The sequence below is a fragment of the Anabrus simplex genome, chromosome 7 (genome assembly GCF_040414725.1).
Source record: "Anabrus simplex isolate iqAnaSimp1 chromosome 7, ASM4041472v1, whole genome shotgun sequence".
Taxonomy (NCBI): domain Eukaryota; kingdom Metazoa; phylum Arthropoda; class Insecta; order Orthoptera; family Tettigoniidae; genus Anabrus; species Anabrus simplex.
Window position 1 is genome coordinate 214,435,052 of NC_090271.1, and position 534,150 is coordinate 214,969,201.

Sequence of the window (534,150 nt, forward strand, 5' to 3'; positions counted from 1 at the left end):
TACAATCTGCACAACTCTTACCTTTCCTCTGTCTTATTGGCCTTCTCAGATTATTCCCTGGCTCTTGTATTGCTAGGCTCAACTTCTAGTTGTTCCTCTCCGGTCGTTGACTCAACAGCCAATGTTTCCTATCCGTCCTCCTCTAACTCAGTCCATAATTTTGTCTCTGGATCTTTAGTGCACAGTATGTAAAAGTATATTTCACTACCCTCTGCCTTTGGTACATTTATCTTTTCTGTGATATCAGTTCCAGGACTTTTCACGTTATAGGGAAATACATGCAACTCAAATAACACACTTCTCCTCACTGTTACTTTTTCCTTTCAAGACTTCATAATAATATATCCATATTTAGTACCTGCCTCGTACCCTATCATAACGCATGACTATGCTCTGGGATCTAACATCCTGCTGTCTGCTCTCACAGCCCACGCTTGACATCTAAATACTTTCAATCTACCTATTTCTTCCTCATCTAAATTCTTAATGAAACGCAGTTCATGCGGTATCTGGAAATTTACTGCTGAGGATGGGCACCTATATCTTAAATACACTGCAGTCATTACCGCTTCTCCCCAACATTCTTTTAGTAACCCATACTGGATGAATAGACATCTAACAGAATCAAACATCGTTCTATTCTGCCTCCCTGCTAGTCCATTTTGGTGTGGAGTGTACGGTATAGATCTCCTATGAATAATACCACATTTTTGCAATTGTGCTTGAAACCTACTATATATATACTCTGTACCATTGCCAGATTGCACTACCTTATTTTCTTCACCATGTAACTTTTCTGCCTTTGCCTAATACCTATTAAACACCTCCAACACTTCATCCTTGTTTTCCACATACACAGCCACATTATATCTGGAGTATTCATCCATCATAGTTACAACATATTGAGCTTTCATATGTGATGGTGGACTAATTTTTCCTATTACACCAGTGTGCACAACATCAAGTGGTTTTTCTCCCTTGCGCTCACAAGACTTAGGCACTCCCTTGTTACTTAGTTCCCCTGAATGCATATAGAACCAGTATTAATATCATTTCCTATTTTCAACTCTAACAAAGGCAAATTAAACAAAGCTTCAGAATGTACATGTCCATATCTCTCATGCCACAACATAACCTGCCCAACACATTTAAATGCTACATTGTTATTACATTCTTGATCTATTATTTGGTCACAATCACTCACAGCTACCAGGGCCGGATTAAAGGAGGGAGGGGGGCTAAAGGGGCTGCAGCCCCGGGCCCGCGTGCCAAGTGGCCCCGGCCCTTTGCCGAACCTAACATTGTATAAAAAGGCCTGCTGCTCCACCTACGTGCATGTATATGAATATTTACTCTCGCTAAATATCGAACACGCGCTCTTCTTTCCTTCTTATCAGCTGTCCGCGTTAGTATTTCATCACTGCTAGAATCAATTACCGTCCGGAGATACGAATCCTCGCTACTTACGCACTGTAATTATTGTAAAGGTTATTGTTGACGAAAATTTAAATCTGGCTTCTTGCGAGTAAGGGCAGAGGGGAAAGGGGGAAGAGGTCTAGGAAGTGAGCGGGAGGGGACAGGGGAAGCACTAGTCTATTTTAAATTTATCGGAAAATCAGAAAATGACCTGGGTTCCTTTAGACGTCATTGCGAACTGTACAATCATTCATTTCATTTCAATACCTGCCACAAGCGAAGATTCATGCGCCACTGACGCCAACGGCAGTATTGTTAACTACGTTAGAGTAAAACGTAGGTAATCTTTGGATGAAAAGAGTTACATTTGGCTATATTTTAACGATATTTCTATATTTTTGGATGCGAGGCTGCTGACGTGGGAAGGAGAAAATATTACCTTGTCACAGCACTTGCGGATATACATAATGCAGATATTTGAATTTGCTGACTGGGACATTTTCTGTTAACCGATATTTCTATTGATCGACATTCGTATAATCGATACTTTACCGCAGGCAGGAATGAGTTTGCCAATGCTATACCAAAGGAAATTGTATTATTATGACTTGTAAAGAAATAATACAAGTCATAATATTACAATGTCCTTCGTTATCTCATAATATCACTTATGCTAGCTTTTTACATGTTGATTTAGTTTTAAATTTTAGATTTTAAATTCATGTAATGCCATTAAGATAATGGGAATGAGATCGCAGTAAGTTCTGTTTTGTATGTCGATTTGATACCGGTAGTGATGATGAGACAAATGTAAAATATGTTTTGGCATTATGAAGTATTAACATGAAAAATAGAGAAAAATTGTAGTCTATTTCAACACTTCCCTATTCATCAATTTAAGTGGAAGTAGTTCTATAACGACCTCAGCATGCTAGTCTTACGCGATGTTACGAAAGGGGCCCCACATTTTTAAATAGCCCAGGGCCTCCAAACACCTAAATCCGGCACTGACAGCTACAATATAATTTCTTCCCTCTATCTGTACTACATACATATCATTCCTCCTGGTTGCAATAAAGAATATCTCATTTCCATTCTTATCCACAACCGCTGCTTTCTCACATGCATATCCTACTTTGAAACCTTTGCTGGTTAGCTTACCAACTGATATTAAATTCGCACCCGAGTTTGGTACATACAACACATCTGTAAATGTAACTGTCCATCCTGTTGACATTTTTACTTTCACCTTACCTATACCTCTAATATCCACCTTACTGTTATCTCCTATTTCTACATTCCCAATTACATTTGTTGACATGTCTATAAACATCTCCTCTGTTGGACACATATGATGGGATGCACCTGAATCGAATAGCCAATCTCTAATTTTCTCAGTTCCTACAGAAACTATCATGCTTATTGCTTTCCCTACTACATGCATAATATCTGAGCTTACCACTTTTCCACTCGCATTCACTGAATTACTCTCCTGTGATGATTCGTCACTCTTCATTGTTGGACATAATTTAGAATAATGTCCTGTCTTACCACAAATGAAGCACTTTTGGGTACTGCGACAATACATAGATACATATTCCTGTTTACCGCAATTGTAGCAACTACACTGTTTTCCTCGTCCCACGTATTCTTACTTGATATTTCACTTCTGTTGAACAACCATGGCTTGAGCTTCATCCTCTTCACGTTTTCCAGAGTCGTAAGCCTTTTCTCCATGTTTTGCTAAAGTTTCCTTCTGCTTTCCTCAGTGAATAATCTCGCCTTCACCATCGAAATGGTCTGTTTCGCCAAATCAGCCACCAAGGAAGGTATACAACCTGCATATTCCTCTGTAAGTTTTTCAATGATCATTCCTGCAACGTGTTGATCTGTGAAATCGTATCCGGCTTTACTCGTTCTCCTCCACAGTTGATTTATTTTTGCGAAGTATTATTGAACACTCATGTCCTTGGGCTTCACAAAATGAGTTAATTGTTTCACTCATTAGCCCTCCGTCATTGCACAACTCGTCCAGTTTTTCCATGCCTTTTTCACTGATTCAATATCTGCAATGTCACTGTCAAAATTTTCTCCGACATATTTGAAAATAACCGCTAACTCGATCACATTGTTTTGCGCTCGTCGTCTTGTTTCTGCCTGAGGCAATTGACAACCTGGCGTATCCCCATACCCTAGTACTGATTCCCATACATCTTTCAACAACAGCTCTTGTTTCGCCTTCAATGACCACGAAAAATATTTCTCCAATGTAAGCTTGGCTACATTCCTATTCTGCGTTTCTTCACCTGTCCATGAGGTCGCCATTTTCCCCGTCAATAATGTCACAAATTGCTTCGTCCGTTAATTCTCGTTGCTCCACTTCAACTTTATTGTCCGGAATGTACCGTACTGCGGCGTTTTGGCGCTCTGGAGCTCTGAGCCCATAACCTATGGATATACCTTCATTTCTACTCACTATACCGGTTTAGGTAATCAAATTATTCCACAGAAGCACCAGCTTCACCACACACACATCCTTTTATTACGAGCTCTTGACCACAACTAACATCACACACACCAAGCAGTTTAAACGTTCAAAGAACGAAGCAAACCAAGATAAACGACTCGACTCAATTATCTGAGTTACCAGCACATAACCTTAATGTTGCTTTCTTATAACTAATACAAGATATAACATGTGACATTTTATTTTTTATTTTTATGAGAAAACCACAACATTCCAACACAATGAAACTCCTCTTTTTGTGATGAAGAAAGTAATCTTTTACGGATGGTAGGATGGTGTCCAAAGGCTACTAACAACTGGATGATTAATGAGGAGAAAACTTTTACAGGTATGTTATCATTGAAACATATTGTCGACTTCCCAGAAGACTTAAGACGTATTAAAATGAACGCAAAACAAGAGCTAATTCTGATTCGTGATCGAAGTGATTAAAATTCTCTTAAAGCAGCAGAAACACCAAAACACCCGAAAATTACACTTCATTGTATTTTGTGGAAGATTTCACATGTGCCCTGTAATATTATCTGATCGAGAAAACTCCAATTGCTGAAGATTGTAGAACATGATACACCATCTATACGTTTTCGAAGTTGGGAGCTGCATGAATATCCTGTCTTACCACCTACAAACAAGCATAGCTGGGCTGTTGAAACGTCACGTTTTAATGAAGATATCCTAATATCACAGACTCCAAAGAAAACAATGTGAAGGCCTACAATACAGAAAGCTCATAACATTGATCAACAAGAACGTGACATTGACCATTGTTTGCTGTGATGTGTTTTGTGTCTCTGTTGCCACTCATTTATTTATTTATTTATTTATTTATTTATTTATTTATTTATTTATTTATTATGTCTTTGTAAGTGGTGAAGTTAGGACTCTTGGTCCTCTCTTACACTTAACCACTGTAGTAATACATCATTGGGAGCAAAGTTTGAGTAGTACATAATATTATATGGTAAATAATAACCTACACAAGAATACATTACACTTTTCTAACTCACATGCATTCGATCTTCCAGTCATACAGGTTATTCAGCTGCATTCAGCAGGTAGTCTCGGCAAGCAGTCTTAAATTTAAAGGAGAACACAACACAAAAATCAAGTTGCCTCAGAATCAAAGAGTGTATCGGACAGTGTTCAACTATATATTTGCTTTTGCTGTGTGCCGCACCGTAGGCCGGTGAACTAAGGAAACACGAGTAGCTGTGACGTCACTGCGCTGTAAGCGCCGTGCGAGCCATTCAGTTGATTATTGCAGTACGCGCTCAGCCGCTCTTCCGTTTACTTGAAGTGTTGTTTATTATAATCGTTGCTTACGCTAGTATACAAAGCTGGGAAATACAAGGCCTCGCTGGTCGTGAAACTGGTTCCCGCTCGGGCTTGCGAAACACATCGTTTTGCCGCTAGGTGCGCGCTTCTTAGACATAAAATCGCGCGGGTGAGGTACTCATTCAAACATTCACGAGCGCGTCAAGACGTATTTTTGTATTTTATGAGCTTTCTTGTGCTAGTGCAGGTGATTATAATTGAGTGATTGAAATTAATGACCGTACCGTATTTACGTAATGTGAACATCGGATAAACTTTAAAAACGTGGTGTAGTGTAGTGTTCCTTATTGCAAATCAAAGATCTCAAAAGGATGTGGTATTTCATTTCATAGGTTTCCGAAAGACGTGGAACTTAAATCTAAATGGTGTTTGGCAATTTCTCGTCAGTGAAATAGGTTGGGATCTCTGTGGAAACCTAGTGTACATTCCACTGTTTGCAGTACGCATTTTAAGGACTCAGATTACAGTGCGAGCACAGCACTAAAAATCCTACTTCCGAACGTCATTCTATCCGTATTTCAAGACTTTCACGGACACAAACAAACACAATCACATACAGAAAAACCACTTAAGAAGAAGGCTTTAGAAGTAGGAAATTAAGCTAAACCCTACAAGAAAATTGAACTTCATGTGGAACCAAGCACATCTACAGCTAGTAAAGAGAATGGCCCTCCAACTCTATATATCAGTGAACCCTTATATACTGTAAAACCACAACCACACAGTGTTCTATTAAACATAAACTATACCGCAATAAATTAGGTTTGAAACTGAAAAGAATAGCCAGGAAATGTGGGAAACAAAGAGCACTTACAGCAAAGCAGAAACATATTATTACAACTTTAAAAGAAAGGGTGCATCAACTCAAAAATGAAAAAAATAAACATGGACTTGACAGTCAACTAAATAAAATTACAGGACTAGCTGAACTAGGTGATTTGAAAGCAAATTTCTTGATTGAGCAGATTCAGGCCTTTTGTAAACAAAAGTGTAAATTCAGAGAGAACACTATAAAGGTCTGCATATTACTGTCCAACAGGTCATCTGCAAGCTAATTTAACAAACATTTTTAAAAGTGCTTACAAATGATTTGATCCTTAACTCAGCAGTGATAATTACTTTTCTCTGTTTTCAGAATCTGTAGTTACTCTGTCATCAATTTCACTGGCAGTGATAGCTGGATATTTGATACATGTAGCAGAAAAATAAACTAGCTGTGACAGTTGTCTACAGATAATATCCTTATCTGCAACTGATAGCCCTGCAGAATGCTTAATCCGTTTTCAAGACAGGGGAGGGTTAGGGTACCCTAACGCTTTCTTCAGGGCTTTGATACAAATGTGTTACGATTTTGTTATTGAAGCAGTACACTATCTCCCAAGAAAACACTATCTACCGATCTATACCCACTACCTGAAAGACATGTTTTTAAGGGAACTCATGTGCAGGACCTGCAATAACGAAACATTGCCACTATTGTTGCTTCAGAAATTACTTAAGCCTTTGTTGGACAATATTGAAAGGAATATTTCATCAAAGTACGAAAATATTCCAAATCTGGACCTAAAACCTTTGAACAAGGAAAGTGTTAAAGCTAAGTTAGGCTAGGCAGTGATGTAAGATTCAAATGGTGACTGTGAACTGGAGACCCATTACAAATACTACATTTTAAGTAATAGTTTTACGTGAGTATAAACTGACTATATATTTCCCAAACACTTTAAAACACCTCTGTAAGTATGTATAAATTCGTGTTGACTATGGGTCCATAATACGGCGACTCATAACTTCAAGATACTGATGTAAATAAGTTTCCAACAGGACACGTTAATATAATATTGACGGGATTATTTGCACTACGACAAAAATGGATCACGAGCAACATTCAGAACACGTGGTTTCTCCGTAAGGATCATAATTGGCTATACATTAGCGAATTTCCACAAGCACTTGTCACAATATCCATGCTGAACATAGGAAGACATTCAAAACTTGTGTCTAAGAAACGCGATCCTAGCGGGAGAACTGAAAACTAAATTCGGTGACCCCTCTTCTCATGGCTCATTTCCCAGCCTTGTATAATAGCGTAAGCAACGATTATAATAGTGCGGTGACTGTTTGTCGAAATGCCTTCCTGTAGTGTGCATGGCTGTAACAACACAACGAGTAGAAACCGAAAGTGTAGAGAGAAAGAAATACATTTCCATAGGATTCCAAATCGAAGTAAGTCGCCTCGAAGGTTTAGCAGTTGGGTACAATTTTGTAAGAGGAAACACTTTTCTCCAGGTAAGGGAGCTACTGTGTGCTCAGTGCATTTCAAAAATACAGACTATGATGAAACGCAACTTTTGAAAATGAAGGTGATGCCTACGCAAAGGCTACAAGGTCCGAAATTGAAGCCAGGGTCTGTTCCTTCAATAAGATGTCTGGCGTCGACAGATGGAGATACTTCTCAGGCAGGAATGCTAATTCATACGGAAGCCGCTTCACAAAATACACTGTGGGAGAACTCGTCAGAAACTAAAAAGAGCAGGACGGAAAGGTATGAGGCTAAAAGACGAAGGGAGTTTGTTGACACAGTATTAAACGGAAGTGATAACGATAATGATGCATACGACGTTCAGAATGATATGAGAGAAAATATTTCACCAGACAGACACGAATGTATTGTAGAAATACAGCGTGAGTTAGGAAGTGAAATAGCTAGAAAATACTTCGACGTTGCAACTTCCGGCACAGCCTTGAACAGTGACGTAATGGGAGAACAGTTGAATGACAGTTCCTATGAACCAGATGAAAGTGACAGTAAAAGTTATATCAGTGATACTGATAACGAACATACTCAGGATGATGTACATATTACAGGTTCATATATCTTTGTAGCGGGGACAAGTTTACTCACACTCTATGAAATTTGTTACATTTGTAAAAGTAAAATGAAAAACATTTCACATTACATTAAAGGGCCGTTGTGCGTAAAATCACTTTGCGATTGTGGTAATAAAGTCCGTTGGTATTCTCAACCTATGGAGGGAAAGAAACCGGATGCAAATGTCCTAATATCATCAGCATTATTGTTGTCAGGCATTCTGTTTGAACCATTTCGGTCATTCTGCAAGTCCATGAACTTACATATGATGTCACGAACTGTATATGATAGAATTGAAGGGCTTAGTGGAAAAAGGGGGTATCCCTCCAAAGTATACTTTTGAAATATTTAGCATTTTATTAGATTGCCTGTAACTTTATCAAAACAATAAGAATCAGAAAATATTTTAAGGATTGAGTGATGTAGGTACTATATTAACTTCCTGCAAATGTGGGGCAGAATACGTTGATTTTCATTGTAAAAAAGGTTCACTTGACTACTGACATGTAGATGATATTGTAAATAAAACACAGATTTTCAAATACAACAGAGAAAAAAAACCGTAATTAACCTCATGAACATTAAACACAATAAATAACATCAAGCTCATTGGTTTCTTCTATTTCATTTCCATTGTCTGATTTCAAAGTCTGATAATAGCTATGGTGTACGGGAGGCACAAACTTCAACATGGACATTATATCACGCAGTTTAGTGGCATTGATGGGCCTATCATTAGGATACTTTGGTTCCAGAAGAGTGTAATTTATTTTCTTTGCCCTTCCCGTACCCTTCTGCAAACTTATGGTAGTATATTGGCCTATATCACTGTATGTGAACCGTACATGCACTTTATGCCCTCCCTGGAACCTCATAACAGATGCCTCTCGGAAGTCCACGCTTATGCCAGAAGGAGTTTTGTTTCTTTTTGTTAGCTTCCTTGTTAATAGAGTTAAACTAACAAAATCCTCTCTCTGCATTTCCGCTACAGTGAACGGTTTCTTTTTCCTTGCATTTCGGATCAGGTTCGCCCATTCTTGAGGGGTGTAAACGTATTGGGTACGTCGCTTTAACTTTTTAATGATGCCAAAATCTGCATCCCAAGGCAAATATGTATGGCCACGCACCAAAAATCAATGTTCTATGCTCTAAAACCAGTCCATTTCAATCATGTAGATCCACACACACACATACTGGGAAAGTTCTTATTTTGTCCCACGCAAGAATCACTATAAACAATGAGGTGTTTCATGTTTCCTCTAATTTTGGGGATAATTTGAAGCAAAACTAATTATTTCATCCGCTCCACGTCCTGCCATACATTCCGGCCAAACACCCAAAAAGATAGGCATTTTGGATATTTCGATCTCCTAATTTATAAAAAGCATTAAAACGTTCTTTCTTCCTGTCTTCTGCAATATCCTTGTAGCCACACCATTCTGTTTTACAGCACTGGATACTGGTACACACTTTAGCAGCTATAACCTCCCCTCCGCGTGCAATATATTCGTCTCCACTGTTACGTGCCTTCTTCCTGCTATTATCTTCCCAATTTTCTGGATTTCTCTTCTTCTTTTTTGCTTTGAATTTCTATATTTTCTTCATTTATAAACAAACCACTACTTTCTGCATCAGCCATATTCATTATAAGTCCAGGTTTGCAACCTGCTCTCCCATTGGTTGGTTAGGTAATCATTTAGCCAGTCGGAACCCAGGCATCAGAGAGATTTGGGCGTTGCCTACGCTATAACACAAGGCCTTGAAATGCACTCATGTAAACGGGTGGCATCCTAGTTCACCATTCAGCCGCTAGAATCGTGTCCTTGCCCCTTGTATTCGCATTGCCGTATATGTCAATAAGTAAATTATATCCTAAATAAACTGAATGTTTTTGCAAGTATTGACTGTACCTTATTTATAGAGCGGTGCTGCATTGTGCTGGATATGTCATTGAAGTTTCAAAACTTTCTTTTTGAGGGGCTTCTTATCAAGTTTCAAAACTTTCTCTCTTCTACTTGTGTGGCTCGAAGCAATGTTGTCACATAGAGGTCTCAGAAATTTTCAGAGTAGAAAAAGAGGTGGTTTGTCGTCTTTACACTTTCTGCACTTAATTTCACTGTTGAACCTGTCTTTCGAAAAAAAAAAAGTATACACATTTTAGTAACTCTCTTCGGGGCAAGTAATGCGTAGCGGAGGTGACAAATTCCGTCGTTCACTGCAGAAGTGCCACAGACTATGATTTTCGGTATCTGAGGGCTCCTCTATCTTGAAAACGAGTAAGTCGCAACGTTGGACTTTGAGCAGCTGGAGAAGAGATATGTTCTAAACATCCTTTACAGTCTGTTTGTTCTTTTGCCAATGAACCATACTGTCATTGTATTCCGCTTGGCATCTTCGGTAGCTGAAGAAGGGCTCGATGTCATCGCTTGTTAGGTTCCTCGTCAATGCATAATGCAAATGTATACATATGAGGTATTTTACGCAGGCCACAGTGGATCGGGTAGTCAAGATCTATGCCTGATACATTTCCCTCATGAATCTTTTTTTACTTTCTCTGAATGCATTTGACTTTTCTTAATATATGACAGGAAATCATTAATTAACTAACTGAGGCGTTCATCTTCAGTACTAAAAGATGCTCTTTTGCTCTCATTCCTGGAATATGTCCCATGTGAGGTGTTGCAGACGTCATGCGCATCGAACAATTTCATAAAATGCTCCATAAAACAAATGGTTTATTTTGAACTGTATTTAGTGCTCTCGGGACAAACCACCTCCACACTTTTCAAACCAGAGATTGTTTCAGGGGAAAATACAATATTTTTAGCTCTTGCTACATTCATTTACTCCAAATTTGTTGGTTGGTTTCCTAATTTAAGATTTCTGTGTTAGATGAAGCCTCTCAAATGATCGCCGGTCACGGTAACATTGTTTACAAAAAGTCCAGTGACAAATTTTGGGATCGCCCGATTTTTATGACGTAATTTGGTTCAAAACTTAGGAACAGGGGCCTAATTTAATCAGCTTGAAGTCGTATATCATGCGTAATACTTCCTCTGCATAATGTTTCGAACATGGAACATTCACTGGAAACTTGTGAAACGAAATACTACTACCTTTAATTCCTCGTGAATAAGCCATGACTGGAACTGCGAATGCTTAACATCAGACGAATACATAACACATTCACAACCAACTCAGTTAATACTCTTTTGAGGCGCGAACCTGGTAGACAGGGGGCAATAAAGCGATCCTAGCAGCCCGGCATTGAACTTCAGTGTGACCACTTCGATAGCGTTTTACGGGCTCTATTTCCAGGCCTTGTATTATAACGTAGGCAACGGATTTGGGATACCTCATTATTCCACTCAGAAGTGTGAGACTGCTCTGTAAGGCCTGTTATATTATCATCTTTAGTACTGACATGGAGCAATCCTGCACTCTGATAGTTCATTAAACAGATGCCAGATGGACCCAGCTCACATAATATGCACTTAGCTCAATTTTCACCAAGCCCTTCAATTCTGGGAGCGTGACCAGACCTGTGTACATAGACCTCGCTAGGGCAAGTCTAAAGCCTGCCACCTAGTGAGAAATGGACGGAACAGCTGTGCCCGTTTCACCGCCGTCTCGATCCTCCTATACTGCCTGCTCTATGCGAGCCTTTTTGTGACTACGCTGCGACAAAATTTCTCCGCTAGATGGCAGACATAGGCGCACAATGTTCTAAACTTATTCTAATGACGACAGCCTACAAAACACCATGCAGTATGGTCATATTTTCACTGAAGCTGGTAAATTACATCAGTAATATTAAATATAGGCAACATTACCTGTATGAAGTCACAGTAGGCCTCTTCATGCACAATTTAAAGATTTTTCTGGACTAAGGCTTGGAGTGGTACCGTACTTTTTGTGTTCTTGCCAACGCAATATCAAATACCGTAATAGAGGTCTTACGAGCTTGGTTAGGATAATATAACTAACAGTTTGCTGATGTTCTTTGATCTCACACTATAACAAAACACATTCGGAAAGGTTTTTTGCTATTTGTTTTATGTCGCGCCGACACAGACAGGTCTTATGGCGACGATGGGATAGGAAAGGCCTAGGAATGGGAAGGAAGCGGCCGTGGCCTTAATTAAGGTACAGCCCCAGCATTTGCCTGGTGTGAAAATGAGAAACCACGAAAAACCATCTTCAGGGCTGCCGACAGTGGGATTCGAACCCACTACCTCCCGGATGCAAGCTCACAGCTGCACGCTCCTAACCGCACGGCCAACTCACCAGGTATTCTGAAAGGGAAGACGTCGCAAGTCCTCGCATTACGCTCGTACGTTCGAAGGACTTCGACAATAGAGCACAGCAGCTTAAACGAACTCCTGCAGATGCTTCACCAGAGCAACAAAACAAGGTTTTGGTTATCAAACTCCTCCCGTGTCCTGATGCATAATCAGTTCCATTTAGCGGTGTCTAGGCAGTGAGATGTTGCTGACACAAATGTCACACTCCATCCTCTCTTCAACAACACGAACCTAGTACCCGCAAATTAGGATCTGATTTCCTGTTTCTAGTTTGATTGGAATATTATCGTTTGGATATCCGAGGTTGTCCAAAATGTGATTGTCCGTCACAATACTTATCACAAGGAATCCACTATCCTCCACGGCTTTAATCACCTTCTGGGAAAAAATCCTCAGCCTGTTTCCAGTCATTCGACCGGGTCAGGAATGGAATGAATAAAGCCCCCATCTAGCAGCGAGGATAGGAATTGTGCCGGCTGCCGAAGCCTGTCGGACTTCTCCGAGGCAATGATTAATGAATGACAGATGAAATGATATTCGAGAGTGTTGCTGGAATAAAATATGACAGGGAAAACCGGAGTACCGGTATTCGAAGAAAAACTTGTCCCCCCCTCCGCTTTGTCCAGCACAAATCTCAATGGAGTGACCGGGATTTGAACCACAGAACCCAGCGGTGAGAGGCCGGCGCGCTGCCGCCTGAGCCATGGAGGCTCCATCACCTTCTGAAATAAGGTGAAAAGGCACAGATGCGGGAGTAATCTGAGGATATCCAATTACTTCCTTTATTAGGTCCTTGACTAGATAAAGCCGACAGCCGCTTTTCTCTTAATTCCCTTCTAGACGGTATTTCGTGGAGTCGTATCTTTTCTGGCTGCGAACCACCTTGCCGAGATTGACAAAATGGTACACAACAGTTGAATATTTCGGGGAAAGAATCTGAAGTTTCAGTTCTACGAATTCTATACAAAATATCTCTCGTACGAACGGAAGTGACCAGACACGTTTACTCAGGTTTTCACACACATTCATGCACCAGTAACACAGTGCTACACCCACACTGACAGCGAAGATTGTGCGTCTACTGCTGCACTCTTACGGCGACTTGGAGAAATATTGGTTGTCGCAACTTCCTGTGTTAAACTAGTGGCACAGAGCAGGCAGTATAAGAGGATCGAGACGGCGGTGGCCTGTTTTCCTTTTTGGCTTGAAAAGGCTTGTATTTCACGGCCTTGTGAGTGTATAACGTAGCCAGTTACTGGAGCCTTTGACCGCTATTGCTGCAATGGTAAGCACGAGGAAGTGCACTCACTCATTCTCATACTCGCTACGGTTCTCGTGTCCGGCTATAAATAACCGCGCTCAGTGCAATATACTATTCCTATAAGGTTTCTTCCAGCATGCCGTACTACTATGAGAAGACCATCGTCCATAATGTAAGTAATCAAGCTCTCATGTCATTGATTTTAGATTTCTTTGTCATTGCTGTGGTTATGATTGAGATATTGGTCATGTTTCAAGTTCGCATGGGGAGTTAGTGCATTAAGTGAAACCTTCCGATTACGTTTCCGATTTCTGTTGTGACATAACACATATACAGTAATACTTTTCACCAAATGCATTTATTTAAGAGGAAAAATAATGAGTGGTTATCAAATAAATTAAAACATAATGTTTCAAGGAATGTAAACAATTTAGTCCTTGAGTAAATGTTATGGACGATTTTAGATTTTGTATAGGTCGTATTCCGCGTGTAGATTCATTCATAGCTTGTTTATTCAGGACATTTAATACTAGTGATATTAATACTGATGTACGTACAGGCTATTTGGTCATATAGTGTAAACTAGTTAGTACAGGAAGGTGCCATTTCAGCACGTGGGCATTGTTTGCTATGATGTCACTGCTCTTTGTGAGAGGAACCTGAACACGTGTCTTTAAGAATGAAAGATAAATATACTATAGCTAGCATGTGCCCGCGGCTTTGCCCGCGTTTAGTAATTCAACCATTAGATGTTTCTAAACTCTTTATTTAAAAGCAAATTAAAGCATTATATTTATTAACTCACATTTTTTGACGTAAATTGCATGAAATTCATTATTTTATTTTTATTATATTGTTACTTTCAATGCTTAAGATACCGGGTTGATGGATGGTAGGTACAGGTAATATTAAAACCATGTAAAACACCATGTTATATAATACAACATATATTGTTTCCTTAGAGCTTCGGAATAAAATATAATAATGTCCTTCCATTTGGAGGTAAGATGTATACTGTATTGTGTTTGCCTTTCGAACTCTTGAACAATCCACGTACAGTTGACAATGGCTAAAGCACCGTTTTCGAAGATGGAGTCCTACAACTTTAAGCGATTGTCCTATGTCAAAATTTCAGATCTCTGTGTGTCGTAGATTTGACTGGGCTTCGCATACATACACACAAACACTTCCGAATATTACGAGCTGATGGCTCCTCGTGTCGCGGGCCGAAAATCGCTTCCTACTCAATTGACTTACAGTCCGAGGAATACTACTTCGCCCGCGGCATGCCCAGTCATGATGGTAGCTTCAATAATATTCGTCATCAGTTTCAGAGCCGTGTTCATTGCAGAGGGAAGGATTCATATTCCTGAGAAGGATAATCGGTGCCACAATCGTCCACCCCAAGATGTTCGAGGGTACTTCAGGTGATTCCAAATTGTTCAAAATGTCTGTCGTGTGGTTGACAGCATCATCTGTATAACATGTCGTGTCGATAGACTTTTCAATTTATAGGAAACCGGATAATTCTTGAGCTTCATGTCTTGGAGCAAGAATTGCTTTCAGACACAGCCATGTATCTTAGGTGAAAACCTGTGCTCACCTATGACAAACATTTTAGATCTTGTTTGTCGTGGATTTGGCTGGGCATCGCACACGTGAACACAGACAGACAGACAGACAGACAGACAGACAGACAGACAGACAGACAGACAGACATCATGGATTGAAGGAAAATGACTTCCTATTCCACGAACTTACAATGGCGTCCTGACTTATTTATGTATTATTCCTTGTTTATTATTATCGTCTATCTTGTGTCATGTATGTTTCCTCTAAATGTATAAGTGTCCAACCCTTGTCCCCTTTCTCTACGGGGTTTGGGTATGAAGTGAGATGAATCTTCGTAGCGAATTTTTACGACCGGATTACTTTCATGACGTCAACCTAATCAGATGAGTTAATGAGATGAAATTAATGACATTATATATGATAGTAAGAAAGAAGAGGATGAGACCCGGCGACGGCACATAGCCCACTCCTCTCGAATAGCTCAAGACTTTACGTCCCGATCCGACGGACGAATCACTATCAACAGCGTCATATGCCCTCACACCATATAAGACCAACAACGGCTTCCTACGACCTGGACTTAAAATGGCTCCTTGAATATTGTGTTCTCTACCTATCTTATGTACGTTGCCTAGCGACAGCGACTCTATGCATTTAATCTTGGTGACAGCACGTTGGATTGTCATATCCCAATGCACGTTTTCCGATGGGTTTTCGTTCACAACTCACCAATGAAAGCGAAAATGAAAATTCCGGCTTTGAGGTGCATTCGGACCCCTTTCCATCTACCTATGTTCAAAATTTCAGATCTCTGCGTGCTGTAGATTTTGCTGGCCATCGCGCACAGACACACAGACACACAGAAAAACAAACACTTCCTTTTATAATTATAGATTGAAATTAACAGCAGTGCCGCATAATGACGTAAGCAGTGGCTACAGATTACGAATGGAAGTCCGTGTGCATGTCTAAAAATGTTCACAAAAAGAAGAAAAGTACCGTGTGTGATGTTTTGGTTCACAATGTCTTACTATGAGGAACATAATTATAAACAACTAGTAGTTCATAAGTAAATTAAGAAATTATCAATTATTAACAACTGAAACTCTTCAGTAACTTTGACTGTATGGTCATATGGTTGTAAAAGGCGATGGGGTATCTTCACGGCACTCATTTAGAACGTACCAGAGCCCAGAATCCTCGATCGATAAAGGATAATAATAAGAAAAATTGCCGTTCTTCTTTCACAAACTAGATATAAATACGCTTACTCGCGTTAATATTCGGCCACTTGTTATATTTTGATACTGTACTTTCATTTATTAATAATATCATCATCATCATCATCATCATCATCATCATCTGTTTACCCTCCAGGTTCGGTTTTTCCCTCGGACTGAGCGAGGGATCCCACCTCTACCGCCTCAAGGGCAGTGTCCTGGAGCTTCAGACTCTTGGTCGGGGGATACAACTGGGGAGTATGACCAGTAACTCGCCCAGGCGGCCTCACCTGCTATGCTGAACAGGGGCCTTGTGGAGGGATGGGAAGATTGGAAGGGATAGGCAAGGAAGAGGGAAGGAAGCGGCCGTGGCCTTAAGTTAGGTACCATTCCGGCATTCGCCTGGAGGAGAAGTGGGAAACCACGGAAAACCACTTCGAGGATGGCTGAGGTGGGAATCGAACCCACCTCTACTCAGTTGACCTCCCGAGGCTGAGTGGACCCCGTTCCAGCCCTCGTACCACTTTTCAAATTTCGTGGCAGAGCCGGGAATCGAACCCGGGCCTCCGGGGGTGGCAGCTAATCACACTAACCACTACACCACAGAGGCGGACTTATTAATAATATAATTTAAAAAAATAATAATTTATGCGAATGGACGAATATAATGTTTTCAACACACAATATTACAAATACAATTTCACTTTTGAAATATTGAATGAAAAATACTTTATGAGAATACTAAATATGACAGTCACTTTAATATTCGGCCACCCATATGTCACCTTTTTGAATAATACATTACATTGCAAGTGATAAAAATCATTGTTATCCGTATTGAAGATACTGAATGTAGGATGTTAAAAGGTTTGTTTTTTTCACCTATTCAATACATATAAATTTTATAAATTAGGAATTTATTGTAGATTCCACTTGAGACATGTTTCGCCCTTCATTGAGGGCATCATCAGTCAAAATATCACCTCAAGGTAAAAAATCAGGTAACTGGTTAGTAGTAGACATGTACAAATTAATACATATTATTAACAACATATAAAAATTAAGTATGGGAAAAAATTTGCACAAAAGTGATGGTTGAACATGTAGGTTTAGATGAAAAGTCAGCACCAATGCCTAAAAATAACAAAGTAGAGTTCTGCAGTGGTGCTCTGGAGAAACAGTTGACGCAATCATATGAAAATAAAAAGTTTAAAAAATATTTACAATAAAACAATTAAGGGAGAAAAGGTGTAGTGTTTGGCATCAATGTTAGTAACCAAAAATTGATGTCAAAGGTTGGTAACTATACAGTATTTACATAGTTCAATTGAACAGTTGAGATAAAGTTTTTTAAAATATTTACATTTAACATTCAGCGTAAATGTTTGTAATAAAAACTACTGTTAATGATTGGTAACCGTATAGTAATTACATTATCTAATTGAAAGTTGAGAATTTACAATTATATACATATTTACACAAGAGTAGCTGGTGCGCAAGGATAAAAAATTTTAGTACCAAGTGCGTCCTGATGTTTTAATGTTTCAATCAACCAGTTACCTGATTTTTTACCTTGAGGTGATATTTTGACTGATGATGCCCTCAATGAAGGGCGAAACATGTCTCAAGTGGAATCTACAATAAATTCCTAATTTATAAAATTTATATGTATTGAATAGGTGAAAAAAACAAACCTTTTAACATCCTAATACATTACAGTCAACTAATTTGAATTTTTTTGTAGCACTTACCTTTCTGCGGATGACCTCTCGTAAACAATGTCGCATGTTGGAAATCAGTCTTTTGGTATCGCCAGCCTGGTTGCTTCGCCATTATTCTTCAAATCTTCTTTGAAGTTCATTCTTAGAACAAACAGGGCTTCTGCGAACCCTGTGTTTGAGTTCTGCCCAAACATTTTCGATTGGGTTGAGATCTTGGCTTTGGGGCGGTGTTTCTATCAATTTGGGACAGTTGTACGTACAAGAGGCAACTTTTCACAATAAACGCTTCGCTTTGGATCATTGTCCTGATAACATTTAAAACTACCGCTGATGCCCAGTTTATTAGCACTCTTATGGAGATTTTCGTTCACGATGAGGAGATAATCTTCCTTCTTCATGGTGCCATCAACCCTAGTCATTTCACCGACTCTATCTGAAGACATACAGTCCCAGATCATGATGATTCCTCCACTTTGTTTGACAGTGGGCCGTATATTTCTGCTTTATAGTTCTGTGCTTGGCTGGACACACATATCAGGCTTTCGCCGTGCAGCTCATCTTAATTTTTTTCTCGGCCGGGTGGCTCACCATCTTTAACACTGCTACCTCGCCGATTTCAATCAAGCAAGTGGCTGACACCGAGTTGGAAGTCAGCCTCCCCAACACAATGTATACCTGTATCAATAGCGGTGTTGATCCCGTCCTATCTCAAGACGACATCTACAGCCAACTCCTCTCCGCCGGCGTCCCAGTTCACAATGCCTGCTGGTTGTTAGACGGCTCCAATTCATTACCATCATCTCAGGTTCTTCTATATCTACCCAAGGTAGCAGACATGGAGCGCCTCCTAGACAGCGGAGTGACTATTCACCAACGGTACTACTTAGTGGAGCCAACTCCTCAGTCCGTACTAGCTCAGCTCATCGCAGACTCATCTACCCTGCTCGTCGCAACCGCGTCATCACCCAGGACATCGCAACAGCCGTCATCGTCCTCCTTTTTCACTCATCCCACAACTAACACTACCACCTCCACGACCACTATGACATCCGCCCATTCCCCTTCCTATGTTCCTTTCACTACTGTTACGACATGCCATCCTTCGCCCATAATGATGGCATCTCTCCCTCTTTCCTCGACTCCCGCACAACCTCGTCCCCAACAACTCCCTGACAACACTTTGGACTCGACCACAGCAGCGCCGCCATCGCCACCACCATCTTCACAAGAAAACGCCGCAGCAGCTACCGCACCATCCTCATCGCCACCACAGCCACCACCATCTTTCCACGCTATGTCTAGCTGTGTCATCCGCGGCATAGAACCTACCATCTCCGGGACATCGTCCAGGAACTTCAAGCAGCAGAACGCCTCCGGCCCTACGTATATGGTTCCATTACATCTTCCAACCGCAGATGACGTACGACACCGTATTAGCACCGGCGCCAATATCTACCCCATCGCTACAAAGTTGAGCCCTCTCGTTCCCCACCCAAGCCTATTCGCCATCCCTCCAACAGTACATATCGTTGCCCCCGCCCAGCCCCTCCTCCTTTTCAACCTCGTCAACCCGCCTGTCCACCCCTCTCCCACCTAGTTTCTTCCCACTACCACCCCCGGCGCTCGATATCATCAGACTCCTCACCACTTCCCTCTGCAACATCACTGCATCTCTGCGACTCCTAACCCTTCATTTCCATCCTGGTACTCTCATCTAGCTTTCCCTCCTCGCACATATCTCCTATCATTGTCCACTTCGTTTACCCACCTTCCTTCTCCATTACATCTCCTTGACCCGTCCGCATCTCTTGGCCAGAGAGAGGGCGTAACCCTCTAGGAACGAAAACTTTGGACAGAAGAGAAAGTGCTTGGCTTCCGCCACACATATACTTTACCTTGCCATCCGATTGAAAGTCATTGAATTTGCTGTCGTCGGCAAAAAATGACATCGTTCCACCAAGAATCATCTTTCTTGACGTAGTCTTTTGCACACTGCAATCCCTTCTTTCGGTTTGCTTCGCTAATAAAGGGCTTCTTCCTCGCAGCTCTACTGGTATCCTTGATTTCTCATGATTCGGCGTAATAATAATAATAATAATAATAATAATAATAATAATAATAATAATAATAATAATAATGTTATTTGCCATACGTCCCACTAATTACTTTTACGGTTTTCGAAGACGCAAGGTGCCGGAATTTAGTGCCGCATGAGTTCTTTTACGTGCCAGTAAATCTACCGACACGAGGCTGACGTATTTGAGCACCTTCAAATACCACCGGACTGAGCCAGGATAGAACCTGCTAAGTTGGGGTCAGAAGGCCAGCACCTCAACCGTCTGAACCACTCAGCCTGGCGCGTACTGTTTCAGGATGGACTTTCTTACCGCACTCCTGGAACAGTTCCGCTGCTAATTTAGGAGCGCTAAGCCCGGGTTGTTTCAATATTTCTAATCAATATCCGTTCTTCTCGCTCAGTGAGTTTCTGTCCGGCTCCATGGCCGAATGGTTACCGTGCGGACCTTTGGTCACAGGGGTCGCGGGTTCGATTCCCAGCAGGGTCGGAAATTTTAACCATAATTGGTTAATTTCGCTGGCATGGAGGCTGGGTGTATGTGTCGTCTTCATCATCATTTCATCCTCATCATGACGCGCAGGTCGCCTATGGGAGTGAAATCAAAAGGAAAAGGCCTCCATCTGGCGAGCCGAACTTGGCCTCAGACACTCCCGGCACTAAAAGCCATACGCCATTTCAATTTTAGTGAGTTTCTTAGGCTGGCCTTGCTGAGGGAAATGATTCGAGCTTGCTTTCCTTATCAAATCTTCTTCTTATATCTCTTATTGTGCCCCACGGTATGTTTAAAAGCTTGCTTCTTTGTTTCTGAGACATCCCTCCAGCATGATGGAATACAGTAAGTTGACGTTGCTCATACGTGGTATTCTTTCCTTTCCGACCCATTTTACTGACGTTCTGCAGCAGCATTTCGATACAGTGATTACGAAGAACTGCGCATAAGTAAACAGCCGTGTTTACAGAGGTGATCCAGGGAGGGGCTAAGGGGGACTTTTGCCCTCCCCCCACTTGTCCTTGTTTAATTTGGAAGTTTACAAAGTTTTTATACTGAAATTATAGCTAACAGTTTTGTTCCTGCTGTGTCACTAATATTCGCTAGGGTTGGATAATAGTATAGTGACTATAGGATAGTAAGTATCGAACTCATCCTAGCAGTGGCCGGAGGACTGGCAAGAAAAGCCAGTATGTTGGCAGCGACCGCCGAATCTAGGGCTTCACAAGTTACGATGAGCTTATGGATGCGGCGCATTGGCTTTCGTAGAGAATATGCTCCTTCCTTCACAAGTAATACTTGAAATATTAGCTAAAGGTATGGTAATTTCTATGCAATGAATACTAAACGTAAATTTTCTAATGTTTCAATTTTATCGTTTTTTGAAGAGCTAAGAAAGAAAGAAGCAGAAAATAAAACCTATCAACATTTTATGCCTTTGCTGGCAAGACCTAGTGTTTACAGTGCACTACGTCTTCTGGTATGGGCAGGAGCAATTCTGTTACTTTCATTGATCTGTCTCTGTCTTATCCTTGGCTTTGACAAAATGAAAGTGTCTGAGGTATGAGCGATGCTAGTAATGCCATTCCTTCTGCAGCCAGTCCCTGCTATGAATGGTGTGAAAATGTTGCTCATATGGTCGATTGGTGCGTGCATTTCAGTGGGCTTGACAGACTGATATGTGATAGCAACTTCTGGCTCGGTGAGGAAAGCAATGGAAATCTACCTCATTCCACATTTCCCTAGTACGCCTTTCCAGTGATGCCTAGGCCATCTATGACAGCTGTTGAGGATCCAACCAGACTGAACATACATACATCATTTTGTCGATAAAAGCTTCTACTAGTGGAGGTCCCTAAAGGGACTTATTCCCAGGGGCTAATTTCCCAGTCATTTTTCTAAGTTTTCAGTAGACGAAATTATTAAAAAAGCAGAGATGTATGATGCAGATTACACTCCAATAAGTGCTGAATTAAGAGCGAAACTATCACTATGGAGAGATAATTGGAGAACGTCTCATCCAGAAAAGATAGAAGGCCACAAATTTGCATAACTTAGCTCTATATAAAGGAGATTTCTTTCCCAATCTTCACCCAATTATTACCAACATGCCAGTCACACAGCCTCTACAGAGAGAAGTTTCTTGGCTCTAAGTAAGCGCAAAAATCATACAAGTACAATGGGAAGGAACCTGCTTAATGGTCTTGCATATTTATAACTGATCAAACAATTATTGATGTGAACTCCTAATACGTAACTACTTGATAAAGTTGATAGCCCGCCTGGTGGCCGTGATCGTTAAGGCAATGACACCGAGGTTAGCGGGTTTGAGTCCCGTTGGTCGAAAAAATTTGGCCGGCAGGGCAGACTGCGTGCCAAAAGCCTGGATTAAATTCCAAACCTCTCCGCAGTGCTCATATGGAGTGAGGGCATATGACGCTGTTGATGGTGATTCGTCCGTCGGATGGAGACGTTAAGCCTTGAGCAGACCCCTTGGTGCTATTCGACAGGAGTAGGCTATGTGCCGGAACCTGGTTTCACCCTCTGCCTACTATCATATATCATGTCATTCATTTCATCTCATTAACTCCTCTGATGAGGTTGACGTCAGGAAGGGCATCCGGTCATAAAAACCCGCCACGACAGATTTGTCTCACTTCATATCCGACCCCGTAGGGAAACGGGACAAGGGTTGGACAAACACATGATAAAGTTGATGTACCGGTAATACTTTAAACACGACGTAATGGAATTTTGTGGTGAAATACGTATCAAATTACCTTAAGCGGCGTTTTCTATACTATAACAACTTCCTTAAAATAAACTTGGAATATTAAAAAACTACGGAAGGAAAACGTCCCAAGTACTCGTTGTTTTTGTTCTGTGGCACTTTTTTTAACTTACAGAAGCTCCTCCCTTTATGAAATCCTGGATCCGCCTTTGCGTGGTAGTGGTCAACACATGGGGTGGCCGAATATTAAAGTGGCGCACTCCGGTGACACTTTCAACATACACCCACTGTCGGCAGCCCTGAAAATGGTTTTCCGTGGTTTCCCATTTTCACACCAGGCAAATGCTGGGGCTGTACCTTAATTAAGGCCACGGCCGCTTCCTTCCCACTCCCAGCCCTTTCCTGTTCCATTGTCGCCGTAAGACCTATCTGTGTCGGTGCGACGTAAAACCACTAGCAAAAAAAGCTTTCAACATACATGGTATTATATTATTAATTTATTAATTTTGAAACTATAGAAGACTACACATTAGTTTCTAATACATACATGTGCGGTTAGGAGCGCGCAGCTGTGAGCTCGCATCCGGGAGATAGTGGGTTCGAACCCCACTGTCGGCAGCCCTGAAGATGGTTTTCCGTGGTTTCCCATTTTCATACTAGGCAAATGCTGGGACTGTACCTTAATTAAGGCCACGGCCGCTTCCTTCCCATTCTTAGGCCTTTCCTGTCCCATCGTCACCATAAGACGTGTCTGTGTCGATGCGACGTAAAGCAACTAGCGAGTTCTTATAGTTCTTTTCATTGTATAATACAGGCGGTATTAATAAGCAAGTCGCCCTGGCCGAATATTAATGCGAATAGGTGTATGTGATCGACGATGCCGGTTAAAGAACCGCACATTTATTGGCTAGTTAATGGTTTTTGTATGTACAGGGTTATTCACGCAAATAACTTCTAAACCATTAAAGATATCGGCATTCTGTTTTCATATTCGTAAATGGTACCCAGGTTCTTGTAAAATAACGTGCTACTTAGTCTCATGGGGGGATTAATAACCGAGATATTGATACTAACTCCATATTTTTAAATAGAACGGCACAAATTCATACAGGTGGCCTAAAAGTTCAACTGCGTAAAAGATCAAATATGTATTTTCAAAATCGGACAACTACTTTTTGAGATATAAATAAGAACAGCATGCGCGATTTTGCATGCCGCATCAGACGGCGTGAAGTCGGGCAAGGACATGTTGAGGCGCAAGCTGCTTCCTGGCCTTGATTCCAGCCACAGAAAGGATACCAGGCATGTACTGTAAACATAATGTAATGTACAGTACCGGAACATACCCTGGGTGTGCAACGTTATTGTATGACTGGCGAACACACAACGGGGAAGGGAGATTTAAGTTTTATTGTTTTGTTTTGACATGTAATAGGTTGCGCTCAGTTTAGCGATTTTTTTCACGGATGGCAATGGGAAAGATTTGGAAAGGAAGTCGGCCGTGGCCTATCACAAAGGTACCTATCCGGTATTTGCCTGGTGTTGAACACGGGACACCATGAAAATCGCTTTCAGGTTGGGCGAGGCAGGACTCGAACCTACGCTCTCCCGAATGCACGCTACTACAGTCGCGCTGGAGCTCTGTGGAGATTAATGCGTGTAAAATAAAACATAAATAATAGTGTTGCTGCCATCCCACCACGGTCAGCTCTGAACATTTCCTTTTCTAGAAGGAGCTCTTCCGGTGTTTTGTGTTATGTTTATTTCTCAACTCATAGAGTAGTATGAACAGTACACTAAAACCAGTGACAATTATAACTTTCGTTATGTTCCTTTCAAGGCAAAGTACTTATTTTATTCCTTTTAAACACCATCCCTTTCTGTTCTGTAATGAGTTCGCCTGTCATACACACTTTGCAAACCCATCACATGTGTACGAGGTGCTTATATGCCTGGTATCCATTCTGTGGCTGAACTCACTCCCAGGAAACTGCTTGCTCCTCAATATGTCCTTGCCCGACTTCACGCCGTCTGATGCGGCATGCAAAACAGCGCATGCTGTTCTTACTTATATCTCAAAAAGTAATTGTCCGATTTTGAAAATACTTACATATTTGAACTTGTACGCAGATGAACTTTTAAATCAGCTGTATGAATGTGTGCCGTTCTATTAAAAAATATGGAGTTAGTATCAATACAGTATGTACCTATTTTATTCGTACGGGCTGTTTGCTTTAGTACCTCAAAGCACTGCCAGAAAATAATAAACTGAAAATGATTTTATTCACTGAACATATATTCAAAAAAACCTTCAGAAAACATATATCTACTATTTCTGTTTGCAACCATGTTAACAGAACATACAGCTTCTAATAAAGAAAAGCGTGCACATAATCATGTATCTTTCCTATTCGAACAAACAAACTGAACACTTGAAATAAACAAAAAATAAAGGGTTCCTTAAATTTGTTAAGTATCTAGTGGAATGTCTCCTAGCATTTCTTAACTTCCTGACATCGTCGCCGCATAAATACACTAATTTCTTGCACATGTCAGAGCTGATTTTCATCCATTCCTGAATAATCAGGTTTTTAAGTTCCTCCTTCATACGCACACGTTCCCTACGGATATTCCTCTTTAACGTAGCCCAAAGATCTTCGATGGGATTTTAATCCGGGGACTTGGGAGGTGTTCTTAGCTGCTTAGAAATATTCCAGATCAACCATGTCTTATTAATGTCAGCAGTGTGTTTTGGATCATTATCATGCTGGAACATATAAACAGGTGGAAACCCCATTTTTTTCGGTACTCTGCTTAACGTTTGCCCTAGGATTGCATTATAGCCCTCCTTGTTCATTATTCCATCAATGAAATATATGTTACGCACACCTCTGGCTAACATACAGCCCCAAAACATTATAGACCCACCACCGTATTTTACAGTTGGGAGTGTATTTGCCAAATAATTGTCCGTACCAATTTTTCTCCATATTCTGTGGATGCCATCTGACCCAAATAGGTTCATTTTTGTCTCACCATACCAAATGACGTCATTCCAGAATGATTTCTCTTTATACACATGCTCCTTAGCGAATGTCAGTCTAAGCCGTCTGTTTTTTCAACTTACGAATGGCCTTTTTCCATGGAATTCTTCCCTAGTACCCATGCCGATACAGGATCCGACGGATGGTGGAGTTGCTGATCTTCTTTCCAGGTCGTTCCTCCGTGAGTTGCATCAGTGCTGGTATACTTAATTTGGAATCTGACTTTAGCAGCCGAACAGAAGATGTTCTTTCCTTTCAGTTAAACACTTTCTCCTGGGCTTCCTTGGAGTGTTCTTAATACTGTAGTGTCTATTTACAATTATCAACCACATATTGCACCGTCGAATGTATTCTATTGACCAGCTCTCCAATTTTCGTAATAAAAATCCTTGAAGTGGCAATTGATATACATAGTGTTCTTAAGTTCCGTACTTTGTACTCCTACCCATGTCCACCACAGATACATTAGGAAGGAGACTAACACACTTGACTAGTCGTATGCCGTCACTGAGACTTTTCCGTGCATCGCAAGTAAACTGTGCGCTTCATCCTGTCCATGCGTACGAATACAACTGGTACACCCGATTGTCGATGCCGGCATATTCATATAAAATATTCGTACCTGTATGTAGATAAGTATGATTTTGACTAACGAATTATCATTGACACATCATGTTTTTACCCTTAATGTACGATTTATTTCAGTTTTTCAATCGTTACTGTGAATATACGAGACTTGATAAGAAATTGAAGCCTGTACGAATAACAGAGACACATACTGTATCTCGGTTATTAATCACCCCATGAGATAAGTAGCGCGTTATTTTACAAGACCCTGCGTACCATTTACGAATATGAAAACAGAATGCTGATATCTTTAATGGTTTAGAAGTTATTTCCGTGTAACATGTTAGGTGAATAACCCTGTACATTAAATCCTTGGATTCAAACGGCTGAATTCTTTCCTATTTAGACTACTAATAGTGCTCGTTTGAAAACTTCAAAAATGAATATTAAGTTTACATGCAGATTTTTAAATCAAATTGTTAACTTATTCCAGATTGCTTCTCTTCTTTTAATGTTTTCATAAAAGTAAGAATGATACAGAACTATTTAAATTCGTCATTATGTCACACAAAATACATTGTTTTGTAAATGAAGAGTCAATTTAAAATATCCGATAGAGTTAGTAATTGTAGACTGGAGCCAAACAGTTTGTTTCTTATTACAAAGTCTTTGACAGTGGCTGAATGCGTCTTGAAAAATTCGCTGGGCTGCCGATTGAAGCGAGAAATGTGTTTACCTCGCGCGACGTGAGTGGGTAACTCGTTGAATTAGGCTATGTGACGTTCCATTTGATTTTATACATTTCTCGGCGCACATTTCACATTACACATTTATCGGTGTAGTGTGCAATGGGCCTAAACTGGAGGGTTAAATAAATTTACTCTGATAACCTTTTCTCTATACAGTATTATTCTGAAATACAGTACATTCCTCGTATACGTGAATCATCTTGCGAACTCTATGACATAAAGGGATCCGGAACGGCACTCTGGGGAAGGCGAACCAACTTATTGACCTGAGCCATTGTCTAGTATTGTGCTCCCTTGTAGTATCGAGATGTAGGCTTCTGTATTGAACAATTCTCCCAAGTTGAAGGGCATAAAAAGGTCATCTTCTGGGCGGGGGTGGTAGAATACACCCATGGCATACCCTGCCTGTCAGAAGAGGTAACTGAAAGAGGAATTTTTTTTGCTAGGGGCTTTACGTCGCACCGACACAGATAGGTCTTACGGCGACGATGGGATAGGAAAGGCCTAGGAGTTGGAAGGAAGCGGCCGTGGCCTTAATTAAGGTACAGCCCCAGCATTTGCCTGGTGTGAAAATGGGAAACCACGGAAAACCATCTTCAGGGCTGCCGATAGTGGGATTCGAACCTACTATCTCCCGGATGCAAGCTCACAGCCGCGCGCCTCTACGCGCACGGCCAACTTGCCCGGTGAAAGAGGAATTACCAGGGGCCATCATCCTGAGAGCGTGAATAATGAAGACGTGTCCCGTAGCTGACTGTAGCAGCGTTGTTCCCACTTTAGTGGTACCAGGCTCCTCGCTCTCCTATCTGACCTCCTATGGTCAACTATTGTTCTCTTCCGACCCCAACGGCAACAGGTTTCCTAACATAGGGAACCTTTCATTTTCACACCCTTCCTTTTGCCGATCTTTTATTCTTTGAACTATCGCACTCCTTCCTGTTTTCCTTCTGATTAGTATTAAGGGACGATAGTTGACCGGTTGTACCTCCTCTTAAAACAATAATCGCCACCACAAACACCAGTAGTCTGGAGATATAATCAAAATTTCCTAAATTTGAAGGACTTAAACAGAGCATGGGTGGCTTTTGGGCGGGGGCATGGGAGGCCGGGCCTCCTTACTTGTATTGCAGGAACATTCAGACTTTCATGTGAAGCAACTGAGGGCATAATTTATCTCCTATCAGAAGTTTATGGGACAAATTTCTACTCTTTTGTTTGGAATCCTCCTTCGTATCTAATAATTAATATTTTCATACAGGATGTACATTGCGAGACGTACGGCAATGATTCGTATGGGAATGATTATTTGCTTGCTGATGCTTGTTGTATAAAGGGGCCTTAATATCTAGGTCATCGGCTCAATGTAGGCTGGTACGTACGCTGGTTGACGGTGTAAAACCTTAAAAAAAAAAAAAAAAAAAAAAAAAAGTGAGAGTAAATTGACGGTGTAGTCAGGTGGCCAGGCACTGACAGGCCACTCGAGACGATGCGCATGACGACATCGTCATGGTGACCATTAATCCTCCTATGCTATCGCTGGGGCTACGAGAGATGGAGTCTGACGTTTAGCACCACCGGCGTGAAAAATTTGACTAACGCTGCTCGAAAATGGTCTGTTGCTATGGCAACGATAACAGAGATGCCACATAGGAACTATTGCCACGTGGGTTGGCTTACTCTCAGTCGCATTTGTGATATTAATCGGAGTGTTACTGTGTTAGCTGTGTTAATTGTTGCCGGTTTATATAGTTATTTACCTATTTGTTTCCTAAATATTATTTTCATTGTTAGTTTTTCTGTAAGTTAATCAGTGGCTAGTTGTGTAGATCTATTCTCTGTTTAATATGTGCATTTGTTGAGGTTATTGTCAGTTTAGTGATTGTGAAATCTCATATTTATCGGCAACTAGCAGTTTCTCGCTGGCTCCGCCCGCAATGTACTGCACAAAGTATCGTGTTGTTCGTTACTATCCTCACGGATGTATTTGCAAAGTTTCGAATTAATTAAATAAAGCACATGATCTGCTGTGGTAATAGAATTTGATATTATGTCAACAAAACACTTGAAAATACATCACACAAAGAAATTTAATTAAACGTTCCTTGGAACTGGAACTGTTAAAAAAAAAAGTCCTTCAAAGATCTTCGTCATGGAGACAAATGTACTCATAACGTTTTTCATAATCTACCAATTTAAGTAGTTATTGCCTCAAAAGAAAGCGCTCGATCCACTGGGTGTTTTTGGACCAGAACGAACTGCGTACCTCAATTAGAACGAAAGATATGATTGCTTCAATGAGAAATAATGTTGAAGAAATGAGACGTCAAATTGAATGTGCACCCATAACTTTCCTCAGAATCAACCGATTTCAATAGTTAAGAGCTGAAATGAAAGAGCTTGATCCACTGAGTGTTCTTAGGCCAAAACGAATCCCGTACCTTAATTATAACCAAATATATGATTGATTCAAAGAGACAAAAATTGAAAAATCAAATGATTTGAGGAAGGCGGAAGTTAAGTGATTTATAGTACCTGATGACAAATCTGTGCATGAATACCTTTCAGTTAAAAAAGAATGAAGGAAATCGACCGGATAGAATGGCCATACTGACTGACTTTACTTTTCACAAAAAAAAAAATAATATATAGATGGCGTGTTCTGTCTAAATACTGGAATTATTAGCACGAGCTTAGGAACGGGTCAACGTTTATTGAATTGCATTAGGCCTACATATTTGATTAAATCAGACTGTATAAAATGGTGATATACCGCAGATGGAGGTAGCTGTGACAACGCAGCTTACTTCGTAGTTACTGCTTTCGCCGCTCAAATGTCATGCTGCAACTCTCGCGGGCCCAACTATAGCAGTCAAATTCAGCAGAGGCCACTCTCATTCTGGCCTTCTGGCCTCACAGGCCATGTGATGCACGTGTGTCGAGAGCTGCTTGTATGGCTTGTCGTATCCGAAGGATAGGGCAGGCTGGGGACTTGGGAGCGTATAATCAGATTAGCAAAGATTGAATTTCACTTAGACCCTTGATTATACATACATATATTACAGATATCGTCTAGCTGGGGTCTTCTCTCTTCTTTTCGTTTTTCTTGTGCGCTGGGGTCTTTGGAACCTGTTACTTCGACGGTGAGGCAAAACTTCCCGAATAAGAATAATAACTGGTTTATATTAATTAAGTCCCAACACCTAATTGACTATTGGTGTGGAAACCCTGTGATCGTTCACCAACGAATCACACTTCGTCTGAAAGCCTAATATTACCCGAAATTGCTAACACTTTTAGCTAACACATTTGCGGCTCTACTCAAAGTCTACCAGCTCCATTAACAGTTCTCCTTGGCCGTCTAACTATCAGTTCGCGCAGCGACAGGGCCTTCGGCCAACACAGTCAAAAAGCCTTGTTGTTTACGAGATATCAGTTTATATACCTTCTCCAATTCCTTTGAGAACATTCCACTGAACAACGCATCGCCACCATTAGTCACTCGTACACGTCGTAGTCTCACTGTTCTTTGATTGGTTCCTTAGCATGGGAATTCCCTGTCACGACGTTTGCGAACATTTTGGAAGCTTTCCGTATGTCCCTTACGCGCGACATCCACTAGAAATACGCAGTTCGCTTGCACAAGTATCTTTCGTAATATTGAGTCACCACTATGGCTTACCAGTTTCAACGCAACATATAATGTTCTGATTCTTTCTTTGAAATATTCTTTCTATCACTCCCATTATTATTATTAATTATGAATTATGAATAATACAGACTCTCCTGTAATTTCCCTTCATACTTACATGTGCTCATATACCTGTTACTCCTCATATCACAGGCTTTATACCCTCGTTCGAATCCGTTCGCTCACCCCTTGATACGCGAGAGGCGCGTCGCGAACCCCGTTCACAACAGGCTCCTTCAAAGCGTAAGCGCGGAAGTTTGTGCGATAAACAGTGCCTTTATTATTTGTTAGCATGCACTTAAACTCTAATTTGGTACAACTAATACATGTTCATTTATTTTTATTATACCTGCTTCCCCATCACGAGTCGCTACTGAAACATAAGTTGACTCGGTCGTCGTGAAGGCAGGTGAGGAGTTATCTGTTATGAGTTGGGTTCGGAAGTTTATGACCTAAAGAAGTACAAAATTTGCAAGCAAATATGCCCTGAAAACTAGCAAAATATGACAAGCATTTTAGGAATAGACAGCAAGTATTAGGCCCCTTTCACACGATCCACTGCTTTCAACGCCACGCCACGTCACGCCACTCCACTCCACTTCTCAAACACTCTGTTTTTCCTTGCTGTCCTCTTCCGGCAATTTACTGGCAACTTCTAGTCGCCACCATATCTTTTGCGTCTCAATTTGACTTTGGACCATGGACGCGAACGTTATCCTGGATATTTATATTCTTACGAAAAGAAGCTTGAGGAGAAAGAAGAGTACTAGGATTCAGTGGGTCCATCCATTGAATTCATATGGCCTAGAACGAAGAGCTCATCGTTTTCTTCTAGATCAGGGCCTGTCAGGGTGCATGCGCCTGGTGCATGCACTGCGCACGGTGCAAAAGACGACTTCGCTTGGTTGCCCAGAGTGCAGACCCCACTCCTCGATTTGGAGCAATAGCGCTGTCTCTCTCTTTCGCCACGCCCGTCTCGCTCGCTCCCCCTGTCTCCCTCTTCCTCACTTGCTCCGTAGCGCTCCAAATCCGAGCCGAGCTTAGCCGAGTAGCCCAGAGACGAAGCGTTGGTCCGAACCGAGCCGAGTGAAACCGATGCACAGTGCACGGAGCTCTTCCACCTCGATTTGCACGCGTGAGATTTTGGGCGTTTGAGAGGCCCTGTTCTAGATGAACCTACCAGTGATCCAAAATAGTTGTTTATTTACTTTCGTATGAATGGGAATTCGTTTGACGAATTGTTGTCAATCCTTGAAGCAAATTTACACGTCAGGACACCAACATGAGAAAATGTATTTCACCGATATTTTGAGAAAAAAGCTTCGAACTTGTGACGCACATAATGTTGACCGTCTCAACGACTCGTTTAGTGATCTACCAGTACGACCTTGCTACCTATACCTAATTTCTGTAGATAAAACACTGGTAGTTCTCACGAATAAGAAAATGTTATTATGTACTTTAATTGGAAACAATTCTTTTGAAATAATGACTGCTAGAAACCTTGATTAATTATGTTTTCAATGGCCTATATTATTGTAATATTGAATAGTTAACATATGTGTACCGGTTGGTACACCTATACGCCGCACATTTGAATTTTCCGCCTTAAAGTACTCCTCTACAGCTGAAACTCTGTTTAAAACTGAATTAATTCAACCATTTATCAGAAGATGTCGCTGTGTTAATTTTGAATAGGGAACATGCATGATCCGGGGTTTTAATTAAAAATATGCTAATCTGATTCAAAAGTTCATGCAGAATTCAAAAATGTTATCAGAATGTACGAATAATAACTCTAAACATGATAAAAATCTAAAAGTACGAAAATGTCACGTCACGCAAGTACGCGATCTCATTGGTATGACGTCATCGTACAGGTTGACTGAATTAGCAGACGAAATAATACAGTGTGCTGTGAGAAACAGGTTTCACTTCGCGTATTTCTACTTTATGTTAGTGTCTGGTATAGTTAAATTCAAGGTCTATACATTGGATAATAATCTGAGTGATATATTTTAGACTTAAAATGAATCCTGCGCAGACAGTGAGGCAGAAAACTTATAAATGGTGTATAGTTCCGATGTGCAATAGCACATCGCATACCGTCCCAAACAAATTGTTTATAAAAGTTCCGAAGACGCTAAAAATAGGGAGAAAAGTATTTTGGGTAGCCGGAGAAATGCTGGTGATATATCGGAAAAGTCTACAGTTTATTTTTTTTAAGATCATTTTATAAGTTGAATTTGTTTGAATTTTCAATCACTTTTCCAGCTGTTCTAGTGGTAAAACTGTAAATTTTAATGTATGATGCTTTAATTAAATGCTTCAATTACATCTTGAAATATGAAAGTAATAAACAGTGCATTAATTAATGCTGATTATTAAAGTATTCTCCAAACCTAACCTATGTTTTGGGTGATCCTTGTCAAGGTAATAAATCAAAGGGGCTATGAACCACATTGGCAGCTCTAATTATACCAATTTATCTTGGCATGCGACAGTTATTTATGTCTTTATTGAAGAGCTTACATTTGTAAAGAAATTTAGGTTATAGCTAAATACTCTATAATATAACAAAAATAGGCGTGTACATTATAAAAGAAAACAACGTGAATGTAACAAATGTATATCTCTACACAAAACCAATGCTTGTCTGTTGGGGTCTTATAAGTTAACAATGCTCAATTATAATAGTAATTATCATAATATCAATGAAATAAGTAACATAATTGCACACAGGTGAAAATAGTGATGCTGGTGTTTAAAATATTATCCAACTTAGTCTAAGTTTGAGGTTATACAAGCCAAGTCAATAAACCGAAGGGTAAAAATACCGGACGAGTTGGCCGTGCGGTTAGGAGCGCGCAGCTGTGAGTTCGCATCCGAGAGATAGTGGGTTCGAACCCCACTGTCGGCAGCCCTGAAGATGGTTTTCCGTGGTTTCCCATTTTCACACCAGACAAATGCTGGGGCTGTACCTTAAATAAGGCCACGGCCGCTTCCTTCTCATTCCTAGGCCTTTCCTGTCCCATCGTCGCCATAAAACCTATCTGTGACGGTGCGACGTAAAACAAAGGCAACATACATACATACATTATAATTATAGACTGTTTAGCAAAAAAAAAAAAAAAAAAAAAAGTAAAAGTCACGGCACCCAAAGACATTCCTGTATTGAACGACTAAAATGTCACCAAGACACTTTTCTTAAGTGATATGCTCAGCTTGTTAAAAGCCAAATGTAATTAATGTTATTGGCTTTACGCCCCGCTAACTACTTCTATGGTTTTCGGAGACGCCGATGTGCATGAATTTAGTCCTGCAGGAGTTCTTTTGCGTGCCAGTAAATCTACCGACACGAGGGTGACGTATTTGAGCATCTTCAACTACCACCGGACTGAACCAGGATCGAACCTGCCAAGTTGGGGTCAGAAGGTCAACACATCAACCGTCTGAACCACTCAGCCCGACTAGTGAAAAGTAGATGAAGTCATATTTATCTTTATCATGTTTAACTTTTCCCTCCACCAAGATATTTAATGTTTCTCTTTCATGGGCCTTGGAAGTGGTAGGCCAGTTGCCCCAACCTTAAATATACCACGGAAAACCATTTTCAGGGCTGCCGATAGTGGGATTCGAACCTACTATCTCCCGGATGCAAGCTCACAGCCGCGCGCCTCTTTCATCCGTCAGCAGCTCTTCATCAAGGTAATAGCCGTTTAACATCTTTCTTTTTTCCTTGCCAGCTCAGCAGTTTAACCCGCGGGGCAGGTTCGAAACCTTTAATATGTAACCTCTAACTTAAAACATGTAAATTTTTTCCATCTTTGTAAGACTCCATATATCTTTAAATGTAAATCGGGGATAGAGAGTTCTTTACCCTCTCGAGCTCCCCTTCATTTTGATTTGAGGTGACTACGTTTTCATAACCGATTTTCTTCTCTCCCCTAATGTATTAAAATTTTCTTATACGAGTCACCTCCCTAGTGTGGGAATAGCCCCTGTGGAATCGGCCTAGCGCCACTTAGGTTTTAACAAGCTTTCATGTAGGAGTGCAAGTACTCGCCTCCATTCAGCTTTGTATTTTGGGCCATTAACTTATCCCGTTTTTGTTTTCCTTCCTGCGAAGGCCCAGTAGATTGGGTACGATATACCCCTGTTCCATTATAAGTTGTGCCTTGATCGCAGTTAAGTGTAAAGTCTGGTATTGCCTTTAATAGGCTTGAAAGATTGAGAGCAGGTCAGCTTTTCCTGGTGTTTTGAAAGGTGCCTCTAGGAGGTTTCACATTACTAGGTGGGAGCATGTGCTCCATGGAATTAGGGGCTTTCTGCCCTTTGGAAATTTGTGGTTGTGAGCTGAGAGCTCAGAAATTGTAAAAGGTGGGGCTCGAAGCCCAGATCATTCATTTCTCTCTAAATCCTTGCTTTTCTGGTCTTGTACCTGATAATTGGATTGCTGTTGACTTGTTGTACTCGTTAAGTTTTCAAATCCTATGTAAAATTTTGTTAATTTTTGTTGTCTATTGAAAATATAACCTTTATTTAAATTTTTAATTCATCTTTCGGACTTGTAGTTAGACCCATTCCAGCCCGCACCTTCTTTCACCTCTGCTGATCCACCAAAACACGGTAACAAGTGGTAGCAGAGCGTGGTTGAATGGGTCTCAATTTAGCCCCTTTTGACGGCTAAACTTGCTTTTGTTTTGATCTCTAACAATTTTCTCCGTCGCTGGAATTTTCTTTCTTATTTTCTAAATTTGTCTATCTTTGTCATAATGTCCAGCCCTCGCGATGTCCTCCATCCCGGCTATTTGCGCAAGGAGGAATTAATTTATGAATTAACTATTAGAAATGTTCAATCTGGAGGCACGGTTGCGACCGATACCACTAAACTTAAAGAATCTCTGGATTTGCCGATTAGTATCCCCATCTTGAGGGAAAAAGATATTGATGACGCTCTCTCCACGATCACGGATAATGCTACTGAAAGTTAGTTTTTTTTTGAAGGGGGTGATCCAGCACCTAATCAACTTAAACGTGTAAAAGCTAGATTGTTCCATTTTTACAATAGGGTTACTGATCTATTGTCTCTTAAGTTAAATGACATTCAAGGGAAAGAGGCTAGTGCTCTTCTCGAAAACATTTCTAAATTGTCCAGTAAAGTTAGCCTATTGTTAACTGGGGCAGTACCCCCCAAAACCGACCAACCCGCTATGGTAAACATAGTTAGCGAGGAGGATTCTCCCACGGGGGAAGAAAGTAGGATATCTGTAGGAGTCCAACAAACATCTGTCCCACTAGAAACTGAGTCCGGTTGTCGTACATCCATTCCACCCTTCGAATTGAATAATGCACCCTCTAAAACAGCTTCTCCACCCCTTAGGCAGTTACCTACTATGTCACCCGGGTTCAGTAGTTTGCCTCATCCATTAGCAATGTTGCTCAGGGGTATTTCTAAGTTTTCTGTTAACTCCACCCCAGTGATGTTATTTCATTCCTAAGGTTTTTAGTTGAGTTCCAAGATCACGCTCTTGTATTTTCTCTTTCTCCGTGTCAAATTTTGCAGATTATTTATCCCTATTCCATTGGTGTTCTCTCTGACAAAATAGTAAGAGCCAGTGCTGAACAATCATCTGTTGAAGACTTTCATGCCCACCTGCTAGCTAACTTCATCCCGGCTCGAGCTAGGTCATCACTAATACAGAAGTACTATTATAGAGTACAGCGACTGGATGAAAATCTGGACGACTTCATCCAAGACATTAAATTTTACACTAGGGTATTTGGTCTACATTTCCCTGAGAATCAAATTGTACAGGCCATTGTGGAAGGAATTTCACCATCTTACAGGTCATACTTGTGTTTTGCGTCGCGTCCGCAATCTTTTGCCGAATTAGAAGCTATGGCTGTCTCCGCCGAGGGAGTTAGATATGCGGACACATTACGTGTCGCGAAAGAGCCCCCTCCGTTTTCAGGTAATGTTCGACCTCCACCTCGCCGAACCCTCACACCCCGCAAATGTTATGCTTGTGGGTTGCCTGACCATCTCCGGAACAAGTGCCCTTTGATCAGATCCAACGGGACAAAGAATGGAGCAGGGTCATCTCGAGGCTGTTTTAAATGCGGCGCTTTTTCCCATACTGCCAATAATTGCCCGAATTCTAATAGCACTCCCTCCTGCTCAACTTCGGGTGCAACTTCCACCAATAATCAAAAGTGACTAGTGGCATCGACTGAGTCGGCGTGCCCAACTTCTTCAGGCTCAGCCCCGGTTAAAACCGACCAAATCTCACGGAAAACTCAGTCTTCTAATTTATCTTTTGAAGGCCCCAACGAATGTTTTAGGATTGCGGCGGATACCCCCGCACCTGTACCATTTCTCAAAATTGAATTGAATAATGAACCGGTGACAGCTCTATTAGATTCTGGCAGTGTGCGTTCCATTATTTAGGCTGATTGGTATTCCAAATTAAAATATGTTTGTAAATTTTCTGATTTTTGTTCTTCTTTGGTTCAATGCATTTCGGCTAACACTTCTCCATTAGAAATTTTAGGTTTTCTGTATGCCAAAATTAGAATTGCTAAATTTACTTGGAAAGTTAAACTTTTTGTGGCGAAGCATTTGTCTTGCCCCATTATATTAGGAGCGGATTTCATGTCGCACACCGGTCTAGTGCTCGACATTCAGAGCAAGTCTTGCACTTTCAAATTTGCTAGTAATTTCAAAATCCCCTTACTTAAATGTAGTTCTGTGTCATGTTCATCTGTTTCGCCTATCCAGGATGAGATGTTGTTAGACCTTAGACATCTACCTGAGGAGCAGGCCGATAGTATTCGTAAGTTGTGTCAGTCGTTTCCAGAAGTTTTCTCCAATACTCTTGGTGTTACTGACCTTATCGAATACAAGAATGAGGTTACTGATGCGATCTCTGTTAGATTTGCACCTTATAGGTCATCTCCACCTAAAATGAAGGCTCTGAAAAAAATCATAGATCAGATGTTGAAAGATGGTATAATTCGGCCCTCTAAGTCGGCGTATTTATCGCCGATTTTTCTAGTTCCGAAACCCCAAGGTGGCTTCAGGCCTGTGATTGACTATAGGGCTTTAAATCGGAAGGTGGTGTTGCAATCTGTGCCCCTTCCCGACCTTCACTCTTGTTTTTCATGGTTTCGAAAAGCTAAGTTCTTCACCATCTTACACCTCAATCAGGCGTATAATCAGATCCCTCTAGCTGAAGAATCCAAACATCTGGCAGCTTTTGCCACGGATTGGAACTTGTATGAATACAACCTCGTGCCTTTCGGGCTCCCCACGGGAGCAGCTGTGCTTACGAGACTGCTAGACAGGGTCTTCTCCGACATGAAATTTGAGTATCTATACCATTATCTTGATGATGTCGTCGTATTTTCTGAGACCTTTGAAGAACATCTAGATCATCTGAAAGAGGTCCTGAGTCGCCTTCGTAAGGCAGGGTTAACGGTGAAGTTGTCCAAGGTTGCTTTCGCTAAACCTTCCATGTCATTTCTAGGGCATATTGTGTCGCCCGATGGTGTCGCTGTAGATCATTCTAGAACACAGGCCATCCGTGATTTCAAATTCCTAAGGACATCAAAGGAATTGCCAGATTCATTGGTATGGTGAATTTCTTCAGGAAATTTATTCCTAACCTCGCTAATAGAACGGCGCCCTTGAACTTACTTCGTAGGAAAGGCGTCAAATTCGAGTGGGGTCCTTCTCAAAAAGCCGCTTTCGAAGATCTTAAATTAGCTCTGTGTAATGCCCCTGTTCTTGCCATGCCTGATTTCTCGAAGAAATTCATCGTCCAGACCGACGCGTCGTCGTCGGCGGTGGCTGCAGTTCTTCTTCAAGAGACTGAACTAGGGAGGCGACTCATCGCCTATGCGTCTAGAACTTTATCGGCTCAAGAAGCCAAGTATTCAATTTATGAACTTGAAGGTTTGGCAGTCTTATTTGCTCTAGAAAAGTTCCGCCTCTATCTAGAACATGTCAAGTTCGACTTGGAGACAGATAACCAAGCCCTAACTTGGGTCTTAGGTAGGCCGCGTCGCACTGGTCGCATAGCCCGCTGGGCCATCAGAATTTCTGCCTTCCAATTTGATGTTAGGCATATAAGAGGAACTGAAAATGTTGTTGCTGACGGACTAAGCCGTATGTTTTCTAATGATGTCGAGCCCTGTGAACAAGAAGACACTTCTTCACTTCCCGAGTCCATACATCCTGGTGTAAATGCCATTCTAACGGATGCTCCCATGTTGTTTAGGGATCTTGAAAAATATCAACGTGAAGACCCGACGCTGGCCCCGATCATGGAAACCCTTTCTTCTGGGGAACATGTAGTCCCTTATGTACTGAGGAATGGTGTTTTATGTTGCCCGTCGTGGCATGATCAGAAAATGAAAGTTGTGGTTCCAGCTGTTCTTGTACCTATGATCTTCAAATACTACCATGAGACCCCATTAGGGGGGCGTTTAGGCATCTTCAAAACTCGAGAAAAGATCCGAGAAATGTTCATTTGGAAAGGTATGGACGGTGAAATTCGTGAATTGGTCAAAGCTTGTAAAACTTGTTGGCTGAGTAAACCTGCCATGTCCACTAAGCGTCGTGCCACATGGAACGTCTTTACATCGACTACGTAGGACCCTTCCCCCAATCTAAGGGGAACGCCAACAAATTCATCCTTGTGTGTGTAGATGGTTTCACAAGATTTTCCTGGTTATTTCCGACTAAGCTGGCTACCGCTCAGTCCACCATTTCGTGTTTAAATTCCATATTCGCTTCTTTTGGTCCATGTCAATATATTGTTTCTGACAATGCTAAAGCTTTCACCTCCAATCTCTTCCGTAAATTCTGTTTTGATCTGTCCATCTCTCATGTGACTACTTCTGCATACTATCCTCAACCATCTCTAGCTGAACGGGTCAATCGTAATCTTAGGTCGGCTCTAATTGCCTATCATCATGATGATCATTCTAGGTGGGACACGTCCTTGCATTGGTTAGCTTTCGCTTTGAATTCGGCGGTTCATGAATCTCATAAGTTTACTCCAGCTTCCTTGATGTTTAAGTTTGTACCCAACACGCCGCTCTCTAACCTTTGGTCTCTTAGTGATATTCTACCTGAGACAATAGATCCAGATAATATTAGAGATCTTTGGAAGAAGGCTTAGGCCAACCTTAAAATTTCTCACGAAAAGGTTAGGGAAAGATATGATCGTGGACGGAGGCCCACCAATTTAAAGGTAGGAGACCAAGTTATGGTCAAAAACTTTGTTCCTGCGGGCAAACTTGTATTGTTTGAAGACCACTTTGTATTTAAAATCAAAGACAGAATTTTATGTTTATAGAGGGCAGCTCCGATTTCTGATAAAAATCGAGATGAAACCTCAATTGTTATTTAGGCCTAGTATATATATTAATCTTGTGGAGTTTGATTAGTAATTTGAGAGATTTAAATCGTAAAAAAATAGACATTCAATGTGCGCAAGAATACGTAGGTACCATAAGCGGTATACAGTCCCAAAAATTTCCCTTCATTCATGTACTAAGTTTAAGATTATTTGAGTTAAACCCCTGAGTTTTACTAATAAATTTCTTCGGCAATAAAGAGGATAAGTCGGAAATTCGGTCGATTACCTTGGCTGTTGTGAAGACTTAGTTTTAGAACTTCAACAACTACTACATATTCTCAATCCTTATATAGCTAACGTGAAATATTATGAATTACATCATATTTGACGCCTACTACATCTGAAGTTCTTCTAAAATTACAAATTTATACGTCAAACGGTTTGGACGAATAAATAATTTTGTCATAAGTCTACACACCCAATTAAAATCCCCTAAGGGTGTATTATTAAGACCTGTTATTATTTAAAATCTAAAATATATGGGAGCAACCATCATGTGCAGTTTTAACGTCGCGTGTCAAACGGTTTCAGAGAAATGAATAATTATGTTATCAGAACTCTCACCCCGTTAAAACCCATTAAGAGTGTGTTATTTTAAGACCACTCCTTAGTCAAAATGTAAGGCATACAAGAGCAATCATCATGTGAAGTTTCAACTTCGAACGTCAAACGGTTTCAGAGAAATTCATATTTTTGCAATCAGGGCTCAAAACCCCTTAGTAGGTCTATATGATTTTTCAAGACCACTTCCTATTTAATATCTAAGAACAGGAGCAACAATCATGTCAATTTTCAACGTCGTATGTCAAATGGTTGAGAAATAATTGTCTGTCATCGGGCATCAACCCCCCCCCCCCCGAGTGAAATGGATATTTTTGTTTTCGGGCCCCACATCCACTTCCAGTCAAAATCCCTTGGGGTGTATTGTTTAATAGAGGATGGTTGTCTAGTTGTACATCCTCTTAAAACAATAATGTTGTCAGGCTTCATAGTTCAAAAAAACATTTTTTTTTGTACGTCGGCCTCCATAATCTTGGAGATTATTTTGCATTTCATGCGAGGGGAGTAGGTTCATTGTAGCTGTATTCCGTATGCAATCATGGTGACTGTAATATTTGCTATATTTATCCCAAACGAAGATGGGACAGATTATCCGCTAAACGACCGGTTTTAATTGGTCTTCCAGTTAACGAGTTTGCATACCTCTGGAAGTCGTCCAACGATGAAACATTTTCGTACCTTTGCTGCTATAGAAATCATCATCATCAGTGGCAGCAGCAGCATTATTATCGTTATCATCTTCATCATCATCATTTTCTTCTTCCCCTTCCCTTCTTTAACTGCTTTTCCTAGTTGTGAATTGTGTATTACATGTGGACTTCGCCCTGTTAACGACCGGATACCATTTCTGACGGCAGCCGTATGTGGTGGGGTGTATTTACTTTTATTAATATAATTTATTAAACATATTGTGTACAAGGTATTCATTGATAAAGTGAAATTAGCATCGTTTGCATAATGCGATAATGTCAATATTCTTCTTTTGCACCAAATATATGTATTGCATGGTCCTCCACATATGGTGCTCTGATATCAGTCGGTGGGGTTGTGATATCCCTTGTTTAAACATATTCGGTGATGTAGTCCGTGGGCTGCCACTTTCGTATACAAATGGCACAACTGGTAGTTGGCCTCCTTCCATTCGTTGCTTGTCATCGCTGGGTTGATGAGGAATTCGGGATTAATGCCCTCGATTTATGTCGCCTGTCTACCAGGAATCTGGTGCTTTGTGGTTTTGGTGCCAGATTATGATCTTCAATCAGGTCTTCTATAAAGAAGGTTGTGTCTGTTTTGCGATTATTTTGAGACGCAGAGCGTTCTTGCCAGGTAGGTCGTTTTGACTCCCTCTAGCCGTTTGAGACGAGAATGTGAGGTGGTTCCATAACGTATTTCTGTTGTGGCTGGTTATGTTGGGTAATGCGTATATGGGAAGAGGTGTGTGGTGAGAAAACCCCGAGCTAGACAAGGCTAAAATCTCCAGCCCAGTTGGGAATCAAACCTGTCAACAGAAGGCTGTGACTTTGACCATTCAATCAAGATTCTGGGCTAATAGAACAATAAAAGCGTGTGCTTCTAAATAATGATCCAGTATTATACGTCTGGACATGAGATTTAGTACAAACCGAATGTAAATTCGTCGGTGTCAAACTTAAATTACCGTCTCTGACAGGAGAATCTGTCTAGTGAGGAAATATGCACGCATCAGGTTGTTTCTTCCTTTCTTCTAACGTAAGGAGGGTATGCATTTTTTCCTGAATTTAAAATTAATTGTAAAATACTCTCCTGTCCGTTTACTTATGAAGTTATCCATTTTATGTTTTCTAGTTTGGTGAACGGGGTTCGGGAATTTCACCGAAAGGATCGGTCCAGGACTTCTACAGACTTCGAGATAGCTGTTTGGAAAACAACACCTTGTTCGAGGATGAAAATTTTCCGGCGGACCGTCCGTCGATCTACTACAGTCAATATAAAGTTTCGCCGCACAAATGGAAGAGGCCGAATGTAAGTAATTTTATAAGTACTGGATTAAAATAAGTTGTTTCTGAAATCTTTAGACTGGAGGCTGAGTGGATTCTCAAAGTACCATCTTAGGTTAAACTATGTGTAGCGGATGGTGACCATTGTTTTAAGGGACCAAACATCTTGTTTATCAGCTCCCGATCCTATGAATTAGGCCTATCATCTAAAGGCACTGTTCGTAACTTGTTTGCTAAACCTCAGTACTATTTCCACCTCAGAAGATTCCATATTACAGCAGCCATCAATGAAAGTGTGATATACTTACTTTCTCTGCTCCTGCGGATGTTCCCGTGGACAGTGACGACGATGAGACAGATGTTTCCCAAATGCCACTACCTCTGAAAAAATTAAGCATAAGGAAGGCTGCACCGATATTGATACTATTTTAAACTATTTGAATAGCGAAAAGGTGATGGAACAGAAGAAGGACCATGATCGTACTGTTTACCTATTTTGAGCTTTGCGGAGATGTTAAAAGATGTTCATCTCGAAAAAAAGTGGAGATAGCCCAAATGTTTGGCCAAACTGAACTACGCGATGCCTCTGGCGAAACTCCAACCCCATTATCTCTGTTTAACACAAGCAGTTAATTTCCCCCAAACTCCGATGAATTGAATTATATAGAATTTTATGCAAATTACACAAACGGCTTACCAGTTTGGATTCCGTGAACCCTTGACAGATGCAACAGAAGTTTTACGAAACTTTCACCGGAGAAACGTAACTGAATTCTGAGTATATTTCTACTTATTTACGAAATTAGTCCTTATATCTTAAATGTAGGATTATGTAAAAATGATTAAATACAAGATAAACATTTTTGTACTTACGTCAAGCAGATTGCTAGCTTTTCCTTCGTCCCAATGGGTTTCCTTCAGATAGTGATCTGTTTCCATATTTTAGGTTGTAGGAGTGTATGTAAATTCCTCTTTAGAAATGCGTAAATATGTGAAAAACCGGTCTACAAATCAACTCAGTTCACAGCACAATTTTTGAAACTCCCCGAAAGTCTCTTTTCACCTTTTATTTTGAGCACCAATATCCTTTTTCGTTTTGTTTCTCTCAAAGCGAACAGAAGTAATTCTTCGTCGGAGGAAATGCTGCACATTTTATTAAAAATAAAACACGAAAGCAAGAGTTCAAAAAATGTAATGAAGTCGGTACCCAGTTGGTTGTGACGGCTTTCAATCTGGTTCGTCCTGTGGTCATTTTGTCCGCCCTTCCTGTTTGATTGAGCCTTTAGTGAGAATGAATGTAAGGTTGAGAGAATATAGAGAGAATTCGGTGAGAAAGGCATAGGGCATGAAGGTGATGGCCTTTCGTCTTAACTATGCAAACTCGTCGTAAGCCGAGGTTGCATGATCATAGCAATGAAGTTCGATTATGTAGCGTATACAAGCGCTTTGAGCACTTTGTAACTTACCAGCATGAGTCGCAGTCAGGCTATTGGCCACTGTAAAGTACATAATATTTTTCATAATAGTTAAAATGAGGTTAACACTAACGTAGAGGAAACCCACTCTTTAAACTTCAGAGAAAAAATATTCTGGAATCTGTTATTCGAGGATTACTCCTAGTTTTTTGACCGATTCAAGGTATTCAGCACAGTAGATGAGTCACGCAGTTATAATTTTCGAAGAGTCACATGATTATTGATTTTGGACTTAATTTCTGGGTGCGAAATTAAGATTTCGTGAGATTTTGCGTCGTTTAGTCTAAGTCTATCCAGGTCTATCCAGTAACAAATTTCTATTAAATGTTTATTGAAAATGTCTACCGAACGGAGTGGCAACGTTTGCTAACGCGCTACGGTTACGGCTCCAGGCTTTTCATTCGGGATACAAGTCGGCTCGAACTCCACCGTCGGCTGTCCTGAAAATAGTTATCTGTGGTATCCCATTTTTAATTCCAGGCAAATGCCAGGGCAGTTCCAATCCACAGGCCACAGCCGATTCCTTCCACCTCCTTACACAATGTCATTCATCATAATTCATTTAATCTTCATTAACTCTTCATCTCAGGTTGGCGTCGGATAGGGCATCCGTCCGTAAAATATGCAATATTAATTCTCGCCTCATTCCCGAACGCGTATCAAGAAACGGGACTAAGAATGTGGACAGGCAAGACTTTGTTGAAAGTCTTTATTGCTTCAGGTGGTCCTTCCGTTTCATAGTGCAAGTATAATTATTGAACATCTACCGCGTAAGGTGGCGTCTGCAGTTGCGAAGTGCTGAAGTGATATTGTTGATATGAAATGAGAAGAGAACAGGTCTTAAAATTGACCCCTGTGTTATCCCAGCCTCTGTGGTTTGGGAGGATGAAAATTCGTGTAATAATAATAATAATAATAATAATAATAATAATAATAATAATAATAATAATAATAATAACAATAATAATAATAATAATAATAATAATAATAATGTTATTTGCTTTACGTCCCCTTAACTACTTTTTCGGTTTTCGGAGACGCTGATGAGCCAGAATTTAGTCCCGCAGGAGTTCTTTTACGTGCCAGTAAATCTACCGACACGAGGCTGACGTATTTGAGCACCTTCAAATACCACCGGACTGAGCCAGGATCGAACCTGCCACGTTGGGGTCAGAAGGCCAGCGCCTAACCGTCTGAGTCACTCAGCCCGGCATGAAAATTCGTTAGTATTGGTGTCAGCAGAGTCAAAAGCTTTACTAAAATCAACTTGTTACTTGCCTTCTGTCCCTAGCCTTCGGTACTTCATCTGTAACTTTATTTAGTGCTATGATTCTGGCGAAAGTCAATCTGGTATTCATCAAGGATATTATTCTTTCGGAAACAGTTGGAAACTTGCTGATGAACGACGTCTAGTAATGCTTTTGAAAGAGCTGATGCTATGCTTACAGTGCGGTATAATAATGTTATTGAGAAAGAGTCAAAGTTTCCAGTATTATTACCGTTTTCTCCCTGTTGAAGTAAAATGTGCTAATTAGTTCCTCGGCTTCCGACCGTCGTTTGTTTCTCACCGAGGGCAACGCAGTTGGTGACTGTAATCTTCGTGCTCAGATGGCTTAGCGACTCGCTTAGAGACTGGAGTGTCCAACAGCGGTTGGACGATTGCTCAACATGAATCTTGTAGCACTTTCAGGGCATAGAAAACTGCTGTAATATGGTTAAACCACGTTTCAGAAGGATTGGGACTTTACTAGTTGCAACTATTTACTTACAGCACATAAAAAAAGATAAACATGTTACCAAGTTTTACTGTCCTTCAAAGTAGTCGAAAACATTGTGTACAACCCGTTGCCAGCGATTTGGAAGCCTTAGGACACATTTAGCAGCGTCTGTTGTGTTGATAGTTCCTATGGAGCGGCCTGCTGTCTGACGAATCTCTGGAACAGTGCTAAAGCGAATCCCACGAAGTGGTTCCTTCACCTCAGGAATCAAGTCAAAGCACGAGGGCTTAAGTCAGGGAAGTATAATGGATTGTGCAGCGATTCCCAGCCCCATCGATCGAACAAATCAGTCACAGCTTTCGCTGTATGCGGCCGAACGTTGTCGTGCAAAATATTGGGTGGGTTCTGCAGAAAGTGTCGCAGCTTCTTTCTAAAAGCTGGTCGCAGGCTGTGTTCCAAAATTGGACAGTAATACTTGTTACGTGCTCCCTAAATCACAGCTACTATGTTCAGCTTTCATTTTACCTTCTGCCTACTTCGCTCCCGTGCTGCCGTAAACATTCCAACTGGACTTACTGTGCTCTGTCTGCTCACTCGCCTCACCAGGGACTGCTTGCTGTTTCGCCTTCCTGGTCTGCACAAGATTACGTCACCAGTTTCTCGTATGTTCTCGGCTACGCTTCGCTCCGGTATAAAAGTCGCCGCTGCCTTCCTATCATCGGTCAGGCATTCTCTGTGTATATAAGCGGTGGGAACAGGAACCCCTTCGCACGGCTGCCCGTAGCGATTTTAAATAATTTTCGTTCTACGTGACATCATTTCATCTCAGTGCAGGGTGAGCAGACTTGTAATTTTGTTATTGTGATACTTTGGATTTTCTTCACTGCTTGGCCCCTCCGGTCTTAACTTACATATTTTTCGAACTCTGGCCCATCTGGGCACGTCATACTGTTTGTTTAAAGAACTTCAAATCATTTAGATTTGGTCATATGTTGTGGAAAGGACTTGTGCTTGGGCGAACTTTTCTCTCTGATATGGACCTTTTTGTGTACGTCCTGTGTGCGTGTGTTTTCAAAATCATTGAAATAGATGCAGCAGCTTGATTTTCAGCCTCTCTCACCGTCGCCATTCCCGTCAACACTGTTTCCGCATTCCTTGTCCCTACGTATTTTTTCTGTTCCTCTGACCTCCTTCCTATTTCATAAATTTTAAGTGGTTCTAAATTGTAATAGTGGCCTTTACACATTGTTAACTATTTTGCATATGGTGTGTAATTATGGTGCTTTTTCTCTTTTAACGTGTCAAGATTACTGTTAGATCTCTTCTCAATTGTCGATAAGATATTCTATCTCCAGTCGAATACACTTATTACACCATAAAGTGTTTCCCCAGGTGTATATGTTATTTTCAGTTATAGCGTTATACCTAGGTCTATTCACGGTCTAATTATCGTCCCTTTAAATTTTTATTTGTATTGCCATAGCAATCTTGAAAATTCGAGTCACGATCTCAAATCAACTTTTCCCTTGATGAGTCCCATGTAACTTTTCAAATTTTAGCTTATGCTTAAAAAATGGAGCAATCACTGTAATTTGATAATTATCAGAATTTCTTGATTATAAAAATGTTTCCCTTTGGTGGTTTTGTTAATACATCTTGTGACTTGAACCTTGTTGTTTGAGCTGTTGTGTTATTTCCCTTTTCTTATGTACTTACCACGATATACCTCCTGGGCAAAAGTCCTGAAATCCCTGCGCTAATTCTGCTGAAGTCTTGAATGTTATCCTCATTATATGCTTCGCTTTATTTCCCTATGTCGTCTGGCACTTGAGCATGCGAATAGTATAAGTGCGCCACGAAAGACTTGGCTGGTGTTTTCTATTGCGCGTGACCTTGGGCTCAGTGCTTTGGTTACTAGGCACATATTGATTTATAACTTGGCTTCGCACACGTATTTTCTCATCGTTGACTTTTTGCACTCAATGTACCCCCCCCCCCCCATTATCAACAGATATTGGTTTTTTTCCAACACAGTCCCTGTACCAGTACATGGTCTCCTTGCGCATGCGTAATACGAAAAATCCTTTCCAACACAGTCAAAATAGCGTTCATGTATTCGTCCGTGTACTGCAGTCAGGCGTTCCAACTAACTCTTCGCATCGATCCCTGGCGGTCGGAACTAGTCTGCAGTCTAAATCATGTAATGAGCCGTACATTTCTGTGACATGCGCAGAAACACTGTATCGTTGCCTCCTGCTGTACGCTGAGTTCCTTAATCAGCTGTTTTATGCACATTGCGCGCTCTTCTCCCATAAATAAATTAATCAGCTGTTTGTTACTGAGGTTAGGATGGTTAGTGACGACGATTTTTTACACTCTTCATCCAGTGAAGAAGAGGACATACTACTTTTCGCAGAAAGAAAAAGAGATTAAAATGATTTAGGTGAGGGTAATTAAACATCTTTCTTTAGTTATTTATGTATTGTGTTACGTTAGGCCTATAGTTTATGAAGGCACAAAAGCTACCAGGTGAAACAAAATATAATTGAAATACGATGTATTTTTCAGAAGAAACTGTTCCTCAGTATAATTAAAATGAGTTTTTCGAGCATTTCCGCATTAGCCGAGGAGTTGCTCAAGATACTACAAATCGATATGACAGAAGTGAGCATCATAAAATACATTACGGGCAATATGGGAAAATATCGGCATTACACCCGGTTAGTACAGTAATTGCGTTACTCCTATTCCTTGGAGTTCATGGACGAGAATCCATTCCAACACAACCCAATCGTGTATCAATCCCGGAACCGAAACGAAGTCAGCGCATGCGTATAGAGCGGTATATGGATGCGTCCATGTACTGACAGCAAACTGCGTGTTGGAAAGAACCTGTTATCAATTTACGTAACGTAATGCAAATAGTACCTAACATATTGCATGTTGATGGTCTGTTGTGGAGAAACGTAACGCGTTAAAATAACACCATCACAGTCGTACCCGAGAATAACCATAACTTTCATACTGCTGGGGTTCTGGCGAATTTTCGATCTTCGTGGTGGCCCATAATGACACCATTCGTTCAATTCGCGTTTCAGTTGTGGCTCTTACTATTTGGTCGATATCTCATCCAGCGTAATGATCCGGCGAAAGAAAGTCCCCATTCGCGCTCATAGCGCTCCAAGTGGTTACCAGCAGCGTCGTATCGTAACCATTTCTGCATTTCCGTTCAATCACGCGGAACCCTTCGTGATGCAATTTTTATCATGCCGAGGTGCTTTTTCAAAATGCAAAGCACAGTCGTTGCGCTAATTCGGTGTCTCTGGCCAGCTCACGAATCGTATGGCGTCGATCAATGTCGAGTAACGCGGCAAAAGATTGCAATTCTAAATTCACTGACACTAGGACGACCAGGCCAACGCATGTCTGCCACATTTTGGCATCCCTCGTTGAAGGCTTTTACCCACCGTGCCACTGTTCTGTAAGGCAATGCAGATTCCCCGCAAGACTCTTGAAGACCTTGATGACACTGTCGTGCTGTACGACCTCTGACACATTAAACCTTTATCCAACTCCGTTTTCTAAAATATCGTGACAACACTACCTTAGACCGCCAGTTACCACGGGGCTCTGTTCCTCTCGCCAGTTCGCATGTCCGTGATGTGGGAAGGGAGAGTCCATGTGTTCTGAGGTAAGATATGTATGTAGCTAACGTGTACTATCAAAGACATTATTAGGTTCCGTTTCATGGCGTCTTATCAACAGTGTTGCCACTATTAAAATTCCAACATTAGTATTTTAACTTAAATGTTATTAACCAAGAGGATTCTATAGGATACCATCCCAGAGTTCTCCTAAATAAAGTGCACGAAAGGTATTGTATCAGATTATACTTTTCGTGCTTATGAAGAACTCTTCCGGAATATGTGATGCGATTACATGAAAATTATTAATGTATTATGGCTTCTAAGGAGAATTTCCACTATGTGAAGAATTTTAAACAATTCCGAAATCCTTTTCTATTTGAAATTAAATGAGATTGGCTTCTTGAAAATGATTTTAAAATGTCGGCGTACCAGTGTGTGGAAATGCAATATTCATCAATCAAGTTTGGAGACTCTAAATTACCTGAAAGCAATAAAACGTTTAGGCACGTGATTTTGCGCATATATATTAAATGTATAATTTTGTGCGATGTTAAATAATTTTGAATTAATCTGTAATTACGTAAATTAATTATAACAACCATACTGTGAATTTCTGGTGCTCTACTGTCATGCTAGGATGTCTTTTCAGTGTAAGTCGTGTCTTGTATTTACTAAGTGAACCACTATTAACTTATTCTATTTTTACTGCTTGCAGTTATGAAACCATGAGTTGTGTCTGTTTTGGATTACTTACATTCCCGTTTATTTAGGAACAACCTCCTGTATTTACAGGCTGATACTAGATACAAGGTAAAACGTATCAAACAGATCTATTAATTGAAGAAAACTCCAAATTATAAAGGAAGGGTATAATTAGTGCGATATTTCAGAGCTGTAGATGTAGAGGTGGTGTCTCAGGACCTTTATGGAGCCTCGAAGGACATGAGTCGCAATTTCGGGGATGAGCTTCTTTTGGGAGTTGGAAGCTCTTCCATGTGGCGACGAAGTGACGAGGTACGCTACCGCGAGCCCCAACCATTATCCTTATTATTTCGATTCCCTGAAGGTGGTATTTAGGTTTGTAGTAAGGGATAGTGGGTTTGTATTTGTTAATCTTTTCTAGATTAACCTCCTCTGGCTGACCTCTATGGTGCTCGAACCTGACAGTCGGATCTAAGATGAATCCTTGATAGCTGTTGTCTTTAAAGGCTAAGGTATCAATTCTCTGCGAACTACCGTTTATGGCCAGTCCGTGTACCTCCTCATGTATATTGAATCCCTTCTTCCTCAGTTCTTCTGCAATTAAAGGTCTGATCTGGTGGTGTCGCGTGTTTTTAGGAGCTTCCCGCGTGTGCAGAATCATAGGGCATGACCAAGAGTTTCTTTCTCTCCGTGGTAATGCCAACAGACGTTGTTGTTCAGGGATCTGCCTGGCACTGAGCGCACTGCAGGAACATTAGCGGTCATCTTTATAGCCTCTTTCCACTCGCTACAAGACAGTCAGGTATGATCTCGCACCCAAGAGTTTGCAGGCGTGTACTCTTTGTAAAGTTGTACTTCAAGTCCTTTTTAGCGGTAGTGAACACCAGGAGGTGAATTCACATTCTCGTAGCTCTTGACGGATCTTCTTAGTATCGTACTGTGACCGTTCACGGTACTATAGATACCATATCGTGACATCCCTTATCAATAATATGCCGTTTTCCGCGTCATTCTACGACGTTTAGCCGCAAATCTAGCAGACCACAGCGCTACACGGAATACGAACGATGCGCTGCTACCTCAGAGGACAAGAGGCTCTGTGCGCATAATGACAAGGGCGAGTCATACGCTAGCCAGCAATTAGGATGTTTCTCTCTCCTGTGCGAGTGAGTTGGAAGGAGTAAAAAGTCATGTGACAGCCCGCGAGCCATACTTAATAAGTTGGGTTAACTTAGGGAGAAGTAATTCCCTAAATATTTGTTGGTGATTTTAATGATACCAACCAAAACCTTCATTTGTTTTAGAATTTTCAGTATTAATAACAATAATAATAATCATGTGATTATTGACTTACGCACCTTATATTCATGAACAAGAGCTTGTCATAATCAGGGAATTATTTAGTTAAAGATGACAACGAAACATCTTCCAGTTATTCAACTTATCATTGATTACGTGATCTGAATCGGTGCAGAGAATTACAGAACGTCGTCACAGGTCTGGCGAGGCGAGCCTACCCTGGAGTTTGGCAAGACGCAAGTCAATCATTGCACAAGCGGTAAATGACGCGTTGGCGATTATAATCAAACCGCCGATCCTAATAGAATAAGATTCGATCAGTAAAATATGGAAGGTCAGAGCTATCTTTTGATATGCAGATCAACGCCGACAAACGGCTTTTTACAGAGCGACTACCGACATGAAGACGTAGTTAACTCCCACTCTTGATTTTTACCCTCTGTCTTACAAAAGAAATCGGACAGGAGACCATTTAACTACTATCTACTGTGTCTCCGTACTGTCCAGACGTGTCGCTATTTTGCACGACCTGTGAAATGGTGCAATACTTTCATTAAGTGATGAAGTACCGCAATTGTGATTTAACTAGCAAAAGTACTGTATAAATCATTATTTAAGCGGAGTGATTATTGACGTGCACATATTGTGAAAATTTCGTGTATTTATAACATTTTGTATCATGGTGTAATCACCGAAGATAGTGAACGAGGAATAACCCACCTGTTATGAGCTGCGTAGCATTCTAGCTACAGTTTATATGTTCGATGGACTCGTGTGTGGCTAGATATTCACTACTAGTCGAATACAGTGAAGTGTTGTGGAAGCACAGTTGGAATTACAATTAGAACGTTGAAAAAGTGAATTTGTTCAGGAAATAGTGATTCACATATGTGTTTGAGTCATCAGTCCATAGACTGGTTTGATGCAACTCTCCATGCCACCCTATCCTGTGCTAACCTTTTCATTTCTACGTAACTATTGCATCCTACATCTGCTCTAATCTGCTTGTCATATTCATACCTTGGTCTACCCCTACAGTTCTTACCACCTACACTTCCTTCAAAAACAAAATGAACAAGTCCTGGGTGTCTTAAGATGTGTCCTATCATTCTATCTCTTCTTCTCGTCAAATTTAGTCAAATCGATCTCCTCTAACCAATTCGATTCAGTATCTCTTCATTCGTGATTCGATCTATCCATTTCACCTTCAGCATTCTTCTGTAACACCACATTTCAAAAGCTTCTATTCTCTTTTTTCTGAGCTAGTTATCGTCCATGTTTCACTTCCATACAATGCCACGCTCCACACGAAAGTCTTCAAAAACATTTTTCTAATTCCGATATCAATGTTTGAAGTGAGCAAATTTCTTTTCTTAAGAAAGCTCTTCCTTGCTTGTGCTAGTCTGCATTTTATGTCCTCCTTACTTCTGCCATCGTTAGTTATTTTACTACCCAAGTAACGATATTCATCTACTTCCTTTAAGACTTCATTTCCTAATCTAATATTTCCTACATCACCGGCCTTCGTTCGACTGCACTCCATTACATTTTTTTGGACTTATTTATTATCATCTTGTACTCCTTACCCAAGACTTCATCCATACCATTCAGCAACTTCTCGAGATCTTCTGCAGTCTCTGATAAAATAACAATATCATCGGCAAATCTCAAGGTTTTGATTTCCTCTCCTTGGACTGTGATTCCCTTTCCAAATTTCTCTCTGATTTCCTTTACTGCCTGTTCTATGTAAACATGGAAAAGGAGAGAGGACAAACTGCAGCCTTGCCTCACTCCTTTCTGGATTGCTGCTTCTTTTTCAGAGCCCTCGATTCTTATCACTGCAGACTGATTTTTATACAGATTGTAGATAATTCTTCGTTCTCGGTATCTCATCCCTATCATCTTCAGAATCATAAATAGCTTGGTCCAATCAACATTATCGAATGCCTTTTCTAGATCTACGAATGCCATGTACGTGGGCTTGTCCTTCTTGATTCGATCCTCTAAGATCAAACGTAAAGTCAGGATTGCTTCACGTGTTCCTACATTTCTTCTGAAGCCAAACTGATCTTCTCCCAACTCAGCTTCAACTTGTTTTTCCATTCTTCTGTAAATAATACGTGTTAAAATTTTGCAGGCATGAGATACTAAACTAATAGTGCGGTAGTTTTCACACCTGTCAACACCGGCTTTCTTGGGAATAGGTATAACAATATTCTTCCGAAAATCGGAGGGGACTTCTCCTGTCTCATACATCTTGCACACTAAATGAAATAACCTTGCCATGCTGGTTTCTCCTAAGGCAGTCAGTAATTCAGAGGGAATGTCATCAATTCCAGGTGCCTTGTTCCTATTGAGGTCACTCACAGCTCTGTCAAACTCTAACCTCAAAATTGGGTCTCCCATTTCATCAGCATCAACAGCATCTTCATGTTCCAGAACCAAATTATCTACATCTTTACCTTGATACAACTGTTGGATATGCTCCTGCCATCTTTCTGCTTTGTCTTCTTTCCCTAGAAGTGGCTTTCCATCTGAGCTCTTAATATTCATACACCTAGATTTCCTTCCTTCAAAGGTTTCCTTGATTTTCCTGTATGCAGCATCTACCTTTCCCAGGACCATACAACCTTCGACATCCTTGCACTTCTCCTTCAGCCATTCTTCCTTAGCTACCTTGCACTTTCTATCCACTTGATTCTTTAATCACCTGTATTCTTTTCTGCCCTCTTCATTTCTAGCATTCTTGTATTTTCGTCGTTCATCAATCAGGTCTAGTATCTCCTGAGTTATCCACTGATTCTTACTTGATCTTTTCTTCCTTCCTAACATTTCTTCAGCAGCCCTACTGACTTCATTTTTCATGACTCTCCACTCATCCTCTATAGTGTTTCCTTCAGCCTTTTCATTTAGTCCTTGTGCAACATGTTCCTTGAAACAATCCCTCACACTCTTTTATTTCAACTTTTCTAGATCCCATCTTTTTGCATTCTTTCCTTTCTTCAATTTCTTCAACTTCAGATGGCATTTCATGACCAACAAGTTATGGTCAGAGTCCACGTCTGCTCCTGGGAAAGTTTTGCAATCCAACACCTGGTTTCTGAATCTCTGCCTAATCATAATGAAGTCTATTTGATACCTTCCAGTGTCTCCAGGTCTCGTCCACGTATACAGCCGTCGTTTGTGGTGTTTGAACCGAGTATTGGCAAGGACTAAATTATGATCAGTGCAGAATTCAACCAGCTAACTTCCTCTTTCGTTCCTTTGTCCCAATCCAAATTCTCCTACTGTACTACCTTCTCTTCCTTGACATACCACTGCATTCCATTCTCCCATCACAATTAGATTCTCGTCACCTTTTACATATTGTATTAAATCTCCTATCTACTCATATATTCTTTCGATTTCTTCATCATCCGCTGAACTAGTAGACATATAGACCTGCACTATTGTGGTGGGCATTGGTTTGGTGTCTATCTTGACGACAATAATTCTTTCACTATGCTGGTCGTAGTAGCTTACCCGCTGCCCTATTTTCTTATTCATGATTAAACCAACTCCTGCATTTCCCCTGTATGATTTTGTGTTGATAATTCGGTAGTCGCCTGACCAAAAATCTTTTTCTTCCTGTCAACGTACTTCACTTATACCAACTACATCTAACTTTAGCCTATCCAATTCCCTTTTCAGATTCTCTAACCTACCACAACGATTCAAACTTCTAACATTCCACGCTCCGACTCACAGAATGTCAGTATCCATCTTCCTGATGATCGCCCCCTCTCGTGTAGTCCCCACCCGGACTAGTTTACCTCCGGAATATTTTACCCTGGAGGAAGCCATCATCAGTACATCATTCATACAGAGAGAGCTGCATGTCCTCGGGAGTTAGTTACGGCTGTAGTTTCCCGTTGCTTTCAGCCGTGTAGCAGTATCAACACAGCTAAGCCATGTTGAGTATTAATACAAGGCCGTATCAGTCAATCATCTAGACTGCCGCCTTTGCAACTACCGAAAGGCTGCTACCCCCCTTTCGATGAACCATTCGTTAGTCTGGTCTCTCAACAGATACCCATCCGATATGGTTGCACCTGCGGCTCGGCTATCTGCATCATTGGGACACGCATGCCTCCCCACCGCGGCAAGGTCACATGGTTAATAATAATAATAATAATAATAATAATAATAATAATAATAATAATAATAATAATTGGGCAGCGTCTGCTGAAAGTACAAACGTGGATGTGAGTTGCCTTACATTGTGAGGGGATGTGAAATAAGCAAATTAGTGACCCTTAACGTTGGATTACAGTGCATGTGAATACGTGATAGTTCAGCAATATTGGGATAAATTTAACCATGCTTGAGTGTAGTGCGTATTACAAGTTGACCCAATTATAAGCATAGTGTTTTCCCCTTTGCATATTGGAACGCGTGGCCGCTGATCTGGGAAGATAATATACGAGTCAATTACCTACCCAGCATCTCATTGTGTTAGATACCTCCAGGATTATTATGCCCGGTGAAGTCTACAAGATGAAGAATCTCATCCCGGAAACGAATCAAGGACCTCACGACATCAAAGGCAGCAAGATGATGGCTTAAGCCGTTATGAGTGTGCTTCCTCGGACAAGAATGATCACTCTAGATAAGTACACTTCAAGTTACTATGTTTGAAAGTCATTTCCCTCCTGTACATAGTTAGAATTAGCATGTCAAGTAGATTAAAAATGTGAATGATGATCGCCGGTTGTTTCGAAGGAATTAAAGCTTTTAGTTTGTGTAGTAGGAAGTTTGTTACTGGCATGATGACCAGCAGTTAATTTAAACCCCTTGGAAAGTAATGCATGTTAATTATAAGGTTCCATTAATGATTTTTTTGTCTTCAAGAAGTGTTATGATGGATGGAAGTGGTATCCATCTAGGTAATCTCAAATGTTATGATAAAATGAGATGTTCTACCTCTTCAGAGAATACGAGGATGACTTGTATATCATGCATAAGACAGAGCATTTGAGGAGTTAAAATGATGTTTTTAGATGCGAGTATAATTTCTAGATCGTGAACTTAATATGTAAATTTTTTTAGAATGTCTTGAATAATATCCTTTATGTAAATATATGCGAGTGTTTGTGGTATTGAGCCGGAAGTGATGGTCGGTGAATATTTGTCGATTGATAGTCAAAGCGATATAGATATATGCCAGAGATAATTTATGCAAAGCGTGAAGAATCGTACCACGCTAGTTATAATGGAATTAGGTTGAATAGAACCATGTGAGTATTAACATGTTAGCGTTGAGCTTGAAGGAGCCGTGTTGGCCCGAATTTGATATCGAGGCAGCTTATTGAAGAGAGATATCTTCCCCTGACTGTATGAAAGGGAGGCGGACGAAAGTACCATTACGCTAGAGAAAGTGCCAGCTGGATAAAAGGGCTGAGGAAGCTGTAGGCATGCTACAAGCCTTGACTGTGGAGTACTGAATGACCATTCACTTTCTAACAATATCCAGCGGACATTTACGCACAGAGTAGTTAATTGTCACCGCAATTGATTAATATATTAGGAACAATAGACTTACTCCCAATTTTATTTTTATTTATTCCATGCGATCTAGAAATTCAAAACATGCATCCTGCAGTAAGAAGACCATGAGTTCGACCCCATCTAGGGCAACGTGTATCATTGCTATTATTTTTTGTAATGGAAAGACCATTCCCTCCATATAATCTTGTATATATGATAAAGGGTCATACTATATGTTTAGTAGTAGTTGAGTGTATTATTACATGTAAAATATCGTGTTATTGTCCACGCGTCATCCATAAGCCCAGTATTATTTTATATTCAATGATTAAATGGTATTATTTTTAATCCCGGCGAAATATGCCTATGCGATTAGTTACACATTTGTAAATAATAATGAAGCAAGTTATTAGGGATAAATATGACTTTCAGATATTTTGGAATGTGCTTGTCATAATTAACATATTGTCTTAATCCTTGATTGCGTAATGATACGATCATATCATTTCAAGACTCCAGTTCATGAATAGAAAGCTGAAATGATATCCCAACAGGTGATCATTATAGTGCCTATTAATATATATAATTAACTGATTAATTAATTAATTAATTAATTAATTAATTAATGCTTAACAATGTTGTGAATAATAGAGGTAGTAACAAATGAAAGGCCTCTAAATATCGGGATTATTGGTGTGGAATATTAATTCCACAAGACAATTAAATAATAATTTCATTAATTTAAATCCGGCATTTTTTTTGTAATTAAGATTATTTATGGCACATTTTATTTTAGTTGTAGATGTTCTTTCTCAGTCGATAATAAATTTGATATTCATAAAACCTTAAAACATCATTCTTCTGATTTACTAGTGATGTTGTATTCCTCTTATATATTGAGATCCCTACTTATAAATGATTTAGTTAATGCCCATTAGTCCGAACGCGCCACAGACCTGCAATGCTCTAAAAATTTTGCCGTGGTTATTCTAAAGTAGGGATGATGAGAATTCGATTCTAGGGTCGTTCGTCGAAGATCTCATCACGTATTTTCCATTCAGCCGATGCACTTACGAATTATTATTATTATCATTGTGCACTGAAGCCCCGGACAGGCAGAGTACATGCAGTTTTCAGCGGTTATTTTCCGGATTTCAGCGTTTGTTAATTTTAGACGTTCTATACATTCCCGACTCTCCGCGTGAGAATCCTTCGAAGCGATGCCGAGTGGATTTTTAGTCTTAAGTAAGATGTTGCAGGCATTAATGCATTGCAGGTACACTACCCACGAGGTTTTAAAAAGAGCGAGTCCTTTGTATTTCTTTCCGATGTACAGCATGCCATTTGGAATATCCGTCGGCAACTGGAATATCTCCTTTGTTGCACTTTTAATCATTTTATCGCTATTGGATAAAAATTTCTGTGCGTTTTTCTTGAAACTGCATGTAAGGAAAGGATATATCAGGGTTGGGCAGATTGAAGAGTTCAGTACTATGATCTTTTGTTCTTCCTTAATCAGTGGCGACGATGTTAGAAGTTGGAGCGTATTGTGAAGGTCTTTCATTACAGTAGTCTCGTCGAACACTAGAGTGTCCCATGAAGGTAGTTCCAAGGTAACGAATTTGTTCGCCGTCTCCAATTAAGTCAATCCTGCAGTCTTCCTCCACGGACAGAGACCCTTGTTTCAACTCGCCTCGGATTACACATATCCCTGTACCCTTCTGAGGATTGATATCAAGACGAATTTCTTCAAATATCCTGCGGGCTAGTCGAGTAAGATCTAAGGTGGCGTCTTTTTTCTTCCCGACGATGACGGTGTCGTCGGCAAAGCCCATTACGGTTATAGGTGGTAATTCGGGTGACAGAGATGGCCCGTAATGCCCTGAGAGACTATCTTCGCTTAGCTCGTCTAAGATATGATCTACGGCTAGGTTATAGAGGGCTGGTGATAGTGGATATCCCTGCATCACACCTCTCTTTGTGAGTATAGGTTTTGTTCTACACTTCTACGTTTCGATATGTGTGACGTTCCCAGTCTGAAGGTTGGAAATTACGTCCCCGAGTTTTGAAGGTATTCCTTCGGACTGTAGCGTTTTTAAAAGGTGGCTGTGACCGATATTGTCAAATGCCTTTCGAATGTCCAAAAAAATTATTATTATGTCTTCTTTCCTCTGTTTAGCATATTTTAACAATGCGCCGAGAATGGAAGTATTTAAAACGGTGCCCGGAGTTGAACAGGATCCTCGGTGGTGTTCATTATAGTGGATGTACTCACGTAGGCGACTGTCGAATACTCATTCTATTACTCTTCTAATGTCTGATCAGATGTTGATGGGTCGCCAGTTCGACACAAAATTTGGAACACTGGTAAAATATACTTTGTCATTCGTTGCAAGTGTATGTCCTTTTCGAGAGTGGGATATAATGTGCAATTCTGAGAAGAAACCGTTTTGTTTGGTTTTCCTTAGTGTTCAAACGTTCTAAAAAAAGAAAACAGAGATAGAAAAGAAGAAAGAAAATACACTGACTGACAGAGCAAATGCAACACCAAGAAGGAGTGGTCAGAACTTTATGCCAATTGCAGGGTAGACTGACGTCACTGAGGTATGCTCATGATGTGAAATGCGCCGCTGTGCTGCGCACGTAGCGAACGATAAATGGGACACGGCGTTGGCGAATGGCCCACTTCGTACCGTGATTTCTCAGCCGACAGTCATTGTAGAACGTGTTGTCGTGTGCCACAGGACACGTGTATAGCTAAGAATGCCAGGCCGCCGTCAACGGAGGCATTTCCAGCAGACAGACGACTTTACGAGGGGTATGGTGATCGGGCTGAGAAGGGCAGGTTGGTCGCTTCGTCAAATCGCAGCCGATACCCATAGGGATGTGTCCACGGTGCAGCGCCTGTGGCGAAGATGGTTGGCGCAGGGACATGTGGCACGTGCGAGGGGTCCAGGCGCAGCCCGAGTGACGTCAGCACGCGAGGATCGGCGCATCCGCCGCCAAGCGGTGGCAGCCCCGCACGCCACGTCAACCGCCATTCTTCAGCATGTGCAAGACACCCTGGCTGTTCCATTATCGACCAGAACAATTTCCCGTCGATTGGTTGAAGGAGGCCTGCACTCCCGGCGTCCGCTCAGAAGACTACCATTGACTCCACAGCATAGACGTGCACGCCTGACATTGTGCCGGGCTAGAGCGACTTGGATGAGGGAATGGCGGAACGTCGTGTTCTCCGATGAGTCACGCTTCTGTTCTGTCAGTGATAGTCACCGCAGACGAGTGTGGCGTCGGCGTGGAGAAAGGTCAAATCCGGCAGTAACTGTGGAGCGCCCTACCGCTAGACAACGCGGCATCATGGTTTGAGGCGCTATTGCGTATGATTCCACGTCACCTCTAGTGCGTATTCAAGGCACGTTAAATGCCCACCGCTACGTGCAGCATGTGCTGCGGCCGGTGGCACTCCCGTACCTTCAGGGGCTGCCCAATGCTCTGTTTCAGCAGGATAATGCCCGCCCACACACTGCTCGCATCTCCCAACAGGCTCTACGAGGTGTACAGATGCTTCCGTGGCCAGCGTACTCTCCGGATCTCTCACCAATCGAACACGTGTGGGATCTCATTGGACGCCGTTTGTAAACTCTGCCCCAGCCTCGTATGGACGACCAACTGTGGCAAATGGTTGACAGAGAATGGAGAACCATCCCTCAGGACACCATCCGCACTCTTATTGACTCTGTACCTCGACGTGTTTCTGCGTGCATCGCCGTTCGCGGTGGTCCTACATCCTACTGAGACAATGCCGTGCGCATTGTGTAACCTGCATATCGGTTTGAAATAAACATCGATTATTCGTCCGTGCCGTCTCTGTTTTTTCCCCAACTTTCATCCCTTTCGAACCACTCCTCCTTGGTGTTGCATTGTCACTGTCAGTCAGTGTAGAACGATAAATAATTAGGGAGTAGACACAGTTTTACAATATTAATTTCCACATTAAAACTATCGTATTGCTCCACTTTATAAGGAACTATTTAAAAGCACTCCGAATGACGAATTTTCTCACTTCACATATATAGCAAACCCGTTATCACGAATTCATTGCTCTGCACTTCAATTCATCGCACACTAGCACTGCCGGCATTGCCGATGCGCAGTACCGAAGTAATAATCATCCTCCGCTGGACTTACAGTCATAAAGTTTACTGTTGAGATATGCGATATGCAGCGGGCCTTGTTTTGACTTCACTTGTGGGGTTCTAGCTCATCTCGATTTAACGACAGCAATTTTGCTAGTTATTTATTTCGCATGATTAAACTTCATTCAATTTACATCAAGTCTGTGACCGTCAGTTTCACCGCAGTAGATATGTCTAATACACAGAGCTTACCGAAACAAGTCACTTATTCATCGAACCAACACACTCAGGTCGAGCACTTCACGAGGCCATACAACAAGCTGCAAAACAAGCCGAAGACACGCTCAAAAACCCTTTTGTAGCAATACGAAAAAAACGAAAAGAACTGTGGGGGGCGGGAGGAATTCCTATGTCAAATGGGGGGAATCACTTCAACAAAATCTTAAACAAAACTCCGGAAAAAGCGTACCCAGAGAGAGAGAGAGAGAGAGAGAGAGAGAGAGAGAGAGATCATAGTCACAAAACCTGATCCAATAACGAAAAGCGAAGTGATAAATGTCATTTTAACAACGAAGAACAACAAAGCAGCCGGTCCCGACGAAGTGTTTAATGGAAACCTGAAAGACACTGTGGAATCTCCCGCTCCTATATGGACAATGTTTTTCAATAAATGTCTCGAAACTAGTAACATCCTAGTATCCTGGAGGAATTCGGAGATAACTCTGCTACGCAAAGGCAAAGGTGACATTGAAGATTTAAATTCGTATCGAGGATAACTCTAGAGAACATCTACAAAATTTACCTACTCCAAAACCTTAACAACGAGACTCTCCACTTTTGCAGAAGAAATTTTAGCCGAAACACAATTTGGTTTTAGAAAAGGAAGAGGAACATCACATGCAGTCCGCCTTTTACTGAAAAATATACATGACACTATAAGATTCCCATCTCAAAAATTCTATGCACTTTTCATTTATTTTATAAAGGTCTTTGATTTACTAGATAGGTCAATCGTAATGTCAAAGTTGGAAAACATGACAGGAAATGAGAACCCAATAACAGCCTCAATAAGAAACCTTCTTGAAAACAATTATCGACCGATCGGTTCATCATTCCGAATCCACATAAGAGAAAGAGCGGCTGCAGCCATCAGAGGGATATATGATATCAAGGATCTGACTAAGATAGCCGTTCAAACTGCCATGACACTTTTCTATACGAAGATATTGCCAGTGCTGACGTATGGCATTTTTATAACTTATCTGGGAAAAACGAACAGTGTCCGATCTTTCCACTAGTGAAACTGTTAAAGCCAGATTTCTCAAAAGGGCCTTGGATGTCTCAAAGACAATTCTATCAAGGCTAACTTACGAGCTGCCAAACAAATGTTTCCTTATAGAAGATCTGAGACTAAGACTATGGGAACGTTACCATTTTTAGCGTGTGCACTAGGAGAACAAATTCATTAATAGAACACAGTGAAGAACAGTAGTAGGCCTATAATTCATATTATGTTACATATCTATATATACGTTTGTGCGCATTTCATATTAATAAAAAAAAGAAAATGTATTGCCTTATGGCATCTTGACAACACTATTTACGTCTGAAATGCTGATTTTATCTATAAAATCACTTTTTGTCAGAGCAACACAGTCGCAGTATCCTTAGGCGGCCACCATGTTCAACATGTTGGTTTATCTGGGCGTTGCAGGGAGTAAAGAATACAGGGAGATGCCTTGGAGCTCTGAGAGCGAAGTCCAATGACAGTGGTCTACATAGGGGGCGTGGTCGTAAATAGGCGCGAGAACGCATGCTATTTTTTGATAGTCAAATCTGTCACAGCTCATTGAAGTACATACGGTCAACGCAAATTGTAATTGTGGGAATTTTCAGATGCAAACACTGTACGACACGCTAAAACATAAAAGAGATACTAATATTTAGTTGATGTTATAGTTCTTACAATGTCGTGTGGTGCATGCGGTTGCACAAATCGGAAATCCAAAAATTATCCTGTAATAACATTTCATAAGTAAGATTCTTAAGTATGGTTTGTATATTACCTCCATTGTCATTGTGCTAGTACTTCGGAGTCTCAGAAGCACCGTGCACTTTTCGTAAGAATTTTTAGGTTAGACTTGTTGTTTATCGTCAATTTTTCCTGAGGTTTCCTGTTCATGATGAAAGAAGAGCAGAGTTGATTAAGGTCATTAGAAGGGAAAATTGGATACCTTCTCCTTACAGCAGAATATGTTCAGCACATTTCAAACCGGAATTGTTTGATCGGTCCATGAAGACATTTGTTTCGAAGGTGACTGCAGTACCTACTATTTTTGAAGCATTCCCTTCTTACCTACAGAATTGGAGCACTCGAGGCCTAGGGCATTTTTCATTTTTACGCCCTTGTTGGCCCTTGTCTTCCGTTGGCCGATACCTTCATTTTTCGAAGTGTTGGATCTCTTCAATTTTTCCTCCTAATTAGTGTTAATAAAGGATGGTTGCCGAGTTGTACTTCCTCTTAAAACAATAATCACTACCACCACCTCTACAATATGTATCCCCTATGGGTGAGGACGGTAGAATTAAGGCTCACGGTATCCCCTGCCTGTCATAAAAGTCCGTGTGGAGGTGGGGGTAGTAGAACAACACCCAAGGTATCCCCTGCTTTTCGTAAGAGGCGACTGAAAGGGGCTCCACCAGATCTCAATTTGGGAGCATGGGTTGGCAACTACGGGGACCTTAGCTGAGTCCTGTCATTGCTTCCACTTACTTGTGCCAGACTAATTTTAATCTCATGTCCGACCTCCGATGGTCAGCCATTGTTCTTCTCCGACTCCGAGGCTATAACCGGATTCGAGGGCTAGGGAGTCTTTCACTTTCTCGCCCTGCATGGCCCTTGTCTTTCTTTGGCCGATATCTCCATATATCTCTGATTAGTGTTAATAGAGGATGGTTGCCTAGTTGTACTCCCTCTTAAAGCAATAATCACCACCACGTGTTGTAAAAGGCAATTAAGGGGGCCTAAGGGGCTCTTACCTTCGGAGTGTGGTTTGGCGTCCAGGTGGCCTAAGGGACTCTTAATTTCGGAGTGTGAACTGGCCTCCAAGGGGCCCTTAGCTGAGTCCTGCGTTGTTTCCACTTGTGTCAGAGGTTGGATTACTTGATGGTTCTACGTCCTATTAAAACAATAATCACCACCATCACGACTCAAACATATCTAGTAAGCAATGTTGCTGTGCCCAGTTTGGTGATTTAGTGTGCATTCCCTTAAAGCATTCAGATCGCGGTATGCCCTTATTAATAGCCTACTCACCGGACTACTTGGCCGTGCGGTTATGAGCGTGCAGCGGTGAGCTCGCATCCGGGAGATAGTGGGTTCGAATCCGACTGTCGGCAGCCCTGAAGATGGTTTTCCGTTGTTTCCCATTTTCACACCAGGCAAATGCTGGGGCTGTACCTTAATTAAAGCCACGGCCACTTCCTTCCCATTCCTGTCCCATCGTCGCCATAAGACCTATCTGTGTCGGTGCGATGTAAAGCAACTAGCAAAAATATAGCCTTATCTTTGCTGATTTCTGGTGAAGATTTACATCTCCAGTTCTTAAGTTACTCGGTTTATAGCACAGAGAGTCAACTAATGAGAGAGTAGATTTAAGGCTGCGGGTCATGAGGAACGCTTCCTTAGAGCTCAGTAAAAAGCATTAATAGGTCTGTTTGCCAGATAATTTGGTTACAGTTAATCGCCGCGTGTACTTAATTGAGCGATTCAAAGTTTCCCTACTCCCGAGAATATGACTTAGTTTGTACTGTATATATCCACAACGTAAGAATTGCCATGTTTTGCTAACCATGGGGGGCGTGGCTTCAAGCGATAGCCACAGAGAGTAGTGCAGCGGGCAGCTCCCTGTATTATTTACTCCCTGGGGGTTGGGTTACCGTTTTCTTTCCGATGATATTAAATTGCAGACGCAATGCTATTTTGAGGAAAGAAATCTTGAAATTAATAAATATCAACATCACTGAGAGAGATGAAATAAGTTTTTAAAATTTATTCTATAAATTTCCGTATTTGCGATCTATTGCGCACTCTTTTCCTTTGTCCAGTGGTGAGCCCGCAGAAGAGTGAAGCCTGTGACGTCATGGGTGGGGCTGTGCCGGTAGTTAACCACGACGCAACTTGGGAGAAGTTATCCCCACCTCACGTTCAAGAAAAGGGGAGAGGCAAGCTTTTTCGAAGCAAAATATGAGAGCCAACTTAAAATCAGCTTAGCCAACTTGATAGTCTATGCTGTGAAAATAATAAAATATAAATTCTAGCGTCGCTTTTCGATCCAGAAAAGATAGTTATAATCGGGGCATTTATTTAAAGTGTGTAATTTCCTTTTTGCTGATAACTTACGGATGGAGAAATAATACTTCGTTATATAAGCATGGAAAAGTACCAGGAGCCAACTGGTTTGTGCTAAGACACCTCATTGACGCTGGGATTCACCCCAGAGTAGTGGGGGAACGAGAAAAACCTTTAATTAATACAAAGAGATCCTACGAAAAATAATCGCACGGATGTGCCTCATTTACATCAGGTGGATACTGGTCACCTAATGGTCGCACTATTTGACCTCTGGTGGGTCGTGGACAGGTCATATGCATATTTAGGTGGGGGTAGCCTCCTCCTTGTAAAAAGCACTGCCAAGGGCGCAGCGTCTCAGTCGGAACTTTCAGCTCACGGAGGGCGGAGCTATGTTTGTCGAGCTCTTCGTAATTCTTTGTTTAGTGATTTGAAACCTAAAACTCAAAGGCAGGAGAGTAATTCGTGTGAATAGTACATAGTATTGACATACGTGACGCTAGTAACTAAATATTTAAACTGTGGCGAATCGCGAACACTTAGTTCAACTTGTATTATTATTATTATTATTATTATTATTATTATTATTATTATTATTACGCCAAGATCGTGACGTGTAGTAATAAATGAACAGTGGCTGAGAGTTATAGGGTAACTTGATATTGAATCGCGGACTATAAGGTACGCCCGTAACGTAATACCCAGTACCAGTACTTTTTGATCGAGACTAATTTAATCAAAGATCGCGGCCGGACGTGCGCGCGGGACGCAGTCGAACGTATTGTAGAAATAAACTTGTGACATGTTCTGTGCCCAGGTAACTGCAAATGACATCATCGATCGAGGACCTTGTATTTCCGTCTTGGTGGTGAAATGGAGTTATCAGCGATCACCTTGGTGCTGATGGAGCAGTACTAAAACCCGATATGGACCGCCCAAGCTGACTGAGGTGTAATCAAAGGATGGAGGCTGAGTACTTTCTAATTAAATGGCATGACTAGAGGGGACGGGAATTATTTGTCATAAAACTATAGCTATAATGTTAAGGATTTAAATCTTATTTGTATGTAGAAGTGCCAAAGATGAGCAGGTAGTTTTCTTTTTCTTGATAACAAGTCTGAGTGACTTTAATTGCAAATACAGGAGAATTTAATCATGGGAAATTTATTTCAAATCAAATCAAAGTCTCTTTATTTGCAAATGAGGTGTTTACCTCGGTGGCAAATGGTACACTAAAATACATTATTGTCAAGCACTAAATATTAAATTAACAAGAGAATAAAATTTTCCTATAATACAATATTATATAATTTACGCTAACATTTTTTTCTATTAAACACACAGCTCATCCTTAATAAATTTACATTGTTTACAAAATTCTACTTATAATATCTCCTGTACTATTTACAAATATAGTCATCTGATATACAGTATGTGGAATTACTTCAAATGATACTGTACAACTGGTATAAGATTAAAATTTACATTGCATTTATTTACTTTTTCTTTTCTTTACCCATTCTGGAACCTAAGTAGCATAACGACCTGCTGCGTCTTAACCAGAGCCCCTTTTGCCACCACTTTTCAGAGTTCCTGAAGGGCCTTCACAGCTACCGTAGCGGTCCCAGGGCCCTCGAAGTCCCCACTGTACTGCACCCCTACAGGCAGTCCTCTACTTTGGCTGTCCAAACTCCTTAGATCAGGGGATGGAATTAATTTATTCACACATATTCCTTATTTACATTAACCTGCACTGGTCGAATGTCCTCTAACATTTCATTTATTTTCTCTGTTGCTGTTTATTCTCTTTTTGAATATCTGTACAGATTTTGGAAAAGGATCAAATACTACCCCTGGCAAACTGTTCCACTCCTTCACACCCTTCCCAATGAATGAAAATTTACCCCAATCGCTTCTGCTAAAATTCCTTCTAATTTTATATTTGTGGTCAGTCCTGCCGATATAATTATTTTCCAACTGAAGCCTCTCACGGATATCTCCCCATGGTGCTTCTCCTGTATAGGATCTATATAAACCTATAAGTCTAGTTTTCTCCCTTCTCTTACTTAAAGTTTCCCACGGAAGTCCAAGGTCCACCCTAGTTTCTTTAACATTTCTGATACACTACTCTTTCTCCTGAAATCCCCTGTTACAAATCTTGCTGCTTTCTTCTGCACACTATCTATTTCTTTTATTAGGTATTCTTGGTGAGGATCCCAAACACCGTTTGCATATTCCAATAATGGACGAACCATACTTAAGTAACTTTTCTCTTTCAATTCTTTGTTGTATCCTTTAAGTAGCCTCAATGCGGGAGAATATTCATTTATTTATATGATTTGGGAAATTCATAGTTACTTAATGCTTTATAAGACCAGTAGTTTAATAGATTCAAGGATTGATAATTTAAGATAGGTTGGAGTTAATCCAGTCCTGGTAGTTGTATGTGTAGTGATAGTACTGTAAGTTGAGCTACGTGAGAAGTAACAGGACTCCAAGAGATGCTCACTGGACGGATACTCCAACTCCTCCCCTGAAGTATTTAGCTAAGGATTGTTTCAATTTAAGTTGGGTTGCTTTGATCAATTTAATTATGATTTAATTATGAGTTAATTGCCGTGTGACAATTTAATTATGGTTTAATTATGAGTTGATTACCGTGCGACAATTTAATTAAGAGTTAATTATGGCTTAATTATGAGTGAATCACCGTGTTACAATTTAATTATGATCTAATTATGAGTTAATTACCGCGTGACAATTTAATTATGATTTAATTGCCGTGTGATGCTGTAAGCCAACGGCCGTAGCCGTGTTGAAACACCGGATCCCGTGAGATCTCCGAAGTTAAGCAACATTGGGCGTGGTCAGGAGTTGGATGGGTTGGCACGCGCTGTTGGTGGGGGTAAGGGAATGGAGGAGCGGAAAGGAACTGGCCACCCCACCGCACGTAAACTCTGGCTCTGCGGAGGTTCGGACCTGCCTTCGGGCAGAATAACCCTTACCTTATCTGATGATATAATATGATTTAATTACCAGGGATGATTTAGTTTCGATCGGATTACCGGGTGTGTGGCATAAATATTGTGTGTGTGTGTGTGTGTGTGTGTGTGTGTGTGTGTGAGGTAGATCACGTGAGGAAGTCGGAGGATAGTTGAAACCAATACTACTACTACTACTAATAATAATAATAGTGATAATGATGATAATAAGAATTATACGAATATTAGTATTATAAACCGGTGTCGTGATGTTTGGAGAAAGATGCGGCATTAGAAGTCATAGGTTCGACAGTGTGCAGAATACGTGTGGAAGTGAGGTTTTTTTATTTTGAAGTCAGGACGGTTTGAGGTTTGAACTCACGGTGTAAGGTGTTGTAATCACACACGTAGAAGATCATGAATGAGAAATTGACCTCAGTATTATGGAGTGTGTACTGCGGTAATATGTATCATTAAAGGGACGGCTTGTTATGTCCGTAAGAGGCGAGGCTATTTACCGCCCACAGCAGGGGTGAGAGTCGGCCTTGAACCAGATATATTTTTTTGTGTGTATCCGTCTCGAGTGAAAAGAACTTTTGGCCAAGAGAAGCAGTGCCTGACTGTATATAATTGCTACTGCGAACCATGTGGCTGGAATTATTCAACACGGCTGATTAGTGTATTTTGCTAATAAGCGATACGATAACTGGTACTTAATATTTTGTTCTATTATTATTATTATTATTATTTATTTGAGTATAAATTAGCTAGGGTTTTCAGTGACACCTGCATCATTGGGGCCATCAGATCAGTCCTGAGCGTGGGCACAGTTATTCCACAGTGGTGGGATGAAGGATGTGTATCTCATCCGATTCTTGTATATAAAATGTGTGACTATTTTATGATGCTCTGTGTAACATGTAGTGATTGTAATTAGAGTCGGCGACTTATGTATTCAAGTGAGGGTTCGGTTCAAAACTCGGGTGTTTGATCCTTGTCTGTAAAATTTATCTTCAGGTATTCCGTTGGGAAATAATTTGTGTGTTCTAGAATAGGCGTCACTCAGACTTGTCGCATGAGTGTAGACTTCATTTGTCCAGTAGCATGGAATAGCTTCAGTGATTATGATAAATGTTTCCGTTCACGTTACGTCATGGCATCTCGCATCGCGATAGATAGTACTCGGACCTATCACACAAGACCAGAGGTTAATAAGCAACTCACAATGAAATGTAGAATCAATTATGTACCTCATTTATATATATATATGTGTGTGTTTCATTTCCATAATCATCACGATTCAATAAACCGATCGAATTATTTAAAACTTTATAGGAATGTGTTCTCACTCTAGTTAGGTATGCTCCGTTTTTTCCTACCCTGTATGCTGCTAAGTTTATTTTAGATATGCGCCTATTTGTTTTAACCCGTTAACGACCCTGTAGATTTTTGTCGGAGCCTTTTAGGGTAGGGGGCGGGTATAATATATATATTTCTTGGGCTTATGGCATTAGTTTTTTGAATTTGTGATTTGATTATTGCGTATGTTCTGTGTACATTCTATTTATTTTCCATTCTTAAGTGGTTCTGTGCTATTTTTAATTTTTTAATAGATGCTCCTGAATTATTTACGGGTAACAATCACAGAGAATCGTCATTCTAGTAAGAAGGTCAGGAAGTGTTAGAATAAATTTTCTGCGTTAATCTTTTGTTGAGTAATCTCCACGGATATCATGAAATTCGATTACCAATTATTTGAAATTCTTTGTAAGAACTTTTATGTAAGTGAAGGCCGAAGTTATTTCATTTTATTTCTGTATCAATTTTGGGCTTATTTAAATTCGTCCTTTAATATATTTGGGGTTTAATTATTTTCTTGGAATTTTCTTCTCTTAGGTTCCCTTTTGTTTTCACTATTATTGTTGTTGAAGGACTACGCCCACCTTTTACTAAAATGGTGATGACGATCTTGTTTACGGATTGGGATTGTTTGCTCATTTGTTCTGTTTTTGGGAGTTAATCTTATGGTTTCCTCATTAAGATAATTTATTATTGAACTAATTTTCTCCTCTAAGAGCTCATTCAATTAATCATTAATTATTTTAATTATTTTCACCGTATTTGCTTGTTCAAATATTAAGAAAGCGGAAATTTTACTTTCTGGTTTCACAAATATCGTGTTTTCAAGTTCATTAAAAGGGATGTTCATAAATATTCAATCACTTGCATTTTAACTGCTATCTTTATTTTTCTCTTTTCATTGAAATAGATATTTAATCATTACTGTAATTGGTTATCTGTAACTATGTGGAAAAATCGCAAACGGAAACCGAGTAATTCAATATTACATTCTTGAAATAATAATTTCCTTTAATCATTAAATTTATTTTCAATTTTATGAATGACTTGTTTATTATCATTCGATAAGATCGGCGAAGTTCCTTGGGGTTTTTATTGCAACTATTTTAATTTAAATATCCCTCCCTATTTTCTAAGATTCTTTCTGCGCGTTTGAGCCACTTCCACTACGCTCTTGACACACTTCTAGTGTCTGAAATACTGTAGCACGGTAAGTAATATATTTATTGCTTGTGTTGGTGTTAGTGTTAGAAATTTGTTAATTTTGGGGTAGTTTGGCTGCAATGCGTACATCCTCTTTTGAGCTACTGTACATAAGTAAGTTCCTTTACGTACGCCAGACATCGCTGTCGTTGACATTCGAGTCAATAAATTGGCAGAAATTATACAGAATGTGTCATTTAATTCCAGGTACGTTTGCAGGGCAGGTCTGGACTAAGATGTGACCATCAAGGATGTTACTTATCTATACTAATATTATAAAGAGAAAAAATTTGTGTATTTGTTTGTAACAGTTAGACTCAAAAACTACTGAACCGATTTAAAAAATTACTTCACCTATACAAAGCTACATTGCCAATGAGTAACATGGGCTGTACTTTATTTCCAAAACAATTCGAGGGAGGGCGATTGGGGGAGATATAAAAATATAAGAATAGGCTAATATAGGCGAAATCGAATTTGTCGTACAAGGACGAGACAAAGCTCATTTTAAGCCCCTTGACGCAAAGAACAAAACTAGGTAAGCCTTATGGGCCCGAAAACCATCTTTTAAGGCCCTAAAACCAACCGTTACGGAGATATTGGCACCACACTACCCCTGCTCTAGGAATTGGATAAAGAAATGAACTGCCGTAATCATGGCAACGTCAGCTCGAATATTCTACAGCAGCGATATTATCTACTATATATCACAAAAACCTAACATGATACCATGATACAAACATTAAAACTGGTATCTAGAATCTACTTTAAAATAAAAAGAACACAAATTTTTGTTTTCAGAAAATCCACTTAAGGGTTGATGGGAGGGGGGCGGGTGTTGAAAAGAAGTGAGGAAAGATTTCGAATTATTTATATGAGGATACATATATCTCAGAAACTGAAGATGTTACAGACGTTAAGATTGGTACTTGGAATCTCCTTTAAAAATACACACTTTTTTGGAAAATCCACTAACTGGGTGAAATAATAAAAGAAAAGCGGATGAATTTTTAAAATGAGTATCTTCTTCTTCTACCGCTTTTTCCACACCTGTGGGGTTGCGGTTGCGAACTGTGTCGCAAATGTGGATTTGACCCTGTTTTAGGCTGGATGCCCTTCCTTGCGCCAACCCTATGTCTAGGGATGTAATTTCTATTGCGTGTTCCTGTTGTGGTTGGTAAAGTGGTGTGTTGGGTGAATATGAAGAGGAGAGTGTTGGGACAAGCACAAAAAACTTGTCTCCGAGAGAGAAGAATTAATCACACGCGATTTAATTCCCCGACTCAGCCCGAAATCGAACTCGGAATCCTGTGAACCGAAGCCCTTAACGCTGAGCACTCAGCCAAGGGGTTGGGCATTTTTTAAAATGAGTATATCTACAGTATATCTCAAAAACTTAACATGTTACGGACGCGAAAAGTGGTAATATTATAATGAGGAAAACTTTTTATATTTGTTTGTAACGGATAGACTCAAAAACTACTGAACCGATTTTGAAAATTACTTCACCGATGGAAAGCTATATTGCCAGTGAGTAGCATGGGCTGTATTTTATTTTCAAAACAATTCGATGGGGGTGACGGGGGGAGATATAAAAATATAAAATAATAGGCTAATATAGGCGAAATCGAATTTGTCGTACAAGGACGAGACAACGCTCATTTTTAGCCCCTTGACGCATATAACAAAACCCGGTAAGCCCAACGGGCTCTAAAACCATGTTTTAAGGCCCTAAAACCAACCGTTATGGAGATATTGAAACCACACTACCCCTGCTCTAGGAATCGGTTGAAGAAACCAACGGGCGTAACCATGGCAACGTCAGCTGCACGATTCTACAGCTGCGAGATTATGCATGTACGTTTGGGCATAGGTGCCAACCAAAATTGATACACATATGACTTACTATCTGGAAAACATAAACTGTCATGTAAGATGCTCATAGCACTCCTTTGGGCGGTAATGGAAAGGGAGAGAAGTATAAAAATAACAGCCCCGGAGATCTCCGTAGTACTGCGACCAGAGGTTCCCGACGGGCCTCCGTTTTTACGTACTGGCTTAGGTTTCAGCAGTTTGCGGAGTCTGTTACCTATAGTTTGAACTATTTGCTATAAAATCATGGATCAGTAGGATCACTGATTTTATTAGTGCCGATATTTTGGTACACTTTTACGATCATTGTAACCATGAAAACAACCTATATACACAGTTGTCAAGATGGCGCGCCCATGACTTGACAAAATATTTCAACATTTATACTCAGATTCATTATATATGATATGCGACATGAGTGACAAGCCCTGAGAATTATAATTCTCGATAATTATAGTAGTTTATTTTATGCATTGCGTATTTCCTTGATCGTTGGTAATAGTTAAGAAATGTCGGATCAAGCAGATGCATTCAATAACATTTATATTTGTGGTACTATCTAGCGGCAGTATACTTAAACTATAATTTCAAACATGACAACTAATTGCTACGTACTTAAGTAAATACACCAGTGATATAAATATCTAATGAAGTCAGTCACACCGATAGTATGAGCAACTAAAGCCAGTTTCTGATAACCCGTATGAAGAACGGGTACTTCTGCTAATATTAACTATAATGCTAACATATATGAGCGTAAATTAAAAAAGGAATGTTATAATGCAGTTTACTTTTCACCAGCGAGGCATTGTTATGGATATTTTTCTGTTCCTAGGAAATTGTGGCCAATCCACTACTCGTCGTTGACGGTCCCTCAAGGTTTGACGTTGTGCAGGGAGGACTAGGTCAGTACCCTATTCATCATTTACGTATGAAAATGAACAATTTCTTCACATCTTTTTGAATGAAGTTCGTTATTGGGTTTGCGTCCCACTAATTACTTTTACCGAATGAAGTTCAAACTGCAATACAAAGAAAATCTTGATATCTGCTTAAGGATATATAAAGTCAATTCTACACATAGCCGTTAGCATACTCAGTTCTCGCTCGGTTTACCCAGGTTCAGTACGTGACAGTGCCTGGGGGATATAATACTACTATGCTATAAATAATATGCAAATTGCAACAGAGTGTACTCAGACTATCGAGTACTATGAGAAGAGAAATTGGTTTGAAACCTACTCATCACCCTTCTATAAGTATTATTCCGTGAATTCCCTATTCGGTTTGAAGCGGAGTCTTGGATGGTAGCCGAAGTAGCTTTGGGCACTGATGCAGTTCAGAAATGCGCTTCACGCAAACACTTGTATCCTTATCTCCGATAAAAGTGTCAAATAGTACGTTTTGGTCTCATTGTGACTGTTAATGACAATATTTAAGCAGTTACTTAGATATTTCGGGAGTATACCGTCATACTGGGACACTTGGGAAAGTTTTTCTTCTTAACATCTTATAGTTGCTCCTGCATTTGTCATATCAGTCAGTGTTTTATCTGTTCCAGTGAGGGTGAATAATAGTGATAACTGTTGAAATAGGCTACTTAATTGTATCAATAAAAGAGAAACATATTTTTTGTCATGTGCTAAGTTACCTTCAGATATGTGATACGGACATCCTTTCCCTCCAGAAGTTTAACTAGGCCGAGATAAGAAAATTTAGAGGTGAACCTGCTATAAAATCCGACCATCCCAAGAAAACTTCTTACACCACGGACATTCTTAAGTCTTGGGAAACTGAAGATACACTTTATTCTGTGGGGGAGGGAGTGCAAAGAAATTTTGTCGGGATTGTCAGTGTTCCCTCATACGCCCAGGAACTTCGCGCAGATGATAATCAAAGTTACGAGAATGTACCACAAGGTCATCTAAATACTGTGTGTAAAAACGTATGAGAAGATTAAATCACCAAAAAGAGAGTCAAGTATGCGACTAAGTGCTTGCCCATCGATGGAAGTGTCCATGAAAACGTTATTAAATTCGAAGAGTCAAAGGGAACGGTGAAGGCGGTATAATGACGGCACTAAGTGTCTAATGTATCTGATAGCATGTTGAATGGAGGTCAAAACCGCGAAAAACATTGCTTTACCAAAATGTTGGAAGGTGCAATCGATCGTGCGCAGAGGGAAACTATCGAAACCACTTTGGAATTTAACCCACGGGAATCAACTACCTAGTACCAAACGGAACTGACAGTTGTTTTGGATACCAAGAAGTCCGGTCAGCTGTACGACGGCTTCGATGGACTGACCGCTCCTTTGGCCAGGAGATCGTTTACGTAGTTTCTCATAGCAACCAATTTGGGAGAACAACCAAAAGGAGGTGGTCTAGCCGGGATGTCATCTTTGGGTTTAAGTGATAAGACTTTCTTAACGCTCCCTGATTCTGAAGTTAATACGTCAGTAATTTTCTCTAACAGATTGTTAATAACGGAATATTGGCTTTCCGAAATGTCGCTCAGAGGAGACGGCGTGATGGGCGTAGACAAATTCGGAACCACGTTAAACGTGCAATCCCGAAACAAGCTGTGCAATTTAATATGGCATTTAACTTGAACTACGTGGGAGACATGATAACCATCAGCAGAAATGTAAACCGGTAAATTATCACAGCAAGGAATATATTTGAACTTCAGATCTTTCAAAAAATACTGTTGTATGAAATAAGACGTAGAACCCGTATCCAACAGTGCGTGCAGAGTACAGGAACAACAAATAACAATACAGGACTCACTAAAAGAGAATATACATAGAAACTAAGGCACGGATCCGGGAGAAGAGAAAATAAATTCATGAATGAGAAACCACTCTTAAAACAATATTTTTCTCATCCACACTCAAGTCCTAAAACGAGATCTCAATAACACAAAAGCAGTGCCTTATATGGACACGTCGCATAATGCGTAATATTCAAATTTTTCTCCACGAAAATGAGATGAAACGGCTTAGCACAAAATAGGTGTCGATAATCAATTTCTAACATCACGATGCTACCGTAATCGCATCTGACCTTCTCGTACTCGAAGAAAACGTAACCTTGCCTCAAGCATAGCTTCAACAAAGGTGGTCCAAGCGTGTTACAGAGGCAAATATCGGAGAACTGGGCTAAAAACCGGTATCATTAAACATTCCTGACGCTGCTAATAAAGTCCTTGCCCAAGGCACACATTTTTATCAACACATCAGCACACAGGGCAAATAAATAGTATTCATACCAGTTAGGCCTACTACGAAAAGAGGTGAAATAAAAAGAGAAACACCCCTTATATTGTCACATAAAGAAACTAAAGCATACAAAGGCAGTAATATTAGACTAGAGCCTTATGTGAATGTGGGCCAATAAATACAACCAACGTCCCTCTGACAACCTGGCTAAGGCAAGCAAAACAGTAATAATTCATCTGGAAGGAAGAAAAGATATGAATTTATTTACTTCGTCAAAACAATAACATTATTACGAATCTCATTGTAATACAGGGATCTGACACACGTTATGTCTTAAAATGAGTAAAACCAGTTTATTATACCAAAAGGTGATTCTGTGGGGAATCGTCTTAATTTTCTTCGACTTAGCTCAAATTGTGTGCAAAATCTAGGAGAAATAAGGGGATAGACATGTCAGAGAAGATTTCATTACGAGCTGGAAAATCAAAGCCAAACTAAATTGGAACTAAGACTGAGAACAGTTAGGAAATAAAGGACGTGATTGAATATGAGTTTAACACGTTGACTGCCAGGACACGTAGCAAGAAATTTTCTGGTGGTCAAAGCAATTTTTTCTTTTATGCATGTAGTAAATAAGCAGTAATGCAAAATTCGAAGTGATATTTCACTTAAGTGTTCAATGTACGTACGAAATACAATACAAATTCCCAGCACCCCGAGGTACCGCCGTGGCCCCACAGGAAAGTTCACTGCATGGTTTTGCCTAGACGGCCGGAGCGGTACAGTCTAGCGGTACTGGAAGCTTGCATTGCTTGTTAGTGCACATTGTAGATAACAGAGCGTGACACGATTTGTTTACTAGCGCTTAGGACTACAATCGCAAGGCACTCATTGTTTTACAGTAGGGTGTGCGTGAAATACTTGCGAGACATTTGTAAGTTATTTTACCAGTGAACGGAGAGGTTAGTTATAAAAATGAAACCGTTTTCTTCTCGAACTCGGAAGATAATGAGGCTAGTCCTTCAGTATGAGAATTCTGGTAAGTAGTGTCCATGTCATAATGATCTATTATGTTTTGCAACACAAAACACTCTTCACAAAATTAAATTTGAAATATATTCATTTCCTATTTACTCCTTGACAAAAGCTCAATGGTAATCTAAAATGTTGCTACGTTGTCAATGAATATTGTCAATTTATAAAATGCAAATACGCTCATGCTTACGCTATATTTATTGCGATAAGCGTAGAAATCAGCTCATGTATGGGTGCAAAAATTTGGAAAGAATCAATGTGGCCATTGGTTAGGTAGGCATAAGCTTGGGGTGAAAATGGGAAATCACAGAAAACCATAACCAGGTTTCCCGACAGTAGGATTCAAACCCAATCTTGCCAATTAGCTAACACGGCACACCTAAGCGCGTGGCTAAACTGATTGGACAAATACTCACATATTGCCAATGAAAGGAGGTTGGATTAATAAAAAATAAAGACTATATTTTGGAAACCAAGCACGCCAGGATTTGCTCCGAGGCCATAGCGGTACGCTAGCATAGCGAATTCAACTGCTCAGCGGTCCGTCGGCGCGGCAGGGAAAGTCATATAGCAACACCTGTCATGAGACACTCACTCAGCGGTACAATGTACCGCTTTGGAAGCCAACGTGTTAAATCAACTCGGGTCAGTTATGGACTAGGCTTAGGCAATGGTACAGAGACAACAGGTTTTTCTCCGCTATTACGAGGCTTTGTATTGCACCTTATAGTAGCATATGTGAGAAGGCACATTTTATCATAATTTCCTGTCCTTTTCTGTACTCTTGATACCTGGCTAGATTGGTGGCAAAGCCTGCGGAACGTTCGATGAATCGATCTCAAAATAATTAAATCTAAAAGATGTAAGTAGGACAGGAACGGCATTTGCGTGATTGAATGAAGAGAAATTACATTATAAAAACAAAAATTCAATGAACATAAAATTCGGGTTAAGGAAAATTAATCCCCAAGATTCTGTACAAACATATTACAATTAATCCCTCAAAAGCCTAGAAATGGCGACAAGTCTAGTCATATTTACTGCGGAGACCGCGGGAATGTTTACCAACATTACGCATAACATTTTCGATACGCTCGAACATATTCGACCATGTAGTCGTAATTAAACCTTCATCATCATGAGATTAGGAACAGAGCACTTCGCACATTAAAAACTATAATTACAAAGATCGTCTAATCCTGGGATACAACATCGAATAATGCTTATTGGACCTTTCCTTACCCTCAAAATTACACTGAAGTTACTGTGAGCCCCTGCTCACCCACATATGAGTATCAAACTCGCGACCCCTAGGATGCATACATGCTACACCTCTAACGATTGACAAACTCAATGACATACACAAAAACAAGAAAAACACATGGAAAATCACTGAGCAAACAAATAATGGAAACACTATCTGGACCTGAAATAAACATGCAAAGATAATATATACTTGTCTTACGGGCTTGGTGAAAGGTGTGCCTCTCTATTTGGCTGTCTCACAGGGTGAAGGCACTGACCTACCCTAGTTAAAAGGAATAGCAAGGTCGACACTCCCTCGTTGTTGAAAACAAACATTACATAACGGCACGGTCGAGTCTCTGACATCTGGTAACAATCACATGGCACTGGGCTGCTATTCACTGCCTTACAAGGCTGCCCTCAGCTGATCGAGCTGTACAATAGGTATCTCTATCATACGAGAATCTTTTTCTCCAACATCATAGCGAGGCCTAAAGAGTGGACCTTACCTCAGGGCATATAATCAAGCATGGTTATATCTCATCGTTATCCATAACAGCATACAATGCAAATTTACCATCAGGCTTAAATACTGTGCCTTTCATCAGGATATCCAAATCATCCTGGTCAGCTTTCAACATCATCATTATTTCATACAAGAGACCCTTGTTCATGTCACTTGCAAAGCTATTTGAGACTCACCGGTGTGAGTTAAATGACCCTGTCTAACGCAACGTTGAGGATACGAGACCCTCTGCTTCTCCTTCACACCTGTTAAATTCATGCATATGTGTATATCATGCTGTTCCTGTTCTTAGGTCGGCTAGCAATCCCCATGAAAAGTTACCCACACAACAATTATACGGCAACATAGCCCTTGTGATTTCATTGATCTTGACTCCGCAAAACTAATATATGACAATACCCAGAGGACTAATCTGATATAGCATGACAATACATCGAATCTGCATTGAACTACACACCCTCATTACCATAATAAATGGCCAAAGCTAAAACACTAACTTAGCATGGGTAAGTCCTCTGCATAATTGCTCTTGGTAAACTGTCAGAGTGTAGTAAATAAACAATTAAAATTCGGTACATTGATGGAATCTTATGAGACTGATGTGGTGATAGGAGTGGAATCGTGGTTGAGAGAAGGGGTGGGTAATAGAGAAGTATTTCCAGAAGGGTACACAGTCTATCGTAGAGACCGAGAAGATAAAAAGGGACGGGGGTGTTTATTCTGGTGGAGGAAACTTCACATGAATGGTTTACCGATGAAAGGGATGAAATATTAAGGATAAAATTAGTTTGTGATAATATGAAGGAGGTGGGAATTATAGGAACATACAGGCCTGGAAGAGAGGAAAGAGACATGGAAATATTTGAGAAAATAATAGATTATACTCATAAAAACAATAATAATGATATGGTAATAAATGGGGGAGATCTAAACTTGCCTGAATTTGAATGGGATGGAGCTGCAAGTGAAGCACATGAACAGAAACTGGCAAATAAGTTAATTCGGGAGGGAGGATTTACACAAGTAGTACAAGAACTGACTCGTCTCAATAACTTACTAGATGTATTCTTGGTTAAACCATGGGAAACTCTTGATAAAACTGAAGTAATTGAAGGAATAGGTGACCATAAGGCTGTAATAATGGATGTAGGACTGGTACCAAAAAGGCTTAATAAGAGGGTCACACAAGACAAGAAATTGTACAGAAAAACTAAAGTTGATGAATTTGGGACTTACCTTAATACAATTCAGTTGTTGGATAAGTAAAGGGAGTAATGTGGATACACTTTGGGCTAAATTTAAAGGAATCATTCGGGAAGGAGAGAAGAGATTACTTGAATGGAATGGAGCTGCAAGTGAAGCCCATGAACAGAAACTGGCAAATAAGTTAATTCGGGAGGGAGGATTTACACAAGTAGTACAAGAACCGACTCGTCTCAATAACTTAATGGCCACTGTATTCATATATCAGGAATCAAAAAGGAAAAGGAATCCAAATTCCTACAATGGTGGGAGAAGGGGCTGAACACTATTTAACAGATACTGAGAAAGCAAATCTGTTAAGAAGGGTAAAATGACCTCAGACCCTGTTTATTTTACAAGGGAAATAAGAAAATTAAAAAGAAAATGTAGGATAGTAAACAGGAAAATCAAAGAGGGGAGGGAGAGTAGAGAAACTAGAAAACAGCTAATGAGGGAACTGAATAGAATGAAAAAGGAAACAAAAGAGAATTATATGAATGACATACTTCAAGAGGGTAATGACGACAAAGGGAAATGGTAAAAACTGTATTCTTATATCAGGAATCAAAAAGGAAAAGGAATCCAAATTCCTACAATGGTGGGAGAAGGGGGTGAACACTATTTAACAGATACTTAGAAAGCAAACCTATTTAGTAGGGAATTCAGAGATTCAATAGATGATTGTCAGGAGTTGGAAACCGAAACACAAGATAGAAAGGGAGAGACACAGAGGGAAACAAGAAGCTTCTCATTCACAAATGAAGATATTTTCAGGGAAATCCAACTGCTACAGCAAGGAAAAGCAGCAGGAAGTGATCAAATTACTGGGGAGGTGTTAAAGACAATGGGGTGGTACATAGTGCCATATTTAAAATTTCTCTTTGATTATGTCATAAATAATAGTGTAATACCAAAGGAATGGAAGGAATTTTATAAATAAAGTTGTAGGGGGTCCGCTGTCTGTAATTCCTTTTGTTTTTCCAAATTTTCAAATATCTATCCGTTTTAGGTCAACTCAAGACCGAATCGGGGGTTTTTACTTTTCGTGTCTGTTTGTTTGTCTGTTCCACCATCACGTCGAAACTTCATATTTAGAGTATACTCATGCCGGGGAAGGTTTCGATATGCATATCATTTTAAAATCTTTGAAAAGACGGGAGTTTTATAGGAAAACCACAACGGTTTTCCTCCATTTTCTCTTATACTATTGATTTTCTGTAAACTCTGTGGACCGTATGTGAAAGGTCTCTTCATTATAAACAACTTTTGTTTTGTTCATAATTTACCTTACTCTTCAAATGACGTAGAAATTTACTATTTCCTGCCGATACCATGCACTGCATTGAGTGACCGACAGACCGACAACGAATACATGGGTTACCATGGCAACGTCTCTGACTGCTTGCCAGCAGGGAAGTAACGTATTGCCATTTTCCTCATCATTCCTTTAAATTCGTAGTTGTTCCTTGGGTAGAAAGCAAGAGAGTCGTCAATCGGCCATTCCGCGGGATATTGGCGGAATATCATTGGAGGTTCTAACCGTCCTCGAATAGCTTAATAATAACACAAATATTCATCTTCTTATCTGATTACCTAAGAATCTCTGCGCCTGAATTTCTCTCCGATTACCGCTTTCTTATATCCATAACTCACACCGGCATAATTTATTGAGGAGCATTTGATTTTTCCAATACATTCACTTGGTATTTACATATTTGTCGTCATCCGGATGTCCTCATTTATAATCCATTTTCTATTAATTTCAACTTACAAAACTGTATTAATTTCTTTCTTAATTACCACGTATGTATGCGATTGCTAATCCCGAATGCTGGACACTCTTTTCTTTGAGGAAATATTCTAAGCTATGCAAATGTATAACATTTGGCCCTGTTCGTTTCGGGGTAATTGGTGGCTAATCAGTAAGTCGTATCACAAGTCAGAAAGCAGATGGCGTTTCATTTTGAAGAGATCTACAACTTTTGTTCTATGACTTTTCGTCGTATTTCTATCCCTAATACGTTAAATACAGCTGTATTTCTCGATTTCAAGTTGATTTTGTACTTTTACACGTATATGTTATCATTTGGCACACTTATAGGAAAGGTAGAATCATGTCATTCGGCACGCACATTGACATGACCGTTGGCCATGTTATAAGCAAATTTTATTGTTCTAGCTGTCACATGAGTATCAAAAATATAAAATAGTATGTGAAAACTGTACAAAATTTCACCCCATTCAATGACTCTACCTCAATCTAACCCATAAATATAGGAGATACGAGAAGATGTCATAGGACCAACCATGTAGAGCACTGAAAGGGGGGTCTGAAGGTGAAGTCTGTTTGTAGATACGTCGTACAGTTTCAAAGCAGTAACTATCGAAATAAATGTCTGCACTTCTAGAGTGTGTCTGTACATTGACAATTTTGGCGAAATTTCCGGACAGTTATCCGTTTCAGGAGTAGTAATGACCATCTGCATATAATCAGTTTTGGTGTCTGTCTGTTTGTTTGTTTGTCTGTTTGTCTATAACTTAGAAACTACTGGATATATTTCCACCAAAATTGATATTTAGAATCCACCTGTCCTTTGGTAGGTTTTAGGGTAAGTATTGTTTCTAAATCCCTGAATTCACTGGGGGATTATACGAAACCGAAACCGTGATTTTGCATTCCCACAAAATATACACAACCAAACTAAATGTAAATTTACCTGCCTTAATGGAAATTAACTTCTAAGCCTTTTTCCTCATGTGCATCATTTCAATACGAGGATTAATAAGGGAGATATCATTAACGGACCGTTTTCCGGTACAAGTCCCACCGGATTTAACTCAAGAGCGGGTGCGTGTAAAGCGTACTTTTTACAACTTGAAAACTGCTGAAGATATTTGAGTCAAACTTTACATTAACATCCACCTGTCCAACGGTAGGTGTTAATCGTCAATAACATTTCATGTTCCCGGAATGGACTAGCGGTTTATAGGGAACCGAAATGGTGATTTTACTCTTACACAACATATACAGTACAAGACCAACCTAACTGGAAATCGACCAAACGTGATGGAATTCCATCTCTAAAACTTTACTGTGGAAGTTATTTCAGTGAATTAGTTGAATTTTCTTTGCTTTCAGTTCCTAAACTCAGTTCATTGTATGTTGTGTACTTCAAGCATGTATCTTATGTGGCTCGATTAATTTAATAGTTCAGCATAACGCATTGTTTTGTGCCCGGCTGTAAGTCGAGATATGGTACAGTAGTTGATTTGCGATTTTTTTTATACATCGACAACATATTTCCTTTATTTGCATCTACTTCAATGCACCCAAGTCCCTATAAAGCATGCTTTAAATTTTGGAGAAAATTGTGAAATTAAGCGGGAGCTGATCTGGACCTCGTATGTTAGTCAGATGCGTATGCTAATCCGGAAGGTGGAAATGCATAACAAGACAGTGAAACAACCAGAGGAAACTTCCATCAAGCAAATAATTGTGGTGCAAGGTGCAGTAAATATCGAAGACTGGGAGAGTTCTGTACCTGAATTTGATAGCGCAGTTCGAAACTCTTCGATTGAGAAGTGTTTAATGTACCATTCGGATGGGTACGTTGTTAATCACTCTTCTGAATCTATTAAGTGTTCGCCCTGTGCCGATTCTCTACGTGAAAATAATCAAAGTAAATTTTCATCTCTTACCGAAATAAAAGACTATGGTTCCAGCAACAATGAAGTGTTTATAACACTTCCTTCGAAAAGTGTATGTGACATTCTTTCCCAGGCCGAGAAAGTAATTAATGGGAAACTGAACTCAAAATAATCGATATGGGGCGAAATATCTTTTGACTGTACCGATTCCATAGAAAAGTTTTAGTTGATCTTCAGGAGCTGGGTGTTGTCTCCAACATGTTATGGATATAATTCCCAGACTTGTTTATCATTCTCTCAAGTGCCAATTTTTCTTCAGAACGAAGGAAATCCGGCGAGATTTACAATCTCGAACATCCGCAAAACGTTCATGCAAGCTTTAAAGTCCAGTAACCGACAAATTGAGTTAAGAAATAGAGCGTTTACCTTTAAATAGTTCATGGGTGTTCGTTTTAATATGTTGGGAGTTATGTGCTATTTATCTGTATATGTACACTCAAATAACCTGTGCTTTCCGAAAAATGTGATGAAGACCGTAGCTCTTATTTCCATGTACGATTTTTTCCATTGTACTTTGCCTAAGTATTTTAATTGTAATCTCTCATTGTTTTCTAAAATACAGTGTATATACTTATCAATTATGGAGAAGTACGTTCCCTCTGGCATCATTCCTAAGACCAGCTGATCGGTACTGTGGAACTTGCCCATTCTAGCGCTTCCTGACGGGGCGCGCTTGAACCTGACGAGCCCTCACACTTGTTTTTATATTAGTCATGTTGCAACCTTACTTTAGATGTAGTGTTGGTGAGTGTTCCTTTGATCACAGTTATGGTCTTGTGATCAATACTGAATTCCTATAGTATGTTGAACAGTGTTTGTCTATCGACTGAGCCATTCGCCTTCTGAAAAGCCACAAATGCCATGATTACTAGTTTACTTCAGTTTTTTCTAATCTTTATAATGGATCTGAGGATGTAAATTTGTTCAACACATGATCTTCCCTTTCTATACCCTACTTGGTATTCATCAATTTGGTCTGCTGTCTGTTCTTCCACTCTGTTTAACAGAATTTTTGATAGGATCTTATACACGATAGATAGTAGAGAAGTTCCTCTAGAGTTGTTCACATCTTAAGGGTCTTCTTTCTTATGAATAGGACTATAATTGCCGTCTTTCAATTACTGGGTATCCTTTCCTTTTCCCAAATCTCTTTACATAATATTAATCAAGTTTGCTAGCATATTTACACCTCCCCACTTTATAATTTCAGCAGATATCTGGCCTTCTCCTGTGGCTTTGTCATTCTTCAGCTCCATGATTGCTCTTTCTAATTTTCCTCACCTGATGCCGTTTGGTTGTTTATACTCCTGAGGTATCATTGTTGTTAATTTATCCTTTGCTGTTTCACAATTTAGAAGCTCCTTGAAATATTCAGCTAGAATAATACAGTTTTCTTTGTAGTTTACTGCCACACTGCTTTGTTGATAACAGAAAGTTAATCCCCTCATTCGGTACTCTTGTAATCTGTTTTTGAATACCCCGCAAAAGTCTCTTGTGTTGTTATTACTAAAAAATGTTCTTCTAGTTGGTCAAGTTCAGCTTTATCCACTTGTCTTTCAAACTTTGGGATTACTCCTGCTGTTCGTTTCCTAGTTTCTGTGAAATTATTCACGTTATGTTCTGTCTTATTGCTGCTTCACTTCTTCCAAGCGTCTTGTCTATTTTGAAACTCTGTTTCACTCTCGGAGTTCCACCATCAATGCTTTCTACTTCCGTTTCTATGTCCCTTTTCCTGAGCCGCTTGTTTCATGATTTGTCGTATGTTTCCCACATTGGGCCGATAACCTCGATGTTAGGCCCCTTTAAACAACAGGCAAGCAGTTTTCCCACATGCTATGCCTCTCTATCTCTTCCTGGTATTGTATCAAGTTGGGTTTTTAACTGGGTCTTATCTATTCATTTTTGTATGTTTCCTCTTGTTGTATGCATATTTCTGTTGGGTTAGAACCCTTTAACTTTTATCTCAGAAAAAAGCGATCTGCTTCTATATCACTGTCTTTTCTGACTTTTACGTTGAGTATCTCCTTCATAATACTTTTACTGATAGCAACATGATCCAATTGGTCTTTTCCTAATGCATTGTTTGGGTATACCCATGGTGTCTTCTTTTGTGGTAGTCATTTGAAATGTGTAGACATTAGGTTCAGTTGAAATCGTCGACAACATTTTGTAAGCCTTTCTCCGTTCTTGTTGTTGCACCTATGTGCTGGAAAATCACCTATTGTTTTTCTATGTTTGTCTGTGCATTGAAATCTCCTACAATAATTTTGACCAGATTTTGTGGTATCTTGGACCAAAAATATTCAGCCTCCTATTGTTTTTCCACGTTTGTGTTCTATGCCAATCTGTGTATTGAAATCTCCTACGAGAATTTTGACCAGATGTTGTGGTATCTTGGACCAAAAATATTAAACCTCCTCCGGATTCATCTTGTTTTTTTACAATTGTAGGTACATGACCATTTAATATTGTGTATGCTTTATTACCCGATCAAAATGTTAAGGATGATATACTTTCGGAAGCCGAGTTAATGCAGATTATTGAGTCTAGATATCTCTTGTTCAATATGAATCCGGATGCTAACACTTTCGTGCCATTTCTCTTCTTTATGGCTCGTTTTGCTACATATGCTCTATAACCTTCTGATTCAAGATGTTGGTCCTTCATCTGTGAATCTTTTTTCTTGCAGTGCTAATATGCTAATGATATGTTTGTCCATTTTACTGGTGACTTGTTTCAGTTTTCCAACTTTAGTTAGCGTATTCACATTCAATGTGCCCATAAAGTGTTTCTTCTTTGATGGCATTTTAGAGATTTTGGGAAGTTCTGACTCTTCCCTGCATGGTGTTTCAGGCTCCCCAGAATCTGAATGCCTGAATGTGCCGATGGCGTTGACGAAGGATTGATTAACTCCTGGGGTAGTTTCACGAGTAGTTTGCATCACGCATAAGCTGAAATAGGCTTTAAGAAGATGTTATAAGACAATCTTCGTTCTTACATCTGAGGCTGTTAGTCCCAGAGCTGTAATAACAATAATAAATTATGCAATTTCTGTGACCTAGGCAACGCCGAGAAGAAGATACATAGTGCCTGTCTTCTTCATGGTTTTCATGACAGTCACGACAAATCGATCAATATGGCTGATACTTAGGGCAAAGATTATAAACTTGATATCAAGTGCCTTTCTTAGGAGTGTTGTCCATGGATCAAGTTTAGGCTAAAATAAAATGGTTGCCATTTATGACACAAAAGTGATAGAATATTTGTGTCTAAAATCGCTATTAAACAATCATATACTCACAAAATAACATTAAAACACGTTCAGTACACATTATTTGTATATTGTCATAAATACTGTTTGGAAACCATAAATGAAGTATTGTTCTTTCTTACAGACGTAAATAATGTGCACCCAAATTACACACGAGCGGCTGCGGCCTTGATTAAGGTTCATCCCCAGCATTTGCCTAGTGTGAAAATGGCAAACCACGGAAAATCATCTTCAGGCCTGCCGGCGGTGGGATACGAGCCCTCTTCCCTGATTAAATTGGGCATCCATGCCGCATTAGGTTTTTCTCCGACGTAATTGTTTGGAATCTCCTGTGATGTTATATCACTAACCTTTTGCTAATTTTGGCCTTTTCATGAAATTATTATTCATCCAGTAATATAGTATAAGCCTATCTCTTGCGTTTGAGGGAATAAATCCAATTAGGATTTAATTCCAGAACTATTTTGCTGTTCCGTGGTTGGAGTAACCGATTTCTAAACATTTGAAACTCCTTTGCAGTATGTGAATATATCAGTCTGGAATATTTAATACATAATGTGGGGCCTGAAAGCCCACCTTATCAACCCTCACTTTCTTGGGTGAAATTTTGTAAACTCTCTTGACAGTGTAAGTTCCCATTTTGCATGAGACTAGTTCTCTAAAATTCTTAAATGTTGTTAATAGTTACCAAGTTTATTGTTCTTTAACTTTTGTGAACTCACTTTAGTTTATCTAAATATTTAATTGTTATATATATCCGACTCCATGGCTAAATGGTTAACGTGCTGGCCTTGGTCCAGGGGGTTCCGGGTTCGATTCTCGGCCGGGTCGGTGGTTTTAACCTTCATTGGTTAATTCCAAAGGCTCGCGGGCTGCGTGTGTGTGCCGTATTCAGCATAGACTTCATCACAGGTAGGGCCCCATTCTCATAGACGCGCAGGTTGCCTATACGACGTCAACTCGAAAGACCTGCACTCGGCCTCTTCGGAGGCCACACGCCTTTTTTATTGTTATATATTTGTTAATTATTTTGAGAAAGAAAGAGAAAAAGTCGTTAAGCACATGGAAAAAACTGGAATTGTTTCTCCTTTACACTACTAACTAGTCCAGTCGTAAGGTCTTGCTGTTCCTTTAAATCAACCATCTGCAGTAACAATAAGCATTGTTCTGTTTATCTTTCCTTCCAGATGATAGCTGGGTGCTAGCCTCAATGGCAAATCTCAGTCTTCACAAAAATTTATTCCATCGAGTTGTTCCTGACGACCAGGGCTTCGGAGACAAATATGCTGGCATTTTTCACTTCAGGTATCATTAAACTAAAATAATACATTTTTGTTCAACATCCATCTGGACCTGACCTTCTGTAGTATATTTTCTGGCAACACTATCATAGGTCTTTAGTGTTTTCAGAACTAATAAATTTTATCATTGTATTCTTCCCATACTCCCAATGCTTTCCCATGTAGCCTAAAATAGAAATCTCACAACGAATAAGTGATCGTTTTATTGTAAAACTCTACTTGCAGTTACATCTCAAGCAGAGAGTCTGAATATTAGCGTAGTGATGTGATTAGTTCAATGGTCTTGCCACCAGAGGCCATGAAAGTGTCGTGACCTATGACCTATGTGTAGGCTCACAGCGGCTATATCTATGTAGTCTAGTGGTACTTCCAGTTGTGGAAAGCGGACTGACCACTCAAAATGCCTCTATGTTGCAATCAAAGGGATTTTGTCCAGTTATGAGAGTTTGAGAGAAATCGAATTAGTCGAATGCACGGGACTGGATAGATGTATTGAAAAACCACATGCCATCTATGCCATTTTGATCCTACCATCATCTCAGCTGCCTGATGACCTATTGAAGGAAGGTCTGCATGATTTAGGTTACCAGGGACATATCTCCACATTTCTTTCACATGATTGTTTATTAAAACAGCCCATGTTTCTTCTTGTCCTATCCAAGCTAACACTGTAGTAGAATCAGTCCAGAAGTGTAAAGTAATATTCTAGTACTCCAGTCCTTTTAGCACAGAATTACAGAATCAGGTCCCAACCATTGCAGTAATTAATTCCAAACATTGCAGTAATTAATTTCAACCAAGGAATTGTTTCTGCTTTCAGCAGGGCTACCCTTAATTTTGCTGTTAGAAGGTAAGCTCTTGTCTCATGATTGAACTCCAGTCTTATGAATACAACTGTGGCATAAGCTTGTGCATTTTCATTGCAAAAGGTATGGCGGCTTATACTCCTAGCACCTGTATTGTAAAGGAACCAATGTGGAACTTTCATCTCTTTCTAGTTACTACATTATCAACATAGAAACTTCTTGAGCTTAAGCATCAACTCTTTCTCATACTGTGAGCTAACCATAGCCTGATTTAAATGATGATCAAGAAACTGCTCCTATTTAAAGCCAAATACCACACTTCGATTGCAAAACATTCATGCAATCTTTAAAGTCCAGTAACCGACAAAATGAGTTAAGATGTAGTGTGTTTGGCTGCAATAACTATGAAGTGCAGAAGGATTTGCGATCTTCACAGGTAGAAAAAGCAGTCAGATCAATTCGAACTAAAGCTAAAGGTCCAGGTAATATTCCAATATCCATGATTTCTAACTGCATTTTCATAATTCTTCCTGCCCTTGTGCATTTATTTAACTTCTCTTTACAGAATGGAGTGTATCCCTCAAAATGGAAGCGTTCCAATGGACGTCCTGTGCTCAAAAGGAAAATCCCAGCAGTCTGTAGTGATTTTAGGCAACTCCAGACTGCTGGGATTTTCCTTTTGGGCACAGGACGTACATTGGAACGCTTCCATTTTGAGGGATACACTCCATTCTGTAAAGAGAAGTTAAATAAATGCACAAGGGCAGGAAGAAATATGAAAATGCAGTTAGAAATCATGGGTATTGGAATATTACCTGGACCTTTAGCTTTAGTTCGAATTGATCTGACTGCTTTTTCTACCTGTGAAGATCGCAAATCCTTCTGCACTTAATAGTTATTGCAGCCAAACACACTACATCTTAACTCATTTTGTCGGTTACTGGACTTTAAAGATTGCATGAATGTTTTGCGGATGTTCGAGATTCGACACTTGCTGTTTTGTTTTGTAAGAAATATGACAGAAGTTCAGATCATTAGGTTTACTGTAAACCCACCCATACCAATGGATATCTTCATGCGTCATCTCCCTACAATCCTTGTCAGAGGTGTGCTGTTCTTAACACCCTTATTAGTTGAGCAAGGGAGGTTTGTGAGATGGATAATTGAAACTATGAGCTTGAGTTCCTAAAGTATCATTAATCGTATGGTACACATTTTCTTATAGAAAAAAAGAAAACAAACAAAGTTGATCACAATAAAAAATCTAAGTTCAAAATATAGTCTGCTCATGCAGGAGTCACAGAGGTGAAATGGCTATTCAGTGAAACAGATTAACGAGGTGCTACATCATAATTTGAAAGACAGATTATCCGTGTTTCTCTCTTCCTGTGAGTTTGGCCTTCTTGATATGCGTGCAGTCTATCATGGATAGGATTATCGATATTCTAGAAAGGCACAATATCAAGACCATGTTTAAGCTCAATATCATCGTAGGCAGTTCGTTTGAGATCTGTTAAAGGTCTTATTGGTCTAAACTGTGCTGGAATACGTGTGTGATTCCTTGTTTCTTTGGATCTGTATTACGTTCGCCATATATGTAGGAAGATAATGATGAGGGTTAAGACATACCGCAGTCACTTATGTTTTTGCCAACCTGAGAAGTCTGCTGTGGCAGAGCATGCTGTACATAATGATCATCTAATCATTTTTCATGAAACATCTTCCTTTTGTAGGAAGAAAATATCTTACACCCAATGTCATTTGTGAGGTGAAAATGTTTTTAAACAGATCCCTCACCCAGCAACCACCGGTCAATAATCTTACGCAATAACAAAATCAAAACAAGGCAGAGACAGCGAACATAGTAGTAGGAACCGGAGTACTAGTGTAGGCGGACGGATTTCAGTCAGAGCAGCATAAGATACAGTCCGAATTTGAACTCAGGGCATGTCAAGCTACTAAATGAGAGAGGATATACCAGAAACATATACTGGTAGTTTATTAAAACTAAAAATTAGATCCCACACACTCATTTCACACCAACCCGTGTAGCGGACCGCTGAAAGAAGAAGCCTCTGCTAACAATCCAGAAGTAACGGAGTCCCAAAAATCGATTCTAATGCAAAAGAAGGAGGAGGTATAACGTAAAAAGGCCCAAACTTGGAGAGAAAAATGTGACCTTGCGCAGATCAAAACATAATATGAAGGCTACATACTATAAATGACGGTAAATGAACAGAGCCAGAGGTAACCACCAAATATAATGATAACATGAGGAGAAAACAAGAAAAGGAAAAAAATAGAATCAAAGCAAACAATCCACCCCTGAGTGCAAGAAGTCCATATGATTCTCCACCCACAAAAATTCTCTCCCAACTAGGAGCCACCACATCACAAAGAAACCATACCGATAGGTGACCCATATAAGGAGTCAAACTTTTTCTCACAGATCCAAGGGTTACAAATATTGCGTAAGACTTCCAACTCATCATAACCAATGTTTCGCCTAAAAACATAGTCATAATCCAAAGGTTAGCATGATAGTTTCACCTAATGTGTGAAACATCATAAAATCATCTGCTAATGGCCTCGAAAAGTGCCTGAATGGATTCGATCAAGGCACACGACTATGAGATTTATTAGAATGAGCCATAAACCGTCTACACGGAAAAACCCCTAGTGTAGGGAACCAAAATGAGACCAAAACATACGCTCCAACATACATATCACCACATGCCCACACATGTAAAAATGTATACAATATGCCGGGCACCACGGGGAGAAAATTCAAGCTATGGAAAAACACGTCAAGTAAATGTAGAAAACATTTATAGCTTGAAGCAAAAATGTGAATTAAATAACTGAAATGGAGTTAAGTTACTCTAAAAGCTCCAATCAAAATATTCCCAACGCCTGATAACTACAACATAAATAAAAACAGAGATGGAGAAAAATATTAGAAAATTAAAATCTAGCCTTACTTTTGAAATCAAGAACATAAGAAGAAGGAGTACAGGCCATCATAAGTGAGCCATTACATCAACCATAAGAGCCTGATAGTAAAAAATTGCTGCTTGAGTCTAGGCCCCCATTTTTCTCTTTCAATCTAGGACAGAATCCCAAGAGAAATCATAGGCAGGGACAGAGAAAGGAATAAAGCCATATCCTTCTGCGTGATTGGAGTCTTTCTTCCCACTGCTGGCAGTGAGGCAACATACGTAAAGAACAATGTGAATACAGAATAAAAGAGGTAACTTAGTTATGACATAAACAATGCAGCTTTCGAAATCCAGGCCAGAGACAGAGACTGGCTCAAATTGCTAAGCAGCCAAATAATTTTAACGAAGGTGATGACTCTATACTTGAGTAGATCATGGTTGCCCTCTTCAACATCTTTCTCCTTGACTCTAGATACCCTTGAATGAACTGTACTTCTGTCAGGGTCTCTTTCTTGAGTCTAGTTGCTGGGGGTGACAATTTTTGTAGTGAAGAATTTCATTGTTCTGGCTCAGAAGACGATCTTGGTTGTTTAAAGATATCAGCTTATGTACCATGTGCTGCAAAACAAATGATACTGGGATGTTATTTAATTGCATTGGTGCAGTATATGTTTAAAATGTATACCATTACGTGTCATATATTTTTCAAAACATTTCTGAAGATTATTGAATCTGTTAATGAACAAAGGTGGCTGCAAGGACACAAAAGCTAAAGTCATCTTCTAGCATAATTTGGGAATATTTGCAGATGGGTCGTCCGTCTTGAAAACTGATTTTTTTCAACATGCCTCATATGTAGGCATCTAGGGCCATCAAATCTTGGGTGCAGGAAGGGTGCATGAATGGAGGTCCTCGAGATATTAGGTGATCTCCAAAGTACTATTGCCGAAGGGTAAGTACTTCCCAATGGTGTGAGTTTTAGCTCCATCTTGCTGCATCCATTGTTGTTGGAGGGGTAAGTTTCTGGTGCAAGAAAACCAGCACAAATGCCACATGAATGGGAATGACTTATTTGTAGACTATCTGGTCCACTGTTTTTGGATTCTGTGCAGCATCCTTGGCAAAATAAGGGCCCAATATTGCATGAACGGCCACGGCGCACCTAATCATAACCCACGTGGTTTCTATATTTTAAAAATCAGGCCATTCAGGCCATGAAAAGCAAGTTTATCACCATCAAGGTGAATGTGGCGTTAATTTGGTTCCTCATACATCATCGACAAAATTTGGCTGCAATGTGTAATCTGGCTCAATCAGTCCTTTCTGTTAAATGCTGAGCAGCGTGAATTTAATGCAGAAATCCCCCCAGCTATTTTTAAACATCCACCGAGCAGACCTATTATTCAAACTGAATTTTAGCTATGTTCATTGTAGACTAAGCTTTGGGGGCTGTAACACGTGTTGAAAAGTCGTCCATGATTCTTGATTGTGTGATGGTTCTTGGGTGCCCTTTTGTTGACATAAGACTGATCCCGTATGGCGGAACTTGTTAACGGCATCTAACATGTTATTTGATGTCTCCTTATCAATTCATTCCTCATATTGCTTTTCAAACGTGAAGCAAACTTGGCCCATTCTGACGCCCCATGCAATATTACCGCTACCAGAAATAATACTCTTCAACAAACATCTTCTTTTCTGTTTTGAGAACCATAATTGCTGAAAATAATATATGGACAGTAGATGCGGAATAATGTCAGTGCTGTTTGTTTTGCTGCATACCGTATAGTTATACCTAATATCCTCAATATACAATTTTGTTATTTAGTTGTCATGAAAATATAAGTGTTAAGATTATTAACCATATTGCTAATTTATTTTCAGGATTTGGCAGTTTGGGCGTTGGATAGATGTTGTAATAGATGACAGAATTCCAACAGTTGAGGGAAAGCCTGCGTTCGCGCATTCTACACAGGATAATGAGTTCTGGAGTGCCCTTCTAGAGAAGGCGTATGCCAAGTAAGTAGAACACAGGATACCTATGTATCACACCATTTTGACTATGAATTGTATTATTTGAGTAATGAATTATTTCTTGATGAGATATGCCATAACATACCTGAATAGGCAAACCTTCATGCTCAACAGAAAATCATATTTGACCCAGCTTAATAAGGTGAAAAAAATCGAGAACAAGACTGGGACCAAATAAATGAGGATGAAGGAATGCTTCTTATGGGCGAACTGCTGCTGCAGAGGATTGTACAAAAAACTAAATTAGTGCACTATTTTTCTCATAATTACTTGTTGGCCATGACTATTTTCTATCAGCTGATGACTGTGAAGAGGTTTTTCCTCCTCTACTTTTTTTCATTTCCCTGACAATGAGGTATATATTGGACAAATTCTTTCCAAAATTTGCAAGTCAAGCTAGTATTTTAGCACCTGATACCAACATTTTCAGAAGCTTATACTCGTGATGGCAAAGTGTCAGATGATGAGAACCTCTTGTTGTCGAAAGGGTGGCTAGGGCGGAAAGTTTTTAAAAAGGGAGCGTTTTGGAATGGAACCAAACAAATTATGCAGAGGACACGTTATGAATATAACATGATCTGGTATAGCATAAAGAGCATGGAGCTTCTCCCTGAGGTTCTCAGAGTAGTTATTTTGAATATTTCAATGCCTTCTAGGATTGTGTTTATGTTGGCTGAAAACGTTTTGATTTAGGGATATCTTATCAGCATGGGCAATTATTATAGCAGTCCAGAGCTCTTCGACCTTCTAAACATATACAACGCAGATGCTATTGGTACTGTAGGAAGTAATTAAAAGGAACTGGGAAAGAAATTATGAAATGGAATCTCAGAAGAGGAGAATTTTCAGTTTTGTACAGGAAAAAGTTGATGGCTCTCAAGCGAAAGGATAAGAGGGAAGTTTGTATGCTGAGTAGCATTCACGATGGCGAAATGAAGAGAGTCTAAGGTAGAAAAATCCTTCCCCCCACCATGTATGCTTTGATTATAATGGTAATGTGGGGATGTCAGTCTGTCGAATCAGTATATTTTTACATATGCTACTACAAGGTAGGGGCTGAATAAATATTACCAGAAATTATTTAACCACTTACTGGATTTCACAGTGTTCAGTTCTTTCATAATTCACAGGAAAAATGGAGGAAAGTACACTAATCTGCAGTTCAGAATTCACCATGTCAAAGAGATTCAGGACGATATACAGGATCAACAACTCAGGTGACTCTACCTGTACGAATCATGTGCATACATTCTCCAGATCCGGCTGCAAAATTCACCGATAGACATTTCCTTCAAATTTCTAATATTTTGGAAGATGAATGGCGACTTGCATTCCACGGTAGAATAACACCCAACATCCTCTGCCTGTTGGTGGGGGCGCTACTACCACTTTTACGTTGTATCAACTTTTAAATAATTTTCTTGAAAGAAAAACACTTGACTACATTAGATTCTTGCCTTTCGTGAGAAGTAGGAGGGGGCGGGCATGGGCGCCTTTGATAAGAGCTGATTGCCACTTCTTAGGAATAGTTTCTGATTTCCATACACCACGAAAGAGTTCCTCCAGTTTGCAACAAATCTGGGACCAGCCAATTTCAGAGGTTTGGCAAGTATGGAATGCTTGCCTAATATCTTGTTCTTGGGGAGATATGCAGTGATTTGGCTGGTTTCTTCTTGATCATGAGGTAGAGAATCAGTTTGAAATGAAGAATGGACCAGAAATTTTAATGTTTGATCCTAAAGGAGGGCCGTTGATTAAGGAGTCTAAATGTTGAGCTAATCAATCACAATTGTCTTGATTATTCAGAATAAGATTGCCATTCTCATCCTAGAAACTTACCGAAGGGGCTTGGTAGCCGTTAGGTTCAGCTTTGAAAGCATGGTAAAAATCATGACTGTTGTTCCTCTTGAAAGTTTCTTCAGTGGTCACAAGCTAAGAAATAAGCACGTTTTGCTTTATGGATCACTTTAGTAGTCAGTTTATGTTGGAAGAGAAATTCTTCAGTTTTTCCTGTTTCATTACAGTGATTCCAGATTTGAGACCGTTTATTGAGAGATTCATCTCACAGTTAAGGCCTCCATTGGTGCTCCTTTTTCCCCTGATAAATTGATCATTAGAGTAACAGCATCCTGAACCTTCTTGGAAATGTCTCTCCACTTCTGTGATTCTAGAGATTTTGTGAACTGCTACGGGAAATTCGTACAAAGCAAACTCTAATATTCGTTATATAATTTTTCCGAATACTACATACCCCAGGACTAGCTCCTCCCCGCCCCGCTTACAAACCTCACATGGATCTTATACACCTTGATTTTTAAAAGAGGCAATAAAGCAGTTGTTAACTACAGAATCATATCTCTGAATTCATTTGGGTATGTCTTTCACAGCTATTGAAAATGATACACACAGAAGCAGAGAGCAGGACACAGGGCATTTTGCAATCCAGACACATAAAGATTGGGTCTCACCTTTCCTTTTGGAAAGCACACATCTCTTGCTTTCGTACTTATTTTTCTATCCATGATAGACTGCACGTATATCAAGAAGGCCAAACTCACAGGAAGAGAGAAACACGGATAATCTGTCTTTCAAATTATGATGTAGCACCTCTAAGCACTTTCACATTCCATATTGTGCCCTACTGGACTCTAAAGTTCCGGCCAGGCGAAAGCCGGTCTCGAACCCAGAGTACAGTAGTGAAAGAACTCTCACAAACGTGAGCTGGTGCACATAGTCTTACCTGAACACACATCCACTCTCAGCCGGATACAAGCGCTCTTCTCAGGGATAACATGGGGATCAATGTGCAACATAAAGATAACACTGGGATATGTGACTAATCAGGTAAGAGTCGGCTAAATTAAAATATAAAAAAATCTAACAGAAACATCGCTGCATTCAAAGTTTAACAAACAGGGATTTATTACATAAAATGAATTTATTTACAAATGAAAGAGCTTTTCAAAATGCTTGGGTCAAGATAATGTTGAGCCGATGACAACCAGTTCACTGCCTTCACGAAAACAGCTGTGCTGTAACAAGCATGTTACAATTGTGTAAGTAACGAATTCTAGAAAAACGAATATCTGCTGAAATACACATCTAACAGTAATTCCCATAAAATTTACTATGCCTCGTACCATCGAACCCCGGTGCAAACAAATATCACCACAAAATGTACAATGTCCTGACTCGGTCACGAACCCTAGTCCCATGAAGAGTAAGGCGAATAAGATTCATAAACAAATAATATAAAAGAACACAACCAACATATCCAAGGGTGTCAATATCAAACGGGTCAGTGTAAAATTGATGTAGAGCAAATAGAACATTAAAAAATCTCTCTCAGCTTTCAAAACATCAAGGTCGTCTCTTTCCCTTAACACACTCGACAAGCTGCAGGCGGCAATATCACCTAGTTTCAAGACTGACGTCAGGCACAACACCCTCACCCTCCGACCACTTCACCAGCGACAGTCCACATAATTTGCGAGCTCAGCTGGGCTGCAAGCTAAGAAATCTCGCCTTTCAAAAACACCGTACGTAATCTGGCTGCTAAAGCACTCTTTTACATACACCTGGGCTATCCACCCTTATCTCAATATCGCCAGCTCTATAATATATCTTACTTCCGCCTCCCATGGGCTCAACCTTGATAATACAAAAACACAAATCAGTAAATGATTGTCACATAGCCATACTAAGGCATCTCCAATACATCAAATACACTCTCTAACTGTGCTGGGCTTTCTCATATCAATACATACAGTCAGCTGTCTGCATAATGCTCGTATCTCTCAAATATTCGGACTCGCTCGCCCTGTCAGTGAAGCTAGGTGGATTACGAGTTATATCCTGGTCACAACTATACAGTCTACGTCTGCAGAAACAAATGCCTAAATGCGATACAATAAAAAGTGCCTGCCTGTTAGACTAACCTACCATGACCAAGGGAGTTCGACCTGACCCATAAAGACAACACGTACGCTAATATAATACAATCAAAGGAAATATAAACACACCCCCAACGAATCTACAAACAATCATCTACCCTAATGTACGGGGTTCGAGCTTGAGGCCTAGCTCTATATTACTAAGAATTTGCCTACCATAACTAATCTGTTGACTGACGGCCCCCTTATTCCTATCTAAATTTAAATGACATGCTTGAAACAGAATTGGAAAGCTCTGACCTTATGTTATTGATGACATGACGGAGCGGCCCTCCCTGTGGACCACTGAATTTACCACATCATGACAGACTGCGACGCTTGCAGCAGATACTGTTGACCACTTGGAGACATTCTTTCTTGCGTGGCTTCTTCGTACAGCTCCCTAGTTGGTTGGAAGATGTCCCCTTCGACGTCGCGCTGATCAGGTGCTCCCAACGTTCCTGGATCGATGCCCGTTGTCGTGTTGGCTTCAGCTCCGGTTGTGGCTTCCTCGCAATGATGATGTCAAAACTCGTTCTGACTTGATGCTGGGTTTACTGAAAACAAATTCATTCATTACAGACTGGCCAAACTCGATGCCTGTTTCCACTACTATCGTGTCTCACACGTTACATTGACCAAGTCTTGTTCAGAATTTTAAACCTGGTACACAATAGTTTCTTCACTACTCTTAGTCACTGCTATTTCATCCCTTCACTCGGACAACATGTAGTACTTGAATTACCCTGAGCCTATATTTATTTTAGCATTTCGTACTGTTACAACTTGACCTCACAGAAATATGAAGCTACTAGTTCATCAGTCTCTTACAGGCAGTACCTCATCTCCCCATAGCATATCCTCACAGGTAAAATCAAGAATTCAGCTGAATATTCAAGTTGATTACTTACTTCCTCGCAGATACAGTAGTACTAGTAGTATGTGCAGCTCGAAGACAAAGCGTTGTTCTCAGTACCAACACGCAGTATGACGACTCGTTCAAGCAGCCTTCCGGTCAAAGAATGAGACTGATATGCCAGGCGGCCTCACTTTTATAATCAGTTAGCGTAACCACGCCACTTGATCGCGTGCAGGATACGCGCGCCCGCGACTCGCAGTTCTCCCGCGCAACTCCCGCCAAGTACTCTATTTAATGAGTGCATTTATGATTGCAGCCCTAATGCATATCAAAATTAAGCAGAAATTATGCAGGTTGCATTTCTTGTCTCAAATCCAAAGCAACTCTTCCGTAACCAAAGATATTAATTTAATTCTTTCTTCCCTCCTACTGAAAGTTTTGCCGGGATCCGGGAAGCGTCCCCAATCTTCATTAAGAGGCTTGGCTTGGGACATAACTCCCTTTAATGAGGTTCTGGAGATTTCTCATAATGACGCTCCAGCTCTCTTCACACAGGAACGCGTCTTCTGGACTCTTTTATGAAATATACTATAAGACAATGACTTCGTGGGTGGTCTCATGTAATCCCAATATCCAATACTAAAATCTATACTATTGGCTCATGAACAGTATGGTTCAATATCTCACGGAAATTGCAGTTTGGTGTGGCAATGTGGTCTATCTGATGTTCACCAATAGTTCATTAGGCAAGTGCGAGGTCATACTGATAAGGATTCTTTATGTAGTGGCAGGTCATAATTGTAATGAATGATGCTGAGTGAAATTGGATAAGGAGGTGGAGGAAATTGGCTCTGGTCTGTGAATAGGAACGGTCCCGGCATTTGCTTTGAAGTGAAAATCCGAAATCCTTTCTCAGGACCCAACGGTGGGGTTCAAACCTATCCCCGCGACCACCCCTATCGGTCCATATTTATATTTGAGTATTTAAAAAAATAGGTAATCATTTCCTCTCCTCTAATTTCTCACTGTTAGAGTAACAAAATCTATCAACATAACGTACAGTCTGGCATTCCATTCAATCAATCAATCAATCAATCAATCAATCAATCAATCAATCAATCAATCAATCAATCAATCAATCAATCAATCAATCAATCAATCAATCAATCAATCAATCAATCAATCAATCAATCAATCAATCAATCAATCAATCAATCAATCAATCAATCAATCAATCAATCAATCAATCAATCAATCAATCAATCAATCAATCAATCAATCAATCAATCAATCAATCAATCAATCAATCAATCAATCAATCAATCAATCAATCAATCAATCAATCAATCAATCAATCAATCAATCAATCAATCAATCAATCAATCAATCAATCAATCAATCAATCAATCAATCAATCATTGATCTGTATTTAAGGGGAGTATGAATGGCCTATCCGCTAATGTTAAATTTGCTAATTTCATGACCCATTTTCTCAAGAACTACTTAATGAAACATAATGAAACTTTAGCACATTATTTACACATGCTTTATATACGTACTCCTCTACTTTCATTGAAGTACATATTCTGGGAGTTGGAGCAGAATTTTTTTTCTCTGTTTTTTACACCTTTTTTGGTCATATGTTTGTGAATTTTTCTTCAAATATACAAGCTATCTCTACCATTCTAGAGGTGTGGTATTACAAGGGTATTATACATGAATAGTGAAAAATCAAGAGTTTATCTTCCATAGATCCGGAGATAATGGGTCATTTGTCTGAAAAAGAAAGTTTTTCAGAAATTGCAAGTAAAAATTAATTCAGAGTGTAAGTCACTTGTCAATGGAAAGAAGAGTAAAAGATCGCCGGCAGTGTAGTCTTCATTATTTCCTATATGTCCGAGTATATCCTCTTCTTCTTTCTCAAAGATCTTGCCTCCTTGGACAATTTTTGGGCCTGTAGCTCTGCCTTGTCCAGTTCCTTCAGTATGGCTCGTGTATTCCAACCGGTCTTCACACCCAGCTCTTCCAAGACTTTCAGTCTACCAGTATTGCCATCATTACAACAAATGTGATGACAGAATCATACATACTAAGCTTCAATGTATTGTACACCACAAATACATTTTTGATACTCTTGTCCACACTACACTGTTGAATGTCTCTGCATTTTGCGTTTTCCCTGTCAGACATTTCTTCAGTAGATCTGGATTTTCCAAATCTCTATATTAGGAGTTACAGCCAACATAACAGCCTCAGGTATAGAGTTCTTTTGGGTAAACTTATCTAAAGTTCCAGCTGCTTCACCATGTTTGTATTTACACCACTCGCCAGAACAGTGGTTGTGGATTGGCTTGTCATCTGTTGATATTTTATGGAAAAAGTTACCAACACAGCCTTTGTCATTTCATCCATGTTATTTTCATTGCTTCTGATCAATTGACAATAATATTCTGATAGCTAATTGATGGCGTTGTCTAGCAGACGACATTTTTTGCTCTTGTCATGATCAAATGTATTCAAGATCAATAACACACCAGCACAACAGCACAAAGAATGAAAAAAATTTAATATTATACAAAGAGTATCGTACGCATTATTATTATTATTATTATTATTATTATTATTATTATTATTATTATTATTATTATTATTATTATTATTATTATTATTATTATTATTATTATTATTCTCGTGTCATATACATAAAAAAGAAAACAGTTACAATAATTTCAAGTAACATTTAAATAATCTTGGACCAATACAACGCTACTTCGAGTCCTCTCTTCGTAGCTCGTTGCATGTCATCTTGCGTGCACAAAGATGGACACAGCGGACACTGCGGAGAAGATCAAACCATCCAGCATATGCTTCACACTTGGTGTTGTCGCCGTTGATGAAGGCCCATCTTGCCAAATTAACTTTGGACCTTCCCACTCCTGATCTCATCCTATTGAGAGATTTCCAGATTGTCCAGCTCTCATTGCAACCGGGTGGAAAACGTTCCTCAACCGCCATCTGCTCAGAGCCTTGGGGGATCTTCGTCTTCCATGGCTGTATCCTTGCCTTCTCAGCTGATACTATAAGTTCCTGAGATGTTCGTACGAAGCTCTTTCTAGATTTCAGTCTCTGTACTGGAGCTCATGTCCATGCAGTAGATGAGTACTTTCGTGCTTAACCTTGTACGCATAATGTTATGCCTGTTCCACCAACTTATGCATCAAGGTTTCCACTAGAATTTAAAGCAAACGACAGCCTTCTAGGCCTTATGGTTCTTGAAATATTATGTGTTTACTGAAAAATGGTTTATGAAATCCTGACAATGCCCTGTGCAACTAATTGAATTAAAAGTACTTCTAATCAAGCAAGTGTGATACATCATACACCAAATTAATCCGCAAATTACAAATAATATTTTGGCATAAAAATATAAAAATACGATTTGTTCAACAAAATGTTCACTTAAACTCTCCTTAAGGCTGTTTCCCAGGTGGCAGATTCCCTTTCAATTGTTTACCTAGCATTTTCTTAAACATTTTCAAAGAACTTGGAAATTTATTTAACACTAGCAGAAGTACCCGTTCTTCGTACGGGTTATCAGAAACTGGCTTTAGTTACTCATACTATCGGTGTGAGTGACTTCTTTAGATATTTATATCACTGGTGTATTTACTTAAGTACGTAGAAATTATTTGTCATGTTTGGAATTATCTTTTTCTTCTCTTCTTCATGGGGGCTCTAAATATTAGTTCTTAATTAGCGTCGACCTCTAAGATCTTTTGCTACCATGAGATTCCTTCATTCCCACCTAGATATACATGCTCCCTTTACAAAGCTGCAGCTTTAGTGTAAGTATACTTCTGCTAGATACCGGTAGTACCACAAATATAAATATTATTGAATGTATTTGTTTGATCCGACATTTCGTAACTATTACAAATTATCAAGGAAATACGCGATGCATAAACAGTACTATAATTATCGAGAATTATAATTCTCAGGGCTTGTCACTCATGTCGCACATCATATAATGAAACTGAGTATAAATGTTGAGAAATTTATTCAAGTCAAGGGCGCACCACTTTAACAATTGTGTACAGTATATAGGTTGTTTTAATGGTTACAATGATCGTAAAAGTGGACCAAAATATCGGCACTAATAACATCAGTTATACTACTACTCCATGATTTGATAGAAAATAGTTTAAACTATAGGTAACAGACTCCGCAAAATGCTGAAAACTAAGCCAGTACGTAAAAACGGAGGCCCGTCGGCAACCGCTGGTCGCCGTACTATGGAGATCTCCGGGGCTATTATTTTTATACTTCACTCCTTATCCATTCTCGCCCAAAGGAGTGCTATGAGCGTCTTACCCAATAGTAGATTTTTTCCAGATAGTAAGTCATATGTGTATCAATTTTGCTGGCAGCTATGCCCAAACGTACATGCATAATCTAGCTGCTGTAGAATCCTGGAGCTGATGTTGCCATGGTTACGGCCGTTCGTTTCTTTATCCGATTCCTAGAGCAGGGGTAGTGTGGTCCCAACACCTCCACAACGATTGGGTTTAGGGCCTTAAAACATTGTTTACGGACCCGTAGGGTTTACCGAGTTTTGTTCTTTGCGTCAAGGGGCTTAAAATGAGCTTTGTCTCGTCCTTGTACGATAAATTCGATTTCGCCTATATTAGCCTATAATTTTAATATTTTTATATCTCCCCCCTCCCCCGTCGCCCCCCGCTCGAATTGTTTTGAAAATGAAATACAGCCCGTGTTACTCACTGGCAATGTAGCTTTCTATAGGTGACGTAATTTTTAAAATCGGTTCATTACTTTTTGAGTCTATCCATTACAAACAAATATACAAATTTTTCCTCTTTACAATTATAGTATAGAAGTATAAATTACATCCCTACACATACGGTTGACGTCATGAAGGGCATCCAGCCGTAAAACAGGGTTAAATCCTCATGTGCTACGTAGCTCGCACCCGCTACCCCACAGATGTGGGTAAAGCGATAGAAGAAGGAGAAACTCATTTTAAAAATTCACCCGCTTTTTTAATTCTTTTCAGCCCCTTAAGTGGCTTTTCCAAGAAAGTGTGTTCATTTTTAAAGGAGATTCCATGTACCAATTTTAAAGTCTGTAATTCATTTTTTGAGATATATGTATCCTGACATCAATAATTCAACTCCTTCCTCACTTCTTTTCACACCCCTCCCCCTTAAGTGGATTTTCTGAAAACGAATATTTGTGTTCTTTTATTTTTAAAGGGGATTCTAAATATCAATCCTCATGTCTGTAACATGTTAGGTTTTTGTGATTTATTGTAGATAATTTCGCTGCTGTAGAATCCTAGAGCTGACGTTGCCATGGTTACGGCAGTTCATTACTTTATCGGATTCCTAGAGAAGGGGTAGTGTGGTGCCAATATCTCCGTAACGGTTGGTCTTAGGGCCTTAAAACATGGTTTTCAGGCCCGTAGGGCTTACCGAGTTTTGTTCCTTGCGTCAAGAGGATTAAATTGAGCTTTGTCTCGTCCTTGTACGACAAATTCGATATTTTGCTTATATTAGCCTATTATTTTTATATCTCCCCCCCGTACCCCCCACTTCGAATTGTTTTTAAAATAAAATACAGCCCATGTTAATCACTTGCAATGTAGCTTTCTATAGGTGAAGTAATTTTTAAAATCGGTTCAGTAGTTTTTGAGTCTATTCGTTACAAACAAATACATTTTTCCACTTTATAATATTAGTATAGATTTCACTTGATAATTTATTCCAATCCTTTACTCCTCATCCTATAAATGAATATTTGACCTAATGTGTCCTCTTGAATTCAAACTTTATCTTCATATTATGATCTTTCGTATATATAAAAGACCCACTGAAGCTTATTCTTATGTCATTCCACACAAACTCTCCAGGAAAGCTCAAAACACACCACACAGTCGAGCATGAGCATCTCCTCTCCTTACGCCCATTTGTTCCTGGCATGAAACTGATCGCTGAAAGACCACACGCTCTGTATGGAAGTGCCGTTTTTGTGAAGCCGAACTTAGAAGTCAGAAGTGCTTGCCAGTCAGATGAAAACAATATTGAAATTATCACCGTTGAACTAAGTAACTGTGTAATCACCTCAGTTTATAAACCACCTGCAGCAGAATTTTCCTTCATTCCACCCCACAATTTTAATAAAAGTAAAGCCTCCATTGTTATAGGTGATTTCAACAGTCACGGTCATGTATGGGGTTACGCACATGAGGACAAGAATGGTGAGACAGTTCTGTCGTGGGCTGAACATTTTCAACTCGCCCTCATCCATGATAGCAAACTCTCTCCTTCTTTTAACAGTGGAAGATGGGGACGAGGCTATAATCCAGACCTCCTTTTTGTTAGTGAAAGCATTATGCATACATGCACCAAAGCAGTATGTCCACCAATTTCAAACACACAACATAGGCCCATCATGTGCCAAATTTTGCCACCAATAAGACCTCAAGAAGTCCGTTTTAGGCGAAGATACAACTTTAAGAAGGCTGACTGGGCAAGATTTTCCAGCATATTGGATGAGAAGATTCTGAGTATCGCTCCTGTTCCTGAAGAGTACGACAAGTTTGTTGACATCGTCCAATTTTCTTCAAGGGCATCAATTCCAAGAGGTTGCAGAACCAGTTTTATCAAAGGCATTAAACCTGAAACGGCCACTTTGCTAGAAGAATATTACAAGAAATATGAACTTGATCCTTTTAGCGAAGAAACATCAATCCTTGCACAAAGCGTTGTTTCCTCAGTATCACTGGCTAAAAGGGATGAGTGGATAAAATTAATGACAGATTGTGACATGAGCAGGAGCAGTCAGAAGGCCTGGAGACTTTTACGTCGTCTCAATAATGACAATACCCAAGCCAGTACATATGCTAATATAAAGGCAGATCAAATTGCCCATCAGTTGCTAGTAAATGGAAAATCAACCCGATCTAGAAAGCTAGATAAGAAACCAATAACACGGAAGCCAAACCAAGAGAGCAACATACTATCTCCACCATTTACTGAAGCTGAACTGGAATCAGCACTGAGGAAGTGCAAATTGGGAAAAGCAGCTGGACTAGACGACATTCGAGTAGAGCAGATCAAAAATTTTGGTCCTGTTACGAGGCGATGGCTACTGGAATTAATGAATATCTGTGTCCAAGAATGCAAGATTCCCAAAATCTGGCGGAAGGCTCGAGTCATTGCTATCCCTAAACCAGGCAAAGATCGGCTGGATCCCAAAAGCTATAGGCCTATTTCCTTGCTCTGTCACCTGTACAAGGTCCTGGAGAGGCTCATTCTTGAGCGACTGATAGGAAAGGTGGAGTCGTCTCTTATTCCACAGCAAGCTGGATTCCGAGAAGGAAAAAGTTGCACATCACAGGTATTAAACTTGACACAGCATATTGAGGATGGCTTTGAGAATCGGCTCATTACAGGCGCTGTCTTCATTGATCTTTCTGCAGCTTATGACACAGTCAACCATCGGCTTCTTCCAACAAAATTGTATGACATCAGCAAAGACTTCCATCTAATGTGCAACATTAAAAATATTCTCCAAAACCGAAGATTCTTTGTGGAATTTCAGGGAAAAAGAAGCAGATGGAGAACACAGAAGAATGGGTTACCGCAAGGCAGTGTGCTCGCACCACTGTTATTCAACATCTATACTAACGATCAGCCTCTACCTGAAGGTACCCAGAGTTTTATCTATGCTGATGATTGTGCAGTCACTGCTCAGGCCAACTGTTTTGAAAAGGTAGAACAGACTTTATCCAAAGCTCTGAAAGAATTTACGAACTACTACAATGAAAATGACTTGAAGCCAAATCCTGCCAAAACTCATAGCTGTGTATTTCATCTCAATAACAAAAAAGCAGCTAAAACCTTACAAATCACCTGGGAAGGAATCCCTCTTCAACACTGTTCGACTCCAAAATATCTGGGAGTGATTCTGGACCGTACGCTTACGTATAAGAAACATTGCCTAAACGTGAAACAAAAAGTGTCTGCCAGAAACAACATAGTGCGGAAACTTCGAGGCACCACCTGGGGAGCTCACCCTTGCACTGTGAGAGCAAGCGCGTTAGCACTGTGCTACTCCACTGCTGAGTATGCATGCTCCGTGTGGCATAAGTCCAGCCATGCCAAAAACATAGATGTAGCACTAAATGACACCTGCCGTATTATCACAGGTTGTTTAAGACCTACTCCCATAGATAAACTCCACTGTCTCGCTGGTATAGCACCACCCGAAATCCGACGTGAGATTGCTGCTTGGCATGAGAAAAGCAAGGCTATGACTATGGAAGCACATCCTTTGTATGCCTGTCAACCAGCACATCCTAGGTTGAAATCAAGAAAGAGCTTCTTGACAACCACTGAAGCTCTTAAAGGAACACCACAACAAGCAAGAATCTCAATGTGGCGGGAAAAATGTCAACATTTGAGAGAATGGATGGTTCCAAAGGAAGAACTTCCTCCTGGACATTCTGAACAGTGGACAACATGGAAGGCTCTCAATCGATTACGCTCCAGCACCACGAGATGCAAGACCAACCTACAGAAATGGGGCCTTCCTGTGGAGACAGTTTACTGCAAGTGTGGTACTAAGCAGACTAACGAGCATCTTCTACTGTGTCCATCTTCTCCAGCCACTTGTACCATTAAAGATCTAATGAGGGCAACTCCAAATGCGCTTGTCGTGGCCAATTTTTGGTCAACCAATGTTTAAAATTTCCTTGTTTAATTTTTGTCTCTCTTACTTTGTACTTCTGACACGATAAATAAATAAATACTCCCAAGTCTTTCAAGTACAATTTTTCACGATTTTCGTAACATTACTCCTTTGTCTAAAATCACAACAAATCGCACTGCTTTTCTCGATTGATTGTTTTTCAGTAGTCCTCGTGAGGGTACCATACACTGGAGCCATACTCTACCTGCAGTCTTACCATAGACTTGTATTCCCTCTCCTTTACATCCTTACTACGACTCCTAAATACTCTCAAAACCATGTGAAGAAACCTGTAACCTTTCTTAATAACTTCGTTAACATAATTACCCCTGTGAAGATCATTCCTTGTATTAAAACCTTGGTACTTACATACAGTGTTCCACACGAGGTACTATCATCCCGTCGACACAATACCTAAAGGTGAGAGCACTTTTACTCTATTACCCGGAGAGTTTCCACTGAGAAACGAACATTCATAGTGGTGAATATACTTTGACTGAAAACGAGTTACCTCGTCACGCCCATTATGATTCCGAGAATGACGAAGGAAATTCTTTTGCCCATTATGTACTTCCGTGAATGACGAAGGAACTCCTCCCGCACATTACGCATGCATTCCTTCGCGGAAGACGAATTGGCTAGTTTGCCCGTTTTGACATAAATATGCCTTATGGCTGGTGGTCATCTGAAAATTTGCGTTACAGAAGTTAGCGTCACAAAAGTTGTGCCAGAAGTGTAACTCTTGCAGGCTGTGATGTAAGGTTTGGATCGATGGTCATATAGTGTTACCTAACAACTGTGCTGGCTATGTCTTATGGCTCGTGGTCATCTGAAATTGGAAGCCGTTGACGGATTGCCATGACCGAGAGACATGTTTATGATCATTTGACTTTCGCAAAGGGAGAAGTGGTTTCTTTTGATTTGCATTTATTAATTCAGACCATAATTCAATATTTGATTCGACTTCTTGCAACTGCTTCAGTATTTATTTTACTATACGACACAAACCTAAGAGGAGCACGAGGATTACCTTGGCTATTTCAGTGCAAAGTAGCTGCATCACTTGTAGGCAAGTCAATAACTTCTCCCTCTTCTTCATTTCCAGAAGAAAGTTCCCTGTCACTTTCACAACTTGTCCAATCGTTCCTATCCAAAGAGTTGTCATCGTATTTGTCATCTGAATCAATGAGATGAAGAATTGTTTATCATCCAAATGAGCGCACTTAGCCATTATGTACGGAAGAAAACAAAATTAAATATTGCCTCGCACTATGGCGCAGCAAGTCTGGAACCTACGGACATCTATAAAGCGAACATAGAACTACACTCAAAAACAATAAGAGACGAGATACGTTCCGCCAAGCAGATAAAATTTTTGAAGTTAACTCGTCATTACCCGATTGAGTAACAACTACTGGTAGACGAATTAACTCGTCACGCCCAGTTAAGAGGTTAATGAAACTTACAACTTGACTTTTCACCCCATTTATAATCATTTTACGACATTGCTTAAGTAGCCTTGTCCTTCGCTCACAATCCTGCAAACATTTACTACTCTATACAGTATACCATAGCGCACAAATAGCCGTATCTGTGATTCCAGTTCTTTACTCATATCATTTATATATAAGAAGATATCAAGGTCCAATAATACTGCCCTGCATCACCCCGTCTTAATCATTTAAGGTTCACATAAAGCATCACCCACTCTTAATTTTCTTGATTCTGTTTCCAAAACATTTAGCCAATCATTCAACCACTCTTTTACTTGGTCCAACAGTCCTCATTTTCATCAGTAAGCTCCAATGATATACCCTATCAAAAGCCTCGGATAGGTCAATAGTGATATAATCCATTTGACCTTATGAATCTAAAATATCCACAACAACTTGCAGGAGTCCTACATGTTGAGATTCACTGCAATAACCTTTCATAAACCCGAACTGCCTTGTACCAAACCAGTTATTAATTTTGCAAACCTGTCTAATATTATCAGAAAGACTGCTTTCCCAGAGCTTACAAACAGCATGTCAAGGTGACTGGCCTTCTAATTATCCGCTTTTGGTACGTCACTCTTTCCCTTGTACACTGGGACTATTGTTGCCACTCTCCATTCATTTCGTATCACTCCTTCATGCAAAGAGTAATCAAATAAGTATTTCAGATATGGCACTATTTCGCAACCCATAAGGTTTAATATATCCCCAGAAATATGCCTTTGTTGCTTTAACTCTGTATTTTTTATAATTGCATTTGTTGTTCTAGGTACATTTCAGTATTATCCCAGTATTAGCCACCTCCTCTATCACGACATTATCTTTGTATTCAACTACCTTTACGTATTGTTGACTGAATACTTCTCCCTTCTGGATGTCCTCGCATATATATTTCATTTGCTCATTAATGATCCTAGAATGTCCTTCCTGGAATCACTTTCTGTTGTAATATATACGTACATATCCTTCCATTGCTGCCTAAATGCCATACGGCTGCCAATTATGTTTGCCATAATGTTATCCTTAGCTGATTTTTTCACTGAATTCAGTTTCTTAACGAGTTCCTTCAATCTTCCTTCCTCCTGCAAGCTTTCCTAACTCTATTTCTTTGTAATCTGCAATTCCCTCTTAATATCTTTATTTCCCTCTTATAATATAAAGGATCGTTACTATTCCTTACCACTTTTAAAGGCACATACCTGTTTCCACACGCCTCAACAATTGAAGACATGAGTGCAAGAACTAGATAATGAGCACATTTAGCGAAAATTAGCTTTTGACTTCTATTTGTTGCCATAACTGCCCTCTATCAGTTACTATAGAAGTTAATTTCAGAAAGTGCCTATTTTTCTCGCTAGGTGGCCTTTAAAATTCAACTGGTTCCTTTCTGAGTGCAAGACTTGGATAATAACCGGAATTATCCAGTTCTTGCTCTCAGTTGCCCTCGTGCTGAAGAAGAGTAAGGAAGGTGGCTGAATGCAGTGAGTTATTGTGTGCTCCAAATGCAAGCTTTAATTCAGAGGTAGGTTCCATTAAGAGCTGCATTTTAGTGCTAAATGTATAGAATGTATATTACAGAATATTCAGTTTAATGTTACATTGTATTATACAACAATATTTTAGACCAAAATATTATATTCAAATAAATGTGGAAGTTTGAAGCCCACACTTTATGCTTTTATAAATTATTGTCATTTTTAGATACCACTACGAAGTTCTACTGATTCCTCTCCAGTAAAGAGTAAGAAAAGGACAAGAAAAGAAGATAACTGGCAAAGGAATGTTAGGAAACGCAATATTTTGAATGGAGGAGAATATATATCAACAGGGAAACTTGTGCCTGTAAAGACAGTTGCTCCAGATTGTTTTTGTAAGAGAAAATGTACAGCCAACTTCTCCAAAGATATTCAAGAAGGAATTCTTAGGAATTGAAACAAAATGAGTGATAAGAATGCTCAGGATGCATACCTCATGGGCTTAATAACCTCACATAATATTCAGAGATAAGCTTTAAATAAATATTAGTTTTAGACATATATTTTGTAGGAGCATTGAACACACAACAATGCAATATATTTTTGTTGTAGAAGGCGCCCTGATCTCAGCATGAAGTGGAGAAGGAAGAAGCAGCTTGCTGCAAGAAACAATGCAACTGAGAGTGAAGATGAGGATGAAGAAATAGGTGTAGAGCCATTATGTAGAGAACTACATTCCGCATGAAATTAAAACTCTGCGCATTTTTACTGACAACTGTGCAGGGCAAGACAAGAATATTTTGATGGTTCAGTAATTAAGTACACTAGCGGCTTCGGGCAGATTTGTCAAAATATATCACCATTTTCCAGAACGTGGAAATTCGTTCATGCCTTGTGATCGTACCTTCGCACAGATTGAGAAGCTAAAACTCAAGAAAGAGTATGTGTTTGTCCCTCAGGAATGGTATGATATTGTTTCATCTGCTTCCCAAAAATTTGCTGTGGTGAAAGTACACCAGGACATGATATTTGATTTTAAACATCACTTGGTGTCACATTTTAAGAAAATAATAAAGAATGGTACTGAATCATTCAGAATAAGTAGGTACTATACATTTGTTTATGAAGGGAGAGAGCTGTCTGTTTCTGCTGGTCAAAACACTTTTGTTCATACAAAATTTTGTCTGTTCAAGACGAAACGTACTCCAATATTACATCCCGCCAAGTTGTACCAAACTCCACTGCCTTTGAATAACAAGAAGTACAGAGATGTGATGAAATTGGCACAGAAGTATATTCCTCCTGCACACATGAAACGGTATTCCGATCTCAGATGTGAACACGAGGATGAAGAAAATGGCTCTGAAAGTGAGGCATCATACCACGAGTTCTAAAAACAGTTTTCAACCATATTTTACTTAATACTTATTATGTATGTCATGCACTGGGCTTTAAAACTCAATATTTCATAGTTAAAACATTAAAACATGTAATGGCATTCATTCTTCAATTTCTATTCCCGTTTTTGCATTCCTTAAAACATCTGAGTGCAAGAAATGGATAATTCCATCACACATTTTCTCATTTTTTAATTATTTCTAAATGGAGTAGAGGGTTAAAAATTGAAACAGTAGTGTATATTCATATATACTTTCACATTAAACTGAAACCTTTAATGAATTATAGGATTTATATAGTTTTAAATGTTTTTCTCGTGTTTCTCAGAACTTAACTTTTGGTTATTAGCTAGTTCTTGCACTCAGGTCTTCAATTGCTTTAAATATATTCCAAAGGCCTTTTACATATTTATTTACCATTTTCCATTGATAATTAATCTTTAAAAATTTCCCCATCTCCCTCTTATCAGCCATATTTTATTGCCTTATGTCCCTCATTGTACAACATTCCTTTCTAACATATTTATTTTTATCTCTGACAATGACAGCTTCATGATCACTTATATAAACATCAGTTTACCTTTAGAGCTCATCTCATTTTATCAGCACCAGGTCTAGAACATTTTTCCCTCTGTTTGGTTCCATCATTTCCTTTCTCAGCTGTCCTACCCATAATAACTTATTCACTATTTGTTGGCCATGCTTCCTTTCATTTGCATACTCTTCACAGTTAATCTTTGGCAAGTTCAAATCACCCGCTACAATAACGTTTCTTTCTGTGTCATGCACCACATAGCTGATATATCAAGTAATTCTGCGTCGGCGTCTGCGCCAGCCTTGCCAGGTCTGTATACCCTGAAAATATCAAGTTGCCTATTGTCTTTAGAGATGAGTTTTACACACAGAATTTCATGTTCCTCATTCTTAACATTTTCATGACGCACAAATTCCTCTTTCACCGTATAAATACTCCCCCTTCTATCGTTCTTAACCTGTGTCTACGATAATCACTCCAGTTCCGTGATGAAATTTCCGCGTCCATAATATCACTTCTCAGCGATGATTTAATATCTAATACAATGAAACCTACAACCTGTTTCCAGTCATTGACCGGGTCAGGGATAGAATAAATGAAGCCCCCCTATTGTGGCGAGGATAGGAATTGTTCCGTGTGCTGAGGCCTGTCACATTCCTCTGCGACGATGATTAATGACTGACAGATGAAATGAAATGATAATGGAGTGTGTTATTGGAATGAAAGGTAACAGGGAAAACCGGAGTACCCGGAGAAAAGCCTGCTCCACCTCCGCTTGGTTCAGCACAAATCTCACATGGAGTAATCGGGATCTGAATCACGGAACCCAGTGGTGAGAGGCCGACGTGCTTCCGCCTGAGCCACGAAGGCTTTCTATTACAGTATCCGGTAAATATATTGTACCAGGAACCGCTTACGGTCTGGAATATTATTTTATTCAATGTCAAGTACTACAACGGCACGGCCCTGGCATGCATTTTGTGTGCAAGGAACCACAAAGGCACGTCCCTGGCATTCCTTTTGCGTGCAAGGAACCGCAAGGGCACAGCACGATGCGGGCATGCATTTAGCAGGCAAACTACTGTACTTCACAAACTTCACGCTGGAAGGTGACCTAGAAGTGACACACCGATCATGTGCGCATCACACGGTATTATGGAAACTTCTAGAACATATTCTGATTACTTTTGATCCCGATGAGATATCAATTATTAAAATACGCCATTTTACAGCAAGGTATTTAAAGGTCAACATATTCAAATTTCGTAAAAATCGGCCTAGGGACTTGCGAATAATTCCACTATAAAGGAAGTCAATTCTGCCGAGAGGGGAGGAAGTCGAACCGGCATAATCATATAAAAGAGCCAGGATTTTCTGAGTAGAAAACGGTTTTTAACTCGCAGCCGACGTGCAAACCTGCTGTTATTCGCGAATGTATACGCCGAGACTCGAACTCAGTCGTCGCGAAGTACAACTCTTCGGTAACTGTCTTCAGTTTACTTATAATACAAGTGTTCGTCTTAAACTTAGAAACTTGCAATCACTACGATACTAACTTGCACTTCATATCTCATAATTTCCAAAGTGTTTACAAGAACGTGTGCCATTAACTCACTTTACGGAACTTCATATTTGAACTACAATAAAAACTCGAGTGAACTTAAATGGTCAAAATTTGTACTTATTTTAAGAGTTAGATTAACTTGGAACATTCATGGTTGATAAACCTGTGCATGTTAAGACATTCTCTGTTTGACTAATTAAACACTCAGTCTATTGAAACAGACGATTTCATAATAGTACCTTAAAATATGTGTTTAATGACAGTTCATTTAACATTTAATAGGCTAAATTTTCATTGCGAGTGTATAAAATTGTGCCTCATTCGACGCTTTATAACACTACGGCTGTCGGAACTTATAAATATTCACGAGTTACAACATTTCGGAATTGTGAATGAACTGTTGGTCTTAGTGTGAAATGCTTGTAAATACACTGAAGACAATGAAAATTGCAACACCCAGAAAGAGTGGTGCTACATTGCTGCAATTGAACATGCAGGACGAGTGTTCGGTTGTGATTCGATGATTACACTTTCAGGTCCCTCTGACCGCAAGTTTGGACAACAATCAATACAGGATGTGCCCACCACGAGCTGCAATACATTGATGAATTCGTCGAGGCATGGAATCAATAAGGCCCTGGATCGCTTCCTGAGGAATTGTGGCCCATGCTTGCTGCACTGCACGGGTCAGTTGTTCCAGAGTTGTGGGTGACTGAGGACGGTTGGCCAGTTGTCGACCCATCATGTCCCACACATGCTCAATAGGACTGAGGTCCGGAGATCTGGCGGGCCATTCTAAGGTTGTGATGTCGTGGAGAGCTTCTCTGGAGATTCGTGCAGTGTGAACCCGGGCATTGTCCTGCTGAAACATCCCATTAGCAATGTTCACCATCATAGAGACAACCACTGGATTGTGTACCCCATCAATGTACTGTCGAGCAGTCATAGTGCCCTCAACAAGCATTCGTTGTGATTTCACATTAAAGCCAATAGCTTCCCAGACCATAATGCTTGGTGTTGGCCCTGTGTGCCTCTCGACAATAAGATCTGGGTGGCCCCTCTCCCCGGTACGTCGGCGCACACGATTCCAGCAATCACTGCGGGCAAGACAGAAACGCGATTTATCACTAAAGACGACCTTACGCCATTTTAACCTTAATTGGTTAATTCCAAGGGCACGGGGGTGGGTGTATGTGTTGTCTTCATAATCATTTCATCCTCATCACGACGCGCAGGTCGCCTACAGAAGTCAAATAGAAAGACCTGCACCTAGCGAGCCGAACCTGTCCTGCGATATCCCGGCACTAAAAGCCATACGACATTTCATTTTACCCGAATTATTTTTCTATGTGTATTTGTCTTCGTTTATTTTACTTGCCTTACAAATATTTTTGGCTGATGATGTCTACCAAGAAGGACGAAACATGTCCCGACATTTGTTAATTGTTAATTAAACAAAATATTTTTTGTATTGTAAAAGTTGAACTTTTGACTGTACCTTTTAAAAAGTACAGTATACTAACGACAATACGGGCTTTGCAATGAAAATCATTTTATGCAATACGTGGAATGTTGACGTCAGTTCAATACGGTGTCGCACGCCGCCCAGCCGCAATGAATGCCGTAATGCGGTTCGGAATGGTGTCAAACAGTCTTTGGATTCTCTTCTGAGGCAAGTTCGTCCACAGTTGTTGCAGCTGTCCTCCAGATCCCGCAGGTTGGTACTGGGACGTAGTCCACTTCCAATGTCATCCCTTACGTGTTCAATGATGAAGAGGTCCGGGATCTTGCTGGCCACAGGAAGACCTCAACATGCTCTAGTCAGTCCATAGACACACGTGCTGTGTGTGGACGTCCATTGACTTGTTGGAATACTGCTCCAGGTTGCTCTGCTATAAGGGGTAGTACGTGCGGACGCTAAATGTCTGTGACGTATCGCTGTGTCGTCAAAGTCTGCCGAAGCACTATTAGAGGTGATCTGAATCCTATGGCTCCCCATACCACGATGCCAGGGATTACACCTGCCTTTTGCCGTCGACACCACCAAACCCGCACATGATGGTCATCGCAGGTTATGGAGAAGCGGGATTCTTCACTGAGTATGATGAGACGCCAGTCGTCCTCTGTACATGTCTCCCGGACAAGGCACCACTCCAAACGCAGGCGTTGGGGTTCTGGTATCAATGACAACCAATGCAAGGGAGTTAGGACGCCTATCGGTTGGATTCGAGTCGCCCTGTTGCTGTGCGGGAACTCACAGCATGTTTTAGAGTCTCCAGTACCTGTTCGCGGATGGTGGGTTATGGGATCCCGCAATCCTTGGCGTACCATATGACGGTCCTACCTTGGGGAGAGATTCCTTAGTCTACCTGAACCTGCACAACATTATTGGGTGCCCTCATGTACCCATTGAGTCCAACATCGGGCCACTGTGACAACTGAATGGTCCACATGCCTGGCAGTTGCATGATACGACCAACCAGCCCCAAGCAGTCCCACAATGCGGCCTCTGTCAAATGTTTGTCAATTGGTGGATAGGCTGTCTAATGCGTCTGCGAGACATCGCGTGTGCTTCGTTACTGTACGTAGTTCTCTCTGCAATTCTTGCTTAACTGTCTGACTCACAGCTGTTGACCGTTAACAACTTATCAACAACAAAACGGTGCATCACGAATGCACTCTGGTGGGCGTTCTACACATTACAGATCCTTGTAAATCTAACCATTTACTCACACATGACGGGTATGCATGTATACCAAACTGGGATACTATTGGACTACACCTTATGGGTGCTTAACGGTTTTTTTTCAGGCAGTGTATTATATCTGGTATTGAAAAGTGTGGGCTCTTCTCAATTATTGACTTGAAGATATGGATTTGTCAAAGAGAGGAAAATAAAAATAAAGGATGGAAGATAAATATACTTTGTTCATTATAAGCCATCTTTATTCTGAATGCGGCTGATTATAATAAAATGAAACTTTTACACAAAATAATTACACAAAATCAAACCCAGATAGGGATTAGTATTTACAACTTCATTACCTCAGATGAATCCTTACTTGGATGAGAATAAACCACTCAAATATAGAGAATAAATTTAATCAGATGTTACCATAGAAAACTGTAATGACAAATCTACCATCAATAATAAATTTACTCAAATCCAAAATCTTATAAATAAAGCTGTAGAGGGTCCGCTCTCTGTAATTCCTTTTGTTTTGCCAAGTTTTCAAATATTTATCCGTTTTAGGTCAACTCAAGATCGAATCGGTGGTTTACACTTTTCGTGTCTGTTTGTCTGTTCCACCATCACGTCGAAACGGCTGGATAGATCTCAACCAAACTTCACATTTAGAGTATACTCATCTCGGGGAAGGTTTCGATATGCATATCATTTTAAAATCTTTGAATAGACGGGGGTTTTATAGGAAAACCACAACTGTTTTCCTCCATTTTCTCTCATACTATTGATTTTCTGTAAACTCTGTGGACCGCATGTGAAAGGTTTCGTCATTATAAACAACCTTCGTTATGTTCATAATTTACCTTACTCTTCAAATGACGGAGAAATTTACTATTTTCTGTCGCTACCATGCTCTGCATTGAGTGACCGACAGACCGACAACGAATATATGGGTTACCATGGCAACGTCTCTGACTGCTTGCCAGCAGGGGAGTAACGTATTGCCATTTTCCTCATCATTCCTCTACATTCGTGGTTGCTCCTTGGGTAGAAAGCAAGAGAGTCGTCAATCGGCCATTCTGCGGGATATTGGCGGATTATCATTGGAGGTTCTAACCGTCCTCGAATAGCTTAAGTAATAACACAAATATTCATCTTCTTATCTGATTACCTAAGAATCCCTGCGCCTAAATTTCTCCGAATGCTAGACACTCTTTTCTTTGAGGAAATATTCTAAGCTATGTAAATGTATAACTTTTGGCCCAGGAAAATTCCGAAATATGGATGCAATTTTAACGACGGTGCAGACCTTCGTTTCGGGGTAATTGGTGGCTAATCAGTAAGTCGTATCACAAGTCAGAAAGCTAATGGCGTTTCATTTTGGAGAGATCTACAACTTTTGTCCTATGACTTTTCGTCGTATTTCTATCCCTAATACGTTAAATACAGCTGTGTTTCTCGATTTCAAGTAGATTTTGTACTTTTACACGTATATGTTAACATTTGGCACACTTTGGGAAAGGTAGAATCATGACATTCGGCACGCACATTGCCATGACAATTGGCCATGTTATAGCCAAATTTTATGATTCTAGCTGTCACATGAGTATCAAAAATATAAAGTAGTATGTGAAAACTGTACAAAATTTCACCCCATTCAATGACTCTAACTCAATCTAACCCATAAATATAGGAGATACGAGAAGATGTCATAGGACCAACCATGTAGAGTACTGTAGGTTTTAGGGCAAATATTGTTTCTAAATCCCTGAATTGACTGGGGGATTATACGAAACCGAAGCCTGATTTTGCATTCCCACAAAACATACACAACCAAACTTAATGTAAATTTACCTGCCTTAAAAGAAATTAATTTCTAAGCCTTTTTCCTCATGTACATCATTTCAATACGAGGATTAATAAGGGAGATATCATTAACGGACCGTTTTCCAGTACAAGTCCCACCGGACTTAACTCAAGAGCGGGTACGTGCAAAGCGTATTTTTTACAACTTGAAAATACTGAAGATATTTGAGTCAAACTTTACATTAACATCCACCTGTCCAACGGTAGGTGTTAATTGTCAATAACATTTCATATTCCTGGAATGGATTGGCGGTTTATAGGGAACCGCAATGGTGATTTTACTCTTACACAATATATATAGTACAAGACCAACCTGACTGGAAATCGACCAAACGTGATGGAATTCCATCTCTAAAACTTTTTTCATGTGCATTTTTTTCGACAGGGGGATTAATAAGGGAGATATCATAAACGGTCCGTTTTTCAGGTTAAGTCCAGCGGATATAGCCCCAAAAGGTGTTGAACGTGGAGCAGGTTCCTTATCTATCTCTGTAAATAAAATCGTAATGACTGCGTGCCTGTACATTGACTATTTTGGCGAAATTTTCGTACAGCTACACGTTTAAGGGGTAGTAATGTCCATCTGCATATTTTTTGGTTTAGTTTCTTGAAGGTCCTAATTTTTACACTCCTCACCGAAAACCCAGATTGCGGCATAATCTGCCAGTCGAAGAAGGATATTGAAATTTGGCAAAATATACGTTTTAGCCTGTAACGGACGGAAAACTTCCAAGATCGTTAAATTTTTCCCTTTTTATCCCGAAGAATATCGAAATACGGAGGCAATTTTAATGATGGTGCAGACCTTCGGGAAGTATTATCACATAACGGATGGCACAATCCCCGTTCAATTTGGAGTGATCTACAACCTTGGTCTTACGACATTTTGTGGTATTTCTATCCCTTTTACGTTTCATTTTTCTCTATTTCTCGATGTTAAGTAAATTTGGACTTTTTACATACATAATTCATACCTTCCATCACTTATAGGAAAGATAGAATCATCAAACTCTACACGAAAATTGGTCTACCCAGTAGCCATATATGAGCCAAATTCTATGTATGTAGCTGTCACTTAATTATCCGAAAAGCAATGCAATGTGAGATAATCTTACACAATTTTTACCCTATTCCACGTTTCTAACTCAATCTGACCCATGAATAGATGAGATATCATAAGACCAGCAATTTAGGCCGCTAAATCCGGCGTCTTGTGGTACATTCCTTTCTCGATATGATGTACCGTTGAGCAGCAGTTAATCTGTAAATGAAGGTCTGCAATATTGTAAACAAGCACATACTTTCGTATTTAGAACTATATATATTTACTGATGTGGATTTTGTAGCGATCGAGAAAGGGTGTGTCTGCTATTGTAATCAGTACTCCCCACACCGACTTTGACTGGCAGTAGGAATGGAGTCCTTCTCCAATTCCTGTGTAGCTGGCATTAATAAGGCAGGCCTACCATTGAAATGAATAATTGACTTCTCGATTTGACTTGCAGAAGGCAAGGGAGCATGCAGTTTTGTTCAAAACTCCCCTTACCCGATTGTGTTTGGCTGTAGGCAAGCGTTCCCGCAGTTATAAACAGATGTACCCATCTAAAATGTGACTGGCATTAAGCATACTGGCCTGCTATTTTGATGGAAACTCACCAACTTGGTGTGACTGCCAGTAATCTGGCTGGCAGTTGGAAAAGGGGCCTGACATTATAATGATAACTGCACAACTCAATTTGGACTGGTTGTAGGGAAGTTTCCTGCCATTATAATAAAAACTCCTCAATTTGTAATATGTCTGGAAGTAGGAAAGGGGGCTGCTATTGTAACGGAAACTCCCCAAATCGATTGTGACCGCGCAGTAGGCAATGGGGCCTGCAATTATAATGTAAACTTCCCAACTCGATTGTGAATGGCAGTAGGCAAGTGAGCCTGTCGTTATCATCACAAATCCGTAACAAGCAGTTTACATTGGAAACAACGTATGGGGACCTATCCATGCTGTTTCTCGGATAACGCTAAGAGACATGCTATTTTAAAACAATCTTATTTACTGCATGTACAGTATTTACTTCAATATTCGTATACAATGCAGAATACCGTAGGGAAGCACGGGTACATTTGCTAGTTTTCTATATGTTCAGAACTTTCCGATCCTTACATCATGACCTAAACCAAATTATTGTAGATTGTGAATGTTATCCAATAGTTTCCTTCCTTAGGTATTTCCATTACTACGTGAGTTAAGAGGCAGCAAAAGAAGTAGCTCATTTCTTAACCTCTCAGTGATGCGGAAAATTTCAGTACTGCATAATTGGCGGAGGGAGGTGATTCAGGTGTGAGCACTAAGGAAATGTAGCGATCACTGTAAAAATCCCTGTCGGAACAGTTTAGAACTTTAAATTCACAAACTCATTTACGTAAATAAAACTTCAATTAACCTTAATTGTTTGATTAACTTGCTTAACTTAATTCTGCTTAACCTTGAACTGGAACTAACATCACTTCCCACAACATGGTCACTATCATACTACAATTAATAAACTCACAACACTCTTCACACTTTTAATGCAGAAACACTTTAGGATAACTTTTATAAATTCATGATTATAATTATTGAAAATGAAAATCCAAAGCCTGTCTCCAGTGATTCGTCTGGGTCAGGAATGGAATAAATGAAGCTCCCATCTAGCGGTGAGGATAGAAATTGTGCCAGCTGCTGAAGCCTGTCGCACTCCTCTGGGGCAATGATTAATTAACGACAGATGAAATTAAATGATATTCGATAGTGTCGCTGGAGTGAAATATGACAGGGAAAACCGGAGTACCCGGAGAAAGATCCTGTCTCACCCTTTGTCCAGCACAAATCTCACATGGAGTGACCGGGATTTGAACCACGGAACCCAGCGGTGAGAGGTCGGCGAGCCGCCGCCTGAGCCAGGATGGCTTTGTTATTATTATTACTTTATTATTATTATTATTATTATTATTATTATTATTATTATTATTATTATTATTATTATTATTATTATTATTAAGCGGCCGTAGCACACAGGCGGCTCCTGCGGGTTTCTGGACTCCCCAATACATTTACATTTACCTGACTGACACAATACTATGGGATAACATTTAAAATTGGGCGCCATTGTATTTGATAATACCAAAAAACCAAACCCCACGGCACTTAACGCCCTTGAAAGGTCTCTGGCCTGCCCAGCGACTGTTGCTCATCCCGAAGGCTTGCAGATTACGAGGGGCCGTGTGGTCAGCACGACGCATCCTCTCGGCCGTTGTTCTGGGCTTTCGAGACCGGGGCCGCCATCTCACCGTCAGATAGCTCCTCAATTCTAATCACGTACGCTGAGTGGACCTCGAACCAGCCCTTATGTCGTGAGAAAAATCCCTGACCTGGCCGGCAATCGAACCCGGGGCCTCCGAGCGAGAGGCAGGCACGCTACCCCTACACCACCGAGCCGGCGTATTTGGTAATACAAAACATAAACTTAACACGAGAGTAATATATTTACAAGGGTGGGTCATAGGCTGACGATATCTTGACTTGCTTGCTTAAACTGATGGGCTGTTGAACTGAAACGGTATAAAGATTTACTGGCTAGGTTAGGCTCTCCCCTCAAATGACACACATGGAATTAAAAAATATAGATATGCTTTCAAAATTAACTACAACTACTGTATATATTGATGCGTGGAACATGTCAATAACATCCACTTTCATAATATAGGACAACATTTGAAACACACACCCTTCCATCACAAAAAAAAGGTAATAACTAAATTAAGCTAGCTGGTGCGACGACCTTGCTAGGAAAGTATCACATTTGGATTTTCTCAGTCCCTTGCTTCTCAATGAACACACGCTAAATTACACTGTACAGGTTTTACAAAATAAAGCACCTTCTTCTTAGCTCTAATGTGTACACAGTCTGGCTAGTATAATGCTGGATTATTAACTGCCGCCTCATAACCTGCTGCAGCATACAGGAATAAAAATCTGCCATTAAAACGATGTACAGAACATTGGTAATTTTAATCTTCCAATGTTTATCTCATACCTATATACAATGAAGACCACTAGCTGGAACAACTGTACAGATAATCTTCCTAACGTGTTTTGAATTCTCACTTCTTCGGGTAACCTAAAGGTCAGAATGTATCTCAAATGTAATGAGTGCACTCTTGCATACTCCAATCAAAGTTGAGATTAGATTCCCTCATTCCTCGCCACATTTGGTGATAACAAAGCAAACACTAATTTCAATTAAAGTTCATGGTCGTAGACCCTGGCAAGTACATATTCACAGTATGAAGTTAACTAGCTTAACACGTCACACTCCCGGTGAACCAGCTTTTTAAGTCACATGGTTCTCCCACCACCCATCACTCCTATCCTTGCATATTTCCCTGCCCGAGCTAATGGTTAAACGGCATTCTCGTCACCTGTGGCACTCCGTTTCTATGGCAAGCCATTATTAAAATACCGATGCTAAATATTGGCGTACTGATGCCCTGAAAACTGTTGGGTGATCCTCGTCATGTCGGACAAACCAACCTCTTGCCCAACTTTCTTTATATTTAGTTCACTTGCCTAATAGAGTTTCCCAACTTTTGGTGCTACAGAATGTCACCAATTTGATATGGTGTTCTTACAATGAAATAAATAATGCTTAAGATACATTAATAAATACATAACGTATAATGAGGGCATAAATAATTCTGTTATTACAAAATTGACTTCTTCACATGGGGTTAAGATTCTGTACTGTTATAATTCCTCCTCTTGATTTTTGAAGATTAATGTATGATTATATCTGCCAAAATCACAGTCTTGTCATAATAATAGCATACGCAGCCGTAGTCATAGTCACTTAGAAAAGAAAAACCTGCAACAAAATGTACACATAGTGTACACGTACATACGTGGAACATTTTAACTTTCAATACCTCACCTTACAAACCTCTTAATATTATATGTACCAATCATGTCTCCTTGACTGTTTAACAGGTGATAAGCACACTTGCCAACTTTCTTACCAACAGTATAAGGTCCCTGATACAATTTAAAAACTTCTGGAGTTCTTGTCGATAGATGAAATGTGTGGAACCTTCAGTAACACCTCCTCCCCTACTGCTAAACTATCTCCATGAAGCCATCCCTGCTACATCACCCTCCTATCAACTCCCCTCCATGAATTGGTGTTCGTAAACTAGATCGCAACTTTCGAAGGTAACCCCTCACCCGTGAGCAGACCTAAACATTGGTGAGTTCACATTTTTCGCCGGGCCTAACAACAGACAAAACACACTCGAATTAAGGACCCATGACCCACTTGATTTTCATCATATTTTGTTTTGACTTAAAATCAAAATATAACTCAACTTTAAACTGAAAATAAAAATTCCTATGGAGAGTTTTCCAACAATAATTTTAAGAAACTATTTGTATATGCACTCAATATGTTAAACACGGACGAAATTTAATCAACAATATTGTTATTCTCACCACTAATGTAAACATCACAACACACTTAGTACGTTAATGTAATCTACAGACTTCAAGTCCTGAATCAAGAATTTTACGGATCCACCAATATTATTTGATTATTTTAATGAACTTCTATTTTAATGTTCACAATCTATCCAGTTTTTAAATGTTATGTTTAATCTCATGATTTTTAACTCTTGTCTTACCATTTTTATATATTTCATTTTTTGTATTTGATGTATATATGTATATTACTATATTTGTTGATGCCCACTAGGGAATGAAACATGTTATAGTTTCACTAACCACATGTATTGAACAGGCAGATCCCTTAATAGAATATTTGAGTGTCTTTTTAAATATTTCAACTTGATTTCAAGTCGATATGGATGTATAATGGAGCTAATAAAGTTCATTACTTGTTTTTCTTCAGCGTGCATGCCACGAGACTGATTTCACCACAAAATACAAACTTGCTACTCTTTACTGGTTGCACATTCTTTAGTATATCAGGTGGAATTTTTCTCTCTTATATTTCCTGAGTGTTCCACAAATGTTTATTCCTTTTGACTGAAGGTCAAATGCTGGTGGAAAGCTTGTGTACAGTTGTACCATGTAAGATTATCACCTGTACCGAAAAGCAGCTCATAATCTCATGACATCTATAAGGCAGTTAGACAGTTGAAATGAACCATCAGGTAGTTTCCCTGAGTTTCCATGTTCAGTACATAGAATGTTCGAGCATCAGCAAGTTCTAATACGCTTATGCCATGTTTTCCGGGCTTATTAGTCAAGTATTGTCTGATTGAGCAATGTCCTCTAAATTTTACCAATTGCTCATCAATAGTGATTGCAGCCACTTGTCAATCCACGTCGATAATCTCGATCTTGGACATCATCAAATCTGAGACTACTTAGCAAAAAACTGAAGCAGAAGCGGAATCCACATTTTAGCGTGGAATATTTCAACACCAAACCCAGTAGTATCCCACAAATCAACTATATTTTCAAGGCCTGACTTGTTTACACCAGCTAACAATAGAAGACTAGTTAGGGTCCTTACTTTTTCCGAGGTTGGCTTGGCATTTCTGTCCCTCATAAAACTTGTCACTATTTTTTTGTATTAAAATGTTCGTTGAAGAAACTATTATTCGTATAATGATGCTTGCATCAATAAAAAAAAGTAAAAGAAATCATTGGATCCCTAATGTCACGAGTTTTCAGCCTGAAACCAAGCAAGGAGGATAAGACTTTATTATGAGGACGAATATAAGTGTTTTAGGAGGCCCTACGGTGTTCCATTTAGTCACGCCATCACATGCGTAATCATAGTTTTAGCAGGGCCTCTTAGAAGCTCCATTTTCTCTCTTTAATGTCCTGTTCTGAAAGTGAATCATGCTATAATGTCTCTATATTGTCCTCTTCATCATCGCCTTCTGGAGCCACGAATTCTTCGTAAAAAATTCAAAAAATAATTGATGCATACATTCCTTGTTTCTACTAATTTTCCTGGCTATATCATAATTTATATTTATTGTTTACACTCATGTAACTAGACGTTTTCACATTAAAATCATGCAAGAATGGTAATTGACAAACCACGAGTTGTTTACGAGTTTGTCAATTTAATTTCACTGGTGCTGGTGTGGGGTAAGATGTTGACCCAATCAGCTTTGTCTTACTGTTGAAAACGTACCGATGTCCGAAGATTTATGGCAAATAATCGTGAGGTGCCACACAGTGTCCTTGAAAGGTACACAATCCAATGATAGAAAAGAAAAATGACAGTCATTTTCCAATGGATGGGGTAATTTATTACCCGACGCGAGTATGGGGAGAGAGGGGCATCGGAAAATAGCATGTTTGGTCTATTTTATACTTTGATATAGATAAACTAGCAATCATTTTCATGAAAACAAGAAATCTCTAGCATAAAACTGATCAATTTATCTAAATTGGAAGTAGCAAGGCAGAATTGATTGAATTTAGAGAAAATTGATTAGAATATGGGGTATAGTACTCTGAAAATATTTCAAGATTTAGGAAAATCTGACTGTTTCACTCGATAATTAAATTTGTCTTTTCCATTTGCGCACACAATCTGTCCCGCTACTTGGCAAAGTTTCAGTGACCTTAATGTTGCCTGGCCGTGGGTGCAACAAAACTTTTGTTTCTGCTGTGCAGTATTTTCGAATGTTTTCAAACATATATTTCTTCCTTTCTGCAGGCATGCCTTTTACTTCCAACATTGCTAGGCTGAGAGGCTCAGATGGTTGAAGGCGCTGGCCTTCTGACCCTAGCTTGGCAGGTTCGATCCTGGCTCAGTCCAGTGGTATTCGAAGGTGCTCAAATAAGTCAGCCTCGTGTCGGTATATTTATTGGCACATTAAAGAACTCCTGCAAAACTATATTTCCGGCACCTCTGCATCTCCGAAAGCCGTTAAGGTAGTTAGTGACATTTAAAGCTAGTAACATTATTATTTGCTTCAAGTAGTATAAGTCACGGGTTCTGGAACCGCCACCGCCGCAGGCCCTACGCAGAGGCCTCCGCCGCATTGACCTTTGGCAAGGTCATTGCTATGCTGGCTAAGACTGCATGTTTAACCTCACATCCGTGATCTTGTAGGGGCTTAACCTTACTTTGTACGCGTAAGAGAGCAAGCCTAACCTCATGGAGGGGCCTAACCTTGGCTCTTATGAGACGGCCTAGGGATGCTTGCGCAGGATGGTGGCTATACACAGCTCCTTATGAGCCCTAGGGACGCTTGCGCAAGATGGCGGCTATACACAGGCTATTATGAAGAAAGGTTGCTTAGAAGCTACTGCACAAAATGGAGGTTGCTGTTATGAAGATCCTTATGCATGCGGTTGAGAAAAATTTGAAATTCTACCTAATCTTGTTTGTAAACAAACTACGTGCTTATTGACAGCGGTCAGCGGCTACCTTTAATCAACAGAGCATCGTGCTGCTAGCTTTAGCTACCACCTTTGAAATGTGGTGGCGGGCAATTTGAAAGTTTCTACGTGTTTTTTGACAGCTGACAGCTGCCATCTTTAATCAACAGAGCATCGTGCAGCCATCTTTAGCTACTACCTTTGAAATGTGGTGACGGGAAATTTTTGACAGCTATCAGCCGCCATCTTTAAAGAACAACGCATCGTGGGGCTATCTTTACGGCACTAAACCTCATCCTTATGCGTGTGGTGGAGGGTAATTTGAAAAAAATCACGCGCTTTTTTGACAGCTCCCATCTTTAATCAACAGAGCATCGTGCTGCTATCTTTACAGCACTAAACCTCATACCTTTGAAATGTGGTGGCGGGTAATTTGAAAAATTCCACGTGCTTTTTTGACAGCTGTCAGCGGCTATCTTTAAACAATGGCGGCTATACATAGGCTGTTAAGGCCTCCTCCTCCACCTCCTCCTCCGTCTCCTCCTGTCAAGGCATAGCTTTATCGAACAAGTTTAAACCTGCATCGCGAAGGCAAGAGTGTGCACGTGTTTTTAACCTGCAGCGATGACATCATTATAGTTGTGCATGATCAAACACTGTACTCGATGTCGTTAACTTCAACATGCGTTCAGAACCTTGTTTGATGTGTTCAGATCATTAAATAAGTGACTAAAACATAACAAGACTAGAATCGAACCCTGTACTCGATGTCGTTACTTACAACATGTGTTTAGAACATGTTTACTAGTTAGCAAGGGATACCTTTGTTCTAAGGAGATCTGATTACAAAAGAAGTGATTGAAACATAACAAGACTAGAATCGAACACTGTACTCGATGTTATTAACTTCAACATGTTATCAGAACATTGATTGATGTGTTCAGAACACTAAATAAGTGATTAAAACATAACAAGATTAGAATAGAACACGATACAAGATGACGTTACTTACAACATGTATTCAAAACATGTCAGAGGATACCTTTGTTCTAAGGAGATGGATTCGAACTGAGAAAAAATAATAATAGAATTCTGAACACCTTGTGCAAGACAGCTGCTGTTATAACTCCTCCTCCTCTGCCCGCTCGGTTAAGGCATAGCTTTATATCTCTATCGAACATACAACGCGAACTTATGCATAAGGCAGTGTACATACAGCGTAGTCAACTCGCTCGGTAAACGATAATATGAATACAACAAAAGTACAACTTCATATGATTTGATTTCTATCATTTGTCTTGTGCGAAAATTAAAAACTACAGAACAACCGTACTGCGTAGCTAACTCGCTCGGTAAACGATAATATGAATATGTCAAAAGTACAACTTCAAATGATTTGCCTTCTATCATTTGTCTTGTGCGAAAATCAAAAAGTGCAGAACAAAAACCATACTGCGTAGCCAACTCGCTCGGAAAATTTTAATCTGATTTAGTTACAATAGAAAAAACATATATTCATACCCTGTTCTCTTATCGCACACACGGAAAGTGAAATTAAACGGAACTCGTAGTGCTATGAGAAATACATTGGTTGTATTTAAGCCCCTAGCAATCGAACAAATTATCTCATAAACATGTAACATGAAATATCAGTTCGGAAACATATTGTTTCAATCTGTTGGCATGGGTTACAAGCATGTAGCTTATGCGGAAAGTAAAATTAAACAGAATGCCTAGTGCTATAAGAAATACACTGCTTTCATTTAAGTCTCTAGCAGTTGAACAAGTTATCGCATAAACATGTAACATGAAATATCAGTTCGGAAACATATTGTTTCAATCTGTTGGCATGGGTTACAAGCATGTAGCTTACGCGGAAAGCAAAATTAAACAGAACGCCTAGTGCTATAAGAAATACATTGGTTACATTTAAGCCCCCTAGCAGTCGAACTAATTATCAGATAAACATGTAACTTTAAATTTCGTTCCGGAAACACATTATTATTCAATCTGTTGGCATGGGTTAAAAGCATGTAGCTTGTGCAGGAGAGGGCTACTATGCAAGATGATTGCAAAATGCTGAACCAAAAAATAATCTTGTTACACACATGATAGGGAATGGAACCCAGGTGTCACGTCTTATCAGAAGGGCAAAAGTTTGAAAGGATTCTTCCTCCTCCTCCTCGTCCTCCTCCTTCTCCTCCTCTTCCTCCTCCTATGGATAAAGGGCTAATAGGCTAAAGTGCTCCTCCTCTTCTTACCGCTACCTCCTTCTCCTCCAAGAAAGAGTTAGCTGAAGTACATTTTTGATAGCAGCAAACCCCCATCGACTGTTATTTGCAAGAACGCTTCTATTTTGTTAGATGTAGCAAATTAAATCTCTAATGGTAAATTGTTTATCTCTTCTAACTTCATACTCGCGACGATGTGTAACTTCTGTTGTTTATGATCAATGACTGTTTACAATGTATCTTACAGTAACGTAATCTATTCGTGTTGTGTATATCTATGGTTATTCTTCAATAAACAACTGCTTTGAATTATCTACCAGACTTATGGTTTTGTTATAGTCCTTCTACTATGAGTAGTTACAACCTAAACTGCGTAACATTTGTATTATTCTTACTGCAAGTACGTGGAAAAACTGATAACTGTCTCGTCCTAAAAACGAAAAGGTTACCATGCTAATGATCATGAGTTAAAACTTTGTGTTCAGAAACGAAGAAATTCATGCCACCCATAACAGGGAATGGAACCCACGGGTCATGTCTTATTAGAATTACCTAATAAAGAATAAAATCCCCGACCTATTTGTGGTGCACCGAGTTGCGTTTTTCTAACAAAAATCAGTATCTGCTTGAGCGTATTTTAGTGTTTGGAACACTGATTTTTCAAGATGGCAGCAGTCAGGTTAGCGATGTTCTGTTGGATTTTAAATTCCGCGCCACGACGTGATATGAAGTTAGCGCCGTGAAGATGGCAGCAGTGAGGTTAGTGATGCTCTATTGTCCTTTAAAAGTAAGTTTAGGGTCCATCAAGATGAAAGCTGACAAAAAGCGCGTGGCTTTACTTACAAACAAGAACACGTGGTCGTGACGTCAGGGTCACGTGGTATGCCACGTCAGCACCCGAAGTTTAAAACCTACGCCTACGTAGTTAGAACTCGTCAAAAAGCATGTAGATTTTAAATTCCGCGCTCTACGTCGTTAAGAGCAGCATTTAAAATAGCCATGCTTAAAATTCTTGTGAACATAGCAGCAGTAAGAATAGCGGTGTTTAAAAGCGTGTACACATCACCTATCGATTTTGCATGCATCAACTATCGTACTAAACTTCTTCCGCTAGAGCGTGCAGCAATCGCATGTGTGTGCTGCTATCTTAGCATGACATATGGGCACTAACTTAACGACGTAGGCGCGAAATTTAAAATCTTCGTGATTTTGACGAGTTCTAACCGCGCGAGCGTGGATTTTGATTTTCGCGTGCTGACGTAGCATACCACGTGACCGTGGCGTTACGATCACGTGCTCTTGTTTGTAAGCAAAGCCGCGTGCTTTTATGACAGCTGTCATCTTGACGGACACTAACTTCACTTTTAAGGACAATAGAGCATCGCTAACCTCACTGCTGCCATCTTCACGGCGCTAAACCTCATATGCACGTCGTGGCGTGGAATTTAAAATCCAATAACAGAACATCGCTAACCTGACTGCTGCCATCTTGAAAAGTTCAGTGTTCCAAACACTAGAAAACTATCAAGCAGATACTGAATTCTGTTAGAAAAACGCAACTTAGTGTACCACTAACAGGTCGGGGATTTTATTCTTTATTCGGTAATTCTAATAAGACGTCACCCATGGGTTCCATTCCCTGTTATGTGTGGCACGAATTTCTTCGTTTCTGAACACAAAGTTTTAACTCATGGTCATTAGCACGGTAACCTTTTCGTTTTTAGGACGAGAGAGTTATCAGTTTTTCCACGTACTTGTAGTAAGAATAATATAAATGTTAAGCAGTTTAGGTTGTAACTACTCATAGTAGAAGGACTATAACAAAACCATAAGTATGATAGATCCTTCAATGCAGTTGTTTATTGAAGAATAACCATAGATATACACAACACGAATAGATTACATTACTGTAAGATACATTGTAAACAGTCATTGATCATGAACAATAGAAGTTACACATCATCGCGAGTATGAAGTTAGAAGAGATAAACCAATTACCAATAGAGATTAATTTGCTACATCTAACAAAGTAAAAGCGGCCTTGCAGATAACAATCGATGACGGTGTTTCTGTTGTCAAAAATGTACCAACTTCAGCTAACTCCTCCTGGGAGGAAGAGGTTGCGGTAAGAAGAGGAGGTTAGGCTCCTCCATGCGGTTAGGTGTGCTCTCCAATGCTCTTCTCCATTGCCCTACTGCTCAAAATAACGTCTCGAGTATAGCCATTGCTCTACTACTAAAGATGGCGTCGGGAAGGGCATCCGGCCGTAAAACTGTGGTTAGGCCCTTGCATGAGGTTTGCATGTAAATCGTAAGGTTAAGCCCCTCAAGATAGCATCTGTAACGTTAAGCTCACTCTCTTAGGCGTCAATCAGGGCATCCGGCCGTAAAACTGAGGTTAGGCTCCTCCATGAGGTTAGCCTTGCTGTCTTGTGCGAAAAAAGTTAGGTTAAGCCCCTCCAAGATGGCGTCTGTAAAGTTAAGCTCACTCTTTTAGGTATCAGGAAGGGCATCCGGCCGTAAAACTCAGGTTAGGCCCGTACATGGGGTTAGGCTTGCTGTCCTGTGCGTAAAAGGTAAGGTTAAGCCCTCCAAGATAGCGTATGTGAGGTTGGGCTCGCTCTCTTAGGCGTCAGAAAGGGCATCCTGTTGTAAAACTGAGGTTATGCTCCTCCATGAGGTTAGGCTTGCTCTTTTACGCGTAAAAACTAAGGTTAAGCTCCTACAAGATGGCGGATGCGAGGTTAAGCATGCAGTCTTAGCCAGCATAGCAATGACCTTGCCAGAGATCAGTGCGGCGGAGGCCTCTGCGGAGGGCCGGCGGCGGCGTTTCCAGAACCCGTGACTTATACTACTGCTTCACAATTACAGTTGGACCATTCATTGCTTGTCTGAATCCTAGTGACGCTGGACATATTTCTTTTCCACACAAATGTGACTGAAAGATGTGATCTGAGGAACATTTTTCCAATCATAGTGCCACTCATACGTACTTACTCACAGCTCTCCAGTTTCTTTCCGATGATGACAGTTTTGTTAGTTTTGACTCAGATGTGCTATCTTCAATGACCGAGAGTATCTGTCAAAGAAAAACTACATGTCACGCAGTACTTCCTTTTCATGATACCAAAAGCACAATCACAAAAAAGCTTCATATGATCCACTGGCAGAAAAGAAATCAGTATTTGTTCATGTGAACTTGACATATCTCTCCACATGATAATGTTACTTTTATTTCGTGCGATGTGCTTGTCAGCGCGAAGAAACAAGTCACAGCAATATGACCGGGCTCCTGTGCAGTAAAATTACCAATTATAAAATATATGGCCCAGTAAATATCTATAATTGTAACAATACACTATCTTGATGTACAAGCTGGTTTGTTCGTATTTTGGTACAAGAAGATAATCCAGGAACTTCATTTATGAAACCATGTCCTAGTCCGACTTAAGGTTTTTGTTAGACTGCACAACCGGTTTCAAAGGTTATTTGGAAGACTTATCGGTATGGGGTAACGTCACTGTCACTCCTTTCATCACGTAGTTCAAGCGTCAGGCTAACAGTTGGCGTTCAAAACAATAATAATATTTCTCGCATTTTTACTTTGTAGCGTAAAATTTTGTCACGTGACTTGGTATTGTTACCTGGAGGGCGTCACATATACTTACCAGATACTGTAATAGGAGTTGAATCACGGCTGAGAAGTTATATAATTTATGCAGAAAAATTTCTCACAGAACTGGAGTGTTTATCACAGAGACAGAATAGGAATGGTGAAAGAAGAATTTGTAAGTTATGGAAAAGTTAAAGATGACAAACTTGAAATTCTAGATGTAAGACTCATCTCTAAAGATGAATAAGTATTTTGATGTTTTTGGAGCGTAGAGACCTGGAAAGGGTGGTGCAGATGCTCATTCAGAATTATTTAATAAGATAATCAAATATGTAGGAAAGGGTACAAAAAGGAACATCTCTGAAGTGGGTGATCTCAGTTACTCAAATGTCAGTTGGAAAGGTAATGCGTACAACCTAAGTCGTGACCAACAAATGGGGAATAAGTTAATCTGCGAAGGACGGCTGAATCAGAAAGTGATGGAAGCAACTAAAGGGAAGAATATTCTGGAAGTGGTGCTAGTAAAACCAGATAAGTTCTATAGAGAAACTGAAGTAAGGGTTGGTATTGGTGATCAAGAAGCCGTTTTTGTCCTAGTCTATACTTCTATACTACAGTAATACTAGTAATATATAAAGAGCTAAAGTTTGTTTGTAGGTAATGGCTAATCTCAGGAACTTCTGGACCGATTCTAAAAATTATTTTACTAATGTAAATATGCATTATCCCTTATGGACATGGGCTGTATTTTATTTTCAAAACAATTCGAGGGGGAGTGGCACGGGGGTGATATAAAATACCAGGCTAATATAGGCGAAATATCGAATTTGTCGTACAAAAACGAGACAAAGCTCAATTTAAGCCCCTTGACGCAAAGAACAAAGTGGTGTGTTCAGTAATATGAAGAAGAGAGTGTAGGGACAGAAACAAACAACCTGTCCCCGAGCCAGAAGAATTCAGCACGGAATCGAATCCGGAACCCTGTGAACCAAAGGCCTCAACGCTGACCACTCAGCCAAGGATTGGGCCTCTTTTCAAAATGAATATATCCCATAAACTTAACATGTTACAGACGTGAAAACTGGTATTTGTATTCTCCTTTAAAAATAAACACGTACTTTTCATTTTCGGAAAATCAATTTAAGCTAGAAATCGAAAATAAGTGAGAAAGGGGTTGATTTCTCTTTATGAGGATACTTATACCTCAAAAACTAAGATGTTACAGACGTGAAAATTGGTATTTGAATCTTTAGAAATAAAGGAACTCTTTCTTTCTTCGACCTAAAAGAGGACTGTTTCTCACATGTGGAGTTCCACGTCGCATATTCCAGATTTACCTCTGCCAGTAGCCTGGTCATATAAGCCCCAAGAGGCAATGCCACAAACGTGGTTTACAAAGGGGTTCTGGGGTAAATGAAATGCATTTTTTCGATGAGTTTTTATACTTTAGGGATTTTTACATAATGACTCAGTGCAGTACCAAGGAACAATTACTGTTTTAATCACATTACGAGCAAGCTAGTTAAAAGTAAATTTGGTAGAAAGAAGATCGTAAAAGTAGGTCTCTTAGACAGTACCATACGGCTGATAAGATAGGCATGAGGGAGTTTTAAAAATGTAATTGAGATCGGTGGACAATGGTAAATGAAAGTGTGTACAGACTGTTGGATAGGGTTTGAAGCAATTGTTGAGTAATGCGATAACAGATACGTATGTACCGTTAAAGGTGGTAAGGAATGGGAAAGACCCGCTATATTAAAACACAGAAGTAAAGAGACTAAGCAGAAGATGTAGGTTGGAAATACATAGAGTTAGAAATAGTTGCAGAAGGAAGAAAGAAGAAAGTGAAGAAAGTAACGGAACTTACTAGTAAAATTGACTCTAGTGAAGACATCACTGAAGGATAACATGATGGCAAGTATAATTGTAAAATGTAACCTACCGAGCTCGATAGCTGCAGTCGCTTAAGTGCGGCCGGTATCCAGTATTCGGGAGATAGTAGGTTCGAACCCCACTGTCGGCAGCCCTGAAAATGGTTTTCCGTGGTTTCCCATTTTCACACCAGGCAAATGCTGGGGCTGTACCTTAATTAAGGCCACGGCGGCTTCCTTCCCACTCCTAGCCCTTCCTTGTCCCATCGTCGCCATAAGACCTATCTGTGTCGGTGCGACGTAAAACAACTAGCAAAAAAAAAATGTAACCTAAAAGCTTTTCAGTCTGTTGAACACACAATACAAATATAAATGTTGCCGAGCTGAGTGGCTCAGACGATTGAGCCACTGGCCTTCTGACCTAATCAACTTGGAAGGTTCAATCCTGACTCAGCACCTCGCTGTTTCCGAAAACCGTAAAAGTAGTCAGTGGGACGTAAAGCAAATGACAATTTATTATTATTATTATTAAATATAAATATTAGACTATAACATACTTGTAAAACCACATCATTAAACAAGGAATAAAAATACATACTATTACACAAAGAATGATATGTTCCGTTCTTAAAAGAAAATCATCAGATTCTACCAAGTCACATTCAGTATTTGGAAGTATTTATGTTTATTTCTGTCCAACGATCTATTAATTTGAAATATGGAACTTATCTTAATGAAGTAGTCTACTGTCTTGTCTCAACAGCAGTTTATGCTGGAGACAGATAGTCAAGATCTCTAACTTCTGGAAATGCTCTTGCAACATCCTGAATGGAACACACCTGAACATTCAAGGGAAAATCTATTTGACTGGCCAGTCGATTGGAGTACTCCCGTATAGGTTAAACTCGAACATTCTACTACAATACAAAAACCCATAATGAAGAAGTCTACATAGGCATAATTCCTAAAGCGTCCACACGTATCTGGATAATTTAACTTCACAGTAAGCCTCCAGAAACCTAGATATATATATCAGAATGATAGTGGAATAACCCAATATATATGAATGTTAAAGAGTTTTCTACATTTTTCGGCAGAACAGATTATGAGGTTATATTGAATTTACAATACCGTATTTATTTACAAGGAAATCATAAGTTACACGTACTAGAGTTTAATAAATGATCATTAAAATATATTGAACATAATAATTGAAGTCTTTACAAGGGTTAGGTTTGATGTAAGATAGCATACTGTACCCTATGGGATGGGTCATATTTTACCATGATTAGATATTGTAAAGTAAGTTAAGGGATACTGATAAAATGAAATAACAGTGGAAATTACTTGGGCTGACGAAAGATTTCAACATTTGCAAGTCTACACATGACAAGCTGGAGCCAGCGGGATTATGCCAGTACAATGTGCGGTGTATTTCCATGTCGAAAGTAAGAGGCTTATTCGAACGACAGGTACTCGAGAGAGCCTCCCTATTAGTTGCGAAATTAGAAAGGTAGAAATTTGACACAGTCGAGCTAATTGCTATAAGGAAGTGTGGGCCAGTTATTCCTGAACAGGGCAGCTCGCAATACGTCACGGATACTAAGAAGTGCCACAACAAACATTCCCGAGCCTCCGGGTATATCGGTCGACAAGTTGGCAAGAAGAAACATTTAAAATACCCGCTTCAATTTTGACCAATGACGAAATTTCCTCAGCGACCTACATGACATAGTAAAACTTGACCTCCAACTCTCTTCTAAATTAATTATAAGTTAAATTATCCAACCACCGAATTGCGAAGCTGGGAATGTTTAGACATCATCCCCATGTTAATTGATTTTAAGGTTGATGAATTAAGGTATCAAATTCTAGGAATTGAACCCCGATGGATTGCTATTGGTCAGAAGATACCATGCTAACACGGACGCCGTTTAGAGCGCGAAAAGTGGAAGACAGAAATCTAGTATCTTCGTAATCTACGATCTATTTTGAATAATATTACGACACGAGAGTGTTTATTACCAGACTATTAAGTGGGATAATTTAAAACATCCAAATCGACTTCCAAATACCGATTGATGGAAACCACCCCCTCTCTCGGGAATGACCTCTGATGAACCAAGCGGAAGGGCCCATCAACTATAAATACTGCTTTTTTTTATTTTTTTTTGCTATGAGCTTTACGTCGCACCGACACAGATAGGTCTTATGGCGACGATGGGATAGGAAGGGCCTAGGAGTTGGAAGGAAGCGGCCGTGGCCTTAATTAAGGTACAGCCCCAGCATTTGCCTGGTGTGAAAATGGGAAACCACGGAAAACCATTTTCAGGGCTGCCGACAGTGGGATTCGAACCTACTATCTCCCGGATGCAAGCTCACAGCCGCGCGCCTCTACGCGCACGGCCAACTTGCCCGGTAACTATAAATACGATTGACTGGAACGAATATCATTCACTTTAAGTCAGTAAGTCAGTAACTCAGATCCAGTAAGTCAGAGCTGCGAGTGTATGTAGACTGTTTCGCGCCGAATGTACGCGAGTTATTGTGAGCACGAAAACGGGAAGAAAATCGGGGGTGCTAATCCTAAAACCTGGACACCCTTTCCTTCGAGAAAAAAATTCCAAGCTGTTCAAATGCGTAACTTTTAGGCCCCGAAAAATATCGAAATATGGAGGCAATTTTAATGACAGTGCATATCTTCGTTTTGTGGTAAATGGTGGCTAAACGGTAAGTTACATCGCAAAACAGATGCCGGTAACACAATCGGCGCCCTTTTGGGAGATATCTACGACTTCGGTCCTATGATGTTTTGTCGTATCTCGATTTCTTATATGTTTGATAGAGCTGCATTTCTCGATTATAATCAAATCTCTCCAAGTCGATTGTGAATGGCATTAGGAAAAGGGGCCTGTGTTGTAATGAAAACTCCCTACATCTATTGTGATTTTCAGTTGGCAAGTGAGCCTGTCGTTATAGTAGAAACTCCCAAACTCTATTGTGAATAGCAGTAGGAAATGTGGCAAACCATTATCATCAAAACTCCCCAGCACGCACCCTACATCAGAAAAAACGCCTTGCGTACTCCCCATTTTGTTTCTCGGCTAGCGCTAAGAGACATGTAATTTAATACAATATTATTCACTGCGTGTGCAGTAATTTACGCAGAAATGTTTATTCAAGGTAGAATACTGTAGCGAAGCACGGATACATATGCTAGTATGGAATAAAAATGCCAGCTTGTTACTAGTCTTCTCTGGATTATCTCTGTGCCATATGTCTTTTGGAAAATCACCAAACAATGATTGTCGGTATATTCAAGAAAAATAAAAATATTCCTGCTTCCTTTCTTGCCATAGAATGGAGACTGATTTACAGCAGTGTGTTTTGATATGGGAAAATACACTGACTGACAGAGCAAATGCAACACCAAGAAGGAGTGGTCAGAACTTTATGCCAATTGCAGGGTAGACTGACGTCACTGAGGTATGCTCATGATGTGAAATGCGCCGCTGTGCTGCGCACGTAGCGAACGATAAATGGGACACGGCGTTGGCGAATGGCCCACTTCGTACCGTGATTTCTCAGCCGACAGTCATTGTAGAACGTGTTGTCGTGTGCCACAGGACACGTGTATAGCTAAGAATGCCAGGCCGCCGTCAACGGAGGCATTTACAGCAGACAGACGACTTTACGAGGGGTATGGTGATCGGGTTGAGAAGGGCAGGTTGGTCGCTTCGTCAAATCGCAGCCGATACCCATAGGGATGTGTCCACGGTGCAGCGCCTGTGGCGAAGATGGTTGGCGCAGGGACATGTGGCACGTGCGAGGGGTCCAGGCGCAGCCCGAGTGACGTCAGCACGCGAGGATCGGCGCATCCGCCGCCAAGCGGTGGCAGCCCCGCACGCCACGTCAACCGCCATTCTTCAGCATGTGCAAGACACCCTGGCTGTTCCAATATCGACCAGAACAATTTCCCGTCGATTGGTTGAAGGAGGCCTGCACTCCCGGCGTCCGCTCAGAAGACTACCATTAACTCCACAGCATAGACGTGCACGCCTGGCATGGTGCCGGGCTAGAGCGACTTGGATGAGGGAATGGCGGAACGTCGTGTTCTCCGATGAGTCACGCTTCTGTTCTGTCAGTGATAGTCACCGCAGACGAGTGTGGCGTCGGCGTGGAGAAAGGTCAAATCCGGCAGTAACTGTGGAGCGCCCTACCGCTAGACAACGCGGCATCATGGTTTGGGGCGCTATTGCGTATGATTCCACGTCACCTCTAGTGCGTATTCAAGGCACGTTAAATGCCCACCGCTACGTGCGGCATGTGCTGCGGCCGGTGGCACTCCCGTACCTTCAGGGGCTGCCCAATGCTCTGTTTCAGCAGGATAATGCCCGCCCACACACTGCTCGCATCTCCCAACAGGCTCTACGAGGTGTACAGATGCTTCCGTGGCCAGCGTATTCTCCGGATCTCTCACCAATCGAACACGTGTGGGATCTCATTGGACGCCGTTTGCAAACTCTGCCCCAGCCTCGTACGGACGACCAACTGTGGCAAATGGTTGACAGAGAATGGAGAACCATCCCTCAGGACACCATGCGCACTCTTATTGACTCTGTACCTCGACGTGTTTCTGCGTGCATTGCCGCTCGCGGTGGTCCTACATCCTACTGAGTCGATGCCGTGCGCATTGTGTAACCTGCATATCGGTTTGAAATAAACATCAATTATTCGTCCGTGCCGTCTCTGTTTTTTCCCCAACTTTCATCCCTTTCGAACCACTCCTTCTTGGTGTTGCATTTGCTCTGTCAGTCAGTGTATTAAGCCTATACTGATGTCCTCCTTTTTCCAAACAGGAACAAAATATTGTCATGTTGTCAACTGTGCATGACAATATTGCTGCTATGAATAACTAAAGCATTCAATGCAGCAATACACATCATACTGGGTCATGGCATGAGTATCTGAAACGTTTGAACAGACAAATAGTAAAATCGAACTTGGGTGCTCGAGTATCAATTATGCAACTTTGAAAATGCAGATAAGAATCTGATTTGGTTAGTTGGAGTAGCAGCAATGGCAACTTTGTTGAAAAGGCACGATGTTTCGGAAAGTAATAAGGTCAGCACGGTTTATATTAGAATGACACTATTTATTACATACGGTACGTAAGTCACAGATGGACACAGTGAAACAGTAGACATGGAGATTACAATCTTGACGTGTCAGAATGGAAAAAAGGAACCGTAGTGGCTCTACTTGGTGGTCCAGCCAGAGTCATACGAGTATACATAAATATTCTCAACACCCCTCCTCAAAGGCTGAGCCAGCTTCAACGTTTCTGTTTTCTGAAATCCATACATTCTAAGCACTTCTAGTGCTTGTCCTTCGGTAGTCCCTTGTTTAATATGTTTGCATGCATCTTCTCAATTTTTCAAGTGATCGCGATGAATGTCCCCAGATGAAAAAATGATGTCACACGTCAATATGCTTAGCCCGAGAGTGGAAAACAGGATTTCCAGTAAGCTGTATATATATAACTGTACAGTCGACACGCCGTTAATGCCTATTTTCCTTGATAGTCATAGTAAGTGCACTGCCTATTTCGAAACCTCACTCAAGGCCATATATTCAGCCTCCGTTGAGGACAATGCCACAGTCTGTTGTTTCATGGATGCCAAAGATACAACTCCGCCATACATTGTAAAGGCAAATCCATTGTATGATCTGCGATCGTTGATGCATGCATTCCAATCAGCATCTACACAACCATTTATATTAATGGTATAGCTTCCAAGAGTATTCCCACGTTAGAAGAACCCTTCAGGTACCTCAGTACTGTACCAGTAAAAGAGCCCGACTCTCAGATTAAATTTTAAAGTAGCATGACTATAGTTCTCAGGGCGAAAAACTGGATTAATTGTAGCTAGGGCTCGGTACAGGAGGTAGGGTCCTATCTACAGAAAAACTTTGACTCTGATTGCACAAGAGTTTATTCAAATAAGTCATGAATTTGCACATCACCTCTAAGTAGAAATGGATTGTCTTCCTCGTATTCCAATAGTATGGCTCGGGTTCTCCAGCTCACCAAGCCAAGCTGGTTGAAGCACGTTCCAGAAGACTCCAGGGATTCCAGGGACTCCAGGTACTCCAGACAGAGGCAGCTGGACTGTCTGGATTGACGGCAAGTAGAGATGTCTCGGACTCTGAGGCCCGGGTTGAACCCCGGTGATCCAGGTGATGTTGTAGATAGTCATGTACAACCTCAGCCCAATGAGACTGAGAGGATTGATGTTCCCAAGGTCACTAGTAGCACTGAGTCCATGAAAACCTTGGATGATCAACTGATAAGCAGAGTTCTTGATAATTGTACATCAAGACTTCCAACACTCCTAAAACGATATGAGTGGTATTAATAATTTAGAGTTCATCACTAGGAAAATCCTCGTCCCTGAATAACTTTTGGCAACGAAAAATACAAGTCCCTTCTTGTGAAATTATAGTTAAACTCAAAGTTCATTACTGGCGAAGGTGCAAGTCTTTGCCTAAACTCGAATGAAAACACAAGTCCATTCACTTGGAAGTTTGAATATATTTAAAGTTAATCACTGGTGAAATTCATAAAGTCTTTGGGTGACCACTGACGAAAACACAAGTCCTTCCACATAAATAAATTCACTGACGAAATTTATAAGTCTTTTAAACCAACACTGGCAAATGTACAAGTCTTTGAGTAAATGTAAGTGAAATCCTAACTTCGTTTAAAGCCGTTGGAAAGTTAAAGTTCATCACTAGCAATGTTAATCAATCACTGTCTATTAGAAGGATGAGTTCCTCAACAGTCGCAAATATTCCACGTAAATAATACAAGTCCATTTCACGAACACTTAAAAAATTCCAATCTCGAATACTCGTAAATAATACAAGTCCATTCAATGATCACGTAGAAAAGTTCTGGTCTCGAACACATGAAAATAATACAAGTCCATTTCACGAACACTTAGAAAAATTCCAGCTTCGAAGACACGTAAATAATACAAGTCCAAACACTTAGAAAAGTTTCAGTCTCGAAGGCACGTAAATAATACAAGTCCATTCAATGAACACTTAGAAGAATTCTGGTCTCGAACCCATGTAAATAATACAAGTCCATTTCACGTACACTTAGAAATATTCTAAGTTCAATTACGAAGACTTAGAAAATTTTCTACAACACTCGAAGTCTTATGAGTTCACTTTATAGTACTTGGAAGAATCGTCTTCCCACACTTGTATAATGACAGAGTTCCACGATGATAGTAGCAGCAAGAGTGTCCCCGCTGACTTCTCAGCTGAGACTGTCTGAATAGGCTACAGTAGGTCCTCCTTTTATTCAATCCGGGATGTCTACGTCATAATACGGTTTGATTGAATATCTCCCGAATCCCTTGGGACGTTTAGGTGATCCCAAACAAGATAACATATCGCTCGATTCGCTAGCATCATTATTATAGAAATTTCAAAATTTTCTCCATCGAACTCTCTAGAACAAGTGACGTGGAATCCAGAAAATACCAGTCAAGGCTGGTAACACGTGTTGAGACGAGCGGGCGGTCTAGCTAGCCCCTGAGGCTACGTCACAGCTCACAGTCGTCATACACTCGCTAGCTGGTCCTCGCTGCTGGTAAATAAACCAGGCGCGCTCGGAACATTACGCGTGGTAAATAAACGTAACTTATGCTCAAAAAATACTTATGTAGAGGTCGTAACCGGTACAGTACCCTCTTTACCGCTTGCCAGTGCTCTTTGACAAAAGAATAATTGCATTGGCTTAAGACACACATTGCATGAGATATGTCTGGACGCGTGGCAGTCGATAGGTACATAAGAGCTATGCGCTCTCTATAGTGTGGGGGGTCTCTCACCACTATACTTGGACCAAGTACTCGATTCTGACAATTTAACTACTTCAGCTTCAATTGGTGTGGCCACGTGCGGAAAGCGATGTAAGATGTCCATAACGTAACCTTTCTGTTTCAAAGTGATACGGTATTCATCAGGAGAAAACTCAACCCCGGACAGTAATTTACGTCTCCTAGGTCTTTGACCTCAAACGACTTTTGTAGACATTTATAGACCCCGTGAATTTTTCTCGAGTTCCTTGACAAAACTAAAATGTCATCAACATAAACTATGATTAGAAGAGCATTAACATCTGAGCCCTTCACATAGAAGATCGAATCGCCGGACGTTGGTTTGATACCAAACTTTAGTGCTCGTTCAAGCGTCGGTGCCAACAGTGACCAGCCTGATTCAAGCCATAAAAAGTCCTTTTAGTAAGGCACACAAGACCCTTGTTCAGCATATTCAGCATCCTCTTGGCTTCGGCTATTATCTCGGATGTTGCATAGCCTTCTTGTACGATGAATTCGAGCATTTCCCTGGTGGTTTGGTACTTCCATTAATGTATCCTCTTCAACAATTACAATTTAAATATGCATTTGCTACATTAAATTGTCGGACATACGTTCCACTATGAGCAGTGAGCGCAATATCCATTCGTATTGAGCTGAGTCGTGCTACTGGGGCGAACGTTTCAGTGTAATCTATACCTGGCCTCTGGAAAATAAACCCTGGCCACGACTCTAGCCTTCCTTCTTGTGATCCCACCATTTGATCCGTACTTATTCCTAAGGACTACACGACTTCCAAATGCCATCCTATTTTATGGGTGGTATACGAGTTCCCAGGTATAAATCCTTAGAATACAAACAAATTCATCCGCCATCGCCAGCATCCACTCATTTTTCTCTGGACCTGAAAATGCCATTTGAATTGGAAACTCAGCCAGGCATTCCGAATCAATTTGTCATCCATCATGTTCCTGGTAAAGCTTTTGAGGCCTGCCTCGTGTTCCCGAACGAATTATTTATGGTCTGTCTGGGGCATGTTCAGATTTTTGTATTTCTGATTCTGGTTCATTTTCAAAACCAAGAAATCCCTCTTCTTAACTATCCGAATCTTTGATGTTTTTCTGCACGTTATGTGTGTCTAGGATCAACCTACTCCAGCTCAATGTTGCAATGATCGTTATCATAATGCTCTTGTTGAAGAAATACATTTGTGCGCCTACTTGGGAAAATATCATAATTGTGTTTTTGCTCTTTTTATCTCCTTTCAAAAACTTGACATCACGTGAGATTTCCACTTTTCGTTCCTCTGGTATCCGAATTCGGAAACCTTTGTACTGTTCCGCATAACCGAGGAATACGCCCTCTTCAGCGCAAGAGTCGAACTTTCCCTCGTTCGGCGATCGATTTAGGCAGTAGGTTTCACAACCAAATTTTTCGAATTTACAAACACGTGGAACCTTTCCAGTCCAGGATTAGTAAGGAGTTCGTACACTCAGTTAACTTGTAGGGCATCTATTCTAAATGTAATTTACTGTTGCAACAGCCTCTTCCCAGAAAGAAAGAGGCAGTCCGGACTGATTTAATAAACATCTGGCCATCTCGACGAATGTACGGTTTTTCTCTCTGCTACTCCATTTTGTTGCGGGTTTCGCGGAACCGTCGGTGTCGTAGGATCCCGGAGCTCTTCAACAATGCTTCGAATTGGGAATTCGCGTACCCCGTACCAAAATCAGATTTTAAAATCTTTATCATCGCGTTTTTATGTGTTTGCAAACGTTTCCTGAAGTCTTGAAACTCATTAACCACTTCATTTTTCTGACGAAGAAACCTCATTTAGCACAATCCAGTGGCATCGTCGACAAATGTGACGAGGTTACACGCGTTTCCTTTCGAGGAAACCCCCATAGGGCTAAAGAATATTGGAGTGAATCAATTTCTTTGATTCCATTCACCTACCGGAATTCTTCGGAAAAAGGGTACGTGTCATCTTTCCTTGGAGACAGATCTCACATTCAAAATCCTTTTCACTGTTGATGACTTCGATTCCCTCTATCATTTTATTCTTCACTGCGTCACGTAAATGTTTAGATGTCTCGATCGAATGTGCCCGTCCTTTAATAGACACTTTTCGCGTATCTTCAGCTCGGGCAATTTTTCGCTCTTCTTCGGTGTACGACCCATTAACGTAATAAAGTCCGTCTTTTCTATATGCGACGAATAAAGTACTATCGTTCGCATCTGTAATTCGAGCGGATGTTTTTTCAAACACTACGTGGTGACCCCTGTTGACGATCTTCTCGATTGACAGTAGATTAATATGCTGATCGCATAGGTTGAAACGTTTATCGCGACCATCAACGTTCATTGACATTGTCACAACATATCTTGCACTTATTTTCGTCGTAGAACTGTTCGCTAACCTTAAATTGTCAGAAACATTGGATTCTACTAGTGAAAAATAGTCCAGAGTTTTAGACATGTGCGATGTACAGTCGCTGTCAGGGCACCACACTTTATCAGCGTCGTGGTCCGTCAGTAACTTGTTCTTGTATAATACTGTATATAGCGAGGTACTTCCTTCGGCCTTGTGAGCTTTGTCATGATTATTTTTACTCGATTCGTACTCCTTCTCCTTATGGTCTATCCTTCTACAACGATAGCAATGAAGAGATGTAGATCCACTTTTTTGCCTTTATCGATCTTGTTCTTGTATTTTCGTTCAACAGTCATACAGTTTTGCACTACCGGTGTGCTATTTTGGTCACTGCTCCTGGCGTCACTTCATTAGACAATTTATATGCGTAATACCTCGGGCTTTGGAAGTTCGTCACGAGTTCAATCGCGCACCGAAAGTATTCGAAACTGACCGGCAAACTGTACAGAAGTATTACAGATAACAAATCACCACTGACTGCCACGTCCATACAATTCAGCTTGTCCACGGAATCAAAAATCTCCGCAAATGATTGCGTACATCCCCATCTTCACTCATTCTTTAAAACACGATCTGCTTTAATACCGGTAATGTTGCTTTCCGCGCTCGCCCCTGCAATTGGTAAAAACTCTAGTTTTAGCCACAGTTCTCGCGAAGTAACACGCTATTTTACCTGTTTCAATTCCGGGGGCTGAATCGCCAAGATGATATCTGACATAGCTTAACAATCACGTCCTTCCCATTCTACAAAAGCAGCCGCGTTCTCGCTGACCGGTTCCGGCTTAACCTTGATGCAAGTGTAATGGACTAGTATAACTTGGAAACAATTCTCTAAACCCATGGGTAAATAGTGGAAATATCGAGCTCGATTTGTAGGAATTATTATTATTGTTATGACTTGTGAGGTGTGGCTTTGAAGTTGTTTACGTCTATTATGGTTCAGTTCTTATGAGTTTCGACTTGACATTTGAGCGCTGCCTTTTAGCGGAGACTAAGTGATTTAATAAGCAGCCAATCATAGGCAGCCGATCGCTCCAATAGAGCGCTTTTAGACTCTAGTAACGGTTACCAGTGTTGTCGATCTGTTGTTTACTATAACAACGTGCTATCAGCTGCGTGTTGTATTGTGCTCAGTTCTTTTCGTGTTCTTTGTCAGTTCATTTGATCATTCTTGTTATTTCGGTTATTCTTGACAAAGCATGAACAATGACGGCTAGAAATAAAGAGCTGATTGAGTGGCTGAAGGAGCATAATATTTCGGTTCGTTATTACATGAGGAAGGGGGATCTCGTGCATTTTCTGAAATAAAAGACGTCCTAGTACCCAGTTTATATAGGGGATGAAATAGCCAAGGGGCATGGGCATAACTTAGTTCGCCTTCCACCACACCATTGCAATTTTAACGCCATAGAACTGATTTGGGCCCAAGTGAAGGAATATGTAACTGCTAATAATCGACTCTTCAGAGCTTCGGAAACTGAAAGACTTCTTTGGGAAGCCGCAGGCCGTGTAAGCGCGGAAGACTGGAGCAAGGTTGTGAGACACAATCCGAGATAAGTGAAGATTGGGAGAAGGAAAGTATCACAGACGATTATGTTGAAGACGTTATTATCTCGTTATGATCAAGCAAGAGCGAAACCTCAACAGACGATGACAATGCCAATAGTGACTCAGAAATGAGTAGTGTGTTCATTTGTAGGATGTTTTCCTTCCTTAAAATAAATAGAATCTATCAGCAATGCAACCTCTACAAAATGGTGAGTAGAAATTTCGTTTCATTTTCTCCCATTTTATCTGTTTGAGCATTGATCTATTGTTATCTTATAGCCTTAGCCTAAACATGTTACGTGTTATTGTTAATCTTATGTGAGTTATCCGTTTACTGCAAAAATAATTGTTTCTGGAATTATTTTCAAGTAGCCTACAGTGGGTATACATTTCCGTTTCTTGTTGTGTGTGTCGGGAACTCGTAACAATTTGGCACCAATATCTGACTTCCGGTTAACTGTCAATTCGAAACTCATAGAAACGGAACTATGTTATTATTATTATTATTATTATTATTATTATTATTATTATTATTATTATTATTATTATTATTGTACCGGGCGGTACACCTCCACTCCGCTAATTTAAAATGTGCGCCTGTTGAAACTCCTCTGCTGGAGGAAGTCCGAACTTTATTGACAGTATTAATTTTCTACCTTCTCAGAAGATGTCACCACGTGGAAAATTTTGAGTTTTTGAACTGTGTCATTTTTGATGTGTTTTTGTTTCGCTTGAAGTAAGAAGTGTGAACTTTCTCTTCTAGAGGACACTACTGAAGATCTACAATAGTGCAACCTAGTGCGGAGTCAAAGAACTATTTTTTTGGAGAAAATTTAATTTCAAGAGTTTGTTCTTTGTTAAATTTCTTTCTATCATTGTTTAAGTTGGCAATATTTACCCCTTTCTTCCCCTTGTTATGAATGTATCCAATCCCGAATTTCTTCAATTAATTTCTATCCAATCAGATGTATCTTCCCCCAACTTGAATCTGTTGCGGGGTCCTATCCAATAAAGAGTTTGTGGGAGGGTGTTTTCTTTCCCCTAACGCCTAGAAACTTCCGCGAGAGTATTTAAACTGCTGATTTTTGGGTCTCTAGGCCACTTCTGTTCCATCTTTCAGTGTGTTAAGTACATAGCAGGGGGCGGGAAGCGCCTCTTTCTTCTCCAGCCGTTCAACACAAGGTAATGGCCGATTAATAACTTCTTTCTTTGCTAGCTCAGCAGTTTAACTTTCGGGGCGGGTTCTAAGCGTTCAACCATGTAACCTTTTCCTAAAACGTAACTTCCCTTTTCATCTATTCTCTTGTAAAACGACATATTGGGATAGAGAGTGCTAACCCTCTCGAGCTCCCACTCACATTGTCTTGAGGTGAACTTATTTTCTCGACCTATTTTTCGTTAATGTAAAACAAATTGTTCTTTTCTTAAGTCACCTCTTTAGCATGGGATTAGCCCTTGTATTAACGGCCTAGTGCCAAGTAGGTCTTAATCAAAGTGTATTAGGAGTGCAAGTTCGCCTCCTCTCAAATTGTTATTTTAGAGGTCATTTAATTAACCTGCTTTTCTTTTAATAGACCTCAGTAGATTGGGTATTTTACCCCTGTGTTTATGTCCGTTGAGGACAACTTGAAGGTGGAGTTTGGTGTGGCCTGGGAGAGGCTTAAATTTTGAGAGCAAGTGGCTCTTTTGAAAATTCTGGGTTGTATGCCTCATGGAGGTTTTTCAGTGTAATTTGGAGCAACGGCTCCTAGGTATGAATGGGGTTTTCTCCCCCTCTGTTAAAACTTGTGTTTGAGGTAAAACTGAGCTGATTGCCCAAGCATTGTGAAGTCAGGGCGCGAAGCCCAAATTCTGTAAATATTGTAACTAACCCCTTTTGAATTGCTACTTTGTACCTGCCATGCTTGTTATTTCTTTGTTTTCGAAAAGAAAATATAACCTTGTTAACTTTTAAATTAATTTTACATTGCACTATAATTTCCTAGCTTGAAACCCATTCACACCCGCACCTTCTTTCACCTCTACCTACCACGGAAAAGTCCGTAACAATTATTATTATTATTATTATTATTATTATTATTATTATTATTATTATTATTATTATTATTATTATTTGTGTAGTAATATACAGACTTTATTTGGTATAAATCCTAGTCGTATCATGTATTATTTATGTGTTGTATGATCTCTCTTGTGTAACAAACGTGTGAAGTTATGTCACGATACTTCTGCTGTATGTATATTTATAAGACATTATTTAATGTTAGAGCACGTAATTAATAATATATAATTCATTATTACCTGTATGATGTATAAATCGATGTAACTTTGTGCAACACAGGGTAAGATTCCAGAACAACGCGCCTTTTGTCCCTCAAGTTTTATAGAATGTTATCCATTTGCACATAGTTTATTGAAGACTCGAGAAAATACGAGAAAACATATTGTGTCATATATTTCTAGAAGTCTGGTCAGAAAAGGTTTATAAAGAGACAGTCTTGGGTAGTAGAGTTGAGTTTTTAGTAAGTGTGTAAACTCATATCGTGGGTTTGCTGTGTTGGTAGTTGGTTGACATTCTAATGTGGCAGTCTTCTTCTTCTCCTTCGAGTCAGTACAATATGGAAGTACATTAATGTGTGTGCATAATGTGTACATAATTTGTAAATAAAGCAGTGTAAAAAATAGACAGAATCTCGTGTTTGTGTGAATACGATAACTTGGAACCGTGTATGCAGGGCGTGAGAATAATTTTCGGTAGGGACTAAGAGTGTAAGTGGAAATCGGTATAAAATGAAAGTGGTACTGGAAAACATGTTAGTAAAACAACTTCAAGACGAACTCGCAAAACATAATCTTCCGACGAGCGGTAGTAAGAGAACATTGAATACATGGCTAGAAGAAGACCTTATTAAAAACGGTGAAGATCCCGAAAAGTTTTCTATCGAGGTGGACGAACAACCGGACTTGTCATCGGAAGTTGAGGTAAATATAACCACAGTGTGTTCCAACTTAATGAGCGTGATACGGACACTCAATAGTAAGATCTCCAAAGGTAATTCCACCTTAACAGAACAGATTTCACAACTTAATTCCTCCTTAACGGGACAGATTTCCGACAACATTTCGAAAGTAAATGACAAAATTTCAGACGTCAATTTCACTTTAATAGAACAGATTCCACATGTTAATTCCGCCTCAAGGGACAGACTTCCGACAATATTTCGAAAGTAAATGACAAAATTCCAGACGTCAATTCCGTCTTAACAGAAGAGATTTCCGAACAAATTTCGACGTTAGATGACACGATTTCTGAAGCCGATACAGTTTTAACCAGACAATTATCTCAAGTGTACACGCAGGTTTATGAAGTAGAACAGTGCATAGAATCGAAAATTTCAACCATAGATGATAAAATTTCGCAGACCAATTCCCAAATTAACGACGTCTCCAATCAATTAACGCAGCAGATACCGGACATCAAGTCAAAACTGGGGCAGGTTGATCAGATCGACAGTTGGAAGAAGAATACAAGAACATAGCCACGGAAGAGACCGACTCGGTTAGGAAATGCTCCCAGTGTGGAAGAACGGGGCACCTGAAGAACAAATGACCAACTTTGGCGTCGGAAAACTAGATCCGGCCCAATCTGGATTGAGGAGGGATGGGACCGGGAAAATAAATGCACCTCAACACCCGACAGACAAGCAGCCAGGTAGGAAAGGGATTGATCAGAACGTGAGCTGAACCGGTTAATCTCGCCCAGCTATCATCTTGAGGATAGGCAACGAAATTTTTCAGCCGTAATCGACATTAAAGGAAGCCACTCATTTGTAAATTGGACTGTTACCAATTTACTACCGCCTATGAAGTCTCACCATCTCGGAAGAGATGGGAGCAGCGGACGGGGTTACCAATTCCATCCAAGTACAGCCTAATCTAACCACTAAATACATGGACCTGGCTATTATAATTAACGTTGCAGTGATTCAGAACCTAATACCTGACATTATATGAAGTCATGACATTTTGATAGAATACAAGATGATGCTAGACTATGCAGCTCATGAAATCTTTGTGGAAAAAAAGACAGACATCTGAGTGTCACCTGGCACGATGGAAATCTCCGGACTCGCAATGATGTGGAAGTTGACTTAGACCTGGGAGATATCCAGTTGACGCATCTTCAACCAAGTGAAAAAGAGGATCTAAGACAAGCCTTAAGGAACTTTTCAGAAGTCATCACCAATAAAATAGGACGGACAACCTCTGTAACGCACACCATTGAATGCAGCACTTCCTAGCCCATCAAGCAACGCCTATATCCAATCAACCCGGATAATCGCCACTTCGTCATTCAGGAGATTCGAGAGATCGAAGGGCAAGGTCACATCGAAACCTCTACGTCCTGCTGGGCTTCGCCTATCGTCCTACTGAAGAAGAAACATGGGGAGAATCGACTGTGTGTGGACCCGCGCAAGTTGAACGAGAAGACCGTTAGTGACGCCTACCCCATGTCTGACCTGAAAGACTCACTGAAACAAATGGATCTAGGATTTTCAGGACACTGGATACTGGCAAGTAGAGGTTGAGGAAAGTTCTAGATTACTGACCGCCTTCATGACACCGAGAGGATTGTACCAGTTTACAGTAATGCCTTTTGGACTGAAGAATACTCCTACAACCTTCATGCGACTAATGGATATGGTATTGTCAGGATATGATGGAGATTTCTGCCAAGTGAATCTCGACGACATCTTAAACCACAACAAGAAATTTCAAGAACACCTTGTGCATCTGAAGAAAGTGCTGGAACGAATGAAGATTCATGGACTGACTTGCCAACTGGAAAAGTGCCACTTCGCTTAGTTCCGCGTAGAATATCCTAACATCTGAAAGTTGAGAATGGCAACCGGATAAGAAACGAGCTATCGAAGAAGCTGGACGCCCGCGGACGAAGCGACACGTACGTCGTTACCTTGGCTTGTGTGGATGGTATAGCAGCTTCGTGCCACACGCGTAGAATATCTTGGCCGTATCCTAACATCTAAAAGTTGAGAAAGGCAACCGGAGAAGAAACGAGCTGTCGAAGAAGCTGGACGCCCGCGGACAAAGCGACGCGTACGTCAGTACCTTGGCTTGTGTGGATGGTATAGCAGCTTCCTGCCACACTTTGAAGGGAAGACAATCACTAATCGATCTACTCCATAACAGCAGCCCATTCCTATGGGCCAGCAAGGAATAGGCAGCACTCCAAGGCATTAAGCCTGCAATATGCAACGCTCCCAGTGTAGCTCATTCTGACTCTGAACGGAAGATGTGCCTGCAGACGGACCCCAGCGAATCCAGATCAGGATCAGTGTTATTCCAGAAGAGGAGTGAGTGTTCCAGCAGAAAGCTATCTCCCACCGAACAACGCTACTGCACTGCCGAGATGGAAATCTTAGCCTTGGTGTAGGCCAAGGGCAAATTAAGAAGCTACTTGGAGGGAAGGACGTTCCAGCTGTACACCGATAATGCAGCTCTCAAATGGTTGAATTCGGTCTCTGGCTCAAAATCTAAACTGATGCGATGGGCTCTGTTAATCGCAGAAACTGCTTTTGATGTGCGTCACGTCGCAGGATCGACAAACATAGGAGCAGCCAGTTTATCTAGGCACCGCAGATGGAACCTGAAGCTAGGAACACCATTGTTGAGATTGAGTTTCCACAAATCCACCATACCGAACCCAATGAATCTCTTCTTATGATCTTCAAGGGGCAACTAGATCTGGGAGTAATCAAGCAATGGCATGAAAAACACAAGCCCTGTAGGACCATGACGCAGTTGATTAGGAGACTGAACACAGACTCTTAGTAATCATTGACCACTTCACAAGATGGACCGATGCCTTCCCGAAGCTACGACGGGACGCATCACCAGTCTTTTACAGGATGAGCTATTCAGTCGGTATAGTTACTTCCGGGTTGACGGAGGACTATTAATGTACAGATCGCACCACTCCGACACGCCTGCAGTAGTGATATAGCACACGACGGACATCCTGGAGAAGTTCCACGGCAGCAATGAAGCCGGACATCCAGGAGGTGAAGAGATACATCAGTCTATCCGACGAAGATTCTTCCCTGTCAACATGCAGAAAGACGTCCTTGACTATGTGAAAGTGTGCTACATCTGTGCCTGCACCAAGGTGAACAACAGGAAGGCAGTCGGCGAGGATGAAGACCGCAGCGCCCTTGGGAGGTCATAGCCCTGGACTTGATTGATCCTTGCCCTAGAACACCAAGGGGTAAAACAGGACTCCTAGTAATCACCGACCATTTCACAAGATGGACCGATGCCTTCCCGATATCGGAAGCTACGACGGGACGCATCACCAGTCTTCTACAGGATGAGGTATTCAGTTGGTATAGTTATCCACGGTGCATTCTACCAGACAACGGGAGGCAGATTACGTCAAGGAAGTGGCAACTAATGATGACTGAATTGGGTGTGGAGCACTGGACCAACCCTATCAACAACCCAAGGGCCAATCCAACAGAACGACGAGGAACTCTTTTCTCATGTGCATACTGGGTTATGGAATTTGCATGGTAGTGGTAGGCCCTATTGCCTACCATCAGTCACAATAAAGTTGGAGAGTTTTAATTATAACGGCAGACACTCACTCTCCGCCTGCCTTTTTACAATCTCAGAAAGGCTGGTTTTACCAAATTAAATCAGCACAGGTCATTACAATGACGTCAGTAGGAATGTTGCGATGAAGTGAAACCCGTACATTTTCTCTCTTTTAACAAACAGAACTACGTTGCCAATGTATGCTGTTATTCCGTTGAGTGTGTATACTGCTCATTCCAATCAGCGCTTCAAGGAAGGGATCTAATAGCTCGAATACTATAATGAATCAGTATGTTACGTATCAGCAGTATTAGAAAATGCATGAACTAGAGGAATGGCACGCTAAGGAAGAAAGGTATCTAACTCCTAAGCTACTTCCTGCCAGTATTCAAACAGGCTGTTATACTCGGTACGCAGCAGTAACCCCATCTATCGAAGATGACTGGCAGCAGATGAGACAAAGGACATCACAACAAACGGTGGTCCATGTAATGTTATTGTTGATCAATCTTATGAGCTTTCGATATTGTAAGGGTTCAGATCTAGTTTCCTTCCGATTCTGAAATACCACTCTTATAATAGTCGGTACGGTAAAACCAAATACAGTAGAGACAATATGCGACACTCAGCGTGATATCGAGGACAAGCTATTAGAGCTCTCTCTAGCGGATTGACCTGAGAACTACTGATTCTCTCATAAGAGCTCGTGTATTTGTGTGTGAAGGTTTTGGTGTTATTTATGCGTTTTCAGTGAGTTGACATAATTAAATAGTAGCGTGTGAAATTCCTTGATATCTCCTCTCAACATGAGGGGAAAGTTATGTGCTGTGTTTGGCTGCAGTAACTATGAGGAGAGAAGAATGCGCGGTCTTTCTACCGTTTCCCCCATGACAAGAAAATGTAAGTAATATTGTGTTTGAATAGATATTCTTCAAGTGACAAGGAGATTTTTATAGTACTTCATAATCTTCTGACCTGCTCGAGCCAAATTTTAACCGGCTTAAAATATAATACGCATATTTTATTGTATAATGCAGCAGTTAACCTTCAATACCGATGTGTTGTTGTAGGTGTGATCTGTGGGTTTGATTTAATTCAGGAAAATACATATGCATATGAGCGTGGCTTGTTGTGTTCCAAGTTACCCCATTTGGAATGCCGTAATGCGTTGTCAAGCCCTGAAGAAAACATGGGTGATTTAAGAAATGTACATATTTTGTTGAAACAATGTGATGATGCAAATTTGCTTTACCCTAATGTAATGGCATTATGGCAAGTATTAATTATAGGGAAAGTTTGAGTGTCTTTGAGGCTAAATTTATCGATTTTCTTTCTATTCGTAGGCTTCAAGTTAAAAGGAAAATTGTCCAGCTCTTAAATGTAAATTCATTTAGTCATGTGTGTAAGGAATGTGCCGATATTTTTGTTGACAAGTGTTTTAATATGATGATACAATGCTTTTAAATGAGAAAAAGGAAAAATCTAGCCTTGAACGTTCAGGCAGGAATTCTAAAGCTAAAAATGTAATACATAAATGAAAGATCAAGCCCTTTCACAGCAGTCCACTTCACATCTTGATTATATGTCTAATGTCGGTCTTTAAATAATAACCTGTTAAATAACTCTGCAATCATTTATCCAGAATTGCTTTAGCAACTTTGAAGTTAATATCTTAGTAACTATTTCTAGACGTAATTAATTTATCCATTTCCGTATATACATTTCCATTGATATTTGTATTTGGCGCGAATTTTTAGGTCGATCCACTAGGAGCGCCACTTGCGACATGTCTCTCATTTTAACAAGGCTAAATCCGGAAGTGTCGCGTATTGTCTCTACTGTATTTGGTAAAACTGAATAAAACATAAATGACAGGAAATTTTATTCTATTATTTTAGTGTAACATCCACCTGCTATCTCTGATATGCTTAAGTGTAAGTACGTACTCATGTTTCTATGTAAATGCCTATCTCAAATTTATTAAAGCTACTTCCATCATAATTGGAGAATATTATTGTATATACGTAGTGGTGAATGCTGTGCTTACAAGTAAGTAACGGTGCAAACAGATTGAGCGAGTACCTGTGGGTTATATCTACAGACTTATATTAATTTTTTTTACATAATTTCCATTTCTTTGCACACACGTTGTCCATATTTCTGTAAGCTATGAAAACATCTTTGCAGTAGAATTCTATTCTAGCCACCCACTGACAGTGATGTACTACTTTCTGAATGTCCTTTATCATTTCAAAGTGTTTGGCTCACATCTGTTCCTTAACAAAACCAACAAGATGATAATCGGAGGGTATTGTGAGGATAATATAGGTAGAGTACAGCAGAACATCCTTCCACTTGAAGGATGATGTTCTTTCAGGGCATTTATTGCCGAGTTCACGATGGAGCTTCTGAAGTGTTTGGACAAAATAGCAAGTATATATGGATTTTCCAGGTTCAAGACATTCAACCAGAATGTGCTGCACTCCATTTAAGAAGATGGTACCTACAAATTACAAAGGGCACTAGGAAAGTTTTGCAATGTGAGTGAACACTTTAGACTTTTTCAACATAATTTCCACCACATTCAATACACTTCTCCATACGTCGAAACCAGTCACTGAACCTACACTGCCACTTTTCTTTGGTTACATTTTCACACTCTTGATCCCTTGCTGCCAGAAGCTCCTCGTCGGATGCAAAACGCCGCCCTTTCTGTTTCATCTTCACTTCTGGGAAGAGTGCGAAGTCACATGGGAAAAGATCAGGACTGTATGGAGGGTGATCAAGCATAATCAACCCTGATCTGGCAAGAAAATCCAGTCTTACATTAGCACGATGTACTGGAGTATTGTCGTGGTGCAAGAGCCATGTGTTGGGCCGTGATCTTGGACGGAGCTGCTTGAGAGCCTGGATGGCCTGAGGCAGACAAGTCTCACTGTACCACTTCGCAGTAACTGTCCTTTGGGTTTCCAACACAATCCGAGTCAGGATGCACCGTTTAGTGAAGAATACTGCAATCATCCTTTTCTTCAGTGTTCTTGACTTTCGCAGTCACAGGAGTACCCTCATCTTCAAACAGCCAAACCTAGTTCTAGGATTTTGTTTCGACACCTGTAACGATGCTATTGACGTCACGCGAAATCCTATTTTCAAACTGTTTTAGCATTTTCCGGTACAATTTCACTCGATGTGCCCTTTGTTTCTCTGAAAGTGAATGGGGCACCCAAAGGAAACAAACCTTTCTAACATGGAGATGGTCGTCTAGAATTGAATGAATAGCTGGTGCAGGGATGTGGAGGGTCTCTTCTACCTGCCGATATGTCAACCGCCTCTCTTGCTGCAACATTTTCCTCACAGCTTCAATGTTTTCCTCAGTCACTGATTCAGACGATCGCCCAGAACGAGAATAGTCTTCAACCCCAAAATTTCCCCTCTGGAACTCTCTGTACCAGCGGTAAATTATTGTCCGATGTGGGCAGTCTTTCCCTAGCACAGGAGTCATTTCCTCCAGCCACTGGTCTACAGTTAATCCGCGAGCAAAATTGTAGCGGATAATTGCGCGATAGTACCTTTAGACCACACTGACATCTTAACTTGCTTTCAATCCCACTGCTTGGTAACAACTGGTGTGAAGGTCACGCCTTGCTGTCTTCTAGATCAGTTTTCACCCCTCTTTTCATCCCTCACCATAACAAGGGTGTCCAGCATATTGCAAAACTTTGCTAGTGCTCTTTGTACACAGCAGAGTTTGCGTTTACGAAAACTGATAAAATGATTAGGGTACCATGATGGGACAGTATGCATAGAACTACCTATATCTTCGCATTCTTTTCTTTCTTCAGTACCTCATATAATAAAATGCGGATGCTATGACTAATAATATCTGTCTTTATTTCCAGAATACATGGTTCATATGAGGCCTTGGTTCTTGGTACAGCAGCTGAAGCCATGGAGGATTTTACTGGTGGTATATCAGAAATTTTGCATGATTTGAGCGCACCTAATCTGTATCAAGTTATGCTGAAAAGCTATGAACGTGCGTCATTATTGGCGGCATCGATAGAGGTTTGTATATATGCTGAACTTTTATGTCTAAACTTGAGAGAAATATGGTTAAAAAGTGCTCTCACAGCCAAATAACTTTTAATCCATAGAAGGTATCCATATGCTGTTTTAATTTTCTTAAATAGTAGTAAGGGGCTAGTAAAAATAACTGTGCTACGTTTTCTAATGGGATGGTTAATGATAGAGATATTGTAGATATCGGGACCTACTTAATTTTCTTAAATAGTACTATATTAATTAATACATTGTGCATTAAAGTTCATATTGTTATGAATTCAAATATACTGCCGAAAAAACTATGCAACATCCTACACCATATTACACCAGGGTGTAATATGTGCATGCTGAGGGATTGCTGTTGTATCGTGTGGTAACTTTATGCACATGGAAACAGTAACATAATAAGCAAACAAAGAAATATAATTTATATTTTTAACCTGAAATCGTCGCCTTCCCCACTCCGCTCAAGAAGCATGACAAACAGATAACATTAAGCAGTCTTCATAATTTTAAAGTATTCCTCCAGACAACCAATATTTGTGGTAAATGCGGTTGGACGCACATCTGTTACAACTAGATTCGTCCAGGATGGGAGCTACGAACATTTTAAAGAAAGTTTTTTATTGCAACTTTTGATTTGTTGATTGAATTTTATCTCAAGTTTTTATGCATCGCTATTTTTGTACATGTCTTTCACCTATGTGTTATTTCAAGCTGATGATGACCTATAGGATAGATCGAAACGTGTCCGATGTAGCTTTTTAGAGAGATATTGAGCAGGTGGACTTTATACAATTAAATTCTTTTAGAATATTATCTTCGATAATCCTCACAAATATGGTCACCCTTGCGGTCTAGGGCTATAAAATAATTAATATTACATTAGGATGCTTCATTGATAAACAATTGAAAGCAGCCAAAATGATAGCTGTGCTCGCAAGCGCGGAAGAGTTGGTAGCCCTGACCTCCGAACGCCGGTGATGTTCTGTGCGCCAAATAAACACCGACAGTTTTAAAGGTGATATAAAGGAATTTACAATTTTAGAACTAATCATAGTCCAATGTCTATTCTGAATACACGAGATATTTGGAAAACCTCACGATTCCTATAAGTCCGAAGACACAGTCATAGATTGAAATTAATTCAATAATTAATCACTTGTCACGGTCTGAAGGGTTCCAAATCCGACACACAAAAATTAGCGAAGCATTTCAATTAGTTGGCAAGGTGAATATCGTTCACAATTTATCACTGTTCGGATTGTTTCATCAATCATGGGTTATAAACACTCGTAAGAAATGTAAGTTTTAAACATCTGTCCAAATAAATCACCATTAAAGTTTAAAGCAGTCTTAAATGAGGCTAGATTCTGACGCTGGTGAATCACGGAAATTCGGCGAAATAAAATTATCACTTGCAACTCGCTGAAATATTTATGAGTTCAAATATGGAGTTTAAGTCCTGAACTCTGCGAAGTGAGACTATCACTCGCGTGGCATTGAAATTCTTTGAAGTCCGAACTCAGTACTGTGGAGTTTAAGTCTTTAACTAGGCGAAATGAGACTATCACTCGCGTAGCATCGCGGTCCCCACGAGCCAACCGCCCGCTGCTCGCCGCAGGAACTCCACACACACTGCGACACACACTGTTCTGCTGAGAGAAGTAGCTTTCTATTTATACACGATCCAAGCCAAAATATGTCTTTACATTTCGCTCAACAACTTCGTAGTTTCTTGCCGGATTTTTTAACAAACCTTGTAGGAATGGAGATAAAATATGGGGCTACATGATAATGTGGTTGATTTTATCCAGCTATTACTGTGGGGAAGGTTATTAGCCGAAGAACCTCGTGGAATATTCCATACTGACGTGGGCTCTCTCTGTGTCACGGAGAGGCAGGCTGTGACGTCAACCCGCTCTACGTCACACTCACATGTTGCTCGCTGTTCCTATCTGTCTTCTGCTGCTGGACCGGCCCGTAGCGCGAAGTTTTAAATTTTAATTGCGGGGACTTTTTTCCGTACCGCTGTTCCCGGTATAACCCCCCTCCTCCTGGGAAAAAGAAAATTCGACAGGGTTTTCTTTTAATGATGTTCCCTCCTGATATATTTCTTTAGGTTGGCTGCATTGTAAATGCCTTCGACGCTTCCATCCAGTTTGTTAATTTTTATGCCCCGTTTTCGGGAACCTCCGCAATTCTATATGGTCCTACATAAAGTGGGCAGAACTTTGCATATATGCGGAGTTCGGGTTGTAAAACAGCTGGTTTTCTAATCAGAACATAGTCATTGACCCGAAGTGTCGAAACGTGCGGTTTCGGTATCGGTTTTCTCTAATCCGAGCAGCGTGTCTAAGTTTCTCCCTCGTTGCGTCTACACGAGTTTGATGAGTGATTGCTGGATTTTGAGGTGATGGCAGTAATTGGTCCCGTGGTCTATCAGGCATAACATCTCTGTGTACTGTCATGGGGATGTCCTGAGTAGACCCATGGATAGTTGAATTAACACACTGCTGCATCACAGGTAAGACTTCGATCCATTTCCAGTGTTAAGTTCTACAATATAATCGGCAAAACCTTGCAATTTCGCGCATGATCCTCTCAGCGGGATTAGCCTCCGGGTGTCGAATAGAATTCATAATGTGTCTTATTTCGAGATCTCCAAGCGCCGTCTGGAACTCCATAGATGTAAATTGGGGTCCATGATCGATGAGTAGGAAATTCGGTTTTCCCATTTCTGGAATAATGTTTCTCTTGATCCTTCGGATGATGTTTCCGGTATTAGCCTTCTGTATGGGCAGCAGCATCGTATACTTAGAAATGATATCTACTACAAACCACGATGTGCCTATTGCCGCGGTTTGCCATAGGGAGAGGCCCATATATGTCTAAAGCCTGTATTTCACCAGGTCTTTCGGGAAGAAGTGGCTTCGGAAACTCCCTCAGTAATCTTTTATTAGGCTTAATCCATTGGCAGACATCACAAGTTCGGAGAGCATTTCTAACATCACGTCTCATGTACTCCCATGTGAACTATCCTTTACGATCATCATTACTTCATCTGTGCCGGCATGTCCGGATATTGGATGACAGTGCCAGATAATGTTATACTTAATCTCGGAGGAGCATAAATTCGGAGTTTGGTTTTGGCATGATCAAGATACTTGTATAACAACCCATCATGAAAGCAAAAAGATTGAGCCAACTGTGAGATGCGAAGATAGTCATCATCATTAGCAGGAATTGAACACTTAAAAAATCTAATCAATTCTCGGGACTTCCTGTCTCTCCCTTGTGCTTGAGGTACTGTAATTTCCGAAGAAATTCCTCATCTTCATTGCTCATAACTTCTATATGATTAATAGTGACGACATTGACCGGATTACGGCTTAAAGCGTTAGCCAGCACGCTCCTCTTCCCTGGTCTGTGGATGACAGTTATGTTGAACTGCTGAATAAAGAGCGCCCACCGGGTTACTCTCTCACTAATCAGATCAGAAGACATGATAATCCTGAGAGCTTTGTGATCCGTGTAGATGGTTACCGGATACCCATAGATAATCTTCCTCCAGTACAATAAGGAATGCACGATAGCAAGAGCCTCAAGTTCCGTGATAGTATAAGATCTCTCGTGTGGTCTCAATTTCCTGCTCATGAATGAAATGAATATGCGGACATCAGGCTTCTCGGGATCGATTTGGTATAGCGCTGCGCCGATTCCCACGGAGCTGGCGCCGCACTCAAGACAAAAGGACCATTCAAAGTTAGGATATGCTAACTGCACGCTTTCTTGAAGCATTTTCTTTGTTTCAATAACAGCCTCCTCACATTCCTTTGACCACTTCCACCTGTTGTTTTTCTTGAGCAGGAGCTGCAAGGTTGCCACTGTCTTTGTGTAATTAGGGCAATGCTGCGAAAAGAACTGACACAGTCGCAGGAATTGTCCTACATGTTTAATTTTTGTAGGTTTCGGGAAGTCCCAAATGCTCTGAAACTTGGCCGGATTAGGCCTGATCCCTTCCCCACTAATGAGGTGGCCTAAAACAGTACCTCCGTCTTAAAAACTGGCTTTTACGGGCATTTATCTTAAAATGTTTTGTCCTGAGTTCGCTGAGTACCTTGTTGATATCTTCAACATAAATCGTTGCGATTTCTTTAATCTCATCGGATAATTGATTCTCAAGAGCCCAGATGAGAGCCAACCCTGAATTCCTGATCCCGAAAGGGAACGATTGAATGCATATGTAATGTTCTCGAAAATAAATCCTGTGAATTTCCTGCTGTCCTCTGCCAGTAAGATGTGGAAGTAAGATGACGTCATGTCCATCGTGGAGAAGAGTTTCATGCCCCTAAATTTCCGGATGACATCCCGGAGTAAAGGTGGGTGATCGTACTCCAATACAAGACTGTCATTAAGTATTCGTACTTCTAGACACAGATGTAAACTGCCGTTTGGTTTTCTAACAATGGCTAGGGGGTTTAAATACGGAGTGACACATTTAGAAATGATACCATTATTTTCCATCTCTTTTATCACAGTCCTGGCTTCCTCTCGGTACTTCTCAGGAACTGGATAGGGCCGTTTTTGTAAGGAGAAGTGTCCTTGACATTCAATCGATATTCAAAATCCTTAATAACGCCGGGTTTGTCGTCAAAAAGCCCGGGAATTTTCTCGAATAATTGTCGAGTTGCCTCTGCCACGCGGGAGTCGAACTCTGGGCTTTCAGCTGCAGTGGTGAAAATCATGAAGTGACCACGACCTTCCTCGAACACATCGTCGATGATGGGCACTTTCTGGCCCTCTCGACGGGTCCCTCTTGATCGGGTCTACCCTCTTCATAATCTATTTCAACGACAGGCAGAGCATCGCTCATCTTGCCTTTGGCTTCTATAAATGGGGTACCCAGACCTTGGCACCTCAAACTGTTACAGTCTACCAGCTGCAACTCTACAGAGTTGACGTTAAGACATCGTATAACGTTGGCAGGATAATCAATAATTCCTCCGTACCTGGCTAGGATATCTGATCCTAGGATGACGTTGAATTTCATCGGCGAGATGACTATGAATATGTGCTCAAACTGGACACCTTCAATGTCAAATGTAACGAAAGCTTGAAATTAACATTTGATAATTCTGTCCGGTACTATCCCTTTAACCTTGATTTGTGCGAACGGTATCAATAATATGTCTTTTTCCCCTTCAACATCTCAATTAAACTCTCAGAAATTAATGAGGCCTGTGCTCCAGAATCAATTAAGGCAGTTACATGAAAAGTATCCAATGTAATATTAATTACTGGAAGGCTTCGTTGGACCTTTGGTGTTATAGGAGTGGGATCTTCATAGAAGAGATCTGTGTCATACAAGTACCAGTAAGTAATTATTTCCCCTCTAATCCGGTTTTCAGGCAATCTTACTGTTGTGCTGTTGAAGTATTTTTAATCGCGCCAGTCGATTCGAGATTTCTCGCAGGCGTCGCGTTCTGTCTTCTGGCGTGCTCTTGGTATTCTAAGGAGGTAGCGCCAGGTAATCCTTCATCTCGGTTTCGATTCTGGATATATTCGCGAGTTTCTTTCCATCTTCTTTCGATCTCGACTCTCAGCAAATCCCTATCTCGAGTAGGCGACTAGGTAGGTTTCCTCCACGGTTGATCACGTCTGTAAGGCGTACTTTGTCTGTACAGACGTCTCCTAAATCGCCGGAAACGAGATGACGAATCTCTCCGTGGTTCTACTTCTTCACGGGGTTCGAGATTCGATCTCGGCGGGTTGTTAACTTCGACATGGTTTCTTGCAACCTCTTTCGTCTTATAAACCCTGGGCGGATTGTGTGTATGGGCAGTGTCAAGTTTATTTAAAACATCATCCAGTTGTTCTAGGTCTTGAACGTTGGCTGCCACAAGAATTTCCTGCACATGCGCCGGGAACTGTAAAGTTACTACCTGTATTAACTCCTGTTCCGGCAAGGGAGGATCGAAAAATTGCATATTTTTTAAATTGTGAAATGAGAAAGTCGGAATATCGCAAAGAATTAATCGCAGTGTTGTATTTCCTAGAGTACAACTGTAGCTTAATCAAATGTTGTATTTCAGAATTCCAAAATCTTTTCAACAAAGCTTCCTTGAATTCATCATACGTCTTGATATTAAATTTAAGTGCTGTATACCAATTTAACGCTTTCCCTTCCAATATCTTGGAAGCTATCCTTAATTGAAGCTTGTTGTTTGAAGGGGTCTAACATCGAAGGTCATCGGCCCCTATCCTTAATTGATAATCGGTTCGTACTTTATTCTCCTGAAAGTACTCCTCAATGTTGAGAAGGAATTCCTTTGCTATGTACTTTCCCGGAGAATTTTGCAGGTTTATCGTCCGATCACCTTAAAACAGTGGAAATGCTAGAAGTATCTCCGGTATTCCCTTGACATTGATGTGTAGACACCTCCTTCTCCACCTGAGATATCCTGTTATCAATGGTCTCTATTTTACCTAGCAATTCGACCTTGATAGTCTTAACTTGACCGCGGATGGAGTTTTCCACGCCCTGGACTACCTTTTCGAGGTCCTGCTTCACTTCATTAACGTCACGGCCTATGCGAATGATTTGAGTGTATGCGCTCTCTAATTGAGATTTTACATGCTTATCTGTTTCTTCCTACTTTGTTTTAAGTAAGTTAACTTCATAACTTATTTTCTGGAAGTTAGTCTTAAAGTATTCATGGATGTTATCCTGAATAGAGGCTATTTTCGCTTGTGCCTGCGATAACTGACCATGAGATTCTTTGAATTCTGCCTTTAAATTTTCAACTTCCTTAATTAATTGATGTGAGGTAGGAAACGAAGCTTTTAAGTCTTCAACTAATTGTAGTTTAAGGTCTTTCTTTACTGTTTCTAAGTCACGGGTGAGGCGTTCGTTTATTTCCGTGAGCTTAGAATTAATTTTCGCATTAGTTTCTGAGATTCGTTTTTCAATCTCAGAACCAGCTTTAGTAAGCCTATGTTCTAGGTTAGCATTTACTTCTGTGAACTTGGTATCAATTAATTTAGTCACTTGTGTGATACGACTTTCTAGGATTTCCGTAGTTGCAGCATTAAATTCAGTAATGCGGGCTTCTAAAGTAGTACCTAATTGAGTAGTTGCCGCGTTAGTCTCATGAATACTGGCTTGTAAATCAGTGTCTAACTCAGTAGTTGCGGCGTTGGCCTCATTAATACGAGCTTGTAAATCAGCACCTAATTTAGTAGTGGCCACGTTAACCTCGCTTTTTCTTCGCCCTAAGTTAGTATTCGACTTGGCAATACGCTCATTTAAGCTCATTTTAATAGCCTCAATAGCAGCTAAAATATTTTACATTTTGAGAGTAATGTATTTAAACCTAACAAAAAGAAAAACATAAATCACTTGAAAAAATCAGGTATCACCATTATTGTCCAATGGTTAAGAATTCGTGTTCAATTTCATTCAAACACTCTCAAAAAATCTTCAAGACATATAACCCCCAAAAAATGTCTCATATCATTAATAAAACTTCTTATAATAGTGAAGTTAGGTCTTGCCAAAAAGTTCACTAAAATGTTAATAATTGTGCCACAAAAAGCACTATGAATGTATCTTGATTAAGTTACTGAATCTACAGTAATTTTTACACGATTTGAGTGCTACTTTGTCTATCAATGCACTTCTAAATTTATTAATTGCACTCCAACTCGAGCCTAGAACGGCTAAGTGTCAATTTCATTTCTACTGCACTCACAATCGAGCCCTAACACGGCTGAGGCGCTAATTCTTTCTGCACTCCAAATCGAGTCCTAAATCGGCTGAGGCGCCATTTTCTTCTCCCTCTCTGTGACAGAAAATATGGTACTTTGACGAGCATGAGTTAGACGCAAGGCGTATACCGTTCTGATTGAAGTGCTTACAGAGGAAGAGGGTTTCTTGAAAAAATTCTTACGTTTTTTGCTGAATTTTGTTAACAAAGTTCAAAATTATATCACCTTCATACAGGAAATATGCAGGAAATGATCCTTTCCTCCTCCAGGCTGGTGATGTACTTGAAATCCGGCTGCTCTCCTTGTACTGCCATCAGCCCCCTCTCGGTACCATGGAACCACGATTTCTCCAGCGATGGAAATTCAAGAAGTTCTGGAATACCCATACGACGTCCAGAAGATCGGAATAACGTAGTAGTGTGAACACTGAGATTTGGTTGCACGCAGAATGACTTATGATTGTACACATTAGCACCTGGGACACGGAATGAGCTTCTTGAATGACAGGTTTGAATGTTGAACGAAAGTCACTCGAAGTGTAACGTAACTAAACATCAATAAAATTGATTAAAGAAAATGTGACACTGGAAACAATTTGAAATTATCACACACAATATATTTGTTTAGGGTTATGTGCAATTTTAACTCAGTCACTCGAAAAAGAAAATGTTTCACATGCGAACCGATTTGGTTCATTAATTTGAAATTAAATGAAATAGGTTTCACTCCTCCACAGTCCGTGGTTTGATCGCACAAAAAATTAATGTCTATTGAAAACTCACAGTTTAAATGCACAGTTCATTACTAGTCATGAATAAACAGTTTAATTTGTGGTAAATGTACACCTTAAACACAGTCTAATGTCTACCATGAATGTAAAGTTCGAATATGTAGTTCACTTCTTAACACAGTTCAATGTCTACCATGAATGCAAAGTTCGAATATGTAATTCACAGTCTATCGTTAATTCACAGTTCAAGGTCTGCACAGATTAAATGCGTAGTACACGGATTGAAACTAATCACAGTCCAATGCCTATTCTGAATACACGAGATATTTGGAAAGCCTCACGATTTCTATAAGTCCGAAGACACAGTCATAGATTGAAATTAATTCAACAATTAATCACTTGTCACAGTCTGAAGAAGTTCCAAATCCGACACACAAAAATTAGCGAAGTATTTCAGTTAGTTGGCAAGGTGAATATCGTTCACAATTTATCACTGTTCGGATTGTTTCATCAATCATGGGTTATAAACACTCGTAAGAAGGACGAGTTCGACTGCGCTAGCGAGAACACGTATGAGCTTCTCTCTCCGCTCTCATTCTCCTCTCACCGGGAACCTCTAGAACTTCAAGTGGATACACTACCTGTCCTAATCGGTTACTGCCTCTCAGTACCTAGGGTTAGATAGGGATTCTGTGGCCCAGGGACCCCTGGGTGTTCAGACACCCCAGGAGTTAACGAATGTACATTTATTAAATATTTTATATATAATGTATATTACCATTAGCTTCTGGAGTCCAACCCATTGGCTGAATAATAGTGTTGAGGCCTTCGTTTCAGGCGGTTCCCGGTTCGATTCCCGGCCGGGTCGGGGATTTTAATCGCGCCTGAATAATTCTTCGGACTCGGGGACTGGGTGTTTTCCCAACACTTTCCTCTTGATATTCAGACAATATACTACACTACCAACCACCAAGGAAGCACACAACAGTGATTAAATCCCTACTAATAGGTTTTGGCGTCGGAAAGGGCATCCGGCCGTAAAACAGGGCCAAATCTACATTACATTACATTACATTACATTACATTACATTACATACATACATACATATATATATGTGTGTGTGTGACACAGTTCGCACCCGCGACCCCACATATGTGGGAAAAGGAGAAGAAAAATAAGATTATTATTATTATTATTATTATTATTATTATTATTATTATTATTATTATTATTATTATTATTATTATTATTATTATTATTATTAGCTTCCGGGATCCGCACGAATCCACCACTGTTACTTGGATCCAAGGACACTCATTTCCTTTTTAGGTATTCTATACCACCTAAACTCTGGAAGTTTGGATACCTATCAAAATAAAATTCTGGATTCCCCGCCCCCCCCCCTCCAAACTGAAATCCTGGCTACGTTACTGTCAAATAGGAAGATGTCCTGGATCAGAAGATGTTTGCAGACAGGAAGTGATGGCGAGCGCTTGTATACCACACGCATGAAATTGGAGTTGGAAAGTGATGATGATTATCATGATGATGCTGATGATGTAAAATATCAGAATAATGATAAAATACATTTTGTAAATACATCTACAGGATGCATCATGCTGAGTTCTGCAGCCAGCTTCTTGTTTACCGTCGAAAGAGGACTAATAATAAAACCAAACCAAACTCCATGGCACCACAGCCCTTGAGAGGCCTTGGTCTACCAAGTGACTGCTGCTCAGCCCGAAGGCCTGCAGATTACGAGATGTCGTGTGGTGAGCACGACGAGTTCTGTCGGCCGTTATTCTTGGCTTTCTAGACCGGGGCCACTATCTTACCGTTAGATAGCTCCTCAATTCTAATCACGTAGGCTGAGTGGACCTCGAACTAGTCCTCAGGTCCAGGTAAAAATTCCTGACCTGGCCGAGAATCGAACCCGGGGCCTCCGAGTAAGAGGCAGGCACGCTACCACTACACCACGGGGCCGGCAATAATAGTAATAATAATAATAATAATAATAATAATAATAATAATAATAATAATAATAATAATAATAATAATAATAATAATAATAATAATAATAATAATAATAATAATAATAATAATAATAATTGTACCGGGCGGTACACCTCCACGCCACTAATTTAAAATTTGCGCCAGTTGAAACTCCTCTGCTGGAGGAAGTCTGAACTTTATCTACGCTATTAATTCTCTACTTTCTCAGAAGATGTCACCACGTGGAAAATTTTGAGTTTTTGAACTGTGTCATTTTTGATGTGGTTTTGTTTCGCTTGAAGTAAGAAGTGTGAACTTTCTCTTCTAGAGGACACTACTGAAGATCAACAATAGTGCAACCTAGTGCGGAGTCAAAGAACTATTTTGTTGGAGAAATTTTTATTTCAAATGTTTGTTCTTTGCTAAATTTCTTTCAGTCATTGGTTAAGTTGGCAATATTAACCCCTTCTTTCCCCTTGTTTTAAATCTAGCCTATCCCGAATTTCTTTGAGTTATTTCCGACCAATCCGATGTATCTTCCCCCAACTTGGATATGTTTCTGTACCCTAGCCAATAAAGAATTTGCGGGAGGGTGTTTTCATTCCCCTAACGCGTCGAACCTTCTGCGAGAGGATATAAACTGCTGATTTTAGGGTCTCCGGGCCACTTCTGTTCCATCTTTCAGTGTATAAAGTACATAGCAGGAGGCGGGAAGCGCCTCTTTCCTCGGCAGCGGTCATCAATAAGGTAATGGCCGATTAATAAATTCTTTCTTTGCTAGCTCAGCAGTTTAACTCTCGGGGCGGGTGCGAAGCGTTCCACCATGTAACCTTTTCCTAAAAATGTAACGATTCTTTTCATCTATTCTCTTTTAAAGCTACATTCTGGGATAGAGAGTGCTAACCCTCTCGAGCTCCCACTCATATTGTTTTGAGGTGAACTTATTTTTCTCAACCTATTCTTCGTTAACGTAAAACAAATTGTTCTCTTCTTAAGTCACCTCTTTAGTATGGGATTAGCCCTGGTATTAACGGCCTAGCGCCAAATAGGTCTTAATCAAAGTGTATTAGGAGTGCAAGTTCGCCTCCTCTCAAATTGTTATTTTAGAGGTCATGTAATCAACCTTCTTTTCATTTAATAGACCTCAGTAGGTTGGGTATTGTACCCCTGTGTATATATCCTTAGAGGACAGCTTGAAGGTAGAGTTTGGTGTGGCCTTTGAGAGGCTTAAATTTTGAGAGCGAGTGGCTCTTTTGAAAATTGAGTGTTGTATGCCTCGTGGAGGCTTTTCAGTGTAATTTGGAGCAAGGGCTCCTAGGTATGAATGGGGTTTTCTGCCCCTATGTTAAAACTTGTGTTTGGGGTAAAACTGAGCTGATTGCCCAAGTATTGTAAAGACAGGGCACGAAGCCCAAATCCTGTAAATATTGTAACTACCCTTTGGACTTGCTACTTTGTACCTGCCATGCTTGTTATTTCCTTGTTTTTGAAAAGAAAATATAACCTTGTTAAATTTTACATTAACTTTGATTCCGTAGTTTGAGACCCGTTCACGCCCGCACCTTCTTTCACGCATAACTACCACACAAACCACGGTAACAATAATAATAATAATAATAATAATTTATTGCATTAAATAATATACAGTTACAACAGACAAAGTCAAATACTATACCGTACATAAGTTACAGTTTAAAAATATAAATACATCAGGATGTCCTTAAACTGAGCACTACGTATAAAAGTTTTCTATATACCGTACTGAAAAGTAAAATAAAAAATTGACACTTTATGCTATTTGTTTATTGAGTAGCAACTGTGGAGCTGATAATAACTGCCTGTGTTACCTACCTATTAGGAAGGTGCTGACTTTCATATTCACCCCTTGACAATAGCATTACATTTTCTTCAAATTCAGATAGTGAGTAAAAACTGTTCAATATGAGCCATTTTTCGATATGTTTTAGATTTTATTAAGGACATATATTTCCATTGGATGAGTAGCTTATTAAATAATTTAATCCCATTATGTCTATAATTTTGTGTTTCTTTCAATCTAATGTGTGGTAAATCTAAATCATTCCTTCTCCGTGTGACACAAGGGTATCAAGTACCCATTCTACCAGGCCCCTGTGAAAAACAACAGGTTAAGTTACTGGTCCAACAAATATTATGTGATGGCGGACACTTGCACTCCTCGAAATTGGCAATTAAAGATTAAAACCCTACTTGAGCTTATGGCCCGAAGTTACAGAGGCTAAGCCTATCCTACTGAGGTGACTACAAGGAGAGAATATTTAAGTTACCGGGTTACAAACAGAAAACGGTTACCAAATCATAGTCACCTCAAAATCAAATTGAAGGGGAATTCGAGAGGGTGTAGCACTCTCTATTCCCTAATTACGGTTAAGATTCTTAGGGTCGTTTGAAATTTACATTAGAATATTGAAATTTACATTTCAGGAAAAAAGAAGTTTGAGTTTTAAAACCTCTCTCTCGAGCTAGCTGTCAAAGACTGTTACTTAATTTAGCCAGGACTGCCATTACCTTGGTCTGATGGACATCTCGAGGACGAAAGCGGCAACCGCCGCCTCCCCTCACAACCACACACTAGACTGGAGGGATGAATAAGACAAGATGGCTCGAAAAGTGCCAGCTTTTATACCCGAGAGGAAGGTTCTAGACAGCACTGGGCTAAGGCCCGACACAGCCCCGACTTCATTGGGTAATTAAATAGTTACAAGTTAACTGTAATTGGCTGAAAAATAAATACACAAAATTTCCTTTTGGTTAATATTTGAAGTTAGCGGACAGAGATAGAGATGTTGTGAGCTTTAACATATCAAGAACAAAGAATAATCAACTCAATTTTGTAAAACTTAACCTAACAAATTACTTTGCAATCTGAATAGTACCTCTTCAGACCAGAGTATTAGAGACATCTGTTGACAACAGTCCAAACTTCTTGCACTAATTGTTGCAAGTTGGCATTCTCCAAGGCGCTTCTTTTGAATGAATGGGGCGGGTGTACCGTCCGGTACAGTTCATATTATTTCACTTCTAATATGTAAGAATGAAATATTTTGGCAGACTTGCTATTGAATGTCTTTGTGAAAACTAATGAGATTATAAAAATAACAGCCTCTATTTATTTAAATACATATTCAAGCACTTGATAAGCAATTTATTCAAGTGATTACTTTACGCGAACATTTTCCCCGGACTACAATTGGAGTTCACTTGATATTGTCGTTCTTTATGACTGGCACATTGGACCTGAGGCTGAGGCTCAGGCTGAAATTTAGGGAGTTTAATCAACCAGGATCTTGTCTTCACAAAATGTAATCCTATTTCTTGTATAACTTGAAGGATATAATCATGTTGAGTGATTCTCTGTCCTGTAATTTCCTTGTAGACTCTCCGTGAATTTATTGCTGCTAGATCAATTACGTTGTAAAATACATGTTCGGCATCCAGTCCTAGTGGCGTATATATGCGCCACTTGATCAACTACGTCCACACCATACTTAGTTCCTTTGTAAAATTCAGTAGTACTAGGGAGCTTCTTGTTTTCTTCACTGAATTGAACGCTTGGGTGTAGAGTATTTAGCAGAACACATTCTTGTTCTCTTTTCCATGATATACTGTGAGAGTAGTGTGATCTTCCTTATGAAGTATGACAATGTTTTTCAGATCCATGCGTGATGGTGTTTTTGACTCCAGGGTTTCCTTCCTAACTCGATTGACTGTTCCAACAGTACTAGTTTTCTTCCCTTCCAGTCTCTCGGCCAGCTTTACAGATTTAAAGAAGTTATCAGTGATCACATTACGACCTTCTATGAGGTATGAGTCGATAAGTTTCATTACAACATTTCCATCCGGTGACCTGTTGGCTCATTCGTCTTTTCCACGATAAGGAAAACGATTGGGCACATACTTAGAATCAACGGCTACCAAGAGACAGAATTTTATGTCAGTTTTATGGCAAATTCATCTGGCTTGTTGGCTATATACTGCGTGAACCTGCACTGAGTTTTACTGGGGAAGAGTTGTTCATCACCTGTGATATTCACTCCTGGTTTTTCCACTACTGTTGATAACAGTCCAAATAGTTGTTCCATCCTTACCACCTAACTGATGCCCTTGTGCAAATGAAGGAGGCTATGGCAATTCATGAAGTTGTGCTAATAACTGAACAGGAGTAAGGTTCTGCCGCCGAAACATTTTTATGCCGTATACTACACAAGAGATAGGCACTAACTCATCCATTCGCGACCATTGTTGGAGAATAATATTCAGTTACAATATGCGTTCTTACAGCACCATTTGTAAATGTATCACAGGAAGCAAGCAGTGAGCAGAAATAGGCTCTCCCTATCAAGGAAGTGAAGCGGTCAAAATGACAGGTATAACGGACAATTTCGGTGTTCCGTTATCATCTATTGATATAATGTTTGGCATAAATGTGCACAATCCTAAAAGATTAAAAGTCACAAAAGCACAAACTCGTTAGTAAAAACATACGAGCTTGGAATTATCATGAAATTGGCTAACTGTCAAAATGAATGCTATGGCCGCTCTACTGTTAAGTCCTTACCACTTGTTATGATAGTGATATCATGCGTAGAGTACTGAATTACAACATCATTTATATACACGTTGAAGAAAAAAAGGTCCTATAACAGAACCCTGAAATATGCCTGTTTCTACATTGAGTGCTAAAGATTTTTAGTTTTTCAACTTGTACAATTTGATGTCTACAGTTAAGATAGGATGTGATTAATAATAACTCTGTACTTTTAACACCATAATACTTGAGCTTTCTTATTAGTATTCATTTGGTACTGAATCAAAAGCTTTACTAAGGTCTAACAATTAAGCACATATTATGTGGTGAGAAGAGATCGAAGACTTCTATGCAGACATGGAAGACACTATATCATCGCTTAAACCAAGAGGTATTACCATCATATTGGGAGAATTCAATGCAAAAGTAGGAACCACCTCGATGGACAACCACTTGAAATGAAACTGTAGAACAGTATGGCCTGGGTGCACGTAATGAGCGAGGCAATCGGTTGATACAGTTTGCAACCGAAAACAGTCTTTCCATTATGAATACCACGGTTAAACACCACAAACGTCGTCTCTTTACGTGGACCTCCCCGAGTGGGCATTTTAAGAAGAAAATTGATTACATCCTTGTCAATAAAAGATGGATAACCTCCCTCCGTAATGTGAAAACAAAACCTAGTGCCGAATGACGATCGGATCATCGTCTACTCTGGGCCTACCTTAGAATCAAACTGAGCAAACCAGTGGTCAAAATAAACTCGAAAACGTTAACGGCCACTGAGCCAATTACTTTCCAAGAAACACTCCGAAGCACTGGGCCACCTGACCTAAAGGGAAAATGTGATATGGCTTGGAAGATAATTGAAGAATGGATCACAGATGCAGCGAACAAGGTCCCAAAGACGAACACCGTAGTGAAACGACAACACTGGATGACTGATGAAACGTTGGCGCTGGTTGAAATGATTCTTAACATCTGGCTCACAGTTACAGATCCAGATCAATAAGGACGACTAATGAAAAAAGTGAACAATGATATCAAACACACTTGTAGAAGAGACAAGAATGAACATATTAAGAAAATGTGTACAGAACTAAAGGCACATGAGACCAAAAATCACAGCGTAGAACTGTACGACAGGGTGAAATACTTATCGCGGGAGCTTATGCCTAAGACTCAGATTATTAAATACTACCAAGGGAATATCATCAGAAATGCAATGGGCATCGCCAAATTATGGAGAGAATACAACATCAAGCTGTTCACTGACGACCCACAACCAATGCCAGGTCACCAGAACCCAACGGACATCGAACCAACGATCCTTAGAGAATAACTGGAACGTGCAATAAAAAGCACCGGAACCGGAAAGCACCAGGCGAAGATGGAATCATTGCTGAAATCCTAAATAATATGGGCGACCTAGGTGTCGACATCCTCCATAAGTTATGTCAGAAGGTATGGACATCCCCCTCCACTTGACTGTGCAAACTATCGAACGAAAGCCCTCACCTTCCATGCCACTAAAATCATGTTCATGCTGCTGAACGAGAGGCTGGAGATCTTCTCACTTCCACAAATCTCAGAGGAACAAACCGGGTTTGTTTCAAGCAACAGGATATGATCGGGCCATGGTAACTGCGCAGATTTCCACTACAAGTGGAAAAGAATTCCTGCGCCTAACTGCGACTGTGGTGCCTCTAAGCAGACCATCCTGCACATTATCGGCGAATGTCCGAAAAGAAAGTACAGTGGTGATATCAGTGACTTTGCTCATGCGCTTCCAGAGACAGTTAACTGTATAAATAACCTGGATATAAATATATAGCTTGTTCTTCAAAATCATTGTGTGTTATATCTGTAAAGGCATGCGCTAAATAAATAAATAAATTAGAAAACAAACTGGTCCACAGCCCCACGATTTGATTCTCTACTCCAGCGGTTTATGGTGTTAGAAAGAAAGTACGTCTGGTACCTGATCAACTCAATTTGATGCATTTTATTCAAATATGTTTTTCATGGTATAGTTTTGTGGTAAAAGTTGTCCGCTTCCAGGGTAACTTGGGCCATGCCAAGAAGATACAAGAAAGTTTTCAGCGGCCGCGGGTATTGTAATTACAGTCCAATTTACCTAAAAAATGCATTACGAGATATAAAGGAAGGCAAAATCACGGTTCGGCAATCCGCAATCGACCCTGCAAACCAAGCTGAACAAGGAGCACACAGGAAAAAATTGGACGTCCTTGCATTCTGAGCTTTGCGTTGACACTTATGTGCATCTGCTTCCTTTATACTCCCGAGGTATTTTAACCATGATTTACTATTTACCTATTCTCTCTGATGTTTTTTTTTTCAAGAAGGAGCTGACCCTACCTAAAACAGAATTTCCCGGAGTTTCCAAGGAGGCCCTGGAGGATATAAGGGATGAAATGTTGAAAGCTAGCCTGAAATCTGGCTTCAAAGCTGCATGACTCTTTCCTCTAAATAGAGATGCTGTCCTAAAAAGACTTCCTGACTTCATCTAAAATCAGAGGTCGGAAAAGTCATGGAGCGAATCATTCACGAATGTCATGAAGACATCTCGACAAGGGAGTATAATTCCAGATTCAAAGGAAAACGACTGAATGTGAGGCATAGACGAAGTGTAACCACAAACCACATATCAGAGCAACCCCAAGATGAACAGGAGCAGTTTGAAGATAATTATGAACTTTGCGGCCAAGACAGAGATAATTGCAACTGAAGACAGGCCGGAAAGTTTGAAAATGCAGGTAGATGGGACTGATAATTATGAAGTAGCAAATTTCGTACTTGTAAAATTTTACAGGACAGAATTCAGTCATTTTCTATCGGAGAAGTTAAAGAAACCGGAGAGCACTTGGTAGTGAAGTTTTTGAGTAAGAAATCTGGAAAGTATGTGTTCTTCACTTTCCCAGTTAGTGATGATGAATGTGAAGTCCAGAAAGATGATATTGTGAGGAAATTTGAAGTTCGCGACCCAGTCAGACCTGGGCGATACAAATACAAGAGCTTAATTGACAAGGCAGATATTTTAAATGTAGAACCCAGTGTACTGTGAGGATAATCTGAGAGTTTTCTCTTCATAAATTGGACTCAAGCGAATATGATTTCTCTATCTTGATTATCTTTCATGCCATTAACAATAGTTATGTAACATAACACATATCTCGTATATCATTCAATGCGTGTGGGCTTAAGTTAAATAAACGTGTTTCTTGTTTGGGGAAAACGTGATTTGTTTGCAAATATCATGAAAATTTGATCAATATACGTCTATTTTACCACGAATCGTTTTAATTCGTTTGCTGATTATTGATATTGGGCATTCTACAAGTTTCTAAAAACATTCACGGTGGCCGAAGTTACCTCAAAATATCGGGTAGTTTAATTCATTACTAAATAACAATTACTATGATGTACATACATAATAATGAAGAACAAAAACGGCAGAACTTACATTAATTTTCTAGAAAATTAGAGATATTATTCAATGTTTACAATTAAAAATAAACGAAAAATTGGCCGAAATTATCCCGTTTTACGGTAGTTATTAAGCCATAATAATGTTTTCGATTTGAGGAATTTAATTCTGATACTATTTTAAGGACTCTTTCAGGCTTTATCTCTTGCCACCTAAGTGGATGTCTGTAAGTTTCAGGAATTCCATTATTTTTAAACGTGCTATTGAACATTGTTTCATTATTTCGAGAGACGTTACTGTGGTTGATGTATTTGACACTATTTACAAAATACGCATTCGATGCATTAAGTTCTATTGGCACTAATACTTTATCATCTGTCCTACCAATTTCATCACTAAATGATATAAATTTTATTACTGACCAAGCTGCCTTACATTTACTTTTTGACTTGTTAATAAAATAATCATTAGCTTCCTTTTCTGATTCTTTAATTTCTTCATGATAACACTTTTTAATAAAGTCATAACTTGCTTTATATCTGAAGATCATCATTAGATTCCGAATAGTTTACAGACTAATCTGGCACCGGCATTGGCTGTACAGTTCGGTAGGGCCATCATAATCTTACTAAATTTCGCCACCACCTGGTTTAGTTCACCCCTGCCCTCCTCCATTCCCCATACTTCGACCCCAAATAGCATTTTGCCCATTACCAGTGATTTGAATACCGTTTTCTGAATTTTGTATTTAACATCTGGGAATTTCTTCTCTAAAACCCCCACTACCGCAAGTGCTCCTCTACCTTTGAATTTTGCGTTCCTACACTGATTTTTCCAAGAACCATTCTTACTAATTATTACACCTAGATACTCCATTTTTCCTCCTGGTGTAATTTTTTTCCTGGTCTAGCCTCCAAACTTCCTTATTCTTTCTCCCACCCCTTTTCCTACATACCATTATCTGAGTCTTCCTTGCATTCACTTTGAGAGACCACTTCCTAGTATACTTAACTACCTTGTCCAACCCTTTTTGCAACCCACTTTCCGTCAACGCCAAGTTGTTTCCAAGGAGTCCCTCGCCTGTCAAATGGGAGTGGTACTCCGTTACTCCCGTAGGTCCGAGGCTTGCTTAAAATGTTCTGAGCTCGCTAAATTCATGAAGCAGGGTGCTACCCTACTTGCACATAGTCCAAGTGAGGATTTCTCCTCTAACGGGTTATGGACCATCGGTGAATTGTATAGTCCTAGCCGCCTGAGCACCAGGAGGGCCATGACTCAGAATATGTCCGATATGGCCACTCCCATTCCATAGCAACTAGTATCCCGACTCTCAGGACCACTTACTAGGCCACTCAGCCGTTGCCCATGGTTCACGAATTAGGACGTGACTACAGTAACCCACAAACATGAACCTGGAATAAAGTAATTAGCTGATTTTTGTATTTGTTTACACAGCTACCATGTGCATGCACTCTTTGATCTCTTCGGAATGCAGCAACAATCGTCAACAATCCAAGGACTTTTAAGTACCGTAATTATCCAGTGAAATACCGTGTATTCTGTTGAACTTCTTTTTAAATGGAAGTTTACCGGCGTATCGTGTTGTTTAATTTAGTAAATTGTTACCTTCGTGATATTTTGAATGGATATATATAGGTCTACGGAATACCGGTACCGGAATAGTTGCGGAAGTTACATCTCCTTATGATGAAATTAAATGGCGTACGGTTTTTAGTGCCGGGAGTGTCCGAGGACAAGTTAGACTTGCCAGATGCAGGTCTTTTGATTTGACAACCGTAGGCGACCTGGGCGTCGTGATGAGGACGAAATGATGATGAAGACGACACGCACACACACACACACACACACACACACACATACACACACACACTCAACCCCCGTGCCAGCGTAATTAACTAATTATGGTTAAAATTCCCGGGAATCGAGCCCGGAACCCTTGTGACCAAAGGCCAGAACGCTAACCATTTAGCCATGGAGCTGGACATCTCCGTATGATAATCTGCCTTTGCAAGTATTATACCAATGAACCTTCAGATATTTAAAAACATTTATTTTTAAACTTAATATTACTACCTAAAATATTTCCTAAACCTAAATTCGAAACAAGGTACACCTAGCTAGCCTACTTAATCTGGAAACCGTAATCTACTGAACACCAACTGAACTACTTGTTATAAAATTCAAATAAATGTCACTACTCCAAATTTCTGCCAAAAAGCACTAAACACCAATACACAAATAGCATTAAATGGATCACACACACAGAAAATTTAAGCAATTTCAATAGGTTTTAACTACGTACTTTATCACTACAATAATGTAAGAGCACTCTCAACAGCCGACCATTCACAATCGCATCCAACAATGGAATCCTTGCGTATGATGCCACTTGATAGTGTATGTAAACAACAGGGTGGGTCTAAGCATGCCCCCAAATGCAGTGTGTGAGTGGGAGCGTCACGAAATGGAAGTCAACAAGCAGGAGCTTGTTCTTGTTCTTGTGTGTCACACAGTGAGTGAGGAGCACACTGTCAGTACAGTTAATTACAATTTCTTTTTGTTGTACCAATTGCCCCGTGCAGTGCGAACCAAACGTCCAGATCTTTTGGACAACGCCATAATCCTACACGACAACGCGACAGCTCACACAGCAGCCATCATTTAGCGCCACTAATAACGGTGGGGATGGGAAGTTCTTCCACACCCGCCTCATTCGCCTGATCTTAGCCCATGTGACTATGATCTAATCCCCAAAGTCCTTACGTGGACAACGGTTTTCTAACAAAGAGGAACACCATTTCGGAGAGAGGTGCCACACGTTAGCGATACACATGCAGCGAATGGTATTCAGTGTCTGCCCCACCGCTGGCAATGCACATGGGAAAACTTGGGTGATTATTTCAAATGTTTGTAACCAGTGGAGACCTGTCCTTTGTACGTTGTCTTGCTTATTTCCTGTCTATACCATAATAAAACAATGTTTACCAATGGCCTGTGTTCTGTCACTTTCCTACGAGAATCTCCTGATGTCATAATTTGTCTTCAGGCGCTATGCATAAGAACATGCCCCATATTTCCAAATGCATATCTTAGATTTTCCGTGTTGTCTCCTGTTCGCGAGAAAAAGTAGTTGTCATGACTTATCACTCGACCCTCCTATAACTTTAATCTGCCTACATGGCTTTCATATTATCGTCGCTTGCGTAAACCCATATTTAGCCCGTTAATACAGTTAGTTCACTGGGGCATCACATTCCGTTTCATAGCGGGTGTTGAATCTTTCCAACTCAGAGTCCCGGCTTGCAATCTCTGCTGTATCCTTGTGTCACATTTCTCTCTATGCTTTGACACAAAACTTCAGTACCAAATGATTGGCAATTAAAAATACTTCGTTCAAAGATTCATCTATAAGCTCTTAGGATGACATTACTACCTTCTCAACTCACAGCCTTTTATATAATTTTTGAACGAATTTATAATCCCCGCCTCTCTCCTAGGGAGGACATGGTTCGAACCTGACGACAACTCAGTCTGGCACTCCTTCCATCGGTGATGACTAAACTACATGAAAATAATACTCGCATGCGTGTTGATACACCTGGTTGAGTACCAATCAAATTAAAAGAACATTCCATTGGATACTAATAGCACTAACAATTTTACACAAAGTCAAACTACGTAAAACAAATCCGAGATTTTCACAAAATAAAAATAAAAGGATAAATAAAATAAAAATAAAATCTACCCATATTTACTAAGCCTAATTCAGTCAGACTTGTTACTAACTGAACACTGTGCCCTTAATTATCACATGTACATTTTAAAGAAAAGAAACCCTTCCAATTATTATTTACAAATTAATGAATTTTAAATGGATATTCCGTTATGATACGAGTCATGCTAGTAAAATGGATGTACTCAGCCCTATCCTGAGGACACCCCGGATAACTACGGGACGTCCATTGCTTGATTTATTCCTTCATAGCTTCCATGTAGACTGCTGCGATGACCAGGTCTGAACTGGAACCCCTAGGATGAAACTGCATAATCTTTATCACTGGAATCTACTTGGTAACTACAGCACACAACACACACGGTTAGGCCCGTTACGTACGTCTGCTTCAAACGCGCACTTTGCGGCCCAATTTTTGATGCAAAGTCCAGGGATCAGAAATACTAATACAGGGCTATTGCTCAAAAACCCACTTTGAGTTTAGTAGTGAAGTTTTAGTGTCAATCCCTATGTCTCTGCTCACAATAATAATTATCACGCGGGTTCCACTAGTCCTTCCTTTTTTTCCTGGTTACATTAATAATAATAATAATAATAATAATAATAATAATAATAATAATAATAATAATAATAATAATAATAATAATACTTCAAGTTCGGGCTCTAAATTACGGTCAAATAACCCGAACGTGCACGCTAATATATCACCGATATCACTTCTGCTAGTATACCAAATGTTTTAAGACATTACCACTATTCTTTAAAATAAAAGTTCACGTACAAAGGAAACTGTTGCTTGAGACGGTCACACATCTGTTTCTCAGGAGATAAAAATGCAGACTGCCCTGGGGTGATGCTTCCTACAACTTATGTCAGCTGGGTGATTTCCCCCTCTCAAAGTTCTCATACACCCTATTCTCGGGTTATTAGAGGCGCAATAGTGCGACAATCAGGTGACCAATATGGTTAAGAATCGCGCGGAAGAAATCTGATCGCAGAATCCACAGTAATGAATAAATAATTGTCCTCAATTACCAGCTCACTCAAGGAAGTCCCCCTGCCAAATATGTGCCAAGATATTTAATACACGGCCTCCGTAACTTTGCACTGTTATATACTCATATATTCCTTCTTTTAACAGGAGAACATCGCCTTAAAGGATGTCACAAACCGTAAATAAATTCACAGGTGACGAACAGTTCTTTTGAATCCTTGTACAGTGCAGTATTCTTAAAAGCGTTAATTCTTTTGGTATAGAAAGCAAAGTTGGTCAAGCTGTTTGAAACATCGTTCAGAGATTACGATGCTATAATGTTTATCTCTCACTGGTGGTAGGGATAACTCCTCCCTTCTTTTCATTCAGGGGTTCCCTAGCTCTGCTTGGGGGAAATACTCCCTAGCCTCGCGCTTGGCGTTCTACGTTTCCAGTTCCCGCGAAATCGTTCCCTGACAAAAAATACGCGTTCTCTTGATCCCTAGTCCTTGCTTCTTGTGCCTGTCGGGTAGAGTACTATTTCCGAATGTTCCATTCACCCCATAATTTGTGAATCCCGTTTCAACCTGGATCCTTGTGCTTGAATCTTTATTTAGGGACTCAGGTTTTCCAGCAAGTTTCCCTTTGTATGCAACTTCAGTGGTATAGGTTTACTAATATTTAATTTATCCTGTAAATTATTCCTGATAATGTTAACATTTCGCATACTTAGGGTTTCTTTCCCATCACTATTAAAATGTAGGCCTTAGTAAAGAAGTGCTTGCTAAACCCCAAAACATTTATTAAATCAACATTTTTAAAATGTTTCCACAATCTGTTAGTTAGTTTTAATATTTACATCCTGCACAGCCTGGTTCAGATTTTTATGAGATCATACCTATGTGGTACATTAACTACAATTAATTTGGAATTTGGAAATCTTACCTCCGAGGTTCATAACTAACTCCTCCCCTTCATCTACACCCATATAATTTGTCCCGCTCAGAATTGTAACATAGTTGTCCTTCTCTTATACAGGATCATAACCCTTAAGAATGGCTTGTGTTCCAGCTTGCAGTTCTACTAGTCCATACACCTACATCCCTAGATTCTGCAGTTGAGACTTGATGTTTTCTGTCATCCCTCGTCCCTTACTGTCCGCTTCCAGGTGGATTTTCGGCGATCCTGTTCGTAAATTAGTTTTATTCTTCTGCGGGTTTTCTTGAATGCATTTGAACTAATTGTTTGGAGCACTTAAAATTCGGTCATCTGGATACTGTTGCAGTAAATGGAACTTATTTTGACCCTGATAGAGTTTGTATCATATTTTGTTGCGTTCCTCTTTTCTCTCATCCGAAATGTCGGTCTAACATTTGAGTCCAAGGAATTTCCTCCTCACCATCCATGCTCTTCTCTGTTTTCAGTTTCATGGTTCTGTCTTTCAAGCATTCGTTTTCAGCTTTCATAGCAGCTAAATCTTCTTGGAGAACACCTAAAATTTTAAATATTGCCTTGTAATTGTCTCTTCCTCCTTGTCTTGCTTTGCTAAGTGTATCAGTTTGTTTACGCTGAGGACGCAGCCACTCGCTTACTTGGATATTGGTCCTATTTACAGTCTTAGCACAATGAACATGATACCACTCACCACATACACAGAATACCATTTTCTACCACTGTCACATATACCACATTTTTCTTCGCACTTAATCAACTTTCTACTAGAGATACTGCAGACTCGCATATAGTAGTAGTCGCCATTAGAAGACCAACCACCATGGTTGATGGAAGTGAACAAAGATCTGCAGGAACTGGGAGGCACAGAAAGAGACTTAAAAGACTGGACATCTTTCTGGAGGATGCATAAACAAATAAGGTTCCAAGACAAACCACCAAGAAGGAAGACAGGTACCCTCTGAACAAAGGAGAGGAAGGAATGACACAGCCAGAGAATGCGCATTTACCTACGGGGCAAACATCAAAACCCACCCCAAACGCCTTAGTCGGCTTATACCAAACAAGAAGAAAGAAATTTAATGAAATAAGTATAAATGAGGGCATGTCCATTTGCTGGAATCTACACCTTAGTTTTCATATTTTATGTGTTAATACATTTTAATTTTCATATTTTTCAGGCAAATCCTTGGACAAATAGTGACAACGTCACTAGTGCAGGGCTGGTGACAGGACATTTATACAGCATCACAATGGTTAGAAGATTTAGCATCCCCACAAGTAGAAGTACTGGAATCGTGCAACTCATCAGAATAAGAAATCCCTGGGGAAACGCAACGGAATGGAAAGGACCCTGGAGTGATACGTACGTTCAACCATAATTTGTTTTAAAGTACCTAAAATGAGAATGTAAACCCAATTAACGTATATAGCCCTTGAAATATTATATATGTGTATTTCATATAGTACCTAGTGTTGCTATATTAAAATGGCAAAATTTCAGGACATGTAACAAGAAATTTTAAGAAAAATGTGAAAAAATGTGTAAATGTAACTGGATCTCCAGAAATTCAAAACAAAATAACTTATTCTGTCACACTTATGGCCGGTTTCTGGAACGACAGTTACCTGTAGATGCGTAGTTATCTGTGACTTAAGATGATGATATGTTTAAAATGAGTTTTCGAAACAACAGTTACCGTCTTCTTCACAGTTAACTGCGCAGTGACTGGTAACTGCAGCTAAAGCTGTAGTTACCTCTATGTTAGAACTGATTCCAACAAATACCGATATGCAGCGCCATTTCATTACTGTTTCGTACAAGGTCTTGTATTAGTTTCGTAAACATTAGTAAGTGATAATAATCTGATTATAATATATTCAGTCATTCATTGTAGTGTTTACGTGCTTTCTTTTCTTTTTACGTTACGGTAAATAGCCTGCGTTTATAGTATTGTAGGTGGTATTACGATACTAGTTCATATCAGCAAAATGGCATTATTATTATCTTCATCTTCCTCGTCATCATCAAATTCTGTGTCGTCAGACGAAGAAGATTTGGCTGTTTTGGGTGCTCTACCAATGCCACGAATGTTCAGGGCTTCGAAAAATCCATTCGATCACTTTAATGAAACCGAATTTCAGACGAGGTACAGGTTAAGAAAACAGACAGTGATGACGTTAGAACATCAAATTGGTCAAAATATTAGACCTGAAACACACCGAAACCAATCTGTAAGTTCATTAAATCAAATTCCGATTACCTTAAGATTTCTAGCAAGAGAAACTTTCCAAATTTTACTAGGTGATGACATTAACATGTTCTGGGAAGAGAAGAGGAAGTTGAGAAAACATTAAACTAATATTGTGAAGACTGTAGTGTATATGGATTGATTTAAGTGCTCCAATGTGGGCGTAAACTATGTAAATAAATAAATAAATAAATAAATAAATAAATAAATAAATAAATAAACAGAGAACAAATCTTGTATCATAAATTTTGTTGATGTGTAATTATGTCAACGAATTGGGAAATTATACATACATGTTTTTCATCGGGTATACTAAGCTGTATTATACGAAATTCATTGAATGTTTTAGATCCAAATTATTTCTTACTATCTTTCTATAATGTTTTCAAAGGAAAAGTCAATTCTTTGCTGACTATGCATACGGTTCTTAAATTAAACGCCAGCGTTGCTTGTTCTTTCATTCTTTTCAAAGATAATGAGGAAATTCATGAAACATTTTACATTTCTTCTAAAATGACGAAACTCTTATGTTCAGACAATATTTAGAAATGGTTTCGCAAACACATTATCGACTAATTGCTGGCTAAATTTCAAAAGTTTGAAGAAGGTGCGAGTAATAAGGCACTTGAAAGTATTTTTTATTTTGAAATTAATGTGTGCAAATTCGACCCCTTGAATTCAGGTAGGCGATAAACTAAACTTCCTCAAGCGATTGTAAATAAGAGAGCAGTGATCAATGTTCGGAATAAGGATGGCTATTGCTTTTTACGGTGTATCGCAATGGCGTTGAAACCAGCAACACGTAATCATTCAAATACTTTTCAGTATAAGGATATAATTATTCAATTGCAAAATTCCTTAAATTTTGAAGGTGTTTCTTTTCCTATGGATTTAACAAACATTTCTACGTTTGAAAAAACAACCCCAATTTTCCCTTTCCTGTATACGGTGTCGATAGAGATCGTATTGTAGGACCACTTAACACAGCTTCTTCTCCGAAACAACACCATCTTCACCTTTTATACGTTTACAATGAAAACACAAGTCACTGCTGCCTTATAACTAGCCTTTCGCGTTTATTAAGTTCTCAACTTTCATCGCACGTTGGATAAAAGTATATATGCGACAGATTTTTGCAGTACTTTACAACAGAAAGCTTGTTAGCTGCACACGTAAATGATTGTGCAACACATCCAGCCGTAAAACTTGTTCTGACAACTAGAGAAAATGCAGGAATGAAGGTTGAGCATTATTATTGTCAAGAACCTGTTCTCTTTACTGTTTATGCAGATTTTGAATGTTTTACTGTGCCTTTTGATCGTTGCCAACCAGACTTGAGCGGATTACGTGCAAAAGCACACTCCGTTTTTAGTAGCTTACAAAGTCGTTTGTTCCTACGATACATCTCAATCCTTTTTAAGGTGTATCGTGGAGAAAACTGTACGGCATGGCTGTTAAAAGAATTACAAGCGTTAGCACAACGCGTTCATACGCTTATTTCGCAACCAGTGCCCGTTCAAATGACGTTGGATGAAATTATTTTGCATGATGAAACCGATCAATGTCACATCTGTAAACATCCGATATTTTCCCCCAGATTAAGGTTAGAGATCACTGGTACTTCATCGGAAAATATCGTGGACCTCCACATGATTCGTGCAATCTTTCATATCGTGTACCTTAATTTATTCCATGCTATTTTCATAACTTGTCAGACCACGACAGTCACTTCACCGTTCGTGAGTTTGCACAATTAAATTGTATAAAGTTGGCTGTCATTGCGCAAAATCATGAGCGCTTTATTTCATTTAGTTATTGTGCACGGGATATTAGCATTCGCTTTCTAGATACCTATAAATTTATAAACTGTTCACTTGATACTCTTGTAAATGGGCTTTCAAGCGTCGATTTGAAATACGTTCAAGTATACTTTCCAGATCCTCAACAATTTTGTATAAGAAAAGGTATTCTGCCCTAGGACTATATTCAGAGCTTTCAAACAATAGAAGAAACAAAATTACCTCCTCAGTCTGCATTTACAAGTGTGTTAAGTGAATATGCCAACGGCCGTAGACGTATTGAAACACCGGATCCCGTGAGATCTCCGAAGTTAAGCAACATTGGGCGTGGTCAGGAGTTGGATGGGTTGCCACGCGCTGTTGGTTGGGGGTAAGGGAATGGAGGAGCGGAGAGGAACTGGCCACACTATCGCACGTAAACTCCGGCTCAGGAACACCTCTGCGGAGGTTCGGACCTGTCTTCGGGCAGAATAACCCTTACCTTACCTTAAGTGAATATAGTACACCATCTCTCAGCTCATCGTCATACGATAAGCATACGGTATCGATTTCTAATGAAGACTATCTACATGCCTGCCAGGTGTATTCAACGTTTCATCCACGCTTACTAGGTGAATATGCAGACTTGTATTTGAAGGTAGATACACATTTACTCTGTGATGTGTTTGAAAAGTTTCGTAAAATGTGTTTAACTATTTACGGATTAGCCCTTGCTATTACTACGCAACAGCCGGTCTATCATGGGATGCGATGCTAAAGTGTACCGATGTTCAACTTGATCTTCCGACGGATGTCGATATGTTTTGTTTTTGAACGCGGCATTCGCGGTGGACTAGTTTCGCTTGTCAACAGGTATGCGATCGCGAACAATCCCTACCTCGACAACTATAATAAGAGAAAGAAGATTCTTATCTCATGTATTTCGATGTAAATAATCTGTATGGGTAGGCTATGTCACAGCCATTACCATGTAACGATTTTGTATGGCTAACAGAAACTGAAATTCAACATTTTGATGCTAAAGATCCTAATCGCAGCTACATGTTGGAGGCTTCCCTTGCATACCCTTCTCATATACGCGATTCACATTCCGACCTTCCTTTTTGCGTTAAAAATGATTCCACCAAATGATATACCAAAACATAGTAAAGTGCTAGGTACGGTACTCCTTTTCCGAAAAAGCGCTATATTATCCACATACAATGTCTTGTTCAATGTCTCGAATACGGCTTACAGTTAGAGTGTATTCACCGTATCGTTGCGTTTAAGCAAGAAGCATGGATTAAATCGTACATGGATTTGAATACTGAACATCGTCAACGTGCTACAACATTTGAGAGCACGTTTTTCAAACTGATGAATAACTCGATCTATGGCAAAAGCATGGAAAATGTACGCAAACATCGCGACATTCATTTAATTAATCAAGGGGATGGCCGGTACGGAGCACGCAAGTATACCTCAAAACCAAATTTCAAAGCCTATCGTGTTATTGATCGTGACCTTATATCTGTTGAAATGAAAAATCTGAGATCGTCTATGCCAAGCCAAATTTATTTGGGAAAAGCTATACTTGATTTTTCAAAATTAAAAATGTATGATTTTCATTATGGATTTGCAAAGCAACAGTTTTCTGATCTTACACTTTTGTATATGGATATAGATAGTTTCATTTACCAAATTCGGAAGGCAGACGTCTACGATGTGATGCGAAACCATTATCAATACCTTGACACTTCATCCTTTTCACGTAGTAATCCATTTAACATTCGGTCACAAAACAAGAAAGTCATAGGGCTTATGAAAGATGAATGTAGCATGTATATCATGACTGGGTTTATTGGTTTAGCACTAAAAATGTATGCCTACGACACACAAAATTCACGATATGTTAAAAAAGCAAAAGGCGTAGTTCAAGTGTCGTTAGCCGTTTATACGTTCAACACTATCGCGATGTACTCAAATTTAGAAATGCCGCTTTCTGTACGCAAAAAAGGATACAATCACGCAAACATCACTTACATACGATCGAGCAAAATAAATGCACATTGCTTCCTTTCGATGACAAACGTGTATGGGATAGTGATTACCTTACCAGTGTTCCATGGGGATACAGCAACAACTTTTAATAAAAAAGGATTTACATGATCATTTAAGTAGGGAGAGGTATGTGTAAAAATTACGTTATTATTCAAGATGAAGAGAATGATTAAGTTGTAAATATAAGAAGGGGATATTACTAATACTGTAGTACAGCCAATCATTCAAGATGAAACTTGTACATACAAAATGCAATGTTAATAAATAATGTAGAATTGGCATATTCTTTTATTTTAGATTATGTATTGTTTTGTTGACATGTTTATTACCTCCTCCTCCTACCGCTCCCTCCTCTTGTTTGCAAAATAAGGTTAGGATGATATGCTTAAATTCTATGTCTGCATATCACTCGAAGAGGAAGAGGAGGAGGAGTAGGAGTAGGAGTAGGAGTCTGTTACATTTTTTAATCATTCCATAAACAACATAGTTAAGATAACAGCAGTCAGGTTAAAGTCTAAACGTGTTCAGAAGAGCAGATTGCTTTAAATCTTTGTTCTATAACATGTTAAAAACAGCAGCAGCTTCGTTTAAGAACTAAGTTCTCTATGAGAATATTGTGTCGAGAAGAGCAGCTTAGTAAGTATGTTGAGAAGGCAATTCTTTTTCTCTGTACGAATCGACCTTCTTAGGAAAAGGTATCTCTTGCTATGCAGTAAGCATGTTCTCAACGGAACAATCAGTGTTCTGAACACCTGTTGATCGACTATAGTGTTCGATTCTAGTCTTGTTACTATTGCAGTAAGCAATATATTTTTTCTCTGTTCGAATCAATCTACAAAAGTATCTACTGCTATGCAATAAACATGTTCTGAACACATCAATCAGTGTTCTCAACACCTGTAACAGCAGCTTCGTTTAAGATAGTAACTATGTGAACAAAGTCTTAGAGTGTTGAAAAGAGCAGCTTGATTTGGCAATATACAATTCTTTCTCTGTTCGAATCCATCTACAAAAGTATCTCCTGCTATGCAATACACATGTTCTGAACACAGCAATCAGTGTTCTCAACCCGTGTACAGCAGCTTCGTTTAAGAGAGTAACTATGTGAACAACGTCTTAGAGTGTTGAAAATAGCAGCTTGGTTTGGCAATATATTTTTCTCTGTTCGAATCCATCTACAAAAGTATCTCCTGCTATGCAATAAACATGTTATGACCACAGCAGTCAGTGTTCTCAACGCCTGTAACAGCAGCGTCGTTTAAGACAGTAAGTATGCGAACAAAGTCTTAGAGTGTTGAAAACAGCAGCTTGGTTTAAGTGTACCTAAAAACAAGGTTCTCTAAGATAATAGTGTGTTGAGAAGAGCAGCTCACTATAAGATGGTAAGTATGTGTCAACAAGGGGCACTGAAGTTAGCGATAGTCTGTTGATTAAAGATGGCAGCTTTTAGCCGTCAAAATGGTATATAGAGTTTCAAATTGCCCGCTATCACGTGCCTAAGGTGGTAGCTATGACGATTTAGCGCGGTCAAGATGCCAGCACGATGCTCTCTTGTTTAAAGATGTCACCTTGACAGCTGTCAAAAAAGCACGTAGAATTTTTCAAATTGCCCGCTACTATATGCCTAAAGTTTAGTACCGTAAAAATGACAGCACTGAAGTTAGCGATGCTCTGTTGTTTAAAGATGGCAGCTGTCAGCTGTCAAACAACACGTGGCTTTGTTTACAAACAAGAGCACGTGGTCGTGACGTCACCCGGGGTCGATGACCTCGGGTGCTGACACAGCAGAAAAGTGCTGACACTGCAATTTAGAACCATCACTGCTCCTCTACTAGCTCTATAGTGAAGAAACTGGAAAGTTGTCAGATACAATCAGAAAGAGGATAGTTAAATATTTTGGCCACATAATGAGATGGAAGATAACAGACTCACCAAATAAAGTTTTAAACACGTTTGCAAGAATAAGAATGGTAGTCAGTGGGTTCAAGGGATAAAGAAAGACATGCAAGAAATGGCCATAGCTAAAGGAAAGGACTACCTTTAGAAAGTTAACTTAAGATTTTAAGCGTTTCGAAGAGAAAGATAGCAAGATAAGAAGTTACACCTGGACGGCATGTGTGAGGAACGGTCAGATCTTTGCCACTATGGTTTCTGCAACATGAGTTGCTGGAACTGTTAATTTCATCAAGATGTTTTTCCTGTAGAATATGGTAATAAAATTGCACATGTGATAAGATCAAAAAATTATATGTTATACTCATTTGACCATGTCAGCATCTAGTCTATTAGTTCATCACTCCAAAAAGAATTAATGATTAAAAACACATGCTTCACCAAGGCATTAGACTCAGGAAGACGAAGTGAATTCAGCTACAGTCGATAAATGCTAACATCTCATCTACTCTGTTCTCACTAAATATTGTAAAAACTTGAACCTGTTTATCGGAGGCGATATAACAGCTACTTGTCTTCAAATTAGCATTCTTAGCTGAACCTTACTCTGCATTTGACCAACAACATTAACTTACTGTTGCCACTTGTTGAGAACTTCGATCGAATTTAAATTGACATAACACCTGCTTCACAAACAATGAGAAATTTTTTTAAATTTTATTTTGTTTTAACTAGACAATGGATTCGTTTATGAAATGCAGTAGAATTTTTCATTGTAATGCACATTAAGCTTTAACGTCTAATTGAATGAAACAAAAATAGTGTATATTTTCAGTTTTGATCAAATCCGGGACATTTATTTGTCACAAAATTCATTTTAGGGATACTGGGATAGATGACTGCAGTCTGGTTCTGTCCCGGAAATCCCGGGAAATATAGCAGCTCTAATGTAGTAGCGTACACTACCGTAATAAAATTTACCAGAATGGCAATGCTGTGAGAGAAATATAATAGTGAAATAACAAATATAGTGTTCTCATTGATATCCTACTATGTATTGAAGGAAGGAAGTTCGTTTGTTAGTTGACAGACAAAATTATCCTATTTTTTAAACGAGCAGTTCCTTAAAGAAAATATGAGTGGATGGTATTGTATGTTCCTTACATTTAATATTCTACTAGACTTAACTTTTAATATTATCAAAATATATTCACCTCCCATGTATCAGGTAGGTCTCACAAGGGTTGCTATCCTTCCTGCATGCAGAGTTTCGGTAAAACAGAGAGCATAGTCACTGTCACAACATTGTTGTGCAAAACTCATCAACTCTGATGAATAGATAATTCGATTAAAAATGAAAACCTACCTCATAACAGGAAGTGTTGAAAATGCTCCCCTCACACTGTAGATATTGTTATAGCATGTAATAATGTTGCGTGAATGGGGTTTCTTTTATCTATTTTCGGTAATTTATTTTATGTTTTATGACCTACATTGGAATAATCTAGTCAATTATACAAAGGACGTCTTGATTTCCTATCAGCCCAATATTTTTTTCATTCTGAGAGGTGCCGCCTTGGTCTGTAGCCTGGTGTGTGTGTCGCGAAGTATCTTATTTTTCCCTGTTTTGTTTTTGAGGTCTTCTATTGTTACTTATAGGTCTTTAACATTCTCCTTAATCTCTGTGATCTATTTAATCTTGGTCTTGTATTCCATAATTTTTCAATTATATTTCTCCTAATTCTGGTGTCAAGTGTTCTGATAAGATATCTAAAGAATAATATATGTTTTTCCTAATCGTGCTCGATACTGGTTCAGTTTCCTTATAAACTGTTTTATTTGATGCTATTCGTCATTGTCCATTGACTTAATACTGTTTACTTGTGCATGTTCTAATTATTATTCTTTCTGTCAAGTATTTTGTCTGTTTCAGCTGTACTAGTAGTTTTAAGAATGGTTTCACTAGCATGAGTTATTTCTGGCTGTGTGACTGTTTTATAATGTCTTCATTTTGCTGACATCGATAAGCTTTTTTTATTGTATGTAGTCTTGGTAATATAATTTGCTTTGCTTAATTTATATATTCTTTCGTGGCAAGCTGGTTTCTCATTAAGATTGCACATTATGGTTTCTCCTAAATACTTAAATTTATAAATGATTTTGATTTCTTGCCCGTTAATTGTGATTTTATTTACCAATGGGGGTTGTGTAAACATGGTTCCAGTATTTTTAAATGATATTGTAAGATCAATATTTGTGCTATATCCTGTACAGATTTAATTTGGTGTTGAGTTTCCTGAATATTGTTGGACAATAGAGTAAAGTCAGCAGCAAATCCTCAACAGCTTAAACTTATATTTCGTTTGGACCTTCCAAATTTCATGTTCTTTGGGTTGACTTTGTACCATTCCCTTATTATACATTCTAATGCACAATTAAATAGTAATGGTGATAAACAGTCTCCTTACCTTAAACCTGTTTTATTCAAAAATGGTTTATAAACCTCATCTCTAAACTTTACTATTGATATGGTATTAGTTAAAGTAAATTCTACCAGTTTAATTAATTTAGGAAGGAGTCCAAAATTCCGTACAATTTCTAACATTGAAGGTTTATGTATACAATAACATGACTTCTGAAAGTCGACAATCACTGTGTAATATTTGTGTACTATAGCATCTGTAGTATCTGTAGTAACTCTCTAACTAGAATTCTGTTTTAGTAATTAAGGTAGATTTAACTGCAGTTTAGAAATGTGTAATTCGTGTGTATTTCTTTCGGTTTTCAGTAATTAATAGCAGTTTTCTTCCTGTTATAGTTTTGTAGGATAAAATTTAGTACAACCAAGTAGTATTGTAGAGTGGTAGTAGCCTATATAAATTACGTTATTGTCATGTGATCTCTGTGTACTCTCCTAGACAATATTTATTTCCTTTCATTTTTATTTTGAACGTAATACGTTATTTTATTTTTCCTTTTATTTTCATTATTCCGTAAAGAATGGATAAGGAGTGCAAGTGTACAAACTGTGGGGGTGGCCAGTCATTAAGGAGTATGAGGGAGGAGTTGGAGAGCTTGAGGGAGATATTTAGGATTCTCTCAGAGGACAAGAAGGAAAGTAGACCTCCCTCAAACAATGTACAAGATACAGTAGGTGTAAAATAGCGATGGGAAGGAAAGGGGGAATTGTAGAAGGCAGATGGTCTAATGTTTTAATGGAAAGGAGTTTGCAGGCTAACGGCTCTATTCAGTACCAGAATTCAGGGCAGGTGTCTATGAGAAATTGGTACGAGTCGCTACAGGTAGAACAACAGAGGGAAAATGAAGAAAAGGGAACTGTTGCTGAGAAATGTGGAAGTAGGAGGAAATGAAAAGGCAAAAAGGGAAGTCTACAACAGAGGAAAAGAAAAGAGAGATGGAACAGGGTCATGGCTGGAAGAAAAGAGAGGATGAAGTAGCCCCTGCAGCAGTAAGGAAAGCTATGGCTGACCAGGAGGGGAGGGGATCAAATCAGGTTGGTAGGCTTGAGGCTCAGATCATGTGGCATTCCAATGTGCGAGAAGTGTGTGGACAAAAGGGAATCAGGGTAGAGTTTCCAGGAATTAGGTTGAGCAGATGTTGAGGAAAGTAGAAGGGAAGGAGGAAGAAAAGGAGAAGGTGGTAGTGTTTCACGTTGGTACCAACTACGTAAGGCAAGCTGGTATAAGTAACAACAGAGTTGGGGATGTGCGGGATCTGGTAAATAAAGCACCGCTGAAGTTTTATGATGATGATGATGATGATGCTTGTTGTTTAAAGGGGCCGAACATCTAGGCCATTGGTCCCTAATGGTGCGGAATGAGATAAAATGAAATGACAAATTAAAAGTCCAAAATCCTCCACTGACAATAATTCAAAACGTGAGGACGAAGAATGAATGTATGGATGGATATGAATTTAAAACAATCAGTGGAACCGACCAACCGTGCCTCACATGCACAGAAGCTGGCGTAAAACAATAAAATTTCTGACCAAGGGACTGCTTCTATAGCACGATACTGAATCTATGATGCTTGTAGTCGAAAGGGGTCAAAAATCCAAGTCATCGGCCTCTCATAATAGTACTTATCTCTAGAAAAGTAGAACCATGGTATTTGTCAAGTTGCGATACCGTACTAATCAAAAGTAGCGTAGACTCGCGGTATTCCACACATTATGGTACTACTCAGAGGTAATTAAATTCGCATATGTAATACAGACGTACGGTGTGGCGCAGATTGCGGCGCCATTTACAGACAACACAAACCTATGCTGTTCATCACATAAGTGTACTAATCACAGGGACTCGCGCTATTCCGTGGTGTTCCTTATATAGTGCGTACTAATCATAGACAAGCCATAACCATGGGTTTCCTCATCCCATGGTGTCGCTCAGATAATGATACTAATCACAGGTACTGTAAAAGCCGTCGCACTCTTTTACTACTACTCACAAACCTATTAGGTACCTAACATAGTGGTACTTCGCGCAAGTAAAAGTGAACCATGGTGTTCCCCGCGTGCTGGTATTAATCACAAGTAATTTCATGGTTGTAATACAGTCATCCCTTCGTCGCCCCTTCAAGTCGCCACTTACGACAGGCAGGGGATACAGTGGGTATATTCTTCGCCTGCGTCCCCAACCCACAGGGGGATGTGTGTTTGGTCCGCGAGAGGTATTTTACTTCCCTCAAGTCTACCGCCAAGCCGGTTAGGTTCCCATATTCGCCACCAGGAACGCGCCACGTGGGAGTATCACCTCTCCCCCCACCCCACCCTGTTACGCCAGCGTAGTAGGTTCGTGGACCGCTGAAGTTTAACGAAACGGAGATTGTTATCAGTGGGATACTGTGTAAGAGGTGTTCTGACTGGAGGGTGATTGAGGATTTAAATGAGACCCTAGAGTGGGTATGTGGTAAAATGGGAACGAGATTTCTAGATACTAATGGGTGGGTAGGAGATAGGGATCTGCGCTCAGAAGGCCTTCGCTTAAACCGCAGTGGTACGTATAATTTAGAACATTTCTTTGGAAGGGTTATAGGGAGTAACATTCAGGGAAATGAGGTAGTCTAGGAAGTGGTGAGAAGGATACAGGTATCTGGAAATCAAGTAGGGATGACATAAAATTGTTAGTGTTGATCTGTCGAAGTATCGTAAAGAAAGGAACAGAATTAAGTAATTTAATAGATATATACTTAGCTATAATAATAATAATAATAATAATAATAATAATAATAATAATTTCGCTTGGTTATTTCTAGACGAGTGCAGCCCTTGCAAGGCAGACCCTCCGATGAGGGTGGGCGGCATCTGACTCGTGTAGGTAACTGCGTGTTATCGTGGTGGAGGATAGTGTTGTGTGTGATGTGTGAGTTGCAGGGATGATGGGGACAGCACAAACACCCAGCCCCCGGGCCATTGAAAATAACCAATGAAGTTTAAAATTCCCGACCCGGCCGGGAATCGAACCCGGGACCCTCTGAACCGAAGGCCAGTACGCTGACCATTCAGCCAACGAGTTGGACTATAGTTAGCTGATATTGTAATAGGAGTTGAATTATGGCTGAGAAATATAATGGATTCAAAAATTTTCTCATGGAACTGGAGGGTGTATCATAGAGATGGGATAGGAATGGTAAGAGGGGAGTATTCATTCCGGTGAAAGAAGAATTTGTAAGTTACGAAAACCTTACAGACGACAAACGTGAAATTCTAGGTGTAAAGCTCATTCCTAAAAATAATAGGCAACTTGATATCTTTGCAATGTACAGAACGGTAGCGCTGACCGTGATTCAGAATTATTTGATAAGATAGTCAGCTATGTGGGAAATGAGATGGAAAGGAAGGTGATTGTAGCGGGAGATCTGAATTTACCAAATGTCAATTGGGAAGGTGGTGTGAACGACAGGAAGCATAACCAACAAATGGCAAATAATTTAATATGCGAAGGGCAGCTGATTCTGAAAGTGATGGAACCAACTAGAGGGAAGAATAATCTGGATGTGGTGCTGGTAAAACCAGATGACCTCTATAGAGAAATCGAAGTTATAGATGTTATCAGTGATCACGAAGCTGTTTTTGTCGTAGTTAATAATAAATGTGAGAGATAGGATGGTTTTAAAAGTAGGATTATTAGGCAGTATCATGTTGCTGACAAACCAGGCATGAGGAAGTTTAAGAAAGTAACTATGATAGGTGGAAAACGATAAATAAAAATATAAACAGACTCTGGGATGGCTTTAAAGCAATTGCTGACGAATCTGAAAACAGGTGTGTACCTTTAAAGGTGGTAGGAAACGGTAAAGATCTACTAGGTATATTATAACAGAGAAGTAAATAGACTAAGAAGGAGGTGCAGGTTGGAAAGAAGTAGTGTGAGAAATGTCTGTGGAAGTAAGGAGAAATTGAAGGAAGTTACTAGGAAATTGAATCTAAAAAAAAATAAGTCAGCTGAGGATAACATGATGGCAAGCATAATTGGTGGTCATACAGATTTTAGTGAAAAATGGAAGGGATAGGTACTTCAAGGCAGAAACAGGTTCCAAAGAGCACATCCAGGAATCATTAAAGAACAAGGGGTGTGTATCTGCGATGATATTCAAAAGGCAGAATTATTCAGTCATCAGTATGTGAGGATTGTTGGTTACATGGATAATGTCCAGATATAGGAGGTGACTAACACTAAAGAAGTATTAAAATTTACCAATTATAACAGTAATATTTACAGTAAGATATAAATATTAAAATTAGAAGAGCAGCTGGAATTGATAATGTTTCAGGGGATATACTGTACTAAAGAAATTGGACTGGTATGTAATACCATATCTGAAGTACTTATTTGTTTATTGTTTGCTTGAAGGAGCTATACCAAATTAATGGAGAGTTGCTATAGTAGACCCTGTGTATAAAGGAAAGGGTGATAGACATAAACTTAAAAATTACAGGCCAGTCAGTTTGATGTGTACTGCATGTAAGCATTGGGAATACATTAAAACATTCTTTCTGGTTATATTAGACATGCATGCAAAATTAAAAACTGGTTTGACAGAAGGCAGTTTGGGTTTAGGGAATTTAATTCCACTGAAGCTCAACTTGTAGGATCCAGTCAAAATATAGCAGATAAATTGGATTCTGGAGGTCAAATGGACTGTACTGCAATTGACCTACCTAAGGCATTTGATAGGGTAGATCATGGGAGACTACTGGCAAAAACGTGCAAATGAACTAGACAAAAGAGTCACTGAATGGGTGGCTATATTTCTAGAAAGTGGAACTCAGAGAATTAGAGTAGGCAAAGCTGTATTTGACCCTGTAATAATTAAGAGGGGAATTCATCAAGTCAGTATTATTGGACCTTTATGTTTTCTTATACATATAAACGATACCAGTAAAGAAGTGGAATCAGAGGTAAGGCATTTGCGGATGATGATATTCTGTACAGAGTAATAAATAAGTTACAAGATTGTGAGCAACTGCAAAATGAACTCGATAATGTTGTGAGATCGAGGGTAGGCAATGGTACGATGATAAACGGGGTTAAATGTCAGGTTGTGAGTTTCACAAATAAGGAAAGTCCTCTCAGATTTAATTGCTGCATTGATTGGTTCATGTTTGTGGGTTACTGTAGTCACGTCCTAGTTCGTGAACCATGGGCAACGGCTGAGTGGCCTAGTAAGTGGTCCTGAGAGTCGGGATACCAGTTGCTATGGAATGGGAGTGGGCATCTCGGACATATTCTGAGTCCTGGCCCTCCTTGTGCTCAGGCGGCTAGGACTATACAATCCACCGGTGGTCCATAACCCGTTAGAGGAGAGATCCTCACTTGGACTATGTGCAAGTATGGTAGCATCCTGCTTCATGCATTTACCGAGCTCAGAACATTTTAAGCAAGCCTCGGACCTACGGGAGTAACGGAGTCCCACTCCCATTTGACAGGCGAGGGACTCCTTGGAAACAACTTGGCGAACGAAATGGAATTCGATGGGGAGCTATCAATATTAATGGGGCCTATGGAAGAAAGAAAGTAGAACTGGCTGAGTCAGCAAAGAGGGTGCATCTGGATGTGCTAGGAGTAAGTGATATTCGGGTAAGGGGAGATATCGAGGAAGAGATAGGAGATTATAAGGTGTACTTGACGGGTGTTAGAAAGGGAAGGGCAGAGTCTGGGGTAGGGCTCTTTATCAGGAATACCATTGCATGCAACATAGTTTCTGTTAGGCACGTAAATGAGCGAATGATGTGGGTAGATTTGTGAGTTGGAGGAATTAAGACTAGAATTGTATCCGTGTATTCACCATGTGAGGGTGCAGATGAGGATGAAGTTGACAAGTTTTATGAAGCATTGAGTGACATCGTAGTCAGGGTCGACAGCAAGGATAGAAGAGTGCTAATGGGCGATTTCAATGAGAGAGTTGGGAATAGAACTGAAGGATACGAAAGGGTGATTTGTAAATTTGGGGAAGATATGAAAGCTAATGGGAATGGGAAGCGTTTGCTGGACTGTGCTAGTATGGGTTTAGCTGTTACGAATACATTCTTCAAGCATAAGGCTATTCACCGCTACACATGGGAGGCTAGGGGTACCAGATCCCATAATAGACTATATCTTAACAGACTTCGAATTCAGGAAATCTGTTAGGAATGTACGAGTTTTCCGCAGATTTATCGATGATACAGACCACTATCTGATCTGTAGTGAACTAAGTATCTCTAGGCCTAGAGTAGAGAAAGTGAAATCTGTCTGCAAACGAATACGGGTAGAAAATCTCCAGGACGAGGAAATTAGACAGAAGTACATGGACATGATTAGTGAGAAGTTTCGAACAGTAGACAGTAAGCAGGTTCAGGATATAGAAAGTGAATGGATGGCATACGGGGATGCTGTAGTAGAAACAGCAAGGGAATGCCTAGGAACAACTGTGTGTAAAGATGGGAAAAACAACCATCTTGGTATAATGATGAAGTGAGAGCAGCTTGTAAACGTAAAAAGAAGACTTACCAGAAATGGCTCCAAACAAGGGCTGGCACAGACAGGGAATTGTTTGAAGATGAAAGAAACAGGGTGGAACAAATATTGTTGAATCCAAAAGGAAGCCGTGGGAAGATTTTGGTAATAACCTGAGAAAGCTAGGTCAAGCAGCAGGTAAACTTTTCTGGACGGGAATAAATAATCTTATCAAGGGAGGGGAAAAAGGCAATGAACGGTTGATGTTACCACAAAGGCGTACACAAGGAATGCTCTCATTTATGTACACTATTTTATTTACATTTGATATATACATGTTCTACACTCACGCACTGATAAACTGCCATTTTGAACACCTGAATACTATACCCTTGAACACTGTTACGAATAATAAGAAGAAAAAGACTGCCACAATAAGATGTTCATGAACTACCAATCACAAATTAACGACTTGCACTCAGAACTCTTGTTAAACAAGTTCCTCAACCCTCAAGACTGCCACTTTATATACATTGCCTGGCGAGGCTTCTAGAAGAATATGAAACAACATATTTTCTCGCACTTTCGAGAGTTTCCAATAGCCTATTTACAAATGGATCGAATGTTTAATTAACCTCTGGTGACAAAGTGCGTTGTTCTGGACTACCGGTATTAAAGTGTGTTGAACAACATCTCATTGGATGTATACATCATATATACAGGTAATAATTATATACTATTAATTTCGTGTTCTTACATCAAATAAACTCTTATTAATATACATACAAGCAAACATGTCTTAACATAACCTCACATACAACACACAGATAATAAGACCACGATTTATGCCAAATAAATTCGGGTATAACTACATAAATAATAATCATAATAATCATCATCAACATCGAGCTCGATATTTTCATTATTTACCCATGGGTTAGGAATTTGTTTCCAAGTTATACTAGTCCATTACACTTGCATCAAAGTGTTTTTGAGTAATTCAGCTGAATTCATAATAGATCCCAGGGAATCACTGGACAGATGGAGGGAATATTTTGAAAATCTTCCCAACATAAAAGGAAATGTTTCTGGTGGTGTCGCGAACAACCTAGCTCGTGGAGAGGAGGGAATGATGTTGGTGAAATTAGGCTTGGGAAAGTGTAAAGGATGGTAAATAAACACCATTATTATAAAGCAGCAGGAATAGATTAAATTAGACGTGAAATGATTAATATAGTGGGAAGGGAGGGATGAAATGGCCTCATAGAGTAGTTTACATGGATTGGAAAAAAGCAGTAATTGCACTTATCTATAAACAAGGAAACAGGAAGGATCGCAACAACTATCGAGGTGCCACATTGATTAGTATACCAGGCAAAATATTCACTGGCATCTTGGAAAGGAGGGTTTGATCAGTGGTTGGGAGGTAGTTAGTTGAAAACCAGCATGGTTTCAGACTGCAGAGGGGCTGTCAGGATCAGATTTTCAGTATGCACCAGGTAATTGAAAAATGCTACGAGAGGAATTGACAGTAGTGTTAATGTTTTATAGGTTTAGAGAACATATGACGGGATACCGACAAAAAGTATATTCGCCGTACTGGGGGAGTAAGGGATTAAGTGTAATTTATTAAAATCAATCATAGACATTCACAAGTGGGGGTCAAATATAAACTGGATTTTACTTTGTATTTAAATTCAGTTATTGAAAAACAGAAGGCAATTACAATTTATTTTTCCGCATAGTTTCCTTCTTTGGAAATGCATTTGCCTGAGCGAGTGATAAGCTTTCGATGCCCTCATGTAAGAAGAACAGGGTCGCATCAGCCAGTTGCGCGCGAAGTCTTCCACACTCTCATCACCTTCAAATTGTTGACATTCTAGAGCTTCTTTAAGCGGTCCGAACAAATGGAAATTCCTGGGCAATTAGTCTAGGCTGTAAGGAGGATGATCATGTGTAGTCTAATGCATTTCCTGTAGCTTGGAGACAGTTAGAGCTGCAGTACTGGGCCGCACATTGTCGTGGAGGGTGATGACATGTCTCGTCTTTTGCGGCGATATGCAACCCTCGCCTTGTTCAACAGTTTGTAGTAGTAAGAAACATTGATTGTGCGTCGCTCATGCAAAAGAAATCAATCAGCAAAATGCTTCAGCGATCAAAATCCGGTTGCAAAAACCTTGCCAGCTGAGAGTCGAGTCTTGGCTTTCACTAGTGCCGCCTCCCCTTTCCTCCGCCACTCCTTGCTGGCTTGTTTGGACTCGGGAGCTTAGTGATGGACCCATGTTTCGTCACAGGTGACAGTCCGACTAAAAATGCATCACCTTGCTGTAAAGCTCGGACAGACTTCCAAACGTCTCAACTTCAAATTTTCTGTCAATAGGCAAGGGGCCAATCTGGAACACACTTTACAGAACTGTAGGTCGTTTCTGATGATTGCTTGACAGCTCCCATAACTGATTCCGTCTTGTTCTGCAATTTCTGATTCTCTCGCCCGCCGATCGTCCTCACTAATGTATTTAACCGCACTAATGTTTTAAACTGTAATTCTGGTCCGAGGATGGCGATCGTGTTGCTGATTTAAAACATGTTCTTGTCCTTCCTTGAACTTTTTATGCCGGGCAAACGCACGCGTCCTTGACAATGTTTGATCACCAAACTGTGTAATCAATCTGTGGCAAATTTACACCGCTGTAACTCCTTCACGAGCAAGAAATGTTATAGTTATGTGTTGCGCAGTGGAGGGGTGCACCTGTTGCCCCGACATCGTGATCTTTACTGACGATACGGCAGGAAATAACTAACAGCACACTCCCCCGACTACCAAGAGTCATACCTAAGCATAGGAGAAGCGCAGGGCGAGTCCTACCAACTGTTGATGTTCAGGAACAAAAATCCCGTTTATATTTGATCGACCTTCGTATGTTGACAATTGGGCTGCAGTGAGAATTGATGATAGAATGAGTTCTTGGTTCAGGGCACTTACACGGGTTAGACAAGGCTGTAATCTTTGTTATTTCATCTTTGTTTTTTTGGAACGTGAAAATAGGTGCAATGAGTATGGTACGAAAATTGGCCTTTTGAAGACTAAATTGATGTCAATAGGTAAGAAATCGAAGATAACTGAATGTCATATTGGTGATACAAAGCTGGAGCGGGTAGATAATTTCAAGTATTTAGTATGTGTGTTCTCCCAGGATGGTAGTATAGTGAGACTGAATGAAGGTGCAGTAGAGCTAATGCATCAACATTATTCTGTAAGAAGGAAGTTAGCTCCCGGTCTGGTTTCAGACCAACTTTGCTTTATGGGAGTGTCAGCTGGGTGGACTCAGGATATCTTATTCGTAAGTTAGGAATAATAGACATGAAAGTAGCTAGAATTAGCTGGTACAGGCAGGGGGCCAATGACATTGCTGTTAGGTCCCTTTAAACAATAAGCATCATCAACATCATTATCCGTATAAACAGGTGGGAACAATAGAAGGAGGGTACTCGGAATGAGGAGATTAAGACTAAGTTGAATAATGGATGAATAATGGACTCTGTTATGGAGGGTAAGAGGAGTAGAGGGAGACCAAAACGACTATGGTTAGACTCAGTTTTTAACGATTTAAAGATAAGAGGTGTAGAACTAAACGAGGCCACAGCACTTGTAGTTGCAATTAGAGGATTGTGGCGATGTTTAGTAAATTCACAGAGGCTTGCAGAATGCTGAAAGGAATAACTGTCTGTAATGACGTATGTATGTATTATCCCCGTACAAGATAAGCAGCGAGCAAGAGACACCTCAGAGGTGCTCAGTAAGGACTGGCATGGAATAACCACAGTAGGCGAAAGTAACAGAGAAAAATAACGGTAGGTTCAGCAATAAAATCGGCGACATATACAGGAAATTTGTACATGATTTATTCAGAATAAAAAACGAAAATTGCCATCCTGGTTAACTATGATGATGTGAATACGTTAATTTGGATGTTAATTAAGTTCTTGAGGTAACATAAAAATAGATCAAACAAATGGCATGGTATAGGAAAATTTCGTCGTAACCATTTTAACTGAATTCAATTGTGAAAATAATTTTCTTCTTGCAGAGTCTGAAATAGGTAAACTATTTGATTCTTTCTTGAGAAACTAGGCTGTCTAGGTAAAATTCTCGAACACGTCTGAAAAATATATCGAATAGCCGTAAGAAAATTAAAATATTAAAAAATGTTATAGAAAAATTTAAACTTACAATGTACTAAATTTTCTTGTAATGAAAATTTGACTTAAAATTTCATCGTGAGAATTTACAAACTAATTCTGACAAACAATTTAGTTTTATTTGAATATGCTTTCAAAGTAGTCCAAAAAATCGAGGCATCAACTATATACTGTGTATCTGTTCAGAAAAAAAATTATTATTACCGGGCGAGTTGGCCGTGCGCGTAGAGGCGCGCGGCTGTGAGCTTGCATCCGGGAGATAGTAGGTTCGAATCCCACTATCGGCAGTCCTGAAGATGGTTTTCCATGGTTTCCCATTTTCACACCAGGCAAATGCTGGGGCTGTACCTTAATTAAGGCCACGGCCGCTTCCTTCCAACTCCTAGGCCTTTCCTATCCCATCGTCGCCATAAGACCTATCTGTGTCGGTGCGACGTAAAGCCCCTAGCAAAAAAAAGAAAAAAATTATTAATTAATTAATAAATCATTTAACGTTAAGTGGTCACTCCAAGTAAACTGAAATAAAATAAACATTTCTTCTAATAACCACAATTATTCATCATCACTGGAACGTGGACAACAACTTACCGTAGATCATAATCCGTACACATTGGAACAGAAATAAATCTGTCCGTATGGCACACACTTAAATCTGAAATAAATTTATTTTCCTAATTACACCTCCAACAACTACAAATGCACCACAATTCTACAATTCCACTACTAAGAATAATGTATAGAAGAACTATACTACAATATCTACAAGTCACGAAATCACTACTCACATTCTCCAATCAAGTTACTCCGTAAGTGGCAGGTACAAATATTGAACATGAAATTTAGCACGTGATCCTGGGTTCAAGCGATTATGAAGTGAGTTTCGCTTTAAATTGAACCAACACATATTTTGATTTATTAATATGGAAGAATCTGTGTCATAATTCAAATAATTCTCGGTAATAGTCAACTAATACACTCGTAAACTTGACAACTGTCAGTAACTTCACATCAGGATAATTTCATTCTCACAGTGACAAATTCTATATTCAGGAGTACAATTATAAGGCTTAATGCAAGTGTAATATACTAGTATAACTTGGAAACAATTCTCTATCCCATGGGTAAATAATGGCAATATCGATCTCGAATAATAATAATAATAATAATAATAATAATAATAATAATAATAATAATAATAATAATAATAATTTATTATTATTATTTATTATTATAATAATAATTTATTATTATTATTATTATTATTATTATTATTATTATTATTATTATTATTATTATTATTATTATTATTATTATGACTTGCGAGGTGTAGCTATGAAGTTGTTTACATTTATTATTATTATTATTATTATTATTATTATTATTATTATTATTATTATTATTATTATTATTATTATTATTATTATTTACGTAGTTATGTAGGGATTGTATTTGGTATAATTCGTGACCATATTATTTGTGAGGTTATGTCACGAAACGTCTGCTATATGTACATTAATATAAGTTTATTTAAGTAAAGGACATGTAATTCACAGTATATAACTTATTATTACCACTATACATAATGTATAAATCTATAGCAATATTTTACAACAGACTGTAATAGTCCAGAAGAACGCATCTTGCCACTGAAATTGTTTAGAAAATTCCTTAAGTTTGTAAATAAGCTATTGGAGACTCTCGGAACATGTATCATATTCTTATAGAAGCCTGACCAAGCAATGTATATAATGAGGCAGTCTTGAAGGTGGAGTGCAGTTGTTTTAGCGGGTGTTATGAGTGCAAGTCGTTAATCGAGTATGTGAAATTGTTACGTTGGTAGTTGTTTGACATGCAAGTGTTGCAGTCTCCAGTCTTCTGCATCTTCGTAGTAGTGTTTTGTTTCAATATGGCAGTTTATTAGTACGTGTGTGTAGAATACGTATATATAATTTGTAAATAAAGTAGTGTACACAAAAGACAGCATTTCGTGTGCGCATCTTTGTGGTTACAAGAGGCTTCTTAATATCAAAATCTCTGCTAATGTGAGCAAGATCACGTATACACACGAACACATTGCTCTTTATCATCTCTGACATTCAAATGTCGCATGTGAATCTAATATATCACAACATCGCTAAACATTCGTCAGAAATCAATTAGCCTATCTGAGGATTAATTATACACTCGCATTGAATAATCAATTAATCCAAGAAGTACACTCAAAAAGACTCACAATGTCAATTACTGTAACCCCTAGGAGAAAATACAGTGGAAGTTGGGAACAATCTCATGTCATCACTGACAACATCAAAACGGAATCAGTGGATGAGAACTATTGAAAGTATAGATCTTACGAGAGATAGCCATAAAGCCTGGAGATTATTGAAACATCTTAACAATGATCCAACGAAGACTACCCAACATTTCAATGTCACTGCAAATCAGATAGCACACCAACTGCTCTTAAATGGGAAAGCAACCAATAAAATCCGAAGGCCAAAAATACAGAGAAGAAAGAAGTCACCTCACTGTCCCCTTCACCATGTTGGAGTTGGAAAAAGTCATCAAAGAATGTAAAAATGGAAAATCAGCGGGTCTAGATGACATTCGAGTAGAACAGATAAAGAAATTTGGGCCTAAAACCAAAGAATGTGTTCTGCAACTCTTCAATAGATGTGTGAGCAGAGGTCAGATACCAAAGACATGGCGAAAAAGTAGAGTAAGTGCTTTGCTCAAACCTGGCAAGGAAGGAAATCATCCTAAAGACTTCAGACCTGTTACCCTTTTGTGTCATCTATATAAATTACTGGAAAGGATGATCCTAAATCGCATTCAACCCATGATTGACCCTCTCCTCATACCACAACAAGCTGGATTTCGTCCGGGTAAGAGCTGCACTGAACAATTACTGAATCTTACACAATTCGTTGAGGATGGCTTTGAAAGACACAAGGTGACAGGTGCAGTCTTTGTAGATTTGACTGCAGCGTATGACACCGTCAACCATCAACTTCTGTTAGTTAAAGTCTACAATCTGACCAAGGATATTAAGATAACCAGATTTATCGCAACCCTTCTTCAGAACCGTAGGTTTTTTGTGGACTTCCAAGGACAGCGCAGTCGGTGGAGGACACAAAGAAACGGTTTACCTCAAGGAAGTGTGCTGGCACCAATCCTCTTTAATATATACACGAATGACCAGCCGGTAGCTCCAAATAGCAAAAGTTTCTTGTATGCTGATGATCTTGCTCTGGCAACACAATGTACAGACCTTGAGACAGTGGAAAGGAATCTAACCATCGCCCTCGAAAGTTTGTCATCCTATTACAAGGCAAACCAGTTAAGGCCTAACCCTATGAAAACACAAGTTTGTGCCTTTCATCTGAAAAATAGGGAGGCTCATTGTAAGCTGCATATAGTGTGGGTAGGTGTTGAGTTACAATACTGTGAAACTCCAAAATACCTGGGAGTGACGCTTGATAGAGCTCTTACATTCAAGAAACACTGCATGAACACTAAACTTAAAGTTTCCACCAGGAATCATCTTCTACGTAAATTATCTGGATCAGAATGGGGCAGTCAACCAAAAATTATTCGTGCTTCCGCCATGGCACTATGTTATTCTGCAGCGGAATATGCCTGCCCTGTTTGGTACAATTCATCTCATGCCAGGCAGGTAGACATAGCACTTAATGAGACCTGCAGACTTGTTACAGGTTGTCTAAAGTCTACTCCAACTGAAAAACTCTATCGTCTTGCAGGGATAGCACCACCCGGTGTGCGAAGGGAAGTAGCTGCAAATAAGGAAAGGACAAAGGTTAAGCACGTAAGTACTCATCTACTGCATGGACATGAGCTTCCAGTACAGAGACTGAAATCTAGGAGAAGCTTCCTACGAACATCTCAGGAACTTATAGTACCAGCTGAGAAGGCAAGGATACAGCTATCGAAGACGAAGATCCCCCAAGGCTCTGAGCAGATGGCGGTTGAGGAACGTTTGCCACCCGGTTGCAATGAGAGCTGGACAATCTGGAAATCTCTCAATAGGTTGAGATCAGGAGTGGGAAGGTCCAAAGTTAATTTGGCAAGATGGGGCTTCATCAATGGCGACAACACCAAGTGTGACTGCGGAGAAGATCAAACCATCCAGCATATGCTTCAGTGTGCGCTGTGTCCATCTTTGTGCACACAAGATGACCTGCATCGAGCTACGAAGAGAGGACTCGAAGTAGCGTTGTATTGGTCCAAGAATATTTAAATGTTACTTGAAATTATTGTAACTGTTTTCTTTTTTTGATGTGTCTGACACGAGAATAATAATAATAATCAGTCAATTAATACTGATCTGCACTTAGGGCAGTAGCTCAATTGGCAGATTCCCTATTTGCTGTTTTTCTAGCCATTTCCTATCTGATTTCAAAGGAATTGGAAATTTATTGTACATCTCCCTTGGTAAGTTATTCCAATCCCTAACTCCCCTTCCCATAAACGAATATTTGTCCCAGTTTGTCCCCTTGAATTCCAACTTTACCTTCATATTGCCCCCTAGTTCCCCGGCTAATATCAGCCAGCGCGCGAGGGATCCAGAGCTGGCCATTCCTTAGTGGGCCGTCTTAGTTTTGGAACCATTTAAAGGACAAGCATTGACAGCAATACAAGAAGAGAACACATTTAAAACATAGGCTTGGCATTTATTACAATAATCACAAATTGTAATTAATAACAAAGTATCTATCTCTTGCTGCTGTATATCGTGATCCTCACGGAGCTAATATTGTAGACTAGATTTACAAAAAGTAAGTTATTGAAATCTTGAATCTCGTTGACAATGGATTATTCGAAAGAATAAAAATAAAATTAAAATTAGCCTTCCATTGGCTTTAAAGTTTAAAATGAAAAGAGAGGATGAACCTCATCCTAAAATATCCTTGATCTCAAATGTATTTGACAGCCTAAAGCCAGTTGTCTCACTTTAAATACTGAAATGCTGAATCTCCACTAAATTAAGTGCCGGATAAGCATGGTTTCTCTTCCGAATTATTACTGCACAATATCTACAAAATATACATTATTTTCAGTTTCTCACTTGTGGACGATATCTTTAATAACACGCTGATATTATTAAACTGATTATTTGAATAATTAATATTCTTGAAAATGATTAATTTAATTAACATTAATCCCATTGCGATATGACTTTATAATTAATATTGGACTTTAGAGCAATAATCCTTCTCATGAAAATTATTAGATAACTGAATGGGGATTATTCATGTCCTACATTAATTAACGTTACAAAATTTTCTAAAATTTTACACTCGTTTGTGCTTACTTTAAAAATTATACGAACTTATTTACTTTCAAAATCGTGTCATTATAGCGTTGAATCTATAATTAAGTTTGTAAGAAATATTATTACACAACAATCAAATATATGAACCAAACAAAGACAACACTGGGATAACCTGACCCACCGTACTGAACACGCGGTCAGATTAAAACATAACATTCAATAAATAACATTTCAGAATCATCAAAACTATATCACACACATATACAAACACACACACCACACACACACATACGACACGGATATTATTTACAAAATTTACAAACAGATCCTAGGGTTTTATTTCTATTTCATGATTATTATCACAAAATACGATCGGTGGATTAAACAGATGAACCTACATTAAGTCAAATATATTTAACAAGTTATGTGGCTTGTGTCTGAATTGGAATGGTCACTTCAGTGAGCATTATGTAGGCATTACAACGACGATGTATTCAAAATTCCCAGATTTTTGTCAGAAGATTAGGCAGGATAATAATAATCACGCATATCGCTTAAGTTGAAATTAATATCATTGGACGCGTGGTCATTGAGCACCGATAAATTATTATCATTATCCCTAAACTGCATGAAATATAACTCAACACGTACTCCACATTTCTCTCTGTAAGCACGATAACCCATGACACGTGCTTCCAAAATTTCAACAAATATTGCGTAAGACTACCATATTGGAGGCAAATTATGCAATAATAGAGCACAAGTTAATATTCCACAAGAAACATTCCAATATCATTTATCACTCATGACCGTTAAATTTGTATTTAACTCAGCTTCAATATTTTATTATTAGTGATTTTTAAATCTATTATCAGTCTCTGAATTAATCTGTCAATTAGATAACACAATCCTTCATAATCATAGAGCAATGCATTAGACTAAAAAATATCAATATTTACTAGGTAAGACACAACCGAGATATCCCGCAAGACTACCATATTCCAGGCAGATTATGCAATAATATAGCACACGTTAATATTCCACAAGAAACATTCCAATATCATTTATCACTCATGACCGTTAAATTCTTATTTAACCCGGCTTGTCCCACAATGTTTCACAAATATTAAATCATTATTTAAGTTCTCATGTATCTGAGAGATCAGTTATTATTAAATATGATTTTAAATAATCGTACAAGATTGAAATATCCTCGGAAGACAAGCTACAACAGATTTACACTAATAGATCACAACTCACATTTAATCATTTCCAAACTACCTTAACCAGGTGAGATGAAATTTGAAAAATATCGCTAAGTTAGGTACTCAAATCTAATAGAATTCTCGACTGAATGAAGATCGTTTAATTTTCTACACAGATGGAAATAAAAATATCATAAAAGTGTACTCAAATTTGATGATGGACCTCTATGCCTGGGACAGTGTGTTATGCCCCCATGTTGAAGTTCGTCCATCACGTATTCCCTCCGATGTTAGAGATGCCGTCATTTTGTCAGCACATGGTGACAGCAGAGTTCAAATCCATCGTGGAACGGAATGCTCCTCATGACAGCAGGTTTGATATCCTGAAGTAGATGTTGGTCTTGCGTTGGTTGGTCTCCTCTTCTTTCTTCAAATTAAAGTAAGCTGAAACTGACACAAAATATTTTACTTCAAGTGCGTGATAGACCAGGCTGAAACATTTAAATGCAAACGAAACTTGTGTTGTGAGCTCTCGTAGAATCGAAGCATTAAGAGGTTGATTAATGGAAACCTTGAGGTTATATAGCCTCTCCTTGGAGGTGCGGCACCCATTTCCTAATTATTATTGGTTTGTAAATGCGCTCCTTAATTGACTGAGATTATTCTGGAAGTTACACGAACGAACAAATAGACACACAAGGCAGTGGGCGAGCGGGTCTAACCTTGAAAAAGTCCAGTCTGTCACGTGATCGCCACATACTATCGATCAATGAGGCGAGACGAAAATCAACACTCTGCATTCCCCAAAATATGTCAACCAGCTGATTAAATGATAAATCTGAATGTCACCACATAAAACTTGATCCCTCACTCACAATTAATAAATGATGCTGGTTATTGCGGGCACATAATTACACACTCAATAGACTCAAAATTGTCGGGGACTATATTGTGATTTCACGTCATCTCTTCGCTGATAGCTCGGAACGTACCACTTATATCATTTGCATACAATTTTTATTTTTGTTTTCCACCTATTCAATATGTAATCGCTTTTTGTCGCTAGAAAATCCGTTTTACTAAAATATTACATTAACAGGGTCGTGTTTCGCTCGACTTCTGAGCATCCTCAGCCTTTATAACTTTTCTCAAGGTTAAGACAATTACTTTATTAACTTTACTTATAACTAATTTGTACGAATTATAATCTTAATGTGCTTGTTGCCATTTATTGATGGACGCAGTATTTCTGTATCCGTCTCTTGGCACAGGCCAGAGCAAAGCGTAGCTTCCACCGAAGTCCCAGTCTCATCCATTGCTGTGACAATATGGAAGCTGCTGGGGTATTAGTGGTGCTGAGTAATGATATTTGGAGCAGAAATAGTGTCCGAGTTATGAAGGGTGTTGCTCATAGGACCAGTCGTGCTGCAGTAGCACCTTCTGGTCCAGTGAGGAAAGCAATGGCAAACTACCTCACTCCTCATCTTGCCTAGTACGCCTCATTTGGGCTCTGCCATTGGTTTTTGTGGTTTTCGTATAACTGCATAGCCTCACTCCTCATCTCATTGTCTGAGGATCAACCAGCCTCTGGGCTGATGACCTAACAGACAGACATACTCTTAATTCTGTTCGGTTCGTTACGACCCCTGAGGATCACGAGTGACTTGTTCGGCACGTCTTCTTTCATCCCAATACATCTTCATTCTCTCACTGCTCCTCTTTCTCTCTGCTTCCTTGGTCTGAATCTGGATCCTGGTGTCCGTTCATCTGCGGCCTTCCACGAGCTATCTGTATTGGACCTATCCTGTAGTGTCATCAGTGGATATTTTTCCTTTATGCCAATAGTATTCCAATCATCTCTTGACTTCGTTCATCCACTTATTTCCAGTTAAGCAGGTTGCATTCCATATATTCTTCGTCAGCCTACCGTCATCCATCCTCATGAGATGTCCAACAAATCCTAACCTTCTCTTTCTTATCACACACGAGATTGGTTCTATACTCTCATATAGTTCCTGCCTTAATCTGTGTACCAGATTTCCCCTTGCTTTTTGGTGCCCCATATATGTCTCAAGATTCTTCTTTCCTCCTTCTCCAATTGTATGCATGCTCTCTAGCCCAATGTCAGCGTTTCAGTTGCATATAATGCAGCATTCCAGATGGTTATCATGTAGTGTCGCAGTTTTGCGTTCCTCGAGAGGTTCTTCCTTGAATATGTAGTCATGGCTGCATATCGTAGTTTCAGCAGTAGTTGAGCTCTGTCTGTGGTGTTTTTGTTGCTTTGTACTTTACCCGTGATGTTTTCACCTAGATACTGGAAGCTGTCGACTCTCTCTACCACTTGGCCTTTTACAATCCAATCGGTCTTTGTATTCAGTACCTTCGTCTTGTTGTAGGCAATTTTCAGACCAACCTTTGCTGCAGTCTCGGCTAGATTTGCTAGGGATTACTTCGCGTCTTCTTCCTTCTCATGTAACAACACCATATCATCTGCGAAGGCAAGGCAATTCACTATGACATTGCTTTTGATCTTATATCCAATCTGCACACCTTCATTTCCCATGGTTCTATTCAACTGTCTCCACTGCTTCACCACTTCATTCAAAACTAGGTTAAGTAATATTGGCGACAGACCATCCCCTTGTCGGACTTCTGTCTTAATTTCGAAGCTGTCTGACAACATACTCCGGTACCTTACTCTACCGGTTGTAGCTTTCATTGTTTCCCCCACCAATGCACACGTCGTAGAATGCAATCCTCTGTTGCGTAGGATGTTCAGTAGTGTGTTCCTGTCTATCGAGTCGTAGGATTTTGCGACGTCTACAAATGTCACTATGTGTCCTTTCCTTTGTCTGTGTTCTATGAGTCTCTTGAGTCCAAATATCTGTTCTACGCAGTTTCTCCCTTTCCGGCAACCACCCTGGTATTATCCTATGGTCGATTCACGCTATGTTTCCATTCTATTCAGCAATAATCTCGAGAGTACCTTGTACCAAATGTTTAGCAGTGTGAAAGACATTTGTGAACACAATGAACAGTTTAAAATTTTAAATAACAGTCTTAAAATTGGAATAGACATTAATTCTATTAACACTGATGTCCAAAACATGCTAAATTGCAACAGAAATGAAAAATTTGGCTAAAATTCTCATAAATTTCTTCGTTTTTACTAACTCAACTGTTAATGTGCTGCTTAAAATTTGAGTAATAAACCCTCTAAAATTATATTGTATCTGAGGCTCAAAAGTCTTAATGTACGCGCCGAAGTGGGATATTTTCTATGTCTTGCTTGCTGAAATAATCTATTGATTGTGAACGGCTAGGTACAACTTATTGGTTATTTCCCCGGACTAGTCTTGAACTGACGAGGTGACATGTTGCTTGGGAGTTATTCGTTTTCTTTATATAAGCTTTGTCGAAAGGGAGTTCAAATCTGAGAAACTGGATGTTGATGTATTATTCTTTATGACAACTCTTATGTGTTGGTGCTGTAACAAAAGAATTTGCGTGAGAAAGCCTTATCTCTAATTCCATTTCTTTACTCATATCATTTATATATATATGAAAGCATAAAGGTCCAATAATACTGTCTTGAGGAATTCCCATCTTAATTAATACAGGGTCAGCTAAAGCTTCACCTACTCTAATTCTCTGAGATCTAAATTCTAGAAATATAGCAACTCATTCAGTCACTCTTTTGTCTAGTCTAATTGCACTCATTATTGCCAGTAGTCTCCCATGATCCACCCAACCAAATGCTTTAGACAGGTCAATCACGACACAGTCCATTTGACCTTCTGAATCCAGGATATCAGTTTTATCTTGCTGAAATCCTACAAGTTGAGTTCCAGTGGAATAACCTTTTTAAACCCGAACTGCCTTCTATCGAACCAGTTTTTAACTTCAAAAACATGCCTAATATAATCAGAAATAATGCCTTCCCAAAGCTTACATGCAACGCACGTCAACTTACTGACCTGTAACCTTCAGCTTTATGTCTATTACCCTTCCCTTTTTACACAGGGGCTACTATAGCAACGCTCCATTCATTTGGTATAGCTCGATATGGAAGATCCAGTCTGACATTCATTGTCATATATTTTACTAACGCATCCAAAATTGAATGATTACCTGATATCTAAAATAACATGTCGACGACACTGAATTCGATCACCACAAGGCGTGAATGTAAGCTCCAAATATTACCAAAATATTACACGAAAATGAAAAATATTACCATATTAGATTCAGATTATACATGTCAATTTTTCAAATAGCATAACAGCCTATAAATGTTTAACAATGATCAAGATAACACACGGATAAACTATCAGTGATTCACCACTGTCATAAGAGTGTAACATGGGGTCAGAATTAACTCTAACATGGTACGTTTGATAATTTGGAAATATCAATTATCAGTTTGTGATACTGGTTAGATAGATCAGCAAAGCATGGCAAAGTGTTCGGTGTCCTTTCTTGAATCTTTCCTTTCCAAATAATCTGTTCTAAGTTTTATTTTATTTTGTTGGGCATAATCTTGCATGTAATGGGAAATTTTAATGACTATTTGTAAGAAAATTCAGACTATTATTAGGACATAAAACTAGTTACTAATGTTTGGTCAATCATACGTGTGCATAGGTCACAAGAATGGAGTCTCATCCCTGAACGCATAAAAAAAGAAATAGGCCTGACAGTTGATACTGATGGAGAATTCTGGATGTCCTTTGAAGACTTTAAAAGTCATTTCACAACTCTTCAAATCTGTTCCTTGGATCCTGGCTCTGTGCAAGAAGGAACGTTTGGTTATGAAAAGAAACGATGGGAGATGAGTATGTTTGAGGGCGAGTGGGTTTCGAGAGTGACAGCAGGTGGCCCTGCGGATATGGGTAAGTATATGCAGATAATTTCAGCTCTATAGAATTATTGTATATGGATGTATGTGAGGAAAATTCTTGTTTAGCTTTAAACTTTCAGATATTATTTACATTCCATTTGAATTCCATTGTTGGATGCACTTGTGAACGGTTGGCTGTTGAGAGAGCTCCTGCATTATTGTACTGATGAAGTAGTTAACACCTATTGAAATTGTTAAAATTTGATGTGTGTGTGTTCCATTTAGTGATATTTACATATTGCTGTTTAGTGCTTGTTGGTAGAAATTGGGAGTAGTGATATTTATTTGAATTTTATAACAAGTAATTCATTTGGGGTGCAGTAGATTATGTTTTCTAGGTTAAGTAGGCTAGCTAGGTGTACCTTGTTCGAATTTTAGGTTTAAGAAATACTTTAGGTAATATTAACTTTTAAAACAATATTTTTAAATATCTGTAGGTTCGTTGGTATAATACTTACAAAGGCAGTTTATCATAAGGAGTTCTAACTCATTTTAACTTCCGCCGCAACATTTCCGATGTTTCGTGTAGATATCCCTTCAAACAATCACGAAAGTAATAATTTATTAAATTAAAGAACACAATTCTCCTGTAAAATTCGATTTAAAGAGAAGTTAAAGAAATGCACGGTAATTTCACTGGATAATTCCGGTACGTAACAGTTTTTGGATTGTTGAAGATTCTATTAGAATTGTTGACGATTGTTGCTATATGCACATAGTAGTTGTGTAAATAAATACAAAATCAGCTGATTACTATATTCCGATAAATTGTGGTCTTAGTTCCCTGCATACTTTGTACTTTCTACCTTCGTCTATTCATCGAGTAAAAGTTAGTAATCAAATTCCTATATCCCAATAATATTGCAGTTCCACCCCCGGCGTAGTTGTGACAGAAATTATTGTAGACAACCTCTTATTTTTCAGCATCTAAGGACACTTTTATTCTCCGTCCCGCGTAGTAGGGAAAATAATAGTAATCCACCAGCGGTACATGTTCATTTAACCACATTTCAGCTGAGAATTGTAGTGTAGATACAGTATATTTAGATAGTACTATTAATAATAACCTGTCTAAGCATTTAGCTTTGTTCGTAATCTTTGAGTACAGTAGTTCTTACAAATTTCAAACTTGAAATTTTCATTTCTGTTTGTGCATAGAAGTGACACACGGTGCCGGTATTGTAATTAGGATACGTCTGAACGTAGTTTAAACATATTGTAGTGTAATGTACAGTAGTATACGAGTAATATCTTATTAGAATTTAGCGTGCTTATGTTATTATTGTAAAATATTTGTGTAGTACCGGTATAGTAGAGGTATCTGTAGAAACGCTCTTACTAAAACTCTGTTGTTGTAATTAGGACAGGCTTAATTGCAGTTTAGATTTGTGTAGTGTTTCTGTATTCCTTTCGGTATTCAGTATTTAACAGGTGTTGCAGGATAAAATAGAGTTCGACTAAGTAGTATTGTAGTGTAGTCGAATATTAATAACCTTATTGTCGTGTGATCCTTGAATACTATCCCAGACAATATATCCCTGAGTTCACTTCCTTTGTACATAAGTTATTTTATTTTTCCTTTTATTTTGATTTTTTCCGTAAAGAATGGCTAAGGAGTCCAAGTATAGGGATTGAGGTTTTGGCGAAGCATTAAGGGGTATGAGGGAGGAGATGAAGAGTTTGAGGGTGATAATTAGGATTCTCACGGAAGACAGGAAAGAAGATAGGCCTCCCTCAAACAATGTAAGGGTTACAGTAGATGTACAAGAGGGAGAGGAAGGAAAGGCGGGAGTTGTAGAAGACAGGTGGTCCACTGTTCTAAGGGGAAGGAGATTGCAGGCTAAGGGCTCTTTTCAGTATCAGAATTCAGGACAGGTGTCGGTGAGAAATCGGTACGAGTCACTGCAGGTAGAACAACCGAAGGAAGATGAGGAACAGGGAATTGTTGCCGAGAAGTTTGGAAGTAGGAGAAAGAGAAGAGGTAGGAAAGGGAAATGTGGAGTAGTGGATAGGAAAAGACAGGTGAAACAGGGTCATGGGATGGAGAAAAGGGAGGAGGAGGTAGCTTCTGCAGCTGTCAGGAAAGATAGGACCGACCAGGAGGGGGGGATCAAATGAGGTGTGTAGGGTTGAGGCTGTGGTCATGGGGGATTCTATCGTTAGACATGTCGGGAAAGTGTTTGGAGAAAAGGGTACCAGAGAAGAGTGTTATCAAGGAATTAGGTTAAGGCAGATGTTGAGGAAAGTAGAAGAGAAGGAGGAGGGAAAGGAGAAGGTGGTCGCGTTTCACGTTGGTACTAACAACGTAAGACAAGCAGGTATAAGTACCAACATAGTTGGGGGATGTGTGGGATATGGTAAATGCAGCACGGATAAAGTTTAAGGAAGCGGAGATTGTTATCAGTGGAATACTGTGTAGGAGGGATACTGACTGAAGGGTGATTGGGGATTTAAATGAGACTATGGTGGGAGTATGTGGGAAAATGGGATTGAAATTTCTAGATCCTAATGGGTGGGTAGGAGATAGGGATCTGCGCTCTGATGGCCTTCACCTAAACAGCAGTGGTACGTATACGTTAGGAAATTTGTTTGGAACTGTAATAGGGAGGTACATTCAGGGAAACGGGGTTATCTAGGGAGCGGTGATAAGGGTACAGAGATCTGGAAGTCAAGTAGGGATGACATAAAATTGTTAGTGTGGAACTGTAGAAATATTGTAAAGAAAGGAATAGAATTGTGTAATTTAATAGATATATATTTACCAGATATTGTAATAGGAGTTGAAGCATGGCTGAGAAATGATATAATGGATGCAGAAATTTTCTCACGGAACTGGAGAGTGTATCGTAGAGATAGGATGGGAATGGTGGGAGTGGGAGTATTGATTCTGGTGAAAGAAAAATTTTGTAAGCTACGAAAAAGTTAAAGATGAGAAACATGAAATTCTAGGTGTAAGACTCATTTCTAAAGATAATAGGCAACTTGATGTCTTTGGAGTGTACAGACCGGGAAAGGGTAGCGCTGACACGGATTCAGAATTATTCAATAATATGATCAGCTATGTGGGAAACGACATGGAAAGGAATGTGATTGTAACGGGGGATCTGAATTTACAAAATATCAATTGGGAAGGAAATGCGAACGACAGGATGCATGACCAACAAATGGCAAAAAAAGTTAGTTTAATATCTCAAGATTATAACTATTTTTCTGGTAAATTTTGGATATGCTTCACTCTACTCAAAGAATCAAACAATCCCACCAGTGGATGGCTTGAGACTTCTTTCCGGCTTTGACACTAATATATAATTAAGTTTTGCGTTAGGTATCCTTGTCTACACATATAATAATAATAATAATAATAATAATAATAATAATAATAATAATAATAATAATAATAATAATACGTCTTCTCCTGAAAAAATTTCTCTACCCACAATCAATTCAGGAAATAAAATATATACGTTAATCAATGCACATGCATTAACAAACAAGTGAAACTGAAAAGTCACATTTAAAAGTAGTGGAATTCTGGGATTTACTGGAAGAAACTACAGCAAATATTCCCAAACATCATGTTAAAACTCTGCTTTGAGATTTCAATGCAAAAATCAGTAAAGAAAATAAATTTATAATACCTGTGAGACTATACGTTGCTTACAACAGAACCAACAAGAATGGAGAAATATTAAAAAGCTTCTGCGAGAATTTTGAGTTAAAGCTGATGTCAGCCTATTTCTTGGTCCTTTTATACAAGAAAACAACCTGGAAATCACCAAATTTTCACCTAGAAGAATTTCAAATACATCATGAAGTGATTTCTAAAAGAAACCAGAAGAATTATAAATGTTAACGTGAAAAAGGGTGTCGATGACTCCGAAATTCTCATCCCACAGAATATTGTTCAAGATCGACTCCAGTTCAAAAATGTAATCCATAACCATCATTTCGCTGAAAGGAAGTACAACTAGGCAATCATCCTCTATATAACACTAATCAGAGAAAAAAAATGGAAGGGATCCGACACTTCGAAAAATGGTATCGGCCAAAGGTAGACAAGGGCCACGAATGGCGTGAAAATGAAAAACTCCCTAGGCTTCCATACGTAATACCGTCGGGGTCGGAAAAGAACAAGAGTTGACCAAGAGAGGTCGGATAGGATAGTTGAAAGTGAGGAGCCTGGTACGAGTAAGTGGAAGCAATGCAAGGACTCAGCTAAGGCCCCGTGGTCACCAACCCACGCTCCAAAGTTAGTCGCCTCTTACGACAGGCAGGGGATACCGTGGGAGTTATTCTACCGCTCCAACCCACAGGGGGAAGGTGGTGGTGGTGGTGGTGATTTTTTTAAGAAGTGCAACTAGGCCACCATCCTCTATATAACACTAATCAGATAGAAAAAATGTAAGGGGTCCAACACTTCGAAAAATGAAGGTATCGGCCAAAGGAAGACAAAGGCCACGAAGGGCGTAAAAATGAAATACTCCCTAGCTCTCGCAAACCTAATAGCGTCGGGGTCGAAAAAGAGCAAGCGTTGACCAAGGGAGGTCGGATATTTAGATGGAAGTGAGGAGCCTGGCACAAGTAAGGTGGAAGCAATGCCAGGAATCAGCTGAGGGCCCCGTGGTGGTGGTGGTGGTGGTGGTGGTGGTGGTGGTGGTGGTGGTGGTGGTGGTGGTGGTGATTATTCTTTTAAGAGGATGTACGACTAGGCAACCATCCTCTATACAACACTAATAAGAGGGGAAAATGGAAGGGTTCCGACACTTCGAAAAATGAAGGTATCGGCCAAAGGAAGACAAGGGCCACGAAGGGCTTGAAAATGAAAGACTTCCTAGGCCTCCATAGGTAATACCGCCGGGGTCGGAAAAGAACAAGAGTTGACCAAGGGAGGTTGGATAGGATAGATGAGAGTGAGGAGCCTTGCACAAGTAAGAGGAAGCAATGCCAGGACTGAAGACCGGAGAAAAATGTTCAGTGCCCAGATGAAGAGATTTTGGTAGAAGAAAAGATCAACGTCAGCTAAATAAGTATCCAGTATAGTAATGAAGAGATGTGGTGATAGACAACTTCCTTGTTGGACTCCGCTCGTGATTTCAAAACAGTTTGACTTACTCCTTGAATTTCTACACAGCTCTTTGTCTCTCGATATGGTTGTTTTACTCCAGCTATAATCTCATCTGGCACGTCTTTACGTCTCAGACATTCCCACATGTGCTTACGTGGTACATGACCATATGCATTCTCAATATCCAAAAATACTACTATAACAATTCTGTTCTTATCCCAGTATTTTTCAAAGAGCATTCTCGTCGAAAAATGAGTTTTAGCGTTGATCTGTTCGCTCTAAATCCATGTTGTTCTTCCTCAAGTTTAGGTTAAACAAATTTTCTGATTTTTCTCTCCAGGACGGTACCATATACTTTTAACCCATGAGATAGAAGAGTTGCGCCTCTATAGTTATTATACTTCTTTCGGTGACCTATCTTAAATAGTGGAATAATCACTCAATGCCTCCACTCACTGAGGATTTCATTTTCTTCCAAAATTGTACACCGTTTTTGGTACTCCGTACAACCATTGTATTCCGGGTTCTGCAAGTGCTTTGATCATGTCCACACTGAACACATCCAATCCTTCAGATTTATTGTTTGTTATTTAACATATTGCAGTCTCCACTTCTTGTCAGGTCAAACTTTCTACATTATAAGTTATAGGGTTTAGACGGTCACCTTGTGTGTCTTCAGTTGTATTACAGTTCAGTAAGTGATTGAAATATCTACTGAACTCCTGTAATATTTCCTTTTCATTTCTAGTTACCTCTCCGTTTGGTAGCTCTACTGTGTTATAGTACTTTTATCACTTCTTTTCTTGCCATTGATGCTTTCACGGCCCCCTTGGTTCAGAAAATCTCCAAGTTATTATTTTTGGTGTTCTTTTGTTGTAGACTTTAGGAGGTCTTCTCTTTGTGATGTCTGCAACTAACGGCCTGTAGTCTCCACCCATATTTTTACTAGGAATTACTTTGACATCACTTACAATCTTCCAGACTTCTTGGTCGGCGAGTATGTAATCAATCCCAGTACCATTTTGATCGTCCCAACTATATCTTCTCCAATAAGTGTTAGGTCTGGTGTGGCTCAGTGTAGCGTAATTGGGCCAGTTCTTTTCATACTTTTCATGAATAATACGCCTGATTCGATAAAATCGGAAGTTCATCTTTGCCGATGATTGCGTTATATACCGGGAGATAAAGACAGAGGAGTACGAACTATTGCTTCAGCAGGATTTAGATAAATTTTAAAAATGGGCGCGTGAAAATCGAATGAAAATCCACTGCGCAAAATGCAAGAAATTGTGTTTCAGTAAAAAGAAAGTACCAGGATGGAGGGATTACGAAATTGGAAGGGAAAGTGTTGGTGAAGTTGATAGTTGTAAGTACTTAGGTGTACTATTAGAAAAGACAAACTGTCAGAGCAAGTGGAAAATGTACTTAAGAAATCCTGGAGATCGTTACATTTTATTGTGCGGAATCTCAAGAAAGCTAATTCTGATGCCGAAAGTAAATCTTATAAATGCTTCGTAAGACCTATTCTCGAAAATGGACCTGCGTGCTGGGATCCGTAGAGGGTGGCTTTAATAAATTCCCTAGAAAATGTTCAAAGAAGATCGATGGGTTTCTAAACGGGAATAGGAGGGATATCATTAATAGTAAAAGTCTTGAATCTAGAAGAACTAGAGCTCGCCTGTGTGGTCTTTATAATAGCTATACGTGTAGGAGCTACACGGGTAGGGCTGCCTGGAATAGTATTAGGAATAGGCTGGAACCTCCATCATACTTATCAAGAAATGATCACAAGCATAAAATTAGGATCCGAAACCAACATACGGACGTAGGCAAGTTTTCCTTCGTAAACAGGACCATAAGTGATTGGAATAAATCACCTGCAGCAGTCTTCGATGGATTCCGTTCCGGTATCAAGCCATTTAAGAAGACCATTAGTGCTAGTGTAAAGTGAAAAGAAGTTGTAAATTACGGACACTGAATTTGTGATTTTCTGCTTGGGTAATTACCAATATTTTTAACTTTACGTTATTTTTACTTGTAATGTTAAGGTAGTAGTAAGGTCCAGTGGCGTGTGGTGAACACACTCGTTATCCCAGTTGAATAATTAAAAAAAAAAAGGCAATCGCAGTCCCACCACTCTCTAAGCCCAAGATTACTATTTTATAAATTCACTCGATAAATAAGTGGAAATATAACAAACAAACAGATCATACAATTAATAAGACAACTTAGGTATTAAAGAACTTATGAAATTATAATTCACTTGAATAAGAATATTTTCCACCACACACTCGCACATATTTCTAAACTGGTATTCACGGCAGTGACGGCACCACCATAACTTACGCTACAGCAAATTTCAAACATTTTACTTACAGTTTCACCCACGGACGCTTCGTAATAGTATATTCATGGTTTTCACAGGAATATGCTGAGACTATTTTTTGTATTTTAACTTAAACAGATTAACCTAAACTAAATGAGCAAAATTTAGCAGATAAATTTTCTCACGGCACTGGAATGCGTATCGCAGAGATAGGATAGGAATGGTGGGTGGGGGAGTGTTCATTCTGGTGAAAGAAGAATTTGTAAGCTACGAAAAAGTTAAAGATGAGACACATGAAATTCTAGGTGTAAGGCTCATTTCTAAAGATAATAGGCAACTTGATATATTTGGAGTGTACAGATCGGGAAAGGGTAGCACTGACGCGGATTCGGAATTATTTGATAGGATAGTCAGCTATATGGGAAACGACATGGAAAGAAATGTGATTGTAGCGGGTGATCTGAATTTGCCAGATGTCAATTGGGAAGGAAATGCGAACGACAGGAAGCATGACCAACAAATGGCAAATAAGTTAATATGGGAAGGACAGCTGATTCAGAAAGTGATGGAACCAACCAGAGGGAAAAATATCCTGGATGTGGTGCTGATAAAACCAGATGAGCTCTATAGGGAAACGGAAGTAATAGATGGTATTAGTGATCATGAAGCTGATTTTGTGGTAGTTAAAAATAAATGTGATAGAAAGGACGGTCTTAAAAGTAGGACTATTAGGCAGTACCATATGGCTGATAAAGCAGGCATGAGGCAGTTTCTAAATAGTAACTATGATCGGTGGAAAACAGTAAATAAAAATGTAAACAGACTCTGGGATGGGTTTAAAGAAATTGTTGAGGAATGCGAAAACTGGTTTGTACCTTTCAGGGTGGTAAGGAATGGTAAAGACCCACCTTATTATAATAGAGAAACAAAGATACTAAGAAGGAGGTGCAGACTGGAAAGAAATAGAGTTAGAAATGGCTGTGGAAGTAAGGAGAAATTGAAGGAACTTACTAGGTTATTGAATCTAGCAAATAAGGCAACTAAGGATAACATGATGGCAAGCATAATTGGCAGTCATACAAATTTTAGTGAAAAATGGAAGGGTATGTATAGGTATTTTAAGGCAGAAACAGGTTCCAAGAAGGACATTCCAAGAATAATTAATGAATAAGGGGAGTGTGTTTATGAGGATCTTCAAAAGGCAGAAATATTCAGTCAGCAGATTGTTGGTTACAAGGATAATGTCGAGATAGAGGAGGAGACTAAGGCCAAAGAAGTAATATTTACATATGATAAAAATGACATTTACAATAAGATATAAAAGTTGTAAACTAGAAAAGCGGCTGGAATTGATCAGATTTCTGGAGATATACTAAAGACAATGGGTTGGGATATAATACCACATCTGAAGTATTTATTTGATTATTGTTTGCATGACCGAGATATACCAAATGAATGGAGAATTGCTATATTAGAACCTGTGTGTAAGGGAAAGGGGGATGGACATAAAGCTGAAAATTACAGGCCAGTAAGTTTGACATGCATTGTATGTAAGCTTTGGGAAGGCATTCTTTCTGATAGACATGTTTGTGAAATTAATAACTGGTTCGATAGAAGGAAATTCGGTTTTAGGAAAGGTTATTCCACTGAAGCTCAACTTGTAGGAATTCAGCAAGATATAACAGATATCTTGGATTCTGGATGTCAAATGGACTGTATCGCGATTGACCTGTCTAAAGCATTTGATAGGGTGGATCATGGAAGACTACTGGCAAAAAGGAGTGCAATTGGACTAGACAAAAGAGTGACTGAATGGGTTGCTATATTTCTAGAAAATAGATCTTAGAGAATTAGAGTAGATGAAGCTTTATCTGACCCTGTAATAATTAAGAGGGGAATTTCTCAAGGCAGTATTATCGGACCTTTATGTTTTCTTATATATATATATATATATATATATATATATATATAACTCCTCTGCGAACCATGTGACCTTGCCGCGGTGGGGAGGCTTGCGTGTCCCAATGATGCAGATAGCCGAGCCGCAGGTGCAACCATATCGGATGGGTATCTGTTGAGAGACCAGACTAACGAATGGTTCATCGAAAGGGGGGTAGCAGCCTTTCGGTAGTTGCAAGGGCGGCAGTCTAGATGATTGACTGATACGGCCTTGTAATAATACTCAACATGGCTTATCTGTGTTGATACTGCTACACGGCTGAAAGCAACGGGAAACTACAGCCGTAACTACCTCCTGAGGACATGCAGCTCTCTCTGTATGAATGATGTACTGATGATGGCTTCCTCCCGGGTAAAATATTCCGGAGGTAAACTAGTCCCCCATTCGGATCTCCGGGTGGGGACTACACGAGAGGGGGCGATCATCAGGAAGATGGATACTGACATTCTGCGAGTCGGAGCGTGGAATGTTAGAAGTTTGAATCGTTGTGGTAGACTAGAAAATCTGAAAAGGGAGATGGATAGGCTAAAGTTAGATGTAGTTGGTATAAGTGAAGTACGTTGGCAGGAAGAAAAGGATTTTTGGTCAGGCAACTACCGAATTATCAACACGACATCAAATAGGGGAAATGCAGGTGTTGGTTTAATAATGAATAAGAAAATAGGGCAGTGGGTAAGCTACTACGACCAGCATAGTGAAAGAATTGTCGTCGTCAAGATAGACACCAAACCAATGCCCACCACAATAGTGCAGGTCTATATGCCTACTAGTTCAGCGGATGATGAAGAAATTGAAAGAATATATGAGGAGATAGAAGATTTAATACAATATGTAAAAGGTGATGAGAATCTAATTGTGATGGGAGACTGGAATGCAGTGGTAGGCCAAGGAAGAGAAGGTAGTATAGTAGGAGAATTTGGATTGGGACAAAGGAACGAAAGAGGATGTCGGCTGGTTGAATTCTGCACTGATCATAATTTAGTCCTTGCCAATACTTGGTTCAATCACCACAAACGACGGCTGTATACGTGGACGAGACCTGGAGACACTGGGACACTGGAAGGTATCAAATAGACTTCATTATGATTAGGCAGAGATTCAGAAACCAGGTGTTGGATTGCAAAACTTTCCCAGGAGCAGACGTGGACTCTGACCACAACTTGTTGGTCATGAATTGCCATCTGAAGTTGAAGAAATTGAAGAAAGGAAAGAATGCAAAAAGATGGGATCTAGACAAGTTGAAAGAAAAGAGTGTGAGGGATTGTTTCAAGGAACATGTTGCACAAGGGCTAAATGAAAAGGCTGAAGGAAACACTATAGAGGAGGAGTGGAGAGTCATGAAAAATTAAGTCGGTAGGGCTGCTGAAGAAATGTTAGGAAAGAAGAAAAGATCAACTAAGAATCAGTGGATAACTAAGGAGATACTAGACCTGATTGATGAACGACGAAAATACAAGAACGCTAGAAATGAAGAGGGCAGAAAAGAATACAGGCGATTAAAGAATCAAGTGGATAGAAAGTGCAAGGTAGCTAAGGAAGAATGGCTGAAGGAGAAGTGCAAGGATGTCGAAGGCTGTATGGTCCTGGGAAAGGTAGATGCTGCATACAGGAAAATCAAGGAAACCTTTGGAGAAAGGAAATCTAGGTGCATGAATATTAAGAGCTCAGATGGAAAGTCACTTCTAGGGAAAGAAGACAAAGCAGAAAGATGGCAGGAGCATATCCAACAGTTGTATCAAGGTAAAGATGTAGATAATTTGGTTCTGGAACATGAAGAGGCTGTTGATGCTGATGAAATGGGAGACCCAATTTTGAGGTCAGAGTTTGACAGAGCTGTGAGTGACCTAAATAGTAACAAGGCACCTGGAATTGATGACATTCCCTCTGAATTACTGACTGCCTTAGGAGAAACCAGCATGGCAAGGTTATTTCATTTAGTGCGCAAGATGTATGAGACAGGAGAAGTCCCATCCGATTTTCGGCAGAATGTTGTTATACCTATTCCCAAGAAAGCCGGGGCTGACAGGTGTGAAAACTACCGCACCATTAGTTTAGTATCTCATGCCTGCAAAATTTTAACACGTATTATTTACAGAAGAATGGAAAAACAAGTTGAAGTTGAGTTGGGAGAAGATCAATTTGGCTTCAGAAGAAATGTAGGAACACGTGAAGCAATCCTGACTTTACGATTGATCTTAGAGGATAGAATCAAGAAGGACAAGCCCACGTATATGGCATTCGTAGATCTAGAAAAGGCATTTGATAATGTTGATTGGACCAAGCTATTTATGATTCTGAAGATGATAGGGATCAGATACCGAGAAAGAAGAATTATCTACAATCTGTATAAAAATCAGTCTGCAGTGATAAGAATCGAGGGCTTTGAAAAATAAGCAGCAATCCAGAAAGGAGTGAGGCAAGGCTGCAGTTTGTCCCCTCTCCTTTTCAATGTTTACATAGAACAGACAGTAAAGGAAATCAAAGAGAAATTTGGAAAGGGAATCACAGTCCACGGAGAAGAAATCAAAACCTTGAGATTTGCCGATGATATTGTTATTTTATCTGAGACTGCAGAAGATCTCGAGAAGTTGCTGAATGGTATGGATGAAGTCTTGGGTAAGGAGTACAAGATGAAAATAAATAAGTCCAAAACAAAAGTAATGGAGTGGAGTCGAACGAAGGCAGGTGATGTAGGAAATATTAGATTAGGAAATGAAATCTTAAAGGAAGTAGATGAATATTGTTACTTGGGTAGTAAAATAACTGACGATGGCAGAAGTAAGGAGGACATAAAATGCAGACTAGCACAAGCAAGGAAGAGCTTTCTTAAGAAAAGAAATTTGCTCACTTTAAACATTGATATCGGAATTAGAAAGATGTTTTTGAAGACTTTCGTGTGGAGCGTGGCATTGTATGGAAGTGAAACATGGACGATAACTAGCTCAGAAAGAAAGAGAATAGAAGCTTTTGAAATGTGGTGTTACAGAAGAATGCTGAAGGTGAGATGGATAGATCGAATCACAAATGAAGAGATACTGAATCGAATTGGTGAGAGGAGATCGATTTGGCTAAATTTGACGAGAAGAAGAGATAGAATGATAGGACACATCTTAAGACACCCAGGACTTGTTCAGTTGGTTTTTGAAGGAAGTGTAGGTGGTAAGAACGGTAGGGGTAGACCAAGGTATGAATATGACAAGCAGATTAGAGCAGATGTAGGATGCAATAGTTACGTAGAAATGAAAAGGTTAGCACATGATAGGGTGGCATGGAGGGCTGCATCAAACCAGTCTATGGACTGATGACTCAAACACATATATATATAAATGATATGAGTAAAGGAGTGGAATCGGAGGTAAGGCTTTTTGCGGATGATGTTATTCTCTATAGAGTGATAAATAAGTTACAAGATTGTGAGCAACTTCAACGTGACCTCGAAAATGTTGTGAGATGGACAGCAGGCAATGGTATGTTGATAAACGGGGTTAAAAGTCAGGTTGTGATTTTCACAAATAAGAAAAGTCCTCTGAGTTTTAATTACTGCGTTGATGGGGTGAAAGTTCCTTTTGGGGATCATTGTAAGTATCTAGATGTTAATATAAGGAAAGATCATCATTGGGGTAATCACATAAATGGGATTGTAAGTAAAGGGTACAGGTCTCTGCACATGGTTATGAGGGTGTTTAGGGGTTGTAGTAAGGATGTAAAGGAGAGTGCATATAAGTCTCTGGTAAGACCCCAACTAGAGTATGGTTCCAGTGTATGGGACCCTCACCAGGATTACCTGATTCAAGAACTGGAAAAAATCCAAAGAAAAGCAGCTCGATTTGTTCTGGGTGATTTCCGACAAAAGAGTAGCGTTACAAAAATGTTGCAAAGTTTGGGTTGGGAAGAATTGAGAGAATGAAGAAAAGCTGCTCGGCTAAGTGGTATGTTTCGAGCTGTCAGCGGAGAGATGGCGTGGAATGACATTAGTAGACGAATAAGTTTTGGTGGCGTTTATAAAAGTAGGAAAGATCACAAATGAAGATAAAGTTGGAATTCAAGAGGACAAACTGGAGCAAATATTCATTTATAGGAAGGGGAGTTAGGGATTGGAATAACTTACCAAGGGAGACGTTCAATATATTTCCAATTTCTTTGAAATCATTTAGGAAAAGGCTAGGAAAGCAACAGATAGGGAATCTGTCACCTGGGCGACTGCCCTAAATGCAGATCAATATTGATTGATTAATTGATTGATTGATTGATTGATTGATTGATTGATTGATTGATTGATTGATTGATTGATTGATTGATTGATTGATTGATTGATTGATTGATTGATTGATTGATTGATTGATTGATTGATTGATTGATTGATTGATTGATTGATTTCACCGTCGTCGAAATGTTTGAGTTTCACTTGCTTGCTGAGCGTAGGTACACCAACGACAAACGAGATAAAATATTCCTCACGACGTATACCACTATCATATTCACGAAGAATGCCACAGAACTCGCGGAAACCACCTTAAATCCAAGAGGAACACCACAATAATTCACAATATACCACTATTACACTCAAAGCCACTCATACAAAGCAACCAGACACAAAATGTTTGTACTTCGCGCTCGGCTGTGTGTTCATGCTGGGCAACCTAATTATTTTTCCGCGTGTATCAAAAAACATCCTCTACACGTGCCATCAATGAATCGCTTCCAAAAACTTCATGCATGCCGAAATCCAAAAGTATTTATTACAATTGGTTTCATGAAATGGCTATACATTGTACCGGTTACAAACGGTACATGCCATAAATTTTTTACAATCAATTATGTTCAATCATCGCGCAAGACCTTCACTGCGAACTTGGTTTGTTTACTCTCGGCGAGTCGAGCCGGCTTGATCCAGCTACAACTGTATGAGTGACGTAGACGCAGAAGCAGGATAGGCTAACCGCCTGACACTCCACGTGTTGCCTGGCCTGACCTGGCATGTTCCAGAAAGAACGTCACACCTTCTCAAATCTTCGACTTGAAAAATGTCAAAACTTCTATCAGGATAATCGTATCAACTTGAGAGATACGTCATTTTGAAGAGGATCAAATAAGTGTCTCCAATTATAAATTTCAAGCGAATCAGTCGAGGGATTCTCGAGATATTTAACGTAGAAGCCCAGACCGAATATAAGGCGAGCTTGCTAGACCCCAATCAGTCACAGCTAGGAGTCCAGTCTGAATCACCACGCTGCATCATTACTGTTCGTCCGGTCACGTGCAGACCAAGCCTATCTTCAAATTATACAGTCTTCATAATGGACTTAAACTCTGTCAGTTGAGTGGAACTTTAAATTTTTGCGCGTGTTGAAATTCAAATTATACAATGTCTTTATAACGGACTTTGTCAGTCGAGTTGAACATTAAATCTGTGCGCGTGTTAACTCCAATATATAACAAAGTCTTCATAGTGAACTTGGATTCTATCAGTCGAGTTGAACTTAGGATCTGTGCGCGTTTCGAAACTCTAATTGTGACAAGTCTCATAGTAGACCTGGGTTCCGACAGTCGAGTTGAACTTCGAATTTGTGCGTGTGTAGAAACTTCTAGATGTGACACGTCTCTACGATTCTTACCACGTTGCGATAGTGGAACTTAGTCTCTGAACAAGTATTATTAATTTCAATGTGGCACACGTCTGCAATATATTATTAACTGTGGTTTTCTCTAAAAACTCAGTCAGCATAATTACTCTATAAAATAGGAGTGTTCATGATGGTGTTCAAACTTTCCCACCAACATAAGTGCAAGTGATTGCTCATTGTAAAACGTTTACTCGCGTGTTTCGACACAAGTGGTTCATTCTGAACGATAATCAATTCAAACTGTGTTCATGTACAACTGCACTTGCTAACTTTCTTATTTTCTCAATTTATGGGTTGAAGTGAATGCTTTTCAATTCAAACTGAACTACCTTTTGAACTGTGCATTATTTCTTCTTCGAAGTTTTTAATTATTAATGCGTTACTGACAGCAGTGTCTTAGGATAAACTCTTGAGCAGTCGCTTATTTATTTTGTTTCAAGTGCGCCCATATTTTAGCAATCACGAACTGTGCTTAAGAATTGCTGACCTCATTTCTTCATCAAAGTATTTAATAATTTCTGCATGACTGACAGCAGTGCCTTTGAAAACTCTTGAGTAGTCATACATTTATTAAAGTGTCCAGTGCGACCATTCTTATGTGGAAAGCCGCCACGAACTGTTCCGATTGTGTGTACAGTTTTCAGTTTCATTATTTCTATTCATGAACTGTGATTTATTTATTTCCAAACTCGATGCTACCCGCCTCTTCATCTTCAATGAACTTTTAAATTCTATCTACAAGGGTCTAGTGGAGTTCGACTGCATATCACGACAATATTAAATTAAACAGTGGTTTTAAATCAATGTGTCGGTGGACTGTGCCATTGTGGACACTCGTGTGAGTAAAGTGACGAGTGACTACCCCGCAACATCGTCGGAGAACGTCGGAGACCGTCCAGAACTTCAGAGGTTCGAGTTGGAACCCATATCAGTCCGACCTGGGCGTTCCAGCCTCATTTCATCGCAACGCGAGCGGCCTGCAGAACGAGTTCCAGTCCAGTTCAGCATGATGACCTGGGAGTACGGTTTACCTGATAGGCGACGATAGGATAGAAAAGGGTTAGAGTGGGAAGGAAGCTGCTGTGGCTTTAATTAAGAAATTACGTAACTAAGTAATTAATTAAGTAATTTGATTTCATCAATGAGAGATGAATCAACGCTAAAATGTGCCTAAATGGAGAAACCCAAACTGTGATCCAAGTTTACGCTTCCGAGCAGGGTTGTAGTGACGACCAAAAAGCGACCTTCCTAGAAAAACTTGAAGACATCATTGATGAAGGGAACATAATAATAATTGGGGATTTTAATGCCCAGGTAAGAACTGATAGGTCTGGTTATGAAGGAATTATTGGTCCTTATGGATTTGGTAATAGAAATGAGGAGGGTGAACTTCTGCTGATCCATGAACACGAAACCAACTTCTGGTGAAGAACACGTGGTTTCAGAAACAGGGTAGCCACAAGATAACGAGATACAGCTGGGGTGGTCAGTGATAGACCTTATCGTCACAGATAGGCCAAGTGGAGAAAAGGCGCATGATGTAAAAGTGATACTTAGTGAGAGCCTTGATAGTGACATAGACTCCTCATTCCAGACCTAAGAGTCACCAAACTTATTATTAAAGTAAGCAAGGAGAAAAACTACAAGTTAAATACCAGAAATTGAAAGATCCGGAAGTCAAGCAGCTGTTTCAAGAGGAAATCATAACTAAAATATCAATAACAAACACAAAGAAAGGTAATGAAGAATGGAATGATTTCAAGACAAGTCTGGTTGGTAGCGCAGATAAAATATGTGAAAGAACAAGCAGAAGAATTAGAGAGGAAAGAACATCTTGGTGGAATGATAAAGTGAAAGAAGCCATAATGAAAAGGAATAAAGCCAAAAAGCTCTTGATGTGGCTAAGTCAGACAGAAACATCACCAGCGACTGAATAGACAACAATAAATGGGAAGAGATGGCAAAAGAATATAGATACATGAAGTTGAAAGTCAAGAGAATTGTACAGGAAGGAAAAGAGAAAAGTTGGGAAGAAGCTACAACTAAACTGGAAGAATACATTGAAGGAAGTATGAAAGTCATATATGGAATGGTAAAAAGTAAAAGATCAGATAAAGAAGAAATTACAGCTCTGGAAACAGCAGATGGGAATATAGTTCGCAATATGAAAGATATCAAGGATACGATGAGACAGTATTTTGACAAGCTCCTAAATGTCCCTAATGAGATCTGTATTGAAGATGTAGGACAATGATGTTGTCTCTAACTCTTCTGCTTGTTCTCCCACATATTTTATCTGTGCTACCAACCAGATATCCCAATTACACGGACAGAAGCACAGCAAGCTTTCCATAAGATCAGAAGTGGTTAAGTCAGAAGGAGCTGATGAGGTTGCAGCTAAGATGATTAAAGCTGCTGGCCCACCAGGAATACAGTGGCTGTATATAGTTCTCAGAACAATATGGAAGGACAGCAAAATACGTGAAGATTAGACAAAAGGGATGATAGTTCCTATCTTTGAGAAAGGGAGTAGAAGGAAAAGTGAAAATTAACAGAGGCATTGCCCTCCTCTCACATGGCCTTAAAATTATGGAGGAGATCATTGAAGCCGGAGTGAGGGCTATACTAGATCCTATCGAAGAAGAACAACAACATGGCTTTATGACTGGAAGAAGCACAACAGGTGTGTGCTTTGAGGATGTTGGCAGAGAAACGCTGGGAAAGAGAAAATATCTAATTATTGCGTTTATGGATCTTGAAAAGTTGTGTGATAATGTTGGAAAATTCATAGCAAAAGTTGGTGTACCGGAGTACCTTATTAGGAAGATCCAAATGCTATATACTAATACCAAAAGCTATGTCAGTATTGGAGATGATCACTCTGAATGGTTCAGTACAACCAAAGGAGTACAACAGGGAAGTGCCTTATCACCTCTTCTGTTCATAGTATTTTAAAGGAACTAAAAATAAAAGGTAATAAAGATTTGGTGTTTGCAGACGATGTGGAAATATGGGATGAAACGGAGCAGGGAGTGCAAAATAATCTGAAAGCATGGTGAAAGAAGTTTGATGATTATGGAATTAAATTGAACTCATCAAAAACAGTAGCATTGAAAATCAGCAGACATAATACAGGATGAAACATAAAACTACAGGACCACCAAGTTGAAGTAGTACACCTATTCAGCTATTTAGGAAGTGTAATGGCTAGTAGTAACAGAGCTGAGATAGAAATAACAAACAGAATAACAAAGTAAACAAAAGCTTTGAATTTTACTGTATTGTTAGATACCTACTATGGCATGAGGTCACACAAAGAACAAAAATTATACTGTACAAGTCATATTTCATTTCCATCCTCACATATTCCCTGAAAACCTTCACACTAACATCTAAGGATTGTAGTAGGATTCACGCCTGTGAAACGACATTTCTTAGAACTGCGCTCCAAAAGACAAGACTTGATCACGTGAAAAATGACTAGATTCAATCTAACCTAGGTCTAAATGAATCGATGGAGGAAAGACTTAGGTCATGTGGACGTAAATGGTTTGGGCATGTTAAATTAATAGCACAAGGTTACCATGTGCTTCTTTGGAAAAGAGAATAACAGGTAGATGACCAGCTGGAAGATCAAGAAGAAGATGGATGGACCAACAGAGGGAAGACGTGGAGAGAAGAGAATGATTAGGAGTATGTCATAGAAAACAAAATCTTTTTGAATATGCAACTTTGGAAGAGTCCCGTTTTCAAACACCATGCCCGGCTCGCTGGAAGGGCAAACCGGTTATGATGAACACCATTTATGTTTAAATTCTCTTATAACCCTTTAATATTTGAAAATTAGTACTTAGATGCACTGGAGGTGTTCACTGGGGATACCTTAAAACAATAGCCAGGCTCTAACCTCTTGACATTAAAGATATGCTGACCTTAGCCAGCTAAGTACTGGGACTAATTTGAGTCATAAGGTGTCTCAGCATAGGGACGCAGGCATGCAGCCCTAAACGTCTAATGGTGCTGTCTTAAGTTGATAACAAATAATTTATACAGTAAAAGTGAAACCCACATAAGCCATTTTCTTTCTACATGTGGAGCGTTACAAAAGATCCAACCTAAGGCTAACTTCTAACCCTGTATTTTCTTGTCCAAGTTTGTACAGTTATATGAAAAATAACTCACATTCTGTTTATTAATTTAACTCTCAAGTGGTGCTTAGCCGAATATCGTCAGAGGCCATCTGCAACTTACCACGGGCACGGAATATTGACATTTCACCTCACCCACAAAGTCTACTATATCTAATTTCTGTTGCTCACCTGAGTCCTCGTCAATTTTGTCATCAAAATGAAGGGTGGACAAAAATAACACCATCTTACCCCTGCTAGAAACGTACGACAGCAATATGCCAGTTTTTAAAAATCCGAACACACTGTTGTACTGTGGCCTATCTTTCACATTGAGAAATGATGATGGAATGTCTTTTTGAAATATTCCGACAATAGTGTTCCTCTTTTCAAGAAGATCTTTAGCCAGCGGCCAATATATGAATTATTTGTCCACTGTGATGTTTCTTGCTGTGTTCAGTATGGGAGCAACAATACGCTTTGCAAAGCTACTTGCACTATTGACAACTTTGTAAGTGCCTTTAGGCTGCATATATTTCTAAATTGGAGGTATTCAACACGCGTGCATCTACCATGGCTTGATCTTTTATGCCACATTTAGCTGGCTTATTTGCTATATATTGACGAAACTTACACCGATCATGAAAAGATTCCAATTTTTCATCCACAGTTGTATTTTCCCAAACCTGATAATTTGTTTTACATCGACCGACGAAATTATCAAAAAAATTCGTATTGTGCTACATTGCCATTTGTCCTCCTTCTTGATCTTCCAGCTGGTCTTCCACCTGTTATTCTCTTTTCCAAAGAAGCGCATGGTAACCTTGTGCTATTAATTTAACATGCCCAAATCATTTACGTCTAGATGACGTAAGTCTTTCTGTTAATGCTCTTTCGAGCGTACCTTAATAAATTATTTGCATATTTCTGTCATTTATGTCATCAAACCTGACTGCTCAAAGCAACAAATAAAACCTTCTCATGGTCATGCTAGCCTTGAAGCATTCTGGTGCAGTCCCATCATCACTCAATAATTCTTCTATATTCACGTGCTGAGCTTTTCTTACTCCAGCTAGATAAAGAACACTGAATAAGGCACTAATCTCTTCAATGTTTGCGTCTTTACAGTCTCTTTCACAGCGATAATTTTCGCAAAGCTTTCTGAGATATATATTGATATTCTGAACTATATCACTTACTGTTATGTCGGGAAAAAACAATTTTCAGCAATCCAGAAATGTTTTTGCGTCTTTTCCTACCTGATTTACACCTGGAAGGTGAGTAACTGTGTTACGCCTTGCAGCGAGTACATTAGGCGAGGGAGGATACATCAACCACTCAGTTACTTTGTCTTTTGCGAAATAATTAGGTCCATAAGGACAAGGCTCACCACACACTTACTCGCTGGATGCATACTGATGTGTGTCCGTGCAATGATTGCTATGTTCACTTTCATTATCACTCTCATTCTTTTAGTAATCTTTGTCTCCTAAGTCTTCTGTTAGGTGAGATTCCTGTCGCCATGTACTAATTTCTGTAAATAACAATATTGGAAATTAGACTTTAGTTCTGTAATATATTCAATTTTAAATTCTGATATATCAATTTGTAACACTTACGATTATTATAGGTGATTGATAAGTGGGTTGAAGTTAAGGTTATACATAGACCAAGCCTAGTTACATGTAATTCAACTCGAGACGGGGTTGACTTGGAAAGGACATATAGACCAGTTAGTAGGGTTACAATGAGGGTGAGTTGTATTGAGCCCAGACCGCTATAGAGCTAATCCTGTAGAGAGAGAGACGTCACAATCAGCTGATTATTCCAAGCTCACCACTCCTCTCACGATGCCAACCTCTGAATGCAACCATTATAGCCAACAGAGTTCTTCCACTCTTCGTTCCCCGCCCCCCTTCCAACCTACATCACCACCAAGTTCCAGTCCAGCTGTCTCTAGCAGACGATCGCTGCAACCCTCACAATTGACTGTCACAACTAGACTGTGTTCAATTCTAGACAGAAAACCTATTGTAAGGTTTTTTATAGGCTGCTGAAATCTTTACGAACAGAGAAGCAGTGTCCCCTTAAGTTCAAAAAGGACAAAAGCGATAACCTCCTCCGAAGTGAAAATTACATCATGGAACGGTGGAAAGAACACTTTCAAGAACTGCTACGAGGGAATAAGGAAACCAGGGATAATGATCAGGTTGGAGAAGAACAGCAGCACCAAGAGGAAGGTTGGACCTGTGAAGAATTATCTATTGCGGAACTAAAGCGTGCATTGATGAAAATGAAACTAGGCAAAACTGCAGGTCATAATCAGATAGCACCTGAGATGCTCAAGTTTATGGGCAAAAGTGGCGAAGACTCGTTCCACCGCATTATCAATCTTGCCTGGAAAACTAAGAAGATACCAGCTGACTGGGAGTACAGCGTCATTGTGCCAATATTCAAGAAAGGAGATAACAGAGATTGCAAAAGCCATCGTGGGATATCGCTCCTGAGCGTGCCGGGGAAAATATATGCAAGGATTTTGGAAGACAGGCTAAGGCAATCAATTACGATTAGGCAACTCCTGCGACCAACTAAGGACAGTTTGCCTAAATTGCAACAACCTGGTATCTATAGACTTCCCTCTACTTGTGAAGGGTTATTAGGCAGACTTCGAGAACGGTATGCACTCGCATCAAAGAATAACAGGTGTATCAGACTCAACCAACGTGATAAATCAGCTGTTGCTGATCATGCCTCAACACCTGGTCATGATGAAATGTTCCAGAAAGTGGATGTTCTTGCCCGTATAAAATGATATCGCCCAAGAATCATCAGGGAGGTGGTTGAAATACGTAAACACTCAAGCAATTTCAACTGCGATACAGGCTACAACCTCAGTGAATCATGGCTACCTGTAGGCCTCAGCAAGATGGCGACCATCTTGTGTTTCTGTCTCCAGGTTTATCAGTGTTTTGAAGGTGTATGATCGGCATTTACGTGTGGAACTTTCAACTAAGTGAAAAGTAAAACCACCGTGCTACGAATAGCCAGTTCAAAGTGTGTCACAAGTAATTAAGAACATAATATTTCTTGTAAACAGCCATGCCGAGGAAAGGAAAGGTAGCAACAACAGACAGCCCAGTGAAGCGTGCCGTACAGGAAGCACTGAGAGACAAGGAATACTCGCCACATTAGCCAACATCATACATGACCAGGTAGCCAGGGCCGTCATAGAGTAGCTTAAAGCTAGATAGACTTTAATACCAAAATAATCGAGGAGATGAGGGAAGCGCTCGCGGCCAGAGACAAGACAATATCAGACCTCAGGGAACAGCTCGAAACTAAGACCGATGTTCTCGAGCAATATCAGCGGCGGCAATCACTGCGTGTGTTCGGGGTGCGGGAATCGAGTGGCGAGGACACGAACAAAATTGTCAACGAGCTGGCTGATAATATTGGAGTACATTTAACGCATGAGGACACAGACAGAAGTCACAGGGTAGGCAAGATAAGTATAGATAAGCCGCGTCCGATAATAGTGAAGTTCGTGTCGTACCGCAAACGGAACGAACTATTCAAATCTAAAAGAAAACTGAAAGGAACGTGAGGAACAATCAGAGATGACCTCAGCTCAATCAGGATGAAACTGTTACAAGAAGCGATCACTAGATTTTCTGTGCCCAGTTGTTGGACAATAGACGGTACAATTATTGTGAAACACAATGGTGTGAAATATCGTGTGTCGAGCCGAACGGAATTGGACAGGATTAAATAAACCGACAGACCGAAACTAACATACCATTACACATTTTACAGTTTTAACTAACTTAGACTCTGGACTTTCGAGTATTATTGTAATTACTATTCCAACTATTACTTTTAGATTATATCTTCATTAGATTTACATATAATAACTAGGCAAGATAGCGTACAAGTTGGCAACTCAAAGAGAGAGTGCTGAGCATGCTTCTATTTTCGGCAAGGTCACTGGTGGTCAGTTGAGCGGAATCTCCGTTCCCATACCTACCAAGCCCCTAATACTAATCCCCTTACAATACTTTTAACAATTTTCCAAATTCCATACAAGGTAGTACATGCTAACGTTCAAACGTCCTCACTTCCACGAACTCCGTAACATAATTGCTAATGTCAACCCTCACATCGTCATGAACACGGAAACCTGGATGAAACTTCGGTTGTCAGATACTCTCGTCCACCTCGAAAATTATATTTTGATCCGAAATGATCGCACAGGTAAAGCCGGCAGCGGAGTAGCTATATATATTAGGAACGACCTAAAATATGAAATAATCTACAAAACAGTTAGTGAATACTGCGCAAGGCCTGAGTTCATGTTCATATAAATTGAGGCTCTAGGTGAAAAGTGCTTACTGAGTGTAGTGTATCGCCCACCAAAGATTGGATACATCACCGATCTTGAGGACATCCTACTAAACCTCTTACCCAGGTACGAGCATGTTTTATTACTAAGTGACCTCATTACTGACATTCTTAACGACAACATGACGGAGTCTAAACAACTAATTAACATATTTAAATCTTATAACATGACGATTTTGCCACTTAACGCAACACATCACACAGCCACATCACATATATTACTGGACTTAATTGTGACGAATAACCTTGACAGGGTACTGACCCACGGGCAAACGTCTGCTTGCGCACTATACAACCATGACTTTATTTATTTAGCTTATTCACTTAAATACCCTAAGTTCAGACCCAAATTAATTACATTCCGAGACCTAAAAAGTATAAATAACGAAGCCCTATTAGAAGACGCTGCAAGCATAACTTGCAATAATGTCCATATTCTAGGTAATACAGATGATAAAGTAGAGTTCTTAAACGAACAACTGCTAGTTCTTCTCAATAAACGCGCGCCAAATCGCATTGCTCACTTAACACGCCCTGCGGCTCCATGGATGACTCAGGAAATACGAGACAATGACAGAGAGAGACAAAGCTTTCAGGAAATTTAATACTAGCCAAATACCAAACGATTTTGACATGTACAAGACCCTTCGTAACAGGAACACACAGGCCGTAAGGAATGCTAAAATAAGACAATCACAGAACATTTTGCTAACCCGGAACACGATACCAATCTGGAAAACCGTTAAAAAATGGGCATAGGTGGAAATAAAATACATACTGCTGACATTAAACTACCACTGGATGATTTAAACCAATACTTTACTACAAGACCCGTTAACATTGACGAGACAATAAAGAACAGACTATTAACAAAATTCTACATGATGGCAATACTAACAATGGAGGAGAACAGTTATATTTTCACTCGTAACTCCTGCAGAAGTGAGACAAATTGCACAATCAATAAAGACAACTGCGACAGAATATAACGAGATTGTTCCACAGTTACTGTTAAAAACTCTAGACGTAATCCTACCAACCGGTATATTCCCTTCCCTTTGGAAATGTGCAATTGTTCGCCCACTCCCAAAGACCAACAATCCTGTGGAACCCAAAGACTTTCTATCCATTTGTATTTTACCATTTCTGTCCAAACTTTTGGAGAAAATATTTCACAGACAAATGACCGCATATTTAAATAACTGACAAATACCAGTCTGGTTTTAGAAGCAATCATAGCACAACTACTGCACAACTTAAAGTTTCAAACGACATAGGAGCAGCTATGGATCAGGGAGAAGTTACTGTTTTAACTCTTCTAGACCTTAGTAAGGCCTTCGACTGCGTTGACATGGACATACTAATGGCAAAATTACGGGCTCTTAATTTCTTACAGTGCACACTATCCTGGATGCATTCCTATCTCTCTCATCGCCGGCAGTGTGTATCAACAGGTGAAAATTCCTCTTCATGGCATTCTGTAGAGCTGGAAAACAATAGGAGTCAGTGCTAGAGCCACTCCTATTTTCGATCTTCATTTCAAGACTAACACAAGTAATTAAACATTGTCAATATCATGCATACGCAGACGACTTACAAATATATGTACACGCACATCCTCGTGACTTACCGACTGCAATAAATAATGTGAATGCCAACCTAGAAACAATATTTAAGTGGACCGATAACCATGCACTAAAATCAATGCCCAAAAATCGCAGTGTATTCTTTTAGCTACCAAAAAACCCACGCATGCTTCGCAGATGTGCATATGCACTCAGTAATATTAAGAGGCACTCAGTTACAATTCAAAGACGCATTTGAAAACTTAGGGACGATAATTGATACAGACATTAGCTGGAACGATCATGTAATAGGTATATGTCAGTGAGTGTTTTATTCCTTACATTCCCTTAAGAAACTCAGAGATTCACTCCAGCAAAATGTAAGAAAAGTGCTTATCCAAAGTGTGGTAATGCCACTATTCGACTACTGGGACGTAGTATACAGTAACCTGAATGCCTCACTTTCCATCAAGCTCCAAAAGGCACATGACGCATATGTTCGATTTATTTCAGATATACCAATGTTTTACCATATTTCTCCCGCATTTGATAGACTTTCATGGCTACGCTTAAGAGAGCGACGAAATTTACACACTGTTACCCTGTTACATCGTGTACTGAGCCTTAACACTCCTGAATACCTTGCCACAAAATTCCATTACCTAGCATCACCTTCTAGTATTCTTACCAGATTATCATCCACCTCAGTACTAAGCATTCCCATTCACCGCTCAACTGGCTACAGTAGATCATTTGTAGTCACCACCAGCCGAATTTGGAATTCCCTACCCGCTGAAATTAGGAGCATGTCAAACCACCTCCGCTTTAAGAAACTCTGTCAAACCTGTTTAATAAATAATAATAATTATTCATAACATAGTAGGATTAGATCATAGCTAAGTTATTAAGTTAATTAAAACATTTAATTGATGCCTTAAGATATTAAATTGTAGATAATTTATTTACTGTATATTTAACTCTTTATGTAGGTGTATGTATGGTCGGACAGAATAGCAGGCTTCATTGCCTGAGTCCCACCATATAAAACAAGACATTAAATAAATAAATAAATAAATAAATAAATAAATAAATAAATAAATAAATAAATAAATAAATAAATAAATAAATAAATAAATAAATAAATATTATCAAAACCATTAGAGAATGATGCTTTGCTGTTGACATTCGTTGTCTCTAGCATGGGGCTAAAATGGCGTCCCTTTTACATCTTACGACACCATTCTAAGTTCCTTGTTGCTTTCTCCTAGCAACCTTTCATCCGTCATATTTCATTTCTCTGTTGTCTCCTAACTAAGAAAGGCAAGGTTCCTTTTTAAACGCGTCGAGAGTGTTCATTACACGACATAAACCCAAAATATACATTTTGAATAGGCTAAGGCAAGTTGTAGAACCACAGTTGGACGAGGCGCAGTGTGGGTTCCGAGCGGGAAGAAACACTCAAGACCTCATATTTTCCTTCAGACAGATCAATGAAAAACTGATGAGGCACGGAAAAGAGGCACACCTAACCTTCATTGACCTAGAGAAAGCCTTTGACACCATTCCGAGAGATGAAATTTGGATGTCACTGAAGCAAAGAACTGTCAATGAACAACTAATTACAGCAGTTCAAAGCCTGTACAGGAAACGTCGGAATTATTTTCGCACCTGCAATGTAGTCTTCGGAGTTTGAGACTTCAATGGGACTTAAACAAGGGTGAATCATTAGCCCACTTCTCTTAATTATCTTAATGGATGACGTCATCAAATCATGCAATGGATAGGTGCAGAAATTCAAGCTTGGCTATACGTTTCTGAGGCCAGTGTATGTCGCCCATTTTGCATTCGCTGATGACGTACTACTACTTGGATTCAAAAGAACTTGTTATCTGGGAAGGAGAGCTGGAAAAGAGGGGCATGAAAATCAATGCTAGAAAGACTCAGACCATGATGATATCACGGCAGCCTAACCCACACGAGATCGCACTGAATGACGGTACAGATCTTAAATATCTCGGAGCTACAGTGCAGCAAGATGGTAGAATGGATGGTAAAATTACAGGTCGATTCCAAGCCTCCGGACGTTTTTTCAGTGGACTGAAGAGAAATTTACCGGGCGAGTTGGCCGTGCGGTTGGAGGCGCGCGGCTGTGATCTTGCATCCGGGAGATTGTGTGTTTTCCGTGGTTTCCCATTGTCACACCAGGCGAATGCTGGCACTGTACCTTAATTAAGGCCACGGCCTCTTCCCTCCAACTCCTAGGCCTTTCCTACCTTTCGTCACCATAAGACTTATTTATCTGTGTCGATGCGACGTAAAGACAATTGTAAAGAAAAGGAAGATAAATTTCCTAAAGAATCCATCTATGACTAAATCCACGAAACTTCGTGTATACAAAGTGATATATCTCCCACCTTGTTCTATGACTGTGAAATCTGGTCATTGACCAGCGAAAATCGAGTAGAAGTGAGGCATCAGAAATATATGATCGAAGGATGGTTGCCCATTTATATTTTTTGTTTAAAAAATATCACCACTGAGCTCGATGGCTGCAGTCGCTTAAGTGCGGCCAGTATCAAGTATTCGACAGATAGTGGGTTCGGACCGCATTGTCGGCAGCCCTGAAGATGGTTTCCCGTGGTTTCCTATTTTCACGCCAGGCAAATGCTGGTGCTGTTCCTTAATTAAGGCCACGGTCGCTTCCTTCCCACCCCTAGCCCTTTACTGTACCTTCGTCGCCATAAGACCTATCTGTGTCGATGCGACGTAAAGCAACTTGTAAAAACGTCGCCACCACATTCTCACTGTCGGAATAACACCCACGGTATCCCCTGCCTGTTGTAAGAGGTGACTAAAGGAGCTCCAGGGGCTCTGTACTTTGGAGCGTAGGTTGGCGACCACGGGGCCCTTAGCTGAGTCCTGGTATTGCATCCATTTACTCGTGCTATGCTCCTCACTTACTTATATCCTATCCGAACTCCCTTGGTCATCTCTTGTTCTTTTCCGACCCCGATGATATTAGAGCACTCGAGGCCTAGGGAGTCTTTCATTTCTATGCCCTCTGTGGCCCATGTCTTCCTTTGGCTGATACCTTCATTTTTCGAAGTGTCGGATCCCTTCCATTTTTTCTTTCTGATTAGTGTTATATAGAGGATGGTTGCCTGGTTGTATTTTCTCTTAAAACAATAATAACCGCCACCACTATTCACTATCATGGAGAGATGAATAGAAATAGAGAAAATAATAACGAGGTTTCCGTTGAAAAGGAGATTAACTAAGCATAACTTCTAAGGAGATAACTAGCTATTCATGAATAAAATCCCGCTTTGTAGAATTTTATTTTTATTGAGAACTAGTATCTAAACGAATCTTCATTTTACTTTAATAATAAAATTACACTGAATTGTAAACGTATCGTTTGCTGTCATGAAAATATATATGTATACGGTATTTGTTTTTGCAACAGTGAATAAATATTCGTTATTTACAAAGAGTTCCCCAAGGATTTTGATTAAAGACACAACTAACACAACAGTTCTGAATGAAATTATTTGATGGTATATTCGTTATGTTTATGAAAACGTAATATTTAATATCAAATTTATTGTGTAATTTGTATATAAATTTTAAAAAAGGAACTTCGAATGTTAAAATACACTTCCAGTTATTTTCAATAATTATGACTAATGGGAATGACCTCATGTCATTGAAAGTCTATACTTCAGTATTTTCTTAAATTATGACATTAATGCGAGTCCCAGTGCGTGCGCAGCCGCTGGCCTCTTCTGTCGGGTGCTAGAGTAATAAGGCTCGCTCCCACCAAATACAGTAGAGACAATACGCGACACTTCCAGATTTAGCCTTGTTAAAATTGGAGACAAGTCGCAAGTGGCGCTCCTAGTGGCTTGACCTGAAAATTCGCGCTAAATTCAAATATCAAAGGAAATGTATATATGGAAATGGATAAATAAATTCGTCTAGAAAGAAAGTGTTAGTCTACTAAGATATTAACTTCAAAGTTGCTAAAGCAATTCTGGATAAATGATTGCAGAATTATTTAACAGGTTATTATTTAAAGACTTAAATTAGATATATAATCAAGATGTGAAATGGACTGCTATGAAAGGGCTTGATATTTCATTTATGCATTACTTTTTTAGCTTTTGCATACCTGCCTGAACTTTCAAGACTGTCTTTTTTCTCATTTAAAATCATTATATCATCACATTAAGACACTTGTCAATAAAAATATTGGCACATTCCTTATAAACATGATTCAATGAATTTACATTTAAGAGCTGGACAATCTTCCTTTTAACTTGAAGCCTACTAACAGAAAGAAACTCTATAAATTTAGCCGCACAAACATTCAAAATTTCTCTATAAGCAATACTTGCCATTACATTAGGGTAAAGCAAATTTGCATCATCATATTATTTCAACAAAATATGTACATTTCTTAAATTACCCATATTTTCTTCAGTGCTTGACAACGCATTACGTCATTCCAAATGGGGTAACTTGGAATACAAGCAGCCACACTCATATGCATATGTATTTTCCTGACTTAAATCAAACCCACAGATCACACCTACAACAACACATCGGTATTGAAAGTTACCTGCTGCACTTGTAATAAAATATGCGTGTTATATTTTAAACCAGTTAAAATATGGGTCGAACAGGTCAGAAGATTATGAAGTACTATAAAAATTTCTTTGTCTCTTGAAGAATATCTATGCAAACACAATATTACTTACATTTTCTTGTTACTAGGGAAACTGAAGAAAGACCGCGTATTCTTCTCTACTTCATAGTTACTGCAGCCAAACACAGCACATACCTTTCCCCTCATGTTGAGAGGATATATCAAGGAATGACACACGCTACTAATTTAATTATGTCAACTCACTGAAAACGCATAAATAACACCAAAACTTCACACACAAATACACGTGCTCTTATGGCAGAATCAGTTGTTCTCAGGTCAGTCCGCTAGAGAGAACTCTAATAGCTGTCCCTCGATATCTCGCTGAGTGTCGCGTATTGTTTCCACTGTATTTGCTCCCACCTAGTAGAATCGAATCGAACCGAACAGCCGAAATTTCCACTCGACCGCTCACATCTAGCGGAACAGAATCAAACTGAATTCTACGGGAAACTTCAGCCTTGCAATGGACGGTCTGATAGAAGGCGTGAGGAGGCAAGAATTACGAGAGATCGGAGAAATGTCTGGGTACATGAAATCATCAAGAGAGCCAAACGGAGGGTATTCAAACTTATTTGAATGTTTATTGCGCGAAGAAGCTAAGTCTGGACGGTAGGCCTACTTCAGAGTTACTGTATTGCAATCTCAACAACTATTTCAGATAGTAGAATTTAACAGAAATTTCAATTTTACAAGATGAAATGCTACCTCGGATACAATGGGAGTCCGTTATCATTTTTAAAACTACTTTAATGCATGATACTGTATAGGCTTTTGGGCTTATGCAGTGTCAAGAAAAATAAGGTCAAATTCTTTGCGTTTCGCAGGGAACTGTGCTCTGCGTCATCAGAAAAAATCTCGAATGTCCTCGAGAAAGGGTTCTTAAACAATGACTTTTTGAAATTTAGACGTTATAATAGAAGTGGAAATGGTACGTTCATTCGTCACCAGATGGTTCCCCGGACGTGGCACAGTACTAGTGTTCGAAGCGGAAGCTGACCGAACCATCAGAATCAGTCTAAGAGGGTCACATAACATGTGCACGTAACATATGACACTGACAGGTGTATGACATTGACACAAGTCTGGAATGAAACAATCTGGCGATGAGGAACATACGAATTTGGAAAACACCGGTGTTTTCCAAATTCGTACACAGTAGCTTACTATTTGTTAGGAACGTATATACGACAGTTTGAAACCTAGGGAATGCCACTTACGAAATCGTTTACTATAAATATAATAAACACTTAAAGATACACCCCATGTGAGTTGTGATGTCCATTATCGTACTGATATACTGTTTGTAGACTCCACCATAACATGATGTTGTGCCTAAGTCAACAAAAATCAAAAAATGAATTGTATATATACTACAGTAACCTATCCCAAAATTGAATATTCTAATAAGCTTGGTTTTCCATAGCCTTGCTTATTACTTCCCAGGCATTATTTTGTACGATGTTACAGTAATGCTCGTGATTCTTCTAGTAGAGGAAATTATATTTTTGAACTAAACTAATAAGTTTTTCCGTGTCTGAGTTTTTCCTCGGACTCAGCGAGGGATCCCATCTCTACCGCCTCAAGGGCAGTGTCCTGGACCGTGTGACATTGGGTCGGGGATACAGTAGGCTAGGATGGCTAGGATAACTTCCAGGATGGCTGAGGTGGGAATCGAACCCACCTCTGCTCATTTGACCTCCCGAGGCTGAATGGACCCCGTTCCAGCCCTCATATCACTTTTCAAATTTCGTGGCAGAGCCACCAATCGAACTCGTGCCTCCGGGGGTGGCAGTCAATCACTACACCACTACACCACAGAGGCGGACAGTGTCCAGTATTAATAAGTTAAATAAACTATCACAAAACAGAACTTTCCCAAGCGTATCCAAGAAACAGTTGAATTTCCAGCTGAAGCTGATACACATTTGCCACCAAATGAGGCGAGATTGTCATTTTGTTGCACATAATAACATTTCATTCCAGGACTGTTAATACTGTTTTTGAACACAGGGAAGACCTGAAAAAATGAAATAGCGTATGGCTTTTAGTGCTAGGATGTGTCCGAGGACTTATTGGAAAAAGACTGAACCAAGTTTTACTCTTTGTTTTGAAGTTTTCGCGTACCTAATGAATGCGATAATAGACAACAATCATTGATGATTCTCATTCAGTGCAGTGAGGCTGTCGTTTTAAGGTAATCTAATGGCATTAGAGTGAACCAAGTCCTGCTGTCCGCGCTGATGTGTTCACATTACAGACAGAGGTATTAGTAAATAACAATACTTCAATATATTTGTATTCTATGCATTTAAGTGTTTGGGTATTAGACATCATTTACATTTGGTAGCACTATAATGGCAGATTTAATGAGTGAATTGGAATCTGGTGATTATTTATCAGGAGAGTACGTTAATTATTTTTCATGATTTTGCCTCTAGAGATTTTAGGCCATAAAAATACTTGTTATTTTCCCTGGAGTTTGGAGCTTGTACTTAGGTTAACCGACTACGCATCCACTCACACAGATAATAATTAAAGGAAATGTCAAAACATTAATTATGTCACGCGTTGTTTATGTGTTCATCATGATGGTTCCAACATTGATATTAACGATAGTTTAAACACTAATACTTTGTTGTCATGACAGAAGGATTTTATGTTTAGGCTGTTTCTGACTCCTGCCCCAGTGTTTATCACGGTGTAGATCATTCACCAAACATAATCGAGTGGTGGAGTTTACGCCACCGCTATTGCTGCATCTGTCACTTCATCAGAAATCCTTCAGGAGTACATGACGACCATGAAGGTGTGAGGTCTCACTTGAAATAATTTTCGATCGTCAAAGGCTGTATGAATTTCGTGTGTTAAATCAATGTACTGAAACTTTACGAGGAAGACGGAACGAGTAAACAAAGGCAGAGGTGGCAAAGATAAAATATGCAGTTATAGAGACAAACCACTGAGGCTAAAGCAATACGTTTCGATAAAAATAAGTCGAGGAACGTTACGTCACAGGAAAGAGAGAGATTAACTCGTAGACCTCTATGTCTAACATAATAATGTCAGAAGATGCGGAGTAAATGAGACAGGTTAAGTTAATCATATGGGATGAGGGAACTATGGCTCCCCTTTATACTCTTTCACCTTTCACTAGAAAAGTGATCTTACTTGGTGCAGGCTTCAGACAGCGCATGGCGGTAATTCTTACAGAACAGGTGTTATCCAGTCAAGTTTTACATACTCTACTTTATGGCCCCAAATTAAGATTTAATTTTACTGAATGGCTTCTAAACCTCAGAAGTGGTGAACTAGGCCAGATGGCACCATTGAGATTCAACAAAACGGTATTTCAAAAATATTGCATGAGATTTGATTCGTTCCTCTTTTGGACCAAGTTAGAGTACAATGTTTTCCAAACTAGCAACTTTTTCTGCCCAAGAAACGAACAAGTTAACATCATCAACCAATAGCTTCTGAATAGTTCGATAGGTGACCACATAACGTACATGAGCATTGTCTCCGTAATGTGCGATGTTGTTAATGAAGATAATAATGCTGTTTTGTGCAAGTGAACAAGATTGCATGTAATGAATCTAAACAAAACAATATCGTTTATGCAAACATTCAGGACTGGGCTAATGAAGATAGCGTTTTATATAAAGAATACATTTAGCACCTGTGAACCCGAGTATACCATTTGTTCTTAAATGGAGGCAATTTCCACAAAATTTATCCATCTCTGCCACAGTAAATAAGTCACCATGATAAATTTTAAAGATGGGATATATCTCCCCATTCCAGTGTTTTGGACAGTTGTATATAGCTTTCTCAAAAGTATGCAGATCCATAGACATCAAAGTACAGCTCCAAGCTACAACTGCACTCAATATGATTTGTAAGGAATTGACTCCATTACAATGCCATATAATACCTGGAAAGTGTAACTTTTATTCATCAGATACATTAGCAGTTCATTCAGAATTTCCAATTACTTTATAGATAGTAATTTAGACTGTCAAAGACAGGCTTACACTTTGTATAGTTTATGTCATAATGTCCCCCAGTTTTGTTGGAGTTTTAAATATTAGTGGCATTTTCTCACAGAAACATTCTTCAAAAACCCACAATACCGGATCACATTGGAAGATACTGATGAGGACGATGATGAAAACAAATGTACAGTGGTCATAGCTCTTATGCAGAAGAACTGGAGACCAAAAATAGAAGACCATCTCCACATAGCATTTCATTGTTACCATGTAAGTATTACATTTCATGATTTATAACAGATGATAATTTAATTCTGGGGTTAGTTTGTATCACTGATACACTCTCACTAAAGCACTACAATTTTCGGAGGCTGTATTTTAATTGACCATTTGTCAATAATTAAGAACCACTATATATTATTGGTTAATTCCTTTTTTATTCTATTCTACGTAATTTCAGCTACTTTTACACATAATTTCCATTCTTGTTCAAATATTTGTCATAGCTTGGGACACATTTTTATAGATCCTTGTGGAAGTCTGCCACCTGCGATGAAAAGCATTTCTGAATCGTTGTTTTCACTTAATCGTCGGCGTGAAAACACTCTCCTCCAAGAAACTTCTTCAGGGGCAGGAAGAAGTGGTAATTACTTGGTACAAGGTTGATGTTGTAGGGAGGGTGGTTCAAATGCTGCCAGCCAAACGACTGACAAAATGCTAGCATTTGAAGAGCATAATGGGGCCTTGCATTGTCTTGGAAGAGGGGTCCATATAATAAGAACCTTATAATAAAGAGCTTCTGACAGAGGTATCTACAAATATTTTTCTCAGTTCCATATCCCTATGCCTGCTGGTCAACAAGTCCCTTCTCTCCGTGAATACTTTTTTGCTAGGGCAATTATTACTCCTGTTTCCTTCTGTGATGACACTATAACAGTAAGGTTGGTTTTAGTTCTATTCATGAGTTCCAGTCGTTATGTAAGCATTTAGTGCTTTGGCAGTTTTGTTAACTACTAGTGCTTTTGAGATCTTTATATTAACGTTCGACTTCAGTGAAATAAGGCCTGTGATAATTTTTTTAACATCTTGTTCAAACATCACACGATATGTTTTGGATATTCTGGGATGGAATGCGCATAGCATTGAAAATGTAGCGCCACTATCAAGAAGACATTTCTTTCTCAGACTCATCTATGACTTCAAGGTCATCTACCAATCTAATGCATAAATCCTTTGACCATTCATCTTCACCCCCTCAGCCGAATCCTCAGTGAACATATTAAGACTTTCAGGACCAAGCTCATATTTTGAACTTGTTCCTGGAAACCAGTCAATTTTAGTTATTTTCTGAAAAATTTTCTACGTACCTACTATGTAGATTTCGATGGGTGTTACACTTTCTTAAGGTATTTCACATTTAACATTTGTATCCCACTTGTTGCATTCGGATATTCTGAATACTACGCAGTATTGCTATGTTCTTACCAGTATGTAGACCGAAAAGTTAGGTAGAGTATTGTTGTTATATTTCTTAATATAGATTATGAAAGCGTTACAAACTAACGTATTAACAAATTCATGCTGTTTACTAATTCGCAAGCTACCATATTTATTCTTAATGTGATGAACTGAGAAATAATTACATTTTTATTACCAAGCCAAAAATTAGGAAATTTATATTCATCGAAAGGGGGGTAGCAGCCTTTCGGAAGTTGCAAGGGCGGCAGTCTACATGATTGACTGATATGGCCTTGTAATAATACTCAACATGGCTTAGCTTGTTGATACTGCTGGACGGCTGAAAGCAACAGGAAACTACAGCCGTAACTAACTCCCGAGGACATGCAGCTCTCACTGTATGAATGATGTACTGATGATGGCTTCCTCCCGGGTAAAATATTCCGGAGGTAAACTAGTCCCACATTCCGATCTCCGGGTGGTGACTACACGAGAGGGAGCGATCATCAGGAAGATGGATACTGACATTCTGTGAGTCGGAGCGTGGAATGTTAGAAGTTTAAATCGTTGTGGTAGATTAGAGAATATGGAAAGAGAGATGGATAGACTAAAGTTAGATGTAGTTGGTATAAGTGAAGTACGTTGGCAGGAAGAACAGGATTTTTGGTCAGGCGACTACCGAATTATCAACACAAAGTCAAACAGGGGAAATGCAGGAGTTGGTTTAATAATGAATAAGCGGGTAGCTAATACGACTAGCATAGTGAAAGAATTATTGTCGTCAAGATAGGCACCAAACCTATGCCCACCACAATCGTGCAGGTCTATATGCCTACTAGCTCAGCGGATGATGAGGAAGTCGAAAGAATATATGAAGAGATAGAAGATTTAATACAATATGTAAAAGGTGACGAGAATCTAATTGTGATGGGAGACTGGAATGCAGTGGTAGGCCAGGGAAGAGAAGGTAATACAGTAAGAGATTTCGGATTGGGACAAAGGAACGAAAGAGGAAGTCGGCTGGTTGAATTCTGCACTGATCATAATTTAGTCCTTGCCAATACTTGGTTCAAACACCACAAACGACGGCTGTATACGTGGACGAGACCTGGAGACACTGGAAGGTATCAAATAGACTTCATTATGATTAGGCAGAGATTCAGAAACCAGGTGTTGGATTGCAAAACTTTCCCAGGAGCAGACGTCGACTCTGACCACAACTTGTTGGTCATAAAATGCCATCTGAAGCTGAAGAAATTGAAGAAAGGAAAGAATGCAAAAAGAAGGGATCTAGACAAGTTGAAAGAAAGGAGAGTGAGGGATTGTTTAAAAGAACATGTTGCACAAGGACTAAATGAAAAGGCTGAAGGAAACACAATAGTGGAAGAGTGGACAGTCATGAAAACTTAAGTCAGTAGAGCTGCTGAAGAAATGTTAGGAAGAAAGAAAAAATCAACTAAGAATCAGTGGATAACTCAGGAGATACTAAAACTGATTGATAAACGACGAAAATACAAGATTGCTAGAAATGAAGAGGGCAGAAAAGAATACAGGTGATTAAATGATCAAGTGGATTGAAAGTGCAAGGTAGCTAAGGAAGAATGGCTGAAGGAAAAGTGCAAGAATGTCAAAGGTTGCATGGTTCTACGAAAGGTAGATGCTGCATACAGGAAAATCAAGGAAATCTTTGGAGAAAGGACTAGGTGTATGAATATTAAGAGCTCAGATGGAAAGCCACTTCTAGGGAAAGAAGACAAAGCAAAAAGATGGCATGAACCTATCCAACAGTTGTATCAAGATAAAGAAGTAGATAATTTGGTTCTGGAACATGAAGAGGCTGTTGATGCTGATGAAATTGGAGATCCAATTTTGAAGTCAGAGTTTGACAGAGCTGTGAGCGACCTAGATAGAAACAAGGCACCTGGAATTGATGACATTCCCTCTGAATTACTGACTGCCGTAGGAGAAACCAGCATGGCAAGGTTATTCCATTTAGTGTGTAAGATGTATGAGACAGGAGAAGTCCCATCCGATCTTCGTCAGAATGTTGTTATACCTATTCCCAAGAAAGCCGGTGCTAACAGGTGTGAAAACTACCGCACCATTAGTTTAGTATCTCATGCCTGAAAAATGTTAACACGTATTATTTTCAGAAGAATGGAAATACAAGTTGAAGCTGAGTTGGGAGAAGATCAGTTTGGCTTCAGAAGAAATGTAGGAACACGTGAAGCAATCCTGACTTTACGTCTGATCTTAGAGGATCGAATCAAGAAAGACAAGCCCACGTACATGGCATTCGTAGATCTAGAAAAGGCATTCGATAATGTTGATTGGACCAACCTATTTAAGATTCTGAAGGTGATTGGGATCAGATACCGAGAACGAAGAATTATCTACAATCTGTATAAAATCAATCTGCAGTAATAAGAATGGAGGGCTTTGAAAAAGAAGCAGCAATCCAGAAACGAGTGAGGCAAGGCTGCAGATTGTCTCCCTCCTTTTCAATGTTTACATAGAACAAGCAGTAAAGGAAATCAAAGAGGAATTTGGAAAGGGAATCAAAATCCAAGGAGAGGAAATCATAACCTTGTTATTTTATCTGAGACTGCAGAAGAACTTCAGAAGCTGCTGAATGGTATGGACAGTCTTGGGTAAGGAGTACAAGATGAAAATAAATAAGTCCAAAACAGAAGTAATGGAGTGCAGTAGAACGAAGGCAGGTGAGGCAGGAAATATTAAATTAGGAAATGAAGTCTTAATGGAACTAAATAAGTATTGTCACTTGGGTAGTAAAATAACTAACGATGACAGAAGTAAGGAGGACATAAATGTAGATTAGCACAAGCAAGGAAGAGCTTTCTTAAGAAAAGAAATTTGCTCACTTCAAACATTGATATAGGAATTAGAAAGATGTTTTTTTAAGACTTTCGTGTGGAGCGTGGCATTGTATTGCCCCCATTATTGCCGAGCTAAGCCCAGCCAGTGAGCGAGAGATCCCGGGATGGACCGTTCGTTCCTCGCTTTCCGTTTTTAGAGGCATTTAAGGAAAAAGGGGCGACGACCAAGCAAAAAAAGATATAAATTTAAAAAAAAACACTCTTACATTTATTAACACAACCATTCAAAACACAAAAATATCCTTGCTGGATTTATTACAGTGAATTTTCTGATCTTCATGTAGTGATTTACAACCAAAACGTAATACTCGTCCTTCAGCTTTACTGTTCTGGAATGAAAATTAACAAAAAAAATAGGCCTTTACTGCCTTTAAAAATTAAAGTATTTAACTGAAAGAGTCCAGGGACTTCAAAAAAAATTTGCACATAATTAATAGGCAACTATCTCGCATTATTCCACAGAAAAATTTACTTAAGGTTCCATGAATTTTTTATACTCTCAACACGTGGTCAATATTGAGTGTGCTGCAACAAATTATTTCACGAACCAAATGACGAATGTGTGTGTGAGTTGTGCTTGGAATTCTGTGATAGATACCATATTGTAAAATGCAGGAATAGACAGAAATTCATCGTAGCTTATAGCAAAGGAAAGTAATGTGTATGTAATGTAAATGTAATGTAATGGTATTCTGCACGGCATGTGCGCATTTTTTCAATAATAATATTGAATTCTGATTAATTTCAGTATTTAAAGCGTGTAACTTTCATTAATAACACCAGTTTAAGCTTTGATGAAGGTCAAATTTAATTCCAAAATTTTATAATTTATTATTAATCTCTATCCTTGTCTGTGTAGCATTTTTACTTTATCATCACACGATCGTGTTTACCAATCAGTGTATCTCACTAAATAATCCTCATGGTAATTGTAATTCACATTTTCCTAATTAATTATCCTTCCAATTAATTATTAAATTCAACATTCTATATTACCTGAATTCAAGTTGATTATACAATTTGTGAACATTTAGCATTTAAAGTTTCAAGTCAGTTTGAAATTATTTTGGAATTTGAACATAAATGCATTGAAAATTTCCCCATATCCACGTGTGAGTTAATTGAAGATTAAATTACAAATTATTATTATTATTATTATTATTATTATTATTATTATTATTATTATTATTATTATTATTATTATTATTATTATTATTATTATTATTATTATGTAATAGGCAGCTATCTCGCTTATTATTCCACAGCGAAATTTACTTAAGGTTCCATGAATTTTTAATACTCTCAACACGTGGTCAATATTGAATTCTGATTAATTTCAGTATTTGAAGTACCGAGCTCGATAGCTGCAGTCGCTTAAGTGCGGCCAGTATCCAGTATTCGGGAGATAGTAGGTTCGAACCCCACTGTCGGCAGCCATGAAAATGGTTTTCCGTGGTTTCCCATTTTCGCACCAGGCAAATGCTGGGGCTGTACCTTAATTAACGCCACGGCCGCTTCCTCCCCACTCCCAGCCCTTTCCTGTCCCATCGTCGCCATAAGACCTATCTGTGCCGGCGCGACGTAAAGCAACTTGCAAATTAATTATAATTCTTATTTGCGGAAAAATAACGAGACGATCTTTCACCTAAATCTTTAGAAATTGCAAATTAAATCCTGGCCTAGTCTTACTCGACACTAATCTTATCAAATTTTTCCTTAAGGTGCGCTAAATAAGACATCATGGTGGCAAACAACGTTGAACACAATCTGTGTCGTTGCAATACATGCACGACCAGATTAAATCACATCAAACAATCGAAAAACATGGAAAATATTCATAATTACAACACACACACACACACACACCACATTCACACAAGGTAACACGTACTTTTTATATACACTATTTACAACGAATCCTGCCCTTAAAAAATTCATTATTTTTAGCATGGTCACGTCATGAGTATCCGGAGGATGAATTCGTGTGCGGAAATATCCTTACTCCAATAGAGGCTAGTGATCGAAATTCGTGGTATCACTTGGATTGAAATACTCCTCAAACAATGATGGAGATTCATCTAAATTTCTGAAATTTATTAGAAGATTCCAAGATGATTCCATAATCATCACCATCAGATGGGTTACAAGTCGCAAATATCGCGTTCGTGAGCCTTAATCGCATTATTAATATTTCCTATTTATGAAATATACTCAACGCGTGCTCCACTCATAATAAATTATATTGTGCTCCCAAAGACACAGCAACAAGTCATTCAGCATTAATAAATTCTCCAATTAATAAATTATTCAATTAACATCCCGCAGGACAGTCATATGCCAGGCTCATCATGAACTGAGCACATTAAATCTCACATATAAGGAATGTAAATTAATTTATAGCTCACGACCGATCCATTCTTAACTCGATCTTTACTTAATTTTATTATTATTTACGTGATTATTAGATCTATCAGTCCTCCTGAAATGTCGTGAAATTAGATGACTCGATCCTAAAAAATGCAAGTGATCTAAAAATGACACTAAATTCGACCCTATCTCACAAATTTTACACGTACCGGTAACTCCAATCCAGATTATTTCCAATATCATAGGCAAACAAATGAAGTTTATCGCGTGGTCAGTGATTTTTAGATCTGTCTAAATCCTATGTATGGGAACTCACTCAAAGACAGACTACACATCTAATCCAATAGGTTTCAAATCTCAGTCACACACATGTAACTCGACTACAATGACACCTCAAGAAATGGAAAATGAAATAATTCTATCTACAACAGGAATTAATAGAGCTACGATTTCGAGAAGAAAGATCCTCTAGATGTACAAAGATGAGAAAGAAATAAACAGTTAAATGGTACTCAAGTTTAGATGAGGTTCGACTCCAGGTTGCAGTCAGTTATTCCGGCATTTCCCCGGTCAGTCTCCCACTCTATCTAGAGACGCCTTGGATGTTTAGAAGGTCATGGAGACACGGCAGTACACGTCCCACGATGAAATTAAGATGCACATTGTAGAGGAATAATCCATCTTGATGTACACAGCGATTTACTGGGATGAATTCCGTCACGTTCTAGAAGTGTAGGCTGTAACTAAGACGACAGATATTAAAATATGTTCACACACGCTGGAGTACTGAATGTTCTCGTGGAGAAATAACCTTAACTTGGATCACTAATGTTGAGATTCACTCCATAAGAGTTGATAATAAAATTTCACTAATTTCCGCAGAGCGGATGTCTGCTTGCACGGCAGAAGTTTCTTTCCACGTGGTTACGACGAAGAGTAGCAGCAGCAGAGTGACAGCAGAGTGTTGATCAGCAGAGACGTAGAGTAGAGTAGAGTAGAGAGCGATTTACTGCGAACATGACATTTTATAGTCTTCGCTCGGGAGGTGTGTACTTTTTAGAGACGATTATTGGTTCACGGGGTCTATTATAATTGGCTGTGACTGTTTCTCGAAGTTTGCTCGCAGCGCAGGTTGTCCGCACGTGGCACGCTGGAAACACTGGCTCGTCACGTGATCTACCCCGCACTCAGTCGAACACGGATCAATACATCGCCCTTCTAAATGATAGAAAAAACCAGTTTGGTGCCCACACACAGCTTTCTAATGATGAATACAGTTCCCGGTGAACAATAAAACTTTTAATGTTGGCTCGTCGTAAATAATCTCAAGATTGCCAAATTTGAAGAGGACAGTCTGGAAGTGAAACATGGACGATAACTAGCTCAGAAAGAAAGAGAATAGAAGCTTTTCAAATGTGGTGTTACAGAAGAATGCTGAAGGTGAGATGGATAGATCGGATCACGAATGAAGTGATACTGAATCGATTTGACGAGAGGAGATCGATTTGGCTAAATTTGACTAGAATAAGAGATAGAATGATAGGACACATCTTAAGACACCCAGGACTTGTTCAGTTGGTTTTTGAAGGAAGTGTAGGTGGTAAGAACGGTAGGGGTAGACCAAGGTATGAATATGACAGGCAGATTAGAGCAGATTTAGGATGCAATAGTTACGTAGAAATGAAAAGTTTAGCACAGGATAGGGTGACATGGACAGCTGCATCAAACAACATTTAAAATGTTACGATTTCGGCCTTTTTTAATTATATTTATTGTTAGCGTCGACCTATGGAGATCCTTTGCCACTACTTGCACCATTTGAGAAGAACCTGCGTGTAAGTGGAATTACGGATTGTAGAGTGTTGAGTGTGAGGCAAGGAATGAGGCAAATATCCGGGTTCGATTCCTGGCTCTGCCGCGAAATATGAAAAGTGGTACGAGGGCTGGAATGGGGTACACTCAGCCTCGGGAGTTTAATTGAGTAGAGGTGGGTTCGATTCCCACCTCAGCCATCCTCGAAGTGGTTTTCTGTGGTTTACCCACTTCTCCACCAGGAAAATGCTGGGATGGTACCTAACTTAAGGCCACGGCTGCTTCCTTCCCTCTTCCTTGTCTATGCCTTCCAATCTTCTCATGCCCCCGTAAGTCCCCAATTCAGCATAGCAGGAGAGGCCGCCTGGGTGAGGTACTGGACATCCTCCCCAGTTGTTTCCCCCGACCCAGAGTATGAAGCTCCAGGACACTGCCCTTGAGGCGGTAGAGTTGGGATCCCTCGCTGAGTCCGAGGAAAAATTCGACCCTGGAGGGTAAACAGATAAAGGAGATGAAGAAATATGTAATTAATATTCTCGGTCCCTATGTAGAAATATATTTTGACTTCAATAATAGAAAATACAAGATTAAAAGGAACTCTAAGAAAAGAGAAAGCAATATTGTGTTATATAATTTCGAAAACATTTTAAACAAAGCTTGCCATTTTAAGCACATAAAACATACACCAGATTGCAAATAACACGGCCATTTTTCTCAAATGAAGTGATTGGAAAATTAAGTAAATTACTTGTCAAAACTAACCTTACGCCACTTTCGATAGTTTACAAGTACACTCAGCAGATTTCCGAGCTTGAAGATCTCTGCGGACTTCTCTCGCTCTGAATAAGTATTGGTACTTTGCATAGTGGTAGACCAGTTTATGAATAATGTCCAAAGTGTGTTCAATATAACAATTATCTCCTGACGGCACAACTGAAATTGTCCCAACCGAGTCAAGATACTCATAAAATATGTTGCCCTACATCGTCCTAGACGAGCTCAGTTTTCCATTGATTTCCCTTTCACCCTGGAAAAGATTGTTTCACAAAATTTTGGAAGAATGCGTTAGTAAGTTTGCGTCACTGTTGTATCCATAATAGTTTATTTCCTTACGAACTGGAACACGACTTTCATTTTTGTAACAGAGAGTGGGCACAGGATACATGATTGATCAATGTTAAGAATGCTCAACAACATATCCGGCCACCAAACCAAATCAAACCAAACGCCTTGGCGCAATATCCCCAACCATGGCCTGCCTGCCAAGCGACCGCTGCTCAGCCCAATGGCCTGCAGATTGCGAGGTGTTGTGTGGTCAGCACAACGAATCCTCACGGCCGTTACGCTTGGCTTTCTAGACCGGGGCCACCATCTCACCGTCAGATGGATCCTCAATTGTAATCACGTAAGCTGAGTGAGCCTAAAACCAGCCCTCAGATGCAGGTAAAGATCCCTGACCTGGCTGGGAATCGAACCTGGTGCCTCGAGGTAAGAGGCAGGGACGCTAACCCTACACTGCGGGGAGGCATACCTGGCCATATGGTAAACTAAACACTTTTTGATTGAAGGATCAGGAATGGGCTTCAGCTAAAACACAGCACTTTCCCAATCGGCAATATTTAAACGGTCTTGAATAAAGGAAGTGGAAGTTTCCATTTAATTATTACAGTCTCGTTCTGCACTTTCAAATTTTTGGCCATCATTCACATCTGGTTTACTAAGGACATAAGCACTAATTCCCTTTTAGGCTCACAATTTCCTACTGGGGACAGTGCCTTCTCTACAGGAATGTACCGTAGATACATTGCAGTAAATGCAAAATGAAGAAAATTTATCATGAATGGATGGTCATCCGGACTGAGCAAACACATCATTTCAATGTGTTGCTCCAAGGAATTTTTAATGAGCTTTCCTGTGAATACGTATGCAAAACCTCTTTTCCGGAGCCACTCACTCATCTCTAGTGTACTACTCTAATGTACTCTACGAGTAAGTGTTACCATTAAGGATTCCATAGTCCTACATGAGACAGATGTGTTATCTGTAGATTTTTGAGATTGAAGAAAAGTGAGGGCAGTACTGTGGGGTGATGAGATTTTATAGAGAGCCTTGGAAGATATGAGTGCATTGAGTGCGTCAGAAAAATAGGTCAAATCATTTGTAAATGCCTCAGTACCCTCACTACCTACAAATCCTGTCAGTCCCATTTTTTAACAAAATTGTAGTCTTTGGGACACACTGTCACTGAAGAGCTTGAATGCGAGCCTAGCATTCATTCTCTGAAAGGAAGAAGGAACTAAATTAGCTGTTGTCTGCTTGAGGTATGTTATAAGTCCTGCATACCCAGAGAACAGTTTTGTCCCACTCGTTGGCTGAATTGTCAGCGTACTGGCCTTCAGTTCAGAGGGTCCCAGATTCGGTTCCCGGCCGGGTCGGGGATTTTAATCGTATCTGATTAATTTCTCTGGCAGCTGCCTCTGTGGATCAGCGGTAGAGTGTCGGCCTCCGGATCCCAAGATAGCGGGTTCAAACCCGGCAGAGGTAGTCGGATTTTTGAAGGGCGGGAAAAAGCCCATTCGACACTCCATGCCGTACGATGTCGGCATGTAAAAGATATCTGGTGACACATTTGATGTTTACCCGACAAAATTAATTAAATCTCAGCCATAGACGCCCAAGAGAGTTTCGATTTACTCGGTCTGCCATCTAGTGGGGGCCTAGAGTAAAACGGAACGTCGAAATTGACGAGCAGACAGCCAGATGGCGTCAAATTGAAATGTCTGCACACGGTAGCTGAGGCCATACGATTATTATTATTTTATTAATTTCTCTGGCTCGGGGACTGGGTGTTTGTGTCCGTCCCAACACTCTGCATCATATCCACACAAAACACTACACTACCAACCACGACAGAAACACGCATTAGTGATTACATTCCTCCATATAGGGTTGGTGTCAGGAAGGGCATCTGGTCCTAAAACAGGACCAAATCCACACGTGCGACGCAGTTCGCACCCACGACCCCACAGGTGTGGGAAAAGCGTTAGGAAAAGAAGAAGATACGCAGAGAACAGTTTTGTATAAAATTCAAAATTGGTATTTTTTTTATTGCAATATATTTCTCCTTTATCACGGGAAAAGTTTCTTATAGTTTTCAATACATGTACAAGATATGAAAAAGCGCAGATCTTCCATTCTACATCTGCTGGATTAAAAATGTAACATTGTTCTTGATTTTTCTTTCCATCTAAAGACATCCAGATTTTATTTTTTTATTTTTGGATCGACTACCATCATATGTGAAACCTTCCCCAAGCTTCCTCTTGCTTCAGTATAACTTCTATTAGAATGTTAGCGAGGACATCCCCTCGAGTGGCATTTCTGCCCACATAAATGGGAATAGGTTAGACCCAGTTCTGAAAAAAGAAGGCACTGATGCAAGTGTGTAGTGGACTAGCATACCTTGGAAACAATTCCCTAAACTCATGGCTAAATAATGAAATATCGAGCTCAATTAGTAGGTGTTATTGTTATCATTATTACTTGTGAGGTGCGGCTATGGAGTTGTTTATATCTTTTTTCTTTGCGTTTAGGCCATCTGCGGACCACGGTGCTTGTGTTCTAGTTGTGTTTTTGTCGTCGTCTGCCCCTTTTGGCGTACTGGATTGTGTTCTTAGCGGCCTGTTGAGCCTTCCTGCTGGCCCAGTATTCCTTCATTTTCTCGCTGAATTCTTTCCTGCGCTCTTCTGACCAATTCCCGACTCCTTTGTGGCTAGCTGATGTAAGGGATGTAAGGAAAGGTTTCGTTTTGACCATTAAACGGTATGTATTCCTGTCAGTTATGGTGGCTTGATTAATATTAAGCTCTGCAAGATCTTTGTCCACTTGCTTGGTCCAGGGGAATCCAGAAGCTTTGCGTTTGTTAGCAGCCTTGAAGATCTTATGACATAATCTATTAGGATCCATTCTGTGTAGGTATCCATAGAAAGTCAGACGTTTTCTTCTGATGGCATCTATGAGGTTTTCTTGATGCTGGTAGAGCTCATTGTTTGGTTTGTACCATCGCCTTCCATCTGGTAGGATCCTTGGCCCTATTCTTCTTCTAAGGAATCTCCGTTCCTGCACTTCCACGGCTCTCAGTGGGGTCATTTTTGTAAGGGATAGGCATTCTGCTGCGTAGAGGACTGATGGTCTGACTACTGCGTTATAGTGTCTGAGTTTTACATTCTTTGATAAATGGGTTGAGGCATACAGTTTTCTGCAGGCATGGTAGGCAGCGTCTAATTTGATTTTCCTTTGTTCAAGAGCCATCGTTTCACTTAGGGCCTCCGATATCCACTCACCAAGGTACTTCACATATTTAGCTGTCTTGATATGCTTTGTATCACTGACTCCCATTGTTGTAGGGGCATCTTTGATGTTGGTGATAAACTCGGTCTTTCCAATGTTTATCAAGAGACCCGCTTTAGCTGCTATAGAGTGCAGTGTTTGAAGCTGCATAGTGGCCTCATGCATGTCCTTTGCTAATAAAGTAAGGTCATCAGCAAAGACCAGGCATGGAATCCTCAAGTTGTCTGCTTTAAACCCCATCCTTAAACCGATGTTCTCAGGTAATGACCTGGGCCATTCTCTTATGACCTTTTCCCGGACACAGTTAAATAATATGCATGCGATACCATCTCCTTGCCTCACCCCTGTTTTGATTGTGAAGCTCTCTGATAATTGACCTCTATATTTAACTTTGGAAGTAGTGTTGTGCAGGGTGACTTGCACCAACCTATTAATTTTTGCGTTTAGTCCCAGTTCTCTTAAGGTGTTGAAGAGTGTGATTCTGTCCACGGAGTTGTATTCCTTCTGAAAGTCGACAGAGAGAGCTACCCATTGTCGGCACCTTTTCTTGCTATATTGAAGGATGGTCTTCAGATTTTGTATCTGTTCAGGACAAGACCTTGCAGTTCTGAGCCCTGCTTGATATTCTCCTAATCTTTATCCAGTTGTCTTGTTATGTGCCGTTCCAGAATCTTGGAAAAGACTTTATACGATACTGCAAGAAGTAATATTCCTCTATAGTTGCTGGGATCTGTTTTGCTTCCCTTCTTGTGGATTGGGTGGATAACGGCTGATCTCCAAACATCTGGGAGCCTTTCCTTAGCCCATATGTCCAGGATTACTTTGTGTATATGCCTAAATGTTTGCTTACCAGCTTGTTTCAACATTTCTGCTACTATTGCGTCTTCTCCAGGGGCTTTGTTGCTCTTGAGAAGTTGAATGGTCTCTTTTACTTCTTCATAGGTGGAAGGAGGGATGTCTTTGGTGTCCGGGTTAGCTGGTGTATCCGTGTTGAACTTACAGTAGATCAACGATAAGATATCTGTTAGGTTCAAACTTTTCAATGCTAATTAGGTACGAGTTTATGTTACAAATGCCTTTTATTCAACTTGGGGACCGGTTTCGACATATATAATGTCATCATCAGCCATAAAATGGATCACAGATATATAAGCAAAAACATAATAGTCAAAACTATTTTGGATACATATTGAAATATGTTCATTAAAAATCTATAACTGTCCATTCACACCATGTGTTAAGATGAATCGCCATAACGGAAGAGTAACGGCATAGTAATTAAATTCAGCGCAGTGACACATTGAAGTAAGCATATAGTCTCTCACTATTCCAAGAATAAAAGAAGATTCTTCAATATGTAGTCTTTGTGCATCCGTTCAATTGAAGGCTCCGATAGGGTTCCAAAGTAAAGGTTCATTCCAAACACTCACACGTGCCATGCGTCAACTAGAGCGTAGAGAACTTTTTGAAACACTTGGTATGTAATTTATACTTGATAAAATTTTATCACTGATGAATATGAAATCAGTCAGTGGTAAAATACGTTAGTCTTGTGAGAAGGAGATATGAAATTTGGTAGGTCCGGAGGGGAGGAAGATGAGGGGAAAGAAAAAGATCTTGTTAGGGGATTAGTAGGTTTAAGGTGGGTCTTGTGAACAATGTGGTGGAGGTTTGTAACGTGATGGGGTACTGTGTATCGCAGTAAATACTGACCTCCTATTCGGAAGATTAAATTACTTAAATACTTTAATTTAAAAATCAAACAGAATGTTAGTTTTTTCTGAGATTTTGTTCAGATTGGAATTGGAGTTGAAGAACTGGTCTAAGTGAATGAAGCAATTTTCTGCGACGTCAAGAATGGGGCCTTTGTCCATATTCATGAGCACCTCTATATCTTGTTGTATGTTACTGAAGCTATGCTTTGAATCTTGAATGTGCTGGCCAACTGCCGAGTATCTATTATATTTTGTAGCATTAACATGTTCCATTGGTCAAACAGGGAGGAACTTCGAAATCAGATACATGGAACATATTAATGCTACAGATTCATCTTAACCGTGGACAGGTAATGATCGGAGTCTACGTTAGCTCCTCGTAAAACCTTCACGTTCATAATGTCGCAGTGGTGCTTCTTGTCAATTGCTACATGGTCAATTTGGAACTCGCCCATCATACTTGATGCACAGACTGGTTATCCGTTCCCCATTCTTGTTGGTTTTCTTATGGGCGGGGTATCTTCCTACAATCTTCCGGTATTTCTGTTTTCTCCCAATCTGAGTGTTCAAATCTCCTAGCAATATTGTCGTATGATGATGTGGGATGTGGCCTAGGGTTTCCTCAAGGGTTTCCCAATACTGATCTGTAGTCTCTCGATTTTTCTTTTTAGATTCGTTGGTAGGAGCATGGAAGTTAACCAAAGAGTATCCCCTATTGCTAGACCTGAAGGATAGTACTGAAGTTCTGTCATTGGGTGAAGAGAAGCCAAGTATGCTAGCAACTAGTTTGTGGTGTACTGCAAACCCTGTCCCCAGGCAGGGTACATTCATCATGACTCTCTTACCAGGCTTTCCCTTATATATTCTGTATTCTTGAGACTCCATGTAATCTTCATCTGGGAACCTAGTCTCTTCTAAGGCTGCAATGCTAATGTTCTTGTCTTTCAGGACTTCAAGAGTGTGTTTAAGTTTCCCGGTCTTGGTCAGGGAGTTAATATTGATCGCAGCTAGGTATGTGTTGTTCTTTTTTCTTTTAGTTCTGACTGGGTCACATGAAGGCATAGGTCCCCCAGAATCCGATGACCTATATGCCCCGTCATGAAGGGGGTGAATTGGTCACCATCTGGGGATCTAGCATTATTGTTTTCGTACTTTATGTTTGATACAATCTATCACACAAGTGTGTGTAGTTGGTCACCCGAAAGTGACGAGTTGTTGACTACCAAGGTTGTAAGCCTTGAAGCCCCCAGCACTGATCGGCTCACTGACCCAGCTTCCAGCTGGGATTGGTTACCCAACCTTCCACTGAGTTGCTCAGCTTAACAGGGACACTTCTTGTAGGTTACGTGCTGGAGTTGGAGTGAAAGAGGCTAGTTGGATTCTCTTGCTGAATCCAATATTTTATGTCGCAGATACCCGGCAACGACGCATTTCACTTCCATTTGCCCGGAGCCACAATGAATCCTCCCAGATTAATTCCTGGGACCGTTTATATCTATTATTATTATTATTATCTACGTATTTATGTACGACAGGTTGTCAGTACGGAATTTATTTGGTACAAATCGTAGTCGTATCATTTATTATTTGTGTGTTGTTTGATCTGTCTTGTGGAACAAAACATGTGAGGTTATGTCACGGTACGTCTGCTGTATTTAGTGTATGAACCTGTAATAAATATATAATTTATAATTACCTGTAAGTATTTGTTTGTTGTTCATCCAACCCTTGGCCCCTTTTTCTACGGGGTCGGGTATGAGGTGAGATGAATCTGTCGTGGCGGATTTTTATGACCGAATGGCCTCCCTGACGTCAACCTCATCAGAGGAGTTAATGAGATGAAATGAATGGCGTGATATATGATAGTAAGAACGGAGAGTGTGAAACCCGGTGCTGCCACAGAGCCTACTCCTGTCGAATAGCATCAAGGGGTCTGCTCAAGGCTTAATGTCGCTATCCGACGGATGAATCGCCATCAACAGCGTCATATGCCCTCACTCCATATGAGCATTGTGGAGAGGTTTGGAATTTAATCTAGACTTTTGGCACGCCAGCTAGTGATTAGAAATTATATACCACCACCTCTGCTACTCTGCCGGCCAACATTCTGATGGTGAAAATGTTTTGACCAACGGGACTCGAACCGGCTAACCATGGTGTCAGACCGTTTAGACTTCAGCACCTTAACGATCACGGCCACCAGGCGAGCTTATTATACCTTAAATATGATGTATAAATCCAATGTAATGTTGTGCAACAGAGAGTGATAGTCTAGAACAAAACAACTTTGTCACTAGAGTTTTATAGAATGTCTATCCATTTATACGTAGGTTAATGGAGACTTGAGAAGACACGAGAAAGTATGTTGTTCATACTTTTCTGGAATCCTGGCCAGGCAAGGTATATAAAGGGACGGTCTTGGGTATTTCAGTGGAGCTGTTAGCGATAATCGTTAATCGAGTGGTTATGTTGTGCTAGTAGCGTTACGTAGTTGGTTAACATGCTAATGTGGCAGTCTGCTTCTTCTTCGACTCAGTTCAAGATGAAGGCTCATTAGTGTGTGTGTGTAAAATGTGTATATAATTTGTAAATAAAACAGTGTATACAACTGACAGCATCTCGTGTGTTCGTCTTTGGGAATACGACAGCACAAACATTTGAAAATTAAAACTAAGAAGCAATCCTTATATGTACACTTTTTACAATTTTTACATATTGTAAAAAGAAATGTTCTATCAGATTGTGAACACCTCATAACTCAGAAAAATGTATTTTGTTTCAAACCAGCTTAGTAAGTGATACCCTTATTCACAAGCAGAAACACCTTAGAAATAAACAATTGCAATAAATTGTATGTGGTATGTCAATGCGGATATACAAATGCACCCAACGTAAAAAGTGATCAATCAATCAATCAATCAATCAATCAATCAATACTGATCTGCATTTAGGACAGTCGCCCACATGGCAGATTCCCTATCTCTTGTTTTACAAGCATTTTATTAAATGATTTCAAAGGAATTGGATATATATCGAAGATCTCCCTTGACAAGTTATTCCAGTCCCTAGCTCCCCTTTCTATAAACAAATATTTGCCCCAATTTTTCCTCTTGAATTCTAATTTAATCTCCATATTGCGATTTTTCCTACTTTTAAAGACACCACTCAAATAAATTCGTCTACTAATGTCATCCCACGCCATTTCTCTGTTGATAGCTCGGAACATACCACTTAATCGAGAAATTCGTCTTCTTTCTTCCAATTCTTCCCAGCCCAAACTTCGCAACAATTTTGTTACACTACTCTTTAGTCGGAAATCACACAAAACAAATCAAGCTGCTTTTCTTTGGATTTTTTCCAGTTCCTGAATCAAGTAATCCTAGTTACGGTCCCATACTTTGGAAATATACTCTAGTTGGGGTCTTTCAGAGACTTATATGCCCTCTCCTTTACATCCTTACTACAACAACTGAACACCCTCATAACCATGTGTAGATATCTGTACCCTTTATTTACAATCCCATTTATATGATTACCCCTATGAAGATCTTTCCTCATATTAACACCCAGGTACTTACAGTGATCCCCGTCAGGAATATTCACCCCCATCAACGCAGTAATTAAAACGGAAAGGACTTTCCCTATTTGTGAAACTCACAACCTGACTTTCAACACAGTTTATCATCATATCATTGCCGGCTTCATCTCACAACATTATCGAGGTCATTTTGCAGTAGCTCACAATCTTGTAACTTATTACTCCATACATAATATCATCTACAAAAAGCCTTATCTCTGATACCACACCTTTACTCATATAATTTATATATTGTACTGTAATGTACCAGAAAAAGCTGTTGGGCTAAGGAGCATAAGAGAGGTCTCAGGTAGTGATCGATTCTTAGGAGCCAGTACAGAGAAAGGAGTTCGCAGAGCGAAATAATAGATGTTATTTTGCTGAGTGAAAATTTCTTCACATGTCTAGGTGCACAAATAACCTTCTTATTATCTCGCATTTAAAACTGAGAAATGACTTGGAAATATATACTTTCATGCATATTCAAACAAAATTGGAATTCTGAAAATTCTTTGCTATAATTGAAGTTGAAGGATAAACTTATGTCGTCATTAAATTCGTAAGTTATACGTGGTTTCATAAGTCTTTAGAATGTTCTGGAATAAACAATTGTTTTCATAAATTACTCTCATATGAAACCTAAAGTCTTCCTAAATCAATGCCTAAAGTCTTTCCTAAATTCTACAATTCACAGTAATATTTTAATAATGGGAAATTAATTATTTTGAAGCACGTAAAGTTTGTTTAAATTAGTAAATTAATTTTCACTGGAAAATCAGTTGGCACTTGTAATGAGATAAACGCTTAACGTAGCACTGTAAATGATTTGAAAATAATAAAGTGCCTCTTCAGTAAGTCAATAACTGTCTAGTGCAATAAATAGTTTTTAAAATAATCACTTGCTTTTACCAGTTTAAAATGCTAAATCCACTCATGTCACCCGAAAGTTTTTAGTAGGCTGGAACTGGTGAATGTGGTTCCACGAACAGCAACTGGAACTCCATCAATGTTGTCAGCACCACGTCGAACCACGTACCATCTCCAACGTCGTATTACGTTCCATTTCCCTCGCTATACTACGTATTACATCCTTCGTCGAACCACGTACCATCTCGAACATCGTACCACGTACTATGTCCCACGTCGAGTCAGGTGTTCAGTTGATATGAGGATTAACACTCGGTCAAGATTTCTGGAGTCGTATAGTGTTGTAGACACACGAGAAAGTTCAACTGACAATTGATCGTGAGTATTAAAAATTAGCATTGTCCGGTTAATTGAATATTCGCAAGTCAATGATAAGCAACATTTATAATTGCACTTAGAATCACAGCCTATTACGTGAACTTTGAATCACAGTCTGTTATGTGCACTTTGAATCATAGTCCGTCATATAACTTCAAAGTAATGCTCACTATTAGAAATAACTATGGCTTTTAAATAAATTAAAGCACTGTCCGAAGTGTTTGTGATTTTGAAACACGCGTCACAGTTCGAAGTTTCCACAGGTTTTAAATATTCACACATCTTAAGCAATATGAGTTTTCGAAGACAAAGTTCATATAATTCAAACTCATTACACGAGAAAACAATGTCTTTGGTATACAGAACACGTTTTATCGGGTTCGAAGCGAAATTTAAAGTTCAAAGCTTATTGGAATGTTGAGTGTAAGCCTGTCCATGCCTTACACATGCAGAATGTGTTTAGCTGTCTCTGATTACCACTAACACAAATCTTAAAGAAATTTTAAGTGTTATTTAGCTTCACTGGTGTTAATGTTTTATAAAAATGTCATAAAATGTTCTTAATGTTTACTCAGTTGTTTGCTATCACCGTTCAAACACAAATTATATTTGAGAAAATTGTCCCCACTCGGCTATGATAATTACTGAGGTTCTAATTCTCGAAATACTCTAAGATATGAGAAGTCACAATTCAATGTTAAACACACGTAGAAATGTTATCAAGTTCGGAGATATCACCGATAATAATAGAGTTCGAATCATCACACGCAGTATTTTACAGGTCATCGAGAATAACAGAGTTCCACTTAATACACGCCGGATTTTTACAAGTCCGCAACACAGCAGAAAATTTATATGTATCGTCTTAGTGCACTTCGGATTTTTCTAAGTCTTTTAGCACGGCAGAAATCGTACAAATTCGACGACCGTAACACCACACGGCGATAGTACCATCTGACATGGTCGAGTTGTGGATTGCAACTGCCTTTACTCCTCGAGGCGAGGCTCATATACTGGAAGATGGGCTGGCTCTCTGCTCCAAGCGAAAGTAGTGTTCCTTTTCCACCTTAATATCTCGGAAACCAGTAAGTTGATTATCTTCAAATTTTTGCCACTTTACTTGTAAAATATGACCTTCACGATGGTGTACTTCATTATTTGTAGCTAACGGCGTTTAGTAGATATCAAAATTGTTCCTGCAGTTTCTAGACGGGTGAGCTAGTGACATGTGGCGATACGTCATCCGGCCGGTTCTCCGCCTGTGGCGTAGCGCTGTCTCTCTCACTCCCATAGCTAGAAGCCGGGTCTCGAATGTTCGTTTCACACGCAGTTTTCAATTCGTAAATAAATTATGAATTAATAATATAATGTGCCAGGCCGTAGGCATTCCTAGTACATGTTCCTCCCACTCTGGACAAAGAAAATTCGGAGGATTTTCTTTACTATGCAGTTACTCTTCCTGTTCAACATACTTCTTAAGGTTTGAATCATTTCTAATTCCTTCAATAGTACCATCTATGCGGGCAATTTGATAAGCTAAATTCCAGCTAGACATCTGAAAATTCATCCCGTGGAATCTTCTAATTATGTCCTTTAAAAGAGGAGGATGGTCATATTCCAATACGAGTCTATCGTAGAAAGCGCGGCATCCAAACATACCCTGATAATGTCGTTTTGTTTACTTATAATCGCCAGGGGATTAAGATACTGTGTAACGCAGGGTGAGATTATTCCATCTTCTGTTATTTTATGAATAAGATTCCTGGCTTCGTCTCGGAATTTCTCTGGAATCGGATAGGTTTTTTTCTTATAAGGGGAATGGTCCGTGACATTTAAATGATATTCGTAACCCTTTATCTCTCCCGGCTTGTCGTCAAATACACGGGAAAATGTGTTAAGGACCTCCTGTTTAGCCATCTCCAATCGTAGACTGAGTTCTGGGTATTGAGCTACACTGGCTACGGATAAAAAAATACTCAGGACCGGCTATGGAATACTCATCAATTATGGACTCTATTCGGTCCTCTTCTGGATCACCCCCTATACTCATAGCTTCGGCTTGCGCTCCCTCGCATTCAGCGGGTTTGTTACAGTCACCGCCGGCTTATTGGATGGGGGCTCCTAACTCTTGAGATTCCAAGTCACATCTATCCACCAACTGTAGCTCTACAAAATCGGCGTTGTTTAACCTCACAAGGTTGACATCATAATAGTTCCCTTATGCTTAATCATGAAGTCCGATCCGAAGATCAAGTTGAAGTTGAGACGAGATACTACCAAGAAGATGTGTTCAAATGATCTTTCATTGATTTGAAATTCCAGAAAAGCCTGCGATTTATACTTGATGCTTTTATCCGGAACAATTTCATTAACTTTAACCTGCATCAGTGGCAGAAGTAGGATGTCAATACGATTCTTCAAAGACTCTATCAATCTGTATGAAATTAAAGATGCTTGAGCTTCTGAATCAATGAGAGTTATGACATTCAAATCACCTACACGTACCGTAATGACAGGTAGTGATCGAAATCCTACAGGCCTAGGTGATTGTGCATCTTCATGTAGCAGCTCAGTATCATCAATATACCAGTAATTAATCACAGCTGTACAGGTGTTTGGTAGCTTGTCTTCTACTCGATTTTGAGGCGATCTCCTTATTATGAATTTGGAGGTTTTTCGCCCCAGTTAATTTGGCATAAGGTGACTGTCTACCTTGAGATTCGTAGTGTTTTTGATACTCTAAAGAAGTAGCTCCGGGTTCATCTGGACTTCGGTTTTTCTCCCTCACGTATTCCCGAGTGTCCTTCCACCTTCTTTCGAGCTCTTCTCTTCTTGAATCTCGATTCTCTTCTGGAGTTCTCTCCTGTATTCTCCAAGGATTCCTAATTGTATAGGTATTCCTTTCTTGATTTCTCCATCTCCGAAATCCTATGAATCGGGTAGGAGTGGTTTGAGTAATGCTATTCTCTTCCCTTGGCCTAGGATCATCTCATTCTTGAGGATTTACTTCAGCAGAATTAGTGCTAATCTCTTTTAATTCTGCTGTTCCTGGAAGTAGATTGTGTATTCGCGATGTCTAGTCTGCGTAGTGTAGCGTCCAAGTGCTCCAGGGTTTTAATATTAGCAGCAACCAATATTTCTTGTACATGTGTGGATATTGCAATGTTAATATCTGAATTAGTTCTATATCAGGCAATGGAGGATCTAGAAATTGTAATTTCTTAAGTTGCATAAAGAAATAATAGGAATACCGCGAAGTATTGACCGATGTGTTATACCTTCTGGCGTACAATTGCATTTTCACCAGGTGCTGGGTTTCAGCATCCCAGAATCGTCTTAAGAGTGCCTGCTTGAAGTCATCATACGTCTTAAAACAATTTATACATGCAATGAACCAAGATAAAGCTCGGCCTTCCAATAACTTAGCTACAACATGGACCTTTCTGTCTGTTTCAACCCTATTCTCCTGAAAGTAATCTTCAATATTCAAGATAAATTCTCAAGCAGTGTACTCATCACGTCCTTAGAATTTAACGGGTTTATCATCTTGAACTTTAATGAGTGCAGTTGTGTTGTGCATGTCCCTCGAAGTACAAATATTTATGGAATCTGTTGAAGATCCCCTTTGATTAATTTGATTTACTTCCTCTGAAATATTTTCAATCTTCTTTTGAATAGCAGTATCCAAATTCTCGATCTCAGTTTGTAAATCAGTTTTAATATTTTGTACGTCTTTACAAAAAGCAGCTACTTGAGTATGCGTACTATCTAGTTGTCCGGAGATACGCTTGTCAAATTCTCCCTGTGTACTCTTATTAAGTCCTACTTCATTTCTGAGTTTGCTAACGTCAGAGTTCAATGAATGTCTAAGAGTTTCTTGGACTTGTGCCATTTTAATCTGAGCTTGAGATTTATTGCTATGCGACTCTTGAAATATGGTCCTGTGTTCCTTTAAGTCTGCAGAGAATAACTGTACAGAATGAAGAACTGCTCTAATATCTTTGTCAATGGATTCTATGACTTGAGTTTTGATCTCCTCGTTAAGGGTTTCCATTTTTTTCAACAAATGATCCTTTATTTCATTAAGTTTAGCTTCAAACTTCGCGTTTGAGTCAGTAAATATTTTTTATAAGTGGGCTCCAGCTTCTCGAAATCGTTGCTCTAACATAGCATTCGATTCGGCAAGACTATTATTAATGGTCATATCATCCTCAGCAAATTTCGCTTCCAAAGTTTAATGTATTTTAGTATTTGATTCGGTCATCTGTCTTTTATATGTGTTCAATTGAGTGTTAGATTCCACCATTTGTGCTTGTAGTTGAGCGTTAGATTCATTGATCTGCTTATTTAATTGAGTATTTGACTCGACCATCTGCGTAGTAAGTGTGTTCATTTGCGTATTTAACTGAGCATTAGACTCGACCATCTGAGCTTGTAATTGAGTATTTGAGTCGACGATATGAGCTTGTATTTGAGCAATCTATTAGACATATCGATCTTAGTATTTTGATCGTTAATGCTGAGCCTAAGAGCTTCGATGGCTGCGATTAAGTTATCCATTGTGAAATTTTCTAAGTTACAAAAAGCAAAACAAGTCTGGCCATTCTAAAGATGTTTTGAGATTGAAGTTATAGGAATTGAGCGCACCTTCATGTATTATATTACGGCATCTGTGGTTCCCATTCAAGTCTTTTCGCATTAGGGCGCAAGCTATTATGTTACTGGCGGCTCCAATTTAAGCACACCTCCGTTCGAACCAATTATCACTATACTGACAGAGTCTGATCTAGGCCCATTTACATTCATCGCTATCTATTACTATGCATGCGCCTCCAATTCTAGCCCATCTACGTTCGGGCGCCATCTATTAAATTCTTGGCGGCTCCAATTTAAGCACTTGTATGCCTGGGAGCCATCTATTAAATTATCTTTCTCTGTACCAGGAAAAGTGGTTGGGCTAAGAACCATGAGAGAGGTCTCAGGTAGTGATGGATTCTTAGGATCCGGTACAGAGAAAGTAGTTCGCAGAGCAGATGATATTTTGCTAAATAAAAATGTATTCAAATGTCTAGGCGCACAAACAACCTTCTTATTATCTCGCATTTAAAACTGAGAAACGACATGGAAATATATACTTTCATGTATATTCGACCAAATTGGAATTCTGAAAATTCTTTGCTATACTTGAAGTTGAAGAATAACCTTATTTATTCATGAAATTCGTAAGTTAAATGTGTTTTCATAAGTCTTTAGAATGTTCTGGGAATAAACAATTGTTTTCATAAATTACTCTCATGTGAAACCTAAAGTCTTCCTAAATCAATGCCTAAAGTCTTTCCTAAATTCTACAATTCACAGTAATATTTTAATAATGGGAAATTAAATTATTTTGAAGCACGTAAAGTTTGTTTAAATTAGTAAATTAATTTTCACTGGAAAATCAGTTGGCACTTGTAATGAGATAAACGCTTAACGTAGCACTATAAATGATTTGAAAATAATAAAGTGCCTCTTCAGTAAGTCAATAACTGTCTAGTGCAATAAATAGTTTTTAAAATAATCACTTGCTTTTACCAGTTTAAAATGCTAAATCCACTCATATCACCCGAAAGTTTTAGTAGGCTGGAACTGGTGAATGCGGTTCCACGAACAGCAACTGGAGCTCCATCGATATTGTAAGCACCACGTCGAACCACGTACCATCTCCAACGTCGTATTACGTTCCATTTCCCTCACTGTACCACGTATTACATCCTTCGTCGAACCACGTACCATCTCGAACGTCGTTCCACGTACTATGTCCCACTTCGAGTCAGGTGTTCAGTTCATATGAGGATTAACACTCGGTCAAGATTTCTGGAGTCGTATAGTGTTGTAGACACACGAGAAAGATCAATTGACAATTGATCGTGAGTATTAAAAATTAGCATTGTCCGGTTAATTGAATATTCGCAAGTCAATGATAAGCAACATTTATAATTGCACTTAGAATCACAGCCTATTACGTGAACTTTGAATCACAGTCTGTTATGTGCACTTTGAATCATAGTCCGTCATATAACTTCAAAGTAATGCTCACTATTAGAAATAACTATGGCTTTTAAATAAATTAAAGCACTGTCCGAAGTGTTTGTGATTTTGAAACACGCGTCACAGTTCGAAGTTTCCACAGGTTTTAAATATTCACACATCTTAAGCAATATGAGTTTTCGAAGACAAAGTTCATATAATTCAAACTCATTACACGAGAAAACAATGTCTTTGGTATACAGAACACGTTTTATCGGGTTCGAAGCGAAATTTAAAGTTCAAAGCTTATTGGAATGTTGAGTGTATGTCTGTCCATGTCTTACACATGCACGATGTGTTTAACTGTCTCTGATTGTCACCAACACAAATCTTAAAGAAATTTTAAGTGTTATTTAGCTTCACTTGTGTTAATATTATCAGAAATAAATTCGGGCACAAATCTCAATAATATAATTGATTAGAAAAATGTATTAAAACACTCTATCTCAACTCAACTCTACACTCAAAAACACATTGCGCCATTTCTCAGCACAAGTAAAAACAAAAGAATCACAGTTTTAGTTACAGAGGAAATATAAATTTAGCGCGGTTTCGGTATGAGAAGGTTGGCGACATAATCTCCAGATAAAACAATTGAATAATCAAAAACACTACCAGATATGAAAAATACTACACACGCTACGAACTATTTTTCTCATCATGTCAAATTTTAAATGCCACTCAATACAGAAGAAAATTATTAATTCCAATACCTCCCCTTGTCATAAAAATTTGACCACAAACACAAATAAGATAAAATAAGCAACGTACATAGATTAACATGTGGACACTAATCAACAAGTCCTAACAAGTTCCTAAATTTAGAAGTTCCCTCCCCTGACAATGCCTTTGTGAAAACGTCTGCGACGTTTTCATCTGATGGTACATATACAAACTTAACCAATCCATTGGCCACAATGTCCTTTACAAAAAAATAGCGAACATCCATATTGAACCCGACAGGGGCATGATCCAAGGACCTTCGGTTGATATCGATCCCCGTAATTACGCACGCAATGTTATTAAAGGGAAAGAACGCTGACAATGATTAATATTCATATTATTAATAGAGGTCATACCAAAACTAATTAATATTCATACCATTGTGATAGATAAATTGTGTCCTTTATATTTATTCTACGAGATTTCTTTGTCTGCGACTTATTGCGCAGTATTATCCTTTGTGTAGCGGGGGCCCCGCAGAGGAAGCCAAGCCAACTTAGACCCGGGAGGGGTTATGAATGGGGATTCCCTGTGACATCACTCGAGAGAAGACATCCCTCCTCAAGACTCACAGAATGAGGGGAAACTAACTTTTTCGAAACAGAATATAGGAGCATCTTGGAATCGGACGGGCCAACTTAATTACCTACGAGATAGAAAATTAATAAAACTCGAATTAGGGGCGCATCTCCCGATTTAAAAGGGATAAATGTTACTGGGACATTTATTTAGAGTGTTTAATGTCCTCTTCCGTGATAACTTTCAGCCGAAGAAAGAATACTGTGTTGTTCCTGCGTGGAAAAGTACTGAGGCCATCTGGTTAGTCTCATGACACGTCCTCGACGGAGGGACTTCACCCCGTGTGGTAGGGGAAGCAGAACATATTTTAATTAATTTAAAGAGTTTCACCGAAGGATAATTGAGTGGTTATGTCTCAATCGCACCAACTAGATACTGGTCACCGACTACCCATACTATTATACCTCGAGTACGCCGGGAATAGGCGCTACGCAAAATAGTGGAAGGGGTATCGCTCCCTAGTAAAAACTACTGCAGGAAGGGACAAGAGTCAGTCGGGACTCGTGGCTTACAGGCGGCGAAGCTATGTGCAGTCGAGCTTCCAGCGATCTTTTGTTTGAGTGAATTTAAATTTAATTTACAAGTGAAATCGTGTACTGTGCGTAAATATTGCAGAGATTGGATAGACGCGATGCTAGTGTCTAAACTTTAAAGATCAGGGATGTGTCGCGAACATTAAATATAATTTGTAATAATATTATTATTATTACTACGGCGCTACTGTGTCGAGTAGTAACAAAGGTACGCGGAATCCGATACTGAACCGCGGATTGCGGAGTGAGGGCCGATATCGTGGCTGGACGTTCACACTGAATGTAACTAAACAAATCTTGGAATAAATAGTGACGTATTGTGTGCCTCAGGAATACTGCCAGCGGTTTCGTCAACCTAGAACAATGGACTCCCGGTTGGAAAGAAGAATGGTGCCTCCAGTAACTGCTTTGGTGCCTATGGGTCAGCACTAAACCAGCAATGGACTTCCTGAGCTGACAACGGGTCATCAAGTGATGGAGATGAGTATTAATCATATTTAATATGACGTGATCAGATTGGGCGGGGAACAGTTATCATTACCTGACGCTATAATGTTAGAGATTGTAACTTCAGTAATGTAGATGTGCTACCATGATACACGTAGCTTCTATTTACTTTATTTAATTAGTAACACGTCTGAGCAATCAATTGTAAATAAAGGAGTAATACGATAAGTTTGCATGCAGTAGTAGATTGATTTAATCTTTTTATTTGGGGAAACTTGTAATTATTGATGCGTCAGGAAACCAATTTTTAGTAATTCAGAGTAATTCAAGTTAGGCTGTAGTTAGTCCAGCGTTGATAATGCATGGCTGGTAAGTAGTGTAATTTTATTTCGTGAGCACCCAGAACTACGAGATATGACTTCGGAACTGACACCACAGGCCTCCACTGACATATATTTAGATAGGAATTGTACAATTTTAATTGGCAAGCTTATCACAATTTAAGTGCAAAGTGAGGAATATTTAATTCATAATTGTATTACCGTGTGACGATTTTATCAGAAATCACAATTTAGATATGGATTAATTACACCGTTATTACGAGGAAGTTAATTATGATCACGCAGTATGGTCTAATTTCCAGGTAAGTCGTGTAGGGAGATAGTGTAATGATGAACCCAATAATAATGATGATAATAAAAATAATAATAATAATAATAACAATAATAATAATAAATTGTAATTATGGTAATCATGCAAGTATTGATATCATAGAAACCGGTGTCGCGTCGCGGGATCATGACATTGTAAACGAATGTGTGTGTTGAATTGAAGTGAAGTATTGAGAGCCGATGTAATTTGCTTAAGGAACAATGAAGCTCAGTTTATTAGTGAACGATCCCCGAGATGGGGTGTTTGTTAAGAAAGGGCGTTATGCCTGTGAAGGCCGAGGCCATTGACCACCCGCCGTGCAGGGGTTGGGGCAGTTGACCTAGTGAGGAGAAGTGTTGGTTATTTTGTATGCTCGTCCGCTCGTATAAGGGGGAGCCGTGAGTTAAGGAGAACGAGGGCCGGAAGAGTCGCCTAATAATGGAAATATTCAACACGCCAGAATGATGTAGTCGCTAATAAATGACACGGCGATTGTTACCAGTACTTGTTAGTTTACTGTCATTACTCATTTGAGGATAATGTAGCTTAGGGTTTTCAGAGTCCCACTTCCATCCAAAGGGGTGTCAGTTCAGTTCCCGACAGCGGCATTGGTACCCCAATGCTCAACCGAAGGCTGGATGTCTCACGTGTTTAATGTATATAATTTGTGTTCTCTAAGTGTTTATGTATCTTGTTGTGATTATAATTGAGTTGCCGATGGTGCTGACCATCGGGGTGGTGAATTGTATACAAGTGAGGGTCGGTTCAAACCCGGGCGTTTGTTCCACATTTTTATGAGTTCCTTCTTGGTACTTCGTTGGGGAATAGTTGTGTGTTTAGTATAGGGATTGCTCAGACTCGTTGCATGCATGTTAATCCTATTGGTTAATGATATCACATAGCCTCAGTGTCTATGATAAGTGTTTTTCCGTTCGAATCTCGTCATAATGGATCGCTCTGCGATAGATAATACTCGGATCCATCACATACGACTAAAAGTCGATAACAAACAACAACAATTGATAATAATCCATGTAATTCATTTGTATATAAATGCGTCATTACCATCATCATCATTAAGGCCTAATAAACCACTTGTATTAATCTAAACTTTAACCCGAATGTGTTCTCATTGTAATTAGGTATGATCCGTCTCCTACCCTGTATGTCTTTAAGCTAAGTCTAGTTAAGCGCCTATTTTGTTTTATTCCAACCCGTTAACGCCCTGTAGATATCATGCCGGAGCCATTATGTGTAGGGACGGGTGCAATATGTTTAGTTTTTTCAGACACAACATGAGTTGAGCTCACGTGTATAGCACCTTGATTATCACAAAGAATTTGAATTGGCACTTTATCATAATTACAATCATCAAATTCATTGAAAAAAATTCGCAACTACAACATTTCCTTTGTGCACATCACCATTGATACAAACTCAGCCTCCACAGTTGAAGTAGCAACAATCTGTTGTTTCTTACTAGACCATATAACTGGACAACCAGCAAATTTGCACACATACCCAGTAATAGATTTCCTGTCCTCAGAATTAGCATATTCAGCATCGCAATAAACACTCATCGAATCATCACTAGCTTTGTAGCATAATTTCACACCTCTTGTTTTCTTCAGATATCCAAACACCTTCTTTATTCTTTGCCAATCTTTTACGTTAGGCTTCTGAGAGTACTGGCTTAGCTTGCAGACCGCAAACGATATGTCTGGTCTTGTATTGTTGGCTATATAAAGTAGATTGCCTGCAGCCTTTTGATACAAAGTCTGATTACAACTATCAGCCTCCCCTGAAAACCTCTTGTCTCCTACATTCAACGGAGCAACACACCCTTGGCATTTACTAGGTTATACTCATATATCAGATTGTCAATGTATTTGCACTGATCAACATACACCGCATCTTTTTTACAGTCATAGACATTGATAAAAAACTCTTAATTTGCCCCAGATCCTTGAAGTCTAGATAGCGACACAACTCTGACTTAAACCACTCCAAAACTTCAACAATACCAATAGCTATCATACCATCAACAAACACTCCAACTAGCATACTTTTACCGAAGTACACACATGGTTCACAAACAGATCTTTTAAGACCATCAAAACAAATGTTCCAGTCCTTTGAACTTTGGTGTAAACCATACATGCTCAAAACCACTTGGTTGCTCCACAAACACTTCCTGCTTAATGTTACTCTTTAGAAATGCCGCATCTACATCATAATGTTCAATATTCCAACCTTTGACAACCGCAAGAGATCAAGATTCTGACAGTCTGACGCCTCAAAACAGGACTGTAAGTATCATTATAATCAACACCTTCTACCTGCTTATAACCTAAAGCTACAAGCCTAGCCCTGTAAATGTTCTCATTACAATCAAGTCCTTCTTTGATTCTGAACACCCATTTTGTCCCAATAATATTCTTTCCCTTTGGTCTCTCTACCAATTCCCAACACTCATTTTTCCCAAAGTTACTTAGCTCCTTCTCCATTGCTAATTTCCATTTTTCACATTCAGGACCAGTCAAAGCTTCCTTGGCACTCTTTGGTAAACTGTCAGTTACAGCTGACACAACATGAAAATTACATCCAATGCAATCCACACACTCTCGTCTGTTTCTGATTCTCTGTGACCTACGTAGTTCAGGAATTATGGGTTCTTCCTGCACTTCAGCTTTGGTGTTATTCACACTGATTTCAGGACCTATCTCTGGCTCATCTATTACTTGCTCATCAGTTCTGCGCACCAAGTCAGATTCATTATCAGAGTCAAACAAACTTAAATCTACGACCAATGGTTTCTCACATGACTTAACAGGTAACTCAGTAGCACGTCCTTCCTTAGTTTTCATGGGAAACAGTCTCTCCCCAAATACTACATTTCTGGACAAAACAACACACCTGTTTTCCAAGTCCCACAGCCTATAACCTCTTCTATTGTCATGATAGCCCAAAAAGACACATTCCTTTGCTCTAGACTCTAATTTCTCGGCTTTGTTATGTTCCTCATATGCCCAGGCACGACATCCAAATACTCTCATTCTACAAATTTCCTCATCAGACAAATTTTTGTTAAACCACAACTCATAGGGTACACTGTTTTCAATAGCAGATGCTTTACACCTATTCTTAATGTAACAGGCAGTATATATCGTCTCACCCCAAAACTTCAAGGGCATACCTGCATTCAATAACATGCACCGAACTAGTCAGAAAATGTTGATTCAGTCTCTCTGCCACTCCCATTTGCTGGTGTTCGCCTGGTAAAGACAGCCTGTGAACAATACCATTGTCAACAAAGAACTGTTTCAAGTCATTATTACAATATTCTCCTCCCCCATCCGTTTGAACACTTTTCAGTTTTTTATCATGAATATTCTCAGCTCTTTTCTTGAATGTAATTATTTTTTCACAAGCCTCACTTTTGTGCTTTAACACACTCACTTCACTGTATCTGGAATAGTCATCCGTCAAGGTTAGGAAATATTTCCCCCCTCCCAAGGTTTCAGGCTTTACATAACAAACATCAGAGTAAACAAGTTCTAAGGGAGCTGGTGATTTCACTAGTCTATCTGGGAAAGGAGCCCTTTTAGCTTTGCCTTTCATGCACACTTCACACTTCTCACTAATTTTTTGTTTGCTAATCAAATCACTGTCAGGCAAATTTTCAGCATGCCCAAAACGGCCATGCCATATTCCTCTTGTTACCATCTTGCAAGCAACTGCACACACAGATTCCTGTTCACCATCACTATCTTGACAGTGAGATTTCTCTAGTTCATACCAATCACATTTGATATACATGTCATCTTCTTCTCTTGCATAGGCATTGAACAATTCTTCATCTCCATTCCCTTTGTCATAAGCAGTCAGCTTTCCATTGTCTATCTCAAAACGCACATTAGTTTTCTCAAGTTGCCTCACTGACAAAATATTATCAGATGCATCTGGAACCCACAGCACTTTGGTTAGTTTCAAAGCCCATCCACCACACTGAACACTTATTTTTAGTACTATGGACCCACTGCCTTTCACATCACATACCGGTACGGCACTTTTCTTTCCCACCTGCACGGAACCTGACACATTTCTTGTAAAGTTGTTCAACAATTCACGGTGAGGTGTAATGTGACGGTCACATCCATTGTCCACAATCCAAGTGTTTGCATCACTTGACTTTTCGTCCTGTTTACATTCTTTGTCCTCAGGTCCTCTCATCAAATGCACAGCATATTTTACTTTCGCAGTGCTATTTCCAATCTTCTTTTCTTCTGACTCCGGTTCTTTCTTCTCTTCATAAGTTGCAACTTTATTCTTGAATTCTCTCTGTGGTTTATTGTTGTCATGGGCATTCCCGTCTGAGCCCCTATTGTCACTTGTACTAGCTTCAGAGTTTCTACACTTAAACGACGAATGTCCCTCCTTGCCACAAGAGTAACAAATCACATTTCCTCTTGACTTGGCTTCTCTTACTTTTGGACACTCTCTTGCAAAATGCTCAAGTTGACCACAACAGTGACAGGATCTATCAGAAGAGCTGAATTATTTCTCCAGAAAAATTGTGTTTCTTCTCAAAACCACGGAATTTTCCTTTGTTCTTCATAACATAGCTTCTCAATTCTTGATTTTTCTTCTCACGTTCATCCTTCTCTCTCTCTAGTCTATCTTCTTCCAGCAGCAATTTACTCTTCACATTTTCTGACGATAGTTTTTCTTCATTTAACTCCATCACATGGGCAATGTGTTTGTAATTTCCCTGCTTCAAACCTCTCAGCATGTAGGCCGCCAAGTCTTGATCATTGATGCTGGATCCATGATTTCTCAGTTTTTCCACTAATTGCTCAACTCGATTCAGATATTCCAAAACAGGTTCATCAAGTTTCTTGATGCAGCTTTCAGTTCGTACATGGTACTCACAAATTGAAAAGGAGAAATCTTGAAGTGGATTGCTTTAAGTCTGTTTCAGGCATGCTTTGCTCGTTCATGTTTGGTTACATCATTCAAGTAACAGTCCTCTACCAACTCCGTCAAGTATCTAAGTGCAGTGGCATTTAGGTCCTCTTCGTCTGCAGTCAAATCTTCATCATCATCGTAACCGGGATCGATGGCAGTCCAGCATTTCTTTCTTATTAGGAAAGCCTTCACTCGCTTGCACCACACCACATAGTTTTTCGGCCCAAGTCTCTCAATCTTCGGCGATTCCGCAACTGATGCCATTTTTTATTCACGACTTACTTACGCACTGGGCCCATAACCTATCAGAAATAAATTCGGGCACAACTCTCAATAATACAACTGATTAGAAAAATGTATTAAAACATTCTATCTCAACTCAACTCTACAATCAACAACACATTTCGCCATTTCTCAGCACAAATAAAAACAAAAGAATCACAGTTTTAGTCACAGAGTAAATATAAATTTAGCACGGTTTCGGTGTGAGAAGGTTGGCGACACAATCTCCGGAGAAAACAATTGAATAATCAAAAACACTACCAAATATGAAAAATACTACACAGACTACGAACTATTTTTCACATCATGTCAAATTTTAAATGACACTCGATACAAAAGAAAATTATTAATTCCAATAAATATTTTATAAAAATTGTCACAAAATATCCTTAAGTTTTACTCAGTTGTTTGCTATCACCGTTCAAACACAAATTATATTTGAGAAAATTGTCCCCACTCGGCTATGATAATTACTGAGTTTCTAATTCTCAAAATAATCTAAGTTATGAGAAGTCACAGTTCAATATTAAACACACGCAGAAATGTTATCAAGTTCAGAGATATGAACGATAACAATAGAGTTCGAATTAGCACACGCAGTGTTTTTCCAAGTCCGTTAACCTGCCCAGATTTTACAGGTTATCGAAAATAACAGAGTTAATACATGCCGCATTTTTACAAGTCCGCAACATAGCCGAAATTTTATAAGTGTCGTCTTAGTACACTTCGGATTATTCTAAGTCTTTTAGCACGGCATAAATCTTACAACTTCGACGAACAACTTCGCGTAACGCCACACGGCGAAAGTACCATCTGACATGGTCGAGTTGTGGATTGTAACTGCCTTTACTCCTCGGGGCAAGGCTCTTATATAGTGGAAGATGGGCTGGCTCTCTGCTCCAAGAGAAAGAAGTGTTTCTTTTCCATCTTATTATCTCGGAAACCAGTAAGTCGATTATCTTCAAATTTTGGCCACATTACTTGTAAAATATGAGCTTCACGATGGTGTTCTTCATTATTTTGTAGCTGACTGCGTTTAGTATATATCAAAATTGTTCCAATAACTTCTAGACGCGAGAGCTAGCTAACGTGGCGATACGTCATCCAGCCGGTTCTCCGCCTGTGACGTGGCGCTGTCTCTCTCACTCCCATAACTAGGAGCTGAGACTCACACGTTAACTCCAAATGCTAGAGCTTTCAATTCGTAAATAAATTACGAATAAAAAATATAATGTGCCAGGCCGTATGCATTCCTGGTACAATATATATAAGGAAACACAAAGGTCCAATAATACTGCCTTGAAGAAGTCCCCGCTTAATTTTTACAGGGTCAGAAAGCTTTGCCTCCTATGATTCTCTGAGATCTATTTTCTAGAAATATAGCAACCCATTCACTCAATTTTTGTCTAGTCCAATTGCACTCATTTTGCCAATAGTCTCCCATGATCCACCCTATCAAATGCTTTAGACACGTCAATCGAGATATCGTCCACCTGACGTCCCAAATCCAAGATATCTGCTATATATTGCTGGAATCCTACAAGCTGAGCTTCAGAGGAATAATCTCCCCTAAACTCTAACTGCCTTCTATCGAAGCAGTTATTCATTTCGGAAACATGTCTAACGTAATCAAAAAGCAATGCCTTCCTGAAAGCTTGTCAAACTTACTGGCCTGTATTTTTTAGCTTTACGTCTATCACCAATTCATTGATACATTGGGGCTACTATAGCAACTCTCCATTCATTTGGTATAGCTCCTTCATGCAAACAATAATCAAATAAGAACTTCAGATATGGTACTCTATCCCAACCCACTGTCATTAGTATATTCCCGGAAATCTTACCAATTCCAGCCACTTTCCTAGTTTTCATCTTTTGTATCTTATTGTAAATGTCATTGTTATCAAATGCAAATTTTAATACTTCTTTAGCATTAGTCACCTCCTGTATTTGGACCCTATCCTTGTAACCAACGATGTTTACGTTGTAATGCTGACTGAAGATCCTCACATTCACACTCCCCTTGTTCATTAATGATTCATGAATGTCCTTCTTGGAAACACTTTCTGCCCCAAAGTACCTATATACAGTATACCATTAAATTATTCACTAAAATTTGAATGATTGATAGTTATGCTTGCCATCATGTTATCCTTTGCTGACTTCTTTGCTAGATTCAGTAAGTTACTTCATTTTCTCCTTAATTCCACAGCCACAAAGGTGTATTATAATAAGGTGGGACTTTACCATTCCTTTCCTTGGACAGCTCATCGCACGAACACATCAATCCTGAACCAACTTCAGATAAAAGTTCGTCTATCGTGTAAGGTCTCTCAACGAATTGTACGCTACTTTGGACATATAATGCGCCGAGATGGTAGTCTACAAAAGCTGATTGTTGAGGGCAAAGTCCAGGGAAACAGACAACGAGGACGAATACCAAAGCGATGGATTGACATGGTGAACGGCCCCCTACAGTGTTCTCTCAGAGTAACCACATTGAAAGCTTTAGATAGGGAAGAATGGCGGAGTATGGTTCATCGGCTAGAGGGCTGAGTATTATGATAGTCACGACACCTCAGTCATGAGGCAAAACGAAGAAGAAGAAGAAGAAGATTACCATTCCTTGCCATGTCTAAAGGTACAAACCTGTTTCCAGATTCCTCAACAATTGGTTTAATCCCATCCCAGAGTCTGTTTACATTCTTATTTATCGTTTTCCACCTATCATAGTTACATTTTTTAAACTCCCTCATGACAGCTGTATAAGCCATATGGTACTGCCTGATAGTCCTACTTTTAAGACCATCCTTTCTACCACATTTATTTTTAACTACGACAAAAACGTTTCGTATCACTAATACCACCTATGACTTCAGTTTCTCTATAGACCTCATTTGGTCTTACCAGCACCACGTCCAGAACATTCTTCTCTCTAGTTGGTTCCATCACTTTCTGAATCAGCTGTCCTTCCCCTATTAACTTATTTGAAATTTATTGGTCATGCCAGAACCTCCTGGAGAACAAGGCCTGGCAATACGATCGTGACGTCACGCGACTGGGTCCAGCTTGAGTGGATAGTAGATGAAGCTAATCCCTTATGATGATTAAAAATATGCTGGATTAACTACATTCTACGAATATTCTTTCTAGTAGGTTATGTAGAGGATGGTTGCCCGGTTGTACTTCCTCTTAAAACAATAAACACCACCACCACCTGTCATCCATATTGTTTTCGGGACTAACTATTTTTATATGTTTATCTTAGCTTTTGTGCAGTATATTTGCAACTAAAATCATCTTTTGCTTCTCTGCAACACATCCTTGATTCGTAAAAATGTAACAAAATTGCTATCAAATGTCATCTAGCGACAGAATTTCTTACTACATAGTATTATCAACATATAGCTGCAGAAATTTAGGTTGGGGAATTTAAATTAAATCTTATGCTTGTGCCAGTAATAAATATGATTTTGGTCAATTTTCGAAAGATTAGAATCCCTTAAAATACCTGGGCGCATTTTCCAGTTTCATATTGTGGCTACTCCAACCACTACTCTTATACATACATATCTTCAACACAATATAAATAACATTTGTTTGAGCGCCAGTTGCTTTTTTAAGAAAAACAACAAAATTCGGTAGAGCATACCTCTTATATCAATTATCTCAAGGCGTGAGGTGATAAACTCACATATCTGGCAATATACAGGGATATGGATCAGGAAAATATTAAATTACTGTTGCATTTCCACAATTGAGGATTGTACATGGAACTGGAATCACTTATTATAATTAAAATAAAACTGAGTTTATGACTATAATTTACGTCACAATGAACAATCATTGACGTCTTTTAATTTAACAAAAAAATATATCGTGAGATTTGCGGTACTAATAAAAGGAAAATTGAATCTAAAAAAAAGCTATTGGCATGAACTTGAAGTGAGATGTGATATCGCCGCTGATTACATTCTTCTTCATGTTATGAATGCATAACATGTCTGATGCTTTAATTACCTGATGTCTGCATTCACCGCTGTTGAACTAGAAATTCTTGGGAAAACCTCTGAGCTGAAGTCGGGAGCCGTCTGCTGTTATCTTCTTATATAACAAGGAGTTGGCCTACATACCATGTACGCGTGTAGGGAGCTCCAATGTAATTACGTCCACTCAATATATTATAAGAAATTTGAAAATATTATTGAAACATCTTGTGAAGTCCATCCTCACAAGAAGATGATGTTGCTTTATCAGCATAGTACCCGTCTCTGCTCGGATACAACCACCACTTGTAGACTTCCTCGATTATTACTTCTTCAAACACAACTCTTAGCTCTGACCATCACTCGAAGACCACTTCTTCCATTTGATACATCTGACTGTTACATATGATCTACACGATATGATCTGAACGATATGAACTGAATAATATGAACTGAACGATATGATCTGAATAATATGAACTGAATGATATGATCTGAATAATATGAACTGAATACCTCTCCCCACCGTTGCATCAACTTATATATAACCTCGCGATGACGACTCATCTCCCTACTCACTGTTCATCCCTTCCACTTCAACATACAGTAGCTGGCGAATACTGACACTTGGTCGCAATCACGTGCCCACGCACTGATGTCATCAGTCATGTGTCGTCTAAGCGTACCCAAGCGGATTGAGAATGACTATGCTGAATGCGTCACCGGGAAATCTACTTGGACAGTTAAACATAGCCTCGATTGCAAAATACTATGCCAGCTCATCTAGCCAGAGTTACAAGCCACAGCATGACAATATGAAACCAACAAATCTCACTTACTACAATACAGAATAATTACAAACAAATTTCACTTAACCTATGATTAAATACAATAATATACGTGATACCTAATTATTACAGTCTAAATTATGAGAAACAGAATATATAAAATCTAATGAATCGGGTTAATAATAATAATAATAATAATAATAATAATAATAATAATAATAATAATAATAATAAATACTGAATGGAATCTGTAACCCTGTGTACGGTTACAGAACGCCTCCCTCATGAAATAATCGATTAAATTAATCGGTTGATTCATGAAATATATACATAATCACCTGAAATCGAGTACACCATATATACCTGTATAAAATGCCCTTTACAAATTGGGTACATGTTATCATCCATCTGGATGTTCGTTGTTACACATATAAAACATTGATCAATTATCATACACTGACTGACAGTGACAATGCAACACCAAGGAGGAGTGGTTCGAAAGGGATGAAAGTTGGGGAAAAAACAGAGTCGGCACGGAAGAATAATTGATGTTTATTTCAAACCGATATGCAGGTTACACAATGCGCACGGCATCGACTCAGTAGGATGTAGGACCACCGCGAGCGGCGATGCACGCAGAAACACGTCGAGGTACAGAGTCAATAAGAGTGCGGATGGTGTCCTGAGGGATGGTTCTCCATTCTCTGTCAACCATTTGCCACAGTTGGTCGTCCGTACGAGGCTGGGGCAGAGTTTGCAAACGGCGTCCAATGAGATCCCACACGTGTTCGATTGGTGAGAGATCCGGAGAGTACGCTGGCCACGGAAGCATCTGTACACCTCGTAGAGCCTGTTGGGAGATGCGAGCAGTGTGTGGGCGGGCATTATCCTGCTGAAACAGAGCATTGGGCAACCCCTGAAGGTACGGGAGTGCCACCGGCCGCAGCACATGCTGCACGTAGCGGTGGGCATTTAACGTGCCTTGAATACGCACTAGAGGTGACGTGGAATCATACGCAATAGCGCCCCAAACCATGATGCCGCGTTGTCTAGCGGTAGGGCGCTCCACAGTTACTGCCGGATTTGACCTTTCTCCACGCCGACGCCACACTCGTCTGCGGTGACTATCACTGACAGAACAGAAGCGTGACTCATCGGAGAACACGACGTTCCGCCATTCCCTCATCCAAGTCGCTCTAGCCCGGCACCATGCCAGGCGTGCACGTCTATGCTGTGGAGTCAATGGTAGTCTTCTGAGCGGACGCCGGGAGTGCAGGCCTCCTTCAACCAATCGACGGGAAATTGTTCTGGTCGATATTGGAACAGCCAGGGTGTCTTGCACATGCTGAAGAATGGCGGTTGACGTGGCGTGCGGGGCTGCCACCGCTTGGCGGCGGATGCGCCGATCCTCGCGTGCTGACGTCACTCGGGCTGCGCCTGGACCCCCCGCACGTGCCACATGTCCCTGCGCCAACCATCTTCGCCACAGGCGCTGCACCGTGGACACATCCCTATGGGTATCGGCTGCGATTTGACGAAGCGACCAACCTGCCCTTCTCAGCCCGATCACCATACCCCTCGTAAAGTCGTCTGTCTGCTGGAGATGCCTCCGTTGACGGCGGCCTGGCATTCTTAGCTATACACGTGTCCTGTGGCACACGACAACACGTTCTACAATGACTGTCGGCTGAGAAATCACGGTACGAAGTGGGCCATTCGCCAACGCCGTGTCCCATATATCGTTCGCTACGTGCGCAGCACAGCGGCGCATTTCACATCATGAGCATACCTCAGTGACGTCAGTCTACCCTGCAATTGGCATAAAGTTCTGACCACTCCTTCTTGGTGTTGTATTTGCTCTGTCAGTCAGTGTATTCACTTTTATTATACAGTATTATTTACATACAGAGATTACATTTCTTTCTCACTTCTGTCGTTTCAAGCGTTCATTTAGTGTTCAAAAGTAATTCTCGAAGACATTTCATTATATACACTGTCTCCAAGCACTGGAGTTTATTGCACTGCCGTGCTTCACTTAATATAACAACACACGCTAATTTCACTGAAGTCCTGTTCGCAATGCCAGCTTCATAAAACATGGTGAATTAACATAATAATGAAAATTAATCAACAAACTCACATGATATATTTCTTAAGATTTCTTATATTGTATGTGCCTACGATATTTCCTTCCTTGTCTTCTAATGAATAAGCACATTTCCCAATCCGTTTCACTACGGTGAAGTATCCCTGATATAACAAGAAAAACTTAGAAAATTGACCAGCTTCTGCTGATGACGGGAGTGGCACTCTGAGTAAAACCTTGTCACCAAGTTCAAATTCATCCAATATAATCCTACAAAAGTTGAGTCATCAATAACATTAAATTTGTGTTCGTAAAGATGTGTTCTACCAGGCCGGTCACTAAAAACATCACTATGTGATATCAATAGTTCACACAATTCGTCCCTCTGACTCTCCGCTAAATTACATTTCTACACTGTCTCATACAATTCATCTCTAGAATCTCTCTGTATAGACACATGACAGACATCAATATTTTTCCTAATATTAGGAACTTCACAAGATTCTTCCGTACTAGAACACACTTTATTCGCACTAATTTCTGACAAAACATCATATGGTAAACTGACTTCCCTACTACTCTTTCCCCAAATAAGATTGAGATTACACAGATCAAAATTTAATTTAGCCTTGTGACACGTTAACCAGTCAGTACCTAAAATAACGGCATAAACTAAATTAGGCACCACTAAGCATGGTTGGAAAATACATTCTCCACTTATGTTAATGGGGACAGCTATTTGTTTATTCACTCTTTGAGACTTGTTTCCAACAGCTGTTACGATGAACGTATTTCTCACTGGAATTTCTGCTACCTCATACTTCTCTCTCAAAACTTCCTCATACAGCTTGGAATTTACACATGACTTCTCACTACCAGAGTCCAACAAAATCTTAACTTTTCTGCCCCATATCAGCAGTTCAATCGTCGGTGTAACAGTAACACTATTTAAATTATCCTCATTACATAATATAAGATCACTTAACAAATCTTGCCTTATATCTAAATTTAAATTACACTTATAAAATTTATTGTCTACGATTAAGTCGTCACTTAAAACATTTGAATTATTGCTACTTAGGTCACAATCATGTTCACTTACAACTATAGGCTGGTCGACATTGACATACTTATCTACCTTATACGTGAACTCACCATTTACGGACTGTCTCAGTGACCTGTTTATACAGTCCGTTGCGCGTTTAAAGTACTTGGTTCAGTTACGACTTGTTGGTTACACACCTCAGTCGAACTCCCCTGTTGCCTATTTCCTCTAGCGTCATTACTATTATTATTATGGCCTGTATTCTCTCGCCTCCCAGCTTCTGGTTGATTACCATAATCACGCCTCCCAGTCCTGAAATTTTCCGAACTATTTTGATAATTTCTCTCCCTGTGGAAATTATTATTAGGTCTCTCCTGATATTCTCTTCTGTAGTTACGATTATTCATAGGCCTGTCCTGATTATTAGATTGGTTACCCCTTCCTTCTACATTCCTATTTAGTGTCCTACTATTATTCAAGCTACTACCTAAAGCATCACAACTTTCCAACAAAATCTCCATTTCCTTAATAGTCTCCACTCTTTGCATACAAACAGCGACTCTTATTCTATCGGGATAGTGCTTAGCCATAAGTCTAACTATATCAGTCTCAGGTCCAATACATTCTAAATTTCTCCACACCAAAACATGAGCTAAAAAATATTCTGTCATTCTAACACCCTCGTTAGAATTGTACTTGCCAAACATAACTCTCTCTCTCTCTCTCTACTCTGAACACCTTCACTCCAAAATTTAGCCATGAATTTCTCCTTAAATTCAGTTAGACTAGACATCGAGCTTTTATATACTTGAAACCAAGACTTAGTCTCTCCTACGAAAGCATTAGATAAGATCTCCAATACAGTTTCCCAGCTAATAATATTGTCTCTTAATTGAACAGCAAATTTCTTCTCTACTACTCTCATAAATTCCATCGGGTTAAATTCTTTCCCAGAAAACTTAGGTAAATCATGATCTCTAGTGATTAAACCATTATTTACAATTATTTCACGTACATTTCCACTGTCACGCACTTCTTTCTGGAGTACTCTCTGGCAACTCAGAAATTTTTCTTCCACTGTTTCCTCAGTCTTTTCTTGAATTTTTCTTAATTCCTCCAACTTTTTTTCCGATTCTCTCACCTTCTGTGATAATGATTTCTGCTCACTCCCTAGATCACCTACTTCTTCAAGTTTCCTTTCCACATGTTCTACCCTACTAATACATTTCCTAGTTTCTTGCCCCACTGTATTGGTTATCTTTTCAAACCTTTCTTCTACTAACTCATTGATTTCTCCTTTATTAGACTCGATCTTTGCACCTAATTCATCACTCTTATGCCCTTGTTTGATGCATGTCTCACTAACGTGCTCTATTTCCGTATGGAGATTGCTCCGACCCAATTCCATCTCAGCTCTGATGTCACTACACTCCCTATTTACCTTACTTTCTAAATTATTAATTTGCTTACTTATTTCTAACACCTTATGATCTATCTTATTACTAACATCATCGATCTTCTTATTAATACTAATACCCAGCGCTTCAATTTTCTCACTAATGATATTATTCTGAGATTCAATTTTCTCACACATAATATTATTCTGAGATTCAATTTTTTCACTAATAACCGTTTCAATTTTCTCACTCATAATATTATCCTGAGATTCAATTTATTCACTAATAACCTTTTCAATTTTCTCACTCATAATATTATTCTGAGATTCAATTTTTTCACTAATGACCGTTTCAATTTTCTCACTCATAATATTATTCTGCTCAGTCATTTTGGACATCAGCAAATTAAATAAACCAAGGTCAATCACCCCTTTACTTTGATCTTGCGTGACAGCGTTTTCCTCAGTTTCTACTATTTTCTGACTTTCAGCAGGTCCCAACTTAGTCACCAACTTCCTATTTATGTTACCACCTTGGATTTCCTTGGACACAATAACCTCAGCCTCATCACCTGACTGCATATTGCTATCCTTGTCCATCTTCGGTTTCCTACTAATTTTTCGCGATCTCAAAGCTATTTCCCCTTGCACTTCCTCTGACATTACCCCTTAAATACAAACTTCAACAAAATGACCTTCCTAACATTACTCGGTGAATTTAACATGTGCGTACTCATTAAAAGAACTCATCAATGAATATTGCCATTCAGAAACACTTTTTCTGAACCTTTCGAGTCCCACGTTGCTGGCGACACGTTGTGGCTACTCCAACCACTACTCTTATACCTTCATATCTTCCACACAATATAAATAACTTTTGTTTGAGCGCCAGTTGCTTTTTTAAGAAAAACAACAATATTCGGTAGAGCATACCTCTTATATCAATTATCTCAAGGCGTGAGGTGATAAACTCACATATCTGGCAATATACAGGGATATGGATCAGGAAAATATTAAATTACTGTTGCATTTCCACAATTGAGGATTGTACATGGAACTGGAATCACTTATTATAATTAAAATAAAACTGAGTTTATGACTATAATTTACGTCACAATGAACAATCATTGACGTCTTTTAATTTAACAAAAAAATATATCGTGAGATTTGCGGTACTAATAAAAGGAAAATTGAATCTAAAAAAAAGCTATTGGCATGAACTTGAAGTGAGATGTGATATCGCCGCTGATTACATTCTTCTTCATGTTATGAATGCATAACATGTCTGATGCTTTAATTACCTGATGTCTGCATTCACCGCTGTTGAACTAGAAATTCTTGGGAAAACCTCTGAGCTGAAGTCGGGAGCCGTCTGCTGTTATCTTCTTATATAACAAGGAGTTGGCCTACATACCATGTACGCGTGTAGGGAGCTCCAATGTAATTACGTCCACTCAATATATTATAAGAAATTTGAAAATATTATTGAAACATCTTGTGAAGTCCATCCTCACAAGAAGATGATGTTGCTTTATCAGCATAGTACCCGTCTCTGCTCGGATACAACCACCACTTGTAGACTTCCTCGATTATTACTTCTTCAAACACAACTCTTAGCTCTGACCATCACTCGAAGACCACTTCTTCCATTTGATACATCTGACTGTTACATATGATCTACACGATATGATCTGAACGATATGAACTGAATAATATGAACTGAACGATATGATCTGAATAATATGAACTGAATGATATGATCTGAATAATATGAACTGAATACCTCTCCCCACCGTTGCATCAACTTATATATAACCTCGCGATGACGACTCATCTCCCTACTCACTGTTCATCCCTTCCACTTCAACATACAGTAGCTGGCGAATACTGACACTTGGTCGCAATCACGTGCCCACGCACTGATGTCATCAGTCATGTGTCGTCTAAGCGTACCCAAGCGGATTGAGAATGACTATGCTGAATGCGTCACCGGGAAATCTACTTGGACAGTTAAACATAGCCTCGATTGCAAAATACTATGCCAGCTCATCTAGCCAGAGTTACAAGCCACAGCATGACAATATGAAACCAACAAATCTCACTTACTACAATACAGAATAATTACAAACAAATTTCACTTAACCTATGATTAAATACAATAATATACGTGATACCTAATTATTACAGTCTAAATTATGAGAAACAGAATATATAAAATCTAATGAATCGGGTTAATAATAATAATAATAATAATAATAATAATAATAATAATAAATACTGAATGGAATCTGTAACCCTGTTGTACGGTTACAATATATAATTGGGGAAGGCGGGCCCCCTTGTCAAACAACTTTCCACATTCTGGCACTTTTAACGCCTCCGTTAACTTTTATTTAAGTTCCTCCGATTGTTATATGGTAGAAAGAACATCTTCTATCCTTGTAATCAACCCCTTTCCTTATTTTCCCAATAGAAATCTTAGACAATAATGAAAATAAGGATTGATTTATTTGATACTAGGTAATTAATCTTCCCAGTCCGGCCTGCTGGCCTTTGGACACAGAGGTCCCGGATTCCATTCCCGGAAGATTCGGAAATTTTCACCATCATTGGTTAATTTCCCTGGCACGGGGGCAGGGTGTATGTGTTGTCTTCATCATCATGTTATCCTTATCACGACGCGAAGGTCGCCTGCGGGAGTCAAATAAAAATACCTGCACCTGGCGAGCCGAACCTGCCCTGGGATCTCCCGGCACTAAAAGCCATACGCCATTTCATTTATCATCTTTCCAAATTCTAGGAGAAATTACCTTCTACTCTGATGTTATTGTTTTGTTCAGTTCTGTTATATTTCATAAATCTGTAACGTGAAAATATATCTACAAATATTTATTTGGCATGTCTACTTGTGTATCGAAATGTTATCTAACATTATCACCCATTGTTTGGAATTGCTGTTGATTGGTGCGATCAACAATGTAAATATATTTATTTCTGCAAGTTGCCTCGTGGCGCTGTGCTACGATCTTCCCATTCGTTCAATAGTAAATCGATTGTGCGCCCATGCACGTAGCTCATGCTAGATCGGGTGAGCCTCCTCACCACTGGCAGTCCTTGATTCGAGCTTCAGCATGGCGGACGTTTCCCATCTCGTGAAGAAGACCGTTGAGATGAAAGGACTTGTTGTGGGACAAGTCCTTGATCCCGGAATCACCTAGGTGTTAAAAAGGATTTACCTACATATTGATGTTTGCTATGTTAACCACATATTGGGTTATGCGTGTGCATGTAAGTGAAATGAGAATTAGCAGGTCGCCTGGGAACTGCATTTGTAAGAAGTCAACTTTTATATCTGTATTTAGCCGATGGTTACGGGATCGACATTTACTATCTCCATCCTGACTTCGCATTGTGTATATTAAATTTTACATTTAACAGAACTTGAAGCCTCGTCATGTGAATTGTGTTAGTCAAGTGAACTATGAGTATATTATTTCATGGCCGGATTACTGCTTGTCATACTGTATCCAATGTTGTGTAAAACTAAAGGGGACATTTTTGAGATGCACACTGACATTGTTTCACTATATCTGGACATATGATAATTTTTCCCTGTAAACGTTAACAGCTGAGGAAAATTATTTTAAAACCAAGGAATTATTAACTGTTAAAACGAATATCCAAGTAACTGGAATTTATTTTATTTTATTGTATGTATGTTTAGTCCTCAGCCCGAAGGCTGGTTGGATCCTCAACAGTTCCGCCATCAGCTGTCATAGATGGCTTAGACATCACTGAAGAGGCGTACTAGGGAATTGAGGAGTGATGTAGTTTCCCGTTGTTTTCCTCACCGAGCCAGAAGTTGCTATTACGTATCAGTCTGCCAAGCCCACTGATATGCATGCACCAACTGACCCTATGAGCAATATTTTCACACCATTCATAGCAGGGACTGGCTGCAGAAGGAATGGCATTACTAGCATCACTCATACCTCAGTCACTTTCATTTTGTCAAAGCCAAGGATAAAGCTGAGACAGATCAATGAAAGTAACAAAATTGCTCTAGCCCATACCAGAAAACATAGTGCACTGTAAACACTAGGTCCCACCAGCAAAGGCATGTTATTTTATTATAGTGGGCATATTTAATTAAGGTGGTTGTGTCTTATACATAGAATTAATCATTTTATCGACCGATATTAATTCTAGAATAGATTAAGATAATACATTCTGTTAATTTTCTTTCTATGTTGTTAAGTTTCTCTAGAAGTCACATAATCTTATATTAGGGTAATTATTATAAATTAAATTTTGTTCACCGGCGTAAAGTTCATTGTCAGTTACTTCTTCTCTTATCTCACGATCTTGATAGTGGTGCTGGGTGACAGACAGTGATGTCCCTCTTATCTTTTGTCGATTGTTACACATTACGTTCTGTTGTGTGTTATTATATTTGACATTATCCTGTCTCACTGTTATATATGTGGTCTTACGACCTTATTTTGGTCTGTTCATCCGTTTGAGAATTGTTTAGATTTCTGATGTGTCTCCCGAGTACCGGCGTCATGATTTTGGGATCTTAGAGGGAGTATACCTTGAAACTGATTACTTCATCGTTTGGTAAACAAGTATGATTTTGTGAGATTCTGTTTTGACTGCACTGGATGTTTAAGTGGTACATAAACCTCTAGATTATACGTTTGAAGGTTAATATTTAAGAATTATACCTCCTGACATGTTTATCTTTTTTATTATTACTCGGGTCGACCCGATTTCTTTCGCACCTAACTTATTAAATACTTAGCGATCATATTAGAAATTATTTACACTATGAAGGTACTTGCTTTTAGGACCTGGTACATTTGTTTGACTGTGATTATTATAATTTTAAGTTTTAATTTAAATTAAATATTTCACCCCTATTTTAATGTAGTTTTCATTTGGTAATTGGTAGTATTGACCTCGTAACCTTTCGAGCATTAATTTTAAGATCCAGTCCTTTATCCTTCATGTTTTGGGCCCTCCACGTGTTGTATTTTGTGCTACTGCCCTCCTGGTAAGTGATTGTGTTTTGTTTTCATTTCGTTTTTTTTGTATTTGTATTTTGTATTTGTTATGTCTGTGTTCATATTAACGGGGTTGCAAAATCGTGTTATTATTTTGTGCACCATTTTTTTTATTTCAGCTCAGAGATCCAGATAAGCTGCCAAAACCTTTAGGAAAAGAGTTCTTCGACCAGAATGAATCCATTGCTCGCACGCCTTCTTATTTTAAAGAGCGAGAAGTGAATTCCAGGTTTAAACTTCCACCTGGTGTGTACTGCATTGTTCCATCAACATTCGAATTAGATAAAAGTTCCGAGTTCATCCTGCGAGTGTTCTCTGAGAAAAAGCACAACATGAAGTAAGTACCGTACATCCGTCGTAAACCATTTATGGTAGGTGGAGACAACACATACAAAATAACCAGGAAATAAGTTTTGATGGGCAGTAAAAAAATAGAATCATCTGTTCAGAACTACATTTCATTCTAGTCTTACACCTTATTTTAAATCTCTGTCTTGAAGAATAATATGTTTGAGTTTTGTCTTTGTTGTTAAGTCTCCTCTCCATTGACTGCTTCTGTAATTCAAGAGTGGCCTGCAATATACGTATCCCATTACCTGTTAAGATGTAGTTTGGGAAATCATCATCCTTACGTGGTGTACTATTTGAGATAGTTCCATGCAACTGCAAGCAGTTATTCCATTTAATAATGGACATTTTTGACACCCTGTAAAAACACAGTTTCATGAAGAAGTTGTGTTGGAAATGAAGGTAAAAATGGCGAGCATCTTTCATCATGCTATTTTCATGTCTTCCCTTTATATTTTAGGAAGTTCAACGAGTAATTAATAAAGTGATTCTATATAGCAATAACAACATAGCAATTGCACCATGCCCGTGTCCAAGTAGGCTTTCGCATAAAGTCCCGGTAGCTTCTCAGGGTAAGACATTAACCTCGTCATTAAAATGTTATAATATCGTAGGTGCCGCTGAAGAGTAAAGACATGTCCACAAAATTCCATTCAACTCCCAAACTGTGCCGGTGGACTTCATCATTTGTCATATAACATGAATAAACCCTAACATCCATGATTATATTATAGCTACGTATCTAAACCTACATTTCAAATAATAACTCAAAAATAATTCTTACACTAATTTATTAGAATGCTAATCTTGGTAAAAAAAAAGAATAAAATTGAATTAAATTTGTAGAGAAAAGAAAATGGATATTTGATAATTAATTATTTCATCTACACTGATTTTTGTTATTAACATAGTTGAAATGGGATCTTCCCTGTTCATACATACACTATTTACCAATAAACGCTTCATTGAATTAATTAAATCCAGTATTTGCCTTCCAAACTTGTGATTCGGCTCAACTAACGGAAAGCTGAAGTTTAACCATGATGATAACATGAATAGTAACATTCAATGATCTAAATTGATTAGTAAAATTCGCAATGGGTCATGGGGTTATTCTTATAGAAGGTCATTTCCTTTATTCAATATGGATAAGAATGATTTTTCATATTTGGGGCTTCGAATGTAACTTACGAGATGCGAGATATTCAACAAGTTTCTTTATTGTGGCTAATAAATATTACCACACCCTAAAATATCATCATAATTAGAAATATTAACTAGACATTGCTATGATAACTTGTTCACGACAGTGGAAATCATATATATATATATATATAGTCAGTCAGTGCCTTTCATAAAATAACCTATCAATATTAACTGATTAATTGTGCCAAATACATATGTCCTACCATTAGTCAAAAATAACCTCGTTTCATATACCGCTGTGCCAATAATTCAATGTAATTTAATTCCTTAACCTACTGTTTACTTGGGAGATATTAATTCTCTGTAGGACGATCATTTTTAAAGTCCCTACATCTACACCAATAAGCATCCGAAGTTCAATAACTGCACATAATCTGTTGCATTATGTCAGAAATCGACGTTAAATTATGGTATGTTAAATCGATATACACACATCACATACGTTAGCATAACCCTATCATTACACATTTGAGTACATCTGTTACTTAAATTAGCACTTACTCGCGGTTAAACGCTTAGGTCCTACCACTAACATTCATAATTTGGCACATAGGATTCATTTATAGGAAATATTCCACTGATATAAATTAACGTCAATAAATACTACTAATATTTTTATAGGAAACCAATCTGATATCTCGTCTCGTCTCGTCTCTGGCAGCTGCTGGCTTCTGCTTGAGTGCTATGCCATCTCTATGTAGCTGGATTCCACCTCTGGATACGTCACGGCTGGTCTCTCGGCATGGTGGTAAATGTCCTCGCTATCGTGGCCTGGGCAAACTTCTTCCCATCAGTTTAGATGGCTCTCATCATGCTGCAGGCGTTCATGAAAGTAGAAAACGATGTTATATAGGCAGAATAAATAACCGATTCCTTCATCGTAAGCAATGTTAGTGTTTTCTTTTATATCTCGAAACTGCGCCTGTATATTTACTTAAACGCGGCTTATTTCATTAAATATATCTTTTTCTTTAGAATGATTGCTGCTTTTAGTTAATATTTTAAATATTCTTGACTATAATCGGTCGCTTATGTCACAGGAATTCGCCCTTTCTCGTTTTCTTCCAGCGGCTCGTATATTTCTTCTCTCTAATATTTTTGAATTAGAAGATACTCGATTCTCTCCGCAACTTGACTTGGTCTTTAGTTACGTATGTTTGAATCCTTCATAAATATTTATATTTTTAATCCGCAGTTTTCTTCCTGTCCGCTGCATAAAAACGTCTTCTTGCTTCTAAATGGATTTCTTTTTAAAAGCGATCTTCTTTCTCAAAGTATTAAGAATTAAATGATTTCAATTCTTTTTCAAAACAATACTTGTTCCATCTTGAAACTCCTTTTGCGAGGTCTTTTATGTTTCTCCGCCTTCTAACTGAGATTGATTTGCACCTCGGTGATACTTCATATGCGTTTGTGCTGTATGAAGCTGCCGCGCGCCATTTTGTCTGCTTCTTTTTTCGTGCGTACGATCACCTCGAATGTTACGTAATTGTATATTTCACCTCCCAGTTACTTTTAAATATATTGCTCGCAATATATTTACAATGTGCTCCCGTTCTCACATCTAGTGGATCTTTACGTTATACAATCTCTTTCTCCGGATTTTCGTTTCATACATTTTCAATTTTAAATGATTAATATTATTTCAAGCTTACTTTCTTCTCTTTTTCTTTCTTTCCTTTGCCTAAGTAGATTCACTTCCACTATCTGTTTGGTATTCCATGTCAGAGTAATCTTCCTTTTTACACACTTCCAACATATTGCTTGGCAACTGCTCGTCATTTTCTATACAGTATAATTTCATGTTCGCTGCGTTGTGAATTCCTTTATATATTCCGGACATATTCTCGACCTGGTATGCATTGTTTCCGAATGCCTTCTTAATAACGTATGGACCATCATATAAATGTATGAACTTTGCGTGTGACACTAGAACTTGGAAACTTTCTAATCAGCACACCCAACTTTTTAAAATCCTTTTTCTTTTCTCTACATTTATCTATTTTTATCAGTGCCAAATTGCCTCCTGCCATTTATTGATGGATACAGTACTTTTGTATCCATCTCTTGGCACAGGCCAGTGTAAAGTGTAGCTTTCACCGAAGTCCCAGTCTCATCCATGGCTGTGACAATATGGAAGCTGCTGGGGTAAGGGTGGTACTGAGTAATGGCTTTCAGAGCACGACTAGTGCATCTAAGTGTTATGAAAGGTGTTGCTCATAGTGTCAGTCGTGCTGCAATAGCACTGTCTGACCCAGTGAGGAAAGCAATGGCAAACTACCTCACTCCTCGTCTTGCCTAGTACGCCTCATTTTGGTGCTGCCATTGGTTTTTGCGGTTTCCTTATAACCGCATAACCTTGGTGGTGCTATTTGAGGATCCAACCAGCCTCTGGGCTGATGACCTAACAGACAGACATCAGTGCCAAGGCTTAATCTAATGTTAGCGTTTTTTCTCTGGGAAATATCCGAATAATCACCAAAGTTTTGTGAGTTTGGGTTGAGTCATCGCTTTTCTCTCTCCATGTTCTTGTATTCCTGGAGCTCCAAACTCTCCGCACCTTCCATGTCTCCAATAACCTCTTTGTCCTTTATCGCTTGTGCCCATCTCTCTTTGCTTCTCGTATTCTCTTTAAGTTCTTGAATGTATTTTCTATTCGCAAATACCCTTTCCCTGAAATTCTGTTCTCTTCTTCCTTTACAAAAACGTTTCCTTCGGTAGTTATATCGGTTTTCATTCCCTCGGAACCTGTTATTTGGCCTGTAGTACGGTACATATCTATCGTTTGTTTGATATGTTCCTAGAAATTCGTGATCTTTCCGACATTGGCATTCTCTCGACTCTCTTCTTCCATCTCTTTCTTGATTCCTGGCAATATCTTTGTGTCCTCTCTCTCTACCATTTTCCAAGTTTTCCTGGGTTATGATATTTACCGATTCTTCGTTTCCCGCACTTCGAATCAATCTACTCGTAGGATGTATTGTCGTCATGTCAAGTTGCCTTAAAATATTCTCCATATCAGTTGCCGACTTGACATTTTCAACTGCTAATAGCCTCTGCACTTCGAGTAGAAATTACTTTCGGATGGTTTTCATAGCTAATTCGCGCGGTGCGGCATCTACATCTTGGAAACGGTGAAATTGGTACGCGAAGTAGTCACTAAACCTAGTCTGTCCTGTAGACGCATATTTCCGAGAATAGAGTTCCATCCTGAGTTGTTGTTGGACTTCTGAGTTCCAGTATCTCCTTAGAAATGCTGTTTTAAACTCCTCATAATCGTGAAAGCTATATTTGAATGCCTGGTACCATATATTGGGATTGGAATCAAGAAGTTTCTCAATAATTCTGAGTTTTTTCATCAGGAATATTGTTTTCTCTAAAATGATCGTCCATTTCCCTTAAAAACTGCTTCGGGGATAAGCTCGCGGTATTATTAAAATGCTTCGGCCTATCGTCGAAAGTTTTGATTATATTTATTACTGCCGGATTCCTATTGTTATTGCTTCCATTTCCTATTATGCTCTCGTTAGTAAACTAGTTCGACTCAGTAGTCACTGTTGGTATCGCTTCTCTGTCATTAACTTGAATTTCTACGGTCCTTAATGAATTGGATTTTGTTGCCTGGTTCTCTATTCTTAATTCTTGTATCTCCCTGCCGATGTTTGGTAATTCACTTTCTGCTTTGTCAATCCTATTATTGGTTTCGCTGTTGTTGTGCTCAGCCTCTTCTTTTATTATGCCCAGTTTGTCTGCTATCTGATCTCGGGCTGTAATGTTTACTTCCAACGATTTATTCGTATTTACGATTCCGTCATTCAATTTATTCATCCTTTCTTGACACAGCTTCCATTTCTTCGTAGATTTATTCTCAGCCTTTCTAGGTTTTCTGTCAGATTCTTTATTTCTTCCTCCGTTAAATTTTGTATGACGTTTCTACTCTGACAATTCGTCTCTGACTTTATTTATCTCTTCATAATCCTCCCTGCTCTTATTCTTCATAATTCCTGTCATCTCGGTACGTAAATCTACAATGTCGGTTTTAATTTGCGTTACTTCAGTTCCAATTTTCTTAATATCTGTCTTTACAACTTCTTTCATCTCTTCAATTTGTCTCCGTTGACCTTCCACCTGCATTTGTTGGAATTCTTCCATTGCTCGTTTCGCTTCCTCGTTCTGCCTTCTTGCTTTTTCAATCATTTAATGCTGGTTTTCCTCCTGCTTGTTAATCATTTCCTGGAGTCTCTCTTCCTATCTGCTAATCATCTCCTGTTGCTTCTCGTTCTGCCTTCTTGTTTCTTCCTGTCTTTCTCTCCTTGCTTCCTCTATCATCTGTTTCAACATCTCCAAGACCCCGCTTTGCTCTTCCTTCGTTTTCTGTATCTCTTCTTGGTTAGTGCGTATAGCTTCGTCTCTCTTCTGAGATTCCTCCTTAATCTCTCTTTGGTATTCCTCGAACTGTGATCTCAACTGAGTTAAATTCGACATTTTCAATAGTGTTCACTATATCTTGCTATTCGCAATAAATTATTTATAAGCCTAATTCCCTAAATTTCCTTCAATCTCAAACAAGTCAGTCTCTAGGTTTCAATATAAAATCATATACTGAACCTAAATCTATGCTTAATTCAGTATTTAAAAATTTCTTTTCTTTTACTCTTTCTTACTTAAGTGGGAATGATTACCCAGGACTACCATAACTCGGCCGAAACAGCTTCTTTTTAATGTCATACGAAGACCCAAATCTCGTAAAATTACTCGAGACCCATTTCAACTATGTTCACTCCATGTTGTCTTAACACATTCATATCTCATTATAACTTACTTTAATATCCTATTACTCTATCCTACTATTCTTATTAAAGCATTCAAATTCTACTAAGCAACCTAAATATATATAGAGTGAATTCTATCCTTCTTCTAATTTCTTACTCTTAAGACTCTTTATCAAACTTCTTGCCATTTCTCTCTTACATTAATATACGTACAGCAATTTTATCTCATTTTCTTGCCATGTTTCTCTTCCTATTTCTCCGTGTAATTTTCTTTCTCTTGCTATCTTTCTCCTACTCCATGTATGGGCATCAATTCTTCAATCATCTAACCGCCTTCTTCTTCGAGTCATGTCTGGAAGTCAATTCTTTACTGTACGCAACGTTAACCTTTCACAACCATGCTGGGCATCCTCTCTCTTTTGCCTTACTGTTGGCTGATAATTTTTTAATCCTTTCGCTAGCCTTCCTTTTTCTTCAGTCTGCCTCATTATTGTGCAGCAATTCTTTATGTAGTGGAGTTATTTTTCTCTCTACGTCCCACGGTGCATTTCTCTTCAATCTTGCTTCACGTCTGGGATCCAATTCTTTATGTGGTCTTCCTTTCTCTTCAATCTACTCCAAAGTTGCGGCGCCAATTCTTTATGCACCATGCACGTGTCCAAGTAGGCATTCGCATAAAGTCCCGGTAGCTTCTCAGAGTAAGACATTAACCTCGTCATTAAAATGTTATAAAATCGTAGGTTCCGCTGAAGAGTAAAGGCATGTCCACAAAATTCCATTCAACACCCAAACTCTGCCGGTGGACTTCATCATTTGTCGTATATTATGAATAAATCCTAATGCCCATGGGTATATTATCTTATAGCTACGTATTTGCTCCTACATTTCAAATAAGGACTCAAAAATAATTCTTACACTAATTTATTAGCATGCTAATCTTGGTAAAAAAGAATAAAATTGAATTAATCTTTTGGAGAAAAGAAAATGGATATTTGATAATTAATTATCACATCTGCACTCATTTTTGTTATTAACATAGTTGAAATGGGGTCTTCCCTGTTCATACATACACTATTTACCAATAAACGCTTCATTGAATTAATTAAATCCATTATTTGCCTTCCAAACTTGCGATTCGGCTCAACTAACGGAAAGCTAAAGTTTAACTATGTTGATAACATGAATAGTAACATTCAATATTCTAAATTGATTAGTAAAATTCGTAATTGGTCATGGGGTTATTCTTATACAAGGTCATTTCCTTTATTCAATATGGGTAAGAATGATTTTTCATATTTGGGGCTTTGAATGTTGTAAAATTTGATGACTACTGATAATTAATATCATGAATAAAAATATATAAATAAAATTACTCAATAACTTAATAAAATTAATAAGCATAATTAGCCGAAATGTCCGTAGTATGGGCGCCAGAGTTCACCAGAATGGATCCCTCGAATTTAGATAAGAGCATGATAAACTGTATATCCCAGGGCGTGTACATAATGCTGCGTACTGGTACATCTGCTGCAGGCCTTACCTAACCTCCTGAAAACGACTAATTAGGTAGGAACTGCACCTAGGTTTATCAGTAACACTGATTCTAAAATAGTTAACTATATTCTGAACAAATTCCGTGCATGAGCACCTCATCAACATACAACATTATACATATAATACACACATAAAATATTGCTGGAAGACCCCATATTTACAACAACAACAATAATGAAAACCGTGGGAAAACGAAAGCGAGAACTAAGCTACCATTTGTAGATAGTCCGATGAACAATGTACATGTATGAAGATAAATACCCTTCACTGTCTCTATATCAATTCGACTTACCGATTCTCATAATCGGCAGTTATCACATCACACAGATACTGTACCTTGTACTACTGTGTTCACATATTTTAACACTTGTTGTAAAGATATATACACACGTCTGTCGATCCTCAACATAAATATGGAAAGTCTGAGGTAGCTTTCACCAACATACAATGCTAGGCCGCCACAAGTGCTACAATACTTAATGCGCAAGCACTCTCCACAATCAGCCACTTTCCACGAACATAACACGACTACGCTCCACGAACGTTTGAAGTCCAGTCCATTGCAGCCATGTCACTCCAGTACCGTGTATCAGCACCACTTCCTTCCCGTACAGTGCCTCAGTTGTAGTTGTAGTTGTAGTTATCCTCCTTCTCGTTCCTTTACAATCATCTCTACAATCACCCTTACAATGTTTCTTTACAATGTCCCCTATTTGCCGCCGTATGATCAACCTTTATAGACATCAACATCCCCCTCCTCTTAGATGATACGTCTGGATTGGTGCTTGCCCACCAATCATGGGTGGTCCTCTAGTCAAGACCAAGCCCTGAACTACTTCTTCCTCCCAAGACAATAACAAACTCTCGGGAGTTTTACATGAATCACCAAACTTCCCTGGTACAACAACAAGCTCATCTCATCAGGCTGGGATATATACATGAGTAATGGAATTTCCTGACACAAGTACATCACAACAGACACTGGGGTAGCCATATGACTCATACGAACTTCCCGACGACCACAACAAATACATCTCATAAGACACTGGGATATTCATATGACTCATTCAAATTACCAGAGTTATTAAAGGAATGTTTTCCCACTCGTGCAAAACAAATTACTCATACCTACATATGTGGATATCTTCCAGCTTACTAATATAAATGGCAAAGTATACAAATGAAATAATAATAATAATAATAAAAATCGAATACTGACAATAATATCTATAACTTCTACATATAATTCGGGGGTGTGATATATGTACTATCACAATGTAACTTACGAGTTGCGAGATATTCAACAAGTTTCTTTACTGTGGCTAATAACTATTACCACACTCTAAAATATCATCATAATTAGAAATATTAACTACAGTAGATATTGCTATATCAACTCTTTCACGACAGTGGAAATCATATATATAGTCAATCAGTGCCTTTCATAAAATAATCTATCAATATTAACTGATTAATTATGCCAAATACTTATATATGTCCTACGATTAGTCAAAAATAATCTCGTTTCATATACCGCTGTGCCAATAATTGAATGTAATTTAATTCCTCAATCTACTGTTTACACATACACCAATAAACACCTGAAGTTCAATAAATACACACAATCTGTTGCATTATGTCACAAATCGACCTTAAATTAGCTTGACTCTTGCTTCCATGTTCATCTCAACATGACCTAACCTTGTAACCTTTATTTCATTTATCATCCAATACCAATATCTATCATACGAATCCGTAACAACGTCCTCCATATAACCTCACGACAAAAGCAAACATTACATCTCAATAAACTTATCACCACAAAATTCAAATCCATCTCTTCTTATTAGTCCTTCTGCATATATATAATCTCATTTCGCTTCCTTTAAATATCATCTTTGTTACGGTTCGATATTCCCTCGACGATATATTAATAAACACATATTCCAAGTATGATTCATTTCTTCGTATTAACAAAGTAATTACGGCCATGTCTGTCGATCTTGCTTCCTCTAAGACTCGACTATGCTCTGCAATACATGTATTCTTCTCAATATCTCCCAGTTCATAGCTAACTAAACTTTCCGTGTAGCTTGGTATCTTAAATCGATATACACACATCACATACGTTAGCATAACCCTATCATTACACATTTGAGTACATCTGTTACTTAAATTAGCACTCGCTCGCGGTTAAATGCATAGGACCTACCACTAACATTCATAACGTAGGATTCATTTATAGGAAATATTCCACTGATATGAATTAACGTCAACAAATACTACTAATATTTTTATAGGGAGCTTATCTCATATCTCGTCTCGTCTCTGGCAGCTACTGGCTTCTGCTTGCGTGCTATGCCATCTCTATGTAGCTGGATTCCACCTCTGGATACGTCACGGCTGACCTCTCGGCATGGCAGTAGTGGTCCTCGTTATGGTGGCCTGGGCAATCTTCTCCCCAGCAGTTTAGGCGGCTCTCATCATGTTGCAGGCATTCATGAAAACAGAAAACGATATTATATGTGCAGAATAAATAACCGATTCCTTCATCTTAAGCCTTTTAACAGATATGTATATATGTTAGTGTTTTCTTTTATATCTCGAAACTGCGCCTGTTTATTTACTTAAACATGGCTTACTTTATTAAATATATCTTTTTTCAGGATGATTGCTGCTTCTAGTTATTATTTTACATATTCTAAACTATAACCGGTCGCTAATATCACAGGAATTCGCCCTCTCTCGTTTTCTTGCAGCGGCTCGTATATTTCTTCTCACTACTATTTTTGAATTAGAAGATACTCGATTCTCTCCGCAACTTGACTTAATCTTTAGTTACGTATGTTTGAATCCTTCATAAATATTTATATTTTTATTTCGCAGTTTTCTTCCTGTCCGCTGAATAAAAAATCTTTTTTTGCTTCTAAGTAGATTTCGTTTTAAAACCGATCTTTTTCTCAAAGTATTAATAATTAAATGATTTCAGTTCGTTTTCAAAACAATACTTGTTCCATCTTTAAACACCTTTGTGAGGTCTTTTATGATTCTCCGCCTTCTAACTGAGATTGATTTGCACCTCGGTGATACTTCATATGCGTTTGTGCTGCATGAAGCTGCCGCGCGCCATTTTGTCCGCTTCTTTTCTCGTGCGTACGATCGCCTCGAATGTAACGTAATGGTACACAATTGTGATTCCAAATCGTCAGGATTAGATGGAATTTCAGCCAATATAATTAAGCATAGGGTCTATCCAAGGTTGCTGCCCAAATGTATTCCTAAATTTATTTAATGTGTCTGAAACGTACTGTATTCCTGGACTGCTGGAAATAGGCTGCAGTAAAAATGATCCTGAAAACAAATTCAACAAATAAGGCTAATGTAAAATCTTATGGGCCTACATGCTTATCGCTAGTACTGGGGAAAGTATTAGAAAAGCCACTGTTCCACCTGCATAGTAATAATTTCTTAAACAGTAATCAGTTCAGATTCACTACCCAGAAATCAACCGAAGATACATTATATACAGTTGTATGAATGCAACAAATATTTTCTGAAAGGATGATATTCGATAGATATTTCATTAGCATACATGGATAACGCATTGTGGCCAAAAATATTACAACAGTTAAAGGAGCAGTTACGTCCTAGAAATGTCTTTCTTCCTTAATCTGTTTACCTTTCAGGGTTGGATTTTCCCTCGAACTCAGCAAGGGATCTAACCTCTACCGCCTCAAGGACAGTGTCCTAGAGCTTCAGACTCTGGGCCAGGGGATAAAAATGGGGAAGAGGTCCAGTACCTTGCCCAGGTGACCTCACCTGCTATGCTTAACAGGGGCCTTGTAGGGGGATGGGAAGATTGGAAGGGATAGACGAGAAAGAGGGAAAGAAGCGGCTGTAACCGTAAATTAGGTACCATCCCGGCATTTGCCTGGAGAAGGAGTGGGAATCCACCGATAAACACTTCGAGGATAGCTCAGGGGAATCGAATCCCCTCTACTCAGTTGACCCCCCGAGGCTCAGTGGACCCCTTTCCAGCCCTCGCACCACGTTTCAAATTTTGTGGCAAAGCCGGTAATCGAACCCGGGCATCCAGGGGCGCAGTTAATTGCGCCAACCACTACACCACGTGGCTGAATCCTAGAAATGTATATGTTATAATTAGAAATGACTTTATTAACTGCAGAGTAAAACTTGCTATGGGCAACATCATATCTGCTCGAACCATTGCAAAAGGTTGTCCTCAAGGATCTGCATATAATCCAGGTTTCTGGACAGTACATTATGATTAGTTAATGACATTAGAATTGCCCCCTGGTTGCAATATAATTGCTTATGCTATTTAAAAACAATAATGCCATGAATTTTACAACTGTAGCTAACACAACTTTGGATGCAATTTATAACTGGGGATGTAAAAATAAGTTGGAGTCCAATTCCCAAAAACCAAGCCGCATGTTCATTACAAAGAAGAGGAAGATTCAAACACCTGTGGTTCGAATGAATGGGCAAATTACAAAACTAGTTGATCAAATATGTTATTTAAGAATTGTTCTGGAAAGAAATTTAACTTTTAGAGTGAATTTTGATTTGTTATTTGTCAAAGCTAGCAAATTGTTGTCAGGGTTCACCTTTGCTACAAATAAGCCCTACGGTTTGATTCCAGATAATATATTATGCCTAGTGGAACCTTTATTATTATATGATGAATCAGCATATCACAATGGTCTTAAAAGGAAGTGGGTTTAAATCCAACTAGGACAAATCCAACAAGGTTTTGTGCTCAGAATTATTTGGGCATATCGTACAATATCCACCAATGCAGCCCATGTGATCACGGTCATACCACCTTTATATCTAATGGCTATTTCCAAAGCTGGGCTTACTTTCATGGAAAAAGGGTGCTATGAAACCTGTGAAGATTTTATATGTTACTCCACAGCTGCAAAAAAATGCATTAACAGCAGGCCATCCTTGTAAATTCCATAATTTTTTACACTACTTCAATGAAATATAAACAATAATTTTTATATTTACACAGATGACTTAGATTTGCAGGGAAATCTTTGGCTTGTGGGGTTTACTTTTGTGGTTTTTAAGGATAACATTGAGATCGGTGCTAAAAAATTAAGATTGTCTTCAGAATATTAAATATTAAATATTTCAAGCTATACAACAGACAGTTGAATGGATTCAGAGTCACAATTGTAAATGCAAATACATTTGGTAATTCTCAGGCTGCTTTGAATGTAATTCAAGACGAATACAATTTATATCCGATTAGTTTTAATATAAGATCACGTGTATTAGACTACAACAAGTATGTGTTTGCATGAAATGGGCACGAGATCATAACGGTACAGAAGGGCAGTAGCGTAGCCAGGATTTCAGTTTGGGGGGCGGGCCATTCATCCAGAAATTTATTTTGATAGTTGTCCAAAACTTCCATCGTTTAGGTGGTGTAGAATACCTAAAAGGGAAATGAGTGTCCTTGGATCCAAGTAAGAGTGGTGGATTCGTGTGGATTCCGGAGGCCAATCGTAATCTTCTTCTTCTTTCCCCGCTTTTCCCACATGTGTGGCGTCGCGGGTGCGAACTGTGTCGCACATGTGGATTTGGCCCTGTTTTACGCCCGGATGACCTTCCCGATGCCAACCCTATATAGGGAGATGTAATCAGTGTTGTGTGTTTCTCAGGATCTTGGTAGTGTAGTATGTTGTCTGAATATGAATATGTTGGGACAAACACCCAGTCCCCAGCCAGAAGAATTATTCAGACGCGATTAAAATCCCAGACCCAACCGGGAATCGAACCCGGGACCCTCTGAACCGAAGGCCTCAACACTGATCATTCAGCCAATGAGTCGGACTCCGGAAGCTAATATTAATATGCATTTTATATAAAATGCTTAAGAAAAGTACATTCGTTAAAACTCCTGGGGTGTTTGGTCTTCTTGGACGACAACCGTCCCCCCCCCCCCCCACTGGCTACCACTATTACTCCCATCCCAACATAACTGCAGCATTTCATATATTCCGAGTACAAGTGAAATGAATGCAAAAATAAACAGTTTGAGTAAGGATGCAATATTCTGGTTTAGAATAAATACGGTAATGTTATTATAATAATGGCCATGTGATAAGCAATAAAGAAGCGACATTTTATACAAATATACAAATAAAAGATGTACACACACACGCGTCGAATACAGGTTTCTCGTCCTTCTTGTTGTCCATGGCTAGATGATGAAGGCATGAGAATGATGGCCCACCGTGACTCTTTATTTCGACATTATAAACAAACCCTAGATGACACAGATTTCGAATCTAACCGCATCTTAAGAAATCGCACAAAGCAGTTAAGCAGAAATAAAAAATGTATATATTTCCGGAATTTAGCTAACAACTTAAATTCTAATCGCGCATGAGACCAACTTAGAGCTCTAGGAATAGGAAAACATCAACAGAGACAGACAACTCCTGACATTCCACTTGACGAACTGAACGATTACTTTAGTAGAATAAATATTCAACCTGCCCAAATTAACTGCACCGACTCACCGCCCTCCCCTCCAGCCAATCCACCATTCACATTTCACAGTGTCACAAAATCAGATTAAAAGGCTTTGTACTCGATTAAATCAAAGATACTCCTATTACTTTTATACATAACATTATGGGTGCTATCTTGCCTATACTGACGCACATACTGAACTACTGTTTACTAAACGGAACTTTTCCTACTGTCTGGAAAACAGCCCATATTATATCGGTACCTAAGAGTTTAAACCCACAATCACCATATATCGCCCTATGTCCATACTCCCTGCGCTTTCTAAAGACTTTGAACGTTTAGTATACGAGGAAGTTCTGGAATCCAAACCAAACCAAAGCCCTTGAAGGGCCTTGGTCTACCAAGCGACCACTGCTGAGCCCGAAGGCCTGCAGATTACGATGTGTCGTGTGGTCAGCACGACGAATCCTCTCGGCCGTTATTCTTGGCTTTCTAGACCGGAGCCGCTATCTCACCGTCAGATAGCTCCTCAATTCTAATCACGTAGGCTGAGTGGACCTCGAACCAGCCCTCAGGTCCAGGTAAAAATCCCTGACCTGGTCGGGAATCGAACCCGGGGTCTCCGGGCGAGAGACACCACGGGGCCGGCAGACAAAGACACCTCTGTGTGGAGGAGTGGAAGGTAAAGGCTTCCACCATTGTTAACCGCGGTACGTGATGGGGTAGAGTGGCTAGCTCTACGCCCGGCCGCCTTTGTATCCAGGAATTAACCTTAGACAATTGAAGTAATTTGAACAATTCTCCCTGCAATTACACTTATTTTCATTGCCCTTCCATCTCTTCGACTTCTCTATCTACTTGATGAATCAATAGACCCTCTTATTACAGTAAAAACTGTGGGTCATCAATGAACCTCAGGGCCGTATGCACCTCCGGAAGTGGAAATCTCATTTCTTAAATTTTACGACTTCCTGACGGGGATTCGAACCCACGTCCTTCCGGGCGAACCGAGCACGCCTTTACCGCCTCGGCCAGGCAGCCCCTAGTTCTGGAATACCTAAATGAAAATGCTCTTTTGGACCCTTTGCAATCTGGATTTGAGAAGGGTCACAGTACCGCGACAGCACTTTTGAAGGTTACTGAAGACTTTTTTTTTTTTTTTTTTTTTTTGCTATTGGCTTTACGTCGCACCGACACAGATAGGTCTTATGGCGACGATGGGACAGGGAAGGGCTAGGAGTGGGAAGGAAGCGGCCGTGGCCTTAATTAAGGTACAGCCCCAGCATTTGCCTGGTGTGAAAATGGGAAACCACGGAAAACCATTTTCAGGGCTGCCGACAGTGGGGTTCGAACCTACTATCTCCCGAATACTGGATACTGGCCGCAGTTAAGCGACTGCAGCTATCGAGCTCGGTACTGAAGACATTAGAAACGCTATGGACAAACGACTGCTCACTACCTTCTTGAATTCAGTAGCGCCTTTGACACTATAGTAACTCCGACTATGGTAAAGAAAATGGAGCACCGGGCGAGTTGGCCGTGCGCGTAGAAGCGCGCGGCTGTGAACTTGCATCCGGGAGATCGTGGGTTCGAGCCCCACTGTCGGCAGCCCTGAAGATGGTTTCCCGTGGTTTCCCATTTACACACCAGGCAAATGCTGGGGCTGTACCTTAATTAGGCCACGGCCGCTTCCTTCCAACTCCTAGGCCTTTCCTATCCCATCGTCGCCATAAGACCTATTTGTGTCGGTGCGACGTAAAGCAACTAGCAAAAAAAAAAAAAAAGAAGAAAATGGAGCTGCTAAATTTCGACCTGGCTGCGCTTAAGGTTTTAAGTTCTTATTTGAGTAACCGTCAACAGCGTGTAGCAGTAAACGACAAGGCCTCTAAATGGAAAATGAAACTTAGTGTTGCCCCACAGGGCAGTGTTCTACGGCCCCTAATTTTCTGTATTTATATCAATGACATACCATCGGTGACAGGAAATAACACTCATTACCTCTGTGCTGACGATCTTCAAATATATCGACACTGCAAGACAAGATGTTAACAGGGACCTCCGAGGACTCAGTGTATATGCACAACGAAGCTCTCTTATACTAAACTGCAAAAAAATCTCAATTATAATTGGATCTCGAATATTACTGAGCTGCTCAAAAATGTCGCAATCTCGCCTATCCTACTGAATGGTAATATTATTCCCTACAGTAAAACGGTTACAAATCCCGGCGTAATGATGAATGAAACAGTTGATTGGTCTGATCACACGAAAGAAATGCGTAAAAAGATTTTTGGAGTTCTTCACCCTCTTAAACGGCAGAGGGATGTATTTCCATTTGAGCTACAGGCCAAACTAATACAGACACTCATTCTCCCTATTCTTGATTATTGTGACGTTGTTTTAGTTGACATGACGAGAGAAGAAACATTTAAAATTCAACGAGCACTGAATTCCTGCCTGCGATTTATTTACAATATCAGGTACGATATTCATGTCACCCCACACTATCAAGCTGTCTCGTGGCTGATGTCTGATAAACGTCGGCAGCTACACACTTTAACGATGGTGATCAGTGTTAGCTGAAAGTCAGCCAATGTACTGTATATTTCTTCTAAATTCAACTTCTTATCATCATTTCACAACTTAAATACACGTTCTAGATTCATTCTTTCTATTCCACTACACCGCACAAATGAAATTAATAGATCATTTGTGGTGACTGTCGCCAGATTATGGAATTCCCTGCCAGTTCAGGTCAGAGAAAGTAGCTGTTTTAATCACGATTTAAGGTCACCTGCCGAGACTACCTGCTGAGGACAGCTGACTGAATGGTTGATGAATGTGTGCGTTCCTGAGGATTAGTCATTTTTAAGAGTTTTTTTATTTATTAGTTCTAATATTAATTTAGTGAGTAATTTATTTAAATTTATTTTCAATTCTATTAATTTATGTAGTTTTAACTATTTTAAATATCTCAGTATTTTATTTAAGATTCTGATTAGTATGTGGTTAAGTGTATGAGAGGACCTGGAGCCCTAACTTCACCACTGTACTGAAGGCACTAATAAATAAATAAACAAACAAACAAACAAACAAACAAACAAACAAACAAACAAACAAACAAATAAATAAATATATAATGTAAAGCGTATGGGTATAGATGTTTTGTTAGTTGGTAAAGAAAAATACACCTCATAACGTATGCTGTGTAGGGTTTACCTTGTCCTATTAGTTTCCCTCGCGGTTAGGGCCATGCAGCTGTGAGTTTGCATCCGGGAGATGTTTTCCCGCGGTTTCCCTTTTTCACACCAAGCAAATGCTGGCGCTGTACCTTAATTAAGGCCACGGCCGCTTCCTTCCCACTCCTAAGCCTTTCCTATCCCACCGTCGCCATAAGACCTATCTGTGTCGGTGCGACGTAAAGTAAATTGTTAATTACTTTACCTCGCAAGCCTGGGATACAGAATATAATAGTATAAAGTTAGAGTTTTGTGACGCTAATATTCGTATGTATAACTTTTATTTACGTGCCAGAAACCAAAAACACTGAGCTGTTGCCATTTCAACACCATTTTAAGGGCCACCGACCCAAGCCTGGTTTTGAACCTGCGAACTCTGACTCAGAAGGATAGCGACTCAACCAACTGAACCACATGAAAAGGAGGCGTTTGTGATTATTGTTATAAATAGATGCAGTTAGTACTTTTACAAAGGTTTTATGAGGAGCATTTATTAAGGCGTACGTTTTCTTACTGTCCTAAATGCACGACGCCGGACAGAAGAACTAGCTGGAAGCTGAAGAGCCTGCAGGGGTGTCGCTTCCTTCTCTGTCACTTTTCCAAACCAAACTCCATGGCTTAACAGCCCCGAAGGGCCATCGCCTACCAAGCGACGGCTGTTCAGCCCGGAGTCCTGTAGATTACGAGTGTCGTGTGGTCAGCACGACGAATCCTATCCGCTGCTATTCCTGGTTTCTAGACCGAGGCCGCCATCTCATCGTCAGATAGCTCCTCAATTATAAACACGTGGGCTGAGTGTACCTCGAACCAGCCCTCACATCTAGGTAAAAGTCCCTGACCTGGCATGGAATCGAACCCGGGGCCTCCGGTAAGAGGCAGGCACGCTGCCACTACACCGTGGGGCCGGCTGGATACTTTTAAGTCTCTTTATTTTAGAATTTAACTTAAGGCATCCTGCATTCGATTTCCGGCACTGACAGAGTTTAGAAAGGCATGGGATGGGGAGGATATAGCCTTGTTTGTGGGTGCAGTAGAGTTGGCCTTGAGTCTCCCGTAATCGAAACATGTACGGCCTGGAAGGTAGTCACCTTCACGGGGTGTAGTACCAAAGTGGTTCCTTTTTTTAAGAAGACAAATTAAATGAAGATTCTACTTCCTTACAAACGAAGAAGGAACAGTTTCAATAATGCAGTCGGTTTATGTTAAGAGTACAGAAGGTATGATTGTACATGGTAACAATCAAAACCAACAATAACTACTGAAGATCCGTCACCGCCCTCGGTAGGACCGGCTTTCTTTTCATATCCACCGGGCGAGTTGGCCTTGCGGTTACGGACGCACAGCTGTGTGCTTGCATCCGGGAGATAGTGGGTTCAAACTCCACTGTCGGCAACCCTAAAGATGGTTTTCTGTGGTTTCCCATTTTCACATCAGGCAAATGCTGGGGCTGTACCTTAATTAAAGCCACGGCCGCTTCTTCCCACTCTCAGACCTTTCCTTTCCCATCGTCGCCATAAGACCTACGGTGCGATGTAAAGCAAATTCTAAATAAAAATTTAAAAATCTTTTCACAACCCCTCCCAAGGAAAAGTTGTATCCACACTTACACCCCATCCACTGAAATTATTTTGTGGGTACGCCACTGCATCCACTCACCATTTAAGGTACAAGCTAAGTCCGAAGAATGGTTGGATACTCAAAATACACCACCATAAATGATGAGGTCCTGGCTCAAAAGTATAAGGAAAGGTAAGGGACGGGATCTAGTGTTTTAAGTAGAATCCGTATCAATAGAACGTGATTTTCCATTTTAAAAATGTTTCATGTATCGACTGCGATTCAAGCCTGAGCCGTCCTGTTGAGAAGATAGAACCATTGGGACTGAGTTATTACGCCCGCCAATTACAAAATAGTTACGCGCACTTTTGATGGTGCCATTTGAGGTTCCAATCAGTCCCCGGGCATTTGACAAGATATACAGGCCCACATATCGAACTTAGGCACGCATCCGCGATTGTCTTGCTACTGTAAGAATAAAAAAAAAAACCTTTTTCATAACTTACCGAGGATGCACATAGTGTTGGCTTCTCAGTGACAAAACGGCTCCTCTTCAAAAAAAAGTTACTTATATGGCACAAAATGAGGAACTAACGTGCAGCTCACAATCCCGTCACAGTCTTCTCAACGCTGCAACTTAAACACAGCACATCTCTCAATCACAGTACAACCCGAGGATCCCTAGGATGTTGTTGTTTCCTGGAACCGATATGCAATAGCTGACACGATGTTGTAAGCTTGCAACTGTTTCTGGACGTGGCCCCTGTTATCTCGGTGGTCACGTTCTGGCCCCCTACTGAGTAATCCCTTGCTAATTGCCCCTTTCTTTATGTCTTGACATTTGTCAACACACGGTTACATTCTCAATAGTGAGACCTCTACAGGGAAATATCCCCGCGCATCACAATCCGAATTGTCTTCCTTCCATTCAAGCAGTACAAATATGGAGAATTATGTATGGCCCTATTGAGCCTTGCTAGTAGATTCTTTGTCGCTTAACATTTCGGCGTAAGTTTTTAAATTGTTCGTACCGTACGTAAAACAACGGCTGATCCTCGCTCTAGTTTCAGGAAATATTTTGGGGGGCCCGGCCCCCCTGGGCCCCCCTTGGCTACGCCAGTGCAGAAGGGAACGAGAGAGCTGATGAACTTGCCAAGAGAGCTGCAACCACCCCTGGCTGTCTGTTAATATGTGACAAGTGCCCTATGTCATTTGTCAAAAAGAAGCTGAAAACATATATGGAGATTATATGGAATAATCTATGGATAACTAGCTCAAGAGATCAGCTTACGAGGGATTTATACTTTCTGAAGCTTCAGGATAGGCTGAAAAGTAAATTAACACACGACCATATTTTAACATAGTTTTCTTCCAATTCTGAAATACCACTCTTATCATAGTCGGTACGTTAAAACTGAATAAAACATAAATGATCGGAAATTGTATTCTCTATAACTTTTGTTATGTAGTACTTTTCGGTAGGACCATTAACATAGGTATTTAAAAATTACATTTTAGGCGCCTTCCTCTAAACTAGAGTTTCATCCAGGGTGAATAAAATTGTTTATAGCTTAGACTGTAGTTTCTTATTCTCCGACTCTATATACCGATTTTCATTAAATTCTGTTAATCCATTTTCCCGTGACTCGGCGTTGATATGGACTTAGCAACAAAAATACAAATTCATGAATATCTGTGTTACCATAGCCGGTACTGTAAAAATGTATAAGACATAAATGGTCGAGAATTTAATTCTATATAACTTTGGTTATGTAGTATTTATCGGCACGATCACTAATAACATAAATATTTGAGAATTAAATTTTAGGCCTTCCACTAAACTACCATTTCACTCAGGGTGAATTAAATTATTTATAGTCTAGATTGTAGTGGCTCATTTTCCGACTTCGCATACTAATTTCCAATGAGATAGGACCACTAATAATGTAAATATTTAAGAATTAAGTTTTAGATCTTCCCCTAAACTACCATTTCACTCCGCGTGAAAAAAATTATTTATAGCGTATATTACAGCGACTTATTCCCCGACTTTGTATACCAATTGTTATTAAGATAGGGCCACTAATTGCATAAATAATTGAAAATTAACTTTTCGGCCTTCCCCTAAACTACCATTTCCATCAGTGTGACTAAAATTATTTATGGCCTAGATTGTAGCGACGTATTCGCCGACTTTTTTCATTAAGTTCTCTTCAGCCATTTTCTAGTGATGCGTGTACAGACAGACAGACAGACAGACAGAAATTACGGAAAAGTAAAAAGTGCATTTCCTTGTTGCTATGGACATGGCCGATACAGAAATACCATTCTTTTCAAATTCTGAGCAATGTACAGACAAAACTCTTATTATATATATATAGATGAAATCATAAAATGTGTAAAGAAACAGAGTATCAGTAGTGATGAAGTGAATGCTTCGGTATTTGTAGATGATGTGGTGATTTGGGGAAAGGGGGAGACTGGACATTTGGAATGGAAATCTGAAGGAGTTTCGAATGGTAACTAGTAAAAGGAAAACTGTAGTTATGCACTCTGGAAAAGAGAAAAAGAGAAGCCAAGTGAACATAGATGGAGAACGGTTAGAGAATGTAAAGCAGTTTACATATCTAGGTAGCATTATTAATGGAAGTATTGAAATCAACTCTGAAATTAATAACGGACTAAGTAAAAGTACAACATTTTGTCATCAAGTCAGAGGGCTTTTATGGGATGACATAAAACCCAAGAGAATTAAATTAACATCAATATAAACTGTATTTCATACAAATTGTAACATACGGACTAGAAAATCTAGTAACTAATAAGAGACAAGATAGTAAGATCTAAGCAGCAGAAATGACATTTTTAAGAACATCGGTTAAAAGACAAGAAGATATATAATTCAAAATATTAAAATCAAAGAAGGGCTAAATATTAAAATCAAAGAAGAGCTAAATATCCGTTAGTACAGAAGTTACAGAAACCAAGACTGAGATGGTTCGGACATTAAAATGAATGGGAAAGGAACGGATAACAAGAAGGGAATTGAAAAAAGAAGTTAAGGGAAAGAGATCAGTTGGAAGACCAAGAAGAAGGTGGATGGATCAGATTTGCAAGGATATTAAAGAAGCTGGTTTGGATGTGGCGGAAGTAATGGAGCAGGAAATGTGGAAGGACAAAAAGGGGTGGAGGAGGCTTGTTAACCACACCCAGGTGACTGGAGTGAGACTAATGATGATGATGATGACACTGCCTTAACAGAAAAAGTGAGAACACAATAGCAAAGCATTTGTGCGCCTTTTTGGAGAGTGACACGCCGAGCTGAGTGGCTCAGACGGTTGAGGCGCTTGGCCTGCTGAACCCAACTTGGCAAGTTTAATCCTGACTCAGTCCGATGGTATTTATAGGTGCTCAAATACGTCAGCCTCGTGTCAGTAAATTTATTGGCACGTAAAATAACTCCTGCGGAACTAAATTCCACACCTCGGCGTCTCCAAAACTATGAAAGTACTTAGTGGGACGTAAAGCAAATAACATTATTATTTGAGAATGACACACCCAGTGCCCTCTAGGACACCAAGACCTCGACGTCGGTATGGGGGCTTGTGTGCTTGTTGATCCCGAGGGCTGTGCCAGCTCAGGTTGCCCATGCTGGATTGGCCTCGGTGTAGGGCAAGAATAACAAGGTGTTCCCCCTGAGTTGTCTGTGCTCTTTAGATTTCATAACTATTTCTACCGTTCTATTCTCACTTTTTTAAATGTCATTCCTCTTCCTGTCCAGCCAACCTCTCTGCCTCGTGTAGAATAGGTTAGTATGGAGGTTTCATCCTCCCCCAATCGCAAGTTTCGGGTCGTGGTGAGGTGATGCATGGGTAATGGGAGAGTAGTTCTTAGCGTCGACCCCAATCACAATTTTCGGGTCGTGGCGAGGTGATGCATGCCTACTGGGAGAGTAGTTTCTAGCGAACCCCCTCCAGATACCGTTTACACTCTGGAGTAAGTAAGTAAGTAAGTAAGTAAGTAGCCAGCAGCGAGGAAGGCTGACATTTCCTCTGTGCTGATTAGCGAAATTCAACACTCTCCCTGTGTCATGATAAACCACTACTAGGATCTTCCTCCTCTTGGCACAACTGAGAATTTGCCTCTAAGGCTGTTGTACATCTGTTTCTAATTCTGGCCAAAAACCTACACAAATTACCAGCACACTTCCATTCCGATACTAACCACCTCAAAAGCGTATCTCCATTGCACGCATGAGAAATCCACTTTAACTATTGTTTATTAAACACCCGCCTCTCCTCAAGCGTTTCTTTACGCACTGTCAGCAAATGAAAGTCCTTCCTTTCTTTACCACAGAATACACACAACGTACTTACTTTTAACTTCGTCCAACCTTTATTCATATACACACCTAGAAACCAGCAGATTAATCCTCTCCTCACCACCTTATTTACATTTACCACTCTCAAATTTACCATCTGATGTACCCTCAGAAACATCTTTTGGGTAGCCCTCTTCCGACAATCGGCCACCAACTCTTGTTCAGCAATATCTCTCGCCCTTTTGATCACATGTTTCCAATATGTGCTACTACTCCTCCCCCATTTAAAATTTTTAAAACTCACCTAACGCCAGCCTATCTAAGGCATTTTTCACCTTGTCCACCCAGTAATCGTCATACTAGCCCTTCATTTGAATGTGGTAGGCCGACTGCAGAATTAGGCCCCATTCACCTACTCTTAATCTACACCTGTAACCAAGCACTCTTTTTAAAATATCAATCTTGATGTACTCTTTACACAACATCTTTGCTCCTGCACTCGCGGTACACAAGGGTAAACCCATAATCTTACAAAACCTACTCTCTACCTGCTCTAAAATCACACACTCCTTCTCTACACCTCAGAAGCATACAGCATTTTACTCTTCACCACCGCATTATACACCATACTTTCATATCATAGCTTACCCCTCTAAATTTATTCTCTAGTATCCTAGTTACTGAAAGTGCCGCTTAGCCCTTCCATTTGGCCCACCTAATCTGCTCCACCCGGCTACCATTTCTACTCAACGTCACCCCCAGATACTCCATTTTCCACCATCTCTATCACTTCCCCATTTATTGCCCACTTTACCTCTGGTTTCCTTTTATTCCCTTTCCTGCATACCATCACCTTAGACTTCTTGCTGTTGATCTTCCTTCAATGACCATTTCTTCACAAAACTCCCTACCTCGTTGAAGCTTTTTTGCAGATCTCCCGCTGCCAACGATATCAACAATACGTTATCCGCAAAATTCAATCCTGGAATTCCTTGTATGCCTGGTACCGAATAAACCCACTTCCTCTCTACATTACCACTTAATAAATCGTTAATAAACAATAAAAACGATTGGCGACAATTTACATCCCCGTTTCAGCCAACTTTCGACTCAATCATAACACTAACCATCCCTTCCTCCACCCTAATGCTACAATAGACTTTCTCATATAAACTTCTGATCGCTCTTCTCAGACACAAGAATAGCTTGTGATAATCCTGAATACTTTTTCTGCTGCGTACAACAAGATCGGACTCAAACTGAATACCAGCAAAACGCGGATCCTATACCAACCAGCCCCTGGGAAAGGTCAAAGAAATATCAATGTCACAATTGATGGAGTGAGCCTTCAAGTTGTAAACACCTTCCCATACCTTGGCAGCACCCTATCATCAAGCGCAAATATAGATTCAGAAATCCAACACAGAATTAACCGTGCAGGAGCATCCTTCGCTAAGTTAAGATCTAGAGTTTTTGACAATCATGATGTCAATATCACAACAAATATTCTTGTGTACAATTCTGTTGTAGTTCCAACCTTACTCTACGGATCTGAATCCTGAACATGCTACAGTCGACACCTTAAGAAGCTAGAACAGTATCATCAACGTTGCTTGAGTAGAATACTGCAAATAACTTGGCAAGACAGGCGCACAAATGTCAGCGTTCTTGAAGAGGCACACACCACCAGTATAGATTTGATGGTTTTAAGACGCCAGCTACGATGGACAGTGCACGTAGTTCGCATGCCCAATAATCGCATTCCCAAACAAGTGTTTTACTCTGAGCTATCAGTAGGTAAACGCTGTGTAGGCGGTCAGAGTAAGCGATTTGAAGATGTAATCAAGGCTAACTTGAGGAGATGTAACATTGATGTTGAAAACTGGGAGAACTTAGCCCTTGACCGTTCATCCTGGAGATCACTAGTCCATTACGGCACACTGTCTTTTGAAGAAAACCGCCGATGTACAGCAAATAACAAGAGGCAACGTAGGAAAGAAAAAGAAGCGCTGAGGAGACATAGAAATAACATGACTGCTCCACCTGGGACTACCTGTCATCACTGTGGCAAATTGTGTAACTCCCGCATTGGACTGTATAGTCACCTACGAACGCATAGATGAAGAGGCATCCTGCCTAGAAAACAAATCTATTCGATTACGAGTGTTTGTTGTCATCATCAGCATCAGAGTATTGTTATTTTCGTGAAACCGGGATATGTCGAAAATCATTAGATTCTCTATGGCGCGTGAATTTTACTGATAGCCCTTTTCAAAATTTGGCAAGTTTGCTGATCCCGTTGTCCTTGTATTTGCTTGTTGGTACGCCACAGTGCAGTGATGATCACCAATCTCTGATGTGGAGAGAGCACATAAAGAAGAAACAAGTTATAGGCAATCTGCCACCTCGGTGACAGCCCTAAATGCAGATCTGTGGAAATAGACTGAATAATTGATATTAATTTAGGAAAGATCCTAAAGTGAAGAACGAGTCGAAATACAAGAGGAAGAATTGGGGCAAATATTAGTTTATAGAAAGAGGGACTAGAATTATCAAGAGAGATGTTTAATAAATTTCCATTTTTTGGAAATGTTGTAAAGAAAGACTAGATAATCAACTGATAGGCAATCTGCCACCTGAGTGACAGTCCCAAATTGCATATCAGTGGTGATTGATTGATTGATTGATTGATTGATTGATTGATTGATTGATTGATTGATTGATTGATTGATTGATTGATTGATTGATTGATTGATTGATTGATTGATTGATTGATTGATTGATTGATTGATTGATTGATTGATTGATTGATTGATTGATTGATTGATTGATTGATTGATCCCAATCACGATTGTATCCTTTATATGCTATTTGGCATCGCGACAGCACAAAGAATAACTGATGCTGCCATTACTACTTATATCTTTCCAGAAATAATCATTTTTACCCCTGTCTAAAATGTTTGAGATTCCCAACTTTTAGAAACTGGTCTCAATTATCACTGAAAAAATCATATCATAAGAGATGGGATAACCTTCATTACTCAATGGTATCTCATATTCCAGAAGTTCCTCTTCTACTTGGAAACTCTACAATTTTTGGGCCTTAAAATTCTTTATGCAGTTATTCTTAGATTGAAGTGTGTCATTGTGTTATCACCAGTAGCGCTAATAATACTTTATTAACGGTAATACCATTTTACATAACAGTAGAGAAGAATAAACGAAACAAAACACATTAAAAAGAAAGTTCAATGGAGTATAAGTAGAAAAATATTTCAGATATATACACAGGTTATATTACAAGTAATCACAGGAAAGTGATAGTCAATTCTGGAGATTATGTAAGTGATTTCTCAATTTTGAGAATGAGCAGTTAAATATATCAATATCCAATTTGTTTAGAGATCTTGACATTCGTTCAATTGGCCCATTGAATACGTAGTTAGTTCTACGCCAATTTGTAGACAATGTATTCTTGAACCTTGTGCGTTTGTCTGGTACATGTACGTTAATTTTTGCAAGGAGTTGTGGACAATTCACCAAGAAATGAAGCAATTTAAAAATGAATACTGTATCTAATAATTCACGGCGTTGTGACAGGCTATGCAGATTTAAGGACTGTTGTAAGGATGTATAATCAACATTATCATATGAGAATCCTGCTCTAAATGAATATAAATTAAGAAATTTATGTTGCACTGAATCTAATCTATGGATAGAGGTCTGATGAGAAGGGTTCCAAACAGATGTACAATATTCTAGTATAGGGCGTACCATAGACACATACAGCAATCGATAGGTAGCTAAGTTTGAAAATTCTCTCTCTTTGAAATGCTTTCTTACAAATATTTTCAGTATGTTCACACTGAATAAAACACCAAGGTCATTAACTTGTGGAACAGGAGTTAGAATGTTGTTATTACTGAATTTGTACTGAAATTATATTTTCTTCTTCTTTTTAAAAAACTATATTATTTTACATTTCTCATGATTAAGTTTCAACACATTTTGAATACAGTACTTTTCCAGATGCTGTAAATCTTCTTGAAGTTTTCAACAATCAAGTGGACAATTAATTTGCCTAAAAATTATGCATCGTCAGCAAACAAAAGCAATTCAGAATTCATAAGTATATTTTAATGTCATTTATGTAGAGAGTAAAATGTAAGGGCGCAAGGTGAGACGCTTGAGGAACTCCACTGGTAACAATAATGGGCGCAGGAAAATGCTTTCTTATTTTAACAATCTGCAGCCGATTTTTAAGGTACGATTTAAATCATGAGAGGAGAGGCCCATTAATTTCGTAGCCTGTTAGTTTTTGCAGCAAGATATCGTGATCGACAATATCAAAAGCTTTTGAGAAGTCTGTATAAATGCAGTCCACTTGGGAGTGGTTCTATATTATGCGCCGTTCCCGCGTCCAGGTAAGAACGCAAAAGATCCAGACTAGCTCAAATTATAATAAAATTTTTCACTATTTGTCATTACGGGCTATGAGTTCCGGTTGAGAACAAAGAATACCGAATTATGCTCGAGGAAATCTGTAACCCACGTAGAAGGACGTCTCCTACTCGCACATTAGCTAGAATTCCCTATGGTTTACCAGACTGCCAAAAATATAGGCACTTAAAACTAAGCTACTACTCTACAAAGTCATTAAAAGAAAGGTTGATATTTTAACATACTAGATTTATTATAAACTCAGTTCATTCCGTAGAAAGAATATCATAATTTCTCCTTTAGGAATAAAAGTAATGAGTGTTGGGCTATGCCCTTATCTAAAAGTTCATTTCTGATAACATTAAGTTAAGGTTCTTGAAAGAAACGAAATGTCCAGTTAGAATGCTTGAAAAATAAATAATCACGATCTTAGAAGATCTCTATCAAAGAACTACTTGTCTAGAAAGTCTCTATTTGAGAAGGAAAGAAACTAAATTAAATGACGGTATCGGATAAAGAAATATTGAGTAATGACAATATTAAATAACTAACATATCAGATTATTAAAGTACTAAATGAATAAAATATAGGATAAGTAAAACATTAGATAATTAAAATATTAGATGATAAAAATATTGGCTAAGTAAGATACTAGATGAAGAAAAATAATATTTACATCACAACATAATATGTACAGTGTCGTAGACTGAGGGTGGTTTTAGAAAATATAGGAAACTGATTCGTATTTGGCAGTAAACCTCTTAACGAAATTGGAATTACATCTTTTCAACATGAAATCTCACCAAATTTAATTCAAATGTTCTGTTTTCTCTCATCTTATTTACGTTGATTTACGGAAATGCAATAACTTCTCTTGCTTCTAATTCTTTGTGTCTAGATACACAATCAAATTAACCTGGAAAATATCCTTCATAGTATTTATAATATTTGACAGATGTTGTATTGCAAGTAATGCTCATGTTTCTTGACTCATTCTGTTGCATAAACATCGATAAGTCCCCTTTAAACTAATGTATACTCTCAAAAGGATGATCAAACATCACATTTAGGAAATTAGATAAATTACTCTTTTAACTCGAGATTATTCATAAATTCAAGTGCGTATCCATACTATTATACTGTATTACCAAGTGTATATCATCATACTTCCATCAAAATTTACGATAACTATATGGTCTACTTTGTGCGAAGATTCTACCTCAAATTAGTAACTTTTATTTGTGCAGTCAAGTCACCAGTGATACTAGGTAATGCCTTAGAATTAACTTCAAAGTCTGCCTAACACATGAGAAGAATCTTATAATTAGAAGATATACAAGGTTGTTAGCTAGTTTAAATTCATCCTCCTCATTATAAATCATTTGGTGATTTTACACATAAATGTCAACATACGGACGGCATTGTGATCGCATTCTATCCTACTCTTAGCTTACTCATGGGTAAATAATAAAATAAAAACAGAATAAGTTCACTAATCACTTCAAAATACGTAACTTGGAACATTATGTTCACAACAACATAACCATGACTACATTCGCGAAGAATAACAACAACTACCACCAATATTAATTACCATATCTCATATCATTACTCGCATTAAATAATCATCATTTCACATTTCAAATAAATATCACATTTCACTTCACCGTATATGTCTTACCATATTCTAATTCGACGTATATCCTACCTTTATCATGGTTCTGGAACTTATCTACTCTGTCGTAGCTTTAATCCTTTCATAATTCCAAAAGATATCACCACATTTATATATATATAGTAAGCACTTCATATATATACGATTTCCATCCTACAATTGTTCAGTCACATAAGTTCTCACATATGCCTAACTTCTATTTCAACGTCGTATGAAACTCACCACTCCTCTCCCATTATATTGATAGCGTTACGAACGATGGCTTTCTTATCACTGGATGACTGTTCCCTATATGTGAATTTGACGTTTAAGGTTTGAAGAATACCTAATATCCATTAACCTAACTTTGGTAACCAACTACTCGTATTTAATTATCGCACTTGCATTAACTAAAATAGCACTTTAATAATAAGAATTTCTTACTTGTACATTTAACTCAAAGTGGACTTATCTTTATTCAGCAACTCCTGTAGTCACCTCATGCCCGGGCGATTGGACATGCGGACATAGCTCCTTTCATCTCCCTTAGGTGTTTGGGAACATTCGGGTCCGTCTCATCTGGTTACTGGTCATCCTGGGGCTGGCAACGTCATCCTACGGTGCGTTCATCTGGGTAGTCTCGCCTTCCGTCTTCTTAGAGCATCATGGTGATGGCTTGAGCAATTGGAACAGAAAAATAATACATCAATTCGGTCAACGTCATCATCTTATGGCTATGTTCTGTTACTATTTGCCTATGATGAATAAACGTCGTTCTTGGAAGAGTTGATGTTAGAAATAATTAACAGTCTGGGATAGGTGAAATTAATTATTCCACTCAAAATGCGAAAATTGCGATTTGCATGTATTCTTTCGCAGTGTTCTTGCCGAAAATCCAATCCTTTAGTCGTTTAAAATTAGGTGTATCGGCTACCACGTCGTCTAAGGAATGTAGTGTGAAGTATCACCGTGGAATCTTCTATATTTTTAAGAGTAATTTAATTTCGCGGAGCGAAATAATTTATCCCGCTAATACTGTAGAGTATAGCCGTAAATAAAGTCTTCCTCCTGTCTTCAGAATGGAATTCCGATGGGCTGATATCCTCCTTCTGGTAACCGACTATATCGTTCTTCTCATAAGCAGGTTGAGTGAATGAATGAAATTTTCTTTCTAATTTTTCTTAATAATAGCTCGTAACAATCTTCTCACTTCGTTCTTTTTTCACCGCCTTCTATGTTTCGTTCTTTTTCCGAGCGCTTGACGAAAATATTACCATCTCGGCTTGTGGTAGTGTCTGACGTTTAATATCGTCGTTTTTGACAATTTAGACTCCATTTTTGTTCCGGTTGTATCTTTAGGTAAAAGTGAAATGGCACAATTGCATCCAAGAGGAACTGATAGAATAAAAGAAGATTGCTTCAGGTTGACCGTCCTGAAAAGAATCCATGTTGCTCATCAATGATGATGTTTCTAAAGAGAAGTGTGATTTTGTCAAGAATTATTGAGTCAAACATTTTGGAAATATGAGATTATAACTGGTCTATATTGCTTTATGTCAGTTTTATCACCATTTTTGAAAACTGGACTAACAAATCCTTTCTTCCATTCCACTGGAAAAACGCCTTGGTTTAATGAAAAGTTGAACAGATAAAAGAGTGCTTCACATAAAATAAATGAGCAGTACTTGAGCAGAAAAGTTGAAACACCATCAGGTCCTACAGTTTTCTTTAATCCCAGAGATATCAGTTTGTTGTAAATTTCTGCCTTACTAATGTTTATAACGGATAGATTGCCAGAGAAAGGATAATCATATGACATACTACTACTATTCTGATAAGAAGAATAAACAGATGAAAAGTGGTTAGCAAAAATGACAATATTTTCTCCAGTATCTGCTGTAACTTCGTTAAGATGCATTGTTGAAGGAATATTATCACATAACGTTTTAGAACTGAGATATTGCCAGAATTTCTGTGGACTGGAAGTAATACTTCGTTCACAGTTCGAGACATACATTGTATAGCAAGATTTAGATTCAGATTTGCATTCATTTCTTAATTTCAAGAAATGCTGATAATCACTATTGAGACCTGATCTTTTGTATCGCTTGTGTCCTTTCTTCTTTACAACAATCAGGGACTTCAATTTATGATTAAACCACTTTGGGAATATGGGAGCCTTAAAATTCCGTATAGAGATGTAAATTTCCATGCCATTATGTAGTACTGAATAGAAGATTTCTACTGCTTTATCAGTTGATACATTTTGAAACATCTCCTTCCAGCTGAACTGTGACAGATAATAATTTAGTCCATTATAGTCACCATTTAAAAAGTCAAAATAAAAACTATCAGCAGGCAAGGAATTGTATAGCTCATTTATAGGTAAAGAAATCTCTAATGCTGGGTGGTGTCTATCGAGGGGGACAATGCTTTCATTACTAGATTTTACTTCATTGGAAATGGAGTTACTGAAAACAAAATCGAGAAAGTAATTGAGAAAATTTGGGATCGCATTAAACTTATTTAAACAGAGATAAGAAAAAGTGTCTATAACTAAACTGGACTGCATAATGTGGTTACCCACTGACATAAGGCCAGAAGATGTTTCTTCATTTACTATCCAATTAAGATGTGGTAGATTGTAGTCACCAACAATGAGCAATAAATGGTTGTCAAGATTTGACATAATTTTTTCAACAGCACTGCAATGTTCGAAACATTTTTGGACAGGAGACTTGGGTGGAATGTATACAGCACCAACGATTAGTTTTGTGGTATAAAAGTCAGGGACACAAACAACTGTTCAACTGTGTTAATGCACGGTATCAGAGTAGGTTTAAACTTCTTGTTAATACAGATCATTACCCCCCCCCCGATGAGATGCATTCGTACTCGTTAAAGAAGACATATCACATCTGAAAATTGAATACGTTTCGAGTCCGAGTTCCACATCACTGATTTCATTATTTAAGTTTGTTTCGGTTAATACCATGAAGTCATAGTCAGCTAAACATGAAGAAATTTTAAGTTCAGTTAGTTTGCTTCGAAGTCCATTTACATTTTGATAGTATCCTCTAAAGTGTTCAACTAACCTTTTTATTGATGTCTCTGGTGCTTTCTTAGTATCGTGCATCTGATCTCTGTGAAATGATTCCCTATCTACATTTTGTTTTGTATTCCTGATACAAGTTATACTTTCAAAATCATTTTCTGTATCACTTAAGTTTTTGCCATTAGGATTAGCATCCCCCTCATTTTCTTAATTAGTTTCCCGAGAGCATTCTACTAGATATTCTATTGAGAAGTTTACCAACTTATAGGTTCCTTTTCTGTTAAGGTGTAGCCCATCTTTTCTAAAATCGCTACCTCTAAGCCAACTGTTACCATCGACAAAAAGGACATTTCCATTTCGGGATAACCAGCCAAGAGTGGAGTTTACAGCATCTATATAGCGATAATCAACATCATGCCGATATAAAACGCCACTGAGACAAAGCTTTGCCGCTGGAAACCTCCTTTTTGTCGCAGTAATAAGCCTATCAGTTTCGGCCATTATGTCACTAGGTGTTGAGAAATTATGAAGGTCATTTGTGCCAATATGAACTGTCAGGGCTTCAGGATTTTCTTTAATACTGTCACTGTTTACATGTTCAGCAAGTTGACCCACTCGTATGCCTGGATAGCAGTACGCAATTCTCTCTTCAACTTCGGGTCCCACATTTCATATCATCGAGTCCCCCACTATTACTGTACGGGCTTGTTTATGTACCGGTCGCCGACGAGATTTTTTGTCTTTTCGACATTGCAGCTGAGTCATGTTCTATGATTGCCTCATGATCATTACATTCAAACGCTTCAAAACGGTTTTGTGTCACTATATTACTATTTACAGAATCCTTAAATGCAACATGTTTCCGGTTAGGCCTAACATTCTTCGACTTAACCTCTTTAAAATCATTTTCGTATTGTCTCGGCATTTCAACATTATTTTGTTTAAAGTTCTTCAATTCCAGCGGAGCATTTTCTAGATCCGTTGATAACAGTTTAATTATTTCATCTTTGGATGAGAGTTCAAGTTCCAGATCTCTTATTCTAAACCTCAAATGCGAGGAGTCCAAAGTGAGGTTATCGGAAACGAGATCGTCTACCAGATCCGACACTTCGCTACCAAACGTATTCTTAAATACGCACTCATAAGAAGCATTAAGACTAGCATTACTTCCGCGAATCGATCCATTGCACTTCATACACATATTATTACCAAACATATCACCACTCGGAGAAAATACTAAATCACTCTTTACCGCCATGTTGCTAGAGAATTATGTCAATTGTCAGTTCCTGAGTATGCTTTCTCAATTTCTCAGCTGATCAGAATCTCTACCAAGTAGTGAATATATGAGCACATTGAGATGAGGACACTTGCAAAGCAATTGCATACAGTATGTTCATGAAAGACTGCAAAGAGCTTTACTGTGTTAGATCAGCGCTGACTCATACACTATACTGGTTAAGGAATCATCATCATCATCATAATCATCATCATCATCATCATCACGAGCATTCTGTCCTACTGCATTGATTAGCACTGCAATTTGAAAATACCAGATTTCAAAATAGAAAGGCTGCTACTTGCCACCTATATTTCACGTTACTTATGGAACTGCACTGTAAACGCTCGAGAAAATGGGTTTGTCAGATAAGTGAAAGTATTTTCCGGTACTTTGATTTAAAAAAGAAGGTGCATAAATTATGCAATGAAGAGGATTATGCCATTAAATACAGTATTATGAAAAGCCGTAGCATGGTATGAGGTACACAATGTTTGACACCGATTCTTCCATACAACGGATGGTTTAGTTTTTGTGACATAAAGTTTACATGTGTATACACTCTCATGTCATTCTGTATACCTGATGTCATTGCTATATCATTTATGATAAAATGCCATATATATTACTAATATCACATTTAATGAATGGCCATTTGTTTTTCAGGGAGAATGATATAGAATTACACATGGGAGAAATGGATGAGAGGGTATGTGTTGTCCCTTGCAATTATATTTCATATCCAATTTTCATTTTTGTTATATACTGATAGTTTGAATTCATATTTTGTTGTTAACTCTAGTTTCAGTGGTGTGATTTTGTTTATTGCTTAACAACAGTATATGGATCTTCTTATGGTGTTCATTGAAATTACAGAAACTTCACTAGTTTATAAGGCATACTATTGTGTGTTATTTTTGGATTATTAGTAATTTTAAAGACAACTTTGATATTGATTAGCAATTTTTAAGGTTCCTCCATGGATGTTTAGTAATTAGAACATTGATTTCAGTTTTAATGAATCATGCTAGCGGTTCATCAGGTACTAAATTCCTTCATAGGAGATGGTAAGACATGTGATAGCCATTTATTCTATTATGGTATTTTACTTTGTAGTCTAAATTATCATGTGGGTTGTCAGAGGCCTTCTGTTCGGATCCAGAGACACCTTGCCGAAGAACACAGCCACTACCCACAAAATTTGAAAATTCTGCTTCCTAATGTGCAAATTTTGTGCAAATTATACAGTTTCATTTATACCTGAGATCATAATCTCTATCTAACGATGCCTTTTCCAGCAAAAGTTATTAAGTACGATTTCAGTATTATAATTATATAGGCTACAAACATTTTTATTGTGAGTTATGTATTTTGGACCTTTATGGTCACCCTCACTTTAGGACAGATGATTTATTTCTAATAAATACTACTACTCAACATTTTAAGATTAATAAATTACTTCAGTGGTGCTTGAACAACCACAACAACAACACTTTTTATCCATAATGTTTCAGATTTATCACTGCCAATTCTTTCCGAGCATTAGGAATGACTTGACTTTCAAAGTTCTGCTTTACATCACTGATTTCATTGTGATCTGTATTTGGGGATGTTGCCCACATGGCAGGTCCGTTATCCCTTTTCTTAAGTGTTTTAAAATAACTTGAAAATGTATTATATGCCTTGATAAATTATTCCAATACTTATTCCCTGCCATATATATAATATTAACCCCAATCTGTCCTCTTCATTTCCAACTTTGTATTCATATTACAACTTTTCTTACTTTTAAAACCTCTGGTCAAGCTTATTTTTCTATTAATGTCATATCACACCATTTCTCCATTGACAGTTCAGAAAATATATCTAATCAAGTTTATAGATTCTGATTACGTCAGCCAGACTAAAACGCCTGAAAATTAAAGTTTGTAAAGTGTCAAAAGACTTGGTTTTCCTTAAGAAATGTTTATTACGTAATGTGACTCCAAAGCACTTAAGATCGCTTAGAAAAAGAGGTACATTGCAGTATTATAAATGACTAGATGGCTCAGGTTAAGGTTTATGAGACGTAGCTTAGAAATGAAATGAAATGTCTTCACTTAAAATATATATATACGTTTACACCTTAAAATCATCATCATCATCATCTGTTTACCCTCCAGGTTCGGCTTTTCCCTCGGACTCAGCGAGGGATCCCACCTCTACCGCCTCAAGGGCAGTGTCGCGGAGTTTCAGACAACCGGGGAGAAGGACCAGTACCTCGCCCAGGCGGCCTCACCTGCTATGCTGAACAGGGGCCTTGTGGAGGGATGGGAAGATTGGAAGGGATAGGCAAGGAAGAGGGAAGGAAACGGCCGTGGCCTTAAGTTAGGTACCATCCTGGCATTCGCCTGGAGGAGAAGTGGGAAACCACGGAAAACCACTTCCAGGATGGCTGAGGTGGGAATCGAACCCACATCTACTCAGTTGACCTCCCGAGGCTGAGTGGACCCCGTTCCAGCCCTCGTACCACTTTTCAAATTTCGTGGCAGAGCCGGGAATCGAACCCGGACCTCCGGGGGTGGCAGCTAATCACGCTAACCACTACACCACAGAGGCGGACTACACCTTAAAATACCAATCAAAATTTCTATTTTAGAATGGAATCCGGCAAGAAGCAACATAGATCATTCAATGTAATTTATTCTAAAAAAAAAACAGGAAACTTTAGACAGGAAGTTTGAGTCTCTTGTTAATAATAATATTAATAGGCATTTTAGAAAACATAATTATGTTGAACACTTTTTTTACCCTTCTCTTAAAATGTAACGTTTAATGAGAAAGAAGTGTTTATACTAGAGAAAGTACCTAAACATAATCGGCCAAAAGTAAGTAATAACAAGGAAGAAACAGTTGAATTAATTGATGAGAAAGAACAAGTTAGACGAACAAGACACAGTAAGACATAAAGCTTACTGAAAAACTTTCTAATGATAAGAAAGATTTTTAATGAATAGTACCATCAACAGAGACAAAATTGATAGCAAAGGAATTGTAATAACCGGAGTTCAAGAAATGGGAAACTCGGACCGGAAACGACAGAATCACCAGGATATAAAGTTTACTAGGCAATACCAGGAAAGAGAGTAACTAATGAAGCAATTTCCACAATTCGGAATGGGATTTGTGGACAACTTCAAAATAATTAAGTCCATAATAGAAGTCAAAGCACTATTTCCCTGGCTCTCAACACTAACTATAAAATCTGTACATAGAATGTACATGCCAAAACTGTTCATAAAAATAGTAAAAAGAACACAGAGAAGAGGTGGATCAACTCTGAAAGCTGTAAATAGAATATACACAATAATGTGGCCATGCCCAACTGTTGATAAAAATAATAATGAAGAACACAGAGAAGATTTTGATATATTTTGGGAGCTTCTAGATCAGATGACGACAAACATAAATAAAAATCACCCCAAAATTTTAATTGGAGACTTTAATGCCCAGTTGGCAAGAGTAAAGGGATATTCAGATGTAATAGGAAAGTGGCCAGCACCAAGGCAAACAAACATAAATGACATAAGACTGGTGGAATTCTGCAGGAGACATGGCATGATCTCAAAGTCAGCATACTTCAAGAGAAGACCAAATGAGCTCAAAACTTGAAAATATCAAGATTGGAAGAAAGGGATGATGGCAACTGGGTCCTGTTTTTATGGATGAGCATTACCACAGGGAAATTTAACATGTTAAAGTCCTTAGAGGGACAGTTACTGGATCAGATCATTACTTGATACATTTTTAAAATATAATTCACGGCATTGATAAAGAAAATATCCCACCCCATAAGAAAAGAATCTGACTCATAAACTGATAAATAACAAGGAATATAAAAATAACAGATGATGCAGAGGAAATAATTCACCAGTTGAGACAAATAGCTGAATAAGTAGCCCCAATCATTCCAAGGAAAACACGCCAACAGCGGAACAATGAATGGGGTAAAATATTGGAAGATAGACACCAAGCCTGTTGAAGGTATCAGAGTAAAAAAATGAAGAATCACACTTGGAACTTACAAAACAAAGAAAGATAACCCAAGAAATAATGAGAGTTGATTGCCAATACCATAAAGATATACTTCTAATAAAAGAAACAAATAGCGAGAAAACAAACTCAAGAGATTACTACAAAACATTTAAAAGACAACTACTGAGATATGATCCTCCCATATCCAGGAGCTATCCTGAGTTTACAAATATACCCTCGCATTAAATGCATTAAATGAAATATTTGTATGTTAAAAGATAAAAATAATATGGCACATAATAACAGAAAAATACAGAAATTTTAGAAGAAACATTTCAAAAATATCTTCAAATAAGCACAGAAACCCCAATAAAAACACCGACAGAAAATAGAAACCCACCCACAATCCATGGTCTACAAAGCTTTGAATGACCTCAAAAACTACAAAGCAAGTCGAAAAGATCAAACATTTGCATAACTTTGGAAACATGCAGCAGAACCAGTGAAAATATAATTACAACAATGCTTAGTGAAAATCAAGAACAAAGAAAACTACCAGTACCAGAACAGTGGACGACAGCTATAAGTGGGGAAGCTGCCTGGAACAGATTAGTAATGCATGTTTAAAAAAAGGAAGAAACAAGAAGTCATAAATTTAACATTTGAACAACGTTTTACACTTTTTGCATTAGCGCTTGATAAATCTCACAGAAGGTAATCTCCGACTTAAAGGTCTGGAATGTGGGTTAGGATATTCTGATCTGTAGTAAATTCTCTGAAATGTATGCATAGTCAATCAATCAATCAATCAATCAATCAATCAATCAATCAATCAATCAATCAATCAATCAATCAATGCTTACCTGCATTTAGGGCAGTCGCCCAGGTGGCAGATCCCCTATCTGTTGTTTATCTAGCCTTTTCTTAAGGAGGCACATACAGCTCAAACCTATCTAAAATAGGTAACATTCAATTTCAATTTTTACAGATTCCACAGGGCCTTCTTAGCTAAACATTTGCATGCATGACTAAAAGGTCCTTGTAAACCTATATATTTATAGAAAATTAATTTTTTAAAGTTGTTTTGGGGCATTTCAAATTTTGCAGTTTCCCTCGTATCACCCACAATTTTGGACTGATTCTAAATTTTGTTAATTTTATATACTCCCAAATAATTGAGGAACAAACTGAATTAAGTTTTCTAAAACATTTTATTTTTAAGTAATATTTTTAAAACAATACTTCCTATCATTCATTTCTAGGTAATTTTAATTCAAAAAATACTTTTTATAAAGATCTGGCTATGATGTTACTACGAAATTAATTCACTTTTTAGAACATTAGATAATGATGTAAAGTACAAACTTTCATGCTCATATCTTTAAAACTGTTCATGTTACAAAGGAAACCGTTTTGAAAAACTCAAGTTGCGGTAAATGGGTACCGGTATTAAAGTTACAACTGACATGAATGAACTCTAGAACATCCCTGGTGCATGCATGATTCACTCCTGTGAGTTTCTATGGGATGCTTTTTTCATCCTTAGTCTTCTCCATACTTTCCTTGCCTCCTTTGTCGATTGTTCAGCTCTTTCAGGGCTGTAAGTGACTCGTTGAGCATTGATATGGCTGAAAGCCTGGAGGCAGTACTCTCCATGAACAAGTTGTAGCTCTTCAGGAACTTTCAATCTACTCTGCATACCATCATTGAAAGTCATAGCAGCAGCATTTACTGCTATACACACCACTTTATGCCCTGCAAAGCCATTTTGGGCACATTTTCCAAATTTTGGAGTTTAGGGATTCATTATTGTTCTGGGTGTGGCCTCCTACACACATATTCAGGAGATCTGTTTTAACTAAATCTATAAACACAGGTTTGACAACCTCCATTATAGAAAGGGATATGTTATTTTTGTGTTTTCAAGGCTAAACTTGCCCTTCCACTACGGCATTTTAGAAAGAGCACCAAGAATTAGGTCCCTTTGGGCAGAAATAATGGTATGGCTTGCCATCTGAGGATGCTTTGTGGTACCATACAGGCCAAATAGCCTTCCTCATCTCATTTACAGAATTACAGTTTTCCCTGATGGCATTCCCATAATAAACAGGAAGATTTCCTCTTTCCCATTTTCATTTTAAAACACAACTCGCTAGAAAATAGATTTACGTAATAAAAACAAAAGTCACATATGCAGATATGTAAACAGCTGATCTTTTGTAGGCATGGTAACAAACAATAATAAAAGCAAAGGATCGAGGAGGCAGTGACTGATGATGTTCGCGATTAATTACCTTGCTCAAGCTTTGCTATATAATAGAGGTTCGTAATCGTTACATTAGTGTAAGAGTGATCAGAAGAAAATATTTAGATCACCTACTACATTCTTGTAAGTAAGATACCTGACATTATTTCCGTGGTCTTTGTGAGAAGTGAAGAACTATACAGATAACTTAAAACCCTTTGTTGACCCACTCAAAATGGCCACCTCTGTTGATAGAGGTCGGCATCTATCGAATTCAATGAATGAAAAAATCAATGATATTTTTCCTCAACAGACACCAAGTAAGCCAACAAATAATGATAACAACACCGTAAATAACCCTCCACATCCTAACAGTGCATCAGGTAACCAAATGACAACCGTCACAAGTAGGCCTAGTAACGAACGTAATTCAAGGTTAAGCTATTCTGTTGCAATACAGTCGTACCCCTCGAAAGAACAAGCTATTGTAATCGAATCTCATGACGGGATCAGTATCAAGGATTATGTGCTAGCTATAGGTAAACTTACAACCCCTAGCAACATTTGGTTTGTTTCACGTATATCGAACGGAAGGATATGCATCTTTCTCTCTAGTAAGAAAAATGTTGAAGATCTGATATTGACAAACCCTAAGATCTTAATAAACAATGTATCACTGGAAATTCGACCCCTTCTAACAAAAAACAAGCGTATTATATTATCCAACGTCTGTCCTGTGATCCCAAACTATGTTATTGAAGAGGAATTGTTAAAACTCGGTGTGAAAATCATGTCTAGGATTACCCCAATCAGAGCAGGTTTGTCAATTTCAGGATTCTCCCACAGTTTAAGCTTTCGAAGACAAATGTAAATTCAAAATGAAGACTTTGATAAACTCCCCGAATCCCTTCATCTCGAATACGTTGGTACAAACTACTGGATTTACCTATCATCGGACTCACCCACTTGTTTTCTTTGCCATACCGAAGGACATCTGGCCAAAGATTGTCCTAACAATGTATCACTTCCAAAAGATGAATCCTCTTCGAATAGTTTTCCTCAGCTCCAAGGGATTTTACAAAAGTCACAGGTCGAAAACCCCAAAACAGACATCGATACTTCTAGCTCTTCTAGCTCACTCCCAAAAGATAGGCCTACTCAAGAAGCCACTTCAATGACCAACCCTGACTTAGCACTTAGCCAAGTCTGTAATGATCCTCCCTCCTCCAGAATTCAAATTGAGAGAGAAATTGCAGCACCTATGGAAACACACGCCACCCCTACAACAGTGAATTTTCCTGGAAGTAAAAGGCCAATTTCACTAGCTAGCAGTGAAACAACTAATCCAAATCCTCCTGATAGCAACAAATCCATACTGGCCTCTCCTGAACAAATCGAAAACCGTAAGACAAATCACACTTCCAAGAAACCCAAGACAGACACGCAGAAATCAATAAGTGATATGCTCCTGCCAGTAAAACAAGTTCTGGAAGCCGACCCATCAATATTCCCCCTCGGCTATCTACAGCTCCAGTCCTTCTTTGAAAATACAGTTGGTGCCAAGGATATATCAGCAATTGCTTCAAACTACACATAAGACATAGAAGGTCTTACTAAAGCCCTTCAAAAACTCTATCCTTACTATATCGATAAAAGCATGAAAAACAAAAGCACTCGAATAGTAAAAAAACTACTGAAAATCCGCCAGTCAAAGTGAAGACCCAACGCATATCAATGTAACGCCAGACTATTCCAGTGACGACATTTCCTTCCCAGTATAAAAATGGAGATAAACCTCGTTCTGCTGTTGATCATTATTATGACAACATTACTCCAATGGAATATTAACAGTTGTCGATCACAGTTAGAATATCTACAATTCCTAATAAACAAACACCAACCATCTGTTATCTGTCTCCAAGAAACAAACTTCAGAACGACGTTGCTGCCAATCTAAGACTCTACAGTGTCTACCACAAAAATAGAACTAATGTGAATCATGCGAGTAGAGGTGTAGCTACTTATATCAAAAAAATATCTATGCCAAAGAAATTACTGTTAACACCAATTTGGAAGCTGTAGCAATTTCAGTCCATCTACCACTTTCTCTATGTATCTGCAATGTTTATATTCCAAACAGTTATTTGTTTCAAGGTGACGATCTACGAAACCTTATCCACCAACTACCTAAACCATTCATCCTAGTAGGCGACTTCAACAGTCGCAACACGTTATGGGGTAGCCATAGTTCTGATGCAAGAGGAAAAGAGATAGAAAAGACACTTGATGGATTTGATTTAATTCTAATGAACTCTACTGCTCCAACTCGCTTTGACATAGCCCACGGCACCTGTAGTAGTATAGACCTAGCCATCTGCACACCGGACGTAGCAACCCTTTTCAACTGGTCTGTTTATTCAACACTCCAAGGAAATAGTGACCACTTCCCGATAATAATCAGTAATGAAAATTCTTCTGTCAACTCCTCATTTATTAACAACTCTAAATGGAACTTAAATAAGGCAGATTGGACGAAATTTAGAATGACAGTCAATAATCACTTAAAAGACTTAACCCCTCCAAATGATTTCCCTTCTAAGCACATAAATACCATTGTTCAAGATTTTACAGAAGTTCTTGTTAAATCTGCGGACATGAGTGTTCCAAAAGTAATCTCAAATTCCTTTAAGAAAACAGTACCTTGGTGGAATGACACTTGTAAGGAGGCTATTAAGAATACGAATCACGCTTTCTACCTCTACAAAAGAAAACCCACACCTGAAAATAAAGCCCAATTTTAGTAATATAGAGCAATCGCTCGAAAATAAATTAAACTCAGCAAAAAGAATTCATGGCTATCATTTGTCTCCTCGCTAAGTTCCCAAACCCAACAAAAGGAAATGTGGAATAAACTTCACAGAATAAATGGCAAATACAATCACTTCTACATTACTTCCCTCAGAAACTCGGTTGATGGAACTTTCATAAACAAACCTCAAAACATCGCTGATAAATTAGCTGACACATTTGCCGAGATCTCTAGTGACAAAAATTATGATCCCGAATTTCTCCATACAAAGAAATCCAGTGAATTCGTTGATCTAAGGAAAGCCATCTCTGACCCCAACTATAGTCTAAACGATGCTTTTCAACTACAGGAAATAATTACTGAACTTGACAAACGTGGCAAATGTAGTCCTGGCCCAGATACGGTCCCTTATGAATTTCTAAAACAGCTTCCACTAAGTGCAGTAAATTATCTTCTGGCCATTTTCAACCACATATGAAGCTCTAAGACATTTCCTGATCAATGGCGAAATGCCATTGTAGTTCTAATACCCAAACCAGGGAAAGACAACTCAATTGCAGAAAATTATCGCCCTATTGCTTTAACTAATGCGATGTGTAAACTTATGGAGAAAATAGTCAACAAAAGATTACGCTGGTATCTCAAGCATATAAATTTCTTCAGTAATGTGCAAAACGGGTTCCGTAAAAAACACTTCACAACAGACACTTTGATAAGTCTGGAATCTGAAATACAGGAAGCGTTCCTCAATAACCAACACCTAATAGCAGTCAGTTTAGATATTAATAAGGCATATGACATGGTATGGAAAGACTATGAAATCAAAGTACTAATGACACATAATATATCTGGAAATGTCCCATATTTCATTTATAATTTTCTCCAAATGCGCCGAATTCAAGTTAGAGTAAATGGAATGCTGTCAAAGGAAGTAGTAATCAACAATGGAGTCCCACAAGGTTCATTTATCAGTGTAACTCTGTTCTTGTGGCAATTAATGGTATAGTCTTTAACATCCACTCACCAGTTAAGTGTTGCCTTTTTGCGGACGATTTGATAATCTTCTGCCCAGGGAAAAACATTACGACGACTCAACTCCTATTACAAGAATCAATTGTAAATATTCAAAACTGGACTAAAACCACAGGATTCAAATTTTCTAAAACTAAAACCAAATGTATTCTCTTCTCCAAAAATAAACATACCATCGCTAACCATGAATTATATATGGAAGACCATAACATTGAATCAGTTAAAACTATTAAAATTCTAGGACTTCTATTTGATAACAAGCTCACCCGGTCCCCATACCTTAAAAATCTTAAACACGAGTGTCAAAGAAGAATTGATATCATAAAAATTCTCTCAGCAAAAAACTGGGGAGCAGACTACCATGTCCTAATGAACACATACAGAGCCACAATCAGAGCCAAACAGGATTATGGCAGTACAGTATATTGTTCTGCTAGACCATCTACACTTAAGATCCTTGATACCATCCAATTTTCAGATCTTCGAATTGCCCTAGGAGCCCACCGCACCAGCCCCGTAGCTAGTATAGAGATTGAAGCCAACGAACCACCATTTGAAATCAGACATAAACAGTTGAGTTTGACATACGCACTCAAGATAGCTGGTACAAGTAAGCAACACTTGAAAAAACACCTACTTTCAAAGAAACATAAAGGAAAACTAACTGGATCTCAACCCCAACCCTTTAACTTCAGAATATCCACTCTTCTCAAAGAACTAAACCTCAGCCTTCCACCCATTTTATTCCCACACAGCTCACTAGATACCCCTCCATGGAAAGCTCATTTGCCTCCAGTTAACTGGGAATTGAACAACAATCTTAAAGCTCAAACTGACACAGCAAAATCCCAACAGTTATTTAATGAAATTTGTAATAGATACTCATCATATAGTGCAATTTATACTGATGGATCAAAATTCAATGAGAGAAATGGTTGTGCAGTAAAGTATAAAGACTATAGTAAACTATACAGATTACCAGATATTTTCACAGTTTTTACAAGTGAACTGCATGCTCTTAAACAGGCCATGATTCACATTTCAAAAGCAAGCTACAATAACTCATTCATAATATTCTCTGATTCCAAAAGTGCATTAACTTAAATACAAAATCCATCAACAACACACCTCCTTGTTAAATAAATTCAAATGCTGTACCACAAGATCAAGATTGCAGGAAAAAAGGTTATTTTTATGTGGATACCATCTCACAGAGGAATACCAGGCAACGAATCAGCTGATCAAGCAGCAAAAGAGGCTACTAGTCTTCCAATCAACGGCCGTCAAATTGCCACGCCACATTCTGATATCATCGCTTATATAAAAATCAAACTACACGAAGAATGGAAAATGAACTGGCTTAAAACTTCCACTAGCTAACTCCAAAAAATTAAAATGATATCTACGAGAACATATCCTCTTCAAAACCTCACCAGACATGAACACGTCTTAATCTCCCGACTAAGGATAGGACATACGAAGATCATCCACAACTATCACCTAGAAAAGAAACAACCTCCCACCTGCAGCAAATGTAACTGCTCTCTCACTGTCAAGCATAACAACTCAGAATGTCAACTGTATGACCATTGGCGCCAACACCACAACATACCTAAGGAAATGGAACTGACACTGTCTTCTCCAGCACTGAGTCATCAAGTCATCAACTTCCTCAAAGACTCTGGCTTGCACTCCAAAATCTAATTATATTATACTTATTTTTTTCTTTACATTTTTGTAATTACAATGTTATTATTATTATTATTATTATTATTATTATTATTATTATTATTATTATTATTATTATTATTCTGTAATCATATGTAAGAGTAGCGATAAGACCTTGGAGTTAAAGCGACTATAAACAACCCTAATAAAAAAAAATAATAATAATAAAAGGAAGTAGATATCGCTACCAGTTCCATGGAAGTGTGAAAAAGTGAGCAAGTTATATGACAATCAGTCCCCGAGGGAAATATGAATTTGCCTGTAGTAATAACTCGGAAACAAGGCATGAACGCGTTCCGATCTATGTAACAGCAGAAGGGAGCGTGGTGCCTGCAGGGATTTATATTACGTTTTAGGCCATAACTCAAGAACTATTGCAGATATTAATGTAATTTTTTCATGGAATTACACAGAAGAGTATAATCTAAAATCACATAACAAAATAGAAAATCAGTTTTTTGATCACTTAGGCTGTATGTGCCCCCTTAAATGATTTCAAAGAAATTGGAAACTAATTGAACATCTCCCTTGGTAAGTTACTCCAATCCCTAACTCCATATCCTTTAAACAAATATTTACCCCAGATTTGTCCTCTTGGATTCCAGCTTTATCTTTACATTGCGATTTTTCCTGTTTCAGAGACACCACTCAAACATATTTGTCTACTAATGCCATTCCACGCCATCCCTCCGTTGACAGCTCGGAACATACCATTTAGTTGAGCAGCTCGTCTTCTTTCTCACAAGTCTTCCCAGCCCAAACTTTGCAACATTTTCGTAACGCTACTCTTTTGTCTGAAATCACCCAGAACAAATCGAGCTGCCTTTCTTTGGATTTTTCCAATTCTTGAAACAGGTAATCCTGGTGAGGGTCCCATACATTAGAATCATACTCTAGTTGGGATCTTATCAGAGACTTATATGCCCTCTCCTTTACATTCTTACTACAAACCCTAAACACCCTCATAACCATGTGCATTGATCTGTACTTTTTATTTGCGTGATTTATGTGAATACCCTGATCTTTGCCTCCTCTGATTCTCTGAAATCTATTTTCTAGAAATATAGCAACTTATTCAGTCACTCTTTTGCCCAGTCTATTTGCACTCATATTTATCAGTAGTCTCCCATGATCCACCTTATCGAATGCTTTAGACAGATCAATCGCGGTATGGTCCGTTTGACCTCCTGATTCCAAGATATATGCTATAGCTTGCTGGAATCCTATAAGTTGAGCTTCTGTGGAATAACATTTTTTTAAACCCGAACTGCCTTCTATCGAACCAGTTTTTAATTTCACAAAAAATGCTTAATATAATCAGAAATAATGCCTTCCCAAAGCTTACATGCAATGCATGCAAACTTGACTAGCCTGTAATTTTCAGCTTTATGTCTATCACACTTTCCTTTATATATAGCAACTCTCCATTCATTTGGTATAGCTCCTTCATGTAAACAATAATCAAATAGATACTCAATATATGTTACTATATTCCAACCCCTTGTCTTCAGTATATCCCCAGAAATCTTATCAATTCCAGCCGCTTTTCTAGTTTTAATTTTTTTATCTTACTTGAATTCTCATTGTTATTATATGTAAATTTTATTACTTCTTTAGCATTAGTCACCCCCTCTATCTGGACATTACCCTTGTAACCAACAATCTTTACATACTGTTGACAGAATACTTCTGTCTTTGGAGGATCCTCACATACACACTCCCCTTGTTCATTAATGATTTCTGGAATGTCATTCTTGGAAGCTCTTTCTGCCTTAATGTGCCTATACATTCCCTTCCATTTTTCACTTAAATTTGTATGACTGCCAATTATGCTTGCCATCGTGTTATCCTTAAGTGACTTCTTTGCTAGATCCACTTTCCTAGTAAGTTCCTTCAATTTCTCCTTACTTCCACAGCTATTTCTATCTCTATTTCATTCCAATCTGCACCTCCTTCTTAGTCTCTTTATTTCTCTATTAGAATAAGGTGGTTCTTTACCATTCCTTACCATCTTTAAAGGTACAAACCTGTTTCCACCTTCCTCAACAATTTCTTTAAACCCATCCCAGAGTCTGTTTACATTTTTATTTAACGTTTTCCAGCTATCATAGTTACTTTTTAAAACTCTCTCTTGCCTGCTTTATCAGCCATATAGTACTGGCTAATAGTCCTACTTTTGAGACCTTCCTTTCTATCACATTTATTTTTAACTATGACAAAAACAGCTTCATGATCACTAATACCATCCATTACTTCGGTTTCTCTATAGAGCTCATCTGGTTTTACCACCACTACGCCCAGGATTTTTTCCCTGAAGTTGGTTCCATCACTTTCTGAATCAATTGTCCTTCCCAAATTGGAGTATTTGTTATTTGTTCGTCATGCTTCCTGTTGTTCGCATTACCATCCCAACTGACATTTGGTAAATTCAGATCTCCCGCTAATAACATTTCTTTCCTAATCGTTTTTCACATAGCTGATTATCTTATCAAATAATTCTAAATCAGCGTCATCACTACCCTTTCCCGGTCTGTGCACTACAAAGACATTAAGTTGCCTATTATGTTTAGAAATGAGCCCTACTCCTAGAACTTCATGTTTCTCACCTTTAACTTTTTCGTAGCTTACAAATTCTTCTTTCGCCAGAATAAATACTTCCCCGCCCACCATTCCTATCCTATCTCTATGATATACACTCTAGTTCCGTGAGAAAATTTCTGCATCCGTTATATGAATTGCCTTCCATGATTCAACTCCTGTTTCAATATCTGGTAAGTATATATCTATTAAATGATTTCATTCTATACCTTTCTATACATTACTTCTACAGTCCAACACTAACATTTTTGTGTCATCTCTGTTTGACTTCCAGATCCCTGTACCCTTCTCACCGCTCCCTAGACCACCCCGTTTCCCTGTATGTACCTCCCTATTGCCCTTCCAAAAGAATGTTCTAACTTATACGTGCCACTGCGGTTTAAGTGTAGGCAATTAGAGCACAGATATTCGGTTTATTATATTCCTGATCACCACTCTAGCTTCACTCTGAATTTTCTTTCCCTTCTTGCTTATGTCAGACATTACACAGTCTTTACAAGTCAGTTACAGAGAAATAACAGGAGAACTGAAAAGCAAGGACAATAACAACGGATAAATGGTAACAACTGAGAAAGAAATACGAACAAACGCAGGACAACACGACGCAATAGCAATAGCAGGATTACAACTGAGAAGAGTGAAGAGCGGCCAGTAAACGTTCGCTTTCCTAGAAGCTACTCCAGCGATAAACGCTTCGCAATAGTCACTCAGCGATCATCGTGGAGGACTCTCTTCTGAGTTTGTATGTTACCATTTTCTTACACAAGATGACTATTGAACGAACGCGGAAAAATTTCAGGAAACCTTAGACTCAGGAAATATAGCTGCGGGATTGTTCATTGACTTGAAAAAAGCTTTCGACGTTTATACATTCTTTCACACTGCATGACTTGTTAACTGTTCCTTCCCATGATTGAAACTACCGTAATTGAAAAAGGGACTGTAAAGGGAACAATTCGCTATTTTGAGACATTCTTTCAATGGATTATATTTTATCACTAAAAATAACATCGCACAAGACTAAGAGAAAAATAGGCAGACAATTAAATGCTTATTAAGCGCTTTTGCATAATTTTTAAAAAGTATTGTAACATGAGAAATAATAATAAGATGAAGAATAACAACAACAATTATATAATACAATTTTTAAATTCCCCAATATTCACCCTACTTAATTAATATCTGAACAACACCTTATACATTTTGCATTTTATACATTTTTGCTGTATTGTCATGGGTTTTGGGTTTGGTTTATGTTTAAATTATGTTCGTTTTAAGTCATGTTTTATGAACTGGAGGTAATCTCTGGAAAGTCTGGAATGTGGGTTAGGATATTTTTATCTGTAGTAAATTCTCCGAAATTTACACACCATGTTTACCACCCGAGATTATTTTAAATAGATTATCATTTATCTCTAAAATAGCATCGCATAAAGATTATAAAAGAATGAAATTTACAAGTACGTTGTATTTAAGGAATGAAATATGAAAAATAATAATAAAGATTGCAACAAGAATGATAATACTAAAGCAATACTAACTGTTTGATTCATGTTTAGTTTATGGCATGTTAAAATTACGCCGGCGCCGTGGTGTAGGGATTCCCGACTAGGTCAAGGACTTTTACCTGGTTCGAGGTCCTCTCAGCCTACGCGATTAGAATTGAGGAGCTATCTGACGATGAGATAGCGGCCCCGGTCTCGAAAGCCAAGAATAACGGTCGAAAGGATTCGTCGTGGTGACCATACGACACTTCGCAATCTGCAGGTCTTCGGGCTGAGCGGCGGTCGTTTGGTAGGCCAAGGCCCTTCAAGGGCTGTATTGTCATGGGGTTTTTGGTTTGGTTTATGTTTAAATTATGTTTGTTTTAAGTCATGTTTTATGAACTACTAGCTGATGTACCCGTGCTTCGCTATGGGATTCTCAGAAAGACTGACTTTGTGGTTTTCCTAACCTGAAATCAACATAGGTCATTACAAAAATGTAAGCATGAGTGTAGTATGAATGTAGTATGAATGCTATCATATAAAATACTCCATCAAATTGAAAGCCGCACGTTTTATCACTTTTAACGAACAGAGCTGCGGTTAGATTGCGGTGCCAATCTAATAGTCCAAAGTTCTAGAGCTGGAATGACCAGGCCGCAGACTGCCATGAACACTCATCTGCCATTATTCCGCTAAATATGCACACTGTTCATTCCAATCAGTGCCTCAGAGTAGGGATTGAATAGCCCGAATGCTATGATGATCCAGCGTGTTACGTACCAGTTGTATCAGAAAATTTATAAACCAGGGGAATGGCATGCTAAAGAATAAAGTTATCTAACTCCCCAGCTATTTCCCCTCAATATTCAGGCAGGATGTTACACTCTGTCCGACTGGGCGAGTTGACCGTCTGGTTAGCGGTGCGCAGCTGTGAGCTTGCATCCGAGAGATAGTGGATTCGAACCCCATTGTCGGCAGCGCTGAAGATGGTATTCCGTAGTTTCCCACTTTCACACCAGTCAAATGCTGGGCCTGTACCTTAATTAAGGCCTAAGACACTCCTAGCCCTTTCCTATCCCATCGTCGCCATAAAACCTATCTATGTCGGTGTAACGTAAATCAAATAAAAATACTCTGTACGCAGCAGTAATCCTATCTACCGGAGATGAGGGGCAACAGAAGACACAAAGCACATCACGACAAACAATGGTCAATGTAATGTTGTTGTTGATCAATGTTATGAGCTTTCTATATTGTAGGCCTTCACATTTAGTTTTCTTTCGATTCTGTGATTTGTAAACCATAAATTGTAGTTTCTTATTCTCCGATTTTACACACCGATTTTCATTAAATGCTGTTTACCCATTTTCTCATTACTCGGCGCTGATATGGACTTAGTAACAAAAATCCAAATTCATGTATATCTTTGTGATCATAGCCAGTACGGTAACAATGTATAAGACATGAATAAAAGGAAATTTGATACTATATAATCTTAGTTATGTAGCATTCATCGATTACACCTCTAATAAGAAATATTTCAGAATTACATTTTAGGCCTTCCCCTAAACTACCATTTCACTCAGCGTGAATAAAATAATTTACAGCCTTGACTATAGCGACTTATTTCCTGACTTTACATACCGATTTTCATCAAGATAGGACTACTAAAAACAACAATATTTGAGAATTAAATTTTAGGCTTTCCCCTTAACTACCATTTTTCTCAGCGTGAATACAATTATTGATAGCCTAGATTGTAGCAACTTATTCCCCAACTTTGCATACCATTTTCTTTAAAATAAGACCACTAATAACATAAATAGTTGAGAATTCAGTTTTAGGCCTTCCCCTAAACTACCATTCACTCAGCGTGAGTAAAATGATTTATAGCCTAGATTGTAGAGGCTCATCCCCCGACTTCACATACCGATTTTCATTAGACCACTAATAACATAAATAGTTGAGAATTCAATTTTAGGCCTTCCCCTAAACTACCATTTCACTCAGCGTGAGCAAAATGATTTATAGCCTAGATGGTAGAGGCTTATCCCCCGACTTCACATACCGATTTTCATTAAATTCTCTTCAACCGTTTTCTCGTGATGCGTGTACATACATACAGACAGACAGACAGACAGACAGACAGACAGACAGACAGAAATTACGGAAAAGTAAAAAGTGCATTTTCTTGTTACTATGGACATGACCGATACAGAAATACTATTATTTTCAAATTATGAGCAATGTACAGACAAAACTCTTATTTTATATATATATATATAATATATATATAGATATATAGATATATAGATTGTACTCTGGGTATTGGTGTATTGGCAACAGTGTGTTGATGAGTTAGTTGGCACAACATGGCAACTATGGTAGTTTCAACCATAACGAAGGAACAGTTAGCAAGTCATGCAGTGTGAAATAATGTACAAACGTGTAAATATTTCTTTTTCCGTAAAGAGCATCTGAGCCGTGGCTCATAAAGGTGCAATACATATCTGATATAAATGTAGCAGAATTAGGAGATAACACAGAATCTTAAGTACACTGATGTTTTACATGAGAATAAACAGAAATTGGGTGAAACTCATTATACAGTAGAGGTACGATACTTTTAACGTCCCGAACACAAGTTACATAGCCAAGTACTCAGATGTTCATAGCATGTTATGTAATTTTTACGAGTTTCTTCTTAAATACAGTAAATGAAGCAGCCTGTCGAATATATTCAGGAAGTAGTTATACACATGTGCAGAGTAGTACCATATTGGTACCATATTTAGCTGAGTTAATCAATTCAATGGGAATGTTATTAATACCTCTTATATTGTATGAATGTCAGAATTTGTCACACGTGAAGTATCGGAGTGAATCAAATTATTTATCAGTTTATAGACCATTTCACACTTGAAGACTAAAGTGGAAGAACATTACAGTGTTTGGATAGATATGCTGTTGATGTCAATATAGATAGCTTAAAAATATTTTAAATGCTCTCTTGTGTAGAATTTCAGCAGTCTAAAATAGTTTTTAACTGCAACAAGCCCAAATACGTACCATATAAAGCATATGACTTTGAATGAGGGCGTGATAAGTATTCTCTAGTATAGTGTTAGTAAGTTTGTCCTTAACTCTATTAAGAACGCCAATTGCTCGAGTAATTTTATTACATATCGCCTGAACCTGATCACTCCAAGGGAGGAAATCATCAAAAATTTTTCCCAGAACTTTGTCGCCCTAGCTGTAGGTATTTTGCGGTCATAAGTTTTGAATGTTATTTCAAGAGAAAGCCTGCATGCTAGTTTATGAAAGATTATATTGTACCGGGAACACAGGCGGGAAGCAAAAGAAGGTGTAGGAGAAGGATCTGGACTATAAGAGCATAGGATCGAAACATACCGGTACGATTTAGCTCAAAGGCAAAGCCTACTTGCTTCACTAGATAATTTATTTATATGACTAGATAAACATATATAAAATATGTATCGGCTTATTGCATTTTGATCTAATAAAAGGGACATCGATCCTTATTCATACATGACTTTCAAAGGGGGAACCAGCCCCATATGGAACCACACTGTTCCATTTACGACCTAATTCACGGAGAAAACCTTCGACATTTACACTTGGGTGAGTACCAGATAGTTCCGGAATACATTAAATTCAATATCGACTACAAGGCATTACTACAACTCTTCTATATAAAAATACAATATAGCGTTCTGAACACGAAGCCGGGAAGCAGAAGGCTTCCTGGTAAGAGGGAGGCAAATTCTAGACCACGACCTTCCCGAAGGCTCTGGTACTTTACATATCTCATACATTTAGAATTTGAACGACTCTTAGCCTTATCCACGCAACTTTAAGAGGGCGAACACAGTAACTAATTGCGTTAAGTAACTTTAATAAGCCTAGGATCCATGTACCAATCAGATAACATCATTGAAAGGGCGCAACAGCCCTAAGTAATGACGCGAGATGCTGCTCTTAATGATTAAGCACAGAACGGTTGAAATTACACACCATCTCAAAGAATACCATTATTGAAAAATTGATTGTAAGCTGCGTTACTCAAGTACACTCTAAATACATCATAACTCGGTTAAATAGCTTACATTCCTAGTGACCTAGTTCCTCCCATTATCCACATAACATTTCATCAACCTTACTGTGTTACCTCCATGCCCCTAGCGGTCCTGATGTCGATCCTCGAGCGACCAAGCCTGCTCGGGTTTCAAAGCAAGATTGACTCGTACCAGGGCGAGCAAGCAAGCAACAACCTTTGGCAAGGCAATGACCTCAGAATATGTCCAGTGCACCGACTCTCATTGGCCAGCAAAGAGGGGCGGGGCGTGCGCACGGGCATAGATGCATGCAGCAGCATAGCCAACATAAGGGAATGGATTACTCCAGAGCGGAAAGAACTTTCCTTTACCCTGGAGTCATCATTTAGGAGAGGGAACGAGATACATTATTTATAATAAGCGCCTACATGGCGTTACATGTACACCCGAAAACATTTAAATAAGCAGGAATCAAAAGTAAGCGAGCTGGAACAACACGCACACACTAAGAATACATAAAACCAAACGGGGGGATAAAATTCACGGTACAGACAGCCCCCCTTACACCGACAAAGGTAAAAACAATGCTTTCAAAACATGACACATCCTTGAAGCAAATTCATTTTCTAGACTACTTGCCTATGAGAAGTGAGGATCTTGCTTTACACCAAATAATGATCTGAAAGATACATATTCTTGTTACACCAATTAGTCCACAAAATGAATGCTTGTCGTAGTGTATCCCGGGATATATGACAAGACGACGAGTAACGATGAGTGACGAAGACCCAAAACAAGCACCGGGCGAGAAATCCGGCAACAGGAGCCGAATAAGACATGCAGCGAAGGAATTGCCTATTGCAAATAATGAAGCTGCATTTAGGAGATGCGGTAGGCTCAAGTACTCAAGCAGAAGCATCCAGGCACCCCATGGAAAAGCGGGCGCTGAACAGAGATAGTCCATCAAGAATAACAGGCCGAAGGAAACGGCCACAGGATTCGACGTACGCCAGAGAAAAGCTTGCACGAGGGGCCCGTATCATGGAGCAGCGGGCGAAGATGGATATTCCTCAATACTGTAAAATAAATAGGAAAGGCCAGCAATGGTGTCCAGCACATGCCTTATAACTTGAAGGAATGAACGTGGAAGGGCGGCCCGGATGACGAGACCTGGACATGGAGGTAAAGACGGAGGAGCTAACAAACAGCAAGAAGCACCTAAAATACACAAAGTATATTACATGCACCAATAAATAAATGTTGCTTAATCAAACTAGAACACAGGAAATAGACCAACGCCAAGAAAAACAAGCCAAAACAAAGCAAATGTGGCATGCGGAGACATTAAGGAGAAAGGAAACCTGGGTAGATTTGGCCTGGGAAAATGAACCGGAACGATCCTTTCAGTTTCGGGATCTCTCACCAACAAGGTAACCGGGGTTAGAAAATCAGTAATAGTACAGGATCCAAAAAAGGATCCAATTTCCGGGATCCTTTTTAGATGTTCATAGTAATCAAAAAAGGCATGACTACTGCAAATCAAGGTGAAAATGACATGTATCATTTGTAATATATAACTCAGTCCATGGCCTGCGTTGTATAAACTGTTATCGAAATTAGTCATTACGCATGAGAAATCAGTTTACTCTCCCATCGAATGTAGTCCTCTTCACTCAACAGTAGTTTATTTTACTTCAACATTAAGCTTCTGGACATGAATTTATTAGATACCACGACGTTCTGAGCTTATGAATGTTCATATATTGGACATTTACTTAAGCTTATTACTCAGCTGAGCAAGTTGCTTCGAATTATCAATGTATCTAACATAAATTGACTGGACGTATACTTTTCACATGATTTCAACCAATTTCTATGCTCTGAAAAACTTCAGTGATTCCTTCATATTTGACTGGGAATCCATTGAAAGTTTATATATCCCCCGCCTTACTTGGAATATAAATTTCGTTCAGCACTCATATATTACATTTGTAACCTTTCCCTCATTTAAAAAACAATTTCAATAGATCCTCTGTTAAGACTCTCGAAGAACTCGATATTAATATCATTATTGCAATTTCTGTTCTCTTTTTACAGGACCATTTCCAAGATGTTTCGAAGCATTCATTTATTCTCTATATACTCCTTGTAACATGCCTCACAGCTTTCAATCTTTCACTCTGATGCATATTTGCTCAACTCATCTTCATTATCATTATCATCCCAGATAACGTTGATTTCTTCCTCGATGATGGGAGTATGATATCGTTTCAAGTTAAATGCGTTAAAGGTAGAACTATTTCCGGATTCCAGACTTTGAATCTTGTAGTCATTATTGTCTAGAATGTCTACAATCTTAAATAGTCCAATATACAGGTGTGCAAATTTAGAATAAAATTTGGCATTTGGGCTTGAAATCGCAGGTTTCCCTACAAGCACAAGATTTCCGAATTCCAGTGGTTTACGGAATCGTTTATACCTCATCTTCCTAAGTCGTCGTTCTGCTTGTTTATTCATGCATATTCTAGCTTGGTCGATATTTACTTTAACCTTAGGTCTTTCTTCCTTTGGCTTGTTGATAATATTATTCCATGGACGTTTTGGATATCCATTCATGTGAACTACATTAGGTACATTACCAACAGAATCATGCCAATTGTACTTCATACATTCTGCAATTGATGGCAGAAATGAATCCCAAGCCCAATGACGTTCAGAACAGAAGATCCGACAATATTTTGATAATTCTCTCATGGCTCTTCTTGTTGCATTTGATTCGGGATGACGTATGGAACTGAAACGATGTTGAATAACCATCATTTCCAAAGCTTCTGAGAAATTAGTAGACCTAAATTGCATTCCGTGATCCGTTAATATGCTACCTGGTTTACCCATCTGAGGTATGATGGACCTTTCTAGGCTCTTATGATTGTTTTAGAATTTGCTTTCCTGATAGGTTGCAGCGATTTGAATTTCGACATAACGTCCAGATCAAGAAGAACAAAACGATTTCCAAATTTATCAGCAGGTAATCCTCCATACAAATCCATTGCATAGATCTCTCTTGGCCTGTTGAAAATCACTGCGACTGGCTGTTGATACAAAAACATAGAACTATGCTTCACTCTCTGACACGTATCGCAGACTTTAATTACTTTCCCTACAATTCTTCGGAGTCCATTCCAAGTGAAGTTTTCTCCGGTGGTAGCTGTTAACTTGTCAACTCCTCGATGACCAACCATACGGTATGTACCAGATAATTCACACCGAGTTTTATGGGACTTGGCTTCTTTTTTCCTCCATCTACGAGCTTGTATACAATATTACTCTTGTAAATATAACCGGCCATTGGTGGATCAGGCTTTTGATTTTCACAGTTATCACCCGTAGCATTTTCCCTACATTGTTCGATAATTATTCTTACTGATTAATTCTTAAGTTGTAACTCCAGTAAATGCTTCAATTTATCTAAGGACTCTTCCTCATCAGGTGTCATCTCATATGAATCTCCCAGGTTTCTTCTACAGGATTTCTGCTCAGACTATCTGCCATAATGTCAAACTTTCCTGGGCAAAGTTCGATCTCAGATCAAAATGATGAGGGTATAGAACCCTTCGTAACACTCTTTCGCTAGATAACGTTGACTTCAAAATAAAATTTAATGCTTTGTGGTCAGTTCGAATTAGTATCGGGTATCCATAAATTACCTTTCTCTACTGCTGTAAGGCATAAACAATAGCCAACATTTCTATCTCAGTTGTTGTATAATTAAGTTCATGGGAACGCAATTTTCTGCTTACATATGCCAAATATGTTTTATTACCCATACGTTCATCCCCTTTATAAAGTGCAGCTCCAATTACAATTAACGAAGCCTCTGATTGAATAATAAATTTCGGATTGAAATCAGGATATCCTAATTTAATATTGCTGGCCATTAAATTCTTCGTGTCAGCGAAAGCTTGGTCGTGGCGGTTACTCCAATGCCACCGATTATTAATTTTCAATAACTCCTGTAATTGTGCCACCACGTCAGTATATCCTGGACAATGATTAGCAAAGAACTGAGTCAGTCCCAAAAATTACCGGACGTGTTTGATTCTTCTCGGCTTAGGAAAGTTGCAAATAGGTTGGATTTTTAATGGAATAGGCTTGATTCCTGTCCCATCGATTACATGTCCAACAAACAAGATTTCTAGTTGACAGAACGTTGATTTCGATCTATTGATCTTCAAACCTGCTTCATTCAAATTAGATAAAAATTGGTCCAATTTAACCAAGTGTTCTTCGAAGGTAGGTGTAGCTAATAATATGTGATCGACATGAGTCGTCATAAATTCTTTGACTTTGGGCTTTACATTTTTATCCAATGCTCGAATGAGTGCTGCGCCAGAATTACGGATTTCAGAAGGGAGTCTTTCGAAAACATATGTCTGGTTGTTAACTAAAAATCCTGTAAAAGTTTGGAGTTCCTCTCCAACACTATATGAATATACGATGACGTTAAATCCAATATGGTGAATAATTTCATGTTCTTATATCGTCTAACAATATCCTTCATTAAAGGAGCTTGATCATATTCGGGTATCAGTTCGGAATGTATATATCAAGCGAGTATACATACACGAATGGAACCATTACTTATCCTCACGAATACCAATGGACATATATGGCGAAAGTTCCTTATAAATAATGCCACTGTCAATAATTTCCTGTTTGACCTTCTTAGCCTCCGACATGAATTTATGCGGTACGGAATAAGGTTTGGATTTGCAAGGCCTCCAGTCTTTCACCAATAACTTGAATTCAAAATTTTGTTTTGCACCAGATTGAAATTTGAAAGCATCTTCAAATTTTGTAACTAAGCCATAAGCTTTTTCTTCTGATCATTAGTAACCCCAATTCCTTTATCAGTTACATTATCGTTCGAAATCTCTTCTGGGCTGTAATTTTCCATTAATTCCTCCGTGAGGTGAATTATTTCATCCAATGATACGTTCAATGTTTTCTGTGATTCGCTAATTCCCATGTTTCCTACCTTCATTTTGACACATTGTCGTTCCTCGTCATCGCATCCAAATCTTATTCCATTTTTCAGATTGATGATATTATTCTCACACATAAAATCGGCTCCAATAATCAAATTATATTGAGCTCTGTCCATGACCACAAATTGATGTTCGTTAGTATTTTTTCCAATTTCAACAGGCAAATACGTTTGGATCTTACATTCAGTAATTCTATCTGGAATTATTCCCTTGATTTCCATGTTTGCCACTGGAATTACAGGAATATGGGCTTTGCTTTGCAATTCTGAAAATTCTGCTTTGGAGACAATACTAATACTTGCACCCGTATCCAAAAGAGATGATACATGAATGCCAAAATTTCAACTAAAATGATGGGAAGACCTCTTTTCAATTTCATTTCGCCAGGTTGATGATCTTCAGGTAACTCTTAGGTTCAAACTCCCAAGATTCAATATTCGCTATTATCTAGCCATGTTGTCTATTACATTCTTTTATCCTATGAAAATTATCTCCTAATGATTCCAAAACGAAGTTTTTCACCCCGGTCCTTTCTTCACCGTTACTGTTAAACGGTGTAGCTCCGGTATGAATCACTTTATCCGATTCTTCCTTCCTTTGTTGCTGTTGGAACTGTACACTCATCGCTCCAATGCAATCCGCATTTATGTCCTGATTCCAATCGCTTTTCCCCATTGTTTCTCTTCCTCTTGACGTTTTCTTAGCACTTCGATATATCTTTTCCTTTCTTGATCTGCTTCTCCTTCTTGTCTTCTGTCCTAATGTCCTTGACTTCCTTGATAACGATTTCTTTGATACGGCCATCTACCTCTGTATCTATGCCATCTTGAATTTCTATTATATCTCGGATGTCTTCTGTACTCACCTTGGAATAGCGGCCATCTCTGGTATGGTCAGTGTTCTTTTCTATCTCTATCCCTTTCATCGTGACGATCTCTAAGTCTTGACTGCATTTCTTCTTGGGAATAATGACCTTTGTTAACACTTTTGCCTATATCTTCTGAGCCAACTGGTGTTATTACGTTTAGAGCCGGATCAATTTGTCTCGCGATTCTGGTATTGGTTTGGGAGGTTGTTCCATCGATCTGCTTAAGATTCGATTCGGCGTGGATCGCAGATTGAACGTAGGCTGAAGTTAATAAACGCTGAATATGTGGAGGAAACTGTTTAATGAGAGCTCTAACCATTTCTAACTCTGTAGGTGGCGAATCTAATTTTTAAACGGTGGAATTGCATAGTTAAATAATCCGAAAATCGTCTAGTCCACTTAAAGAATATTTTAGGAGTACAACTGAAGTCTAATACTCTGTTAAACATCAAGACCCCAAAAGTTCTTCAAAAATGCTTGCTTAAACTCCGCACAAAGTCTTCAAATATATATATTGTAACAGGAACGCCCGTACTTCAGTATATCGGAGAGCATGAGGAACGACAAGGCGTGTACGGCCCATGCTAAGAGAGTAAGAGAGAAGGGTAGTGAAAGAAAAATTCATGATTAAGTGGATCCTTCAGTTTATTCAATAAATAGGCAAATAATTATGTCACCTTTTATAGCTGAATTGTAGATTTGTCCCTGAGGGCGTGAAGAGGACGTTGTCCCGCGGCGGCTGCGTCGTCTTGCGGTCGGCGTCGGCGTTGTCTTCCGTCGTTGGTGTTTGTATTAGTGTTGATGACTCGAACCAGAGGCAGGAACGGGGAAATGTGGAGCTTCCACATTTGACGTCATGGGGTACTGGTGTGACACTTCCCTATGGCGAAGCACGCCGAAATAGTTCCCACAGCAGCAAGGATAAAGTTAGAGTCACAGTTCGTATTTGGAATAATACGCAAATGAAACAATCTAGGACCTTCCGAGGTGCGGTGATCAAGCACTTCATAAAGAAAATCGAGTACAGTCTCTGCACTGTACTCCACCAGCATAATACATTTGTTGAAATAAATGACAGTCCAAGTTCCAGTACGTCGTGATTTTCAGATTATCACTGGCACTTAAGATCATAATGCAACACAGTTCAACGGATAGACACAATTAATGCAAGAACACAGTTTTAAACGAATTCAAAGCTGGCACAGTTTATGTGAGAACACAGTCTTTAAATGAATTCAAGCTGGCGAGAACACAGTCTTTAAACGAATTCAAGGCTGACACAATTAATGCAAGAACACAGTTTTAAACGAATTCAAAGCTGGCACAGTTTATGTGAGAACACAGTCTTTAAATGAATTCAAGCTGGCGAGAACACAGTCTTTAAACGAATTCAAGGCTGACACAATTAATGCAAGAACACAGGTTTAAACGAATTCTAAGCTGACACAGTTTATGTGAGAACACAGTCTTTAAATGAATTCAAGCTGGCGAGAACACAGTCTTTAAACGAATTCAAAGCTGACACAATTAATGCAAGAACACAGTTTTTAAACGAATTCAAAGCTGGCACAGTTTATGTGAGAACACAGTCTTTAAATGAATTCAAGCTGGCGAGAACACAGTCTTTAAACGAATTCAAAGCTGACACAATTAATGCAAGAACACAGTTTTTAAACGAATTCAAAGCTGGCACAGTTTATGTGAGAACACAGTCTTTAAATGAATTCAAGCTGGCGAGAACACAGTCTTTAAACGAATTCAAATATACAGCCGGACCGAGAGACGAATTATGTCGCGACGTGCTTACTTGCACACACTCGCTGACTCACGGCTTACTGCCGACTCACTCCACTCTCTGCCTTCAGCACACTGCCGTCGCATACCGCACACTCTCTTTCTGCTTTACTGCAGGCTCTCTGCTTACATTCTGCCTTACCCCAGGCTGGCGACTCGCTTATATTTCGTTCATGCAGCAATGGAACACGAAGGAACCTTCTGCGTGACGTCGCTTGTCCTTGGCCGGTGTTCTGGAACGTCGCGAACTTGCTCGCAGTTCCCATTATGCCTGTGCGCTCGGCGCAAGTTTTAAATGCTTACGGCCGGGTGTTAGCGAGCTTCTCTTAATAAAAGAATGAAACGTGAATGCTCGTAGGGTGTTACCGTTTCATCATATATCTGGAAGCCTTGTACCATATGAGTGGTGCCCTGTCTAGATGGCGCTCCTCTGTTTTAAGTTGCCGTTGGGGAGAAACATTCCTCTATCTCACGAATAAATCCACGGGGAGTCATTCCAGATCGAACACTGCCTGTAAAATTCTTAGGTCTATCTTCCCACGTTTGATACACCATTTTCGCTAACGTCAACATTAACTTGCGGCTTCAGTTTTTTCATCTTCGATCGGTGTCTGATGATCGATAAAAGATGGCACTAGAGTCTTAGTCGCATCATGGTCAATCTTTAAATTTTTCATATCCTGTTGTATAACACTTAGGTTTTCATTCAATTCCTTCACTTGCTGGTCCACTTGTATCTTATTTTCATCCGATTCTTCAGCTATCAGACTAAATGTATTATTAATTAGCTCTCTCGCTAAAGTAATATCCTTTTGGATATTCTGTTTACCATTCTCCAATTCTTCTACCTTTTCCTTCCCATTTGGAGTTTTATTCCGTCATCCTTCCTTGCACGGGGCCCATTTCTTCTCTGAGGCCTTTAATTTATTGATTGACTTGTGATTAAAGTTCGTTAATGCTTGATTTAAACTCAGCTTTCAATTCGTTAAATTTATCTTGAACATCCTTCTTAATTTCATTGATGGGCATGGCCATTCCTTCTCTCAAGCTCTGAACATTTCCTTGAACATCCATCACCTTCGCCCCTATTGATACGAGTTCATCTTGCATCATTTTTATAATCTGCTGGAATGCACCAGTAATTCTACGCAAATTTTCTTGACTTCCAGTTTTTATTCCTTCTTGCATATTATCTTAGCTGTATCATAGGTTCCTTGGAATCTGCTATGAATAAATTCTTGCATTTTCTGGATTATTTTCTCTTTGTTCTCTTGACCTTCATGAATTTCTCTTCTCATCGTTTCTTGACCTTCATGAATCTCTTGTCTCATAGTTTCTTGCGTCTCTGGAGTTTTCTTGTCTGTATTCTCCTGAGCTTCGTGAATTTCTTTTCTCGTGGTTTCTTGACCTTCATTAATCTCTTGGATTTTCTCAATAAGCTCTTGTGCCTCTCATACCTTCGCCATCCTACCAGCCAACGCCTCTAACAACACTTTAATCTAGGCCAACGAAGCCATGTCTGTTAATATTTATTCGCCGACTACAGACGATAATAATAATTAAAAATGTCTATACGAATTAAGGGGAGTTTGAAAGACAAAAATGTGAACTTTTTGACATTTTTCAAAATAAGTCCTACAATATTATTTAGTGTTTCATGATTAAAATGGTATATAGTTTATCTCTGTGTGAGTGCTAGAAGTATTTTATTTTTAATTTTATAACATTGCTTGCATATCCGTCAGGCTGGTTGATTTTGGACATGCATATCTTTATTTACGAATATCTCTTAATCTACTGCACGTAGAAGGCTGTGGTTTACGCCTATCGATAGATAATTCTCGACGCTTCAATTTTTGTTACTCTTCTCTTTCAAGTATGTCTGCCACTATGCTTGCTCTTGTGTAATGAATGTTGAATTTCGTGTGAATTGGGGTCACTGGAAGTGCTTCCGTGTAGTTTGATTGTACTCATTTTGATAAACAAAGTATAAATGTGCCTAGAAGTGCTAGTCTATTTGGGAAACGTAAGTTTTGTGGCAACCAGCATACTAAAAACACAAGATCATGAGGTTCACACGAGGTAGAATCCGCCAACAGTGTAGAAACAGATTGTCAAAATGTGACACCAAACAAGAAGACAGTGCAAGCGAATCTAAATTAGGTAAACATTTTGAAGATCTGGGATCCGGAAGACTGAAGTTTCAGGAGAGTAATTTGAGCACAATAATTCTATACCTGTAGCAGTTATGGAAGCTATCAAGCCAATGTACAGAGACCTAGCTCATCCAGACCTTCACACTCAGAATCCCAACGAGTCTTTCAACAATATTATCTGGACTCGTGTCCAAAAATGTATTAATTTGTGGGGTTAGGAACTTTGAAATGGGGAGTCATTGATGCTGTATTATCATTGAGTGGCGGGAACATGGAAAGAGTAAGAGTGTTATTGCATCTCAACATCAACCCTGGCCGTCATACTATGAAGGGACTGCAACATTTAGACAAGTTAAAAATTGCCAAGGCACAGCGTGCAGCTGAGTTTAACAGCAAAGCAGCAAGTTCATCGCGAATCAAAAGGTTTTTAGAGAAGGACGAGTACCAGGAAGAGGATACTGACTACGTTGCGGGGTGATTTTGAGCCTTAATTTTAACATCTGAGTGAGTTCCTATAATTTGAAAAACCTGATTTTCTCAAAATGACTGTTTTTATAATTAATGTTCTTGTATCTGAAAAACTACTTGTGATACATACATGAAACTTTGTGAGATGCTTTATTATATCTTTCTGTCCTCACTGATGCAGAATCATAGCACAGGTTTCCGTAGACATGAAGTGAGGGGTGTCCATCTACAAACATTTTCTGTAAAAAAAAGTCACCTTTAAAAATTAATATATCTCGTTTTTTGGTTTCTATATTTTAATTCTGCTTCAATCCACATAAATAATACAGAAATATCATCTGTAAAAGATTCAGAGTCGTATCTTCATTGGTTCCAAAAATATAGGAACATAATCTTGGCTTATTTAACATTGGCAGGATAGGCCTTTCAAACTCCCCTTAAACGTCGTAACAACTCCTCGAAAATGTTTATGTCTATCGAATCTCTCAACCTTTAAATCTCAATGTCCTGTACTCTTGTACGATCACAATCACTAGCCTAGGCGAGTGTGAATGTACACAATTCACTGAACCTTTAAAAATGTGTGGGTTCCATAGGACCTAGAATCTGTGTTAATACCGTGACCAGGATAATAAACATGAATGACCGAATGCCTCCTTGCGGATTTTCAAATATCAAATAAATGAACTATTCTTAACCAACTAAAGTTTTAAAATTTCTGTTCGTTCTTCAAAAAAAATCGATTAGGTGGACAAACAAGGCCAGCAAACGTCTATTTTTCGCGTGTGTGTAATTGGTGTTATCGTGAGTCAATATAAGCGAGTGGCTGTATAGTACAGTTCAAATATTTACCTTCATGTGGGTTGGTGTTGTCTAGATCTAGTTTGCTAGTTATATGGTGATTAGAAGCAATTGGATTTATTGAGGATTTGTGTTAGACCCACCATTTTAAATTTTAGCCCAAGAATGCCCGAGAAGTATTCTCCAAGGAGCAATCGATATTAACTTAATATATAAAACTCCGTTGGCTATCTTGGAATTTATAAATACTCGTGGATAGTTCACCAGTTATCAAGGAGTGTATATAGATGGCCATGACGTTATAAATTTATGCCGAGAAGTTGTTCGCCTATAGTCTAAATAAATCAACCCGTAAGTGACAAATAGAAGAATCAGATACCTAAGAGAGACAAACTAACACGAGTGTTAACTAACCAATATCAGGTGTACAACATCTATAGCAGACTACAGTTTATACAAGTGCAAAAACAAAGACAAAGAGAATACGGGCGACTAAAAACTCACAGAGTAAACACCGTTAGAGGAAACGGAAAGTGCGCACTTGCCCAAAGATGTCGCTACATAAACGCACAGAAAACCAAAGAGAAGTGCGGTACATGCAAGAAAGGATTTGAAGAGGACGAACAAGCAATACAGTGCCAGGGTGCCTGTGAATTATGGAATCTCAAGGACTGCGCTGGAATAAAACAAGGAGAATTTGACATAATGTGCAAAAGTAACTGAAACTTAACATGGATATGTAAGACCTGTAAATTAAATCTGCAAACAATTAAACAGAAAGAAGGCATACTCCAGAAACTCATGTCCAAAATAGAGGCCATCCTGGTAAATAACCCAAAGATAGAAGAACTGACACTCAAGGTAGAATTAATGACAGAATATATACAACAAACACTGGATGCAGTTATAGACCAAAAAGTACAGAAAGCAATCAACCGATATTCAACAGGGGAACCGGCACCATCTGTGACCAAACAAAAAAATATGAAAACCAATGAAACAACCAATAGGAACAAAGACGCCGCGGATTCCAAACAAGAATTCTCCCAATCCCAGAAAAAGGAAACGATGAGCAACAACCAAGAGACAACAACACAAATGTACAAATAAGAGCGGATACGGAAGAAATAAATACACTGCAGCAGTCACAGTTAAAAGGCACTCAACAACGCCGACCAGCACCTAAAATATTAATTGGCACTGGAACAGTAGAAGATGATCTACAAGCGGCAGACAAGAAAGCCTGGCTATTTATTGGGAAATTGAACCAAGAAACGACTACAGAGATGGTGACAAACTATCTGAGGAAGAAAGAAATCCGAGGAAACATCAGTTGCGAAGAGATCACAACAAGAGGAGAAAACAAAGCATATACAGTTGGAATCCCATTCGAATGTCTAGAATTAACATCTAATCCTAACTTCTGGCCAAGAATAGTAACTGTGCGCCGATTTCGATTTCGTTTCTCCAGGAGGAACGAAGGCGTATCTCTCGAATAATCCCATAAGCATGCTCCTTTGGAATGTAGAAGGGCTAAACGGACTACTAAAACTAGCACCAGAAAACGCTTTACAAACATCAGACATACTAGTCCTCACAGAAACATTCCTCACGAAACATATTGACATACAAGGATTCTACTCTATCCACTCCCTAGCAAAGAAACCAACAGAAGGAAGGCCATCAGGAGGTGTATCTATCTACTACAAACCATGGATAGGACCCATGAAGACCCTACATACAGAAGAAAATCTAATAATTGCAAAAACAATCAAGTTCACTGTAAAAGGCATTTATATAAGCCCGAACACCGACATAGAAGAAATAATGGAGCTCCTAACGCTTTCCTTCAGGAAAATTCCAAACACAGAAGAAAACGTCATACTAGCAGGAGATATAAACTGCAGACTAGACAAACCCGACATGAAATGTAGAGCTGTCCTCACATTTCTTGATGAAGAAAATTTCAAATTAGTGAATGACCCAAAACATAAAACTTATTTTGCCCACAATAGAAGTAGCACCATCGACCTGGTATTCCATAAAGGAGACGATATACACATTCTAGAACAAAAGGGATTGTGGACTTCGCCAGTAACCCCGCTGAGAAAACACATCCCCATACAGACCAAATTCTCACTCAAGATTCCAAAGAAACTTATAACAACAAATGTAAAAATCACCGTATCCAGAAAGATAAATTTGGCAGAACTAGAGAGAGTATTAGGAAATGTAACTGAAGCAGAAAAGGCAATCAAGGAGAGTGATTTAAACAAAGCCCTAGCAACAATCAACAATATGCTAAAAGCAAGTATGACCCACAAACTGAACACAAGAAAAGCTCAACCGTGTTTCGACAAGGAGTGCTACACAGAAAGACAAATCACATTAAATGTGCTGCATAAAGCCAAGATGACGTCAAACCAGAAGATCTACAAATATACGGTGAAAAAACGAAAATATTACAAGAACCTACTAACACAAAAACATACTCAATACATAGAGAAAGAAAGTGAAAAAACCGCTGAAGAAGCAAGAAAAGACCCATATGTAGCCATCAGACCCACAATATCATCAAGAACTAGCAACGTAGAAATAGGAACCTGGGAAACGCACTTCACTCATATTCTTAACAATGCAAGGAAACAGGTGGCGTACGAAATTGAATACAACAACCAGCTTGAAGCGATACCTCCCATCACCAAAGCAGAGGTGTTAGACACTATCAAAGCTACAAAATGCAAAAGAGCCGCTGGACCGGACGGGTTTTACAATGAGCACCTTAAAGAATCCGCGCAGCATCTAGCAGAAATATGGTCCAAACTGTTTAAGAAATGCCTAGAATTAGGAAATATTCCCGATGAATGGAGAAAATCAACAATTATAACCCTCTATAAAGGGAAAGGTGAAACCAACGACCCAATCTCATACAGAGGAATCGCTCTAGAAAGCAATATCTTCAAGCTGTTAACAAGAATCCTAACCAACAGGATAGTTGAAGAAGTAGACCCCAAAATGCCAGAAGAGCAATTTGGATTTAGAAGAGGAAGAGGAACCCTGCATGCAATTCAAAACCTACTCAATGACATAGAAGAAGCACAACGGCTTCACAAAGGAAAATTTTATGCAGTCTTCATAGACTATACAAAAGCCTTCGACATAATAGACAGGAAGAAACTAATGTCAAAACTCCAAACTATGATAGGAAATACTCCCCTTACAGCTCTAATAAGAAATATTCTGGCATACAACCAGATCACCATAGATGATGCGACCCATAAAACAAAGGAAATCACCCAAACTAATGGAGTGCTGCAAGGTGATCCACTCAGCTCCATACTATTCAATATTGCCACCGCGGATGTAACAAAAGCAATCAGAGAAAGAGCAAAGGATGCAGTGATCTACATATATGCAGACGACATGGTCCTAGGGTCAACAAAGAAGGAAGAGCTCCAACACGCTTTCTCAGCGCTGGCTGAATGGGCAGGAAATAACAGTCTGAAAATAAACTGGACAAAAACTCAACAGATGGTCTTTCGGAAAGGCGGACGAAATGCAGCAAACGACAAGGTAGAATACGAAGACGGCAAAGTTGAAATAGTAAACTCATTCAAATACCTGGAAATAACCTTACAGACTACTGGGACGTTCAGACTACACATAAAAGACAAAGCAGTTGCAGCCATGAAAGCCATGTACGACATCAACAATCTACAGCAGATATCCTTAAAAACAGCTATGAGCCTATTTGACACAACGATCCTACCAATACTCACCTATGGAATCCACTTGATATGGGAAAGACTAACAAAGAGAGACCTGGCCACCATAAAAGGAGTTAAGGCAAAATTCCTAAATACCATAATGGGCATCTCAAAATACACGCGTTCCCGCCTAACATACGAACTAGCACGGGAACCCTTCCTTTTGAAGAACTGAGGATAAAACTACCACTGCCATCCACAAAGAATGTAGAAGCACACCTAGCGGAGAGGCGGAAGAAGAGAGAAGAAATTCCGCTAGAGTTCTACAGCACAGATGCCATGTTGGATCGAAATTGGACGAACGCCAACCTGAAGCTAAGACATGTGATAATAAAACTAGCAGTACACGGGTACCACCATAAAATATGTAAAAATATGTCTTATCACGACCCAAATGAAAAATGTGAGTGTTCGCTGTGTGATCAGTTCTATGACATATATCACATCACAAGATGTAAAAAGCAACAACAAATCTCTATACGATTATAGCAGAGACTAAAACGGTCAATAATCTTTGTAATGCACATTCGTGCGCTTTTCTAATAATAATAACAATTAAGCCTCAACAATAATGCATATGTCTTTTAACCACCAGGATGTCATATGTTAGGATTTAAAATTTATTATGCGATATTAAATATGAAAGTCATGCCTATTCCTTCCATATAAGTATATGATATTTCCGACGGTATACTTTCTTTTTATCACAAACCATGAATCATGCCTAATCGAGTCTTATCATTGAGTGACCAAAAATATCGGGTCAACTCCCACGATTGGATGTCAAAATATCTGCTCAGCCCCCACGCTTGGGCGACCAAAATATTATGTAACCGTTCAGGCTCGAAGGTTAACTGTGACCGTATTTTGTCAAAAATATAACCAGGAGTTCGAAGAAATATTGTAGGCGTGCTTTGGCATTACTCAATGGTGATACATGAGGTTCGAATCGCGGGCGTGAAGGTTCAATTAGGCAACGGCAGAATGTTTTGTACTGAGAGAAATCTCTTAACATCACAGGAAGTGATTGGACAAAACTTCAATGAAGCCACTTCATCTGGTTTTAGTTCAGCTGCTTCATCTACCTCACCTCGTAGCACCCTGGCTACTTTTACCGTCGTTTTCCATCATAGATTCTGCTGCAGGACTCTTATGGAACATTTTACTGACAGTGGCTACCTTCTCAGAGGTTCGGTCAACATTTCTCCTGACTTCTTCCGCAACCCTAAATGAGTCCACTGGGGGAAAGCCACTCGTCTCCTACTCGGTGATTGCTCCCGGCAGCTTGTAGAAGTCTGAAGATGCTCCAGTTTATGCAAGGGGGATATTAGCTCTCACCATTGCAGTGCACAGGTCTAGAGAAAATTTTTGTTGGTCGCTGTTCACAGTGAACTGGTAGAAAAGCTGCGATGACAACGCTTTGTGTACTCGTGTCAAATGCATCGCAATATTTCTATGTTGATCTATATGGTATTTTTTCACATTTGATCTGAAATATAATAAAACTGACTTAAATTACAATGTTCTTGTATTCCTAAAGCTGGGCTAATTGGCAATAATACTTAGTATAAAATAATGGCGTAGGCCTCCGGAGAGGCCTGGTGCGGGTCTTTTTATCGTAGACGGCCTATTAGGCGACGTGCATGTCTGTGAAGATGAGGGTCCTCCCCATGATGGTTTCTAATGTTGAATACGCCACACACACCCAGCCCCGGAGCCATTGGAATTAACCAATTAAGGTAAAAATCCCAGACCCGACCGGGAATCGAACCCGGGTCCCTGTGAACCTAAGGCTGACCGCTGAACGCTGACCATTCAGCCAACGAGTCGGACTGTATAAACATGCATTTGTTTTATTAAAGAAAGAGAAAGACTATTAGAGGTGATGTTTCTAGAAGTACAAAACTTTAAGGTAGGAACAAGAGAATTCGTAATTTACATGGAAATATGTCCTCAAAATGTTCAGTTATAATCTGGCAGTTTCCTGTCCAGTTCACCGGGTAAAAAAACATGAAAATGACGCGATACGATACCTGAGTAACGTAGAGGAGAGATCCTTCCTACATGCTTGCCAGAAACTCACCAAGCTACCTCTAGCCGTATTCTTACTTATATAGAAAAATTAAAACGGAGGCACTATAAATCTCAGATTTGTGAACATTTTATATGTTACTATTCGCCTGCTTTGGTCACCCGGGTCAGCTGTCATGAAGACTATTTTCTATTGCCTGCAATAGATCCTGCATCATGTGTGCCCACAAGGCTACCACCCTCGTAGAAAATTAGAAAACCGCGTGATTTGAAATTGTCGTGGTATGCGCCCAGAAACTTTTTGTCACAATTTAGCAAAACTCTAGATGGGATGCTAGAGCTTACGCACCCCAGACTCTCTTTGCTTGTCCCCCCCACCCTCTCAGCAGAACGGGTACAAACCGGACCTCACCAATCCAGACCAACGGTCTTTCCACTGGCCTGGTCTTGTAAAGATAGTCTTTGTAGCCTTGCACCCTATGTTTCGCGAAGGCATAGCGGAAGCGTAATAGAGTTCACTAGAGCCTACACAGCGCTGGTGAAAGTTGCTCACGACTTTTAAAAGTTACAATTCAGTTGTAGTCCGCGGCTGTGATGTAGTAGTTAGCGTGATTAGCCGCCACCAACGTAGGCTCGGGTTCGATTCCCGGTTCTGCCACGAAATTTGAAACGTGGCACGAGGGCTGGAACGGGGTCCACTAAGCCTTGGGAAATCAACTGAGTAGAGGTGGGTTCGATTCCCACATCACCGGGCGAGTTGGCCGTGCGATTAGGGGCGCGTAGCTGTGAGGTACATCCGGGAGATAGTGGGTTGGAATCCCACTGTCGGCAGCATGAATATGTTTTTCCATGGTTTCCCATTTTCACACCAGGCAAATGCTGGGGCTGTACCTTAATTAAGGCCACTACCGCTTCCTTCCAACTCCTAGACCTTTCCTATCCCATCGTCGCCATAAGACCTATCTGTGTCGGTGCGACGTAAAGCCGCTAGCAAAAAAATTAAATTCCCACCTCAGCCATCCTCGAAGTGCTTTTCTGTCGTTTCCCACTTCTCCTCAGGCAAATGCCGAGATGGTACCTAACTTAAAGACGTGGCCACTGCCTCCCCTCTTATTTGCCTGTCCCTTCCAATCTTCCCATGCCTTCACAAGGCCCTTGTTCAGCATAGAAGGTGAGGCTGTCTGGAAAAGGTACTAGTCTTCCTCCCCGGTTGTATTCCCCGACCCAAAGTCTCACGCTCCAGGACACTGCCCTTGACACGGTAGAGGTGGGATCCTTCGCTGAATCCGAGGAAGAACCTACCCGGGAGGGTAAACATATTAAGAAAGAAAGAAAGAAAGAAAGAAAGAAAGAAAGACAGAAATAAAATATTTCAGTTGTAAATCTTTTTTGCGGGAATTGAATCAGAGTTCAAATTACCGATTTTTAATTTTTGTCCACTCTGTGACAAGAGACCATCGGCGTTCTAACTCCTCGTTCAGTAATAAAATGACTATCTACATTTTAGTAATATAAATTATTGAAAGTTCACGACTAATATAGCATTGAAACAATATAACTTTCCACAATACGTAAATTAATAGACCTATAAATGCTACAATGAAATGCGATCGTAGTTCAGTTACAAAAAAAATTTTAAAAATAAAAAAATAAAAAGGAACAAACGAACTTACCAAGCTTGGCAGAAGACTACCTTTCCATCCGTAGTGAAATTGGGATCCCCTGTGATCCACCGCTTTAGCCATTAGAACTTCGACGACTTTTCTTTGCAATTACATTTTTTACGTCCCGCCGACACAGATAGGTCTTATGGGACGATGGGTTGGGAAAGGCCTAGGAGTGGGAAGGAAGCGACCGTGGCCTTAATTAAGGTACAGCCCCAGCATTTGACTGGTGTGAAAATGGGAAACCACAGAAAACCGTCTTCAGGGCTGCCGATAGTGCGGCTCGAACCCACTATCCCCCGGATGCAAGCTCACAGCTGCGCGCCACTAAGCGCACATCCAACTCGCCCGATGATTTTTCTTCGGGTATTCCCACTGACACCCTTCTTCTTCACAATAAATCGCAACACGTTCTGAAGATAAAGCGTACGCATACAACAGTTCACATCGAGAAGGAGGTATAAGGGTTCGACGTTGATTGGTTCTCGCATATGTCTTAGAATGTTGGAGGGGTTGAAGGCTTCGAGGTCAAATTCTTCCTTGTTTCTCCTGACTAAAATTTCCCAAGAACTAATTCTGGTGACTTCCGAGAATTCCCAGTTTTGTTCGTGGGGTAAACAGATCTTGAAAAATGAGAAGATAATACTGTCGAGCACATCAGTTACAATATAATGCACTGGAAGGCATTAAATAGGCATCGAATAGGCAATTATACTCCAAATAGGCACAAACCCCTGAAATAGGCATTTATAGGCACAATAAAACCAACTAAATCTAGCTTAAAGGAACCTGAAACGGATTTATATCTCAAAAGCCTACGTTTCTGAGCACAGGAGTAAAATAGGCAAATAGGCAAATTCCCGTCCTTACTTATAACTATTTGAGGTTACTACAAATCCTAATTTATAAATAAAAATAATGAGAATATATTTCGATTGGAAGGACATTCCGTTTTAATTATGTCAGTTCATCGATAAGCATAATAAAAAATAATGAAAAATAATACCTTGCGACAAGGTTGGATAAATATCAAATGTTGAATATCATAGTCAAAGTAGTTACAAAATATACATTAAAGTACTTTCGTTAGCTATCATTCTCTCTCTCATATGGTGCTACAATGTTATTATATTTAAACAACATTGGTAAACCGATCTAATATTAATTTTAAATACAAGCAAATAAAGCCTCCGTGGCTCAGACGGCAGCGCGTCGGCCTCTCACCGCTGGATACCGTGGTTCAAATCCCGGTCGTTCCATGTAAGATTTGTGCTGGACAAAGCGGAGGCGGGACAGGTTTTTCTCCAGGTACTCCGATTTTCCCTGTCATCTTTCATTCCAGCAACACTCTCCATTCTCATTTAGTAGCATCTATCAGTCATTAATATACATCACTGTGGAAGTGGCGACCCCATCGTAAAAATAGCCTATATACAATTCATTCATTACATCCCTGACCCAGTCAAAGACTGGAAAACAGGTTGTAGGTTTTCATTTTCACAAGCAAATAAATTATTATTGCTAACATGAAAATTGCTGAAGGCTTACATATACAATTAGTTACAATTACTTCAATTACTTATTTTATCCGTCGCAGAAAAAATTAAGAAAAGATTTATTCGTTCATATCGATTTCAATTATGGGTCAAAATCTTGTCCTTTAATATTCCATTAATATAATATTAAATGCGTCGCCTAAATCAACGAACTCTAATCGGCAACTTGAGTTTTCACTACATAAATACATGCAACGCCGTGCAACCTAAAAAACCTCAATCACAGACACTCAATCTAAGTTCTGCAACTAACAATGGGTAATTAATTGAAAGACATGTCAACATAGAACAACATAATCATGATGGCCTCGAACTAATGCACCTAAATAAAATGATGATTTGAAATTATCAAAACATAATAACATCTGGACCCGTCCACAGGCTTTCCACCGTATAGCTGAAATTCTGCCAGCATCTACAAACACATACACAAATTCGGGGTTCTAAGCGTACGAATGTTCATACATTGAATATTTACTTAAGCTACTACATTGAGCGACTTGCTTCGAATTATCAATGTATATAAACATAAATTGACTGGACGTATACTTTTCACCTTATTTCAACCAATTTCTATTCTCTCATAAACTTCAATGATTCCTTCATGTTTGACTCGGAATCCATTGATAGTTTATAATATATCATGTGTGCTAAAATGAGCTTTATCTGAAATTTAGTTCATCAAACATGGCAACTGTTATAAGAACATTCTAAGAAATAGTGAAGAAAAGTTTGATGGAGATAAAAACAGATATGAGAGTAAACCCTTCCAGATAAGCGGTATAAAATAGTATAAAAAATGAACCAGCCGCCTTAGCCATTGATGGACCACATGGATGTTTTAATGCAAACTAGCAGAATGTACCCATCGTTAATGGGCCGATAGTTGGCCATGTTACTGACTTCTGCTTGTACCCTTTGTTGAAGTATACTATGTAAAAAGCAGCCTTCGCGTGCTCTGGTGCCCAGGCTGAATTAGCAGGTCCTACCAAGAACCAGCTAACTATCCAACCGCACAGCACCTGGCCGGTGGATGCCCTTAAACGCCTGCTTTAACAGATAAAAGCCGTAGTTTATGAAGACCGTTATAGTTACTAGTAAAATGCACATGACATCTTTTGAAGAAAATTGTATTTTTAAGTACACATACTAGGCTTTATATGGTGATTGGACTAACCATTACTCCATTAGCTTGGTTTTTATCAGGTGAAACATGTGCAATATCAGTAAATACCTACATATTAATGGCTGTCGTTTAGAAAAGTTTAATCAGTTTAAAAAATAGATTATACTTACATTTGAAATGAGCATCTGAGCATCCATACCTTATTTCAGTTCACTATGTCCAGTAGTTTAGGAGTGATTGAGTAACAAAGTAAGAGACACCATCTCATTTTTAAAATTATGTGATTTTAAAAGTAATTTTGCAAATGTTATAATTTCAGGTCAATAATAACTTGAAGTAAAATATAGCAGAATGCACTCATCATTTAGTTCTGCACCTCTTATTCTCAAATTATTAAAATATCAGTCTAATGATCTTCACCTTTGTCTACCTCTACTTATCTTACCTCGTAGGCCCAGTCCATTATTCTTGTAGGTAACCCACCCTCCTCTCTTTGCACCACATGACCCCACGGTCAAAGCAAGTTGATACGTACAATTTTACCTAAATTGTTTGCCTGCCACTCAGCTTTTGTCTCATTGTTTTGAGTACCCTCATAACATTCTTCCTACCTATTTGTACTGGCAATCTGTATCACTGCTTTCAGTCTATTATTTCTAACTTGTGAATAAGATATCCTGAGTCTACCTAGCTTCCATTCCCATACAGCAAAGTCAATCAATAAACAAACCAATTTAGAGATGGTTTCTTTCTGATAGTCCAGCAGCTACTTGCTTGCTACAGGGTATACGAGGGGAGATCAAATATAAATGGAATTTTATAATTTACTTTAATTAATTTCTTGAAAAGCACAAGGCAATTACAAGTTATTTTTCCACATAGTTTCCTGCTTTGGAAATGCACTTGTCCCAGCGCATGGGCAGTTTTTTGATGTCCTCATCGTAAAAATAATAGGGTCTTTTCACCAGCCAGTTGCACACGCAGTCTTCCACACTCTCGTCATCTTCAAATCGTTGCCATCCTAGAGCTCTTTTAAGCTGTCCCAACAAATAGAAATCGCAGGGCGATAAGGCCGAGCTGTAACGGGGATGATCGAGTGTAGTCCAGCGCATTTCCTGTAGCTTGGGGACAGTTAGAGCTGCAAGTATAGGGCTGCGTATTGTCGTGGAGGAGGATGGCCTGTCGAATCGGCTGGTCTCGTCTTTTGCGGCGATATGCAACCCGTGCCTTGTTCACCAGCTTGCAGTAGTAAGCAGCATTGATTGTGCATCGCTCATGTCAAAACTCAATCAGCAAAATGCCTCGCCGATCGAAAAAAACTGTTGCAAGGAATTTGCCAGCTGACAGCCAAGTCTTGGCTTTCACTGGTTCTGCCTCCCCTTTCCTCCGCCACTCCTTACTGGCTTGTTTGGATTCCGAGTGTAGTGCTGGACCCATGTTTCGTCGCAGGTGACGATCCGACTCAAAAATGCATCACCATCTCCCGCAAACCTTGCTGTAAGCCTCTGACAGATCTCCAAACGTCTCAACTTCAGATTTTCGGTCAAATCTGGAACACACTTTACGGAACTGTAGGTAAGACACCTCCCATAACTGATTCCGACTTGTTCTGCAATTTCTGATACTTTCGCCCATGGATCGTAGTCAATAATATCGTTAACCGCATAAATGTTTTCGTCCGTAATGCTGGTCCAAGGACAACGATCGTCTTGCTGATTTTCCGTACGTTCTCCACCTTCCTTGAACTTTCAATGCCAGGCACACACACACACGTCCTTGACAATGTTTGATCACCGAACTGTGCAGTCAATCGCTGGAAAATTTCCGCTTCTGTAACTCCTTCATGAGTAAGAACTTTTATGATAGTGCGTTGTGCAGTGGAGGGATGCACCTGTTGCTCCGACATCGTCAGCGTTACTGACGAAACGGCGGAAAATATCTAACAGCAAGCTCTCTCCACTTCTAATCGTCCCGCCTAAGCATAACAGAAGTGCGGGGCCAGTCCTACCAAATGTTCATGTTCAGGAATAAAAATCCCGTTTACATTTGATCGACCTTCGTATAGGCCAAAAAGTGGAACATTTTCTATTTTTATAACGCTTTAAATCAAGTTTATTTAAAATTCTACAGACTTGTCCTTGGTATCATTACTTTCCAAATGTACAAAATGTTAATGTACTATGGTTCGAATTTCAAATCGCTATTGCATTTTAAAATGATAAACTGGAAGATTAATGGAAGTTGTAAATATTAAATTCATTTCTCCCAGATTTTTAAGTAGCTTTTGATCTTTTAGTGCCCTTATTAGAAATCGGATATCAATTAAGAAAGATAATAAAAGAAAAGTGAACTCGTGTCGTCAATCCCGAGGTGGTGCGACTTTTTCCAGGCACACCCCCAATGGAGGTGAACTGCATGTACTATTTCAACCACATAACAGCCTTCCTGAAATTCTTAAATTTCTGGCAGTACTGGGATTTGAACCCGGGCTCTGAGGACGGTAGCTAATAGTGCTAAACATCACGCTACGGAGAGGGACGTTAAGAAAGATAATTTACTACGGAATATTTTTGATGTAGGAAACCTCTGCGTGGACAGATGTATGTACTTTTACAACTGTTGACAAACCACAGACTATCAATACGTCAGGTATCATCTTCATATCAGTAACATCATGTCATTGCTATGCTTATGAGTACCTGGTCTGGGAGTAAGCTGGCAAATCATAATCTATAAGCATGTCGGGTATTAGCTGGAAAACCGTAGCCTGCCAGTATGTCAGCTATTAACTGACAAACTATAGCCTATCAGTATGTCCGCTATTGCCTTAATATCAAAGAACTAATGTTACTGGTATGCCCACGTAGAAATATTCAATTTTTCAAATACTGTCATGTATTTTCAGGTCTATATTTTGGAACGATTGATTGATATCGTGTGGCCTCGAGTATGTAACAGATCTCTCTGATAATATTTGTGAAAAATTTTATGAAATAGACATTTAATTTTGAAAAGCAGACAGACGCCATTTCATTTTTATATAAATAGAAATTATGAATAGGATGTATCATTAATGGGAAAGAATAAATGTATGACTAATCAAGTCAAGTTAAGGGGATAATCGAAGATAGAGGTTTAAATCCCCACCATTGGCGAAAGAAAAAGATCAATCAATCAATACTGATCTGCATTTAGGGCAGTCGCCCAGGTGGCAGATTCCCTATCTGTTGCTTTCCTAGCCTTTTCCGAAATGATTTCAAAGAAATTGAACATCTCCCATGGTAAGTTATTCCAATCCCTAACTCCCCTTCCTATAAATGAATATTTGTCCCAGTTTGTCCTCTTGAATTCCAACTTTATCTTCATATTGTGATCTTCCCTACTTTTATAGACGCCATTCAAACCTATTCGTCTACTAATGTCATTCCACGCCATCTCTCCGCTGACAGCTCGGAACATACCACTTAGTCGAGCAGCTCTTCTTCTTTCTCTCAATTCTTCCCAACCCAAACATTGCAACATTTTTGTAACGCTAATCTTTTGTCGGAAATCACCCAGAACAAATCGAGCTGCTTTTCTTTGGATTTTTTCCAGTTCTTGAATCAGGTAATCCTGGTGAGGGTCCCATACACTGGAACCATACTCTAGTTGGGGGTCTTACCAGAGACTTATATGCACTCTCCTTTACATCCTTACTACAACCCCTAAACACCCTCATAACCATGTGCAGAGATCGGTACGCTTTATTTACAATCCCATTTATGTGATTACCCCAGTGAAGATCTTTCCTTATATTAACACCTAGATACTTACAATGATCCCCAAAAGGAACTTTCACCCCATCAATGCAGTAATTAAAACTGAGAGGACTTTTCCTATTTGTGAAACTCACAACCTGACTTTTAGCCCCGTTTATCAACATACCATTGCCTGCTGTCCATCTCACAATATTTTCGAGGTCACGTTGCAGTTGCTCACAATCTTGTAACTTATTTATCACTCTATAGAGAATAACATCATCCGCAAAAAGCCTTACCTCCGATTCCACTCCTTTACTCATATCATTTATATATATAAGAAAACATAAAGGTCCGATAACACTGCCCTGAGGAACTCCCCTCTCAACTGTTACAGGGTCAGACAAAGCTTCACCTACTCTAACTCTCTGAGATCTATTTTCTAGAAATATAGCAACCCATTCAGTCACTCTTTTGTCTAGTCCAATTGCACTCATTTTTGCCAGTAGTCTCGCATGATCCACCCTATCAAATGCTTTAGACATGTCAATCGCGATACAGTCCATTTGACTTCCAGAATCCAAGATATCTGCTATATCTTGCTGGAATCCTACAAGTTGAGCTTCAGTGGAATAACCTTTCCTAAAACCGAATTGCCTTCTATCGAACCAGTTATTAATTTCACAAACATGTCTAATATAATCAGAAAGAATGCCTTCCCAAAGCTTACATACAATGCATGTCAAACTTACTGGCCTGTAATTTTCAGCTTTATGTCTATCACCCTTTCCTTTATACACAGGGGCTACTATAGCAACTCTCCATTCATCTGGTATAGCTCCTTCGGCCAAACAATAATCAAATAAGTACTTCAGATATGGTACTATATCCCAACCCATTGTCTTTAGTATATCCCCAGAAATCTGATCAATTCCAGCCGCTTTTCTAGTTTTCAACTTTTGTATCTTATTGTAAATGTCATTGTTATCATACGTAAATTTTATTACTTCTTTGGCCTTAGTCTCTTCCTCTATCTCGACATTATCCTTGTAACCAACAATCTTTACATACTGCTGACTGAATACTTCTGCCTTTTGAAGATCCTCACATACACACTCCCCTTGTTCATTAATTATTCCTGGAATGTCCTTCTTGGAACCTGTTTCTGCCTTAAAATACCTATACATACCCTTCCATTTTTCACTAAAATTTGTATGACTGCCAATTATGCTTGCCATCCTTATCCTTAGCTGTCTTCTTTGCTAGATTCAATTTTCTAGTAAGTTCCTTCAATTTCTCCTTACTTCCACAGCCATTTCTAACTCTATTTCTTTCCAGTCTGCACCTCCTTCTTAGTCTCTTTATTTCTCTATTATAATAAGGTGGGTCTTTACCATTCCTTACCACCCTTAAAGGTACAAACCTGTTTTCGCATTCCTCAACAATTTCTTTAAACCCATCCCAGAGTCTGTTTACATTTTTATTTACCGTTTTCCACCGATCATAGTTACTTTTTAGAAACTGCCTCATACCTGCTTTATCAGCCATATGGTACTGCCTAACAGTCCTACTTTTAAGACCTTCCTTTCTAACCCCATTTATTTTAACTACCATAAAAACAGCTTCATGATCACTAATACCATCTATTACTTCAGTTTCCCTATAGAGCTCATCTGGTTTTATCAGCACCACATCCAAAATATTTTTCCCTCTGGTTGGTTCCATCACTTTCTGAATCAGCTGTCCTTCCCATATTAACTTATTTGCCATTTGTTGGTCATGCTTCCTGTCGTTCGCATTTCCTTCCCAATTGACATCTGGCAAATTCAGATCTCCCGCTACAATCACATTTCTTTCCATGTCGTTTCCCACATAGCTGACTATCCTATCAAATAATTCCGAATCCGCATCAGTGCTACCCTTTCCCGATCTGTACACTCCAAATATATCAAGTTGCCTATTATCTTTAGAAATGAGCCTTACACCTAGAATTTCATATGTCTCATCTTTAACTTTTTCGTAGCTTACAAATTCTTCTTTCACCAGAATGAAAACTCCCCCTCCCACCTTTCCTATCCTATCTCTACGATACACACTCCAGTGCCGTGAGAAAATTTTTGCATCCATTATATCATTTCTCAGCCATGATTCAACTCCTATTACAATATCTGGTAAATATATATCTATTAAATTACTTAATTCTATTCCTTTCTTTACAATACTTCTACAGTTCAACACTAACAATTTTATGTCATCCCTACTTGATTTCCAGTTCCCTGTTCCCTTATCACCGCTCCCTAGGCCTAGTGAAGGATCACTATAAATGGGGTTTAGAGAGTTAGAACCACAGATTTACAAAAAAAAATATTGAATTTAAAAGTTGTAAGAAAAGAGAAAAAATAATTAATGTAATAATTATGAATGTTTAACATTGAAAAAAAGTGAAGCTGTAGATGAACTTCAGAAGAGGCCATGAAAGGCAATTCAAAAACAATCAGATTAGAAGAATTAATGGCGTTGAAAGGAAGATAAGACTGCGTTAATTTGAATGATTACAAGACCAAGTCTGACATTTAGAAGGCAACACTGAGGTACAGTGCCAAAATTGTCTAATGAAAATTAACAGTAACATGAAGTTTGATAAGTTGAAAAAGTTACAAGTGATGAGCTCTCAATGAATAGGCTCGTCGTTTATCATATTAATATTTACAATTATAACGAGGAAATGGCAAAGTGCCGCAATAAATGCTTAAAATGTAATGCAAAGTTCTTCAAACCTTCAGATTGAAGGGATTAATTTCCAAAGTAAATATAGGTATCAAACCCATTTGTAGCTGCCCAGAGATCTGGGTTTACAATACTGATGAGGAACTTTTTCCAAAACATGGTAATTCCAAAATTCCTCAGTAGCGAGTAGCTGAGGCGGAGAAATCTCCTTGACAATCACGGTGCAGTGAAAGCACAAGACCTGTAGCGTAGCGCATAATGCGAGAGCTCGGTATGCGTCAAGTAGGCACACCGTTATAGAGAAAATTAGATACCGTACTTCTAGCGAAGAGCAGTGCTTCAGCGCTCGATGTATATCAAGTGGAAAACATGTCGCTGGGCGAAGTTCCGTAGGTAAGTCTTGAGCAGAGAAGTTCCGTCTGGTGATTACACTATAGAGTTGCAGCATTCCGGCGGGCAGTGGATTAGACTCACGGATTAGACCGAGTACTCCTGGCTGACGAAGTTGTTGAAGCTGTCCAAGCAGTCGGTCGGGCACAGTCCTTATATGGAGAGTAACGCGCGGCGAATAACACAGTAAAAACGTAACACTGAAAGAAACAAAATTTAAGTTGTAGAATCAAAATAAACAAATAACGGAGAAACTCTTGTGTAAGCCTTAAAAGGACAGCAACTCAGTAATAAATAATAGAAAAAGTAAATAACACTGCAAAACAAGAAATAATAACCGCGGAAGGTTACATTACATCATTCGCAACCAATAACAAGGCAAGTATCCAATGACGGCACAATGACGTAAACAAGAAAGTCCTGAAGCAGAGATTCGACATGTTAAACGAGCAACTTGTGCTGCAGTCTGAAGCAAATCACTGAAGGAGCCGGGTCACAGAGGGTTACTCGAATGAGTTGATTAAAGCATAACATAAAGGCATGACGAATATAAGACCAAGTGTGAGGAGTCAGCCATTATAGCATGGTAGTTTGTGGGCCTGCCACTGCAAGCACTGCAAGCGATTATATCCAACATGTTCTCCAGTAGATCCGGCAAGCCGGGAGACGTTATTGTGCGAGATATTTAAGTGAATGGGCTGAAATGTCTTTGTTTTCGTTCCTAAACTCAGTTCATTGTGTGTTGTGTACTTCAACCATGTATTTTATGTGGCTTAATTAATTTAATAGTTCAGCATGTCGTACTGTTTTGTGCCTCGCTGTAAGCCAGGCTATGGTAGAGTAGTTGATAATATGCAATTTTTTCACCACCGAAGGATAGAAATCAATTTAAAAATAGGCCAGAGCTATTCCACGGAAGGATAGTGAGTTAAGGCGTAATAACAGAATGTGCCATGTTCATTTCTCTGACGATTTGGTAGTAAAAGCAGATAATTTTGGGGTGAATGGTGAATTTACACTCTCGAACATCCACGCAAACTTTCGAAAGTCCAGTAACCGACAAACTGAGTTAGTAAATAGAATATTACCTTTAAATAGTCCATGGGTATTTGTTTTAATATGCTAGGAGTTATTTATCTGTATATGTGCACTCCAGTAACCTGTGCTTTCCTCAACATGTGATGAAGGCCCTAACTCTTATTTCCATGGTACCCTGCTGTGGTGTTTTATTTGTAATATCTCATGTTTTTTAAAAAAAGACATAGTATATACTTATCAGATACGAAGTAATACGTTCCCTCTGGCGTCATTCCTAAGACTAGTTGATCGGTACTGTGGAACTTGTCCACTCCAGCGCTGCCTGGCGGGGCGCTCTTGAACTCGAGGAGTTCTCACACTTGTTCTTATATTCGTCATGATAAATATACGAAGCTGAAATTAAATTTAAATAAATGATGTAATTAGAGCAACAATCACTCACGATTTAAAGGAATAACTATAATATATTCGTGGAAACATGAATAACGGGAATCCGCTGAGCTTGCCACAAGAGTTTGCCCTTCACTTAGCTTTTGTTTCATTGTTTTAAGTACCCTCCTGCCATTCTTCTTACTTATTTGTACTAGCAATATGTCTCACTACTTTAGTCTGTTATTTCTAACTTGTGAATAAGACCTCCTAAGTCTACCTAGGTTTCATTCCCATACAGCAAAGTCAATCTGAAAACAAACCAATGTAGAGATAGTTTCTTTCTTCCTCTCATTCAATCAATCACTTCAAGATATAGACCTGAAAATATATTACAGTATTAACAAAATTGGGTACATGGGCATACCAGCAACATTAGTTCTTTGATATGAAGGCAACAGCGGACATACTGAGAGGCTATGGTTTGCCAGTTGTAATTACCATTTCTGTTTGTGCTTACTAATAACCTATTGTAATCAGGATACATCTCAACGTAGTTTTAAATTATTGTAGTTGATTGTAGCATCTTATTAGAAATGAGTATGCTTATTCTATTACTGTGAAATATTTGTGTAGTATAGTAGAAGTATCTGTAATAACTCTCTTACTAGAATTATGTTCTAGTAGTTAGGGTAGGCTTAACTGCAGGTTTGAATTGTATAATTCTTGTGTAGGGTGTTGTAGGATAAAAAATTAGAACAACTAAGCAGTATTGTAGCTTACGCTAGTGTCTAAAGTTAAGAATAATCACTAAATGAGGCCATACCACCTGATAGGAATGTCAGACGGATTGCTGAACAAACGGAAGCTGAATCACACACCATATGTCACACAACTTATCCAAAAAAACTGTGTCAAAAAGGTTCTAATACCTAAGGTACACATTTGGCAACAACTAACAAAACTTGGCAATGTCTTCCACAACAAAATATGCTGTTAATAGGGTGTATTGTTACCCCTAACGGCCACACATGCTTCGCAACAACGTGGCGTGCTCTCTATCAGATGGTCCAAGAGCTCTTGTGGTAGTCGATCCCATTCCTCCGAAAGGGCAATGCGAAGATCTTGGAGGTTCCTTGGTGGAGGCTGACTGGGTGCAATTCGCCTCCCAATGCATCCAGGCATGTTCTATAGAATTCAGATCCGCAGACCTCGTTGGCCAGTCCATGCGATGAATGTCTTCCCCAGTCAGCAATTCATCCACCAGAGCAGCGCGGTGTGGTCGTACATTATCGTCCATTAATAGGAAGTCCGTACCAACCGCACGTTTGAAGATTCGAACATGTGATCTTAGAATCTCATCCCTGTATCTCCGAGCCTTAACAGTGTTCCTCGGACCACCCATGAAGATGTGCAGGTCTGTACGGCTATTCAGCATGACGCCGCTCCACACATTGACGCCACCACCACCTTACTGGTCCAGTTCCACGATGTTCCTGTGGTTGTATCGGCTACCCGGTTCTCTCCAGATTAATGTGTGTCGGGAATCGTTCTGCAAAATGAAGCGGGATTCATCTGTGAAGAGCACATGCCTCAATTTATTCATGGCCCAGTTTTGACGCCTCCACAGTAAACGGGCCCGTCTCTGTGCTGGAGTGAGCGGCACGCACACCGCTGGACGTCGGGCAAATAGCCCTGCTGTTCTGAGCGTCCGGTACACAGTTTGCCGGGAAACGGCAACCCCTGATACGGCTGCAAGCTCCGCCGACGATTGTATCGCAGGTGCACTTCAATTTCGTCGGGCGGCTAAGACCAGATATCGGTCCTGCTGTGGGGTGGTTACTCTTGGTCGACCTGGTACTGGCCTACGACTAACATCTAACACATACCAGCCCTCCTGCCATTCTTAAATTTCTGGCAGTACCGGGAATCGAACCCGGGCCCCCGCTGACGGCAGCTAATAACACTAACCGTTACGCTATGGGGGCGGACATGGTTCCACAGTATGGGACCATCACCAGGATTACTTGTTTCAAGAAGTGTGAAAAATCCAAAGAAAAGCAGCTCGATTTGTTCTAGGTGTTTTCCGACAAAAGATAGCATTACAGAAATGTTGCACAGTTTGGGCTGGGAAGACTTGGGAGAAAGGAGCGGTCAGTGGAGAGGTAGCATGGGATGACATCATTAGACGAATGAGTTTGTGTGGTGTCTTTAAAAGTAGGAAGACCACAATATGAAGATCAAGCTGGAATTCAAGAGGACAAATTGGGTCAAATATTCACTTATAGGAAGGGGAGTTAGGCATTGGAATAATTTACGAATGGGAATGTTCAATAAATTTCCAATTTCTTTGACATTATTTAAGAAAATTCTAGGAAAACCACAATTAGGGTATCTGCCACCTGGATGACTGTCCTAAATGCAGATCATTTGTGATTGATTGATTGATTGATTGATTGATGGATTGATTGATTGATTGATTGATTGATTGATTGATTGATTGATTGATTGATTGATTGATTGATTGATTGATTGATTGATTGATTGATTGATTGATTGATTGATTGATTGATTGATTGATTGATTGATTGATTGATTTACATCAGTTAGAATTCGGCAAAGAATTACAATTTTTAAGATTTACATTTCGTCACACAAGTACAGTTCATAACAATTATGATTTGTCAGACAGTTTCATCATCATCAAGATCATTTATCTTCCTTCTTTTGTCTGTTGCTACGTGTAGAATTTGTCCATACTATTTGAGGAGCTTGGTATCAAAGTTGGACAACTCCACTTTTTCTTTTTTATAGGAGAGGTAAAAAGAACTTGATCCACAATGTGGTTGTCAGTATCATGGTGATTTTTTATATATCATTCTTATAGGCCACATAAACATATTTTATACCCATTTAAAATTATATGAATATTAAAGCCGTAATTACATTTTAAATAGTGGAGTTGGCCATGTATGAAACCAAGTCATGGAGTTGTCTGTTTTGAAGCCAAAGGGAGCCATTTTAAAATTGAATGTGTCCTCTTTTGAAACCAAACAATTATGAACTCGATATCAATGATTTGTTTTTATTTTTTTCGCCTACACTTCTAATGCATAAAATAACGTAATTATGTTTAATGTATTAAAATAAAAACATAAAAATCCGTCATATAGTTAAAAATGTCATATTTTTTTATTTAGATGCCTTTTGACAAAACAAAAATCTTTGAGTTACATCTTAGAAAGAGCCAGTTCATAAAAATCGGCACTCTCTAACTCATCATATAATGTCCACTGTTGATAACATTACGATCTTCACTCTGTACCGTGAGAGTGCGGTACCACTGTAAACGGTCTATTTCTTGCCAATTTTCTCCGAAGTGCTTGGACAAGAGATTCTTAATATCTGCAATTTTCTTGGGGTTGACGCTACACCCGACAGGAATTGTTGCATGATTGAGTAGAAGTGACTTGGCCTTTTTTGTTATAGACATAAACTTACCGATATTGGTGTTGTATGCCATCTCACCAGATACTAGTACATTCTTGCGGGTCTTGGAGCGTCGAAGTATGAAGCGCTTACATCTGGAAAGTGAAGACTTTGAGTTGGCTTTACCACCACCTTAGCTTCTTGTCTCCAATCTTGTGCTATCCAATCTCTTACCACAATTTTCACTTGTCCCTGTTTTGCAAAGACTTTTTGGTATTCTGCAACGTCAATTACGGTGGTTTTCTTAAGTCCTTTTAAAGTAACCCAAAAACTCTGTTAGCTGGCAGAAAAGAGTGTCCAGTTACAGGGAATATTATTTCCTCTGACTCTATGTTCTCTGGAACATGCCTGAATAACCGAAATGAGCACATGGTAAGCATATTTACATTTTTGTTCTGGCCTGCACATCCATCTGCGACTAGTCGGATTACTTTAACTTCAGCAAGATCTCCTTTTGCAGATGGCTCACACAACTCATGAAAAACAGCAGAGGCGACTTGGGAAGTGGCAGATTCTTTTGCATGTCGAAAGAAATGGTTCCCAGTCCTTCTCTTTCTTCTCGCAAATGGTTGAAGAATGCATTAGCTTGTAAGATATGAATCTTCTTTTTTGTCTCCAATTCTTCCTCTGACTTTTCATCTTTTTGTTGTTCAGCTTGCTTGAGTCTCTCTTGCAGTTCAAGGCAGAGAGAACAAACATCCACAAGAGGCGCTGAGACGCTAATATTGAAGCGAGTGTTGAAAATGTGTCGGAAATATGACTCCATAGCCTTCAACGTTTCTTCTTTTATGCTTATGTCATACATTTGAACATTTTTCTAATGTTCAGATCCGAAGAAAGATAAATTCTCCTACTTTTCCCTCGGCCATAATGTGATTCCACACCGTTGGAACCTTTAATGAAAGAAATCACTGATTCCTCTTTGACTTTGAATGCTTCAGTTTTGCGATCTCCACCGCGAGTTTCATGAGGTACAAGCGAACCATTTCGTTTAAAACGTTGGAACATCCCTAATATTCTTTGCTTCTTTAGGTTCCGAATACCTAGAAAGGCATTTCGACACACCTGTATTGTGTTGTTTGCTTCATTAAGTACATAGTAATGATACATTACCGATCTTGGAGCTCCATTTTCTTCACAACGTCTCCTTGCCGGTTGAACTTACTTGCAGTATTTCAAAAAGAAACAGTCTCGCTTCTCCTTCTCTTTTGATGAATAGTAGGCAGCGTGAAATTTATTTACATCATTCATTGTTAGCAGTCTACAACCTTTGCGGCTGCTTCTGTGGCCACACTTTGGATAGATTGGCAGCTCTTTGGGAGAGTATCTGAAACAGAAAGAAGCCCAAACATTATGGATAAATTTTGCAGAAAGTCTTAAAATAAATACCAAGGATCTAGAATATAACCTCTAAGAAATGGTCCAATGTTTCTTAGGCCTAGCTTTAGTGTAGGCTCAGTTGTGAAAATAAAAGTTCTATTTTATAAAAAATGCCAGTGGGGCCGATGACCTTCGATGTTAGGCCCCTTTAAACAACAAGCATCATCAGCATCATCAAAAATGCCTGTTATCACTTATAGGCCTATATCCACATAAATCGTCCTGTATTTATACTTAAAATTGCATAATACAATATTGAAACTATTGAATGTTACTGTACTGAAACCATACTGGAATTTCTCACCTGGCAATGTTTTCTTTTGTGCGTTTCCTATTTGATTAGCAATTGCTCGCTTCCTTGCTTCTTTCAGAGGAACTTCTTTGACTTGGACTTTCGTTTTTTACTCTTATTGAACAATTATTAATAAGAATCATCACTAAATGCACTCATTACAGGTTACTAAAAACATTCAGCCATGATGGATTTGCAGTGCATGTTGGGAGCAGATTGCATGAGTGCAAGCCTCTCATTGGCTACTTAAGGAGTTGTCATTTTTTGAAACGAAACTACAGTGGAATAGTCCATATTTTGATTCTGAACTGCTCAAATGTAAGCTATTTTACTTAAGTTCTGTCTTTTTTGAAGCAGAATAGTTGTAGAACCGAATTCAGCATTAGAATTCAGCATTAGAATCGATCAAAATCTTAAAACTGAAAAAAAATGGAGAAAAATGGAGTTGTCTAACTTTGATACCAAGCTCCTCACTTATTTTTTGTTGTGTACATTCCGCCACTTCTAAGAACTGCCCTAGGTTGTCGTTTTTTCAGTGCTTGGGACATGTATTCAAATATATCCCTAGTTCCATTCTCCTACTGAATTATTAGTTTAATGATCGTGTCAGTTTGATTCTTGACCTCTTTCCTATCTTTCCTTAATTTCTGACTTCCAGTCCTCCTTTGCAAGATAGCCTTTACCAGTCTCATAGTTCCTTCTTTCTCGTTTCTTCAATCTGGTCCTATATAACTCAAGGATAGCCATTAAAGCTCCTTAATGAATTTGACAATTTTCTTAGTATTATTTATGAAGGTTTCTAATTAAATTTAGAGAATTCTATTTAAGTATTCCTCGTTTGTAGACAAGTTTCCTCTTTGAACCACTTTCACTCTTTTTCGTCAGCCCACAGAACAAGATACAGTTCATAGTTGTTTACCACTCACGTTTGATACGTTTTATACTTCTGAATTTATCCACTTCCAGCTTCCAAAGAAATACAATAGAGGACAGGATAGGCTGTGACTGATATTAAACAACCTGTAACTGAGAAGAATAGGCAAGAAATACATTTTAAAATAGTATTGATTAAATGACTATTGGAGGCAAGATTGTGAGATCTATTTCATCTGCAATGTCAAATAAAATTTAATGTAGAAACAGGTCTGAACGTGAAAGAGTCAGCTTCAGCATCACTCATCACTTCATCTATTATGGGAGACCATTCCATCTAATGTCCTGTGGACCTTGTCCTTAGCAAACAGTGCAGTGGAATATTACTGTTTATCAACACACAGTCAAAGTTAAATCAACACAAAAGCTATACAAACCTTGGTCAATGATATTATTGTTTGTATTCAGTCGTAACAATTCAAGTCAAAATAATATGTTCCTGTAATAACAGAGAAAGCGTACAATAACTATTTGGTAAAATGAAATGGCGTATGGCTTTTAGTGCCGAGAGTGTCCGAGGACATGTTCGGCTCGCCAGGTGCAGGTCTTTTGATTTGACACCCGTAGGCGACCTGCGCGTCGTGATGGGGATGAAATGATGATGAAGACGACACATACACCCAGCCCCCGTGCCAGCGAAATTAACCAATGATGGTTAAAATTCACGACCCTGCCGGGAATCGAACCCGGGACCCCTGTGACCAAAGGCCAGCACGCTAACCATTTAGCCATAGAGCCGGACAACTATTTGGTCTTTCTATAAGACGCTGGCCTATTTTCGGCTTTTTAAGTGATACTAAGATAAAGTTGTTTATGTATGACTGGGGGGAATCGGAGTTTTGTTGATTATAAATGCAAATTTTGAATGAAATTTATTCAGCAACTTCGAATATATGTGACCTATAGCCGACTGGCTCTGATGTGACCTGTACATTACGGTTCATTTTTTCTAAGTTGGTAATACAACCTATTTACTTTCCCCCGTTATTTGAAGTCTGGGCAAATAAAATCTCATTGAACATAATGTAGGTATTGAAAACAATACGATCCTTTGATTGGGTTTATATACCGTATAATATAGAATCAGTAATAACTGATAAATGTACAATAACTTTTAATTTATCTATAAACCATCGGTTTCTTGTAAGATTATAATGTATGCACTGATGTTTGTCCTTGGCTTTGGTGATTCTAAAGCAAATTGCGGTTGAAATTGTTAGAAATTCGTAAGGAACAAACGATTACATTAGCTCTGAAAAAGAATCGAAATGGAAACATTTCATGAAAAAATATCATTTTTCATAAATATTTATTTTATTTTATTTCTATAGTCAAAGCCTACAGCTTTCCTAAGACTAAGAATAAATACAGGTATTTCATTGGATAGAAAACAGAAATATGTACTATTTGATCTTATTTTCATTGGTCATTCCCATAATGTCCGATAATCCTGATTTCTATTATATACTAGTGCTATATGTGTCCCTCTGGAAACAAGTTTCAAGATATCCTTCCAAATATGCTCTATACTATGAAAAATAAATAAGGATCGTTACATATACAGGGCATTAAGAACCTAGCACTCTGCCGGGCCCATCCTCTGCTGCCTGGCAGACAATGCCAAGCTGGGCTGGGGATGGCATTTAGCGGTTGACCAACAAAGCAACACCATCTGTTAGTTGCAGTTGAGTGGGGTTATATGAGCGTGTCAGACGTCTGATAGCAGTTATGTGATACACTAGAGGGCAGCGGATATTAATAGTTGAGACGTATCTCTTAATAAAGTAACATAAGAAATGTTTAAGTAAATTTATCCAGTGGTTCGTTGGTCATCGAAAAGTATTGTAATGCAGTTGTTTAAGAATTGGAGAGAAACAGGGCCTGTTTCCAAAAGGAAGAAGCAGTGTCCTAAATGAGCTCTCACCGAGGAATGGCTTCAAGGTATCTGAGCAGAGCAAGGACCAAGTCCAAAAAATTGATCTGGTGGCTCTCTCAAGAATGTGTCTGTAAAGGTCTTAAAACTGCCCAAACAAACTATCTGCGGTTCATAAAATTAAATCATACTACTGACCCAGATGCATGCTCTAAGTCTTGCAGGTAAATTTTAAGACCCCTACACAATGGAATTATGGATCCCACACTTGTTTTTATGAGTGATGAAACTCTGTTTCATCTGAGTAGTTTTGTGAATGGCAGTATTGGGATGGTGAAAATTAAAATGCAGTTTATGAAGTTCCGCAAGATTCTGGGGACGGTGTGCGATTAGTGAAAAACAGATAATCGGTCCTTTCTTTGTTCAAGGCATAGTAAATAACACTTTGTGACCATTCACTCACATACTCACGGAAGAAGAAAAACAGTACGGTATGCTTACTTCCAACAGGACAGTGCAATAGCTCACACAACGCCATATTCGCTGCAAGCCATTTGTGAAATTTTCGAGATATTGGCCGCCTCATTTCTCTGAGTGAACAATCTGCGAATTTGGGGTAACCTTAAAGAGTATAGGATCAACCCGCATATTCTTCATCTTCAGGCTCTTTGTGAAAATATCACAAATGTTACACCGAATATAACAGAAGATGAACTTAGTTTTCCAGAACCTTCTGCACCGCTGTAATTTGTGCCTGGAAAAATGGTGAGCACTTTCAACATATCCTGTGAGAGCAGGTAAGAATAAACATCGAAATAATAGTTTTCTAACAGATAGCTACTGTAGCCAGCTCCCCTTACATGCGGCCTTGGTGAGTTTTCCCTCGTTGTATATTAGGTGGCGTATGCATAGCGCTAGGTTCTGAACACCCTGAATATCCTGATGCATATTATACCTTCTGAAATGAAAACCGTTATTCTCTTTACATAACTGTACATACTTGAGAGAACTGTATATTATTATTTTGTTAAAATATGGGTTCTTTATTACTTTGGACCAACAACTTGAATATTGCAGTGTATGGAATATTCTTTATGAATATTTTGTGTGTCATTTGCAGCTTACAAATGCTGTACCTCAACCTAAAGTGGGAGAAAGCAGAGCAGAACAGTCCTTCCTTAAGATTGCTGGAAAAGACAGGGAAGTTGATTGGCTGGGACTGAAGGAAGTACTGGATTCTACTCTGAGACCTGGTATATTCTTTCTAAATATAATAATAATGAAAATGTTTTGTACAGAAATTAGTATACTTCATAATCATAATTGTAGTATGTTCAGATTAGCAACAGCCGGGCTGAGTGGCTCAGATGGTTGAGGCGCTGGCCTTCTGACCCCAACTTAGCAGGTTCGATCCTGGCTCAGTCCGGTGGTATTTGAAGGTGCTCAAATATGTCAGCCTCGTGTCGGTAGATTTACTGGCTCGTAAAAGAATTCCTGTGGTATTGAGTTCCGGCACCTCGGCGTTTCTAAAAACCAAAAAGAGTAGTTAGTGGGATGTAAAGCCAATAACATTATTATTATTATTATTATTATTATTATTATTATTATTATTATTATTATTATTATTAGATTAGCAACATAATAATGTGGCTGTTTAGTTATTAATTTCATTACTTCTCAGTTAATATTATTCAAACAATCACAGGAGACTTTCAGTTCAGTACAGTATATTATCAATTAAAGCTATGCCTTTCTGGTTTGCCTTTATAAATTTATACTAGCTGATGTACCCGTGCTTCGCTACGGAATTCTACGTTAGAATTCTAGGTTAGGTAGTGTACGTGTTGTGAGCAAGATTGTATGAATTGCATAGCTCTTAACATTACCATAGAAACGCGACGGGGAAGTCACCAAACATATTTTCTCATATGAAGACTGAGTTACAGAATTTTCACTGTAATGGTAGACCCGCTTGCATACCATCAGTAACAATCAGGTTGTGGAGCTTTCATTATAATGGCAGACACTCCCCACCTGCCTTTTTACATCCTCAGAAAGACTGTATTAGTGGTTTTTCCAACTGAGATGGACATACATTACAATGACGTCAGTAGGAATGGCGCGGTTAAAAGCAAAGCTTTCATATGAAATACACAATCAAATGAAAAACCACATATTTTCTCACTTTTAAAGAACAGTACTACGCTGCCGATCTAACAGTCAAAAGTTCCAGAGCTGGAATGACCAAGCCGTGACCCGTAAACACTCTTCGTCCATTTTCGGCGGGGAGGGGGTCGAATAGTGATGACTCCCAGGGCAAAAACTATGCCCTTTTACTAATCTGTTTCCTAGGAGTACCCCGATGTGTCGGAAAGTATCAATTTACTAAACTGGCGACGGAAAAATCTATCTGACTTCGAGGCAAATTTTTCCTCCAAGCCAGAGGAGAAACCCCCTCTTCATTGCTAATTTGGAATAAAATGAATGTGGAATTTAATAAAATTGAAGAGGAAGAAGCTTTCCTTAAGAAACGGCTCTTGTCAGGGTTGAATTTTGAGTTGTTTAGTGAATTGTGGTGCTATGATTTGGAATAGCCCTAATTGTTATTCTAGACCAGGGCATACTACAACTACTACTCTACTAAGTGGGCCTCTGCCTTAAGTAAGCCTACTGCTCATTCGAAACAGCGCGTCAAAGTAGGTATCGAATAGCTGGAATACTATGATGAACCAGAGTGTTACGTACCAGCAATATCAGAAAATGTATGAACCAGAGGAATGGCATGCTAAAGAAGAAAGTTTTCTAACTTCCCAGCTATTTCCCGCCAATATTCAGTCAGGCTATTATACTCGGTACGCAGCAGTAATCTCATCTATCGGCGTTGAGAGGCAGCTTAAGAGACAAACAACAACACAACAAACAATGGCCAATGCAATGTTATTGTTGATTAACGTTATGCGCTTTCGATATTGTAGGCCTTCACATTTAGTTTTCTTCCGACTCTGAAATACCTCTCTTACCATATTCAGTACGGTAAAACTGAATAAAACACAAATGACCGGAAATCGTATTCTCTATAACTTTTGTTATGTAGTGTATTTCGATAGGACCAATAACGTAGGTATTTAAAAATTACATTTTAGGCGCCTTCCCCGAAACTACAATTTCATCCAGGGTGAATAAAATTGTTTATAGTTTAGACTGTAGTTTCTTATTCCACGAGTCTATATACCGATTTTCATTAAATTCTGTTCAGCCATTTTCTCGTGGCTCGGCGTTGATATGAACTTAGCAACAAAAATACAAATTCATGAGTATCTGTGTTATCATAGCCGGTACGGTAAAAATTTATAAGACATAAATGGTCGGAAATTTAATTCTATATAACTTTGGTTATGCAGTATTTATCGATACGACCACAAATAATATAAATATTTGAGAATTAAATTTTAGGCCTTCCACTAAACTACCATTTCACTCAGGGTGAATTGAATTATTTATAGCCTAGATTGTAGTGGCTCATTCTCCGACTTTGCATACCAATTTTCAATGAGATAGGACCACTAATAATGTAAATATTTAAGAATTAAGTATTAGGCCTTCCTTAAACTACCATTTCCATCAGCGTGAATAAAATTATTTGTCGCCTAGATTGTAGCGACTTATTCCCCGACTTTGCATACTGATGTTCATGAAATTCTCTCTAGCCGTTTTCTAGTGATGCGTGTACAGACAGACAGACAGACAGACAGACAGACAGACAGACAGACAGACAGACAGACAGACAGACAGACAGACATTACGGAAAAGTAAAAAGTGCATTTCTTTGTTACAGTGGACATAACAGATACAGAAATACCATTCGTTTCAAATTCTGAGCAATGTACAGACAAAACTCTTGTTTTATATATATAGATTCCAATTATTACCCTGCGACGATGAAAAGAACCCGTGCAAAGCTCACTTCTGTGCGCATTCTCTCCGAGTGGATGTGTGACATCATAGTAGAGTGGTGGAAGGGGTCAGATGCTGTCTGGCCACTCTGGCTACGGTACTGTAACACTGTGAGGGCACGGTGATAAGAGTTTTGTTGCCCCTTCTGTATCTGTTTTTGGCACTCTTGTTGTTTTGTCGATTTTATACACATTTCCTTTCTTTAGTTGTTTTCCTATAATACTTTCTCGAGCACGGTGTACTGCATTGGTAAATGATTTTATGTATACAGTGCTGTGAAGCATGTTATTCTAGTGATACGGTAGTGTCCATTTGAGTGCAGTTACGTCTGCTTCTTCAAATTCTGGTGGAAAAACTGGACGGGGATGAAGTGGACGAGCTTGAGAAATAGTCTATAACGTAGCTGCTTGCCTATGAGAACACAAAACCGTTCGTATTATGTCATTGTGGCTTCAACAAGTGAAGTAACGGGGGTTTCAAAGTCACTGGTGACGCGTACAATAGCGGAAGAGATGATATCTATGGCCAAGGCTCATCTGCAGTTTCTAAACCTTCTGGCAATAAAACAGTCGATAAGAAAAGGATCGAAACAGATGACTTCATGAAAGGTGTGGTACGTCGGAAAATAAGTGAATTTTCCATGATTAAAAGAACCTGTACCTACAGTGAAGAAATTTTACAGTGTGTTAAAATCAGAAAAATATACTTGACAGTATCTGAGAGATTTTCGAAAATAATTGAAGGAGATTGGGTTCCGGTGGACTGTCGTAATTCTGGAAAGTTGTTGATAGAAGAAAACTGATATCATGGCATGGAGGGGAAAGTACGTCACAAATATATGTCACTACAGAGAGAATGGTTGGACGATTGTGTATTTAGACGAGGCATCCCTTCATTCCACTCCCTCTGTACCATCCATCTCAGTGGCGTCTCGTGATGATAAAAATGGGTTTGGCATATTCAACATATTAGGAACACTAGGAATCAATTAAATCAATTAAATTAATCTTACCTTTTTATTTCTTGTATATCAGCTCGATTCTCCTGTCTTTGGCAGTAGCAAATTCTTCAGTCACTCGATTATTGAAGTCCGGTATGGAATGTACCATTTTCTTCTCGATCGATAACATCGCCAGTGCATTCAACCTCTCATTCCCAATTGAACTTCGCAAAAATGTCTTTATTCTTTTCAGAGTGGAGAATGACCGTTCAGATTCAACAGTCGTCATTGGTATGGTGACAACTATTTTTAAAACAATCATACACTCGGAAAATGTTCGTGTCATTCTATTTTCATAGAAAAATTGCAAAAGAGGCAAAGCACCGAATGCACAGCTAAGATCTTCACGACTGTACAACACTTCTAATTCGGTTCGCAATTTTGGACCGTTTATCGCAGGATACAGCTTCAGAGTCGTCTGGAAGTCATGCTCAGGGAATGAATTGCAGTACTGAGGAAGGTTATCTATGAAAAAAAGCTTAGATGCACACAGATAATCAGTGAACTGAAATCTATCATTGATGCTACTTATAATAACATCACAAACTTCCACGGCTGCCAGCCTATTGGGTGAACTGTTTGCATGATCAACGCATTGTCGTTTTCTCAGTGGCTCTGTTGAAAGACTTTCTTTCGTTTCGTAGAGTTAGCGAACATTGGCTATCGCATTAACAAAATTTGTGACAAACTGTCTCATCTTCACAGCATCAATGTCTCTTTTCTGAATGCAATCAAAGAATATTGCAACACGTGGCATAATCTTGTGATAGAAATTAAGCCAGTAGGTGAATTGGGGATCATTCAGAGTTCGAACAAATCCCGTAACTTCAGTGGAAGATTTCCTGTTACTTGTTTCATGGTCTCTGATATCTTCAAAACATTTTAGCAATTTATCACGATATTCATAAACAGTGTTCACAGTGCTATTTTGAAAATACCATCATGTAGGTGTAACACTGCCTAACTTCTTATGAACTGACTCGATCAGGTAATCCATTCTTTTCGGAGATCTTGAAGAAAAAGTCCCTATACCTTGCAAGTCCTGAAAAAATATTCTGCTGTGCGAGGATGAAGATGTTGCTTTCTGAAAAACATGATTGCCTTGATGAGCGTAGCAGTGAATATAATTTGCGTTGGGATATTTTTCTTTGACAAAACACTGAATCCCGCCCTTCTGACCGCTCATAACTGATACTCCATCATATGTTTGACAGACTAACTTTTCAGGAAATTTTTCTACTCCAATTTCACGCAACTGTTCAAGAATTGTCGCTGCTACACCACCGGCACTTCTATCACTGATCCCAAAATAACCCCAGAACCTTTCAAACAATTTCCCTTCTATCTGGTACCTCAAAATTATTGATAAAAGTGTTCTGCATGAATTGTCTGTAGTTTCGTCAGCCTGGATGGATAAAAAGTCTATATCTCCTATTTCTGATACCACATGTTTCCTACAAACAGCCAACATTGCTTCCAAAAGTTCATTTTGAACGGTCTTGGATGTTCTCTTAAACACACTTGAATTTTCTAAGTGGTCCTTCAAAACATTGTCAAGAGCAGCGGTGTAATTAATCAGTCCTTCAAAAACATTATGGTTATCTGAATACTCTTTCTCGTCATGACCACGCAAGGCCAAATCAAATTCCCCACAAAATTTAATAGCATCAATGATACGCGACAAAATAATTCTATTTTTGCCTACAAGCTCGTTGTGCTTTCGGATAGACACCCTATATCCATCATCGAGTTGCAACCTGGTGTCAGCCTCTCCCAATACGGCAAAACTCATTTCGTTATCTAAATTAGTTTTCGACAAACAATGTTTCTTGCTCTTTTCTGGTAGATGTTTTAAGTCTTTCACTCCCGTTTTTGTCCATGTTTCTTCTCCGCCGAATAATATACACTGAAAGCAAAACAGTGAATCACTTATTGGACAACCACACAACCATTCCCACTTCTCGTACACGTTCTTATTAAAACTGCGATTGTAGGTTCTATTTTTATCTTTGAACATTTGATTTATGCTAAGCTCTGGTCTTGGTCGGCCCATTTCTTTAGCTAATAATCTGTTTTCGTAATTAAGAGATTTTTTTTGTAAGTAGCTCACTTGATTCATTTTAAAAACACTTACGCTCGCACAGGAATACACTCAGATACATCACACTAATCTTCACAAACTTTTCAGACTTACAATGAACATCGACACCGATGGACACGATTAATCTAACAGACGTACAAGGTAAGCACAGATTTGCTACAACAAACACTACTTTTAAGCGCGTTAATAATGTATATGCCAACAAGAAAGTGTAGCTGGGTGCTATGCAGTAGGCTGTAGGAGAATTAAGTTCAAAATACGAACTAGCGCTGAAGTGTCACGTCGTAGAAATACTGTGACCGGGTCAATGGAATTTGCCATAACACCCTTCACCCCTCACAGCTCGCAGAATGAGGGGACGATGTTCAGGTATAAGAACGAGTCGGTCCCATCCAGGATTAGACCTTTACTATGTTGCCTAGTTTAGTCGAGGGCTGCTAGAACAAGAACAACCATGGTGAATCATGGCCTCTTGAACTCACTGAAAGGGGTCGTGACAGTAATCGTGCATAATGTTGTTCTGATTTTTATAATAGTTTGAATCGGTGGAAGGGCACGTGACCATGTGACCTAAAGGCAGAACCGTGCCTGATTCATCTGGCAATTTGATACAGAGCTGGGAAAATTACAAGCTATAAGGACAGGTCCTCGCTTTATTGTTGAGCATGCCAGGGGAGAGGAAGGCTTTGTAAATGGTGCCTTATTGATATTCAAATCGAAGCAAAGCACAAGGGACTTCCATGACCACATGAACTTGACCAATGTTTTTACCTCGGTGGAAAGTTAACTGCTACCGAACTTAAGACATAACAGTGTGATTGTGATATTATTCGATAATGCTAGTTATCACAGCGTACAAAAGAATAGGAAGCCAACAATATCGTCGCTCAAAAAATACATAGTTGTTTGGTTTACGCAAAACATCATCTGTCGTCTGTGTTCACGCTTATTGGGACAGTATATTTCTTAAAATATGCTTTACAGCTTGGGAATCGAAAATAGTTCCTTTTAACTCCATGCTTAATACTTTCGGTCACTTTACCTTCCTTCTTTAGATGCATTGCGTTTCCAGCATTAACGAAAGAATAACCTTAGTCGATGAGCTTGACTGCAGCTACTTATAGTATGTGATAACGACAGCTTGACAGCCAGCTTCACAGATGCTTGTCCTTGATCTCGTGTTGTCGGCGAAGATCGGGATGAGTCGGAGCGAGATGCGCGAATCGAACTAGCCGAGGGTTCTTTTTTTTTTTTTTTGGTTTATAATTGAGGTTTATAATTGACAATATTCTCCTCAGATACATTTCAATGGCCGTGCTTGTTGTTCGCTGATATAAAGTCTATTGACTGGCTGTGTCGCTTGTTGGATGCGCTAGTGAGTGGTCAGTTGTTCTAAGAGCTTCGTATTATTTTAGTGATAAAGTAGTTAATACTTATAGGAATTTAGCTGATATTGAGAGAGAGAATGTGTGTGTGTATGTGTGTGTGTGTGTGTGTGTGTGTGTTACATTTAGTTACACAAATAATGGTGTTTAGTGTTTATTTGCCGTAAGTTATTCGAGATTAGTGATATTTATTTAAATGTTTAGACTGAGAAGTTTCGTAGGTGTTCACTAGATTACATGTTGTAGATTAGGTTTTTTTATCTTTGGATTGCGAGAAGGAGGAAATGTCAATTTTTTAGTATTATTGAAATATCGGTAGGTTTGTTGATAGAATACGTCTTATAAAGAGGGGATATTATAAGAAGTTTTAACTTCCGCAGCGGTTACAATCGTACAGGTAATAGACACGTACTTCAAAGAGCAGTTCAAAATTTCCACTTAATCACGACTGTAATACTTTCTTTAAATAATGCAACGCCCTTGTAAATTTTGTTTAAAGAAAGGATTTCAATAGAATATACAGTACTTCACTGGCAAAATAGTTAAAAGTCACTGTATTGCCATCGATTATTGCCACTCATCGTATTCAAATATTGCACTTCTGGCTACGGTTGTGAACAAAGGGTATAGTGTAGTCAAGAAAACATAAATAAAAACCAGCTAATTCCTGTATTCCGATAATTTATTTGTAGTTCAGTGTAGGTAGTTCAAGACTCTGTAATTTATACTTTCCATCCTCGATCTTTCAGTATTCAAGAGCTGTGTTAATTTCTGTTCGCTTGCAGGAATTAAACAAAAAATTTCAAATAAGGATTTACTTTTAACTACATTTCTGTTGTCTCAGTTATCCAATTTGTAATTAGAATAAGTCTAAACGTAGCTTAGAATTATTATCACATACTAAGTATTTAGCTTTAATCCTTGTCCTGTTGTTTTAGTTAGTGTTACAATTATTAGTATACGTGCTTATTGTACTTACTGTATCATTGCATAATATTTGTCTACTAGGAAAAGAAATATCTTTTCTGTTAGTGCATTTGTCCAAAATAAATAAGCTGTCTAAGTACAGAGTATTTTCAATTCCAGCTCGATTGTTTCACTTAACCTGTTATAATTAGGACAAGCCTGAGTACAGTTGAGAATTGTAGTGTATCGGCAGTTAATATGTTAGAGAGTATTTTGCCTGCTATATATTTGTGTGTTAACCTTGTGTATGTCAACCATTTTAATATTTCAGCATTTAACTAACGGCAGTTGATATTTCTAATAGAACATAAATTTATAATAATTTGTCTTTACAGAGGCCCTCCACGAAAAAGAGTACTGAAGAATGTTCCCCAATTTGGAATAGGATTCCTAGTCAATAACAGTATAATAGACTTTATTAAGGACTTCTCCTCAATCTCTCCAAGAATGGCACGTTAACAGTTAAAGTGGGGAATAAAACTTACTCTCATACAAGTCCTTGTCGCAACAAATGACAAAATGCCAAGGAAAAAGAAGAAACTGGCAAATTTTGGGAAGTACTGGACCATCTACTATTAAACATCTCTGATGTAAATATTAAACTCTTGCATGGAGATTTCAATGCAAAAATAGGACAAGAAATAAAATATCGTACAGTAGTAGGACGATGACCACCTCATAAACAAACAAACAAAAATGGGCAAAGATTAAGTGAACTTTGTTAGGACCTTGTACTTATTCTTGAAACTACAAGATTTAAGAGGCAACCACACAAATTAATGACTTGGAAATGTCCTAATGTAAAATAGGGGGAGTTTCAAATTGACCATATAAGCATGGATAGAGATTACTACAAAGAAATGCATAACGTGAAAGTCCTCCGGGGGGCGACATTGATTCAGATCATTATATATCAAAAGTAAAAATTAAGTTAACCCATTAACGGAGACAAGAAAATCTCAACCCAGTACCTGAAGAAATTATGGCCCCAGTTATTTAATAAATAACAAAATATATATGGAGAGATCTAAAACGTCCCTCAGTGACAAACTGGGGACTATAACTAACAAACTTTAAACTGTAGATGAGGAAATTGCTCGCATTAAATGGAGGAAGAAACATGCCTGGTGGAATGAGGGATGTGACAGTGTTATTCAAGAAAGGCATAAAGCATTGTTATCTGACCAACAATGGAAAACCGAAAAATCCTACAGAGGACTCGCGAATGTCAGAAGACAAACAGCCAAAAAATTAGAAGAATTAAAATAAATGATCAAAAAGAAACAATGAATGCCATAGAAGAAGCATTTAGTCAACATTAAACAGGAGAGTATTACAAAATATTCCAACAATATCACCTACGCTTATGATGAAAAATTAAAATGGGGAAATGGCACACAATAACAGGGATAATGGTAAAATTATGGCCGACTATTTTAAAGAATTATTAACTGTGAAGATCCAAGAGAACAATTCGATGTTGATCCTTCCCCAAAAAATTAAATTTCACTGGGAAAGGTCTACTGCCAACTTATGATGAAGTGATCAAAGCAATAAATTCCCTCAAAAACTACAAAGCAGCAGGAGAGAATCAATTGGTAGCAGAAATGTGGAAGAATGCAAATAAAGAAACCCTTAAAAATTTACATAAACATATCATACACATCTGGAATACTGAAGAAATGCCTGAGGAATGGACCAGAGCAATAATCCATCCATTGCACAAAAAAGGTGATAGATCGGATCCCAGTAATTATCGGGGTATATCTCCGCTTGATGTTACTTATAAGATTTTATCGAAAATTATATATACAAGAATTCAGGAACAACTTGACCAAGAACTGGAAGAATATCAGGTTGGATTTCGACCAGGACCAAGCTGTCTCGATCAAATCATCAGTCTTAAGTGGATCATGAGACACCATATAGTTCGGAACATGAGATTAATCATCACTTTTGTTGATTTCAAAAAAGCTTATGACAGTAGTCTCGTGAGTCACTACTGAAAGTCGTTAAAGGATTTGGTTTACACCAGAAACTCATCAATGTTATTGAAACCACTCTTAAGAATACTAAGTCGAAAGTCAACTTTAGAGGTGAATTGTAGAGCCATTTGGAATCCACACGGGACTTCGACAGGGAGATGGACTCTCGCCATTATTGTTTAACTGTGCGCTAGAGAAAATCATGCGAGAATGGTAGAAGAAATGCCATTCAAACATTAAGGTTAGCAGAAATATTAAACTTAATTACCTAGCATTCGCAGACGACCACAATTAAAGTTATGGTATTCAGTGCGGTACATCACGGGCTGTAATGATCATAGGAGTCTAAAATTTCTTAGATTTGCTAACTAAGCAATGCACTCGCGAATTATGCCACCGAAATGATTAATTCTAAATTTTGCTACCAGGCGAAAATATGGCGCTGTAAGCGGTCAGAACATGCAATATTCCGTAACTCCGACGTCAAAATGTTCTTCCGCTAGAATTGCATTGTGTCAATTCCTTGGTTGTTGCTTGGTGTTGCATGTTCATTCTTTTGTGAAGCGAATCTGCGTAGTAACGTAAGAAAGTTGAACTTTTCCATGTGAAACGTAATATCTATTGGGAAGAGAGATCGTGCACTACTAGTAAAGCTGGCATGTGTATCTACCTCCCTCGCTCAGTGGAGCGGGGATAACACGAGGGGAGCCGTCGGGGCTTCGGCCCGGCCGGCAGGTTTTAAATTAACACAACGCCCATGCGCGAAACACTTTTTGTCCGGCTCCATGGCTAAATGGTTAGCGTGCTGGCTTTTGGCCCCAGGGGTGCCTGGTTTGATCCCCGACAGGGTCGGGAATTTGAAGCATAATTGGTTAATTTCTCTAGCACGGGGGCTGGATGTATGTGTCGTCTTCATCATCATTTCATCCTTTTCACGACGCGCAGGTCGCCTATGGATGTTAAATCAAAAGACCTGCATTTGGCGAGCCGAACTTGTCCTCGGACACTCCCGGCACTAAAAGCCATGCGTCATTTCATTTCATTTCATCAGAATGGCAGCAATAGAAATGCTGCTTTGCGGAAATATCGGCGACAGAAACAACAGAGAAGAGGTCCCATGACAAGTAATGATTAAGAAATTCAATAAAACAGGTGAATTAGGTGTCGCACCAGGGAGAGGACGGCGGCCCATCCACATGGATGTTGTTAATGAAGTTGCTGTAGCTGAAGCGGACCGTGCAGCACATTCTCCCAATTCTGTAACCAGTGCTCAAGCGATGTCACGTTAATTGTCGCTAGCCCAGTCAACATTTCACAAGATTTTGCGGCGTATTTTACACTAGTATCCCTACAAGCTTCATACTGTTCACAAATTGTAACTCCAAGATGTTGCACAATGCCATATTTGCCCTTCAGTTTCTGGCGCGCGTGGAAGTGGACAACATGTGACCGGGAAATATTCTGTGGACTGACGAGGCGGATATTGCTCTGGAGGATGCAGTAAATGCATAGAACTGGCACATATGGGGTTCGACTCCTCCAAACATTGTGTAGGAACAACCATTGCATTCAGCTTACGTGGCTTCATTATCGGCCCGTTTTTCTTTGAGGAGATAACCCCTCGTTGGCCTGTTACGTGTACAGTGACATCTGCACATTATAGGGACCTACATGCTCAACACGTGATTCCAGCCTTGCAGAAACGTAACAGTGACCACACCGCTATTTTCATGCAAGAAGGGCAACACCACATATCGCTCGCCAGGTGAAAGAATTGCTTTGAGAAACCTCCAGTAACGACCGCATTATCTCTAGGTATTTTGCAGATGCGTGGCCTTCGAAGGCCTCCGATCTAAATCCATGTGACTTCTGGTTGTGGGGATATTTGAAAGATCGTGTCTGTGAGGGACATGTCCGGTCTCTGCCTGATCTAAAGGCTAACATACGATGACATGTCACTCTGATTTCACCCGATATGCTGTGGTCAACTGTCAAACATGCCGTGTTATGGATGCAGCATGTTACTGAGTTTGGAGGCCACACTGAACAATGTTTGTAACCATAAATACTAATAAACCTCCAAGAACCACCGTTATCATGTGTTTGACCTTTCTTGCCCTTTTTCCTGTGTGTGCTACCATTGCTTACAGCACCATATTTTTGTCTGGTGGTAAAACTTGGAACTAGCAATTTTTGGCATAATTTGCGAGCGCATTGCTTAATTAGCATATCTACAAAATAGCAGACTCCTACAATAATTACAGCTCATGCTGCACTGCGCTGAATTGTGGACACCCGGTATTTAGCTTTGTTGCATAATCCTTGAGCAGTTCTTCCAAATTTCAACATTTACCTTTTTTAATTAGGATATATGCCTTTGTTGGCAAGATGTAGTGTTTACAGTGCACTATGTCTTCTGGTATGGGCTAAAATAAAATTGTTACTTTCATTGATCTGTCTCAGTCTTATACTTGGCTTTGACAATATGAAGGTGGCTTGACAAGTGACAAGTGACAAGTGACGCTTGTAATGCCATTCCTTATGCAACCAGTCCCTGCTATGAATGTTGTGAAAATGTCGCTCATAGGGTCGGTTGGTGCACGCATTTCAGTGGGCTTGGCAGACTGATGTGCAATAGCAACTTCTGGCTCAGTGAGGAAAGCAACGGGAAACTACCTCACTCCTCATTTCCCTAGTACGCCTCTTCAGTGACACCTAGGCCATCTATGACAGCTAACGGTGGACCTGTTGAGGATCCAACCAGCCTTCGGGCTGAAAACCCAACATACAACAATTAGGATATGTCTGAAACACAGTTTAAAATTATTGCAGTGTCGTTATTTTATTAGCAAATAGCGTGGTTATTTTATTATAGTGAATATTTGTGTAGTAGAAGAAATATCTCTCTAGAAATTTGGCTCTTACTAAAATTATATTGTTGTGCAGTAATTAGGATAGGCTTCACCACAGTTTAGAATTGCAGCATAACTATCCCTTATTAGACAGTATGTTGCTTGCTTTTTCTGTTTACAAGTAATAATAATAATAATAATAATAATAATAATAATAATAATAATAATAATAATAATAATAATAATAATAATAATAATAGTAATAATTTGCCCAAAGTATTTAGTGTATTTGTACATTTCTATATTTATCCTCTTATTCCTAGTATTTTATAGTCAGGATTCGTTTAACTGGTATAACTGTAGTGTAGTTATTCTAACAGTTTGTTTCCTGAATGCATTATCGTCATGAAATCTTTGCGTAGTAATCATTATTTCGATCGTCTGACATGTACACTTACTTCTATTCAAATAATACCCTATTTTATCCTGTTAAAATTTCCATATTATTTCACATTTCTTTGAAGAGATAAAAGAATGACTGAGAGAGGCAGGTGTAAGGACTGTGGGAGTAAGTGGGAACTAAGGAGGATGACGGAAGGGATAGCGAGTTTGAGGGAGGTAATTAGACATTTAATGGAGGACAAGAATGAATATAGGTCTCTCTCAATCAATGTACAGGTTAGGGTAGATAGGGGAGAGGGAGAGGATGAAAGAGGAGATGTGGAAGATAGGTGGGCCAATATCTTAAGGTCAAGGACAACGAGGGTTAAGGGTTTTCCTCAGGAAGTACCCCAAGTGAGGTATCGGTGAGGAATCAGTATGAGTCACTGCAGGTAGATCGGCAGAGGGGAGATGGAGATCAAGGAGAGGCTGGGCAAGTGGAAATGGAAAAATATAGTAGAGGATAGGAAGTGGGAAGTGAAGAGTGTTATCCATGAATTAGGTTAAGTCATATTTTGATGAAAATAGAAGGGAGGGAGGAGGGTAAAGTGATGAAGGTATTTTCCACGTTGGTACCAATGTACAGGTCAGGATAGATAGCAGAGAGGGAGGGGATGAAAGAGGAGATGTTGTAGAAGACAGGTTGGCTAATACACAAAAATTACACAATTCTAAACTGCAATTAAGCCTATCCTAATTACAACAACAGAATTTTAGCAAGAGTTTCTACGGATGCCTCTACTATATCGGTGCTACACAAATATTTTACAATAATAAAATAAGCACGCTAAATTCCGATAGGATATTACTCGTGTACTACTGTACAGTACACTACAATAATTTTAAACTACGTTCAGACGTATCCTAATTGTAATACCGGTACCGTATTTCACTACTAAGCACAAAAAGAAATGAAAATTGCAAGTTTGAAATTTAAAAGGACTGCTGTACTCAAAGATCACTATCAAAGCTAAATGCTTAACCAGATTATTATTAGTACTATACTCTAGTAGATACACACGAAAGATACACACGAATATAGCAGGCAAGATACGGGACTATCTAAATAGACTGTATCTCCACTACAATTCTCAGCTGAAATGTGGTTATATGAATTTTTACCGCTGGTGGATTACTATTATTTTCCCTACTATGTGGCACGGAGAATAAAAGTGTCCTTAAATGCTGAAAAATAAGAGGTTGTCTACAATAATTTATGTCAAAACTACGCCGGGGGCTTGAACTGCATTATTATTGGGATATAGGAATTTGATTATTAACTTTTACTCGATGAATAAACGAAGGTGGAAATTATATACAAAGTATGCAGGGAACTAAGACTACAAATTATCGGAATAAAGTAATCAGCTGATTTTGTATTTATTTACACAACTACCATGTGCATGTAGCAACAATCGTGAACAATCTAAAAACTGTTAAGTACCGTAATTATCCAGTGAAATGACCGCGTATTTTCTTTAACTTCTTTTTAAATCGAAGTTTAGAGGCGTATCGTGTTATTTAATTTAATAAATTATTATCTTAGTGATAGTTTGAACGGATATCTACACGAAATATCGAAAAAGTTTCGGCGGAAGTTACAATGAGTTACAACTCCTTATGATAATCTGCCTTTGTAAGTATTATACCAACGAACCTACAGATATTTAAAAATATTGTTTTAAAAGTTAATATTATTACCTAAAATATTTCCTAAACCTAAATTCGGAACAAGGTACACCTAGCTAGTCTACTTAACCTAGAAAAGGTAATTACTGAACACCAACTTGTTATTAAATTCAAATAAATATTACTACTCCCAATTTCTACCAACAAGCACTAAACACCAATATATAAATAGCACTGAATGGAACACACACACAAAAATCTAAACAATTTAAATTGTTTCAACTACTTTATCACTACAATAATGCAAGAACTCTCTCAACCAGCCAACCGTTCACAAGCGCATCCAACAATGATCCCCGCATCCAACAATGATAAGAGGGGAATGGGGAAATTTTTAAAAAGCAATATTATGATCAATTGAAAATGGTAAATAAAAATGTAAACAGCCTACATGATGGATTTAAAGTAGCGTTGAGTAGCGTAAAAACGGATACGTACCTTTAAAAATGGTAAGGAATAATAAGGATCCATTATATTATAACTGAGAAATTAATATTAAGAGGGAAGTGCAGATTAGAAAGAAATACAGGCAGGAATGTTTGCGGGAGTAAAGAGAGATTGAAGGAGTTCACTAGGAAATTGAGTTCAGCTAAATAATCAGCTAAGGATAACATAACTGGCAGCCATATGAATTTTCGTGAGCAATGGAACGACATGTATAGATACTTTAAGGCAAAAACAGGTTCCAGAAAGGACTTTCCAGGGATCATTAATGAACAAGAGGAGTGTATATGCAAAAACTTACAGAAGGCCGAAGTATTCAGTCAGCAGTATGTAAAGGTAGTTGGATAGATGGATAATATCCTGCTAGAGGAGGTGATTAATGCTGAAAAAATACTGATATTTGCATATAATAATAAAGACATTATAAAAAGATACAAACGTTGAAAGCTAGGAAAGCAGTTGAGATTGATAAGATTTCTGAAAATATATTACAGGGTATGGGTTGGGATATAATGCCATATCTGAAATGCTTCTTTAATTACTGTTTGCATGAAGGAGCTATACCAAATTAATAGCAGCAATAGTAACCCCAGTGTACAGGGGAGGGGGTGACAAACATAAAGCGGATAGTTACAGGGAGGTCAGCTTGACATGTGTTGTTTGTAAGCTCTGGGAAACTATTCTCTCTGATTATATTAGACACGTTTGCAAAACGGTTTGAGTTGAGTTTAGGAACTAGTGAAGCTCAACCTGTAGGATTCCAAAAAAATATAGTGGATATTTTAAATTTAGGAAGTCATTATTAACCTATTAACCTATCTAATGCTTTTGATAGGGTAGATCAAAAGAAATTACTGATGAAAATGAGGGCTATTGGCAGTGGTGAAACTACTTGGAGTCATTTGAGGCAGTGCCTACCCTAAGAAATACGATTAAGTTACGTAAATATCGTAGCAAATTTGTCTGTTGTTATTGTGCTAAAACTGAAATATTAATCTCTATTGAATATGTACTAGATGGCTGACCTCAGGCACGGCCGACTTGATGCGTCGCTCTAGCTAAGGAGAGCAGCGAGGGATCCAGTCGGCCGTGCAGCAGGCTATGTGCTTCGCTGATAGCCCGCTAGATGGTAACAGTGGACTACTTGTTCTGTAGAGAGCCAGGAAATAACTTGACTCACGCAGGACTTTTGTTTTGTTTGCGTTTCGCCAGCTTGAAGCTTGGGAGCGGGGTGGTGGAGGAAAGTTCGGTTACCGCCCGCCCCCCTCTCTCCGCAAGGTCTAGGGCCCATTGAGGCTTGCCTCTCCTGCTATTCGAGTGTGCAGAAATTCCTAGCGCGAAGGCGACAATGAAGTACGGATTGTTAATTGTGTAAATGCGCACGCTATTCTTTTGAGTTAGTAGGTAATATTGGCAATATTAGTGACAATTCAGACATGGAAACAACCAATTCAAATTCTGAGTTTCTGTTGTGTAAAACAAGACTGACATTATTTGGTTGAAACTCGCGTTTAAATAATGAGTGAAGCAGGCAGGCCCCTTCGGGAACTTCACAAGTCTTTTGAACTCTTTAAAATGGACTTACGAAGAGAAGTGTGAATCCAAATACAAAGATGTATGCCTAATTTAGATATTATTTTGAAGGTAAAGTAGCCAGAAAATGTCAATTTTATTGGTATACACGATATTCGTGGGTTTGTTATAGAGTTTACATGTGTTTTGTTTGGTGGTGAAAAGGAATGGACTTTAAATGGGACAATTGTTATTAAAAAGTTCTTATAAAAGCGGAGAAGCATCTACATTGAAATAAACGTATTCAGAATGAAGAGAAATACCGTTTGCTGGTGCGCAAGGTGCAGGAATTCAAGCTGTTAAACATAACGAAGTCATAAAACAAAATCGGCTTGCTGGTGAGAGACTTGATACTGTGTGTTTTCTTGAGAAACAGGAGCTTGTATTTCGAGGTCATTTTGAAAGGGACGACTCGATCAACAGGAACAATTATCTAGAGTTGTTAGATCTTCTTTTAAAACAGGAATAGTACATTCAAGTTCATCTCCAGTCCATGTCGGGCTATTAATAATAATAATAATAATAATAATAATAATAATAATAATAATAATAATAATAATAATAGGAATACGGTAATAATAATGTTATTTGTCTTACGTCTCATTAACTACTTTTACGGTTTTCGGAGAAACCGAGGTACCGGAATTTAGCCCCGCAGGGGTTCTTTTACGTGCCAGTAAGTCTACTAACACGAGTCTAACGTATTTGATCACCTTGAAATACCACCGGACTGAGTCAGGATCAAGCCTGCCAAGTTGGGGTCACCAGTGCCTCAACCGTCTGAGTCACTCAGCCCGGCACGCTGGGCTTTAAAGGTACATCAAGCGAAATACAGAATGAATTAACTGAGTCTGTAACCACCATAATTCAGGAGACGATCAAAGCAGAGTTAGATTCTTGTGATTTCATTGGTATTCATGCGGATGAGACCTTAGACGTATCAAATAGATCTCAGATCGGTGTAATATTCCGGTTCTACTCAAAACAGGATCGCACATAAAGATTCATAGGCTTTCATTATGTTTCTATTGATGAGACTGCATCGGGCTTATCAGAATTAATTGTCGGTATTCTGCGAAAGTGCGGAGTAATTGATAAAATCACATGTCAAACATATGACGTGTGCTCCACAATGGCAGGAAAGCATGAGGGTGTTCAGCATTACGTTAAACAAATTGGTGACGGGCAATATTTCTACACTGCTATGCCCACAAATTATTGTTCTTCCCCATTACTCCAAAACGACATAATCGGTCAGGCTCTTCATTCTTAAGCTGACAGCATTTAATTAATTTTTAGTTGATCCTCAAAGAGATCTTCTGGAATCCAAAGGATTTAGACTTATACAAGCATTGGAGCTTTCATTCCAGAGCAGTCCACACAATATTTTCACACCATTATGATTTAAGACAGGCTTTTGAAGATATTGCACAAAATGATGAGGGTATGGGCAGTGAGTCGTACAATTTTGCTGTTGGATTGCTTAACATACTCAGGAAGGCCCAATTAATTCATTTGCTCGCTCTCTCTCTCTCTCTGTAGATTTTTTAAAGTTATACAGACCACATCCTTGTTCCACTGAAACATAAAACCCCATCTGTGCAATAATGAAATTATGAAAACCATTGGTATCCTCTTTGAATACCACTGAAGAACATGCGATCACAAAACACGATATCCTATTGCGTTGAAAAATGTCGTAAAATAAATAGTGAGATGTAGATGACAGGTCATTCCAAATGCTCAAAATTTTAACAATGAAGTCATTGACACCTTAATTATGACGATTTTGTAAGCATTCAGTTTGTTGAGTTTTTTTATCCAACTCGCTTCATAGTTTACAAAGAGAGCTTCCCTGCTATTAAACTGAACAATGTTATGAACATATAACTTTTTTAAAAAGAGAAATACTGGAAAATGGATTTATAAACATTTATTCTGACAATAACATTTTGTCCCCTCAAAAGATTATATTGTCCTTAATGACCTCGAACCAGTGTATGTTGAAGTGTTAAAATTGATTCGCCAAATATTATCATTTCCTGTGACCACGGCTTCCTATGAAGTGAGTATGAGTACTCTGAAGAGGATAAAAACCTTCTTGCGTAGTACAATGATGAGTGAAAGAATCAGCAGCCTTAGAACCATTTCTACGTCGGTAGATGCAGAGTGGGTCTCGGTTCATAAGTGGCTACGGCTGGTCCGTGGTCCAATAGCTCTGCACTCAGACCGGCCAACCGAGCAGAGGAAAGGTGGTCGCGGCTCTACATTCGGGAGACGGGACAGGGCCGGACCTCATGGCTGGCCCCAGCCGTCGGCTGTCCTGAGAATGGTTTTCCGTGGTTTTCCATTCTTTGGCACTAAGGTGAATGCCGGGACAGTTCCTGGCATAGGCCACGGCCGCCCACCCCCCTCACCTTCTCCGAGCATCTCCTTCACCGTAACAGAGAGACGGGTCACCGTCTAAGAGGCCCGCCTTCCCCTTCAGGGAAGGTATGAAAACACTAAAAAAACATTTATATCAAGAAAAAGCCTGTGAAGGAATTAATGAGTGATGAAACTAATGAAGGACCATGTGAGTGACCATTTTGCAACCAAGAAAACTCGACATTTGGAACTAGGCCTACTCTACAAAAAAAGTTAAGATAAAATTTCCTGCCTACCCATTCAATAACTAATAGCTTCGTCACTAGCTATTGGACTAGAAAAGAAGGGGTTAAATTGGTGGCCACATTTCTAGAAAAGAAAATCCAGAAAATTAGGGTAGGTGAAGCGTTATCTGAACTTTTAATTATTAAGAGGAGGGTCTGGTGGGGCAGTATTATTGGGCCTGTACTGTTTATTTCCTTACATGTATAAATATTATAAGTGAAGAACTGGAATCATAGATAAGGTTGTACAGTGTATAGTGTAGTAAATGAGTTGTAGGATTGTGTGCAACTGCAGGGAGACTTAAACAATGTTGTGAGATGGACAGCAGACAATGGTATCACATTGCTTTCCGGCCCATCTGACGTATAACTGGCCTCTGTGGCCTGAAGATTTTGGCAGAGACATGGAGTTATTGCAGGGTATCATAATTTAATAATTTGGGGTTCATTCACAGTTATATCTGTCCACTTTAAAGTTTTTGGTAAGATTTTATATTTCGGTTCATTCTGGTAATGATATCCGTTTGATTCCTCCACCATATACTCCAGCAAATCATTACAAATGAACAACTTGACATCACAACCTATATTTTCAGGTTCACTCGGCAAAATTTTTAACGCCAGGCATCCCCGAGAAAGACTCCAGAAACAGTATAATATCCTGTTTAGACCACTCACTGCCAGAAATAGGGAGAATATTATCAACAGTACTTACATCCAGACCATCTTTGCTATCTGAAGCAACAGGTCATTGCTCGCATGGTGCAATATACGTGTCATACACTGCATAACTTCCACATAAATGCATGACACTAGCACTAGAATTATCATTAGACAATTCATCTTCACTCTCCTCACAATCACTGGAAACATATGTCAAGTTATCAGCGTATAATTCACGTATAATATCACCGGGAGTCAATCGACTGTTTACCGGCGCTGCCATTTTTGTTTACTAGCATTGATGGATACACGAGAGGTATTCGAAGGCAAAAATAAATGACGCATTAACACGGACAAAACCAGTACTAAAAGAAGCATAGATTTTCTACAATTTAGGTTAGGGGAGTGCCACTTCATAGGAAGCGTCCCAAGTAGTTCCGAGATGGGCACCTCAATCTCCGCCAATTAGTGAAAACTAAAATTCCCTTTCAGAGGGTTAATTTAGAAAGCAGTGTTTGGCATTACACATTCAGTTGCGCGCGGTACAGCAAATTCAAAACACAACACCGTTATCGTTGCGCGCGAAGGGAACTTGGTCGTACGGTAAGTAATAGTGTTGTTAGACGAACATTTGTTGAGATTCTTTCGCATTGAACGAGATTTTTGATCCAGTGTTTTGGGAGTATGGAGTGAAATTATAAATATACGCGTTCTTAGTGTGAAGAAATAGTATTGCGATCATGAACTTACTTTACATTGAACTACCTAGCTGTTGCGAGTAAACGCGTGTGTGATTGTGCTTCTTACCTGTTGTTTGGAATAAATAAATTTAAAATATAAACAGTATGCATTATGCTGTGTTTTACGTCTTCCTTTCCTTCTTCCTTTCCTTCTCGTGTTTTCCATTCCCATACATAAAAATCGTGGGGAGGGTTAGACGAACGAACGAACGAACGAAAGAATGAGGTTATGTTAGATCGTGATTTAGGCAAGTATGGGCGTTTTGAGGTTTTATATGAATTGCATTAACATTTTCAGTAATCAATGTTGCATTTATTATTTAATAGATGTAAATTTACATCAAAATCCGAACGGTGAACCTACGATCATAGGTAGCGTTATAACAGGATTGCCAACATACAAATACGGTAATTGCAATTTACTTTTCAAGTAAAAGACACGAGAGAAGCTTTAGATACAACTTTCCTACCGAAATGCAATCATTATCTCTATCAAAATTAAAATTTTAACAAAGTAACAAGTGTCATTATCAAGTTTATTACGAGGTATTATCGTGGTATTTATTTCCTTATGTTGGCGGAGAAACAGGGGCCACTACGGCTTCCGTGACCTGTTTTCTCAGTGAACTTTATTATACAGGAGTGACGGATCTATTTCTCTTATATGATCCTTGATTTAGGTGCATCAACAATAATTTCCAAGTAGTTCCTCATTAGCCGTTAGATGGCATCAGAAGAGAGGGCTGCACCAACACGTATTCATACGTGATTGGCAGTGAAGCACCGTGCTTGGAAACACGTACTCATACGGTACGTGAGTGGACAGCATTGTGGTATGAATGAAAATGGGATGAAAAGTCAAGTTGTAAGTTTCACCAAGAGGAAAAGCCCTCTGAGTTTTAATTATTGTGTTGATGGGGTGATAGTACCGTATGGGGAACAAGAGACGTTCTTAGGTGTTAATATAAGGAATGTTCTTCACTGGGGTTATCATATTAACGAGAGAATCCATGATCTCTTCTCATGGTTAGGAAAGAATTTAGTGGTTGTAGTAAGGATGTAAAGGAAGGAAGGAAGGAAGGAAGGAAGGAAGGAAGGAAGGAACTACAAATCACAGTAGAGGATTCAGGAAACAAGACCCACAGAAACAAGACACTCAAAAACATAGACGCCAGACTACAGATCGAGATCAATAAAGTATGGGAAGAGTGTTTCAGACGGGGAGAGAAAATCAAGATCCGAGAGAATGAAGAAGTACTGGCCTGAGAGAAAATCTAAAAATCCATTGTATAATTGACTAAAGTGGTCCAATGAATGCCATAAAATGTAAAATAAATAAAATAAGTAAGGATATAAAGGAAAGGGTGTATAAGTCTCTGATATAACCACAGTCAGAGTAGGGCTCCAGTGCACGGAACCCTCGCCAGGACTATTTGATAATAGAACTGGAAAAAATTCAAAGGAAAGCAGCAGGATCTGTTCAGGGTGATTTTCAACAAAGGAGTAGTGTTACAAAAATGTTTCAAACTTTGGGCTGCGAAAACTTGGGAATAAGGAGACGAGATGCTTGACTATATGGTATGTTCCACCTAATCAATACAATTATTATTTATTCATCATTTCCCTTTATCCAGCTCCTGCCGGTTCAGGGTATTTATGACACTTCTCCCTCTTCCTCTTTCCTTCCACCATTACTCCTCCACGATCTTCTCCCAGTATAAATTTCGTCTTCTTTTGCCGCTCTTCACTGAATCAATCCACCTTGTTCTAGTCCTTCCTCTTGCTCTTTTGCCCTCGCACTCTGCCTCTAGCATTGGTCTTGGAATTCTGTTCTCATCTGCTTTCTTTACATGTCCAAACCACCTTAGTTTATTATTTTCAACTCTCATTTAGCTTTCCTATCCCATCTTCCTTCATCTTCACTTCTCACTTTGTCTTTCCCTGTCTTTCCTATCATACTTCTTAGGAATTTCATCTCACTGGCTTAAAGTCTACTCTCTTGCCTACTAGTCAATTATTTATTATAAGGTAATTAAAATATTATTACATGGCAGTACTGGTTTCGACCCTACGTGTGGGTCATCTTCAGCTGCTGAAGAACCTTAGTCTTACTAAAAATAACATATAATACTAAAACACTACGTTTCTAATTTTAAATAACTAATTCTTACTTACATTGATGTGTTGTTGTATTAAAATATACTTGGAAGAGATATTTGAAAGTTTAAAATGTTCACCAGTTCGTTTTAATATCACTGATCTTGATGTTTATTCGTGTACACATCCATTAGATTTCAATGTTGCAATATTGATATACTTACTTTGAGTTTAAAAAGCCTTAATACTAAGTTAAAAGGTACTGTGTTTTGTAAAACTTGCGTCAGTAGGAAGTTTAGTACTGAAATAAATTATCATATGTCTTGATGTGCTTGTACAATGAAACAGGTGCAAGTCGCGTGTTTTGAGCGAATGAATTTAAGATCATCTCGTGGTTTGCTCAGGGTCAAATTGTCTGGATTTGATGTCCCATTAACTAAGGTGAGAACGTTCCTCTTCATAACTGCGGTCTGCTGGACTGTGTCAGATTATCTAAGTAGAGAAAAGAAAAGAGTTTTACTGTTACAGAATGTCTTTGGAACATGTTATAGCAATGTTGTATTAGCGTGTTACTTACTTGCTGTTTTGGCCTGTCATTTTTGTATTGTCGGGAGCGCTCCGTGCACTGCTTCGAGTACGACGTTGGGCTATTGCAGTTTGAGGGGAAAGGCGGGGGAGCAAGGGAGAGGGCTTGGGAAGGGGTGGGGTAGGAAGGGACGTGTCCTACGGAGACTTGGTTGTGTGTTCTTGTTTCTGTTTATTGAACTCTTTACGTAAGTGTTTTTAAGAGAGGGATGGCGGCATTGAAAAGGATGATTGTTTTTCTGTTATTTCGTTAAGATTAAAATTTGGATTGGTATACTGATCTAGAATTCCTCCAATATACTGAGCAAAAGGCCTTTAGAATTTATGCTTAGCATTTCCATATCATTTTCGATATTAGAAAATGTATGTTTGTAATCTTCTATGTGTTTTTCTGTGGATAAAAAATGATTGTGTTTTATAGCGATAGACAAGGAAGAGGGAAGGAAGCGGCCGTGGCCTTAAGTTAGGTACTATCCCGGCATTTGCCTGGAGGAGACGTGGGAAACCACGGAAAACCACTTCGAGGATGGCTGAGGTGGAAATCGAACCCACCTCTACTCAGTTGACCTCCCGATGCTGAGTGGACCCCGTTCCAGTCCTCGTACCACTTTTCTAATTTCGTGGCAGAGCCTGGAATCGAACCCGGGCCTCCAGTGGTGGCAGCTAATCACACTAACCACTACACCACAGAGGAGGATGTGTCCATTATACCCGATGAAAAAGCTCCTGCCAGTGCACCCGATGTAAACTGGCCTCACAATTGTTGCATTTCATTCGGTATACTCCCGAGTGGTTATATTTGTTGTTTTAGTTAATGGATTTTGTATTATGCAGGATAGTGTCGTTACTGCATGAAGTTTTAAAGGCTATTCTTAAATTACGTTTTTTAAAGATGTTATTTATGGGGTGGTTATTGGCATTGTTAAAAGTGAAAATCACATTCTGTATTCTTAATTTGTTTTCTTTGATTAATTTTTATTTTGGCTGATGTTTTAGTTTTTGGATGATTTTATTGATTGAATCTTTGTTGTATACATGTTTTATTTGTTTCATGGATTAAGTTTAGTTCTTTTTGTTTTTTGCGAGATAAGGGTATATTAAAGGCTCTATATATCATGCTATAGTAGGCTGCTTATTTATGGACGTTGGGATGAGTGCAATCTTGCTTTGTTGTATTTGATGATTGTGTAGGTTTTCTGTATATTGTATATGTTATGTAATCTTCATCCCCGGTGACAGATATGTCTTGATAATGTAAAGTATGATCTTTTTCGGTCTCCAGTTTGAATTTTATTTGAGGGTCCAGTTTGTTTATCTGTTCTAGTATTTTATTCTCATCTGTAAATCTTCCATCTAATACAACAAAATTGTCATCCACGAACCTACACCAAAAGAAAATATTCTCAGTTTTACTGAGAATGTTCTAGATGGTCTATATAAATTTCAGCTAATATCTCCGAGGATGGTGACCCTATACGGAGGCCCTGTTTGTAGATAGTATCGTGAAATCTGAAATAATTTTTATTGACAGCAAATTCCAGCAGGTATACAAATTCTTCTATTTCTAAAATGCTCTAGGCACTATAATTTTTTAGATTGGTTGCTATTAGTTTTATTGTTTTTGTATGGGTATATTAGGGTACAAATTAATAATATCATATGATAGGCCTACTAGACTGTGGTGTTGCTCCATTTTCAATTCTTTTGAGATATTGCAAAATTCTATTGCGTTCCGAATTGCTTTTTAGCTAAACATACGTAGTGCTTCTTAAGGAACGTTTGAATGAAGTGTGATATTTTGTATGTTGGACTTGATCTAAAATTTATGATGGACCTCATAGAAACATTTTCTTTGTGAATTTTAGGATATAATTTAGCTGTCGGTAATTTGGGATTCATTATGGTTAATTTTGAGATTTCTTGTTCGTTTATAAGGAAATGGGTGTTTTTAAGTAATGTTTTAAAATTTTCTGGATTTTGGTAGTTGGATCTTTTTGTTTTATTTAAAATGAGTCGTTAAGGAAGCATTGTCTGGTTTTAGTTATGTACTCATCTTTGTCAATAATGACGGTAGTGTTACCTTTATCTGCCTTCGTTATTAATAAGTTGTTCTTAATTTTGTCTTTAACTTTCTTAAATTGTATGCCGTCGACTGCATTTTTGTTGTTGTTGTTGTTATTGTTTGTTAATGTACAATACTTCAAAAGAGTCAATAAACAGAAACAAGAAAACAAAACAAGTCTCCACAGGACACGCCCCTTCCTACCCCACCCCTACCCGAAACCCTCTCCCTTACTCCACCACCTTTCCCCTCCAATGCTGCAATAGCTATCAACTGTCGTACTCGAAGCAGTGCACGGAGTGATCCCGACAATCAAACAAATGACAGGCCAAAACAGCAAGTAACACGCATGTGCAACATTTTTATAACATGTTCCATTGACATTCTCTAACAGAAAAACTCTGTTATTTTCTCTGCTTAGATAATCTGACACAGTCCAACAGATCACAGTTATGAAGAGGGGAACATTCTCACTTTAGTTCATGGGACATCAAACCCAGACAATTTGACCCTGAGCAAACCACAAGAAGATTTTAAATTTATTCCCTCAAAACACCCGGCTTGTGTGCTGCTTGTGCCCCGAACTTACCTTGTGTACCGGCCCTTCATATCACACTACCTATCGCCCGCCTTGTTCTCTACAAAATGACTGCCATTTTGAACGATCAGCTGACTCTCCCACCCCCGACGTCGCTCTCATATCTCACACATTCTAGAATGAACATTCGATCATACGAATACGCCTCACCTCGCCCAGCTGGGCAGATTGAACGAGAGGCCATTCCCCGCTGGATGTGCGAACACACCACACTGGATAGAGCTGGTTCTCTAGTCCCTTCGATTGCTGCTGCTTTGGTTTCAGGTGAGACATAGAAATCAAGTCATGTAAAACATCGTTGCATTTATCTTTCTATATAATGTCGGAGATGAGAGAGTCACCCAATTACAAGGCACTAAAATCCTTTTGTGTTTTTGGCTACTAATCTTTGCTGCAAGCATGGACATACGCTTTACGGTATTTGAACTACTTCACTCTTCATGCAGATTCTATCCTCATGCACCTGCCGTTACTCCTATTAGAACTCTTTTCGCGTCAGTCGTGTCTCTCGGTTCCCTCATTCCCGTCCCGCCTCCACCCCTCATCTTGTTTGACATTTTGTACGACCGTATGGTATTAGGTATTTAAAATTTAGGACTGACTTGTAAAGAGCTTAACTATCGTTTGATCAATCTCACTGTTGATTCTTTTGAACTGTGTTACTTATTCAGTTAAATTTATGAGACATTAAAGATTTGGCATAAGTGTTTGCACATCTATGGATCTGGATTAACTATATAAAGTATTTAAACTAAACACATATTATACACTGTCAACATTTGTCTCAGTTATCCATCGATTTATATTTGTTATGCTTCGCACCCGCTGGTCGGTTATGTACAGGTACGTATATCTATTCAAGCAAAAGTTTGCTGTTATCATTATCGAAATTACCTTTTCGTTTCATTGTATGTCTTGTTATCATACCCTACGTCCTGGATCCCACTGGGCTATATTCCACTGCTCACAATGTGTTTTGTTATTAATATTAGCAGTAATATTGATGTTAAACCTGTACTCTGTAATTGAATCGTAGCCTCGGCCTAACATACTGTCACCACATGCTGGCAGAGAACTATAATAACCCAGTAACAGTTGACAACAACATAGTAACATGCGTAACAAAATGGTAGCAGATAATAACTAAATAAGTAATAGGGCTGAACTGGTTCTAAAACAATGGGAGCTGAAGTACCATTTTCCCACGAGGCCATTGACCCCTGGCAAGGTCGTTGACCTTATGACGTCGAGGGCACGTGACTGTGACGTCACGGCCACGTGGTATTGTTTAAAAACAAGGCCACGTCTCGTGACAGCTGTCATCTTGACAGACCCTAACCTCACTTTTTGAACAAGTGAGCGTGGCTAATCCATTCTTTTTATGTGACCATACCATTGCAGTCTATTCAGTTCTAGGGTCTCCAGCAAGTTTCTTTCCAATCCAAGCTGCTGTCGGATATCCACATTCCTTAATTTATCCATTTTTGTTTTTTGTGTACAAGAATGGAGGAACTTCATTTGTGTTGCCTGAAGATGACATTTTATTGATCCAGTTAGTGTTGCTGCTTCTAGACCATACGTCAATATACCAGAACTTAAAACCAGTTTTGGGATGTGATCTAGAACTTCAAGAGGAACTTGTCGTCAATCAATCAATCAATCAATCAATCAATCATTGATCTGCAACTACGACTGACACCCAGATGGCAGATACCCTATCAATTTGTTGTATAGCATTCATTATTTTAGAATATGATCTAGAACTTTAAGAGGAGCTTATGAACAATCAATCAATCAATCAATCAATCAAGCAAGCAAGCAAGCAAGCAAGCAAGCAAGCAAGCAAACAAACAATCGATCAGTAATCAATCACTCAATCAATCAATTATTCATTGATCTGCAATTAGGACTGACACCCAGGTGACAGATACCCTATCAGTTGTTTACCTAGTCCTTACTTACTTAAATGATTTCAAAGAACTTGGAGATTTATTGAACATTTCTCTTGATAAATGATTCCAATCCCTAATTCCTTTTTCTATAAATGAATATTTACCCCAAATTGTCATTTTTAATTTCGAATTTCAATTTCATCTTTACCTTTCCTACCTTTAAAAGCTCCACTCATGATTATTTGTTTATTATAACTTCCCAAGTTAGATTTTACATACTTTTTGGCATAAATGTCAAACACAGTGTACTAGAAAAGAACAATATTTTTTTCTGAATAATTAAGATCTGTGGTTTACCAGATATATCTAGATATCAAGACTTTTTGGTGGTCCAGAAAAATATTATTATTATTATTATTATTATTATTATTATTATTATTATTATTATTACTAGTTTCCTGCACGTCAAATGTTAGCTAAAATTATGAACTTTTAAGCTTATTAAATGAATATTTAATAGATATATATTGAATTTACTGCCCTGAAAAGCCACAGTTAAGAAGGGAACTGGTTCGGCCTACTCATTATAAATGAGGGTATATCAGCGCAATAGTCCAATGTGATGCAACCCTCGCACGGCATTTATTCCATAATAAACATTTCATCAGTAAGCTGAGTTTACTACAAAGCTGTTATGAGGATTTTTGAGAGAAGAAACATACATGGCATTACAAAATTTTAATCTCAGGATTTCGCTGTCAAATCCAATTTACCACCTTTGAACTAAATTCTGTGAACAATTTTACTGCAAGAGCTTGTTATCTTCTTCGTAGCCTTTTCCTGGTGGTGCAGGGTCCACTGTTTTAATCTCGGCTTCCCGTTTTGCACGATCTTGTGCATCGTGTGTTCTTAAGTTGAGAGACTTCATATCAGCATTTACTGTGGCATGCCTGCGCTGCTTTGGACGTCCATGAGGACGTTGCCCATTAATTTCAATGGAGGGGATGAAATTAGCATACCGTATGTGACCATATCACTGGAGATGCTTTTCCCGCGTCTTCTCAGTAATGGGTGCGATGTCCATTTGTTGGCAAATGGTGTCATGTTTTGACATGATGCTGAAGTGTGATACCCATCGACCAACATAGCATACACATTTCCATGCCCTGTAATTGGCGCTCTGTAGCTTTATCCACTGATTGGCATTCAACACCGCATTTTCATAATAAAAATTCAACACCATATCAAGCAACAGGATATAGTCAGGCCCCGATTTCAAGTAGTTAGCGCCCTGGGCAAACAATATTTAGCCGCCCCCCCACTCTGCTCGTTTTCCTGTTCCTCTAAAAAATAATTGTTTACAAATTAAATATTACAGTTTTCAAGATTATGAGTTTTAAAACAGCACATTATGCAAATACAGTTAATTCTCATAATTAAACGTATCAAGCCAAATACGGGTAACAGCCAAATAAGAATCAGGCTGTTTTTATTTTTATTTAAAAAGCCGTTGGTTCAGTTTGATAGTTTGTATGTAACTAAATAATTTTGGAAATAAGACACATTTTCTTCATAACATTTAAATATATAGATTAAATTCAGGTTTTAAAATTAGAATAGTTTAAAGGTTTTATATAGGCTAATAAAATAATTGGAATAATTTGTGGAATGTAAAAGTAATTTGAGCTGAATTAATTTAAGACATAATTCACGCAGGCCATAATTACTCGGTCCGTCGGCCGCCGCCCCTCAAAAACTGGCGCCCTGGGCAAATGCCCAGTCCTCCCATTTGTAAATCGGGGACTGGATATACTACAATGTGGTATATTTTGTACTTCAGATGTAGTGGCATCCTTCTGCTGCAGGGTATGCCTGTGACTTCCCTCCATCTCATCCATGCTCCCTCTATCCTATATTCCTAAATAAAAATTGATACTAATTGCATTGATTAGTATAACAATAGAATAATATGGAAAGTGCATGATTTGCTGTTTTACTCGTGATGCAACAGTAATCCAATCTATCGGAGATGAGGGGCAGTAGAAAAGACAGGTCACATCACAATAATGGTCAATATAATGTTACTGCTGATCAGTTTTATGAGCTTTCAATATTGTAGGCCTTCATATTTAGTTTCCTTCCGACTCTAGGATAACAGAGCAACTAATATAAAGGCAGTCCTTGCTTCTTTCGCGATTCCTTCTTGTCTTATTCTTCAAGTGATCGTTCCTTTAGGATTTTTGTCATTTTTTATAATCATCTTCACATTTTCTTTGCCGACATGTACCGATGACCACGCGTTTTTCACCTCAAGACAATCGTGATAGAAACCATCGCCAGTTAACAAACACTATCAAACAATATTTCCATGTTAACAATGCTTGGTGTTGATATGGGCTATGCAACAAAAGTCTAAATTCATTATTCTATTATCATAGTTGGTACGCTAAAACTGTATTAAGACAAAATGACTGGAACTTGTATTCTCTATAACATGTGTTACAGTATGTAATACAATACTTTTCAATAGAATCAATAACATAGGTACCGGCATTTTTAAAAATTTTAGGCACCTTACCCTAAACTACCATTTCATCCAGCGTGATTAATAATGTTTTATAACCTAGACTGTAGTGCCTTATTCCTAGACTTTATATACGATTTTCATTAAATTCTATTCACCCATTTTCTCATGGTTCAGCGTTGATATGGGCATAGCAAAAAAATTAAATTCTCTTATCATAGCTGATACGGTAAAAATGTGTAAGACATAATTGATCGGAAATTGAATTCGATATAACTTTAGATATAACTTTAAAATAATTAATAACATACATATTCGTGAATTAAATTTTAGGCCTTCTCCTAAGCTGCCTTTTCACTCAGCATGAATAAAATTATTTATAACCTAGATTGTAGTGCATCATTCTTCGACTTTACATACCGATTTTCATTCAATTCTCCTGAGCCATTTTCTTGTGATGCCCTTACATACATACAGACAGACTTGAGGGGAAATTGAAAAGTGCATTTCCTTGTTACTGTGGACACGGCCGATACAGAAATACCATTCTTTCTAAATTCTGAGAAATATACAGACAAAACTCTTATTTTATGTACATAGATCACTGCATAGCAACTTTAGAGCATCGTCGCCATAAGACCTATCTGTGTCGGTGCGACGTAAAGCCCCTAGCAAAAAAAAAAAAAAAAGCAACTTTAGAAATGAGTACTTCTATCATAGTAAAAGTAACCGATAAACAAGATTTACATTAACATTTGAATAATGCAGAAAAAATGTTCTTAGGATAAGTATAATTTCAAATTACTGAAATATTGTGCTTTATGTTCAGAGATAAAGGGAGCCGAATTCTCCAAAGAGGTCTGCCGAAGTTTGGTAGTCATGAAGGACTTTGGAAAATCAGGAAAGCTTCGTTATGAAGAGTTCAAATGCCTATGGAAGGAAATCAATGACTGGAAGGTGAGCAAGAAGATGCTATAATTTTAAGTTTATCTGCAAGGTAAATCATTCTAAATTTCAGTGGTGACACATTGATTTCACTCTTGGAGAGCTCAATAGCAACGAATACAACACAGAAAGCCTGCCAATTTTTTTGCTTTGCTGATTAGCCTTCTCATTTATTACTGCTTTTACTGTAGTGAAACTCCGTTCTCCGATATTTGTAATGTGCTACATTCGCAGTCATTTCTCTGTTAAAATATAGACTTTCTTTTCCCATATAGATCTCATAACGGTTAGCCTATTTTCTAATATACATGGTGACCTAAATGTCCGTTGACATTTGACGAGGCAATATTTCACTAAATATTGGAGCTAGAGAGATAATAGTTGACACGCATGACTGGCATGATATGGGATTTTATTGACACCAAAATAAAGTACACAAAATGACCAACAGATGGCATTGGACAGAAACATATCAGGTACAAATTGCTACACATGTCATGTGGTTTTATTGACACCAACAACAAGTGCACAAACAGGCTAACAGATGGCGCTGAACAGCAACACATCAGCACATCAGTGATGCCACATCAGACCTGTGTGCAGTATAAAAGGAGCTGTCGTGAGAGAGCACATGATCGGTAGATGCAGAGTGGGTTTCGGTCCTCAAGTGGCCACGGCTGGTCGTGGTCCAACAGCTCTGCACTCTGACCGGCCAACCGAGCAGAGGAGGGGTGGCCACGGCTCTACTGTAGCTCTACGCCTCTGCATTCGGGAGACGGGACAGGGCTGGACATCACGACTGGCCCCAACCGTCGGCTGTCCTGATAATGGTTTTCCGTGATTTTCCATTCTTCTGCACTAAGGCGAATGCCGGGACAGTTCCTAGAATAGGCCACCGCCGCCAACCCTCTCACCTTCTTCGAGCATCTCCTTCACCGTAACAAATATCCCGGCCTGAGAAACGGCGTCACCGTCTAGGAGGCCCGCCTTCCCCTTCAGGGGAGGAATGAAAACATTTTAGTAGTAGAGGTAGAGAGTGCATCAGATGTGCCTGCAATCGTGGCATGTTGACGTTACTAAAAGGACACTGTTAGTAAAGGTTTATTTACTTTATTTTGGTTTCAATAAAATCCCATGTCTAGTCAATCATATGTATAAATTATTACCTCTCTACCTCCAATATTCCGTAAAGTATTGCCTCGTCAAGTGTTAACGGACTTCTGGGTACCCTGTTTAATCTCCTAGAATGAATTTATAAGCTCATAGATGAAAAGAATGTCTCAGCAGTTTTACACGTATCATTGATATTTTCAGACAAAAGAAAAATATTTTTGAGCTGCTGAATAATAATAATAATAATAATAATAATAATAATAATAATAATAATAATAATAATTCATTTTTGGTAATTTTGCTACATTGGACATCTGGAGCAGAGTAAATTGACACTTTTGAAACAACTTTTATTGTGATTAGAAAGTAGGCCTACTTAATTTTCCAAAAGTTGTGTGTCAGTAGTTGAAAATATATCGCAAATAATGCCAGTATCTTATGGAAAGAAAGGGAAGTAAAGAAAAGCATCCTTTTCTCATGTAACTAGTACATAGTTTTCAATTTTCTTCAGAGTATTATGCAATTCTAAAATAATTTTTACTCGAATGAAACCTGTAGTCCCAGAACTCCCTCACAGTAACACGTAAATCTTGGGCAAAGCTTAAACAATGACTTTTTACAACTGAATAATCTTGTTCTAATCATACATATAAAGAAAATTTGCTCCAAATATTCAGTAATATAGCATCAGAACGACGTAGCTGTCGTTACTTAATTTACCATTAGTACCGTCTTTTGTCACCAGATTGCTCAGTCCATACTATAACATATAGAGAAGTATGAGGGCTGGAGAAGAAAAAATACTAGCAACGTATGCAAATATATGAAACCATTTATAGTAGAAACACCCTTCCTCTACAGGCCTACAGTGTAATTCCCTGCAAACATGTTGCACCCATTTCCAGGTGTGTGGAATGTGCAGGATGCCGCCTTTGTTGATGTCTGCGAGAGCACCATAACTGCTTGAAGTATGGCGTCTTGTGTGTGGAAATGCTTCCCTTGGTGGGTTCCCTTAGTTTGAGGAATAGATCACGACCATTGAAAGATGATGTTCCATCCTTCGTCTTGCACTGCACAGGAAAGAGCCTCATTTCTAAATGCATCTACACATTGTCCTGCACAAGAAAGCCTGCTGTAACGTGTTGCTCCTGTGAGGGAACTGTTGGCACAATTGAGGATCGATCGATCGATCAATCAATCAATCAATCAATCAATCAATCAATCAATCAATCAATCATAATTACTACGGATCTGCATTTAGGGCAGTCGCCCAGTAGAGCAGATTCCTTATCTGTTGTCTTCCTAGCCTTTTCTGAAATGATTGCAAAGAAATTGGAAATTCATTGAACATCTCCCTTGGTAAGTTATTCCACTCCCTAACTCCCCTCCCTATAAACGAATATTTGCCCAAACTTTTCCTCTTGAATTCCAACTTTATCTTCATATTGTGATCTTTCCTGCTTTCAAAGACACCACTCAAACTTATTTGTCTACTAATGTTATTCCATGCCATCTCTCCACTGACAGCTTGGGACGTTTTTAAAAATTATATTTGTTCATGGCGTCGACCCTATGGAGATCTTTTGTCACTACATGCACCATATATGATTGAACCTGCGTGTGATTGCAATGGTGGAAGTATAGAGTGATGGATGTGAGGAAAGGAACGTTAAGGGCGACACAAACACCCAGTCCCCAGGACTGGGATATTAATCATTTACAATTAAAAAACCCCTGACCCGGCCGGGAATCGAACCCGGGGCCGCCGGGTGACAGGGAGACGCGTTGCCCCCTACACCGCGGATAGCTTGGAACATACCACTTAGTCAAGCAGCTCGTCTCCTTTCTCCCAAGTCTTCCCGGCCCAAACTTTGCAACATTTTTGTAACACCTCTCTTTGTCAGACATCACCTAGAACAAATTGAAGTGATTTGACTTTTTTCCAGTTTTTTTAGTTTTCCTGGTGAGGGTAACATGCACTGGAACCATACTCTAGTTTGGGTCTTACCAGAGACTTATATGCCCTCTCCTTTACATCCTTACTACAACCTCTAAATACCATCATAATCGGGTGCAGATATCTCTGCCCTTTATTTTCAATGCTGTTTATGTGATTACCACAATGAAGATTTTTCTTTATATTAACACCTAGGTATTTACAGTGATCCCCAAAAGGAACTTTAACCCCATCAATGCAATAAAACTGAGAGGACTTTTCGTATTTGTGAAACTCACAACCCGATTTTCAACACCGTTTATCACCATACCATTGCCTGCTGTCCATCTCACAACATTATCGAGGTAATTTGGCACAATCTTGTAACTTGTTTATTACTCTATACAGAATAACATCATCTGTTAAAAGGCTTATCTCTGATTCCACTTCTTTACACATACCATTTTTATAAATATATAAGGAAACATAAAGGTCCAAAAATACTGCCTGGAGGACTTTCCCTCTTAATTATTACAGGGTCAGATAAAGCTTCGCCTACTCAGATTCTCTGAGATCTCTTTTCTAGAAATGTATCCACCTATTCAGTCACTCTTTTGTCTACTCCAATTGCACTCATTTTTGCCAGTAGTCTCCCATGATATACCCTATGAAATGCCTTAGATAGGTCAATCCCGATACAGTCCATTTGGCCCCCTGAATCCAATTTATCTGTTATATATTGCTGAAATTCTTCAAGTAGAGCTTCAGTGGAATAACGATTCCTAAACCTGTACTACCTTGTATCGAACCAGTTATTAATTTCACGAACATGTCTAATATAATCAGAAATAATGTTTTCCCAAAGTTTACATGCAATTCATGTCAAAATGACTGGCCTGTAATCTTCAGCTTTATTTCTATCATCCTTTCCTTTATACACAGGGACTACTATAGCAACTCTCCATTAATTTGATATATCTCCTTCATGCAAACAATAATCAAATAAGTACTTCAGATATTGGAGTATATCCCAACCCCATTGTCTTTAGTATTGTCCCCATGTCACCACTAAGATGTGGTTATGTCCCAACCAGCCAGTCACTCAGGTGTGTCCGATCGAAACTCTCTAAGCAAAGTATACAATTTTACCATTAATACAGATTTTTTTAGTAACATATTCTTCGACAGACAAACATTGTATTACGGGTGAAGCTATCTACTAAATAACGGGCAACAGTTAGTGAAAACAAATTTCTTAATTTATTCAAAATATCAACAAACAATAGTATTCACTCACTCACTCCGTAGGCTTCTGAGGGATGTGAAGTTCCCGTGCCGATCCCACAATCCTCTTCCTTCCTTTCCGATCTTGAGACTGCTCTTCCCAGTAATCATCTTGGAGGGTCCGGCATACCTTGTTGATCTCCTTCTTCCAGGTGTTTCAGGGTCTTCCTGAAGGTCTTGTCCCATCAAGAGATCCCTTGTATAGACCCACTGGGTCTCTGTTATCGAGAATCCTCAGTACATGTCCATCCCAGCGCAGTCTCTTGGATTCTATCACACCCATTATAGTGTGTTGTTAAGAGAGGGTGTAAACCTCATAATTAAGTATTTTCTGCCACCTTTAAGAGATAGGATCGTACCATGGGTCAAATATTTTTCTATAAACTTTATTCTCAAAAACTTGCAAGAGCTGCTGCTCCTTCTTGGTGAAACTCTATTTCTCGGAACCATACAGAAGTACTGGTCGACTGATTGTTTGTTAGATAATCATTTCTGCATTCCTTGTTAAAAACTTGGAGCTTAAAATAGGGCTCATGGAGTAAACTGCCTTATATACATTCTTAATTCTAGCTTGGTGTTCCTGTTGCCTTCGGTTTTCCTCATCGATTAATACACCAAGGAATTTAAATTCCTCTACTCTTTTAAATACATATTTCTCAATGTTCAAAGGCAATCTTTTAACCTCATCTTCGGTCTCTGTACCACCATGTAATGGAATGTAATGTAACAAACAATATTAAGGCAAATAAATCAATAAACCATTGCAGATTAAAAATCATGAATCCAATAACTCTCAATCAAATTTTCACTGTGTTAGTAAACGTCCAGAGTTCTTTACTTCGAGCAACATGAAAGTTACCTCCAAATTATTAGCTGTAACGTACAGTATGTGGCGTTGAATTTTAATCGAAGTGAATTTGTAGGTATTTTATTTCTCGTCGAACATATGAGTAGCCAATTTCATCTCTAAGTGATTTAGCGATTACTAATAACTTATCTCTAATATCTGTTAAATGGATCGCATTAAGTTACTCATTATGCACGACACATTACCTTTAAATCATAAATAGAATCCCGCACGTGAATTTCAATTCACCGCAGACACAAGTTATTTGCAACACAAATTAAATCATTAAATAATACATAATGCACTTACAATACCTGTAAACATAATGTCAGTCTCACATACAGACCAAAATAAACAATATTGGCAATTAGCTATCAAACACTCCTCGCATGTCATATATGCCGAAGATAATTCATTCATTTCCGTGTTCAGTCAGCATTTCCAAAAAACTGACCGGCCGAGTTGGCCGTGCCCGAATAGGCGCGCGGCTGTGAGCTTGCATCCCACTGTCGGCAGCCCTGAAGATGGTTTTGCGTGATTTCCCATGTTCGCACCAGGCAAATGCTGGGGCTGTACCTTAATTAAGGCCACGGCCGCTTCCTTCCAACTCCTAGGCCTTTCCTATCCCATCGTCGCCATAAGACCTATCTGTGTCGGTGCGACGTAAAGCCCCTAGCAAAAAAATCCAAGAAGCTGCAGCTGCCATACCCTTGTTGTTTCCTCTAAAAACATCTTGTGATGTGCATGGGATGTCCAGAAGGCGACAGATAGGTAGGCGGCTTGGGTCTTGTTCAGCACCACGTTCACACGAGGTGTCTGCGTTTACTGGAAGGATCCCCCATTTCTTTAACTTCGTCTTGCATCAAGGGACGCCCACTCTCATGCGGTTGAGAGACCTTCATACAGGGTAAGGTACGTCGGCGCCTGGAGCTAGTTGTTCCTTTGGTGATAAGTCTGTGGGTAGTGAGCTCCTCCACCTCTTAAGACGAGTTGTCTCTGGTGTTCCCTCCAGTGGTAGAGTCCTAGCAAGGAAGCTCTTGTGGGATTTGAGGTGATACCTTGTAGCTTGGTGACCATGGAGTGGATGTCGATGCTCATTTTCCTTCTTTGCTCTCTCAGCGTCTGCATCAGTGGCCCTCCGGATGTTGGGTGGGGCTATTCCAGCAATCGGGTACAGTTTCTGCACTGGCGTTGGTTTTAGGCATCCCGAGATTATCCTTGCAGTATCGTTAACTATATCAACCTGTAATGTACCCTTCCCGCGTCTCGAACACCGATTACATTCCCTCGTGCTGCCTATATTTCGACGGGATCATGTTCGCTACATTCTCCAACTTATTAAATTACGATGCGGACAATTACTACGCATAGGCCTACATTTATAACAATCCTTGGGATTTTAATTATTACCTCGCCAGAAAATACACTAGTCCTAATGGCACTACTCACTACGAGATCACATATGCTCCTTACTCTCATTAATACATTTGAGGATGCTATCTTACACATATCAATGACTATGGCCATCTAAGCCATGTCTATAACTTGAAGAACTCAATGCTCAATACCACTATCATGTTCCCAAGGCCTGCCAACACATTAATTTATTCATATTGTAGCATTGAGTGAAGACTCTATCCACATCTGTCTGTAATATGCTACTTAGTTCGATGACCCCTTACCGTGTTAATTACTCCTTCGACGATGTCACGTATTTACTGAATTTCTATCTTACCGTTCGGTTCCTTTCTTGATGATAAAAAAAATAATTATCAACACACTGGACAGCCGAACACATTATCTGAGTTAATTTATCACACGCTTTAAAATTCACTTGATGATTCTCCTACGGATTAATATCAAAAAATGACAACTTGGACATAACAACAAATTTCATTCTCTAACATGCGGAGAAGTTTCACACATTTCCATGCATATGCACATTAATTTCAAAAGCATGCATATTACTCAATTGCACTAGATATGACATTACATTTGAGGCTTCTTTGCGCGTTTATTAATGAAACTTTCTCTGAATGATACACAATTGTGAACAGTCATCTTCATCTTATTTATATTTATATGCACCTTTACATTATTCTTCTACTACAAAGCAAGATGAATTGACATGAAATGGATCCGACTCATTAACCGATTTCATCTTTATTTCGACCCTAATGTTACTGGTGGTTGCCTCTTAGAAATGAAAATTCAAACAAAGACTACTAAAACATCTCTAAATATCTACGTAGAGTACTACATAATTAAAATGGTATTTGCTACTCAGCTTTCAGGTTACGCCTCGTCCTAGGTCGGAAGGCCCCATCCTTTTTACACTACCATGGTCACTGACGAAGGATATCCAAGAATCGAGCTCATCATAAGTCTAATCCAGTTGGTGCTGTCAATGACTGTGTTTTCGTACTGGGTCTGATGATTCCGCAGTTAGGTCAGCTGGTCCACTCGTACACAGTGCCTCCGCAGCAGCTTGGTAACACTTTGTAACTGTTGTTACCTACTGAGCTATCTATGGGTTAGCTACCAAGTGTATGGCTACTATAGCATAGAATATTTATTGGCATTAATTTAGGTGCTATCATAGTCCATCTCCATCTGGTCACAGTTTATGTATTTATCAGTTTCTTCAGGCCATGGTCGCCCAGCAGAGCCTTTCCCACACTACATATTGACTGTTGTATACTCTCGGAAAACGTTCTCAGCACCTTGACGGTGGCCAAACACACGCGTACTGTCATGCCGCTAGGCGAATTGCAATTGCCACTGACTAACATGTTCTGCACGACTCAGTTGCGAAATGATAAATTTAGCTTCGACTGACTGTCTATCCGAATAGTATTCTATTTCAAATCTCACTCATAATGACGCTCAGAGTGAATATGTGCGGCAACACGGTCAGTCTGAGATATTTGAAGAGTTCAAATGTAGAAATGTCCACTCCCAACACAAATGTTCAAGATAGAACTGCCTTATGAGTCCAAGTTCAAAGACATTTGTTCGTATGCAGCTAAAGTTAAGAGTGCCTACGCAGCTCAATAACACGAAGTAAAAGATTAAAGAATGTCTATGTACAAGTAAAATGTAAGAATGTCAAAATCCCAAACTAATGTCAGGATGTCTCAGACTAATGTCGGAATGTCTCTGCGTATGGCTAAATTTATCATCTCGGTCACCTCCTTCCTGAGTACTCTTTACTTCGGTTTCCCTCGGTCTCCTCCAGTCACAAAGTAGTAATCAATATGACGCTTCCTCTCATTGGCAGGCCGGTTGTGCGTCCTCTCCTGGGGCTCTTGGATTTGATTCTTCCCCTGCTCACGTAGGCCAGGTTTAGAAACTTTATACACTTTTTTACGAGCTTCGCATTTTTCTTGGCCTAAAATCTATATGTTCCCTCGATGTTCGTCATGTTTGTAGTGTTTTTAAAACTGGGCTCAATTGCGTTTCTTTACAAATTTTATATGACGTTCTTGTCACACTTTTTGGCCATCGTGGGTCTGGATATCGCGTGTATTGTTTCTCATCGTCTTTTGTCTTGCAGTGCGCCAATCTTCTCTCGTCATTCGTGCCGATTTCTAAAGATAATTTATGACTTGGACGTCATTTTTACCACCCTGCTTGTTGCAGAATTCACAATATGTCCTCGCTCAAGCTACTGGTAGGCCAACACTTGGCTCTCTCTTACTTTGCTAAACAAATTTTAATTCATTGTCCAACTTTATGGAATAAATAAAATTAATACCAAGGTACTCCTTCAATGAGCTCGAATTGATACGGAGTCAGTATATTTCCTTAAATCTTATCAATTTCAGCTACTTTTCTAGTTAAAATTTTGTTCTTATCGTGAATGTCGTTGTTATCATAGATACATTTTAATACTTCTTTAGTATTAATCTCCTCCTGTATCTGGACGTTATTTTTGTAACTAACAATCTTTACGTACTGCAGACTGAATACTTCTGCCTGTTGAAAATCCTTGCATACACACTCTCCTTGTTTATAAATTACTCCTGGAATGTCCTTCTTGGAACCTGTTTCTGCCTTTACCTGTACATACCTACCCTACCATTTTTCACCAACATTTTTGTGACTGCCGATATGCTTGCCATCATATTATCCTTAGTTGACTCCTTTGCTAGATTCAATTTACTAGTAAGTTCCTTCAATTTCTCCTTACTACCACTGCCATTCTAACTCTATTTCTTTCAACCTGCACCTTCTTCTTAGTCTTTTTACTTCTCTGTTATAATATAGTGGGGTCTTCACCATTCCTTACCACCTTTAAAGACGCATACCTGTTTTCACATTCCTCAAAATTGCTTTAAACGCATCCCATAGTCTGTTTACATTTTTATTCACCGTTTTCCACCTATCATAATTATATTTTAAAAACTCCCTCATGCCTTTTTTATCAGCCATATGATACTACCTAATAGGTCCTACTTATACGACCTTCCTTCCTATCATATTTATTTTTTACTACGACAAAAACAGTTTCGTGATCAATAATACCATCTATTACTTCGGTTTCTCTATAGAACTCATGTGGTTTTATCAGCACCACGTCCAGAATATTCTTCCCTCTAGCTGGTTCCATCACTTTGTGAATCAGCTGTCCTTCCCATATTAACTTATTTGCCATTTTGGTCATGTTTCCTGTCGTTCGCATTACCTTCTCAAGTGACATTTGGTAAATTGCGATCACTCGCTACAATCACGTTCCTTTCTGTATCGCTTCCCCACATAGCTGATTATCTTATCAAATAATTCCAAATCAGCGTCAGCGCTACCGTTTCCCTGTCTGTACAGTACAGAGATATCAAGTTCCCTATTATCTTCAGAGATGAGCCGTACACCTAGAATTTCATGTTTGTCATCTTTAATATTTTCATAACTTACAAATACTTCTTTCTCCAGAATGAATACTCCCTCTCCTACCATTCCTAGCCTATCTCTGCGATACATCTCCGATTGACTGAAAGACCCTTACCCGAAAGTGACCAAATGCCATGATAGCGCATTTGAGGTGGTGTTGAATTTTGGCATCAATACTTGCATTTGCTGAGAGATAACTACCAAATCACAGGAAATGTTCAATGTTCCACAGCAATTTTCCTTGGACTGTGATTATAGGGCACATGATGATGGAGTTAAGTGCAGGTAGGTGAAGGATCTGTGTCCTCTGGATATTAAGGCTTAGACCAAATCTCATGTACTGTATGCTTCATCAAATACATTAAAGATGGCTTGTAAATCTGTTTCTGAGCTGGCAAGAACGGCATTGTCTTCTGCATATTTTGGTTTTGGTTCTCAGTCTACTGACATTCAATAAACCTCCATCAGCCCTAGATTCTATTTCTTTGCCCTTTGTCAGTTTTTCATCAGCAAAGTGAAGTACAGTCCCTACAAATATTGAGAACAAATTGGGAGCAATCACACAGCATGTTTCACACCTGTTGTAATTTCAAAGTTCTCTCCAGGACTTGTTGACAAGAATCGAGCTATTCATATTATCGTGCTGCATTCTATGAATGTTAATGTACTTAGAGGGCCTGAGTCAAAGACCTTGACAAGATCTATGAATGCCGTGCATAGAGAGGGCCAAAACCCACATTGTGTTTCAGGTAAACACAATCGTTTTCAGCAAGAGGCATCAGTATTTTTCCAGCAACAGAGAGAAGGGATCTTTTACAATAGTTACCATAGTCAGGCCCATCCCCTTCTTTAAAGATGGTAACTATTAGAACATCTTTGAGATCAGGAGGAATGGTTTCAGAGTTTCATGTTGTGACATTAAATATTAGTGTATATTCAACAAGGATTTAGCCACCTTCTTTGAAAAATTAAACAGGTCTCATAGTAACATGTACCAATAATGCATTAACATTCAGGCAATTAAGACAAGGCTTTAGATAATTTATTGATTAAGTATAAAGCCTTATCAGTCATGAAATTGTCATTGTTTCACCTCAGTGTAACTGCAGGCTCGTCAGTTGGATTACCAAACCTTTCCAAGATGCTGGCAGCTAGTGTGCCATTGAGACACAATTGCAAAGTAAACTATTGTTAATTTTGTTATCAATTATTTTCTTTACTCTGACAGAAATTTGTTTATTACCTGTTGTTTTCCTTTGTTTTTTGTTCTTATTTATATTTCAGGACTATCTATTTGGAGAATACTTTTTGTATGTTCCAGTCATAGAAAGTGATGTTATTGTTAAACATTAGAATGAAATAAACAAATAATAATAACAATAATAAGAAGAACAACAACAAAAACAACAACAAGAATAATTTTCAAAAATGAAAAAAGACATATTTAAAACGAACATCAGGAAGTAAAAATAATTTTTAAATTATTTAAAAAATGAATAGATGGAGCCTCTAACCGTTGCCTACGTGATTAGTAATAAGGCCTGCGCATGGCAGTTTACACAGCGTGAAATACGTTCTAGTTCCAGAGTCGCCGCTAGACTTCGTGTTAGCCCTCCATTGTTTAACAACACATACGTATAAGGAAACTGTGAAGCAAAAAGGTAAGTTAGTGAATTTTTAGGTGAGATAAGCCTTAAAATTAATTTTAAGAGGCGTTGATTTGTGTATTCAGTTTATATTTAAACGTAAGATTAAGAAAATAGAAGCCTCCGTGACTCAGGTGGCAGCGCGCCAGCCTCTCACCGCTGGGTTTCGTGGCTCAAATCCCGGTCACTCCATGTGAGATTTGTTCTGGAAAAAAGCGGAGGCAGGACAGGTTTTTCTCGGGGTACTCCGGTTTTCGCTGTCATCTTTCATTCCAGCAACACTCTCCACTATCATTTCATTTAATCTGTCAGTGATTAATAATTGCCCCAGAGAAGTGTGACAGGCTTCGGCAGCCGGCACTGTTACCATCCTCGCCGCTAGATGGGGCTTCGTTCCATTCCTGACACGGTCAAATGAATAAACAAGCTGAGGATTCACATTAAGAAAATGTTTTGTGCATATTGATAAATATACAAGAGCCGAGAGAGAGAGTTTATTGTAAATATTATATTCACGGGATGTTTACTGCGCGCGATAAACAATGGTTTATTGCTGTGTACCATTCTGCCAAAATAAACTTCAGAAAGGTAGTGGCATTTCTTTCCACGAGCAAACGTAGAACGTAGAACTACGAGAAAAATGGGTTAAAATTATATCATGTCGGGGTGACGAGAAAAATAGCATGTGGCAACCTTCCTCGAAGTCTGTAGTATGTAGTGAACATGAAAGCACATGCTTTAGCATTACTACTGAAACTAGCCGAATTCAATGCCAACACTTTTTTCAGGGTATCCGTCATATTTGCATGGCAAGACTAGGCTATGTACTACTACTAAAATGTTCTCATTCCTCACCTGAAGGAGGAGGCGAGCCTCTTAGACGATGACGCCGTCTCTCAGGCCGAGTGATTTGTTACGGTAAAGGAGATGCTCGGAGAAGGCGAGGGGGTTGGCGGCCATGGTCTATACTAGGAATTGTTCCGACATTCGCCTCAGTGCAGGAGAATGGAAAACCACGGAAGACCATTCTCAGGACAGTCGACAGTGGAGACCAGCCGTGAGGTCCAGCCCTGTCCCGTCTTCCGAATACAGAGGTGAAGAGCCACGGTAGAGCCGCGGCCACCCCTCCTCTGTTCGGTTGGCCGGTCGGAGTGCAGAGCTGTGGGACCACGGACCAGTCCTAGCCACTTATGGACCGAGATCCACTCTGCATTCATCGATATAGGTTATGTGAATGCTGCAGTGTTTTAAAATATACTGTGGAGTATTTCCATTTTTATCAGGACGTGAACTTTGCGGTTGTAATGATAATACCTGATTCGTATGAGCTCATCTTGAATTACTGGGTGATACATTTATTTTTCTTTATTGCACGTCATAGAAATATCACTTTCCTATTCAAAATGCAATGTTTTATATTTGTAATGTGCTTTTATGTGCAAGTTATTCTCGTAATGCCAATTGGAATCGTGCTGAAGAATGGAGGGAAAACCTGACATCCAGCGGCGCTATTTGAACTGCTGCTACTCTGTCAATTTAGTACTTGAAGAGACCGCGCATGCAGAGGCCTTTACTTATCTCGTAGGCAACGCTCTAACCTGTGCACATTACATTACAGACCACTATGCTACAATAACACTTCTCTGTATGCTGGCTTATATAACAGCTTATAACTGTAACTTGAAAAGTGAAATGCACAAAGCTCAAAAATTAAAGCCCGTTTGAGAGAATTTCTAAATGCATATTGAATTTTACCCACATACAATAGATTAACTTCATGATAGCTCAACAAGATTGGTATCCATCACACTATATACTCCCATAGCAAGTACGCAGTGCTGGTGGTTCATCCCTTACAAGAAGAAATAACAGCAGCCTTTCCCGTCATACTTCCCATTAACATAAAATAGCATACAGGTCAATCGTGAAGATGCCATGCGTATGTTCTGAACAGGTATGGCATATTAAACATATCTTTTGAATAATAAAACTGTATTTTACTAGAGTAGAACGCAGCCGGGAAGGCAGTTTCGTATCTTCGACTGCGTAGAGAGAGAGACAATGAGGTGCGGTGATGCCAATTTGGCTACTCATAACAGCACGAAAGTGTAAACATTGTTTCATCCAGTTGAATCTTTAATTCCAAAGCGATGGGCTTAAAAGTTTCCTCAAAGTCCAAATTAATTTTTAACATCAAACCGCGAGAAAGTGTTGAGGGAAATTTTCAAGATATTAAGGAAGGTAAATGGACGGGTTCCCTGGCGACCTGAACACTGCTTTATTTTTATTTCCGTAGCTTGTTTTATCCTCTGTGCTGTTCGCAGGCCGATATCACACGCGAGTGCTGGTTTCTTTTGAGGCGTGGCAACATGGCATTCCTCACCTTCCCCGCCTCTGAACGCCTGCTGCTGCATGCTTACAAAATACAAATACACTCTAAATACCATTTCCCTCGCCTGTCGATGCAGTACTTGTCGTTTTGCTCTTCCATCGTATACACCCAAATAATTCCCTACATTCGTTGATTATGATATTTACAAATAAAACTCGAAACATTCACTCGTGACACGCACAAACAGGCACCTCTTACTGAAATGATTCTATTGGCCCAGCGGAAAACACGTCATACTACAAAGCACGCGAATGTTACTGCGCAACCCTTTTCAAACCGGCTTCCCGGCTGCATTCTACTCTAGCAGAGGTTAGGCCATGGATACTCTCTTGGGGTATATCACTTAATTTTCAGTATCGTAATCATATAGTGTGTGTTACAAAATGGCGGGGTGGAGGCAGGATTTCAAAATTCATTTCTCACTTATAGAGTACAGAAATCGTTTATATCATTGTAAACCTGAAATGTTTAATTTCTGAGTTATTTGATGATGATGCTGATGATTGTTGTTTAAAAGGGTCAAACACTTTGGTCATCAGCCCTTGATAGCATGATATGAGACTTTAAAAAATATACTCATTGACTAGGGTGAACATGAACACAAGTTTAAAATAATCAGTTGGTGTGGTCCACAAAGTCTATATTTAGTAAAAATACAAAACGAATACATAAATAAAATGTAATAAGACATTTTCCCTATGACTCCACTGTACATGTGCAACAAAGGACAAACCATGAATCTTCTCCTTGCCTGCAGCTTGTGCCCAAATACATGCACCTTAGGGGAACACCCGAAGCTCGTGATTTACCAAAGCACTGGTCACAGTGTATTTAATTTATATTTACCTTCATTTTATAATAAATATATAAATAAATAAATAAATAAATAAATAAATAAATAAATAAATAAATAAAGCAGTGATGTAAAAATACACATAATAATTACAAATAGTTTAAAGTGTTTAAAGAATTTAAAATATCCATCTACTGAATAATAAAGTTACAAAGTAAAAAAATTAAAAGGATTAGCATGAATAAAAACATTTAAAAAATATCACATAAAAACAGAAATTAAAAGAAGGAAATCTAATCCTAACATATTTACATTGAAATTGATATTTAAAATCCCCATTATATTTCATATAATGGATGACGATATCTACTAACTGCTTGCCACCTCTAATGATGAAGGACGTGGTGCTGCGAAATTGTACGCTGCAGCGCTGATTGGCCAGATCACCTTACTCTCTTCGAACGTGAAAACACTGGATAAAAAGTGCTGATGTGCTGAGTGTTTCGAATGAAAAATGCTCCGTTAATGCCTGTAATCATATGTTGAATTATTGGTTGCTTTTATCCTCTAAACGTTGAGTATCAAAAAGAGGAAAGCATCCAATATTGATATTATTTTTATAAACAAACTAGCTGATGTACCCGTGCTTCGCTATGGAATTCTACATTGTATACAGAATTCTAGGTTAGGTAGTGTACAGGTTGTGAACAAGATTGTATTAACTTGCAAAGCTCTTAACGTCACCCTGGAAAAGTGACGGGGAAGTCACAAAACGTCTTTTCTCATATGAAGACTGGGTCAGGGAATTTTAATGCAATGGCACGCCCGCTTGCCTACCATCAGTCACAATCAGGTTGGGGAGTTTTCATTAAAATGGCAGACACTCACTCTCCACCTGCCTTTTTGCATCCTCAGAAAGACTCTCTTAGTGGTTTCCCCAACTGAAATGAACATAGGACATTACAATGACGCCAGTAGGAATGGTGGGATTAAAAGCAATGCTTTCATATAAAATACTCTATCAAATGAAAGATCATACATTTTCTCTCTTTTAACAAACAGTACTACGCTGCCGATCTAACAGTCCAAAGTTCCAGAGCTGGAATGACCAAGCCGCAGACAGCCGTGATCCGTGAACACTCGTCTCTTTTCGGGGGAGGGGGTGTCGAACAGTGAAGAGTCGCAAGGTAGAAACTATGCCCTTTTACTAATCTGTTTCCTAGGAGTACCTGATGAGTCCAAAAAATAAAACATTCACTACACTGGCGGCGGAAATATCTATCCGACATGGAGGCACTTTTTTCCTCCAAGCCAGAAAAGAAACCCCTCTTCACTGCTAATTTGGAATAAAATGAATGTAAAATTTAATAAAAGTGAAGAGGAAGTTTTTCTTAAGAAACAGCTCTTTTCAGGGTTGACGTTTGAGTTATTTAATGAATTGTGGTGCTATAATTTGGAATAGGTTTAAATTGTAATTCTAGACCAGGCCATAATACTACTACTACTGCTGCTACTAATAAGTAAGCCTCTGCCGTAAGTGTGCATACACCTCATTCAAAACAGCGCATCAGAGTAGGTATCTAGAAGCTGGAATACTATGATGAACCAGAGGAATGGCGTGTTAAAGAAGAAAGTTTTCTAACTCCCCAGCTATTTCCCGCCAGTATTCAGTCAGGCTATTATACTCGGTACGCAGTAGTAATCCCATCTATCGAAGTTGAGTGGCACCATAAGAGACAAAGAACATCAACAACAAATAGTGGTCAATGTAATGTTATTGTTGATCATTGTTATGCGCTTTCGATATTGTAGGCTTTCACATTTTTTTTTTCCGACTCTGAAATACCACTCTTATCATAGTCGGTACGGTAAAACTGAATAAAACATAAATGATCGGAAGTTGTATCCTCTATAACTTTTGTTATGTAGTACTTTTCGATAACACCAATAACATAGGTACCGGTACTTAAAAATTAAATTTTAGCCGCCTTCCCCTAAACTACCATTTCATGTAGGGTAAGGTGGTATAATTTCGATCAAGCTAAGGTTTAGCATATATTTTCCACTTCGGAGTGTTGGTAGTACTTGCCTAAGTGTGGCGTTACAGTGCGGAAGGGGTACTGTGTTGCTAGTGGTTGTATCAAGAATACAGCAGTTTGTGCTTCAGAGATACATATTTCTTCTTGTAGCAAGGTGAGTTGACTTGCTTAGTTTTGTGCTCTGTTATAAAACTGCCTAGTTTTCACAGGCTGGCAGACAATGACATTGTGTGGTTAGAACCATGCTGTTTATTTCTACGTGTGCTGGCACTACCACAGAGAACTCCTCTGTGACATGTGCTGCCATCTGTTGGCATGCAGGGATAGTATGTGACGATAGATACAGTAATACCAACAGTACATTTTCGATCAGCAGACAGGTACAATTTCGATACACTAGTACAATTTCGATCGGAGGAAATATATTGGTTTAAGCAGTTAAATAGCAATATTGTGTTACAATAAAAGTCTTGTCCGCCTCCGTAGCGTAATGGTTAACGCTATTAGCTGCCCTCCTCGGGGAGCCTAGGTTCGATTCCCCGTACTGCCAGAGATTTATAAATGGCAGGAGAGCTGGTATGTGGTTAAAATGGTACATGCAGCTCATCTCCATTGGGGGGTGTGCCTGCAAAGAGCTGCACCACCTCGGAACGGGGGCACAATCAGATAAAAAGGAATGTCTTATTATGAAGCAGAAGAGGATGATGTTGTTATTTAAGGATTTCAAAATCTAATTTTCTCCTGACTTAAAAAAAGAATGTTTTAATTCCCTACTCTCTGAGAAACAAACAATATGGTTCCTAACTCAAATTCACATTTATGATTTCATGGTATTCAGAAGCAAACACTGCCTTTATGAACTCATAGGTCGAACGATGTTTGGAATTAAGAAAGAAGAATTAAAGGAGGCACATCAATCAACCAGCACATCATGAAACAAATTGAAACTTAGGGTCAGCGTTCAGAAGAAGTATTGCGACGGTTAGTGGAAATTACTTTATATCTAGCAGAGTACAATATGGCTTTTCGTGGGTCATCTTCCAAACGTTTGAAAAAATAATGGGAACTTTCTTGGAGTTGTGCAACTGTTACGAAAATTTGATAATATAGTAATGGAAAACTTAAGACGTATAACTAATCAAGAAACACAGTTTCATTTATTAAGTATTTCAATACAAAATGAGCTAAAAACTATACTAGGCGACTCAGTAAAGCAAAGTATCTTGACGAAAATAAAGAACACCATGATTGCCCAAAAAATTACGAAAATAGACACTTTTCAAACCATTTTTTGTTTTTTTCCGTTATCCTTGATTGTACTCCACACAAGTCACAAGGAACAAGTTTCATTAACGATTCGCTACGTCACTGAAGATGATGATGGGAAGATCAAACTAGAAGAAAACTTTACAGCCTATCGAATTGCCAAATAAACCACTGGAGAAGCTCTCGCTGACTTACTGTTCAAAAAAATTGAAGAGTGTGGTTTGAACATGACAAACTGTGATGGTCAAGGATACGATAACGGCGCCAACATGGCAGGTGTACATAAAGGAGTTCAAGCCGGTGTACTGGCCAACTTCCCTTTGTCTGTGTTCGTTCCTTGTGGGTGCCATAGCCTAAACCTAGTAATTGCTGATGGAGCGAAATCATCAGTTAAGTCTACATATTTATTTGGTATTTTACAACCCCTCTTTACCCTCTTCTCTAGTTCAACGAAGCGCTGGTATGTAATAAGCGAAAATACTAAAGCACTTACTTTAAAGCAAGTGTGTGAAACGCGTTAGGAATCTCGCATAAGTGCTGTTCAGGCTGTTAGATACCAATACGCGGAAGTTAGAGATTCATTGGTTGAGTTAGGGAATAAAATTGATGACCTACAAACAATCAGATGGAAGACTTTTCCTTCATCGTAACTTTGATCTTGTGGAATGATGTTCATTTGAAGTTAATTTGATCAGTAAAAGCATTCAAGGGAAAGAGGTAAACAAAACATCAGTGACTGTTCTGAAAAGTTCAATAAGTGTTTGGAGTTTTTAAACAGATCGAGAGAGAATGGATATGTGGACGCAGTAATCTACGCTAAAGGAATAGTTGCTGAGCTCGGTATCGAACCTGTTTTTCCCGAGAAAAGGATTCGTAAACGAAAACGCATTTTTTGTATGAGTCTACTGAGGAAGTGCAATCGTCACGTGAAGAAACCTTTATGAGAGAAGATTTTTATCAGTTATTGGATAAAGTTTTGAACTCACTTAAGAAGAGGTCAACGGCGTTGAAGCACCATCAAAAAGTGTGGGGATTTATGGGAAAATTTGCTCAACTTCCAGAAAAATATGATCCAAAACAAAGTAGTTTGGACCTTAAAAGACATTTGAATGAGAAAAAACCAAAGTGTCTGGTATCAACTGCATTGCGCTATATCTTGAACTTTTAAATGTAAGTTCGATTTTGGATCATGAAAAGAACACAGTCACACCAGAAGAAGCATTGTGAGTAGAGGAGCAATAGGGGTACAGGATACAAGCGTCAGCATTCCTTCTGGTGAGTCAGCACCCGAGGACATTTGCCCCCAGCCAAGGTTATTGACCCCATGCCGTCACGGCCACGCCGTCATGACGTCACTACCACATGCTCTTTGTAACAAAGCCACGTGCTTAGCCACGTGCTTTTTGACGGCTGTCAACTTGACAGCTGTAATTTTGACGGACCCTAACCTCACTTGTATATACAACAGAGCATCTCTAACCTCACTGCTGCCATCTGGACGAGGCTAAGCCTCATTGCTGCTACCTTATGCACGTGGTAGCGGGCAATTTAAAATCCACGGGCTTTTTGACAGCTGTCAACTTGACAGCTGACATTTTGATAGACCCTTGATAGACTTTTATAGACAACAGAGCATCCCTAACCTCAGTGCTACCATCTTAATAGACCCTAACCTCATTGTTGCCACCTAATGCATGTGATGGTGGGCAATTTAAAATCCATGTGCTTTTGACCGCTGTCAGGTGCAAAACATGTGAGTGCGGGATTGTAAACAAGTGAACGTGGATAACCTCAGTTTTGCCATCTTAACAGACCCTAACCTCACTGCTAACAAATAGGGGACCGCGAAGTTTAAAATCCACGTGTTTTTTGACAGTTGTTAAGATGATAGCTCCCATCTTTAACCACGTGGGCGCGGAATTTAAAATCATTGTGCTTTTTGACAGCCGTCAGGTCCTAACGACATGCACTTGTTGTGCATCTAACCTCACCGCTACAATCTTAACTGACCCAAACCTCATTGTTGCCACCTTAAGCACGTGGAAGCTCGGAATTTAAAATCTGTGTGCTTTTTGTCAGCTGACAGGTCGCAACCACGTGCACTTGTTCTGAACTGCTGCAATCTTGACAGAAAATATCCTCACTGAGGAGCGGAGAATTTATATGACCTTAACAAGACTTAGCCACGCTGCGGAATTTTTTTTTGAACGATCCTAAAGCTAGGGGTCTAACCTCAGGCTAGCTGCCCTTCTCGACATACCCCTTTCTGTTACTATCTTGGAGGGGTCAAGATTTCATGCAAGCTGCCCTTCTCGACAAGCCCCTCCCCTAAGATAGTTTTCATGCAATCTGCCCTTCTCGATAAGACCTTCTCGACATAGTTTTAATGCAAGCTGCCCTTCTAGACATGACCCTTCCCGACATTGTTTTCATGCAAGCTGCCCTTCTCGACAAGGTCCTTCCCGAGCTACCCCTCTCGCCAATATCCTTCCCCGACATATTTTTATTCAATCTGCCCATCTCGACAACACTCTTCTCGACATAGTTTTCATGCAAGCTGCCCTTCTCTCCCCGACATATTTTATAAGCATGCTGCCCTTTTTAACATGGTCCCTTTCCGACACTATTTTAAAGAGAGGATTAAGCAAGCTGCCCTTTTCGACATCTTGATGGGGTCTAAGGATCATAGTTTTAGAGCAAGATACCCTTCTCGACTTGAAACCTGTTTCTGCCTCAAAGTACCTATATGGAGGAGGGAAGAGGTACTAACAGATAAGGAGGAGGCATAGTAGCATTCCTCTTCCTCTTTCTCCTCACAGTTTTACGGACAGGTGCCCTTCCCCCTCGCTAAAGCTTTACGTCACCATCCGACAAGACGGAATATGTACAGATTCAATCCTGCTACAGTGGACTAGAAAGCATGGTGTAGCGTTGTCCTCTTGTTCTTGTAACGCATAAGTTTTACTTACCCTTTTCGATTGAGGAAGGAGCGGTAGGAGGAGGATACAGTATGGGGAAAGCAATACCTTTCCTCTTCAATTTACAGACTAAATATGATAACAAACGCAACTCGTAATAAAAAATATAGGACTGATTGTAGAACAAGCAAATGCTGCATGTCCCCATCCGACAAGACAAAACATGTTAATTACAGCATCGTATACTGAACAGGAAAACCTTACCTTGATTATGTCGTCAAGACAGAACCTGATAACAATCTGTGATAGGAGGAGGGTGCGCGAAGAGAAATTGTTAAAAATACCAACACATTTTTCTATTACTGTAATGGATTCGAACACTAATTACTCTGGCGAATGTTAGAAAAAATCACTCCTCACACACACTTTCATTTTCCCACGAATACCATTGTGAGGTTAGCATAAGGCTTTACGTCCCCATCCGACAAACAAATAGCAATGTCCTCTTGCTGTGGAGAAGATTTTCTGGAATATACTTACGTTGAATGAGATAAACGGCGCTGACCTTCATAATGATGATACTTTCTTCTAACTCAAGACAATACGATTTTTTGCTGCTACTGTATATCTTCTGTCGATATTCATATTGGAATTTTAAAACATCACAACAGCCTATACTTACCATCTCCTAACGAATATTGTTATCCCGGGAATCGAACGCGTGAATACTGTCTTATTTAGTTGTGCAACCACAACGCTGTAACTATTGACAGGAGGGCAACTCTAAGGTAAACGCGTAGTCAGCGGAACGATAGACCTGTACAAGCAACAGCGCGCACAAGCTATATACAACTAGGAATCAAACCCCAGACTCATAGTAGGACGATATCGGCTGGTTGCCTTTTACTCGACACTTACAACAGGTGTTTAGAACAATGAATGCTTAAAATCGATCTGCGAAATACAGAATTAAACGTTACATTTCTCTTAAAACAATAATCACCACCACCACCATTAACATTACAGTTTGAACCGACTATCTTACGATCCGGAGGCTAACACGTCGCCATCCTCACAGTCTAAAGTCATAATAAAAAATAATAATTAGCGATGTTGGCATGCGAATGCTAGGGAGATATGTCTGTTACAATCATAGAACACATTGAAGAAGAAAATATTAATACACTTACCTTTGAAGAAACCAATTATTAATAGTCGATGGATGTAACCTCGAAGGATTTACTTGTAACCTTCAGCCTCATGAACTAGCTCATAGTAGGACTGAATCGACTGGATGCCTTTTAGTCGACACTTACAACAGGCGTTTAGTGTTTAGAACATTGATTGATTGATTGATTGATTGATTGATTGATTGATTGATTGATTGATTGATTGATTGATTGATTGATTGATTGATTGATTGATTGATTGATTGATTGATTGATTGATTGATTGATTGATTGATTGATTGAAACATTTTATGAATATAGATTTAAACACTACAGTCATTTCATGGCCTACTGTAATGTTGACATAACTAGAATCGAACACAGTAATAAAGAGATAGGGTCGTGTGCCGAAGATAAGGGATCTATCTTTTTTGACTATACAATAGAAAGAATTTTATTTACACAGCTTGCAACCGCCAGCTATTTACAACAACTACAGTCGAGTGCAATAAAAAATTAGGTTTGCATGACGGTTTTTAGTCATAGAAGTCCCGGGTTCGATTCCCGACACTGTCTATAATTTTAACAAAGGCACACAGCATAAAATAAATTACTATGATCGCAGATCACATTTTTTTAAATCGTAGATTATATTAAAGAAAATATGTATACACTTAGGTACCTTTGAATACACATACCCTAACCGCGTAGCCATTTCGCTCGGTGTTGCATTGCCATTAACAGACAACGCTACTTTACATCATAAAAAATATGATTACATCTTCGGTAAGATACAACGTCCATCATTTGCCTGGTGCGAAAATGAGAAACCACGGAAACGAATTTTCAGAGTGCGGTTCGAACCCGCTACAAGCTGATAGCTCCGTGCAGTAGAAGCGATCGAGATCTTAATTAAGGCACAGCGCAGCATTTGCCTGGTGCGAAAATGAGAAACCACGAAAACGCATCTTCAGAGTGCGGTTCAAACCCGCTACAAGCTGATAGCTACATCTCCCACCACGCAGCCAACGACCGCTGCTCAGTGTCTTAGGTACGTTACAGCACCCCCGACAATAATAATAATCATTCTCTAACACATGAGTGATAGACTTTATTCAGTAAAAGAAATGTCGGAGGTAAGCCACGTATCGATGTCAGCATTTTTACTGCCCTGCAAGATTTTGCCCAAAGTTCAATATTTTGCATGCACGTCGCTAGCATACGAAGCACTTACTATAACAAAGCAAAGTCACCTCCCTACAGGCAATGAAGGCCCTTAGAGGAGTGGAAGGTAAAGGCTTCCACCATTGTTAACCTCGGCATGTGATGGGGTAGAGTGGTTAGCTCTACGCCCGGCCGCCTTTGCCCCCAGGAATTCACTTGGTACTCATTTCTGATGTAGGCTGAATGAATCTCAGGGCCATATGCACCTCCGGAAGTGGATATCCCGTTTCTTAAATTTTACGACTTCCTGACGGAGATTCGCACCTTGCGGGCGAACCGAACACGCCTTTACCGCCTCGGCCAGACAGCCCCTACTTACTATGCAGTGTAGCTAAAATATTCCATTCTTTTACTGAATGCAGTCCATCACTTGCGCATTAGAGATACATGTAAATAGGAAAAATATGATTCAAGTAAGGTATGCCCCTAGCATTTCTGCAGAAACAAAATTCCGTTACTACGAAGGTAGTAGGTCCGTAGCCATAGTTAAGGTAGATCCCAGCATTTGCTTAGTGTAATAATAACTGAACGATGTGTCTTACCCTATCAAGCGACTGCTGCTCACCCTTCAACATATTCCTAATTGCGTAGCCAATTTGCTTAGTAAAGGTGTATTGGTGTTTAGAACAGAGAATGTCCCGACTGTGGACTTAACGATGTGCCTTGCCCTATCAAGCGTCCGCTGTCAGCCCACAACACATGCCTAAACGCGTAGCGAATTCGCTTAGCATAGGTGTGTTGGTGTTTAGAACATAGAATGTTGTGTTGCCTTGCCCTACCAAGCAACCGCTGCTGTACCTCGACACATGCCTAACCATGTAGCCAATTCGCTTTGTATACGTGTGTTGCACACTGAGGGTCTGCTTTTTCACGGTCTCAGCCTAGTAGCACAAGGAAGATGGATATCTGCATCGCTGTTTATTTACCAAGGTGATGGGTTAGCACACTCTTATCGGAGGGTCTGCCTTTTAACGGTCTCAGCCCGGTAAGACAAGCGCCCTTAGGCCATCAAATACATTTATGAATATATAACAAACGAATATAATAAATTGTATACATAAGGTTGTAGCAACAGAATATTGATATGCACATGCACTAGATAATAATCTTAACTCGGTGGAAATTTACAATATTCCTCCGTGAGCCACAAAAAGCAATCGGCGCACACAGTAACCACTGCCGAGTCTCCAGTAATTTAACACTTATTTCCTGTCGCGAGACACGTGCCAACTATAGCTCGCTGTAAATAATCACTTCGAATGTACTGCGTGTAAATGCAGATCTCTTGCTGTTCTTGTTTACTAATTTTCCCTTTCAATGTGTAAGTATTGTTAATCCCAGGTAAGCGTATGCGTACGTGTAGTAATTTCATGGCCTACTGTAATGTCAACATAACTAGAATCGAACACTACAGAAAACTACACACGCATACACAAGTGCTGCTAAGAAAAGAGATTATAGATGCACGCGTTGCGGTGTTCGGTAAAATCAATAATCACCACCAACACAGAGACATAGATGCACTCGGTTTTTGAAAGAGTTGACGTGTAAATCAATAATCAATGCACTCTGAAGATGCGTTTCCGTGTTTTCTCAATTTCGCACCAGGCAAATGATCGATGTTGTATCTTACCGTAGCTGTAATCATATTTTAATAATGTAAAGTAGCGTTATGTGTTAATTTAAATGCAACACCGAGCGAATTGGCTACGCGGTTAGGGCATGTGTATTCAAAGGTAAGTGTATATATATTTTCTTTAATATAATCTACACTTTTAAAATATGATCTGTGACCATAGTAATTTATTTTATGCTGTGTGCCTTTGTTAAAATTCTAGACAGTGTCGGGAATCGAACCCGGGACTTATATGACTAAAGACCGTCATGCAAACCGAATTTTTATTGCACACGACTATAATTGTTGTAAATAGCTGGCGGTTGCAGCTGTGTAAGTAAAATGCTTTTTATAGTGTAGTCAAAAGAGATGGATCCATTATCTTAGGCACATGACCCTTTCTCTTTACTGTAGTGTTCGATTCTAGTTATGTTGACATTACAGTAGGCCATGAAATTACTCTAGTGTTTGAATCTATATTCATAAAATGTTTCAATCAATCATTCACTGTTCTAAATGATAAAAACCTGTTGTAAGTGTCGACTGAAAGGCATCCAGTCGATTCAGTCCTTCTATAAGGTAGTTCATAAGGCTGAGGGTTAAAACTAAATCCTTCGAGGTTACAACAATCGACTATTAATAATTGGTTTCTTCAGAGGTAAGTGTATGAATATTTTTTCTTCATTGTGTTCTCTGATTGTAACCGACATACCTCCCTAGCATTTGCATGCCAACATCGCTAATTATTTTAATGGGATTATGATTTTAAACTATGGGGTTGGCGACGTGTTAGCCTCCGGATCGCAAGATAGTCTGTTCAAACTGTAATGTTAATGGTGGTGGTGGTGGTGGTGATTATTGTTTTAAGAGAAATGTAACGTTTAATTCTGTATTTCGTAGATCGATTTAAAACATTCAGTGTTCTAAACACCTGTTGTAAGTGTCGACTAAAAGGCAACCAGTCAATACCGTCCAACTATTAGGCTGGGGTATGATTCCTAGTGACATATAGCTTGTGCGCGCTGATCACTTAAATAGTAGTAGTGGTGTTTATTGTTTTGTGAGCAAGTATATCTGTCCTCTATTTCTATCGTTCCGCTGACTACGCGTTTACCTTTGAGTTCCCCTCCTGTCAATAATTACAGCGTTGTGGTTGCACAACTAAGTAAGATAGCATTCACGTGTTCGATTCCCGGGACTACAATATTCGTTAGAAGATGGTATATATAGGCTGTTGCGATATTTTTTAAATTCTAATATGAATATCGACAGAAGATATAGTTGCAGAAAATCGCATTGTCTTGCGTTAGAAGAAATTAAATATCATCATCAAGAAAATCAGCGCCGTTCATCTAATTCAACGTGAGTATATTCTAAAAAGTCCTCTCCGCAGCAAGAGGATACTGTTATTTGTGTGTCGGATGGGGACATAAAGCCTTATTCTAACCTCACAATTATATTTGTGAGATAATCGAAATGTGTGTGCGTAGTAATTTTTTCTAACATTCACCAGAGTAATTAGTGTTCGAATCCATTACAGTAATATAAAGAGATTTTTATAGTGGTTATGTACTGGTATTTTTAACAATTTCTCTTCTCGCACCCTCCTTCTATCACAGACTGTTATCATGTTCTTTCTTGACGATGTAATCAAGGTAAGTTTTTCTGTTCAGTATACGATGCTGCAATTAACATGTTTTGTCTTGTCGGATGTCGACATACAGCATTTGCTTGTTCTACAATCAATTCTATATTTGTTTAGCGAAGTGCGTTTGTCATCATGTATAGTCTGTAAATTGAAGGGGTAAAAATGTATCACCTTCTCCTTACCGCATCCTCCTCCTACCGCTCCCTACTCAATCGAAAAGGGTAGGTAAAAACTTATGCGTTACAAGAACAAGAGGACAACGCTACACCATGCTTTCTACTCCACTGTAACAGGATTGAATCTGTTTATGTTCCATCTGGTCGGATGGTGACGTAAATCTTTAGCGAGGGGAAGGGCAACTGTCCGTAAAACTGAGAAGGTTACTTTAAGGCAGAAACAGGTTTCAAGTCGAGAGGGGCATCTTGCTGTAAAACTATGATCCTTAGACCTCACCAAGATAGTGTCGAGAAGGGCAGCTTGCCTAATCCTCTCTCTTAAATAGTGTCAGGGAAGGTACTAAGTTGAGAAGGGCAGGTTGTTTTATATGTCGGGGAGAGAAGGGCAGCTTTTATGAAAACTATGTCGAGAAGGGTCTTGTCGAGAGAGCAGCTTGCATGAAAGCTATGTTAGGGGAGAGTCTTGTCGAGAAGGGCAGCTTGCATAAAAGCTATGTCAGGAAGTGTCTTGTCGAGAAGGAGCAGCTTGCTTTAAATCTCAGTCTTGTCGAGAAGTGTAGCTTGCATGAAAACTGTGTCGGGGGAAGTATCTTGTCGATAGGGATAGCTCGGGAAGGGTCTTGTTGAGAAGGGCAACTTGCATGAAAGCTATGTTGGGAGGCATCTTGTCGAGAAGGGCAGTTTGCCTGAAGATGGTGGTACGACGAGAAGGGCAGCCTGCTTTAAAACTATCTCCTCTAAGATAGTCGTATGTCAAGTATGGCAGCTCGAGAAGGGTCAAGACGAGAAGGGCAGGTGGCATGAAAACTATTACGGGGAAGGGTCTTGTTGAGAAGGGCAGCTTTATAAAAACTATAGACCTAGGCCTCCTCAAAGATAGTGTCATGTCGAGAAGGGCAGCTTGCCTGTAGTTAGGCCCCTGGCTATGTCCTCCTTCAAAAAATTCCGCGGCGTGGCTGAGTCTTGTCAAGATCATTTAAATTCCGGGCTCCAAATGGTAGCAGTGAGGTTTGGCGCTGTCAAGATGGCAGCAATAATGTTAGCCACATTCATTTGTTTAAATTCCGCTTCCACGTACGCAAAGGATCTGACAGCTGTCAAAAAGCACATGGATTTTAAATTCCGCGCCCCCCTCACATGCTTAATATGGCAACAGTGAGAATTGGGTCTTTCAAGATGGTGGCACTGAGGTTAGCCAGGTTCACCTGTTTAAACTCCATAGCCAAACAAGTGCACGTGGTTACGACGTGACAGCTGTCAAAAAGCACATGTATTTTAAATTTCGCGCTCCCCTTACATGCTTAAGATGGCAGCAGTGAGGTTTGGGTCTGTCAAGATAGCAGCACTGAGGTTAGCCATGTTAACTTGTTTAAACTACGTAGCAAAATAAGTGCACGTGGTTACGACGTAAAAGCTGCAAAAAGCATATGGATTTTAAATTCCGCGCCCACGTGGTTAAGGATGGCAGCTGTTATCTTGACAGCTGTCAAAAAGAACGTAAGTTTTAAATTCCGTGCCACCACATGCATATGATGGCAACAGTGAGGTTTAGCCCCATCAAATTGAAGCAGTGAGGTTAGCGATGTTCTGTTGTCCTTAAAAGTGAGGTTAGGGTCCGTCAAGATGACATTTGTCACCATGACGTCATGGGGTCAATGACCTTGGCCGGGTTCAATGACCTCGGGCGTTGACTTAGCAGAAAAAATGCTGACGCTTGTATCCAGTACCCCTATTTCTCCTCTACTATTGTGTATGATCAAAAACGCAAACAGTAAGATTTGTTCACAAACTTGTGGGTAACATTAAGAGTGTTACTAACAATACCCGTGACAGTTGCTAGTGCCGAACGAATCTTTAGTAAGCTTAAGCTTATAAAATCTTATTTGCACAATACAATGGCACATCAAAGGCAGAACTCACTCGCCATTCTTTCAATAGAAAATTACACTGCAAATCTTAGACTTTAGAGAAATTTTGACATTTTCTCATGCAGAGGCCACGCGAATGCCTTTCAGTGTTTGAAGTTTGTATATAGACTACAAAAAAGAGCACCAAAGACAAGAACAATTAATGAAAGATCAAAGACTGTATTTTGTATATAAATAAATCAAATCTTAGTATATGCGTATCAAATATGTAGTAGAGGGTGGATGGTCCGTGATGCTGTTATTTATAATATCTGCCAGTTTTTCCAGTTCGCAGCATGGTGGATCCATAGGTGGTGGATAATGGAGTGGCTCTAAAGAGCTGGGATATATTCCCCCCGAACCAAAACTAGAACGAACAAAATTACGAAATTTTCCGGGAGTGGTGGCGCCGATTTAAACCTTGCCTTGGACGCCTACGTACCACGTGACGGCCCTGCAGCCCTCCATACTACTTCATCCTCTTCATATCTACTGTAACGATCACTCACCTATTTTCGGCTACCGTCATCTGGAACTCCATCTATGTTCATATACTCACCGATACTTCATTCATCTAACCGGCCTTGGACTTTCTCTGCTGCCTCGCCATGCATCCGCCCTGGTGAACTGCTGACTACACACTGAGTCTCCTCTGGGTTACGTCATCCGCTACGTCAGTGTCCGATATTTCTCGACGTTTTGTGTACTTTTTTCAGGAACTTTCTGCAGCGGTATAAAGGCTTCCCCCACATACTCGGTCTTCAGTCCAGCACTGATTCCGAGTGTGGTTGGAGGGTCGTCTGAGGACTTCCCAGTATTTGCTGGGAAGCTCCACTTCTTTTATTTGCTGTATTGGGTGAGCAACAGAGTATTTATTTTATAATTACCACTATTATTCTTCTCCTATGGATTTTGGAGTTATCTTCATTTCTGTGGCTGGTTTTCTTTTAAGCCTGATATGAGTGATATTGTTCCTTAACAAATGAACATCGAGTAATATGCAATTTCAAGAGTTGGTGAGTGATTGAACTTGTGGCCTGGACGGTACAACTTATCACATAAAACTGTTCCTGCACTTGGCAATGTTTATACTCAGGCGACTCCCATTATTGTGATCCCCGTCCTTGGTCCTTCCCGTGCCTTTCTTCTCCCTTCGTTTACTTTTTTGGAAATCTGTGTCCATATTCTCCGAGGCTTATAGGTTACCATGTTCATTTGATTAGTCACATATTATAACTTGTAAATGGTCTAGGGATTCTATTCTAATGTACGTCATTCAATCTTTTGTGTGTCAGGTTACAAAATTTTGAGTTGTAAAATTTAAAATTAATTCCCTTTGTAGAAACAATATACTGTTTTGATTAACCTTTTTTCTTCTTATTATTACATCCACTAACCTCCCATTGGTCCCAGCTCTTTTCTCTTTGAACGTCTTGTCAAAGAATCTTAATCAACCAATACGTTGTTGCTATAAATCGTCACACTACGTAGATATTATATCTTACATCTACCCTAATCTACTTGTCATATTCACGTCTTGATCTCTCCTTAATCATTTTTATCCTCTGCACCTTCTTTCTAAAACCAATCAACCTAGTCTTGGGTAGCTTTAGTGGGTTTCCTATCACTCACTCTTTTCCTAGTTAAACATTGGCATATAGTTCTATACATACCAACTTGATTCAAGATCTATTTATTTGTGGTTTGCCTTACCCACGTCACCTTTAGCATTTTTTAAAACTCTCAAAGGCTTCCATCATCCTTCTTTCTGCATCAGTTATTGGCCTTGTCACATTTTCATTAAAATGCCACATGTCACACAAATGTCTTCCTAACATACACATCAGCGCTTGAGGATAGCAGATTTAATTTCTTCAAAATTCCTTCCTAGATAAGGGTATTCTACATATGATGACCTTCTTGCTTTTGTCATCATTGGTTATTCTGCTACTCAAATTGCAATATACATCTACTTCCTTTAAGACTTCTTTCCTTAATCTAATATTTCCCTCTTCACCCAACTTCACTTGACTGCATTCCATTACTTTTATTAAAGAGTTATAAATTTCCTAGCAACCTAGCCCATCTTTGAACAAGAGCAGTTTTGAATTTTTAATAATAGGCCTTATAAGACTTCCCTGTAAGATGACAGTTGTTTTCTTTCGGATGTATATACTGTACGTCGCTCAGTAATGGCATTTTAATATCAGTTGTTTAATGAAATATGTTTATTTTCCTTTGTTTCAGACTGTTTTCAAGATGTACGAAAAGGATGGGTCAGGATACTTAAATGTTAGTGATTTGCGCCAAGCCATGAATTCTGCTGGCTTTAGATTGAAGAGTCGCATTTTGAACATCCTTGTTCGCCGGTATGGGACCAAAAAAGGAATGATGAGCTTTGATGATTTCCTTATGTGTAACGTCAAGCTAAAAGAATTAATTGGTGAGTTCCTCCATAAAAAGTTATGATAATGAAAATGGAATTAAACAAAATATTGAAATATTGCTGGAACTCCGTGGTTGTATGATGGTACATGATTATGGTTATTTGGCAGAGCGTGGTAGCAGAGAGAAGAGTTCTAACCAAGACAGGTTTTAAATACCAATCAATACATGTGAAACTTTGAAAAGAGAACACACTTTCTGTGTGTGGCTTTCCTTTAATACATAATAGTGCCCTTTTTGCGTTTACCTAAATAGGAAGGCTGTATTTTTCAAATTCCGGTGGATCATAAATAAAAGACAAGTGTACATAGCCAAATGGATTTATTACCAAATGTTAGGTACAAATGTGGTTACTTTTCAACATAATCGTCATGAATGTTGAGGCATTTGTTATACCTGTTGGTGAGCTTTTCCACCCACACCCCACCCCCTGCACAGTATGCTGCCGCCAGCAAGTTTAGGATAGGCACGAATGTTGATTTGAGGATCTTCTTCCTCCTTGAAACTCCGCCCTCCCAGACACTTTTCAGTCCCGGAAAGAGATGGAAGTCACTCGACGCTAAATCAGGGCTATACGACGGGTGGTCAAAAATGTCCCTCCCAAATTCCTCAAGAAGTCGTTGGTGACATATGCACTGTGAAGGCGAGCGTTGTTATGAATCAAGAGGAACCCAGACGTCAGCATGTCTCTTCGTTTGTTCTGTATGGGTCTCCGCAGCCGTCATAAAATCTGATTATAAACAGCTGCATTGATCGTAGACCCCTGTTCCATAAACTCAACAAGCAACACACCGTTGCTTAAACTTGTTTGGTTTGTTTGGTGAGTGTGTGTGCATCAATTGACGTGATTGTTTTGTTTCGGGGGTGACATAACAAACTCAGGTCTCATTGCCAGTCGCAATTTTTTTACAAATCACCACTTTCAGCCTCATAATGCTTGAGGAACGTCAATGCTGCTAACATCCGGCGACTTTTGTGGTCATCAGACAGTACAGTATGCTGCCGCCAGCAAGTTTAAGATAGGCATCAGCGTTGGTTTGAAGATATTCATCCTCCTTGAAATTCCGCCCTCCCAGCCACTTTCCAGTCCCGGAAAGAGACCTAAGTTACTCGACGCTAAATCAGGGCTAAATCTTTGGAACCAATCAAGCGCACAATTTCTTGTAGTGCACGTGTTCTGTTAGGATCTTTACAAGTAATAGATGACACATTTAGCCTCTGTTGTCAACAAAATTGTAAGTATTGTACAGGTGGAACTTTTAATGTTAATATCTTTAAACAGTTAGAATCTTGTAAACAGATGACCTTGAAACTGCAGGAAATTTCTCACACAACTCGCTTACGGTAAACCTTCGGTTCTTGCGAACCTCTTGGTCAATTTGTTGAACAATGTCATCTGTAGCGACAGATTTGCGTCCTTGTCCCCCTTCATCGCGAACACTGATCCGGCCTTCTTTAAACTTCCTGCACTATTCACACAAGGCACCACCACTCATACACCCGACTCATTCTTCGGTGAATGTCAACTGTACTATTACCTTCTTCTTGAAAGAAACAAATCACACTACGCAACTCGCATTTGGCGGGAGCGTCAATCGTAGCGGCCATGTTTCCGTGCCAGTAACTCAGTTCACATTGGCGTGATGAAGTTGGCTGTGGCCGCGGATAAATTGGGAAACATGCCCAGTGGCCATCCATGCGCAAAAGCTCCCACCGCTTCTGTGGTTCTTTACATACGGCAATTCATTCAATAACTTTGATTATGAGAATGTTTCCATCTTGTATCATAACCATCACACCAGCTGTGTTTTAAAGAATTCTAAGAATTTTCTTTAATATAACCAGGCCCTTAGACAAAGAAGGCAAGTATCCTACATAATTCTTAATACCGTACATTGAAAGGTTATATTTGAGAAGCAGAAGTAATGTAAAATTTTAAAAAAATATGGCCAGAAAATGCAACTTTCATGGAAATGAAATATTTTAAATATACTTAACCTGCACAGATTTATTTATGAGATAGTCACAAACCAGCACACATTTTAATTATGAGAAATATAAGGTTACATGCTTATTTTTTATTGTAGATCATTACTATTAAATGGACTTACGTTGGTCCTACACTGAAAGCGAAATGTTTTCCAACCATGAGACCAAACATGAAGTAAAAAATAGAATAAATAAACTAATGGCGTGCACTGAACCCCATCTACCTCACAGCTGGTGGGATAAATAACTTTGTATTAACATTTTATTATTATTCCTTAGAATGCTTTTTATAATGTTTAAAAACTGCGAACATTAAAGCCTAGGCAAGTACAGCTGTCTCGACAATCCGCTCACACTACCGCAGTTCAGCTTCTCCAGCGAGCTGGGTTTCCTTGCCAGCGCGAAAGAGAGCTACCCCAGCGATATGTACGTCACTTGGATGACACATGCACTTGAAGCTTCCTTGTCCTGGGAGTTGGTCGGGGCTGTGGGCCCACCCCGACACCAATTTACTGCGACACGATAGCTAGTTTGCTTAGGTAAGGCACGTTAGTTTTAATACTTGACACTCGAAGTGTTCAGCGCCACACGCTAGAGGGTACAAGAACAATTCAACATGTTAACAGTATAGCCACTTGCACATCGTCTTGCTAATAAAAATAGAGCCGGTTTATGAAATCAATTGTAATACAGAAGAATATATTTTACTTTGGATTTCAGAATATATAAAGTTTTTCGAGCAATTCATTGATGGCACGTGTAGTATGTTTTCCGAAAGCCACAGAAAAATATTTAGGTTGCCCAGTATGAACACAGAGTTAAGCGCGAAGTAAAATAATTATGTATTTGGTTATCTGCGATGGTGGTATATAGTGAATTTTTGTAGTGTTCATCTTGGGTTATAGGTAATGGTTTCGCTAGCTATGTGGCATTCTTCATTAATATAACGTGTATTATACGTCGTGATTAATGCATATTTTCCCTCGTTTGTCGTTGATGTGCGTACATTCAGTAAGCGAGTGAAACTATAAAACTTCGGCGACGATAAAATACCAGCTAAATTTTGCTGATTCAGATTAGGCAAGGTTTTTAAAGTTAAAAACAAATAGTCCCAGTGTATTCTTGTGAAAACCATGACTGTACTATCACAAAATATCACCGGGTGAAACTTCAAGAACATTGTTTAAAATCTACTATAGATTAAGTTATGATGGTGTCGTCACTGCCCTGAATATAAATTTGGAAATACGTGCGAGTGTGTTGTGGAAAATATTTCTTAAGACCTTTCTCAGGTAGACCTTTCCACGAAAATGCAGCCTTATAAAATGGTAACGTTGACTTTAGATAGTGTAGTGGGGGCTACGATTGCTTACGTTTAAAAACATTTTTGCAGCTAGGGTAACGAATGTGTTCACCGCACGTCACTGAAATAAACTGAAGTATATAGAGTGAAAGGGAATGTTGTGCAGTTTTCATAATGATATAGTAGAAAGCAATATTTGCAAGGGATACGTGAAAACTATCTTTAATTTTTAGACATACTGTAGGTTGTGTGATTAGTACGATTCTCAGCAAGCTTATCCCACGAGTGAGTGTTAATTCCAGCTCTTTTCTTAGTATGCTTTAGCTGATTCTTGAAACGCCCCAAAGGGTCTCCATGTGAACTTGTACCGGAACAGAGTTCACTATACAGAAGTTGACGAGGAAGCCTGACTTAACCAATGCGATGGACGTGCACTATCCATCTGAGATGGCGCCCAATGATGGTAACCACAATGCTTATAGCATGTCCTTTCTCAGGAACTGCACGTTTGGTGACCCGGTCCCCACGTTTGATGTTTAAGATGGATCTATGTATTCTTTTTTTACTGATGGAAGTGCTCTAGCTTTTTGATATCCTGACGGTAGAGGAGTCAACGTTTCACAACCATAAAGCAGTACTGATATGACAACAGCATTGTAAATCATGTTACTGGTATGCATTGTAAGTCCCTTATTCATGAAGATACGGCAGGATTAATGTCCAAATGCTGAGTGGGCAGCACTAACTCTCCTATCAACATCTTGTGAGCAGTTCGCATTTGTTGAGAGGATACTTCCTAGATATAAAGAGTGGTCGACCTGCTTCAGTGAAGTATCCGCAATGGAGATAGTGAAAGGTAAGAGGTTCGATCCAGGTTGCAGGCTGTAAGAGTACTTTGGTTTTATGAACATTAACGGAGAGACCAAAATGATCGCAAGCTCTGTTGAAACAACTGACTGACTGTTGCAAAGCTCCTCAGGTGTGAGAGCAGGTTTGGCAGCGTCATCAGCATACTGCAACTCCATAACGGAGGAAATCTTAGTAAGCTTATGGAAGCGAAGTCTAGTCAGATTGAACAGTCCCCCATCGAAGCGATATCTTACATTTACACCTTGGTTGTCAGTAGATGTTTCATATAGCATGGCAGCTAGGTAAAGAGTGAAGAGTGTTGGAGAAAGCACACATCCTTGTTTCAATTCATGAGTGCTTAGAGGTGGATCAGCAATAATATTTTGATGAACGAGTTGTCCAGAAGTGTTATCATGAAGAGTCTTGACTAGATCTACAAAATGCTGTGGACAGCAAAAGTGTTTCAGTACTGTCCGCGTAGCTAGTCACGGGACTGAGCCGGAAGACTTTTCCTGATCATATAACACTAAGTATAAAGGAGTTTCTTGCTCTCTGCATTTTTCCTGGATTCGCCTTGCACAGAAAATCATATCTGTTGTGTCTCTGGAGGTTTGAAAACCACACTGCAACTCGGGTAGGATCCTCTCGGAAATAATCTGCAGGTGATTGCTATCTGCTATAGATAGCAATGTTAACCGCGATAGTTGCCACAAACGCTACAATCACCTTTTTTGGGAAAAGTGATGATAGTGGCATTTTTAAGGTCACCATGAACTTGGCAGGTTCTCCATTTTAAGAGGATAAGTGTATAAAGTCTGGTCTTTAGGGGTAGGCCTCCACTCCGAATCAAATCCAGAGGAATGTTGTCTGGCCCAGAAGCCTTGCCAGGTTTCACTTCGCTGGGAGTAACATTGTATTCCTTGAATGTTGGTGGAAGAGCCATCCATGGTTGTTGGGGATGTAGAGGCACACCGTCGAGAAAGTCTTCACCAGTATTTGAACTCCGATTGAGAAGAGTGGAGAAATGTCCTTTTCAACGTTCTAGGATTTCAAGACTACTATCAGTAATAGTGGTAGCATTATCAGCATCTTTCAGTGTCGTGGAAGAGGAGCGAGTTGGGCCATATGATTCCTTTATTCCTACATAGAAGTTACGCGGGTTTTGAGCATTAGACATACTTTGCTGTTCCTGAGCTTATGCTACCACCAGTTATTCTTTATCTTACTTATTTGCTCTGACATTTACGCTTGAGTTCGAGAAATTGCGCTTTCCTTGCATCTGAAGATGGGTCTTGAAGAAGGGATAGATGGACTTCTCGTTTAGCATTAATGACACACAAAATCTCTTAGTTGTTTCCATCAAACCAGCCTTGTCTTACGTCGTTCTTAAAACCAATTTTTTCTCAGCTGATTCTGTGATTATTTTCCACAATGTAGCCCATTCCTGCTCTATATTCTTTGTGTTGACCGGAGCACTTGTCAGCATGTTGGAGACATGTCGTAGAAATTCATGGCAGTGGGTCTATCTCGATGTTTAGATGTATCAAACTTCTGCCTGGACGGGGTTTGAAAATGCCTAGGTGTTTGACAGCAGAGACTGATTCTAAGATGAGAAAATAGCAACTTGTGATCCATCCAGCAATCATCAACATTTCTAGCAGTCCTGGTGATAGGGACATCTTTCCTGTCACATTGTCTAGTGATGATGTAATCAAGGATGTGCTCATGCATGGAGCGAGGATATATCCATTGGCATTGCAACTACCGAGTTCTTGTTTGCCCATTACATTTTCCAATAGCAGATTATCCTTCCCAACTCTAGCTTTGAAGTCACCTAGTAGGAAGAGCTGATCTTTTAGTTGGTACGTTGAAGATGGTTGTGGAAAGTAAGTTATAGAAATGGTTTTTAGCATCTTCATCAGCATCTAATGTAGGAGCATAAGCAGAGATGAGAGTCATGTAACTATCTCCAGAGAGTGGTATATGGAGAGTCGTAAGTCCTTCATTAACTGCAGTTGGGACGAGTTGGTGATTAGCAACTATATCTGTCTTCACAGCGATTTCAACACCATGAATACGATGTTCTCCATCCTCCTTACCCTTCCAAATGATGGTATATACTGAACTGGATTCAATAACTTTACCTTCACAGGATAATCAAATTTCAGTCAAGGCAGCTACATCGATGTTCAATCTAGAAAGCTTAAGGGCGAAAAAGCTGTCCTCATTTCAAGTCTGTCGCTCTCTTTCGGGTCAAGCAGTGTTTGGACATTCCATGTTGCAATTATAAATTGTTTTCCTTGATTGTTTCGACCGCATATGGGGTGACCCATTGGGTGCTGTCTCTCAGCCAGACAAAAGTTTGACTTCCGATTTTTAGCCCAAATTTTCTAGGACCTTCCCCATATAGGAGTGGGCAGCCGTGATCCTAAATAGGCCTGCCCAGACACAGGTGGAGAACGGAATTCCCAAGTAGTCACAATTCTTAGAAAGAAAACCATCACACAGCTAAGGTGGATCACAGCTTGCCAGGAAGTGACCCACACACTATGATTTCGGAATCCTTCACCACGGCACATACGTGTTAGACATGTGGCGTCAAACACTGAAACTGCAACAATCAATACTGATCTGCATTTAGGGCAGTCGCCCAGGTGCCAGATTCCCTATCTGTTGCTTTCCTAGCCTTTTCCGAAATGATTTCAAAGAAATTGGCAATTTATTGAACATCTCCCTTGGTAAGTTATTCCAATCCCTAACTCCCCTTCCTATAAATGAATATTTGCCCCAGTTTGTCCTCTTGAATTCCAACTTTATCTTCATATCGTGATCTTTCCTACTTTTATAAACGCCATTCAAACCTATTCGTCTACTAATGTCATTCCACGCCATCTCTCCGCTGACAGCTCGGAACATTTTTTTTTGCTAGGGGCTTTACGTCGCACCGACACAGATAGGTCTTATGGCGACAATGGGATAGGAAAGGCCTAGGAGTTGTAAGGAAGCGGCCGTGGCCTTAATTAAGGTACAGCCCCAGCATTCGCCTGGTGTGAAAATGGGAAACCACGGAAAACCATCTTCAGGGCTGCCGATAGTGGGATTCGAACCTACTATCTCCCGGATGCAAGCTCACAGCCGCGCGCCTCTACGCGCACGGCCAACTCGCCCGGTAGCTCGGAACATACCACTTAGTCGAGCAGCTCTTCTTCTTCCTCTCAATTCTTCCCAACCCAAACATTGCAACATTTTTGTAACGCTACTCTTTTGTCGGAAATCACCCAGAACAAATCGAGCTGCTTTTCTTTGGATTTTTTCCAGTTCTTGAATCTGGTAATCCTGGTGGGGGTCCCATACACATGCACTCTCCTTTACATCCTTACTACAACCCCTAAACACCCTCATAACCATGTGTAGAGATCGGTACCCTTTATTTACAATCCCATTTATGTGATTACCCCAGTGAAGATCTTTCCTTATATTAACACCTAGATGCTTACAATGATCCCCAAATGGAACTTTCACCCCATCAACGCAGTAATTAAAACTGAGAGGACTTTTCCTATTTGTGAAACTCACAACCTGACTTTTAGCCCCGTTTATCAACATACCATTGCCTGCTGTCCATCTCACAACATTTTCGAGGTCACGTTGCAGTTGCTCACAATCTTGTAACTTATTTATCACTCTATAGAGAATAACATCATCCGCAAAAAGCCTTACCTCCGATTCCACTCCTTTTCTCGTATCATTTATATATATAAGAAAACATAAAGGTCCGATAACACTGCCCTGAGGAACTCCCCTCTCAACTATTACAGGGTCAGACAAAGCTTCACCTACTCTAACTCTCTGAGATCTATTTTCTAGAAATATAGCAACCCATTCAGTCACTCTTTTGTCTAGTCCAATTGCACTCATTTTTGCCAAAAGTCTCCCATGATCCACCCTATCAAATGCTTTAGACATGTCAATCGCGATACAGTCCATTTGACCTCCTGAATCCAGGATATCTGCTATATCTTGCTGGAATCCTACAAGTTGAGCTTCAGTGGAATAACCTTTCCTAAAACCGAATTGCCTTCTATCGAACCTGTTATTAATTCCACAAACATGTCTAATATAATCAGAAAGAATGCCTTCCCAAAGCTTACATACAATGCATGTCAAACTTACTGGCCTGTAATTTTCAGCTTTATGTCACCCTTTCCTTTATACACAGGGGCTACTATAGCAACTCTCCATTCATCTGGTATAGCTCCTTCGACCAAACAATAATCAAATAAGTACTTCAGACATGGTACTACATTCCAACCCATTGTCTTTAGTATATCCCCAGAAATCTGATCAATTCCAGCCGCTTTTCTAGTTTTCAACTTTTGTATCTTATTGTAAATGTCATTGTTATCATATGTAAATTTTATTACTTCTTTGGCCTTAGTCTCTTCCTCTATCTCGACATTATTATCCTTGTAACCGCCTTGTAACTGCCGCTGACTCGAGAAAAACCGAATGGCGCCTTCATAGCCAATTCGCTGGCATTTTTTCTTCCGCTTCACTCGCCGTACTGAAGTCCATCTTCCCCACCGAGTAAACCATTGGGTAATGGTGTTTGAAAATTGACGGTTAGAGAAAATAAAATGAAATATGTTTTTAAAGGAGGAGTCCACTTGTTAGTACATGAAATATTCAAAAATATATATTATAAAATCTTTTAACATTTCAGTACATGATTAGTCCCTTATTATGGGACATCTTCAGCTGATGAAAACAATTACAAGAGATTCAGTATTCAAGGACATAACTTAAAATTGGCCGTATGGAGTATAAAATAAGATATGCCCAATAATAGGAACACTGTAGAAATTTGCTAGAGGAAGCTTTTGACTTCGCCTGATATTCAAGTTATTTTCTATGCCGTTTCCACCCGTTGCCAATTTAACGCTTTACAAGACAAATATGCGTCATTTTTTTTAGAAAATGGAATTCTTTTAAATTTAATGCAATATTCAACTGCCAAATAATTAATTACGCTTAAACGATGCTTTGCATCAGAAATGTGTTTTCTTCAGACTTTCTATATTGGCCTTAAAGATAATTGTCAATCATTGTATAAAATAGTTAGCGTAAAATTTCAAGCATTGAACGATATAAAAAGTTTATTATATTAAATAACTATTTTTAATGATAAGAAAGATAATCAAGATAGCAAAATCATATTCTCTTGAGTCCAATTATGAAGATATAAAAACTTGAAAAAAAGACAACTTCGGCCATTTTTGTAATTTAAACATTAATATTCCCTCTAATTTTCTGAAAATAAATAATATACATTCCTCCGTGTTTGTTCTTTATAGTTATGCATGTACATAATTGTAATTGTTATTCAGTAATGAATTATGATTATCGAAAAAGCGGTCAGATACATCCCGTGTTACTTCGGCCACCGTAAATACTTTTAAAAATATGTAGCACGCCCAATATCAATAATCGACCAACAAATTAAAACGATTCGTGGTAAAAACAGACATATGGTAATCAAATGTATGAAACATTTTAAAACAACTCGCATTTTCCCCAAAAGAAGAAAGACGGTTATTCAACTTAAACCTACAAGCACTGAATGATATGAAAATGTATTATATTACGTAACTATTTTTAATGATATGAAATATAATCACGTCCTAGTTCGTGAACCATGGGCAACGGCTGAGTGGCCTAGTAAGTGGTCCTGAGAGTCGGGATACCAGTTGCTATGGAATGGGAGTGGGCATCTCGGACATATTCTCAGTCCTGGCCCTCCTTGTGCTCAGGCGGCTAGGACTATACAATCCACCGGTGGTCCATAACCCGTTAGAGGAGAGATCCTCACTTGGACTATGTGCAAGTAGGGTAGCATCCTGCTTCATGAATTTACCGAGCTCAGAACATTTTAAACAAGCCTCGAACCTATGGGAGTAACGGAGTCTCACTCCCATTTAACAGGCGAGGGACTCCTTGGAAACAACTTGGCGAACGAAATGGAATTCGATGGGGAGCTATCAATATTAATGGGGCATATGGAAGAAAGAAACTAGAACTGGCTGAGGCAGCAAAGATGATGCATCTAGATGTGCTAGGAGTAAGTGATATTCGGGTAAGGGGAGATAACGACGAAGAGAGAGGAGATTATGAAGTGTACTTGACGGGTGTTAGAAAGGGAAGGGCAGAGTCTGGGGTAGGGCTCTTTATCAGGAATACCATTGCATGCAACATAGTTTCTGTTAGGCACGTAAATGAGCGAACGATGTGGGTACATTTGGCAGTTGGAGGAATTAGGACTAGAATTGTGTCCGTGTATTCACCATGTGAGGGAGCAGATGAGGATGAAGTTGACAAGTTTTATGGAGCATTGAGTGACATCGTGGTCAGGGTCAACAGCAAGGATAGAACAGTGTTAATGGGCGATTTCAATGCGAGTGTTGGGAATAGAACTGAAGGATACGAAAGGGTGATTGGTACATGTGGGGATGATATGGAAGCTAATGGGAATGGGAAGCGTTTGTTGGACTTCTGTGCTAGTATAGGTTTAGCTGTTACGAATACATTCTTCAAGCATAAGGATATTCACCGCTACACATGGGAGGCTAGGGGTACCAGATCCATAATAGACTATATCTTAACAGAGTTCGAATTCAGGAAATATGTTAGGAATGTACGAGTTTTCCGGGGATTTTTCGATGATACAGACCACTATCTGATCTGTAATGAACTAAGTATCTGTAGGCGTAGGGTAGAGAAAGTGAAATCTGTCTGCAAACGAATAAGGGTAGAAAATCTCCAGGACGAGGAAATTAGACAGAAATACATCGATGTGATTAGTGAGAAGTTTCGAACAGTAGACAGTAAGCAGGTTCAGGATATAGAAAATGAGTGGGTGGCATACATGGATACTGTAGAAGAAATAGCAAGGGAATGCCTAGGAGCAACTGTGTGTAAAGATGGGAAAAGGCGTACATCTTGGTGGAATGTTGAAGTGAGAGCAGCTTGTAAACGTAAAAAGAAGGCTTATCAGAAATGGCTCCAAACAAGGGCCGAGGCAGACAGGGATTTGTATGTAGATGAAAGAAACAGAGCGAAACAAATAGTTGTCGAATCCAAAAAGAATTCATGAGAAGATTTTGGTAACAACCTGGAAAGGCTAGGTCAAGCAGCAGGGAAATATTTCTGGACAGTAATAAAGAATCTTAGGAAGGGAGGGAAAAAGGAAATGAACAGTGTTTTGAGTAATTCAGGTGAACTCATAATAGATCCCAGGGAATCACTGGAGAGGTGGAGGGAATATTTTGAACATCTTCTCAATGTAAAAGGAAATCATCCTGGTGGTGTGAACAGCCAAGATCATGGGGAGGAGGAAAATGATTATGGTGAAATCATGCTTGAGGAAGTGGAAAGGATGGTAAATAAACTCCATTGTCATAAGGCAGCAGGAATAGATGAAATCAGACCTGAAATGGTGAAGTATAGTGGGAAGGCAGGGATAAAATGGCTTCATAGAGTAGTAAAATTAGCATGGAGTGTTGGTTAGGTACCCTCAGATTGGACAAAAGCAGTAATTGCACCTATCTATAAGCAAGGGCACAGGGAGGATTGCAACAACTATCGAGGTATCTCATTGATTAGTATACCAGGCAAAGTATTCACTGGCATCTTAGAAGGGAGGGTGCGGTCAGTCGTTGAGAGGAAGTTGGATGAAAACCAGTGTGGTTTCAGACCACAGGATCAGATTTTCAGTATGCGCCAGGTAATTGAAAAATGCTACGAGAGGAATAGGCAGTTGTGTTTATGTTTCGTAGATCTAGAGAAAGCATATGACAGAGTGCCGAGGGAAAAGATGTTCGCCATTCTGGGGGACTATGGAATTAAAGGTAAATTATTAAAAGCAATCAAAGGCATTTATGTTGACAATTGGGCTTAGTGAGAATTGATGGTATAATGAGTTCTTGGTTCAGGGTACTTACAGGGGTTAGACAAGGCTGTAATCTTTCATCTTTGCTGTTCGTAGTTTACATGGATCATCTGCTGAAAGGTATAAAATGGGCGGGAGGGATTCAGTTAGGTGGAAATGTAGTAAGCAGTCTGGCCTATACTGACGACTTGGCCGTAATGGCAGATAGTGCCGAAAGCCTGCAGTCTAATATCTTGGAACTTGAAAATAGGTGCATTGAGTATGGTATGAAAGTTAACCTCTCGACGACTAAATTAATGTCAGTGGGTAAGAAATTCAACAGAATTGAATGTCAGATTGGTGATACAAAGCTAGAACAGGTCGATATTTGAAAGTATTTAGGTTGTGTGTTCTCCCAGGATGGCAATATGGTAAGTGAGATTGAATCAAGGTGTCGTAAAGCTAATGCAGTGAGCTCGCAGTTGCGATCGACAGCATTCTGTAAGAAGGAAGTGAGGTCCCAAAGGAAACTATCTCTACATAGGTCTGTTTTCAGACCAACTTTGCTTTACGGGAGCGAAAGCTTGGTGGACTCAGGATATCTTATTCATAAGTTAGAAGCAACAAACATGAAAGTAGCAAGAAGGATTGCTGGTACAAACAGGTGGGAACAATGGCAGGAGGGTACTCGGAATGAGGAGATAAAGGCTAATCTAGGTATGAATTCGATGGATGAAGCTGTACGCATAAATCGGCTTCGGTGGTGGGGTCATGTGAGGCGAATGGAGGAGGATAGGTTACCTAGGAGAATAATGGACTCTGCTGTGGAGGGTAAGTAGAGGTAGACCAAGGCGACGATGATTAGACTCGGTTTCTAACGATTTAAAGATAAGAGGTATAGAACTAAATGAGGCCACAACACTAGTTGCAAATTGAGGATTGTAGCGACGTTTAGTAAATTCACAGAGGCTTGCAGACTGAACTCTGAAAGGCATAACAGTCTATAATGATAATGTATGTATGTATGTATGTATGTATGTATGTATGTATGTATGTATGTATGTATGTATGTATGTATGTATGTATGTATGAATGAAATATAATTAAGATAGCAAAATCATATTCTCTTGAGTCCAATTATGAAGAGATAAAAAGTTGAAAAAGAATAAACTCTTAGATTGTCCTCACAATACACTGACTTCTACATTTAAAAATATCTGGGCCGTCAATTAAGCTGTTGAATGTGTATCACCCACGTCTGGCTGGGTCGCGAATTTTCAATTTCCTCACAGTTTCATTTTTCTGGACCTCACATTCATCGTTACTAACTGGGAAAGTGAAGAAGACAACCTTTCCAGCTTTCTTCCTCAAAATCTTCATTACCAAGTGCTCTCCACTTTCTTTAACTTCGCCGACATAAAACCGCTGAATTTTGTCCTTAGAAAATTTACAAGTACGAAGTTCCCTACTTCATAACTATCAGTCCCTTCTACTTGCGTTTTCAAACTTGCCGCCCTGTCTTCAGTTGGATTTCTCTCTCCTTGGCTGCAAAGTTCATCATTTTCCTCAAGCTGCTCGCATTCATCTTGGGGTTTCTCTAATGTGGTTTGTGATTATACCTCTCCAAAATAATCGTTCGATTACACAAAGGTTAGAATAATTCAATTTGGATTGCGCTGTAGAAACGCGTGAACCTGCTTTCTTTTAAGGAGGAAATCAGAATTATAAATGAAGGACAACCGCGTCCAACTCTGAATGTCCCAATGGACATTCGGAACCTTACTTCGTCTCATAAATTCAAATCTGCCTGCCGAAAGTTTTTCCTGGGAACATAAAACTGAGCTGAGTGAGTCATTGTGTGTATGTTGTGTGAGTGGGTTTTCTTCATTTAATTTGTAAATGCAAACTGATATCTATTCTACGTCAGGTACGCCTGACGTACTACTTTCTGACCTGACCGGTGTGATGTCATTTGAAAATCGCATCATTCCCGCACTTTTTGTTTGATATTTACACTACAAGCATACGAAACGAAATTATTTTTTATATACAACACACACTTGTCATATATCATCATTTATAGCACAAGAAAATAACCACTCACAAGCAAGAACTCCAGTATTTTCACGAAATAACAAATAAATCCCGGCCACGCGCGATAACTTACAGGATCCCAGCTTGCACCACCCTCTTGATTGATGTGGCTGTTCGTTCCGCATTCCAACCCCACGGAAGAGATGAACAACCAAAAAGGGTTCAATTCTCGTGCTGCCATCTCTGGAGTAGTTTGGCAATAATTAGTAACAGTTATAGTAATAATAGTAACTTCCATGAAAATATCAGCAATGAATAATTATTTTTCGTTGAAAATACAAGGGATGTAACACAACAATCGCATGTATGAGAAATTCGCCACTGGATTATAGTGCCCTGCGAGTAGCCCATCTTATTGTTCTTCTTCTTTCCCTTCTTCTTCAAGGGCCATCTCCTCTTAGAAGGTTGGGTACCGTCATAGAGATTCTCGCTTTAGATGACGCAGTGTGAAACAATTTAATAGTGGAAGTGTTGAACCAAGTTTAAAATTATGAATCCAAGAAATGCGACTTCTTCCGGATCTTCTTTTGCCTTGTATCGTCCCGTGAACGACCAGCTGCAGCAGATGATATTACTCTCCTCGCATCACATGACCGAAATACTGGAACTTTCTTATTTTGAGAGTATATAATAATTCTGGTCTCTTTCCCATTCACTCATTACTTCATTAGTTGGGATTTTATCCGTCCAACTTAACTGCAGTATCCTTCTGTACATCCATAACTCAAATTCCTCTAATCTGTTCATTTCTCTTTTCTTTATGTTCCAGATCTCAACTCCATAGAACAATCAATCAATTCCAAATTCTTTACATTTTTCAAGTATTTGGCGTATTATGAAAATCTGATCAATAGTAGATCTTAGTTGGCTAAATCCTCATCGATAGTCACCAACCGCATTGTCCACGCAAGGCACCAATCTGCTAACAAATTTGTAGATGCAAACTGATATCTCTTCTACAGAATACTCTCCTCATCATATTGAATGCATTTCTAGTTTGGACGATCCTGGACTTCCTTTCCTCAGTAGAGTCAATAATGTAGTTTACGTTTCTTCCTCCTCATCATCATCATCATCACTGGCGCGACAGCTCTTTATGGGCCTTGGCCTTCTGAAGAAGTTGTCCCCATTCTTTCCTGTTAAGTGCAGAACTCCTCCAATTCTTGATTCCAGTTATCTTTACATCCTCTCTCACCCCCTTCTTTCCACCTTAACTTTGGTCTTCCAACTTTCGTAACTCCTTCTGGCACTGCATTACATATCTTCTTTATCATTCTGTCATTAGCACGCAGCATATGACCTGCCACTCCAACGTTCTTATATTTCTGCAGTTAACAATGTTTGAATAGTTAAATAAATTATACAATTCATGATTATATCTTCTTCTCCAGACATCGTTTTCTTGCCCTGGCCCAAAAATTTGCCTCAAAATTCTTCTTTCAAATATATCGAGCTGTCTTTCATCAGATATTGAGAGTGTCCAGGTCTCAGCACCATATGTTGCTGGTAGTACATGCTTTACTAAAACTTTATACATTAGGAATATAGTTTCCCCGAACAGAAGCTTTAGACTTCAGATATTTTCTGAGGCCATGATAGCACTTGTTAACAGACATTAAACGTGTCTGGACTTCAGAACAAAAATTGTTCTTGGAATTAACTACTGGTCCAAAGTAGGTAGATCCAAACTAAGATCTCTTCTACAGAATACTCTCATCATCTTACTGATCCTGGCCTTTCTTTCGTCAGTTCAGTCAATTCACGTTTCTTCCTCGTCAAACTTATATGAGCCAATTTCTATGAATGTCGATCCACTATGGTAGTCTTCCTTAGTTACGGGCATGCACTTAGTTTTTCTTTCATTATTCTGTAAATTCGGCTTTCTTACTGCTTTTTGAGGCTTGTGAAAGCTTACCTCAATGCTCTTGGTGTTCTTGCAATTAAATCAATATCGTCTGCATATGCCAAAATTTGAAAGTTTGATACTCGCATCTATAACAACTTTCTCCAAAACTACACTGACTGACAGAGCAAATGCAACACCAAGAAGGAGTGGTCAGAACTTTATGCCAATTGCAGGGTAGACTGACGTCACTGAGGTATGCTCGTGATGTGAAATGCGCCGCTGTGCTGCGCACGTAGCGAACTATAAATGGGACACGGCGTTGGCGAATGGCCCACTTCGTACCAAGATTTCTCAGCCGACAGTCATTGTAGAACGTGTTGTCGTGTGCCACAGGACACGTGTATAGCTAAGAATGCCAGGCCGCCGTCAACGGAGGCATTTCCAGCAGACAGACGACTTTACGAGGGGTATGGTGATCGGGCTGAGAAGGACAGGTTGGTCGCTTCGTCAAATCGCAGCCGATACCCATAGGGATGTGTCCACGGTGCAGCGCCTGTGGCGAAGATGGTTGGCGCAGGGACATGTGGCACGTGCGAGGGGTCCAGGCGCAGCCCGAGTGACGTCAGCACGCGAGGATCGGCGCATCCGCCGCCAAGCGGTGGCAGCCCCGCACGCCACGTCAACCGCCATTCTTCAGCATGTGCAAGACACCCTCGCTGTTCCAATATCGACCAGAACAATTTCCCGTCGATTGGTTGAAGGAGGCCTGCACTCCCGGCGTCCGCTCAGAAGACTACCATTGACTCCACAGCATAGACGTGCACGCCTGGCATGGTGCCGGGCTAGAGCGACTTGGATGAGGGAATGGCGGAACGTCGTGTTCTCCGATGAGTCACGCTTCTGTTCTGTCAGTGATAGTCACCGCAGACGAGTGTGGCGTCGGCGTGGAGAAAGGTCAAATCCGGCAGTAACTGTGGAGCGCCCTACCGCTAGACAACGCGGCATCATGGTTTGGAGCGCTATTGCGTATGATTCCACGTCACCTCTAGTGCGTATTCAAGGCACGTTAAATGCCCACCGCTACGTGCAGCATGTGCTGCGGCCGGTGGCACTCCCGTACCTTCAGGGGCTGCCCAATGCTCTGTTTCAGCAGGATAATGCCCGCCCACACACTGCTCGCATCTCCCAACAGGCTCTACGAGGTGTACAGATGCTTCCGTGGCCAGCGTACTCTCCGGATCTCTCACCAATCGAACACGTGTGGTATCTCATTGGACGCCGTTTGCAAACTCTGCCCCAGCCTCGTACGGACGACCAACTGTGGCAAATGGTTGACAGAGAATGGAGAACCATCCCTCAGGACACCATCCGCACTCTTATTGACTCTGTACCTCGACGTGTTTCTGCGTGCATCGCCGCTCGCGGTGGTCCTACATCCTACTGAGTCGATGCCGTGCGCATTGTGTAACCTGCATATCGGTTTGAAATAAACATCAATTATTCGTCCGTGCCGTCTCTGTTTTTTCCCCAACTTTCATCCCTTTCGAACCACTCCTCCTTGGTGTTGCATTGTCACTGTCAGTCAGTGTATATTGAACAAAAGGCATGATAATGAATCTCTTTGCTTAACTCCGTTCTTAGTCGTTACAGCATATGATAACATATTCTGGATCCTAATTTGATTCCAAGTATTTTCTGTAGTGATTTTCACAAAGGCGATCAATTTCTTAGGGAACTCAAACTCTTCCGTTGCTATATAGAGATTACTTCTAACAATGTTGTCATGGGCTGATCTGAAGTCAATGAAGAGATGGTGTGTATCAACTCCAAATTCTTTACAGGTTTCAAGTATTTGGCGGATTGTGAAGATCTGATCAATAGTAGATCTTCCTTGGCTTAATCCTCATTGATAGTCACAACCGCATTTTCCACGTAAGGCTCCGATCTACTAAAGAGGATATTGGAAAATATTTTATAAGCAATGGAAAATAGGTAGACACCTCTATAATTATTAAGCATCTTCATATCACCTTTCTTATTATAGGGCAGGCGATACCTATATTCTATTCATTAGGGATTGTTTCCACTACCTATATCTTGGCCACTAGTGTGTGAAAGTGTTTTAACGATTTCTTTTCCAGCATTTTTCACAAGCTCTGGTTGTATTAAATCCATTCCCGAGATTTTGTTATTCTTGAACTTCTTAATGGCATGGTCAACTTCCTCAGTAGTTAGTATCGGTACTTATATTTCTGGTTTTCTTGTATTTACAGGAGGTATGGTTTCTTGGTCATCAATTGGACTTTCATTCAACAGTTCATCGAAATATTGGACCCATCTTTCTAGTATTGCTTCCTCACTGCCCAATATTATGTCATCTTTATCTCTACACAAATTCGTTCTAGACTGGAAATCCTTACTACTTTTATTTAACTTCTGATAGAAAGCTCTCACACCATTTATCCCTTTCAACCATTCCACTTCTTCCAATTCTTTCCCCTTATGCTATCTCTGTTTCTTCCTGTGCCATACCTTTTCTTCTCTTATGGAAGTTCTATACCCTTCCACTGCTTTTTGGGTGTGGTTCCTCTGTTGAATTCTCTTGTATGATTCATTTGTTTAAGGTTGTTGCTCACGCACACTCTTCGTCAAACCAATTGTTGTGCCAAACTTTCTCTTCCGTTCCTAAAACTTCATTTGCAATTTTTAATAGTGCATCTTTAAGTTTCTTCCAGATTTCCTCAATGATCTTACTATTAGGCGAATCGGTCAGGGCCTCATTAAGCATGTTAGCATATCACAAAACAGTTTCGAGCTCCTTCAGCCGAGCACTGTTGAACTTTCTTGCAGTGGATCCATGTACCTTTCTTGCATTAGATATTCGGCTTCTAATAGTTGCTGCCATAAGGCAGTGGTCGAGTCATTATTGCCTCCCCCCTATAATTTATAACATCCATCAAGTTACATAACTGTCTTGCATCTATTAGGAGGTGGTCAGTTTGGTTAAAAGTATTTCTATCTGGAGAATTCCATGCCATTTTATATATGTCCTTGTGATTAAGAGTTTTACAGGTACTTCCCACCACCATATTTCTCGAGGAGGCAAAATGTATAAGCATGATTCCATTATCATTAAAAATATCATGCAAGCTGTATTTTCCAACACAAGATCTGTATTCGTCTTCCTTTCCTATCTTCCTATTTAAATTCTAAAACATTACTTTACAGTCTTCTCTTGGGCACTCATTATAAAGTTCGTCTAATTCATCGCAAAATGAATATCTTCGTCGCTCTTCTCTTCAGTTGGAATATGTGCACATATATGACTGTAATTGAAGAACTTCCCTCTAATTCTAAGTCTGCACAATCTATGCGATTTTTCCCAAAAATCCATGATAAGATGTTTTATCTGCTTATTGACAATAAAACCAGGACCAAACATGTGATCCTTCGTGTGGTAACTATAGAATAGCATGTGATTATTTCTCTATATCACTCCTTCAGCAATCCGTCTCACTTCTTGAATAGCAGTAATATCTAGTCGAAACTCGTCCAGCTGTTCTAGCAACTTTCTTAGGTTTTCAGCTTGGTAAAGGGTTAAAATATTCCACAAACCAATTCTCAAGTCCTTTATACGTTTCCGATGTCGTCGTAAAAAAAAGGTCAGGTCAGCTATTTCTTCTACATATTTTGTAACGAGATTTTTCTACAGATATGGTTGTCAGCCCAACACCAACCCCCAGCAAACCTGGAGGGCCGATGTTTTCTTTCGGGGATGTCTCCCTTAGCTAGTGGGTCCCCATTTTTTAGCACTGGGAACTCGCTTTTTCGTCCTTACATGACTTAGCCGTGTACACGAAGTGTACGTTTTGCCCAGAGGCCACGGCGTATACGTGCATGTATCGGACTTGGCTGGGAATAAATGGCATTTCCTGTGCTTTATTAGTACGATTCCACCAGCAAGAAGTGAACCCACATGATCACACACTACCCCTCGATACCCTTCGTTTTTCCTAAATACATGTATTTTGTCGCTTGTTCTACTATCTCTCCATTGTCTTTGTGTTGTATTCGGGATACTACCATAAAACATGTCTTAATTACATTAAATGTTAGGCCCAATTGATCACTTGCCTCCATGACATTCACTAAATGAAAATCCATGTCAGAGTTGTATTTCTTTAAATTTTTTTAAATTTGATGGTATCCCAACAATCAAATCGCAACTATTTCATTTTTAGCTATCTTAGGCTATAACTGTTCCATCAACATTACTTTTCTGTTTTGTTACACAATTTTTATATGACCGAGTAGGGAACAGATGTCTTCATGTTGCATCGCATTCACTTGAAATTGTTTCCTCTTCGTACTTTCCACTGTATCCAACCAATCATTGAACAAAGAAATTCCCTTCAGCATGAGTGCTTTCTTTTCAATTAGACTGAACTCAGAATTGCCGTATTTGGAAAATATGAATGTTTGGATTAAATAAAATTGTGTTGAGTAGCTCCATTTTCATTTTCATATTTGTTAGAGCAATTTTTATATTTTAGTTTTGTCCCTCACAACCATCGGAATATGAAATATTCTTTGATGGTCCTTCCCATGTGCTTTATGATGTTTTACTACACATGTTGCCAATTCTTATACACTTCTCCCTTGTTCGTGTTCTGATGATGTATTCTGGCTGCTGGCTAATATTATGAATGTCCAGGAAACTCAGTATTTCTCTTTAAATTCATCTTCTGTAAGAAAATTTCATGCATTTGCTTTCTAATTCCTACGAAAAAGTGGGGATTTTGTAATAGCTGCAAAAGTTTTTGTTGCTATCTGTCAGAAAGATATAGCACTATGGACTAACTTGAGTACACTTCTGGATAAAGAAAAGTTTCTTGTACACAAATATGTATTACCTAATAAATCTCATACTTAGGACTTTCACTGCTTCACTCCTCATTTGCTGATGCTAAAATAGTAAACTGCATACCAATAATTCACACAGCTGTCTATTGGCCTTCAGTGAACCTACACAAAATTTAAGATGATGGAGTTGAAAACTAAGTACTTCATAGAATGAAGGAGAAACGTCAACAGGAATATATAATCATTGTTTTATATTTCAGATTATTTGCTTTCTTTCTTTTCAGAAATGTTCAAAGAAAGGGATCCTGATGACACCAATTCTGTCACATTCACTATGGACGAATGGATTTTGAATAACATCTACTCGTAAAATCTTACTGGCATCTCACTCGCATAGTACTTAATCTAATGTACATTATTCAGCCTTGCTTTTTGATGCTTTGTATTTCACATATATCTGTTCATAATGTAAATTTTTGATGTAATATAATATTTTTGCTTACATTGTTATTACAATAAAATGATGTGCTGTTTTGTAGCTCTTTATTGAAAATTATTTTCTTCTCACCTTATCCTTATGATGTATACAATACACATGAACAGAAAACCCTTCTGCTCCCACTTGGCTTGCCAGTGTTAGAGAGTGTAACGAGCTTGTATCGCCAGTCTCAAAAAAGGCAACTCCCTTATAGGGTTGCTAGGTATTTTTCATACAATGGGAAATTCTCTTAATTCCTTTTTGCCAAAAATAATGGAACCAACAATTTTAAGTATTTGAAATTCCTTATCTGTAAAATACTTCAACTTAAACGTTTGTCAGTCACCACTGATCTGCATTTAGGCAGTTGCCTTGAGACAGATTCCCTCCCACTTTTTTACCTAGCCTTTTCTTAAATAATTTCAAAGAATTTGGAAATTTATTAAACATCTCCCATGGTAAAATATTCCAATCCATAATTCCTCTTCCTACAAACAAATATGTGTCCCAATTTGTCCTCTTGAATTCTAACTTGATCTTCATATTGTGATCTTTCTTAATTTTAAAAACACTACTCAAACTTATTTGTCTACTCACTACTCACGCCATTCCATGCTGTCTCTCCACTGACAGCTCAGAATATACTGCATAGTCAAGCAGCTCGTTTACTTTTTCCAAAGTCTTATCAGCCCAAACCATGTAGCATTTTTGTAAAACTACTCTTTTATTGGAAATCACCCAAAATACTCGTAAATCAAGCTGATATTCTTGGTGAGGGTCCCAATCACTGGAACCATACTCTCAAATTGGTCTTGCCAGAGACTTATATGCCCCTTCTTTACAGCCTCATTACAACCCATAAATACCTTCATAACTATTCTAAGATATTTATCAACTTGATTTACAATCCAGGCAATGTAATTACCCCAATGAAGGTGTTTTCATTTATTAACACTTAGGTACTTACAGTGAACCCCATGAGGAACTATCACCTCATAGTAAATAAAACTGAGAGAACGTTGCCTCCTTGTGAACATAACCTTACTTTTCATCCTGTTTATCATCATACCATTGTCTGCTGTCCATCTCACACTTTATCAAGACCTTTTTGCAGTCACTCACAATCACTAGAAGTGTTAGTAGTAGGACAATATGGCAAAGGAAGGGAACATTCACATATTTTCAACACCACAAGTTGTATAATAGACATCAAACATCACAAGCTTACTGGTACTTCATATTACTTCATAATAATAAGCAATAATCACCTTAAAGGATGTTCCCTTCCAAAAAACTAATAATACTGCTAGTATTAGAACTTTGTACACAAGGCCCATCTGACAGTTTAATATTGTCATTTTTTCGGGATCGCTCAGCCGGTGGAACGTTCAAAGATGCCGAAATGCTGCTGTATCAGGATAGGCGATGGCTGGCACAAGAAATTTGACACACAAACAAATAAAGTGGATATTTATTGAACGGGAAGATTTCACATCATTCTTATGAATTATAATGTTGAATATTTTATCCTTGAATGTGAAGAAAAATATTTACAAGTACTTTCAACTTCTCTAACTCCCTGAGATAAATAGATAAATCAACAAAATTCATTATTATCTGTGTACTCTTTTCCCATCGAAGGCGAATCATAATGACTGTAAATCAATCAAAATTTTCAACATTGATGAAAATTCTTACCATCTCTCAATTAACAACGTTATTACTTCATTATAAATTCTTTTGTTTCAATTGACACTTTATTTCCTGGGAAATTGAACGTCCTAATTACTCAGTAGTGCATTAAACTATGTAGAGTTCAACACATCTACCTCCTCATTATTATGTTTACATCCTTTAAGAAATTAGATTTTTATTTTTATTTCTATGTCCAAAATATTACCTATACTACTGTGTATTTTATACACGAACATTCGATTTAAATCTGTAATTATTTAATTGCTTTAGGTTTTATTTTCTCAGTTAAGTTCCTTTTATATCGTGAGTTACCATTTCTACTTCTCAACTAACTATATGCAACATTTACTCCTATCGTCAAGTTATGTCGCATTTTAACCCTACACTGGTCCTTTAATATTAATTGTATCATTTATTTTAATACGAGACGTATCTCTCAATCATATCAATAAGTCAACTGGGACTGTGAATATTATATCCATATGGCTCAATTTCTTTACAAAAACATTTATCTCTTTATTTTCTGTCATATCTTCTTATTGACCCTTTGTCTATTATTTACTAACTTTCATTTTGTCAAATTCTAATCTTTGGTTCATTTCCTCCTTTCTGAGACCTTGCTCGATTGTATTTAACCTAGTTCATCATCAAACAAAATTGCATTTACTGTATTAAACCATTTGTTGGAGGTATTAGATCATAATCGATCACAAATCCTAGTCCTGGGTTAAACGTGATCAGAATATCTTACGTCGTCAATACGCACAAAGTTCCGAAAATCCAAATGTGAATAAACACAAAATTATGTTCACAAGATTTCAAAACATATCACAACCACACCATCATATCAGATAAGGGTTTCATTACGGAATTATTTTTGTTATCTAGGTTTATTATTATTATAGATTCCTTATGTTTAGATAATGAGCCCTCGTATTATGCAGACGAACCTACAATTAACGACTCACAACTCCTAGTAAGGAATGAAAACAAGGAATGAGGCGACAAAATTACGTATCAGATATAAATACTCTGTCATCACCACGTACAATTAGGGATAAATTCAGACATCTTCGAGCATACAAGTAGATAGAGAGGGCGCTGCCGGCAGAACCTGGCTCCAGGATAAAAATCAGCTGATGTTGGGCACCTATGGTGAATATGCTCGGGCTGTCGGCGTGAACGGGAAATTTCAAGTAATTATTGTCCACATACGAGGCTTCTTCTGTATAATTGTAAAGTATTGCAAACAAATAAAAACACGTATTTACGTAAGTGAAGAACGCCAATTTGAAGGAATATGGGGAAAATGGTCATATCTTTCGTTGCTTACAATTCCGATCAGAGATTTGAAAAGGGGAGTAAGATATCTTTTAACAGGTAAGGATTAAAATCTGTAACGGAAAAGACACTGACATGATTGCGTACCGTATAGAGGCTACCAGGAAAAGAGGGTATAAGTCACAAAATGACTTGTACTCTTCTCCCTTACATGGATATTAACATGTTTACTTTTACCACTAGGACGGAATGAAATATTGTACATATAGTTTAGTTCTGACTTATACTACGTAGACCAAAGGCCGAAAGCTCTTCCAGGACTCACATCGTGGACTTATCTTACTTTAAACATATTCTAAGTATATTTCTAGACCTCACAAAATAGGCGTTAGTCGCGCACCATGACTGTGCGGCTGAGCCAGATGTTCGGAGGTAGAAGGTTCGAATCCCGGTCCTGACAGTGGCCATCCTGAGAGTAGTTTCCCTGAGTTTTTCCACACTATATCCAGGCAAAATTCTGGAATGGTACCTTGTTTGTTGTCCTGGGGCACCTACAACCAATCCTAGACCCTAAAAACTAGTTGTACACACTAGGATATCAGACAAATTCAACAAACACCTAAGTATACCTGGATGATGGCCAATGTGTCCCAAGCCCCTCAAAAGAATTAACATTAATTTAATGTAAGATGGCCGGGATGAGTGGCTCAGACTGTTGAAGCGCTGGCCTTCTGAACCCAACTTGGCAGGTTCGATCCTGGCTCAGTCCGGTGGTATTTGGAGGTGCTCGAATACGTCAGCTTCGTATCAGTAGAATTACTGGCACGTTAAAGAACTCCTGTGGGTCAATATGTTCAAGACATGCCGTTTTCACAACATATCTGGTGAAGAACGGTGTATGACTTACATGTAAATGTTTGTTTCCTGCATTGTATCATACATTTATTGACTGGCTGATTTGGTGAGATATAGCCTACATAGCTTCCTGTTTTTCATCATATTGTAAATTATGGTACACTTTTAAGGATAGTTTTGTGAATGGTACATTTCATTAGGCTTCATTAATTCAGTTATAGTTTGATATAGCCTGAGCATTTTAAAGTGTTGAACAACTTGTGGTGTGTGTGCTTATTCATACATATATGGTAGTGGCTGATAATCTAGATATTAGGTTGTTGTGTCTGCGTTCAGGCATGGTAGTGGCTGATAACCCAGATGTTAGGCCCTATAAAACAATAATTATCAACGTGCATAACTGCATGGTACTTCTATAAACTAAATGTGAAGGTATGGCAATAAGTGCAATGGTGGTGGTGATAGCTGTTCTTAGAGGCAGAACATTGAGGTCATCAGCTGCATTAAATATTAGTACCTTCGAAGTTTCTTTGACGATAATTATTATAGGTGTAATGGGCCCGACTGCATAATTGTCGACCAAGTTTCTCGACTTATAACACTTAATCATCAAAATAACGGCTTTATTAGAAATGCAGGTTATTGGTATATTTTGTCGAGTTTATTATTTCCAGAACTAAAAAAAATTAAAAATAACTACCGGTACTTTAGATAAATATTACAGATAAAATTCAACTTTTGGAATTAGAAGACAAATAACTAAAATAGGTTAACCTTGTAAGGCCTTATCACGTCACCGTATCGCTTAACTGATAAGTAAACATATCCAAATATTACACATATATAGTGATACTTACCACTTTTCATACAAGAAGGAAAGGAAATATTCCAAGGGAATTTCATTTATCACCATCTTCAATAGTTTAAATCAATTAATCATAATGAGCACGCTTAAATCGGGATTTTAAAACACTCCGTAATGCTCTTCTTACGGAAGACCGCTTTGTTTTGCCCAAGACCAACTACAATTACATCAGACCGTAATCCAGAATAAACATGGCGGACATCGGCGTGCGATATGAGAGGTTGAGGGAAAGGTTATGCATGTTTATTTCGAGTCACCTAAAGAAAATATCACAAGTCGAGCGTCATGAAATGCAACTCACTAACTCAAAATATGAATAATTAAACACCAAAAGTAGCGTTAAAGCGTATTGTAAGTCTAAATGAAATTTCAGAGGGGAAAATAACGAAAGGAGAATAATTATTGTATCAACGTCAGGTTGAAACAGACAGAGAGTATAAAAATATTTCACATATGAATCTCCGGTCAGCAAATACGATATATAGATGTCAACAAAGAACATTATTGCGGTAACCTTAGATGGAATACTATGTAACACCACCATTAACCACAGCCCATTATGTAAAACACGCAAACAAATTTCTCCAACAAAATTTCAACCCTCTAAAATCCACCTGTATTGTTGAGTAGGTACAAGCGATATTTGTATGATACACTTGACCATCTAAAGCACTCGTCAGCTTAAAACTCACCAGAATTGATGGCATAATTGTATTTTGTATAAAAGAACACAACCCTCATGTTCACTCCACGGGAAATGGAGTTAGGTTTAGTTTACGCATTTTCATTTTAATACGTTGAAAATTTATTACATCATTCTTGCGCCACCGTTTAATATTAATTTAGTCTCTAAATTATAAATTTTAGTCATGATTTCTGGGACTGATTTAATGTTCATTGTAGTAAGGTACGTTGGCTGATAAGGCAAATGCTAGGATAGGCATCATTAGTTTAAACTTCGGAAGTTTGCGCGGCACTCGAATTAGATCACCACGTTCTATAGGTATATAATGTCTTCCCTAACAATACATTTGATTTCAAAAATGATAAAATGATTAATCCACACAACATTGTTAGTCCTATGATTCGGTTCGAAGTTTTCCTTACGAATGCTCTTAACCCAATTTTGTCTTAATACTAGGTCTTCTGGAAACGGGAACACTTAAGCTCTTACTTATATCCAGGCACACAGCACATTAAACTATAAACATATTGCATAGGTAACTAAAAGTGAAAAAAAACTTTCAGAGAAGAACACGAGAATCAACATTAACCTTATCACCACCGATATTGTTGGAATAAATAAGCTCTTTGAGAACAAATAGCTTCTTACGGCACTGAAAAAGGATCTGTAACCTTCTTAAGACTATAAAAAAATGTAATGTACGATTAATAATATCCAAATTTCCGTAAATATTTGGTAACAACACGGCTTACACAACTCAAAACAAACGCATGCTAGCACTCCAGCTGCCGCCATTATGGACAGTTTCGATAGGTCGGTTAAGGTCTGATATATTGTAGTTGGTCTTGGTTTTGCCCTACATTAGAGGCGGAAAACTATCGATAGCGCTATCGATAGTTATCGATAGCGACCACTATCGTCATACATCGATAGTCAGTTGCCTATTATCGATAGTCAACGATAGTTATTTCCCTCTCATTTGCTTATTTTTCGTGCTAACAGAAATTGTACGGCTGTTTGCGGTTACCTGGTGAGGTATTTGTTCCAATTCATAGGTGTGCATTTAAGTATCTCTGCATACCTGCGACTTCAGTGCCGGCAGAAAGACTATTTAGCATTTTGGGAGGTGGGATTCTCCATTCAACCTAACCTTAGTTGAGTTGATGCCAATACGGGATAAACAATGAGATTTATCAAGACCGACTCCAATCCTCAGGCCGTAATATTAAAAAAACATGGCGGCCGAAGTAGCCGGATTGCTGGCATTGGCTAACACAAAAATATCACGTACATATTATATAAACGGCGGTAAATTAACATGACAAATGTAACATCATGGGGAAAATCACTTTTACGCGTATGAAAACGCTTCGCCAACATTCTACTAGAAAAGAGACCAACAAATTTCAATTCGTCAAATAACGCTTTTTCTTAAGACTTCACTTCGCTGGATAGATGAAAATACTTGACAAAACTGTTAAAATGATACTTTGAATGTTTCAAAATACATTTCTTTCTTTCTTAATCTGCTTACCCTCCAGGGTTGGTTTCCCTCGGACTCAGCGAGGGATCCCACCTCTACCGCCTCAAGGGCAGTGTCCTGGAGCGTGAGACATTGGGCCTTGGTGGGGGATGCGAATTTTGGAAGGGATAGACAAGGAAGGGGGAAGGAAGTGGCCGTGGCTTTAAATTAGGTACTATCCCGGCATTTGCCTGGAGGAGAAGAGGGAAACCACGGAAAACCACTTCCAACCTGGCTGAGGGGGGAATCGAACCCACCTCTACTCAGTTGACTTCCCGAGGCTGAGTGCACCCCGTTCCAGCCCTCGTACCACTTTTCAAATTTCGTGGCAGAGCCGGGAATCGAACCCGGTCCTCCGGGGGTGGCAGTCAATCACACTAACCACTACACCACAGAGGCGGACTCAAAATAAATTAAGGTACGAAATTCCTCGATTTATTCGCTCTCATGAGAACTGTGAAACACAATTTGTTGCCTTAGTTTCGAAGTGTACCGGGCGAGTTGGCCGTGCGGTCAAGGGCACGCGGCTGTGAGCCTTCATCCGGGAGATAGTGGGTTCGAATCCCACTGTTAGCAGCCCTGAAGATGGGTTTCTGTGGTTTCCCATTTTCACACCAGGCGAATGCTGGGGCTGTACCTTAATTAATGCCACGGCCGCTTTGTTCTTACTCCTAGGCCTTTCCTATCCCATAGTTGCCATACGACCTATCTGTGTCGGTGCGACGTAAAGCAACTAGCAAAAAAAATTTTTGAAGTGGTGGACAATTTCTTAAATTTAGCACATAACGAATAGGAAATACACCCGAAATAATAATGTTATTGGCTTTACGTCCCACTAACTACATTTGTTACGGTTTTCGGAGACGTCGAAGTGCCAAAACTTAGTCCTGCCGTAGTTCTATTACATGCCAGTAAATCTATCGACACGAGGCTGACGTATTTGAGCACCTTCAAATACCACCAGACTGCCATGATCGAATCTGCCAACTTGGGGTCAGAAGGCCAGCGCTTTAACTTAGCCCAAGCACACCCGAAATGATTACGTTAACACAACGAACGGCCCTGGTAATGTTAAGATAACGTTGACATATGGCATAACAGCACTTCACACAATGATAGTAATCTTAGTAATGAAACGTTCAGACACTAAAGACATAATAAGTTTTTAGTCATTAAAGAACATGAGTGCAAGAACTCTATGACTGAACATTGATATTTAACCACATGCACGAGCTTCAATTCGGTGCAGTCTGCTTGATAACAGATAACCACAACATGAATCGAAAGGTTGTTGGCAGTGTAAAACTATACGTTACAAACCCAGCTAATTCCTCTCAGTCACTATTTATTCTGTGTAACAGTATACAGATTGCTACAACTGTCACACTTATACGTTTTGTTATACTCCAAGATCCAGCCAAACATTTCCGCAGGCAAAGCACAGATTATTGTAAAATAAACTTGCATCTAAATCACTCGACACTTTGAAGCATACAGACACTGACGGAATAACACAATATCAATTATATTTTATCTAAATTAAATTGCTCGAGGAACACGAATAGTTTGGAAGTAGAGAAATGGCTTTCCTAACCTCAGATTTATTCTCAAAATGATGTATGCGCGCTACAGTTTTGTCATGGACTTCAAAATAATCATGATGTATATTCCTAATCCATTTCTATCTGAATGTTCTATTCCGTAGGAAACTTAAGAATAGTTGTATGAGAGGCATTGTCACAGTTAGACTAAAACCTGGTCCACCTAGTGCACTCATGTTCTGGGTAAAAACACGATCAAATCAAGCATATTCTCACATTACTGCGTATAATTACAGATTGTATGTGTCCACTGACTCATATAAATACACTCGCACACTTATATTCTACAAAGAAACTAACATTTATCGTCAACTTTCATAAAATTACACACAGTACATACCATAACAACAAACCAAAACAAATCCAGATTTCCAACAATTACAGCTACTCGATTCGCCATCTTTGAACGATCGAGAGTAGCATTAAGGTTTGAGGATTGGAGTCGGTCTTGGATTTATACTGTATGTTGTCAGAGACTGTATGTAGGTGAGAGAAGATACGGCACATTTTAGGCCAAAGACTTCATGAAAGCAACTGAAAACTCTCCTGCCATCTGTTGAGAAGGCTGTAAAACATTTTCCCAAAGATATTAAAATACCCGAGAAAATGTAGGGCGATCGCAAAGTGAACACTGTAGCTGAACGAGAATTTCTCGGACGGTCACGTTATGGGCAAGCGCGTGCAGCCCGAGAATGTCTCGGATATGCCACTGAAGAGATTTATGAGTGATTCCGATTTGAATTTGAGAAATTACGTAGCATGAAATAGTTGTGCTTTCTGCTGATTTTTTGTGGTTTGTGTTCAAACAAATGTTCTATTTTCGAGCACAATGATATGATTCGTTCCACTTTTTGAAAACAATCGATTACTATAACTCATAATATCGGAAAATATCGATGACGATTACTATTGATACTTAGCCGCCTCTAACCTACATCAGCTGAAATGAAATGTCGTATGGCTTTTAGTGCCGGGATATCCCAGGACGGGTTCGGCTCACCAGGTGCAAGTCTTTCTATTTGACTCCCGTAGGCGACCTGTGCATCATGATGAGGATGAAATGATGATGAAGACAACACATACACCCAGCCCCCGTGCCGTAGGAATTAACCAATTAAGATTAAAATCCCCGCCCCGGCCAGGAATCGAACCCGGGACCCTCTGAACCGATGGCCAGTACGCTGACCGTTCAGCCTACGAGTCGGACCCCTATATCAGCTGATCGCTCAGAGCTTGATGTTGGTGCCACGCTTGGCCGCTAGAAACATAGGGAGCGCCCTCTCTGTGTTTATAGAAGGCCGTGACTGTCGACAAACGAACGTCGTTTGCAGCATGTACTGGAATTTCTTCATATACGGTACGCTTTTTTGCAGCGAACACAGGTGAAGGAAAAACGGATATCCGACTTCCCAAAGTCAACCCTTGTTTTCTTTCTGATCCCGACGGTATTAGGTTTGAAAAGCCTAATGAGTACAACATTTTATTGTAATTTTTTGTCTAGGCTAATGATGGTCCAAAAAACGGACCGAAACTAGTACCTGTTATTATTATATTGTAATGTTTTGATAAACGTTAAATGATTTTAAGTATTGAGAAGGTGGAGCAATAAAAGGTTGTAATCATTTTTAAGGTAAGTCTTAAACTCAATACGGAACCCAACCATGAAGTTTATTACTTTAAAAGCCTAATGAGTCTTCCATTTTCACGGCCTATGTCCTTTATTCATTCTTTGAAGAATCGATTAGTGTTAAGTGATTGCCCATTTGCAGTAGGCTCCTTCGATCTTGTGTGGTTTAATATCACATCAGAATAAAACCGTTGTCGCATAGAACCCGTCGCATGTCCGTTTTTCCTTTACGGTACCTGTTACCTACGGCGATATTAAATGTGCTAAATCATACATTTGGTATTGGTGCTTTTATGAACACAGCAGAGCGAATACGTACTGTAACTGTTAGGAAAAGGTGAAGCAACTCTGCTTGTCAGTAGCTAACTCATGTTTGGAGTCATGATTTTTTCGCATTAATTTTTGAACGATTTCGCGAGAAGGATACTAATTTTCGCGTTATTTCGCGAAATAGATATTGCCGTATCGCTTTAATGAAATTCTAAAATTAATCATTAAAGGTTTCATTATTATCAATTATCGCTGAATGTGGAGGTTTAATTGATAGACTGTACATACCTGGTACATACTTTTGAAGCCATTTCCGGACTGCAGGGTCGTCTACCTTCTCCAGCGGGATGTTGACTTCGAGTATCATCGCTGTTGTTTCGTGAATAAATTCCACTTTTTAACTCTTAGCTTTCTTGTGCATATCTAATGAGAGTTCTATTGTTGCCTGCCGTTTCATTGCTGGAGTGCTAAATTTACGTTATGAATGTTCCTTATTTTCAAAACAAGGTTTTGAGACAGTATCTTTTTTCTCCCACTCGATACGAACATTACAAAATTTGCACATTAAAATGTTGCTTTCCGAAACGTATAAACCTTCACTTGCAAACTGTTTAGCTCTGCTGTGCACCGTTACACTTGTCGAGCGACCCATCTTCGCTACTGTCTGTGATCACTTTCCTAATTATACCTGACCACGAAGCCGAAATACACCAGTCAATTGTGCTGCTTGTAGACGTCATTAGGGATTCCAGGATTGCACAATGCCGTGAGGAGACAGGCTGGGGTGGGATTACCAGCCACCACAAGAACAACATTCCAAACATTTTGTTTGGCAAGAAGCCTGGAACCAACCCCTTTTCTTTGATGCCATGTCTTAAAGAGGTTTTCCAGAACATAAATGATAACATATTTATTTCCTGTTGATGAATCTTTGTTCGCTCTTCTAAGTCTTTTCATACACAATCTTCGAACAAAATGTCAAATTCGTTATTCACTACATATTTCGCTGCAATATCGCGCTTATCGGAAATAATTGAATTACGCTTTAAAATAGCCTTATCGCTTTAATTCGCGAACATAATATCCATATTTTCTTAACCAGAAACATATGATTCGTAAAGATATCGCAAAATGGCTTCAAAATATTTTTGTCGCGTTTATCGTTAATGCGAAAAAATCATGCCTCTACTCATGTTTCATACGTAGCGCGAATCGAACAGGAGAGTGCCCAGCTGGCAAATGTAGTACGTTTGAATACATTACATTTTCTCGAGAGGTAGTTGGATCGATTTTCGGAATAACCAGAGTGCTGAACTTGTAATGCTTGTAGATTTAAGGCTAGGTGTGGAAAACAGTTTAGTTCCATTTTATAAACGAAGTTAATAGCATTACATCGGAGGATATTGAGGCCATTCTATCTTGAACGCTCCATATGCTATTTGAAATGGGCACTTAGCTGAATAACCCTCTATATCCCACTAATCAGACATCTGTAAAACATGAACGAGGCAGTGTAACATTGTAAGCAATTCACAGATGTTATGTTGCAGGATTATGTTGCACTGCGTTATAAGACGCGTAATATACCTAGCCTATATACTGACAACAATTATAGCTAACAATATACTACGTTAGTCTTTTGTGTATTTCCTTATGATTTATTGTAACAACACGGGTAATATTATGTTCACAATCAGCTGCTCTTCTATCTCGAATAGAAAACAACTCCTGGAATTGAGATCAAAGAGTATGTTTGGCGAAATTTCCCCAATCAAAATGAATCTTAGTTCAGTGCGAATTGATCTCAGATTAACGTTTATACAACAACAAAAATCCGAGTTTAGCGTAAACTGAGGTCATTTTCGTCTCTGATCTAAGACCAAATGGTTTATGCAACCGGCCATAAGTGACACTTCTAAATAATCAGCTGACTGTTCCCTTTTACTGTAGGGCTTCCGTCTATTCTAATAGAATATACTGATTCTGTTTGATTATACTGTATGTGATGGGTAATTGTTGGCGAAGCGTTTCCATACGTGAAATAGTGATCTTTCCCATAATGTTACATGTATCATGTTAAATTGTCGCCGTTGTTATAATATGTAAGTGATATTCGTCTTCACCAATACCAGTGGTCCGACTACTTCGGCCGCCATGCATTTTTACGGTGGTCTGAGTACTGGATCCGGTCTTGATTTTACGTTAGAAAGTCAAATACCGCGCGCTGTAGGTTGATATGTAGATGCCGTGCAGAGACAAGTGAGGTGTATTTTGATTCATCTCGGGAAGATCTATCATAAAACACAAGACAATATTACAATGTGGTTATATTCTTAAAAAAAAATATTGAAGGTTTTGGGACAGAAAATTGATGAATTTTGGCATACTTTAGAAAAGGTACAATACATCAGTAATAAGCGGGCTACTAAAGCTTATAGAAAATATCTGCAGGACGACATTAACCACAAGGGATGGAATAAGACCAAAAGGACATATGAAGAACCAGGGACGCCCGGTTTTGAAAATGAACTGTCGAGCGTGGAGGGGGGAGGTGCTGAAAGTCAAAGTCCAAACGAACAAGGAGCTGCGCGATTTGAGCTATGTTGCTATCAGCTTGCGAGCGGGATATAGTAGGTTCGAACCTCACTGTCGGCAGCCCTGAAGATGGTTTTCCGTGGTTTTCTATTTCTACACAAGGCAAACATGATTCGTAAAGATATCACAAAATGGCTTCAAAATATTTTTGTCGCGTTTATCGTTAATGCGAAAAAACCATGCCTCTACCCATGTTTCATACGTAGCATTTTCCTATCCTTTCTTCGCCATAAGACCTATCTGTGACGGTGCGACGTAAAGCAAATTATAAGAACTTGTTGTTCAGGTATTATCGAACATATCACCGCAAAGATACTGTAGGTTGTGGAGTAAATAAACTTGAAGATACACACACGTGTGACAGTATCATCTCACGTAATAACATAAGATCTGTAAGAAGTAGGAAAAATACATTTCGTTCTCAAGACTTCTCATGGAAATAAATGCTCTGTTAATGGTCGCTAAGTCTTCCAAGGGTATCTTCAGAATGTCAATGGGCTTAAATCAAGATTTACTACCTACTAATATTACCAATTATGACCTTGCTGGATGCGCTTGTGAACGGTTGGCTGTAGAGAGAGCTCTTGCATTACTGTAGTGATAAAGTAGTTAAACCTATTGAAACTGATTAAATTTTGTGAGTGTATGTTCCATTTAGTACTTGTTGGTAGAAATTGGGAATAGTGATATTTATTTGAATTTAATAACAAGTAATTGAGTTGGTGTTCAGTAGATTACATTTTCTAGGTTAAGTAGTCAAGCTAGGTGCACCTTGCTTCGAATTTAGGTTTAGGAAATACTTTAAGTAACAATATTAACTTTTAAAACAATATTTTAAATATCTGTAAATACTTACAAAGGCAGATTATCATAAGGAGTTGTAACTCATTGTAACTTCCGCCGCAACTTTTCCGATATTTCGTATAGATATCCGTTAAAATATCACGAAGGTAATACTTTATTAAATTAAATAACACGATACGCCTGTAAACTTCGATTGAAAAAGAAGTTAAAGAGAATACACGGTAATTTCACTGGATAATTACGGTACCGTACTTAACAGTTTTAGATTGTTGGCGATGCTATTAGAATTGTTGATGATTGTTACTACATGCACATGGCAGATGTGTAAATAAATACAAAATAAGACGATTACTTTATTACGATAATTTGTAGTCTTAGTTCCCTGCATACTTTGTGCTTTCCACCTTCGTCTATTCATCGAGTAAAAGTTAATAATCTAATTCCTATATCCCAATAATATTGGAGTTCAAGCCCCCGGCATAGTTTTGACAGAAATTATTGTAGACCTTATTTTTCAGCATTTAATGTCACTTTTATTCTTCGTCCCGCGTAGTAGGGAAAATAATAGCAATCCACCAGCGGTAAAAATGCATATAACCACATTTCAGCTAAGAATTGTAGTGCAGATACAGTATACCGTATTTATAGTACCATATCTTGCCTGCTATATTCGTGTATATCATTCGTGTGTATCTATTAGAGCATAGTACTAATAATAACCTATATAAGCATTTAGCTTTGTGGTAATCTTTGAGTACAGTAGTTCTTGCAAATTGCATACTTGCAATTTTCATTTCTGTGTGTGCTTAGTAGTGACATACGGTATCGGTATTGTAATTACGACACATCTGAACGTAGTTTTAAATTATTGTAGTGTACTGTACAGTAGTATACGAGTAATATCTTATTCAAATTTAGCGTGCCTATTTTATTATTGTAAAATATTTGTGTAGTACCTGTATAGTAGAGGTATCCGTAGAAACTCTCTTACTAAAATTCTGTTGTTGTAATTAGGATAGCCTTAATTGCAGTTTACAATTGTGTAATTCTTGTGTATTCCTTTCGGTATTCAGTAATTAACAGCAGCTTTTATCCTGTTAGGGTGTTGTAGGAAAAAATAAATTTCGACTGAGGAGTATTGTAGTGTAGTCGTATATTAATTATCTTATTGTCTTGTGATCTTTGAGTACTATCACACACAATATATCCTTCCATTCATTTTTTGCACATAAGTTATTTTATTTTTCCTTTTATTTCTTTCCGTAAAGAATGGCTAAGATGTGCAGGTGTAGGAACTGTGGGTGTGGTGAGGCATTGAGGGCTGTGAGGGAGGAGCTGGAGAGTCTCAGGGAGATAATTAGGACTTTCACAGAATACAGGAAGGGAGATAGGCCTCCCTCAAACAATGCACAGGTTACAGTAGGTATACAAGAGGGAGACGATGGGAAGGGGGAGTTGTAGAAGACAGGCGGTCTAATATTCTAAGGGGAAGGAGGTTGCAGGCTAAGGGCTATATTCAGGATCAGAATTCAAGACAGGTGTCTGTGCGAAATTGGTACGAATCACTCCAGGTAGAACAACAGAGGGAAGATGAGGAACAGAGAACTGTAGCTGAGATGTGTGGAATTAGGAGGAAGGGAAAAGGTAGGAAAGGGAAATGTAGAGTAGAGGATAGGAAAGGACAAATGGAACAGGTTCATGGGAAGGAGAAAAGGGAGGAGGAAGTAGCTTCTGCAGCTATGAGGAAAGATAGGGCTGACCAGTAGGGGAGAGGACCAAATGAGATGGGTAGGGTTGAGGATCTGGTCATGGGGGATTCCATGGTTAGACATGCGGGGAAAATGTGTGGAGGAAAGGGAACCAGGGTAGAGTGTTATCCAGGTTGAGGCAGATGTTGAGGAAAGTAGAAGAGTGGGAGGAGGGAAAGGAGAAGTTGGTAGTGTTTCACGATGGTACCAACAACATAAAGCACGCTGGTATAAGTACCAACATTGTTGAGGATGTGTGGAATCTGGTAAATGCAGCACGGGTAAAGTTTAAGGAAGCGAAGATTGTCATCAGTGGAATACTGTGTAGGAGGGATACTGACTAGATGGTGATTGGGGATTTAAATGAGACAATGGAGTGGGTATGTGGGAAACCGGGAGTGAAAATTCTAGATCCTAATGGGTGGGTAGGAGATAGGGATCTGCGCTCAGATGGCCTTCACTTAAACAGCAGTGGTACGTATAAGTTAGCAAATTTGTTTGGAAGTGTAATAGCTCTGCCTTCGTGATACACAGGCCGTTCTGTAGCTCTGAAGAGGTCACGCTTTGGGTGGGACTTGGAGGCGACACGCGTCCACTCCGCTTGAATAACACACCCTGTTTAAATTACTTAAGAAGCTGTTAACACTTTATAAAACCAAAAACTATTGATATTTGTTAGTTCTGATATACAGGTTCTTTTTTAAGGCTTGTTCCGTGTGTCAGGAGAACACACACGGAAGGCGATAGCCGGGTGGTTCATTTGCCGAGAGATATATTGCTCTGAGAGGTGCTGCGGAGCCAGCTAAAAAAGGTCTCTGTACAATGCATATCCTTTCCGGTAACGTTCTATATCTCGTGTATATCCGTTCGTTTCCTTGAGTACAGGCTAACACTTTGAGGCATATTCTTGTGATTTCTATCCATTTTCTAGTTAACTGGAACATTTACATCATACACACTGATAGAAAACAAGCAACCAATTACCAACACAATAGAAAATGTGCATTATTTCTTTACCACCAATTCAGTACCTACAAGAAAGATTACAAGAAGCAAACATCCAACAATAACAAAACATTTACTGTCACTGTCATAAAATTCGTTTATTGTTAAAAATGCAGATTTTTAGCAGCAAATAATGCCCATACAATTATTTTCATATTCACTTTTCATGGAATAACCCTGTTCCATTGCCTATGTTATAAAATTTGATAGGAAAATCTCAGCAGTGTTATTTCACAATACATTTCTACCAAAAATGGTAAAATGCAAAAACTGGACTTGAATTTTCAGGTACACCGAATTCAAATAAGCCATAGGTCTGATTATTTAAAAATACATCTAATGTAACCCATGTTTTTGACATTATAAGAAATTTTAACTCACCATCTGGACAAGACATCTTATAACCCTCAGGATGCAGTCTTCAAGAAATTGTTAACACCTTATAAAACCAAAAACCATTGATATTTGTTAGTCTGATATACAGGGTCATTTTTAAGGCTTGTTCCGTGTGTCAGGGGAACACACACGGAAGGCGATAGCCGGGTGGTTCATTTGCCGAGAGATATATTGCTCTGAGAGGTTTAATTTATCCGTAGGAATAGCCTTCTTCCATAACCTCTTTCTTCATCACAAGGAAACACAAATGCTGGAATGCACTCTGCTCGTTTATAATATTGGTTTTGCAGCCAGGTACACAACAACTCTTAGCATGGTGATCTCCCTCACTGATAACCTTAATTCAATTCAGTGTGTATATACTCATCGTGGTTGATAATAAAACGCTGAATGCACTTACTTAATTACTTTTACACTATGGATATAACATTACACAAATAAACTACAAAATTAAAACACTGCAGAACGTTATTCATTATCAACAGCCTCACATTAATACACGCTCACGCTAAGTTTTCTTCACCAGTTGAGGACTTTTCACTTAATAATGCAGTCGACAACGGCTCAGTCTGATATAGATCTGAGAAAACATGCGGCCAACGTTAACAATTTCAATAAAACAGCGAAGAATTAACTTGTAACTCACGTGCTAAACTTCCCCCCTAACGATCAGCTGATTGCGTTCCCGCGCTTGCTACAGTATGGCCTGTACTTCACGAAGGCAGTGGTAATAGGGAGGTACATTCAGGGAAACAGGTGAAACAGGGAGCGGTGATAAGGGTACAGAGATCTAGAAGTCAAGTAGGGATGACATAAAAATGTTAGTGTTGAACTGTAAAAATATTGTAAAGAAAGTAGTAGAATTAAGTAATTTAATAGGTATATACATACCAGATATTGTGATAGGAGTTCAATCGTGGCTGAGAAATTATATAATGGATGCAGACATTTTCTCACGTAACTGGAGAGTATATCGTAGAGATAGAATAGGAATGGTGGGAGAAGGAGTATTCATTCTGGTGACAGAAGAATTTGTAAGCTATGAGAAAGTTAAAGATGAGAAACATGAAATTCTAGGTGTAAGGCTCGTTTCTGAAGATAATAAGCACCTTGATGTCTTTGGAGTGTACAGACCGGGAAAGGGTAACGCTGACACTGATTCAGAATTATTTGATAAGATAATCAGCTATGTGGGAAACGACATGAAAAGAAATGTGATTGTAGCGGGAGATCTGAATTTACCAAATGTCAATTGGGAAGGAAATGCGAACGACAGAAAGCGTGACCAACAAATGGCAAATGAGCTAATATAGGAAGGACAGCTAATTCAGAAAGTGATGAAACCATCTAGAGAGAAAAATATCCTGGATGTTGAGCTGGTAAAACCAGATGAGCTCTATAGAGAAACCGAAGTAATAGATGGCATTAGTGATCATGAAGCTGTTTTTGTCGTATTTAGAAATAAATGTGATGGAAATGAAGGTCTTAAAAGTAGGACTATTAGACAGAACCATATGGAAGATAAATCAGGCATGAGGCAGTTTCTAAAAAGTAAATGTGATCGGTGGAAAACGGTAAATAATAATGTAAACAGACTCCGGGATGGGTTTAAAGAAATTGTTGGGGAATGTGAAAACAAGTTTGTACCTTTAAAGGTGGTAAGCAATGGTAAAGACCCACGTTATTATAATAGAGAAATAAAGAGGCTAAGAAGGAGGTGCAGACTGGAAAGAAATATATTTAGAAATGGTTGTGGAAGTAAGGATAAAATGAGGGAAATTAATAGGAAATAGAATCTAGCAAAGAAGGCAGCTAAGAGTAACATGATGGCAAGCATAATTGGCAGTCATACAAATGTTACTGAAAAATGGAAGAGTATGTATAGGTATTTTAAGGCAGAAACAAGTTCCAAGAAGGACATTCCAGGAATAATTAATGAACAAGGGGAATGTATATGTGAGGATCTTTAGAAGGCAGAAGTATTCAGTCAGCAGTATGTAAAGATTGTTGGTTACAAGGATAACGTCCAGATAGAGAATGCGACTAATGCTAAAGAAGTATTAAAATTTACATATGATAACAATGTCATTTACAATAAGATATAAAAGTTGAAAACTAGAAAAGCGGCTGGAATTGATAACATTTCCGGGGGTATACTAAAAACAATGGGTTGGGATATAGTACCGTATCTGAAGTGTTTATTTGATTATTGTCAGCATGAAGAGCTATACCAAATGAATGGGGAGTTGCTATAGTAGCCCCTGTGTATAAAGGAAAGGGTTATAGACATAAAGCTGAAAATTACAGGCCAGTCAGTTTAACATGCATTGCATGTAAGCTTTGGAAAAGCCTTCTTTCTGATTATATTAGACATGTTTGCGAAATTAATAACTGGTTTAACAGAAGGCAGTTTGGGTTTGGGAAAGGTTATTCCACTGAAGCTCAGCTTGCAGGATTTCAGTAATATATAGGAGATATCCTGAATTCAGGAGGCCAAATGGACTATATTGCGGTTGACCTATCTAAGGCATTTGACAGGGTAGATCATGGAAGACTACTGGCAAAAGTGAGTGCTATTGGATTAGAAAAACGAGTGACTGAATGGGTGGTTATATTTCTAGAAAATAGAACTCAGTGAATTAGAGTAGGCGAAGCTTTATCTGACCCTGCAATAATTAAGAGAGGAATTCCTCAAGGCAGTATTATCGGACCTTTATATTTTCTTATATATATCAATGATATGTGTAAAGAAGTGGAATCAGAGATAAGGCTGTTTGCAGATGATATTATTCTGCACACAGTAATAAATAAGTTACAAGTTTATGAGCGGCTGCAGGGTGACCTCGATAGTGTTGTGAGATGGACGGTGGGCAATGGTATGATGATAAACGGGGTTAAAAGTCAGGTTGTGAGTTTCACAAATAGGAAAAGTCCCCTCAGTTTTAATTACTGCGTTGATAGGGTGAAAGTTCCTTTTGGGGATCATTGTAAATACCTAGGTATAAATATAAGGAAAGACCTTCATTGAGGTAATCACATAAATATGATTGTTAATAATGGGTACAGATCTCTGCACATGGTTGTGAGGGTATTTAGGGGTTGTAGTAAGGATGTAAAGGGGAATGCATATAAGTTTCTGGTAAGACCCTAACTAGAGTATGGTTCCAGTGTATGGCACCCTCACCAGGATTACTTGATTCAAGAACTGCAAAAATCCAAAGAAAAGCAGCTCGATTTGTTCTGGTTGATTTCCGACAAAAAAGTAGCGTTACAAAAATGTTGCACAGTTTGGGCTGGGAAGACTTGGGAGGAAGGAGACGAGCTGCTCGATTAAGTGGTATGTTCTGAGCTGTCAGTGGAGAGATGGCGTGGGAGGACATCAGTAGACGAATAAGTTTGCTATAAAAGTAGAAAAGATCACAATATGAAGATAAAGTTGGAATTCAAGAGGACAAATTGGGGCAAATATTCTTTTATAGGAAGGGAAGTTGGAATAACTTACCAAGGGAAATGTTCAATAATTGTCCAATTTCTTTGCGATCATTTAAGAAAAGGCTAGGAAAACAACAGATAAGGAATCTGCCACTAGCGCGACTGCCCTAAATGCAAATCAGTATTGATTGATTGATTGATTGATTGATTGATTGATTGATTGATTGATTGATTGATTGATTGATTGATTGATTGATTGATTGATTGATTGATTGATTGATTGATTGATAACATAACATTAGCATTAAGAAACAAAAAGGTATCACAATGAAAACTCAATTAAAAACGAATGGAATAATTTGCCTCTCATCCGCGCATATACCAAGTTCCAGAATTACTCCATAATTAATAATTTGGATATAGAATTTTACAAAAAAATATCGTTACATTGTAATAGCTTAAGGATTCAAATGATATCATTAAAACGTCCGATGCAGAAGAAACCCCAGTTAATTCAATGAATAAATTGTGGTCGAGATGTCCACTAAAGTTAGGCCTAATTTCAATTACGGTTGCGAAGTTGACTCGAAACAATACTAGCAGTGTTGCCGAAATTCTCAACAAAATTAATGTCACTTATAGCGTGTTACTCACATACTTCTTCTCCAAATAATCCGGCAGAAGAACAGTCTCGAAACAATTAATACGGTACTTGTACTTACATTTTTGGGAGTCCAATTTAATATAATCCAATAGTTACGTAGTTCGCTCATATTGCAAAAGGTACACTCACTCAGATATTCATTCCACAACAGAAATACGAAAGAACGGTGAATAGAAACTACATTAGATATATCATTACACTACAACTAAGGCCAACAGCCTAATTCCATGGCTATTATTTTAGAGTATCAGACTCCATTCCACCAACTTTCAATCCAGTCTTGTACACAACAACTTCTCCAAATGTGTCCATCATGGCGCTCAGCCAGCAACAGACTGGCTTGCTGCCAGCGAGCAGCAGCACATCGCTCACTTCAAAGCAGTAGTGCGACTGCGCGCGCACTTCAACTAGTTTAATGGGCGAATCAGAAAAGTCGAAGCTATAGACGTAACAATAGCAGATTATGCATTTTAAATAGGCATAGGCCCTAATTCAGTCACATAAATTAACGGCAATTCAACAATGGCCGAGAATGGTAGATAAAGTCCCCACACACAAATACATATGTCCAGTAAATGAGGGTAGCTTTAATTCTTGTCACGCATGCTAATCCTGGTAATTGCTACATGCTTCACTGAACACAGTATGAGCAGAATAATTATCTGTAATTATTGCTTCACTGTACATGCTAATCCTGGTAATTGTTACATGCTTCACTGAACGCAGTACGAGCAGAATAATTACCTGTAATTATTGCTCACTGTACATGCCAATCCTGGTAATTGCTACATGCTTCACTGAATGCAGTATGAGCAGAATAATTGTCTGTAATTATTGCTTCACTGTACATGCTAATCCTGGTAAATGCTACATGCTTCACTGAACGTAATACGAGCAGAATAATTACCTGATTATTGCTTCACTGTACATGCTAATCATGGTAATTGCTACATGCTTCACTAAACGCAGCACAAGCAGAATAATAATCTGTAATTACTGCTTCACTGTACTTGCTAATCCTGGTAATTGCTATATGCTTCACTGAACGCAGTACGAGCAGAATAATTATCTGTAATTATTGCTTCACTGTACTTGCCAATCCTGGTAATTGCTACATACTTCACTGCACGCAGTACGAGCAGAATAATGATCTGTAATTATTTTTCACTGTACATTCTAATACTGGTAATTACATGCTTCACTGAATGCAGTACTAGCAGAATAATTATCTGATATTATTGCTTCACTGTACATGTCATCCTGGTAATTGCTACATGTTTCACTGAATGCAGTACTAGTAGAATAATTATCTGTAATTATTGCTTCACTGTACATGCCAATCCTGGTAAGTGCTACATGCTTCACTGAATGCAGTACTAGTAGAATAATTATCTGTAATTATTGCTTCACTGTACATACCAATCCTGGTAAGTGCTACATGCTTCACTGAATGCAGTACTAGTAGAATAAATATCTGTAATTATTGCTCACTTTACATGCCAATCCTGGTAAGTGCTACATGCTTCACTGAATGCAGTACTAGTAGAATAATTATCTGTAATTAATGCTTCACTGTACATGCTAATCCTGGTAATTGCTTCATGCTTCATTGGACATGTTCCTTGTATGACTGCATACAGTGCTTTATAATTATTATTGTATACTTGACCAACTGCAGGAATGCACTATTTAATGTTGTAAAACTAGTATACATCTTTATAAGTCGAAAGATAGAACATGTAATAGTATGCAAATAAACATGCAACATCACAAGGTTTTCTGTTATTATTACTAATTATTGTTTCCTGCTTGGGGTGGTGCCTTAGTTTGGTGCTGTCATTGATTTTTGCAGTTTCCTTATAGCCGTATAAACTTTGGCGGTGCTATTTGAGAATCTAATCAGCCTTTCGGCTGATGACCTAACAGACAGACTAAGAGAGGTGGGGCTGCTAATTTCTGTCTGACCTTCCTTGATCAGCAGTGGTTCTCTTTTCAGTACTCGACAGGATGAGAATTCTGGAACCTACTCCCCTACTATCGGTTAGAGGTAGGTGAGAATTCTGGATCCTCCTCCTGGTTAGAGGTGGGTGCCCTCCTCCTTGCTTCCGTGGCGGCTTCAAAATTTATAATATGTGCATTTAGGTCCTTTGGTCAAAGTTGACACGCGAGAGCGAGTAACGGTTCATTAGACAGGTAAGAGGAAGTACATTTAAACTAAATAGTCTCTGATAACATTGCAAACCACAGTTAGATCCTGGCAGTTAGTTTTTGTCCTAGCAGTGCGAGCTAGAACTCATTCGATTTGTAAGAGGGAGAGGATTTCAATGCTCTGATGTAAAGTAGGCAGCCATGGTCTTGGTGAACGTAACATAAGAGGAGATAGACTTGTTCAAATCTGTATGGAGCACAATCTGTTTGTCTCTAACACATTCTTCAAACTTCCTTCTCGGCGGCTTTACACATGGATATCACACGCCGATAACGACGAAAAGTTCATACAAAATCAAATTGATTTCATTTTGGTACAACAACAAGTAAAGAAATATGTGACATCCGTTAAGACGTATCCTGGTGCTGATGTCAATAGTGACCACAATCCAGTTGTAATGGACGTTAAAATGATACGTTTTAGAAAAATTAACAGAAATGTTAAACCATCCAAGCATATACACTGACTGACAGAGCAAATGCAACAGCAAGAAGGAGTGGTTCGAAAGGGATGAAAGTTGGGGAAAAAACAGAGACGGCACGGACGAATAATTGATGTTTATTTCAAACCGATATGCAGGTTAGACAATGCGCACGGCATCGACTCAGTAGGATGTAGGACCACCGCGAGCGGCGATGCACGCAGAAACACGTCGAGGTACAGAGTCAATAAGAGTGCGGATGGTGTCCTGAGGGATGGTTCTCCATTCTCTGTCAACCATTTGCCACAGTTGGTCGTCCGTACGAGGCTGGGGCAGAGTTTGCAAACGGCGTCCAATGAGATCCCACACGTGTTCGATTGGTGAGAGATCCGGAGAGTACGTTGGCCACGGAAGCATATGTACACCTCGTAGAGCCTGTTGGGAGATGCGAGCAGTGTGTGGGCGGGCATTATCCTGCTGAAACAGAGCATTGGGCAGCCCCTGAAGGTACGGGAGTGCCACCGGCCGCAGCACATGCTGCACGTAGCGGTGGGCATTTAACGTGCCTTGAATACGCACTAGAGGTGACGTGGAATCATACGCAATAGCGCCCCAAACCATGATGCCGCGTTGTCTAGCGGTAGGGCGCTCCACAGTTACTGCCGGATTTGACCTTTCTCCACGCCGACGCCACACTCGTCTGCGGTGACTATCACTGACAGAACAGAAGCGTGACTCATCGGAGAACACGACGTTCCGCCATTCCCTCATCCAAGTCGCTCTAGACCGGCACCATGCCAGGCGTGCACGTCTATGCTGTGGAGTCAATGGTAGTCTTCTGAGCGGACGCCGGGAGTGCAGGTCTCCTTCAACCAATCGACGGGAAATTGTTCTGGTCGATATTGGAACAGCCAGGGTGTCTTGCTCATGCTGAAGAATGGCGGTTGACGTGGCGTGCGGGGCTGCCACCGCTTGGCGGCGGATGCGCCGATCCTCGCGTGCTGACGTCACTCGGGCTGCGCCTGGACCCCTCGCACGTGCCACATGTCCCTGCGCCAACCATCTTCGCCACAGGCGCTGCACCGTGGACACATCCCTATGGGTATCGGCTGCGATTTGACGAAGCGACCAACCTGTCCTTCTCAGCCCGATCACCATACCCCTCGTAAAGTCGTCTGTCTGCTGGAAATGCCTCCGTTGACGGTGGCCTGGCATTCCTAGCTATACACGTGTCCTGTGGCTCACGACAACACGTTCTACAATGACTGTCGGCTGAGAAATCACGGTAGGAAGTGGGCCATTCGCCAACGCCGTGTCCCATTTATCGTTCGCTACGTGCGCAGCACAGCGGCGCATTTCACATCATGAGCATACCTCAGTGACGTCAGTCTACCCTGCAATTGGCATAAAGTTCTGACCACTCCTTCTTGGTGTTGCATTTGCTCTGTCAGTCAGTGTAGATATTTAGAAACTATTGGATCCCAAAGTAAGAATTAATGTTGGAACTGCATTGGTAAAGAAGATGGAATTAATAAGATACACTGAATCATCAGAGGTAGAATACACATGGAACGCCATTAAAGATAGTGTGATTGAAATCCAGGAAAATGAAATTGGACACTGCTACAACATCAAAAGACAGAGCTGGATGCCAGATGAAATTCTAGAACTTATGGATGAAAGGAGAAAGCACAAAAATACAGTTCACATTCAATACAAAATTATAAACAAAGTTGTACGGAGAAAGTGCAGGGAAGCCCGAAAATTATGGATGACAGACAGATGTAAAGAAATTAAGATCCTTCAAGAGAAGCACGACTATTTTAACTTGCATAAGAAAGTGAAATAACTTGCTGATTTGAAACGGAGACGATATGTTCAAATTTTGAGAGATGCCAATTATGAAATCATCATGGGTGTGGAAGAGAAACTCAAGCGATGGAAGGAATATATAGAAAATCTCTTCAAAGATGACAGAAATGATCCTCCTTCACCTGACGAGAGATTAAATGAAAATAACCCTGAAATAACAAAAAGTGAAGTTGTACATGCCGTAAAACTTCAAAAGAATGGTAAAGCAACTGGACCTGACGGTGTGTACGCTGAAGTTCTCAAAGTAATAACAGAACAGGAATCTACCGGCCTCAATATCTTAACATTATTATTCAATCAATTATATATGTATCAGGAGAAATAACATCAGAATGACTGAAATCAACCTTCATACCACTACCGAAGAAGCCTAACTCGTCTCAGTGCGATGATTATCGTATGATAAGTTTGGTGTCTCACGTGCTCAAAATATTCTTGCGAATCTTTCACACTATAATACACAAAAAATGTGAATCCCACATGGATCAGAATCAGTTCGGCTTCCGAAATGGCGTTGGTACACGTGAGACACTCTTCTCGTTAAATGTGTTGTTACAGAGGTGCAGAGATATGAATGTGGATTTCTATGCCTGTTTTATAGAATATAAAAAAGCTTTTGATTTGTCAGGCACAATAAGCTGATAGAGATTCTGAGACCAACAGGTCTTGACTCCGGTGACTTACGTATAATCAGTAACCTGTACTGGAATCAGTTTGCAAATGTCAAAACTGATCAAGGAACTTCAGAAACTGCTTCGATCAGGAAGAGCGTCCGCCAGGGTTGTGTACTGCCACCTCTGTTGTTTAACATTTACTCAGAGGCAATCTTTAGAGAAACATTGGAAGACTATGGTGGGATCAAAATGAACGGGAAAATCATCAACAACATCAGATATGCAGATGATACTGTTGTCATAGCTGATGACATGCCTGCCCTTCAGTTCATGATAAACTCCTTAGTCCAGCACAATAAAGAGTTTGGATTATATGTTAACCCCTCAAAAACGAAACTGATGGTGTTCTCTAAGAAGACAATTCGGACAAATCTCACAATAAAAGATAAAATAGTTGAGCAAGTGTCTTCTCTCAAATGTCTGGGTACCATCTTGGATGACCAATGTAACTCCAAACGGGAGATAATGTCTAGAATTGAGCAGGCCAGGAAACAATTCATTACCATGAAGAAATTCTTTGTGAGGTCAAATCTTAGTCTCCAACTACGAATTCGTATGATCCGCTGCTATATATTTTCTGTTCTATATGGATGTGAAAGCTGGACTCTGGATCCAATCACAGAAAAACGTCTTGATGTCTTCGAAATGTTCCTGTATCGCCGTCTCTTGCGGATATCCTGGGTAATGTAAATCTTAAATGCCGAGGTCCTTCGTCGGATGGAAAAGCAAAAAGAACTACTGCTCACCATAAACCAGAGGAAAACGCAATACCTAGGACATATCATAAGAGGTGAGAGGTATCAGTTATTACAGCTTATTATCGAAGGGAAGATACAGGGGAAGAGATCTGTTGGGAGAAGAAGAAATTCATGGCTGAAAGACCTTCGAAGATGGCACTGCTGTACTTCAGAAATGGCATTCCATTCTGCGCTGTCAAGATCAGAGCTAGTTACGTGGATCGCCAACCTCCGCTCGGAGACGGCGTCTTAAGAAGAAGAAGATGTAAAGTTGGCTTCCATTAAGTACAGCCGTGCAGTTAGACCCAAGCAACGTCACACGAGAACAAAGATGGCTTCGATCAAGTCACAGCCTCGCAGTTAGACCCTTTTGGCAAGCAACGTCAGCCCAGAACAAGTGATGCCCTGTTGAACTCGTAAGAGGGAGAGGATTTTAACAAGCTAATGCAAATATGGCTTCGATCAAGCCACAGTCGTGCAGTGGGCCCTTTTGGTGAGGAATGTCACATCGAGACGAACGGCGGCTCGTTGAACTCGTAATGAGTAAATGCTAAAATAGTCTCAGCTGTGCGAGAGGGTTGAAAACATGTTTTCCAAAATTCATCTTGAAACACAAGAATTGATATGTTTATGCACTGGAATCTTGTTTAGAACCGAAATTCGAAGATTTTGACTCGTACTTCATGTTCAACCCCTTACAAAAAATGCGTTTTGAACTGCAGCCGATAGCCAACGGAGAAGCCTGCTGTGTTGTCAAGACTGCTTCATAAGCCTGGCCTCTGCCACTGCCAATACTCAACACCTGATCAGTCGAGATGGTAGCCTAGCGTTTAACAAATTGAAGTTCGGCTTTGTGGCTAAATTGATAGAATTATTGCTTTTGGTCCGATGGCACCGGTTCAATTTTCAGAATCAACCCCTCATACTGTTAATTCCCCTGGCTTGGGGACTGCGTGTTTATGGTATCTTCGCCATTCATTTTATCCTCATTAGTACACCACCAAGCCTATACAGATGCCATGCACCATTAATAATAATAATAATAATAATATAATAAATATAAAATATAAATAAAAATATTGAATTTCACAGCGGTCGTACCCATCGTTCACTGGTTAATTGGCTTCCTCAGGAGATCATTGGTGGTGTCCGACCCATGATCATGGGTTCGATTCCAACCTACAAAAGAGAACACTAAACCTGAAAGATTGCATTTCATTTTAGCAGATCTACCTATAAAAATAAAACTATATTACTCCTATAACAGCAGCCCTGCAGTGCCTTCCTACAAGGATGTAGAAGTAAACGGAAGTGAAATACCAGCACTCTTGTCTACATAATTAAGTCAGAAGGATGAGGTGAGGAGTAACTCGTGGTTGATAACAGTGGCGATCTGACGGCCCGAAGCGTAATGCGGCGTTTTTTCTCATTGCTTACAAGTTCTGTAAAAGGAACAATGTGTCAAATGCTTACATTATAATGTGCTTTAGATTTCCATCGTTCTCATTTGAGGTTTGGGCTTCACTGATACCCTTGGTAGCCCACAGTATACGCCACTGATTTGTATGCTCGAAGGTCACGGCTAGCTCAATCCCACCATTTAAGTATTATCCAACGGCCAAAAATATTTCGTATTTCATTTGTTTTGCGGTGTTGCAAAGTCCACATTTCTGAACTCCGATTACGTTAACTACACGTGTGTAAACCGAGTTCAGTTTTGTACAACGCGACCAAGTCGCAATCTCAGTTCATTTTTAGGACTAAGTTCTAAATTGATCTCCGGTAAGATGCCTTTATGTAACCGGGCCTTAGTAAAATAACAGCCCGCCTGGTGACCACGATCGTTCAAGCGTCAAGTCTGTATGGTCTGGCACCGTGGATGGCCGGTTTGAATCCCGTTGGTCGAAAAAATAATCACTATCAGAAATTGACTGGCAGAATAGGAGAGGTGGCGGTATAAAATTACCAATCACTAGATTGAGTGCCAAAAGCCTGGATTCAATTCCAAACATCTCCGCAGTGTTGTTCTGTTTTATTGTGGGGCTGTCCGCCCCTTGTAGTAAAATATGTGTGATTCTAGTGAATTATATGTGATCGAGCGAGTTGGTCGTGAGGTTAGGGTAGTGTAGCTGGGAGATTGCATTCGGGAGAGAGAGGGTTCAAATCCCACCGTCGGCAGCCCTGAAATTGGTTTTCCTAACTTCCCGAGCAAATGCTTGCACGGTGTCTTAATTAGCGCCACTGACGATACTTTTCCAATCATAGCCCTTCCCATCCTTACATCGTCGGAAACCTTCGATGTGTTAGTGTAACGTTTAATCATTAGTAAAGAATTATAGGTGGTGGGTAGTTGTTGGCAAAGCTGTTTCATACGTGCAACAATTACTTTCCTTATGATGTTACATTTATCAAGTTTAATTTATTTTTATATAACATTTTATACGACATGAAATTTTCGTATTAACCAGTACCAGCAGTCCAGTTACTTCGGTAGCCATGTTTCTTAACCCTGACAGTAACACGTCTGCAAATATCGCTTTAGTTACACCACACGTTTCGAAGACGTGTCACTCAAAGCCTATTATTTAAAGTTACATTAAAGTTACCAGATGGAATGAACAAGGAATAGAGGTGGTGGAGGGGATAACTCTCCCCTCCTTAAGAGGAATAGATGGCATTCATTCGCACAACACGTCAGAGAAACGTATGGTGTTACTGTCAGGGTTAATGTTACGGTCTGAGCAAGACGAAATCCAGTGCTCATTATCTGCAGTTAAGGAGCTGGGTGGAATAACTACTTAACTTCAAATACATGGTTCTGAGATACTGAGGTTGACGGGGTTTCTTTATATATTTTTCAACTTTCTTATCATACAGGCAAACCAAATCCTGAAAATATCACTGTGGATGATATTTCTGTTGCACAAGTGATAAAATGAATCGCACAGGGACCGTGCGCGCACGAGATTTTTAGTAGCTAGCGCCCCTAACGGAAACAGCTGCAGTCGTTTGATGGGGCACTCACGAGACCTTTGACAGTGCAGTTCATTGCAACCAGGCAGTAAGCTTTGACTTGTGATTGTAAAATAAAGAGGTAAAGCCAGACAATAATGACTTCGACAGTAGCAGCGACCGGTACAATTTATGAAGGGTTTCAGACAGTGCAACACTCCGATTACTTCCGGGAATCCACGCTAAAGAAAGATGAAGATTTCAATAGCAGTAACCATGTCTTTGACGTGAAGGAAAGTTTAGGGCAATAAATATACGGCAAGTGTGTGAGGGAAAAGAGTATTCATCAGCCACCATACAACGTTGAAATTAAGTTATTTACTATATTTTATTCATACTTCGGGAAATTGTTAATTAATTATTTATTCACAATAACTTTAGTTATACACTAATGAATCATTGCGCGGGGGCCATTGCATACACTGAGTCTTATAAGAGTTGTAATCATGAATTTAAAGTCGGATGCCTTTCCTGAAACACAATTCTTTCAACTAAAAATCGCACTTCAGTGACACTGGGGTTCAAACCACGGTCACTAAAGTCAGAGGCTAGCAGCTAAGCTAAAATAGGGAAAGCAAGCCAGTTTTTCTCAGTTATTCTACTATTACAAAGGAGTCCGACTCGCTGGCTGAACGGTCAGCGTACTGGCCTTCGGTTCAGAGGGTCCTGGGTTCGATTCCCGGCCGGGCCGGGGATTTTAACCTTAATTGGTTAATTCCAATGGCACGGGGGCTGGGTGTATGTGTTGTCTTCATCATCATTTCATCCTCATCACGACGCGCAGGTCGCCTACGGGAGTCAAACAGAAAGACCTGCACCTGGTGAGCCGAACCCGTTCTGGGATATCCCGGCACTAAAAGCCATACGACATTTCATTACAAAGGAGGTAGCGAGCGGCTTGTCTCAATTCCCGGTGACTGTGGTTGAAATTCCAGCAGATTTTCAGTTTATAAATAATGAGTGAGGAAAGGCAACCGACCTGCAATTCATGGCGACAACTTCTTCTTGAGTGTACTTCCTCTGTGCAGGCGGGATAAGCTGTGAATGATGATGAAATGGTTCAAATATTGTTGTTGTTGTTTGAGTCATCAGTCCATAGACTGGTTTGATGCAGCTCTCCATGCCACCCTATCCTGTGCTAACCTTTTCATTTCTTCGTAACTACTGCATCCTACATCTGCTCTAATCTGCTTGTCATATTCATACCTTGGTCTACCCGTACCGTTCTTACCACCTACACTTCCTTCAAAAAACCAACTGAACAAGTCCTAGGTGTCTTAAAATGTGTCCCATCATTCTATCTCTTCTTCTTGTCAAATTTAGCAAATTCGATCTCCTCTCGCCAATTCCATTCATTATCTCTTCATTTGTGATTCGATCTATCCATCTCACCTTCAGCATTCTTCTGTAACACCGCATTTCAAAAGCTTCTATTCTCTTTCTTTCTGAGCTAGTTATCGTCCATGTTTCACTTCCATACAATGCCACGCTCCACACGAAAGTCTTCAAAAACATCTTTCTAATACCTATATCAATGTTTGAAGTGAGCAAATTTCTTTTCTTAAGAAAGCTCTTTCTTGCTTGTCACATTGAGGGGTACGTGTATGCACTTTTACCTCTTTATTTTGCACACTGACGTACTTACAGTGACAAAGATACATTGTATTCGGTCCCAAACTCTTTCAGGGGTTGAAGAGACATTGCTTTCTCTGTTTTGGCCAATGTTGAGAGGCTTACCATGCTGTAAAATCCACCTTATGTCTCATAATAAAGCAAGGTGAATAAAACGAGCCTAGTTCATTTTAATATGAAGTAAAAATCCCCTTCAATAAATGTTAATGTCAATTCCTTGCTGGGAGATGAGTTCAAGTTTGTTTGCTTTTACTCCTTCAACTCTCCATTCTTTCAGTTAACACCGACATAAACTAACTGGAGCGCTGGCCTGCAGCTTACCCCATCAAAAGTTTTCTGAGGTAGTCGCAAGAGCGCACCACTCGCCATTCGCACGGTCCCTTTTCTTAAGTCACTATTCCATACAGCTACCATCAGATGAAATATAGCATTATAATAACGCATAATAACACACTTAGTAAGTGAAATTGACTGAAATAAATATTACTGAATTATTATTATTATTATTATTATTATTATTATTATTATTATTATTATTATTATTATTATTATTATTATTATTATTATTATTATTATTATTATTATTATTATTATTATTATTATTATTATTATTATTATTATTATTATTATTATTATTATTATTATTGCTGTACCTCATTACTTTCCGTTCGTGAAGCTCATGGGGAATTTTGTGTTGATCATTTGCACTGACACTTAGATAGTTTCTGCTTCGCGACAGAAGTCACACGTTGGAGTTCTAGGCTTACGGAAAGCATAAGGGTTATTCTCCCTAAAGAAACGAAGGTAGGTCTCATACTTCATCTTGAGACTTTCCCCTCGCTCTTCAAAATAATGTTGCTGAAAGCATCTCCATAACTTAACAACATTAAGGTCAGGGTTGTCAAAGTACTTTCACTCAGATTTCTTCTGCCCATACCGGGCGACTTGGCCGTGCGGTTAGGGGCGCGCAGCGCTGCAAGCTTGCATCTGGGAGGTAGTGGGTTTGAACTCCACTGCCAGCAGCCCTGAAGATGGCATTCCGTAGCTTCCCATTTTCATACGAGCCAAATGCTGGGGCTGTACCTTAATTAAGACCACCGGCCGCTTCCTTCCCACTCTTAGACCTTTCCTATACCACCGTCGCCATAAGACCTATCTGTGTCGGTGCGACGTAAAGCAGATTGTTAGTGTATAATGCGAACTCTTCAAAGGAAACAAATCCCAGTGTGTTTTCACCATAGTCCAAACATCAGTGTTAATTTTGTGGGTCCGATTTCGATGCTGTTCTCTTTTGTCTTCAACATACTGTAAATTTCTCCTTAATTTACCGCTTTTAAAATACAGTAGTTTTCATTCGATCTTCGCTAATCTGGAGAAGTTGTAAAAGAGACGATTTACAAACAGGCACTCTATTTCTATCAATTTTCACGTGATATACATAAGCATTATTTAGTTCTTATCCGACTTCGTTTCAATTGTCTTTCGTGACACACACCTTTGATCTATAAGACCTAAAAGCATCGTATCTTGATTGATTTTCTTGCCTACAGCCTAAAAGTTCTTGTAAAATTCTTCCTGATTATAAGTATCTCTTCGGGGAAACATTTCTTGAGACAACACGCCTTAGAAACTACGAACGTCTTTCTTACCTTCGACCGTTTTCCCAATTACTGCAGAAACATATGATTTTCCAGAGTTCCTTTTATTTTTGTCAATTTCTTTCTTCCATTTCTCTCTATGTATTTTTCTCTTAACACCAGCATTTAGTACTGTACACTCCTTTGATGAATGTGAATTACGGCTACTGCTGTTGTTGTTCCGATCAGATTTTCAGAATTTTCAGCGTGGGTGATTGGCGAGAGCCGGTAGTGCCTTAAGCTGTTCAAGCGAGCCCGCGCGCTGTATGGAACAACTGCTTAGCGGACTGCGATGTTATAATGCAGACCACACATTCTATGTACGACGATGTATGAGGTATTGAATTAATACTTTCTAGGTCGACAAACGGAACCGTCGCCTACGTTATGAACTCACAAGGCCGTGAACGAGCCGTTCTGAGAAGCGGCTCGGCGTTGTTTGAGAATTCAGTGCTAGATCGCATTGTTTAGACCTGTTTAGACCGCGTGAGCAAGTTACTGGTCCTCCTCCCTAGTTGTATCCCCCGACCAAAAGTCTCACGCTCGAGGACACTGTCCTTGAGGCGGTAGAGTTGGGATCCCCCGCTGAGTCCCGGGGGGGGAGGGAAACCCACCCCGGGCGGCAAACGGATTAAGAAAGATAAGGTAAAATGACAATAATAATAATAATAATAATAATAATAATAATAATAATAATAATAATATAAAATTTATATCACCGAGCAAGCGGCTGCAGGTCTTGGGTCACGTACTTATCAGTTCGCATTCGGGGGGTAGTGGGTTCGAACCAACCACACTGTCTGCAGGCCTGAGGATGGTTTTCCGTGGTTTCCCGTATTCCCACTAGGCAAAAGCTGGGGCTGTACCTTAACTAAGGCCACGGTTGTTTCCTTCCCACTCCTAGCTCTTTCCTCGCCATAAGACCTATCTGTGTCGGTGCGATGTAAAGCGAATTTTAATAAAATGTATTACATTATAACAGTAAACTCGTGTCCTCATCCCGTGGCGGTGCGGCTCGTTTTCTCAGACACACCCGCAGTAGATGTAAGCTGCATGTACCATTTCGACCACATACCATTCTTACATTTCCGGCAGTACCGGAAATCGAACCCGGACCCTGAAACCGGTAGTTTATTGCATTAACCGTTGCGCTGCCTAGGCAGTTTTCTAATATACTCATCTATTCCTGTTACTAGAAATGTAGCCTACATTGCTGGCTTTAATATTTATTGTAATAGACCTAATGTTGTGTTAGGTTTTAGCCTAGGCCTATATGTAATTATTTCCTTTTAACCGTTCACACGTCTTTGATCATTATATTACTTTGTTCATGCTTATTAGGTACCCTATACTAGGCCTACTTGCTGAGAAATTATGATAATTTTGTCATATAGTCTGTTCTTAGTGCCATTGCAACTGCTCACAATATATGAAAACCGAGTACTTTTAGATGATAAAATATATAGCTTAACATTATTTCACAATTCGCAGGTTATGTAAAACTATTAATTACATGTAATCAAAGACAAAAAACTAATTTTAATAGCTTTTTTGTTCTAAAATCCATTTTTAAATACGAAACTCGTCTGAATCCAACACGGAAATGTTGTGAGGAACGCCCAGACTTAGTCCCAATATGGTGGTTCCATAAGGAACATGCGTGTCCTGACCTCTGCATGTAGAACTTTGTTAAACCGTAGGGTATTATTAGGCGGGGATACATCATTCATCACAGTTTAATTGAATTAATAGATATGACACACTTATGGGAACAAGAAAACATTAAATTCACCTTTTGATAAATAACTACTTTAATAATAAACGTCAAATACTTGTAAATAATACTATGCTGCATAAGGAGAATCATAATTTTAGCACTTTCCGACTCAGTGGTTTGGTCATGAAATTCTTCACGAAATCAAGGAAATTTGTAACATTCCTTGTATTATTGTCAAGGATTGGTTTAAGAAACTTCATTACAATTATATCAGGGAGTGGCTTCTGATTACATTGCTCACATAGACATGTTTGTATGAATTCGAGAACAACGAAAAATTTCAATTTCCTAAGTACATTTGCATTTGATACATACCGTATGGCATGCGGAGTGAATTTAAGAATATTTCTTAAGGAAAAGACGAACTTTCTCGATCGGTAACGCGATGTGCCTCGGTCTTGTGACTAAATTAGGTACATGAAAGGACTGTTGGTACTGACTGCCGAAAGTTGCTCTAAACAGAACGAGCACTGTGCATTGTACTTGGTAATTCGACGAAGTATCCACCTATCATAGCCAATGATGTCGGTTCTATTGAGAGCGGGCATTCTGAAAAAAAAAATATGGATTATTTACTTTAGACGTCTTATACAAGAAAAATAAAATTATTTCTAGCTCATACATGAACAACATACCTTCTAGTGGTAAGTCAAGTAATTCTAAAATAGCCTTGGGTAGAAAACTGGAGTTAATTTTCTGCATCCCTTGGCTCGTTGCTGCTTGATGGCATCTTCTGTCTTGGACGTCTTCCTTTCTGCATTATTGTATCCGACGTATTTATCATGACAGTTTTCAATGTTGTTTCTATGGTATACAAGCATGATCTCACATGCATCATGTCATTAAATCCACCTTTCCTTCGTAAATGACTGAATGTCGTACTTCTTAATTTACTTCAGCCTATTTATGTTTCATCATAGCGTCTGTGGCGTAGAATTCAAGCCATATATGGTCCTGTTTCATCCTTTATGTACAGAGCTCTTACACTACTCTCGATTGCGTGTTCATAGGTACGCATAATATTCGCTTTTGGAATTTCGCTTTTATTTTCTCCTAAATTCTTAGATCGGCTAAAGTTAGATCTTCCCAAATAATTTCCATAACAAAGGTAGCAATGGGGCTGATTGAAGCGTTAAGTACCTTTAGTTTTGCTTTTATAGAGAGTTAATGGAGGTCTTTAACTTTATTGCTCTGATAGATCCTGCTACCATCTCCTTTATGCATATTGTGGGTTGCACAGAGATCCTAAGGTAAATGAAGGAATTAACTAACACTAGATCTTTACATTTTAGATGGTGGTGGTGGTGATTATTGTTTTAAGAGGAAGTACAACTGGGCAACCATCTTCTATATAACACTAATCAGAGAGAAAAATGGAAGGGGTCCGACACTTCGAAAAATGAAGGTATCGGCCAAAGAAAGACAAGGGCCACGAAGGGCGTGAAAATGAAAGACTCCCTAGCCCTCGCAAACCTAATAGCATCGGGGTTGGAAAAGAACAAGTGTTGACCAAGAGAGGTCGGATAGGATAGGTGAAAGTGAGGAGCCTGGCACAAGTAAGTGGAAGCAATGCCAGGACTCAGCTAAGGGCCCCGTGGTCGCCAACCCACGCTCCAAAGTTCAGAGCCTCTGGAGCTTTTGAAAAGCTATCTTCGCCATGGTAATTCTCAGCTAGGGCAGGTCTAAAACCTACCACCTTGCGGAAAAAAGACGGAACAGCTGTGCCAGCTTTTTTGGTTTGAAAAGACCTGCATTTCACGGCCTTATGAGTGTATAACGTAGGTTACGACAGAACACGGAGGATATTAAAGGTGCAATAATCGGAACAACTGTCTAACGTACGTTAAATCGTTATTCCACCCAGCTCCTCAATTGATATGTACCAATTTTGTGACTGGGCGACACGACAAGAGTCCATAAATTTCCAGAAGAAGAAGAAGAAGATATTTAGCGTTCTACTTTTCATCGTACAGATTGCATCGTGGCACGCCTGACTCGAGAAAGATGGATGGAAAGTTCTAAGGAGACTTGACTTCGACCCTCTTGATCTCCCATCTACTTTCAGTTCTTTGTATTAGAAATGGATGAGGACAATACAAGAAATGGCCATATTGTGCGTGTATGTTGTCAGTTAAATTCAAGGAGGGGAAGTGAAGAGATAAGAATAAGCATGCCATGAGGGTCAATATTGATATAGATGACGTTATTTTGGGGCAAGAGTCAGGAAAAGGTATTGGTATCCAGATTTGATAACTGCGCCCAGTGAAATATGCTGTTTCTGTAAGGTTTGTTCCAGCATGCCGTACCGCCATTGTTCGAGCATCGTCTATAGAGTAAGTAACTAGGCTTTCATTTCTTTGATTTTAGATTTCTGTGTCGTTGCTGAAGTTGTGCTTGAGATTGTGGTTATGTTTCAATTTTCGTATGGGAAAATCGTGCATTACGTGACACCTTCTCATGACTTTTCCAATATCTGTTGTGGCATAACGCAAACTGATATACGGCAAATCTTTTACCCAGATGCGTTTATTGAAGAAGAAAACTAACGAGTAATTATGAAATAAATTAGAATATTTTCAAGGAATGTCAATATTTCAATGCCAAATAAATCTCATCGACGAATTCTGTACTTGTATTGATCATGTTCTGCGTGTAGACTCTTTGATAATTTGTTTATCCAGGCTGACATTTAAGATTATTGATATTAATATTTACGAAAGGTAACTTATACCAGTAGCTGACACATTAATATTTTTCACACTTTTAAGGATTAGGTAAATCAAATAAATCAAACATATTTTCAAGTATGCAATCAGTAATCATCATTTCGGGCCTTCATGTACAGGTTATTAACACAAATTTCTTTCTGTTTACAATAAAAATCACTTTTGAATATTGTCATATAACTCCACTCATATACCAGTAGTTGACAGACACATCATTTCATACATGTACCAGTGTTCGACCAGAAGTTGACACTATCATTAAACTCTAAGTAGCTTTCGTTAGAAATGTAATTAAAATAATGTCATGCACTATACAAGTTTTAATTAACAATACTTACACAATTCCCAAAATGAACACTAATTACTGAAAAAATCATACTGTACATCATCATAGCTTGAACTTACGGTGTGTAAATTGTGAAATTATACAGTAACTTACCGTACATCATAATGTGGAGACTTCTAAAATAGTTATTTTTTCATAATTCACTACCCACCTGCATTAAGGCTAGATTTAAATTCATATTTTATACGATCTCCTGATCCAACTAAGGCTGTAGTTGGTAATCGCTGTAATATTTGAGATGTTGAAACTAGAGGCAACTATTCTGAAAATGCTTTTATTATCATTAGAGTATTTCAGCGCCATCACTTCTACTTCTAGTCGTCTTACTTCTTGAATAATGCAAAGTTATTTATAGTTATTTCCAGGAAAATATAGGCTACAGTAACAAATTCTTCCTTGTTAAGTTAAATATTTAACATACTTGGTAAGTGTCTTGGTCGGAGTCAAAGCAATCCTCACCTGAAGACTGTATAAGACTTACTATCAGCACTACTATCTCTAGACTCTAATCATTGGTTTTGTTCTGTATCTGATGAATTCTGTCTTGGGTTTCCCATCCTTTCTTTGTCTTTTATTTGTATTCGGAAGTTTATTTCCCTCTTTAACTTCTCGTTTCCATTTCCTTTCTTCTGCCCTTTGTATTCTTCTATTTATTTCTTGTTTCTTCAAGAACTCACTTTTCAAGAAACAGAACCGATTGTTTTGAAGTGATGACACTAGTTTTTTGATTTTCTCCATATTGTTCTATTTTCATCCTTTGGACCAGGAGTTGTACTTCCTCTTAAAACAATAATGACCACCACCAGCAGACCAGAAAATTGCTCTCATAAATGGAGAGGGAAACACTTTTCCATCAGGTGTAGTAAGTTTAATTAATTATTGTGTTGATGGGGTGAAAGTTCCTTTTGAGAATCATTGTAAGTATCTGGGTGTTAATATAAGGAAATATCTTCATTGGGGTAACTACATAAATGGGATTGTAAATAAAGGATACAGATCTCTGCACATGGTTATGAGGGTGTTTAGGGGTTGTAGTAAGGATGTAAAGGAGAGGGTGTATAAGTCTCTGGTAAGACCCCAACTAGAGTATGGTTCCAGAGTTTGGGACCCTCACCAGGATTACTTGATTCAAGAACTGGAAAAAGAAATCCAAAGGAAAGCAGCTTGGTTTGTTCTGGGTGATTTCCGACAAAAGAGTAGCGTTACAAAAATGTTGCCAAGTTTGGGCTAGGAAGAACTGGGAGAAAGGAGACGAGCTGCTCGACTGAGTGGTATGTTCCGAGCTGTCAGCGGAGAAATGGCGTGGAATGATATTAGTAGACGAATAAGTTTGAGTGGCGTCTTTAAAAGTAGGAAATATCACAACATGAAGATAAAGTTGGAATACGAGAGGGCAAATTGGGGCAAATATTCTTTTATAGGAAGGAGAGTTAGGAATTGGAATAACTTACCAAGGGAAATGTTCAGAAAATTTCCAAAATCAGTGAAATCATTTACGAAAAGGCTAGGAAAACAACACATAGGGAATCTGCCACCTGGGCGACTGCCCTAAATGCAGATCAGTATTGATTGATTGTTTAACATTTGTTTGAAATGGTGTATCAGCAACTCCTTTTTCAGGTGTAGGTGTTGTTTCCAAGTCATCCGCATCATCATTGTTAGCCATATCACCGTTGGTATTCACATCACACTGTTGGTCATTTCTGAAAGAGCTTCATTCCTTGCTTGTCCGCCAAATTTAATGTCTTCAGCAGGGAGTACATGACTTGCAACTTCAATCTGTAATCTATTACGCAAGTCACTTTCCCTAATATTGGAATAACCTTTGCACACGTCCATCACCTTGTGACCACTCTCTTCTTCCAAAAACTTCAATCCTTGGTGCACGTTGTTGTGAAAAGTTGTTTCAATACTCAGTCACATTTCGTGAGATTGAATCTTGGTAAAGTCAAGTGGTTCAGGATTCCATAGCACCAAGCCACATTTTCTGAGTCTATTTGCAAAGTAAGTTGTGTTACAATCTCTGACAAAGTTTCTTTCAGTAATGATCAAGAATCGTTCATAGTGAGCGCAGAAGAATCTGTATGTTCCATTGTCCATTTGTATACTTGTACAAAATTCGTGGTTGTAACTTTTCACAGTATTTTTCTCATAAAAGAGAAACAACAACTTATATCTGGTGTTAATTTCAGCTGTTGAAATGGTCTGGCTTTTTCATTATCGCTGCGAAAGTCAGGCATAGATACGCCATCAGCTCTTATTAACCATATACCGGCATTACAGTGCTGTACAGTGTTCTCAACTAGCTGGTTCCCCATAACTACTGCTTACGGTGGAATTTTTGGGGGTAATGAAAGCTTTAGAGGGATTTTATTGGACAAGAAACATTTCAGAGTGGATATTTGAAGGTTTTCCAAACTATTTCCTTTCGAATTTGTGAAACCAGGTAAACCATTCATCACCAACGGGGCATGGGCAAGTGGTGTTTCAGTCAACAGATTTCAACTACAATTTTAAATGGCATTTACTGCATGTCGTATGTCTTGTAGGAATAAGTATCTTTTCTAGGAAGCAGCGGAAGGAGTAATTTCACCACGTGGGATGTTGAGGTGTGAAACATTGATAGCTAAGTAAATGAATTTGACTGGATAGGAAGCATCATTCACAAGCTGTCTCGTTATATTGTGTACTGACACTTGTCTTTACAGCATTGACTATTCTTATTGCTTTTTATATTGGCATTTATGAAATATTAATGAGTTTGGTGACAGGTAATTCACACCTCGATCAGCCTAGTTCTAGTAAGTAACAAACAGTATAACTGACACTCCACACGATATCTGTGAAGTCGTTCAAATGACCGTAGTGATTCAAATATTTATTAATATTTTTTTTTAATGAATTGTATGTAGTGTTTGCAGTAGTGTATTATGAGAATATTTGGGGTCTATAAGTAAGATAAGGAGAGGGAGACGAAAAGGGAAGGGTAAGAACATAAGGAAGGAAGACTGGGAGGAGTATTTTATAAGGCTTTTAGGAGGGAAAGATAACTAGTATAGAGAAACTGGGAAGACGAACAGTATATGGTGAGAGAATTAGAGGTTGGAAATAAGATATTTATTTATTTGTTTATTTATTTATTTATTTATTTATTTATTTATTTATTTATTTATTTATTTATTTATTGATTTATTTATTTATTTATTTATTTATTTATTTATTTATTTATTTAGCTTATAGCTAGTACATAACTCTACATACAAACATTCAAAAATATAACAAACAATATAACACTTTAAGATATTAGATCAGTAAATAACAGGGCAGGAAGTAATTAGGGTATTAAAAATGCAAGGCCAAAGGCAGCGGGTGGAGTGAATGGCATTACTAATATTGTTTGGAGGGAAGTAGGAGCCAATAGCGCGATGTTGAGGGAGATGGTAAAATTCTTTAACAAGCTGTTTGAAACAGCTAAATGTCCGAGGGAATGGAGAAAAGGGGGTGTTGTGCCCAATTTAAAATTGACACTGTTGTCTGCCCTAAAAATGGTTTTCCGTGGTTTTCCATCTTCACACTAGGCAGATGCTGTGGTTGTAGCATAACTAAGGCCACGGCCGCTTCCTTCCCGTTCCTAGGAATTTTTATCCCACATAAGAATGTCGGTGCGACGTAAAGCAAATTGTATAATAATAGCAGCCTAATAATTACTATAATTATAGGGTAGGCTTACCATTATATACTATCAGCGATTTATCTGAATACTTTACTTGCTTGAATTATGTATTCGTTAGGGTACGTATTTTATACAGTTCAGCCATTTAACAAATGTAACCCCACACGGCCAGTCACGTTATACACCGTAACTTCACATAAACTAAAACTGTTCTGAGAACGGTAATATTACTGAAATACACAACTAATTTTCTTATCTATAAACAATCATTAAGATGTCTTGTACATGCAACAGCAAACACGTGACACCGGAGTACATGAGTCAATCGTGTCTGTTCGTAGTCTTCAGGAAAACTTCGAGTCATTGAGCTTTCTCCCTCTTTAACAGTGGCAGGCCGAGTGGCGAACTGAAGGACCGAATCTTTGCCCACATATCCCAGCGGTCCCCGAAGCTATCGGACATTCAGCAGTGAGCCGCACGAGGTGATTCGAATGGAGAGAGACGCAGCAGCCTGACTGCAATGTTAGTCTCCGATGCCTTGCATTCAGAAATGCGAGCGATGTTCTCATTCCTTTCAAGTTTTAAAATGGAACGATGTTTCAAATGCTTACATTATAGCGTGACTTAGGTTTCCATCGTTCTCATTTGAGGTTTCGGCTTCACCGATAGCCTTGGTAGCCCTCAGTATATGCCACTGGCTTAAAGCCAAATCGTTCCGGAAGCTTGAAGTTTCCATCGAGAAGCACAAATCTATGTACTCCTGCAAGGAAGATATATTTCACAGAGATTTGTTTAAGGCTTCCGATGATGACATGGTCTGTAACCTTACTCGTTGGGGAGTCACGGACGAGAGGATGTTAAAGAGGCTTGTCGATGATAAGCTGCTCGATACTGACGCTTTCATCTTGACCTTCGAAAACCTGACCTTGCCCGAACGAATATGTAGCAGTGTACAGTGTACCATCTGAGGACATGTGCGTATACACAACCTCTAATGAGGTGTTACAATTACCGGAAATATGGTGACACCTCATTCTGATGTGAAGGTTCGAAGACCTATAAAATATGTCGGAAATGCGAGGATGTTAATGTCAACTGCACACCACCATCTATTTGCGTAACTGCCTAGTTGTACATGCTCAAAACTCCAAAGAGTGTCCCATATTCAGGGATAACTTATCTTCTCCAAATCGCCTGGAAAAGCTGCTCCGGAGTTCTCCGTCTCCTCCACTGATAATGTCGTGGTGCGGAACTCATCTGAGAGTTATGTTCCGAATATCAGTACAGGCATCTAAGTTTCAGCCCGCAACAGGCAGGAGTATTTACGAAAATTGGAGATCCCAGGACGGTATCAGTACCTTCTGGGAAATCAACATATGCGTTATTGCCGACGATGCCTGGGAAGGTCACTTCCCAGGTACGTTTGGCTGGGAAGACCTCCCTTAGCAGGGCATGGAAAAATATTTCCCAAACCAGAGCTGGGAAGTCGTCCATCCCTCCTAGCAAAGGCCAGAACAAAACGGAGAGTAAGGTCCAGCGCTCCGCTAAAATGTTGGAGAAGGGGCCTTCTCCAACTGAATTGCGGGTCACAGCATCGCCAAAGAAGACCAGAGAGGAATCTGCCGGATCTATTTCAAAGAATGTGGAAACGTCTGGCAAGAGCGAAGGATCCTGAAGCCCTCTTTTCTGTACCTTTCTGAGGAACCTATTTCTCCCAGGAACAATGCTCACCGTTTCTATTCAGATGACTCACCGTCCGCGGAGTGCTCAAGCAGCCGTGCCGCCACTTCTGAGGAGAACATGGAGACGGAATCACACTTACCGCGGATTGTGATGACAATAACGATAATGATGGTGGAATATAGGAGGTAGCTGGCCGAAAGGACAAGCAATAATTGTCCAATTTTTATTACAATGGCACTATTATAGTGGAACAAAAATATAATCCAATAGTTATACTTGTCGTCCAGCTAAATATGGTCAATTTATATCCATCTCTGCGACAACCATAGTCCATCCACAGGAATCTCGTTTGAGAACCGGAGACAACAAGACTATGCGAGGATATCGCCTTTATTCCAAACGTGACTAGCTGTGGATTGTGGAGCGGCTGGGAGCGTATGTACCCTAGTCCGTTCCCACATTTCAGTGAAGTACCGCCGTGAACTCAGTTGGACATAGTTGCAGTACTTTCCAACGAACAACGACCTTCGCTTTCATGAACTGGTCGCTTAATTACCCACTCCTTTCCTGTTGCTGGGAGAAGTGAACGCTCGTATAACCCTCTGAGGCTCTCGGTGTTACTGCGCTGCGGGTATAATTCTTAACGATTGATCCACCAGTTCAATTTTTTGTGCTCAGCGCAGGGGAACTTAAAACACTTCAGCAGAGCACATACACAATATCCCACCTGGATATCACCTTGTGCAGCCATGTGGTAGTTCCCCGGTTATGGTGGTAACTACAAGAACCTCTGTGATAGTACTCACTTTCCGATAAATCTCCCGCATTTTGAATTAAAGGCCGTCCAAAATACCGAAGCACTGGTTATTTCGACGGCAAAATAGGCCACAGATTTCAAAACGCGCAGTTTTTCAAGTTATTTTATGTCGCACCGATACAGATAGGTCTTATGGCGACGATGGGATAGAAAAGTGCCAGGAGTGAGAAGGAAGCGGTCGTGGCCTTAATTAAGGTACAACCCTAGCATTTTCCTGGTGTGAAAATGGAAAAATCCTGCAGTGATGGCTAACGAGGTGCAGGGGTCTTTTGATGACCATGTTTGTTCCATTAGAACCGGAATTCTTGCTGCTGCAGAGGAAACAATACCTTCCTCGTCCGGCATTCTTCGCCGAAAGCAGTTCCCATAGTGGACCGTCGAAATTACATCATCCATACGTGATCGTCTACGGTCTTTGAATCATATCTTCAGAATTATCCGATGGCCAAACTTATTGAGTTGAAGCGCCAGTGCGCAAAATACCGTTGCTTAATTGAAGAGAGTAAGAAAGCTACTTGGGAAAAGTATCTTCCTTCCATGATGGCACATACTCCTTTATCGCAAGAGTGTACGAAACTTCGCCGTCTTGTCGTAGTCTAGAACAGGCCTAAATTCCACAGACCCTCCACTAACGGAGATATAGTTACCATTCCTTAACTCCATCCAGACCACATCGCGTCGCATTTCGCGGATACGTCCTGCTCTGGGTCATACGACTCCGCATTTTTGCCTATTAAGTGCGAGGCTGAGGCACACCATATTCCCTTCGCTAATATTGCTTCAAATTCCTATAACTTGATTTTTACGGAGTGGGAATTGTAGGGTACACTTGCGCTGTGCAGGGACACGGCTCCTGCGCAGGACAAAATCCACAATCAAATGCTCAAACATTTGAGTGACCGATGTGTCAGCGATATCCTCACGCGATTCAGCCGAATAAGGAGTGACGGAGAGTTTTCATGACAGTGACGTGAGCAATTGTAGTACTAATTCCCAAGCCAGGTAATGCTCCAAAGCTTTTGGAGAGTTATAGGCCAATATGCCTTACATGCCTTATATGCCTTCGGGCTGAACAGCGTTCGCTTGATAGGCCATGGCCCTTCGGGGCTGTTGCGCCATGGGATTTGCTTTTTATGCCCTATAATTGGCCCCTGTAAGCTATTTGAAGGGATGGTGAACCGGTGACTTTTGTTGACCTTGAAGGAGAAAATTATAATGTGGTTTCCGCTCTCATCGGCTTGCCACCATTCACCTGCTCAGACTGGAAGAGGCATTCAGTAGGTCTTCTTCTGGCACGTGGTCGCCGTGTTTTTTGACCAGGAAAAGGCTTACGGCAATACCTGGAGGTATTGCACTCGGCATTCTAATTTTATTGAGAACATCATGTCCCTCCGGCTCTTTCGAGTCTGAGTAGGGAATGCTTTTTGTAATATCACGTTCAAGAAAGTGAAGTACGACAGGGATCTATCCTGAGTGACACGCTGTTCGTAATCACCAACAACGACCATAGTTGCCGCTACAGGGCCCGGGCGATTGATAAACATGTTCGATCTTTGCGTGCTTAATACAGGGGAACCAACACATTTCAGCAGCGCAAATGACACATTCTCAAACCTGGATGTCATTTTCTGCAGCCGTGCGCTAGTTCCCTTACTACGGTGTCAAGTGCACGACCTCTGTGATAGTAACCACTTCACGATAGTTCTATCTCTCTTGAATCAAAGACATTCCGAAATACCCAGAATTTTCCAAACGCGCAGTGATGGCCGATGATGTGCTGGAGTGTGTTTACGACCATGTTTCTTCCATTACTACTGGAATTTTGGCTGCTGCAGAGGAAACAATTCCTGCCTCGTCGGGTATTCCTCGCCGGAAACAGGTCCCATGGCGGGAAGACGAAATTGCAGCGGCTATACGTGATCCCCGACGGGCTTTTAACCATTATCGTCGAAATTCAACGATGGCCAATCATATCACATTTAAGCGTCTGCGCGCGAATGCCCGTTTTCTGATTCGAGAATGTAAGAAAGCTATGTGGGAAAAGTGTGTGTCATCATAAGTGTGGACAAAGCTCCGCCGTATTGTCGAAGTACAGAATGTGCCATCAGTTCCCGGAATCTCCATTAATGGAGATATAATTACGATTCCTTCAGTTATTGCAGACCACATCACGTCACATTTCGCAGATACGTCCGGCTCTGGGAGATACGACTCTGCATTTCTTCCAATTAAGCGGGAAGCAGAAGCACACCATCTCTCTTTTGCCTCTAGTGCTTCGTATCCCTAAAACGTGCATTTCACGGACTGGTAGTTGCGGAGTGCACTCGCGCTATACAGAATCACGGTTCCGGACCGGACAAAATCCGCAATCAAATGTTGGAGCATTTGAATGTCAGATGTCTCAAGGACATCCTCATCCTATTCAATAGAATGTGGAGTGAGGGTGTATTTCCATCTCAATGGCGTGAGGGGATTGTGATACCAATTCCCAAGCCATGTAAAGATCCAAAATTTCTGGATAGTTATAGGCCAACATGCCTTACAAATGGCCTTTGTAAACTATTTGAAAGGGTGGTTAACCGGCGTCTCGTGTGGGCCATGGAAAAAGAAGGCCTATTTTCTAACTATCAGTGTGGTTTTTGCTCTCACCGGTCTGCCACTGATCATCTGGTCAGACTGGAGAGCGACATTCAGGAGGCCTTTCTCCGGAAGGAACACCTAGTCGCCGTGTTTTCTGAACTCAAGAAAGCTCGCGATACTACCTGGCGATATGGGATTATCTCCACACTACATCAGTGGGGATTTCGGAAAATTTGCCAACGTTTATTGAGAACTTCACGTCCCTCCGGCTCTTTCGAGTCCGAGTAGGGAATACATTTTCTCAATATTACGTTCAGGAAAATGGAGTACCTCAGGGATCGGTACCGAGTGGCACGCAGTTCGCAATCGCCATCAACGGCATAGTTGCCGCTGCTGGGCCCGCAGTCGTTCCATCACTGTATGTAGACGATTTAGCTCTACATTACAGCTCCGGAAGGGTGGCGTTTGCTGAGAGACAGCTACAGCAATCTATTAACCAAGTCGGCAGATGGGCCCTGCAACATGGTTTTCGTTTTTCAGTGGCGAAAACCCCAGTTGTATACTTCTGTCGACGTCGGCTTGTGCATCATGAACCAGAGCTCCGCTTGCGAAACAGTATCTTACCAGTGGTAGATACCTGCAGATTTCTGGGACTCCATTCTGATAAGAGACTAACGTGGCGGCCCCACATCCGTCAGTTGAAGATTGCTTGCATGAAGAGACTTAACATGCTTAAGTTTCTCAGCGGCACTTCTAGTGGACTGACCATGCAATGCTGCTACGTTTTTACATGGCAACGGTCTTCTCCCGAACTGACTATAGAAGTTGCGGCTTATGGCTAAACATCCAAATCTACGCTGAGCCTTTTAGACTGTATTCACCATAGTAGAGTTAGCCTGGCAACGGGAGCTTTCCGTACTAGCCCCATTCCCAGCCTACTCGCTAAAGCGGGAGTTCCATCTTTACGGATAAGGAGGCAGTAGTTACTTCTCACGTATGGTGCAATAATTCGTGAAATGCCACTACATCAAAGCTAGCAGTGCACCTTTAGTACACAATACCACCAGAGGTACCAAGACTGGCCGAATGTCACACGGCCGGTCGGGTTTCGAATTGATAGCTTGTGTCGTGATTTGAATATAGATATCGGTAGTTGTATTGAATAAAATTTTAGCGAGGTACCTCCGTGGTTAGTTCCGCGACCGGAAATACGTCTAGATCTATTCTGTGGACCCAAGGTGAACACGGATTCCTACGTTTATCGCAGGTATTTCCAGCACTTCGTTCACCAATATACTGCCGCGAGTTATATCTTCGTGGATGGTTCTAAAATCGGAGAAAATGTTGGTTGCTCTTTCGTCACCGATGATATGAGCATGAAGACCTCGCTTCCTGGTGTATTTAGCGCGTATACTGCTGAGCTTTACGCCATCTTAGAAGCTCTGCACTTTGCACTGGATGGCGAAAGGAGCCACTTTTTAGTGTGTACCGACTCGTTAAGCTCTCTGAAATCTATTGAAACCTGGTTCTCGCAACACCCACTTTTTACAGCAGATTCATGACCTTCTAGCCAGGATAAGTGATGCTGGCATCAGAATCACTTTCGCGTGGCTTGGAAGCCACGTTGGGATTGCGGGAAACGAACTTGGGGATGAAGCTGCATAGGAAGCGGTACTTTTACCTCCAAGACCTGTCAGTAAAACTGCTAAAGATATTTGTTCTCAACTACGTCGAACCATCTTTGTGTCATGGGAATCGGAGTGGCTAGTTATCCGAACTCCCAATAAGCTGAGAGCAATTAAGTAGACAAATACCGTGTGGTGGTCCTCTTTCCGGCCTTCACGGAGAGAGGCCATAGTATTGTGTAGGCTGAGGATAGGTCATGGACAGTCTACGCACTCTCTCCTAAAGAGGGAAGGCCGCCAGTATGTTCTTGTGGTGCCGACTTCACCGTGGTCAAAATTCTCACAGATTGCGCCGATCTCTCTGGCCTAAGACGGAGCCTCGGCCTGCAGGAAACACTCAAACTTATACTAGCCCATGACGTGACTACTGCTGATCTCGTCATCCGCTTTATGTGCCACAGTGGATTATTCAAGGGAAGGTAAATTATAAGTGCACTGTTACTCAGGGAACATAAGTTCTCTATTTTGATTCGTTAGCAATTTTTCGGCCTAATTCAATACTTTTGTTTTATTTTGTACTTCGTTTCAAAATTCTTTCGTTGAATATATATTTGTATTTTATTTTAAATTTCTTTTTCACTAAGTTGTTCAGAGAGGATGATTACATAGTTGTACTTCCATTAAATCAAAAATCACCACCAACGATATTACAGCTCTGGAAAGATGGTAGTTGCTGACACGCTGTAGCAAACTAATGACAGAGTAGACAGATACGTCCTCGAGCACGGTTTTCTTTCTTCAGTGGCGAAAACATCAGTTGTTCACTTCTGTCGACGTCGACAAGTGCAACCAAACCAGCGATCCGCTTGCGAAAACTGTCTTAACCAATGGTAGACACCTGAAAGTTCCTGGATCTCTATTTTGATAAGGACTAACGTGAGAGACCCACTTCTGTCAGTTGAAAGTTGCCCTCATGATAAGACTCAATATGTTTTAGATTCTCAGCGGTGCTCGTGGGGGCTAACAGTGCAGTCCTGCTACGTTTTTACACAACTACGGTCCTTTTCCAGATTGATTATGGAAGTGATGCTTATGGTTTTGTATCAAGATCTACGCTGCACTTTTAGACAGTATTCACCACAGTGGAGTTAGGCTAGCAAGCGGAGCTCTCCGTACTAGACTGATTCCCAGCCTACATGATGACCTACTGGCTGAATCGGCAGTTTCACCTTTATGAATAAGGCGACAGCAGATCATTCTCATGTACGTTGCTAAAATTCGTGAAATGCCTCAATATTCAAGCTTGTCAATGCCTGTGTAGTATCCAATACCACCAGAGATACCAAAACCGGCCGAATGTCACATGACCGAATAGGATTCGAACTGATACCTTTTATTGTGGGTTCGATTTGGCTACTGATGCCTGTCTTCATAGGACTCATGGCGAGGTTTTTCCGTTGCTACTTCCGCAGCCTGACATACAGGTAGATCTACTCCGAGGATTCAAGGTGATGCCTCTGTATTTACAAAACTTCGTTTACCAGTATCTGCAAGCGCGACATGTCTTCACGGACGGTTCTAGGATAGGAGGTAATTTAGCATGTTCTTTCGTCCCCGTTAATATTAGCACGAAGACCTCGCTTCCTAACGTCTCTAGCGTGTATGTTGCGGAGTTCTTTGCCATCTTCGTACCGTAGCATTGCATTTTGCGCTGTGTGACAGAATAGGCCACTATCTCATGCGCACCGACACATTAATTTATACCAAATACAGTAGGGACAATACGCGACACTTCCGGATTTAGTCTTGTTAAAATGGGAGACAATTCGCAAGTGGCGCTCCTAGTGGCGTGACTGAAAATTCGCGCTAAATTCAAATATCAATGGAAATGTATATACGAAAATGGATAAATAAATTACGTCTAGAAAGAAAGTGTTGCTAAAATATTAACTTGAAAGTTGCTCAAGCAATTCTGGATACATGAATGAAGAATTATTAACAGGTTATGATTTAAAGACTGAAATTAGACATATAATCAAGATGTGAAGTGGACTGGTGTGAAAAAGCTTGATCTTTCATTTAGGCATTACTATTTTAGCTTTAGCATACCTGCCTGAACTTCCACGGCTAGATTTCTCTTTTTTCTCATTTGAAAGCATTGTACATCACATTAGCACACTAGTCAATAAAAATATCGGTCAATAAAAATATCGGCGCATTCCTTACACACAATATTCAATAAATTTACATTTAAGAGCTGGACAATTTTCCTTTTAACTTGAAGCCTACTAACAGAAAGGAAATCTATAAATTTAGCCGCAAAATCACTCAAAATATCCCTATGAGCAATACTTGCCATTACATTAGGGTAAAGCAAAATTTGCATCATCATCACATTTCTTAAATCACCCATATTTTCTTCAGTGCTTGACAACGCATTACGGCATTCCAAATGGGGTAGCTTGGAACACAACCAGCCACACACATATGTATTTTTCTGAATTAAATCAAACCCACAGATCACACCGACAATAACACATCGATATTGAAAGTTAACTGCTGCACTAATACAATAAAATAAGCTTATTATTAGGGAGCGGATTTTTATGTGCTAAAAATGTGAAAAATATTTATTTTTTATGTGCTGAAAAACTTTAAAATATGTGATAAAAATTGAAATTATTTTCCTTTAAATATCACATAACTACTCGCGCTCAAGAAGTAAATGAGTATAATGTTTTGTATTAGAATATGGTGCTACCAAACGTGCTCCTTAAGGCAAAATGGTGTCTGTGTATGGAAACGTGCTGTATGGTATATTAATTTTTGATATGCCAGAGTAGATATTATGAATGGTTATTTTCTTTAAGGTAATGTTTTGTTTAAATATGGCAAAAGCAACCTATCATCTTTGAAAAAATAGTACCAGTTCATACCACCCAACACACACTGGAATATTAGTTGCTAGAAGTAGTCTCAGAAATGCAGTGAACAACAAAGGTCATCTCCAAATTGTCCATCACAAATGCATGCCGATTATCTCTAAAGAACGCCTTATAGTACGAAAACGATCGCTCCACATCACAGGAAGTCAGACGAGCATAGTTAAAGAGAGGAATGTCACCAACAATAACGCCATCAATTTCGCCAACATGAGCACCCTCTAATACATTAAAAATTTGGCACATTGTTTGAAATCCTCTGTTTTTCCTGAACAAATTTTGATATTTAACCTTTAACAGTCCCTGTACCTGCGAATCCGGGAGTGAATCTAATTTATTTTCAACAGCGCCCACTTCCTTCACTGTTTCGGACAACAGGTTAGTGGATTTTTCAAGTGTGTCTATAGTTTTACACAAGAAGCTTAGATTGGCAGATATAAACGCCAAATCATTTTTCAAAGAGCTGTCTTTTAGTATCTCTTGAAGAATCTCAATTGACGACGCGTCGTTTTATCTAGTACGTTCACAACGGATGCAAAACTTTCGAAATTGTCTGCGTAGTATACCACAGCGCTAAGCCAAGTACCCCACCGCGTAACAATAGGCAGAGGAGGAAGCGCAAGATCCGGGTTTTTCTCTTTAAAGAGATCGATTCTTGAGGGTGCTTTTACGAAGACTTTTTTGCCATTAGACACTAATTTATCCACTTGAGGATACTGAGCCCGCACAGTTTCACATAACCTGTGTAGAGCATGAACAACGCAAGTTACGTGTATCATTTTCGGAAAGTTCACAGAAAGGCCTTCGGCTGCCTTTTTCATGTAAGCTGCACTGTCAGTAAGGAAAAGCAATACATGGTCGTATTTTACACCTTTTGGCCAAAGTAAGTGCATGGCTTCATTGAATAACCTAGCTACAGTGACATGGTTTGCAGCAAGCATTTCTTTACACGCTAGCAAATGAGAATGTTCGCAAGCAGTTTTGTCATTCTTCAACACACCAACTACAACATTTCCTACTTTTCTGCCACTTGAATCAGTGGTTTCGTCAATGCTCACTCACAGTTTTTCGCTATCACATACTCCCGAATTCTCTGTAAAGTTTCTTCGTAACATTTTGGGAGATAGTTTTTCCTTAATGTGGATTCGTCTGGAGGCTCAAAATTAATGTACTTTGTTAGGAAATTTCTCAGTCCCGGATTATTTATATTACCAAGAGGAATATCGGCGCAAACAAATGCTCTGCACACATGTAAATAATACTGGGAATATTTAGATGGGCCTGCATTTGAAGTAGTTGGTTCAGCTATTAGTAATTGTTGCGAACACACACGCGAAGCAGCCGCAGTATGCTTATTTCCAGACAAATGCTGGGTTACTTGAGAACGTTGATCTGCACGTAGTTTTACCACACGGTTGGCAAAATAATACTTTTCCATCGGTAGTGAAAATGCTTTTAAATTCCACTACATATTGTTGAAGACGCGATCTTGTACTCGACTTCTCTTTTGGCATTATTTTGCAGGTTACGGCACACGCATTTACGGTGAATCACTGTTTCAATAAAAAGAATAGCAGCGGACACTGAAGGAAATATTTCTTATGAATCCATACAAAATCACACGACCACGGGAATGATATATGGACCTGAACAGCTAACCTTACTCTTAGGAGTGATGAAATTCCACTACCTAATGGTGGGGCAATATTCTTCCGAGTCTCCCATGTCGTAACGGAATTACGTCACATTATCTCTCCGTGATTGTCTTTCGCTGATATTCTATAAACAAAACCCGAGAGGACTGACTCATAAAGAGTTGGAATGACATCATGCAAGGAAACATCTTGTGCAGCAAATCAAATCGCTGTCTAAATGTAACGACGTAGCCAGTGACCAGCAAGTTTTAGAACTTATGGAGGGAAGTCCATAAATAGCCTAAACATTCAGATACATTCAGCTATTAGTATTACACTGTTAAAAAGAATACCGTAATCATAAAATGAAAATATGACCATTGTTTTATAACACAGAAGCATTTTAAATGTTATTGATCAACAAATATTGCCGATTTATGTGCTTATTATAGATTTTCTTAAAATATGTATTTACATTTAAAAATGTGAAAATATGTGTTTTTATGTGAACCAAGATTCAGTTTTTACACTTGGAGATGCACAATAAGAAAAATGAACTTCGTAACTTGCGTTAAAACTTACGCAAAAAATATGTAATTACATAAAAATCCACTCCCTACTTATTATATTTTAAGCCAGTTTAAATATGGGTCGCGCAGGTCAGAAGTTTAGGAAGTAGGCCTTCTATAAAAATATCTTTGTAACTGGAAGAATATATATGCAAACACAGTATTTACTTACATTTTCTTGTCACGAGGGAAATGGAAGACCGCGAATCCTTCTGCATTTCATAGTATTGCAGCCAAACGCAGCACATATCTTCCCACTCATATTGACAGGAAATATAAAGGAATGACACACGCTACTATTTACTTATGCCAACTTAATGCAAACGCATAAATAATCCCAAAAACTTCACAAATACACGTGCTCTTATGACAGAATCAGTAACTCTCAGGTCACTCCGCTAGACAGAGCTCTAATCGCTGTCCCTCGATATCTCGCAGAGTGTCGCGTATTGTCTCTACTGTATTTGGTTATATGCAGTTTATTGATATATTTTTCATGCAACACCCAGAGGTGCAGCAAGTTCGTGACCTAACCAGATTGTGGCACGATAATCACTTTCACAAGACTTCCAATCCACATAGTGATTGCGGGGAACCAGCTTGCTGAACAAGCTGCAAAATTAATAGAAATTTTACCACCTAGACCTACGAAAGTACTTGCTAAGATATTTGTTTTCTGGTACGTCGAGAAACCTTGCAGTCCTAGGAGTCAGTGTGGCTAGCTATCCGCACTTCCAAAAAGCTAAGAACAGACAATTGCCATGTGGCGGTTCCCTTTCCGGTTTTCACGGAGTGAGGCCGCAGTATTCTGTAGGCTGAGGACAGGTCAAGGAAGATCTACGCACTCTTACCTCCTAAAGAGGGAATACTTACCATATATTCTTGTGGTGCCCAGTTCGCCGTGGCCCACGTCTCCACAGTGTGTGCCCACTCTCTATTATGAGATGTAATCTCGGCGTGTAGGAGACACTCGAACTCGTACTAGCCGATGACGAGAATGCGGGTGATATCGTCATTCGCTTTTTGTGTGAGATGGTGGTGGTGGTGGTGATTATTGTTTTAAGAGGAAATACAACTAGGCAAGCATCCTCTATAGAACACTAATCAGAGAAAAAAATAAAATGGAAGGTGTCCGATACTTCGAAAAATGAAGGTTTCGGCCAAAGGGAGATAAGAGCCACGAAGGGCATGAAAATGAAAATACCGTCGGGGTCCGAAAAGAACAAGAGTTGACAAAGGGAGGTCTGATAGGATAGATGAAAGTGAGGAGCCTGGCACAAATAAGTGGAAGCAATGCCAGGACTCAGTTTAGGGCCCCGTGGTCGCCAACCCACGCTCCAAAGTTCAGAGCCCCTGAGGCCCCTTTTAGTCGCCTGTTACAACGGGCAGGGGGGTTATATGTGAGAGTGGATTAATCAAAGGTATATACATTTTCAAGTGTTCTGTTACTCAGGGAACATACGTTCCCTCTTGATGCGTTTGTGGTCTTTTCAGCTTAATAGCATAATATTTCTTTGATTTAAAAACATTTACAGATTCCTCCAATGAATAAACATACATATGTAATGGACTCGTCACATCGTCGGCATCTACTTCCAAGGAAATTCACCACGCACCAATCTTCATCATTTTATTATTGCTATGGACTCACCTTTATTACAACACACCGTATTCTTCGCTGAACTAATATTTATTTGAAAAAACTATACCGTACTCTTCATCAGTGTCAGCTCTATTCGTTTACGCCATCGTCTGTCAACTGACTGCCGGCAGGTTTGCTTACATTTCTGATGACGTCACCCCATACTGTTTTGTTTGCCAGTGCGCGCTCCCGTAACTTCGAGAACCAACTCGACTTGCCTCTCCTCAATTCTCTCCCTCTGCACAACCATATATAAACCACGCTTTGCTCTAACCTAACTGAGATGGATTTTGCCTGTGTGGAGGGTGGAGCATGGAATGTTCTCTCCGTTATTGTGTAGATGTGCATTTCAGTGCCTTTTCTGTTCGAGTGCTATGAGCTCCGAGACGAGGAGGTATGACAAACATGTTTATTTATTCTTTTAAAAATGCAGTCTTGAAGGAACAATTTTCCTTTTTAATAAATTTCATCTGGGAGAATGCCATTTCTTAGCAAAAACTTCACCTCTTTTCTCTATCTGTGAACTACAGTAAACTATGGACTCTGTTGGAATTCTGTTTCGAGCCGTGCGTGTGCTATGTTGGTGCCTTTGCGAGTCCCTTGCGTAGTTACGTATGACCCGGTGCTTCGAAATTATGTTTTCATTATCTGTAGTTGAATGCGACTGTCTTTAAACAGCCTTCTTGGATGACCGTGATTTGCATAAGTTAATGCACTTTCCTTCATTTACTTCATTGGGATAGACTGTCCATATGTGCATTTCCCCTTTAAAATCAACTTTCTTATGAACTTCACTGCCGAAGACCTTTCTTCTTCTCTTTTTGAGACTGTAACTTTGTAACATTTTGGATTTACTGTTCAGCTTGTTGACTGTAATTAGATAGGCATATTTTCCGTTTTCTCCCTTTCCTCCTCCTTCCCATTGATTCGGTCTTTCTTTTTTCTCTCTATGTATACTTTATTATGAAACTAGCAAGATACCCGTGCTTCGCTACGGTATTATACTGAAATTTATAATTAAATGCTTAACGTTTAATATATAATCCTCCGAAATTCGCGATCTGACTCGTTTTCTGAGAGAATCCGCCAAAATTCGCGATCCCGACTCGTTTTCTGGGAGATTACGGCAAAGTTCCTCACATTTTTCAATCTTTCTTTCCAGCAATCAATTTCGTACTTCCCGAGGTAGGTCCAGGTATTCCACGCGGTCAGTTCGGTCCCTAAATATTTGCCATCTTTTCCTATAAGCATTTTTAGTATGGATCAAATCCTGAAGGAGATCCGGCGTGGTGTCGTCTTGGGTTTCTTGGCGGTACTGAACCCGCGGCTTGACTGTATTCGTAGTCATTACCAGGCAAGGACCCGTTTCCAGCGCGGTCTGCACAATTTGACGACGGTCCAGAACATTATTATTATTATTATTATTATTATTATTATTATTATTATTATTATTATTATTATTATTATTATTATTATTATTATTATTATTATTATTATTATTATTATATGTTCTGGACCCCACATAAAGATGCAAGACCGCTACTTGGCGGCAGATTACATCTGCTACCATTGTCATTGTTGACAATGTGACCAACACCATTGTCGCGCGTAGGCCAGTGTGCGGGATTTCTGGCGATACAAATGACATACTTCCGTGCATTATTGACCTTATTATAGAGGTGAATAATTTGACGGTCAATCTCATTCCTATCGTTTATTTCAAATATGTTTAAATTTTTATTTATATGCCAGGAGTGTCTACTGTAATCTAAGATTGTTCTCCGAAGGAAAAGATGGCTGTTGAAATCGAACCCAGGAAAGATTAAAAATGATCGGTTTATGATCAGAATAAGTACATCGAAAATCTACAGCCTGTTTCCAGTCATTCGACAGGGTCAGGAATGGAATGAATAAAGCCCCATCTAGCGGCGACAATAGGAATTGTGACGGCTGGGGCAATGAGCGATGAATGACAAATGAAATTAAATATTGGACAGTGTTGCTGGAATGAATGATGACAGGGAAAACCGGAGTATCCGGAGAAAAACCTGTCCCGCCTCCGATTTGTCCAGCACGAATATCACATGGAGTGATCGGGATTTGAACCACGGAACCCAGTTGTGAGAGGCCGGCGCGCTGCCGAGTGAGCAACGGAAGCTCCTTATAAGTACATTATTAACAGTAAAATCAATTGGTCTCACCTCCTTTTACACACCACCGCCGTTAAGTTTATTTATCCCCCCCCCAGAAAGAAAAATTAAAAGAAGGCGTGTTTCTTTATGTTTAAAGGAGATTCCAAACACCAATGTTCACGTCTATTAACTTCAGTTTTGAGATATAAGTATCCCCATAAAAATAATTCACCTTTTTTCACTTCCTTTCACGCCCCCCCCCCCCCCCCGCAGGTGAATACTTGTTTCTTTAATAGTAAATGATCTTCTAAATACCAATTATCACGACTCTTAAATTCTTCAGTTTTTGATTTGTGTGTCCTCGTGAAAGGAATTCAACTCCTTTTCACTCCCGCCGCCCAAGATGGTTTCCCCTTCAAAACGCGTTTTTCTTTGTTTTTAAAGGAGAGCCAAATACCAATTTTCACGTCTGTAACAACTTTAGTTTTTATTGGATGTATGTATTCTCATACAAATAAGTCAATTAATTTTCAATTCTTTCAACCGCCCCCCCCCCCACCACCACCACCACCCACCACTTCATTGGATTTTCCGAAAATACGTGTTTCTTTACTTTTAAAGCAGATTCCAAATATCAAATTTCACGTCTGTAACGTCTTCATTTTTGAGATATCAGTAGCCTAATTAAAAGAAATCGACACCATTTTCAGTTACTTTTACACCCCACCCCCCCCTTCCACCCAAGTGGTAATTCCGAAAACACGTTTCTTTGTTTCTAATAGAGATAAAAGTACCATTTTCACTTCTGTAACATGTTAAGTTTTTTGATATATACTGTAGACATTCTCATTTTAAAATTTCACCCCTTTTTATTTCCCCTTAAGGGGAGTTTCCAACAGAAAACAAAAAAATACGTGTTTCTTTATTTTTAAAGGAGATTCTAAATACCAATTTTTACATCTAAGAACTTTAAAAGTTTATTAAAATGAGTAAAAATTCACCCCCTTTTCACCCCCCACATTAGTTGGATTTTCCAAAAGCAAAAAATGATTCTTTATTTTTAAAAGAGATCCCAAATACCTATTTTCAGGTCTGTAATATCTTCAGTTTCTGAGATATAAGTATCCTCATTAAAGGCATTCAACCCCTTTTTCACCCGTCGTTTCTTTATTTTTAAAGGAGATTGTAAATACCAATTTTTACATCTATAAACTTTAAAAGTTTTGAGATATAGATATGCACATTTTAAAAATTCACCCTCATTTCACCCCCCCCCCCCATTAATTGGATTTTCCAAAAACAAAAAAATACATGCTTCTTTATTTTTAAAGGAGATTCCAAACACCAGTTTTCAGGTCTGTAATATCGTCAGTTTCTGAGATATAAGTATCCTCATTGAAAGGCATTCAACCCATTTTTCACCCCTTTTCACCCCTCCTATTGGCATTTTCCGAAAACAAAAAATACGTGTTTCTTTATTTCTAATGAAGATTCTAAATACCAATTTTTACATCTGTAAACTTTAAAAGTTATTAGATATAGGTGCACTCATTTTCAAAATTCACCCCCTTTTCACCCCCCATTAATCGGATTTTCCAAAAAAAAATACGTGTTTCTTTATTTTTAAAAGAAATCAAAATTACCAATTTTCAGGTCTGTAATATCTTTAGTTTCTGAGATATAAGTATCCTCATTAAAGGCATTCAGTCCATTTATCACCTCTTTTCACCTCTCCTATTGGGATTTTCCGAAAACAAAAAAATACGTGTTTCTTTATTTTTAATGAAGATTCTAAATACCTATTTTTACATCTGTAAACTTTAAAAGTTTTGAGATATAGATGCACTGTTTTTAAAAGTTCATCCCCCCCTTTCACCCTCCCATTAATTGGATTTTCCAAAAACAAAAAATTACGTGTTTCTTTATTTTTAAAAGAGATCAAAAGTACCCATTTTCAGGTCTGTAAAATCTTCAGTTTCTGAGATATAAGTACCGGTATTCTGATTAAAGGCATTCAACCCCTTTTTCACCGTTTTTCACCCCTCCTATTGGGATTTTCTGAAAACAAAATAATACGTATTTCCTTATTTTTAAAGGAGATTCTAAATACCAATGTTTACATCTGTAAACTTTCAAAGTTTTGAGATATAGATACACTCATTTTAAAATTGAAACCCCCTTTTCACCCCCTTAGCAAAGGAATATCCAAAAATCCTCTCTTAGCGAGCACCTACATCTTAATATGAATCTATGCCCGAAATTTCATTTCTTTATGTCCAGTAGTTTTGGCTCGGCGATGATGAATCAGTCAGTCAGTCAGTCAGTCAGTCAGGACAAGTTATTTTATATATATAGATTGTAATTGTATTTAGGTTAATGGGTCGAAATATGGCATATTTGCATGATGTTCCGAGAAAATTTGTAATGATTTTGGTTTTATTTTCTCTCAAATACATTCGTAATCATAATTTATTATGGGTTTCACCTTTCTTGTAAATTCTACCTATCGTATTCCTCATTTAACTTGACATTCTCGGTCATTCGGAGGCTTACTTTCGTTGGTTTCCACTGCGCCATATTTTCCTCTCTCTTCCATTTTTTGTATGGGGGCGAGTCTGCTATTTCTATGGGTAGTCCTATTATCCTCACCTCCACGGCCTCTTATTACTCACTGATCGTAGCTGGATGATTACGGAGTACTGAGTACTGTACGAACTTGGTATTTCCAAATCTCCTTGTGTTATATCGCTGTGAACTTGTTCCATCTACCTACATTATACTACACCATGACACATATTCATTATGGACTGTCATATCTTTCAGCGTTCAGTCTACAAACCTCTGTGACTTTACTAACCGTTGCCACAATAATAAATTTGTAGCTAATTATTTGGCCTCGTTTAGTTCTATACCATACCTCGAATCTTTAAATGGTTAGAAACCGACTTATTTCAACATTCGACAGCAACGTCCTCATTCTTATAGGACCACTTAAAACATGGTGGACGTTCGTTCAATTAGCTTCAGCGAGGCAGCGCTTCCACCTCTTGCATGTTATTCTAGTTCGTTGGGTTGATTATTAAAAAATCAAAGCCATTTACGTTGACAGTTGGGC

General features: G+C 39.3%; 1 protein-coding gene across 1 annotated transcript; it reads left to right on the forward strand.

Annotated features, from left to right (window-relative positions):
* The first annotated feature begins 13,779 nt into the window (after positions 1-13,779).
* LOC136877779 (calpain-B-like) lies at positions 13,780-473,645 on the forward strand. The gene is made up of 16 exons (XM_068228742.1): positions 13,780-13,884; positions 42,884-43,060; positions 74,140-74,209; positions 88,739-88,856; positions 94,482-94,616; positions 157,714-157,879; positions 183,247-183,431; positions 214,354-214,586; positions 214,988-215,005; positions 248,490-248,644; positions 296,534-296,751; positions 331,021-331,063; positions 388,971-389,103; positions 420,881-421,008; positions 452,107-452,302; positions 473,457-473,645. The coding sequence occupies exons 1-16, from the start codon at positions 13,849-13,851 to the stop codon at positions 473,540-473,542; spliced, it is 2,097 nt and encodes a 698-aa protein (XP_068084843.1). The 5' UTR covers positions 13,780-13,848; the 3' UTR covers positions 473,543-473,645.
* Positions 473,646-534,150: the final 60,505 nt, after the last annotated feature.

Excerpts from the sequence above, each read along its gene's own strand:
- LOC136877779 (XM_068228742.1), top strand. The coding sequence starts at position 13,849 with ATGCCGTACTACTATGAGAAGACCATCGTCCATAAT. Across the intron at positions 248,645-296,533 it reads TAGCATTTCATTGTTACCAT|CTCAGAGATCCAGATAAGCT; the intron begins GTAAGTATTACA and ends TTTTTATTTCAG. Across the intron at positions 389,104-420,880 it reads GGATTCTACTCTGAGACCTG|AGATAAAGGGAGCCGAATTC; the intron begins GTATATTCTTTC and ends CTTTATGTTCAG.